This window comes from Equus przewalskii, chromosome X, assembly GCF_037783145.1.
Source record: "Equus przewalskii isolate Varuska chromosome X, EquPr2, whole genome shotgun sequence".
In the NCBI taxonomy this organism is placed as follows: Eukaryota; Metazoa; Chordata; class Mammalia; order Perissodactyla; family Equidae; genus Equus; species Equus przewalskii.
The window spans coordinates 106,493,805-107,023,777 of NC_091863.1; the positions used below are offsets into that span (position 1 = coordinate 106,493,805).

At 41.3% G+C, this 529,973-nt stretch overlaps 2 protein-coding genes and 1 pseudogene across 5 annotated transcripts; all 3 read right to left on the reverse strand.

The window, feature by feature from the left end:
• Positions 1-10,474: 10,474 nt before the first annotated feature.
• Positions 10,475-10,767, reverse strand: LOC103557781 (non-histone chromosomal protein HMG-14 pseudogene; annotated as a pseudogene).
• A 102,256-nt stretch (positions 10,768-113,023) lies between these two features.
• On the reverse strand, positions 113,024-386,304 carry HS6ST2 (heparan sulfate 6-O-sulfotransferase 2). Of its 3 annotated transcripts, XM_070606646.1 has the most exons (5): positions 385,676-386,304; positions 384,314-384,832; positions 192,371-192,403; positions 154,170-154,256; positions 113,024-116,156 (listed from the first exon to the last, which is right to left on the reverse strand). In XM_070606646.1, exons 1-5 carry the CDS (start codon positions 386,101-386,103, stop codon positions 115,271-115,273), a joined length of 1,953 nt encoding a protein of 650 aa, XP_070462747.1. In that variant the 5' UTR covers positions 386,104-386,304; the 3' UTR covers positions 113,024-115,270. The 3 variants fall into 3 exon arrangements, with proteins under 3 accessions (XP_070462747.1, XP_070462748.1, XP_070462749.1); XM_070606647.1 differs by lacking the exon at positions 192,371-192,403 and having other exon boundaries at positions 385,676-386,221; XM_070606648.1 differs by lacking the exons at positions 154,170-154,256; positions 192,371-192,403 and having other exon boundaries at positions 385,676-386,265.
• A 47,990-nt stretch (positions 386,305-434,294) lies between these two features.
• On the reverse strand, positions 434,295-487,511 carry USP26 (ubiquitin specific peptidase 26). Of its 2 annotated transcripts, XM_070603896.1 has the most exons (8): positions 487,419-487,511; positions 485,867-485,965; positions 485,276-485,346; positions 483,611-483,714; positions 483,093-483,209; positions 480,552-480,608; positions 479,655-479,714; positions 434,295-439,327 (listed from the first exon to the last, which is right to left on the reverse strand). In XM_070603896.1, the coding sequence occupies exon 8, from the start codon at positions 439,256-439,258 to the stop codon at positions 436,505-436,507; it is 2,754 nt and encodes a 917-aa protein (XP_070459997.1). In that variant the 5' UTR covers positions 439,259-439,327; positions 479,655-479,714; positions 480,552-480,608; positions 483,093-483,209; positions 483,611-483,714; positions 485,276-485,346; positions 485,867-485,965; positions 487,419-487,511; the 3' UTR covers positions 434,295-436,504. The 2 variants fall into 2 exon arrangements, with proteins under 2 accessions (XP_070459997.1, XP_008534991.2); XM_008536769.2 differs by having other exon boundaries at positions 480,552-483,209.
• Between the last annotated feature and the right edge of the window lie 42,462 nt (positions 487,512-529,973).

The window sequence follows — 529,973 nt, forward strand, 5'->3', positions numbered from 1 at the left end:
TTTTTCATAATCAACTAAACAAAAAATTAAACTGATAATTCTATTAATCAGAACGTACAATCCCCAAATTTCAAGTAGGTTGATATTTTAACCTAAAAAGACAGAATCTAGTCCTTTGATAGTTAAAATGTACAGCTATGCCAAAGAGTTATTGAAGTCAATCAGTATTTGTTTCCTATTGCCTCTAACAAATGACCACAAATTTAGCGAATTAAAACAATACAAATGTATTCTCTTACAATTCTGTATGTCAGAAGTCTGAAGTGAATCTTACCGGGCTAAAATCAATGTGTTGGCAGGACTGGTTCCTTCTCCAGGCTATAGGGGAGAATCCCTTTCCTGCCTTTTCCAGCTTCTAGAGGCTACCTTGATTCCTTGCCTCTTGGCCCCTTATTCCTTCATCTTCAAAGCCACCAGAGTAGCTTCCCACCTTTCTCTCTCCCTGCTTCCATAGTCATGTTGCTTTTCTTCTTATAAGGACCGCTGTGGTTGGGCCTACCGGGGTAATTCAGCATAATCTCTCTATCTCAAGATCCTTAAAATGCAAATCAAAACTACAATGAGATATCATCTCTCTCTGATCAGAATGGTTATAATTAACAAGACAGGAAACAATAAGTGTTGGAGAGGATGTGGAGAGAAGGGAACCCTCCCACTGCTGGTGGGAGTGCAAACTGGTGCAGCCACTGTGGAAAACAGCATGGAGATTTCTCAAAAAATTAAGAGTAGAACTATCATATGCTCCAGCTATTCCACTGCTGGGTATTTATCCAAAGAACATGAAAACACAAATGCATAAAGATATATGCACCCCTATGTTCATCGCAGCATTATTCCTAATAGCCACGACTTGGATGCAACCTAGGTGCCCATCAAAGGACAAATAGATAAAGAAAATGTGGTATATATACACAATGGAATGCTACTCAACCACAAGAAATGATGAAATCTGGCCATTTGTGACAGCGTGGATGGACCTTGAGGGTATTACGCAAAGTGAAATAAGTCAGAGGGAGAAAGTCAAATACTGAATGATCTCACTCGTAAGTAGAAGATAAAAACAATGACAAACAATTACAGAGACAGAGATTAGATTGGTGGTTACCAGAGGGGAAGGGGGAAGGAGGAGAGAGAAAGGGGTGATTAGGTGCATGTGGATTGTAGTTAGTCTTTGGGTGGTGAACGTGATGTAATCTACACAGAAATTGAAATATATTGATGTACACCTGAAATTTATATAGTGTTATAAACCAATATTACTGCAATTTAAAAAAAAAGATCCTTAACTTAATCACATCTGCAAAGTTTTTTAAGGTAATATATTCACTAGTTCTGAGGATTAGGATGTGGAGATATTTGGGAGGGGTGGGTACTTAGTTTGTCTACTATACAACTTCTTATTTTTAAGTTTATTACAATAATAATTAATGACAATTAATAAAAAGCAATAGGAAATTTTTTTTAGTATAAAGGTTTTTTAAAAGTTGTATATTTGTTATAAAATCAACCAATGGAAATAATGAAGTTCTTCTGATTAACACAAAATTAGAAATGAGACTCTTATATCTGCTTTTACTTCCAATTTTAGATTTTTTTATTTTGGCCACACAGTGTCAAGGCAATTATCTTTTTTTTCAGCTTTGTTGAGATATAACTGGCATATAACATTGTGTAAGTTTAAGGTGTACAATGTGTTGATTTGGTACAATTATATATTGCAATATGATTACACCATAGCTAAGACCTCCATCACATCACATAATTACCATTTCTCTTTTGTGGTGAGAACATTTAAGATCTACTTTCTTAGCAACTTTCAAGTACATAATACAGTATTGTTAACTATAATCACAATGCTGTGCATTAGATCCCCAGCACTTTTTCATTTTCTAACTGGAAGTTTGTACTCTGACCACCTTCTACACATTTCCCTCACCCTCCAGCCCCTGGTAACCACCATTCCACTCTCTGTTCCCATGAGCTTGGCTTTTGGAGATCCCACATATAAGTATTAGTATAACGGGCTCAAGATCCATCCACATTGTCAAAAATGTCAAGATTTCCTTCTTTCTCATGGCTGAGTAATTTTCCATTGTGTGTGTATGTATAAGTCTTATGTATTTTCTTACATGTATTGGATGTTCAATACACAGAAGTTCACTTGGATAAAATTGTTGTGATTTTGGATCATAGAAGTCACATGAGAGTGGAGTGGGTGGTGAGGGGTTCAGTATGGTACTTGTCCCTTGTATGAAAGAACTTTATATATATATAAAACATTTTCTTTATCCATTTATCCACTGATGGACACTTAAGTTGTTTCCATATCTTGGTACCGTGAACAATGCTGCAATAAACATGAGAATGCAGATATCTCTTCTATAGCCTGTTTCCGTTCCTTTGGATATATACCCATAAGTGAGATTGCTGGATCATATGGTAGTTCTATTTTAATTTTTTGAGGAACCTCTGTACTATTTCCCACAGTGGCTGTACCAATTTACATTCTTTCCAACAGTGCACAAGTGTTCCCTTTTCTCCAATCCTTGCCAACATTTGTTATCTCTTGTCTTTTTGATGATAACTATTCTAACAGTTGTGAGATTATATCTCATTGTGGTTTTTATTTGCATTTCCCTAATGGTTGGTGATGCTGAGCATCTTTTTATGTACCTGTTGGCCATTTGTGTATCTTCTTTGGAAAAATGTCTATTCAGATCCTCTGACCATTTCTAAACTGGGTTGGTTTTTTGCTATTGAGTTGTATGAGTTCTTTATGTATTTTGAATATTAATCCCTTTATATATTTTGGATATACCTTGATGAGATATCATTTGCAAATACTTTCTCCAATTCCAGAGGTTGTCTTTTATTTTGTTGATTGTTTCCTTTGCTGTGCAAGCGTGATATAATCTCACTTGTTTATTTTTGCTTTTTTTGCTTTTTTTGCTTTTGATGTCATATCCACAAATCATTTCCAAGACCAATGTCAAGGAGCTTTTTACCTATGTTTTCTTCTAGGAACTTTATTATTTCAGGTCTTAAATTTAAATCTTTAATCCATTTCAAGTTAATTTTTGTGAATGATGTAAGATAGGGGTTCAATTTCACTTTTTTGAACGTGATTTTCTAGTTTTCCCAACACCTTTTACGGGAGAGACTATTGTTTTCTCATTGGATATTCTTGCTTCCTGTGTCAAATATTAGTTGACTATATATATATGGGGGTTTATCTCTGCGCTTTTGATTCTGTCACTTAGGTCTATGTGTCTATTTTTATGCCAGTACTACACTGTTTAGATTAGTATGGTTTTGTAGAATAGTTTGAAATCAGGAAGTGTGATGCATCACGCTTTGTTCTTCTTGCTCAAGATTTCTTTGACTATTCAGGAACTTTTGTGGTTCCACACAAACTTTGGGATTGTTTTTTCTATTTCTTTGAAAAATGTCATTGGAATTTTGATAGGAATTGCGTTGAATCTTTGGGATGGCTTTGAGAAGTATGGACATTTTAAAAATATTCATTCTTCTGATCCACGAACATGGATATCTTTCCATTGTTTTTGATGCTATTGTGAATGAGATTATTTTCTTAATTTCTTTTTCAGATAGTTCACTGTTAGTGTATAGAAATACAACCGATGCCTGTATGCTGATTTTATATCCTACAATTTTTTTGAATTCACTGATTAGTTCTAACAATTTTTGGCTGGGTTTTTAAGATTTTCTATATATAAGATCATATCATCTGCAAATAAAGACAATTTTACTTCTTCCTTTCTGATTTGGATGCCTTTTATTCCATTATTTTGCCTGATTGCTCTGGATATGTCTTGCAATACTATGTTGAATAAGAGTGATGAGAGTGGATACCCTTATGTTGTTCCTTAGCTTAGAACAAAAGCTTTCAACCTTTCACCATTGAGTATGATGTTAGTGGTGGGCTTGTCATAAATGGCTTTTATTGTGTTGAGGTTATGTTCCTTCTATACCCAATTTCTTGAGAGCTTTTATCATGAAAGGATGTTGTATTTTGTCAAATCTTTTTCTGCATCTATTGAGATAATTATATGATTTTGATCTTCCATTCTATTAATGTTGTGTATTACATTTATTGATCTGTTTATGTTGAACCATCCTTGCATCCCAGGGATAAATCCCACTTGATGATGGTATATGATCCTTTAATGTGCTGTTGAATTTGGTTTGTTCATATTTTGTTGAGAATTTTTCCATTTAGATTCTTCAAAGATGTTGCTCTGTAGTTTTCTTTTCTTGTAGTGACCTTATCTGGCTTTAGTGTTAGGGAAATGCTGGTCTTGTTGAGTGAATTTGGGAATATTTCCTAATAGGAAATGATTTGAGGATTACCTAATTGTTGCTTTCTGTTCTTCCAATGATGGTGCTAAAGAAAAAAGAGCAGGTAGATAGGTACTGAGATGAGACATTAAGTACCAGGAGAAGTCAGATCCAAGAAATTAACTTCTTAACCAAGCAAGGACCATGCTGAATTGACTTAGTATTATTATTTTGCTCTCAGCAGTAAAATATTCATATTACTCCTTAAAGGTAAAAAAAATGAGAAAATAGAACAACCTATTAATATATTTTAAAGGGAAAAGAGCTACTCCTCTTGGGCCAAAGGGGAAATAATTACTTGGAAGCTATAGCTGAGTTGCTACCTATGGTCGTGTTTTTTTGACGAGAAGATAATAGTAGTGATTGGTAACAATAATAACAGTAATGAGCATTTATTGAGTTATTATTATGTGCTAAGCACTCTGCTAAAAGATTTTCATTTAATCTTCACAATAAACCAGTGAAGCAATTATTAGGACCCCCTTTTACAGAGGAGGAAAGTAAATTTTAAATAAATCAAGTGATATATCCAAGGTCACATAGCTTATAAGCGGCAGAGCTGAGTCAAGAACCCAGGCAATCTACTTGCAGCAACATGGATGGACCTTGAGGGCATTATGCTAAGTGAAATATGTCAGACAAGGAAAGACAAATACTGTATGATTTCACTTACGTGTAGAATCTAAAACAAACAAACTCATAGAAAAATATTTGTGGTTATCAGAGGCAGGGTGTGAGGGCAGGAGGAGTTGGATTAAGGTGGTCAAAAGGCACAAACTTTCAGTTATAAGATAAATAAGTACTAGGAGAGGTGTAATGTACAACATGATGACTATAGTTAACACTGCTGTATGGTATATACGAAAGTTATTAAGAGAGTAAATTCTGATTTCTCATCACTCATCACAGTATATATATATTTTTTCTTTCTTTTTCTTTTTTTTGTTACTATATGAGATGATGGATTTTAGCTAAACTTACTGGGGTAAACATTTCACGATATATGTAAGTCAAACCATTATACTGTACACCCTAAACTTACACAATACTGTATGTCAATTATATCTCAATAGAATTTGGGGGAAAAACAGGCAGTCAACCCTAGAGTCTACACCGAGGATGCAATTGTGAGCCAGCCTGACATGGTCCCTGCCCTCATGGGACAAAAACTGGGAAAAGTTCTGAGAAGAAAGTGTACCAGTGACCTGAGATAGTACAGAGGAAGAACTTAACCCATCTAGGAGACCAAGAAACACTTCACTGTATTAAAATCTGAAGTGTGAGGAAATGTTAAATAAGCAAATGTGGTGGAAGGCAAGGACAAGTTTGAGGAAAGCATTGCAAAAAGAAGGATTGGCCTGTGTAAAGGAAAAAGTCCTGTGGCTAGGACACATCCCAGGAATAACAACAACAAAAAGCTTATTGTGGCTGGATGTAGTGAGCATAAGAATGTATGATACACACCAAAATCAGAGATGTGAGCAGAAGTCAGCTCATGTGAGATGTGAGGTCTTACAGGCCGTTGTAAGGAATTGGGGTTTACTCTAATGTAGTGGTTATGAACCGAGAACAATTTTGCATAGCCCTCTGCCCAGAGGATATTTGATAATGCCTACAATAATTTTTGGTTGCCATAACTGGGGGTGGGCTGCTACTGGCATCTAGCACATAGAAGTCAAGGAATCTGCTAAACATCTTACCGTGCACAAGACAGCTGCCCACAAGAAAGAATTTTTGGCCTGAAATGTCAAGTGTTGAGGTAAGAAACTCTGTTCTAAGGGTAATGCAAAACTATTGAAGGGTTTTATGTAAATGAGTTGTCAAATGTTACGTGTATTTTAAGATTGATGTCTTACATCGGATGTCAGTGTGGAGAACTGATGATGAAGAGATACGACTAGATACAGGTAGACAAATTAAGACATTTTTGTAGAAGTCCGGGCAAAAGATGATTATGGAATTGCCTAGGGTTTTGGCAGTAGTAGCAGAGAAAAGTGAAAAGATTCAACTTTTACTTTAAAGGTGGTGACTAGAGAACTTGCTGAAGGATAGAATGAAGGTGGTACAGAAGAAAAGAAATGAATCAAAGATGATACCCAGCTTTCTGGCTTTAGCTGATGGGTGGATGGATGGAGGTATGATTAAGGGAGAAAAGAGATTGAAGGAAGCAAAACGTGGAAGGAAACATGACTTCAACTTTGATCATGGTAGTTTTGAGGTGCCTACTTGGTATATAAATGAAGACAACAAGAAAATAGTTATATGGGTTTGGATCTCAGAGAAATCTAGGTTGGAGAGATATATTCATGACTTTTCCATCTAGAACAGCAAATGGAGAAGTCTAGATTGTCTAGGGGCAAGCCTTTACCTTCTGAAAAGAGTATCATAAAAGATACTGCTGCTGTCTCTTGAAAACCATCCCTTGGTATCATTGACCTAGATACTTACTGTTGGTTGGATCATAGGGCTTACACAGCTTCACATATCTTATATTCTGTAAGCCAATATTTATGTTGCTTAAAGGAAAACCACACAGTTTTTGCTTTCATGAAACATAAAGTGTCAAGTATGAACATAATTGTATGAGTTTACCATTCCATGCTTGAGGCTAATAATGAAGTTCTTGTAGATCTGGTGTCCTAAGTTTAATTGTCTGCTTATCACTCTAGAGCTCAATTCAGTTCCACTGCAGCTAGAAGAAATGGTGGGATATGATGCGCTATTTGCCAAGGCAAAGCCCTGTACTGCTCCAGATTTCACTACAGTAAATGATTAATGGATCTTTCTACCTCTCTCCACCTCTGCTGCCATCATGCTGGTGCTAACTACCACTGACTCTCTCCTGGACTTCTGCAACAGGCTCATATTTGGTCTCCCTATTTTCAATCCATTCTTCAGACATCTGCCAACATTGATTATTCAAAAACATAAATTAGGGCTCACTATTTAAGTCCTTAAAAATATTCTGGAAATTTCACATGGCACTTACAATACAACTTAAATCCTCACCAAGGCTTTCCATGATGTATAACTTGCCTACCTCTACACTATCCCATATACTCTCTCCATACTCACCATTTTCCAGACACACTATCCTCCTGTATGGGCCAATTTTGCTCTTGCCTCAGAGTCTTAGCATTGGCCATTACCCCTACTTGGGCTGTTCTTTCTCCAAATATTCACATAGTAATAGCCCTCCCATACACTCCAGGTCTTAGTCACCTCCTTACAGAGGGCCATCTCTGACTCCATTTACTTAGCTACGTAGCATTGGGTAAGTTGCTCAACTTTTCTAAGCCTCGGTATCCTCATCAAGGAAATGAAAGTAAAGAGAGTACTTATCAAGAAAGATGGAAATTTTAATAAATGGTTTTGAGAAAACCAGTTAGCCATTTGGAAAAAGATAAAACTAGATCCATATTTTATACTATGTGCAAGGATGGATTCTGTATGGATCAGGGATCTAAATGTAAGAAATTAAAGCAAACAAATCCTAGAAAAAAACATGAACGAATTCCTCTTTAACCTGGGTGTGGGGAAAGGCTTGCTAAGTACAGCTTAAAATGCAAGGGCAATAAAAGAAAAGATTGATAAATTTGACTATATAAAAAAACACAAATAATGCATGTAAACCTCCCCTCCCAGCACCACAAACAAGATCAAAAAATAATTGAGAGAAACTGGGAGAAAATATTTGCAACATATATCATAAGTAAAGGACTGACATCTCTAAATTCTTTTTTTTAATGGTTGTTTTTTTCTGGGAAAGATTCGCCCTAAGCCAACATCTGTTGCCAGCCTTCCTCTCTTTTTTTTCCTCCCCAAAGCCCCAGTACATAGTTGTACATTCTAGTTGTAGGTCTGGTTCTTCTAAGTGAGCTGCCACCACAGCATGGCTACTGACAGATGTGTGGTGTGGTTCCACATCTTGGAACTGAACCTGGGCCACGGAAGCAGAGTATGCCAAACTTTAACCACTAGGCCATCAGGGATGGATCCCTAAATTCTTCTTTAAGGAATTTAAATATATATAAATTCTTAAAAATTTATAAATTATAAAGTATAATTTTATACAAATAATTCTAAAATATAAAAAAATTCTTAAAAATTGACAGAAAAGGCCAAAAATCTGATAGAATAATGAGCACAGGACATGAACAGACCATTATTCCAAAATTTTTTCAATGACTCAAATATATGAAGAGATATTAAATTTCCTATGTGATAAAGGTAATGCGAAATAAAACTTACACTGGAAACCCATTTCTCATGTACTAGACTGGTAAAAACTAAAAAGTATAAAAAATGACTGTTACTGAAGCTGTGAGTAAGCAGACACTGTCAGGTATTGCCAGTCACAACGCAAATTGGTACAACTCCTATGGAGGGGAATTTGGCAATACTTAACAAAACTATATATGCATTTGTTTTTGACCTAACAATCCCACTCTACCTTGAAAATTCACCTCCACCAATGCAAAAATAGATATGCACAAGGTTATCCATTGTAGCATTGTTTGTAATTGCAAAATACTGTAATGGTTAAATAAACTATGGTACATCCATACAGTGGAGTACTCTGTACTTTTGTAAAATAAATTTTTTTAAAAGAATAAGGAAGGTGTCTATGAACTGTTGTAGGATGATGTCCAGGATGTAATGTTAGGTGAAATAAAGCAAAGTGCAAAACAGCATGTGCAGTATGCTATATATCGTTTAAGAAAGAAAACGAAATAAGAAAATGTACATGCATCTGCTCAGTTGTGCAAAAATAAAACACACGGGAAAGATAAGGTAGAGGCTAATGAGATCTGTTTCCTACAGGGTGTGTGTGGGTGGGAACATGGTGGAAAAGATAGGAATGAAGCGGATGTGACGCTTCTCTGAGAATTCCTTTTTGAACATTTCTCACTCTCGGAAACATGTTAATGTTTCACATACTCAAAAAAAGAAAATCAATAAAAATCAATAAGGGCTGGTGAAAACTCTAAAATGGAACAAAAATAAAAAATAGAACCAAATGAACTGAGCTTTATTTTTAAGTGAATAACATAACTGCACTGAAGAGTGGAAGAAGAGAACTAATTCAAATAGCTCTTTTCTTTCACACTTGACATTTTATTGGTTGCTTTGAGGATCAGTACACAGATATTATGAACAATTTGTTCAAATTTTAACGCATGTACTGAAAATCTAAATAGCCATGAGTTGGAATTATTTTCTAAACAGTTATTTCAGTGATTTTCCAGCTTAAAATTTGGAGGCAAATTTTCCTTAAGAGGATATCAAGCACCGATCCCTTCACATGTTTGATTAGCTGCTGCATTTTGAGTCCGATTTATTCACATTTTAGTATACACACTGCATACACACTTTCAATCTTTCACAGCATTTAACAAAGTTACTAGGAAAAATGGACTACCACAACCATGCATTACAAAGTGCACACAATTCTGGCAGGGAAAGCCAAAGTCAGGGAGTGGTTTTCTTTAAGGAACAATTCCACTAAAAAACAACATTGAATAGAAGTCATTAAAAATGTCGAGAGGCTGGCCCAGTGGGGTAGTGGTTAAGTTCTCATACTCCACTTTGGTGGCCCACAGTCTGCGGGTTTGGATCCTGGGCACGGACCTAGCACTGCTTGGCAAGCCACACTGTGGCAGTGTCCCACAAAAAAAATAGACGAAGATTGGCACAGATGTTAGCTCAGGGACAATCTTCCTCACACACACACAAAAGTGTCAAAGAAATATTACATGCATGACTGTGACTCCACATTGCCATTTCATATGCTTTGGATTATAGGATATAAAAACTGCCTTGCCCCAATCTATGGAATGTTATGTTTACACCAAGATAGTCAAAGCCTCCTATAATTCAATATCCCACCATTTTCTGTTTGTGCCAAAAACAAACAAACAAAAAAACCAGCGAGCAAACGATTTCACCTCTTAAATAAAAGCACTTACACTTAACAAATGAGATGAAGTGGCATTCCCTTCTTAAAAATGTTTCTAGAGCTACTAAAAAGCTTGCATTTACAAAATAATTGATAAAGATATTCGTATAATTGTACAGAGATACAGGGGCCACTGAGACAAAGTATACATATTAATCAGACAGCTTCTTTCACTCCTGCTTCATTAGAGGCTGGATTCTGCTCATTTTCAGTTCTCTGTTTTCTGCATGCCAATCTTTAGTTTCTTAGTTAACCATTTCTGCCTGTTTGCCCCTTCTTCTCCTTTTCCCTTTTGTTCGCACTTTTTGATCTGAGAGTTTATCCTTTCTTGCTGCCTTTTTGGGCATTGTTTCCACCTTTGCAGGAGTAGATTTAGCTGACAACCTCACAAGTCTCTTGGGCTCTCCCTTCACCACCCCTTCGACTGAATTGACCTTCGTCTGGGGCATCTCGGCAGCGAGGAGGGCACAATCCAGTGCTTGCAGGCCACTTAATGCTGAGGGCCTTCTCGAAACTGGGCTGCCAGGCTACTGCCCCTCTTCCTGCCCTCTAATAACTTTCAAACACAGTATTTCAACAAGATGACCTCAGGCTAAAGACAAAAAAATTCTAAAAAAATATTTGACTCTAGTTTGTAGGCTTCTTTTTCTCAGAGGCATGGGTTAGCCATACTGAATTACTTTGTGTATTCTAAGATTCACCAGATGCATAGATATAATGTGGATAAAGCCAGCCAGCTTTCTCACAATCAGAGAAGGAAATTACAAATATGGAAAATGGGAAAAATAGAATGAACGCTGTAGTGTTAGATTGCATTTGGAGGTATCAGCATGACCTAATAGATTTTAATATGGGTATAGATAGATATGTAAATAGATATCAATGTATATGGGTGAATATGTGTCTATTTTCTAGCTTTGTTAGCAGAGGGACGCTAGACGCAATGACACCCAAGAAGCAATGAGCACGCCTAGTGTCCTGATCTTTGTTTCTAAACACTCACAGGAATCCAACCTCCTTGAAGAAATGGCTAATTTCAAGTCTGGGGAAGGAAAAGAACACAGTGAGTCTGTAATATCTTGGTGTGCCAGAAAGCAAGAAACTGTTCAAAGCATGAGGGGACTATATCAAAAGGAAACAGAAGCCATTTGTAACGGGCTTCCACTGACCAAATGGAGGATAATTTGAGCATCTTGATAAATGACAGTAAAAAGTCTTATCCCATTAAGTAAAATAAGAGTCCATGAGTCCATATTGATATAATAAATAAATAAATAAATAAGAAATAAACAGAAGGAAAAGGTCCCTCTTAGAGTAGAAAGCCAACTAATAAATGTAGAAGCAATGATGGGGTTAGAAAATTATCATTTGACAACTATAGCAGTAATAATATTTTCAAGCAATAATCAACTAAATCTAGTGTGTAAAATTTTGAGGATATTTATGTAGTTTCAAAGTATCTCCCCATTCGAAGCTTATTAATTACAAAGGGGAAAATAGTTAGGTTACAGTGAGAAAACTCTAGCTGATACAACTTTAACCAATGATCAAAGTTAACATCACCAGTAATGGACTGATCGACATCGTGTGTCTCCTGATATGGTGACCAGAGAAGAACCCAACATCACTTTAGGGTTATTCCTGCCCAAAATGCATAACCTGAATATAATCAGGAGTAAACATCAGACAAACCCAAACTGAGGGATATTCTATCTAGTCAGTACCATTAAAAATGTCAATGTCTTGGGGCCAGCCCCGAGATGTAGTGGTTAAGCTCTAGTGCTCTGCTTTGGTGACCAGGGATTCGTGAGTTCGGTTACCGGGTGTGGACTTACACATTGCTCATCAAGCCATGCTGTGGCGGTATCCCACATACAAAATAGAGGAAGATTGGCACAGATGTTAGCTCAGGGCCAATCTTCCTCAACAACAACGACAAAAAAGTCAATGTCTTGAAACATGAAGAAAGATTGTGTTTCAGGTTAAAGGAGACTAAATAGACGTAAAAACTGAATGCACCATGTGTTTCTGTATTTTGTTTGCATAAAGGACATCATTGGGACAATTGGCAATTTCTGAATATCGGTCTGTAGATGGATAAATAATATCGTGTCAATGTTAATTTACTGATTGTGATCATAGTACTGTTTTATGTCAGAGAATGTCTCTGCTTTTAGGAAATACGCACTGAAGTATTTAGGGATAAAGGGCCATCATGTCTACAACTTACTCTCAAATGGTTCCAAAAAATAGACGTAATAATATGTATATGAAAATAGTATGTATATGCCTATATGTATATAAGATACATATGTAGGAAAATCCCTACCTTGCAGAGATCTTTTAAGGGTTAAAGAGAAAATCGTGTAAAGGGATTAGTACTCTGCTTGGTACATAATGGATGCTGGATACATGTTAGCGAACCCTAATGTTCTCTGAAAAAGTAAAGTCATTATTAAAATTATTTTTAAATTTTATGAATACTTCCGTAGTGCTTGTTGTATACCATTATTGATTCACTTGATCTTCATAGCAACCCTATTGAGGTCGATGGTATTATCACCTCCACTTTATAGGTGAGGAAACTGAAGCACAGAGAGGGTAAGTAACTTGCCCAAGGTCATATAGCTAGTACGTTGTAGATCCAGACTTTGAGACCACACAGTCTCACTCCAGAGTTTGTATTCTTAACCACTATGCTATATTGATTGCCATTTCTTTAGCTACTTTATTTTATTTTAAGATTTTATTTTTTTCCTTTTTCTCCCCAAAGCCCCCCAGTACATAGTTGTATATTCTTTGTTGTGGGTCCTTCTAGTTGTGGCATGTGGGACGCTGCCTCAGCGTGGTTTGATGAGCAGTGCCGTGTCCGCGCCTAGGATTCGAACCAACAAAACACTGGGCCGCCTGCAGCGGAGCGCGCGAACTTAACCACTCGGCCACGGGGCCAGCCCCTAGCTACTTTATTTTAATTTCATGTATCCTAACACCTTCTCCAGTTTTTAAGAAGAGGCATTAGACTGCTAATATTCCAGGATTTGGTGACAACCCCATGGTGGCCCTCTCTATACTACTTAACGCAGTGATGTTTTTGGTTTTGTATAATTTTTTACACTCTCTTTTTCTTTTCGTTATGAAAGTGCCTTTTCTCTTTTGTATATTATTCTACTACTCTTCCTTACCTGAAGCTATGAGGAAACTTTCTCATTTCACTTGCTTTTTTTCCTTTGGAATCATCCCCAGACCTGCACATATAGTGGTCCACATTTGAAAAAATAATGATTTTATACAAGAAATGGAGCATAATGTTTTCCATTTTGTTTTCAGTCCCATTTCTGAAAAAGACCAGCCTTTGGTCAGTAATTTGAGAGCCTGAGCTATCAGGCAGCCTTCCTTGAACAAAACTGGTACTCTCAATCCTCTCTCTGGGCAAACTATTAAAATAGGACTCTGAAAGGGATTTGGGGGGAAGTTTAGAAATAATTTGCTTCTCTTATGCTTTACTTTTTGCTTTCTTCGGTTACAGTTAGATTATTATTCTAATTGTTTTCTCAGTTTTATATGTTTAAACATGATAAATAATTTCTGGAAAGGCAACAATAGATATATAATAGCTATTGGAGTTTTTAAGAGATACTGTAACAGTTATATTTCTGACTTAACTAAAATTCTAAAATATTCTAAAAATTTTGGCAAATTTACTCCCAAATGCTACCCTTAGAAATCTACAACTTAGCTCTACTCACAAGGGATTTCTCCTTCAGTTCATGAATTGGCAAATATAAGAGGCAATCATGGCTACAAGTAACAAACAGATCCACTCTTGTTCTTTTAAGCCTGTCATGAAGCTGTTGTCTTTTAACTGTTTCTCTTTTAGGAAATTAGGAAGCATGATCATTTGTATGTTTTCATCTCAATCTTAAAGAAATAACCAGCATAAAATGAAAGCAGTAGAGGAACGATTACAAACAACAACAGTAGTCCGGTGTACCATATGATGCTCCACACTTCTCTGAAGATCTGTTAGATTTTCTTCATTTTCAGTTTTTCTCTGTTCTTCAGATTGCATAGTGTGGTCTGGATGTTTGTGCACTCCCAAAATTCACATGTTGAAATCCTCATCTCCAATGTGATGGTATTAGGAAGCAGGGCCTTCAGGAGGTGATTAGGTCATGAGGGTGGAACCCTCATGAATGAGATTAGTGCCCTTATAACAGAGACCCCAGAGAGATCCCTTACTCCTTCCACCATGAGAGGACACAATGAAAAGATGGCAGTCTGTGAACTAGGAAGTGGGCCCTCTGCAGACACCAAATCTACTGGCACCTGGATCTTGAACTTCCAAGCCTCCGAAACTGTGAGAAATAAACTGCTGTTGTTTATAAGCCACCCAATCATGATATTTTGTTCGAGTAGTCATAACAGACTACAACATTGCATAATCTCTATTGATCTATCTTCAAGATCACTGATTCTTTTTTTCTGGTGCCTCAAACCTACAGTTGTGTCCTTCTAGTGAATTTTTCATTTCAATTATTATGTTTTTTAACTCCAGAATTTCCATTTGCTTCCTTTAAATAATTTCTACCTTTTAATTTATATTCTCTATTTTATGAGTCATTGTCATCACACCTTCCTTTAATTCTTTAAGCATAGTTTCCTTTCTTTGAATATATTTATAATAGCTGCTTTGATGTGTCTTTCTGCTAAGGCCAACATCTCGGCCCCTTTGAAGGAAATTTGTATTGCCTACTTTTCTCCTGTTTATAGGTTGCAATATTTTTTCCTTGCATGTCTTTAATTTCTTTTTTTTTGATAACTGGACATTTAGGATAATATATTGTAGTAACTCTGGATACTGATTCTCCCCCAGGGAGAATTGTTGTTGTTATTGTTTGGTCAATTGTTTGTTTGTTTAGTGACTTGGCTGAACTAAATCTAAGTCTATTTCCCCTACAATATGCAGCCTCAATGTCCCTGTTCATGTTTTTTCCCTTTGTTTTTTTCTTTTAGCCTGGTTACCTAGTACTCACCCCTGAGAGAGCATAAGTCACTTTTAGGTCAAAGGTTGTACTTAAGCATACTTAGCCAGTTATGTCTTTTTCCTTTACCATTGGATGTCTGTGTGTGGCTTGGATGCTACCATCACAGTTCAGAAAGTTTACATTTTTTAGCCCCATGTTCTGCCAGGGACTAGGAGCTTGGAGGTTCCCTCTTACATAGCTCCTGGGAGAGCACAGTTCTGAGTATGCATACAGTCTTACAGACTGCTGGGGATGACTGTGATATTATTTTTAGGCCTGGTTTCCTAGGAGTCATCCTTGGGTCAGAGGAGTTTATTGTTGAGTGTTAGGTCAGAGGTATGTTTAAGGCCCTTGTGCCAGTGAGGCTTCTGCTCTATATTGAGGGGTCTGTGTGTGGCTTTGAGATGCTTTCAAGTCTGCCTAATCTTCCGTTCTGATTGCTCCTGAATGGGTGCAGCGTAACAAACACTCATAGCCTTCCCAACCCAACAGATTTGACTATGATGCTAGGAGGGCTTTTCTTAGCTGTTTCTCTGATTTTCTCCCTTAAACGTCTGGCTGCTCTGCTATTTTGGTTTATCATGGAGTTACCAGCGTCCTCTTGTTCTCTACCAAGATCTCCACTGTTTTCAAGAACGCCCTTAGGCATGGGTTCAATTGTCATTTTACTGAAGAGAGAGTTTGCTGAGCTCCTTGTTCATCATTCCATAAGTTCTGCTCCCCCTCCTCCCTTGTTTCAACAGGATAAAACTGAAACCTAGAGAAATTGTGAATTGCCTATGAAGTAATGAGGCTGGGACTGAAATCCAAGTCCAGTGTTTTTTCCACTATTCCAGGTGCTTCAAGTAAAATAGCCAGCAGTTTCACATTTCTGCTTGTATCATAGTTGAATAGATGTGATCCAGGTAAAGTGTGAAAATCAGAGATAAAGCCAATAATCCAAGTTCAAAGTTGGTTTACTAAAGTAATACATTGTCAAGTGACCTTACTGTTCTCTTGATGCTTTTTATTTTGGTTCTTTTGTGCTTCACTGATCTTCCCTCTCCCCATTTTTATCTCCCACCCTACCCCTTGCAAATACTATAGGGTATCCTTGGGCAGTAGTGAAATTTCCAGGACTATTATTCTACTGAGAAGGCACACATAGATCTGAGTCCTTCTGGTGAGTGTTAGCTTATCAAACATAAATCTTGAACTGGTGGGCTGGTGTAGGAAGTAGAATCCAGGCTTTGACCTCAAACTCAGTTTCAGACCACAGCTTGGCCACTTCCTGGTTGGGTGTTCTCAGGTATGTTGGGCAATCTTTCTCAATCTCAGTTTCTGCCTCTGAAAAATGGGAATAATACCCTACAGAATGTTGTGAAGAATCAATATAGTCAGGTGTGTATAGAGCCTGGCATGGAACAGGGACTCAGTGTGCAGCAGCTCCATTCCAGCCTCAGTGTCATTGTTGTTAAAGAGAAGTTAGTTATCAGGGTTTCACTCACTGCTCCTTTTCTGTAGATTGTTGCTTAGTTTCTCGTTCCTGATGGTATCTCTTTTGGAGATTATGTTGTTCAATTGATGCATGTCATTAGTACTTTTTACATGATATCGTGCTTTACTTAATATTAAATTTGGTACTTTACCTATTATTAAAAGGGAAGAACTTCCTTGGAGATAGATAGAGTCTGGATTTTTGATCATTTTGCCCTAGTTTGTGAAATTGTGGTTCCTCCTTCCATCCAGATTCTTGCCTCTCTGCATGGCTGTCCCATTAACCTCAGTTATCAGAACATCCAGAAATAGTGAAGTAATTCACTAAATTAGTGGTCTGGAGTTCAAAGGACAATTGTTTTATGTAAGTGTTTTAAAAGATTCATGTCCTCCCAAAAGTAAGCAATTCGGTAAATCTGTCCGGTCTAAGTGTGTTATGATTGGGCTGGATTAACCTCCTTCCATTAAAAGAGAAATGCAGAACTCTGTGCTACAGCCAAGGGGAACTGGTTAATGTCCATCACTGATCGACAATGTAATTGTTTGGTTCTAGGCTGACATTGTGTTTCCCAATCTCGGAGTTTGTTCATGAAATTAGTATGAGCCTCAGAGTTGGCTGAGAGTGGATAAAGGATGTGTGTGTGTTGGGGGGGGATTGCTCTGGGTGGAGGGGTCTGAATGTGGCCTGGGATGCTCATAGATAAGTCATAACAAGTTACGAAGTATCATAATAATAATTAAGAATTACATTGTGTTTATAATGTCGAGACCCTATTCTATGTGCTTCGTAAGTATTAATTCGTTTAATGTTCATAACAATCCTGTAAGGTAGTTATGATTATTATTCCCATTTTATAGATCAGGATACTGAGGTACAGAAAAGTGACTTGCCCATCGTCAGAGTTGTCATAGAAGCTCCGATAGCCCCTTTCAAAATTGATGCTGTCAGTTACTATGCCACCTCTTGCATAATGATGGCTGAGAAGTATTCAAATGGCTTTTCATTATCCCTAAAGCTGTGTTCTTGTATTATTTTGTCGAATTTTTTTATTAAGGTAAAATATATATACTACAGAATTTACCATTTTAACATTTTAAAATGTACAGTTCAGTGGTATAAAGTACTGCTTTTCTTTTTAAATTTACTTTTTCTTTTTTTCTTAGCTTAATTGAGGTATAATTGACAAATAAAAGTTGTATATATTTATAGCATACATTCTTTACCCAAGTAACCTAGGCAAAGCCTCCCCAGTGAGCAAAGAGCAAAGTGTATTCCTCCTGAGCCTTGCCATTGACAGTGGCAGCCTAGCTCAACTGGGATGTCTCTGAGTCAGTCCTGGGAGGGCTCTGCTCTCATTCCAAGCAGGAGAACTCATGTGTCTGATGTGTTTCGTCCAGGGTCTCACACAGTCAGCCCCAGAGATCAGAGTAGAGGCCTCTGTGAGGAAGGCTGGTGGAGCAGGTGCAGCAGACATAGGTTGACTCGTGAGAGTTTTCTGGGGAGCTTCTGCGTGAATTTTTCAGGGCAAGGAGCAGAGTGCAGGCTTAGTTTAGAAGCTTCCCAGAGCAACTCTGGAGTGACATACATGGGGAGGAGGGCAGGGATCAGAGGGTACTCACCAGGGCTCAACTCCCAACACTGCTCTGAGGCCAGGTCAGTGCAAGAGCAGTTTTCTCTCTTACTAGAATCTGAGAAGATGTTACAGTGAAAGCAGACATTCTGAGGGCAGCAGACTGACAAGGAGCTCAGCTGGGAAGCAGGGCCAGTGCTTCTGGGCACCCAGGATGCTGGAACCACACTTCCACCTGAACTGGACCTTAGGCATGACCCACATGCCAAGAGCTGTCCAAACGCTGGGCCTCCAATTGAGCAGGCTCACGTGACCTCAAACACACAAGACAGGACTTCTGACATCATTAGGTGATTTTTTGACTATTTAAATGGTGTTTGTAGGCATAAGATGCATTCTATTTGTGTCGAATCTTTTATTCCTGAGGCTAATTGCTTGTTTGTTACTTTAAAAAGTATTTCTTTGATATGATGTAGGCCCCCTAAGGAAATAGTTAAAGAAACCCTTGACTACAGAACTCAGAGTCATTTACTGAACATCAATGAAAGATCTTTGTCTGCCATTTGCCCTATTAGAGAAGCGCTGGAGAGGAAAAAAAACTCTGAAAATCCATCTTAAATTTAACAGTCAGTAATTTTACCAAAACAAATGCAAGGAGGAGTATTGTCTACCCTTATCTTTAGCTTCACGAGAGACCTTTGCTCCCTTATCTCCCCACTATGGAGTGTCTTTCATGAGAGATTACTGTATCCTATGCCTTTAAGAGGAAAGGAGAAAAAAATGTGTAATAAGCTTGAGTCACACACATCTAGGATGTCATTCTCAATTGTTAATTCAAGCAGGGGGCTTATCTAGCTTTTTGTCTAATCGAATAAAGGCATTTGATAACTTGTCTGTATTCAAATTGATTTCCCCCTACAAAACAAGAAGTGTAAATGACTTCTCAACATGAATTGATTGATACCGTACCCTAGAGGCCACTGACTCTGAAGATCCCAACTATAGAGAATCTCAAAAAGGATTTTGGCCCATTGGCCCACAGTGGAATCCCAGTAGAGAGACAAAGGAGCAAAGGAGCTGCTCAACTTCCACCCTACAGAAGGAAGAGATAGACCCCATTTGTGCTTTGATATATGTTGCTAGGACCCGCACTGACCCTGTGTTGGTAGGGCTTTCTGCACTCTGGCTTCCATTGCCTACATCCTCTCCTCTTATGCTCCTCCACCTCCTTCTCTTCTCTCTCCTTTTTTCATCCTGCCTCCACTGTCTCCTTTTCTCCACTCAATTTCTTCTTTTCCTTTGCCTTTTCATTTTGTTTTCCTTTATTGTCATGACAGAGTTTAATTTGCATTTTTCCTAATGGATAACAATGTTGAACATATTTTCATGGCTTATTTGCCATCCTTATATCTCCTTTGACCATTTTTTATTTCGGTCGTTTGGTTTTTTTTGGTGGACTTTGAGAATCTTCTCTCTCCATAGATAGATGTGGAAAGATAGATAATAGAAGATAGATAGATGATTAGATAGATAGATAGATGATAGAGATACATGATAGATATAGATACAGAGATAGAGATATACTAGATATAACTCCCTTGGAAAACATTTTATTTACAATTATTTTCTCCTATTCTATGGTTTATATTTTCATTTTCTTAACATTTGCTTTTGAAGAACAGAACTTTTAAATTTTGATGAAGTCAGATTTATCTATTTGTTTTTTTATGGCTTGTGCTTTTTGGAGTCATATCTGAAACTCTTTGCCTAACTAAGATCCCAATGATTTTCTCCTATATTTCCTGATAGAGGTTTTAGGTTTCACATTCATGTCAATAATTTATTTTGAGTTAATTTTTGTGTATGGTGCAAGGGATGGATAAAAGTTGATATTTTTTGCTTATGGATATCCAATTTTTCCAGCACCATTTGTTTTCTCTGTTAAAAATCAGTCCAGCATATATGTGTAGGTCTATTTCTGGGTTCTCTATTCTGTTTTATTGGTCTATTTGTCTATCATTGTGCCAATAACACACTGTTTTGCTCACTGTAGCTTTATATTAAGACTTTAAAACTGGTAGTGTTAGCCCTCCAACTTTGTTCTTTTCTCCAAAGTTATTTTGGCTATTCTAGGTCACGTGCATTGTCATGTGAATTGTAAAGCAGCTTGTCGAACTCTATGAAAGGCCTGCTGTAAGTTTGAGTGGGATCATATTAAATCCATAGATCAATTTTGAAAAATTTGACATCTTAATAAAATTGAATCTTCTAACTCATGAACATGGCGTATCTCCCCATGTATGTAGGTCTTCTTTAATTTCTCTCAGCAATATTTTGTAGTTTCAGTCTCAGATTTATTCCTAAGTATTTTGTATTTTCAATGTTGTTGTAAATGACATTTTAAAATTTTGATTTCATATTATCTGTTGCTAATCTATAGGGAGACAATTATTTCATATATTGAGATTATACTTTGCAATCTTACTAACCTCACTTATCAGTTCCAGTAGCTTTTGTAAATTCTATCATGTTTTCTATATAAATGATTAGGCTATCTGCAAATAGATAGTTTTGCTTTCTCCTTTCTAATATGTGTGCATTTTAAGTCTTTTTCTTGCTTGTTGCATTGACTAGAACTTCTAGTAAAATGTTGAATACAAATGACGAGAGTATCCATCTGGCCTTTTAGTGGTCTTAGGAGGAAAGCATTCAGTCTCTTACTGTCAATTATAACATTAACTGTAGGTTTTTGGTATATGCCATTTGTCAAGTTGAGGACGTTCACTACTATTCCTAATTTGCTCAATGTTTCTATCAAGAGTGGTTGTTGGGTTTTGGCAAATGCTTTTACTGCATATATTGAAATGATCATGTGGTACTCATTTCTTGTTTAATGCAGTGAATTACATTGATTACTTTTCAAATATAAAATCAAGCTTGCATTTCTGAGATAAATCCAACTTGGTCATGATATATTATCCTTTTTACATATCATTGGATTCAATTTGCTAAAGTTTGGGAAATAATGTTTGCATTTATGCTCATGAGAGATATTAGTCTGTACTTTCCTTCTCTTATAATGCTTTGCCTGGTTTAAAGGTCAGGGTAATGCTGATCTTGTAGAATTACTTGAGAAGCATTTCCTCTTTTCCATTTTCCGGAGGAGTTTATGTATAATTAATATTACTTCCTCCTTAAATGTTTGGTAAAATTGACCAGCGAAGGTGGGTCTGGAGTTTTCTTTGTGGGAAGGTTTTTAACTACAAGTTTAATTTCTTTTTGTAGATATAGGGCTATAAGGTTATGTATTTATCCTCAAATGAGTTTTGGTAGTTTGTGTCTTTCAAGGGATTTGTTTATTTCATCTTATCTGCCAAATTTATTGATATGTTTCTTCATGATATTTCCTTATTATCCTTTTAATATCTGTAGTATCTGTAGTGATGTCATCGCTCTCATTCTTGATATTAATAATTTGCGTGTTCGCATTTTTCCTGATCAATCTTGATTAGATATTTATCAATTTTATTTCTCTTCTCAAAGAATCAGCTTTTGGTTGCATTCCTCATTTTATCTGTTGTTTTTATTTCACTGGCTGATACTCTGATCTTTATTACTTCATTTATGCTGTTAACTTTGTTTTAATTCACTCTTTTTTTCCACTTTCTTATGGTAGAAGCTGGGGTCATTGACTTGAAATCTTTCTTCTTTTCTAATGTAGGCATTTAGTGCAATAAATATCCCCCTAAATACTTCTTTAATGGCATTCCGCAAATTTTCTTGTGTAGTGTTTTCATTTTCTTCAGTTAGATTTAATCTGTAGATTGGTTTTGGTAGTATGGACATCTTAATATGAAGTCTTCCATTCATGAACATGAGATGTCTTTTCATTTATTGATTTACATTTTCAAAGAGATTAAACATTTTCAAAGAGTATTTTATGTAGGAAAATGCTTTAAAATTTTAATTTTTTGTATACAATGCATTGTATAAATATACAAAAATGTAGATAGGTGGATGCAAAAATAAAATTTCCCATGGTACCACAGCTCATAGAAAACTACTGTTAACCTATGGGATATGCATGTATCCAAAATAGTTTCTATGCATTCACACCACTAGACATAAGTTCCATTTTAAGAACTGGAGTCACTTATAAATGCTATTATTATAACATGACATTACTTAACAAAGATCATGAATGTATATGTGTATTAGAAAATACACATTTACAACATCATTGTCAGTATATTCCATGTCATTGTCCCACTAAACTTCTTTTAATCATCCTTTATTTTGGGTGTTTAAGATTATTCAAATTGTTTATTTTCAAACAAAACTGTGATGAAAACACTTTGAAAAATAGATTTAACTCTATCTACTAATAGTAGAGAACAGTACCTCAACTGCATTTGCTTCTGGGAACCATAATTAGACACACATATACATAGAACACACCACATAACCATGTACCTCTTTTCTGGCATTTGGCTCTACTGTCCACAGGTTCAGAGAATCTTCCCAATTAGTATGATCTGAGCACAGCACCAGTTTTATGAAAAAAATAGATTCCAATGCCCTTCACCACAGTGAAAATTAAGTAAATACAAAGCATAAATAATCCTATTATCATTCATGTAATCCTAATACACTTAGTAGAGAGTAGTAATGTATAAGAATAAAACATAAGTGGCTTTCACTATTTTATTTTTTTAAAACCCTGTTTTAGTTCTTCCTTAGGCTTGATTCTATTTCAGTCTATGTTCCATTCTTAAAATTTTGTGTCACCCCATGTTCATATTACATTTTTCAAAAAGAAAATTTTCAATGAGGTTAATTTCATGGCCTTAATGTGTTTCCAAAGCATAGAAAATATAGAAACTTACACACCCAGGAATGCAAGCTTAGTTTACCATTCAGAAACCAATCAATATAATTTAACCTCTTAATAGAGTCAAAGAAACATTTATATGAACTTAATAGATACAGAAAAATTACTTAAAATTCAATACTCATTCTTGAGTTAAAAAAAAATGAAACTGAACAAACTAAGAATTGAAGGGAACTTCTGGAATTTGATGAAGGACATTTATGCAAAACCTCTGCTAACATCATACTCAGTGGTGAAATATTGAATGCTTCTTCATAAGATCAGGAACAAAGTAAGGGTGTCCACTCTCAACACTTCTGTTCAGCACTGTACTTGAAAGTTCTAGCAAGTATAATAAAGAAAGAAAGAAATTAAAAAGCATCCAGACCAGAAAGGAAAAAATTAAACCATCTTTATTCATATAGAATATGATCTTTTGCACCAGAAGAATTTGGAGAAAAAAATTACAAAAGGACACTAATAAGTGAGACCCAGACTTATATGATCAATTAATTTTTGACAAGGGTACCAATGTAATTCAATGGGGACAAGATAGTCTTTTGAGCAAATGGAGCTGAAACAATTAGTAATCCAGGTGCAAAACAATGCGCCCTCAGACCTTACTTCATACCATATATAAAAATTAACAGGAAACATATCATGACCTAAATGTAAGAGCTAAAACCACAAAACCCTATAATAAAACATAGAAACATAGGAGAAAACCTTTGTGACTTTGGATTAGGCAAAGAATTCTTAGATAGGACACAAAAGTAAGAACCATAAAGGATATAAACAGATAAATTGGACTTTAACAAAATTAAATACTGCTGCTCCTCAAAAGTCCGTTAAAAAAAGGAAAGGATTAATCACAGACTAGGAGAAATTATTTTCAAGACATATATGACAAAGGACTTGCATGCAGAATACATATAAAACTCTTACAATCAATAGTTGGAAGACAAAAAATCTAATTTAAAAATAGATAAAATATTTGAATAGACACTTAACCAAAAAAAAAGACATTGATGATTGATAAGTACATGAAAGGATGCTCAACTTCATTAGCTATTAGGAAAGTGCAAATCAAAACCACAATGAGATACCACTAGATTCCTACCAGAATGACTAATATCTAAAACAAGACAAAATACTTATAAGTGCTGGTGAGGATGCAGAGCAACTGGAACTCTCATACACTGTTGGTGGGAGTGCAAAATCGTAAGCCATTAGCACACACTTACACGCATATATACATACATATACATCCCATCAATCCAATTCCTAGGTAATTATCAAAGAGAAGTGAAAACATACTTCAAAACAAAGATCTGTATGCACATGTTCACAGCAGATTTATTCATAAAAGCCAAAAATTTGGAACAAATCAAATATTCATCAATTGGGAATGGATAAACAGATTTTGATATAGCCGTACAATGGAATACTACTCAGCAATAGAAAGGAATGAACGACTCATACAACAACATGGGAAAGTGCTTGATAAGTAAAAGAACTCAGATACAAAAAACTACATGTTATGTGATTCCATTCGTATGGTACTCAAGAAAAGACAAAGCTACAGGGACAGAAAACAGATCAGTGCTTGCCAAAGGCTTAGGTTGCAGGGAAGAGACTGACATCAAAGAGGCACAAATGAACACTTTGGTGTGATGAAAATGTTTTGTATCTTGATTGTGGTGGTAGTTACATGACTGTGCGTGTTTCTCAAAACTCATTGATCTGTATACTTTAAAAGAGTATATTTTCCTGTGTGTAAATTATTCCTCGAAAAAATCCGTTTTTCAAAAAAATTGGAAAGAACATGAGTTTGGTTTGGGATCCTACTCTCCCTTTGGGGCCACTCCCACCCTGTCTGCCCGTTGTACCTGACTGTCCAGCGCTTATTCTGAGAGACTCCCAGCATTATGTTGCCCAGGCCTGTCTTATGAAGGTTTCTGACTCTCTCTTTACCAATCTCATTATCAAAATTTACCTGCTTTGTGTCTGCTTCTGACAACCCACAGTTCTCAGCTAGCTATCAAGGTGGAAATTTTCAGCCCTATTTATTTTTCAAAAAGGAGTCTCTTGGTTAGCCCTTGGTGGTGGCCTTTTTCCTATAGTTGCTTCTTCCACATTAAGTGAGGTCAGTGGACCCTTCTGAAGAATACACATTCAGAGCAGATGCCAGCTCTGATATAGGTAAATGAGTTAGTTGTGGCATTGTTTTCAGGACTGCTTTGAATATATCATTCCCAAAACAATGCTCTAGGTGTATTTTCAATAAAACATTAATAAGTGGTCTCTGACTCCAGATGTGGAAGGTACCACTATAGGTTAGGAACACCTGAGATGGGCTGCATGTGATATTTAGTTTTCAACTTTAAATATAAACGAGCTCTTGGTTTCAAAACATCGTTTCACCTAATGATAACTGCAGTCTTTATAAGTGTAAACTCCTGCAACATGTGCTTCTCTCTTAAATTCCCAACTGAAACTTTGCTACATCCACACTTTTCTTTACCCATGTTCCAAGGTCCTCTAGTAGCTTGGGTAGAAGCTAAAGCATTTATTCTAGGGGAGAGAATGCTAGCCTCCATGTTAAAGCCTACATTTCTAACAAATTGCCACCTCTATAACGAAACCTCTTTAAAAAAAACTTTCAAAGCTCCAGCTTCTAAGTCTACAATACAGTATTATTAATACAGTATTATAGATACTATGCTCTAAGTAGGCCTCTAAAACTTACTCATCTCACATAACTGAAACTTTGCACCCTTTGATAAATAGCTCAATTCCCCACTCCCCAGAGCCCCTAGCAACCACTATTTTACTCTCTGCTTCTATGTGTTTGTCTATTTTAGAAACTTAATAATACTGTATTGTATACCCAATAATTTTCTAATGAGTAAACCTTATGTTATGTCCTTATCACCTAAATAAATAAATAAATAAAAGAAGTTGGAGGAAGCTTTTGGGTGTGATGGATATGTTCATGGCATAGATTGTGGTGATGGTTTCACAGGTGTGTACTTATCGCCAAACTCATCAAGTTGTATACATTACATATGTACAGCTTTTTGCATGTCAATCATATCTCAATAAAGCAGTTTTTTAAAAAGTTACAGTTTATAGTTTATTTATTCCAAGCCACAGCAGACAATAAAAAGATTAGACTCTCTGATTTCATTATCATTTGATTTGATCCGTGTGTTTTCAGGACTGCTTTGAGAGACAGTGTTCTTAAACAAATTACTGGATTTCTCAAGAATGAAAGGCGAAATCTTGAAGGGGAATATAACTATTTGCCCTCACAAATTTAGATTTCCAGTAAGAGTGATTTCATGCTAAAAATAGCAAAGACTATTATTTTCATTATAAAAATGTGTATATATAATATATATATACCGTCTTTCTATATAATCTAATATATATGTTTATTATTATACATATATAATATATACATATATGTATATTATATATGTATATATACACATATATACATATTGCATGCATAGTATATATGTATATATTACATATATGTTGTATTATATATAATTTGCATATGTTATATGTATCTGATACGTGATACATAATGTGTATATTATATATTATATATACATATATATATTATATATGTATATATATTAGAGTAACACTTACTAAAAAGCTAAATATAAAATCCAGGCTGCTTCACATACTAACAATTTTGGCAGCATTAGGAACCATGATGTGCAGTGAACATATTACAGAGGATGTTTATGTCTCATTTTACTTTATGTCATCTCATCCCGTTTACATTAGTCTTTGATGTAGTCATAGAATATAGATTACCTTCAAACATTCTTGTCAATGACATTTTCTAAAGAGAAGCCAATATTCAAGCCAATCACTACTGTACTTGGAGTTGCAAGAATATTTTAATCTGTTATGATTATTCATCTATCAAAAACTTCCATATTTCATTGAACCAGACTCTGTGCGCAGATTCTTCTTGTGCCATCTTTAGACTTCAGAATTTTCCAGCCATAAAAAGTAAATTCTTTCTTTAAGATAAATGACTAAACATGTATCTTTGCTTAACTTACTTATCAGTTCTACAATTAGTCCAAACATTCCGGTTATAATTTTACAACTTCATAAATATTCTACCAATATTTAAATATTTGTCAATTGTTTACTATGTGAAAAGCACTGTACTAGGTGCTAAGGTAGGTGTTACAAAGGTGCATATGACATCATCCCTGGGATCAAAGATACTAGTAGGGGAGAAAACATGTATGCAAATAACTGTAATAAAAGCCCTAAATTGTAGGTGTGACTCCAATAAAGTACTACCAAAGTTCAGAGAGGGATCAGGAAATGCATAAGGCAGGATATAACATTTGTTTAGGGAATGACAATAGACCATTGAGGCTGAAATGGAGTTTGTGAGAAAGTGAATAGATTGCAATCAGGCTAGAAATTTAAGTTGGTATCAGAATAAGAAAACTTTCTGATTCCACAATAAGGAATTTGGCACTTCAAAAAAATAGATATTTTTCTATAGACCAGAGACTCAATCCCTTCTGCTACCATTGGTCACTCTACCTCATTCACTAGAGACTGACTCACAACCTTCTCAATACCGAGCCCTGCCACCATCATCCTTGATGACTCTAATGTCCACAATAGACAGCTCTTCGAAAACACTGGCCTCTCTATTCCTTAATCTTCCCCAACTCTCCCCTTCGACGACCCATTTCCATGACAACACTCTGGGCTTTGTCATTACCAAAAAGTGCTTCATCTTTGAAATCTTAAATTCAGATTTCCCACTCTATCAATAGCCATTCATTTTTACAGTTCTTTCATTCTGTTGCTCTGATTACACCTATACTTTGATGGCTTCAAGACCTCCACTAGTCTCCTCTCATTACTTCTTTTTCTATGTATCATCCATAACTTCCATATTCTTATTAGTATTCTCAATTACTTGAACCATAATTTTGTATTCACACATCCTGGCAAAAATGCAACTTCTGGATTAATCTATCTGCTCTCTCTACATCTATACCAAGGTTGCTGAAAAAAAAATCTCCCAAATATATAGAAGAAATATTTTCCTAATTTTCAACCTCAGTTGGGGCTTCCACTCTACTCAGCAGACCTGTATTTCCCTGATCTGTTGTTTTTCTCTTTTCTACTTTTCTACTCCAACCTTATGCTCTCGTTTTTAGAATATTACTTCAACTCCTGCTTCACAGAGAAACTAGAAGCCATCTTAAGGAAATTTTCTCAGCTTCCTTTTATACCGACTACAAACTTACAGCTTCCACATCCAGTATATAGCTGGTAACTGAAGCCAAGGGAAAGATTAGCATTGTCTAGGAGACAGTGTATATGGAACATTGACTTTTCAATATTCAGAGTATATCTGGATCACCTAGGATGCTGAATTAAAATGCAGATTCTAAGGTGCTGTGAGATTCTAAAATGGCAAGGGGCAATGAAATTTGCATTTTTACTGAGCACCAAGCATGATGACACAAGTGTTCCCAGAACTAGACTTTGAAAAATAATGGTGTAGAGTGCAAATAGAAGAGAGCTAAGAGCACCACCTTGGGCATATCACCATTTAAGAGGAACCCATGTGGGTGATCAAGTAAGAGAGGACAGAGAGGAAAACCAGAGGAGCATTATACCACAAAAAATGGGGGGGGGGAGAGAAAGTTTCAAGTAGGCAGTTGAAGTCAACAATGCCAAATATTCCAGAGATATCAAAACATAAGATTAAATACGTCTATTGGATTTATACTAAAAAGGTGGGGAAGACAGTCAATGATTTGTTAAGTAGGATTTCACTATGAGGGAAATGGTAGATTGCAGTGGCTTATGGAAAGAATTGGAGATAAGGCAATGCATGTAACAAATATAGACTTTTCAAGAAGTCTAATTGCAAAGGTGCAAACAATACGGCAGCGGTTGGAAGAGATCATGATATTCTAGACTGAAGACTCCTGGAGCGCAGGGGTTGTGTTTGCTTTTATCCTCAAAACCCAGTCTGGTCCCACTAAATGTTGAATGAGATAATTAATCCAATTATGTGTACTTATGCGTTTCTGCAATAACAATTTGATTTGAATAGTCCTCAAAGACTTGTAGTGGCAAAGTCTGAGAAGGCAAATGGTTGATGGTCTCGAACTTGTTAAACTCACTAGTGACTGAGGAAGGAAGAAAGAGGGTGTTTCATTTTCAACTACTGAGGGACTAACTAGTGGGGCCCCTAATGCTTTTTTGTTCAATTAATGATTGAGTCAGAAAATATGTGAAAGAGAGTAGGCAGAAATAAATGTAGAAACGTGAGTGACGCCACATCATAGTGGGCCTTGAATTCCAGCTAGAAATTTGTTTTGCCAGACAAAGATTTTTGAACAGAGAAGTGACAAAATCCATAGATATTTGAGTAGATATTTCAAACTTAGTTATCTTAGAGCCTACCTACCGCATATGAAACATATGTCTATCTTTCTGCTCACAGTATCTCTAGCCATCTGCTGAGAGGCAGTGGAATGGACTGGTCAAAAGCAAGGGCTGTAGAGTCCGACAGACTTGCTTTCAAATCTGGCTCTCCCACTTACTCACAGAGTGTCTTCACTGAGCCTTGGGTTTCTTATCTGTAAACTTAGGCTGTGAGGATTCAGGGAGATAATTTGTGCAAAGTATTTGACATGGATTAAGCACAAAATACATGTTGGCCATTATTACTGTTATTATAGAGAATTACGGGGAAGCCCTGCTGGTCTCTCGAGGGAGTGCCTGCTACTCAGCCAGAAACAATGATTTTCTTTTCTCAGAGCTTTACATGCTTGGAGGTGGCAATAGTGCAGATCCTTTTAACTGTTACATTAAGTGCATCTTAAACATACCACATGATACCCCACATGAAGAATCGGGGTGAAGATCAAAAGTAATTATTGCTGAAAGCTTGACTACTAATGTGTCACCTCACAAACCAAAGTTGTGATGACTGCATTCTAAGTCCTTTTCATGTTTCTATTTCCAGAAAGCTTGTAGGAGACCCAGGCAATGTTTGCCACTGCTATTGTTCCTATCTCAGCTGACAAAGACATCCAAACTGAGGAAGTTAAAATATAATGCAATCTTGAGTACTCTTTTTTGATGGTTAAATTTAAAGAAAAAAATACTCTCCTGAAAATGATCTGTGCACTCCGCAGCTGAGATTGCAGTGTAAGAATCCCCAGTGTCTTGCTTCCGTATTAGTGACAGAAGAGGAGGATGGATCTATCTTTGCATTCAGTAGGGCATTAAAGAGTCTGCTAGTTATCTATTGGCCATACCAAATTTTATATAATTTTTCAAAGGATTGAGCTCTAAAATGCCTTTTGTGGGCTCACAGTACTTAAAATGAGCATCTTGCTAATGATTTGTTTAGCTGCTTGCCTTTAACTAAGATAAAATCATCCATCAGGCTCTGTTTCAAGCCCTTGGACATCAAATGGGAATTTTTAAGCAATTAGAATGGCAACATTTCTTGCTTTTGAGATCCCTGAAGCAATAAGTTGATGTTTAAACTATTTATAATTTAGTAGTAGCTGAGAAAACAATTTACTGTGTATTTCTTATAACACAACCACATCAGGCTTTTCCTTTAGAAATCCTTCAATTGTGCTAGGATGGCCATTTCTATTCCTGGTGTGGATTTTAAATCCACAAATATTACTTAATGAAATAATTGATAGGTCTTTGGTTGTAAATCCATTTTCAGTACCAAAAAATATTACAAACTTGATTTTGAGATGTGACTCATAAAAAAAGCAGATTCATGGACCGGCCCCATAGCCAAGTGGTTAGGTTCGTGAGCTCCACCTTCTGCGGCCCAGGGTTTCACCAGTTCGGATCCTGGGCACAGACGTGGCACCGCTCATCAGGCCATGTTGAGGTGGCATCCCACATGCCACAGCTAGGAGGGCCCACAACCAAAAATATACAACTATGTGCTGGGGGGGTTGGGGGAAAAAAGGCAGGGGAAAACAAAAAAGGAGATTGGCCACAGTTGTGAGCTCAGGTGCCAATCTTTAAAAAGAAATAAAAAAGGCAGATTCACCTTTAGAAAAAACTAGCAGGAATGAGGAAATCTCAGAATAAGGTCTTTAATCTGGGATGTCTTTTCTAATATATGGACCAGCAGTTTCAAGAACTATTACAGAAACTAGAACATAGAAATAATGGCAACTTTCTATTAGTTTTGTTCTTATCAGGCCATATTTTCTCCTTTGCTTCTCTTTTTCCCATCCTCAAAAATTTTCTGGGTATGAGCTTCTTAGCCAGAACTGGCTACATAATTTGTGGGGCTAAGTACAAAATGAAAATGTGAGATCCCTTGTTCAAAAATTAAGAATATCAAGACATCAACAGGAGACCATTAAACCAAGTGCAGAGCCCTTCTAAGTGTGAAGCCCTGTGTGACTGCTCAAGTCACACATCCATAAAGCAGGTGTTGTTCCTAGCTTTATAGAATTTCCACGTGGGAAACTTTGCAGATAAAATGTCACCTTTGTGTTTAGTCAACGGTTGAATTGTCTTCAACATTATGCCGTGACTAGGACTTCTGTCACGCCTTTCATCTCCGGTCCTTTTCTTAATGTCTCTTATGCTATATCTTGAAATAGAGCAATATGCTTATTTTGGTATTGTGAGAATCCTCTATGCTTTGTTTCCTTTCAGATTTTGTGTCTGATCCTTGTGTTTAACAACCTTGCTAAAATATCCCCTGGGTGTGCATTGAACTTTGATGATAAAGCCCCTACTCAGTAGGTGTTTACTCTCCTTTGAACTTCTCTTCCTCTTAGTTGCAAGGTTTGTGCTAACCAATTTGCTCTTAGAGCTCATATATTTTTTTTCTGTTTGTTTTCTAATCAAGAAATATATACAACTCTTCCTTTGTTTGTGATTATGGGTTTTTAAACTTGAGTCTTAGAGTTACTTCTCTCACTTTTAACCTGGGAACTTCCTTTTGATGCTAATCTCATCTCCATCCATAGCTTTATTTTCTCTGGTTGTTACAGCCCAAAGCTTTGAGTTGATTGTCATCAATTACTCAACAATTGGGTTGAGGACCTGCTAAACTTTTCATATAACAGATTGGCTTAGTTGAGTATCTTTTTCAGGTTGTGTTAATTTTCTCATTAGGAGCTCTTGAAACTCACGGGTTTGTCAGCATTGGTATATTCACTTAGGGAAGACTCTGATTGCATTGTTTATAGAGAAAATAGGAGTGTTCTTGACTTCCCTCCTAATGTGTTTTCTTCATTGACCTTTTCTTTTATACATTTGTTTGTTTATAACTTTATTGCTTTTCTACACTTTGCTATCTCCACAAACACTGCCCCATCGCGTATCTCAACATCCCTGAAACTTGTTTTAGGTTTCAGTGCCTAGTACAAAGCTACACGAGTAGAGAGTTATCTGGGAAGATTTCTTTTAAGGTATACTTAAATTATGCAGTCATGCTCTCAAGAAAGGCCTTTCATGGGGACACTCCTCATGAGAAAATCCGGTTTTCTTGTCCTTCTTTGACTTCATAAAAAACCCAGACTCCACCTTTGTTTCGAGTCTGAGACCAGACTCTCTAGATAGTGAAAAGTTAATCATTACTCTAAAGTAGAATCTTACTCACTAGTATTTCAGAGATGAACTTCATCACTTTCACTTCCCGGCACCAACAGAAGAAACTCTCACTTGTGGTAGAGCTCAGGCTGCTGGTCACAAGTGTGGAATACAAAAGGCCAGCAGAAGTAGTGAGGTCTACAAATAAATCAGCCCGGGGGTAGAGCTGCCTGTGAGTGTTATGTAGCCATAATTAATTGCTTACCAAACTCTTACAGGACACTCAAGACCATTTGCCTTTTTTCTGGTTGTCAGTTCAGCTCAGATTCTGCAGGGTTCACTATATTTTTGGAAAGCAAGTGGGTCACATCGTAGAGCAAGTCTGGTAATCTTATAAGGCTCAAGGTATATTTGGCTGAAGCCATATGTTTGTGTCATATAATATCAAAGAAGCAAGGACTCTAAGCCACCCACTGAATATGGTGCCACCTACCTTCTTGCTTACCCCCACCTGCTAAGCTCAGGGCTTGGGGTTAACGTTTGGGTGGAGATCTATTACAGAGGAATTCCATCTATCTAATTGATAGCAAAGGCAGTCCCTGAAGATCAGGGAATTTCAAATAGGTATGAGAGATTCTGAGAACTGTTGACTACTCTGCTTTCAGGCAAATCTACTGAAAGAAGTCTAATTCTTAAGACACTAATTGAGATGTGGCATTTATGGTTTTACCTAATGCAATTTGTGTAATAAGCAGTCTGAGAGGGCTCCCAGGCTTGGCTCAACAGCTGTTGCTGATCATCCAGTGGAGCAGGGATGTATCCATGGTGATCTTCTTGTTCCAGCCAGAATAGGGATTCCCATAGGGCTTAATTGCCCGGCATATTTCTAGCATCCTTACTAAATAAAATACCGTATCACATGGGGGGAAATCGGAAATGTCCTTTCTGAGAGAGGATGAGGAAGTGATACTTGCTGTATTATGTCAGTAGGGGGTAGACAGTGAGAAGAAATTCAAATTGGAAGTTATTAAAACACCTCTATTCTTTGAAGTGTCTCGTTTTGTCCATGCTTTAATCATGTAAATGACCAATGAACAACCTTCCCGGGTGTATGCGATTGATTGCACATTACAGATGACGAGAAGGATGCTATGTTGAGGGAGACAAATAGTAAAATAAGCAAATTTTATGGAGAGGCATTTTCTCATTTAATGTCCTGTTAGTTTGGGAACATTGTGGGGGGGAATGACAAACGTGATAATTTAGAGAACATCTGTAGCTGGGTATGGGTGGATGTAGGCCAGGGATTTGATTATTTAAATCATAATGAGAAAGATATTAAATCTTTCCCTCCTTCCCTTTCTCATCTGTTTTAGGATATATTTCCCAGATGGGGCAACAAAAATTGTACTGGTTTTTAGAAAGAGAGGGAGACTCTAAAGTAAAAGGCATGGTCATTGGAATCCTCTGCCAAAGGAATATGTCTCTTGGGAGCAGAGGGACAACCTAGTGGTACGTCTGAATGAATAATATAATAGCTTGACTAATTGCCACCTTGAAAATCACACAGGCTCTGATCCAGAGAAGGGAAAAGAATACATTGTATAGGGGGTAGTAACATGACAAGTCAAGGATGACTGCGGAGAACAATGGACAGTGGGTGTGGAAGGGGAAGCCCAGAGTGCTGACAGGGTAGAATCCCCAGAAATGCATTGGAGCCACAGTGAAATAAAATAGCTATATCCATACTGATAAAGGAGAAGCCAGGGGCTTCTTGGAAGAGCTTTAGACTCCAAGATAACAAAAGAGGATGACTTGGTGACTTACATGATCCATTCTAGTCAGAGCCTATGGAGCAAACTGAAGCAGTGGTTCCCAACCCTGGAGTTTTCGATTTAGTAGCTATGGATGGGAATCAGGAATACAGATTTTTAAGGTCTTCAGGAGATTCTGATACTTGACCAGACTTGGTAACCACTGTTTTAGAAGAAAGTAATTGCCTAAACGACCCGAATTTTATTTAGGCTATATTACCCCACTGTTTTGAAAAAAGAGTTAGATAAAGAATTTGCAGATAATTTGTATTTTAAAATCTGTGATATTTGAGCATAAAGTCCCCTCTCTTTTCAAGACAAAGTACAGCTTTAAGATCCTATAGTTTAACAAGTACCAAGTGGATCTACTGCTGTTTGGTGATAGAACACTCAAATATTCAGCGTTCTTTTGTTGGTTTGTTTGTTTTGGATGTTAGTGGTGGGATTTTTTTTTTTTTTGGCTTATTTGCTTAAGAGGGGAAAAGACTAGTTTTGAACAGGTAATCTTCTATCCCTTGAGTTCAGAAGGAATAGCAAACATAATATGTGTTTATATAAATGGATTAAGCCTCAGATGAAAAACACAAGTAAAAAAAACATCGGCAAGCTCTATTTACAATAGCTGAGTGGAAGCAGCCCAGATGTTTGTCAATGGATGAATGGATAAACAAAATGTGGTCTACATGTACAATGGAATAGTATGCAGCCTTACAAAGGAAGGAAATCCTGACACATGTGACAACATGGAAGCTTGAGGACGTCGTGCTAAATGAAATTAGCCAGTCACAAAAAGACAAATACTGTATGATTCTACTTATATGAAGTATCTAAAATAGTCAAGTGAATAGAAACAGAAAATAGAATGGTGGTTGCCAGGGGCTGTGGGGAGGGGGAAAAGGGGAGTTGTTGTTTAATGGGTACAGAGGTTCAGAGGTGCAAAATGAAAAAGTTCTGGAGATCTGTTTCACAACCATGAGAATATACTTAGTACTACGGACCCGTACACTTAAAAATGGTTAAGTTGGTAAATGTTATGTTATGTGGTTTTTTTAACCACCATTTAAAAACTAAAAAACATTGGCAGTCTCTCATGACCCATCAAGCCATACAGGACTTTCTTTTCCAAGGATGTAATAATTCTGAACTCTGGCAAACATTTGTTCTGAGCTTCCAATAAATCGTTTTAAAATAGTCTTCAGAAATCCTGTAAGTTATTAAATATATAAACTCTCTTTCAGTTTTTCCTTGACGTCCACAATTTTTCCATGGTTCCCCTTTCTAGATATTGAATGCACAATGGATTGATTTCTTTGCTTTTCTATTCAGAATTTCATTGTGTCGTGATCACTGTGAAATAGGAAGTACCTGTGGGAAATGCAAACTTCCTGCTCTTCCTTACTTTAATCCCAGATAGCCTACTTCTGGCTCATACGCAGCAAAATAATACTTCTGTATTCTCAGCACTTACGTCTCCCAGGTAATCATGGTGCTATCATCCCCTCCCTGTTTATCCCCCTGCTGATGCTTATTCAAATTCATGTCCACTTCGATTTTCTTTATAAGAAATCTCTGTAATCCATCTCTTATTTAACATGCCATTGTACTTTTCAGAACTCCAATTTGTTTTATCTTTTTGGACCTGAATGTCCCTGAACAATTTATTTGCTGTCTCAGGGGTGGGAGTGAATTCTGTAAAATTATCTGGAAATGTCTTTCTGAGTGAGAAAATCTCTTGCATAAGGAAACTTGGGTGATTGCATAGTCCAGAGGACACTGGCCTTTCAGAGTATGAGCCTAAGAAAGGTTGTGGATCCTCCATTAACAGCATTTCGAACTTTTGCTATCTGTTGAATGAGAAAATGCATAATGACCAAAAAAAAAAAAAAAGCTTTCTATGAATTCGGTAACAATTGTAACAATTGTAACATCTAGGTACATTTAAGGAATAGGAGTATACATATGTGAGAGATGTATTATTTATTCAATCTCCAGGCAACATCTATTGGGCATATAACTCTAGGCAACTTCTCTAACACCATCCCACCCACCACCCTCCAAGAGCTCTGTGATCCAAAGTTTAGGAGAACCATTGTGTAGACTAATCCCTGATTCCAGGTAAATTTCACTTAAGTGACTCCCGAGAAAGGGTTATGTAACCGATCCTAAACACCTCCAGCAAAGGAGAGTCCGCAGGTTACACTTCCCATTCCACAAGCTGATGTGGCAGCACTTAATAACTCCTTTGTTTTAGGCTCTTTGCCAGCCTCAGATATCTGTGTCAGCCAAAGGCAATAACTCAGGGCAGTTTTTCATTTCTCCAGGCCTACTGCTTTTCCCTGAGCCGATATATGTAGTCATTTCAAGGAATGGCCTATGTGCCCCACCCTCATGTTGCAGAGGTGAACAGCAGGGTGCCAGTTACAGGGATAAGGATTTAGAGACACCAGGTTTCACATCAAATGCTATTTATCGTCATTTCACGTGTTGATCTTGGACAAGTTGCTTAAGCTCCCTGAGTTTCTATAACCTTGTTTGGTAAATGGAGGCAAAAGCAGTTGGCAGGCTGCTGTGAGGCTCAGCTAATTAAAATTGTGGCTCTGGACTTATGTTTTCTATAGGCTGCAAAGCTGATGAATATCTGTCTTCCTCTTTGAAATCATTAATAAAGTTATCAAATAAATAGTGCTCAACACTGACCCCTTGGTGGATAGCTACACCCAGATTAGAATCAAAGTGTGTAGCTATTAACTGTGCCTATAGTCTATGCAGAACTTTAGAATTCACAGGGGTTTTCTTTATTCAAGTAGTTTGTTTTAAAAAATATGATTTTTTTGGTGAAGGAAAATGTAGTGAGTGGCATAGTATGAAAATACCACCGGACAGAAATCAGAGGATACCTGCTCTTGGCAGATTTTATGATCTTATGTAACGCTCTTACCTTGTCTGAGCTTCAGTTTCATCATCTATAAAATGAGGTGACAGAGTAGCTGATCACAAAGGGTTCTTTTAGCTCTGCTGTCTCAGATTCTGTGTGCAGATCACACTGCAGTCAAGTGAGACTAATGGCATTATTTTTAAAAACATATCTTTAGGGGCTGGCCCCGTGGCCGAGTGGTTAAGTTCGCGCGCTCCGCTGCAGGCGGCCCAGTGTTTCGTTGGTTCGAATCCTGGGCGCGGACATGGCACTGCTCATCAAACCACGCTGAGGCAGCGTCCCACATGCCACAACTAAAAGGACCCACAACGAAGAATATACAACTATGTACCGGGGGGCTTTGGGGAGAAAAAGGAAAAAATAAAATCTTTAAAATAAAAAAAAAAAAAAAAAAACATATCTTTAAAATATAATTTGTGGTAAAAACTACACAATCACATTAAGCTAGTAACTCTCCAAATAGCTATTTTAGACTTAGCTTCTATAAATTAAAGATTTGCAAGATAATAAATACTGGAAATTTTTAAAAATCTGAGCCAAGACCTTGGTCTCTAACATCATTGTCCATCAAAAGGAACAAGAGTGACACAGAGAAATGGCTGATTCCAGGGCCAGGACAGGGAAGGTACAAGATGAGCCTGGGACATCTTGTCATCTCAGAATGTAATGAAGTGCTCAAAAACTAATGGGGGCATGTCACAAGGACACAGGAGCTAGCTTGGAGGAGCTCCCACTGATCAAATCTGGGACAATTTGAGCACCAAGATAATTAAGTAATAATTATAGACCATTGTGAAAAAAGTAGAAAATCCTGAGATTGTATCAATAATAAACAGGGGGAAAGAAAGGCTCTTGCCTACAGTTGAATGCTAAATGCTGACAGGTAAACGTGGAGGAGGTGTTGGAGTTGAAACGCTAGTATTTTGTAAGCATCACAATAAAGATTGGATAAAATGAAAATCAATGGATGTTAAATCCAGGTGGAAATTTTGGTGAGAAGTAGGATATTTGCATGGAATTAAAGTGTCTTCATTCAGATTGCTTATTATGTTGCAAGGGGAAAAACGGTAATTATACAGCATAGAAACTGGACAACTATTTGGCCAGGTGATCAACATTAGCATCAGTAATTATGGACAGATGAACATTGTGTGCCTTCAGTGTGATGCTCTGAGAAGATCACAACACCGAGGTAGCATTCCAGCCTGGAACACAGAGTTTGAATCTAATCATGAATCAGACAATCCTCCCCCCCCCAAAAGAAACATTGAAAATGTCAATGTCATTAAAAAAATGAAGAAAGCTTCTGGAATGTTCAAGATTAAAGGAGGCTAAAGAAACATGACAACTAATGCTATACCTGACCATAGATTAAATTCTGTACTGGAGGGAGAGAAATGCTATAAAGAATGTTATTAGGTAGGTTGAAAAAAGTGCAATATGGATATATGGATAGTAGAGTAAATAAAAGTAGTATATCAGTGTAAATTCATGAAGTCGATAATTTCCCTATAGAAATCTACACTGAAGTACTTAGGGGTAAAGAAGCATAATACATGTAACTTACCTTCAAGTGGTTCAGGAAAAGAGATGGAGAGAGAGAGAGAAGTAAATGATAAAGCAAATGAGGTAAAATGTTAACAAGAGGTTAAGTTAGGTAAAGGTTATACACACATACTTTACACTATCTTACTTTTGCAACATTTCTTTGTATTTGAAATTATTTCCAAATAAAAAGGAAAAAAACTTCAGTTAAAGATTTCTTGGAAACAATCCCCAAAATACAATCCATAAAAATATTGGTAAATTCAACTTCGTCAAACATAAAATCTTCTGCTTTTGAAAGACACTGTGAAGAGAATGAAAAGACAAGCCACAGACTAGAAGAAAATATTTGCAAACCATCTGAAAGACTTGCATCCAAATAAAAGACTTGAATTCAGAATCCAGAATGATTTGCAGGTAATAAATGCCGGAAATTTTCAAACAGCTGAGCCTAGAACTTGGTCTCTAACAACATTCTCCACTTAAAGGGACTAGGGCAATGCAGAGAATGGTGGAAAATATACAATGTTAGAAATATAGAGGCCAGCCCGGTGGGACAGCGGTTAAGTGCACACGTTCCACTTCTTGGCGGCCCAGCGTTGCCAGTTCGGATCCCGGGTGCGGACATGGCACGGGTTGGCAAACGCCATGCTGTGGTAGGCGTCCCATATATAAAAGTAGAGGAAGATGGGGATGGATGTTATCTCAGGGCTAGTATTCCTCAGCAAAAAGAGGAGGATTGGCAGCAGTTAGCTCAGGGCTAATCTTCCTCCAAAAAAAAAAAAAAAAGGAAATATAGAAAAGAACTCTCAAAACTAAATAATAAAACAAAAAATCCCAATGAAAATGGTAAAAATATTTGAACAGATACTTCACCAAAGAAGATATGCACATGGCAAATAAGTACATGAAAAGATGACCAATCTCATTGGTCACTGGGGAAATGCAAATGAAAACCACTTCATGTTCACTAAAATTAAAAAAGATTGAGCCTATCAAATATTGGCGAGGATGTGCGAGAACTGTTACTCTGACATACTGCTGGTGGGAATTTCAAACAGTACAACCACTTTGGAAAATGTTTTGAAATTTATTTAAATCATCAAACTTGAACTCATCATGTGATCCAGCCACTCTACTCCTAGGTATTTACCCAAGAGAAGTGAAAGTGTATTTCCACACACAGACTTGCATGAGCATCTTCATAGCAGCTTTATGAGTACAGCCTAAACCTGGAAACTACCCTTCACCAGATGAATGGATAAACAAATGGTGGTGGAAAACTACTCAGCAATAAAAAAGAATTAACTATTGATACATGCAACGATTTAGATCATCTGAAAAGAATTATGCTGAGTAAGAAAGCTAGACAAATGAAAGTATATACAGCATGATTGCATTTGTATGAAATTCTAGCAAACGCAAACTAATTGAGAATGACAGACAGCAGAAGAGTGATTGCCTGGGGCAGGAGAAGAGGGGAGGGGCAGGAGGGAGGGATTACAAAGGCGCATGAAGAAACTTTTGGAGGTGAATGATAATGAATATTATCTTGATTGTGGAGATGGTTTCATGGGTGTATGCATATGCCAAAAGGTATCAAAATGTACACTTTCATCTTGTTATTATGTGTCAATTTGTGTCATTTATATCTCAGTAAAGTTGTTCTTCAAAGGGGCTAGAAGAGTGGCTGGTTCACAGCAGGCATTCACTGCACGTAGATTCTCATCTCTTTCCTCTACGAACCCCGACTCCCCGCTCTTCACCATGCAGTTAGTACTACCAATAACACCAGTTTTGGTTATCGTAGTGTTTTTCAGAAATTTAAAGACAAAATTAAAAACTACAAAATGCATACACAAAAGCAAAATATCAGTTAATTCTCTTTACAAAAGAGGACTGACAATTAGTCATTTTGCTAGATTTTAACATAAATCAATAAATGATAGATTCTTTCTCCTGCCCCCCTTCCCCTTCCTTATCCTCTTCCTACTCTTGCTTCTTCTGGCAGCCAGTTTTTGCAAAGACTCAATGGAAACAACAGCCACTACCTTTGGGATAAGACCTTTCAGATCAATTAAAGAGCAAGAGGGGCCGCCCAGTGGCGCAGCGGTTAAGTTCACACGTTCCCCTTCCGCGGCCCAGAGTTCGCCGGTTTGGATCCCAGTGCGGACATGGCACCGTTTGTCAAGCCATGCTGTGGCAAGCGTCCCACACAGAAAGTAGAGGAAGATGGGCGTGGATGTTAGCTCAGGGCTGATCTTCCTCAAAAACAAAAAAAAGCAAGAAAAAAGTTCATACTCCATTTCAGAGCATCTGCAACGTGAAAATGCATGGGGGTGTAGGCAGCTACATGTCTATTAACAACAACAACAGTAAATTGAAAAGGGGCTAATTCTTCCTCATTTCTTCTTCATGAAGATGAAGATTCAGGGAGACAGCAAATGATTCTATCCTTCTTGGGGGATGTATTCTTACATGCTTATTGGAAGTCCCATTCTTAGTTGAAGAGTGGGAGGGGTGGGGTAGGATGGGTTTGAGGTAGGAGATCAGAAAGGGGTTCCCCCTCATGTCTTGATTTGAAATGAAAATAATGTTCTTGCTCCCAAACTTGGCAATTCTCTTGGCACCTGAGCTAACATCTTTTTTTTCCCCTTCTTCTTCTCCCCAAAGCCCCGCAGTACATAGTTGTGTATTCTAGTTGTAGGTCCTTCTGGTTATGCCATGTGGGATGCCGCCTCAGCGTAGCTGGACGAGCAGTGCCGTGTCCACGCCCAGGATCTGAACCGGTGAAACCCTGGGCCGCCAAGGGGGAGCACAAGAACATAACCACTCCACGACGGAGCCGATCCCAGGAACTTCTCTTTAAAGCACAGGCATTTATGATGCTCACATTAAGTTTTAGGCTAAATAAAATATTTGTTCTCTGCAAATATTGACTCTCTTCTGAGTAGAAACTGACATTAGTACTGAGGAAGAGTTCTCATCTGCACAGGTTCATCCGATATCACCGAGAGAATGCAAAGATACATTATCATCAATGCTTACTCTAACTCCTTAGATGGGTCATCGAGGTTGTCATAGTAATGTATATTGCTAATGAGCAGCAGAATACAGGTAAAAGATTGAAAGATGAACGAATGAGCAAAAACTGCAAGACAAATGTTTTAACTTAATTCCATCCAACCAGTGGGTCAAGTACCAATAGGCAGAATGATATACGCCCATTGTGAAGATATTAACTAGAAACTGATTTAAAATATTTTGGCATGTTCAAGTAATTTTAATAGTGTCCAAAAGAAAATAAAAAGGATAAGCTCTTTTGCGACTTACATGATTTCTGGTAACAGGGATAAGTTTTAAATTTTTCATGTAGTGCAAATCAGTAGACCAGGCCTTTCTCTAAAAATTCCTTTGGATATTGAGTGAAGTTAAGAGGCAATATTATGGCAACACAAAATCAGAAGACCCTAAATGGGTACACAGTAGACTCACGGAAAAAATAGAGTAAGCTGCCATTTTAAGGAATGACACCCTAAGTGAGCCAAAATAGGCATTTACAAGGTTTTGACGCTCCATGACCTGGCAAGGTTGTTTCTCTGTGTAAATAGGGACACTAGAATTTGGATGAACAGTGGCAGGACTATGAGGTTATACTGAGTTTAAGACCAAGGTGAGATTGAAGAGGCTTTTGCTTAGCCAGGAAAGAGAAACCAGGGTGGAATTAGTGCAGGATTGGAGACTGAAGGAAAAGCATTGATTTTTACCTGTGTATTTTGTATCTTAAAATTCATGCCTACATCTTTATATTTATTCATCTTCTAAAGCTAACAGCCATATTGTGAATTTTTGTAGATGGTTTTAAAAAACCAAAGAAAAGAACAACATTTGATTGCATTGCATCTTTTTAATGTGCTTGTAAATTCTGTAACCCCGGGGAGAGCTAACTACAGAGACATATGCCACACTGACAGGTGCCACTAATAGGTCAGTGACCTAAGTGACAGATGTGGTACCAAGGAGACGCTAACCAGTCTCTAGACTGTTGAGTGTTCCATAAATTCACCTGATCTAGTGAGGTCTTATCAGAATGAAGATTTTCAGTTCATGGAAACCAGTCATGAAAAATGCCTACTTGGTCTTCAATGTAATTACACTGAGTTTTAGTTCTTCTTTGTGTCACACTGTTTCTCCACGAGTGTCCAATAGAAAAGAAAACAAAAGAAGCAAATAAAGAAATCAAAATAGAAAAGGGGGCTAATAAGGTAACCAGGCAATTTGTTTTCACCATAATAAGACTTTGGAGGCCTGGCCAGTAAATTTAAAACACCTCCAAGATTCCAAAGGAAACAGCCAACACGTTCTTTTTCACACATGCAAAACCTTTCAGATCCAGTAAGAAAATAAAGTCTTCTTTTAAAAGTTAATTTTGAAATTTGAAGATAAAGGCAGAAATGTGATCTTATAATGCAGAAAAGAGTTTAAATTGGCTAGATTTTTTTAAACTGCTAAAATGCTCATCAACTTTTCAAAGGCCAGTGTCCACACCAAGGCATCAGGGGGTCCGGCCATCATCTTCCCCAGCAGTCTCCATCCCTATCTTTTTACCTCATGCCTTTGTTACCAGGTGAATATCTGTCTTTTTTTCTTTCTCAGCCAATCCTTGTTCTACTATCATCTTCTCTGTTCCCTCCACCTTCTCTGCCCATCCTCCATTTATTGGCTATAACACAGAGCAAGGTTTTGAAAAAAAGATAATATATAAACGTAATGTAACCTTTTAATTTAAAAACCAGACAGATAGAAAATTCTGTATTTGTTCCTCTTAGGGGAGAATAAAATTGCTTTTTACTTATGTGACCTTGAATTTTTCTTTCCCCCGTAAGTCAACGGTCAGAAGAAAAATCCCCCACCCTTGATTTATGTAGCCAGTGCTGGGCATTGACAAGGATGGCAGGATGAGGAACCAGCGGGGATCCAGGAAAACTTCTGTTCCATTCCCTGTTGTGAAGGTTGTTTCTTTATTGAACTCCTGCCTTTGACACGCTTCCTGAGCAATGGAAGAAACATGTCCTTGCAATCCCTCTGCCGCCCTTGCCATGGAACACAGTCACTACTCGTCTGACTGCGTAATGCTTTGGAGATGTAGGAAGATGGAGCCTTTATTCATAAAAAAAAAAAAAAAACCCACGCTAGGTGGAACTGGCTGTGGCATTTCCTATCCAGCAGCATGGGGTGGGGGTGGGGGGTTGCTAACCCGCCTGTCGTTTTCCTGGTTCTCTCTCCACCTAATCCTCTGGCTCCCTCACATCCTGTTGCTGTGTTGCCAACAGTTCCACAGGCCCTGGGACACTAACATTTACTGAAACACTGTGCTTCATGTGCTTGTTTAAGCTTTGAAGGAAATGTCACATAGGGCTTTGTCATCAGGAGATGCCCGGTTGAAACTGAGCATGTTCACAAAGAACATTCTATGTTTAATGTATTTCTTTCTATGGGTGCCTGCTCTCACACTCCGCTTGCACCCCAGCTTCCTTTCTCTCATCAGATCTTATCCAAGAGGCTGACTCACTACTTCAAATGAGTGTTCTTAGATTTATCTTATACTTTCCAAACTTAGAATCACAACCAGTGCCCCATACTGCTCATTTAACACTTTGAGTGCTCATCATATGCCGTGAACAAAATAAAAAGCAATATTATCAATGGAAATCTAGGGGTTTAACCATCAGAGAATTTTGAGGCTAGATGAGACTTTATTTTGGTTGCTGGGCAACGCTTTTAAGAGGCCTCAGAGCAACAACCATAGGGCAGCCAACGGCCTGTTTAAAATGGCCATAGGATGAAAGACGCCTTGGCTGTTTCTCCCAGTTTCTGGTCCTCACCTCTATTTTTGCCATCTCCTCAATTTTTGCATCTTGGCCTCTCCTAGTGACTTTTTGATATGGACCTTGGTTCCCTTTCCAACCCAACCTCTTGAACCCCAGACTGCACATACAACCTGCTCACTCCTTTCCAGTACGGACCCCACTGCATCTGATTTTGAGGCTGCCTGAGGTGCCAAAGCCAGTGGCTCTCAAACCAGAAACACTGTTTAGAATGCACATTTCCTAGGCTCCACCTCCAGAGAGTGTGATTTGATAGGTCTGGGCTGGAGCTCAGGAATCTGCACTTTAACTCTCCCTTCAGGTGATCCTGATAAAGTTACACCACGCTCTGAGAAACAACAGTCTCTTAACGCTGCGCTCTTATTTCTCCTCTCTTACAATTCTTCTTCAGTCTTCTTTATGAGCTTTTCTTTTATATCCACTCTGAAAAATGAATATTCCTCAAGAATATAATTTACAATCTCTAGCATGGGCCTGGAAATTTGCCTTTTTAAACAACACTCCAGGTAATTCTGATGTTTTCTATAGACTACATCTTTACAAAGATGGCATTAAAATATTTTAAGCAGGGAAATGGCATGATTATATTGGTATTTTGGTAAAATCACCCTGGCAGCAGTATACCCTGGAGAGTACAATACAAAAGCAAAGTCTAGGCTGTGTCACTTCTGGGTGTGCCCCCTCTCTTTCTCTGCTCTTTCCTTCCCTCCCCTTCCTAGATGAATGAGTTCTGAGAGGCTTTGCCCACAGCCTTTCTCTTGTCTGTGGATGAGCTAGCCAACCTTATGCTTTCAGATATTATTTGCAGCAGGATGGTTCCAAAATCTCTACCGCTGTCCTCTTTGCCATCCTCTAGCCCCTTATCCCTGGAGGCCTCACCAGTATCTAAAATGCAGAACATCCCCAAATTAATTCAACATCTTTTCCGTAGAAACTGTTCATCCTCCTGTGTTTGCTCTCCCTTTGAATGGCACTGCCCTTCCAGTTGCCCACAATCATCTTTCATTCCTCCATCTCCCTTGGCCTTTGCATTCAAATCTTCTCAATTCTACCTTCTCAAAACCTCTGGTGTTGATTTCTTTCTCTTTATTTGCAATTTCATTGTGCTAGTTCATTTCTGTGTTTCAGAAACTTCCATGCCTATCGATTTTCTTCATTCACTATACTTTTAGGCTGGCATTCAAACCTTCCTTTATTTAACATCAATCTACGTTTCCAACCACCTCCTACTACTCTGCTTTATGGCTCTTTGATGACAACCCAATGGAATTACTCGTGTTTCTCCCACACAAACCTTGTTCCATTCTTAGGACATGCTTTTGCTTATATACATTTTGTCTGTATTACCCTTCCCTCCATTTCCAACTCGTCCTTCTACAACCAGCTCAATTGACACATCCCACTAAGACTTTCCTATCCGGGGCACTTGAATGCCTATTATCTGGTACTTAACACTTTCAACCATAAGTTGTCAACTATTTATGTACATGGCTTATATGCCACAGAAGACTTTGAGCTCCCTAAGGACAATACTTGTGTCTGATTTTTCTTTTCTTTTTTCCCTTTCTTTAAATTATGGTGAAATAAATACATAAAGTTTACCATTTTAACCATTTTTAAGTGTACAGTTCAGTGGATTCAGTACACTCACATGGTTGTGAACCATTACCACTGTCCCTCTCTAGAACTTTGTCATCATCCCAGACTGAAACTCTGTGTTCCTCACATAGTAATTCTCCACTTCTCCCTCCCTCAGCCCCTAGCAACCGCTATTCTACTCTTTTAAAGTTGACTGTTCTCAGTACTCATAGAAGTGGAGTCACACAATAATTGTCTTTGCATGTCTAGTTTATTTCACTTAGCATATCTATAAGGTTTATCCATGTTGTAACAGATGTCAGAATTTCATTCCTTTTTAACATTGAATAATATTCCAAAATAATGTCCCATTTTGTTTATCCATTCATTTGTCAATGGGCCAGGTCTGAATTTTTAACTTCTATGCCCCAAGTACTTACATTAATGCCAGTGCCCAATAAACACTTAACGTTTATAAATTGGATGACCAATCTTTGGAAAGTCTCTTCCTTTCTCTAGGAAATGAGAAAACGCGGGCTTTGGGTTACAACATCTTTAAGTGGCATTCTGTCTCTGACATTTAGTAATAAGGTGGTTTGACTGGGAAGAGAGTGGCACTCAAATGCTTCTTGTGAGTGGAATTAGGAGATATTCTTTCTGCCCTGTATTTATTTACATTAATTAATTTATATTCAGACTCTCCTGGTTAGGGTTCCTTGGCTGCTAGCAACAGAAACCAAATCTGGCTAATTTAAGTAGAAAATGAATCTGTTGAAATGATATAAAGTAACTCCTACTATCAATGGAGAGCCAAGCTTTCAGAAAAAAGAACAAATAAGCAGCTTCAAGGGTGGGAATGAGGAACAAATCAATAGTATTGTCAGGGTGAGCACACTGAAACAACTGAGTTTCAGCAGTTTTCCTACCCTTAGGGATTTTTTTCTCAAGATTAACATTCTTGGGAGAGTTCAATTGGCTTAGCTTGGGTTGTGTGCCCACCCATTGAGCAGAGGTACACCAGGACAGCAGATCATGGGGAAGAGATCATTCTCCATAAGGAAATCAAGATGCTAGGTGGCCAAAAGTCAACAACAACTTTTCATTACAGGGACTGAAGAGCCTACTGAAGGAGAATAGTTTAACCTGTGTCCACCTTCTGGGTGGTCTCATGGACTGGAATGACCCTAATCGAGGCCACACTGCAGGGAGAAATAAAACAAATTCCCAGAGAAAGCTTAGAATAAAAGAATAAGGAATCTATAATGTTGGGCAGATCCCAAAAAAGAGCCTGCCTTTAGAAATGAGAAACAATTCAGGATACCACCCTCACAGAATATGTGTGCCCTATGGGAGCAGAAATTTGCTGTGGGCAGCCTCTCTAACTGAATTTAATAATGGAGAGAGTGTTCTAATTTTGCACAATAGTGATATGGATCTTCAGCATTAGGATGCCACATTGTGTTTCAGCATCACCAACATCAAACATAGTAGATTTCCAGTCCCACCAATATCTAGGGGGAAGTAGCGATGGTGGTGATTAAAACACAGTTCCAGTCTCAGAGGAGACCATGGTGGACCCATGCATTTGGGTCCTGCATCTGTGGATTCTAAGCTACGCTAACTTACGTAGTCACTGACAACTAGGACTAATTTGTCATCAACTGTCCCCATTCATGGTAATTCTCAGAAGAATTTGAGGTATCTGCCAAAGGCTATATTGGTTATATAGTCAAATAAGTGGGATCTGGCAGAGCTGGCAAGATTTAGACACTAATGATACAATCTCAGTACAATCTAATTAGTGGAATCTGGAGAAAATAGCCTGTATTTCGGTGAATCTTTGAAGCTATGAAAACATCCCTCAAATAGGAGGGCTGGGTACTGCGAATAGAGTCTGTTAACAGTAAGGATGTAGAGCAAAGTAGGAAAAGGAAACCATTGTTAGTTCTGTGCTCCTTTTTCCTAGGGCGATAGGACAAAATAATAGCTTATATGTGGGTTTCACACCTTTCCTCACCCAACCTTAGAAGGAGCATGCCACTTTTTCGCATAACTGTATGCCACATCGCTATCTGAGATTTTCCTTGTTCATTTATCTATATGATTTATTGTTTATATTCCCCTGCTAGAAGGTAAGCTCCAGAAAAACAGGAATTTTGTCACTTTTGCTCACTGCTATATCCCCAACACCAAGGACAGTGTGTGGCACATGGTAAGCACGCAATAAAAATTTGTTTGTTGAAGGAATAAATGAATATAGTGCACTCTTTGAAAGTTTGAGCAACATTTAACAAAAATAATTCAAACATTTGTTGGGTGGCTAAAGTGTGTTCTTCAAATTCAAAGTGGTGAATTTTGGGGGCAGGGATAGGATGAATTCTACAAGTATGCTTTGCATTCATCTGACATTCGTGTGGGGTTTTTTTTTGGTATCTCAGCAACTAATGCTTCATGAGAGTATCACATAACCTGGACTTCATAGAACTAGGTCCTCTGAAGTGTGAATCACCCTAAGCCTGACAAACTTCAATTAAATTAATGTGTCTCTTGTTTCCACAGGGCATTCGATGTTTTTTTTTTAGGATGTTTACAGGAATTAGCCTTGCATTGAACTTCCTTGTATCCTCCATAGCATCTTGCATAGTGTTATGCATGGAGACATCAACAGCAAATAGTTGTAGAATGAGTGAAGGAAAGAATGAAGAAAGGAATGAGTTGAATCTACCCTAGTAGCAGGTGAATATAGATTATTGTCCTAAGGTACTTGAAATAAATAGACAACCATGAATCTAACACTACCTCACATTTGCTCTGGTAACTGAAGTAGAAGATATTGAGGGTTTTGGCAATATGAGTTACGTGTTCTTCAAGTTTTTCTGTCTTTCTTTTTCTTTCATTTTTCTTTTAACTGAACAGAACTTCCAGGACTTTGTGAAGGCTGTGCTGCTTTCCAGGGTACTATATGGGGGGAAAACGGTTTGTAAACATCATCAAATGTTATTCCTTTCAGAATTAAAAAATCACAGCAATTGGGGCTGGCCCCGTGGCCAAGTGGTTAAGTTCGCGCGCTCTGCTGCATGCGGCCCAGTGTTTCGTTGGTTCGAATCCTGGGCGCGGACATGGCACTGCTCATCAAACCACACTGAGGCAGCGTCCCACATGCCACAACTAGAAGGACCCACAACAAAGAATATACAACTATGTACGTGGGGGCTTTGGGGAGAAAAAGGAAAAAAATAAAATCTTTAAAAAAAAAAAATCACAGCAATTATCTTAGAACACAATGATTTCATTAAATTATTGGACCAGGTAACTTAAGAGGAAAAAAAGACAGGATCATGCCTGTGACTAATAACCCCAGAATTCTCTACATCAAGAAGAATGCCTAGTGGAGATAAAGATGACGATGAGTCCAATAGGAAGATATTTAAAGCACACACTGGCCTTGTTATTTTTGGAACAGAGAAAAATAAGAAATAATTGAATTGTAATGGAAAATCAAGCACCTGTTGTTTTAATGCCCTTTATGAAAAAAAAGAGATAAAGAGTAAGGGCAAAAATTGGTAAGGCACAGGGAAAAGGGGGTTGGGGGGGAGGGCCCAAAGGGGGAAGAGGTGTACCCACAACATGACTAACAATAATGTACAACTGAAATCTCACAAGGTTGTAATCTATCATAACATTAATAAAAAAAATTGGTAAGGCATATCATATGAACAAGGAAAGTGATAAAAATAATGTTTTTCAAAATTAGAGTTGAAGAAGAAACTACCACATAACTCTTGTCAAATTGGTCTTAGACAGGATTTGCTGCAGAGAGTGGTTCTAGAGGAATGGAATATTAAGGATGAGTCTTCTGAATTGGTTCTGGGGTTTCTAGAATTGATTCTCTAATCTAGTTAGATTTAAAGATGCTAATGACCCTATTTCCAGTAGTAGAGAGAACACTGATTGTCCATGGTGTGATCCGGCAATAAAGATGTGCAAAATATCACTATTGGATACTCCTAGTTAAACACTCAGAAGGAGCAAGGATCTAGGTGACTCTGTATATAATACTTCTGAACACTTTTGGAAAACTAACAAATATAAGGATCTTAGACAGGATTTGGTGCCGAGAGTGGTTCTAGAGGAACAGAATATTAAGGATGAGTTTCCTGACTTGGTTCTGGGGTTTGTCGCTCTTAATGTCCCTGGACAAAGTGGTGAAAGAAAAGGATAAGCTCAGGGATTTGAATTCCCAGCTCAAGTGCTGCATAAATGACCTAAAATGACCTAAAAGCTCCTTCTCCCTGAAGGAGACCCTTATCTTCCATAGCTGTAGAGCTGAAATTGCTGAAAATCAAATGCAGAGCTTTATCTTTTGACTGAATTACAGCACAAGTTGAGCTCTCAGCCTCCCAGGGTGTCTACTCTTAAAGTGAGTACACTGATTGAGAAAGAATGAGGTCCTAAAAGTTGGGATAAGAACATGTAGAAAGATCTTCATGAAGCTGGGGACATGGAGCCCCTAAGTTCTGATGAGCCGTTTTATACTAGTGGAAGAGATCTCCCTACCGTTCAGCAGATGTGACCTCCTCCTCAATCCCAGCGAAGTGGTATCTCCACCCATAGTGGTATGGACCTTTCCATCTCCACCTGCACTACCTGAGGAAACCTCACTGCCCTTCTCTGAGGCATTTGTCATGCAAGGTAATGCTGATTCTCCTCAGGACTCACCCCCACCACCCCTCTTTCCTTCTAGATCTGTAACTCGACTCAAATCCCAGTAGGCCCCTAAAGCTGAGGTATAATGTGTAACCATGAGGAGATATCTTACACTCCAAAAAGACTACTTGAGTTTTCTAATTTATACAGACAGAAATCTAGAATACTAAAAATATGGTATAAGAGTGGAACAAAAAGTTGGATCAGGCTGAATTTATTGACATGGGCTCACTAAGAAGAGATTCTGCATTTAATGTCGCAGCTTGGGGAGTTAGAAAAGGCTCTAACAATTTGTTTGGTTGGTAGGCTGAAACATGGACTAAAAGATGGCCCATTGTTGGGCAAATGGGAAATGCCAGACATCCTTTGGCTTAATGTAGAGGAAGGGATTCATTGAAATGTTAGGGTGGATCTGTCATTTAAGACTTATTCACCTGTGCTGGAAGTGTCCAGAAGACATACCTTTTACCAATATCGTGAGGAATAAATTTGTGAGGGGAACTTGGGCATCGTTGAAGAGCTCTGTGATTGCTCTCCTCTGTAAGCCAGACCTTACAGTGGGAACCGTAGTCATTGTATTGAGAAACGTAAATGCCATGGGCATAATTAGATTCTAGGGTGTCAGGGGCCAAGAGATGACACTCAACTTCCAAAGGTAAGGTGAGCAAAATTACTGTAATAGACAGCAAAGTCAAAGCAGCAATCAGAACAGTCTAACTTGTGTAGACCTATGGCACTGGCTAATTTATCATGGCGTTCCTACAAGTGAATAGATAGGAAGCCTACTAAATTCTTACTTGATCTCTATAAGCAGAAAAGTTCTAGGTCAAGTGAACAAAAGTCTAACCTGAATCATAAAACAGAGTGTCACAGCCCCTCAATCAATTCCCAGACATGAGCCAGTTTACAGACCTGGAACCCCTTGAATGAAGGGGAGGCCAGGTCCCCTTGAGGAAGGACTCTGGAATACTACCATAAATTTATACTGTTAATCTTTCTCCTACCCTTCCCCAAAAGGATCCCTGGACTTTTTCCAGGGTAACTGTATATTGGGTAAAAGGAGATCATCAGATCTTTTGGAGACTATTAGACACTGACTCTGAATTGACACTAATTCCAGGAGACCCAAAACGTCACCGTGTCCCTCCAGTGGAGGTCAGCTGATCAATGGAGTTTTAGTTCAGGTCCATCTTACAGTGGGTCTAGTGGGTTCTCAAACCCATCCTGTGGTTATTTTCCCAGTTCCAGAATGCATAATTGGAATAGACATACTTAGCAGCTGGCAGAATCCCCACACTGGTTCCTGACTTACGGAGTGAGGGCTATTATGGTAGAAAAATCCAAATGGAAGGCATTAGAACTGCCTTTCCCCTGGAAAGTAGTAAACCAAAAGCAATGTCCTATCTCTGTTGGGACTTCAGAGATTAGTGCCACCACCAAGGATTTTAAAAATGCAGGCGTGGTGATTCCCACCAAATTCTCATTCAACTCACTCATTTGCCCATGCAGAAGACAGCTAGATCTTGGAGAATGACAATGTATTATCATAAGCTTAACGAGCAGGTGACTCCCATTTCAGCTGCTGCACTGGATGTGGTTTTATTGTTTGAGCAAATTAAAACATCCTTTGCTGCCTAATAGCAGCTATTGATCTGGCAAATGCCTTTTTCTCCATACCTGTCCATTAGCCCCACCAGAATCAGTTTGCTTTCAGCTGGCAATGCCAGCAATACACCTTCACTCTCCTACCTCAGGAGTATATCAAATATCCAGCTCTATGTCATAATTTAGTTCCCAGAGATCTTGATCAACTTTCCTTTCTATAAGATATCCCACTGGTCCATTACACTGATGAGTTTATGCTGATTGGACCTAAGGATTGAAAAGTAGCAACTTCTCTAGACTTATTGTTAAGACATTTGCACGTCAGAAGGTGGGAAATAAATCGGAGTAGAATTCAGGGGACTTCTACATCAGTGAAATTCTTAGGAGTCCAGTGGTGTGGGGCATGTCAAGGTATCCTTTCTAAGACAAAGATAAGTTGTTGCATCTGGCCCCTCCTACCACCAACAAAGAAGTATAATGTCCAGCAGACCTCTTCGGATTTTCGAGGCAACATCTTCCTCATTTGGGTATGTTACTTTGGCCCACTTACCAGGTGACTTGAAAAGCTGCTATATTTGAGTGGGGCTTATAACAAGAGAGGGCTCTGCAACAGGTCCAGGCTGCTGTGCAAGCTGCTCTGCTGCTTGGGCCATATGACCCAGCAGATCCAATGGTGCTTGAAGTGTCAGTGGCAGATAGGGATGCATTTTGGAGCCCTTGGCAGGCAACTCCAGATGAACCATAGTGTAGGCCTTTAGGATTTTGGAGCAAGGCCCTGCCATTATCTACAGATAACTACCCTCCTTTTGAGAAATAACTCTTGTCCTACTACTGGGCCTTAGTAGAGACTGAATGCTTAACTCTCGGCCCCCAAGTTACCATGCGACCTGAGCTGCGCATCATGACCTGGGTGTTATCCGACCCACCAAGCCATAAAATTGGGCATGCACAGCAGCACTCCATCATCCAATGGAACTGGTATATATGTGATCAGTTGGGAGTGGGCCCTGATGGTACAAGTAAGTTACATAAAAAAGTTGCCCAAATGCCCATGGTCCTCACTTCTGTTACACGGCCTTCTGTCTCCTAGCCTGCACCTGCAGTCTCATGGGCAGTCCCCTACAATCAGTTAACGGGAAGACAAGAGTCAGGGCTGGTTTACAGATGGTTCTGCACAATAAGCAGGCACCACCCAAAAGTGGACAGCTGCTGCACTACAGCCTCTTTCCAGGACATCCCTGAAGGACAGCAGTGAAGAGAAATCCTCCCAGTGGGCAGAACTCCAAGAAGTATATCTGTTTGTTCTCTCTGCTTAGAAGGAGAAATGGCCAGATGTGCACTTACGTATCTATTCATGGGCTGTATCCAATAGGTTGGCTGGATTGTCAGGGATTTGGAAGGAATACAATTGGAAAATTGGTGACAAAGAAATTTTGGGAAATTTGGGAAGAGGGAAAGACTTTTGCGGCTAGACTTCTCTGAATGGGCAAAACACGTAAAGATACTTTTGTCCCATGTGAATGATCACCAAAGGGTGACTTCAGCAGAGGAGGATTTTAATAATCAAGTGGATAGGATGACCTGTTATGTGGATACCAATCAGCCTCTTTCCCCGGCCGTCCCTGTCATCGCCCAATGGGCTCATGAATGATGTGGCCATGGTGGCAGGGATAGAGATTATGCATGGGCTCAGCTGGCTTAAAGACAGAGGGAGCCATAAGGCAGGAAATGTGGGTGGCCTCTGGAAGCTGAGAATGACTCCTGGCCAGTAGCCAGCAAGGAAACAGAGACCTAACCTCTATGACCACTTGGAAATGAATTCTGCCAACAACCTGAATGAGCCTGGAAATGGATTCTCCCCAGAATTTCCATAAAGGAGTACAGCTCTGCTGACACCTTGATTTGTGTCTTATAACAACTGGACCAGAGAAACAAGTTAAGCCCATCTAAACTTCTGATTTACCTAAGCTTGAGAAAATAGATATGTGTTGCTTTAAGCTACTAAGTTTGTGGCAATTTTTTTACACAGCCACAGAAAACCAACACAGATGTGAAATCCGAAGGCACCAAATACGCATTGGTCGAGTGAAGGATGGAGGAGTGTGGGGGAGACAGAGTTGTTAGAGCAGACAGGGTAACATGTGCAGTCCTGGACAGGAGGAAGGATGGAAGGGTGAGGACTGAAAGAAAACCCGTGAAACTGGATTATAGTGAGAGACAGAGACAGCAGCACAACATGAGGTTGGAGAGAGAAGCAGAAGCCAGGTCAGTGGTGATTCTCAAAGTTTCGGCCTCAAAACCCTTTTGTATTCTTAAAAATTATTGAGAATCCCCACCACTCCCACCAAAGTTTTTGTTTCTGTGAGTCATATCTTTAGGTATTTACTCTATTAGAATTGAAAACTGGGAACTGTTTAAAGATATTTACTTACAAATTCATTTTATAACAATAATAAACCCATTACACATTAACCTTTTTATGTAAACTAGCTATATTTTCTAAAACAAAACAAAAATAGTGCACATCTCTTTAATGTCTGGCTGAATAGAAGGAAGTTGGCTTCTCATCTCTCCTTCTGCAATCAGTGTGCTGTTGTTTTGGTTGAATTATATGAAGAAAATTCAGTTCACAAAGATAGATAGTTGCAAAAGGGAGAGGTATTGTAATAGCTATCTCAGATAATTGTGGATATTCTTTGATATTACACCAAAATTCAATGAGTGGCAGGCTCTAAAAACTTAACTGCAACGTGAAACCTGAAACCATATCAACGAAATTTTTATACCCATTAAAAATATATATTGATCTATCTTGTGCTTTGAATGGGTCTTTTTACCCTTGCATGATTTTCCAATACACTGCCTTGGTCGTTTGAAAGATATTTGTTCAGTGATTTATGTAAAACTTCCAGGTGTTGACATATTATACTGTACAATATCAAAAATCACATTCATTGACATCACCACCAATCTCATCAGAAAAGTCTTATGTATTGAGAATCTTTCATGCTCATAGTTGCAGATGTAAGTTTTCCAAAATTCTAATTTTCACTTGAAAGCAGGAATTTTATCATTGGCAAAAATATTGTCTTTTCCTTGAAGTGACAGGCTCACTTATTTCATTTTTGAGAAACTGTCTGCAAAATATCCAAACCTGAATAACTATAGTTTTCTGCCAGTAGCTCTTTCATGTAAAAATGGTGTTTCATGGAAAAAGTGGCTAGTTCAGCTCACAACTCAAACAATTACACAGGTGCTTTTCCTCAAGGCAACCATCGTACTTCAGTCTATGACAGAAATGCATTATGCATAGTTTCTATTTTATAACATTGAATATTAAGAAGACATGTACTCAGGGTCAATATTTAATACAAGTAATAATATTTACTGATTTATCAGGGACACTATTACATAAAAATGGCTTTGTTTTGTAACTGTGAGTGTGTGGTGGTAAAGAATACAATTACTAACTACTACAATTTGGTGCCACTGCCTTGATTTACACCAAGGCACCAGCAGTTTTACCCTCTGTTGCTTTTGCACCATCAGCAAAAATGTCAACAAGTTAAAAAGGCTAATAATGTCTTAGTATTACTGTGACTATAGATTTGACCTTGTCAACCCCGTGAAAGGGTCTTGGGGATGCCCGGGGGTCCACAGACAACCCTTTGAAAATTGCTGTTCACAAAAGAGAACATTGTCTATGATGGATTTTAAGCCAGGCAGGGACATGATCAGAATTGATTATCGTAGAAGGTCACCAAAGTCAACCGAAGCACCAAAGATTGCATAGTAATAGAATATACCACAAGTCGTACAATGGAATCAGATTCTCAGACCCTTGATTTCAATTTAATGTGTGTTTACCAAAAACCTCCTGTTATTTGTGTTTGGAAAAACAAAGATATAAAAAAGAAATTGAAAATTTAGTAAGGATTTAAGACATACAAAAATAACCATAATGCAAGGCGAAGAAAGGTAAATTCTCCCAAGAAAGGTGCAGAGTAATTTGAGTGTTATGAAGAGGGAGAGAGAGAGATCCTATCCAGCTCGGATTATCAGGACAGGCATCATCAAGTAGTTGTCCTTTGAGATGAACCTTGAAAAATGGATAGAGTGGAAACAGGTGTAAAAAGGGGTGTGTGGGTATTCTAAGCTAAGAAAACATTGTAAGTGAAGGAGGTGGGACTGCATGGCCATGTACAGGAAACAGCAGGAGCCTGAGGTCTGTAGAGGGGAGGCAGGGGACAGAAGACTTGAAGGGAAATGAGGTCAGATTGTGGAGGCTCTTGAACTCTGTGCTAAGGCACCGACATTTAATTTGGCTGGCAAAGAGAGCCATCACATTTTGTTGTTGTGTTTTGTTTTATAAGCAGCAAGTGATGTGATTTTTGTACCATGCAAGGTATCGCAGGACTTAGCTGACATGCTTCATTACCAGGCAAGGATACAGTGAAAGAGCTGCAGATATGGAGTGATTTTGTACTATCAGGGATGTCAAGGCAAGGGTGACGATCTCTACCAGTGACATCTGTTAACTAAGGCAGGGAGCAACAGGTATTTCACAACTGGCTTCTTTGTTACGTGAATGATTCCTGCAAATGCCTGCTACCATGTATTCTTTGAAAATAACATTTTGGATGGATTCCGATTTTTCTGGCTTTCCTGGGAGGTAGTTATACTAAAAGCAAAGTCTTTGACGACCTAGATTGGAATCCCAGCTCTGCCACTCTGTGGCTCTTAGATCTCTGACAAGCTCTTTAAAATGTTTGAGTCTCAATTGCCTCATCTGTGAAATGAGTATAATAATAATACTGACTATACATGATGATTGTGAAAATTAAATGAAATAATGCAGGAAAACATGCTTAGAATAGTGCCTGGCTCATAGTAAGCACTCAATAAATGCCAGCCATTATCATCATCCCTGGTTGAAAGGTCTGGGTGTTACAGGATTGAAAAAACCTTTTGAAGTAAGTGCATTTTATTCATTGGTGAAATATTAATTACGCACTTATGATGTGAATGATTACGTGCAGATGGCTAAATCAAAGTGATAAGGTATTGTTGTTTCATAGACCTTTTTCTTTAAAATGATGAAGAATGTTGCCATGTAGCCGAGCTGCCTCTTCCCCTCCTCAGTTAGCCCATACTTCTGAGTATTGCAATACGATTACATTGATACATACATTTTCTTGCCATCAGAGAAGAGATGCTGCAAGTCTCCATAAAAGGCATATTTTAATTTTCTATCATAGCTAAATATCAAGTCCTGCAGAGGAGGACAGGAGTGCAACAGACCTGGGTTACAAATTCTGGCTATCTTACTTCCTAGTTGATTAATTCTGGGCAGGCTATGTAACCTAGCTGAGCCTCAGTTTCTTATCTGTAAAATAGAAATAATAGTACATACCTAGTAAAGCTATTTTGAAGACTAAATAGGATAAACTGGATCCTAGCTCTAGATAGGGCAGAAAACTACTAAATATGCAGGCCCATCCTGTCTCCCACTGTATTAGTGAATACTAAGAAATCAAGAAGCAAGGCAGTTTCCTGAGGATCATGAAATATCTAATTCAAACCCATTTTGCTTTCCATTCTGCATAGTTAGAGACAGGTACATTTTGGCCTGATTTAGCTGGCAAATGGTTATAGTTCTCTACTTCTCCTCTGCAGATACAGAGACTTGCAGGCTTTGCTAGAAACTGCTCCATGTTTGACCTCACAAGAAAGGCAATGTTCTCAATGTACCGGAGCGGATGTGAAAACAACATCTGACTCAAATTCTATGGCCCAGAGTTCTTTTAGAGGGATTCTTTTATTGAAGGTCACATATTTTGGAGTTACAAATCTGCTACTTTGATTTATAAGGAAGGATCTAATTAGAGCTTAATGTGTAAGTCTTCAATTGATAAAGCCAATGATCTAATATTATTTGTAATATCCTAGAATTGCCCTTTGCTTTGCGAATTAATTATGGACATTTTGTCTTGAGGCATTGTGCAAGGCAGGAAGTACAATATTGGAGAAACTGGAAAAGTAATGGAGACAGAGACACGCAATTTCACTTTTGCAGTCCTATTTGGTCCCTGGTCATTCGTCAAGCCTATCACCCACATTCTTTTCCACACAAAGTAAAGAATCAAGTGAGGCAATCTTCTCATCCTATTTTTGTTCATTTTAATAAGAACCATAGATTCTCAGACTCTTAGACTAATGCATGGTTCTTCATCTGTAAAACAAACATTTCAACATCTTGAAATTAAGTGTAAAAAAAGTAAGATTTTTTTTAAAGCGTTGGTTTTGTCTGATTCAATATTACTGTCTAGAGTCTATCTAAAAATCACATTATAGCTTTTCATGAGTCAGTTGGACATATGCCCAGTGGCATAGGGTGCAGCCTGTACTTTGTGGACTTTTAAAGCAAAAGGAGAGCCAAGCCTTTTGGGAATTTCCTTGGCTGTCTTTGTGTGTAGCTTTCAAACTATAACAATTAATCAATCATTGCTTTATTGATAGGGAAAACTGCATATCACTAATAAAGTCACCTTTGGGCACAAGAGTACATAATCCACATCTGTGTGTGCTTTCTCTACTTAATGTGAATGGCAAAACCTGCCAGATTCTACCTATAGGCAGATTCAGCAAAAAAATTAACTTTTGCAACCGGGTCAGTGAATGTAAAATGTGGACTTTTAAAACTGAGTGAAATCTTAAATTTACAGAAGCAGCCTCTTCATTTTGCAGATAAAAAAAATGAGGCTCAAAGATGGGGCTGACTTGCCCAAGGACAGAGAACAAGCTAGAATGAAGTAGAGCTAAGACTAGAACTCAGGCATCCTCCCAGCTCAGCACTCATTCTTGTCTGTATGCTCCATGAATGGGCCAAGCCAAAAAAAGGCAAAAGAGTTTTATATCCAGTAATATTCCACAGACATATTATTATTCCACAGAAATAAAAAGTAGTAACATTGTCATGGCACATTTGCCAAGAAACAAACTGAAAATTGTCACTAAGGAACTTGATAATAGAGTAAAAATGTCTCTGACAGTTTTCTTATAAGAGCTGACCTTATTACTCTCAGGTTCAGGTGAATTTTCTGAGTCATATAGCACGCTATACTACATTTTTCTAATTGGTCACCAGCCTTGAGTTCTTAGTCTCATTTTCTTGATTACCAGGTAAAGAAAAAGTAAACCTTCAAAGAGAGTCAAGATTACCTGGACGAATGATTTGCAACTTGCTGGTGACTCCATTCCTAGTGAGAAATATGATAACACCACATTGCTGGCTATTTTCCCAGGATGAAGTTTCTTGGAATTTGGGCACATCAAAAATTACACATTGATTCATATACTGTCAGTTTAATTAAATGTCATATTTTGTAGTTGATGATACAGTAGCCTCTAGACTAACGAAACATCTTGAAGTAGTATGGAAAACCATTGCACACAGACTCTGAGTGTACCATAATATTTACATGCCTGCCTGCAAACGGAATGTTCAATAATATTGAAGTGACTTGCCAAAGCAATACGGGTGTGATCTAATTTAAACCTGAAATTTTGCACAAAAGGTTATATTTTCATTTGCACATACAACAACGTTAGAAGAAGAACCAAATGTTAGACATGCAAATCACAAAGTTAATTTTTGTTTGAGAGGGAAATTACCATTGGATTTATACACAAGGTCTGAGTTACAGTACATACACAGCAGAATGCTGGTATTCATTCCCAATAAAATTAAAATAAGTAACCTTTTCCTTTTCATTGGCACATAGAGAATGTATAAGATGAAGGTGGAGGAAAAAGAAGAATTTTTCAATAAATGATACTGGAACAAATGGATAGTCAGGGGAAAAATTAAGTTTAATCCTATCCGATGCCTTAAAGCAAAATAAATTCCACATAATTTAAAGGTTTAAACATTCAAAAAAAAAAAAAAGAAAAACCAACCCTAAAAATACTTGAGGAACTATAGGTGAGTATTTTTATAATCTTGTATTGAAGAATGCTTTTCCAAAGATGACATAAAAGGCAGATGCTATAAAAGATTGATACATGTGAATACATAATAATAAAAAATATTTACATATAGTAAGAACACCATAGTCAAGATAAATGTCAAACTGAGGACAAAAATCACCATCACATATAATAAAGGGTTATTAGATATAATATAAAAAGAGCTCTAACAAACAAATAACAAATGAATATCCCATTAGAAAGCGGGGAAACAACAAAAATAGCAATTTAGAAAAGAAGATATATAAATGTCCGGTTCATACATGAAAAGATAATCTCACTAGTAATTAAAGACTTGAAGAAAAGTGAGTAATTTTTTGGGGGCCTATCAGAAACTTTCATCTGTTTTTTATTTTGAAACACTTGTGTTTGGAAAGGGAATATATTATTTGGGTTTTATTGTCGTAGATATCATCATTGTCATTTTATTTTCCGTAAAGAGCCAGTTACCAGATTCACCGAAGTCCATTTTTGGGTGTTTGAAAAATTAAAGGCTGTGATTATTTTGTCCAGGCAGCTTCTCTACCTCCTGAGTCCTGTGATAGTGTGTAGAGCTGAGTAGGAGTTGTTTTCAAAGTCTGGGCGTTCAGTAGGCTTGTGCTCTGCACGACCATGGAGTTATGTGCTCACGGGGAATGGAGAGCTGGCATGGAGTTTTGAAATTTCTCCCACTGGTAACTGGACAGACTGACATTGATAGTTCTACAATAATTCTTGATCCTTAAACACAGTTGGGATGTGATCAGTCTCCTCACAAATTGGCAAACCCTGTGATATGACATATAACCCACGCCAAATCCTAATGACCTTAGTCTACTTTTTTTCTTTCAATTTTTTTTATTGTTAGATTTTCCAAACATACAGAAAGGTTGAAGGATAGCACCATGAATACTCGTACATCTACCACTTCAATTCAACAGTTGAAATCACATATTTTAAACACATTGGAGGTCTGTTTCTAAATATCTTTCTAGATCTAAACACATATAAATATGTGTATACAAGAATGAGATCACACTTCACATGCTTTTCTACAATATTTTTTAAATTTTCACTTAAAGTATATTATAACTATCTTCTCAAATGCCACTAAATATTCTTCCACAATGTTTAATGGCCCTTAAGAATCTGTTATATGGGTTTATTATAATTTTCATAAACCAATTCCCTATGGCTTGACATTAGTGTTGTTTCTCATTTTTCATTATAATGAAAAAAAATGAGATTCATGTGTTTTTTTGCCTTTGGGTGAAAATCTCTTGGGGTAAATTCTTAAATTTGGCATTGAAGTGTCAAAGGACATGTGCATTTTACGTTTTGCTAATCTACTATTGGGGCAAGATTAATGGCAGACAGGTCTACAAGTCTACTTTTGAGATTTGATGACATCATTTAAATTCTACCATCAAGGAATTAGCAGTTCCTTGTAAATAAAATTTACAAATACCTGAAGGATGCTTATTTTGATACCAAATAATTTTTAGCTACTTTAAAATGCATCACATATCCCCCTGATTTCTTAAAAAGACTATGCTTAATAGTTTAATCAATATTACTTTTTTAGTGAAGATTCAAGCCATGGTGAGTTTTTCTGAACTATTTGCTCCCACACTAAATGGCCCCAGGTTCTCCTACCTTCCTTGCTTTGTCATATCCTAGTGTGTGTGATACAACATCCCTCTCTTTTTTCTTCCCTCTGCCCCCTCCTCAATCAATAATCTAATATAGTATTGCAAGCAGAACTGAGGAAAAAGCAATAATCAAATTTATTAATCCATAATTTATACCCAATTATAAGTCAAGAGACTCTGACCTGAGGCCACTTTCACTCCAGAGTTGGACATCACTTCTCAGAATCCATTGACATTGACTTCCTTGTTGACATCTGTGTATAGTTGGTTGAGATTGGTAAGAATTTGACCTGAAGATAATCAAGGTGTTTCCACCACAATGAAGTAAGTTTTTATCAATGTAAAATAATTTCAGTTAAGGCCAAATCTACGTAAAGTTTGTATTTGTCTTGACTCAACTTTGTCCCCAAGTGTAGCCTTTCCAACAAAAACAGGAAACTGTTAGAGGCAGAAATGTCTGCTCCTGAACAGAAGGCTTCATTAAACGATTCCTCCTCAGTAAGTGCTTCCCATTACTCATTAAATAGCAGGGCCTACACTTTTATTCTGTAAAGTGGTGGTTTTGTCACTGAAATTAGCTTATAAACATAGTGTGCAGAGCACATTTTGTGGGAGAAAAAAAGATGTAAGGAATTATCTGAACTAGCGGCATAGCAGTTACTTAAATTCACTCACACTCAAGCGTGAGCTGGGTCTACATAATCAAAGTGAAGTGGAGAATTAAAGCAATTTGAGATAATTCAGACCAGAAAAAGCTACCCCAAAACCTTTCACCAAATTGCATCAATTATCTAATTGAAGCAAACCTTGGGGAATTGGAGCTTGAATTATTCTGATAATTGATTTAATTTTCATTTAGTTCCGTGTATGAAAATACATCCACCTACACTCTACCTTGAAGCTTTCTATTTAGCAACAAGCTAATGCAACCTTCATCACTGCATCTGACATAATTTGTCACTTGTCATTTCCTCACATTGGCATATCCTGATCATAAGATTTCATCAGCATGGTCATAGTACAGCTCTGGGGGAGAGTTTCAACTTTCTACAACTTGACTTTTCAACTGGATGTTGTTTCTTGGAGATGAGGAATACAAAATTCCTACACTTCTGATAGAGTCTTGTTTATCAAGTTTTTTCTATTTTAGTTTTTTACAAAATTATTTCTTACTGTTTTTGTATATCTGACATTTTGCCAGAGAAGCTAGAAAACTTTAGCTGGAGAGAAGAGGACCAGGGGAGATTTTCACTGCTCATTTCTGCTAATTCAGCAAGAAAGTATTTACATATTGTGTTTATACAGAACTCAAAAGATTCCACACAGTTCCAAATACACAGCTTTCCACATTAACTAAACCCTCTGAACTGGCAGTAGGGGTCCAATAGTTAGTCCCTCAGCTCTTGAAAGCAAAACATCCTCCATCTGCTACCTTGCCCAGTCAGTAGTACCTTTAAGCAGTTCAGAAGCACCAACCATTTGCCTCCTCAGACATTGCCACTGGGTACCTAAAGACTATTCAACCCAAACCAGTATCACAAACAGAAACATATAAGTACAGACAATTGTAGGAGTTACTTTACTCAACAAATACTTAATGAGACTGAGCTGGGCCCTGGAGATACAAGATAAACCCAGACCCTGTCCTCCAAAAGTCTTTAGCATAGTCAAGGAGAAAGACAAGTAAATCGGCAAATTTCAATCCAAGCTGAGAGCGTTCCAAGAGGGTAACTGATTGCAAGGTGTTAAAGGAACTCACAGAGGGGTCCTTGACCCAGGCGTGCCATGGGGTCAGGGAAGGTATTCCAGGTCATGGAGTTGGGCTTTAGTTTTAGGGCAATAGGACGCCATTCATGGGTTATAAAAAGAGAAATGAAATTGTGCTATCACTCTGGTTGTGTGAAAGAAGTTGGTGGAGAGTGGGAAGGATGGCAAAAGCAGGTGCTGAAAGACCAATTACCAGGGCCTTACAGTGGTTCAGGTAAGAGAGAATGCAGTGGAAGATGGTGATAAGCGAAGAGTTGAGAAAGATATTCAGAACGAGAATCAATAGGATTGGGTGATCAACTAGATGAGTGTCGGGGAGAGGTGAAGGAGGAGAGGGAGGTGCCCAGTAAGATTCCTTCGCTTCTGGCTGAGGCAACTGGGTGGATGGTGGCACCATTCACTGAGCTAGGAAACACGGGAAGAGGAGATTTTAGGTTTTTTAAAACATTGTTCAATGAAACATTGCTTACTAACAGCAAAACCTTTAATATGACCCTGAGCTAACACAAAGTTTTAGATGTCAATTAAGACTCAGAAGAATCAGAGATTTTATCCTTTATCGAACTTAACTAATACTTTAAAGGATATAGATTATTTAGATTATTCAGATTTTATCATTTATTATTATTTATTATTTATTATTCAGATTTTATTTCCTCAGATTTTCTTAAATCAGGGTTTACTTCTAATTATATTTACAGCTATTGTTAAAGTACATAAGAGAGTATTATTGATGCCATCTTTTCATCATCACTTTTAAATAGATTTTCAGTAAAATGGGTGTTTAAACTAATTACTATAAATACTGCTTGTTAGTTGCAAAGTAATGGAATATTCCCAAGACTACATTTAAGATTTTTTTCCTTAGAACCTTTTGCTCTCTTGCTTTGCTACTAACATTTGCACATTTAGCTCGTCATGACTGAACTCTTAAAAATTAGCTAGAACTCCCAATGCCTATGGCAACATCCAGGCTGCAATGTCATTAGTATCTTCAGACTTGAAGATGGTCACATTGGCCAATGTTTGATGAAAGGTACGACGTGAATGTGGCTTCCTGAGAGCCGTTGATGGATGTGGGCAATCAGAGTGCACCTGCAGGCTGCTAGTCAGGATACCCTGACCATACTTTGGCAGTCTTATTTGGTGAGAGAACATTTATGGGGTCAAGTGGGGAGCATTGGATGTGCCAGAACAAAGCAGGGTAATAAAATCCACAACAACCAGCTGGAATCCTGAAATCTGAAGGTTTGTTTTCCACTCGAGAAAGCAAGAGAGGAAGAAAAGTGAGAAAGAAGGGTTCTTTCATACAAAGGACAGGTACCATCCAATACAAGCTAGGCCTAGAGCTACAAGGATGAACAAGGCACAGTTCCTGGCCTCTAGGAACTCATAGTTCAGTGTGGGTAACAAGCGCATTAATGGATAATCACCCAAAAGTGTAATTACGGCTCTAACAGATGAGTGAACAGAGTGCTGTGAGTTGGGGCCAAAAACTACAAGAACATAACTTCTTCACAAAGAGTTTGTACTTTGTCCAGTAGGGAGTCCTTGATGCTCTGTGAACAGGGAAGTGACATGGTCAAAGAAGTATAAAAAAAGAATCTGGTGACTTTGTGCAGTAAGGACAAGGATATGGGGGAAATTATAGGAAAGAAAATACTTAGGAGACTGATTAATTCTGGCATGTTACAACAAGGACTTTAATTAAAATAGTGATGGTAAGAACTGAAATAAAAGAACATATAGAGGTGTCCATTATTTCAATGGAAGAATTGGAATCAACAGGGCTTGGTGGTTGAATGGTTAGGAAGGACACAGCAAAGAACAGTTTTGTGTCTCCATAACTGACAGTGTGGTGGAGCCATTGATAGAAATGGAAAGTTTATGAGAGGAGCACATTTTGAAGGAGAGAGGCTATGTTGTGTTTTCAACATGTGTATTTTGGGTGGGAATTGAGCATCTAAGTGAAAATGTCCAGCACATAGCCTCACACATAGGCTTTTAAGCACAGAAAGGAGGGCAGATGTAAGAAGGAAGAATTATAAGCGTTCCAGAACTAGGGAACAGTTGAGGTTGTAGGAATGCATACGTACTTTGAGAAAGTGAGTAGAACAAGAGAAAAACGGAGAGCCACAGGATAGAACTTTGGGAAACATTGATATTTATGGGGTAAGAGTAAGAAAAAAAGACAGGAATGTAGAGGAATTCTAGATATGCTGTCCCAAAAGGTGCAAAGGAGAGACTTTAGTGTTAATCTTATAGTGAATTCACAAAGGAGGACTGAATGGGAAGAAAAGGCTATGGCTTCAAAGTTTTCAATATCACTGGATATTTTTGGAAAAAAATTGTTGAGTATTGGAGGAAGCAAAAAGGCATAGATTCAAGAGAGAATAGAAGGTGAAAAGCAGAGACAGCAGAGGCAGAGACCACTTCCTTTCACCAAAGGAGACTTTTCACCAACCTTCCATCAGGCCTCGTGGAACTACCACTCCATAATGGAGCAGTTGCCAACCACTCAATCTAGGGGTTTGGCCTTGAACTGAAGGAAATGTAATACTCCATTAGGGGAGCAGCATCAATATCCTTGAGATATAAGGGAAGGCCTTGGCGGATGGGCAAAGATAGAGAAAGGATGAATAGAAAACTCATACTGTACTGTTCCTCTCTTCTTTGGAACACAAGCAGACAAGTGCATGAGAGAGCTATGTGGGCAGAACATATGAGGCATGAGTTGCATGGAGATTAGAAATAGCCATTGAGAAGTGTGTGGACAAGAATCAACAAGAGATAGAATAAGAGGGAAGAGGAAAGGGACTCACATTCACAGCATCCCTATTGTGTGCCAGGCACCATACTAGCAACTTGTCAGATAAATAACAGCAATGAGTTTTTGAAAGGAGCAGTTGGTCCAAATTAGAATGTGTTCATGCTTTCTTACAGCCATGATCTGCCTCCAGGAAACAGGAGGATAGACAGAGGCAATGAGGCTTATTTAGGGACAGAGCAATGCACCACAGAGTAGTAAGGAAGAACTAAAGTGGTAATTCATGTAATCCAGACTACTTAGAGTTAATTGTAGGAAGGAGAAGGTTAATGGACATTATGAACTTTAAAAAAAAAAGGACAAAGTAAGTAGAAGGTAAAAGGCCAGTCTAGTGTGGTTGGGAAATGATAGTTGGAGGCGAGAATGGAATTTGTTCTTAATGGAGGGAAACTAACTAGAAAATCTCAGAGGAGGAGCATTTCTTCAAGAAGCTGGGATTTGGAGAGTCGCCAGTGTGGTGGCTGGCTAATGTGGCATGGAGTTTGGGCTCAGTGGTGCTGAGGATGGGATGCCAACGCGTTTGCTAAAGTCATCAAGTATATACCTAAAGAAGACAGGGAAGAGGAGAAAAACCTGAACCAATCACCAAAATAATTGAGGAAGGTAACTCTCAGAGCACTTGGGGGTAAAAGTTTAGCTAGTATTTATAATTAAAAAAACAACAAATTTTCCATCCTAAAAAATGAGAAGAGGAGAAAACTAAGCCCAAATAAAGCAGTAAAAAAGGAGAAAATAAAGATTAGAGTGTAAATAAATGAAAATAGAGAATTGAAAAACAGTAGAGAAAAAACAAATCAAAGGTTGATTGTTTGAAAAGATTAAGAAAATTAACAAACCTTTAGCTAGACTGACAAAAAAACAGAGAAGACTCAAATTATTAAAATTAAGAATGGAAGATGGGATATTACCACCTATCTTACAGAAATAAGAAGAGTTATAAGCAAATACTATGAAAAAATGTATGCCAATAAATCAGAGAACCTAGATGAAATGGAAAAATTTCTAGGAAGACAAAAATTATCAAAACTGACTCAAGAAGAAATAGAAAATCTGAAGACAGCTTTAATAGGTAAAGAGATTGAATTAGTGATAAAAATAAAGGGAGCCCAGGTCCAAATGACTTCACTAATGAATTCTAACAAAAGTTTAAAGAAAAGTTAACAACGAGTCTTCACAAACTCTTTCCAAAAATAGAAGTGGAAGGAACACTTGCCAGCTCATTCGATGACGTCATTGCTACCCTGACACCAAAACAAGATGAAGACATCACAAGAAAAGAAACTACAGGCCAATATCTCTTGTCTATATAGATGCAAAACTCCTCACAAAATATTAATAAACTGAATTCAGCAGCATATAAAAAGGATTTTATAACATGACTAAATGGGATTTATCCAAGGAATGCAAAGTTGCTTCCACATACAAAAATCAATCAGTGTGGTACACCATATGAAGGGATTAAAGGGCAAAATTCACATGATCATCTCAATGTATGTAGAAAAAGCATTCGACAAACTCCAATACTCTTTCAGATAAAATAACAAACTACAAATAGAAGAGAACTTCTTCAACCTGACAAAAGGCATCTATGAAAAACTCACAACTAGTGTCATACCTAAACATGAAAGCCATAAAGCTTTCCCCCTGAGAATAGGATCAAGACGAGGATGTTCACTCTTGCCATTCCAATTCAGCATTACACTGGAGGCTCTAACCAGGGCATTTAAGCAAAAAACTGAAATAAAAGATATGCAGATTGGAAAGGAAGTAGGAAGACAATCTCTATTTATAGATAACATAGTCTTGTATACAGAAAATCCTAAAGATTCCACTAAAAAAACTATTAGAACTAAAAAAGAAGTTCAGCAAGTTTCTAAGGCACACAATTGATATATAAAAATCAGTTGTATTTCTATACAGTATCAATAAACAATTTGAAAATGAAATTAAGAAAACAACTCCATTTACAATAGTACCAAAAAATAAAATATTTTATATCAAATTTAACAAAGGAAGTGCTAGATGTCCACTGGAAACTAGAAAACATTGTTGAGAGAAATTAAAGAAGACCTAAGTAAATGGAAAAATGTGATGCAGTCGTGGATTGGAAGACTGAATATTGTGAAGAAGGCAATACTTCCCGAACTGATTTACAGATTCAACACAATCCCTATCAAAAACCTAGCTGCTTTTTCTTTTCTGCAGCTGATCCTAGAATTCATATGAAAATTCAAGGGGGCCAGAACAGATAAAATCATCTTGAAAAAGAAGAAAGTTGGAAGACTCTCACTTGCCGATTTAAAAACTTACTACAAACCTACAGTAAACAAAACAGTATGGTACTCGCATAAGGATAGACATATAGATCGATGGAATCAAATTGAAGTTTTAGAAATAAACCCTCGAACTTACAGTCAGTTTATTTTTGATATAGGTGCCAAGACAAGTCAAAGGGAAAAGAACAGTCTTTACAACAAGTGGGACAATTAGATGTCCACATGCACAAAAATGAAGCTGGACCCCTACACACCACCAAATACAAAAATCAACTCAAAATGGAGCAAAGACCTAAATGTACAAGGTAAAATTATAATACTCCTAGAGGAAAACATAGGAGCAAATGTTCAAGATCTTGACTTAGCAATTTTTTCTTATATATGACAACCAAAGCATAAAAAAAAAAAAAAGAAACGATAGGTAAATTGATTATCAAAATTAAAAACTTTTGTGCTTCAAAGAACATCATCAAGAAAGTGAAAAGACAAACCATAGAATGTCAAAAATACATGCAAATAATATATCTGATAAGAGACTTGTATTCAGAATATATAAAGAACTTAAAACTTAACAATAAAATTATAAATAACTCAATTAAAAATTGGTAAAGAATTTGGATAGACATTTCTCCAAAGAAGATATACAAATGCCCAATAAGTACATGAAAAGATGCCCAACATCATGAGTTGTTAAGGAAATGCCATGCAAAACCACAAGAAGATACCAATTCACTTCCACTGGAATGGCTATAATCAAAAAGACAGACAATAACAAGTGTTGCCAAGGATGTGGAGAAATTGGAATCCTCATTCTTGCTGGTGGGAATGCAAAATCTTGCAGCTGCTGTGGAAAAAAGTTTGGCAGCTCCTCAACAAGTTAAATGTAGAATTACTATAATGACCAGGCAATTCCACTCCCAGATATATACCCAAAGGAGCTGAAAACAAGTATTTAAACAAATGCTTGCTCATGAATGTTCATAGCAGCATTATTCACAATAGCCAAAAAGGTGGAAACGACCCAAACGTCCAACAACTGATGAAAGTATAAAAAAATGTGGTATATGCCTATAATGGAATAGTATTTAGCTATAAAAAGAAATGAAGTACTGATTTATGATGTAATGTGGATGAGTCTTAAAAACCAGAATGCTAATGAAAGCAGCCAGCCACAAAAGATGACATATTTGATGATTTCATTTATATGAAAGGTCCAAAATAGAGAAATCTATAGAGACAGAAAGTAGATTCGTGGTTGCCAAGGTTTTGAGGTGACGATGGAGACCAGCTGCTTAATGGGTACAAGATTTCCTTTTGGGGTGATGAAAATATTCTAAAATTAGATTGTTGTGACGGTTACGCAGCTTTGTGAATATATAAAAACTACTGAATTGTATGCTTTAAATGAGTGAATTTTATGGTATATGAATTATATCTCAATAAAAAAGCAAATAACATAAATAAGCCTGAATTCAAAAGGGAATCAGAGGTGATCCTATACCTCCCCTCCCACTGTGAACACACACACACAGACACACACACTCCTATGATTTAAAAAAAGAAATAGTAAAAAATAGCAGAATACTTGTGTTAGATAAATGGTCTGAAGAGAGGTCATTGGGTCTGAGGAAAGCCAGGTTTCAGTTAGGACAAGCCAGGGAAGGGAATAGGAGAGTAAAATGTCAGTGATAGAAAGAGAATTTGCACACCATAGAGTAGGAATCCAACAAAGCCCCGAGGGTGATGCCAGTAGAAAGGTTCCTTTATGGAAAGTGGGAGGGAACATTTGGGGCTACAGGCTTAAAGAGGTACTCTGGGGTAGGTGGACAGACTGGATCCAGGGAAAGCAGAGATGAGGTGTTGACAGGAGGCACGTGGTTGGGACTAAGAATGAGAGCGCAGGGAAGGTAGAATGAGAACCTGGGGCAGGAGTCGTGGGAGGGAAAGGCAGCATGCACCCTCAGAGGCAAGTGGAAGATAAGTAGCAATTACTGCTCCAAAAGCTGATGGAGTGGTGTGACAGATTGCACAGGCAGATAGCTTAGCCTAGGGAAAAATTGCACAGACAGTATGACACCGTACCGAGAAGGGTGGCTTCTCCATTTTGCGTTGGTTCAGAATTCCTAGCAGCCACCCCTGGGCTTGCTATACCTGTTTGAGAGTGTGAGAAAAAAACAAACAAAAAAGTGTTATCAACTATCCGATAATTTAAGAGGTGCAGTCGCAACACAGGTAGGAAAGATCCTAATGGTCTGAAAAACCTAGTTTAAAACAGTTCTCCCTTCACCTGCAATAAGAGTTTGAGTAGTCAACACAGTTGGCTATGGGCACTTCTGCTTAAAAAACATATTTCTTTCTGCCCAGATGTCATTTTAAGATAACCTAATCCATAAGGAAGACAGCCTTTTAGATAGCAGTTTCAAGAACCAACTGAGCTTTTTGTAATTACAAATATAGGCATAAGCAACTAAATATGTATACATAGGGACAAAGGCACTAATTACTTTGATGTAATAGTAGTAGGCTTTGGTTTTTCTATCTTGATGAAAATCTGATATATTTCACACTGTTCCTGGCTCTTCCTTCTGCCTGGAATTCTCTTTCCCTAGATACCTGGATGGCTAACTCCCATCCTTCTTTCAGCTCTTTGTCCATGGATCACATTCTCAGTAAGGTCTACCCTAATCATCCTGTTCTAGACAGCAACCTACCCAACCCACCCTGCATTACCAATCCTCTTAACTCTGCTCTATCTTTTGTTAATATTTCCATGGCACTTAAAATCTTCTCACATACTCCATAATCTAGTTATTTTTATGTGTTGCTTATTGTCTCTCCTTCCCCAATAGAATAAACTCCATGGGAGCAGGAATCTGTCATTTTTGTTCACTGGTGTATTTCCAGCATCTAAAACAGAGCTTGACACATAATAGATGCTCAATAAATATTTGTTTAACAAATTAAGCTATCACATATTACATAGCTTGTTTCATGTACTTTTGACAGTTATGTGATGTTTACAAGCATCGCATCATTTTCCCCAACATTTAGGAGTTCGGAATGTTGAAATTCCTCCTCCGTTTTTTCGTTTTTTTTTTTTTATAATCATCCCCATCCTACACCTATAACTCCAAGCTCTTTATTTGAAAACAGATGTTTCTGATTCTAGATAGTGAGTAGGGGACTAAACGTAGATTTAAAATCAAAAGAAAATGAACGCTGCTCCAGTGCAGGAAGATGTATCGAAGGCTGGACAGAATCAGAAGTTCCGGACTAACAGCACAGCACAGTCGCAGATGTTTGAAGAAGGGAATAAGGTGTTAGCATTCTTGTCCTCAGATCAAGATACACTGACAGTTGGGCAGGAAGACTTCTACGTAATTAGTGACAAGCTAGACAAAGTATCCTATGCAATTATCCTAGAAGAGTCCTCAAAAACACTCTAGGTGATTAACGTAAATATCTTTCTGCCATGGTTACCAGAACGAACCTTATTCTGAATGACATCGCAAAATCTTCCTTGTAGAGAAAAGCATGGAGGATATTTCCTGTTGCTTCTTGAAATGGACAGGCCACAAGGAAGAGGTAGTTTTGACACTGAAATACTAGAATTTTAGGAATATTTCCATTGACTTTTGAGGACAATGGATTTGAATTTGGGAGATTGCTTAATATAGTGGAAAGAACATGGGCTTTGGGGTCAGATGACGCATTTAATTCTGACTCTACTCTTATGTTTCTACCTTGAACACAGTCTGAGGAGGACAAATGAAGAGTGCCTTTCAGTAACTTAGAGGAACACTTTCATGGCCTATAATAATGGAGGTGGCCTGAGATGATTTCTTGTTTAGAAAAAAGAAGAATGAGGTCTGAGCTGGTTGAGTGCAATGATTTATGTCAAAGCAAACTATTTAGAACCAATCTGGTGATATCCAGTAATGTTTCAGAGATCATAAACCAGTTCCATTACCACTCGATAGAATCAGGTGAAGATGTTCAGTGGCATCAGAAAGGAGGTATAAGAGATGTTATATCTAAGCATTGGCAAGGACCTCTAAAAGCCTCAGCCTTTCCAGTAGCCCTTGATCACCAACTGGATGATGCGACTAGATTCTGCGTGAATTAAAGAATATTAAATTCTTTAACTAAAACTAATCCTATAAGAGTGTTGACAGTAAATGGTATATCGCCCTTGAACCCCTATTGCTGTCTTTTGCTAAAGTCCTTAGGCCTTGTTTTCCAGGCTTGTAAGCAGTCATCTCTGCTGGCCGTTGACATACACAGTGGGGTGACCAATCTCAGTCTAAAGCTCTCAATGATAGAGCTTCATAAAGAATCAGATCTTGACTTCCAGTCAAACTTCTGTGACCATGTTCACAAAATATAAAATAAAAATCAGGGTGTGCTATATGACAGAGGTATGGTGAGCTGCTTTTAAGTGTGAGAGAACATATAAGAGATGTAGCTTGTACATGGAAATGTAAATTTGGGACCATTTCCACGTTATATGGCCAGGTGTTTGCAATCCAGAATCAATTTTCTACGTAGGAGACAGTAAGGATACGTGGACAAAGCTAGACTTTGGAATCATTGAGGCCGGGCTTTGAATCCCAGCACTGCTACCTACTAGCTGAGTAATCTGTACTTTCATTCCCTCACCTATCGACATTGACATATTGCTACACACTTTACAAGTTTGTTTTGAGGACTAAAAGAATTGATACTTGTAAAATGTCTGGCCTATAATAAGCGCCCCACAAATATTAGTTCATTTATTCATTCAACAGACATTTATTTGTATTTATTCAACAAACAATATTTTTTCGATACTTTCTCTGTGTGGCAATCATTGTGCTAGGGACTCCAGAGACAAGTGAGATGGAGTACCCTTTCTTAAAGAGGTCACGATTAAGACAAGGAGACCTAGAAACAGACCATTAAGATATAGCATGGACAATCGGACAGTATAAAGCTGTGCACAGGCTGTTATGAAGGAAGAGAAGAGGGCTTGAGGAAGGCTTCCTGAGGCAGGTGACGAACCTTGATGCTTATTTGGGAACTTTTCCAGGTGAAGGGGAATAGAAGGGCATTCCACACAATAGAGGCGACCTGAGCAAAGGCCCAGAGCTGAGAAAGGAGGGAAACAACATAGGACGTGCAAGGTACTGTGACCATTTAGGTATTGCCAAAGCATAGTGTATGAGGGAAGGAGTTGCTGGAGGTGAGAACAGAGACGTGGGCAGGGAAAGTATTGGAAGGCCCTCTTTTCCTCTTCCTCTCCTTCTTTTCTTGGAAAATCAAGAACATGCAGTTATTGTAGTCATAGCCAGAGGAGCAGATTCCTATTCCTTTCTAGACTATTCATATGGTACATCTGGTAAACAGAAGGACCATTTTGAAACCACCTACCTCCATTGCCATTTGGTAATCAGAATGTGTGGAAGAAAAAAAAATCTCTAAAGATCTCGGGTAAGGCTAGAGGACTTACTAGCTGTGAAATTAGGCTCTCACTGCAGTAGAGCTTAGGTAATTAAGAGAGTGGGCTCTGGATTCAGACAGACCCGGGCGTTGAGTTTTTCTTATTGTGTTGCTTTGGCCTAATTACTTAACATCCAGGCCTTAGTTTCCCATGCTGTAATGTAGGTTTAATTAAATAATGCATGTAAAGTGCTTAGCACGGTGCCAGGCACGTACAAATGCACTACACAAATATGCTATTGCTATTGCCTGAACACTATCTGCCACAATTGTCATAGAAGAGCAGTGAGCCTCAAAGTTGGCCCCATTTTCCTGATGCTTACTTCCAAACCCTCCTTACCTCTATCACTTTGACTTCATTCCATCTGAGTCTGACTTGACTACACTTTAGTAAGAGCCCCCAAGCTCCAGTGTTGTCACACGTGGTCATAACAACTAGGAACAGAGCAGACTATTTACTCGTCAAATGAGAAAGGCTGTTTTTTTCTTCCTTCTTCTCCAAGCAAGATCATTTTAAGGGAAGAACATCCAGGGAGCCATCGAAATTAGTTCACGCCTTATTGAGCTATCTAATGGCCATGCTCTGTGTTCTGAGAAGATAATGGTCTTGTTCTCTAGACATTGTATCTGCATAAGATATTAAAATGTACCGATATGACTAATCATCTAGTTAGGCAAGTTGAAGGATTTATGTTTTTGTATGAACTCACTTTGAGTTTTAAATTAAACTTCACAAATGATATTAAGAAACAAATTAGACTCAATTAAGCCTATGTAGCATATTCATTTACAATCTCTTTAAATTCAATTAAAATTCAAAAAGGAATGTTAAAAGCCATGACTTAAGAACTCATCGGCCAAAATGCTAAACATAGAGTTACCATATGAACCAGTAATTCCAATTCTAGGTAGATGCCCAAGATAAATGAAGCCATATGTCCACACAAAAATTTGTACACAAATGTTCATAGCAGCATTATTCGTACTAGCCAAAAAGTGGTAACAACCCAAATGCCCATCAAATAATGAATGGATAAACAAAATGTGGTATAACCATACAATGGAATATTATTTATCCATAAAAAGGAATGAAGTGCTGATGAAGCTTGAAGATATTATGCTAAGTGAAAAAGCTAGACACAAAAGGACACATATTGTATGATTAATTTTATCTGAAATATTCAGAATAGGTAAATCTACAGAGAGAGAAAGTAGATTAGTGGTTGCCGGGGGCTGAGGAGAAAGAAGATAGTGAAGTTCCTACTTAACAAGTATGGGGTTTCTTTCTGGAGTGATACAAATGTTCGAAAATTAGATGGTGGTGATGATTGTACAACTCAGTGAATATATCAAAAACAATTGAATTGCACACTTTAATGGGTGAACTGTGTAGTATGTATGTAGTATGAACTATGTTGTATCTCAACAAAGCTGCTAAAAAATCCCATTGGCACATTCCATGTTTATAATTGACTATCTTGGGATTTAGAATGTTTATTTTGGTCCTGAAAAACTCCCTTCTCTATTACTGCTGCTTACCATGTATGGTAACATAACTAGTCAAGTAAATGGAAGTGGAAAGGCTAATCATTGTTATTGTGTAACATGTTTGTAAACAGTAAAAAGGAATCCCTTTGCCTTGGGTTCAAGGACATTCAGAATAAGTTCCTTACTATTTGTCCTTAGCTAGGTTAACTAATTTCCTACATAGTCCTGAGTGCTAGCTCACCCCAAGTGCCCTTCTGCCCAGTTTATAATTATGCCTAGATCTGTTGCTACAGCCTACCATTACTTCTGCGGTCAAGTATTAATGCCATTTTTCCTCAAGGAATAGTTGAGAAATTACAAATTGCTGCTAATTAAAACTGTAACCATTCCCTAAATGGGCATAAATAAAAGGAATGTGCTTTAATGTTAAATGAGAAGCTAGGAGCCTAAATTATCTATTCCAGGCAAGCATTCACCATCTGCAAGTTGGAGTTGAAAAATAAAAAGATTTTTCTCACAAAGCTAGATTCGGAAAGATATACCAGATCAGAGTAGGACTGAGAGCATGTGAATACAGTAAATGAAAGGGGAAAAGGTTCATTTGCGGTTCCTTTGAATGTCAAATTAAACAAGGTCATGGTTGCTGAAAACTTTCTTTCCCTTTTTATGAAAAGAATGCATTTTGGTATTATGTAGGACACGACATCACAGTTCCCAAATAATTTCTCAGCTGATAAATGATAAAAAAAATAAATTATTTTATAAGTTAAAGGAAAGGAAAGAAGCAAAAGCTAACATTTTTAAAACTAGGCTGCCAATTTAAGGACATCATATTTTGATACTTTGAGCTATCTAATGGCCATGCTCTGTGTTCTGCATTAGATGATTAAAGAGAAAAATCCTAACTTTAATTAAGCCCTTTTATAGGAGTGAGATAGATTATACATTATTCTATACATTAGCCTGAACTAGAATAGCTGACTAATAGCTCTGTTATCTCCAGACAATTCAATAAAATTAGTTTAAGAAAGAGTTTTTCTGGCCAGCCCCAGTGGCCTAGTGGTTAAGTTCAGCATGCTCCACTTTGGCTGCCCAGGTTCAGTTCCTCGGCATGGACCTACCCTGCTCTGTTAGCAGCCATGCTGTGCTGGCAGCCTGCATTCTAAAAAATAGAGCAAGATTGGCACAGATGTTAGCTCAGGGCGAATCCTCCTCAGCAAAAAGAAAAAAAAGTGAAAGAGCTTTTCACAGGCACTGAATTCAAAGACAAAGGCAAGTTTTTGGCAGAGGGAAGAGTAGCTCATTCTTTAACCCCATGAGTTGGGACTTGTCAGTCTACCACCATTATGCTACAACATTCGTGTGCTAACACAGGCAAATGCCAAAGGTGTGAGGCTTAACAGTTTGTAAATCACACCTGAGGGAATCTTCAGGATCTGGGTAGAAACTCACACAGGTCCAAAGTATCTTAAGAACTAGAGCATCTTCTAGGAGCTCTCAAAATCAGATCTTTTAAAAGATGTTTTGAACAAGGAGATAGGGGGAGAGTAAAACCAGGGATCCTCATAAGCAAGTAATTCTCTGGTGTGTGGGAGACCAAGGTCCTTATTTCTAGGACCCAGCAAGTCAACGGGGTGGGGGGTCCTAGAGACATTAATGCATCTTCTACTCATCTTTTGTGATTGAGTGTGTCTCTTCCACTAGACTGTGGGCTCCTTGAGAGCAGAGCATATTTCTGTTGGTTAACTGCTGGCTTCTTCAGTATACAGCACATGGTAGGTGCTCTTTAGATTCTTCTGACCCTTAACACCATCAGCAGAAAAGCAACTTGAGAAGAGCTAGAGGTCAGCGTACCTGTGCTGTGAGTGCTCTTGAGTAGTTCCCTTGCAATCCTAGGGGGAGTTAGGGGATGATCCCAATCATGGCCCTACATCAGTGGTTCCCCACCCTGATTGCACACCTAAAATCACCAGAGAGCTTTAAAAATGTAGATACCAGGGCCTCATCTCCAGAAAATCTCATTTAGTTGGTCCGGGGTAGGGCTGGCCATAGGAGTTTTTTGACTAGTCCCTCAGGTGATTCTAGTGTATGGCCAGGGTTGAGAACCATTGCTCTATTTGAGAAATTCAATATTTGAGAAATTCAATCCACTGATGATTGTGGGTCATATATGTTAGTATATCAGAGAGTCATCTTTTTGTTTAATATATGGCCTTGTTGGTCTCACTCCAAGAGATCCTGAATCAGTGGGTTTGGCAAGATACTTGGGCCAAGGATCTGCATCTGTAGTTAGCACATGATTCTGATGCAGTGGGTCCAAAGACCACACCTTCAGAGACAGTACCATGGAACCACTCCCTCTGTCCTCTGAAGGCATCTGTGTTGGCTTTGAGCAAAGAGACCAAGTAAATGGCATGGGGTCTGTTCTTCAAATGAAATGGAACTGTTTCCATCCTCCAGCCGTCAAACACAGGAGCGTTCATTTCTCTGGTAAGTGGTTCCAAGGTGCCAAATTTTCACCTGCCTGAGCATTGCTTAGCTCAAGACCAATTTGAAATGCAGGCTGAAAACAACCACTGTTCCTTCTGCGATGTCACTGGTCCCATTAAGGCAATCATCTCACACAGTTTTGATCCAATGGCCATTACAATAAACACAATTGTTTCCTTTTCACCCAGGAGCTTTGCAAAGAAGTGCAAGAATACAGCATTTTCATTCTGAAAGATGGAGAGTTGAGGCAGAAACTGACCCTAAGGCAGGGCTAAATTAGATTGGGAAAAATCAAAACTGTAATTTGATTTGTGTCAAAAGCACTTTAACGTCTCTGACCTAATTTTTCCTTACTAATCCCCTTATGAAGCAAGGCTGGGGCAGGTGTCATTCTCCTCAGATCTGACCTGATCTATGAGAGAAGCAGACAAGCAGCTATTAATGGGATCTTAAGACCCTACTGCCAGTAGACCACCTCCCCTTTATCTTTCATGCCTCAAGTTCCAGCTTAAGAAATCATTCCTTTGGGCTAAGTTTTGTCCTCTCCATGGGTCTCTTCATGTGCAGGTACTCTAGCAGTGGGTTACATGGCATTGGATATTTCTAGTAGGTGGCTTCTTCTTTTCTAGGGGAGAGAACAAGCAAGGAGAGAGCATTGGGAACCAAGTAAAAGAGGAGCATTACCCAGAGGGGCAAGAGCTCCAGAAGAAGTGACTCTGGAAGTGGTATGTTTTAGATCAGCTTCACCTATTTCCCATGTCACCTGGAGCAGATCCCTAAGTGCAGATAAAGTGGTTCGGGGACTTTGCCATGTTTATTAGAGCTGTGTTCAGGGACACATTCCTAATAGCAAAAATCTCAAGATTTTAGAGGAAATAAATTGCCTTAGAATTAAGATACTATCCACCTACCATGTCTCTTTTTAAAATGCTGACCTTTGGGGAATCTAAAATCTTTCAATATTAAATCAAGTCTGGGTGATATTGAATCATACCCTTAACATAGGAAAGAGGCCCTCTTATTTTCCTCTTTGGAAAAGGAAAGCTATTCTCTAACTCCCCCCCACCCTTTGTTAATTTGAAGATTCATTTGTGTTTTCCAGACTCTCTTCTTATCACTGTGGCTTACACATTCTTTGGAAAAAAAAAAAGAGAGAGGAATGATCAGGATCTGACCTTAGTAATGTCAGATGGAGTTTGGATAGGACCAAACGGAAAAATCTGGCCTCAAATCCAGAGCTCAAGTAGGCTCTACAGCCTGGAAAAGTCTAAATATGGGTGCCTCACTGTGGAATCTGCCGTATGGGGGATGTCGACATGGAAATATGAGGTCTCACAGCTAGTTCAAAGCAAACTGCTGGACAATGTGTGCTCTTCACAGAGTTTAAGGTAAAGCCGAGGGGCCAAGAGTTCCATGTAGGGTAAATGGGAGGTGAAGGTCAGAACAGAATGGTCTTTATAGATAAAAGAGTGTCCCAGGCAGGCAAATGCCTTACTGTGACCAACAGAGATATGATTACCAAGCTGTTCCAAGATAGGTGGTTAAGCAGTCATGTTAGCAGCCTGCAGATATCAGCAGCTGGCACCTTAAACCTGAGACACAAATGAAAGAAATACAGCCATGAGGAGTTGGTTCATATGGGAAAAACAAGAAGCCCCTGGCTCAAGACTGATCCAACAGACAATTGAAGACCTGGGTTCTTGGTCCCAGCTTTGCCCTGAGCTTACAGTATGGGACGTAGGCAATTCAGTCATTTATAGAATGAAAGTGTTGAGATAGATCAGTTCTTCTAACCATGATATGGCACTGGTATATTGCAGCGCTCTTGTCATTTGTCACTCGTAGTATGGAAGTGTTCACAACCTTGGCCACACTTAGGGAAATGTATCCTGCACAGAGTTCTCATCTAACGTGTGGGGGAAAGGTTGAAACTCACTGATGTATAGAACATTTTCTCAAAATCTAATATGCTTACAAATCACCTAGGGCTCTTGTTAAAAGGCAGATCTATATTCAGTAGGTCTTGGGTGAAGTCTAAGGTTCTGCATTTTCAAACAAGCTCCCAGGTGATTTTGATGCTGCTGGTCCATCAACCACATTATGAGTAGCAAGTGTAGAGAGTATCATACCAGCTCTGACATTCTATGATCCTTATGTGTAATTACTCACTATCTTCCCACCCTTTCCGCTCCCCACTATAGATCAGGATTAGCCCCGGATATCAGGCTTTGATGAGTCTGCTGGCTGGGCCAAGTAGGTAAAATGTGGAACCAGGAAGACCAGTACCTCAGTCTGACCCCATATGCCAAGTCCAGTTGCTTGTGTGCTGTATATAGCCTGTGTGCCAGTAGTCCTGACTCCGGGTTCTATGAAACTACTAGCTCTTGGCTTTGGTGGAACTCCTTACCACATCAAATTGGTGGGCAGGGTGCAGTGACATCCTCTCTAAGATTCCACGGTATCACAGAGTTAGGAAGTCCATTTTCATCAGAGAGGCAGGTCCTTAAAGGCAGCAAAAGAAACACTATCGGGGAGAAAGGGTGGTCAGTTCATGTGGGAACTTTTCCCAAGACTTCTGGCATTATAGTATCCATCTCACTTCACCTTTATGGTTTCATGAAGGTCCCAAGCCTTCAGAAGGTTTCCAAGCCTTGTGTCTTAGACAGCGAGCCCTCCTTGTTCAGCACTGTATACCCAGGGCCTATCATAGCACATAGCACAGAGCAAGTGTCCAGTAAAGATTTGTTGAATATATTAATGAATGAATCAAGCAACCAGAGCTACAGTTTGATTGAAGGAAACTTCTTTGGGAAATTGGGCAGGAGGAGCAACAGAAGCAGCAGGAGGCAGAGAGCAGGGAAGTATGCACTCGTTCAGTCATAATTGTCTGAAGTGTCCCTGCCCTGGTACTCCCCTTTGTTGTTCTGTAATACACAACAGGATGCACCTGCCCAGACGTGGAAACTCTAGCTGGGTAGATAGGAAAGCTGATACAAAGCCCCTGGTAATTGAAAAGCATTCGCAACTGGAATTGTCTTCTGACAAACACGAAGTGTCCTGCCTCCTGATGGGTTTAATGTGTCTACATGTGTTGAGAGTATACAGTGAACAGTCTCAGGATTATCTCCTAATCCTGAACCCAGCAAAGGAAACAAGATCTATCCAAAGTCACCCACTGGGCTGTTATTTATCATGTCAAAACCAAAAATTCGATTGCTGAAAGGCCAGGTAGCCAAGGAAATCAAATACACTTTTCTATGGGTTTATTAATGAAAAGAACATTTAAGCTTTTCAGCCCTAATTCCCTCTGGTTTCTTACTCCTTGATCCTACTTATCTCTGAATTTCTAGCCAAGTAATAGCACCAATGCCCATGCTAGAACTTTCAGAATGATCTACTCAAACAATTTACACAAGCTTTGCAAAATCTAGGGGAGTTTCTATTTGGAAAGAGGATACTAATTAAACCAATGGGATGGATCAAAGATAAGATGAATGAGGAGAAAGTGGAGGGAATTCCCATGGATCTTACCTAGAAGTCATGTAGGAAGCCACCTCACCTGGCTGCCATGCCTGTTAACTAGGACCCCTCTAGCCCCACTCAGCAGATTCGCTATCAGGAGATCAAAACAACTTGTCACAGCCAACCTAAATCCATTCATTTTATAGTTGCATTTCCAAATTAGCATTGCAACATCTGTGCTGTTGAAATATTGGGACAGACAAGAGTTGGAGTCTGTTTGGCTTAAAGGAGGACTCTTCTGTGGCCTCGTGGCCACACTAAATGACCTGGCCCTCAAATTAGACAGACTGAGGTCCAAAGAGACCAGGGAAGGCTTTCGTGACAAGCGTTTTGTGTTTTCCATTAAGAGATCAGTGCGCCCCCCTGTGACCAAAGGCTGAACTGCAGCCACAGGGGAGGAGACCCAGAGCAGACTTTCTTCCTGCTAAGGCCTCACCATAGTTACTGTGCGGCTGCTTTGTTTTCCAGGGCAGAGGGGAAAGGGGAGTATTCAGAAGAGCTTTAGAGGAAAATCTAAATTCTGCCTCCAGCATTACTAATTTTCCCTTTGAAAATTAGCAACTCTTTAGTAAAAACCCTTGATAGAGCTCCATTAGGGTTTATGTGTGACAAAGAGTAGCTACTAATGGCCCTTAATGATGAGTAAGTGGATTGCTCAGAATATTACTTATTTAATGAAAAGTAATGGCTGTCTCACTACAGCGAGGAGAGGGATGCTAAGTGGCCTTTTCACATGTATGTTCCTTTTAGTGCTAGCCTTTGTCAGAGCACACACACTTGAGAGACTCTAAACACAAAGGACTCATCCTCACCTGGTAACAAGCACTACAAAACACATCCAGAAATTGCTTTCAGTCCATTTTCCAAATGCTCCATGGTGCTTCCAACCAATTCTCAACCTCTTTGTGTATCTAAAGGTTGGAGACAATTGATCTAATGCAAACGAACCTGAGAGTAAGGAAGTCTAATTTTTTTCCCTCTGAATCAAATCTCCACTAAGTAGCAGGATGATGTCAATGATGACATCTGTATCCTCATCTAGAAAATGAGAGGCTTGGGCTCAAGGGCCTTAAAGGCCAGTCTTTCGATGTTCCCAAGCTCCTGTTCAGTTTGTAAATGGAAAGGTGATATTACTGAAGCACACACTTGAAACATGAAATTGATTGGTTGATTGAAAGCAAAAACCACTTTGCAGCCTTGCTGCTTTCTGCATTTACTCAGCATGCAGACTGTGGGAGTAGCACCCTAGCACTCTTCTTGCCCAAAAAGTATTTGAGAGCTGCTACCTCTCCGTTATCTTATTGGATTGTTCCTGTTTTCATAACACAACTTTCCCCATCTTTGTGGTATGCGGAGTCTCCTTGCCAGGATTCTTTAGTTAATCTATACAAGAGAAACTACAAAAAGCAAACAAGCATGTTGGGAATGAATGTGATAAACAAGGGAATGTAAGTTAAAACAAAAACCAAAATGAGGTGCCCCTCCCCAGTTTGGAAAACGCCCACGTGGTTTGTAGGAACCAACTTCCATAACGTCTGCCTATGTTCCAGAAAAACAGGTAAACTCATATCTTTAATCCATTCCTCATTTGCGTGCCTATGAAAATGTATACAGGCCTCTATTATAGCACTTACGACATTCTCTTCTCCTTATCTACCCAACAAGATTGTAAATTCCTCCTAGGCAGTGCCCATATTTTATTCATCTCAGTGTCCACAGAACCTGGCACAATGCCTAACTCATTATGAGTTTAATAAACATATGTTGAATACATGCCCCATTTATACACATCATTCAACTAACAAAAAACAAAGAAAAATAAATTTTATATTGCTGTCAAGGGAAACAAGCATACCCATCAGCTACTGGTGTCAGTATACATTGGTACAATATTTTTAGGGCCCAATCTGTATCAAAAGCCGTAAAATGTTACCAGCCTCAAACCCAATAAACTCGTTTCTGGGAATTTCTCCTGAGCACTAAGTCAAAAGATGAAAATGGATATATGGAACAAACACATTTATAAAAGTATACTGGGAAGTTATACTAAAATGGCCTAAAAGTACAACAATAGGGAAATTATTAAGTAAATTGGCTGGTTGGGTGGTGCAGCGGTTAAGCGCGCATGTTCCGCTTCGGCGGCCCGCAGTTTGCCGGTTCGGATCCCGGGTGAGGACATGGCACAGCGTGGTACACCATGCTGTGGTAGGCATCCCACATATAAAGTAGAGGAAGATGGGCACAGATGTGAGCTCAGGGCCAGTCTTCCTCAGCAAAAAGAGGAGGATTGGCAGCAGATGTTAGCTCAGGGCTGATCTTCCTCAAAAAAAAACAAAAAGTAAATTGTAATATATCAGCTTGGTGGAATAGTAGGAAGCCATTGGAAAGGATAGACAAGAAATTGTGTAACAACAGGAAGGAGTATTTGTGAAACACTAGAAGGTTTCAAAAGGAAAATGCAGCATTGTGTATTTACAATGATTCCACCTAAGTAAATTATGTAAGTGTATAAATAAGGTTTGGAATGGGATAAGGAGAAACAAAAAATAGTTATATTTAGTTGGTAGAGGTTGAAAACATTCTCTTTTAAAATGTCCTTTGATGTTGTTAAAACATTATTTTGATAAATTTAAAAAACTAAATTATAAGTGGACCCTATCTTCGAAACAGATCACGGTCTTGAGATTCATCTGTAAGTCGGATGTCTAGTACACCAAAATATTATGCATAGTGGTAGTAGGGAGACTCAAATGACTTCAAAATATCCTACTGGAGTTAACCAAGATATAACTTAAACACTGTGAGTTTTCAACTGAAAAATAGTATAAAACGACATTGTTGCAATAGAAAAAAGAGACTTTTTTACTTCTCGAATGCTGGTGGTACCTAAGGAAAAGCAGGTTTAATTAGAGGAACATGAGAAAGATAGATACTTTCGTTGACATTCTGAAGGGGTCTTTGGACAGTTTAAAGGATTTTAGCAGTTTAGGACATTGGTTCTCTGTATAATTTCATATAACAGTTTATGAATTTCTCCTTGATTCAAGCGCAGCACCATCATTCCTCATGTATTTTAGATGTGATTAGGATCATTATTTTTTTTCTTTTTGACACACAAATGAGATGAGTATAGAGGGAGACAAAAATGGAACTTTCCTGAGGTAAACTCATAAAGAAACAACCAAAAGGTGGTTGAAGCACACGTACTCAAAAATGTAAGAAAGAGACTGAAATGAAATTGTATAGATAAAGACAAGGCCAAGTTTATTTCTGGTACTCTAGCAGAAAAGTATCTTGAGTGATCCTCCCGCCTTAAAAACGCACATGCGTATGCACGCACGTGCGCACACACACCCTAAACTAAAAATGTTGAATGAAATATTTCAAATATCTTGAAGGCATCAAGGAACTGGAAAAAGTTAGTAGTTCCACGCAAAAATGTAAGTGAAGGCTGGAACTCAGAGAGGTAGCTGGGCATTAAGAGTACTTCTGAACTAAGGGCACTTACCGAACCTGGAGAAACTCAGTTTGAATTTTCATGGCCTCCTGAGGTGTGGGTGACAGAAGATTAAGCTCAGAGATATGCAGGGTGCGAGTCTCACACTGATTATATAATTATAATGCCTTATGGGGTGAAAAGAACAGAATAGAACTAAAAAATATATACCGAATATCCATTTTTCCATCTATCTATCCATATCAGGAAAAGAGCAAACGTAGTTAGTTATAAGGTCTGATAATTGTCCGAGAGAGTAAGAATATGATAAAAATATTTTTGATAAGTTAAGCATGCATGTTGCCATTTCAAAGATAATCATTAAAAGCATAGAGAGTCTGTAAATTTCCAATTAGTAAAGGAGAAAATGGAATGTAAAATATATTAAATCCATCTAAAATAATGAAGAAAGAAATAGAGAGCAGATGTACAAAAGAAACAGAAGAGCTGACACAATTAGAAGGCACAGAATAATATGGTAGATATAAATCCAAAGAGATCGTTAATTATATCAACTGTAAGTGGACTAAAAGCTCTAGGTAATAAGAAAGACCTTCAGACAAGATTAGTAAAAATGTCAACTAAATGTTATTTATAAGAGACACATCAGAAAGAAAGATACCAAAAGGTTGAAAGTAAAATATGGAAAGAACATATGCCACGAACACAATAAAGAAAAAGAAATATTGTATAGCTAGATAAATATCTCTAAAAATAGACTTTGAAGCACAAAGTATTTCTAAAGATGAAAAGGGCCACTTTGTAATGACAATAAGCTTAATTCACAAGAACGATATGACAATTCTAAATTTGTATCTCCTAGCGTCATAGCCTCAAAAATATAAATGGCCTATGAAGAGAAATAGAAAAACCCACAACCATAGGAGATTTTAAACACACCTCTCTCAGTAATCCATGGAACAAGGAGAAAAAAAAAGAATACAGAAGATTTGAATACTACATATAACAAATTGTCCTAAGGAACAGATAGAGATCTTGACACCCAAAACTGCAGTGAATACACTTTTTCCAAGCTTACAAGGAACATTTTTATAAAATTAAACCTTCAGCAAATTTTCAATCTTCAAAACCACACAATTCACTTTATCTTACAACAATGCAATAAAGCTAGAAATCAATAACTAAAAGATAGCTAGAGAATACATTTGTAAATTAAGAAACGTTTGTGGTGTTTTTTTTGAGGAAGATTAGCCCTGAGCTAACATCTGCTGCCAATCCTCCTCTTTTTGCTGAGGAAGACTGGCCCTGAGCTAACATCCGTGCCCATCTTCCTCTACTTTATACGTGGGATGCCTACCACAGCATGGTGTGCCACGCTGTGCCATGTCCGCACCCGGGATCCGAACCAGCGAACCCCAGGCCACTGAAGCAGAATGTGCACACTTAACTGCTGCGCCACTCCGCCGGCCCCTAAGAAACTTTTTTAAATGGGTGAAATAAATTATAATGAAAATTAGAAATTAATTTCAAATGAGGGATAATGAAAACCACAATGAGAGATGACTACATACCCACAAAATAGGCAAGAATTAAGTAGTCTGACAATACCAAAAGTTGCTGAGTTTGTGGAGCAATGGGGAACTCTCCTACACTGCTGATTAAAATGTAAATGAGTATATCAATGCAAAGAGAAAACAGTTACCTACATGAACACATGCACACTTTATGACCCAGTGATCCCACTCCTGGGTATATACCCTGGAGACTTTTACAAATATGTCCCAGGAGATGTGCACAGGAATTTTCATGGTGCTGTTGCTTGTAATAGCTCAAAATCGGAAGTAGCCGTGATGTCGGTAATAACAATGTCGATAATAATGATGACGGTAATAATAATGATGTGGATGAATAGATTGCGGAATATTTTAAAAATTACTACACAGCAATTAAAGTGAATGCACTACAGGTACATGCAGTAACATGGATCAATTTCAGAAATATAATGCGTGAACTATGCCATTCATAAAAGCACAGCATATAATTCCATTTATATAAAGTTTTGAAAAAGCTGGCAAGCTAAACTTTAGAGATGCATACCCAGGTGGTGCCACTAGAAGGATAAGGTAGGGAATAATTAACACAAAGTCAGCCTTGTAGTTACCTCTGTCAGGAAGAATGAGAAGAGAAATGTGCTTAAGGTAGAAGCAAAGGGAGCTTCCGAGAGGGTGGCGCTGTTCTCTTTGTAACTGGGGTGAAAGTTATACGAGTGTTCACTTTTTCTTTTTCTTTTTCTTTTTTTAAGAAACAGACACCTTAGAGAGACAGAGAGAAAGTTGGGGTTTGAATTCTAAGAAAGTTTGGTTTAGAAAGCACTCATTTTTTTCTCCCAAAGCCCCAGCACATAGTTGTGTATCCTAGTTACAAGTCATTCTAGTTCTTCTACGTGGGACGCCTACCACAGCATGGTGTGCCAAGTGGTGCCATGTCCGCACCCGGGATCCGAACCGGTGAACCCCGGGCTGCCGAAGTGGAATGTGTGTGCGAACTTAAATGCTGCGCCACCAAGCCAACCCCAAGAAAACAGGGATTTTTATCTGTCTTGCTCATTACAGTATCCCACTTGCCTAGTCCAGTACCTAGCACACGTAGGCCCAAAATGAATATTTGTTGAGTTGAATCGAATTGAATAATAAACAGGGTAAAATGACAGTCATTGCTCTGTATCACACACTCTCTGCTCCCAGTCAATTGCTCTCCCTGGGTTCCTGCTGAGCATGATGCTATTCTTCCCACCTGGGCCCTAATCCACTTTCCCTCTGTTTATCCACGTCCTATGCATCTTTCCAAACTTTGTTGAAACTCCATCTTCTTCAGGCGTCTTCCATGACATATCTGCTGCTCTTTAACTTCTCTCCTTCCTGACCATCCTCTGCCCCCACCATGGCACTTATCAACAATGTGCATTTTAGCCCTGGGTTTTATTACATTTGGTAATTTGCCATATGCTCTTTCATAATGTTGACTAAAACTATTTCATCTTTACATGTTTTTAAATCCTAAACAGAACATGATTTACCTATGAGTAAGTATTGGTTCTTTTCCTAGCTTAGTAGCTATATATGAACCTGGATAAATGATTCAGTCACTCTGAGAGTCAGTTTCCTAATCTGTAGTATGGGGGTAGTGCCTCTCTCATAAGGCAGCTCTGAGTACTGAGATAATGTATGCCAGTACCATGTGGTAGGTACTTGATAAACGGCAGTAATGATGATGATGATGATGATGATGAAAAAGAATTTTCTCCTTTCTTCACTCCCTCCCTTCAGTACTTAGCCCAGTCAGGGATACACAATAAGCGCCTAATAAGGACTTACTGAATTGCCCAAAGATTCCCACTCCCTAGAAAGCTGCAGGCTTGACCCCTCTTGCTTATTTGCCAGTGGCGTGGGGAGCCAGCCACTAGTCCGCTTTGACTTCAGTGTCAACAGGAGGAAACTCACTGAAGCACAAGCCGCTAAGTCACCACAGTGCTGAAATGGAGGAGCTGGGAAGGAAGGGAGCAGCAGGAGCAGCGGCAGCCATCGGTTAGAGCCGGGGCGCTAATACTGAATTAACAAGCACCTAGCATCCGCGTGGGCTGAACGACTGAAGAGACACTCAGTAGTTTCCTAATTGACTCAAATGATGGTCTGTGTGTGCCTGGGTGCTGGCTGAGCTGCCACGGGAATGGAGGCGGTGCTATTATGCTAAACCTTGTGCATCCCACGGGTCATAAAGGAACAGATACTTCATCAGCCACAGGAGGACTGGCGGCAATTAAGGCAGTCACAATGCCATGAAGTGGTATTAACGAACAAATGAGGACTTTGTCTCTGGGTAAAATCACTCTGGACTTTTGGGGGAAAAAAGCCCTGCCTAAATAATTTCTGTTTACTTTTTGTGCTTGTAGCCCAAGAATGCTCGATTAGATCATTCATGAGCATGGTGTCCCCAAACGTAAAGAGTAAAATGGCCAGGCTTTCCTTTCACGCCAGCTCCTCTACCAGCTGGCCCCTCGGGATTAGAGTGTTCCTACTGTCTTCCTGCTGTAGCTAGGAAGCTACCGACTTGCCTGCAGGAGAACTGAGACCCAACCCCTGGTCCAAATCCACCCCATCCCACACCACCTCCCACCCGAGAGAGATTTGAGGCTGACGAAGGGCCCTACCGAGCAATCAGGCAGAGGGAGTCAAGTCTGAGGTCCTCACCCGGATGTATCACTGACAGCTGTGCTCATTCTAGTAGTTAAGAGCACAGGCTGTGAAATGAGATTGACCTGATTTTAAATTTTGCCGTTTATTAGTCATGTGGCCTTCAGCAAATACTTAACTTCTCTGGGGAAAAAAATGGGGCCTACCTTACAGAGTAGTTATGAGAATCAAATAAGATAATCCATGCATGGTGTTTGGCAGGCTGCCTGGCACAAATTAAGTGCTCGATAAATGTTAGCTCTTATTATAATTATTGGCAAGGGCAATGGTGATATTGAGAGCAATGGTTTTGACCAAAGAGCTGGATGAGCTGATGCTATCATCTGAGTCGGCTTGCTGTTGCTCGTTCAGGCTGGCCTTCAAGTAGAATTGGCTAGTTTCATAAACCGTAAGTGAGCTAGGACACCTGCAATTTAAAAGAGAAAAAGATGTTCTACAAAGCCTTAGTTCTCAGTATCCAAGAGGCAGATTTGGTTCCTGCCAGCCCCAGCAACGGCTCTGACCAGGTACAGGTAGATCAGTACCCAGAGGATTTTAGGATCATTATGGGTCAGCATCCTCGTCCGATGGCTCAGTGGTAACCTGCAGTGAGTACTCAAATGTACAGTAGGCCTCTGAACCCAGTCCTCATCTGTTCCCCTGTTAATCAGTGTGTCAGCCCAGGTCCTGCAAGAAGCAGATACCAAGACGGGATTAAATGTGCAAGGATTTCATTAGAGGTAACACCTGTGAGAGAAAATGGGTTGGGAGCAGGAGAGGCTGGGAGTGGCCTCAGACTTCAATGTAAGACTGACCCCGTGAAACGAAGGAGAGAGGTCAGTTTGGCAGAGGATCTCAGAACACAGCAGCTGGGGCCCTCGGGCAATTATGTTGTCTGTTGTTGGAGGTCTGCAATGCATGTTATCATGACTGCCGCCATCAATGAGTGGAAAAATATCTAAGACAAAATGATCAAATTTGCAGATGACGCTGAGATACAGTGCTGGGAATCCTGTCCTGCAGGTTTTGAACGTATCCTTTTTCAAAGGCGAACATGTCCACAAGCTCCCCACATGAATGCACTTCTTCATGGGGTGCCTCCCTCTATATTCTTTCTTAGCATGATCATTTGTGGTTGCATAATCAGAATTACACTTTGACAAGTATGAGAAACTGTATTGTGGAGGAATACTCGATGACATGAAAAGATATTCATGGTATATTTTTAATTTAGGAAAAACAGGTTACAAAACCTGTATTTACAGTGTGATTTCTATTTTGTTAAAACATGTATGCATAGGAAAAATACAGAAGGAGATAAACGAAAAAAATACTACCAGTGTTTACAATTAATTGCTTTTTTTTAAAGGTATACTTTTTTTGGTGTGGAAGATTGGCCCTGAGCTAACATCTGTTGCCAATCTTCCTCTTTTCTTTTTCTCCCCAAAGCCCCAGTACATAGTTGTATATCCTAGTTGTAAGTCATTCCAGTTCTCCTATGTGGGATGCCACCACAGCATGGCCCGATGAGCCATACGTAGGTCCACACCCAGGATCCAAACCAGCGAACCCCATGCCGCCAAAGCAGACTATGGGAACTTAACCACTTGGCCACAGGGCCGACCCCCTTTAATTGCTTTTTAAACTTCTTTTTGTGTCTCCATGGTTTCTATTTTTCCACAGTGACTGTGTACTACTTCTGAGACATTCCCAATCTTCAAAGCTGTCTTCTCTTTCAAAAGCCCCAGAACTTAACTCCACCTTCCAAAGACTCAGGTATGCCTCTACCTGGCTCAGCCTCTCTGTGAAAGGACAAAATGGCAAAGTAGTTTATCTCAAGACTTGTCACTGTTTCAACTACCTTCTTGGCTTTTTGACTTTTTACTCGCTTCTGACCATTGAGAATGCCTAGTTCATGATGCCCTCCTGCTGTCCAAACCCCTTCCCGACTTAACTTGAAGCTTCTATGGGATGATTCTCCATTGGATTTATTAGCAGTAATAATATTATTACTAAGTCTGCCTTACCACCTCTGTTTCATAAAAATAATGGCTCACATTTACTGAGTGCTTACCAAGTGCCAGATACTGTGCTAAATATTTTAAATGTATTGACTGAATTCATTCTCTCAATGACTCTATGAAACTGGCTTAATTACCATGCACATTTTACGGATGAGGAGATGAGGCAACAGAGGTGAATTAAGTGGGCCAATCTCACACAGTGAGTGAGTGGCGGGGCCAGGATATTTGACTACCTTTGCCTGGAGGACTGATGTTTCTTGGTCCCGCCTCCAAATGGTTATCCCTATCAACTGCCACAGGCCCCCACACAAACGTGAAAGATCTATATGCACCTTTTCTTCAGGCAGGGCACCACATGAAGCTTCCAGCTGTGACTTCGGATAACCTATATAAATCCTCTGAGCCTCAGCTTTCCCATCTGTAAAGAAGACTAATATACCTTTGCAGAGTTCATAAGAGGGTTGAATAGATTAAAGTACGGGAGACATCTAATGCCAATTCCTAGTACAGGGCGAGCACTCACTGAAGAGGAACGTGAAGAAGAAATGGGAATATTCACTTTCAGTTAATGAAAAAGAGGGGACTCAAATACGAGCACTTTCAAGCATTCATTTTTGGGAAATAAAAAAAAAAGATTGTGTTGAGAATGAATTTTCAGAGCAGTGGCCTCCAGAGTTTGGGCATTTTGGATTTTAGATGGTGAAGGAACCACATCACTAACACCTGGATAGGAAATGTACTGTCACTCAGGTGATCCAAGGGTGCTATGGAATTGCAAAGGAGCTTCCGTGAAGGAGGAGACGAGGAGCAAGGGCTTAGGAAAGCTCCCTGAGAGAGGCAATGTTTACACCAAATTGTGAAGGATGAATAGGGTTGACCAAGGAAGGGGGTTAGGACATTCCATATAGAGGGAATAGCATGCACAAAGGCTTGGAGACAAAAATGATGTCATCAACCTCATCATCATCACCATCATCACCATTACACCTCTCTTTTGAGTAGCTGCTACGTTATAGGCACCATTGTAGATGCTTTCTCGATGTCATTTCAAGTCCCCACACAACCCTGTAAAGTAGGCATTATTAGGCACATTTTACAGAGGAGAAAACTGAGATTTTATAGGTTCAATAAAGCCATGTAAGTGGTAAAATTGGAACTGGAGCGCCCAGGCAAGCCCAGACTCATTCTGCTATATTGAGGCTTTCCTTTGAGACGTGAAAAGCCATGAGGAGTTTGGCAGACCATGGACTATTCATTGCAGATGAGATGTGTCTGGGGAGTGAGAGAAACCAGGCCAGAGGAACAAGTAAGGCCCAAGTCCTACAAGGCTTTGAAGGCCAAGCTCAGGCATTTAGACTTTATGCTGAGGGAACAGGGAGCCGTGGAAGCACTTACGGAGGGCAAGTGGCATGATCCGTTCTGTATTATAGAACGATGTCTTTGGAAGAAGTATGGGGATTGAAATCGAAGATCAAGATTGGAGGTAGGGAGGCCAGTTGGGAAGCTGATGTAGCAGCTCACTGATGAAGCCCGAGAACAGGAGGCATAAATCATTAAGGTGTCTGCTGACTTGGCAAGTGGGTTTATCAGGAAAGTTTCAGAATTCTGAGTCACTTGTCTCCAGAATCTTCACAAAGGCTCTGCTGCTTCCTTCTCCTTCCTCCTACTTCCCTGCCCCTATTCCTCAGTATGATTCTAGATTCTAAAAAGAAAAAAAGGGAGCTGTCTGTGAAGGAGATCATAAAGCAATAGAAAGCTACTACTCATTCATTTCTGGAAGCATGTGTGGCAGTGAGGAAAAGTCTGTTCATATGATGGTGGGTGGTGGCAACAAGCAGCAATTCTGCCCATGCCACCAACAAGGCCATGTGTCCTTTCTAGCCAGAGGATGTGGAATACCTCTCAGCCCCAGATATCTCACTCAGATTCGTGCCAAGCAATGGGGAAGTCTTGGGAAAAGAGTCGTCCATTTCACTTTAGTAGGACAGATATACATTCTAGTTGGTTACCTGCCAGCACTTTGATTCCACATTAGCTACTTGAATACACTAAATGGCACAAGCTACAGTGAGAAAGCTCGCTAACATGGACATTAATACTAACTCTGGTGTTAATTTGCTGGTTGATCTCAAGCAGGTGGACCATTTCCCTTCTCTGGGCCTTGATTTTCTTTCTCCCATGTAAGGCAGCACAACAATGGTGTTAAGAACATGGACTTTATTGCCAGACTGCTTGGGTTCAAATACCACACCACCACTTGTGAGCTGTGTGACCCTGGGCTAGTTATTTAATGTCCCCGTGTCTCAGTTTCCTCATCTGTAAAATGGGCATAATGACTATAGAGTTTTGATAAATACTAAATGATTTAATATCTGTACAGGACTTGGGACCGTACTCGGTAAGTGTGATATAAATGCTTGCCATGATTATTATTATCTAGTCAATGAGGCAGATGAACCGGATGTTCTCAAGTATTTCTAGAGCCCTCTTCCCTCTAACTTGAGCCTCTCCCTGACCATGGCTAGATCCTCACTATAGGCCACCCATATACCCTTAATTTAATTAAAGGGAGAGTGCCTCCTTTCTTACAGCCCATCCGCATCCTGCCCATCTGTTAAAGGGTTGCTCTTCTCAACTCCTATGTAGAATCTTCTTCACATACTCCTACCCTAAAATTTACTTATAGCCTGAATTTTTCATGGTATACACTGTAACACATCTTTAATTTGGTCATGAGTACAATTCTTGCCTTCTCTACTCCACTGTTAGATCTCTAAGGGCAGAACTGTGTTTTCTACTTCTGAGATGCCCCACAGTAAGCCCATGAAGAGAACTGAATGACTACCTGACGTCAGGAGAGCGGAGTTAAGCTTCTCTCAGAACCATTTCTGAATACAGTTAGCCGTGTGTGTTGGCAGAGGTGGTGGCAGTCTACATGATGCAATGAGACACGACCAAGAAGACCTCCTTGTCCAAAATGTTTCCTCCATCAGGGCCGAGTGCTTCACTATCAGTAATCCATGTCTGTGTCTTAGGTTTTTCCCTCTTTCTATAACCCTTTCTAAAAATGCAAATACTCATGGGATCCTTATAAGATGGAAAAAGCAGCAGGATTCAGGATGGGAATATGTGGAACAGTAGTCGAAAAAAACATGTTAACTAGAAGTCAGGTGCCCCAGTTTCAGTTCCTGGCTCTTTTTCTACCTCCCTAGGAGAACTTTCATCAATCACAACCTCTCTGTGTTTCTATCTATATGAAGAAAGATTATAGTATATAATTCCCAGCACCCCTTCTTGCTTTAACCTCCTACGATTCTACAAATGAGTCAAATAGTGAAAACGGAGGCACCTTCAGGCAGCTATGGAAATAGCTCTTGCTTGATATTCGTCTTTCATGCCCTGACATTGTTGATTGGTACAACCAGCTCAGAAATCAATCTTGACAACATTTTGTAAAAACTTTAAAGAGGTTCACATTCTTTGATCTGGTAATTTCATTTCTGTGAAATCATTCAAAGTACAGCAAAGCTTTACGAATGAAGAATTTAAATACAGTGATATTTATAATAATGAAAACAGAAACAGCCTAAATGCGAAATCATATGGAAAAGGCTAAGTAAACTATACAATCCATTCATTTGATCACCAAGTAGCCTTTAAAAAACAACACAGCAGGAAAAATGTTTATGCTATAAAGATAAAATTTCTAAACTATACAAAATTGCGTGGAGAGTATTCTCACAACCGTGTAAAACAAACAAATCATAAGAAAAATTATATATAAAGGAAAGATTGAAGGGGAATATAACAAAATGGTGGGAATTGATTGTGAATTTTTTCCCGAATTTTCTAATATAAACATATAATTTTTTTATAACGGAAACAATACTGTTTATTTAAAATACTCTAACAGAGGGCCAGCCTGGTGGCGCAGTGGTTAAGTTCGCACATTCCACTTCGGTGGCCCGGGGTTCGTCGGTTCGGATCCTGGGAGCAGACAGTGTGTAGGTCTATGCTTGCGATCTGAACTGGCAAACCCCAGGCTGCCAAAGCAGAGCACATGAACTCAACCGCTACGCCACCGGGCTGGCCCCAAATTACTTCTCTAATTTTTACACTTTACTTACACTAATGAAAAAAGAGTCGTGACACAAAAGAGGGAGAAATCTAAAGAGAAAAAGCCAGAGAATAGGTTCCTATTATATATTTATTTTAAAAGATGTCGTACTGTGTAGAGAAAAAGCAGGAGGTTTACATAACTGAGGATTAGTCATTTACGCTCTGGATGCCAAGCCCCACTGTAGGATTAGAAGAGGCTTTCTCAGGCATTATCCTCCTCCCCAGCACTATTTCCAGGAGCTAACAATTGCAGTCCTTGGTATAAGTGGATTGTAACAAAACTACCTATGTGAACATTTAGGAAGTAGATTTATTTCTTAATAGCTTTCTCCTGCCCACAAAAGATTTGAAACAGCTACATTTAAAGATAAAATGGGGAAAGCCAAAGCATGAATAAGATCCTGCTAGCAACAGAGGTATAGGAAAATATTATATATTGTATGAAAGGAAGAGGAAACAGTGCGGCTCTTTGAGTGGGAAGATAGTTGAAAACATGACATTAAAGTAAAAAGAAACTTTAATGCACACGTGCACACACAATCACTGCAGGTAACAAGGGCTGCCTGAATCTCCGTGTGCATAGAATTGATACTGAGCAATCTCAACTGATACAGAGCATTAAAAACAGTCTCTTAGGACTTTCATCCTAAAGTGTTTAAAGAATCATCTAGATTTTTTGAAGAACCACTGTACCATGTTTGGAAATCCTTGGAAGCCAGAATTCCTGGAGATCAAAAAAAGGACAAAGGCACCACCTACCTTTTAAGAAAGGGTAAAGAGTCAACATAGTTGTAAAAGGAAAAATAAACCTAATTTTCCTCACAGGATGATATTTAAAAAATAATTCCACAATAAAAATTAAAAGAAAGGTAAGAACAGCACAGGGTGCTGAAAAATCCTGCTGACCCAATGTAATTTTTGTTGGTAATAGATGATAAGCCTAATGGATTTGGGGTAGCCAACAACATGATATGTCTTGACCTTAGAAAGGCTTTTGTTTCTGCTCCCAGCCACGACGTACTCATTAACTAGCTTGAAAAATATGGTTCAGACTCTATACAATTGGCACTAGAGGATGCTATTGGCAAACTCGTTTTTGATAGTTCGATAAGGACCAGAAGCAGGGAAGCACACTGTACTGTGTTTCTCAAGGAACTGACCTGAGGCTGACACTACCTAATATTTTCATCAGGACTTCAGTGGGTGGAAGACAAAATATGCCTGTTAATTACAGGAAAATACAGTAATGAAGATTTTTAACCAAGAGATAAGAAATTACATGATAGATGGCAGCCACTTTTAACCTCCACTCCAGCAGCAAAAGAAAATAGATCTAGAAGAAGATATGAAAGATGAGCAGAGGAAGATAAGACACTAGTCTTTTGACACATACTGTTTTCGAGGATAAGACAAAAAGGAGGTCACGGAGTTAAGGTGGAAGAGCAAATAAATGAGGATCTCAGAGAAGGAGTTTTTCATAGATATACAGATCAGGGAAGCTAGTGGAAAAGGCTGAAAAGTCATTTACAAATATAACTGCAGGGCAGAATCTGATGGTGATGTGTGAGTAGCAATCTATATGCCTGTTGGAAAAAAAGTACACCAAGCCACAAATTGCTAAATACGCCTTAGGAGTGTGTTTAAGGCAACAGCCCAGCAAAAGAGGTGAAATAATCAGATAAAATGGTTATCATTCATCATGGCAATTTTCCCTCTGAGGGTAAATAGTTTAGGAGTTGTATGTGGATGGAGCCTTGATGGACTCTACTGTGGTGCAAGAACATATAGGATACTCAGAAATCAAGAACATTAAACAAAACACGGTATAAGAAGGCAAACATTTTTAACAAACCAAATACCATGATAGAAGGCCCCAGGTGGTCATGAGGGAAGTGTGGTGTAATTCTATGAGTCCGGGAATGGATTATGTCATTATTAGTTCCTGGGAAGAAAGGAGGGAGAGCAAGACGTAGATTTGGCTGAAGTGCCAATTCCCCAGAGCCCTGGAAAGCAAATTGAGATGTTTTTCCCAAAGTCCAAATCTAGCCAGGTCACGAAATTCTAATGAGAAGCACTAAAAGTGTATGATTGTGTATACGCGCAATTTGGAAAGCCCTAAAATAAGAATGGGAAAGAGGAAAACTTTCTTCAATTAGTTAAGGCAACAAAGGAGACTGAAGGAAAGAAAAACATGGTTTTCTAGCCATCTCTCTTGCTCCTCCCCCTAAACCCTCACATGGTCCCTTGGAGAGCGACTACCAGATGGTAACCAGGAAAAACTTGTAATAAAAGTGAATTCTGTGAGCCTGAAAAGAACAAAATTAAGGGGTATTAGGAGCACACAGTTGTTAATCTCCATCTCATGTAGGTCTGAGCTTTTTGATTTGTTATCGAGGATTATTTGGCCACCTGTGAAGCTTTGAGAAGGGAAATTATAACTTTCATAATCCTAGTTATATCTATTAAAATAAATTTATTTTTAAATTTCATAATACATTAATACCTGCTTATTATTAAAAATAGAGAGAGAAGTATATAAAGCAAAATATGGTAGTGTTCCTCCACAGTGCCAATCCAAATCCCCTTCACAGAGCTAGAGCTAATTAACATGATCAGTTTGGAGTGTATCCTCCCAGATGTGTTTCTGTATATTTACACACACACACACATTCTTTTAACTACGTAGACTGGAGATTGGCTCATGTCAGTATATGTAGTCCTGCCTCATTCCTTTTAATAACTGTGTTTCCCCCAGTATTGATATGCTGGTTTATTTAACCACTGGCATAATTGATAGACAGTTGCATTGTTTTCCATCTTTTCTAGTGTAAACAACGCTGATGAGCATCTTTACATACATGAATTTGGGCACATACTGACTATTTCTATAGGACAGGAGACGTTCCTAAGAGTAGAATTTCTTGGTATATACATTAGAAGCTTTGATAGAAGCTGCCAAATTGCCAACCAGAATTGCGATTACAGTTTACCTTTAAGAGTATATGACAGTATTTCTTGCCCTACACTATCAACAACCCTGTACATTATCATTTTTTCCCCTGAGAGGCAAAAAGAAAAAATGCTATCTTTTTGTTTGGATCTGCATTTCCCTATTACTGGTACCTAGGGATGATTCTGCATTACTCAGTGAGACGGAGCACATTTTCACATGTTAATTAACCATTTTATATTTCTTCTGTTAAGTTGCTTATTCGAAGACCCTTAGTCATTTGGCTATTGGTCTGTTTATCTTTTCCTTATTGATTCATGAGTTCTTTGTAATTATGGTTATTAACCCTTTGTCATATGTGGTATAGTTATTTTCTTTTAGACTGTCACTTGTATTTCGTCTTCTGTAACATCTTAAAACTATGTTTATATAGGATTTTCCATGAAGAAAACCAACAATTTTTAAAAATTATATCACTAAATTGTTTTATTTTTAAGAGAATAAAATTTACCCCATTTTATACTCTGTTATATACACATAACTAATCTTTCTGACCAGTGTATAAATTAAAGCCAAGTCAGGCTTTACCTGTTGAGTTGCACATTATTTTCTAAAGCACTTAAAGATAGTTTTGCTATCACTTTGAAATCCTATCTTTTATGAAATTTTAGCAGGCCCTCCAGGTCACATGCCTGCCTTTAGGAATCATGCTGCTAATGGGTACTGTGAACCCATCTACCTCCGTTAAGCCCCAAATAGACTAGACAGCAACACTTACATGAACTGAGACTCCTAAGCCATCTTGGACCGCTGTTGTTTCACTGCCCTGTACAGGACTTAAGTGGCATAAAGTAAATGAACCTCATAATCCAGGCCTCAAGAGAAAAGTCTGTAGTTAGAAGAATAGAAACTGTGTCCCATTCCACCCCACGGCCCATTGAGCATGTCCAATGGCAACAGAACCTGTCGCATAAAAAGTGCCGATTTACGCCACAGTTTATTAGCTTGCTGTATAACTGACAAAACAAAGAATTCATAATTAGCTGACAGATTTACAGATTGCATACCCGGTACCCGTCACCAGGATCTCAGAACCAAATATGGCTGTAAATACGTTTTCTTTGATAACATTTGGTAAAATATTCAAATTCTCCAGCTCCCTTCCACATTTGCTATCTTCCCAGTGCTTAAGCCTCATATGGAAAAACAAAAATGCTGAATGTTGACAGGGCCTCGATTTCCCCTGCTGGAGTGTATGTCATGTGCACAGTTGCTGCACCATCTTGTGGCCATGCCTGTAAACTGCACATTCCCTACTAGTAGGCAATCTGCCAAGATCCTCTCTGCTGAAACCTTGTAAAACGACCATCCCCATCTTGTCTTCTCTTTCCAGCCAGCAAGTTGGAAAGGAAAGGCTATGCTAGCAAAGCTTACCCACTGTGTTTCCTTCCCTCTCTCTCCGTGTATGTGTGTGTACACACAGGAACTTGTCCTGTCAGGACTGCCTCTGTGCCTCAACCAGCTCTGAAGACCCCATCTGAAATCCTGAAAGTCAGATAAAAGGACTTCCAGAATAAATTCTCCATGAAGGTAGAATTTCCTTCCAATACCAGTATCACTTACTCCGAATAGCAGGTCTATGTTTGATTTTTTAATAACTCCCCTGTAATACGGTAGAGCCCTTAGAGAACTAGTGAGAGGCACAGGATGCCAGATACATTTTGCTTCATCAGCAAAACCACCCAAAGAAAGGCCCTCATTAGAAACAACAGCAACAAATAAACAAAAATCAGTTTACACACTGCAGAAGAAAATCACCTTATCATGTCAGTAAAACGGCATCTCTGAGGGATGTGAATGTGACATATTTAAAGGAGTAACAATGTTTGGATCAAAGTGCACTGAGGCTGAGTAGGTCAAACAGATAACTCCAACACACTCAGGCAGGATTGTTGGAAACTGGTTATTGTTTCTACTGTAAGGGAGTAAGGAGCATTTGATAGCTTATAGGCTCCAAAGAGTGAGGGCTGAGTCAAGGCTATTGTGTCCGCTTTGTAATGAGCCCACTTGCCCAGGCTGAACTACATTTCCCAGTATTCCCTTTCCTGTATGTTTCTGTTAGAGTGGTCCACAAGAGAGATTCTTGTGGCAGATTTAGAGGGCAGAAGGGAAGCAGCAACCATGTTGCACCTCACATATCTTATCATTAATCTGCTGGCTCACTTTGTTGGTGTGAGGATGTCACTGGGCCTGCAACTGCGCCATATTTCCCTGTGTCCTCCTTCAGCTTCTCCAACTTCTGGACCAAGTGTGTATGTGTTTGGCTCTGTGACAAAGTGTCCTGGCCTCTGACCCATAACATCAATGACATCAAGGTCAAGGCAACAAGTACTGACATGGGTTTCATTCCATCCTCCTGGGTCCCACCGTGTTCTTGCTTTCCCACACTTGACATCCAGCTTCCCTTCCAAGCTGCCTGGCCTGTGTACTTCAAGCTTCAGCATCAAACACAAAGACAACTACCATACAGAGATAGCTTAACCAGCTCCCATGACTGCGTGATGTCAGATCCCTGAAACAAATCTGTTTATAGATAGATATACATCCTTGTGGTTCTGCTTCTCTGACTGAATCCCTGACTGATACAGCCACATTATGGATGGGCCACACGCAAAGGAAATCCACTACATCACCAACTGCCCTTGAACTTGGTGAAGCTTTTCCAAGCATATAATTCAATGAAGAAAGCCCCAATAAATTTCCTCACAGGAAAAATTTAATCCAAACACACAGGCCTTGAGTGTCTACTATGGGCAAGCCAGTAATGGGAGACAGAGAAGGTATAAAAAGCATACTTTTACCCTAAAGAATATATTTACAGTTCAGTAAGGGAGATAAGACAGGCACGCAAAAAATAAAATTCAAGGCAGTATGTGATAAGCTTTGTAAGAAAGTTTCAAAGTGTTGCCAGATTATCTTCCTGCCCAGGCATCCAGTATCTAACTGGGTATAGAAATGACCACAAACATCCTACTTCATCACATCCAAGGATGTGCCTACTGCTTTCAAGTTTTCCAAAGTGTACATAAATCAGATAGAATAAATTCCTAACTAGTCACATAAAAGGCTATTTATTGCTGTAAGAGAGCTCCTAGAGAGGAGTTGCCAGGTTGGGAGGCTGCCCAAGGCCAGGGGCCAGGATGCTGTGTCATGTGCGTTGGGGCCTGTTAAGAAGTGGGCTGAGTGGATGGCTGAGTCGGAGGACATCTTGCTGTAAGCATCTGCCATAATCTCAAGGACTACCAGCTGAAGGACTGATATTAGAGCACTGATAGTCCAGGGCTGCCTGTAGAGGAAAATCTAAGATAGAAAACACAGAGATCAGCGGTGATTCTTTCCATTACAAGTGACCCTCCATGACAACAGCTTTTGCAGCAGAATTCATTTAAATATTCATGAGTCATTCCTTAATTCATTCACCAAATATGTATTGAATGCCTAAAATGCGCTTGCTTTCTCTCATGACACCCTGCCTCTTTTCATGACCAGCTCCTTCTCATCCTTCATGTCTCAGTTTAAATGTCACCTCCGGAGTAGCCTTCCTTGTTCGCCCTAAATATTTCCTTTTCGTTATCCTTTATCACTTTCCTCTTTGCATTGCCTTCATGGCACTTAGCACAGTTTGGCATTATAATTGACTTTTAAGATATTTTGATTAATGTCAGTCTCCAGTGCTGAACTGTAAGCGCCACAAAGCAGATATCAGATCTCTTTCATTCATATCTAAATATCCAGTCTGAGCACAGACCCTGGCATGGAGTGGGTTACATACTCAGTAAATATTCAGTGAATGAATGAATGACTACCACTGGAACTATGAAGATGATTGGGACAGGCCTCATCCCTGATTTCCTGGAGCTCACATTCTACAGGGAGAGGTAAACAGGCAACCATGAAAATGAGTGATAAAAATGACCTCAGACATTACACCTAACTCATTACTTCCCAAAGATATGCCTCCCGCTATCAAATTTTCCAAAGTGTATAGAAATCAAAGAGGACAAGGTCCTAAGCAGTCACCCAAAAGACTACTTACTGTATTGGGATGAGTGCTGAGATGGAGGTTGACATAGGGGTTGAGAAGGGCCCAGAGGACAGGGGACTAAATCCAGTTTGAAGAGGGGCAGGGAAGACTTGCCAGAAGTGGTGACATCGAAGCAGAATCTGAAAGAGGAGCAGGGATTAACTATGCTAAGAGCGTGTATTTTCGTGTGTGTGTTATTGGGTAGGGGGAACATGCGATGATAAAAGAGAAGGCAAGAGTGAGAGGATAAGGAATAGCATTTAAGGCAAAAAGAACAGCATATGCAAAATGCCTAGAGGTGAAGTGTGGGATGATGGGAGAACTCAAATAGCTCCTCGTGGCTGGTGCATGGAGTGAGTGTGAGGGGCAAATGTTGAGAGATGACACAGGCAAGTCAGTAGGGGTCAGACCATGAAAGGCCTTAATGCCAGACTAAAGAATTTGAAATGCCATTCAAAGCTGTTCACTGAGTGTGCTTTATTTACAAAGGTACCATTTTGTTGGTTATACGCCACCAAGGATTAAAATTAAACGCATGAAATAACACTAAAATTTAGTACTAATACTACAGATACCGTGGTTTTCAGAACATATGGCCTGACAATGGAATAGAAAAATAGAAATCATGATCAGCATGGAAAATGGAGAGCATGTGGTTGATGCGTGTATTATCTACACTGTATTCAACACACAGGGAATTCTGAGTACAGAGCTGAGTACACCACGTGCATCTGCTAAATAGTAATTCCTAGCATTGTTGAGAATGAATAGGCATCGTTCTTATCTATCAAATGAAAGGCATCTGCCAACTTTAGACAGATGTTAGTATGTCTAATGAAGTGCTCGCTATGTATAAAATACAGCAGTGGACTCCAAGAGGGGAGAGTGAGAAAAATATACAGGAGAAAAATTAGAAATCTAGTTTCTGCAGGGATTTTAAGTGGAAATATTTCCTTTTAGTGATAGTGAATCCAATTACTGAGTAACTTATCAGAATACAATGAATGGGGGGAAAAAGAATGTAAAACATTACCGAGAACATCTACCAACAGTGTAGATGTTCCATAAAAATTTGCTGAATGAATAAAAATATTAGTCAAAAATAATAATGGTTTCAGTGCTAAAAATGTTTACCTATATTAATCCAATCAAATTACAAAGCACCAGCACTACTTCTAAAATGCTGTGCATATTTTGACTCATTTCATCATTATCACAAATCTATGGAGTGAGTATTATTATAATTTCAGTTTTAGAAACGAGGAAAGTTGGGCTCAGAAAGATGAAGCCATTTACCCTAGGTCACACAGCTAATAAGGCGGTAGCTGGGATTATGAACCCAGGGAGGTTGATTACTATAGTAGGAATCTCAGAAAAGGTTCCACTTTAGGTTGAAGGCCGATAGGAAATGGAACAGAAAGAGTGCAAAGGAAAAGTGAAGTGGAAGTACTGAAAGTCTTTTACTAAACCACTAGGGCAGTGCTGTGCATGCCAGACCCAGAAAGACCTGAGATGGGGTCTCAGTTCTGCCACTAATTCCATGTGTGACCATAGGCAAGTCACTTACCTTCTCTGGGCCTCAAGGTAAACCTGTAAAATGGGGGTGGGAGCGGAAACGTGATCTGAGTTTGCCTGATGGTGTTAGAGTTGAAAGAAGTTTTTAAAGATGCTTCCGAAAGAGTTTTTGCTGTTCCAGATGCGTCTCACCCACCAAGTATGGAGACCACGTCCTCTCTTCAATTTACAGAAGTACAGTGTATATTTAGCTTGTGAATAGTGATGGTCTCTAATAAAAAAATGTAATATATAACATACAGAGGGCCCAACTCAGACTGGAGACCAAAACCATTTAGTTGAACATTAAAAATATTCTCTAAGGGGGCAGACCCAGCAGCATAGAGGCTAAATTTGCATGCTCCACTTCGGCAGCCCAGGGTTTGCCAGTTCGCATCCCAGGCACGGACCTATGCACCACTTATCAAGCCATGCTGTGGCAGCGTCCCATATAAAGTAGAGGGAGATGGGCACAGATGTTAGCTGAGGGCCAATCTTCCTCAGGAAAAAGAGGAGGATTGATGGCAGATGTTAGCTCAGGGCTAATGGTCCTCAAAAAAATATACATACATTCTCTAAGGCCCCAGAGTTGAACCAGGAATTATGCCTATGGAAAGTAAAGCGTAAAACTATTGGTCAAAAACCAAGGTTGGACATTTATGAGACCTAGAAGAATATTTATGGGTCTTTTAATACTGGGTTCAAGGGTCAGAGGATCTCAGGCTGCCTCTCAAAGGGCAAAGGTACCAGGCAATTCCCTTCCAAGAACGTGGACTGGATATCTGTGCATCCAGGGACAAGTGCTGAGCAAGGTGGAATCCAAAGGACCAGAAGGAAGCCAGTTGCTTTGAGAGTATTCCTAACTGGAAAAGAAACCATTCTTAATTAAATTTCAGAGAAGCCAGAAATGGTTTCCTAGCTCGCCTATACCAGGAACTCAAGGTCCTCTGTGCCCAACTGCTGTTCTGGAGGAAGCTTCTGCTATAGAAGAGAACTCCACTGGGGATGAGGCCAAGGCTTTGCAGTCAGATGGACCTGGATGCGAAACTACCGCTTACTAGTTATGTGGCCTGGGGCACACCTCTCTGAACCTCAAGCTTTACTTGTCTGTATAATGGAGAGCTAATAAAACGTCCCCGCCTGCATTTTCAGAAAGGTGAGATGAAGCTTCTTTTAGAGATACATACATAATAAACTATTTACAGAGGATGGCTAGGGATTGCTGCAAAATATCACAGATGGTAGGGAAAGTGAGGATATAGATTAAACCACATTGCCCAAGAGTTGATAACTGCTGAAGCTGAGTGCTAGGGAAATGGGCGTCCTTGATGCTCTTCTCTCTACTTTTGTAGAGGTTTGAATCTTCTCATAATAAAATGTTTTAAATAATAAATAAGGTGAAAAGATTGAGCTCTGGAGTTCCAACTGGGTTTGACTTGGGCTCCTGCCTCTAACTCTGAAGCATTGGGCAAGTGAATTAAGCTCTCCTGAGTCTCAGCATACTCCTCTGTAAAATGTGGGAAGTAATTATTCCTGCCCCATGGGGTGGTTGTGAAGATTAAACGAGGTAATGCATAAAAAGGACTTAGTACAGTCTGAGATATAATACAATTTCAAAAACTATTAGCTGCTGCTGTTGTCGTTGTCATTGTTATTATTATTATTTTATGAAGAGCCAAGAAGAGCTCTTGGCATGCAATAGGTGTTTAATAAGTAGTATTGATCATCATCATAATTATCAGCATCATCAGGAGTCGAACACTTCACACCTAGTCAGAATGCACTGTTAAGCTCAGTTCTTAATCTGGCCAGGATATTGGCAGATATGGGCATTGAAGTCTCCTGGCTGAATAAGAACTGTTTTCCCTTAGTGGAGTGGAGCTGTTATAACTATCTCTAGATTCTTCAGAAATTTCCACGCAGGAGCAGGACCAACTAACTAGCCTCAAGTTGAGCTGTCGAAACCTTCCTCTACAGAGCTTCTATGAGCAGGAGAAAATTGGAGATTAAAGACAGTTGGAGACGACAGGCAACTCTACCAGGGGGTTTCATCCACGGGGAGAAGGGGGTGGGAGCAGAGCTCTTGGCCCTGGGAAAGGGATGCAGCTGGGAATCATTTCCTTTATAAAGCCTTCTCTGACCTCCCCTCCTGGCTTCCTGCTTCACTGGGTCTAACTCAGAGTAAAGCGCTCAATGCAGGTTTGTCAAATTAATGGGATATAGAACAGAAAACAAGTTACTAGAGGCTGGACACTGGCTCAGGAAGCTGAAGCTGGTTAAATAAAAGCCTTCAAGCTCAGGATGGGATTGCTTCCAGAACCTGGGGCTGGCCTACCCGGCCCGTGGGGCATGGTGGCCCAAACTCTGGGAGTCAAACAGAGAGTGAGAGTAGAGTTTCCGGTGTGACCTGAATGACCCATTAGTGTTCACGCCTCACGGAGTTTCCACTAGTTTCCACCAGCTTGAACTGTGCCTATCTGGGGTCGGCTTCCTATGCTCTGTGCAGACACATTCAGGGTGGAAATTCTCGCCTGCTCTACTTGCTTGCTCTAATTGGTTGCTACTTGCTTTTGACCCAAGGCTTATTAGAGTTCATTAAAACTCTATTAAGATGGCAATCAGTCTACGTAAGATTTTATATATAGCCAGTTAGAATCAACGATGCCTCAAAAACTCCTGTTCAACTTCATTTTGGACAGCCCATGACTGGGACAAGGAGTAAAGAACGTTAGCCTGAAACAAAGGTTCAAGTTTAAGTAGGCTGGCATTCAAAGCAAGCCTGGGAAGAGAGTAGGGGTCAGATTATAGAGAGCTTTGTGCATTTAGCTGAGGAGCGTGGACTTCCAACTGCAGACAGTGGAGAGTCCCCAACGCTTTCTGAGAAAGGCCGGGCAATGATCAGACCTATGATTTAGGATGGTAGCTCTCCAATTTACCTCAGCGTCTTAGAAGCACCTTAGAATCATCTTTAGAATCTCACCGAAAAGGCAGAATCTCTTACTTTGCACCTGAGATTCTGATTCAGCACCTCTGCAGTGTGGCCCAGGGCATCTTCATCTTTAAACAAAAATATCAGGGGGGCCGGCCCCGTGGTCGAGCGGTTAAGTTCGCACGCTCTGCTTCGGCAGCCCAGGGTTTTGCTGGTTCGGATCCTGAGCGCGGACATGGCACCACTCATCAGGCCACATTGAGGTCGCGTCCCACATGCTACAACTAGAAGGACCCACAACTAATAATATACAACTATGTACTGGGGGGATTTGAGGAGAAAAAAAAAGATTGGCAACAGTTGTTAGCTCAGGTGCCAATCTTTAAAAATAAAACAAAACATCAGGGAGGATTCTGAGGCCGCAAGTCCATGGATTAAGTTTTGAGACACAATTTTAGGAAGATGAGTGTGCTCATCTTCCTAAAGAGGCTGAGGACAGGAGAATGGACAGGAGAATGGTTAAGAAGACATTGTGACCATCCAGGTGGGCAATGTGGAAGCCTGACCTAGAGTGGGAATGCAGGAAAATCAAAACAATGACCACCATTCCAAGCTCCTGGGAGTTTTGGGAAAGCGTGTTTTCAATGGCAATGGGCACTGGGGAGTGTTGGGAAACTACTGATGCCTGTTAGTCAAGCTTATTGTCGATAAATCCTATTCACCTTGACTAGTCAGCACTGCAACTCATTCCTTAAACTTCCTTCCTACCTGTTCAGTTTTGGAAAGCCTGAATCTGCCTCTGATCAAATTCACAAAGTCTTTGCCACGTAAGCCCAAGGACCTTGATCAGCACATGATCCTGATCTAGCTAATTTCAAGGACAGAAGACCTCTTTCAGGCCTGAGAAAAACTCACTCTTGTGTTTGAACTAATCCATAAAAAGACTGGTTAGAAATAGCTCGAAGTGGCTGGTTAGGGCCTAGAACGCTATGGTATAGCATTCTCGTTTAAGGCTTGACAATTCCTCTCAGGTCCTCTGAAGTCACATGAAATCCAGCGGAGCATTTTTAAGTCACAAACACTGTTAAACTTTTCTTAGGCGCAGTTAGGCATCATTAAATCTCACCAAGATTAGTGAAGTCACAAGATTTAACTAGGCATAATGAGAATAGAATTTATATAACTTAATGAGACTTGATGAGGATTACTGAACCTTAGCCTGCCCTTAAGGCAACAAGATGAAAATTTTAAGAATTCAAATGGGAGAGAAGTAAACTATTCTTTTCCCTTTTCTTTTTTTAAAGTGAAGCGAACCATCCGAATTTACAAGACTTGTGTGTCCCCTTCCCCGAGGGCCCTTCGTGACTGCTAATCTGATGAACTAGTATCTGTTAACTTTTAATGAGTTACTCCCCCACCTTCCTCCTAGGTGGCATATATGCATTTTAATAGGGTCTTCTAGACAGGCTGCTTTCGCCCAGAGTAGAGACTTGGAGTGTGGGAATTCCAGGCGCCAACCCAGACCTGTAAGGGAGGCAGCCAGATCCTTGGGGCCCTCGCAGATGTTATCATGCAAACAGGCCGGTATTCTGGCAATGTTGGTGGAGAGGTGGGTGGGAAAGGAAGGGGGCTGGTGGTGAGTCATCCTTGGCTAAGTGCAATAAAGTCAGTCCCAAATCAGCCAGCGACATCAGATAATGCATTTTCATTGCTGGAGAGAGTAAGGTGACTCACTTGGCATTTTGTGGATTAGATCTTTCAGAATACTTCTGTCACTGGCTACGTTCAAAACTCAGAAGTAGACCTTAGGATGGGTCTTTATACATTTACTTATGTAACATTTGTAATATATACATTTTATATATTTTTTCAATTTCCTAACATATGTCATTCTTTCTTTCCTTTTTTTTTAAAGATTGGCACCTGAGCTAACAACTGTTGCCAATCTTTTTTTTTTTTTCTAAAAATTGGCACCTGAGCTAACGGCTGTTGCTGATCTTTTTTTTTATGCTTTTTCTCCCAAAATCCCCCCAGTACATAGTTGTATATTTTAGTTGTGGGTCCTTCTAGTTGTGGCATGTGGCATGCCGCCTCAACATGGCTTGATGAGCAGTCCCATGTCTGGGCCCAGGATCCAAACTGCCCAAACCCTGGGCCACGGAAGCGGAGCGCACAAAATCCACTCGGCCCCAGAGCCGGCCCCTACATTTTATATTTTTATAAAAGTTTTTTTAATTAGTCACAATAGAACATGTACTACTTTTTTGCTTATTTTCTTGCTGGTATTTTCAATTCTTGCTCTCAGAGTCAGTCTAGCCTGCTTACTAATAACAATTCTCATGATAACGAGAATACTCTCCAGTACATGTACTGCTTACTCTGTCAGGCACTGTTCTAAGTGCTTTATAAATATGAACTCATGTAACTCTCACAACAACCCCCTGAAGTTAGAGCTAATGAAGAAGCTGGGGCAGGGAGAGGGGAGTGACTTTGCCAAGGTCACAGAGCTGGTAAGTGGTGGGGCTGGGATTCAAACCCAGGCAGTAGAAAGCCAGAGCCTACACTCTCAACCTATGACAGCAGCAGTAATCAGCTCGGGAGCTTGGGGTAAACCATCCACTGTATTCCAGTTTGGGAAGGAGAACCATGATACACTGTTGAGCTTTAAAAAAAAAAAAGGAAATTGAGTAACAATGAGAACGGTATGGTTTCATTTTTGTTATCAATATAATGTGTGCGTGTATGTGAGAGAGAGAAAGAGATTAGATACGAACATGAATAAAACAAGGAGGTCTGGAAGAAATCACATAATTACCCTAGTTTTTGAGACTAAGAGCTATGTAGGTAATTTCACTTCTTACTTTGCATACTTCTCTATTGTTTTAATTTTTTAGAAGCTTGTGATCAAACCCACACACTGAAGAACGACTTAAGCTTTTAACTATACTCTCGGACATAGCATTTTGTTTAGATTTCCAGAATCCTGAGAGTAAAGATCAGATTCTTCCCTGTTCTCAGGCCTAATACAGTGACTTCCATGCAGTAGGTATTCAGTAAATGCTGTTTGTATGGATCCTTATAGACTCGGCCAAGATTTCACTACTTAGGAAATTTTGATTAGCTCTCTAGCTCAGAAGTTACCAGTTTTTTTTTCTCTGGGGAAAGAAAAATATTTTAGGGTTTTTGGGTCATAAGATCTCTACTGCAACTACTTCTGCCTCTGCAGCGTGAGAGCAGCCAGAGGAAATATGTAAAGAAATGGGCATGACCGAGTTTCAATACAATTTTATTTACTAAAGCAGGTAGGGCGCTGCCCTTGGCCCCAGGTCTGTAGTTTTTGGAGCCCAGCTCTAGCTTCTCAGAACAGTATTAGTCTCACCGAGAAACAGCTGTTGCTTTGTTTTCAAAACAGTTTTCCTGTGAAATTCTGAGGGCTTTGCACGTTTGTAAAAGTCTGATTCATGTTTTACAAATTTACTTTAGAATTTTTGAGGCGTTGATCTAATTCCTTTGACATTTAGAACTGTCAGTTTCCCTCACTCTTGCCCTTTGAGAGATTAAGATTGCCTTATTGCACAATCCCATGGGGTTACCTTCGGGAGTAAGCATACAATGTGCCTTGTTACACATTGTACAAAATGCCCGGGTTTTGTGTGTTTGCTCAGTTTAATCCCTAGTGAAGAGAAGAGAGAAGGACTTCCTCCTTGGGCCAGGGCAAGAAAGCTGTGGGCTGCACCTCAGCAGCCTGGACTGCTCTGTTGGTCTCTTCTTCTGTCCCAGGCATGGGGAGACTGTGGGTGTCTCAAGCCTGCCGTGCGATGCTTTTGCGCTTCTTTTCATCCCCCCATGGAAGGAAATCATCCCTCCAAGTGTGACAGATCTTTCAGGACTCCCACCCCCAAAGACAGCCCTGCTCTTACTTGGTTATAAGTCTCATTGAGAATCCTAAAGTCCTTAGGAACAGGGCCAATTAGTTATTTCTTTGTTATAGCTCCTCTCTGAGCTCCCTTAGTAACCCATTTCCTTAACAGCCAATCCTAGTCTTGTGTCCTGAAGCATAGTGCAAGTCTTCCACATTTCCCCGACTTCAGTACGAGTGTCCTGCTCTCCGAGAGTACCCTCCACAGGGGAAAAGTGAAACAACCTTTATTTCCTAAATATTTCAAGTTCTTGGCTTCCATGTACCTGTTTACAGTTCCTCCCAAGGGTCCATGGGATCCTTATATAATCAGGACCTTCGGCCACCCAATTATTGCTCAACAAAACTTTCTAAGTATAAATACGTTACAGGCTGAGTTTAGTTAAACCTCCCAAATTTGTAGCTTTATTCCATCTAATCCCATGGAACTGATATCTAAATTCTCTTTGGAAAAGGGCAAAGACAAATCATCCTCATCCATAGTCCTAACCACAAGTTTGTTTGGAAAAATATGCACACTGAATATAATTAGAGCATATTGTGTTCATAACTTTAAAAGCCAATACTTTAATGCTTACCTTTAACCTCTAGCCTGTGGACAGAGGGGACAGATTAGAAATAAAGAGCGCTATATTTCTTTTCTGTATACTCTTAGACAAACAAGTATCTACTTTAATAACTTTTAAATTAAAACACACACACATAGATTTCATTTGCATAATGTAATAGACTGAACTTTTGTCCCCCACCCCCAAATTGTATGTTGAAACCTTAATCCCAATGTGATGATGTCTGGAGGTGGGGCCTTTGGGAGGTAATTAGGTCAGGAGAGTGGAGCTCTCATGAAAGGGATTAGTGCCCTTATAAGAGGCCAGAGAGCTAGCCAGCTATTTTCTGCCATGTAAGCACACAGCAAATGGGAAGAGGGCTCTCACCAGAACCCAACTGTGCTGGCACCCAGGTCTCGGACTTTCAGCCTCCAGAACTGTGCAGAAATAAGTTTCTGTTGTCGATAAGCCACCCAGTTTATGGTATTTTGTTACAGCAGTCCAAGCTGACTAAGATACATAGCAAACCTTGTCTTTCATTGATGACTTTGTTTTACTCAAAAGAGGAAACGGTGTGGACACTCAGAAGGAAGCACCCAAAGTTAAGGCCGTTTTAGTGTGGTAGATTAAAATGAGTCATCTCATTTCCAGACCTGGTGGCCAAGAGGAAAAAAGGAAAACTCCTTGAGAAAAGAGACTTCTGTGTTTGATGTCATACTGCCTAGTGGCTGCAAACCTTGAAATCATGAAATTACTCAGAGCCTGTAATTTAAACTTTTATTTCATATCATTGTTAAATTACACAAAATCAGTGAATGGTTTGTAAAGCTACACCATTGGACAGATGTTTACAGTTGAAATCATGGGATTTACATGATGATGACAAAAATGTATATTTATAACATCCCCTATATACAATAATCAATATAGACAGAGAAAATGCACTTAATCTCTGCAAAACCATGCATACCACAGCAATAACACAAAATATTTTTTCTGTAACAATCTTTTCAACCGGCTCGGGCTTCATCCTGCTTTCCAACAGTACCTATCAGCTTTAAGAGCAAATATTATCAATTAAAACTAAACAAAATCGAAATACCACAGTGATCTACAGAATCTTTATTTTAAAAACACAATATACACAAAATAGTTTCACTCTAAAACATTTTGACTTCAAGGTGTGTTTGATTTTTTAAAAAATTTCCTTTCAGTTTTTCAGTTCTCAGAATTCCCAGGACTGCAATACTGTCAGACAAAACAAAATTTAGATATAGTGATATAAGCTCAGAGTCAAGAAAGTTTACTTTTAAACCTAAATACTCAGCTTCTTGTCCAGCTTGTGGCCATATTATTGGAGATGAACCTAGATCATGCACATGGGCAGACTGTACAAGATGTGACTTTATGGTCACACTTTTAAGCATGTCTCTCCTGAAAACATAAATGCCACTTCCAGTTGCCTTGTTTGATTGACAGCCAGGGGGTTCGTGTAAATCCTTAGAAAGGTATAGCAAAACCCGTAAAGTGGAAACTGACCAGAATCATGAGGCTTGATAGCACAGTGGGTTACATACTTCTTCTTGCCCTGCTCAATTCATGACTGATACCCTAAAAGTACTTATGCACAGTCTTCCAGGACTAAATCACTCTCCTCAACTCATAAGCTCCTGATATTTAACCTCAGTGCATAACACTCTTTCTTTTTGTTCTTTTTTAAAACAAAACCTTGTAGAGGATTAACCCAAAGTATTGAGGTACAGCTCTTGGTGTTACTGAATAACTCTGGCTATTCTAATGTTTATTCTACCATTTTTTTTCTCTTCTAATTGTCTACAATCTGTCAACACGAAAAGGAACTAATGGGCTACAAATAGCCAGCCCACCTGGAAACATTACAATAAAAATGTACAAAAAGTAAATAACGATTCATTCACATTCAGATTCAATGCTATCTGATCAAGAATAATTTCAGCAATATTTTTAGACACAGTATCCTGTTCAAGAATTTATTGATAAGGACCTCACTACACAAACATTGATAAGACAATTCTATAGAAAGAAAGTCCTGACTTTAATCCAGGATTATATATCACAACAAATTCAGCAACACACCATTTAGATGATGAAGAAAGATTCTATAAATGCGTTAGTTTGGAATGAGCACAACTCGGAGAAGCCTTAAAATGGATGAGAAGCAGCGCCAAAAAGATTCCAGAATTGTTGAAATTACAGTGCCCTGAAAGCATCTGGAAATTAGATCTTTACATTGGTATTCCACTTGGGGAAAAAAAGTGTTTTGTTTAATATGAGATACACCCTGTTTAAAACCTTTGAACAGTAGAAGGTAGAAAAAGTTTAAAATTTTAAATTTCTCTTAAATAAGATATGAGTCCTGTTCTACTTGAAAAGCCAATATTTTTACATAAAACTACCCATGTTCAGGAGAGAAATTTTTCATTTTCTACAGTTTGGTAAACTTTACCATCAGTTCTTATTCTATTTAAATAGATTCCTTGTTAAAATCAGAAGAGAATGAAAGTTTCATGTTTAATTTTAGTGTTTTTTTATGTTTATTTCATGCTTACCCCTGGAAAAAATGTTTGCGACCAAAATTGGGTTTTAACAGTGTATCATGAATAATTTAAAGTCCATTTCTTAGCCAGAAGCTAAATGGCCACATTGAATGTTTTCATTTTGTCTCTGTAACTAACTTAAGAACTTCTTAAAATATCTGAACAGCAATTTCTGGTGAGTCTGGTTTGGCTTTTGGATTTTATAAATACTCCAACAAACCAAGAAAAAGACACTTTAATTACATATTGCAATTTGTTTTACCCACGCACAGTATAACATTTAATTGAAAGGCAACTGTAAAGGCAACATCTTAAGTTTTTTTTCACATCCAAACTGAAGGAAGCAGGATGTGTTTGGACACTCTCATCTTTTAAGATTTGCCATACTTTGACCGGCGCTTTGGGAGAAGTGTGCAAAAGCCTTTGGGAGCCATTTAACGCCATTTCTCTACACTGCCTATGTAGTCGTTGGTGCCATTGCTGGGGTTGCTATCACTCTGCTCTTGGCCTGGGTTCTGCCTCTGGCTTTCCCGGTTCTCCTTCTGGCTTGAATTCTGACTTGAAGTCTGAGTCAGATTCTGAATCAGATTCTGAGTCACGTTCTGATTTGCATTCAGATTTGGGTTCTGACTCTGATTCTGACTCAGATTCTGGCTCTGGCCCTGACTCTGACTCTGGAAATGGGTCTGAAGGAGCTTTCCCTTCAGAAATTTGCGTTGTTCCTGACGCTTCCGCCTAGCTTCCTGATGCTCCTTCTGCCTCATAAACTGATACCTCTGCAAAAAGAGGTCTTTGGCATAGCTGTACAATTCCATATCCAGAAAATTCAGTCCCTCAATACGCTTTTGGATTTCCTCATTGATCTCTACACTGGAGGCCCTGGTGGTATTATACTGGGTAAATGGTGAAATAAAGTTCATGTTGAAGGTTTTCTCAAATAGATACTGGGTCTTCCGCTGAAACTCAGTGAGGCCAAAGAATGCCATGTGCTTCAGATTCGTTTTGGCACTTTCCAGGAGGACCTTGTTTCTTTGCTTTTCTGGCATGACAGAGAGGTTGTAGCAGCCTACTAGGGTCAGGTCAGAAAGCATGCGCACCTGGCGGTTGTTGGCTAGATTATAGGGGCAGTCCATGAACTCTTTCAGGGGGCAGCCAGACCAGTCATCGCCAGTGTAGCAGCTGGGCAGCTCTTCGGAGGTTGGGGGCCTCCCATCGCAGACATGCAGAGATGCTTTCCATGTCGCCCCTCTCTGGACATGCCTCCACTCGCTCAAGTACCGAGATACAGGGTCTCGGAGGATGGTGATATAGTGGAAGTTCCTACAGACAAAGCACAAAGACCAACAGTCAGGGATGTGGGTGACGTAAGTGGAGTCAGGGAGGTGCATGGCATATGTGATGCTCACTGGCCAGTAACAAAGGCAAAAGGTGAATGATGGCGAGCTGGTGGAATCTGTCCTGTGAACTGTGCTGAGGTCCCCTCTCTGTCCCCACTAGCTTGTCCAGATAGCTCATTGTTCCACTCAGTTTGCTGGTACTGCAGCTAAAGCAGGTATGAAAAGTTTAGGCCCAAGACATCCGCCTTGTCATTCCTCACTTCCCCTTCCCCCTTCCCCTCTGTTTCTCTCTCTCCAACCAATGACAAAGTCCTCCCAATGACCGCCTTTGCTAAGTAGGTAACCACTTTATTTCATACCCCCAACCCCTAAACTCCCATTGACTGATCATGAAATTGAGACTTGGTGGAAGCAAGCGATTTTAGTGAAGTGATATGGAGTTGATAAGTGATCTCAAATTCTAATGTATCTTAATAAATATACAAAAGCATTTTTCAATATCCAGTCTAATCAGGATATCTGACTGAAAAACAAAAGCTCACTGAAAGAGTGTCTGATATAACACTTTTGATTCTGGCTGTTGTTATAACATCATGGCTCATACGTTACGGAAGTGGAATGCAGAGATAGGCAGAGCAGCCCGGTGCCTCTAGAAATAAACATTGTGGTTAGTCACTGACTGAAATAGACATGGTAGCTGTCAATGGCATATATGCAAGCCACTACCTTGGTTTTGGCCTTCGCTCACATGATAATATTTCCAGCATAGGAAAGTTAACTCTCTAAGTTCCAAATGCCCCTTGCTTTACCCACTGAAAGGACACCTGGATGTCAGCAAGTGTGGAGGTTTTGCTGCACAGCTATCTTCACTTTAAAGCTGCAAACTGATAAAGTTCTTTGCTCAAATAGTGGCCCAGCAAACAATTAAACCACACGTTCATGCACAGCAGGTGCACACACACACGCCACACCCCATAAACATCAAGGCCTATGATGTGATCAGGCAGACTCAAGGGGAGAAACAATCCTGGAGTTATGCTTTTAATAAGAAATGAGTTTCGGGGCTGGCCCGGGGGTGCAGCACTTAAGTGCACACATTCTGCTTCGCTGGCCTGGGGTTCACCGGTTCAGAACCCGGGTGCAGACATGGCACCACTTGGCAAAAGCCATGCTGTGGTAGGCGTCCCACATATAAAGTAGAGGACGATGGGCATGGATGTTAGCTCAGGGCCAGTCTTCCTTGGCAAAAAGAGGAGGACTGGCAGTAGTTAGCTCAGGGCTAATCTTCCTCAAAAAAAAAAAAAAGAAAAGAAATGAGTTTCCACTCTGGTTCACTGGATGAAGGATGAGGTCATGGAAGGGTATATTGTGAAAGGAAAACAGCAGTAAACACTTAATATTAGCATTTAGTTTCCTAAAGGAAACTTGGGGAATGGCTTACATCTTTGCTGACATTTGTTCATTCCCATCTGAGGGAGTAGTGGTTCTGCACACATGCACGAGGAGCCAGAGGGAACTAACTCAACCACCCGACTGGCTGAGTCTGTTGGCTGAAGTCCTCTGAGGACACATTTCTCCCAAGTCTTGAGCTTTGAGCAACTTGGGCTTCCTAAGATCTATCCTGGATGCCTCTACTCTGTGCATGGGGTTTCCTCTGCCTGGTGTGACCTTCCTTTTGGACTGGAAAATCCTACTCGTGCTTCACATCCCAGTCCAAGTAGTATCTGTCCTCCGAGAAAACAAACCTCATACCTTGCTGCCATCCATCGGTTCCTCTGCGTCACCACAGCCCTTCCACACTTAGCCTCTGTTAAAATACTTTTGATATTGAATTGCAATTACTCGTTTATGTTTCTGCTTAAACTATGGTTTCCAGGACAGAGGCGCTACCCTATTCTTCTATAACTCTCATCCCATCCATTCCAGCTTTGTCTCTTGGCCTTTATACCTGGCACAAAGCAGAATCTCAGTAACTCCTTTAATTGCTTATTTAATGAGCTATTCCAGGGAAGAGGAGGGAGAGAGTTGGGAACTGGGAAGGCCATGCCTCATCATGTAAAAACTCTGGATAATCTTGTAAGTACCTTGCAAAAATCAGAGAGGTTTTTTTAAAAAAAAAATCTTCTTATATGTTTTTTTCTGGACGAAACAAGCATGAGGCACAGGAGAAGCATGTGGGGGTGAGGACGGAGAGGGGGCCACGACCACCTTCACCTGCCTCACTGCTTTTCCTAGGACCTGACTTTGCTGGTGCCACGAAAATTCATCCCCATAAAGACTCACAGCTAATGAGCAGCAGCTTTTGTTCCCCAGTAGCCTTTACCAACAAATGCGACTGCTGTTCCCACGAGCTCCCTCTTTCCACTCCTAGTTTTGGTATTCATTCATTCATTCATTCGGTACACATTTATCGAGCTTTTATGCTAGGCCTGAGGCGATAGTTTAGGGGCAATTAGTCTGATCATTTGGACAAAAAAGAAATTTATGAAGTCCAGTGACACATTTGGATTAATCTTTCAACCAGCGTTTCCAAGCATGCATTATAATGGGGGCTCCTGGGTGTTTTAAAGCCCCATAATGGAGTCACCTTCATGCTTAGCTGGCAGTCCTTCCGCCTTAATTTGTTTTACTGGTTTAAGCCTACAGTGACATCTTCTGGTAAATCCTAGAGTGCACCCACATGCAAGTCAGGACCTCCATCCTAAAAACTTTTGCTTGTCTTTCAGAGCAGACAGATCACAACCACCAGGGTTAGTGTCAGGACCAATGTTTCGGAAGCACCATCCCCATATGGAGAGAGAGGAGGCACCACAGAAAGACAGAGACAGACATTCGGAGAGTTTCTCATGTCATGGATGTATGCTCCCCTCTACCTGAAGGTCTCCTCCAGCCTGTAGGAGATAGAGGCAGTCCACCGTGCGCAGCCTCAGTCTCCACACTGGAGGGAGTATCACAGCGGCGGAGAAATTAGAGGAGCCTACGCGTGTGCACGCACACTGCCCTGGTGATGACACCTCCTCTGCACTCAGATGACAACAGCTCTGGAGAGTCAGCCGGTGCCAACGACCCGCTTCTTCCAGGGAAAATAGAGCCAGGATCCCAGACTGCCTCAACTGGAAACACTTGATGCTGCTTGAAAAAACGATCCCATGGTTGAAAAGGAAGATCCGCTGAAGGGCAGGTTTCCAGGAGCGTCCAGTGGCCTTCTGAATTGCAGAGTGCGTTGGAGGTAGAAAGGGGGGTAGGGATAACACCTGGAAGGTTTCGTTGGGCAAAAGATCCAGGATGCTCATTATTCTGAGTGAAGAATCGTTAGGGAAATGTCAGAGAAGCAGCCCAGAGAAGCTCTTCCCATCCAGAGCCGCCGAAATGTGAAAGCCCAACGTGATGGAATGTGAGTGCAAAGGCCAATAGGCACAGAAACATGGGCAGCACCCTTCTCATGGTCACTTCAGTTCAAGCACCTAATGTGTGCCTGGCACTGGGGATACCAACAGGGATAAGATGTGAGAACCTAAGGAAGGAGAGCATTTCAGTATCATGTGCTCTTAATGGTTGGAGCAAATACACGGCGCAAAGAAAACACCTTGCAGTGATTCTTAGCCTAGCCTAACGATAGATGAAGAGTTTCTGTAGCTATATTTTGAAAAACAAGTAAGAATTAGACGAAGCAAGAAGAGAGGAACAGAGTATGAGGCAGAAAGATCAGCATGAGCAAAGGCACAGAGGCATAAACGAGCCTGTTGTGTGTGGAGGAAGCGCACTGAAAACATCTTACCGGGAATTAAGGGGTAGTGGCAGGAATTGAGGATGGAATGGTAGCCCCGGACCTGGTTATGGAAGGCCTCAGATGCCAAATTAAAGAATTTAGACTTCTCGGGGCTGGCCCCGTGGCCACGTGGTTAAGTTCGGGCAATCTGCTTTGGCGGCCCAGGGTTTCGCTGGTTCGGATCCTGGGTGCAGACATGGCACTGCTCATCAAGCCATGCTGAGGTGGCGTCCCACATGCCACAACTGGAAGGACCCATAACTAAAAATACACAACTATGTACCGGGGGGCTTTGGGAGGAAAAGGAAAAATAAAATCTTTAAGAGAAAAAAAAAAGAGTTTAGACTTCTGCAGGCAACAGGGAGGCCTTTGAAGGGCTTTAAGCAGGGAAGTGCCAGGATGAGATCTCTGTTTTAGAAGGACCACTGAGTATGGTGTGTGTAGCTGGAATTAGGGAAACTAGCTGAGTTACTATAGAAAACAAGACAAAAGAAGGGGGGCAGACTAGAGAAGTATTTAGGAGGTAGAATTAACAAGACTTGGTGACAAAATGACTGAAGGGGAGAGGAAGGAGGAGGGGTTAAGGATGACTCCTGGGTCTCTGATGGAAGGTTTGAGGTGCTTGTGGGACATCCAAAAAGAGAGCTGAATGGACAGAACCAGTACTCAGAGAGTGATCTGAGCTTAAGATAAAGATGTGGAGTTGTCAGCAAAAAGGGGTAGTTTCAGACTGTGAGGACCCACTTAGGAATCGTTTTTTTTTTTTCTTGAGGAAGATTAGCCCTGAGCTAACACCCGTGCCCATCTTCCTCCATATGTGGGATGCCTACCATAGCATGGCTTGCCAAGCGGTGCCATGACCACACCTGGGATGCGAACCGGTGAACCCCGGGCCGCCAAAGCAGAACGTGAGCACTTAACCGCTGCGCCACTGGGCTGGCCCCAGGAATCGGTTTTTAATTCCACATGTGTGGCTTCAGATATTTGAAGACAGCATTTAAGTACCCCAAGGCTTCTCTTTTTTATGCTAAATATGGTTTTCAACTATTCTCTACACTGCTTCTAGTCCCCTCACTGTCCTCTTGTTTTCCTCTGAATATATTCGACTTTATTGGAACATGCCTCCACGGTCTGACAAGTAACAAGTAGGGCCAGTCTATCACCTCCCTCATTCTTGACACCATTTCTCTTCATATGGGCTCATATCACATCAGCCTTTTTAGCAGACATGCCACACCACTGACACACGGCCAAGTAAATTCTTCTATTCTTTTTTATATATGCCGCTTTGAAATCCAATTTACTTTGTCCTGGACTAATGCAGTTTATTTGTGGCCTTATTTAATTTCTTGTTACAGTAAATCTAAGCCTGTCAAAAGGCATCAGAATTCTGATTATATCCCCCAGTATCTTCACCATATCATCTTATTCCTTTTGGCAATGCCTGTATCCAGGCATTGATCAAAAGAGAACAAGATGTAGGTGAGAGCAGGTCTGTGGTAGCTGCTGGAAATCTCCCTCTAGGTTGACATAAACCCGAAGGGTGTTGCTAAATGGATTGATTTAATTTTAAATGACTAGCTAAGCTCAGCCACAGGAAAATCACATTCAGCCTGTTTCAGTTAGTAGTAATTGGACAGAAATATCTTGTGACCAAACATGTCACTTAATTAGGATGACCAGGTGTCACATCTTTAAATTGGAGTCATGACTCTCCATCAGTTAGATCAGTTAATCTAATGGCCATTATTCGGTATCTCTGTATGCCCATAGTGTCTTTACAGGCAGAATACAATGAAAGGTTTGCCACCTTTTATAACTCTAAGCCAACTTTTTTCTGCCATTGATAAGCAACTGTGGAGACAGTAATAGCAACCAATGAAATATTTGTCCATACACGAAACCTGGGGGCCATCCTTGACTCCTCTATCTTGCTCACCCCTAACATCTGAACTTTCCCCAAGTTGTACTGATTTTAGTTCTTAATAGCTCCCAAATCCATTCTTTCGACCACTGCCTGGGGTCAGGCCCTCATCACTTCTCTACTGGATCACTGCTGCGGTGTCCTGGCCCACCTCCCTGCCTCCTGTCTCACACCCTCATATGACACGCAACTGACCTTTCATTCCCTAGTTAAGACCTCTCAGCAGCTCCCTATCAACTATGACAGGAAGTTCAAGCTCTTCCACGTGCTAGATACAGCCTTGGGGACCTGGCAACCACCTTTCTTTCTTTTCAGCTTCATCTCTATCAAGCTCCCTCTATACAAGTCTTTCTCAACCACGAGTGATTTTGCATCTTCCCCTCCCCTCCCCTGACTCTAGGACATTTGGCACTATCTGGACACATTTTGGTTGTGACAGCTGGGGGGCAGGTGCTACTGGCATCTATAGAGGGTCAAGTCTAGAGACGCTTCTAACCATCCTACAATGCAGACAAAGAATTATCTGTGTCAATAGCGCCAAGGCTGAGAAACCCTGCTCTAAACTTTATGCTCAAGGTCTCTAAGAGTAATCTTAATTTTCCAAATTCGTCCCAGGCAATGATCCTATAGGCCCCTTTCCTTTGTATACGGAATGTCCACTCTTTTGAATGGCTTCTACCTGTCCTTTGTAGGTTACCTGGAAAACTTCTTCAAAACTCGACTCAAAGATTTTCTCCTCCATGAAACCTTCCTGACCTTCCTGGGTGGAGTTAACTGGCCTAGTATTCCTCTGTTCCAACTGTGCTGGTATTCTCTCGCTGTAGCGTTGATCACAATGTGCTGTGATTGTCTGGTGATTTGTCTGCTCCCTCCAGTGGACTACGAGCTCTGGGAGGGCAGGGACCGTGTATCACTTATCAATGTAGGCTCCTCTGGGCCTGGCACAAGGCTTGACAGAGAATAAGTGTTTAATAAACGGTAGTTGAATGAATGTCTGCAGTAGAAGCAGCAGAATTTAGGACGAGCTAATAGGAAAATGCATCTCTTTTTTTTTTGATAGGGAAATGCCACTAGATGTCAGTATTAAATAACAGATATACCATTTTATACCTGGGATGGAACATTTTAAGGAGACCCAGCTATGAAGGAGATCTAGTTATATTTAGCAGTTGTCCCTGACTTCCTGTTTAGTAGCCCAATGTTAAAGAAGGTTGGGGAAGTTTTGGGATATTTAAAGTAAGTAGGTGGATAAAAACGAGAACCATATTTTTTTGTTTTTAACAGATTATCCTGAAAGAATTACCTGTGTTCAAAGTCACAGAATCCTAGACTTGTCAGAGCAAGAAGAAACCTTTGAGATGGCAAATCATCTGGGTCAAACCCTTCACTTTATAGGCGAGAAAATCTAGGCCCTGAGAGAGGCAAGGATTAGCTCACAAATCACAAGTTGCCAATAGCCCTTGGGAATCAACCTGACTGCAAGGAACATTCCTGGGTTGAAGGCCTATATTTCTAGTACACCCCATCTTTGTGTCTGTTAATTCCCTAGGACAGTACAGTAAACCTGAAAGAGTTCACTAAGCCTCACAAAGGGGAAACATTTGGCTGCTGAGAGAGGGTACTTCCTTAGACAAACTGCACAGCCAGGAGCTGAGGGCATCTCGTGCCTGGCACTTACACATTAACTCCCAAGAATACCGTGAATCAGATATTATGAGTCACGTGTTACTTAACGACAGGGATACGTTCTGAGAAATGCATCATTAGGCGATTTTGTCGCTGTGCAAACATCATAGAGTGAACTTACACCAACCTGGATGGTATAGCCTACCACACACCTACGCTATATGGTACTCTTATGGGACCACTGTCACAAATGCTGTCGGTCATTGACCAAAACGTTGTTGTGTGGTGCATGACTGTATTTCCATTTTGAGGATGAAGAAACTAAGAAATGATTTGACACAATGTTATGCCGCACGTTAAGCAGGGGTGCTCAAACTTGAACCCATTTCTCTCTGACTCCAGAACCTGTTAGAATCCCTTCCCATCCTAGTGCTGGAACATAAACCCAGGACTTCTGCTTCTACAAACAAACTACAGAAGTGGTTCTCAAATTGTGGCCCCAGAACAAGCAGCATCAGCATCACTTAAGAACTTGTTAGAAATGCACATTCTTGGGTCCACCCACTGAAGCAGAAACTCAAGGGTTGGGGCCTGGCAATCGGTGTTTTAACAAGCTCGCCAGGAAATTCTGATGCACATGCAGGCTTGAATTTGAGACCCACTGTCCTAGGCATGTGGCTTCATGGATCAAAAGTCGCTCAGAGTGTAGGCAAGCCAAGTGAGCCTCCAGGAGCAAGCCCGAACTCCTTGCTGCACTCCTTACACAAACCTAAAAATGCCCATTTCTGTCCAGGGAAAGCCCAGGAAACTTTGCCTGTGCAAAGTTATGAGGATCATGTTGTAAACATTTACTTTCCTTTAAGGCCACAGGTTCACGAAAGGCCGCAATAAGGTTTTTCCTGCACTACTCAAAGGGGAAATAAATATCAAAGCCATTTTTTATGGAGAAAGGCCAGCAAAACTGTACAAGTTAAGGTCATAGGAGTGATCAATAAAAAGTTAATTTAAGAAAGAAACAAATTCTTAGCCCAAATCAATAGGAGTCAACATTTTATTATACCTGTAGCTTAGTTTTATATATATACTTTTAAAGTTCAGCCTCTGCACATCTTGGTCTTGGAGTAATGATGGGTGGGAGAAAAATAAGAACTGTGGTTGGTGGTCCTAAGCAAACTCTGCAGACAGTGGGGGCTGTCTATGACATTGAGTCATTAATGCTGAAGGTCTGGTCTCCGTCCTCGGTTAATGATGTCTAAACCGACTGCACCAATCCTCCCAGTGCATGCCAATGACTCAGTCAAAGCGAAGAGGACGGCTTTCAGATCAAACAACATTAATATGTGAGCACAGACTAAATAAAACTATAGTTAATTGAATCAAAGGCAAATATGCCGCCAGTGGGATTGGATCCCTCAAGCCCTGGAGTTGCCATTTTAACTGCTTTTCTTGTGTGACTTATATACTGGCGGTCCCCAAAGAGGTGTTCCATAAACTCTGTGATCAGCAGTGGCAGCAGCCTCATAAAAGAAGTGTGGGGCTTCGAGAGGGCTACTTTGAGGTGGGTGGATGCTCATATAGATGTGCTGTTTTTGGTACATTTGTCAAAACAGTCTTGTGGATTAGCAGTCATGCTTTATCTACTGAGAAGGGTGAGCCATCATATACGCATACAGTGGGTTACTTCAGGCAGTGCCATCCATGATTTTATTTGATTGTCTTCACAACACTAGGAAGACCGAAATGGATGCTGAACTTCTTTCCCTTTCCCCCTCAAGTTGATGCTGTGCGCTCACGATTAGGCCAGGCTCTCTTGGGCAACCCTGGAGAGATGGGGAGCAGGACCAATCCTTGGGAGCCCATTGATCTATAAGAAAACCAAGACTTTCACTGTTTTTTATTTTTGGTGAGGAAGACTGGCCCTGAGCTACCATCTGTTGCCAATCTTCCTCTTTTTGCTTGAGGCAGATTGTCCCTGAGCTAATATCTCTGCCAAACTTCCTCTATTTTTTGTATGTGGGATGCCGCCATGGCTTAACAAGCAGTGTGTAGGTCTGCACCCAGGATCCGAACCTGTGAACTCTGGGCTGCCAAAGTGGAGCACATGAACTTAACCACTATGCCACTGGGCTCGCCCCCTTTCACTGGTTCTTTGAAAGGATTAACTGGAGTCCTTAGCAGGACATAATCATTCTAGGAAAAGCATCTACTGGACATAAAACCAACTTGGAAGAGACTGACGGTTTCATACCCACTAAACAAGCTATTCAATTCTCCTTGAAGAGGTTTTCTGCTATTCTTCACATCTAACGCAAAGGAGAGTTCTGTGTATATAAAGTAATGCCTTAATTAACACTTTAATTAACTGATTTTGTTTTCCTCTGGTTAAGTGAAGGTTAACCTATCTGTGTATATTGTGGAGGAACACTCAACGGAGCACAAAGGGGCTTTCATGAGACAGGAGGGTGTTTTTCTATGCCATTCTTCTTCTCCTCTTTCTTTTACAAAGCAGGAAAATGATGTGTTGTTCTTCATTGAAAAGGAAGAAAAGAAGATTTCTAATGTCTGTAGATTCAAACTGCAACGTGGAATTCTTCACAATAAGTCCTGATGATATTTGCTTCTTTTTAAAAGAAATCTAGCTCTCCTCCTTCCCAAAGCCGAGTAGGCTCCAAAGCGCATAAATCTAAGGACTTTTGCAAACAGTGAGAAAGCTGAGTTCTTTAACAAGATGTGAAATTCCAAGCTCTATGACCCGTAGTTACCAGCCTTCACCCAGAGTCCACTCAATTGCTTGAAAGCATGAAAAGTTCTGCAGTTTACACTGCCCCCTGAAATTGTTTGCAATCTGAAACTATTTTGTGAGTCTCGGTTCATTAATACTCAGTGTGTTTTTGAGGTGGAAAGAACTTCTAGAGAAAAACCCCTTTAGTGTGTAGATGAGGTAGCTGGGGCCCCATGAAGGGATATGATCTGCCCATGTCACATGGAGACCAGTTCTGCCGCTGATTAACAGACTCAGGCCTCCGGACTTCCCGTCCAGGGCCTCCTCCCTCCCTGCACGGTGCTTCTCAGCTTCCTGACTGTTTCTATGTGGCATGCCCCCTGTCAAGCTGTCATCCCCTGAGGGCTGGCATCTAGGGCAGCCAAGGAGAGGGGTTGGTTCTCTTCCTTCCTCCAAAAGAGTGGGCAGAGGTGAGGAGTGGTAAGCTTCAACCCCCAGGGGACAGGAAGAGGCTAGGGAAATGTCTAAGTGCTACCATGGTTAATGTCTTGCTCTTCAGCTGAGCATCCTTAGTGTCTCTTGTCCCGGAAATCTATTGTTCCTGTCCTGCCTTTTTACTGGAAAGTACATCCACTACAAAACACTGCATGTTCAAGGTCTCAACTAGGAATAAAACTGGTACCTCATGACATTCAATTCAGGAACAGGCATGCACAAATTGGGGACATAGTGTTCTTTTGGCCCTACGTTTGAGAGGCTTGGCCTTGGGTTGTAAGACAAATATTTAATCAATCCATGATCAATGTACCAACTCGGGGTGACCTAGAAGTTGCCATAATTAGAGCAGTGGGCACAGTAGTGAGAAAGCCATAAGTACATGGGCACCTGCTCTCCAAGAGCTTAGAATTCAGTTGGGGAGACAGGACCACAATTCAGTCAGGGTGAGGGTAAAGGTAGAATATAGTGAAGTGCTAATTGTGTCATACACAGAATCTAAGTGCAAAATCAGCTAGAGAGGAGGGAGTTTACTGTGTGCTATGGTCATCAAGGAAGGCTTCATGGAGGAGGAGGAGAAAGCTCATCAGGCACTAAAGGATAGAAAGCGTTTAAGGAGGTGCATGGTGGGGATGGTAGGAGGCATTCTGACATGAACAGACAGCACAGCAGAGGGATAGTAATAAATATTATCATTTAACGGGCACCTATAATGTGCCGGGCACTATGCTAGATTATTCCTAACAAGACCCCATTAAATCGGTGCCAATGCCTTCATTTTAGGCACAGTGTATGTAATGATAAAGAAGGTCTGTTCTAAAGCAGTGCTGTCCAATACAGCCACATGACCACTGAGCTCTTCAAATGTGGCTAGTCCAAAATCAGAAGTGCTGTAATGCTTTCAAGCATACTCAGATTTCCAAGACTGAGAGGAAGATAAAATTTCTCATTAATTAATTATTATTTGTACTGATTACATGTTGAAATGATCATATTTTTGATATACTGGGTTAAATAAAATAAATTTAATTTCACTCGTATCTTATCATTTTTTAATGTGGCTACCAGAAGACTTAAAATTACAAATGTGACTTACATGATATTTTCGTTGGCCAGTGCTATTCTAGAGCCAGACTGCCCGGGTTCAAATTCCAGCTCTGGCAGTTACTAGCTGTGTCGGCTTGGGCAAATAACTTAACCTCTCTGTGCTTCTGTTTTTCTCATTTATAATGTGGGGAAAAACCATAGGGTCTCAATGAAGATAAAATGAGATAATATATATATATATATATATATATATATATATATATATAAAGTTCTTAAGAACCGTGCTTGGAACATAACACTCAACAAACGTGTGTTACTATTATTGTTACTGTTGTTGCTCTTGTTATTATACAGATGAGGGTATTCAGTTAAAAGATGTTATTTAACCTTCCTAAAATCACAGAGCTAGTTATTGTTGGTCAGGTCTGTGTGACGCCTGAGCCCAAACTCTTGCCCACCGCCCTGGCTGGTGCCCTATTTGGGCTTTGTATCCCCACTGCCAGGTGTGTCTGAGTCTCCAGCCTGTGTGTTCTCACTGGGGTGTACATCCTCGCTTGGGCCTGGGCACTGAGCACAGCCTCAGAGGCACAACTGGCCTGGCCGGAGCAGGATATTTAACGTAGGAGGGAGTAAGATATGCCAGGATGTGAAAGGAGGGGCTGATTCCACGGTTTTGGTGGGTCCATGACAGAGGTTTAGCAATGGAATCTGAGCACATCAGAGCTGGGGGACAGGGGTCGGGTGCAGTTGGTGACCATTTTAACCCAAGCGTCCCATTCCACAGATGAGGAAATCAGATAGCCAGCTCTCTTGCCATGTCCAGATTGTGAGAAACCCGGAGACACACTGAATCATTTCTTGAGGGACCTCCACAAAGACAAGGAGTCGAGTAACAGGTCTTTTTCACATGGTAGGCAGTCAATAAACAGCATTTGAGGTAATTCTGAGCAGGCTGTAGCCAGTTGCTCTTGTTCACCTGGGCCTGCTGTACACGTGCTGGCTGGGAGGCAGGCACCTTGAGTGTGCTTTGGAGAAATCGTTAGAGGAAAACTAGTCAAGATAAATGCCTGCTCTCGGCATTGTGCTATTTTCCAGAACAGCACAGGGGAAAAGTTTTCCCCTAAATGAAGGCTGCCCTTCTTGAGCCCTGCGTTGATTTTAATGAGCTCTAACATTGTTTTAAGGTGCTGAGAGAGATGAAGTGCAAACCCTGGCTTTTGTGGGGGAAGCAGACCTCGTTAAACATTTAAACTGTAAAGAATTGGAGCCATTCAGAATTTCAAGGGCTGGCAGGGTCGTGCCTCCTTCCCCCTGGGAGAGTTTTTTCTGCAGGTATTCAGGCAGCAAAAGGCACAATTATTGGATCCCATGGCTGTGCTGTATGTGTGTGGAAGTAAGCATTATATACAGTACCAGTACCAGGCACAGCCCGGTTTCTCATAATGGTAATACTGGAAATGGAAAAATAACTCCCTAATCCCACACCCAACTGCTCTACCTAAAAAAGAATCCGATGTCGCATTGGAGCGAGTACAAGAAGGGGCACTGAAAATAGGAAGATCCTGCTTAAGAATGTTATGTTAGTGCTAAAAGCTTACAAGAGTTCTGTAAGTTCTGTGCATCAGAGGTTTACTTTTCATGGTGTAGACAAGAGACTTCGGATAGCTGTGTTTCTCCCTTAAGGCAAAAAGAAGACCTACTCTGGAATCAGCAGCGTAACACTGAGGAGCCAGGGGGCCAAGTACCCGTACCGTCCCATCCCCAGTCACAGGATGCTCCTCCAGGTTGCAACTGAATATCACACTCTAAAGTCCTGAGTCCTAGAGAAAAGATATTTTTGTACCTGTCCAAAATGTGACAGAGTGGGAAAACTTACAATACCTGAAATCAGGTAACTATGTATATTGTGAAATATGGGTTGGAGAAAGCATAAGCATCCTGCAAGTTCTGACAGAGTAGAAACTCTTTTTTTAAATGGCACTTTATGAGCACCATCTTTTGCAAAATGGGACCATATTTTACTGTGAAGGGTGGCCATCTTATAGTCACGGTGGGGAGCAATGCACTGAGCGGGGAGCCTAAGAGTGCTCTATAGCTCCCTCTGTGCCCAGGCGGAGCTCTGGGCTGTTCTCCAGATGGGTGAGAGCCACGTTCCATGTGTATAAAGCAGCCCACCTGCTGGAAGGCAAAGCCCCTGTGAGGGGGACTGATGGGAGCCGCCGACAGGTGAAGGCAACAGACCAGGGCTGGCAGGCCCCTCAGAGGTCACTCCGGCCAATCACTTTACCAGTGAGAACACCGAAGCCCAGAGAGGAATGATAGGGGCTTGCCCAGGGTCACACGACCAGTTTGTGGTAGAGCCGCAACCCAAAACCAAGTCTCCGACTCCCTCTTCAGGTTTCAGAATATCACGCTCAAGGTGACTGACAAACAAGAAGCAGCTTCAGAAAAGGCAGCCCCCCTGGTAGAACCTTACTTAGTCTCCACTGCAAGATCTGAAAGCTATAAAGGACGAAAAGTCAATATTCAGACTAAGAGAGACATCTGACTCTGATTTTTCAACTTAAGGCAGTGCTTGAGGGTGGCACCACCCTCGGACTCTTCTATTAATCATGCACTCTGAGGACATGTCAGTGGGGAGTCGGATTCACTTACATGCTGCGTGAGCCACCTACAGAACTCTTCCTCCTGGCTTGGCTGTTCTCCCTGCAACTGAGGTTAATTCTCAGAGATAGTGACCCACAGCCAGTTGGATTTAAGGCCACAGATGATTACTCTAAATGATATCCCCCTGCCCACAAAGGTTTTTCAGAAAGGTGATCTGAAGAAAATCCATTGATATCAGTGCCTGGGAAAAGGAAGGAGGGAGGGAGCGAGGGAGGAAGGGAAGGCTGGTTAATAACAATCAGAAGTTTCATGTGAAATGGTGAATGGCTCACTGTTCTTACATCTTTGGTTCCTCACTCAGTCCCTTGAGGTATACAGGACAAGAAATAGAATTACCATTATACAGATGAGCAACTTGAACCTCAAACAAAGGAAGTTACTTGCCCAAGGATACATAAGTAGTCAGCAGTGGGTGTGGGGCCAGAACCCAGGTCTCCTAACTCCCAATTCAGTGTTTTCCCCACTATCCTCTGTTGCACATTAAGCCCCAAATGGATGTCTGAATAGTCCACTTCTCTTCTTTTGTCTCTCCAACCAGGCTATATATTCCATTCAAGACTACTTGGCATCTCTCCTCTCTCTCAGCACAGGGCCCAGCACCTCATGGGAATGCAGACTGGTGGGTCAGTTGATGGAACGATTACCATCTACCACGAAGCCTTGGAATTGCCCAGGATGCTCCTTTTTGTCCTCTCCCACCTCACTGTACATCAGCTCCAACCAGGTCATTCACCACTAATCAGAGCCCAAGGACATTATTCCCCAAGCCACACAGGCCCCTTGGTCCCAACACTACCCTGCCTCTGGCTTGCTGCCGCTCCTCAGGCCCTCAGTGTTGGCACTCCTCGGCCGGGAGAGACTGCTGTACATGCGATGCCACCCGACAGAGTAAAGAAGGCCCCTCCCCTTCAAACATTCCCCCACTGAGGCCTGAAATCCTATGCCTAGTTCCCATTTCTTTTGTCCTTCGTGGTGGCCAGAAGACGTTGTCCTCCAATCTTCTCCACCGCCTCTCCTATACCTCCCCCTTCCTCTAGCCTTTCCCTGCTGCTGGACTCTCTCAGCTTAGGCTGCTCGAAATCTTAGATCTCAAGGAAAGTGGTTAGAAAGACTCTTTTCATCAAGGTGTCAGGTACTTAGCACCGCCAGAAAGATTCCATTTTAGAGAAGCACCCCCTGAGGGGCACCGCTGTACCCTCTTCACTTATAGGAGAATTTCTGGCAGCAGCGGGGCAAGGACTATGGGGCAGGGGACCTTCCTCAAATCACAGCCCTAGGAGATTGGCCATGGCATGCCGGTGAAAGGCTGCTTCAATAGTCACAATCAGGAAGCCTGCTCCTTTCTGCTCAAAGAAATCACAGGAATTTAAAATAAGGCCATTTGGTGACAGTTTTGATCAAACTTTTTTCCTTTTCAGAATCATGAATCAGCCAGGAATACACAAGTTCAAACAAGATTTGATTACCCTAGGGCTATTTTTGAAGTCCTGTTGCTCCCCTACCCCACCTCCTTGCATTTAACATTCACCAGTCAAGGTGTTACTAGAAATGTGTGCACCGACCTTTACCTTCTGCGTGGTGGGAAGAATGTGTTGACAGTTGAAATATGGGCAGGTACATTTTAGAGAGGCCGGTATTGCTGCATTTCAGTGTACCAAGCATAGTTCAGGTGACAAGTGAGTCACCTTTGAAGTTCTTAAATAATTTGAAATATTTATAATTCTCGGTTCATTTTCAGGGATTAAAGAGCTATTATTCCAAACCTTTTTGAAGACATAGCACCCTCTTTGTCCTCTTCTTCTAAAAAGTTCTCTGTGGCAAAGATTTCTTAACAAAGTACATTTTCTTCCTCTCTCATTAAATCCTCACAACATGCCTGTGAAACACATAGGTCCAGTCCATTTCATAGATGCGGATATTAGTGCCCAGAGAGGTGAAAGGTCACACAGCTAGTAAGTGATCAAGTTACATATGTCTGAGACCCACGTCTAGACATCCAGACTCATTCTGCTACCCTATGCCACTTTGCTCATTTATTTGAGAATGAAAGGAATTTTGCGTGAAGCAGTGCAGAGCTTTCTACAATAGCCTAACAGGATGTGCAGCCGTGTGGGGTGGCGTGATTTTCAGGGGTGCTAGGAAGCACAGCTCCATCCTCTCAGTTAGCCAGGAAGCCACAATGTAAGGTTTATTAATTTGGTTTAAGGATCTGCCTCCTGCCTGTGTGTGGCGGGGGTGGGGCATGGAGGGTCACAAGCCACTAAGACTTCTCAGTCATTTAGACGGGGGAAGGTCTAAACGACCTCTAAGATATCCCTCCTATGGGTTTAATAATCGGATCCCACAGTGGGGGGAGGGGGCGAGAGGGTATGCAGGGCATGTAGAAAAACGGGCAACGAGTTTTGAGGAAGGAAAAGGAGGCCGAGAAGGAAAACTGAGGGTGCCAAAGGCAAACTTGGATGCCTTAGAATTCTGTTGGGGCTAAGGTCTGACAGGAGTCTCTGGTTTAAAAGTAAATGAGAAAGCAAAGAAAGGGTAAAAGCACGAGGTTTTGCAGAGAAACTAAGCAGACTGATTTTTAGTTGAATAATGTCCACGATTTATCACTAAATTAGTGGTCCAGTCGTATCTTCCCATCCTATCACTGCCCCCCTGCACATTGACTCCCACACTCTAAGCAAACCAAACTCTTCTTTCCTGGCCTCACATTGCTGCCTCACGCCTTTGCTTATGCTGGTCCCCACAGGCACAACCTGCCTGCTCCTCTCTTTCTGTCTCTCCAAATAGGACTATCTTCTCAAGGCTTCCTTCCTCCTGATGTCCACAGCTGAAGCAGGCATGCCCTCCTTTGAACCTCCAGAAAGGGTTATCTGGACTTCTCTTAAGAGACACGTGGCTTTGTCATGTAGGCATTCATGTCTATGTCTTCTCTTCCCTCCAAGGCTGTGGGCCTCTTGGGAAGAGGGCAGGAGCAGTTCTCTTTCTATCTCTTCTCCTCTTTCCCCATGGATCTTGCCGGCCCAGGCTCTTGAGAAACAGTCATTGATAAATTCTTTGTAGTTAAGAGCTCAGCCTCTGGCGTCAGAAAGTTCTGGAAGCAAGCCCCAGTTTATGTAACCTTGTGCAAATTACTTAACCTCTCTACGTCTTGGTTTCCTCATCTGTGAGCAGCCGCTTCACAGCACTGTGATTTTTCAGTGAGATAACCCGTGTAGAGTGCTTCGTACGATGCAGGACACCTGGTACTCATTCCACAATTATCTGCCATTAATATTATTTTTCTCTCAATGAAATGTGCAGTCCTCTCAGGCTCCCTTTATCAATAACCCAACAGAGACGTTATCCCAGAAGCAAAGGGAATTGTGTTAGGAGGGTTTGTTAACTGCCCCGACTCACACAATATTGATAGCAACATTTACCCCATGAAAACGCGGGGAAAGGCAGGAACTAGCTTCAACTTGAATCCGATATTTCTGTAGCTCACACGCTGACTGCCGCCGAAGCCTCCACTCCCTGAGCAGCGGTTTGCAGAGATGGAATAGCGGTAGTTTTTCATTTTCCAGAGTCCACTCACCCTTCCAAGAATCTCAATGCCTCATTGATTCATAATACAGTGCATAAAGATTTCATTTTTCCTGCCCACAGTGATACATTATGGAGGCAATCTGTTTTGCCACTGAAAAGTTTGCTTAGTAGAAAAATTTGGAGTTTTGACATTCAGGAAATTACAGTCATCTGTAAAACACGATTGATATGCCAAGGCTAACATTTTCATTGCACTCGCAGAGCCAGAATAACTATGATAAAATATGTGTTACCCCACACACGTTTCAGGATCTTTTAAGGAAACATTATTTAGCTCTGAGAACTCCTCCCAAGGCTCCAGGACTGCAATGGCTGTGCCGGTTAGCTGTTCGCCATTCACAAGGACACCTCCATGGACCAAACCAAGACTCAGGTTCCAAGACAAAGCAATGGCCCAACACCTCTTCTGATTTGGTCTTGGGTTGGAGGCTGGAGCTATATTTTCCCATGCTACCAGGTTAAAGACGTGAAAGGGAATCAAGGAAAATGAGCTCAAGAATTCCGCCTCCATTGTGGGATCGTTAGCCAGCCACAAAAGGCATAGGTATATATTAGGTAGAATTGGAAGTTGAAGGTTTACAAAAGAGAAATTAGACTGTTCTATATCTGCTTACATTTTCGATTTGCTCTCTCTATTTTTACACCCAAGCATTTCTTTGTCTCTTTCCAGGTACAATTTTCATTGTTAAATGTCATCAGAAGCCCAAGTTTCTGGAGCTACCTACCCGTTCAACATTTGATTTCAGAATGATAAAGGCAATCAATCTAGCAGAGGACTGTGGATGATCTTTATGGCCATATTGAGGGAGCCGTCCACTCAGAGTCAGGTTTGGCTAGGTTATGGGCAGTTTTTACTTGGTCCTCATCCATTGAGACCCATGGGAAGCACGCATGCAAACTGTGTGGTTCTGGGGGCAACAGGACAGGTGCCCCTGCCCTTGACATTGGAAATGGCTTACAGTGATCCCTGCTCTACCCTGGGTCAGCTTCTTCAGATACTGAGAAAAGCATTCTGCACAAAACACGTTAGCAAACCTGACTCATGGATCAGGCAGTCTTTAAAGGCCTCAAAGAAGTCCTGCATTCACCCGTATTCAAACAATTACAGTAAGTGCTCACGGGCCCTTTACTATGTGTCAGGCAGGAATCTAAGTGATTAACACGAAGTAATTCATTTAATTATTACCACCACCCTTGAGGCAGGTGATAATATTATCATCCTCTTTTTATTGATGAAGAGACTGAGGCACAGAAAGGTTGAGGAGCTCTCTCAAAGTCACACAGCTAGTAAGAGGTGGAGCTGGGATTTAAAGCCCAACAGGGTGGCTGCAGAGCTCATGCTCTTAAGCTCTATGCTGAACTGCCTTACTCAAGAGATTTTTTTTTTGAAAAGCCTCTCTCTTCAGACACGCTACTTGGATTCTTCCTCAAGTGTCCCATGTCTGTGGTAAGAAGGCTTTCTTGTCCTCCTGAAGCTCCTAGGAAAACCTCTTTCTTTTTTAGGTTTACAAAGCACTCTCCTGCTGCCCCACATTGTTAGCTTTTTGCCTCGAACAACTTAGCTTCATTCATTTCCTAATAGTGGTTGCACAGATGCTGGAGGGGCAAGGCCAAAGCCAAAGGGTGGGGGAAGGAGGAGAGATGGGTGCCAAAGACACAGTTTGACAAAGACCACGCCTACCTAGGAGCATTTGGTCCCTCCAGCAGGAGAATGAGAGGAAAAGTGATTTCTCAAAGCGGTGTTGAGGATCCACTAGTCCTCTACCAGGCTTAAGCTTTTTGGAGCGGTACCCACATTTAGGGTTCCTGGGTCCCATTTCTCCCACTGGGCCTTATTTAAGCTGATGTGACAACAAACTGAGGGAGACTGAGAGATGGAGGAGCAAAGAGGACTCATCAGAAGAACAGAATGAGGGAAAGTAGAGGTTAGAGGGGTGGAGAGGAGGAAGGGGAAGAAAGGGGAGTCAAGGGGTCAGTAAGGAAAAGGATGAAGGGAGAACAAAGAGGAGGGCAGAGAGGGAGGAGAAAGTAGAGTAGAAAGAAAGAGGTGATGCGAGTGGCATGGGGTGGACGGTGTGGAGGTGGCTAAGAGGAGGGAGATGGAGGGGAAGGCAGATGGAGACGCTCTCCCTCCTCCTATGATCCAAATCCTGTCCACACGGGCTCTTATCTCCTCTAGTAGCCATCCTTGACTTGTTGGGCACGCTGAATGGCTCTCACATTGCATGGGGCTCCATCTTGAAGACCTTGCTCTTTCCCTTTTCTGAGCTCCAAGTGCTCTTAGAGGTAGCACTTGACTCTTTTCCCTGAATTTTACATATGCTTTTTTTTTTCTCCTGTAACTAGGCTGCACACTCTTTAGGGGTTGGGATCAACTCTTACAGCATTATTTCTGTCCCCAAGTCTCTTTCCAGCCATTACAGGAAATTCTTTGAGCGTTAGGGAGACTGACATATTAAGCCTTTTATAGTCACTAGTTCGTATTTATTAGCACGTACTTTATTAGAAACCCAGCCCTGGTGGTCTAGTGGTTAAGACTCAGCACTCTCACCACCACGGCCCAGGTTTGCTTCCTGTTCAGGGAATCACACCACCCACTGTCTCTGTCGGTTGTCACACTGTGGTGGCTGCGTGTTTCTGTGATGCCGAAAGCTAGGCTACCGGTGTTCCAAATACCAGCAGGGTCACCCATGGTGGACAGGTTTCAGCGGAGCTTCCAGACTAAGACAGACTAGGAAGAGGGATCTAGCCACCCACTTCCAAAAAAAGTGGCCATGGAAACTCTATGAATAACAGCGGAGCATTGTCTGATATAGCACTGGAAGATGAGAGGGTGGCGCAAAAAGACCAGGCAGGGCTCCGCTCTGCTGTACACAGGGTCGCTAGGAGTCCAAATTCACTCAATGGCACTAACAACAACTTTATTAGAAAATAAATAAATTTCATTGCAGATATTAGCTACGAGACAGGGAAGTTTTACTTGGGAGGAAAGGCACTGTTTAGAGACTGCAGATGCTGGAGGAAGGAACCAAAAGGACACCCAAGGAAAGAATGGAGTAAGTGCCCCAAATACCTCACTCACTTAACAATTCCACCAGAGTTTATCTATTGTATAAAGTGAGAAATTCCTGATATATTCACGTCCTTATATAATCACTCTTCTCTATTTATATGATACACATGGGCTCAACTTTAAGAAATACTTCTTAAATACTCCTAGGCGTGAGTAAGGAAGCCTTTTGGAAGTCACTTCAAATAGTTTTTGGAAGTAGGCGGGATATTAAAAAAAGTGGGGCAAAAATAGAAAGCCTTTCCCGCTTGTTTATCTTCAAGATGTCTTACAAACTGATTTCGAGGGCTTTGTTACTCTGTGAGTCACACATTTGGCTATAGCAGCTTTTGACATCCACAATCCATAAAAAGGACCTAGCATATTGTGCGAAAATTCCAGGGGCACTCTCGCCCAGATGGTTCCTGTGTTCACTGCTGGGCTTGCCTGCCTCCTGACACTATCCAAGGAATTGAGGACGCTGCTAGGACATGGAAACTGGCAGCACTAGGTCTATCCCGTACCCTCTTCCTCCAGGGTGAGGCAAGTGACTGTCACCCCAAGGGGCCATTTTCAGATAAGACTGTCACAACCCCTGTGAGTTGTTGAGACGTGGAAAAGACTTGGAGACAGGCACGCCCAGTGCCCCGGTCCCACTTAACAATTAAATCAGCTTTCCTTTTCAGTCCCTCCTACTTCAAGCCTACACCCACCAGGTCCATTTCTCTTTCAGTAGTCAGTCTTCAGGACCTCAAGAAAGCAAGGCCTTCGGAGGGCTCTGCAGGCGCAAGCCACTCCTCTCCCAGTAACTTCCCGCTCCCCTCCACAAAGTTCTCTAGCTTCATCGATTCAATCTCTTACCCACTTAGCAATTTTCTTCATTCCTGTCCCTAGATAGTTTCTTTCACACCTCCCGTATTGTTGTTTCCTCCATCTCCAGGGTGATCAATGACCCAATAGGCATTTACATTTACAAAGCAATTTCATTTACATAAGATAGCTCTTATCTACAGCCGAAAGAGGCACAACTATAATACATACATAATAGAGAGAGGGCCTATTCATCACCCACATTTACAGTGCCTTTGAACAGGATAGACTGTTCTAGGAATTGGTATATGAGGGGAGAGAGCCCTGGAAAATTTATCGCTAAAGGTAATCAATGAGTTCCAACTAATGTGCTCCACACCTCGAGGTGAAAATGTACCAAAAGTATGGGGAAAACATATTTACTCCTCAAAGTTCGCTGAATTTAATTTGAGCTTTCATTGATTTCATTTAATACACAGATTATATAATCAGGAATTCAGCAGCAATTGAAAATACCAAGCCTAGTCTTCACCCATCAGGGCATTTTGGTAATATCTAGTAATGGCAGGAAATTCTCATTTAATTGAATTGGAAATGCAACATATATTAGCTTACAGAAACTTAATCAGTGTGATCAAATTAAAACAGACCACTCAGACATACCATCCTGATTAAGGCGCTTGCACACACTCCACAATTATCGAGATTTGTGGTGTTAATGATTTAAACTCAGGTCTTTTCTCTGGGGATTCAGCCTTGGAACTTTTTTTTACTGGACAATTAGAAAACTCCATCCTTTATTTTGAACACTGTTGCAACAGTATTATTGACATTAATTCTCAAAGAATGCAGAATAGAAAATAGCATGCGCTGCTGATTTGTTTTCTTTTAACAGTCACGGCCTTCTCTTTGGGACGAGGATCATTAATCTTGAAGCCGTAGCTCTTGGGAGTGGTAACGAAGTTTGGCAATGGTGAAGTGACCATTTTTAAATGTATTAGGAGAAAATGTCACTTTTCTGCTTTCTGCAAAGCAGCTCTACTTTTCACTAAAAGGGGTTTGCTTATGGGCCTATTCAAAAACCACTTTGGCTGAACTGGCCTGTTGTCCTGGGTAGAATACTACAGACTCAGGCCATTTCTTTTAAATGTGTTCTTAATAGACCATTATAAACACTATCTTGGGAGATGTGAATTACTTCCCCCCTTTCAAAACTCATCTTCCCAGCCCACCACCCTTAAAATGCGGCAGTAGGAAATTACCTGGAAAAGATCCTGTGTTTCTAGCTCCATTATTTGTGTGGATAGTGGTGATAGGGGGTTGTCTAGCTATTTGTTTCTACTTCAGTCAGCAAAGCCAGTCTACATTTAACAGCAGAGAAAACAGAGATCCAGAGAGGCTAGGTGACTTTCTTAAGGTGGCAGAGTTAGTAAGGATCAGGTCTGGGGTTAGAACCCCAGTCTTTCGACTTTCAGGGTTTTTCCCCCATTGCTGCTTGTGTCCAGCCCAGGCTCAATCAGGAAAAATTCCAAGTCATTGGAATCTGCCTTAAAAGGATGGTATACTATTGAGTAAGTGACTCAGTTAATGAAGTTAAGGACTACTGTGCGGGGAGTGGGGAGGAAAATGAACAGGAAGAGGGGGATTGCGTGCAAAGATGGGGAGGGGGATATGAGTTCCAAGAGGCCCGGCAGCAGCATGCTATGGCAAGATGGTTAGCACCAAGATGGTTCTAACACCCACCAAAAGCGCTATCAGGCACGAGTTCCCAGATACTAGTTTGGAAAGAGGGACAAGTGGTGGGTTGAAGTAAAGAGGCCTATGGGTAAGAGCATCCCAGAACTGCTCTCTGCACCTGTCTGTACTATCACAGGCTCAGGGGAGAGGAGAGTCCTGCACTTGGTTCAGTACCAAAACCCCCAACACAATGCTCTTGTTTAAAACAAGCTCGAGGATCTTTAAGGTTCAAGGAGAAGGATTCATTTATTTATTCATTTATTCATTTAAAAAATAAGGCGAAGTCATTTTAACGTTTCCACATACTGAGATACAGTGCGTTCACTTTCTGCCCCTGCAGTAAGATGAAACAAGAGAATAGATGGTCTTCCCGGGGTATGTTGAAGACATTTTATTCTGTTTACTACGGACACTTTACAGAAGTGTCTCGTATCAGTGCATATACTGAGAGCTCCTGATGTACTCTTGCATGCTCTGTGGAAGTTAAAAGAATTATGCCCACTGTTCCTTTAGGAGCCATAGCCACATGCTAGCTAGAGAGATCAGCAAACAGGGGGCAAAGTTAACAATAATGAGAGCTGTTATTTCCAGCACTTTGTCTTTCCTTTTATTGCCCAGCATCCACAGTCCTCCAGCCACATCTCTGGTTGCACCTTCCCTGCAGAGCACATCACTCTGTTCCTTGGATTTTAGTCTGTGTATATGAGCATCTTCTCTACTGGAAAATAAGATGCTTAAGAGCAGTGACTGAATTTGTGCCTGTTTCAGCCCTGCTACCTCCACCTCCTCCCCTCGTTCTCTCACGTCCACCTCTGTACTTCCACCCCACCCCAACACCTGGTACTGTGCCCATCACATACTCGATGCACAATAAATACGTGCTGATTGATTTAATACACACATCTTGGTGCCTGGTTAAATGCTAAGTGGATATTGTTCAAGGGAAGGGAGAGATGCTCTCAGGCCACATCAGGAGAGACATGAAGGAGGAAGTGGCATATTAATTGTATTTTGCAATATGGGTTGTAACAATAATTCTATTTAATGAGCACCAGTATCGACCAGAAGCTTTGCATAAGTTATCTCACTGAATCCTCAAAAACTCTTTAGTAGAGAGGGAGGTTTAATTATTATCCTCATTTTAAAGATGAAGAAACTGAGGCTCGAAGAAGTTAAGCAAATTGTCCAAGGTGCCAGAGCTGGAATACAAACCCATATCTATCTAATTTGAAAGACTGAGCTCTTTCCAATAAACTAGGATTTAGACAGGTATAGTTGAAAGATGGAGGTCATTCAAGACTGTGCAAAGGCATGAAAAAAGGGCATTCGGCAGACAAGGAGGAGACCAGTATAACCAAGAGGGGGCTGGAGCTGATGATGACACTATAGTTGGTGATAAGGTTGAACTAGTCAGTGAACATAAAATAAAACACTGGAGAGTTTAAAAAAATTGTGTGTAGGAGTATATAAAATACCTACAATGAATAAATATTAGAAAAACTCATGGACCTTCTAATGGCGTTCAAATTAACAATATAGACTTTGGCCTAAACATCTGCCTGACTATTTTCCGGAATAGGACGGCTTAAGCAACTAAAATAATAATCCTCTCCCCAAGCTAATGGCCTTTTCTTCCCCTGCAGGTTTCATTACAGCCTAGCACAGAGACCAGTTTAAGGAAATGGAGTGGAAATAGTGTGTGTTCATTTAGTCTTCAGAGCAGAAGCCAGTTGGGGAGCATTACTCAAAACCTGCAGCATTTTTTCCCTCCAAGTATTTCAGGTTCAGCCTGGGTTTAGGCTGTAATCTCAGGGAACAACCACCTGTCAGTCTGGTTCTGAGCAATTTGGCCATATGAAGGGAAGCATTTCTTTTTTTTCTTTTCTTCCTTTTTCTTTTGGTTGTCGTTGTTTGCAAGAGCTTGCAGAATTGAGAAAGGGGACTGCACGACTGCCCAATAGCCAAAGCTGCTGTGCCTGCCATTGGGGAGCTAGGGCATGGTGGATAAAGGTTATTCCATACTCTGCTCCCCGAGCATTCTCAGGCTGGGTCTATAGCAGTTGGCATCAAACTTATTCTAAGCGGCAGGGCTTTATATAGTCTGACCCCACTATATAAAACAGATTAAAATGGAGTCACTCAGGAAGGGGTGGAGCAGAGGTCTGGAGCCCCATCTATTTACCACTTCAGACTCCCCATCACCCCTACTTTCAGCAGGTTCTGAGGTCCTGCCTCAGAACCCAAGAGCTGTACAGAACATAAACTGAAAATCACTGATCCACACAAAGGAAGGGCATGGTAAGTGCATTGCAATGGCTCTATGAGCCCAGCTTCTTTAGATCACCTTCAACCTTTTTTCATCTGTTGGAAGCCAAAGTAGGAATGGAGAATGGTGACTTGCAGGCAGATTCCCCACCAGGAGGCATTTGCAGGGTGAGGAGTAGGGGAGAGAGAAGAAACTTTTTTCTTTGTACTTCTATTTCTTAGCACCAAATGCCTTGTCCACTGCATTTGGTAATGAATGAACACAGACTCCCATATTACAGAAAGAAGAAAAAAATAAACAGCCATCCACAATACTACGCATTTGTTTCTTCCTTGCCACCAAGGGGGTGATAGACATCGAGATACTCAGATAAAGAAATCCCCAGTCTCCAGACTGGATGTGTTTACAAGGACAAATCTGGTTACGTCTAACTAGTCCCTGAAATGTGGCTGCTGAAGAAAGAGAGTAGAGAAATGAATATTTGGTACTGTGGGATAATAGGGGCAACCATCACAGACCTGGCATAAGGATGGTAAACATTCTCAGGGAAAAAGAGTATGAATCTGTCACCTTTGCTAATGTGGAGATGCACTTGTTCCCAAAGTTCCTGAAAACCACTAGAAAGACAGTATGTGTAACTACTTATTTTTTGCAAGGTCTTTAGAGACATGGTATTGCTTGTTTCACACCCTCCTGGTGATGCTAGGAGGGATGACAAGAAGGATTATCTGTGTTTCACAGTAGGAGGAGGAGCAGTCCTGGGAGAGTAATGTGGGTGGCTAGTGGCAGCATACTATTTTCTGACAAACATCACAATTGAAGCAGGTGCCCTAGTGCCTACTGTGAAGGCACACAATAGCTTTATCACCCTCGAAGGTTCTCTAGGCACGAATGAGTAAAATGAATGTAAACATGCAGAGGCTGGGTAGAGAGCATCTCATTAAAGCCTGTGGAGCACACAGCTCCTCCCCAACAATGAGGAGAAAGAGGGACACTGTTGAGGAGCCACTTGGAAGCAAGCCGAGCACTCCTACTTCTGTCAATTATGATCTTTGATGCCAAAAAAGCAAAACCCTTTCAATTTCAAGGCTTGGAGAATCACTACCGTGGCTCAGCTCCACAATCCAGCCATGCTAAGAGCCTGTCTCTGCTCAGGTCCCTGGACATCCACCCTAAAAGGGAACTTTCAGGAGTGGGCACGATCCATTCCATCTAAGCAAGTGATGGCTTCCCGAACCACTGTCATGGGGTACTTTTCAGATGAAATGAGAAAATGCATACATTTAAACCACCTAGAATAGGGCCTGGTGCATAGGAAGCACTCAATAAGTGTTACTGCTTCTTTTAAAATTTCTGGCTTTCACAGTTGCCAGTCTTTACTACTTTTGTTGGGAATGAGTTCTGTAGGTTCTCTACCTGCATGTCAAGTATGTTTTGCATTTTTTTTTTTTATCAGCTACCTAAAATTATTTGACTCTAATTTCAGAGTGGCCTGTCTGGAGCTCTATGGAATGGGGAAAATAATTTACAATTTACAGAAGAATGGGCCCTGGTTTCAATCACGGCTCTGCCACTTACTATCTATGTGGTTTTGGGCAAAATATGTCATTTTGCTCGGACTTAGTTTTTTTTTTATCTGTAAGTTGTAGATATAATTCCCGCCCCATAGGGTTATTGGTGAAAGTAAATGAGGTCACAGATAAGAATGCTGTTTCCAAACTATATAAAACTATACAAGTAATGTTTTTTAAAATTGTTATTAGGAATTTCGAGCTTAACTACACTTGCTTCCCTCCCCCCTCATGTGTATGCCCAAATGCATTCTGAGCTTTGCAGGCAGTGATGGCCACACATGTCGGGGCTGCCAGACTGCACAGGACTAGCCAACTGATCATTTTGATTAAATTATCCAGTCAATTCAAGCAGCCAGTTTTCTCAGTTGTCCCCATCTCCTGCCACACTCAACCCCACTCAAGTGACCTCAAACAGTGGCTTGTAATATCATATAAATATATCCTGCAAGCAACGTGATGTCGTTCTTGGACCGTCCTCACCATCCACAATCTTTCCAGGGATGCTAGGCCCCCATGCACTGATGATTTGTGCTTCAAATGCATGTGACATCTTAATCATCCAATACAAATGCTACTTCAAACAAGCACTAACAGATGGTGGCCTGAATTTTATAGCATCACCAACATTTTCCAGGCAAAATTTACAGTTCAATCATCAGTGAGCTGAGTCCGGCCTCATTTTTCTTTTTTGTTTAATGTTTAGCAAGCAACCATCGTGAAAACGTGATTTGTAATGAAGTAACAGCCGTTGACCAATAATGTAGTTTGATTTCTGTTCTCCCCACTCCTCCCTTCTCAGGTTGTGTGCACACAACACACATAGTAGTCAAAGTGCCAGAGCCAGGTGCTGGGGGTGGAGTCTCAGGCAAGACCAGCCTTCTTTCCATGTTGAAATAGTAAGGAGAGTCTGAGATTTCAACACACTTCACAGCCCTTGCAGAACATTTTATCTACTCAATACTATTCCCTCTAACTAAAACCTCCAGCAGCAGGACCAGTCTTGGAATCTTTGTGAATCTAGGTCTACTATATTCCCTTATCACAAAGCGCACCTTCAGAAAGGATGGATGAACTGAGCCTCATGAGACAAGCCCAGACATGGTCGGAGTCTTGGCCCCATCACCTATTAACTATGTGACCTGGAAGAAGTCAATGTCGTCTCACATTCCTTGTCAGTAAAAAAGAGCTAATAATAATGTTTGCTTTAGAGGCCTATTGTAATGACTAAACAAGATAATATTATGTAAAGCACCTTGCATGATGCCTGACACATAGAAAGCACTTAATAAATTGTAGTTAATAAAAGCAGTATTATATGTTCGCTATATGTGAGGAATAGTTCTAATTCCTTGACATGTATTACCTTATTGAAATAAATGAAACCTTCCTTCAAATGTGCACCCTTCAGTGAGGTCTTCCTCAACCCTTTATTTAAATTTAAAAATTTCTTGCCTGCACCACTCCTTATCCCTCTGTCCTGCTTTTTCCCCTCTTATGACTTATTCCCCTTTAAAATACTATACATTTTACTTATTTAATGACTATATCTCTCCACTAAAATGGACGTAAGGGCAGGGGAATTTGGTTGTTTTGTTCTTTTCTGTATCCCCAGAGCCTAGAATAGTACCTGGTACCCAGCAAGCACTCAATAACATTTTTGAATGAATGAGGAATTTAATACTCGAGAAAATCCTATGAAGCAGGCACTGTTAGTATCGTCTTTCTACAAGTGAAGAAACTGACGCCCAGAGAGATTATGTAACTTGCCCAGAGAAGTGTCAGGATTTTAAAGCAACAACTGGGCTCCAGAGTTTGCCATCTTAACCATTATCTTATACCACTTCTTTTAAAGAACTCATGAAGGGAGAAAGCGGAGAGAGGGGAGAGGGGAGAAGGGAGGGAGAGAGAAAATATGAATTAGAGAATGAGAATAATGGGAAGAGCGTGATTCTATGAACTTTAGGGTTTATTTTTCATTTTGTTTTTTGCTTTTTGTTCTCCTTTTCCTCCCCATGAATAAGATCCACTTTTTCTCCGAAGAATGTCTGTGCTGTACTTTGGGAGTATAGCTTTGACCTTCTGATAAAGGCACCAATCATTCATTTGTCCCCAAAACAGCATCTTTAGAGGATACTACCACTGCTCAACTCTCTCTCCCTTGTTATATGTGTCTTTTTACAAAGTTAAATGGGTAGAAAATAGTTATACACCAATAAACTCAGAGCTACTCAACATCGTACTACAGGTTCTAGCCAGGCAATAAGGCAGGAAAAAAGGCATCCATATTGGAAAAGAAGAACAAAACCGGCTTTATTCACAGATGACATAATTGTCTATGTAAAAAATCCAATAGAATCTATAACAAAGCTTCCGGAACTAATAAGTGGGCTTAGAAAATTTGCAAGACATAAGATTAATATACAAAAATCAAGTGTATTTCTATATGCTAGAAATGAACAATCAGAAATTGAAACAAGACAATACTATTTACCATAGCATCAGAAGTACGAAATACTTAGGGATACGTCGGACAAAAGATAAGAAATACGTTTACATTGAAAACTACAAAGCATTGCTGAGTGAAATTTAAAAAGATGTAAATAAATGGAGAGAGACACTGTGTTCATGGCTTGGAAGACTCAATATTTTTAAGATGTCAGTTCTCCCCAAATTTGACACACAGATTCAACTCAATCCCTGCCAAAATCCCAGCAGGCTTTTTCTCTTTTTCTGGAAATTTATAGGCTGATTCTAAAATTCATATAGAAATGCAAAGGACCTAGAATATCCAAAGCAACTTTGAGAAGGAAAGATGAAGAACTCACACCATCTGATCTCAAGACTTATTATAAAGCTAGAGTAATCAAAGCAGAGCGGAATTGGCCTAAGGATAAATATACGTACAACTAATTTTCAACAAAGGTGTCAAGGGACTTTAATGGAGAAAGGATATTCTTCTCAAGACATGTACTGGAACAACTGGATATCCATATGTAAAACAAAACAAAACCTTGATCTCTAACCTTGCACCATATAGAAAGCTTAACTCAAATTGGATAATTGCTCTAAATGTAAAACCTAAAACTATAAAACATCTAAGAGAAAACATAGATGAAAACCTTTGCAACTGTGGGTTAGGCAAAGATTTCTTAGATATAATACCAAAAGCATAATCCAGAAAAGGAAAAAACCCGATAAATTGAATTTCATAAAATTAAAAACTACTCAACATTTAAATGCTTCTACACTCTAGATTTTTAGTCACTGTTAAATTCATAATAATTATTTGGATAGCACATCAGTTTTGCCCTGTGTTCCCATACTGTTTTAGTACTGCAAACCATAGTGGGCCATGTTTAATTGGTTAGTTGTCTGAAAAACACGCATTTGGCCTAGAGGCCTTAGAAGATGCCATTTATTTAGCCTCTGCAATTTCCTCAGCTCAGAAAGAGATGAGTTGAGAGCTAAAAATATTGGGGTGAAAGGACAGATGGAACATTGACAGATGAATGGCTGCACAGATAGATGAAGGGAGGAGGGAGGAAGGGAATGAGGGAGGGAAAAAGAGAGAGAGGAAGAGAGGGAGAGAGGGAGAGAGACAGGGACAGAAATAGAGAGACAGAGACAAAGAGACTTAGCACTTGGAGGAAAATGGAGGCTTTCTCAAGTGGGAAAGAGAGGAGCGGAAGTCCAGCCAGCACCTGGGAACAGGCATAACCCCGAGCTCTGCCAGAACAATGCAAACGAGAGTTCTCAACAAGTCTATTACAGAGGGAAAAAAGAGTTATTGAGGACCCCATTCCAGAGAGCAGCTGTTGGTTCCATGATTTTGTGTGGCAGGTGAGAAGGGAGAAAAATGGCTCCTGCTTTCCACCGCTCCATCAGCAGAACACTCTTCTTAACTAAGCTGTAGAGCCATGACCAGCGTGGACAGTCAGGTTTTTGGGAGGCATTTATTATGTTAGTAAGTATACTCTATATCCTAACCATCACAGAGATGCATGTGTACCTGCTAGGAAATGTTTCCACGGCTGGACTGTTTCTTCCTTTAATTTTGTGTCTCACCCAATCTGCGGGCATTATTTATATAGTGCCAGTGGTGCTGGAGCTTCTGCTTCCCCATTTCCAGAGCTGGCAAAGGAGATAACCAGGCAAGCTGTGCCAGCCAGAGCTCATTTGGTCAGAATCATACTGGCCAGGTCACACTGTCCCCAGCTGCAAGATGTTGGCAGCTGAATCAAGTATAATCACTGGCTGACATTTATTAAGCACTTGCCATGTGCCAGGCACTATTAGAGCCTTACGTGGATTATGACATTTCATCCTCGCAACAGCCCAATGAGGTAGGTACAAAGTTAATCAGTGGTAGAGCCAAGATTCAAATCCAGGTCTATCTGACTCCAAAGCTGATGTCCTTTCAAATACACACAAGGCTACATGATTAATTTACTTAAAGAGATCTTTCAACAGCCCTGTGCTGCAGCTGGTTAGCACTAGGTTAAATCTCAAAGTGTGTCAAGCCTGTGTGTTATTTACTCCTTGTTACTGAAAGTCTTTTTCAAACGCCTTAGGCTACTTCCCTGCCTTATTAATGAATGCACTTTCTGGCATAGATTTGACTTTTTTCGTTGTAACGAAAGGTCTCACACTATCCTGGATGGGGAATATTGGAAGGAAAGGCAATTAGGCTACAAATGAATTGATTCTTGGGAACACTCTACTAAAAGCTGTTTTTGGAAATACATTCTGACATCAGTTTATGTTTCTGTCATTTATCTTTTTCTATAAAGGAGCAATTGCAGAGAGAGATGGGAGGAGGGAGAGAGAAGGCGAGATAGCGAGAGAGGTCAATCAGTTTAATGCTTTGGTTTGTCATAAGCCTTTGTGATATGACATTTAGTCTAATAGCTAAACTAAGGCACCACTGACATTGTCGTCACATAAAACTAGAGTAATTATTTGAAAAGTTGAATATTTAGCTATTTGATTGCTATGTTTATATAGCATACAACCATTTTTTTAAATTAAGGTTATGATAGTTAACAACCTTGTGAAATTACAGTTGTACATCATTATTAGTCATGTTGTAGGTACACTTCACCCCTAGTGCCCTCCCCCGACCCCCTTTCCCCTGGCAACCACCGATCAGTTCTCTTTGTCCATATGTTAACCACCACCTATGAGTGGAGTCATACAGAGTTCGTCTTTCTCTGTCTGGCTTATTTCACTCAACATAATACCCTCAAGGTCTATCCATGTTGTTGTGAATGGGACGACTTTGTCCTTTTTTATGGCTGAGTAGTATTCCATTGTATATATATACCATATCTTCTTTATCCAATCATCAGTTGCCGGGCACTTAGGTTGGTTCCATGACTTGGCTATTGTGAATAATGCTGCGATGAACATAGGGGTGCATGGGACTTTTGGAATTGCTGATTTCAGGTTCTTAGGATAGATACCCAGTAGTGGGATGGCTGGGTCATAAGGTATTTCTATTCTTAACTTTTTGAGGAATCTCCATATTGTTTTCCATAGTGGCTGCACCAGTTTGCATTCCCACCAACAGTGTAAGAGGGTTCCTTTTTCTCCACAGCCTCTCCAACATTTGTCACTCTTGGTTTTGGATATTTTTGCCATTCTAACAGGTGTAAGGTGATATCTTAGTGTAGTTTTGATTTGCATTTCCCTGAATAGCATACAACCATTTTGAAGTAAAAATGCACACACACACTTTCATACACAAAGGCAAAACTAAGGGTTTTAGTAGTCACAGCCTACTGTCTCGGAAGAAATATATGGCTCTCAATGAGAGGAAACGACACAATCAGGAGATCATAGCATATAGGACTCAGACTCCAGCGGTGCACATACAAACAGCTGAGACTGAACATAAATGTACCATGCTGAGTCCGTTCAGAGCAAACAAGCCTTCACCTCTTCTTTCTACAGCAGGAAAGTTTTTTGTTTGGCTCCTGCCAACCAAAACCAAACGAGTGTTAGTGTGTTTAGTTTATTGATGAAGCGATGTGCTCCTGACTGCTCTCATCTAGAGACTGCTGAATAGATAAACAGATCTGTTTGTTATGAGACAATTTTGGCAAGACAGGTTGGAGTCCGTCTTCCTGTGGCATCTGCTACTGGAGTCGGCTCTGGGTAGATTTGTGAAGTGAGCAAGGTTTGACTCGGTCATCTCATATTCCCTTTCTGTACTCCTTTTTCTCCATTTTAGCATCCCTCCCTTCCCCTAGCCTAATTCATTTAAGCCAAAATTTATGGTACTTAATTCAACAATTTTGGTGTCATTTACCAGGCACTGTGTTTGGGTGCTCCGCTCTGGCCCTGTAATATTCATGGCCTTCACTAGTATTGCAAAATTGAACTCGGTCCCTGTCATTCCATAGCTTGAGCCCACGTGAAAAACATTTCATGCTGAGAGGAGTGATTGATTTCCATCGTCATCTGCAACTGCCTGCAATCTAATTTTTAAATGGATGCCTCTGAATGTTACACACACACACACACACCCTCAGCCTTGGTTGGCTGATTTGAGGAAGAATAGCTGTAGTGATCTACGAGTTGTCTTTATTACTTCCTTGATGAAAGGGTGTGTTAAAGGCTGAAGACTGCTCAACAATAATGTTGAGAAAGAGTGACTGTCAAAACACAACCAGAATAATGTTATTTTAGAGAAAAAGTGAAGTGTTTGAAGTGCATGCTATTTCCTCTCATCATCACCACTGCTACGCTTTTTAAAAAGTAGATTGATTCGCATTTCTCCCCAAGGTTTCATTTTCACAGTGGCTGACAAAACCCACCTACACAGGTATCGTGGCATATGGAGGTCAGAGGGCTCAGCTGGACATCCTGAGACCAGGTTCCAGGTCTCCTTTGGTGTGACTGGCTGAAGTATGTTGCTATGTGGGAGAAGAACTGTAGCACGCATCGTAGTAGAATGAGCACAGGAGAAGCATCAGAGGACTAGGATTCTAGGCTGACTTCGGCTACGAACTAGATGTGCCACTCTGGGAAAGTGACTGACCCTTCTTGAGTCCTAGTATCCTTATCTGTTCAGCAAAAAGTTGGTCTCATGTAAAGTATGAAAGTGTTCTGATATAAAATGAAGATTTGTAACGGCTCCTTGTGGCTACCATGTATGCTCAGCCTTGAGAGTTTAAAGTGATTGCTGGGAACAACCAAAGGGGTCAGCAAATGGATTGACTGCAACCTGATGTGCTGGATAGAATAACAGATTCACATTACCAAGGGGAACCAAATGTGAGGTTCAATGCGGTGGCCTGGCCTGGTTGGTCATGAGTCAACCTCTGCAAAACCTATGCTTCCTGATCTCGGAGGTATGCCTCTGCACTGATTGTTTTTTTCCGTCCTGTCAATTTGGCTCACTGCTGGCACAGAAGAAATTGCATGTACCTCCCTGAAAGTCATTGCCAGAGTAGTCTGGCTCTGCTGCTCAGACATATCCCATTCCATCTGTTCCTCCCTGAAACAGAGGGCTGGCTACCCAGGTTCAGATCCAGGCAATGAAACAGAGCAAGCAGAACTGACACAACTTTCAAGCTGTAGGTTTCTTAAGCTACTCAGCATGCTACACTGCATCTCAGTTGGCTCCAAATGGATTGAAGTCGGAAAAAAGGCAGAATTGGCCATTCAGTTTTAGCTTTGACCTAATCCACAACTTCAACACATTCTTATCAACGTTAGAGGATTCTGTCCACCTTAGTGACTAATTTGTATTTTCCTCTTCTGACCTAGCCTTGCTACCTGAGGGGTAAGTGAAGAAAATTAAGGAGTTCAGGAGTCACTTTTCAAAAACAGCCTTCATTGAGATCCCCACATGACGTCTTCCCCACTCCAACCCTGGCATTGGTTAGGGGTGACTATTTTGGCTGCAAGAGCACCCTGTGACTGTCTCACTGTAAAGACCACGGCGTCGTCCTCTGTCTCCTCTACTAAGACTATGAGCTCCTTGAGGGCATCTATCGTACCTTGTATTTGTCTTTGTAGCCCCAGGGTCTAGCACAACAGCACAACGTAAAAGCTCAACATATTTTAGTTATTGTGCTAAAGAAGGGTTTTACCAAAATTGTTCCTTTGGAGACCCTATGTAGGCACATGATATCCTCTCCAAGCCTCGATTTCCTCATGAATAAAATAGAAATAATAATAGCGCCTATTCTGTGAGCTTTTGGTGGATGAAGATCAGAGACAAAATGTATCAGGTGCTCAGTACCGAGGTTGGCTCATAGCACTCACTCAACACATATTAGTTATTATTATTTTTAGCCATGATGTACATCTGAGGCAGCTTGACTTCCGCATTTTTTGTTTCTTCAAAAAAGAAGAGACAATTTCTTTTCAAAGAAGAAAAGAACACTTCTATCTCCTAGCCTGTATCTGGTCCCAAAATAACATATATAAACTCTTAAAAACTGCTCCAAATCCCACTGTCATTAGGTCAAATAACATGAGAAAACCCAGAAAAACAGCACCCTCAATGTTGGCTGTTGTGAAAACGCAGCATGGGGAAAAGCCCTGGGGCGCCCTCCCTCACCACCACACACTCTAAAACCAAGAAAATACAGAGGAAATAACTAGTCTCTTTGAACTATAACACACGTGCCTAAACATTAATAGACACTGTTCTAGAAAGTGTGAAAAATGTCCCCGATAGTCTCACCATCTTCATGGAAGGTCAGTACTGCTCCTGTTGACAAAAATATCCCACGAAGGAGAACATGTGCGGAGAAAGAATTACATAAAACCTCCTGAAAACTATGGGAAATAAGTAAGAGAAAGGGAACCTGACACACATACCCATGAAGAGGCTATTGGATATTGGAGAACTTTTCTATTTTTCATTAATAATCAACCAAAATAATGAAGAATTCAAAAGAACTAGCTCAATCTGTGAGTCACACACATGGCAAATAAAAGACACCTAGGCTCAGAATGTGCGACGCAGCTTGGGATATGTCCAAATACAGCAAGTGAGATATAAGATCATGTTTATCTACTTAAGAATGTATTTATGCAGGCCTCCTACTGCTCACAACCTGGGTATGGTATTAGGTATGCATTCTCTATGTCATCTTAACTCAAATTCTACCAACTGCTCCTTTTGTGACTCACTCTGAGATTCTTCACTCAAAAGGTAAAAGATTTGGTTCCTGCAAAGCCAAAAAAACACAAAACAACACCCCTTTCGAAATGCAACAGCAATCACAAACATCCATAATTATACACAGGGTCTAATAAATGGAGATTGTGTCCTGCACTTGTCAGTGTGACAGGTGCGTACAAGGTGCCCAGACAGGGCCTGCCATTTCTGCAAGCATGGAGTTAAAAGCATTCACCAATGCCATCTCTGTTAACTGAGAGTGTATGCTAACGATGAATTGGGACTAATTTGGAAACATTCAGCTGCTTGGGAATGTGTGCATCAATTCCCTTCCTTCATAATTTATACAGCATTTTGATTGTGGTGCTCGGCGATAAATAACTGAAACGAGTCCTAACTGCTCTGAGATTTAGTCTTATGTCTTCACCACCGCTTTTTATATTCTCCAAGATAGCCCACATTCAACTTTATATGCAAACCTGAAATGGTATTCAGGAGGAGGAGAAGAGGGAAAAAAAGGCAGCCAATAGATCTTTCACTTTGGGAATGGAATATAAGATCATATTCAAAGTGCAGCATTTACGGCCCAATGCTGAATACATAAAATATATGACCTTTACAAATTCACCTTTCATTGCAAAGCCATGCTCTTGTAGTGACATATCTTATTGCTAGATTAGAGCTTTTAGCATGATGAAGGCATCTTTCATTTTCTCTAGATGTAGGCTGGGTGCTGCTTGTGGGCTGTATTTCTGCCTGTCACAATGCCCCATACCCCCAAGAGAGAGAGCTTACAGAGGACCCCAAGAGAGAGAGCTTACAGAGGATCCCAGCCATTCACCGAAGGGCTGTAGCCACTTCAAAGCAGAAGCACCTAATTGGAGGTATGTCATCTGCACGGGATCACACTGTTTCAGATTGCCATGCTCCGCTGAACCCAAAGGGAGAGATCAGTCAATGTTGCTTTCTTGAATTAGCCCAGAGAAGTAAATCTAACATCACAAATATTCAGCTAATATAAGTTTCGGCAATACCAAAAAGACAGTTTCAGGTAGGACACAATATATACCAGTTACTAGGAAAGGAATATACATATCATGTAAATCAGTGATATGGTTACAATGTAAATGTACTTAAACCAGGACATTTGTGGAATGGCTTTCTAGATTCTTCTAAATCAACCCTAAGTCTTAGTGTATGGATCCAAGACAGATTTTCATGGATTTTGCAAACCATAATATGATTGATCAGTGCCACTGCTGCTGCTTTAATTTTTGAAACTCATAGTCCAAATCTTGCATTGCTTTAAGTCCTTGCCCTTCCCAGTCAGCCCTAAAAGCTATCTTTCCAAAGTCATCTCCTAACTTTCTCCTTTCTCTCCTCTCCCTTCTTTAGTCCTTCATGCACCCCGTATTCCTGACACACCTGCCTTACTCATTTAAGTTCCCCAGTGACTAGTCCAGTGTGAGGCACACAGAAGGCATTCCGCAAATCTTTCTTGAATGAATACGAATGAATGAGAAAATGAGGACAGCACATGGCTTTGTGATAGCTATGTTAGATGCACAAGGGCACTTTTCACTTACTTCCCACTCTTAGATGTGTTCCGGGCCTTTGTGGATGCTGGAGAGGTGGCACCTGGATTAGTTTTTGGAGAATCCCGTCTATCCTTACTACACCCACAGAAAGAATAGAAAAATATATACAACAATGACCACAGAGATGAAAAAGCAATTAGTCATTTCATTTAAAGACTTTCAAGGTCTCTCTCTCTCTCTCTCGCCTGTCAAAATAAAGCATGATCTTATCCAGTGGTACCCTTCACAGGTACAGAGAGTGGGAACCATTGGTCAAGTTCAAAGAAAGCTATCCTTCTGGCATTCAAAGCTTGAGCTGGTGGATTCCATTAAGGAGAGCACCACATCCCAGGCCCCAAGGGAGGCTCTAGCGAAAAGAAATTGTATAAAATAATTAGCTTTAACATAAAATCCTTTATTTCCAGTGTCTGGATTCTCTGTATTACAAGTTCAGTTCTGAAGCTGCTGACTTTTAGCGAAGTGTGTGGATGCCAAATGACTTCTAAAAGTCTTTGGGAGATACTATCAGATGAATTAATAATTTTCACTCATAATGTTAACATGGGAAGCCCATGAATTCAGATATTCTTTCAGGAGAAGCACCACCTGCTTCATGAGTAATTGAATTTAAATCTCCACCTTCAATAACTCCACAGCTTATGTCAAACCTTGGAGACAATTACAAAATAAATCACTAAGAAGGCCTGCTTAATCTCATCAGGTTAATAAACGCAGACAAATTAATCACTTGAAGGTAAACAAAAAGGAATAATTGATTGGAGTCTTCTTGATTACTTTATTCTATTTTCTTTATCAAACTATTTTTACCATTATCTTCAATTCAGCTGCTCTGCCTTGAAATTATTACTTTACTTCATCTCCAGATTTCCATGGAAACTAATTCAAAGCCTTTCTCTCCACTTGAAGATGTGTGGAATTATTTATCCTGATTTCATCAGGAAGATTTTTTTTGTTAGTAAGATCTACGTCAGCATAACCTTTTATGAAAAGTGAAGGTAAAAGAGAAAAATGCATATCTTGGCTTTCAATGAGTATAATAGAGCCTTCCAAAGGCAGAATATTGTCTCTGAAACTGTCAAAGAGCTTTCCAGATATTTATGAATCTTTTAAGTACCTCAGAAATAGGCGCCTGCAAGTAGCTGTATTTATATGTAGGGTGGGGCGGTCACAAAAGATATTCTGCCCTGTACCTATCAGCTTTAAATGGCTACATGGATGTGATGGGAACAAGAGATAGTCATGGGTTCCTGGTGATTGCAAAAGTAATACAGATATGTGTGGGCACAGACAAGGGCTAATCAGACAGATAGCAAAAGTCTCAGCAGGTAGGATTCAGTGTCCAGGAGGACCAAAAAAACAGTTCTTTGAAGGGGGAGATACCAAGGTGAGCTCCAATCCTTCTGCTGGGGTGGGTGGCTCTGGAGAGAGTAGGCACACATTCTACCACAGAGAAGGTGTCAGAAGCCCTCTGAGACAAGTGCTTGGATTCTATACTGTGCAGGGACCATTTCCCTGTGTTGCTCACAGACTCACTAGAATGTGGCTATGTTCTCAGTGGGGACTGAAGAACTCACCGAGTGATGCCTCTGCCCATCCATTATGACTTCCTGGCAAAGAATTCCTTAACCGTCCTGGGACCATCCCAGCTACCCTCGCCATCCAGAACCAAGCTCAGAAACTAAGTGATAATATTGAACAACTGGACGGAAGACTGTAACTCAGAAGAATTCAGAACTGTCTCTTCCAGAGGGTCGGTGCAGTCTGGTGCAAAGGACACAATATGCTACGTGTTGTACGATTCAAGCAGGTCTCAATTTCCTCATTCTCACACCCTGGTCACCGGCCACTGAGTCTTCCTCCTCCTAGCCCCTCACTCAACCAGAAGGCAGTGGGAAACTGTACTGGAAGCATTCTGAAACAAGGGATCTTTTGATCTTGCATGCTACCAGGCTCAGAGACGGTGGTCATTCAACACTCTCCAAGTCATTAAGTTCAGGCATCCACTTTCTTTTGAATAAAAAGAACACTCATTCCCACTGCTAAATTCCCATGTTTAGGCCTTGGGCGCAAGGGTCCTAAATAATCTGCATAACAAGTGACCGTGTTTAAGCTCAATGCAGGGCACCTCAGGACACCAGGGAAAGCCGTCAGCTGGCAGTGGCAGCCTTATCATTGCTAACTGCTGTGCTGGAGGGGGGTGGTCCTGGAGTAGTAGTCCTTTAAAAGATAGGAATAAGGACTCTTCTGACCTACTGCCAAATCCTGTAAGTGCAGATCTGAGGGGAATAAAAACAGAAACTTTCTTAGAGAAAAATCACATATGGAAGGTATGGCACCTAGGGGTGAAAGTAATCAAATAGTTCAAAGTGTTTGTTCCGTGCAAATAGCAGGTCCACACACAGGGGGAAAATGTATCTGAAAGTGCAGCAGAGGCCAAGCAGAACTTACGGCAGGTTTACATCACAGGAGTTTAATTTTGTAGATATACTAAGGACTGTTATGTAGAAAGACTTGCCGAACATTGAGGGAAAAAGAGTCATCATTCCTCCCCGAAGTTCCAGACTGACTAGATAAGTCTACACAAGATGCTCTAATTCTGAACCCTTGAGACAGAAGGACTCTGAGATTTCCAGAAGTGCCCCGTGAAAGAGAAAGAACATCCTGCATCTGCAGACTGTCTGGGAGCCTCAGAGATCTGGAAAAACATGGGTCGAGGACCCAAAGATTAAGATGCTGCTAAGGACCCTGGCCACTGAAACATCCAGCAATCCCAGGGACTTACAGGAATAAGCCTCACCTGCTTTCAGGATATATGGATGAAAATTTGAGGTATATGACATTAGTGGGGTTGGGGGGCTGCCCTGAATTAGGGCTGGACTCCAACCTATGTAACTGAAAGAGACCTACCCCAGTTATCATCATTTTGTCTGTCTCTAGACCACCTGTCAGTCCGCTTTACTTTCATCTCCTCTTTGGGTTGCCATCTTAAACGCTATATTCTGAAATCCCAGAGAGCAGGGATCCAGGCTTCTCACTGCTCCTGAGTAGCTATTCTCTTCTGGGGGATAGGATTCTCTCCTCCCTCCCTCAAACCCAGCCTCATCAAAGGCCTATGAAAACAATTCCAGGTGAGACCCCAAGAGGAAAAGTTAATGAGTGCCAGCACTCCTTCTGTCTGCCTGGTCGGCTGTCCATCTCCATCTATCAAGTGAGCCATTTTCAACAGGCTCCAAAAATGTCTCCAACATCAGAAAAGCAAAAAAAAAAAAAAAAAAAAAATCTGCAGTATCATACACATTGTATTCAGGTGGGAAAACTGTGACTAACCCAACTCTTCAGCATTTTTGAAGTGTTTCTGATTGAAAAATCTGATGCTGACATGGCACCCAGTGTACTTAACCCAAAATGACAATCAGAGCCACTCCAATCTGGATTTTTCTCTTAGGTCAGAGAGGTACTTGAGGGAGAAGAACCTAGTGGTTTCAACCACACTCAACTGACTTTCTTGATAGGTGACATACAGAAACTTCCACATTTCCTATAGGATTTCCTAAGCTTGTTTTGATCTCAGACCCATGAAAAATAGTTGTGCTGCCCTAACTACAACAGCACTGAAATTTTAAAAATTAATGTTCAGGGCCCTAGGAAATTGAAATTGTATTTCAGAAGAGAGAGTTGGGCTATAATACTTATTGTCTACAAATCTTTTATTTGGCACTTAGTGTGTGGTGGTGCTTGTTGTTGTTGTTACGTGCCATCAAGTCGGCTCCAACTCCTGGCAACCCTATGAATGAGTAATGTCCACAATGTCCTGTCCTCAACAGCCCTTCTCAGCTCCTGTGGACTTAGGCCTATGGCTTCCTGTATGGAGTCAATCCATCTCACACTTGGCCTTCCTCTTTTCCTGCTGCCTTCTACTTTTCCCAGCATTACTGTTCTTCCCATGGAATCCTGCCTTCTCAGGATGTGCTCAAAGTAGGACAGCCTCAGTTTTATCATTTTTCCCTCCAATGAAAGTTCAGGCTTAATTTGCTCTAGGACCGACTTGTTCATCTTTCTGCCTGTCCAGGGCATCTCTTTCAACATCATATTTCCAAAGAATCCATTTTTTTCCTGTCAGCCTTCTTCACTGTGCAGCTTTCACACCCACATAGAGTAGTTGGGAATACGAGGGTGTGAATAATCTTGGCCTTAGTCTCTAATGACACTTCTTTACATTTGATGATATTTCCTAATTCTTTCACTGCTGCCGTGCCAAGTCTCAGCCTTTTCTTGATTTTTGGCTGAGGCCTCCATTTACATTGATGACTGAACCAAGGGAAACATAATCTTTAAGAATTTCAAAGTCTTCATTGTCTACGTTAAAGCTGTGTAGTTCTGTAGTCATGATTTCTGCCTTCTTGATGTTCAAATGCAGTCCTGCTTTGGCACTTTCTTCTTTCACTATCATCAGATGTCACTTCTGACATTGCTGCTTTCCGCCGGTAAGATGGTGTCACCTGCATATCTTAGACTCTTGATATTTCTTCCACCAATTTCACTCCTCCTTCATCTGAGTCTAGCCCAATCTTTTGTATGATATGTTCTGCACACAGATTAAACAGACAGGAAGATAAAATGCACCCTTGTCTGACAGCTTTGCCTGTAGGAAACCATTCTTTCTCTCCATATTCTGTCCTGACAGTGGCTTCTTGTCCACAATACAGGTTACACATCAGGACAATCAAGTGCTGAAGCACGTCCATTCCTTTCAAAGCAGCTCACAGCTTTTCATGATCCACACAGTCAAAGGCTTTTACTATTGCCTATAAAATAGACTAATCTCCTTCTGAAATTCTTTGGAGCACTGCAGTAGCCAATGAACAATTGCAATTAGATCTCGTGTGCCTCTCCCTTTTAGAAATCCAGCTTGGACATCAGGCATTTCTTGGTCCATACAAGGTAAAAGCCTTTGTTGCAGCACCTTGAGCATCACTTTGCTTGCATGGGAAATTAGAGCAATGGTCCTATGGTTACTGCACTCCTTGGCATCTCCTTTCTTGGGGATTGGGATGTATACTGAGCATTTCCACTATATAGGCCATGGTTTGCATTTCCATAGTTGTTGGCATATTCTTGTTAGGATTTTGACAGATTCAGCCTCTGTGGCTTAAAATAATTCTATCGATATCCCACCCACCCCTGGTGACTTATTTCTTCCCAGCACTTTCAGGGCAGTTTTCACTTCCCTTTCTAAAATTATAGGTTCTTCCTCATTGGAATCTTCTTCAAAGGCATCTGTCGTCCTTTTGTCTCTTCTGTGTAGATCTTCAGTGTACTGTTTCCACCTTTCCTTTATCTTCTCCTGATCAGATAGTGTGCTTCCCTCTTGGTCAATCTAGGCTTAAACTTCCATTTGATTTCTTGAATCTTCTGGAAGAGACCTCTTGTTCCACCTTTTTTCTTGTTTTCCTCTACCTCTTTGCACTGGCCATTATAGTACTTTTCTTTATCTCCATGTTGATAGTCACTGAAAAACCTCATTCAGGATTCTAACCCTGCTTTTGTCATGTTTTACTTTTGCTTCTTGCCTGTTCTCAATTATTTTTAGTGTTTCTTCCGTCATCCATCTTAATTTTTCTTTTCTTTTGACTTCAGGCATTGTCTTTTTGATTTTTGGTTTTTGTTCTGCTGAGGAAGACTCACCCTGAGCTAACATCCATTGCCAATCTTCCTCTTTTTTTGCTTGAGGAAGATTAGCCCTGAGCTAACATCTGTGCCAATCTTTCCTCTATTTTGTATGTGGGTTGCCACCACAGCATGGCATGATCAGTGGTGTAGGTCTGTGCCCAGGACCCGAACCCATGAAACCAGGCCGCCAAAGCGGAGTACACCAAACTTAACCACTACACCACGGGGCTGGCCTCCAGGCAATGTCTCTTCATATTCTTCTTTAATAATACTTCTGGTTTCAGTTCGTAGTTACTCTGGTGCTCAGTCAATTAAGTTTAACAATGCAAATCTGTTTTTTTATGTGGACTTTAGTGTTATTTAAATTTTATTGTTTATCTGTCTCTCTAACTAGCTCTTAAGAGGGCACTGAAAAAATATTTCTTGAACAAATAAATGAAGAAGCTGCATTTGGGCTCAGTAGAAAAGAAGCTCCATCATTGATTATCAGTGTGTGGCACCAACATGAAAGAAGGAAGTGGTGACACATATGTCACGTATCTTCCATCCCTAATGAAGAACAGCCTGGGAGAAGCGGATTCTAGTTGCTGGTGGTTGATCATCATGTGGTTCACAAAGACAGGTGAGCTTAGAAAAGATTCTCAAACAAGCTTGCTTGGATGGTTGGCTAGTGTCTCTGAATAACAACAAGAAATCTGTTGCATTTGGATAGCTCTTAATGTTTTCCAGCGTGTGTCCTCGTAAGTGGGAACTGAGATGAAACCCAAGCTATTGTTAAGGGGTTATTTCAAGTCTCTCTGGGAAAATAGTAGCTACTCTTCGCTCCCTAGAGATGACCCTCAGCTCCTTCAATCTCCCAGGATGAGGAAGTGCACTTAAAATATATGGACTCCACCCGGATAGAAGCTCATCTAATTTGCCTCCCCAACAGGTGCTTGAATCCCCTCTACAATGTATCTACCAAGTGGTCATCTTTTGAAAGGCTTTTAAATCATGATTGCTTCCCCCACAAAAGCTAGCTTTTCTATTTTCTAAGAGGCTGACATTTCTGAAGTATTTTTGTCCTTGTTCTGTTAGCGAGCAAGACAGCCCTTCAAATATTGATTTCCTTTAATTAGAGCTGATTAGGCTTCTTTATTTCATTTTCCTATCTTGCTAGGTTATGTCCTGAGTGGTTTTCTTTCTTTGCTCCAAACTTTTTTCATTTTCTTCTACCGAGTATCTAAATTAGAGTCCATGCCCCTTTAAGCAGTCTGTTCCCATTATCTATATTTCTGCTAATCATCAAGCAAAGAAAGATCAGTTCGCTAAGCTCTGCTCTTGTTTAGCTTCTTTCTCTAGTGTCCCTTTGCTTAAGTGAAGATAATGACTGAGGTTTTTTTAGGGGAGAAGAGAAAAGTTCATCTTTATTGCCATGAAGCCCAACGTAACTATGATCTCTCAGAAGCAACCTCATATGTCCAAAGCATTTATTCAAGAATCTCGAGTTCTAATCCTGGCTGCCAGCAAGGCATATAACCTCTTTCCCTCTTAGGATTCTCATCTACAAAGCAGAGGGAATTAAACTGATAAGGTAAACCATTCACACATAAGCTCACAATGACTTGGTAATTGCAGAGCTCTTAGAAAAGGCAGCTGGGACACTCGCATTATCTTGCCCTCTCCCCTTCCATTAACTTCTCACTCTAACAACTCACCACAGGGGCATCAGGGACTGGAGCAATAAGCTTATTGATTATTGTTGCTATTTTGCTCTCTTCACCTCTTGGCACATGCTGTTTCTGCCCAGGGAAGGCAGTCACATCCCTGAATGCCTTACTGGGATCAAGAAAGGACATGAATTAGTTCCTAAATTAGATTATTTTCTCATTTAAGCTGCTATTCACTTACATCTTTACCAAGAGCTTGGCCCTTGGTTGCAGACTATCAGAGGCCATAAGATACACTGGAACTGTATCTTGTAACTATTACATTGACACCTAGCTCTGGGCTCTTCCATCAGATGGGGACTAAGGAGCAAAAGATCATAGTTCTGGTATTGGACAGTTTAGGGTGATTGAGACCTGAAATATGATGGGAACCTGGACTGGAATGGTAGTTATGGAGGTAGAAAGAAGGAAACCATCCATGACATATCAAAAGAGAAAGACTGAATTTGGGAATTGTCTATATCTGGAGAATGAGAGTAAAGTCTAAGTGAAAGCTGCTGGAAAGATTTGGAAGCTGAATGGCTGGGAAAACAGAGGTTCCAATTAAAGAGACAGATTAGTTGGGAGGAGAATCCGGACTAGAGGAGAAGATGATGGATTTGGTTTGGAGCATATTGAGTTGAGGTGTTGATGGACAGTGTCCAGTCGGCAGTTAGAGAGATGGCACTGCAGCTCAAGAAGAAAGACAGGGTCAGATGTACAGTCACTGCTCCAAAGTGATAGTCAAAGCCATGAGATAAGCAGCGAGTCATGATGGGACAGTGATCCATTGTGATTAATGAGCGGATGTTTCGGGTGGGGGACAGCCTGCGCCAGAATCAGCTTACTTCCAACCCAGTTTTTGAGGATTTACAAGTGTGTTACAAGGTCTTATATCCCAGGGGCCCAAGTAAAAGAGCCTGGGCCAGCTAACTTAATTGTGTAGAGTTCAATGCTAAGGTTAATGAGGGAAAGTGCAGGCCTTGATTCTTGTGCACGCTAGTGACTTTCTTCATCCCATGCCCATAGTCTGCTTCTCCCCATTCTCTTAGCATGGCCAGATTGCTTACAGGTGACAAGCTGAGCTGGGGGCCAAGAGGTGAGGTGGGTGGCAATCACTGTCAAACCATTCCCATAACAAAAACACCTCACAAAGTACATTCCATGCTGCTGTTACCTTGGTGTAAGATGGACAGCCTTGCAGATGAGCAAAACTGAGCTTTAAATCTTGTCTTCACTTGCAGCTCACATCTTTTCCTTTTGGTTCTCCTTCACTAAGGACTAGCCAAATGTCAGGGACTGTACCTCCAACAGTGCTAAAATCTACTCCTATTTTCTGCATGATTCCCTTTCCTTTTCCTGTTCTCAGTCTCTGCACTGTGCCTCATTAACTGGCACCCTCAGCCACCCTCTCTTAGCATGCAGGATGGTAAAAGAATGTCACAGCTAGTAACATCACCACAGTTGGGGGTAGGGACAGCCTGTCTGGGAGCAAATCAAGAGCTTTACTCTTGAAGAGCCAAAGTATCCCAGGCTTCCTGATGAGTTGAGTTCATGAGGCAGTATTTAGGGAATGGGGGCCATTACCTTTCCCAAACTGAGGCAAGCTTTGGCCTTTAGCCCTGGGTCTGCAACCTACCCACTGAGTCACTTAACTTCGCTGGGTCTCAGTTTCTTTGTCTGCCAGTCCTACTGCTTAAGGCCATAGCATAGTTTTGAAAACTATAAAATGTTACACAATTTATTCACTCAAAAACTATTTACTGTGTGTTTTTTGTGTGGCCATCACCGTGTTTGGCCTTGGGGATACAATGATGAGAGTGACAAGATTCCTGTCCTCAAGTGGCCCAAAGGCTAGTAGAGGAGGTGAACATGTTAACAGATAACAATACAACGTACCAAATCAGAGAAGGCAAGTGTGAAAAAGAGCTGGGGAAATAAATCAGGGAGCAACCACCTATGCCTGGGAGAAGCAGGGAGGCAAAGGTAAAGTTGAGTTACTATTAGGAAAATTATGACTTTCAGTTTGTGTTTAAAACATAAATCAGAAAATAAACTCTGGATTACGAGAATTTTCACAAAATAGAATGAAATTCTGCCTATCCTTAATTTGAAACACTCATCTCCCAACAGCGGCTCATAGAATTCATCATACATCAGAATCACCTGGAGGACTTGTAAACGGCAGGTGGCTGGGCCCCACCCCCAGAGTTCCTCATTCAGCAGGTCTAGGATGGAGCCTGAGAACCGACACGTCTAACAAGTTCACAGGTGATGCTGATGTTGCTGGTCTGTGGAGCACACTTTGAGCACCATTGCCTCACAAGAAGCACGAGGCAGCCACACTTAGCGGCAACTGAGAAATAACAATCAGCCGTATCCATTGTCCCTGTTTGCCAGACAACACAATGAGAATCTGCTGGATGAAGTGCCCCCACTGTACTGCTCCTGAATCAGGAAAGAGGAGGATGCAAAGGGCTGCTGACATCCATCTCTGGAGAAGCTCCTCTTTCCTGAGGAAGTGGCAATTACCGCAAGCACCACAGAGTGGAGCTCAATAGCAGGTGAGACAAAAATTGGATCTGACAGTATTAATTGAGCTTAAAGTTCTGTTTACTGAAAATGATCTGGCATAATTAAAAATTCACAACTGGAGCCTAGTTGGTGAACATTATACATTACGGAGTCCCCAGAGTAGGCCAGAAAAGTCTCAGTGAACTTTTTAGGAAAAGCCAAAGAGGCCAACTGCTATGGCAGGAATTAGCATACAGAGACAATGGAAAAGCCAGCCCATTTAGTAGGAAGTGAGATTCTGATTTTATGTTGCAGAACAATATGAACCAAGGGCAAGGGGGACTCATCATTTATTCACTTCCTTTTCTCTGGCAAATAATCCCTTTGTTTTTACTTTCGACTAAGTATGTTCTTAGGGGATTTTCAAGAATGTCCACTCTGCCTGCACATTATATACTAAATTCTTTGAGGATGAGGGCAAATTGTGTTCATATCTCTTCACAAAGTTTCTTATAACATCTGTCATATGGAAGGTTTTTAATACCTGTTGACTGACGACCATCCTGATAAATTTGGCTTCTAATATATGTTTGTTGAACTGACTAACACATATTAGGTTAGAGGTTTAGTAACAGTCATGTGGCATTGGTTTTTTGTCTAAATGACTTCTGTTAGTCCACACTGTATGCCAAAAAGGTTGACAGCCAATTACAGTACGATTTCTGAGCTCCCATGCCCGCGGATATGAAACTCAAGTAGGGAAAAGCAGTGGGAGTCAGCAACTTCGGAGAATGGCATTGCCAACTAACTGAAGGCAACGCTGAGGCTGCGAAGAAAGCATGGGCACTGAAATGAGGCAGAGCTAGGGTCATATTCTGTCTTTGTAATAGCCGAAGCATCTGGGACAAATTGGGTCACCGAGGCAGGGTTGGTCCTGCCTAACCAGGGCCTCTGATCTTAACACTGGGGCTTCAGGGCACCAGTTCTCTAGCTACATGTTGGTGTTCAAAGCCAGGAACATTCAAACATATTCTTGTTGCTGAACTTGGCATCTTAAGTGCTTTCTAAGGGCGGTGAATATATTCAAGATTTAAAAATGCAGCTGGCTCCTTAGAAATCAAGTAGAAGGGCCATGTCAGCATGGTGTTGAAAATGCTTTCTGGGGTAGTAAGGAAAGAAAAGTTCTGTCAACTATGCTCCAATGTGTCTCTTATCAGCACTGAGCCTCTACACCAAAGGTTTTTACATTTTTCTCTTCCTTTATATTTAGAGGGACAGTAAAAACTTGAAAACATTTTGATTTTTAAACTGCTCAAGCCTCTCTTATTCAGATAGCACACATTTGTTTGAATGCATGCTATTTCTAAGTAGGGGCTCCTTTCCAAATGTTACCTGTTCTATATTGTGTATAGACTACTTCTAATCTTCTTTTCTGAATGAAACCCAATAATCAGCTTCTTTCTGTTGTGTTACAATTTGGAAAGCTGAGTATTATTTTACTGTGTATGTTCATGGAAGATTATAATTCTGACAAATCATGGAAACAAAACTTATCTTGTTCTATATCACCCACTGGTCACTGTTAAACGTGAGGCCTCGTGTAATTTATAACAATATACTTCTCTCCACAAATACGAATTTTTAATAACAGTTTAGTCTAACCCAAGACACTTAGCTAAGCCAAAGATTGAGGCTCTTTATTGAATATACCCCATCCCAGTCAAGAGAAAGACTCATAGAAATATGGAGCTAGAAGGGTCTTTAGAGGTAGGAAAATAAGGCCCAGAGAGGGGAATGGATGTATCCAAAGGGACATAGTATCCAAGGATGGAACATCAAGTTAACGATAGAACTTGGCTGGCACCTAGAAAACAGGGTCACAGCCCCCACAGAGTACAGAGCAAGGCAGGAAGGCTTGGAACCAAAGATGAGGTAAAATGAATGAATGGGGCTCCATTTACCAAAATAAGTAGTCCAAGAAGGGTGGGCAGCCTTTGTTTTGGGTGGGGGGAATACGTTAAAGGAGGTGACAGGTTCAGTTTTGGGTTATGTTGAGTTTTGTGTGCCTGTGGGACCCCCAGGCAATATGTTTGGGTGACAGTTGGATATGTGGAAGCAGAGTTTAGCTAGATATGGATATCTCAGCTGAAGAATGGTCTCTAGAGATTCAGGAGTCTTCAGCATATTGGTGGTAGTTGAAAACCAGAGTAGAAGAGATCATACAGGGAGAGTGTGGAATGAGAAGACAAGAGCCTGGGAAGAAGATTAAGAAGGACAAGATAGAGGGGAGACAGTGGGCTCACACGAGCCAAAGGAGAAACTGGATCTGGGGGCATGAGTGTTGCAATCATAAGAGACTCATCTGCTGATTATAAAACAGTTTTGTGTCTTGGGTTTCCAGCTGCTACATGTTGCTTTCTCCTAGTGCACTTTTCTGATTAGTTGTGGTATTTCATCAGTCATGATGTCCTTTATAATGCCAAAAGTATTTGATAGAGAAAAAGCCTTCTTGATCACATAGAACCTGTTCTCATCAATTCCTGGAAAAGATGATCTAAAGTATGCTGAAGGAAGCATCTCGCGCCAAACAAATCCATAATTATAGGCTTTAGACATATTTTTTCAGTCTGGCCTTATTTATTGCAACAAAGGTCAACAAAACAAAAAAATTGTTTTAGTGCCTAAACTAGATGAAGCAACTATACTAAAGTTTATGTAAATATGGTTACAATCTCCCAAAGAAACAATTAGTCTGCTTTTCATTACTGTTCCTGTTGTTTGCTTCCTCTATTATGTGCAAAATCAGCAATGGGCCTTACTGATCTCCTCTTGGCTTCAAAACTTCAGGAAAATCTTGGCTTTGGAATAATCAGAATTCAAGTCAGCATTTGCCAAGACTCCCTTGTTTTGCACTTGGGAAAGTCTGGGCTTTCCGAGAGTCATAATATCATCTCCATCACCTCTTTGTAAGATAGGTTCTGTGCTTTGAAATAACGGTCTCTGGTTCTCCCCGGCCACTAAACAATCAACTTCCTATTTAATAAATCTTTAAACGTGTACGAACTGGGTGTCTGTACATTTTTGTATAACAAACACTGAAATCCCATGCAAGATCTCACTGTCTGGGGGCACTTGTTGGCTTAGGAAAAATGGAGAAATGGAGAGGTAAAAAACTACAGCGATAAGAACATGAAAGGTAGACATGAAGCTTATTATCGCAAAAATCTAAATGAAGTAAAGAACAAAGGCCTTGTGAAAAATGCTCTTATTACTAGCCAGGAGCAGATCCTACTATGGGAGGAGTCTGCTCTATTCCTTATTTTCCTCAACGTTTGTGTGAAAATGACTGCCTTCACTCTGTTATTGACACTGTCTATGAAGGGATGCCATGAATGTTAAAACCATATTAAACCATTTCCAGATCTCTCTCAATGGGGCATATGTGGCTCAGGACACCCCAGTAATGAGTTATAAAGAATGACTCTGTGAGATAGGCAGATAAGCTGTGGAGGGCTAGAACTTTCATTGTAGCTCATGAATGTCAGTTAATCATCCTGCCCTTGAGAAGTAGACCAGTTCTTCAGATTGTATCTGGAAGGGGAGGGCCCTGGAAGTAGGACAGAAGATTCCAACCAGGGAAAGCAGAGTTGACCCTTAAAGGGAAACAAGATGGCATTTATCTCAGGGAAACCCAGAATTGGAAGGAGAGGCACTCAGCTGCCTAAAAGGGATATAAACAATCCTTTGTGGCTTAGGGGCAAAAGAAATGTGCTTTTAAAAGCTGTTCAATGCTTCTCCTGGGATTCTTAGAATTATGGATTTTGTGACCCCATCTACTCTATGCTAATTATACTTTCCTTCTTTTTTTTCAGCGTGGCTTATTAACGTTACCTTTGACATTCTAAGCTTGTCTAGGACTTGCCAGAGGGCAGTTCAGCATGAAAGTTCCAGAAACTCAAGAGGGAGAAGAAACCCCAGGGGGAAAGTGGGGTCCTCTTACTCTCAAAAAGTTTTGTTGTTATTTTTATTCTTTCTTTCTTTGAATTTCCCCTAGGAGTTTTCTTTAAATTAAGGGGACGTATCCTTTAATGACTGCTTGCCAGGATGTCAAAACTCAGCCAGATTTTTATTGTCCAACTGCCCATGGTTCTAGAAAAAAGTTACCCATGGCCTGTGCAAGACCATGAGCTGCAGGGAGCCAACAGCTTGCAGGCCTGGGCCCTGACCCATCCAATTTTGGTTTCTGGGCACAGTACAGAGCCTTTGTTTCCTGGACAACAGCTCTTCGGGAACAGACCGGCCCCTTCAAAAAATAAGCAGATAGAACAGAGTCAGTTTTTAATTCTGCCAAATGATGGCCAGAAACTGAAAGTCAAGTAAGGCACAAACTAAAACAATCCTAGCATCAGTAACTGCCACAGATCAGCACTCCCTGTGCTGGAAGGTTCTAGTTTAAGTGGAAATTTCCTTCTCGGCAGTTTTATACAACTGGCTCCAGAGACAAGAAAAAAATGGGGAGGTGCATGCTGCTCTCTGCCCCCCTGCCACTTTTTCTGATATTTGGAAGCATATGTAAATTACAATTAAACCTTTATATAGGAGAAAAACATCAAATCTACTGTGAAAATGGGGGCAGTGACTAAAAGAAACACAGTTTATTCCAAGGAACATGAGGTCAGAGTTAGTCGTATGGGCCAGGGAGAATGCAGGTTAGTGTTAGACCATCACAGGCTCAGCCACAGCAATATTTTTTTTTGTAATTTACAACCTACCACTACCACAAATTCAAGGCAGCTTATTCCAAAGTACACCAATAATATGACCCCGGGAAAAAACGAGATCAATAAAAATATTTTAGAAAGGGAGAAAGACTCATTCTCAAAATCTTGGACAGCAGGATCACTGAAATTGAGTGCTAGAGTTAGTTTTGAGTTTCCTAGCAACCAAGGCCATAAGGGAAACACGCCAGGTAACAGCATTCTCAACTGGTGATACAAAGGAAGGGTATCATTTTGTCAGGAGAGTCAAACTTATTCCTGGTGCCGAGTCTAAGAAGCAAAGATTCTTCTGGAAATGCAGAAGCATTCTTCACAGGACAGTGTCTTATATAGACTTTTAAAAATAAAAGTCAAGTCAAGTGGAATATAATTTCCATGCTGTAAAATTCACCCATGTTTAGTAGCTGACGATACCACATTAGAAGGTAAGCCAGTGGTAGCAACCTGTAGGCAGCTAAGCTAATGTGGTGTAGGTGCAGCCTTCCTAGTGATCTAACTGGATACTGGGGAAAAGCGTAGAAAACCTAGAGGCATGCATTTGAACACGGGCCTAAGACCAACGGTTCCCCAAACCACCTGCTCATTGGACAGCAAGGAGGATTGATTCCATTGAGGCATCTTGTGTCAGTGGGCTTGGGGCTTTCCTTCCCTAGCATGCCTCATCTGCCTGGATCCTACCCCCACATCAGCAGTTGTATCTGCTGTCAACATCTTTTTGGGAGCTAGGGAGACTTGGCCAAAGGCTGCAAAGGAGCACGGTCTCCCGATTTCCCTTGGGCCTCTTTTTAATTCTTTGCTCAGGACTCCTGGGGCATTGCTTGCTTGTTAAACTCTATCACCCATTCTCTTTTATCATCATCTGCTCCCTCTATTGCAATTCTCCTTCCACGCTTCCTATCAGTTCCTCAGGGCAGGACACCGGCTGATCATCTGAACTGCAAATCCAATGATTTGATGCTCTCTGAAGGCTCAGAGACCACTTTTTTCTTTCTTGCCCATAGGTTACCAAGGAACAGAGTAAGGAAATAGATATCTTTCCCCAAAGGCACGTTTACTTGTAATCAAAGAGAACACAACAAAAGGCACCAGAGGAAACAAAAAGGTTCCCTCTTTCAAGACCTTAACAAATTAAAACCCACATTAATTAATTCTTTGGCCCTTTAATTGTTCCTGGATTAAATATACTGAGGTGATTTTTCATTCTGGCCCAGGTTGTCACAAGCTCAATAATTCACTCAGGGAATTCTGACATCACGTATTTGGCCCTGCTTGTCTATGGAGTCAAAAGGAGTAACTCATTAGTGAGTAAGAGGTATTAATTAGACTTTTGTAAATTTACACTCATGAAAGATGCTAGCTCCATCCAGACTATTGGAAAGAGAACTAGGCTCAGAGTTACTTGGCAAATGAGAAGCCAATGTAGGCGGTGTGACAGTCTTAAAACAGATCTTTAGCAAGCCTACCAGGGCCCAGATTATACCCAATGCATGCTGGTCCTCTTAAAGTTGTCACCTGAAGAGGCTGTATACAGATTCCAAGGATGCCACCAGCATTCATAACATTTCTAGAGCTCTTCCCTGGGAACTCTCTTCACAGACAGTTATGAAACACATGAGAAATATCATTCATGACTGTATAGTCACACCTCACTTTTGGCCCCAACCATAGGACCCAGCTTGATCATCCAATTAGTACATCATAATTACATTCTGATGACATTTGACTGATTCCAAAAACCTAATCCACCTTCAAAGGATAAAGGTGTCTCCCCACTAAGCAGAGTCAAGAGAACGTGCTACAGCTGTCAAACGTTGTAACCAATGCAGCAACATGGAAAGCTCGGCTATGTTGAAGAAATCAGAACCATTTCCCATATATTAGTTCTGCTATCTTTGTTAAAAATAAATCCATTCCATTCTTTTATTCACTATAGTGCTTTGGCATCAATTCTCCTTTTAATTAGAAATTAATCCTAACATCAGCAGTCATAGATAACTGTCTGAATTTTCTTAGTGGGTAAAGGTGAAGAAGCAGGTATCAAGCTGAAATGCCCTCCTTTTTTGGCTCCTCCCAACATGTGATCTTTCACTGATTTCTCTAATGGAAATAGTTCTGCTGATGTGTAAGAAAATAGATTCATACATCAGTGCCTTCAAAGGTCCACTAAACATAACATTATTTGAAAGCACATTAACTATCTTAACCAGTGTCAGACAACAACCAGGGAAGTGCAGGAGTTTGAAGACTAATGCAGAATTTTAGGATGCCGAATGAGCATGTAAATCACAACTCTCACTAATTAAAACTTTGCCCCTTTGATTGCTCCTGGATTAAGTTCACTGGGGTGATTTTTCATTCCTGCCTGGGTTGACACAAGCCCAATAATTCACTCTGGCATTCTGACATCACTTGCTTGGCTCTACTTATCTATGGAGTCAAGAGAAGTATCTCATTAGGAAGTGAGAGGTATTAATTAGACTTTTGTAAATAGCGGCCGTGAATGATGCTAGCTCCTGATTTCATCCAGATTGTTCAGAGGAGTGCCACATGGAGAGCTGGAGAACTGGGGTTCTTGTTCTAAGCCAACACACCAGTCCCTCAATTGATTGGTATGCCTTGGTTCACACAAATGAAAAATGGGGTAAAAACAAGGCAATCTCAACACCTCACTTCACAGAATAACAATGGCGATAAATGGGAAATGGTAGATTATGATAATTTAATTATTTTGTAATTAATATGTAGTGGTGATTCTGATTTTATACTCAATATAGCAGTATAGGCCTTATTGTACAAGTTCAGAGCTCTAATCTCTTCTTGTTTCACCACCTGCTCCAGGCAAAGCTCTAGTGATACAAAAATATCTATTATGTGCTCCCTACTCTCAAAGAAATTACCGAGTTGTAAAATAAAATTCTAGGATGCTCAAATGAGCCCTCTTCTTTGCCCCCTGCAGCTCAGTCATAGTACATTTAGGGACAATAAAGGAATAATTAGTTCATAACAGTTCAGCATTATACATCCCTTACACACCAATAGAAGTCCTATGTCGTGCCCACTATATTCAGGATTTTCCCTTCTCTGCCAGTCTTGGGCTTCTTTGCCCTGCTGCATGGATGCCCTCTAGCCATTTGTCATCTCTCCTTGTGGGTCATCTGGAATAGGAGTTGAGGACAGGTCTCTTGGGGAACTCAACAGTAGGGGAAGGGAGGAGGGGTTGGATAGACCCTCCAACTTATTTCTTTCTCCTGGGAAGAAGCAGGACAATGAAAAAAGAGAGCCAGGGAGGCTCATTTGGATGTATAAGTTCTGCCATGTTTGTTAAAGTAAGTCTCATTACCTTATAGTGTTGTTTGCTTAATGAAGGCCCTTGCTGAATAAACAATCGTACCTACAGGCAATATGAACATTCCAGGCCCATGAAGGACACTCTTCTGTTGGGGAGGGGGGGAATCAATGGAGTGTGATGGCTGAGGGATCAATACTTCTCTGAATGAATTTCATCATAAGTGACACTCCTTTGGGATGAGGAAGGGCTGACTGGAAATCATTCAAGGTTATCAACCAAGCAACAGTATCTAGAGTATTCAGGTAAAACATTTGGAATTTAAACCAGTGGTTACACAAGAAACCACAACGAAAGCTGCATTGTTTGCAACCTGCCCGAACAGAAGACACGCCAGTCGACATTTCTGATAATCCTCATACAAATCTTCGGTCTAGTAACTAGACCCACTAGCAGATAGCTTTGTTTTACTTTCAGAGAAGCCTCCCGAAATACAAATTCAAGCTGGTTCTGATGATTTTAGCAGAGCATAAAAGCCAGCAGATGGAGGTGGGGGGAACCTTCTCCTAGACTTCACAAGAGCCAAAAGCAAGAGAGCTACAGAAACCCATGAAAAATGGTAAGATATCCAAAATAAAACGTAATTGGAAATGTAAGGTCATAATTGCATGAAACTATTGATTAGAAATGTAAAAACTAATGGGAAAATTACAAAGTACAGTACCTATTAAAGTAATCTAGTTCAGAGAGGCAGTGATGGAAATGTGAAACTGAAACGCCCTTGACATTCTTAGCTAGGAGAATAAATCTCAACTAGGCACAGAATACATTCTTTTTTCCTAGGTCTAAGCTGCAGCTAATACATGCTCTCAGAAAAGATGTAGAAAGCAGAGAACTGCCTTAACTGTATGGGCTTAAATGACAGCTAATCAATGCAAAATATGTCTTTAAACCGCATGAGAAATGATTCATACGTTGAACGGCCCAACGTGCAAAATGTGCCTTCCTGACCTTTCAGTGCTAATCCCCAGTTCATTCATCTATCTCCTGAGCCTCTGTCCCAAGCCAGGATCAAACCTCCTTCATCCTTAGGGATGAGATGCAGAATAAAGTATCAGGGGAGTATTTAAATTTCTGCTTGAATTCCATTATTCAAAAATGCCCTTGGATTGCCCAGCTTTGTATGGCATCTCGGTGAGAGATGCCACCACAAATAGATGCGTAATTAGCCAGAAATCAGTACAAATAACTGCCTGGCCCCACCACCTGCCCAATAGCAAAGCTGTTGCTGTAGAGGCCTTAGAATCTACAGGTTTTTTTAAAAGTCAAATTGCTGACTTAACCATTCAGGCTTAAGCTACAGCTAATCGATACAAAACGTGTCCTCAGACAGCCTGCAGACCCCAAATTGCTTGCTGCCGGTTATATGAAGCAGGTCATTACAAAGGGCAAATGATAAAATTTCCTCTTAATCTCATTCAGAATTATTAGGAAACAGTACACTTTAGAAAAATTTAAACATCTGCCATATCTCTATAGAATACAATGTATAGTTAGACTGCAAGCATAAGATTTCATTTTTAAAATTGTTTTTGAATGCCAAAACCTTTCAATTAAAATCAAAAAAGGTATTGTTTTCAACATATAAAAAATGTAGTAAATAAAAATTGGTTAAAAAATAGTACGAATACAAGAGTATGAGTTGTAGAAGGGAGAGAAAAGTAACTATGGCTACTTGATCTTATTTTATTTTTTTAGATTGATCAATTGTTTATGAATTTAATTTAGCTCTTGAGATTGCATGAACATGCAATTAGAAATCTAATATACTATCGGTTATCAAAATATCTGTATTTTATATCAGGTTTTACTGGTATGCTTTAGAATCAAGATTTTACTTCTTTTTTTATTGAGGCAACATTGATTTATAACGTTATATAAGATTTGATTCTAAAAGTATGGTGGTTAAGAGTGCAAGTCATTGAATTAAGTTGTATTGAACCAGACTATCCCAGGGTCTAAACCTCCTTCTGGTTAAGAGCTGGGACCCAGAGAAAGTTAGTTAACTCTTTCAGATCATGACGGAACTTCCATGTAAAGCAGGAGTTGACAAACTTTTTACGTAAAGGGCCCGACAGTAAACATTTTCCGATTTGTACATTTGGCTGGTGCAGCACCAAATCAGCCATAGACAGTACACAAACAAACGTGCGGCTGTTTGCCAACAAAACTTTATTTGCAGACATTGAAATTTGAATCTCATATCATTTTGAAGTGTGACAAAATATTGTTCTTAATTTCTTTCAACCATTTGAAATAAAAACCATTCTTAGCTCACAGGCCGTGCAAAAAATATACAATGGACTCGATTTGGCCCGTGGGCTGTAATTTGCTGACCTCCGATGTAACACTCAAATCAACAAGTTCCCCAGGAAATGGAAGGGTCTTCAGTTTCCCAAGGTGCTAACATCCAAGCAGAAAGCTCTAGGAGATGCAGGTGCTTTATGTTCAAACATCAGCGGTCTACCCCAGTGAAAGTATGAGTTTGGAAAAAAGAGACATAACTTTTGTTAGTGCCAGTTTCATACAAAGGTTTCTCCCTAGCTTCCCCCTTTTCTCAGCCTCTTGCATCCCCTTCGCCCTTTCTTCCATTTTGTTCAGTGACCACAGTTTCTTTTCACTGTGTTTTTAGAATTCAAGAGAAGTATCTGGCAATCCATTATCAGTATTTATTCTTGACCTAGAATCTTCCACTGACATGTCTCATAGAACTGCTCACTATACCTCAAGTTCATTCCAATTCTGAGGTAGTTTTGTTTCACATGCAGAATATTTTAATGTTTTTATTCACAAATCCTTTTGGAAATGACAAGAACATAGAGTAAAACCTTCCTCAGTCTTCTTTTAAAAAAAGGGAATTCAAACTCCTCTTCAGAAAAGAGATGCCTATTGTATAAAGAGATCGTTGTTGTATAAAATGCCGCCAGAAAAGCCACTGACAACACTGGCAGTTACACTCAAGGTGTTATGGTGAAAAGCATTGTGCAAACTGTAAAGTACCACCCAAGTGTTAGCTATAGTTAGTGCTATTATTATGCCAAGTGTCAAGGATGCAAACTTGTCAAGGCGAATTTTTGTGAAAGAGCCAGTGTTATTACTGGGCTACTGGAATTGTTCCCAAGGGCCAGATGAAGGACTCATCTAATAGAGCAAAACACCTGGGTTAGAGACCCAATTACAGCTCTGTTTCTGCTGATGACTAGCCGACGACAAAAGGTAAGTCACCTAACTTCCATGAGCCTTCGTCCTCATTTTGTAAAACGGAAGGGTTTGGAGAGATCCTTAAGGATCCTTCCATGTTTCTAAGTGTTTTGAGTTGGAAATGATGACCAAGGAGGAAAGTGAAGCTTGCTACCTCTTAATGTCAGAAAAGTGATCAAACAAATAAACACGTCAAGCTGCTCCTGCCTGGTTGTCTCTGGGCATTATGGGATCACAGTAGGCTTTAGGTGCACTTTTCTTGCACAGCCAGTTGCTTCATTATTCCTAGTTGCTGCCAGCCTTTCCAAAACGAAATCGAGATCTTACTTATAATTTATGACTATTTATTACACGTCTGGAAGGTTAAGCACAGTGCAGTCCCAGACAAGAAAAAGTCAATAAGCCCTAAGGTTGTTTTACGGAAATACATATCTCTATGGGCTATAGTATTTGAATGCCTTTGGCCTGGAATAAAACCCTTCAGGACAAAAACTACTTCCAACAAATCATTCCAACGGCAGCGGTCTCTGAGGGTTTTTCTCTTTAACTATTCTTCATCTTGAACTCCAGGCAGTTTCTCCTCAGTTCTGTTAAAAGTAAACCTCTTCCCCTTCACTAGGCAAATCTTAATAAGTTGCATATTTTAACAGTTCCACACTCCCTGGGTGTCTTGTCTTAGTCTGACAAGGTACAACATGAGTGATCCATATGTGAGGGATAAAGGGGCATTGTGGCTGGCAGGCATTGCTTTCTGACTTGTGCACGGCTCCAAAGTACTGGCTAAAACCCAGGGGGCGATAAACAACAGGAAAAGCATCTGTTTTCAGGTTTGTTACTTCGGCTGGGGGAGGCAGGGGAAGCTGGTTGTTTATAGAACAATTTATGGTTACAATTTCAATGCTTGATTACTTGATTTCTTAATCCAGCTCCTAGTCACAGATCAAACACAGGTCCAATAATGAAGTAATTTTAGGCATGATTACAAACAGTCTCCTACTGAGGGCTTTTTGCCTTGGAACAAGGAGCTCTCATCCCACGCTCAGTGTAACAGCGATCAGGATAAGCGAGGGGATTGCACCTCTTCTGCCCGGGCAATAGGGGCCTTCAAACTAGAACTTTTTCATTAATAGTTGTCTCAGTGTGGTCAGTGTGGTAATGGTGAGAGTACTGTAGTAGCTATCACAGCATCAACCGCCTCCCTTCTACCCTCCACACTTGTGCCAGTATTGTCTTTGGAAAAAACAGTTATTTCACCCCTCCCCTGCTTGATCACCTTAGATGGCTCCTTATCACCTACCAAATCAGGTCTGCATCTCAGCATGGCTTCCAAGACCTTTCATGATGAAGCCTAGCCTTACACAGCTTCTAAAAGCCACACCACTGCCCTTCCCAGATCCTCTGTGCTTATCCTTGCTTTTGAACCTTGACGAAGCTGCTTCCTCTGCTTGGAGTGCCCCTCTCCATCTTCTCCCAGCAAGCTCTTGCTTCTATCTGAAAACCTACAGTTGTTGCCTTTTCTGTTGTGCAGTCTTCTCTACAGCCCTAGGCAACATCATTCCTTTTCTCTTGGCTCCACTTTGTTTAGGTCTGATTATATCACATTGAGTCATAAGATCTGTCTACACATTTGTCTTTCTTTCCACCTTTTGCAGATTGTGGGCTTTGTGAGGGTAGGTGGACCATGTTTCATCTCTGCATTTCCCCCACCTCCTTTACATCCAGGCCAATTGACACTCAGCAAATATTGAACGAGTCTGAATGGCATATAACTGTTCAGTATGCATTTGATTTACAGCAGAGGGAGTCACAGAAAAACCTCTTTTGTAGGAGTATGAAATGATCTCAAAGGGTAGTAGAGTGACTACCCATTCTTGGCCATATTCGTGATACTGTCTTTCTTCCCATATAGGTTAATGTCTCACGTGATAAGCATGGTAGACTTCAGGGCAGGCAGGGCAGTCCCTGGGGACTGATCCCAGGAATAGGCTACAAGTCACTATCACTTTAAGAAAACAGAGGGTTTGAAGTCTGTTTAACTATGACATTTGCAGGCAGAGCTGGCTTAAGAGCGACAATAGAAATGAGAGCAGTGTTCCGCCAAGATTTCCCAGCCATTGGCTTAGGGGGCCCCGTAGGCCCACGCTGCAGAAGTGACCTTCATATAGCTCTTAGACAGCAAGGAAAGCAGCATTTACGGCAGGTGTCAATGGGCTGTAGGAATAAAGGGTTTCAGGGAAAGCCAACCTTCTCTAACTGGTGTTTAGGGAAAGATCTCAGAGGGCAGAGCCTGAAAGGAGGAGCCGGATGTGAGAAGAAAAGCCATGGCCATGCTTGTGTTTTGAACTTCAGCCCCACTGTTAAAGAAAAGAGGGGAGATAAAGGAGATGAAGGTGGAACCCAAATTAAATTACTGGGGAATCCATTAAAGTACTTTTTACTAGCAGCTGAGTGTTAACTACATGAACACTCCTAAAGTCATTAAGATTTTTGCTTCACCCCAAGGATAGCTTTTGAATTTAAAGAACCCTTCCAGTGTCTCTAAAAGGGGGATTTTAAAAGGGAAGTGGTCTAGTTGATATACAAGCAGAGATTGTCTTCTCTCCCTAAGAGACCTAGGATGGTCTCAGTCTTCACCTTCCCAACCCGGTGTGTACCAAAAACCTCTAAACCACACCAGGTGTTTAACACTGTGTCAATTTGGTGGGTCTCAGGGAACGGGTCTGCGATGAATGCACAGGTCTTATTTTACAATCATGTTCCCTGAAAAAAACAGAGGCAGCCATCACAATATTCAGCAATTTAATCTGTTTTAATGTAACAAATTATTTAAAAATAATGCCCTCATTGCACAAACACTCACTGAAAACCTGCAGAGTTTAAGGCACTGTGCCAGATGCTAGAGACACAAGGATGAACGAGACAACAGCACTGAACTCAAGCGGCACATAGTCTAGTAAGGGATGCAGATGGTTAGATAACAACCCACCTCCTCTTCCACCACTCGCTGGCAGCTGCTCTCTTAAAGGTCACCAGTGACCGCCAGCCGGCCAAGCCCAGTGACCTCTTTTTAAGAATCAGACTTCTTGGCAATCTTGTTCCTGTGACATTTATGGAAAGACCTGATTGAATTTAAGGACCAAGTCCTGCAAATATCTAGGGGAAGAGCTCTCCAGGCAAGGAGAGAGGAGCAAGTACAAAGGTCTGCAGGTAGCAGCAGGCCTGCTTTATTAAAAGAAACCCAAGGGGACTCTTGTGATTTGAGAGGAATGGGCACAGGGCAGAGTAATCAAACACGAGGTCAGACTGGGAACAGGGGTCAGACTGTGCAGGGCCTTGCAGACCGTGGGAAGGCCTCAGTCTTATTTTCTTCATGACATGGGACGCCACTGTAGGGTTTTGAACAGAGGAGTGACGAGATCTGAATTAACATTTTGAAAGGATCATAGCTTGGTTGTTGGGTAGAGAACAGGCTGTAAAGGACCAACGATGGAAGCAGGGGAACCAGGCTGGAGCCCTTTACAGTAGCCCATGTAAGAAATGATGGTGGCTTAGACAAGGATGGCAGAGGAGACGGTGGTGAGAGGTGGTCAGATTCCAGATATATTATGAAGGCAGAGTAGATAGAATTGGCTGATGGGCTAGATGTGTCCTGAGAGAGAAAAAGAAATGTGAAAGATACTCTGGGAATTTTGGCCTGAGCAACTGGAAGGACAGAGTTGCCACTTACTGAGATGGGAAAGATTGTGAGACGGAGAAGTTTCAGGGCAAATTTAAAAGTTTGTTTGGGGGCAGGTGAAGTTTCAGATACCAATTAAGCTTCCAAGTGGAGTGGGATGTTGGTTACATGAATCTGGAGCCTAGGGTAGAGGTCAGGCTGGAGATGCACATGGAAGCCAAGCCTTTCAGCATCCTCTCTGGGCAAGCTCCACCTGACTCAACCGACACCATCAGCTACGCGGTGTAAGAACGAGCTTGCCTGCAGCCAGCCCGGCCTCCTCACCTTCTTCCTCACACATCATGCTCGTCCTGGCCTTTGTTCTCAGGGCTCGCTTGGCCTGCAAAAGTAGGCGTTCTAGTTATGGCAAAAGCCACTTAAGAAAGTACCATAGTGATGGGTGCAATATAGATTCTGTTATCCTGATGAGCTATCTTTCACTGAGGAAACAGATTTTTGTTGGAGTTGCTTTTCTCCTAACGTGTACTGGCATCAGAATATGAAGATCTGGATAAATTCAAAATGGCATCCTAGATGCCAGAGAAGTTTCTTGAGGAACCAACATTCAATCAAATTCACCTGGAGGAATACCTACTATCCGGCCATGCACCCTCAAGATAAACTCTTGGGGTATTATTTTAGGGGAATATGGTAAATTGTAAGGAAAGCAAGAAAATCACAGTGTTTTGTTTCTTGCAAAAGCCAATGAAAGTGAAATAAACCACATAATAAAACTTGTCTGAAGCCTCATCTTTCAGCTGCAGTTTGTCTACTAGGTACATTGTTAGCTCCTTACTAAAGTCATTCGCTGGCTGGGAGCTTGACAAGTACTAATTATTCTCATCAGCTCCCCGACCCTGCAAACAAGATTCACAAAAGTTTCAAAGTGGTAAAATTTGAAAGCCTGGGGAACACAGTGTGCTCAAAATTATTCACAGAGCTTTAGAAACATGAGACAGGTATCCAGACAGAAAGTTGGGCCAGAAAACACATGGTAGGTTGAGTTTCTTCATCTTCAAGTGTTAAGGGTAGCCACTCTCTACCCCTCCCTCCACTAGGAGGTTCTGTGGGGTGAGCTGAGGTAATGTTATATGTACAAAGCGTGACATCTGACTTCTTTTATTTAGGCATTAGAGGTCCTTTACGGATCCTCATACAACTACTCTTCTGAGCCTGTGGAGGAAAGAGAGACGGCCAAGCCATTCAACAAATGACTCAACAGTGGCTGCCAGAAAGCTGGGCTAGTGCCAGGCAAAGGAAAGCTGCTAATTCCTCAGATCACCATGGCAATGTCAAAAGTGATTAGACAATTTTGTGGCTCTGGCTGGTGTCCTTTGTGATTCATGGTCCACTGGCCTAACCTTAATTTTGGTCTTCCCCTATTTTTGTTAAGCTAGCGTATGCATATATGCAGCCAGTCTGTCTGTCTGTTTGCATACCTGTCTGAATATATTTCCTACCTACCCACCTGCCTGCCTTTTCATTTACCTAGCACCCAAGAGTAGAACTAGAGAGTTGCTAAGTTCTATAGAGTCATCTTGTAGCACACTCCCTCATTTTACAGATGGAGAAACCAAGGCCCAGGGAGAAGTGACAGCACCAAGGTCTCACAATGAATTTAACAGCAGAGTTGTAATGTGACCTTAGGTTGCCTGATTTTCAATTCTTGGTCTCTGTCTATCACTGGCTCAGCCTCTTGCTACTCTGTCTTTCTCTACTTATGTCTGCATTTCTGCTCCTCTCTCTGTCTTTGTCTCTGTCTCTCTCACATACACACAAGCTTTGAGAAATTAATTGGGGTTTGGCACATGTCCTACATTTTCACCATTTTCTCACAAATGATCACATCCTTATAACATAAATACTTAGTCGACCCCCATTACTTTACTGCATTCCTTCAGCTCCAAGCTTTGGTCATGTTTTGGTAATATCTTCTTTTGCTAAAAAGGTCAAACTAAATACCTTTATTATGCCACAGATGTTGCTTTCACCAGTGGGATTATTACAACTAGGAAATATCTCAAGGCTAGTTTCTTAAATTAATTTTTATGATACCTCTTCTACCCTCAAGTTTACTCTGACCTTAGAGTATTTGAAAGACTGCGCATATTTCCCCATGGCAAATCGAGAATTCACTTTTAATTTGAGCCATACTTTCCAATGTAACTTGTTGATGGTAAAAAAAAAAAAAAAAAAAGAAAGACTATCGCTAGCTTTCTCATCCTCAATTTAAAAAATAACACTATAATCTATTGCATATTATACACAAAATAGCTTTCAACTTGAAAAGTCACCAAAAAAGAGAGAATACTCTCTAGAGGTTTTACAAATTCTGTAGAATGTGACTTGCCACTTTCTGTTTTCTTTGAATTTATATGAGAAAGGAAATGAGCATATCAGCTGTGATGGATATTCTTTCCAGTTTGTTGTCTGTTTTAGATTATAAGTTCCCAGAAGACAGGGCTATCTTAAGCCTCTGCTCAGTGCCTATTTAGTGTCTGATGTAAACAGGCAATGAATCTGTACTTTTGGCTCAGCTGCAGTTGCTGGTAGAAATGGAGCTGGTGTTGCAGAAAGAAAAAAGAAAAGAAAATCAAGGCTGGCTCTTCACAAAAGGTCAGCTGAGAGTTATTCTGACCTAGTCTGGTTCTACATTCAGGAAGAAACTCTAGAATATTCCTTATAAAACCCACTTATTTTGAAGCTAGATCTCGTCATTCTACCTGCCTTTAAAAATTGGCAAATAGATTTAATATGTATGCATGTGAATCATGCCAAGGCAGCAAAGAGATTTATTTGAGGTAAAGAAAATGAGCATAACTGCTCCATCACTTGCTATAGCAACTCAGAATAGTTCCCTCAGTAGCTTGTGACCCAACAAGCTCAACCTAGTGCAGACTCTTTGAGGCACCAACTGTGTATTGTATTAGCATGCACCATATTTCAGCACAACGTTTATTTCTGTCTCCCCAACTCAACTGTGAGTACCACAAAGGCAGGGTCTCTCACTGATTCACCTCTGTATCCCCAGTGCCTGGCAGAGTCTGGCAGAGCAGGTGCTTCAAGCGAACACCCATTGAGCAGATCAATGGTGCTCAAAGCAGGGAGCTAAAATTGCACGAAAGATGCAATTAAATGGCAATTATCAGCTTCCTTCCATTTTTCAAAACCATCTTTGTTAGGTCTCCTTACCTGGAGACACACACAACATTTCTAAAACATATGGAATCATTTTAAAGAGGACTGGTAGAAACCACTTAAGTTAGCACAAGAAGGAACACACAAAGGATTTTCAGTTCTCCTATCACGGCTTCTTTCCATCTTAACATTGTTGCTTATAAGCATCCTCTCTTTTCCTAGACTCAAATTGATTGTATTTCATCAAAACGGCATATTAGCATTCTGCAGATATATTTGATACAAAATAGCATAAATGAAATTTCACTTTATTTGGGCTAATAAAATGAAAGGACTAAATTATAAGCTGTCATCATCAAATTTTGTGTATTACATAGTTTGGAATATCTCTAAATGTTTATTTTATATCCCACTCCCAATCCTATGACAATTTTACCAACCTAATAGTTAAAGTACATTTACCAATGACGACAAGGATTGACCAGAATTAAAGAGAGGCAGGGAAATAGAGACAGTGCTGCTGACAGCTACAGATGCCTAAATGATTACTGAAGGACAACACTCATTGCTTGAGGCCTTTCACTGTATTTAAAAACACTGAAGTGCTTATCACTACTTAGCATAGTATGTATTTTTATTGGCACTCAAAAAATATTACATTAATCACATATAGCCCTCATTTGGAGCCAAAACCATTATCAATTTGATCTTCTACTATATTTATGAGACTTGGCTCCACATCATTTTTGATGTTTCCAAAAATCACATACACCCACAAAGGAGTTTATTCCAAAGGCTACACATTCTCTATCGAGCACTCTGCTAATTTCATTCATAACACCTCTCCCAATCTGGACCTGCTTCCTGTGGACGGTCTATAGCCGCCACTAGAATGTCAGCTCTGTGAACAGGAACTTTACCTTTCTTAGTCAATTGTCAAATCCCTAGCACTAAGAATCGTGCTGGGTTATGGTAGGTGCTCAATAATTATATCTGTAATAACTGAATGAATTAATCAATTAATAGTAAATATTCAATCACAGGACTGGATAATCACCAAGTTGGAGGTCCCCTCCTGGTTTCCCCAAACTATGGAAGGCCATCACCTGTTTCCTTCAGTCTCAGTAAGACTCAGTGCCAAGTGACCTGATTGCAGGCTATGAAAAGACATGAACAAGAACACCTGTTGCTGAGATGTGACACATGTCCTCCATGAGAATGGGAAATCGGAGTTCTTACGCTTGAGATTGTTGTAGGACAGAAGGCTGAGAAAGAGGATCACCCCTAGGTATCCTGCTTTCACTCTGCACTCAGATTAGAAATGCAGTGCTCGGGTACTCACATTAAACTATAGTTCATGTGGACTGAATTTAAAATCAACCTCAAGAGTATTATTTTATTTATAAATATTTTAGTAGCATTGCCAAAGAGACACTGAAGGTGCTCATAGAGAACGGAATAAATGAGGCTTACAGAACTTTCCTGGTGGATGGCTTAACATGAAATTTCATGATCACTGAGTAGTAAATCACACGGCTCTTCAATGATATAACATTGCATGGTTTTCAGACAATCTCCTCAAAAAGTTCCTGTCCTCCCATCCTATCTCATTTTTCCATAAAAGATACAAGCATTTATAATTATAAATAAGTTTTTGAGGCTCTCTCAGTTTATTTCACCCCTTATGAATTCCCCTCTGTGCTTCCTATGTAACCAGAAATTAACTCTCATTAATTAGCTAAGAGAGGTTATTTGACCGAAAGAATGTCACAGTGACCACTTTCCCCTGCATAGGTTCAGAACGTAGGTTATCGTTTAAAAGCTGTTTGTGAGTCAGAAAATGGCTCCTGCCCAAAGCATCACATAATGTTCATTTCTTTCCTGTAGCTTTTATTCCTTTTCAAGCAAACAAGCTATAATGGGCTTAAGAAAGTCTGTATTTTGCCTCACATCCTCTATGACATTGTCAAATCAATTCATATGAAAAAAGTGGGAGAAAGACTATGCATAGGCTCCTCATAAAGTCTCATACATTTACATTTTAATACAGAAACAATCAGGATAGGCCATTTAAAGGCCCATTTATGCCAGTTTAGGATGACTCTGACATTCCACGGCTGTACATGAGCAGCCTTCTCTTAGGGCTCCTGACGAATGAACAAGAGCTCTCAGAGAAGAGAAGGTAAACTGGGCCCTGTGGCGAGCAGAAATCAAGTCAGAAACTGTAGAAGCCTTGAGAAGAAAGACCACCGTGCTGCCAAATGCCATCTACACATGGTTTCCAGCATACCCACGGCAAAAATTATGAAAGTTGAAAAGTTTTTAAGCCACATAAGGCCTTGATGAAGCCCCCCTTCCAATTCCAGTGTCTGGCTGATGAGGCAGTGCGGAGCCGTCTGGAAAATCAATGGAGCAAATTGGACTGTAAGCCAATGAAAGTGAAGGGACGCCCCACGGTGCCACAGTGACAGTCATTTTTTCCCTAGGTGCGATTTTAGTATTTCAAAAAAGGGCCATTTGCCAAGTAGGAAATATTTCAACTGGAAGGGGAACAGAAATAATCTAGTAATTTCGAACTTGTGAAACAGTATTCTCCATTTTAACGTGCACATAAGATGGCCTGTGATATACGGTTGTACTACAGATACCCTGGACAAGATGGTGAGACTAAAATAATGAAAAATATTGCAGACAAAAAACCATCTAGAATAGTGAAATAGAAAGATAAGGCAGAAGCAACAAATATACCTGGAAAAGGATTCAAAGTACTGAGAACATAAAATAAAAGATATTTAAATCTTTTGATGGAGAAAGGGCTACAGCTGTAATTAAGAAGGAACATTAAAGAGATGATGCATACATTTAACTGTGGATCCCCAGTCTACAGCCACAATCCTCCCTTTCTTCCTTTCAACCGAATTTTGAGTTTTAGGCTCTTTTTCCAACCCAGCCAGTCCATGTGACCTCTTCTCCATGTGACCTCGTACTATCAGCTGGCCTCAAAACCTCCAAAACAAAATGCACTCTACCTGTTGCCCACCTAAACAAGCAAGCAAAATATACTAGCTAGCATAGGTAATTACAAATCAAGGTACTGAACAGGACGCAGTTGACCTCAGTTCTTGTCCCAAGTTTGCCACTAACCAGCCATGTGTACTTAGGTAAGTCATTGTCTTGGTGAGTATCTGTCTCCTCACCCGCACAACATTAAGGCCTTGTAAATTGGAGCCATACAGGAACTCCCTGTGCTGTCTTCCTCACCTGTTTCCATAAGCCCCACTCTTCTTCTGTGTCAAGATCCTGTGACTATAAATCAGAGATGCACTTCTTGGAGTTTCCAACCTCTCTGGGATCCTCTTCTCCCTCATACTCCCTTGCCACAGAATTATGCCCAGCTTTTCTTTGGATTTTTAAAAGACTGCCTTCCTAAAATCTGGTCATGGAGCTGATTCTTGTGTTTAGAACATGGCCGATGATCTGAATAAGTGGAATAGTGACAACATGGAAGGCAGTCCCAAGCGTACTTTGAATATTGGCAAATTTCTTTCCATTCCATCTTCTCCAAACCCACCCTTTCTGCTTCCCCATCTCCTCCCACAAAGCCTAGTACAGCAGATGTAAGAAGGTGTAAAGATGTTAGGGAAGACAAGCTTTCTAACTCCTCCGTCAATTTCTAACTGGGCCTCGGCTAGGTGCTGAGGAAGACAGCACAGTGACGGCTGGAAGAAGCCTGAGTGGCCTTCTAAGAGTTAACGTGACTTTCTTGGCACCTAACTCATTAGCGGGCAACACCTGTGCCATGTCATTTTGAAGCCAGCTTAGAATGCCTTCCTTCGTTTTAGTGGTATTTGGTTATTTTTCAAAGATTTCTTGTGGGCAAGCTAAAAAGACAGTGAACTTTCAGATGCTCACATATAAGAAGCTGATAATTGCATCTGTGGTGTTGAATTGCTGCCCTAGCTGGCAGAGGTTAAAACAAGAAGCAATGTTTTAACTTCTTGTGACATTTATAAGAATTGTAAAGCTGGCTTTTGCCGGAAAACTTATGCTTAATCTAAGCAGTTCTGATACACTGGAAAATGTTCCTACATATCCACTTTACAAAATTAAACAGAATGTTGGAAAGAAGTCTTGGCCCACGTCTCTGAAAACAACTAATTGTACCACTTCAGAGCTAGAAAGAACCTTAGGGATCATCTACTTTGAACACTGGTTTTATAGATGAAGAAACAAGCTCAGAGAGAGGAAGCTCTATGTCTAAGGTCACATGGCTCATTTGTAGCGGTGAGACCCAGGTCTTCCGCCTCCCAATCCAGGGCTCTTCCTACGACAGAAGTAGGCAAAGCCAAACGCCACTACAATTACTAACCTTCAATGCTTGCATTTTTCTTTCAACAGATAGTTTGCCTTGAGTAACAAAAATGCTTTGAGTAATCAAGTGAAATATCCCTAGGGGATTAGTTGGCCCATTTACATTCTATGACAGGGAAGGGGTGAACTGCCAAATTCTAATGCTGAGAAAGACAAGAAAAGTATGGAATAGAAGGAGCGTATGTTGGGTTACACTTTAGGACTAGCTAAGCGGAGGTGGTCCTAATGATAGAGTGGCCAGAAGCAGCAAAATTAGAATCCGAATCCAGGGAAGTATGAAATAGAGGAAGCCAAAGGGGCCAGACAAAGGGTTAGTGACATCTGTACAAAAGCAATGAAAGCAAAGAGCATAATTCACCTTGACCACGCCCCAGCCATCCAACCATTTTCTGTCCATTTTGTTTTATTTTGTTCATGGCATTTATCACTCTCTGAAATTAGCTTTTTCATTTACTTGTATACTTATTTTCTGTTTCTCTCCAACATGTGCTCACACACACACCCCTTAAGAAATACAAGAAAAGGGACCGTGTCTTTCTTATCATCCCCAGTGCCTGGAACATAGTAAGTGCCTAGTAGACACATATTGAGTGAATAAATTTGAGAAAGGTAAAAGAATTTAGGCTATGGTTGATGCAAACTATGCAAATAAAAGCATCCAATACTATAAATTTAAGAATGTTTTTATGATTGTTACTTCCGGTCAGAATAAGAGAAGTACATCTAAGTATCTAACTCATTTAGGGCAAAGGAAATAGGAACACTGGTCAATATGTGTCCCATTATTATGAGAGCTTTTGTGCCAGGAGGGACCTGAAGGGGGTGTGGCATAGTGGAAGGGGGTGCCATCTACATATCCAAGAGCATCAAGGTATGTTTTCAGGATTACAAATGCAATGAGGGATATTTGGGACCCGAGAGTGACCTTGAAAGGGACTTTGAATTGACAGCTAGGGCCAAGAACACTTAGATTTAAGACTTGCAAACAAAGGACCATGTTAAATTTCTAAAGAGGAGGCTGGGATGGACCCATGAAGGCCAAGAAGTCACCTGACTTTCTAGCCATTACAATTCGGAGGGTATGATGGCCTCTCACACTCCATTGGGCAGTAACTCAACTGGAAGGAACTGTACCTATTTCGGGAAGGGGGGAATGAGGTTACCTTTCTTCAAAAGAAATATTGTTCCCTGTGCTAAAGCCAGATCTGTAGTTTCTGTAAGAACAACTCATTTACAAAAAATTCCCCTAACAATACTATACACATTAACCAAGATTTGTCTATCCCTTTGCTCTAATTAAGTTTTAGGGTTAAACATAATCATTCTGACTCTGGACTGAACACTGAAAGCCAGCTTGAAATGTAAAATCCTGAAGTAATTCAATATTTACTAAACCTAAAGGAAGCAATCAATTTCTAATTCGAATTAATGCACATTTTCCCCCCATTTTAGCACTGTCTTATTTCCCTTAAGTTCCTCTTTGGTCATTAAGATTGTCAGCAAGGTTAGAGTCATCAAACAATTTGTCACATGCTGCAGATATTTCTAGACCAAATTAAATTCTCAATGTACTTGCACATAACTAAAGAAAAATGTGTTAGACACTTGAGGACAAAGACTCAATATGTTCCATATTCACAGCCTGTTGCTCCACAGACAGCATGGCACCTAGTGGGTTTTCAGTGAAAATTCGCAGAATGCATGAAAGAAAACAATTTACCTATACTCTGATACAATTATTTTCACACATTCAAAATCTCAGGTATGTCTGGCCCAGCATGTGTGTATGTGTCTATGCACTCACGTGCTCTCAAAATGCCCACACGCTCGTCCTTCAGGTTGAACACATTATCCTTCCTCTTGGCATGTGTGTTTGTATAACAAAACACTTAAACAAGATAACCATACAATTTGCCCCAAGAAAGATAATTTTAATTAACATTTCCCTCAAACACATCAACCTTCCAGCACCTAAAAATTGAACTCAATTTTCATTAGGAAAGCTGTTCCTGCCTCCCTAGAAAAATACAAATTTTAAGGTTTCAATTGCCAATTTATATCTCCAGTTCATAATAACAGAAATTCAGTTTACTTGTCATGCTTTCCCTGGAAAGCTCCCTTTGAACAACTTTCCTAACTTAGACTACTTTTATTTCTGCACCGGCTAATGCTCAGCACCTCTCCCCTGTTTTCAACTCTTAATACTTCTTGAAGCTAGATGCCCCCATCTGCATTCCTGAGACAGGATGACAAAAACCAGACTACACTTCAGCCTCCTAGGATATCCTGCCCTGGAGATGCTCAGCAGGCAATTGGAAATTGGAGTTAGCCTGGAGCTCCGGAATGAGTTAAGGATTGGAGAGGTCAATTTGGTAATCATTAGTGTAGAGGTGAAAGGTGAAGCTATGCAAGGAGATGAAATTACCCAGAATGAGAACATAGCAGAGAAGGGAAGCAGATCAATGACAGGACCTTGGGAATTGCTCCATCTAAAGGGGCGAGAGGGAGGGGGAGGTTGTGTCTGTGCGTGTGTGCGAGTACATGTACGTAAAAGCAATCCGAACAAAGGAAACTTAAAAAGTGTTGAGAAGACAGGAGATGAACCAAGATAAATTATGAATGGTTTCAAGCAAGGGAAGATGTGCAAAAGTTCCAGAACCTCCAGAGAGTTCAAGAGGGCTGAGGCCAGGGAAGAAGTCATGGGATTTTGAAACAGGGTGGTCACGGATAACCTTCAGGAAGGGAGTCTTCCTGATGCCATTCTTGTGGACTCTGTGTGCCCATATGCAGATGTGTACAGGTGTATATTCACATACTCCAAGCCACCATAGATTAAATATTAGTAGTGAATGAGACTGGTACCGAGTGAGCCAGACAATGACCGTAATAACCACTAACTTTTATTGACACTTGCTATGTGCCATGGATAGTGCTAAGCACTTGATATGCCTGATCTCAACTTAATCCTCACAACAACTATACAAGGTGGCTACATTTTACATGTGAAAAAGTCTGAAAGCCCAGAAAGGTTAAATAAATTACTCAAGGTCACACTGCTAGAGAGTGGCAGCACCAGGATAGGACCCAAGGATGGTTTGACTTTAAAGGCCCATATTCTCAGTCACTGAAGAAACATGTCTATTATACTGATGTTAGCTAGGTAATCTATGCATGAGGGGAAGAGAGCTGATATTGGTTGAGTGTCTTCTATTGCCAATGGCATCTCCTTTCACACATATACCATCAACATTATGGCTATATTTAGGTAAACCTTATGAAGGCATATTTAAAGAAATCTGATTCAGCTTTTTGGAAAATAAGTTGAAGCTATATGATTCCAAAACAACCAGTTATAATTCAAATGTATTTACTACAATAGCTCCCAATAGTTTGAAAGTAAAAAAAAAAATGTGGCGTCATTGATTTGGTGGTTGTTACCGATATTCAAATTACTGACAATCAAACTCATCTGAAAAGAGAGGGAGTTTGATAGAATGATTTTAAAGGCTCCTCCAGCCTTGACCTTCTATGATTCTCATATGCAGGTCCAATGCCAATAATTTTAAAGATATAGAATAGGAAGCAGAATGTAAATGCAGCAGCAGAACTGGTTTGGATGTAAGCATCCTTTTATTTCTTAAATTTATAGAGGACTACTGTTAAAATATTATAAAAATAGTCTTGGGTTGTTGGAGGCCTTGACTGCTAACTTAAACAGAAGTCTGGAAATTCCATCACAAAATGATACACTAAAAATCCAGCCAAATAATTTGCTTACAGCCGACTGAAGACCTTATGATACAGCTGGCTATAGGAAAAAGAGAGAGAGAGTGACAAACACTCTAGCAATTAATGTTTTTGCTGTCTATAGAAAAACAAATGAGGTTCTGGTCTGAAACAATTAGCATTGCTGTTAATTGTGCATGTGTGTAGCAATAATACAAGGCATTTGGGATGGTTCCACTGATTGTTCCCTTCTTTCACTGGATTACAATATCCATTCAGACAGCTAAATACTAGCAAGCATTTATGCAAATTGTTAATTATGAGGCAGAGATAATCATAACCTTGTATATTTATAAAACTGCATGTACAATGGGGATTACCAAATGAATTGTTGCTTTATTATTTTACTAGTAGTTGAAAAATATGCTGGCCTTGCAAATAGTTTTCATACATCGTTCAGTCCACCAGAATTAAAAATGGCTCCACTAACATTTACCAAAGCCGTTTCTTTTCCATCACCATCTGTACTCCTCTCTTCCTTTCTTACAAACGAAGACCAGGTATAAATTGTTCTGATAATAACTTCTGGTCAAACTGTTCAGCACCGTAATAAAAATATAGAGAATGTCAATATTTGCTTTGTTATACAGCAAAACTGTGATAGAGAGATGGTTCTATCATGTAGCAAATTTTCAAGCAAAAATAAAACAAAATTCTCAACATTTACCCCATGAAAGCAATTATAGGGCTAATAGTCCCTATGTTATTGATCATTATCTTAATGATCATCTACTCCATTTTATCTTACAGATGAGAAAATCAAATCTCACAGCAGAGATGGGACTAGAGCAAAGTCACCCCACTAGTTAGTAGCAGAACCTAGTACTCTTGCCACCATGACACACCCAATCTATGATCTTTAAACGCCCTCCCATGCTAAAATTGTGTGATTGGGTGTCTACGTGTGTCTATACCATTTATCTCAACGAATTATATAATCTGACTATGAAATTAAACACTGAACTTACTATTCTCAGCTGTCAAACAAATCCACAGAGGCCCTAGTAGGAATACGGAAGCCCAGCCACTGAAAGCTAAACTGGGCATCTAAGAAATGACCCATCTAGTCTATTTAATGAGGGTCCTCCCTAGTGGAGGAATCCCATGGCTACAGCTTTTGATCTCACTAACCTATTTGGCCAGGGAGCATAGGATGGGATGTAGGTAAGTAGGAAAACAAAGTAGAGACACTGGTAAACATTTCTGGAGCCAATAAGCCTACAACAGGCCAAATACAGTACTGGTGAGCATCGTGATCTTAGAAAACAATGTGCCAAGCAATTAGGGCACACATTTACAAAATGGCTTATGATTCTCCCAGCCTCTTCAGCACTGGTGGCAACACGATGGTACAGCTCATGGTGACAGTTGTCGCCTGCAAAGGCACTATCCTGCAGCATTCTCAATACCTCCCTCACTCCCACAGTTAGGAACTTTTCTTTGTTTGATTAGATCTACTCTGCTGCATTGTTCATGTCATAAGGCCCCTGGCCTATGGGATTACTCTACCCTGCAAGTCTACATATTTCCGTATTTTAAAAGCCCTGATATGTTCAAATAATTGATTTTCCTTCAATGAAATGCTAACCTAGTTGTTCCCTAAACCATCATCCAGCCAAGCAACAGGCCAGCGTGCCTGAAGCATTGTGAAGAACACTGTTGATGGTGGGGTCTTCTTCTTAACAAAACAGTCCACTGTGTCATCCTATTTCAGCAAAAAGAAAAAGGAGCTAATGACCAACTGCCCAACTGTTTGGGGTGCTGGCCCCAAATATTCATCCCGCTTCTGAACTAGGTCAGCTTTCAGACCCGAGGCTACATGCCTGGGTAGTTCCAGGTGTTTTAAACTAAAAGAGAGCTGGAAAGAATTTGTCCAAGCCAAACTCTATTTATTGTATTGAAATTAAACTGATAGGCAGCTGCAGAGTCTATTTATCTAGCTTACTTGGGTTTAGTTAAGCTAAAAATACATTGTCACTTACCTTGATGCATCTAGAATCTGAAAAATCCTCCACCTGTTAAAGGAACAGTAAAACCAGGTGCTAGCAAGAGCTTGGTAAGAGAGGAGTTAAAATAATACAAGTTTTCCGTTGTGCTTTGATCGCATATTTTTCCAGCTCCCCAAGCTGCAAGGAATCAGAGGGCTGCAAGCGGCAGGGCAGCACTGATAGCCAGACTTCTGGAGGGCTACAGGCTGAGAATGATAGATCTACCCCCTAGACCTGCTAATTCCATTCCTTTTCACAAAAGCAATGACAATATAAGCAAAAAAACAAAAGTCAATAAACCAAAAACCAAACCAAACCATGCTACGGCATCACTAAAATGGAAATGCCTGATTGAAAGGACCTAGGAGGAATTGATAGGGATTTTTCATAATATCAGGAATGTATGAAACACAAACAACAAAAGGAAAAGAAAAGAAAAAAAGAATGATTAGACTTTGCTGATGCTCTTCAAAAAGATGAAAATTCACAGCACACAGAAAGGGATACATAAATCATCACTCTAGTCCCTTCCACCCAAATGCAAGCCATCCATCAAAGTAAACAATGTCTCTCCATTCAAAAAAAATGCTCAGCTGTTTTTATAATACGTATCTTAAGAATCACAAAACACTAATCCTAACAACATGAATTTCTAAAATTAGCAGGGACTGTGAAGTTGGGCATGAGTCAATTGCTAATTTGAGGGTTCAAATGGGCTCAGTTAGATTTTTGTTTTATATTAAGCAAGGGATAGTATAATGTGATAATATTTTTGTGCCCAAAGCGAGCTATATGGGTTGTACATTTTCTTGGAGAAGTGTTTCTTTACATCAAATATGTCTGGAGGCTTTAGAAGTGAGTTAAGAGAGACTTTAAATAGCATGACTAGCAGCAGTGCCCTTGAATCATCATCTGAGAAGCAATATAAGACTCTAATAATCAGTTCCTGGTGTGGCTAAGCCCTGCTTCCCCTGTTCTGTGAGTTGTTAAGACGGCTGGAGAAGCAAACGTTATGAGAAAAAAAAGTGATGTACTTGGTGAGCGCTGATGTCAGATCTGTTAGACAAGACATTCTCATTAGCTGACTTACCATCCAGGGCCCGATGTGCTCCTCTTCCATTCCAGCCACAAGGAAGAAGCAATCTAGAGTTTTCTGACCTACCCCATGACTTCATTTCCCTACACAGTGAAGAGAAGCTAGTCCCCCTTCCACTGCACTGAGCCTCATGAACAAGACATAACACAACTTTTGGTGAAAAATACAACAACAAGAAAAAAACATAAAGCTAAATGTTGATTCTTAGTACTAGAAAATTCTCAAGTGAAATATACAGCACTTTCCAAAACTGTAATTTTAATTTTGCTGCACTAACAGAAATCCTGAAATAATATAAGTATGTACATAATTGATTTATATGGGGATCGGACCAAATTTCACTTTAATCAAGGGAACCATTGCCTCTTGAGATTATCTTTTAAAATTTCGATGTGGATTTCTCAACTGCCTATTAAAGTTTGCCCAGTGGTTACACTGAAGAGAGTTTTGGAAGCTCACTGCCTTACCTGGGAGTCCAGGTTGCCAGAGGTGAAGTATTCAATGGTTATCCGGGAAGATGTTACAGGTGCATCAATCAAAAGGGTGGGCATCATTGGAAGTGAATCAAAGGCCATGGGGGAAAAGGCAAAAAAAAAAAAAAAAAAAAGGGAGAGGCATATTCATTAGAAACAATGAATTAACTTTATGAACCCATTTTATACATACACATGCACACACACATACACACACACACTCTCTCTCTCTCCGGGAAGGTTCTTAAACGGAATTTTATAAAAAGATCTTTTTAGAAAAAGAAAGGATAATTACGTAATACGATCGAGGTCCTAAATATTGCTACAACGGCAATCATATTACAATATATAAATGTATCAAATTAACACGTTGTACACCTTAAATTTACAAAATGTTATATGTCAAAAATATTCAATAAAAAAATCACCCCACAAAAAAATTTATTATTTATACGACAGGCATTGTTATAAGTACTGAGGGTACAGCAATGAATAAAAGAGACACAAATCCCCGCCTTCACAAAGTTTACACTCTTGTGGAAGATTTCTTTAGGCCATCTGCTTGGAAAACAGTTCCACAAAAATATATTGTACGTTATTAACTCTAGGAAAAAGTTTCTCCTCATTTTATTTATGTATGGAGAACATATCCAATGGCATCAGATTCAACATTTGTATTAGGAAGAATTCTCTTTCTGATTGGACGGGGACATTATTTCTATCCATGATTTCTCCTTGTGGAAAGCCCCCCAAAAGGCCGTAAGTCCAGTTTCTTTCCAGCTGGGCCATTCGCTATCCATAGCACTCCGTGTGCGTGCACCTTGAAATGCTATAAACACAAGAAGGCTCTAAATGGCAGCCTCATAGACTGCAGTACCACATCCTGGCAGTTTTTCTCACTGGATGCTGTAGTGTTCTGTAACAGCTAGCCCAGGAGACACTCTGAGATTGGACTCATCACCGCTCAGCAAGCTACATCTTGGGAAAGCAACAGCAGTTGGTGGACAAAAGGAGCTGTGGTTATCACACCCATGACCCAGACACTGGCTGGAGAAGAAACATAAGCATAACCTTCCTCTGGGCCCAGGTTTGAGAAGATGTGCCTAAATATCCCTCAATGACATCTACTGCCTAAATGTCAAATTAGCAAGGAAAGGAAAAGATGACAATGAAGGGAACACACAGATATCATTGGAAAAATGGGAACTGGGGAGAGACTTGGGAGCCCCAAAACTCCAGATGAGGATTCATGCTAACCAGAAACCTCAAACAATGACACCTACCCCCTGGCATTCATATTCTCAGGGTAGGTGGTTAGGGCTTCAGAGATCAAAGTGAAGCTATCTATTCACTTTGACATTAAGGATCCAAATTGAGACCTAGGAAAAACAGGATGATGTAAAAATCCGAGAGCCTTTGCCTGAAAATCAGGATCCTTCATTTCTAATCCTGGTTTTACCGATGACTCATTTGATCTTGGGCAAATTCTCTTTTCCATTCAATCAGGGAATTTATGAAGTGAAGGATTTTCACAAGGTGGTTTCTAAAAATCCTCCAGTTCCAATATTTTGTAATTCTCTAATAACTTTGCCTTACATTTTGGTAACAAGCTGGTTAAAAGTACAGCAGTCTCTAGTCACTTTCTCAGTACAACATGTCGTTAGTAGTTCAGAGAGCCCAGAGCCCAGCAATCTGAGCTTATGGAAATGAGAACACGGCCAAAACAACAATAGCCAAGTTGAAACGCAGCCAATCATCACTCAGTCCAGGCAAACAGCTTTGTTTATCTGAAATATAGAGTGGCTGGTTCTTTAGAATTGAAAAGTTATACGAGAAAACTTCATTGAGAATAACAAGGAAAATCTAATTGATGAACAATTGACCTCCCATTTCTCTTTCTGCTCAGGCAGCTTCTTCATCTGCCAGGAACCTGGGATGTTGGCAGAGACCTCTGCAGCCACACACTCCCAGATAAAGGCTACAGAGATGCTCAGATTTTGCAGAATGGTTAAAAATAAGACCACACCAAAACTGTTTCAGTCTGATTGCAAATCTGTGGCAGATAATATACTCTGTGGGAACCGATTACCTACCACTGTTCCAGAGCTGCCAAGCAAATGGTCCATTCAGCCTCTTTGGTTTCTGAAACTGGATTGGTTTGCTCGCCCTCTTGCCAACTCCCACACTCAGAGTTGCTGTGTCCTTGATTTCCCACCTCCTCTCCACTTCGGATGCCCTTCCACCCTCATCCCAGTCTGACCTAGTATACTGCTGCTTAATTACTGCCACCTCCTTTTCTATCTCAGGCCATGTTGTCGTTTGGTCTCTGAAGGCAAATACAGGACATCCTAGTAAAAAAACATCATCCGCATGTTAAATATGGTCCCCTAACTGGGAAGGGGTCCCATGTCCATGAAGTCCCAGGCAAAAGACTCTTGTTACAACTGGTGGGGGAAAACAGAGAGGCCAGACAAAGGCCTGGATGACTCTTAAGGTTCTAGGCAAAAAATCTACTTGTCTTCTTTGCTTGCAAAGTGTTAAAATGCTTGGCCTCAGCCTTTCGCCCACATCCAAGCCTGAGAGGTGGTGTGGGGCCATAGAATAAGCACAGGAGTCACACAGACCAGGTTCTGGTCCAGGCTCTATCATTTACTAACTGTGCAATGTGGACCTTAACCTCTCAACCTTCATTTCCTCATCTACAAAATGGGGACAAGTATAGTACCCACACCAGTAATGGTATTCAATGTATTTAACAACCAATATGGCATGGGCACTGACCAATTAGAACAGAGGCCAACCCAATCAGAACAGAAACCAACTGTTACCAACCTGTGTAGACATGCCAATGTGTGCCTCACTAGGTGGTTGCGAGGATTAGATGAGATCAAGCATGGAAACCTTGTAGCAGAGTACCAGGTCCAGGGGCAGAACTCAGTAACTTTTATGCATGATTATTTTTAACTAGGGAAGAAGATGAGTAAGAGAATTGTCCAGAAGTATAATAAGTCTATGGCAGGCCAGGATCAGGGCTTCCAGGCCCCTGTCGCTGAGCCATCTTGCTACCCTGGGAACAGAACCAGCTTTTCAAAGGCAGTGCTCAGAGATACCTACATGTAAAGCCACGCTGAAAGCAACCGCATTTATTGATTTGGAGAGGAGTGTCTCCCAGCTTCTATGGTCTACTGTTTGACCGCTCTGCTTTTTTTTTTTTTTTGAGGAAGATTAGCCCTGAGCTAGCATCCGTGCCCATCCTCCTCTACTTTATATGTGGGACACCTACCACAGCATGGCGTGCCAAGCAGTGCCATGTCCGCACCCGGGATCCAAACCGGCAAACCCCGGGCCACCAAGAAGTGGAATGTATGCACTTAACTACTGCACCACCGGGCCGGCCCCTCTGCTTTCTTACTTGTTCCATGCGAAGTCGGCCAGAAATTGTGCATGCTCAGAGAGAGGGAGCTCCTCATGGTCAGCCTGAGAATGCTAGAATCCAGAACATCCTTTCCAACTTTTATTCTATGAGTGTTTTAATCCCCTGAAGGTCAGCCTTTGCAACAACTGTGGGGTCTCCTGAGTTTGTCTTGACTGCTCCCTTCCCAGTGTCCTCCTTCCCCCAAGATACTAAATCTGGCTTCCAGACCCGTCCTCCTGGCCTACTTTCCCTGCTAGCTGACAAGAATTTCAATCCTATCCTTGCCTTTGGGCAAAAGCATTTTAAGACTATAGAGTCTTCTAGACCCAGAGGAATGACCCTCTAATGGTTTGATCTCCAGTCCTATGACATTTACAGAGGGCGTATATTTTTGACAGGGATTTGTCCCCACATCTCTCCACTTATACTACCTAAATACAACATATACAATATAACATACAATATATAACACAGAGCTATTCTAGCTATGTCAAAATCCTTAGGATAATAGCTGCTGGTTTCTTGTTCTCTGGAGTCAGTGTGGCTGGAGAGAGACAAATGCAGCCTAAGGTAAGAGAAAGAGATCTGCACTAGAAGTCAAAAGCCTGAGGTCTTCATATCGACTCTGCTGTTTGACCCTGGGCAAGCCCATTCTCAAATGGGGAAAGATGGCTCTCAGTTTCCCTATCTACACATGGAGGTCGTTGGACTAGGTGCTTTCCCAAAGGTCCCTGTTCATTATGACATTCTAGGACTTTGTAATGAATTTGACTCAGTCAGGAACATTCCTATCAAGTACAGCCTGGGTTCTTACAAACCGAGGCCTAGAGGGAAACGCTCTTGTATTGCTCTAAGAGACTGGGGCCAAAGGCAGAGTAGACAAGTTTGTCTTCGGTGGCCCACTCTTCCAATTAGATCTCCCAACTTCCTGCCGGCTCCTCAGGGAACTGCACGTGGGCATACCTGAGACATTCTGGCCAGTACCCAGCATGCAAGACAGGAGTAACAACTGATATTGAAAGTTCTTTCAGCAATCATCAACACAGACTCTGAGGGCCGGGAGATGTCTTTGGTCATCTTTTAGAGACCATTAGTGTTGTCCAACCCTTTCCTGACCCTGAGACCCTGCAGGAGCAGGGACTTGCTACAGATCTCAGAGCATATCGATGGCAGAGCCAAGACCAGGACCGAAGTCTACCAGTCCCCTTCCCTGATAGCACTCTATGCACCCTGTGTCCACCAGAGCCCGCCTAGGGGCAGCAGGCATCTGCGCCTCCAGATACAACCACATGACCTTTCAGAACAACTCAAAGCTCAATGGCTGCAAAAGACTGAGGAAAAGCCATAAAAGACCCCAAGGATTTTAAATTCTCCTTTTCCAGTAGCTGTTAAATTGTAACCATATTTTCCTAAGCTTCTCTCTCATGTTTTGTTTTCTGCCTAAATGCGCTATTACTATGTCACGTGGTAACAATCAGTGACTCTTCCATTCTTTTCATTCTGAGAAGTAATGCCTAATACCTGGCCCCTGTATCGCCACAACACCAACCACATTTTGGAAACAAAGTGGATCTGATGAGGAAGATTGCTAAACAGCCCTTTTCAAATCATGTTTTCTTATCTCTTGGTGAGCCAGTCAATTCTCAGTTGCAGATGACTTCTCTGAGCTGTCTGTCCGTTGTCTGCAGTCATGACTGAAACCGCCCCCTCAGCTCATTCCCACCCCCACCCACCAGTTTTTAGTAAAATTTTCCTATTTTGGCATCATAAGAGTGCCCTCTAGTGCTGATCTAATTAAGCATCTGGAGACTGAGGGAGTCTCGTTTTGGTGGGAAATGGGTTTAGCTGTAATTTGTCCTTGGCTACGTCAAGATAGATTCTTTCTGAAAGCATCTCTAAAGCACCTACTTGACAATTTTATCTTTCAGAGAGCAGTGAAAGGAGGGTTTTGCCACTGAACAAGCCAAACAAAAAAAAAAATGGAGGGCCATAAAAGAAAACTTGGCTTGCCCTCCCTCCCGAGAAGCATTCCCACTCATGATGCAAGGGCACTGGTTGAATTATAAAATAAGATGCTCGGATGCAGGCTGACTCCATCAACTGAAAGTTAGCAGTGATTTCTGTATGATTTAGCATTCTCCAGATGCAAACATCTGTATTTGTATGTTAGATTTCAGCAATACATTTCCTTAATTTGATTGTATATATACTTTTGCTTTGAAGGAAGGAGAGACCATTAAGAATCTCTTAGAAATTTTCTGTGTATAACGGGGCTTGCTTTCTGTTAATGAGGCTCTGAAAAGTTTCACTTATAATATAAATATAAATGTGTGTGTGTGGTTTATTTTCTCCAATTTCGTTTCCGTATTTCAGATTTTGGGGTCTGGAAGCACTGGTTCCAAATGGGCAGGGAAGATTTCCACTGTACATTTTACGTTCAGCTTCACAAGGGGCTTCTATTCTGCTGAATCCCAAATATTTTACGCTGACACAGACAAAGGATGGCAAGCTGCCAACGCGAGACAGAGCTGCTTCATTCACATTTTAACATGTTTAAAACACAGAGCATAAAAAAGTCCCTAACAAGTAATGATTTGGCAAGTACTAAAATAAGGACCGAGATCATTGCCAGGAAATATTCGGCCAAGTCACTAACAGGATCAGACAGTAGAGACACATGGAATGGTCCATTCTGGACATATGTCACTTCTTTCAGCAAGAAGCTTCAATCTCTGATGAAGTCAAAGCATTTCAGGAGCCACTAGATTGGGGCTGAAAGTTCCTTTAAGCCAGCCCCAAACAAAGAGTGAACTGGCAGCTCCGCGAAGAGACAATGTGCTTACAGCGGAGCAAGCACAGGCTTCAGAGTTGACAGAACTGTGTTCGAATCTCAGCTCCTCCACTTTTCTTTGGTCACTTCAAACCCGTCAGTCTCATTTTTCTCAACAAAACTGTGACCTCCTTGTGATCTCCAATAATATCTAAAAGGGCACAAACCAGGTGCTCAATAAAACCTGCTGAATTTAATATAACCAACAATTTTGATTAAAAAAATGAAAAATACCCTTCATTGGCCAGATGTTGCCAAAGCTCTAAGGGTCTGGGGCCAAGTAAATGAAACATCTGTGAAACAGACATTGTTAAAAATCTGTGTTAAAGACTTTAAGCCACTGCTTTTCTTGCCCACATATACCTTGCTAGTCTCTGTCAATGTAACAAATGAAAAGGTCCAGAGCTGTGCTTGAGACCCTTGGCTAAACAGTTCTTTCTGGTTGGCAGACGTAATATTCATAACTGGATTTACCTTGCTGCTACTGATGGATGTGCTGCTTTTTGAAAATTCATGATCAGTTCGACATTTGTGTGGGCTTTGGACATCTTTCAATGTGAAGATCTAGCATCAGTTTCATGTCTTACCTGAAGTTTCAAATCAGCTACCAAAAAGACCCTGTGTGCTTCTGCCCCAAAAATACAAAACACAAGACAAGTTTGCCAAATCATCTGGAAGAGTACACAGAATATCTTTTCTAGAATTATTAGAAATCATATCTAAAAAATAACAATCATACTATTAGCTAACATTTAATGAGCGCTAACTGTATGTCAGGCATCCTGCACTTTATAGGAATTATCTCATTTATCCTGAACAACATCATTGTATAGATGAGAAAACCGAGGCTCAGAGTGACTCATGCAACTAATAATTCAAATCCAGAGTTGTGGGATGCCAGCACCCAAGCTCATTGGCCACTAAGCTGTACTGTACCTGTGAGGCAGGCATCATTTTTCTCATTTTACAGGTAAGTCCGGTGAGCACCACAGAATAACTTGCTCAAGGTCACACAGCTAGAAGGTGCTGAGATGGGAATATTCAATATTCCATATTCCCTGATTCTGAATCGGACTCCTTCCCCATTGCGCTGTGTGCCACACCTCCACAAGGCACTAATATGGAAGGGGTCACTGTATGCAATCTCTCTGTGCATATAACACCTGCACTGGGAGCTGGCGTCACACTCTAGTTTCTGTACAAGCCTGCAAGCTGCTCTGAAGCGATTCCTTGTGCGCCTCTCTTCAAGCGTCTCATGGGACCATTTTTCATTTTGAATTTCAGGATAAACTTGCTGGCTATGAGTGCCAAGCACTTGAATACACAAGGAAGAGAGCTAGTAGCTCACTGAAGATGAAAACCTGGTGTAAATCTTCACCATGCCTATGCTGTTCCCCTAGGACATAAATCAGGTGGTGGTGGGTGGGCTAGGCGCCTGCAGGGAAAAGGAAGTTGGCAGGCAGATCAGGTCTCTCTCTCTCTAGAGCAGGGAGAGTGAGGGGTGCTTCTTGCTATTATACTTATATTTCTTATCTATAGGAAAAATGTAATTAAATTAGATATAAACAGAATCCTGAAAGTCCAAGGCAAGATGACTAAGGAAAAAGATGGGAGGAAGATAGAGTCCACGCCTCATTCCAAGAAGGCCCATGTAATTACAGTGGTAAGACAAGAACTGTTGCCTTGGGAAAGAGCTGTGTTTGCCAAATGATGGAGTCCATCCTCAAGCATGGTGAGCCAGGCTGTTCACAATTTGACCTTGACATAGCAGAAAAAACTATCGGAGTTGGAAGGTACCTTTAGAGACCATCAAGCTCACCCTCTGCATTTTGCAGGCCCTGAGAGAGAGAATGGGACTTATTCAAGGTCACACAGTTCAAAAGAGGGCCATAACCATGTCTTAGACCTCATGGCTTCTAGTTTAGGAGTCTTACAAGCATTTTCTACAAGAAAATGAATGCTGCAATCTATGCTGGAGGGATGGGAGTAAAGAGGCCAGTTGGCAGCCAGCAGCAGGGATCCAAGCATGAGGACTGAGCTTTGTTGTCTAATTAGAACAACAGCCTTGTAAGATGCTCTTTCCTATCTCCTTGTACAGACAAGGAAACTAGCCTCAGCAAGAGGAAGCGGCTTGCTGAAGGTCCTGCTGCTATTCAGAGCATGGGACTTGCAGGTTGATCTGACTTCAAGTCCTATGTGCTTTGCACCCTAGCTAAGTTTTGGTCCCCTCAATTCTCTGTGGCCATCTCCAAAATAGAAAGGAGGTCTCTCCAAGCTACAAGTGAACTGTGATGTGTTCATGTTTTGTAATTGTAGTGAAAATGGAGTGAGCCTTCATCTGCAAACCCACATCCAACAAAGCCTTGGCCAGTGCCTGGTTCTTGGCTTCCCAGGAGTACCTTTGGACTGTCCTTGGCCTTGGGATCCAAGGAAAACAGGAAGCCAACAGAATAGCTTATTAACTCCCTCAAAACCACTGAGGGCTTTGTAATCCGCCCCCACACATACACAGTAACTGGTGGTGCCACCTCAGGCTTCTGAGGCTGCCTGTCTGGGAACTAAGAAGCCACTGACCATGGCATCCAAACTGTTGGCTAAGGGGGATGATGCTGTGGCAGTTTCTTGGTCCCTAAAGGCAGAGGATACAGCTGAAGTTTGCATCCAGCACTAGGTAGTGCTCACCTCCATACACAACTCCCCTCAAGGAGTCCCACCTCAGCCTCACTGCAGTAGCCCCAAAGCAGCAGATCAGTGTGTCTTCCTTCAAGAAAGCTGACAGGCACTGATGTAGTGGGGACAGTCCCCAGGAGTAGGAGGAGGAATTTGGAGCTGCCTATGTGAAGCTGGACTCACGGAATTGCTAATTGTACAACTGGCACATCATAAGGCTGCTTGCTCATTCCTCCCAATCAAAATGAGGGTGGGAGGCGGGCAGGCAACATCCTACAGGCAGTGGAGAAATCACCAGCAGCTGGGTTTGTGTAAACCAAATGCTGGTTTCTCACTGACATACATCCTGTTCAATCTCCAACTGCCCAACAGTTGGCAGTTGCCCTCCACACTCTGGCTTTAAGCTATTCTGCCCCCAGCCCCTCATCAGGCAGGTAATGATCTGGAAACCCACATGAGCCGCTGCTGTAAGGGAAGCCCAATGTAAAGGAATCTCTCTAGAGAAACTCTTTGAATACATCGGGCAGTTATTTTAGATTCTGGATGGAGATCTCTCCTAAAACAGGGGCACACTTGTCTTTGATTCAAATGTATTCCTTATTCCTGTGACATATGTCTAAATTTTAGTGGCTTTATTGAGATATAATTCATATACCATATAATTCACCTATTTAAAGCATACAAATCAGTGGTTGTCAGTATATTCACAGATATGTGCAGTCATCACCACTCAATTTTAGAACACTTTCATTATCTCTAAAAGAAGCCCAGTACCCTTTAACTGTCACCGCCATATTCCCCTATGCCTCCCAGGTCCTGACCACCATGGACCTACTTTCTATCTCTGTGGATTTTCCTATTTTGGACATTTCGAGTAAATGGAATCAAATAATATGTTCTCTTTTATGTCTGGCTTCTTTGACTTAGCATAACGTTTCCAAGATTCATTCATGTTATAGCATGCATCAGTACTGCATTCCTTTTCATGGCCAAACAATATTCCATTGTATGGAAATCCAAAATTAAAAAAAATAAAATTGCATCTAGACAATTTCATCCCCACCCACAAGATAAGTCTACAGATCTATCCTGAGCCTGCTGTGGTAGATCTAAATTAGCACCATGGGGGGACATGGAGATGAATAAGAAGATGCAACAAACACATCCAATCATTCACTCAACAAACATCTATTGAGCATCTCCTTTGTGCCGGGAATGCGCTGAGGTACTTGGAATACAAGGATGAGCAAGACATGATCCCGGCCTTCCGTGAGCAAACAGTGAGGACAGCAGTGTGGAACACCATGCATCATATGCAGTAGCTCCACAGGACATAAGTACTGAAAGTATCTACAAGTTATGGGAAGCCTATTTTCTACTCAGGAGGAGTTCACAGGCAAGGATTGGATTCCTGATTCCACAAACAGTCATGAGAGAAACTAGCCCAAGAGAGGGCAGCAGCCAGGGATTCAGATTTTGTTTGCTTGTTTTGCATTTTTTTTCTTGAGGTGAAATTCATATAACATAAAATTAACCATTTCAAAGTATACAATTCAGTGTAATTTAGTACATTCATAAGTTGTGCACCCACCATCTCTATCTAGTTCCAAAAAGGTTTTCATCACCCCAAAGGGAACCACACACCCATTAAACAGTCACTCCTTCTTCCCTCCTCCCCTCAGCTCCTGGAAACCACCAATCTGCTTTTTGTCCCTATGGATTTACTTATTCTGGGTAATTCATATGAGTGGAATCCTATAATACATGTTTTTTTTTAGTCTGGTTTCTTTCACTTAGCATACAGTCTTTGAGGTTTATCCATATTGTAGCATACATCACCACTTCAATCCTTTTTCCGGCTGAACAATATTCCATTGTATGGGTGCATCACATTTTGTTTATTCCTGCATCTGTTGATGAGTATTTGGGTTGACTCCCCTTTTTCATTGTCATGATGAATGCTTCTGTAAACATTCATGTACAAGTTTTTGTGTGGACATACGCTTTCACTTCTCTTAGGTATATACCTAGGAGTGGAATCGCTGCGTCATATGGTGATTCTATGTTTAATTTTTTGAGGAACTGCCAAACCATTTTCCATAGCAGCAGCACCATTTTACACTCCCACCAGCAAATTACAAGGGTTCCAATGTCTCCCAAAGATTCAGTTTTATTTCTTACTCCCAGAAAAGAGTTCCATTAAGTTGAAGACACCCAATTAGCCCAAATGATTGACCTCAATGTTGGGCACTATGGGCTGGGCCTCTTAATTAATGCTTAGGCTGGTGGGAGAAATAAAGCAAATGAGGACGAGAGAAGACCTCCCTCTCCTCCTCCACAGCTCTGGGAGTGCCTCTGCGCATGCTCACAGCCTAAAGGGGAATGTGGGTAGGTTGGCAAGATCTCTGTGGAATTGTCCCCTGACCCACATCAAGGGAATTCACAGCATCTTGCCCAGCAGAGAAGTGGGAAGAGAGTATTCTCAGCTATAAGCCAAGTCCAGCAAAACCCAGGAGATGATTTTATATAAGAAAAGACATGAAATCAATAATGACTCTGGCAGCAAGGAAAAGAATAGCACAGCCTTCTCTATCAGACAAGAATTTGGAAGACGCGTCAATGGTCTGTAAGGGCACTTAGATCTCATGATATTTGGCACTGGCTCCTGTCCCTTGGAATAAAGATCTGACATAAATCTAGGAAGTAAATAATAATGATGAATGTGTAGCTCTAAGGATGACGACATATAAGTATATCACTGAGACTTGCCCTTATGGCCTGTCTCTCTCCCCCAGTGATCACACAGCTCTACAAACATTGAATCCACTCCTCCTCCAGCCTATATCACTTCCTGGGCAGGTCAGCTCCATTCTAAAGTGGCATTAAATCTTTCAAGCCATATGATGCCATTTTCCTGAGCTGAGACGGTCACTGTCAAGATGATATGCCACTGTTCGGAAAGAGCTGAGGCATGACCCCAAAGCCCCCTCCTCAATGCCTGAGCATTTGCACTCTTAGGGGAGGGGAAGCCCCTGGAGAGGACCTCAATGATGCTGATTGCCTCCCAGATCCTTGGCTCTTCAGTAACCTAAGATTTAGGTGGGTGGATTTCAAACACTTTTAGAAGCGGAGCTTTCTTCTCAAACAAAATCTCCCAATAACTCTATTCTATAAAACATATAAAAACTGAGTCGCTCCATTTGAAGAGGGGATGGGGTGAAGGGAGAGAGGGTGAGAACAGAGCTTCCATTTATTGCCCCACAAGACGGGCACTGTACAACTCCAGGGAGCACCATTCATGTCACGCAGCAGTTCTCAAAGTGTGGCATGAAAACATTGGTGGTCCCCAAGACCCATTCAAGGGGTCCCCAAGGTCGTCCCTTTTCCAAATATATGTTTGTGTGAGGCTGGATTTTCTTCATATACTTCAACCAAAATAACATATTACAATAGATTGAATGCAGGAGCTGATAAGAGAATCCATCTGTCTTCTATAAAGCCAGATAGCAAACAGATTTACAAAATATAAAACATTGCCAATAATTTTTTTCCTTTAGAAATCAGTTATTTTTCATAAAAATACCTTGTTTATGTTAATACGTAATAGGTGTATTGATATTTTCAATAAGTTAATATATTTTTGAAAATTTATTTTACATTCAAATATAGTAAATATCAAGAGATATACCCCATAAAAATAAAAGCTGTTTTGGGTCCTCAGTAAGTTTTAAGACTGTAAAGGAGCCCTGATACAGAAAAGTCTGAGAACCACAGACAGAATATGATGTGAATGGGAGTTGTGCAAAGCCCTGAGACTCCGGGAGGTGGGTTAGAGGGCCTGAGTTCTGCCTCTCAGCCTCCTCCTCACCATCCACGTCCCTGAAGCAGCCCTCAGGATACCTCTTCAGAACCCTGAGGGTCCAAATTTGCAAACTTTCAAACTGATCAGTCCAGCCCCCTCATTTTAGAGACCAGGACACTAGGGAAGGCAAGGGTTATGGATCTGTAAGTCAAGGACAGCTGGGGTTACATCTGGGTCTTCTGTCTGTGGTCCAGGGTTCAGGTTCTCTCCCCTTACACTGGGCTGCACTAAATAATAATAGCAGCTACCGTTTGTTGAGCCCTCTGTGCCTGGCACTGTGCTAGGCACTTTGTAAAATCCAGGTCAAGCGACCCTCAGTGTCTTCTTGTTTCCGCTTTGCAAGCACATTTGGTCTGTAGTGTTCGGTGTTTGCTAAAGCAACAGAGAGGGAAAAGCAGGCAACAGGCTGCACTCCCTCCACCATATACACCTCTGAATCAAGCTAGCCCCAGCCTTCTCAGTACAAAGAATTCAAGCTGGCAACCGCTTCCTCAGCACGTCTTGATAAGCAGCATGCAACCCGGTCCAGAGAGGGGATTTTTGAAAAGCCAGGAATCAATTAATTTAATCAGGTCCCTATATAGTTGAAGAAAGGCCCACATGGGCAACAACTGGGAATTGAAGAGCAGCGTCTTGGAGGCTTGCCATGTGGTGACTCCACAGAGTGTGCCTTTGTGCTTCCTGCCCTTCAGCCCAAGGCACACCTCCCATCCTTTGAAAAAGACTGCTGGGAAGGGGTGAGCTGAATGCTGGGTTAACCCCTATACCACCGGAGTGGCAGTAGTAGGGCACACAGTGCCTGGAAAGCACCAAAAAAATTCTCACTCATCTTCCAAAATGGCAGAGCTGAGAGGGCCCACGGAGACTGGCTAGCCAGAGTGCTAAACTAGAAGTACACATCAGAATCACCTGGGAAGCTATCTCTACCACACAAGCCTGCAGGGCCCTGCACCAGAGGAAATTCTGCTTTAGAGAGGGGCGGATTGTGCTCCTGCACACACCTGGTGGGGAACCAATGAGAACCCAACTGCCTCAGTTAGCAGATGGGGAAACTGAGAGACAGAGGGGGAAAGAGCTTTACCTGGAACACCTGAGTTCAGAAAACAGCTGGGATGAGAATCCAGCTATGCTGATCCCTAGTCCAGTGCTTTTTCCACAATTCTAGGCTGTACTCAATTGAAGGCAAAAACTAGTTTGTGCGCACACACATGTGTGTGTGGTGGCACGGGGTCGGGGGGAGTTAAGGGGCATTTAGAAATAACCAAGCCATTTTTATTTGATTCATGCTTTTCATTTCACATTCTCTCCCTTTCCTTCCAACTTGATTGGATCCAAGCCTCTCACTTAATAGATGAGGAACCTGAAGGCCAGAGCAGAAAAGTCAGATTCTTCCCTGGGTCAGATTTAGGACCCACATCTCTGTGCTTTCTTGCCTGTGTTCTTCTACTACAGTTTGACCCCTAAGTCCCATCCTGAGAGAAATCTATCATTATAGACTGTATTGCATTATTACTTCTCCTACCAAGAGGCAAAATTTCTTAGAAGCCAACATACTCTCTGGTTCTATAGCATCAGCCTGCCCTGGGAGCTGCTCTGACTGCTTACTTCCAATCTAAGCTCATATTTCAGGGCCGCCCTGGAAATACCGTTAAGCCAGCACTGCTAATATAGACAAATGATGACAAAACTAAAGGGTAGTGTCGCAATGAAATAAATTATTTGCATAGGTGGGACTTCTCTTTTAATTTTACTATTTTAAGGTTACAAATTGTTTTCTGGCCTTTATGTATAATTAAATATAGATGTTCTCAAAGCTTAATGTCAGTTTAAATTTCAGCCCTTGGAAAGTAATTTGTTTGCATGTTCAATGAACAAACCATTTCTTATCGGTTTCAAAGAGCCAGGCTCATGCATCACGAATCAAGGTTGCCTTTATCAAAGCTAAAAAGGTCAGGCAAAGGAGGCTTGCAACTCCAGTTTAGCCACTCTTTAAAAGAGAAAAATCAAGCTTTTGAGTCTCTGTCTTAAGTACACAAATGTCTTAATTTCTTTAGGTATGTGTATGATAATACAAATGATTGATTTGTGCCCTCTCCACACACAAAAGCCAGGTAAATAGTGCTCATTACGACATTACAGACTGAACCATCGGGAGAACTTTCAACAATTCCCTCTGCTCCCTGGGCCTCAGTTTCCTCATATGTATAAGGTTATCTGTGAAGTTCTTTCACCTCTGACGGTAGAAGGTGACTCGACATAGAAAGGCTACCCATAGAGGTGATTTTACATGACACTGATTTGTCTTCGAAAGCAGTTTATAAGGTTTGAAGTCCTTTAGGTTAAGCAATCAGCAGGGGAATTAGACCCATGGGTTCTTAGGCAATCTTCCCCCTCTCGCTTTCCTCCCTCTGTCCTCTCCATGTTCAGAAAGATGTCAGCTGTTCCGGCCCCTTTCTCAATGGCTCCAAGATTATTCCCATGCCTTTAGACACCCGTCTAGTTCCAGAAATCTATTCTCCCCATGCATTCTCCAGTCTCTTAGGGTAACTAGTAAATCTGCACACATACTAGGATTCATAAAGGGAATAGTGGTCATTGACAATACATGACCAAGATATTTTGTTAAATGAAAATAAGAACAGGTTGTTAAATAAGACACCTAGTATGATCTTGTCCCCATTCTGGCAAGTAAACCAATCTGCCCACTCTTTCTGATAAGGCGTAAGTCTAGATTAGGGTCTGTTTCACTTCCCTCTTAAAGCTAACAAAGAAGAATTCTAGAAGTTACCCACAAGTACTTACTAATAGGTTCTCTGTTTTATCTTTCTTTATCTATTTTTATCTTTCTTTGCTCTATTCTGACGTATTAACATTTACAGAAACTCTGCTTTTCAACATGTGTTGAAACTCTGGTTTGATTTGAATTCCTTACATGGTTAGGGTAATAAGAGTCAGAGCAGGAAAAGACTTTTGAGTCGAAAGTTCCATATTAGCAAAACTAGATAAGACTTAACAGTTAGAGTGTGGAAACTTCTAGAAGAGTGTCGGCAGTGAATCTGGAACTGAGATGATGGACTCAAGCCAATGTTAAGTGCTTTACGATTTTTTTTCATTTAATTCTAACAAAAATACCTTAAGATAAGGTATTATTATTATTTCCATTTTAGAGATGAGGCACAGAGAGATTAAGCTATTTACCCAAGGTCCAAGCTAGCAAATGACATAGCTGAGTGGTGATTTTAACCCAGTCATTTGTTTCTAGAGCCTATGCTTTAGGGTAGTATCATGTCAAAAAAGAAAAAGCCTAGAGACTTTTAAACCTGGGTTCTAGTCTCAGCCTTACTACTGACCCTCTAACTCTCTGAGACAATGAAAACTCCATACTAGGTAAGCTCTAAGATTACTGCCAGCTCTAAATTTTTTTGATCCTCAGTCGAATCAAGAAAAGATGCCAATTGATTAGATATGCAGATGGCAGAGAGATCATGGTGATGGAATAGTCCAAGATGATATTTAGGTTTCCATCTTGAAAAAAGTGGCACTTCATTAACACAAAGGGAGGGTATGATGATGAGTTTGGTTTTAGATTGGCGGGAAGGTTAGCAACACATGACTATAGGAATGTCCATGAAGCATCTGTACTGGAATGTGGGAGACAGGTCTGGGCTGGAGACACTGAGGCTTTCCTCATAGCAGTGATAGTCAGTGAGATCTCGAAATGAATTCGGAGAGAAAGGAAGGTAAAAAGCAGAGGACTGAGCCTCTGAGAAATCCCAGTAACAAGTATGGAGAAGGAAGACCTAGCAACAAAGGAACAAAAACAGAGAAAATAGCACGCTGTCAATCAAGCCAAGAGAAAACAGGATTTAAAAATGGGAGGCAAAGTGAGGTGGTCAGAGGTGGTGAAAACTAGCTGAGAGACACGTCTCTCTTGCTTTTGAACCTGCACGGCCCTTTGCCCTCTCTGAAGACATGTCTTTCTCCACATGGGCTCCCAAGGTCAGGGTGAAGCTCTGCCTTTACCTGGATGCCCTGGAAGTAGTAGGCATTCAGTGTTCTCCGAAGGACTGAATCACACTACACTGACTTAGTTTGAATCACCACAGTCCTACAGGCTGTCTCTTCACAAGCAAAGACAACAGGATGCCTGAAAAGCATAGGGACAGGAGCAAAAGTGGCTGCAAACCAAAGCACAATTCGTATGAAGAGAATCAGACATGTTGGTCCTTTCAACCAAACCTGCATAGGCCTGGATACCATCATTAGCTGTGCCATCTAGGAATGAGAACGGAAACGACAGTGACAGAAAGACCTGGAAAGATACAGTACGTGAGTAGAGATCAGCACAGCTACAATGGGGTTTATCTTTTCCAGAGAGAAAGTTGGTGGGGAGTCAGGGTGCAGGGGAGATGGTGTGTGTGAGAAGAGGCCTGAGAAAAGAGGCAAACAACAAAAACTAACTAAATAAAAAGGCAATTTCATTATCATGTCAATTTGGGAAACCAAATTGTATTGTTTTCTTGATTTTTCAAACACACTTGAAAGATGTAAACACAAGAGCAAAAAATAATGAGATCTTGTCAATGTCTTGAATCAGTTGTCAACTGAGCCACTCCTCATACACAGCTGTCATTTGGAGTTCCAGCTTCCCGGGAGGGAGGCTTGTACGTGATCAGAATGGTCATTGTCACACTGAAGGGGGATGGCATCAAGGCAGCAGTAGGCAGGCTAGGAGGTGGGCTCTATAAGCAAGACGCCTGTTAGAGAGCCTCTTGGGCAAGAGGTCAAGGATCTAGAAAATCAAAGCAGGTGTCAAGAACATGTAAAGACTCCAGGAAGTTCCAAAAAAAAAAAAAAAAGGTGTGTGACACCAAGTGGCAGAATCCAGTCTGTGACAAGGAATTCAGGCAGTTAATCATGCATTCAGGGTCAGAGAGATTGTAAAGGCTGAGCACACAAGCGATCTGGAATAAAGGTGTGTGAGGGGCGTTCTTGGCACCAATCATCAGAGCTTAAATAGGAAGCCTACTCCCAAGGCTTCCTCCATTTATGCTTTCTATGGAAGTCCAAATGGAGTTGGGGTATGGCTGGGCTTGGGCCTGAGGACACCGCAGAGAAGGAACAGCTGGAGCAGGAGAGAGAGGGTCCTGTGGCTTTTCCTGATAATTCAGGATTAAGCATCATTCACCATCTCCCTAAAAAGAGGGCTTTGCAACACTTCAACTGTATTCAACCAGGTCACATATGGCTTCAGCTTCCCTTTCTGTTAAATGGGGAAAAGGGGTGGGAATTAGATGAGAGTATCATTGAGAGTGTCTGACTCTAAGTTTGACCTATTCAATCCAAAGACATAAGAACAGCCCTATTAATACTAGGTCTGATACTTAAAGTCTCCTAAGTGAGACACATTGTATAGTATTTCATCATCGGAAGGAAAATACACACATAGAGCTTCTATGAGTTTATTTGCACACCTTTTCCTGTTTTTATGGAACCTCCATTCTAGTTTGCTCAGCCTATAAATCTGCAATACTCTGAAATACAGATAGCTGGCTGTATTCCTAACGATACGCTGCAAGTTGCAGGGTTCCCTGTCAGGGGTGATATGCAGTAGTGCAGATTCTAGAAGGATTCATGGCCAATCACCACCCATCTTGCAGAACTGATCGTGTCGCATGTTCTTATGCATATGCATTATCCAGCCCAGACTAGGCACAAAGTAGGCACACCATTGACATTGCTGAGTGCGAGAATGAATAAATGAATATACAAATAAGTGCATGATCAAACAAACTTAAGATGGAAGAGTGGTATCAGGTGACGGGTCTGAGCAGCTTAGATAAATACAAGATTCCTCTTAGCCTTTCTTGAAAATAAAACTCACAGCAGAAGACTCTCTTTGTGAAAGGAATAAAGATTGTCCAGATTGGTAGGGGACAAAGTAAACAGAAAGAGCTGAGTTTATAAGAGGATGAGTAGGAGACGAGACTCTTGCGGCAACCCAGGAAAGCAATTGCAGTTTGGACCAAAAGAGGGCAAACCTAAACTCGCAGAATAAATATCTGAGTTGGCAGGTGCCACAGAGCTCATCTGACTTAACTCTCATTTTACAGATGGAAACACTGAGGCCCAGAAGGGAGGTACTACATAGCAAAGGTCAAATAGCTAGACTCTCTGGAGAGCCAAGTAAAAGAATCTTAGACTGAGGATAACCTGGGCTCCAGGAACCTGGACAACTTAGGAATAATGTGAAAAATGGCTCCAAAGCTAATCTCTATATCCATGTACGGGCCTGAGAGTCCCTTCTTTGTAAACCACTTGGCCCCTTACACATCCTAACATCTGCTAGAAAACTGTCTCTGATGCTTGCAAGAAGAGACATGCATGACTGGCATGACGACTGATTGGGCAGGGGTGGGGCAAGTGAGGAGTGAGACAACAGCAGCTGGGTGGGAGCAAACAGGCACGAGGCTCTTTTTGTCTCCAGTTTTTCAACTGGGGTCCTCCCTTCACTGTGATCTCCTCCCACCTTTAGCACCATGGTGGGAGAGATGGTCAGGAAGTATGGCATGGGCCTGGCCCTCCAAGCCTATCTTCCTTAATAAATTCAGCCTAAACACCAGTTTGACTAACTTTCTAATTGAATCAACCAATTGTTTCTCTGAATCATTTCACTGGATCCCTTAGGTCAATTCTGGGCAAAGAGTCAAAGCAGCGGAAGGGGTAAGCACAGCTGTTTGGGCATTTCTCTGGCTAGAACATGCCCTGCCCCACTAGGGTAGAGTGAAGGCCCCAGACCTGGGCCAGGGCAGTGCCAGCTGTGGCGGCCAGCAGATTAGGCACGGGAGAGACAGCGGAGCCTCCTGCTGAGTGCTGAGATTGAGTTCCTGGAAGTAGGCGCCTCTGCACCAGGCAAGACGCCAGCAGGGTTTGATCAGGACCTCACTGTGTCGGCTCCACGGCCAGCGACTGCACTGTTCTCAGACCCACTGGGCTGTTCTGTTCTCTAACAATCCTTGGGTCTAGTCCAGAGCAGGTTTCTAACCTAGTTCTAACCTGAACCGGTAGCCCTCAGTGAGTCACCTCCCTCTTGGAACTCTCACTGCACACTGAGTCAGTCTATACTGTCTTTCTGGCTTGCTCTTCCCTTCTTGTGTGTTTCTCTTGCCTCCCCAGCTAGGGTGATAACTCCCCTGTGTCTTGTTTACCGTTCCTTATAGCCCCTGAGATGAGATGGGGATCATCCTCGTCCACGGGATGACCTATAATGGACTGAATACTGGCTTGTTTTGCCCAACTCACAGACACCCTCCCAAGGTCAAAGTTGTCTTCCTGCCTGTTGCTTTCTCCTGATGTAGACAAATCCAGATGGGTCTGTGACTAGACCTTGCAGTGGAAGTGTACAAATGCTTTCCCAAGGCGGGAGGCAGAGCTGTGGGGAAAGAATGGAACAAGATTGGTGACAGCAATGAGGGAAGCTCTGCATTTTGATATCAACAGTTAATCTACTGTGTCACATCTCTTAGGAAACTAAACGAAATGCAGTAACTGCTATGACATTGGAGCTATGTTGCAAAAACGATTTTGTAGAGCAAATAACTATCGTATACTGGCTATTTTATGCCTTATTGAACAACCAGCACTTTATGAAAACAACGTTTCATACATATGGTCGCAGGTTCCCGAGTGGAGACTATCAGGATTTGCAGCAAAGGAGAATCATCGGTTTCCCCCTTCTCCCCCTGAGCTCTCTCTGTGTTTGCCCTACTCTGGGCCTTAGGTAGCATGCAGCCCCACACCCAAGCGCTTCTTCCGGGGCGCAAGAGACAATATAAGAGGTACCACGGGGAGGGGTTCGGGCTACAGCAAGGCTAACATAAGCTCAACCAAAAGAGATAAGTGTGTAAACTAAACCCTGGATACTATGGAGAGATGGAATGAGCCTCAGACTGGCAGTCAGGACCCCTGCATTTCAGTCTGGGCTTTGCTATTGACCAGCAATGCAACAAGTCACTTTACCACTGAGAGTCTCTTCAACTCAGGATGCGCATCTGGAAAATGCAGATAATTGCACTTGCCCTTCCTGCCTCCAAGGGCTGTGAGATAAAACGGTACCTTTAAAAGCTTCATGGACTGTAAATCACTAGATGCACATAAGGGATTACCACTATTGTTACACTTTGAAGAGGCAGCTGCCAGAGGCACTGAGTTCCTTAAGCGCAGTGTTTAAGGAGAGGCTGGCTGATATGTGTGCTGGGAAGTCACTGAGGGGATTTCGGTGGCAGTGGCGGGGTTGACACTAAATGCACTCTGAGGTCCTTTTAAACTCTAACTCTGTGAGTTGGCAATGTACAGGCTCGTAATAATTTGCTTAGTGGTGACCATGTGTTTGAGTTGAACTATCATGTTCCAAGCCTCATTTTTTAAATTTCTATCAGGTTTTTCTCTGACTATAAAATTAACACATACTCTTTATGGAAATTGTGGCTAACATAGAAAAGTATAAAGAAAAAAATCACCAGGGGCCGGCCTGGTGGCACAGCAGTTAAGTGCACACGTTCTGCTTTGGCGGCCTGGGGTTCGCTGGCTCGGATCCTGGGTGCAGACATGGCGCCGCTTGGCACACCATGCTGTGGCAGGCGTCCCACATATAAAGTAGAGGAAGATGGGCACGGATGTTAGCTCAGGGCCAGTCTTCCTCAGCAAAAAGAGGAGGATTGGCAGCAGTTAGCTCAGGGCTAATCTTCCTCAAAAAAAAAAAAGAAAAAATCACCAATAATCCTGTCTTAGAGATGCTTGCTGTTTACACAATATATTTACATCCAGTCATTTTTCTATGCATTTTTGTCTTCTTCAAATTGGGATATTTTACAAAATGGCGATATGATTAGTTCTGTTCTCTGACAGGATTTTTAAAAAATATACCATAAACATTTTTCTACAACCTTAAATCCTTAAATATTCCCTAGGAATGTGGTTTTTGATAAATAGCTAAGTAAGATTCTAGTCTATGATTACACCTTAAAATAACTAACACTTTTTAGACATTCAGAGTCTTGTAGTTTTTTCTATTACAAGTAATACTTCAATAAAGATCCTGATACATAAATATTTGTATCTGATTATTTCTTTTGGTGAAATTTCTAGTACCAAAGCTATAGACTCAAAGCATATAGACATTTTTAATTCTCTTGATCCCATTGTCAACATGTTCTCCAGAAAGGCTGTAATTTATGACTCTTATCAAACATCCATTTCACTGCATCCTCGTCAACCCTGGGAATTTTGATTTTAACATTTCTCAGCCAATTTTATATGTAAAAGTAATTTCCATCGTCAGTTTTAATTTACAGTTCATCGATTACTAGTGAAGTTGATTTTTTGCCTTTTTTTAATTAGCTATTTGTACATAATCCATTGTGAATTGTCTTTTGTTTCAGCCCCTTTTAGAACCTGCACTTCACACTGCTCTGCAGATGTAATCAGTTCTGAGTCATCAATACCAAAGGAGAACAGGGGAGTTCTGAATGAGCCCAACCCCATCAGAAGCTCCTAGAGCTTCTCTCACAGCAAACCACTCACAACAGCGGGGGTGGAGGGCTTGGGGGAGGAGGATGTGTATGAAATCCCTCGGTGATTTGTGTTTCCCTGCTTTTACTTCCCCTGCTCTGCTTCTTGTGTAAGAGCTAATGAGCAGCAAAACTGACAAAAGACTAAGAAAAAAGAGAAGAAAGGGCATGGTTAATCCCTTAACTAGGATTGAGGAATGGATGGAGTTTGCCTTTAGAAAGGGAAAAAACGAGAAGACTTTTTTTTGTTTTGTTTTAGCCATGCAGTTCCCAGTATGTACCACTTGATGGCAATCCTCCATTGGTTAGGCAAAAAGCTAAGTGTTCGCAAGGCTAGGGAAACTGAGGAAGCGGTTGCTGAAACCGAGAGACAGGCACATCAAGGCAGCGAACAGTTAAATATAGGTGGCCTTTAGACACCACTGGGAACATGGATCGCTGGTGCGCAAGGAGATGAAAAGCAAAGATTATGCATTATAGACAATGAGACTTTGTGGACGCTGGCTGAGGAGGGTCAGAGAAGGGGGAATGCATTTCTTCTTACTTCGTTTGTTCCTTCTTTTTTTCTGCTCTATTTTGGGTATCGTTTGATTTACTTCTTTGTGCCTGAAAAGGCAAAATTACCTGCTTGGGCTTGTGATTGTCAGGAAGTACTGCATGCTTCTCAGGGCTGTAGGGGGGTGGATGCTACTGCACTGTAGGGACTCGGAATTGCCCAAGCCTGGCCGGCTGTTCAGGAAAGCATGGGCAAAGTTCCTGGGGGCAGAGAGTGGAAAGCTAACTCACAAGGCCCTTTAAGACTTGTTCTAACCCCCAAAGCAGCATGGTATAGGAGAAACAGCACAGGTTTGGAGGCACTCAGCCTCTGGATCGTTTCAGCTTGGACACATACAACTGTGTGATCTTGAGCAAGTGACTCTCCCTCTGAGCTTCTGTGTCTTCCTCTATAAAATGGAGGATAACAGTACCTACCTCACAGCATACAAGAAAAACTACTACTGTTATGATGATGATAATGATGATGATGATATCCCAGTTCCACCCAGGAACGCAAAAAGCAGTGCACATACTAGTCATTAAGACCCTTGGATTTGGATCAGACAGTCCTGGGTCCTAATATGGGCCTGCAACTTATTAGTTGTGTGTTATCTTCAATAAGTCATCCCTCCTCTCTTTAAAAGAGACTAATAATAATACCTATTCCATAAGGTATTATAAGTATTAAAAGAGAAAATGTACATAAGGTACACAGCACAGTGCCTCACACACAGTACGCAGTCAGTCATTGGTAGGCGCTATTCGTAGTGGTAGTAATAGCATTATATAAAAGTTTTCACCAGTCTTCAGAGAGTACAGTCAGGAGAAAGGACCTGACATCTAGTGCTAAGATGGAATGGTCTTGTGCGGTCAGGCAGTGTGTGAAACCAGGTAGACCTGAGAAAGAGTGAACAACTTTAGGAGCTAGCACAGGATATAATCCAAAGATGGAATCTGCTATTTCAAACCATGTGCCACGTGCCTACAATGTGGGTTTTTGTTTTAAGGCTCAAGGTGGAGACAGAAGTTCCCCCATGGATTCAGCCGTATCTCTTGAAGTCACTAAAATAGTCAAAGGTCAAATCTGAAGGGAACCTTTGAAGCCAAACCCCTCTGGAAACTGAGACCCAGAGATAAGCAATGGCTTGCCCAAGTTACAGAGTCAGCTGCATAGCAGGAAATGGGCTCCAGACTCCAAGGCTATCAAGGAGGGCTCCTCTCACTATATCCTGCCTTCTAGGCAGGCCACCACATGGCTGGTCCTCTGGAGAGTCCATTACATAAAGGCCTAACAAGGATTCTCCCAAGTTTAGGTGAACCATTGTTGCATAGCCTCATCTAGCCTCAAAGTAACCGGCCAAATTTTTCCCCCAAAACAGGTGCAAATATGGGTTTTGTTTGTACTTCTGTTCATTCGAAGCTTCACTCACTATTTTTTATGCACCAATTTAAGGAAAAAATTATATGGTTAATCCAAAAGTCACACATGGACATCTGGTTTTCCATAGCACTAAATAATTTTCCTAATTTTATAAAGCCCAGGTCAATATTTAAAATTACACACATTTCTCAACACTTAAAAGATTTAGGGGTACAAGGCAAGCCCTCTAGAGTCCTATCTAGGCACAGCGGTAACATTTTGGGTAATGCCACCAGATGTACAGCAATGCCTGTTCGAGGGTATAGATCCAGCAGTCAGGGTTCTCAGGAAGGCCAGGTGAAGAAGTAGGTATGTCAATTCAAGATTCACAAAACCACAAAGAGAGCAACAGGGGAGAAGGTGGTATGAGTAACACCATAGTTGGCCTCTGCCAGACCCAAACTTGCCAAAACAAATAGCAACATACAACACCTACTAAAAAACCCAACCAAAATAATCAGGAAAGCTGGTGACTGGCTGGACTCACGGGGCAAAGTCCAAGTGATATTTGGCAAGGAGAAAGGTAAAGCTGCAGCCCAAGGTTTAGAATACCAATTAGGTAGAAGCTAGGGGAGACCTGGTTTCACAGAAGTCCCTATAGTAGAACCTTGGGGCTTTCACTGACAGGAAGCTCAGCATCAGTAAACAGGGGGATGCATGGGGCAGTGTTACGAGAATGCCAGGCTCCAGAGAAGCATAGGCCTAGGGTCCATTTTATATCCGACACTCCCTGTGGGGGAAAATGGCAAGCTGAAGCACAATCAAATGAAAGGGAGTAGAATGGCAGGGAGTAAAGAAAACACGGCGTACTGAGGAGTGGCTGAAGAACTAGGACAATTTCCTAGCAACTATAATGATGATGATCGTGATTGATAATCATAATAACCATCATTCATTGACCACTTATATACCAGGCACAGTGCTAAATGCTTATATCCTCTCACTCTTCAGCTATGACAGAAGGTGAGGGAAATAGGATTCACCCAGTGATTTTAACCTGACTTGCTTCAAGTCTTTTAATCAGGAAGAGGTAGAGCCAGAATTCAAACCCAGGCCATCTGACACCAACACCTGCGTCCTACTCACTGCACTCATTGCAGCATTAGTTTTAATAAGAATCATGAAGGCTACCATTTATCAGACGCTCCCTATGTATATGCATCAAGGATTTTTCTAAGCATTTTCCACGTCTGATTTCACTGAACCCTCCCGACAACCCTATGAAGTACGTAACATGGACAGAGGAAGCAACTGAGGCTCAGATCGGTCAGGTCACTGTCTCAATCACACATCTAAGAAGCTACAGAGTCCGATTCCAGAGCTGTGCTTTCCTCTTTCCTTGCTCAAGAGAAAACTTGGGGGTAATGAGCTATGTAGCCCCAGAGATTCAAAGGACTCTGCAGTATGATGAGGGAGAAGATTCATCCATCCTCGTGGTGTCCCAGTGCACTTGATGTCTTTACTCAAATCTAGTTCCAGGGGCTTGAGCCAACTGGGCTCCAGTGATTGCTAAGCAGATGCTTTCGGCATCAGCGGGTTGTCTGGCCTCCCGTCCTACGGTGCTGTGGTTCAGTCTTCCTGAGTGACTCCACTAGCCCAGTCAATCAAATAACCTATCAGTCTGACAGTCGGCTGGCTGGACTGTTTTTTCACTTCATTGACCTGTTTGACTGCACAGAATACATTGATAGGCTGCCTCAGGGTTATGTAAACACAGGCCTCCTCCCATCGAGAGCTCTCTCTGTAAGCCCCAAACCTCAAAAGTCCCAAAGTCAAAGATCTGCTTCCACCATGTGCCCACCACACATTCAGATCAAAGAAATGAATGAATGGAGAGCAGGCAAGAAATACAAACCCATTCACAGTTTAAAAGTTACTCAAAATTTCCCATAAAACTGCTTTGGCTATACTATTCTGAATGTACTTTGGAAGCATTTTTTTTAAGTACACGTGAAATTCTGTGATCCGTGAAGAAGAACCAGAGGCTCTGACTGACCAATGAAATCAAAGACAAAATTATTAGTGTCTGGTGGCCTTATAAGGCATGGTGAGATGAGAATCGCCTCACCTAGATACTCTGTACCCTTACCCACATGCTTCATGTTGACTCAGACAACTCACACTGAAGCAAAGCTCCAGGTGAGAGCAGAATTACAGAATTAGCATCTCTCAAAATCTGCAGTGTCTCAAACCTTCACAGAGTTGGAGGAAATCCTCAGAGTCCTGGTTTAAAGGATTGCCTCTTTTTAGAACCCCCTAGAAAGTAAGTGAGAACAAGGAGTGAACACATTATCACCTTCTGCTTAGGCAGGTGGTTCTCAAATCTGGCTGCACATTAGAATCATCTGGAGAGTTTTTCAAATACTGATGCCCAGGCCTGACTCACGAGATTCCAATGTAATTAGTCTTAGTACGGTCTAAGCATCAATTTTTTTTTCCTGTTAACTCTGGTATCACTTTTTATTTTTTCTTAGCTAGAATCATAGGTTAATTTTCAATTTTTTATTGAAGGCTTTGAATATGCAGTAAGTGCTGAGAATGACGAACACAGAGCAGGAATAATTTGAAAGCAAGCTCTTTGTCTCTTGCGGCCCATCATCAGCTGGCCTTCCTCCTACAGCCTTGGCCATAGTGCAAAAAAAAGATACTTTGCCCATTTTCCTGAAACAAATGAGTCTAAGCCAAAAACACTGCCTCCAATGACCCAGGATCCTGCCGGTATGTGGCTTTTAGGAATAGGAAAACCACTAATGCAAAGCCGTCGAGCTCACTAGAAGGTCAGCGTACCAACGCCAAACCATTCAGTTAAGAGGCAAAACATATTCTTGCCTGAAGCTCTGGCCTCCTAATTATCAACCCACCCCTGCCCCACCGCCTCTGCCTTGGAAGATGCCTCTCCCCTGTAAGGTTTCATGGACAAGAGAATTCAGCCACAGCCTTCTAGTATCGCTAAAATCTATTGAATGACTCCCAGCCCACTTCCCGAAGGCTACAATCACAGGCGTCCAAAAGAAACTCACCATAGGATTGCACTGCTATGCCCTGGCACACACACCACTACGGAGAAGGCCTAGTCAAGATCTGAGCTAGCAGGTCCCAGGAAGTATCATGCCCAGCAAGTAACAAAGAGCTCATTTGGATTTCCCATTTCTGCCCCTGGAGTGGTCGTGTTTTTAATTTGCTGAGGAAACAAGAGTCAACCCTTGTTACCATGGGCATCTGAGTCCTCAGTCATCCCAAAAACATTTGTTGTCTACTTTGGGCCAGACCCTGTGCTAGGCACTGGGGACATGGAAAGTACATGGTCCCTGTCCTCGACGAGCTCACAGCCCAGTGAGGAAAACAGATGACGTGTGTGATAAGTGCTAAGGTGGGGAGGAGTGGTGCAGCTCAGTCATAGCAATCAGGGAATGCTTCCTGGAGGAGATGATGCCTAAACTAGGCAGACCCGTTCCTCCCACTATGGCTGTTTGAGGACAAATTTGTGCCACAGGGGAGCTTAAGTCAATAATATGACTTTGTCCACCTGACTCTCCTCTGTAACTGAGGAAGTTCATTCATTCTCTACTTCCAAAGCATAGAAATAGCCAGCAATCTCACTGGTGGGGAAATGCAACTAGAAAGAAACGAGGCAGTGCACCTGGGGAGGAGAGCAGCAAGTAGGCCTGTCCCTCTTCTCTATAACTTCCCCCACCGGCAGTAATTAAAGCACTCCCCACCCCCCACCCCCAGAGAACAATCTGTGCTCTTGCCTGCTTCTGAGAGAGGCACTGCAGCTGAGAAAGAAGCCTGCATTCTACTCCTGGCTCTGCCTCCATGAGCTGCGTGACCATGAACAAGTCCCTTCCTCTCTCTGGACCTTGGTTTTTCCATTTGTCCCAAGAGGGGTTGGCTTCAGCACTCTCCAAGGCCCCTTCCGGTTCTGAGGCTTTCAGATTCTTTGCTTACCCAAGGTTAGACAGGCATGGGGCAAAAACATCAGCCCAGTCAGTCCACACAGTCACCTCTGTCATCTATTTGTGGACGCTGGAGCTACCTGAGGATGCTGGTCCTCGAGGCCCACACCCTCCACAGTGGAGGCTGACATTCTCCTTCCCACTAGGGTAAGGAAACAGCAGGCTTGCAAGGTTTGGAAAGTAAAGCAACGTGAAAGGCACGCCATACGTGACAGAAGTCCTACATTATTTCCTCTGGTTAAAAAACATAGGAAGAGAAGTTGACATCTTTCAAAATAAAGCTGCTGCTTCTCTGCTACAACGCATAGGCCAGTCAGCATGCCCATGAATCAGACATCAAATATTTTCTTTCTTCCCCAACATAGCCCTATCTGTGGGAACAGAGAGTCTAGTATCAATAATAGCATTAAAAGGAAACTACCCTGCAACATAGCTAAGCCGCAATTCCAACCTGCCAATCAGAAAAAAAGTGATTCCAAATCCTATAGCCATTACTGTCTGCCTCTTTTCTTTTGAAGGACCCTTTGATTTCTTTCTTTCTTTTCATCTTCTTTGGCTTTTCATGCCAACCCGGAACACTTTAGTGATGCTCAGGAGTTCGTTAGGAGTTTGTCTCTTGTTAAGCCTTGCTCAGAAAGGGATCGCTGGTAATGGGACCAAAATAAATCTCAGATTTAACTCCTCTTTCTCACAGAGCTGCTGTCCTTGGCTGCCACCACTCTTGCCACCATTTAAGGGAAGGGGGCGCCACACCAACCTTTGGCGCCCAAGGAGGAGCCGTCCACAATTACACACATTTGCCCATCTACAAATGCTGACCAGGACAGGGCTGAGTCCTCATGGATCCCAGTTGGGAAGAACCTTCCCACAGCCAGATGTGCATTCCCTGGGAAACCACAGTCCATGAGAGGCCCCTCACCTCTCAACTAAGGTTCCCCAAATACGCCGAATGCCTGCATGCCTTCACTCACACACTTCTCCCTGCTTAAAGAGCTTTCCCATCTGACCCAGCTCGAGTGTCACCTCCTCTGAGCAGCCTTTCCTGACCCCTCCCCTCCCAAGCAGAAGTAATCCTTCCTTCCTTTGGGCTCTCATAACACACTTTGTTCTTCCCGCTATCATGGTACTTCTTATATTACATTAGAGCCAGTTGGTGACCTGCCTGTCACCCCCGAGAGACTGTGAGCTTCTTGAGGACAGGGGCTACAGCTGTTATTGGGATACTTAACCCTGGGCTCAGCCCATAATAAGTTTCAGAATTTGAACTGCGGGGCGGTAAGTGCAGCCCTCAGCAGCGGTCATAAAGTGGTCCTTTACAGATATAAAATGCTGATGCCCTAAAAATGAAATGTGGCCCCTCAGGCACACTTGTTTTCAGGGCTTGGGAAGGTACATATTCTGGCCACGTGAAACTGCTACAGAAATAACTATTCCCTTTACTAAACTCACCAGATGTTTTGCGATCAAGCTCAAGCCCTGGTTAGTTAAGGTGGCCCAACATGCTGCATTTGTGCTAGGCAGACAGCTGATTGACAGTCCCGAACCCTGGGCTACATGCCTACGGGGAATGGCATAGTGGGGGGTGGGGGGGTGGGGAAAAGAGCAAGGCAGCCTGGGTGCGTTTATTTTGAATCGGGCGATTCGCTTGTATAAAAGCAAATTGGAACCCTTGGCAGAGTCATTCAGCACTATCAAAGATCTATAGTTCCTGCAGCCTGGTGGGAGGAGTGCCACTGGTTACAGTTGCTTGGCTGTAAATAAAATATCCCCCTGGAACGAAGCATTTTAATTTGAAATGATTCTATCAGGAGCAGCTGACAAACCTTTCAAGGAAACTGGCAGTGTTAAGAGAAACCTCTATACCAATAGGAACAGGGCTTTGAAAAGAGCTAATGAAGTTTCAGCACGCAGCCCTGAACATGAGCGAGGCCCATTTGGAGACAGGTCAGCGTGTTTCAGAAACAAAGCAAATTAACCAGGGTGGGGGCTTAGGAGGCTGCACTCCCCAGCTCCCTTCTTGAAGTTTCCTGTGAAACACCAGGAGCCAAAAGCCTCTTCCCAGCCAGCCTCCCACCACAATCTGTGGGGACTGGGCCTTAGCTCCGGACTGGATATGGTCCAATCTGGGCATGTGTTTGTAACACCCTCCTCCAACTCCAGCGCCTGCGACAGGCCCATGAGCCTGGTAGGTGCTCAACAGATGCTGAATTTCTGGAGGAGGTGTTTTGTTTTGCTTTATTAGAAGGGAAAGATGCCAATCAACAAAAAGAGCCAAGGAAAGCCTGCGAGCCACCTTGCCTGGTCAGTATCAAACCAAAGGAAACGGGGTAAGGAGTGAGCAAGTAAATCAAAAGCCACAGCTATCTATTTTGAAAACTACGACAACATGTGGGCTGTACAGCGTGCTGCTAGCTTTTTGTTTTTATCTACAGACATCTGTTTGGGGTTTCTTTGGCTCCAGTACTTTATTTCTGTGGTGTGATGGGCCAAGGGTCTGGAAACTGGGTAGCGTTGCTGGATGTATATGTGTAGCTCCCCAGACAGGCATAACACTGTCTGCAGAAGAAAAAGGAGCTCTCAAAATACTGTGATTTAACAAGTATCCAGGAAAATTCCACTGTCCCCAAATTCCCGCCCCCCACCACCCCTAACCTGCAGCTGGCACCTAAAACTACACCATTAACACATCGAGCTTTTGACTTAAGTATTCACCCATGTGTTTGAAGGCTTAATACATAGCTCTTGAATTTCTCTTCAATGAAGGCAGAGGGTATATGATAAGCCACAAACACCAGGTTGCATGATCTTTTGCTACTCGGCTCCTTGAGAGCATGGCAATCACCTCCAAGTGGCCTGTGGAAGGGAGGGTGGGTGGATCAGATGATGAAATCCAGGGCACAGACACTAACCTCAAAGAGGAAAGGAGACAAATCGCAGGTACCGGAGTCCTTGTAGAGCAAGCCACATGGAGATTTCACAGGCCGAGGATTTGTTTTGGAAACGCTCTACATGTTTTTTTTAATCCACAGTCTAGTCACCCACAGCTCAGCCCAACCTCTGGGTACACAAAGAAAGATATGGGCAGAGGACAGCTGCCATTCTGGATCCACCCCACCCCCAAAGTACCCTTAGGAGCACTGTGCCCCACAAGGGGGGGGGGGGTGGGTGTTTCCTGTGGCAACAGCTGCTTCTGTCCTCTCTCTATCCCCCACTTTTCAATGAGGTCATCTAGTCTTCGGCTTCACAATCACAAAAAGTAAAGAGTAGGCCTCTTGAGTTACGATTGTTATTAAAACTAAACTCCATCAGCACATTCTCAGGACTGCACCTGGGAAGGCAGATGCATGATGCTGCCCCTTCTCAGGGCTGCCCCTGGCTCCTAGGGACCTGAGTGCAAAGCCCAGACAGGGGTCATCGCACATTCCAAAAACAAAGAATTCAATATGCGGCCTGACCAGACACGGGAGAAAGGAGGGGCAAGCCCCCCCAAGCTGCTCTCCTCTGGAAACCTCTTCTTGACCAAGGAGACCTTCCTCCTTCTTGTGGCCTGGAAAAGGAAAGACAAGAAACCTCAGTCCTGTGGGATACCACCTTGGAAAACCATTATTTTCCACGCTGTCTCTTTCAGGGTTCTCCCAACAGCAAGATTTTGTTCCTGAGCCATTTCTCACTTATCAATCAGCAAGAAGGAAACACCCCTGCAAACCCGGAAGGCCTCCCGCAACATGTCTCCAGAGTAATTCCTGGGCCTGTGCTCAACGGAACTGCCCCAGCCTCAAACTCGAGTGTGGGTGAAGATGGCACTCTCCCATACCAGGCACTGGCTCGGTGTTTCAATGAGCTTCTTTAATCTCACAGAAACTTCAGTAGCCTCCCCATTTTACAAATGAAGAAACGGAGGTTCTGTGGGGCTGAGTGACTTGCCCAGATCACACAGTTAAGAAACTCTGGAGCTGGGATCCAAACCAAAGGCTGTCTGAAGCCGGAGCCAATGTTCTTATACATGAAACCGGATGGAGTCTCTGGCACTCACTCTCCAACACTTCCCCTGCTAACCCCCAAGTGGCAGAGCTGGTAAAGAACAGACACCAGATTCAGCCAGCTATTCTAATGCGAATCACACTGCCTGGCTTTTGAAGGATCTTCTTACAGAGATGTCCGTCAGAGATGAGATGGTACACTCTGAGTTAGTGTCAGAGTCACCTACTCCCAGATCCCAGTTCCCCTCAAAACAAGCCTTTCCACCAAAATCAAGTCAGAAACCGGAAAAGCTCGTCAGCTGAATACTGTGCTTTCATTGATGTGGTTTCACCTGAGGGAATAAAGTGAAAGCAGTGTCTGTACCCCGCTTTCTGCCACAGGCTGGCAGCCTCTCCACCCCTTGGAATAGAGTGGGGGCTGGAGGGGAAGGGTGGAGGAGAGGTCTACACCTATGACATTATGCCTTCAATAGATATTTGTCCTCTCTTATCAGTACTCATGTGAAAAGAAGGAAAAGAGGAAAGAGTAACAGGAAGGACAAAACCTACTTGGGTCTTCTCACCTTCTGGAACAAAGGTCCAGGCTTCCAGAGCTCAATCTGAGGGGCAGACTCAGGCAGCAAAGAGGGTCTATGCTCTTTGTGAGGACAGCTTTCCTTTGAGGGAGGAAAGCAGCTGCAGGAAAAGCTCTGGCTGGCTGGGCACAGCATGGCGACCTTTCTTGGACTAACCCTGCTTCTGGGGCTTAGGTTTCCGACCACGGCCTGTCCTCTTCATAGGGCGGTATGGCTGCAACTTTCGGAAGTGCGAACTAAGCTTTTTCTAAAGCCATTCTTTGTCAGAAGCCAAGGAGTGTAATTCAGCTTAGCAGACTCTATGGAGAAGCTTGTGGGGGAAAAAGGACTATGGTTTTATTTACATACAAGCAAAGCGAGTGCAGGCCAAGAGGGCAGTGTGTGTGGGTCCGTCCCAGGAAACCTAGCGCCAGGAATCTGTCTTGCATTTAGAGAACTGGGCAGGACTAGGGTGAGGCAAGTGAGGCACTCACCTTGGATGTAAAATTTAAGGGGGCATCACTCAGTAATCAAGATACTTTTTAAAATACATGTTTGTATTTTAGAATAATTTCAGGTTTACAGAAAAATTGTGATGATAGTACAGTAAGTTCCCATATACTCCTCACCTAGTTTCCCCGATTATTAACAGATTAGTAAGGTACCTTTTTCCCAATTAATGAGCTAATATTGATATGTTATTAACAGTCTATACTTTATTCAGATTTCCTTAATTTTTACTTTTTTTTCCATTCCAGGATCCCACATCACATTTAGTTGTCGATCTCCTTAGGCTCCTCTTGGCTGTGACAGTTTCTCAGACTTCCCTGGTGTTTGATGACCTTGACAATTTTGAAGAGTACTGGTCAAGTATTTTGCAGGATACCCCGCTACTGGACTTCTCCTGATGTGTTTCTCATGCTTAGACTGGGGCTATGGATTAATAGGAGGAAGATCACAAAGGTAAAGTGCCATTCTCATCACATCATATCAAGGGTATGCACTATCAGTATGATTTACGACTACTGGTATTGGCCTTGATCACCTGACTGAGGTCGTGTTTGCTAAGTTCCTCTCCTTTCCCTTTCCACACTGTCCTCTTTGGAAGGAAGTCACTTTTCACCACACACACTTAAGGAGTGGAGCGTTATGCTCCATCTCTTTAAGGGCAGAGTATCTATACAAATTATTTGGAATTTTCCTGCACAAGAGATTTTTCTCTTCTTACCCATTTATTTATATCGGTATGGACTCAGATATTCATACTATACTTTGGGTTATACTCCAGCACTACTCTATTTTGTTTCTCAAATTTTTCCAGTTTTGGCCAGTGGGAGCTCTTTCAGTTCGCTCCTGTGCCATACCCTCATCTATGTTTTGCCTTTTGTTTTGGTTGGTTGGTTGGTTGGTTGGTTTTTTTAGCACCTCCTTGCTTTCTGACACTATATGATGTTCCAGGTTCACCTTGTATATTTTCTGTCCCGGCCCTAGAATCAGTCATTTCTCCAAGGAGTCCTGGTTGCTTTTATTGGAGAATGGTATTAGCAACCAAGATATGGCTGCTAGTTGGACAAATACTGTTTTAATGCAATGTTTTAAAAAATCAAATCAACCAACTCTGGCCATCAGGCTGTCTGCCTGTTTTTGTAAATGAAGTTGAATTGGAACAAGGGATGGCGTTGGGGGGGCAAGTGAGGCAGGGGTGTGCAGAGTTGGAGACTGTCTTTATTTAAAAATTTGACATTTTGTTCATCATGGATTTCTCTGCATTAATTTTGAGTCTTTACAACATATCATTAAAATATTTATTTTTATTACTAAGATTTTTTGCACCCCTTTAAGTTTTGTGCCTGAGGTGAGTGCCTCACTCACATCATCTTAGTTTGGGCCTTATTAGAGAGCAATGGCTTAAGGTCAGTGACCTAGCTGAACTTATGATTGCTTCCTGAGAAATGGTCCAGCTTTAGGCCTAAATCTGGCTGGGCATTAGAATCTCCAGGGAAACTGTGTATTAAAACTATAGATTTCCAGGGGGCTGGCAGGGTGGTGTAGTGGTTAGGGTTGCACGCTCTGCTTCAGCAGCCTGGGGTTCGCTGATTCGGATCCCAGGCACAGACCCAGCACCACTCATCAAGCCACACTGTGGTGGCATCCCACATAAAATAGAGGAAGGTTGGCACAGATGTTAGCTCAGCAAGAATCTTCTTCAAGCAAAAAGAGGAAGATTGACAACAGATGTTAGCTCAGGGCCAATCTTCCTCACAAAAATACCAATGACAAAAAACTACGGATTTCCAGATGTCAGCCTAGTCCTCCTAAATCATACTTTCTGGGAGAGGGTTCAGGAACCTGCTATTGTAACAAGGAGTCTGTGACAATTACCCACTGTGACACCAGTTCTGATGTTTGGGAACCACTAAGTTAAGCCATCTAATGCAGGTCTGTGGATAAGAAAGTAGTGTGATAAAAGTATACATGCTCTAAAATTATCATGCTCTCCTTTATGTTTAATGATGACATTTGTTTTATAATTTCAAATAATATTAATGGAGGGCGGAGGGAGTGTATGTGTGGCTCCAATTGGGATCTGGGTCTTTATTTATTTATTTATTTTTTATTGAGTTAATGATAGATTACAATCTTGTGAAATTTCAGTTGTACATTAATGTTTGTCATTCGTGTTGTAGGTGCACCACTTCACCCTTTGTGCCCACCCTCCACCCCACCTTTCCCCTGGTATCCACTAAACTGTTCTTAGTCCATAATTTTAAATTCCTCATATGAGTGGAGTCATACACAGATTATCCTTCTCTAGCTGGCTTATTTCACTTAACATAATTCCCTCAAGGTCCATCCATGTTACCGCAAATGGAATGATTTTGTTCTGTTTTGCAGCTGAGTAGTGTTCCATTGCATATATGTACCACATCTTCTTTATCCATTCGTCCGTTGATGGGCACTTAGGTTGCTTCCATGTCTTGGCTATTGTAAATAATGCTGCAATGAACACTGGGGTGCATAGGACTTTTGGGATTGCTGACTTCAAGCTCTTTGGATAAATACCCAGTAGTGGGATGGCTGGATCGTATGGTAGTTCTATTTTTAATTTTTTTGAGGAATCTCCATACTGTTTTCCATAGTGGCTGCACCAGTTTGCATTCCCACCAGCAGTGTATGAGGGCTCCTTTTTCTCCGCAACCTCTCCAACATTTGTTACTATTAGTTTTAGATATTTTTGTCATTCTAACGGGTGTAAGGTGATATCTTAGTGTAGTTTTGATTTGCATTTCCCTGATGATCAGCGATGATGAGCATCTTTTCATGTGCCTATTGGCCATCCGTAGATCTTCTTTGGAGAAATGTCTGTTCATGTCTCCAGCCCATTTTTTGTTTGGGTTGTTTGATTTTTTGTTGTAGAGTTGTGAGAGTTCTTTATATATTATGGATATTAAGCCTTTGTCAGATATATGACTTGCAAATATTTTTTCCCAGTTAGTGGGTTGTTTTTTTGTTTCAATCCTGTTTTCATTTGCCTTGAAGAAGCTCTTTAGTCTGATGAAGTCCCATTTGTTTACTCTTTCTATTGTTTCCCTTCTCTGAGAAGGCATGGTGTCTGAAAAGATCCTTTCAATACTGATGTCAGAGAGTGTACTGCCTACGTTTTCTTCCAGAAGCCTTATGGTTTCAGGTCTCACCTTTAGGTCTTTGATCCATTTTGAGTTTATTTTGGTGAATGGTGAAAAAGAATGGTCAATTTTCATTCTTTTACATGTGGCTTTGGGATCTGGGTCTTTAGAGTCGTTGTACAATATTGATCCTGAACGTGCATGTCTGGAGGTCCCAGAAGTTCCATTTTGGGTCCACTGAGTCTGGGCTCTGAGCATCTTCTCTTCCTCTCTCACTTACCAAGTTGGGGGGAGTGGCTGCTCACTTTGAACTTTCTCTTAATCAGCCCACAAATATTTGCTAACCTCTCTTGCTGACTCATTTGCCCCTTGAGCTCGCTCCCGCTCTCCCAACCGCCTTTTGCCCCTCTCTTGGGCTCCATACTCTCTCACTCTTGTTTGCTCTGTGGTTCCTGGCCCCTTTGATTCTCTTCGCTCTACAGGCATTCTTTTCTCGAGGCAGTTCACACTCATGGATGTGCCCTTGCCTGAGCTTTCTCCGTCCCTCTCGCACTGCTTCTGTCTCCCACACACTCTTGCTGTCTTGTTCCCTCTCATGCTGTCTTTCTTCCTGCCCCTCTCTCTCCAAGTTGCTCCCTCTCTTACACTCTTGCTCTCCCATTCCCTTGTGTGTGTGTGTGTCTTTTCAGAGGCAAAGAGTCATTTCCCTAAACACACAGAGTAGCCCAGAGCAGAAGAACTAGGCCAGCTCCATGAGGAAAACGGGCAAGGTTTTTTTTTCATCCACAACAAGGAAAATGCCATTGGGTCCAAGGCTCTCAAGAGTGATCTCAGAAAACTCTTAAAACTCTTGGGGTAAAAGGTGCTGTAAGGATATAGATGTTCAGTCTAGCTTGTCTATTACAGACAAAGCAGGCAGCCTCATTAGAAGCAATCAAAATTACCAAAGGGGAAAACCACTTCACAAGGAGTGTCCCCTGGGAAGCCCTAACAGCTGGGGCTATTTGAGACTAATTGTCTATCTCACTCTTAGGAACAGGAAGCCGAGGCTGAGGGAGGAAGACGTTTTAACTCACCTCAAATGTGTTAGCAGCAAAAGAACTTCCCACAGTAGAAAGCCAAGCATGTCTGAGAAGCAGCCAGCAGAGAGCCTTCTGTAGAGTTGCTAGAGGATTTCAGAAATGAGCCTCAAGGATGGACTCACTGGATAAGCCTTTGATTTCTGGCACAAGACACGCTGGCAGGCTTACTTAATCACCTCCGGAAACTTCTCTCTGGGCCACTCTCTGCCAGGGACCAGAGTTGGAGCAGGGTTCGCAGCACATGGGCAGATGCTGGGTCGTGTATGAGTGTGGTAAGACTGCAGAATGGGCTGGAGACATCCTGGAGAGCAAAATGGGGGCATGGGGAGGAAGGAGGGAGCCCCAGGTGGAGACTGCCTTATGTGGGGGGATGCCTATCAGTCTGTCTCTCTTCTCTTCTGTCTTGGGGATGATTTAGGCAGTGATTCAGTGTTTTTACTATGTTGCTACAAGCCTTTTTGAGACAAATACATACCAGGGGCCGAATAAGACTTGGGCTGCTCAGAAACTTTCCCCTTTCTTTGAAATATTTGCCTTTTTTTTTTTTTTGGAGGAAGATTAGCCCTGAGCTAACTACTGCCAGTCCTCCTCTTTTTACTGAGGAAGCCTGGCCCTGAGCTAACATCCATGCCCATCTTCCTCTGCTTTATATGTGGGACACCTACCACAGCATGGCTTTTTGCCAAGTGGTGCCATATGTGCACCCGAGATCCGAACCAGTGAACCCCGGGCCACCAAAAAGCGGAACGTGCGCACTTAACTGCTGCACCACCGGGCCGACCCCATGAAACATTTGCCTTTTAAGAGAGATTTAACCAGTATGTTTTGGGCTCATTTATAGGAATCCATCTAACTGCAGCAACATAAAAATCATTCCATTTCCAGAATGCAGTCTGATTTTTATTAAGCTCTTTCCTCCAGGAACAGAAAGGACTAATTCAGTGGGAGCCACTAAATCTCCTACCCTGTGAATAGGAGGCGAAATTCATTCTTCGCAAAATGAACCAACACGAGAAAACAAAATATCCTTGAGCCTGAACCTTTCAGACATTTCTGTTTATTAAAATCCAAAGATGGATCTTCAAGAACACTTTTCAAAACTTAATCTCATGGATAAAGTTAACTGTACCTGTTAAAATTAGCACTAAAACTTCACTTTAGTGTATTTCAATAAAAAATAATGGCCACTTATTTAAAACTCTCTTAGTAAAGTAGGAACTATGCATAAACAGAAATGAGTGAGAAGCCCTACTTCGGGGTCACTCCTTTTCAGTGTAACTTCCTGATCCAACTTTTGTGAATAGTCAGATTATTCTGATCCCTCTCGCCATACAACTCCCGAGAGCAGTGTTTCTCTAAGCTCAGTTCAAAGATCAATTCCATCAGAGTCACTTGGAGGTGCTTGCTCAAGTGCTGGTATTCTGTTCCCACCATGATTCTGATTCTAGAGGAGTGAGGCCCAGGAATCTAAATTTTGAACAGGCACCCTGGGTGATTCTGATGCAAGCTAAAGCATGAGGATCACTGACTTAGAGCAAGACCTAACAGAGGAAGCATATTTAAATTAGAGATATCACTTAGGTATCTACTTGGAGAATTCATACGAGAAACCAAGGGTGCGAAAGTGCACCTTGGTGTTAGGCTTCCCTACTCCCTTTTCCAGTCTTATAAACGATGCAGTTTCCCAAAGCAGGGCCATGGTTTCCTAGGAAGAGGCTGCTCTTTTCAAAGATGATTTAAGTGTCCACTGACAGATGAATAGATCAAGAAAATGCGGCATACACACAAACACACATACACAATGGAATACTATTCCACCATAAAAAAGAAGGAAATCCTGCCATTTGCAACAACATGGATGGAGCTTGAGGGCATTTTGCTAAGTGAAGTGAGTCAGATAGAGGAAGACAAATACTGTATGATCTCACTTATATATGGAATCTAAAACAAACCAAACTCACAGAAACACAGATCAGATTGGTGGTTGCTAGAGTGGGAGATGGGGGTGGGGAAATTGGGTGAAGGTGGTCAAAAGATACAAACTTCTAGTTATAAGAAGAAGTAGTTCTGGGCGTGTAGTGTACAGCACGGTGACTGTAGTTAACACTATATTGTATATTTGAAAGTGGCTAGGAGAGATCTTAAAAGTACTTATCATAAGGAAAAAAAGTTGTAACTATGTGAGGTGATGGATATTAACTAAACTTACTGTGGTAATCATTTCACAATATATACTATCAAATCATTATATTGTGTACCTTAAATTTGTACAATGTTATATGTCAATTATGTCTCAATAAAACTGGAAAAAAGATTTTTCAAAAAAAGATATAGCAACCAAAGAGGGCTGACTAGAAGCCCTGAACCCCACACAAGCAGAAAACCTGCCTCAACACTGACTACACCAAGAAGTTGGTCAAGGAAACGTTCTCTCCTTTGGCTCCCAAGGGCAACAGAAGCCTTCTCAGGCAGCCCCACAGCCCCCCAAGGCAAACTGGCCAACATACAAGGCCTTCACACACATCTGCCAAGTCTGAGAGCATTTTCTCCAAAGTACCTTCCCAAACGTTTGTCCTTCTTCCCACCTCTTACTTGAGTATTGAGCCAACTGGAGTTTCCTTCCTTTGTTCTTTGCTGCTGACTCATCAGTCCTGTCCTGTTCTCACGTAGTCTGGTATAGGATGCCTATAAATTGTCCCACTGCAAAGAAGTGGCCAGTTATACTGCACCTGAGTGGTGATGAACTGGGCCTCTCCAACTTGGGCCCTGTGAAGAAATCAGCAGCTGCAGAAACAACCAGAAACTTCAAAGGGTCACATTTTCCCTGAGGGTTATCTGGACCATAACTCCCAAGACTAAAATTCCTCTCTTGGAATGTGGCAGGATGGAAAGTAAATGCAAAGAGGCTGACCTGCTAACCTTCCTGGGCTTTCCTATAATTTGTGTTTAGGGGCTTTAGAAAAGCCATCCCTCCCCTCAAAGTTTTAAGCCCCTTTTCTTTTTCAGCTGCAAGACACAGAAAATAATGTGAAGTGTGACGGACAAGCATCAAAGGGACAATTTCTGTGTTGGCCAGAGTGAGAATATATCTCTTCTCAATTTCCACTCTGTTCTCTGATAAGTCAGTCCTATGATATCAGAGTATATTTATTCTATTTAAGAATGTGTTCCTGAGTGACTTTTGGAAAACTCTCACCTTCCTGAACTCCTCAGAGTTTTGCAATGGCCTATAGTATGCAAGAAATAGATTTAAAAGCAAATAATTTGGCTGGCGGGGGGCGATGGGATGGAATGAGGAGTGATTGCTTTGTGGGTATGGATTTTCCTTTTAGGATGATAAAAATGTTCTGAACTGGAAAGTGATGATAATTTCACAAAATTGTGAGTATACTAAATGCCACTGAATAGTACAATTCAAAACGGTAAATTTCATGTTATGTGAATTTCACTTCAAGAATAAAAGCAAATAATTTGGTGATGGAGAAGCTTGTTCTGAGTCCCGAACAGCGAAGAAACAGAACCAACAAGACGCAAAATCCTCAACAACAAAATCAGCTAAGATCACAATGCTTGGTGATAACAGCCAGCACTTATTGATTTCTACCGGCTGTGCACCGTGCTAAATGACATGCCTTATTTTACTGAATCTTCACACGACAATCCTATGAGGTAGGTTCTATTTACAATTCCCTGAGGAAACTGAGGCTTAGAGAAGTTAAGCGATATACCCAAGGTCACATAGCTAATAAGTAAAGACCTGGCTCCAATTCATGGCTATCTGACTCCAGAGTGCATGCTCTTCACAGCTGACATCTCCCGCGGGAATACGGACCCGTCAGTTTGCATACAGGAGGAAGAGAGTTCTCTTGAAATGGCACATACCACAAAAGGCAGAGTTAGGAAGAGCAGCACCGGCAATCAAAAGCAGTAATGTGGGGTGGGGCAATGAAGGAAGGAGAATATGTCCTCAAAGTGAAGAAAAGTTTTAGCAAGGAAAATGTGCGTCCATGTGTGTGTGTGTGGAGAGAGAGAGAAAGACAGAGAGAGACAGAGACAGACAGCATGGGTGTAAGGAAGAATGAGAAGTGTTTGGTTCGATGGAGAGGGACAGTGCTGGTAAATGCCCATCTTCCCACTCTTCTCTCAACACATGTAACTCCCTCATTCTTGAAGCCTGGGCATTCCTCACTTGTAAGTGTGTTTGTCCGAGGGAAAAGGGAATTTGAGGCCCAGGACAAAGGCACTTGCCTTTTTAACAAAACATTCCAAATGTGAGCAATAGAAAAAACACTCAATAAAACCTTGAATAACTAATAAGACTTACAATTACTCCATTTGGGGTGACGTGGTTTGTATTCAGTTCGGCTAAACAGCATTGCTTCTGGGATAAGATATGGGAAACAATCACTTTCTATCTAAGAATCCTCCATCTTATACAAGGAATAAAGTAAAAGATGACTTTTGCCTCTGCTTTGGAGTTGGGAAACCTGCAGAGCCCTAGCTAATTGACCCCAGAAACTTTCAGAAAGATGCAGGAAAGGAAGCAAAATTATCCTTTACCTGTCTGAGCACAATTCACCAGATTAAAGCACTCCCCAGGGAAAGTGCATCTGTTCTCCCCGGTGCAGCACAGTCTGCAAACTCCCAGGGTGAAAAGAACTTGTGGTTCTCGGGGACTGAAAAGGGCCCTGGGAAATGAGTGCCCAGAAGTCAATAGGCCTGCTGCTGCTGTGGGAGGGGAGAGGCTGCCAATGGGATCCCACTGAGAGAGAAACCCCAGGAGCCCACTCCGGCAGGGGGCCAGCCAGCACCAGGGCATCCTGGGAAGCCAATCCTTGAAGTGGGCATGAAGTTCTTTGACCCTGAAAGTGTGGATCCCAAGACCTGCCATTTCCCAGGCCAATCATCCTCTCACCAGCATCTCTACATCCCTGTGGGCAGAGGCAGATAATGAAGTGCCTGTTCTGGCTCATGCTGTTGCTTTACAAAGGGAGTTTTTCTGTAATTGGTCCATGTGAGGAGACTTATTGCATCTTCTGAACCGTTTGGTCCCCAATGGCAATAATGAAGCACAGTGGCTACAGTCACTGCCTTTGGAGACACTGTATTCATAGCCACTTCCTGCAAAATGACAGGGAAGACAGAAACGGCAGAGCGATGCATGCGTTGGTCTTATGAAAGGCGAGTCTGAATCCTCTGCAAAAACTCCATTAAAGATATCACTCCTTATATTACATATGAGTCCACATGGCAATTCCGCCTCATCTTAATTTCCCCCATCTGTACAATGTGGGTAACCATATATACATTACAGGGATACTGGTGAGGATTAAATGGGATTATGCACGCAAAGTGCCTAGCAGAGTGGCTGGCACATGGTGAGCTCTCAAGGAATATGAACTATTATTGATATAAAATAATTATCATTATTATTCAGCATTTTAAAGGAGCTTACCTCTTCTGAAGAACAGAGGTTAACTTCATTTATCAGATGAGTACTAGATAATCCATCACATTCCACTTACTGTCTTTGCTTGAATTCAAAGCCAAATTGAATGCTCAAGTTCAGTGATCATTCTAATGCTATTAGATTTTGAGCTCCTTGAGGACAGGGGCTATGTTTTACTCAGCTCTGTATTCTTTGTGGCAGTCCCAGGACCCGGTTCACAGTGCTTAAGGAATGTCTGAAATGACTTCTATCCCAAGTTCTTGATCGAAACACCTTTCACCCCTTCTTCTCCCTTGCCTTTCTTCTACAGGTTTCAGAACTCTTTCTAAAGTTCAAATGACTTAACTGGGAGTCCCTTCAGGTCCTTTTTAGAAATGGAAAATAAATAATATTAAATCTGAAGTATTTCTCTACAATAACCCTACATAGCTCACGTAAAAGGCAGAGTGGTGCATGTCCAAAGAGGGGTGACAGTGTTGCTGAGGATCCAGAGGGAAAGGACTGTGGAGGTCAGGGAGAGGGGCTAGAGTGGCAGAGGCCAGTAAGGACCCCAAATGGGCCTGCGGGCATACTAGTCTATACTGGCATTGCATCAGCTCCTAGTAGCTCTTTCCAGAAGGCCAGCTGAAAACAGCATTTCCCCTTGGGCCCCTGTTGCTAACAAAGCCCAGGAAGTAAAACCCGCTCCTCTTCTTCCTATTCTTTTTTTTTTTTTTTTTGAGGAAGATTAGCCCTGAACAAACATCTGCCGCCAATCCTCCTCTTTCTTGCTGAGGAAGACTGGCCCTTAGATAACATCTGTGCCCATCTTCCTCTACTTTATATGTGGGACACCTGCCACAGCATGGCTTGACAAGCGGTGCATAGGTCCACACCTGGGATCTGGCAAACTGCCGGCTGCCGAAGTGGAACATGCGAACTTAACCCCTGCCCCACCGGGCTGGCCCTACCTTCTTCCTATTCTTAACCCTTTTGGAAAGGGTAGGGGACAGGAAGTTGCCAACAGGATAGCATCATGCTTAAGAACATGGATTCTGAAGCCAGACTGACTGAGTTTGAGTCACTTAGTATCTCTGTCACTTACCATTGTGGGACCCTGAGCAAGTTTCTTAACCTCTCTAAGTTTCGTTTCCCTCATATGTAAAATGAGGATCACAATAATAATACTGTCCTCATTCGGTTGTTGAGAAGAGTAAATGAGAATTATGTAAAGTTCCTGGGCCATAGTAAGAGCTCAATAAATGTGAGCTGCTATGATTACACGCAGGCATTAGCTGTAGGCCTGGTTAACTGAATAGCTCAGAATAGTAGAAAGAACCCTAGACTATGCGCTTAAGCCTCAAAGAGTGGGTTGTGGGGTCAAGGGTCAGAGATTAAAGAGCATGGCTAATTCTTCATTTGTAACATGGTAAAAGCATAGGCTCTATTTCCCATGATTAAAGTTTTAAGAATTGGATGAGCTAATGCATGTGAAAGTACTTTGTGAAATGCAAGCATTCTGTGCAAATGTAAGTGGTATTCTCACTGGGCATTCCCAGAGAGAGGGAAACATTATATTTAGCTCATAAATACTTGAGTTTTAATCCTTCTGGGGCTTTCCTGCTATCACGCTGGGGTATGGAGAAGGAGCGCACAGATCAGACCCCAGATGTCCTCTCTGCAAGTAGCTGTGCTCTGCTCTCAAATCTCTCCAGGTCCCACCCTGTTCAGAAGCTTTTTAATGGGCCTGCCACTTTTAAGGGTTCTTGCCACCAAGCTATCAGTTTAGGAATCCTCTTATAGCTGCGACACATCTAATCTTGCTCACTGTGACCATGCTAAACAGTGTGACTGAGGGTTTGGAGCTAACTGTCACAGCTAATGGTTTAACCCACAAAACTTGGAAGCTACCTATGTCACCTCCTGTCTGGTTGGCAGATGAAGTGGTGTGAAGAGTTGTCATCCATCACCATATAGAAAGCAATCTCTCCTGATAGAGATAAAACAATCAATACGTTTGGATTTCAATCAGAGAGAATATGTTTTCTTGGAACGGGTCTTAATCAGTGTGTGCCCTGACAGATAGCATGTTGGCATGGAATGTGAGCTGTGTAGAAACAAATGTCACTTGGCATACCAAAATAGATTTAATAGGAGAAACATACTTCAGAACATATCCTTGCTTCCTGCCTCCTTATAGACTCTGAGAGACAATTCTTACAGCATGGCTACCTGGCTCACTGGACTGCCAGCATTTCAACATCAGGAAAGAATGGATTTTCCAAAAAAAGGAATAGCACAGTTCTATTTCTGGGAGAATCTCCTGCATTCAGATCTAAAAACGACCTAAAGATCTTCCAACCCAGTTTGCTCCTTTCATAAAAGGAACTGAAGCCACAAGAGGGCAAGTGACATGCCCAAGGTCACACAGCCGGTCAATGGCAGAGCTGGAGTTTGAACCCAGGAAATGCTAGCCATTTTGGAAGGGGACACAATGCAGGAAACCAGCAATTAAAGGCGCTTAAACAACCATTGATGTTCTTGTAGAAACACTAAAAGAACAATGGTGTGTGTTCTCTGCTTCTTATTTTAGATGATTACTAAAATCCCTTCAGAACTGCCAGGCCAAGAGTTTATGATGCGACATTTGCACTGCATCTCTCAGGTACCAAATTCCTGTACTAGGAAGTATAGGATCTGCAGGCATGCATTGTCCATAAACCCTCAAGCAGCCAGTTGAAAAGCAGAAAATTCAACCTGCCTCCTGTTTTATGTGTCCTGAAGGGAAACATCCCTCCCTTTTTTTGTCTCTTGAGTGCCCATGCAGAAATCCCCCCCAGGCCAAGATGAGTCTCCCCCACCCACCAAGTTAATGGACACCCACTCGTAAGGATGGGCTTTTCCTTCCCTCAAGAACCAAAGGTGTAATTTCAGGCAATATCCTCCATCAGATTATGATTTCTAAAAACAACAGTAATTGTTGGGGTGGCTTTCGTGGTGTTCCTCCCAATTCCACTTCTTGTGGACATTTCCTCCCAATCCTGCTGCAGAAGAGACAAGCCAGAGAAGACCCAACATGTCCTAATTTTATTCTTTCCCCTCTCACTGGCTCAGGCCTGGAAGAGTAAAGCAGCTCTGCTCTGGTATATTTCAGTTCAGGCTTCTCTCACTTCAAGAACTTCAGGGCAGTATAGCAAATGTGTTTTTGGGTACCACAGAGTACTAAGCACTGGGTAGGAGCCCTGGCCGCGTGAAATGGGAGCTGGGGTACAGGATGGCTACAACAGCTCTCTGTCCTAAAGGAGCTTGCAGGCTGGGGAGAGAGAGATGCAAACTTCTTACTAGAATTTGTTGCAGAACAACATGCCCTCTATGGGAGGCACAAATGGGAGAGCTATAAAAGGAACAATTATTCCAGTTGGGAGGAAGATCAGAAATACCTCAAGGACAAGAGAGTGTCAGCGGTAAGCTTTAAAGGCTGATTCAATTTATTTAGAGATACTTGTGTGTTAACACAGGGACAATGTTCCTTTAATACTAGTTACCATTTAATAAGCAGAAAACCACATCCTAGATTTAAAAATAATACTAGCTAACATTTCTTAAGTGCTGTGGGTTCAGCACTATGCTAAGCGTTTCACATTATCTCATGTAATCATCAGGGCAAGCTTGTGTCGACTGGCAGTTGTTGTTATTCCCTGTTTAAAGTTGAGGAAACCAAGCCCCAAGGACTTCCAGCTAGTCAGTGGCACAGCCTAGATTTGAAGCCAGGCAGCCTAACTCTAAAGCCAAGCAGTTTCCTTTGTGTGATCTGCGTATACCTCTGAATCACTTAGGGAGCTTGTTAAAAACACAGATCCTGAGCCTCAGCCAAGACCTGGGAACCAGAATCCCTGTATGTGGGGTCCCAAGAATCTTTATTTAAACATGATCCCCAGGTTAAATTAATGCAACTAAAGTTTGAAAACCACTGCAGTTTAGCATCCATTTGCACCAGGAAAGCTGGACTACTACTACAAAACACAACAACAGCAGTCAATATTATTGGTAAATGAATTTTTTCATCACTAATTTACTAAGTCATTTAGATTTTGCCCTGATATGGTCGATATCAAATCTAAGAAAGGCAGTACTAAAAGGCTGGCCATCTGGGATTTGAGAGAGAAAAAAAAGAGTGATAAATGGATGGCAGGCACTAGAAAGGAAAGCAGATCGGGTTGCAAAGGCAATGGCTATAGAGGACAGTGTCAGAAAGTGGAATGCTGGGGCCTCGGCAGTCTAATCCTGGCCCTGCCACTAAGTAGGCCATTTGACCCAGAGCAAAATACTCAGCTTTTCTAGGGCTCACTCCTCTCTTAGAAAAGAACAGTACGTAGTATATGCAGCTCAAGAAACTACAGCATCATAACAATCAAATAATAGTGACACAGGGAATGTACCAATGAATACTGTAGCAATAACATCCTAGGATTAGAAGTCAGTCACTTGGGGATCTTGTCTGATTCAGTAGGACTCGGGATGGGACCTTGGACTCTGCATTTCTCACAAGGTCTCACATGATGCCCATATGGTTGGTCAAGGGACCACACTTTGAGCAACAAGGGTCTAGCCCATTCTATCATGAATACATAGACTTTAATGGGCTGTCAAGAACTCTTCCTTATCCACATTGACTGGAAAATGAGCAGTTCTAAGCCAGAGAACACTCTGTGGTGAAGTGGTTGCCATGTACATATCACCAATTCTCACATAAATTTATTACTATGAAATGCACTCAATTCTAAAATGATACCGCTGTAATGAAGACTTGCTTCCATATCTTAGAAGATACCTTTATTGGGTACTTGTCATGTTCCGGTGACTAGGTGAAGTACTCTCACATAGATTATCATATTTCATTCTCTCAATAACACTATGCAGTAAATAACTGTTTTATTACCATTTTATAGCTTAGAACAACGAGTCTCTGAGAAGTTAAGTAACAACTTGGCCAGTGTGACACAGCTGGAAAATGACAGAGCCAGGACTGGAACTTGAATCTGCCTAACCTCAATGGCCTGATTACAAAGGCCTTCCATAACAGTCAATGCAAGGTCAGCAGATTCTAGGCAGGCAGAAAAGGCCAGGGACTAGGAATGTGGCCTCCCTCAAAGAGACCTCCAATGGCGCTAATTGCTCCAGCAGACCTCAAGATGGCCGAGAACTTGTGTCCTCAAGGGGCAATGCTGCCACTGCTGTTGCAGCTGCCACTCCTCCCAACTGCCCTCTCCCGAGCCTCCATGCCAGGTATGATGATCTGTGCTTTGCATACTTAATCTCATTTAATCTTCACTGCTCCCCTTTTATTCTCACTTTTCAAATGATGAAACTGAACTACAGAGAGGTTAAGCAACTTGCTGAAGATTATATAGCTAATAAGCACGAGAGCTGGGATTCAAAATTACTCCTGGCTGAACACAAAGCCTTGATTTAAAACCATGATGCTGTGGTGTTTCCACTTAATAAGTAGCCCCAGCCAGGCTCTCTTGGAGATGAAACATCTTCTTCTTTATCCAGAAGGCTTTGGTAATATGACCCAAGACACCCATACCTACAGTAGGCTCCACTGGGTCAACCCTCAGGGTGACTGGGACCTACCTGGTAAAAGAGATGGCAAGTACTTTATCAGACCCACCATATCCATGGAACTTAGATTCTAGTTTGAGGACAGAAATCATTAAAAAATTATAAAGAACACACACTGGTAAGTTCTACAAGGAAAATAAAACCAATAAAATCCTTGCAATCCCAATCCTCACAAACATCTTGGGAAGTATTCCTAAACCCAATTTGACAGAGGAGGAAAATGAAGATCAGAGATATTCACTTGCCCAACAACTGAGCTACACATACACAGGACTCTGTCACCACAGCTGGAATTTCCTCCTCTGGAGTATACTGACCATCCGGAACAAGGCATAGCACTTTAGCTTCCTTATCACGTTCAACTTCTCATTTCTCTTACTTTCATTAGGCTTGTCCATTGGTGTGATTTGGTTTTTGTGGATCTTTATTCCAGAACATTTTAAGTTTTCTTTCTCAGAAGAAAGGTCTGCACACATAAATCCAAGCCAAGCTTAGGGCTCCTCCTAAGCACTTCTTAATATTTTACTTTTCATCAAAATTCTAGGCACAAGCAACATTCAAATTTGCTTCTTTTATGTGATATGATTAAAAGTCCTGAATAGTGTCTGTATGAATCATCAAATCTCATGAAAGCTTTTCTGTAATAGCATTCCCCCTTTGAATAATGTGCTGATCCATTGATTAAATCAGTTCCAAAGGTTGAATCAGTGAGGTAAAATTGGCAGGCAGGAAGGTATTACCAGACACTAATTCCGCTTCCTCAGGGTGAGCTTTATAAATGTGTAGCAATAGAACAGCTTTGCAATCTTCAGGGAAGTCTATGGTGCTGAAATGAAACCCATCAGACAAAGAACACCTCTTCCCAAGCACGAATTACCCTGCGCTTTATGAGCAACAGGTAAACAAGTAACTTTTGAAAGCAGGAAGACAATAATATTTTCCATTCAGCAAAGGTTTTATTTCACAAATGCCTGCAGCATTAGTACTTTAGAAGACAGCTAATTTGTCCTCATTCTTTTCAAACCTCGGAGCACTGAATGTGTGGGTTTCAGGAGGGGAGAAGTCAGCCCACATCACTGAAATAGACCAGCTTCCACCCCATAACAGGAAAGTGGCTCAGGGGGAAAAGCATGTTCATCAATTGCATTTCAGAAACATTCACTGTAGCTTTTCCAGCGGCTGACTTTTCTTGCCAGACACTTAGAACTCCTGAATGCCCTAATTTCAAACTACAAAAGCTATTCTTGTGATGGCACAAGAGACAATACCATCCACTCCTAAAAAGCTTTGGGTTTGGTAGACAATTCCGGGCAAGCAAAAGGCATGCTCTCACAATTCCATGGAGACAAAATGCACTCAAGTTGGCCAGAATGAGGTGAGCGCAAAGGGGAGAGGTAACCAACGGCTGAGTAGATCAGAATTTGCGATGGCTCTGAGCAGCTGAACTTTCTTAAGTCTGGTGTCACCGGACTTGGAGAGCCAACACTATGTTCAGCAATATGTGCCAAGACTCACCTTTTCTGCGACAAAGGCAGCTACCCTTCTGTTGCTCTTTTATAACTGGTTCAACTCGCTTATGACGTATTTTCTTGTTCTTCTCCAAAACGGCTGTCAATATCATCATTATCACCTCCTAACTTGATGTTGGCGTAGTACAGTGTTTTTCAATTATTACTTTATTTAATCCCCACAAAATCCTTGGAAGATAGGAAAAATCATTACCAAAGCAATGGTAGTTATCATTTCCTGAGAGCTACTGCGTTATGTGCCAGGCACTCTGCTAAGCACTTGATATACATCATCTTATTTCCTTCTTACTACAACTCTATTATTAACCCCATTTTGCAGAAGAGGAAACTGAAGATCAGAGACATTATGTAACCGCCCCAAGGTCACTGCCAGTGTAAGTAACAGAATCAGAACTGAATCCCAGGTCATTCAGATTACAGTGCCCACACTTTTCCCTACTACTGGATTTTAACCTTTTTTTTTTTTTTGAGGAAGATTAGCCCTGAGCTAACATCTGCCGCCAATCCTCCTCTTTTTGCTGAGGAAGACTGGCCCTGAGCTAACATCTGTGCCCATCTTCCTCTACTTTATATGTGGGATGCCTGCCACAGCATGGCTTGACAAGTGGTGAGTAGGTCCACACCTGGTATCTGAATCAGCGAAACCTGGGCCATCAAAGCAGAACGTGTGAACTTAACTGCCATGCCACCAGACTGGCCTCCAAATTTTAACCTTTTTTTTTTTTAAACTTTTTATTAAGATTATGATAGCTTACAAGCTTGTGAAATTTCAGTTGTACATTATTGTTAGTCATGTTGTAGGTGCACCACTTCACCCTTTGTGCCCTCCCCCCACCCCCCTTTTCCCCTGGTAACCACCAATCAGTTCTCTTTGTCTACATGTTTAACTTCCACCTATGAGTGGAGTCATACAGAGTTCGTCTTTCTCTATCTGGCTTATTTCACTTAACATAATAGCCTCAAGGTCCATCCATGTTGTTGTGAATGGGACGATTTTATCCTTTTTTATGGCTGAGTAGTATTCCATTGTGTGTATATATATATATATATATATATATATATATATATATATACGACATCTTCTTTATCCAATCATCGGTTGAGGGGCACTTAGGTTGCTTCCACATCTTGGCTATTGTAAACAATGCTGTGATGAACATAGGGGTGCATGGGACTTTTGGAATTGCTGATTTCAAGTTCTTTGGATAGATACCCAGTAGTGGATGGCTGGGTCATATGGTATTTCTATTTTCAATTTTTTGAGAAATCTCCATACTTTTTTCCATAGTGGCTGGGATTTTAACCTTTTTGAGGGCAAGAACTGTGTTCAGTTCATCTCTGTATCAGTCAACAGCATCTAATGGGTTCGGACGCATAATAGAGCATCAATAAATATTTGGATTGCCTCTCTGAGTTTATGTCAACACCATTTCTCCAGCTCACTCTTAGCTCTGCAAAGATAATTCATAAACTTATATAAATAAACAACCTGAATCACTGCCTATTCTTGGTCCCAGATCACAATGCTACTAAACTGAGAGAGCTCTCCCAACTGTTGTTCAGTTCTCCTAAACTAACTGGCTTCCCCCCAGGGGTGGTGGTGATTCTCACTCTCCTTGCAGGCAAAGGGGTGGATTGGGAAACCGTCCACTTCCTTCAGTCTGACATTTTGTAATATCCTTTAACTGCATTTGAGAAATACTCATTCACTGCTGACAGGTGCTTAAATTGGTAGAGCGTTCCTGGAGGGCAGTTTGGTGAATATAACAAAAGCCATAAAAATGTGTATACCTTTTCACATGATGTTCAAAACTGTGTTAATTATAATAGCAAAACATATGAAAATATCTTAAGCGACCAACAATAGGGAAATAGTAATTATGGTAGAAATTTATGCAGCCATTAAAAATATTATTTAAAGAATATTTAATGACCAGTAAGAGGTCACATTATGATGTTTGGTGAATAAGATGGTCCTGGAGTTTAGAGTCTAGGAGGGGAGACAGATATTATACCAACAATTATAAACATAATTATTATAAAGAAAATTAGAACCATGTGTATATCCTAACACAGTGCATAGCATATAGTAGGTGTTCAGTAAATATTAGTTGAACAAAACAAAGAATGAATGAATAAATGCAATTAAACAAAGAGTGTAACAAAGTGAATCAAAATGGTGCTCTCTGGGTCATGAGACTGCAGATGATTTTTATGCTCTTTCTTTAAATTTTCTGGGCTTTTAAATTTGTTTTCTAATGTATTACACTTTTTTTGTTTTTTGTTTTTGTTTTTTTTCTGAGGAAGATTTGCCCTGAACTAACATCCATGCCAATCTTCCTCTATTTTTTTAAAGTATGTGTCCTGCCAGCACGGCATGGCCAATAACAGAGTGGTGTAGGTCTGTGCCCGGGAACCAAATCCAGGCCACCAAAGAGGAGCATGATGAATACCCACTAGGCCACCGGGGCTGGCTCTCTAAAGTATTACTTTTAATATCTGAAAAAAAAATCTTCCTGAAGAGATATTACCTATAAAGGATGGGGAGGAGCCAAACCTGTTAGTGTGAATGGAAAATACGAGTCAGAAATGTAAGAACTATCCAGAAGACCTGTGGGTATTTTTCAGATCAGAAGTTTTTTCCATAGAATGACAAGAAGCAGCTGTTGAAACCCCTTCTTTGTGCTCTGCATATAACTTTAGAAGGGAAGACAACTTCTAATTCTTCAGTTAGTCCCAAAAGAAGGAAATGGGAAGCAGATCACAAAAATGGGCTTCTTGTCCTTCAATGAAAGATCAGATCTCAAAGTCTAAGTTAGTTGCTTGGGCTTCGGCCCCATGGAATCCTGTTCACACTGGAAGGCTTTGGCATGTAAAACTGGCAAAGCCTTGGGGAAAATACTGTCACCAAATCATCTTTGAAGTAGCTTTTATAATAAGCGTTCACAATATTTTATTTGTCTAAAAATAAAGTTTGGGGTGAGTTCACAATTTATAATTTATGAGAGCCTTTGGCATATATTTGACGTCTTCATTTTGATCTCCTCTTTGATCTGACGTATCAATTGATTTTCTTTTCCCCTATCATTGTTCTTGAATTTGTACAACAGAGCCCTTTATTCTCATAAAAGCCATTAGCATGAAATGTGACTTATGGTCTCCTAAACTATGTGTTCTATAAATGGTAAATGGTTGTAATTACTATAAGATGAAAGTCATATATTGGATACATTCTTGTAATTATTATAAAGAAACAGCATGGTCATGGTCTCAAATCAAATTAAAGAGGCATAAAATTCAATTTCATTTTCTCAAGATCTGCGTAAAAGTTGAGCACATACAAAATGTGGTTTCAAACGTAACACACTGGCACAGAAATGGTTTCTGCACAGACGTTGTGAAAGGACATATTTCTAGAATTTTCCATGCTGTCTCAAGGCCCAGTGTGTGTTTTTTTATGACCATCACACTCTGAATCAGAAAAGTGCTAAAATCTGGTTTAGCAAATCCCCAATCTCTCTTTCTCATTTTCTCTAAGAGGAAATAAAACAACATCACCTCAAACTAAAGATGCAAGATGGAAAATATTGAACTGGCAGGGTGATTTCTGGTGTAAACGAGTAACAGTTTAAGCTTTTCACACGTGTATTTCACAAGTATATTTATACCATACATTTATAATTCAAAAGTCAACATTAACCCACTAGGATGGCTATACCAAAAAAAGACAGGCAATAACAAGAATTGGCGAAAATGTAGAACAATTGGAACCTTGAGCATTGCTGGTGGGAATGTAAAATGGTGCGGGCACTTTGGAAAATAATCTGACAGTTCCTCAAAAAGCTAAACATAAAATCAGCATATAACCCAGCAATTCCACTCCTAGATATGGAATGAAGAGAAACGAAAACACACGTCCACCCAAAAACCTGTGCATGAATGTTCACAGCTGTGCAATTCATAATAGCCAAAAAGTAGAGACAACCCAGATGTCTATCAATAGATGGATGGATAAACAAAATGCGTATATTCATACAATGGAATATTATTCAGTCATAAAAAGAGGTGAAGGGAGAATACTGCTACAACGTTGATGAACTTTGGAAATGTTTTAGCTAAATGAAAAAAGCCAGACACAAAAGACCACATACTGTATGATTCTGGTTATATGAAATGTTCAATACAGGCAAATCCATAGAGATAGAAAGCAGATTAGTGACTGCCAGGGGCTCGTGGAGGAGGAAATGTGGCATGCCTGTTCATGGGTACAGGGTTCTTTTGAGGGGTGTTAAAATGTTTTGGAACTAGTAGTGATTGTGGCACAACTCTTTGAATATATTACAAAACACTCAACTGTATGCTTTAAAAGGGTGCATTATACGTTATGTGAATTACATCTCAATAAAGCTGTTATTTTTAAAAACTCAATATTAAATGGACAAGCTGAAAATAAAAATGACTATTCAAGTAACATCTGTGTCAAAAGTTGAAAATTCATTAATTCAACAGCACATTATTCAAAGGGGGAAAAGTTGAGGGTCTATTGTGTGCCAGACACTATTCTTGGTGCTGAGACTATAAAAACGAGCATAACAAAGTCCCTGCCCTCATGAAGGGGGCATTCCAATGACCCAGCTTTACACGTTCTGGCAGATGGATGTGACTCCAAGTTTGGAGGAACTCCCAAGGAGAGAATTTAGGCGGCTGAGAAAAGAGCTCCTGAACCTCCTTGTTCACTTCTAAAACACTGCTACTTGCTCTTTTCTGTTCTCTACCCCATATGTTTATTTTTAGTACTGACTACAAATAGTCCTGCTTCTAGAAAAATAGCTCCTACAGACAGTGGCTCAAAACTGCTAGGAAGCTAAATTCCAGCTCCTCGTGCAAGGACATCTTATCTGTTTGGGGAAAGCCATAGAAATGAGTCATGAAAGCCATGGACAATTGAACTTGAGGTTGGTTTAAAGCAAGTTCAATGAAGTGACCAGCATGAGCCATAGCTACAGGAATCACCACAATTCGCTTTACTTAAACTTGTGTTATAGAACTCTCTAGCACTGTTCCTGTTTAAAAGGAGTTTCCTTGTCAATGTACCATTGTGTTCATGGTCCCTCTCTGCTCTGTGGTCCACAGTGGTTACCACTGCTGACAATAATGAGTAGTTTTTCAACCCCTACCTTCAGAGCTAGGGGCATCCTGTCCATGCAACCTTAGCTCCTGTTTTTCCTCTAAATATATGGCTTCTGTGCTCCAGCTGGGCAGGGCTCTAGACTTTCCTTACAGACTACATGCTAGTTCTCTTCTCATGTTACTCAAAATACCCACACCATTCTCTCCATGTTACTTTTCAAGGTCCAGGATAAGTGTGTCCTCCTCCAGGAAACTCCACAGCTCTCTTGCCCATACTGGCCTTGGTCTGCGACACACAGAACTACTCAATGATCCCCACTCTTTCTCCACCTCCCCTTGCACAGTAGAAGGCATGCAATAGGTTCAGAGCTAGCACTGATTCTGCAAGCTTATTCCACCTCGGCTTTATGAAAGGGCACACTGGAGATTTCCTTCCCAAAGTGAAATTACTAAAATGATTTCTCTATGGGATATGATCAAAGAAAATGGGGTATACTTTCCTCTTCTTCCCTAAATAAACTGAGTTTGAATAACTCTGAGACCTTCACTGACTCACCATCTTCCGAGGCCCCATCATTCCATTATTTAAATGGCAGGCTAACTGGGCTCAGATTCATAGTACCAAACCACGGGGCTTTACACTGTCCTCATCCCATTTCCTATTTTAACTTTTCTTTCCTTTTTAAGATTGGCCCTGAGTTAACACCTGTCGCCAATCTTCCCTTTTTTTGTTCTTCTCCCCAAAGCCCCCCAGTACATAGTTGTATATTCTAGTTGTGGGTCCTTCCTGTTGTGGCATGTGGGATGCCACCTCAGCATGGCTTGATGAGCGGTGCCATGTCCGCGCCCAGGATCTAAACTGGTGAAACACTGGGCCGCTGAAGTGGAGCGCGAGAACTTAACCACTCGGCCACGGGGCCGGCCTCCTATTTTAACTTTTCAATTTTAATAACTTTTAAGTTAGTTGTCATAGAAATCATCGCTATCATTTTTTAGCTAATAAACCAAGTGAATTTCCCTCCTCAGCTACTATGTGCTTCAGTGATATCAGCCATAGCACAGGGCTCACTGTTTTGGAGGCATTATTTTTTTTAAAGATTGGCACCTGAGCTAACAACTGTTGCCAATCTTTTCTTTTCTTCTGCTTTTTCTCCCCAAATCCTCCCAGTACATAGTTGTATATTCTAGTTGTGGGTCCTTCTAGTTGAGCTATGTGGGACGCCGCCTCAACATGGCCTGATGAGCGGTACCATGTCTGCGCCCGGGATTCGAACCAGCAAACCCCAGGCCACGGAAGTAGAGCGTGCGAACGTAACCACTCAGCCATGGGGCCGGCCCCGTGCAGGCATTTTCACTTGTCTCAGGTCTTGAATTAAAAAGTCCTGGAATTATGTCGCTGCCCTAAACTTTCATATACTCACTGTTAACCGCTAGTTACATATAGGTGGCCTGCCAGACTAACCCCTAAGGTATTAAAATGTAAAAGCAGACATGATGCGCTCTATGGACACCCTGCATGCCATAACGTTGTTAATCTCATTAATGTGAATATTATACATTTGGACAAAAATAAACTATGAAAGAAAAGTTTTCTTTAGGTGTGTTTAACAATGATATGACCATAGGGTGAGTGGTTACTGAGATAATGTGGTACCACATCACTGGAGGAGAGACAGTGTAGGCAAAATTGATTGAGAAAAGTTTGAAAGATGAGAGAGGTACAGCATAGCTGAAAAGAGAACTATTGGAAGACACATTGCTGAAAAGAGAACTGTCTGAAGAATATGGATTTTAGCCCCAGGAGCTAATCCAAAAGACCTAATGAAGTATATTAATGTGAAGAACAAGACAATTACTTTCGAAGACAAATCCGCAGCATCTACAGCTTCTGATCTCCCAAACTCAGGCAAAAAAGAGAAAGAAAAACAAATCTGCAGAGCCCATCCAGATGTGAATGATCCGATGTCCAGTGCACACACAACTAAGAGATGCTGTTGCTGCATTAGGAATCTGTGCTATGTCAACTTGATTTTACCCACTCTCTTTGTAAAAGCAGGGATGCAGGGGGTTATTGCCCTGCTCCTGTTCATCCTCCCTCCAACCCATCCTACAAACTACAGTCAGAGTCACTACCCAGAGACACCTTGCAACTTGTTAACTCTTCTGCTCAGAAATCTAGTGGTTCCCACACATTAGCCTGGCATTCACAGCAACTAACCTTCCTTATTGGCCTAATCTTCTACTATCTTCTTTCCCCTCCATTCAAGCCAGGCAGTTTACTCACCAGGCCCTCCCACAAATGCATCAAATGCCTTGCAGTCTGGAACCACAGCTTGTGCCATTTTTTCCACCTAAGATGACCTCTCTGCTTATCAAAATCTCATCCAAGTTTTTGAGGGTCTAGTTAAATCTCTTGCCACTCCAGCTCATTCACTCCAGTGAACCCCGCCCCCTACTTCTGCATTTCATGTCACATATAATTTGCATGGCAGATCAGGAACACCAGTGGCTTTCAAAGGGAAGCAATTTTGCATCCCGGGGAAACAGAAACATGGCAATGTCGAGACATTTGTGGTTGTCGTAACTGGAGACAGGTGCTACTGGCATCTAGTGGGTTGAGGTCAGGCATGCTGCTAAACATCCTACAATGTGTATATCATACAATGTCCACAGGACAGCTTCCCACAACAAAGAAATATCCTGCCCAGAATTTCAGTAGTGCCAAGGTTGAGAAATCCTGATTTACACATATGTAAGCATTGTATATTCAACTGGATTGGAAGCTCTCTGAGCAGGAACATTGTCATTCACAGCGTCTAGCACAGTGCTGAGTCTATGATAGCATTCCTTGATAAATGTGTGCTGATTCTATGTTACCATCTATCTGGTTGAGTAAAGAGAAAAAAATTAATTTAAAATGATGGGTTTGATTTTATCCTACTTTTATCTAATGGAGTTTAAATGTCACTTTAGAGTAATGTTCAGTGTCCTTTCTTTTTAAGCCCTTTATGAGATGGATGGCTCTTAGTAAGGAAATGAGGAGAGCAAGTAGTTATGAGACTTGTCTAAATTTGTCAGTTATGATGGAACCAGAGAGAAAAGAAGTCTCAGTCCTTCATTTTCCACTCAGGTGTGGATGAGCAGAATAGAGACAATTAATTCACCCATTCAACAGACATCAAATGAACTCCAATTGTGTAGCAAACACTGAGCTAGGCTCAGTTCCCAAGTTTTGGTGTGATGCATTCACTGTTGGAAGCCGTGTCAGGCCAGAAGCCATGTCATTGTCATAGCATATATTTTCTCATAGAAGCAAGGCTGCATTCTTTTTTTTTAATTTATTTGTTTATTTTCCGATGTACATCATAATATATTTCGAATTCTGTGTAGATTATATCATGTTCACCACTCGAAAACTAATTATAGTCCCTCCCCTCACATGTGACCCTAATCACCCCTTTTGCCCTCCCTCCGCCCCTCTTCCCTTATGGTAACCACCAATCCAGTCTCCAATGCTATGTGTTTGTTTGTTGTTGCTTTTATCTTCTACTTATGAGTGAGATCATATGGTATTTGACTTTCTCCCTCTGATTCATTTCACTCAGCATAATACCCTCAAGGTCCATCCATGTTGTCACAAATGTCCGGATTTCATCACAATGCTGCATTCTTGATCAGAGGTTAGGTATCAAGTATATCACAGATATAACCATGCATGTAACATAAAGGCAATCATAACCAAATTATAACGTAGCTTCTATCATAAATTCACATAGAATATTGTTCTCTAAGTTCTTTAAATAAACCATGATCTCTGGATACCATGATGTATGTATTCAACATGCAAAATACAACTCCATTGAATTATAAAGTCAACTCAAACCTAATATAGCAGCTATAAAAATGGACATCAAATACTAGATTAAGCAATAAATGTATTTACCTTCTGCTAATTTGGAGGGACCTGGGGAGTGGTGTGCGAAGCTGAATCTAAAGCCCTAGAGCTTTTTCAAAAGTTGTCTTGAGGAAGTTGGAGTTGGCCTTTTCTTTTTCTCCAAGGCCTTCTTGACACTTAGCAGCTATCATAACTTCATCAACAGGTTGTAAAAACAGGGATAAGATAGTATCCAGGAATGGAGAGATGAACGCAGAGAGAACTGCTGTGTGAATGTTGAATTAGGGCAGCGGCCACCTAGTCCAGCAGCGTACAGTGAAGGAAAGGGGCACAAAAAGTGCCAGCAAGGAAGGAGGACTGCAACAAGCCAAAAGGAAAAACCTGTTGGAGCTCAGGCTGGGATAAGTACTGTCTGTTGCTGGGTAGTGGCTGTGACTTTCCAGCAGTTAAATCCATTCTGAAAACAAGAGACTCCTTCCTTTGAAACTTGCTTCATACCTCATTGATGATACTTTACAACCTTTCCCCAGACCCATAAAGACCATCTAGAAAATGAAGCTGCTCTAAAGTAGATTAAATGTGCAGGCTGCACCCTAGCAGTTAAACCCCATTTAATCTAAGAATTAGTGAAAACTCATAATCTTCACTAGATACAAATATCACATTACCATCATTTCAAGGAAAACGCCCAATAGAGTACAGTGTAACTCTCAGATGTGGATATCTTAGAGGATAGTTTTTAGTTGAATCAAAACCTCTACAGTTTTTTTAAAAGCTCATTAAGATCCGAGCCACAAAATAAACTTGAAAGAAAAGAATGCAAAGCTTCTTTTAATTAATGGAAGCAAATACAGTATTTGCAGAAGTCGATTCGGGGAAGATTTATTTGGGATTGTTTTGGCAACCCCTATGATCATCCACACTGGTCCCTTCCCTTATCCCCCTTGCCACATCCAGCACACACAATAATGATGACAATAACTGGTAATTCTTGAGCCTTTATGATGTGTGTGGTCCATCCTAAGTACTTTACATGGATAAATTCCCTTATTCCTCCCAATAACCCTATGAGGTAGGTACTCTTACTATCTCCGGTTTCCAGATGAGGAAATTGAGGCTCAGAGAGGGAGTGTAGCCCAAAGTCACACAGCTAGCAAGTGGCAGAGTCACAATTCCAACCCAGGCAGTCTGACTCCAGAGTCCATTGTTGTAGCTCTACTCTCCATCAGTCACCCACTTTCACTTGTATCCCTTCCCCAGATGGACCTCTACATCTGTCAGCTATACGTCTCACGGAGTAGATGCACCTACCCTTATAAGGGAGGCATTAGAAACCGCCATGCCCATGCAAAGGTCAGCTACATGGAGTACACGCCGAGCCCATCCCTGACCTGCACCAAAGCCAAGCTTTACTGATCTTTTTCAGCCTCCACATGGCCAGCCCTTCTCCATGGAGAGCTCCTGTACCTGACTGCAATTTCCCCCATTTCCGTTAAGCTGTAGCCTCCTTTGGCTCCTTGAGATGCGTAACCATCATCCATTAGGAGAAGGGAGCTTCCTTTGGCTCCCTGAGAAATGCGACCTTTTCATAGTTCAAATAATTTCTGGATCCAAACTCTCCTTTAGCACAAAATCGTCCTCCTGCTTCCCTTCATCTTGGCTGAAAATAACGTCAGCCCATAATAGCTACCATTTATAGAGTACTTACCACATGCCAGGTACTATGCCAGGCACTTTGCATACATCCTATCACTGAAACCTTGTGACCATTCCACGAAGTAGGCACTAGGATTATTCCTGTTGTGCAAGTAAGGAAATTGAGACTTAGCTAGATTAAATGATTAGCCCAGGGTAACACAGCAAGAAAGTGCCACAGGCAGGATTAGGACCTGGAGCTGTAAGGCTAGCATTGACCAGGACATTTCATTGGGCTGTGCCCCAGTGTCCTCATCCATAACATGAAGGAAATAAGAGTTCCCACCTAGTGGGGTTGTTGTGAGGATGAAATGAGATAATACATGCAAAAACAGGACAGTGCCTGTACAAAGTAAGCCCTCAACAATGAATATTTTCCTTTCCTTGCTGAGGAGTTGGCTTCATGGGGTGGGCCGCTAACCACAGGCCTCCAGTCTCAAGATGACTGGAGAAAGATCAAGGCTAACTAGCTGGAGCTGGGCCTTGAACTTCCCTCTCAGGAGCAGGGGCTCAGGTGGCTTTGGGTTTCATTTCTGCAACAAGGTGTTATTATCCACCTTATACCTACAAGCAAGCCTATCCCTGCACCATCTAGGAGAGGCGGCACCCAGTGGCACATGCGATGTAAATGAACTTATTAGCAAGCATGCTGGATTTAGATGTGCTCTAGACCATACCTAGCTATAAGGTCTCTCATATACGCTGTTTTACCACAAACTAGAAAAGATAGAACTGTTTTCCTGTTGGGTCAGTAGCGATGAGTCCAAACTCCCTTCAGGAGATAAGGGTGGCATTAAAATGAAAACATACAGAGAATAATCCAGTTGATTTGAAATGTTAAAAGGCAATATAGAAATGGAATAATTTTTTGTGTGCTAAATGTAATATTCAAGTTACATACAAACATTAGAAGTAAAAAAAGGGGAAGGGGTGACTAACTCTCCCTTGGAGAGAATCGGAGAAAACTTCATAGAAGACAGTTGAGCTGAGTCTTCAATGATGAGTTGAAGGTAGGTAGAGGTGGTGAGGGGAGGGGAATGGCTTTTCTGACAAAGGAAAAGCACAAAACCGCAAAGGTATGTAAGGGAGAAGGGTATTCTCAAGAATGATGAGAATAGTGAGAGTTTAAGGGGGAGGAGTGGCTGGACAGGCGAGTAAAGGTCAGATGAAGAAGAGTCTTGTATGCCATGCCAAGGAGCAGAAGAGACATCCTATGGTTTCAAAGGTGTTCTACAGAAGGTTGTTGGTGTGCCCTATGCTGAAAAAAGGGAGTGTGGGGAGGAGCGATGATTCTGTGATGAAATCCATTTGGGATGCTGAAATACACACAGTTAAACATGGTTTTAACCAAAGGACTTCTCAGGACATTTAATGTGAATTTGAACCTCCAAGAGGAGAAATGTATAGTATATAGGTTTTCCCAAAGCTAATTGCCCAAAGTCCCACTTTTCACAGAGCATCTTATAAAACTAGGGTGCAATGCAATGTACTTGGGGAAATGTAGGTTCACAGAGTCGTTGATCAGTATAGATAGGGCCTTGAAAGATCTCTCTGTCAGCAGCATGGAAAACAGGCTTGTTTGATGATGTGGAACTAGAGCAATATATTACTAAGCTCTTGAAAAAATCTAGGCAAGAGATGTTCAAGTAAGGAAGGTGTCATGGACATGGAGGGGAGAGAGGTCATCTTTGAGAAATATTCATGAAGTAGAATCTATAGAACCTGAAGGATTGATTTAGATGAGTTGGCGAGGGGAAAGACATGCCCAAGTTCCTGGCTTGGTAGATCACATGGAGAGCAATACCTCTAATGAAGCATGATAAGGAATACAGAGAAAAGAGTGGCATTGGGGTGGGGCGGTGGTTAAGGGAGATGCTGGATTCCTTTTTGGTGTGTGTGGAGTCTGCGGTACCTGTGAGATGTCTCAAATGAAAAAGTTCTTTCAGAAAGTAGTTGAATGGAGGGGTCTGACACTCAGGAGAGAGGTCAGGGCTGCAGAGGTAGATTTGGGAGTTGTTAGCATAGAGATGATACATCCATGGGAATGGATGAGATCACTCAATTCAAGAAAGAGTGGTTAGTATTAGTGCTAAATGCTATGAAGTCAGGTTGGATACATGTTGATTAGGGTTGGCTTTGACAATTTGGTCAGCAATTACCTAGGGGAGGATAACTTTATTGGAGACATTGGAAAAGAAACCAGATTTAGGGAATGGAAGGTGAGACTCTGGAGAGGGCAAATTTAGAAAACATTTAGAAAAAATAATCTGAAGGAACAGGAGGTGTTTATCCTAAACAGAAGACACGGGGGAGGAGGTCATGACAGATGATGTAAAAGAGGCATGAGAGCTGGTCTGTATTTCCCCAAAGGGGACTAACTTCAATTACATGTTAGATCGACCCAAGTTCTTGCCCAGTGTGTGAGCTTGGGTGAATCATGTCAATGATCTGAGCCTCAGTTTCTAAATCCACAAAAGGGGGATAGTAAGCATAGGTACCTCATGGGGTACTGTGAGGATTAAGTTATTTACTAGGGTAATATATGGGTGAATGTACATATCCCACTTCCTGGCACATAGTAGGTACTCTATAATGATTCAAACTCACTTCCTAAATCACAGAGATAATGCCATAATGCCAGTAGTGCTTTGCAAACTCAACATCTTGACACAGATGTGTGTGACAGATGAGGAGGGTGTCTGTAAACCTCTCTTGAAATTTTCTTTGTCAGGAACCTGCAACCTGCATGGACATGCGCTGTCTCTTTTCCAAGCCCCAGACCTTGTTTGCTAAAGTCATTCATCGCCATCTGAAGCAGCCAGAACTTTCCCCTTCATCTCCACCCACACATTCGCAAACCAGGCCCTGGGGTCCCTGGCAGAGCAAAATTCCTGGACAATAGCTTTCTTTCACCTGGGTGCACACCTGGGCCTCCTGAGGGGATTCCCAGGGAGACACTGAGCCAGGGAATTTCAGTCTGGAATTGTTGCTCTCCAGGAACCCCTCCCTCAGGCCCCAATATCTCTGCCTTCAGAAATCTTCTCCAGGAAGGCTGGCCAGGGAGAGCAGAAGGCCCGTATTGTTGGGAAGTGTCCCGGGAATGAAGCCTTGAATGGAAGGAAGATGAGGGCTTCTTTGCTTTGGGCCTCCTAAAAGCTTCCTCTCCACAGACTTTTTCCACACTGGCAAGTTACAAAGTAACGAAGGCAAGCAATTTCTCTAAAGGTATACAGAAGGCAGGGTTACCAAAAACGTTCTTTCGGAAAGCTAGAAATATTAGTTGGAAAGAGAGGCACAAAATGGAGGCAATCCAAACCACGGATCTAAGGTGCTGAAGGGCTTTGGCACACGTATTCTGGCATTGACACCACCGTATACACTTCTCACTCTTGTCACAATGAAGAATGTGATTCTATCCCTAAGTTGCAAGAGGATGAGCGAGCAGAGCAGGAAAATGTCCCCAAAATTCAATTAGACACTCTAAGTCAGTGGTTCTCCACATTGGCTGCACATTCGAATCACCTGGGGAGCTTTTAAAATTACAAATGCTCAGACTCCCATCCAAGACCAAATGAATCAGAATCTTAGGAAACGGAGCCCAAGCCTCAGTATTTTTGCAAAGCTCCCCAGGTGACGCAAATGTGCAGCCAGAGCTGAGAACACTGCTCCAATACATGTAAAGCACTCAAGCACAGTCCTGGCACACGATGTATGTGGGATAAATGAGAGGCCCCTTCTCGTTTCTCGCAGCAGATACCAGCTGTACCACTGAAGGAAACCACATTTGGTTGGGCTGACATCATCTCAAGAAAAAATCCTACAAAATTTGCGACGACATCAACAGACCTTGAGGGCATTGCGAAGTGAGATAAGTCAGACAGAGAAAAACAAATACTGTTTGATGTCACTTAGGTGTGGAATCTAAAAAAATAAAACTCATAGAAACAGAGTAGAAAGTGGTTGTCAGGGGCTGGGGAGTAGGGAAAATGGGGAGATGTCAGTCAAAGGATACAAACTTCCAGTTGTAAGATGAATGAGTTCCAGAGATCTAATGTACAGCATGGTGACTATAGTGAACAATACTCTTTCGTATACTTGAAAGTTGCTAACAGAGTAGATCTTAAACGTTCTCACCACATGCACAAAAACTGTAATTATGCAAGTGACAGATGTGTCAACTAACCTTATTGTGGTAATCATTTCACAATATATATGTATATCAAATCATCACATTGTACACCTTAAATTTACACAATGCTGTATGTCAGTTATATCTCAATAAGGCTGGGGAAAAAAACAATCCCACAGACCATCAAACAACATCCTAAAGAAATGACTAGATGGTATTTGAAATCTTCACATAATAGACTCAGTCACCCACCAGGCACCAGACATCCCCTTGGGAAGACTGTCTGGTATCTGTCCTTTTCCATCCCATTCCACTTCCTCTCTGGTTGGTGAACATCTTTGTCCACAGCCACGGACCCCTGAGCCACTCCAGATTGTAGGCCCCTGATGTAATAGTCACTGCTAATACACTTGTTCGCTCTCTCAGCCTTTCAATATTTGATATAAACCTTCTCATTCAGTTACACTTTTCAATTTTAAAGTACATTTGAGTCTTGTCAACTTAATTGAGGCAGAAGAAGATGATTAAATGTTCTATCAAAATCAAGTGTTACAGTATAGCTTTCTACATAACTCCCAGAGAGCCATCGCACGGCGACTCTATCACACAAGACTTCAGGCTGATGCTGAGGACCAAGTGTGGCCCTCGGATGTGTTCAGAAGACAGAAGAGAACTGAAGCATGAAATTGCTTTGAAATGATGAAGCAAAAATGTGTTTTTCTTCCCAATCAAATCTTCTCTGGAAATCCTGACAGCAGGTTTACTCATCACCCTTGAAATCTACTCTCTAGCATTGTTTTTCATACCTCGGTCTCCTGTTCAGCACATCACCCTATAATGAAGCCCATTTACTTTTAAGTCACTCACAAACACACACATTAACATTGTTGGACACTTGGAGGATGGCTTCCAACATGACTGCTGAATTGAATCAAAGTGCAAAAATACCTTCTGCCAACTCCAAAACACTCACTGTTCAAATGGCAATGCCATGATGGAGGGCAAAATTCTGGACGGCCCTGTCCCAGGGGTAGGCTGGGTTCGCCTCCTCCCAGAGGTGGAACCATTCAGAAAAAGTGGAGACAGGGAGACTGAAGAGTTTGTTTTCATACTTGGCAGTTACTGTGGGATAATAATGTTATTTGGTCAATTTAAGCCCAACTGAGGGAGCACCAGAGTTCTGGTTAGCATGGAAGAAAGGACACTGCACTGGGAGTCAGAAGACCTACACTCCATTCTTGGATCTGCCACTAAACAGCTATATCATTTTGAGAGATACAGACCGGTGTTTACGCCCAAGGTCGGTGGCACGACTTATGAGCTGTAATGACTATATGCACGTCAACCTCTCTGTGCCTCAGTCAGTCCCTCATCTGTAAAATGGGACTTATGATGGTTTCTATCTCATAGGCTTGTTCTGAGGATTAAATGAGTTAATATAAACATTTACAACAGCGACTGGCACATGGGCATTGCTTTGTAAAGTTTAGCTATCAAGGCTGTTTTTAGCTGTAAATCGAAAGGTATACTAAATCACTCTTAAGCCCCTTTCCAACTCGATGACTGTGTTCTGTTTATCTGTCATCTAGAACCTCTGTCAGATGTTGCAGTAGAAACAGCAACATGTGCTGACAATGTCCAGAGCCAGTCTGCTTGCTTTTCCAGTAAAATCCTGGATTTGTGGCATAATTGGGGAATGAGTCATTCTGGTTAACCAAGTTTTCCAGATTACAAAGGTTTAGTACTTTAAATTTTCTCAGCAGTCACCAGCTGTCCCCCATCCACCCCCAGCTTGCTGATTCTCCTCCCCGCTGTCCTGCCATCCTCACAGCTGCACCTTTAATCCTTACCATTCTTTTCTGTATTCTCTCTGCTTGCTGTCTCTATTTCTGTTACTTTCTTATTCCTTTGTCCTCCCCTCTTGGATTCACATATTGCCTCTACCTGGACCCTCTCCCCAGCTTCACTCCTCCCAGCTCCTACTCATCTTCTAGTCTCAGCTTCAACATGACTTCCCACACTAGGTCAGGGTCCCCTGGTATATACTTTCATAGCACTTGATTCTTCCCCATTATCACCATCGAAATTATATACTAGAAGTATTTTTGAATGAATGAATGATATGTATTCATATATTAATTAATTCATTCATCCTCTCAATCATCCAAGGCATTCCTTTCTTTTTGCTCATGAAACTAATTATAGGATGTCTTGAATAATCTTTGAAGTTTCAGTATTTGGCTCTTTTTCATGCTGTTTGCAGAATCGTTCTTTGCAACCAAAAATGATTTAAAAAGTAGATATGTATCTCTAATAATACCACTGCTCTGGGTACCTGAGGCCACTGAAAGAGAGACTGACAATAAACTTTAAAATATATATTGATGTTTTTTAAAATTTCAGTTAGGTAATTTTTTAAAACTCTCTTCAAGGAAAATCTTATGTTAAGATATGTTTAAGTTCAAACACATGGAATGGTGATTATAACTTCTCATTATATAAGTAGTTTTGGTAATATATTCAGGGAACCACACTAGGAAAAATATTATAAGCAGACCATGGTCTATTTTTCACCATCATTTTAAATACTTGATACCATAGTCAATCTTTAGCTACTGAATAAATATTTTTTAGTTGAATTAAAGGCATACTGGCTTTCCAGCACGAGCCTTTAGCACCTCCTTCATAATTTCAATCGCAATGTAATCTTCCTAGAAATATGTGCTCATTGATTAGGTTTTAACAAAAGGTACTTATATTCATCAACAATAATCAGAAATCACCATCCAGTTTATAAAAAGACTATTTTCCTTTTCAGGTATCCAAATAATATTTCTTCACTTTGGACTAGTTCCCTCCAAAGTCAGAAACAGGAAGTAGCTTGGGGATTGAACAAGTAAGAAAGTTTTGTTTTTCCTTTCTTTAAATAAGCAGAAAAAGGAGATAATGAGCGAAGTGTACAGTTCGATGTTTTCAGTTTGTCACGTTAAACCAGGGTTTAAAAATCTACTTTTTTTCTTGAAAGTTACAATCTCCTATATGAAACATAAAAAACTATTTTGTAGCAGCTGCTTTCATGAATAGAATTGCTGCATTCTTGTGGAAGAAAAATATCCAGGCTATTTCAATCTCACAAGGGAGTAACCTGATTTGGGCTTTGCAAGGCCCTGGGAAAGCATGAAGAGTGGAACAATTTTCATGGTAAAGCACCTTCCTAACTAGGAGTGGTGGTTATGTGTAGATAGAGCTTGAAACTGAAAGTCCTTGTTTCCCTTATTCCACCATGGCATCAGTTCTCTTCCAGAGAGATCTTTTTTCTGGGTAATGGAACTAAAGCTGGGAGTGGCAAGTTGGGCTGGAAAGAACCTGGAGATCCTAAGATCCAAAAAGAGAAAAGGGTTAGAAATCAAAACCGGGATCCGGATCTATTACTCTAGTTCAGGCTTCTGAACTGGGAGAGCACATCAAAATCATTTGGGAGAAACTTTTTTTTATAACAGCTTTATTGAGATATCATCTGTATATCATACAATTCACCCATTTAAAGTGTACAATTCAGCAGCGGACCCCGTGGCCGAGTGGTTAAGTTCAGTGCTCCACTTCAGTGGCCCAGGGTTTCGCTGGTTCAGATCCTGGGCACAGACATGGCACCGCTCATCAGGCTATGCTGAGGTGGTATCCCACATAGCACAACCAGAAGGGCCTACAACTAAAATATACAACTGTGTACTAGGAGGCTTTGGGGAGAAGAAGAAGAAAAAAACAGAAGACTGGCAACAGATGTTAGCTCAGGTGCCAATCTTTAAAAATAAATAAATAAAAATTTAAAAAGTGTACAATTCAATGTTCTTAGTGTATTCACAGAGTTGTGCAACCATTACCACAATCAATTTAACACCATTTTCAACACCCCCAAAAGAAACTCCATATTCCTTAGCTATCATTTCCCAATTTCCCCCTTCCCCCATCACCTGGCAACCACCGATCTGCTTTCTCTTTATGAATTTGCCTATTCTAGGCATTTCATATAAATGGAAACAAACAACATGTGGCCTTTATGTCTGGCTTCTTTCGCTTAGAATGTCTTCAAGGCTCATCCATGTTGTAGCGTATATCAGTACTGCATTCTTTTTTACGATTGAATAATATGCCATTATATGGATAGACCACATGTCGTTTATCCATTCATCAGTTCATAGACATTTGGGTTGTGTCCCCCTTTTGACTGACGTGTATTTTTAAGGTATAGATGCTGAGTTATCAATTAGGACTCAAAATCAGGTCCACAACAACTCCAGGGGAATCCCTGAGAATGTTTCCTGGAGACGGGTTGCAAATCTCCAAATCAACTCTTCGTACATGCCAGGCCCTATGCTAGATGTTGGACTTACAGCTAAGAATGAGACATGGTTCTTGCCCTCAGGTAGAAAGACTATTCAGAGAGAGAGATTGAGATTGAGAGAGAGAGAGTTTCCTTGTCTAATGCTCCCTATCCTCCTTCTTTATCTCAGTTGGTCTGCTAGGGAGTTGATCAGAAGTTTAGATTTGCTGAGAGAAGGCTTCAACCTATGTAACGTTTGGCTTGACCTCTATGCTGGTCTTCTTACATTCTATGACATATGGTACCCTAAAGCACAATATACAGCTGTTAAATCAAGCACAATTAGAGTCAGGGTGAAAATGTTTGATGTTTTACAATTAAAGATTTCTCAGAGCAAGAAATCAAAGTAGCTATGTTGCCGATAATGTGCCAAGGAAGGAGACTGAGAGAAAACTAACAAAAAGCAATCTAAATCTGACTTCGTTCGTGTTAAGTTATTCTTTTCAGAATTTCAACTACTTAATTATAATCCCGGAATTGTGTTTGATTCATTCCTGACAAGACCATATGTGCCCACGTTGCCAGATTCTAGTAAAATAGATATTCTGTGCCATGTTTCAACACTCTGCCATTTGTAAAATTAGCAATTTCAAGGAAGCAAAAGGCTACTTGCCATTTTGCTGGATCAGCACCTCATTTGATCTGCTTGCATATGCTGTGAGTAGAATTAAAGAACACACGATTTTGTCTCTAGATAAATAAATTTGAATGCAAAATAGATGCAAAGCTGTGTCTTGAGAGACAGGGTTCATTTAAATCTCAAACTAGGTCTCAAATCAGAAATGCGGTGCTTGGGCTTAGAAGAAGGCTTCCTTCTGCTCCAGAAATGGGCTTTCAGGACGAGGAGGACTGTCTACCAAGCGGGGAGGACAGCACCGATCTTCTCTCATCTGAAGGACAATGTCAGTTACGTGACTACGCTTTCTTAAATTTCTCACACTCACTTATATTTATGTAGAGCTTTAGACTTTTGTAATACTTTCACATATATCTCCTCATTTAATCTTTACAATGATCCAGTAACACATAATGGGAAAGGACTGCTCACTGTACAAATGCAGAAGGTGTACTTAAGTGACTTGTCCACAGTGACAGGCCTCATAGATGGTAAAGCCGGCCTTGATGTCACATCTTCTGACACCCAGCACAAGATCCTTCCCACTGCCCCAGACTGAAGTCTCAGTTTGCATTCCCTGGAAACCTGCAGGTGGTGGAATCCATACGGGGACAAAGGGAAAGACAGTTAAACTAGGAGAAATATAAATCTGTCTTGGGCTTTTTCCCTCTCTGCTCCCTAGTTGGGACCACCCCGTCCATCCCCTCCACTGAGACTAGGAGGGAGGGGTTGATGATGGTGCCTTTCTGTGGGTGTTTCAGAGCCTTCCCTTGCATTCTTCTCACCTCTCCCTGACTGCACTACTGGGGGCTGAAGTAATGTGGACTGACTGGAAACCTCCCTGGGAGAGAGACCCATGTGCTCCCATTCCTACGGCTGCTTAGGTAGATCTGCTGGCTGCACAGGAGCCACAGATGACATACTCAAAGCCCAGGAGAAGCTGTCATCCTTTTGTCAAATTTACAACTGCCTTTCTCTCTTGCTGGACTTCCAAATGGTATGGAGCAAGGGCCTCGAATTCAGAGAGACCTGGAATCAAGTGTCAGCTCTGTGACTTCCCAGTCGAGCTTGATCAACTTAATGTCTGAGCCTCAGTTTTCTCATCTGTAGCATGGAGATAATATCCTCCACCTCACAGGATCCTTGTGAAGATGGCATGAGATTATGTAGGTAAAACTCTTAATTTGGTGCCTGGCATGTAGCATTTACTGATCCTTGGCAGATATTATTTTAAATAAATTCTAAAAGCTTAATAATATTTAGTAAGTGTGTTTGGGGAAAGGGAGGGGCAGAAGGATGGTTTGGGACAAGTGTGCCCAGAATCCTTTCCAAGCATTCCCTCCACTAGGAGGTGACTGCCTGCCAGTGGATCTGCAACTCACACCTAACTTGTTTCTGCTCTCCTTATGAAAGCTCATTAATAATAAATATTTCCCATCCCACCTACTGAATTCCTCCTGCCACCTGGATACCATTTCCCCCTTTTTAATTCCTACTTTCCTTGATGGCATCGTGACTGGGTCTGGCCAAGGGTTTTCTCTAAGTACCCACGATATGTTTTCAATAAAAAGGGAGTGACTGTGTCCTGATGGCTTTGAAAGTGGCAACCATACATGGACCGGTAAATTTAATGGGAGTATTTTCTGAAGAACTTTCATTTGTACTTCCAGTGCCCATCACATAAAATGCAATGCTCCAGTCTGAACAGCACTGTGACTTGGAAATAAACAAAGGTCCATTGACGAAATAGGCCTTAATTGAGACATCTTCTGAAGCGTCCAGCCAGATTGTCACTATTAAAGTCAATAGGCTTCCCATGGCAAGCAGAGCACTGGAGCCTGACAACCACCTTCAGCCCTTTCCCTCACGTATGGCAACAAGTCTACAGACGCAGGCCTAACCCATGGGGCAGAGGCTACGGAGCTGTTCAGGACCCTGAAAAGGACAAGCGATGCAAGCATCCTTTGGCATCAATTACTTCCTATTTTTTCAGTGAGGGGTGAATCTCTGCCAAACTTTCTTCTTCTTTTTCAGCCTACATTAAGAAACTGAGAGCTTAATGTAAACCCAAAGTGCTAAAACCATAGAAAGGAAAGGCAAGTGTAGGACAAAGGTGAAGGAGTGGATTTGTAAATAAACTGTATTGTTTTTTGAGCCAGAAAACTTTAGTACTCCCTGATTAGCCCACCTACTTGGCCTTAAAGAGTGGATTCTTGGAAGGTATGTGCATCTTGAATGAAGGAGGGTATTGGGCTGAATTCAAAGGAATAAAAGTAACTCCAATTCCAAGAAGTCTGTGGCCCACCAACACTAAAAAGACACAAAGATTCAATTAATCTATCATGTCCTTTCTCCGCGATTGCAGTGGGTACTTGGCGGATGAAGAGAACTACGTAATTGATGGAAGAAAGTATGTTCGCCTCAAAGCAAAATCACATGGATGGAAGCCATAATACCAAGCCCCTTATATTTTCCAAGTCAGGTGAAAGCTGAAGCCTTCAGACTGCCCAAATGTAGATTGATTACCTTACCACCTTGTAAAAAGCGCTTGCCAAGAACACCATCACTACTGGAATTCTGGGCTCTTTCCCCTGTCTGAAACTTGACAAGGAGAATGGAATTCCATTTAATACCTAACTGTGTAAAAGTATAGCTGTCATTTTTGAGACTCTAGAGTAAAAATAAGAGTTTGGGTCCAGTTCGTTCTCTCTAGTATGGTGGTGGAGTGTGTAAACGTGTGTGTGCATATGTATTGGCAATTAGGAGAAGGAGGGGATGGAGAAGAGGAGGCAAGTTCTCATTCATTCTTTCTGAAAGAGGAGCTGATCCTAGTCTTAAAATTCTAGTTGGCCTTCTAGAGGGAAGGCCCAGAAAGGGCCAGAAAGGGAAGGCCAAAAATTTGGGAGAAGTGGAGAGTGGAAGCCCCATTCACTGCTTTTCCCTTCAGTTCACTCCCTACCTTTCCAATGCTGGATGCTCCCAGGAGGCACTGCCCGGGCACATGCAAGGAAGGAAGCAAAAGAGGCGCCTACTGCATGGTGCAGTGTGGAACCCACAACCACGCATTACCATAGAAGTCCAGGGTTTTAGCGACTCGTAAAGGAATTTAGGGATTGAGACTGAGACTGAGATTCCCATTCGTCACCCATTGTACTGACCAGGAAATTGAGGTCCAGAGAGGAACAGGACCTCCTAGGGTCACTTAGCAGAATAGCCAGCAGGGACCCTTGTCTTCTTGTTCACAAGTCACTGTTCCCCGAGCCATGCTGCCTCTTGGTAGTTAACGATTTTTAGCATTTTGCTTTTCTTTATATTTTTTAAGGTGCAGTTGTTTTTGCATTACTGATTCAGGCTTCACAGCACACTGATGTGTTCCAGTATTGTCCTATCCATATGACTTTATAAAAGCATCCCCTGAAGCATGTCAAAACATATAGTTAGTTATTTTAAAGGGAAAAATGGTTCAGTAAACCTCTACAGAATATATCATTTGAGTTAACATAATAAACTGATTCTGTTAAAATAAAATCATTTTAGAAGACAGTGTTTGGTTTGAGGCTGACGTCAGGGCCAATGTGGACAGGCCTCCACATCTTCTAAGAGAGGTGCCACCACCCAGCCACAAGGTCCTAAGCACCCACACTTCCAGAGCACTAAGAGAACAGAGTTGCATATCATCGTGGCAGCACTTATCCAAAGGTTTTATAGCTATCTGTTTACTTCTTTTCTTCCCTAGCTGGCTGTGATCTCAAGGGTGAGAATTCCTTCATCTTTGTTCCTCCAGAACCCCGCAAGAGGCCTCACCCAGAGTAAGTGTTTAGTAGATGTCTGTTCAATAAATTATCAGAGCTGCATCATTCCATTTTACAAAGTTCTTGCAAGCTCGTTCCCCCAGGCACTGGATGATGAGCAATTTATGTCCTCAAGCCTAACTATCTTTTGACTCTAGTGGCCTGTCAGAAGAGTAAGGCACTACCTTGGTTCTTTGCAGTGAATGGTGAACTCCAGCCAACGGAAGAATCTTTAAGAGGAAGATCAGCACCATTAATAAGAGGCGAATTTCTAGGCCTTGGAAGTCCCTTCAGAGACTAGTGGTTAGGATTAGGGATAATTACAAATATTTCTGGAAATGTTTATCTGATTGGAAATATTTCTAAGTAGACACTAATTAGAAAGGTGAGGGGCTGTGGAGTAGGACAGTGTGGTCCCATGTAAGCCCCTAAACACTAGTACCTGGTCACTTAATTTCATTCCAAACATTTTCAGTGTCAGTCGCCATGTGAAATACTGTGCCCTCCTTCACTTTTGAGCTGTTGGATCCGCATCTGCTGCTGACTGGTTCTGTGACCAGTATGTACGCTAGGCTAACCTCTCTGTGAGCCTCACTTCCTTCATCTGTAATGTGAGGAGAACATCATTATCCACATAGGATTGTGGAAATGATTACATGAGATAATACGTATGAGATGCCAGTGCATTTCAAAAGTTCTTAATACACCTAAATTATTATTCTGCTTCGCTTGTAGAGACCTCAGAGGACACACTAGTCTCCTTACCTGCTGGCAAATGTCGAAATGAAAGGGCACAGGAAGGATGAAGCTAAGTTCGGGTATGAGAGAGAACCAATTCTCAAAAATCCAGAAGATGCCAACAGTGCTCCAGAACATCTGACTCCCACCATCCCCTCTGGTGGCTGCTTCCCCACATGCCTTGCCTCATCCCCACAGCCCGTCTTGTAATGCAGAACTCCACCATACCATGGTCTGCACTCATGGGCTCCACAGGAACTGCACGCCCAATCCCATCACTAGAAACATCCCAATATCACAGAGAAAAGGGCCACAAGAACTTGGTTGGTTTCTGAGCATTCTTCCTGCCTCCTGATTCTGATATTTCAAGGGACAAACCCAGCATCCCACACCACAGGAGCTTGGCTCATGCCTCCTGTAGAGGTAAACCCCCAGGAAGGACATCCTATGGTAACAAACATTCTCCTATTTTCTTGCTCAGCCCCCTTTGCAGCTTGTGCATTCTACCTCCCTTCTCTTGTGCTGGATTCCTTTTATGTTCTTTGATTAGTTTCACTGCCTTGAAAATTGAATATTGATTATGAGATAAAGTATGGAAACAAATATTAACATTTTTGATTTGGAAAGAGGACTTGTTAGGATTGTCCTCTGATGGAAAACAGTGAACTTCCAACAGCTCGGACCCCAGCAGGATTTTGGTGCCAAGTGGCTGCTGCCTGTTTCCTTCCTCCCTTTGCCCAGTATGGGAATAGAGCTTGTGGTGGCCTTTTCTCAAGAACCTCGCGTGCTGCAGACCTCCACTCTCCCAGAGAACTTCTGCTGCCTGCACTCAAGTGTATAGCATTTCTTAAGCTCATAGCATGGTATTTGGAAGGAAAACATTAAGTGTGTGCATCCTCAAAGGATTTTAAACAGAGGATGGTTCTAGAATGCTCTATGGAACCATCCTGGCAAGCGAGGAATCCAACTCGTATTTTCTTCAATCGATACCTAAGGGATCCAATTAAACATGTGTCCTTTGTTTTTATTGATAACAAAAATGGTACATCAGAGAAATACAGGATGAGATGCTCTTCCTCTCTAGAGTAAATATTAATGCTAAGCTGCAAGGCGGATGGTGGAGCTTTTATAGAGGCTTAAAGGGCTTATAGATTTTAATTGCGACCTGGTTTTGAATGAATACAATTAAACATTGTTTGTGCTACAAAATACCTGCATAACATTCAATTAGAGAAATCAACTCTTTAATGGGGGCGTGTGTGAAACGCTGGTGATGATGATGAGTAAAGCCATACGTAGTGCTAGAAAAACTACTGTGAGGCTGCTATAGCTAATGGAAAACTAACCAAGTGAAAGGAGAAAAACAAAACCTTGGATAAATAAAAATAATGACAATCATTTGGGTAATCTGCTTATTGCTTTTGCCTAAAGACCAGGCAGCACAAGGAGGCTAACATATCTCAAGAAGTTGGTGTCATAGTTGTCTTTGATTTGAAGGCAAACCCAGGTGCATCTTTTCTCTGCCCTCACAGTTTGTGGTCTGCTCATGCAGCAAGGCTGCCTGCCTTCTCTTTAGTTTCATAGATGAGGAAGAGACTATAAAGTAGTAACACTTTCCTGGGAAAACGAACCTTCATTCCAAAATAAACTTAGAGATTCAACAAGCAGAGCAGACCAGCTGTTCCCTCTATAAGATTTGTTGCGAAATTTCTAGGAAGCTAACTAATATTTAAAAGGACAGTGATAACAGGTGATAACTCACTGATGCTCCAAGGCCAGGGGAACAGCGTGGCACTGGGAATGCACCTTCACCTCTGCACCTAACGTTCTGTATACAAAAAAACTAAATTGAGCCATTGTGATTTTTCCAGTCTCAGAGACCTAAGCAAGAGTGGCTTCAGACCTACTAGAACTAGAAGTGAGGAGGGCCTGGTCAGGAAGGGGACATCAACCAGCAGGAGAAAAGGGCTCACTCTCCCTTCACTAAAGTCATCATGCCAAGTTTGGGGTCTCCCAAGAGGAACCTAACCTCTCCACTCCTGTTCCCTCCTTCCTCAGGAACATGGTCACGTGGCCTTGTGATGGGAGCTGCTTGACTACAGCCGTGAGAAAGAAGCCAGGTAAAAGGGACATTTTGAGGAAGCTGGGACAGGCCCATGGCCAGCTGTGGCCAGTTATGGATGTTCTGTCCAGTTCTCACCAGGCCCAAGGCTGTCTCTACTTTGTTAGCTAGGCAGCCAGCTTCTCTCCTTAGTTTTCCCTTCATTGACCTCTGCAAGCTAGAACTTCCTCAAGTTTTCCACGTCACCTAGGCAACTGCTCCCTTTTATCTGCTTTCCCAGTTTCCCTCTCTAGCTCCAGGTCTCTAGCTCTGCCAAGTCTGCAAGACATTGCCTAATGGACAAGAGAAGTACCCTACGGAAGTTCACAAACATGGTACAAAGAGATGAGAAAGAAATCAGGCATATTTGCCTTAGAACTTCAAGAATTCCTTAGAATTACCAGCTGGTGTCTTGGACAAGTGACTCCTCGAGCATCAGTTTCGCCATCTGTGACATGTGTATAAAAATAGTAATCTACTTCATAGAATTATCGGTGGTATTAAGTGAGATAATGTTTGTAAACACTTTGCCAATGCCTAGTACATAGTAAGTACTTAAAAAATGGTACCTTTTCTTAATCAGCAGGCATGACTTTAACGCATGCTTTCCTATACAAAGAGACAGCCTAAGAGCAGAGGGCTCTTGCTGGCCAACTGCACAACTGCCTTGACAGGGCATAAAACTCCAGGTCGTTATTTTTATTATTAAATCAAAACTATATTGATAATTTATACATGAAAATCAATGGCAAAAGGAAATAACTGTCTTTATTTACACCTTTGTGCCTATGCCCGTTATAAAAGTGTGACTCCAGTGAATAAATATGGCAGAAGGACTGTTGACGTATAGATTTCTTACTCAGGCTTCTTCCCTGAGTTCGGGTGGCTGAACAATTCTGTGGGAGTTACCAACATTCCAGGGCAGCAACAGTATCACAATTGCCCCATGTTAGCCACGTCCGTCTCCACCACCCACTGCTTAGAACCCTGCACTGAGCAGGTAAGCAGATACCCGAATATCGACTACCACCTGGCCTAAAGGAAGCACAAGCACCAGAAGCTAGACGCCCAAGAGCTCTCCTTGGCCTCATCCTGGGGGAAAAGGCTGAAGCCCATGAGTCATTATACTGCATGGTATTAATATCCATAGCCGTGCCCACTGCTATTCTCCTGCTTAGCCCATTCACAAGACAGAGTCATCGGCTTGGTTGTTCCACTGGAGTGATAGTTTGGGCGCTTAAATTGATTCCTCTTTAAAGCAGCTTGTTGAGACAGCCAGATTTCCACTCTATATCCAAACCTCATCAAAATGGAAGTCCACCAGCACAGTGTACAAAGAGGAAATTCTGGTGTACATATAGTTCCTGATGGTCACTGTCCACAGATGTTCAGTTTGCCTCCCAGGGGACGATAAGAAGGGAAGGAGGGAAGGAAGGCAAGAGGGCAAAAGAGGCCAGTCCCAGACCTACAAAGAAGGTTCTGATATGAAACCTCAGGGTATAAGGTAAGACTGTTTAGTGGATTATGTATCTGGTGAACATGCGGCCATGTTTGGCCTTCACTAGTCTTTGTCAGCTTGGCCTACTGGTTGTACACTGAAGCATGAGGTACGCCAGGAGAAAATCATATGTTAAAAAGTACATCTTTCCTAAAACCAGTCTCATGAGTGTGAAAGCCCAGAGTGCAGGAAGCAACAGGAAGATTGGGAGGTTCTGAGATCTCAGCAAGATCTGGTCCAATAGCTCCTTTCCTGCTTCCCTGCCTTCCTCCTTCCCCCTTGTGGCAGGCCAGTCTCTCATCCCTCCCACCTGCAGCTTCAGAGCCTAGGCCACCTCCCTGGTAGAGAGACTCAGATTATTATGTCTGCATAGCTCAGCTAAACACACATCTTTCCCCTAGGAGACCAGAACTCCAGATCCCACCCACTCCTTCCCAGCCCCATGTACACCTCATCCCTAGCGAAAAGGCATTTCATTAAGACCACAGGCCAGGCAGAGGATGGGCCTGAGGGCCAGAACTCCAGAGTTTCTAGCCCCTAAACTGGAAACATCCCTATCCCCACCCCCACAATCCCAAACTGGGAACTATGTTGTGCATCTTGATAACTGCACATTTTGTAAAGCATATGAAATTTAATATCTTACAGGTATTCAAATCTAGTTCCAATACACAAACACCCATTAAAGGCCATCTTGGTTGAACAGATTGAATGGACTAGGACTTATTATTATACAATATTTTGCCTTCAAACAGGATATTGTATCTACATCAGCAGAGCGATATTAACATGAATATCATCCCTGCAGATCTCCAAGGCTCCTTCCAACCTGGATAGTCTAAGATTTTATATTTCTCTACAAAAACTGCCTTTTTACGGAGAACAGTGTTAAGGCGATATTTGCCGAGACTAGACTTCGTCTCAGTGTGCCCCAATCAGAACCAACTCCTCAGAATTAGGGTACACCTAATAAGAGCAACTCAACCCATTTTACAAAGAGAAACTAATCATCCATTTTCTCCTCCTTGCAGAGAAGGTTCTGATGGAGGAAAGAAAAACAAGAGACCTGTAAATTCATCCAACCAATGCTGCCGCTGCTTGTAAATTCTTCCTGATCCCTCAAAGGTACAAAGTGAACTCTCAGCTAAAATGCCACAAAAGCCTCAGCTCATTTGTCCTACACGGACTTGTATAGTTTCTTCCCTTGTAAATCACTCTGCACATGCAAACACACACGGAACAGTTTTGGGATATTAGTGGTGATAGTCTGCTAGTAATTCCACACTATCCATCTCGGTGGTGTTCCAGACAGACAGCTAAATGTTCTAGAGCAGGGATTAGCAAGTAGTAAATATTGAAGCCTTCTAGGCTATACAGTCACTGTTGCAACTACTGAAGTCTGCTGTTGCAGAGTGAAGGCAGCCATAGATAATATGTAAATGAATGATTATGGTTGTGTTCCAGTAAAACTTGATTTATTGACACCGAAATATGAACTTCATATAATTTCCCCATGGCGTGAATGGCGCTCTTCTTTTGATTTTCTTTCAACCATTTAAAAGATTTTATTTTTCCTTTCTCTCCCCAAAGCCCCCTGGTACAGAGTTGTGTATTTTGGGTTGTGGGTCCTTCTAGTTGTGGCATGTGGGATGCTGCCTCAGCGTGGCTTGATGAGTGGTGCCATGTCCGCGCCCAGGATTCAAACCGGCGAAACCCTGGGCCACTGAAGCGGAGCGCGTGAACTTAAGCCCTCAGCCACGGGGGCCGGCCCCTCCTTCAACCATTTAAAAATGTGAAAATCATTGTTAGCTCACAGGCAAGCTGTCTTTGGCCTTTGGGCCATGGTTTGCTGACCCTTGTCCCAGAGGAACAATACGTAGCATCCTGTAGTATTCCTAACTGAGAGGGTAAGGAAATAATAATCAGTGTGATGACTTCTGCATCCGTGATATGTGCCAAGGATTATGCAAAACTATTTAAACAGAGTGTCTTATTTAATCCTCACAACTAACCTACTTCTACAGTAGCCCCCCCATCCGAAGGAGATACTTTCTAAGACCCCCAGTGGATGCCTGAAACCACAGATAGCACTGAACCCTATATGTACTATGTATTTTCCTATACATACACACATGTGATAAAGTTTAATTTATAAATTAGGCACAGTAAGAGATTAACAATAAGAACTAGTAGTAAAATAGAACTATTATAAGAATATACTGTGATAAAAGTTACCATAGATCTTAGCAACCTCAGCATATGACATTTTTTTTTTCCCCATTGAGTTGAGAACTTTCACCTTTTCACTTAAAGGAAGCACTTTATGGATTCTCTTTGGCATATCCGAATTGCCAGCATCGCTCCTCTTGTGCCTTGGGACCATTATTCAGTAAAATAAGGGTGACTTGAACACAAACACTGTGATACCATGACAGTCGATCTGATAACCAAGATGGCTACTAAGTGACTCACGAGCAGGTAGTGTATACAGTGTGGATCTGCTGGACAAAGGGATGATTCACAATCTGGGCAGGACAGAGCAGGACAGTGTAAGATTTCACCACACTACTCAGAATGGCATGCAAATTTGAAACTTATGAATTGCTTATTTCTGCAATTTTCCATTTAATATTTTTGAACAGTGATTGATTGTGGGTAACTGAAACTACGGAAAGGGAAACTACAGATAAGGGGGGGGGGCGGACTACTGTATTGTTGTCTCCATTTTACAAATGAGGAAACTGAGACACAAGAAATGTGAAACGACTTGCCCAAGGCTGCACAGCTACTAAGTAGTACAGTGAAGATTGGAACCACATCTGGCTGATGCCAAGGCCTGCGCTCCTTACCACCACTACACGTTCTATCGAATGGTATTGCCAGTCCCACTCTCATTAAACTACCACAATAGTATGGACTCTTGTCCCAGGAAGAGGTGAATACAACGGCTCCAAATAAAAATACTACCAGCTACATGACCTAGTGGGCCTGAGACAGCCATGATTCAATTGAAGTCTAAGGAGCTGAAACTTGATTTTCATTAAACTTTCAAGAAACTTTTAAAATGTTTGATTCTTTTCATAGCTGACTGAGATAAAATAATAAAATAATTGGGCCAGCCCCAGTTGCCAAGTGGTTCATTTCAGTGTGCTCCACTTTGCCGGCCTGGGTTTGGTTTCCAGGCACGGACCTACAGCTCTCTGTTAGTGGCCATGCTGTGCTGATGGCCCATATACTAAAAAATAGAGGAAGACTGCCACAGATGTTAGCTCAGGGCGCATCTTCCTCAGCAAAAAAATAAATAAATAAAATAAAATAATAAAGGTACAGAAAAAGAGCAAAGGGACCAGATGGGCATAGTTGAATGGAGGTGAGTTCTGGCAGGGGGCGTGGGAGAGGACAGAGTGGGCAGTGTCGGCTTGTGCTTATAGAGACTTGCTTCTCTCAACTCAATTTCTGTAGCTCATGTCAGAACACGCAAAATTGCTGAATGTGGCAAAACTGAAAATGTTAAGACCGTAAAAGATACTAAACGATTCAAGAAACAGCTGATAGATTTTTTGCTGTGAGGAGCCAGCACACTGGGAATAGAAAAGTCACAAGGCATGATTTTGGCTGAAATACAGGCAATGCAAAAGGACACTAAGAAAGTGACTGAAGACAGAGAGTTCTGAGCATCAGAGCAAAACAGCACTAGCACCGAAAGGCTCATGGGAAGGTGATGTCATGGCAGAGAGTGCTTTTGCTTGCACTCCCTCAAGAGGGCTGGGTGAAGCTCAGCATCAGTGTCTGGCCATTTGCTCTTAGAGAGAAGGTTCCTGAATCCTCTTATGCAACTGCACTTGAGGCTCCCCGGTCTACAAGACACTTCAAGCTTGGCTGGCTTGGTGCATTCACTTTTAGTCTGGAAGTACCCCTGCAGCCTTTCCTTGCCCATCTGGAAATCATCCTTGTGGAGCTGCTGAGAGAATGGCCTCCCCTAAATCCCTGCTCCATAAGATCAGGCGAATGAATGAAAATTACTCTCTGAAGAAGACACGAGACGAACAAAAATAAGAGAGAGATACAAAAAGAGAGATGTTCTAGGGGCCGCCGTGGTGCTGTAGTGGTTAAGTTCGCATGCTCCACTTTGGCAGCCCAGGGTTCGCAGGGTCGGATCCCAGGCACAGACCTAGCACTGCTTATCAAGCCATGCTGTGGCGGCCTGCATACAAAATAGAGGAAGATCGGCACAGATGCTATTTCAGCAACAATCTTCCTCAAGGAAAAAGAGGAAGATTGGTAACAGATGTTAGCTCAAGGCCAATCTTCCTTACACACAAAAAAAAGAGAGAGAGAGAGATGTTCCACTCAGACCCTCAACTAGCCCAAAAACCCTCTTTCGCATTTCCAAGTGTCACACTCCACACTTAGACTAATATGCCTTTCTTCTGGACAGGGGAAAAAAGCATCCAATTTGTTTTGATATTTTAAAATGCACCTGTGATATAAGTGATTCCTGTAACTGAATATTTTCTTCTTGAAACTCTGCAGTTCTTACACTCCAGGCCCTATGTGCCTAGGAGGGCATTATCCAGTCACTCTAACCCCCAGGGCTCAATGTTCCACTTTCTCCTAACTCCCAGCACTTGGAAAGTCTCTATTGTCACAGGCACTGAGGAAAGAAAGCCTTTTGCAAAGAGTTGATACTTTACAGCTCCAAGACCCTGTGATTGCTTTGGGGGTTAAGATCCACTTCCTATCCCCTAGAGTAAGGAAGACCCAGTATGGCGTTAGTTTCAATTCTGGCTCCCCAGAGGGAAAAAGTAAAAAAAAAAAAAAAAAAAAAAAAAACAAGAAAAGAAAGGCAAACAGGAGAAAATTGAAGCTAAATAGCTAAGAGATGCTAAATGACTGTCTCCAATTCCATATGAACAGAGCTAGCATGGTAGTAGTTCTCAGATCAGAGTGCTGGACCACGGTCTTCCTTCTAGAGGCTGTCTCTGCTAGGGTGAGAGTAGAGAAGGAGAATTACCCCACTATCTCCTGACAAGACTGCATTAGTGGCAGTCAGATCTATTCGAGGATTTCACAAATGTGTAAAGTAGGGTTTCCCATGCATCAAATACAGGAAGTGGAAGGTGGGACCCAGGTTTCAGATTTTAAACAAACTCTATAGGCGATTCTGATTCAGATAGCTCAGGGTCCACACTGTAAGGAACACTCTTTATCTTATCAAGCAAAATCTCTGAGAGTGGATTACAAGAATCTGCAGATTCATCAACAAATATGCTTTCAGCACTATGGGGCAGGCATGCTGGTTGGTGTCAGGGAGCCACCAATATCATGGATCCTGCCTTTACCGAGCTTGGGCATGACCTGCACAGGGGGCAGACATCTTGAAGTCTCTAATTCCACATTTTGACTAAAAGTCTGAGGAACAAAATCCTCACACAACTGGCTAAATAATTGGAGCTTCTTCTGATGGTTTCTTTTCTTTCCTGTTCATGTTCTCCTTGCTCAGATCACTATTCTAAGGAAAGTCTCGTCCAAGCAACGGTCTCAACTTTATACTATCCTATCAAATGCCCCATAAACCACCTTGATGCTTCATTACCATTACTATGAGCTTCCCCAGGACAGACATACATATTATAATGAATATACACACAAAACAAACCAACAATGCCTTCCTGACTTGCATTGAAAAATACTTTATCAGCTTTAATCCAACTGCATTGTTCTTTGTAAGAAGTAAATTACTATATGAGATTGTCTGAAATACAGATACAGCTTTAGTTTAAGCCTCTGCTTTGAGAGATCAAGCAGCCTGATTCATAAGCTAGAGCTAAGGAAAAGGATATTTGCTCCCCCATTCACAACCTCCAGTTTTCTGAACCTTTCATGATCACAGTTCTGATCTTGGTCCCGAGAGACACTAGACTAGTACTTCTGAAAATCTTGTCTATGGATCACCTGCACAAAAATGACTTTGGGATGCTTGTTAAATACGCAGATTCCTAGGCTTCACTTAAGCATTCTCTAGTAGATTAACTGCATTAGTGTCCCAAATTGATGGCCTGTCTGTAGCCTTGCCCTTTGCCCTATAACTTTGTAGACCCCTCCCACTCTGAATCTGAACTCAGCCATGTGACTTGCTTTGACCAATAGGATGTTAGCAAATGGGATGCAAGCAGAGACTTGAAAAGTTAATATATATTTCCACCTGCTCTCTTGTATGACTGACTTCCTTGCTTAGACTGTTGCACATCCTGAGAACAAGCCTGGGCTAATCTTCTCAAGAATGAGAGGCCACATGGAGTAGATACAAGTCATCCCAGCTGAGGCCATCCTAGAAAAGCTGACCCACCAGCTGACTGCCACAGAGTGAGCAGCTATGATCAGCCAAGCCTGGCCCAGGTCAGCAGAACCATTCAGTCAACTTTCCCACCAGCAGTGCACAAGGGTTCCAATTTCTCCACATCCTCATCAACACTTGTTATTTTCAGATTGTTTTGGTTTTCTTGTTGTTGTTGTTTTTAGCCATCCTAATGGGTGTGAAGTGATTCCGATTTGCATTTGCCTAATAATTAATGATGATGTGCATTGTTTTATGTGCTTATTGGCCATCTGTAAATATTTTTTGGGAGAAATACCTATTCAAGTCCTTTGCCCTTTTTTAATTGAATTGTTTGGTTTTTGTTATTGTTGTTTCCATAAGGATTTTATATGGTATAAATGGATCAAGGCTTGTCAGACAAGTAGAGAATTCTAAATTACAGAAGGAACTAATCAAGAATACCTCAGACTCTGTTGAAAAAAGCCCTTAGTTTATCTGTACACTGTGCATCCTTTCTTCTTAACCGCGTCTCAGAGGAAGGGCTCAAGTCCACAGCTAACCTTCTCTCTGAGTTCCGGCTTTCATGCTTTCCTGCTTCCTTCAAGATCTTTCTTTATCAATTATCCTCTAATTACTCCCCATTTATAAGCTGCCTCTCTACTGACTCATTTCTCTCAAAATATGTGCTCAATTTCCCCATCCTAAAAATAATTTCCCCAGGATCTGTTTTGTCTTCAAGATTCTGCCATAGCTGTACACCTTACTAGACAAGTTTCTGGAAAGAGGAGTCTACACTCAATGTCTCCAGAAATCCACTTCACATTCAGGTTTCAAATCCCTGCCATATGATTTCCACTCCTAATAGTCTAGTTGATTTGCCTCCTATTCCTCAATAACTTCTTTTTTTTTCGTTATCTTACCATTTATTCCCATCTTTGTTAATTTCTGACAAAGTTTTTATAATTTTTTCATAAACATCTTACGGTTTTGGTTAGATCTGTTCCTGAGTATTTTATATTTTAAGATGCTATGGTAAATAGCATTTTTATTGCTTTTTAATTTATTGTTAGTGTACTGACGTTTTAATACACAGAAAGCTTGATAAGCTATTATTAATAGCAATAATTTATATGTAAATTCTTTTGGGTTCTCTACGTAGACAATCATGACATCTATGTATAATGACCATATTCTTTCTTTCCAATCCTTTTAGTTTTTCTTTTTCTTGCTTATTACACTGTCCCTCCCGTTACAGTGTTGACCAAAAGCAGTGACTAGTGTGCAATCTCGTCTTGTTCCTATTCTTAAAGTGAAAGCTTTCAGCATTTCATCATTCAATATCTTTGCTGTAAAACCTGGTAGATGTACTTTATCAAGTTAAGGAAATTCTCTTCCTATTTTCTTATGTGTTATGAGAAGATGTTAATGGAGTTTCAATAACCTCTTCAATCACTAAATCCAAGGAGCATTTTTCAGTCTCTCTGACTTGGCCACCCTGTAGTACCAGACAATGCCAATCAGCCCTTCCTCTTTGAAATTCCTTTCTCCCATGATTTTGGGGATCTCTCTCACTCACTCTTGGTCCTCTTCAACTGCTTTCTCTTGTTTTGGTTGGTTGCTACATTTCTTGTGCCCAGATTACACACATAGATATTTCCCAAGGTTCTGTTCTTGTTCTCCCTCAAGCTTCAGACCCATATACCCATCTGCTTACTGGACATTTACACTTGGAAGACTCAGAGAAAGTTCAACTGTTACAAAACTGAACTCGCTTTCCTTCCTTCTCTAAATCCATGCCTCTGCCAGGGCTTCCTACCTCTTTGTTCTTTTTTTTTTTTTTTTTTGAGGAAGATTAGCCCTCAGCTAACTACTGCCAGTCCTCCTCTTTTTGCTGAAGAAGCCTGGCTCTGAGCTAACATCCGTGCCCATCTTCCTCTAGTTTATACGTGGGACGCCTACCACAGCATGGCTGCCAAGCAGTGCCATGTCCGCACCCGGGATCCGAACCAGCGAACCCCGGGCCGCCGAGAAGCGGAACGTGCGAACTTAACCGCTGCGCCACAGGGCCGGCCCCCGGGCTTCCTACCTCTTTGAGTAGCAGCGCCATCTACCATATAACACAGGCTAGAAAACCACGGCTCCATTGTTGACCCTCCTTCCCCCTTGCCCTGACCACATCACATTAGCCGTATGTCCTGTCTAGTCAGCCTTTCTCTTATATGCGTCCCCTCCTCTCCATTGCCATGGTCCTAGTTCACGTCCTCACTACCTTTTACCTATTGCAAAAGCCTCACAAGTGATTATTTTTGGCTTCTGATTGCTCTTCCATTTAAGCAGTCCTCTCCACTACTGCCAGAGAAAACAAATTAATAAATTAATAAATAAGTAAATAAACTACAACAAAAACATGCTTCCTCCATGTTCAAAAACCTTCAAAGCTCTCATTTTCCATAATGTCCAAACTGGTATGCAAGTCTAGGGATTGATGTGGTACGTGGAAAGAGCATGGGCATTAAGATCAGAGAGATCTCAGTTTGAATCTAGACTCTGCCACTTGCTGGGTGTGATATCGATCAGTTTACTCCAGCTCTCTGCACCCGTTCCTCAGGATGATTGTGGGGATCAAAGTTACCTTATTCAGTACGTGGTACTTTACAGACCCTGGTCTATAGTAGATGCACATAAATACCAATTCTCTCCCCTCTTCCTGCAGAGGACAGCCCCAGTCTATACTTTCAGGCTCACCTCCTAGGAAGTCTCCCAGAACTCTATGCTCTGGATACCTACAACACTTAGTTTTTTCCCCAACTATGGCAACTACTTTCTTTCCTCTGCTTCTGCTATTATCCGAGCTTGGAATGATTTTTCTCATCCCTTTCAGCCTGAGAAATCCAACTCAGATTTCAAAACCCAAATAAAATGGCCCTGCCTTCATGAAACCTTTCCAATACCCTCTATGTTTCATGCGTATTTCATTTGGGGCAGTTCCTGTTGTTTGCCTTGACTTAGGGCTACATGTCTGTTCACCTGCCATATCTGTTCACTTGACTGTGAACTCCATAAGTCCACAGACTCTTTCTTAAACATCTTTTTTAATACCCAGCTCCTAACACTCAAAAATAGATGTTGGAACAAACTGAATAGAAATTACACTTAAGGACAGTCAGGATTTATAACCTGAGTAACAAATATGTAAAGCATATTTTAGGATCTAATGAAAGATGTGTTTTCATATTCAATAACTAGGTCATAAAATAATAATAATCATCACTTTATGTAGTGCTTATTCTGTTGCAAACACTATTCAAAGTACTTCACATACATGAACTCCTCCAGTCTTCACAACAGACCTGTAAGGTAGGTACAATGATTATTTCAATTCAACAAAAGAGGAAGCTGAGGCTCAGAGAGATTAAGTAACTTGCCTGAGGTTGAATAGCCTATAAAAGGTAGAACTGAGAGTCAAATCCAGGTAGTCTGGTTCTAGAATCCATGCTCCCAACTGCCACTAGGCTCCAAAAGTTCCTATTGTAATTAACGCTGCAGCAAGCTAAGATGGCAGAATACATGAATTTTAATCTTGGCTCTGCTAGCTGGGCATCCTTGGGCAAATCACTTCCCCTCTCTGGGCTTCAGTTTCCCCATATGCCAAATGAGAAGACTATATGCAATGATCTGCTTGGTCCATCTCAACATCAACATTTCATGATGCTATGATAGGTATGCTTTATCTGCCGATGTCTCTGTCAATAGCTTGTGAACCCCTCAAGAGCAGGTCCTGTGTTTCAGGCAAATTTGTATCCCCATAGTGGTTGCCTAAGGTTTAGGGAGATGGGAGGATTGGAAAATGATGCCTAAAGGATAAGAAGATTCTTTCTGGGGTGACTAAAATGTTCTAAAATTGACTATAGAGATGGTTGCAAAACTCCATGAATATACTAAAAACCAGTGAATTGCACATTTTAAGTGGGTGAATTATATGTTATTTTTATTATATCTCAATAAAGCTGTTACCAAAAAAATTGTATTCTCAGGGTCCAGCACATAATGTTGCTCAATAAGTGTTTTTTGAATATTGAATAGTTGTACTACATGGCTTTTAATCTTCAGATTCTAAGAGTCTATTAAATGGGGGCCGGCCCGGTGGTGCAGTGGTTAAGTTCGCACATTCCGCTTCTCGGCGGCCCGGGGTTCACTGGTTCGGATCCCGGGTGCGGACATGGCACTGCTTGGCAGCCATGCTGTGGTAGGCGTCCCACGTATAAACTAGAGGAAGATGGGCACGGATGTTAGCTCAGAGCCAGGCTTCCTCAGCAAAAAGAGGAGGACTGGCAGTAGTTAGCTCAGGGCTAATCTTCCTCCAAAAAACAAACAAACAAACAAACAAAAGAGTCTATTAAATGGAATGACTTGTATGTACTTACCAGTTCTTCACATGCAAACTGGCACTTTTAAAAGCATGTTCTACTTGGCAGTTTAAAGAGCCCCTTTGCCAACTTACTTTCTTCTTGTCGTAGACTTATCAAATTTGTTCTTCACACCGTCTGAATTACCTTTGAATTAATAGGCACTCAATTAAAGAGGTTTAACTATATTTATGATCACAATCTTCACTGTTATGCTGCACAAGAACAGATTAAACTAGTCCCCCAAGATTCAAAGGTTATAACTTGCTTTGAGTTCTTCAAGTGAGAGACCTAATGGGAAAGATGGTGTCACTACTGTAATTAGTACTCCAGGTACAAAATTAGTTACTTGAACCAAATAAATAGAGAGTCCTTGTCAACAACTGTTTTACACCTCAAAGGAAACAAAAGAAGCATTTAATTACTGGGGAAATAGTCTGCAGCTTGTGCAAGGATCTCTACTGGAGGGCAGTTTCCTTAAAATATTTGCTGGCTTATAATTAGCTCATGCATCTGATTAATTTAGGGGAAAAAACCTTCAACTTTGAGACCAAATGTTAAGCTACTGTACTTGAGAAAACCAACTCCAAAGCCAGTAACTTTGGAGTTCACTGCCAACAAAGAGTAATGAAGCTTCCGGGCCCTAGGAAGGCCAGCCGCCAGCTGGGTTCTGTGCCTCAGTACAAAGAGGCCCATCAGGCCGGGAGGCAGGCAACAGAAACAGCGTGGATTCAGGGCTCTAATCGGCAGTGATCAGAGAATAAAACGAAAGTAAAATAAGATCACAGCAGGCAAAATTAGGGGAACAGTGGAGGCCACAAAGTTAAACCTTGGAACATGTAATCAAGGTGATTAAAAACTCGAGCTGCTCCACCTTGTTACTCACCAGCTGGCCAACTCACTATGCACTCTTCACAATCACAGCCAACTGTTCTCATTTTTAAGAACGCTCCATCCTAGAAACTCAACTACCGTCAAACTTGTACTAGGGCAGTTGAACAGGATTTGTGTCTCCCCCTACCCTCCCCTTAATAAGGCTGACATGCCATATAGAGACCTAGATGTGAATCATGCCAACATAGATAGGGTTTAGGTGACTTCTGCTTGGTCAGTTGGAAATAAGAGGCAGGGGAAATTATGCATAGTAATCAGGACACGACACACCACATACATTCACGGAATCTGCAAAGTTATCTAACCCATACTCAGAGGTACCTTATACCTCTTTGAACAATCTTGTCAGCCTATTGAGAGAATGGGCTTGGGGATCAGTGCAATAGCCCTCCAGGAAGCCCTGATTGAAAGCAAAGTGACTATGCTTTGCCAAGCCACCCATCCTGAAAAACTTTTATAAATTCTCTTTTGACCACGTTGATTCTCTTCATTCATCCATAGATTCATGGAATCCTACCACAGGCCTCAGACCTTTGAGAATGATTCCAAAGACAAAATCTACAGAGTCGGCAATATGCAAAACAATTCAATTCAACAAATATTAATAATACCCACTATGTGTCAGACACTGTGCTAGCATACATGCAAGTGAATAAAAGGCAACTTGCAGGGGCTGGCCCCCTGGCATAGTTGTTAAGTCTGGTATACTCCACTTTGGCAGCCCAGATTTGCAGGTTCAGATCCCAGGCGGAGACCTACACCACTTGTCAAGCCATGCTGTGGTGGTGACCCACATACAAAACAACAGAGGATGGCTGGCAGAGATGTTAGCTCAGGGTTAATCTTCCTCAAGCAAAAAAAGAGGAAGATTGGCAATGGATGTTAGCTCAGTGAACTTTCCTTGAAAAAACAAAAAAGCAAGGAACTTGCAGTCAAAAGTGGTTAAAAGCAAAGAAGATTTAGGAGTCAGACTGCTTGGCTTCCAATCCCAGTGCTGTCACTTACCAACTTTGTAACCTTGGGCAAGTTACCTCTTAGTCTCAGTCTCCCCCTCTATAAAATGGGGCTGATAATCATACCTCCCTCCTATGGCTATGGTGAGAATGAAATGAGTTTGCTTACATTCCTGTATATAAAGCACTGTATGCTCTTTAGGTATATATGGAAGTCATTAACCATCTTTGTGTCGTGAACTTCTTCAAGAACCTGATGAAACCTAGTCCATCTACCTAGAATACATACATATACATTGTATCTAATTTTAAGGGCCTTATGGATTCCTTGAGGCCCCACAGACCTAAGTGAAGAACTTCTGATTTCATGGGAAAGACCCCCAAAAAGTTTGTAATCCCGATACTCTTGTGGCCCCTATCCCTGGTATTAATGGTTGTATCAGAATTACAAACTCTTTTGGCTTTCTAGAGAGACAAAGCAGAGGAGTTGCTAAGAACATGAGCTGAAGGGTAGAGGTGCTCTAAATTCTAAGCCTGACTCTACCACTTACTAGTTGTGTGACGAGACGCAAGTTCACTTTCTGAGCCTCAAGTTCCTCATTTGCAAACTAGAATAGTAATAGTATCTACTCCAGAGGATGCTGGGAGGGATTTGGCATGTGTCTGGTAAACACTCCATAACTGTCACTAATACCAATAATATCCATCAGGGATAGGCAATAACTCCCATCAAAACAAAGAATGATGGTCAGGAATGGTTCTGTATTAGGATTAAAATGAGCATCTGAATGTCTTTTCTTTTGAAAATTACAAGCTAAAGTTTCCCACCTACAACTAAATCTCTATTCATCTAAAATGGGAATGTATGCAAAACTCAGTCAGGGCTCGCTGTGGAAGAGCAAAGGCAAGAGGTTGGTGCCCAATGACTTTCTCAATAAATCAAAGCCAGTCTATTTTCTGTATTATCAGAGCTAATGCAACATGCCAAGAGAAATAGGTAGGTGTGACCAATTGGGAGTTTCTTTCCATTCCACCAGACTGCTGAATATCTCACCACATCCTTTGTCATCCAAATCAGCAGTGAAAAGCACTGTCAGCCAACCCCCAGCGCATTCAGCAGATAGGTTGCTTAATTAAATATGCCACTGAATGGGCTATAGAATTCTATTGCTTATTCTGACAGGTGAAAGACAGAAGGGACAATTTCCTGGGTTTTTATTTAAGATGTATTTTCAATGTATCCTCCACAAAGAGTGTCCCAGGCTGCATTAATTTTTATAAGATTTTTTTCTAAACCCAACTTTACACAGAATGAGCCAGTTGATGAAAACAAGCCTAAAGTCAGTAATGTTCCCATTGTCCCCACACTCAGAGCCAATGCACGATGGATGGATTAGGCCATTATGAACTATTTAGACCATGTTGCAAAGCAGTGTTGGGAAATAGCCTCTCTTTCCATCATTCTCGATGTTAATGCCTTTGGACTAGGGGTGGGGAAGCGTTCCTCAGTACCAGTTGGAGGTATGGCATCTGTATACAGTAACAAGTTGCTGAATTTATAGGTTAACAGAATATTGTTAAATGAAAACTTACTTAACCTGGGGTTCACCCAGCTTTGAAAAGAAAATGCTGGAACCAAAAAGCAAAATGCAAAACAACACAACAGTCTGGTGAAAAGTACAGAAAGGCTGGCTTTGTAGGCTTTCTGGAACATTGAACTAAGAGCTCACCAGGGCCAGCAGGGGTCCAGGCCCCATCAGTAGCATCAACCGCATGTGATATATGCAAAATATAATGCTTAGAGAACCAAGAGCGTGACCCACAATTCCTTGAGAGCTGACCTTTCTGAAACAAATGTAAAAGAAAGACAAGGCCCCAAATCAGCATTTTCTTTTGGACCGGTTTGAGAAACAGGAAGCAATTCTCTCTCTTATTTTCCCACCTGGAGACAGAATTGTAGTTGACATGCTCCCGGTCACCTGCATTTGCCCAGAGCGAAGCACTTGACCTGACAAGGGAACTTACAAAGGAGCCCTAACACCCCCCTCTCCTCTCTTCTGTACTTTAAGCTGCTGAATATGTGATAACATGAGTCCTTAAACCTGGGATGGCAACAAAACACACTGATAGAGCCCACCCAGTAGCTTAGCAACTGTTTTTTATTCCTTTAGGCTTTTTTTTTTTTTTTGAGAAATAGAGAAAAGAAAAAGAGCTTTGTCAAAGTGAATGTCACGCCACCGTATTTCTTTCCACTTCATGGGGATAGCAGTGAGGAGCGGGGTTTGACCAAATGATAATTGTGAGCTGTGAAGCTTTTCATTCTAAGGCCTAAGAGAGAAAGCTGCAAGGCAGCAGGGGATGGCTCTTCCCTTCTTTTAGAAGGTACTGTGCAGACTGGCTGTCCTAGAAGATGCCTTGAGCCTCCCCAGGCTGAGGTCTATTGAAGGTAAGCTGGCTATATCGCTTAGTGCCAGGCATTTGAGAAAATGTTTGAGAGAGTCCAACCCAGTCAATCCAAAGGCCCCCTGCTTCCTTGCTACTGTCTCTGTATCAAACTGGCGCAAGATGTCAACAACAGGGCCCGAGCCAAGGTGATCACTTCTACCTTAAAGTGCAGAAAGTTGGGCACTGACCTAAGTCTGGCCTAAAGTTAGGGTAGATGATGGCGGAGGGGGGAGCCAGAGGACCAGGAACGATCCTCATAGATTTCTTTAGTCAGGAGATAGACAAAGGAAGATTGGGAAAGTGGCCTTCACGATAGGCATCTGAGGAAGTCATGTAACACGTGGAAAAGGGGAAGAGAGAGCAGGCTGAAGACCAAACCACAAGACTAGCATACAGAGAAATGGCAGAGCTATCGAGGGAGGTGAGAGCAAAGGCAGCTTCAGATGGCTGCTGTCAAGGATCACCGTAATGAGCTAAATCTACAGCTCTGCATAAGCTTGAATGCCTGCTTTGATAATTGAGAGGAATATCTGGGGTAAGTGGGTATGATCGCTGGCCTTTAACCAGCCACAAGTTGGAGCAAGGGCCTGTGCTGCTGTTCCATTCAGTCAGAACTGAGTGGTCATTAGGCTAGTGGTCGGGTTTATGGTGTTGATGCGATGGCATAAAGGGCGAGGCACTTACTCCCACTGCACCCCTGTGGGGAACTAGAACAGTAAGATGCCCTGTTTCTATGCTCCACGTCCCAGGGCACTCAGTGTCACTACAAGTAGGGAACAATAGCATCTTTTTTTGGCATCAGTTCCCATTAACAAATTAAGGGTTGATTATGAAATTCAGATCTCCTCCTTTTCAAAGTGACTTGACTGATAGTTCTTGCCACCTCTCTACCAAAAAACCTTCACCGATAAAGATATATAAAGATCCTTTTAAATAAAGGAATATTTCGGGCCAGCCCCAGTGGCCTTGGGGTTAAGTTCAGGGCTCTCCACTTTGGTGGCCCGGGTTCAGTTCCCGGGCAGGGACCTACACTGCTCATCTGTCAGTGGCCATGCTGTGGTGGCGGCTCACTTACAAAAACAGGAAGACTGGCAGCGGATGTTAGCTCCAGGCAAATCTTTCTTAGCAAATAAATAAAAAAAGGAACATTTCTTACTTTTAATAACTGAACGTTAGCCAGAAGCAGTTTTTCCTGACTAATGAAATCATAGTTCCTACTTCCCATTCCCATTCTTTGGGGGCAAGAGGAGGCATCTCAGCAGCCCCCCATCCAGACCCTCCAACCCCCCAGGAGCTAAGTTCACAGAGCCCAACACTGGGGCTGGAGAAAGTCAAAATAAAGAATCTAAAACAGTCATGTTTTAATGAATATAATAACTAACAGTTAAAAAGTACACGCTATGTGTCAAGAAATGTTCTAACATTTGACAATACAAACTTATTTAATCTTCATAGGAACTGAAGGAATCAGGTACAATTATTGTCCCTGTTTTACAGATGAGGGAACTGAGCCAGAGAGAGTTTAAGTGACTCTCCCAAGGTCACAAAGTTAATAAGAGATAGAGGAAAGATCCAAATACCAAGAGTTCAGCTCCAGAGTCTGTGTACCTGTGTCATGGCATCTCAGAAGACCTGGCTCTGCAGTAGGCCAAAGTGATTTCTGTCTCCCTTCCCTCCACTGGTCCAGAGCCACCTCCACCTCCACCTCCACCCCTGCCCATGGTCTCCTAGAGGACAGCAACTCAGGCTTGCCCTGAGGAGCTGGGCAAACTGAAACCATGGAGAAAAGAGAAGAGTATGGCCGAGGACAAGCGCCCCACAGGCTCTGGCTAAAAGGAAGGGAGCCTGGAAGCTCCCCAAGCTCTGCCTGGACTCCTGATATGTGCTATATCACTTTCAAATATATCCGGATTATTATCCCAATACTTGACCTGAACTGTCCTAATGAAATATGAGTGGATATTAACTAAGCTGTAAAATCCATAAAAACGCTGCTTTACAAGAGACATTTACCTATGAATCAGCAGTTGGGTTAATTCATTATTTAGTAGGCTTGTTATTTATAGCATATTACAGCTTGGTAAATTATTTATATGTGCTTGTTTCTGTGCATGATTTTCCCTTAAGAGAGGGAAAATGTTTATCAACCACACACAGGGAGGTTGTTTCAGTCAGAGGCTCGTTGTTAAAATAGCTTGGGCTAGATTCTCTTTCTTACCTCCTGCTCAAGACTTCCATCTGGAATGTCCATGGGCTGACAGAACTGTAACCAAATCAGGCATTTAGCCATTCGTCACAGTAGGGCAGCATTTCCCAATGTGCTTTCTGCTGGATATTACAAGGTCCATGAGATACGGGTTATGAAATAAAGGCTCTGTAGGCAGACCAGTTTGGTTAATACTGGATTAAAGTCAAAGTTTCAACGCTGCGAGACTTCTAAAGGCCTTTAATATACTAACGTGTCTCTTAAATTTCCAAAGGGAGGACATGTAATGAATTATTTGACTACAGAGTCCTTTTTACGTTCCAAACTCATGGGACCAGAACTCTAGGGACAAGCATTCCTCACGCTTAAAGAGAACTTACATTTGGTAAACTGGGGGCCTGAACTCCGCCGGCTTGGCCCTCCATGAGAAATTTAGAAATGAGATGGTCAACATGGACCAATCTATTGACATGACACAGAAGCAACCTGGTTCAGTTACACCTAAGATCTGCACCACAACATTCAACACACTCTTGTATTATTTTTTGTTTGTTAATTGCTTTGTGTTTTTTGTTCTGTTCTCTAAAATGACTATGCTTCACTATGGCAGGGACTGCCTTTGCCTCTTTGGGTCCCTCCTCGCACTGCCTAAGTGCATGATAAACACCAGGTCCCAGCAGACAAGGGGATAAACAGCAAATATTAGTAGCAACCAGCTATTTCAGGTCCTAGCTTTCTAGGCTGTTACTTCTTCTCCGGAAAGTAGAAAAACGAACACTACGGTATTGGGCAAAGAAGTCCGTAAAGTTAAATGATGCCAGAAGTCAGAAGAAAAAGGGTAAAGGAATTTAAAGTGGTGGGACCTTTGAGATCAGATTCAGAGGGCTTGACCACCCTGTGTTGTAAACAGCTTGTCAGATAAGAAAGGCAGCCTGAACACCTGCCAGAATGTCTGGCCTCCACTCTGTGGTCATCCGAGCATTTTTTTGTTAAATCTAAGTATTTTTGTTCTATGATTTGTTCTCCAACTGGAACTGTATTCAGAATAAGGTTTTAATTTAAAATGTCAATGCTTTTCTTTTAAATGTGAATTTTAAAGATTTGCTGCATTCATAAGCATAATTTTATTCTGTTCAGCAGGGTCAACATTTTTTCCATTTGAAGGACATCTGATTTTATCAAAATTCATAAGACTATGGAGTCCACTTACCAGAAACTCATTTTATAGCAATCACTGCTGAAATCTATCTCTTAATTCAGGGATACCTATCATCGATGATAAAGTTTTTCAATTGTTAAAGAACCTTAGACAGCTAAAACAATTAGTCTGAGTAATTGAAATATATTTCCTAATCTGAATATGGTGCTTTCTATTGAGAAGGCCTTTGGAAAATGTTAGCATAGGTCTTCGAGTGGACAGAACCCTGATGTGGGCCCCAGCTGTGCCACTTTTAAAACTGTGTGACTCTGAGCAAGTCCCTTCCTCTCTGGGCCTCAGTTTCCTCTTTCTAGAAGATCAGAGCATTGAACTCAATGGTCTCTGACATCCCAATATTCTAGCACAACTTTGAGGTATTGAGGAGAGAGAAAGGAAGAAACCAACTAAAGGCACACTGGGTTATAAAGACCTGAGTTTAATGACATCAGTCAATGCTCAGAGACGTCATACCACTGGGCCCATTCGGATTTCTTCAGAAGAAACAAACTGCAGAGAATCCTTGGCCTAGAGAGTTTGTGTCATATGCCGAGGTGGTACCTCAGCAGCCCTGTAGTACCTCTGCCGATACAGGTGGGGGCTTCCCACTACACAACCCACACAGATCACTGCCCCCAATATTCTCAGGAGCATAACTGCTAATGGTTAAGCTGAATGCTCTGGACTCAGATTTAGATTCAAAATTTTGTTCTGCCAGCTTTCTAGGTGTGGGATCTTGGACAAATCATTAAGCTCTCTAGAGATCCAGCTTTCTCACTTGTAAGATTCCATGACATGATACATATAAAGTAGAGGGACTGACCTCTAACCACTCAAATTCTAGCTGCTATTATTATTTTCATCATTATTAATATTATTTTCATCATCATAATAATATGAAGCGTCTTAGCCATCTCCTATACATTTTACCTCCTGTAACATGGCCAAAAGAAACCCCCCTCTCTTTCTACAATTCCCTTTATGTGAACTCTTCCTTACACACAAGCTAATCTACTCACTGTCTTACAATGCTTCTGATATGTAACCAACCCTCTACCTTTGCTCGAGCTGGACCCCGCGCCTGAACTGTTTCCTCTCCCTTTCTCTATCTCAGACAAGTCTTTATATTTGTCCGATGTCCCTTGTCCTCCATGATATATCCCTGAACACTTCCACTAGCAAAGATCACTTTTTCTTCTAAATACACAGTCTTTTACTACCTAAATCGCTTGCTTGAGAATTAATCACCAAAACTGTCTGGTGGTTGGACACATTATAAATTACAACCAGAATGACTTCACTTTTCATGTGTGACTGCTTTGATGGCAGAGACTGTACGGCGCTCTTTCATCTCCCCCTTCAGTGCCTAGCATAGAGCGGGGGTCCAATAAAGACACTTTTTCATTTATTTGCCTATGAACAAACCGAGCTCCATCTTTATAGGAAAGGTTCCACTAGAAGCTTCTTTGGGCCTGTGCTGTCCAATATGGTAGCCAGTAGCCACATATGACTATTGAGCATTGAAATGCAGCCAGTCCAGAACAAGATATGCTGTTAGTATAAATTACACACCTGATTTCTAAGCCTTTGTACAAAAAAAGAATGTAAAATATCTCATATTACTCACATGTTAAAATGATAATGTTTTGGATATATTAGGTGAAATAAAACAGTATTAAAATTAATTTCACTTTTTTTACATTTTTTAATGTGACTACTAGAAAATTTAAAATTATATATGTGGCACACATTATATTTCCACTGAAAGCACCGCAGTGGCCCTTGGAAAATACAAAGCAAGTGAACACACTGATAATTAGATGCACTAATTATTTTACCACTGTTCTTTTCAGAGAACACATCTTAACAACCTGCTGGTGTTTGAATTTCGTGTCTATTCTGATCTAACACGGTATGTGTGGACTGTTCACAGGTCCTTGGAGAGAATGGGAGCTCCCAATACCTCTGCCAGATGGGGACCCGTCTGCAGAGCACTTGGTAAAGGAATGTGCTACGGTCAGGTCATCTCCTTCCTGCTTGATATGTTTTTGTTATTAATTAAGAAGCTTGAAAGCTCCCTGGTGAAATACTAAAATAAAATATGGTCAAGTGGTTTATGCGTGTGAGTGGGGAGAGTGGCAAAGGAACAAACTGAGTGATTAGTGTTGATAATGATATTGATTTTAAGGCAATAGTTGGGGAACTAAGGAGCTTCCGTTGATCAGAAATCACCCAGGAGCTCTTGGTACACGCACAAAGGCCATTTGTACCTGTATGCCAACAGTGGCTACAAAAGCAGTCTTCCTAATGAGAACCTCATTTTTGTCACAGCATTATTCAAGCCTAGGAATTGTTGAATGCTCTGTGCATGCAGTGCTATAGGGGCTGCAAAAGATATCAGATAGAGCTCTAACACTCAAGGGTCATATGCTCACAGGCTTATTATGGTCCAGTGTTGAGGCAGGCTTTCTGAGGGAATCAAGGCTGGAGCTGCCCCTGAAGAGCATGCCACCTTGGATAAGAAGACCATTTGTTATGGCACAGGCTGTTATAGCAAAGAACGAGAAGGATGAGAAGGAGAAGAAAACAGGAGGAGGATGAGCATCTTGGAATGTACCAATAGCAGGAAAAGAGGGGGTGGCAAAGAAGAAATGCGGCTGTGAGACTCTGGATGTGTTTCAATTTCCTCATCGGCAAAGGGGAATTATTGTGAATGTTAAATGAGTTACTGCAGATGAAAGCACCTAACATTGTACTTGGCTGATTGGAGACGCTCCATAATTGTTAATGCCCTCCCTCTTCTTTCATTTGGGGCTTAAATCTCTTGGTTTCTGACCTGGACACCTGAATTTATACCTGCAACTGCTGCTGAGCCCTAAGTTCTTGCCCATGATGTTCCTAACCTTGATATTGATCTCTATCGTGTTACTAGAGAGGATTTCCGGTGCTTTTTAACCCATGAAGAGCCAGTGCATCTCAGCAAAGATGAAGGCAGCTGAATAAAACTCTCATGGAAAATTAGAAGCCATGATTTTCATTGAAATCAACACCAAAATGACCAATTAGTCTCAGCAAGTGAATATTCACTCTCTGAACCCACATTTCAAACTGGACTGACCAACATAAACACACCATTTCTTCAGCCCAATCCTACTCACCCTGGGAGACACCATTTTAAATCTGCTTCCTAGGGACTTCAGTATGCAGTGCAATTCTGCCCTGGCAAAGCATTGCAAGAGCTGCAAACCAAGCACTTCCCACAGCCTCTGTTTTAACTCATCTATAGAAAGAAAACACCCAGGAGCATTTAAGGGGTTTGTTTCTTTTAAAGTCAGCATCGCTTCTGCTTTATTTCTGTAACACACCTTCTTCATCACCCTTACCTGATAACTCACATGGTTCAGAACAGATGGCAGTGGTTTTGTTCATTCTCAGGGGGAAAAAAGGTAGAGGATATGTTGTGCACACTCACAAAGTTATCCTAAGACAACTTGGGCACAGAATAAACTAAGCTCAGTACAGACAACTGGGCCAAAATGAAATAAAGACCATGCAGATGTGCTTAGGCCGGCCGATGTGAGGCGGCAGAAGTCTGGGTGGCGCCAAGGATGTGAAGATCTTCCCTCTGAGATCTCCTGTCAGCTCACTTCAGATGAGAGAAGAAACTTTTAGAAACCACTTGGAAATGAGGGACTTTCAGAATAATAGTTACCTTGGAGAGGGGTTAGATACTGACTGGGGCAGGGGGAACCCTTCTGGGGTGGATGGAAATATCGTATATATCCAAGTCTATATCCTGATCTGGGTAGCATTTACACAGATGTACATATGTAAAAATTCCCCAAGCCAAGGCGCTGAAGATTTGTACAGGACAAAAGGAAGACTCAGGCCTTGCTGCTGCCAGCCATGTCAACTGGCACAGCCATTCTGGAAAGCCATTTGCCACCATGTATCAAGAGCCTTAAAATAGATTCAGAATCTTGGACTCAGGAATTCCATTTCTGGGTGTCTCTCCTAAGGAAATAATCTGAAACGTGAGAAAAACGATAGGCAAAATGATGGTCAAACAAATAAGAGAATAGAAGATGTATTTGCTTGTGAGTGACTAGGTTATGTTTTATGAGTGTCAGGTTAAAAGAGCAGGATACAAGACATTTGTACATTATGACTTGCCCTGATAAAAGAAACACAGGGAACAAAAAAGACGGAAAACACCACACAATGATAACAATCTTTATGTTGTGATGATGGAATTTCAGATCACTTCGTTTGCAAATCTGTCTCCTAAGGTTGTCTTAGAATCCCTTTGTGGCTGTGCACAACATATCCACTGCCTGCATTTTCTATGAAATGTAATTATATTATTTTCCAAAAAGTCAAAGGATAGGGAACCTAGGGGTCTCAGGACAGTCCTGCTCTTAACAATTGCACCAGGGTCTTTGGGTGAAGCCAGAAAGATGAACATTAACTTAACAAAATGATACTTCTCAAGGTAACACCACCCCCTACAAAGATTCTCTTATATTAGCACCACGGTTTAAATATTTTCCAGAGCATATTTACATAAATACATCAAATTTAGAGAAGGAGGCAATGATGAAAATGCAATTAGAAAGGGATCTCTGGATCCCCCGGACTATATAGGCCTCTTTAGGATGGATATGAGACCTGGGATCCAGTGCCTATAAAGGGGAAACGACCACAGAAGTAAAAGTTTGCTCTTCAAATTCCTGCCATTTCCTGAGAAGTTTTGATCTGGTCTTAATTTATGTTGCTAGCTGAGTGATCCTGAGGCAAGCAAGACAAGAATCACATTTTTTCACTGCCTATAATAAAAGCAAGCATTTCTCAAGTGTTTTTCATCATCCCCTGCTACTTCTTACACTCCAAACTCAAATTTTTAAATTCTCGTCACTTTTCAGAACTTCTGGAGATTTTCTCCTTTTCACCTGTATGAAGCTTGAGGACGATTTCACTTTTCCCCTGCAGGTTTTCCATTAGCTAAAGCCATTAGAAAGAGCCTGAACCTTGTCTTTATGAGGCCTACTTCAAAGTGGGCTGTCACTGGGGTTGATGGTCCGGTTACAAGATTGAAGACTCGGGCTCTGTAAAGAACTGCTCTTGAAAAGTCATTAGTGAGGTCCCCAGGCCCAAGTTTTTACACCCCATGCAGAGATTCCCAGGGAATTTCACCCCACTGAATACATACATTCCATTAATCCACATGTACTCTTCTACCACGGTGCATAGAAATGGTGACATATGCAGAATACAACAGAAGGCCGTGGGAGGGGGGCGCTGCGGATTGTTTTGTTTTAATTTAAAGATTTTGAAGAACAGGTATCAAGAAACTCTCCAGACTTCTATTTTTCCAGAACTTTTCTTCCTTTTAGGTCTCTGAAACCCAGCTATAAATCCTGTGACCAATCTGTAACTTCAAAATGCTGGATTAAGGCCCAAATCATACACATGAGGAAATAGACGTTTTCCAGGAACCTGACCAAAAGAAGCCAAGAAATAACACTGAAATATTGTGATGTCAGTAGACAGGCAGACAAAATGCCACTACCTGGTTTTGTTAAAAGCAAGACACTTAGCTAACCCGGACATCGGTCTCCTCATCTGTAAAATGAAGGGGTCCAACAAAAGAGAATTTCAGTTTCCAGGTTCCCTGGTCCAAAATGGGAGCCTCAGAAGGGATTCAAGTGAAAGGCTCTATTTCTGAGGCAAGGAGGACTAATAACATGCTGGTTGCTCCTCAGTCAGGCCCAGCCACTTACAGACATTCCATAGCACACAAGCCTTGTCCAACTACAATCTGGACACTGCCCCTCAGTTCTCAGAATGGAGATGCTTTGGGAATGGTTCTCATCTCCTAAAATGTCCCCAACAGCTGTACTTAATGAGGGCTGGGAGGAACGCACATGTTCTGTTCCAGGGGCAAACAAAGGGGTCAGGACTGTCTTAGGCAGAAGCCACCCAAGGCAACAATGCTTCTCTTCACAGTGAGCTTTCCCACCTGTCAACAGATGCTTAAAGCAACAGGATGAATATGAAACAGCTGAGTTGGACACCAAAGTAGAGCGAGGCAGCTGTTCCCTGCCTTTCAGTATAAAAAGCATGGCAGCAATGCTGAGAAGGGTCTGGCGGTGTATAAATACGATCACTTTGCACATTCTCTTCTCTCTGCAGTTTTTATGACTTGAGTTATTTAACTGAAGAAATTGTAGAACAACCAAAAGTTTTATGTATGGGTAGGCCAAATAAGACAAAATTACAGGAGACAAAGGATAACAATATGTTACCATGGGGAGGGGAGGGATAGCTAGGGACTCACTGACCTTCAGAATTAAACTTCAATGGAAAGAGTAGATTTTATCAAATTAGTCACTTGAAAAGGTTCCTCTTCCAACCAGTACTTAAGTACTAATCATTTGAAGATCACTTATTTGAATGTTCTATTAAAGGCTAATATAATTCTTGCTTAAATTTATAAAGTGGATTTAAGATCAAGACATGTAAATGTGGGGTGCATTATGATTATGAAGGGGATCAGAATACGCCACCCCAAAATCTGCTCCTTTGGCATAGGGATTATATTGGGCGAAGGCAACTGAGAAACAGTAGACACAGGAGGAACTCTGCCCTTCCCCTTTCTGCCTAAAAGCAGGACATACAATTCCTGTTGTGAAAGCATCCTCCCTCCACTCTGCCATACAAGGAAGAGGAGACAAGTGCTATCACTGGGGACAGAAAGTCAGCGCTGAGATGGGTCTGCACAAACAAACTTTACCAAAATAACCTTTACTTTCTATTAGTCTCCCCCATATATCTGCCTGCCCCAAATTTACCACCCTTCAAAGCCCAAACCCCTTTTCCTTTGTCTTGTCACTTCTCCACCTCTCCTTTGTTAAAATGATACATAAGCCCCTGGGTTTAGCCACCTCTTTGGGTCTTTATTTTTTCTTCAATGAATGCCTACATACACATAAAAAGTAAAATAGTAACACCAAATAAAATGCCTTTGTTCCTATTAATCTGTCCTTTGTCAGTCTAATTTGCAGGTCCCAGGAACAGAACCTAAGAGGATAATGGAAAAATTTTTTTCCTCCCCTACGATTACAAAGAGAATTTTTTTATTTTGAGGAACATTAGCCCTGAGCTAACATCTGCCCCCAATCCTCCTCTTTTTGCTAAGGAAGATTGGCCTTAAGCTAACATCCATGCCCATCTTCCTCTGTTTTATATGTGGGACACCTGCCACAACATGGCTTGATAAGTGGTGTGTAGGTCTGCGCTCGGGATCTGCAATGGTGAACCCTGGGATGCCAAAGCAGAACGTGCGAACTTAACCACTGCGCCACTGGGCCGGCCACTACAAAGAGAATTTTTATTTGACATTCTGAAAGCTCTAAACCTAAACCATGATGGACATCAATTCTGAGAAAAAATTCATTAAGATTATGGTATTTATCAGTGATTTCTCCCATTTCCAACACTTCTGTCTTGTGTTTTATATCTACCATTATGTCTGACAATTTTATTAAAAGCTAAAATATCAATTAAAAGTTTGAGTATTGACATTTAATCCAGATTACACAGGACCATATACTTTACGTTAAATTTTCATTCAGTGTAAAAATAATTTGTATCTCTTATATTTTACTATTTACATTTTAAATTCTATGAAGAGAAAAAGTTGATATTAACTCACTTCTATTTTCTTTTTAAATAGTTTTTTCATTATAAAATATTAAAGTACATATGTGATCCCTACGGAAAATATAGAAAAACACAGAAAAAATACCAGTCACAATTCACCACCAAATTACATCCACTGTTAGCCTTCTGGTAAATTTCTTTCCATTCTATTTTTCTATGTATAAAGTTTGTTGTTGCTGTTTTTGTTAACAGCTTTATCAAGATATAATTCACATAATATACAAGTCATCCAGTTAAAATTACCATTCAACGTTATTTAATATATTCACAGACATGTGCAACCCTTACCACAGTCAATACTAGAACATTTTCGTCACTCCCAAAAGAAACCCTGCACCCCTTGGGCATCATCCCCCAATCCTGGGCAACCGCCAATCTACTTTCTGTCTCTATAGATTTGCCTATTGCCTATTGTTGCTGTTTTAAGTTGGGGGGTTTCTTTTCTTGTTTTTTTTTTTTTTTGGTGAGGAAGATTGGCCCTGAGCTAACATCCACTGCCAATCTTCCTCCTTTCTTTTTGCTTGAGGAAGATTAGCCCTGAGCTAGCATCCGTGCCAATCTTTTCTCTATTTTGTATGTGGGGTGTCACCACAGCACAGTCTGATGAGCAGTGTCTGGGTCCATGCCTGGGATCCGAACGTGCAAACCCTGGACCACTAGAGCGGAGCGTGAAAACTTCATCACCATGACACCAGGCTGGCCCCTGTTTTAAGTTTTGAATTGTTCTCTATATTTTTATGGGTTTTTTTCAGGTAACATTATAACATAAACATTTTCTAATGTTAATTACCAAGTTTTCATTCAAAAATAATGATCACATAACAGTATATCAAGTAGATGTATAATAATAATTTAATTACTTGTCATTGGAAATTTAGATAATTTCCACTTCCCTTTATTCTGATTAGTTTAAGTTGCATTGGTCCCAGCACAGAAATGATTGATGGGAGATTCATTCATATGAATGCAAGACCCAGCCTGTGACAGCAGGGCAACGCCAGCCTTCCTGCCAGCCAATGTTTCTCCTTCTCTGTCAGGGTTTACTGCTCAGCCAGAATTCTTCCCAAGGAACCCTTGGCATGAGTGGCTAACCTTGTCAAGGGGAAACTAGGGCTCAAAAGTGATTCGTGTGACAAGCTGTCAGATGCCGGATGCCTGGTGTCCTGTTATCTTCCTGATCTGATCACTATCACACACAGAATATCGTTCCTCCACTGCGCACTGCAATCCGATGCCCTGGGGCTGCAGCCAGAAGCACACAGCAGTCAGGAAACCTGTGAGAATCTAGTCCCCGCTCAGGAAGGAAGTAGGCAAGAGGCTTCCAGGGGCATCCACAGGAAGGGAAGTTGCACATTTCAACCTCTCCGAATATGAAAAGTGACAGGACAAAACCCAGCAAATTTGGAGGGAACATGAGTTTTCAGGTCATCATCTGCAGTAACCCAAAACTGATAATGACCGCTGTTAAGGACATAATAATAGTAACTGTAGGAAACATTCAGCGAGAATTTACATGCTTTTATATGCATTATCTCATTTAATCCTCACAACACAAACCTGGAGGTACATATTTCTATTATCTATCCCCACTGGGCAGACAGAGAAACGGAGGCTCAGTAATCTGCTCACGATCACACAGCCCTCTGTGTCCCTTCTCCCCCCAAAATTGGTAGAGGCAGAATTCACATCCAGGCCTTCCTCATACCAAAATCTAAGCCCTCTCATTCATTTAAATACCATCCACATGCTATAAAAGAGAAGGAAAAAGACAATGCCATATATTTATTAGAACACTTACTATGTACCAAGACCTGGGTAACATACTTCCTTATACGTCAACACCCAATACCTCTGTGAGTCAAAGATATCTCCATTTTATAGTTCAACAAACCGAGACTTTGAGAGGTTAAAGGATTTGTCTGAGACCTCAAAGCTAACACATGGCCCAGCTCTGATGAAATCCCTGATTCCAACTAAAATATCTTACTGTTAAACCAAAGCTTAAAGAAAAATGCCTTTGCTGTAAGTCATTGATAAAGTCAGGCCCCATGGCAACAAGGTTATCTGAAGACCCAAGGCTCAGGAGATTGCTTTTTGGCCACGTTAAAGGAAAGCAGCTTAAACCCAGCTCAGGGGCAATAAGATTTGAATCCTTGGTTTCCAAGTGTAAGATAAACTCAATGGAAACGATATAATTTTCTTCATGATTTGAGAATTGCACATCACACACAAATGTGCACTTTGTCAAAGCTTTGGAGTTCACCTTTATGCTTAACAGACCTCTTGGGAAGCAGAAAAATATGACAATTATGCAAATAGCAGTGTTGAGCCAATTACATGGAAAAGTGGGTGTACTTAAAGGGAAAAAAAAGGTTTGGCAAAACTTCAGCTTCCCTGCTTAACAATGAAGAGTTTAAATTCAAAGACGTTTTTGGCAAACACGAGGGCATAGGTGGCTCCTGCTTTCTCTCTAGGTGTTGTTGGCGTCAGAGGGCTCCTGGTCCTTTGTTTTCAGCTTGTAATAACCCAAGCGCTTTCTAATGGTATTTTAAGTGAGTTGCTAAAGTGTTCAGGATTCACTTCCCCGTGTTGAGCTCCACAGAGATGATTTTCAGTGAGCAAATAAAAATAAGCATTTAAAAGATTTCTTCTCTCATCAAATGGTGAGGAAATCCATTCCTTTTAGTCTGCTCCATGCTTGAAAAGGTTAGTGTGGCCTTTGGAAAATACCAGGCTGTGCATTCCGTATACTGTTAATGATTCCCGGGATGCGCTGACACTTTTGAGTACATCTTAACCTTTTTAAAATGAGGCCTCCATTGTCTTACCTTAATAAGCAGTTTGTTCACCTTATGTCTTACAAAGGCCACATGGTGGAAAATACATATGAGATGTAAAGCTGCGTGGATGAGCAGTGTCACAGAAGGAGGAGGATGGAGCACCAATTACATCAAACACAACCTGCAGAGCCCCTCACCGTTGTCTCTGATCACAACCTGGTAATGACAGCTGCTCACGTAAACAATACCTGACGATTACTCCTCGTCTCAGCATCTTCCTGGAAGTCCTGATCTAACTGTACTTGTATGAATTTAATTCTCATGCATTTATGTGTCTGCTTTTAGCCACCAAACTCCAGGCTCACCAAGGGGCCCCTGTGGTTTAGAGAACCAGACTGATAAGAAATCTGCTATATTCACTTCCCTCTCCTCTGTCAATGCCTCACTTACTCTGGTAGCAAAGCCTGTCCCGAGTACCCTTTCAAATTCTAGATTTTATTAATCCCTGCACATTCTTCAGCAGAGCTCCAGAGTTCCCTATAGGGGATTAGCTGTCCCCTTTTCCAGACTCCCATGACATTTTATTTTTTTGGCAGCTTGAAGCATCTATTGAGCATCAGCCATCTGCAACACTTCGTGCTGGGCTCTGGGGTCACAAACATTGAGTCATACAGTCTCTGCCCTCAGTGAGCTCAAGACCAAGTTGGTTGCACTTCCGTGGAGTTTCTGTGATGTTAAAACAGTTAATGCAAAGATCTTTCTCATGGGTAACTTGCATTTGTCTCTAACCATGACTGACTCTCAGGGGTCCTGGCAACACAGTACTTTGAGGATGCTGGGGGAGGGGGCATGTGCACAGAAGGGGAAGGATAGAAAGAGAATTTATGAAGACAGAAAAGGCCATTCTGGAGTCTCTCTGATCTCTCCACCTCCCAGGCAGGGAAATTCTCCTTTCCAGCCTCCCTCAGGGCACCCTGTCTACTGTGAAAGGCAGCAGCTCCCCGCTCCTCCCACAGCACTTTGCACACACTCCAACACAGGTTCGACATATCTTACAGTAAGTATCCACTTGTGTACCTGTCCTGTTTAGTGGCTGGTGACTCGTTTGAAGGAAGCAGCTGGGTTTATTCTTTTCTGTGTCCCCTCTAGCAGCTAGCACACTATATGGCATAGCCAAAGGCCTCCCTATTGCTTGCCAGATGAACAAACAAAGAAATGCAAGTGAGCGTGGGTTGGTTAGCGGCAAGTCTGGATTATAAGACTAAGGAATTTCAACTTGGTTGTACGTAGTTTTCTCACGAGATACGCAGAAGAAATAAAGCCTCTATAAGAAAATGTATATTCATCTGTGTTTTCTATAGAATTAAAAATTCCAGCTCCCACAGACTAAAATGAGCTATTAAAAACTCTATTGGACAATCTGTTTGTGGAAAATGAGGAGCCATTTAGGATTCATCAGAGCAAAGAGGTTTACTTGAGCCTTGAGGTGGAGAGAAATGGTATAATAAATCCATTTTAAAAAGAAAAGCCAAAAACGCCTAGAAAGCATTTTGCAGTACAAGAGAAAAGCAATTTACTTGTTACTGCTTCAGTTTCTTAAATCATCTGGCTTCATAGATCAACACTAACTCTCTTGAAATCTACCAAATGAAATTCCATCCAATGACTCATTACCCAGGGTGAGCTGCAAATTGTGATTTGTGATTCCAGGAGTTCCTCCAGGAAATGCGGGAAAAACGATTGTCCAGGAAAACAGCAAAGCCCTGCGTGTGTGTAAATAGATGCCGCTCACACGCATATCTGATTCTGCTCCGTTATGTCCAGAATTGGGAAGACTAATCAAAGACGACTCCATGACTTCTTGGACAGGGGTTTCTAACTGAATACTGACTCCTCGCCACTGTGCAGCTGAGACTGAGACTGGCCACAGACTGCAGTAAAGTTAACAGAATGCAGAGAGCCTGGCTTCACTGTAATTGAGTTCCAGGCAGTGTCACTGAATCCCTAACTCAAATGGGGACGCTTTACAGCAGGCGCCCCTGGAACAGGCCTGGTTGGTTCCCTCCATTAACACTTCTCTCCTACACCCAGACAAACTATTCTTTACAGAGTACCCTTATGAAAAGAAAACCCCCAAACTCAGGTATAATCTCTCATTCAAACTGCTCTATACCCTTCCAGAGCTGTGACTGCAGGTGCCCAATGAGAGTCAAAAGCGGTCTTGGCTTGACCCTGTTTCCCAGATTCATCTTTTCATCTCACAAACTGTTTGCCATACTCTGTGCATTATTTGATCCAGTCCTGTCTTGGAAGAATTCATTGCTTAATTAATGGCTTTACTGTGAACAATTAACATGTGTATGCAAATAGACATAACATCCACATTTTTTCTCCTCACAAAAAAACCTGGTTTCTTTTTTTTTTAAAGATTTTATTTTTTTCCATTTTCTCCCCAAAGCTCCCAGGTACATAGTTGTATATTCTTCGTTGTGGGTCCTTCTAGTTGTGGCATGTGGGACACTGCCTCAGCGTGGTTTGATGAGCAGTGCCATGTCGGCGCCCAGGATTCGAACCAACAAAACACTGGGCCGCCTGCAGCGGAGCGCGTGAACTTAACCACTCAGCCACGGGGCCAGCCCCAACCTGGTTTCTTTACGGCACAGGCACAATTGTAGCCATCAAGTGGCTATTTGGTCTGGTGCAGTACATTTTGCAGTAATTATGTTTTTATGGATGCATTCTTCCTCACTTACACGAAAACATCATTCTAATTATCATAAATTCTTTAACCATCTTACTCTTCGATGAGCACTGGTTTTTCCCACCCATGTCACCAGATTCTGGCAAGCCTACAGCAAAACTTCACAACACCCTCTTTCCCTCTCTGCCCCATACACATCTTCCCTGCCCTCCCCACCCTTTTCCTGCCAGGGAGAGACATCAGTTTTGTTTTCAAAGATGTCACTCACCCAATGAGATCCTAAGAACTATCCCCTGGTTTCTGTGTATCCAAAAGCATGTAGGTCACTAGCAATGTATCTCCGTTTCACCATCTAGCACCAGATGGTGTTTACAGACAAGGGAGCTATGAGATCTTCAAATGACAGGCCTGGATTAAAGGGGTGGTCGAAGGGGGCTTTGGGCAGAATTATACGTGATAATGTGCGAATCGAAATTAGACTCCACTTGGCAACACTGAATTTAATATTTTATCACTTTAACCTGGATTTTTTTTCCCACTAAGAAAGGACTTAGACAGAAATTCCAAAGTCACATATATTATTTTCAAAAGAACTCAAGAAGGTTTTCTCTTTTCTGAATCACACTTGAACACGGAAAAAGTGATTCCGGATTTGTACACCATTAGCTAAAAAATGTATTGTAGGTGACAAATTAAGAATAAGGAGCATCCCATCTCCATTGCCATTAAATCTGTCTCCTTATAGCAAGCAAGAACTGCTCAAAATGATAATGTCCTGGAACCAGAATAGGAGGGTAAAACATAGATCCCCATGGAAATGGGATGCCCTCTTTAGAAGAAAGCCTGTGCAGGGCTAATATGAGCAGCTGAAGAGCTCTGAACTGGGCCTAAGCCCTTTGCTCCAGACTGTGAAACAAGTCTCTCTTAGTTCTTTTCCATATTATGACCACAAAGATCCAATTAGTTTAACAATTGAATTTAATTGGGTGGGGCAGGGGGGACTCAGAATAATGAGATAGATAATGCAGATTCCCAAAAGTTTACACATCTGAAATGTAGCAGGCTTTGTGTCTCTCTCCTCGTGCATCCTCCTGGCCTCCCTCTTTCTTTTTTCCCTTTCCCTCCTCCCTCCCTTTCTTCTCCATCTCCTCCTCCTCTTCTTTCCCCCTCTCTCTCCCTCTGTTTCTCTCTCTTAAAAAAGTATCTGACACATTTTTTATTAATATTATTGGAATTTTTAAAGTGTGTACATTGCAAGGATGCTATGAGGATTCAATGAAATTGTGTGTGTGAGAATACCTAGCATAGTGCCTGACACATTTGGGGTGCTCATGAAATATTAATTTTGCTCTCCTTTTCTCCTTCCCCTCTCTTCCCCCTCACCCTTTCTACTTCACTCTTTCTATAACCAGCCTGCCCTTATCTGGCCATGACTGGGAACTGAAGCCAATTCTAATATATACATGCAGGCATAAAAATGAATAAATATTAGGACTTGCTCTTAAATCAAGCTGTATGCTCCCTGTTCTTAATAATAAAAACGGTTTTGTTGAACATTTTCTATTTCTTTCTCATATATAATGTAAACTGTGTTTGTTTTTTATGAACTTCACAGAGATGGCTCATAAAAATCCCAAAGCAATTTCAAAACCGCAGCGGGTCAGTAGAAAGCAATAGGTTTACAGAGTTTCATCTTTTTTTTAAGTGCAACAAAATTTCTCTTAGGTTCTAGTTGTAAATGGTGAGAAAGCCCTAACGGGGAAAACAAAATCGCATGATCTCACATACTCACCAAATTTCATACTTGGAAAGAAATTCAGTCTCTGAGTTATTTTTATGAGAAATGATGAGCCAGTACTCTTATGTCGAGCCACGGTAGAAACTTATGACTTACTAGCTTTTGGATAGTTCCAAAGAAGCCTGTTAGATTTATTGATCATTTCTCCAAAAGTCTCCAATGAGACTGCTCTTTTTATCTGGAGTCTGTCTTTTTCCCAAATCAAGAAAGTATCTATAATCAGTATAAATACTGCTTAGTTGTTTCATCCTTAGGCCTTCATATATTCCACAAATACTTCTCCAGCACCTCCTCCGTGGAAGACCTTTTGCATCTTGTGGACATCCGTAATGGGTACCAGACTTGGCAACAGTGGGACCACTGACCTTTGTGTAGGGAGCAAGCAGAGGCATGATACTGATTATGGAGTTCAAGGGCATAGAGGTACTGCTGGCCATGAAGCTCATTATAAGAACTGGACAAGGAGCCTTCTTGCTGGCATTGAGGCTCTCAATAAAATTAACAGCAAACTGAAGAGGTGCTGGCTGCAACCGCCAACTTGGTGATAAACCATACAAAATGGGGAGCCCCTACATAGATGATTCTCAGAAGTAGGCTTAAATTTAACTTGGAACTCAAATAGCCAATTGAAAAGTAAAAAGGGCAAGCAACCATGAGTAAGGTTTTATTAAGACAAAAAAACAGCTTCACTGATTTGTTTCACAAAGCATAGTTTTTTAAAACAATCAGCCCATTTTTTAAAAATAACCTATAGGCCTAGCACAATAGGTTAAACATTCTATCTAGTGTTTTCACAGAAATAGGTTGGTGAAACTGATGGACACAGCTGACACACCCATCAAGCGAAGATCAAAGGAAATATGAACTAATTGAATCTCTAAAAGTCTAAGAAGATTGAAGATGAAAGACAGTGAGTAAGTGGGAAACAAGCTATGAAGACATGATCCCAAATACGAATGATTAAAGGTTAGAAAAATTCAACCCAGTGAATTTAGAGGTTTTGTCTATATGAAGGGGAAAAAACAAATCACTTGAGAAATTTGGTCACTACGTCAACTGGTTTTGATTGAACAGATCGGCTCAACCTACTGCTTGCAGTGGCCACATTCAGCTCCGAGCCATTCCACAAACAGCGCAGGCTGGCAAACGCTCCCTGACAAGGTCTTCTCCCTCTGTGGGGACCATATATGCTCAGCTTGGGTTTTGTAGCAATGCTATGCAGCCTAACTCCAGCACATTCATTTTCACACAGTGGTTTTATTTATTTATTTATGTATTTATTTATTTGCCATGTTCAGAAGATTGGTCCCTAATCACCCAACAGCTTGTGAGCAAGTACCCTCAAATATGTTAAGTCTAACTCAGAACAGAAATGCATTGTGCTGCTGTGATGACTTTCATTAGCACCTCTAATTACATGTTTTGCCAAACTACCAGGAAAATATTTTCCTTTTTATTCCCAGAAAATCCCGAGAGAGGAGAGAAGAGAGAAAACTGCTTTGAGGCAGGCCTGCTCTCTTCCTCCCCCTTCCCCCTTCCCTGCTTAGGATGGCTCTGCGAATGAAGACAGGAGCCTTCCTGTATTAACACGCACGGTAGAATACCTTCATTGGGAATCAGGGCATCCAACAGGAGCAGCCGCTGCAGGATTCAGATCCTGGTGACTCTATTCCCGCTTGAAGGTTCTCTCACATCCAGGATGATTAAGCTCTTTACCTGCAATTCGTTACAGACTTGGGACCAGCGGGTGAGTTCTAGCTCTCTTTCAAGTATCTAGATCTACAGCTAATGATTTAACAGCAATGCACTTACAAGAAAATGACATTAAGAGTCCATTTCTCTAAGAAACAGAGTCACCACACACTGACACAAGGATACTCTCCCATTATACTTAAGCCATGTGTATACACATGCCACACAGTGGGCTTCTTGGCTGAGCTCCATTCCAGGCAGCCCCTAATGGCAGTCGCCCTTTTTGGCCTCTGTGGACAGGAGATATCTCCACCTCCCACTTGGCTCACACTATCTTCCTCATCTTATAAATGACAAGTGACCCTTTTCTACTTCAAATAAATTCTCATAATTATTATATCCATTAAAAGTCTTGAATGTTACCTGAACTGATGTTTACCACTATATTCCCAGGACTTTCAAATAAAAATGCTAAAAATTCCTTCAAAAGCAAATAATTGATCATATAATAAATAAATCACTTCTGTATTTTCATGTCTAAACATTCTTACTAAATATTGTACCACTCATGTGGGCTTTGGTGTTTGCTCTGAACATGTCAGGATTTCTTTAGTGTTTCACAAAGCAACAACAATAGTAAAAGTAAAATGAGGTTGTTTTTTTTTTTTGGTGAGGAAGATTGGCCTTGAGCTAACATCTTTTGCCAGTCTCCTTTTTGCTTGAGGAAGATTGTCCCTGAGCTAACATCTGTGCCAATCTTCCTCTATTTTGTAAGTGGGACACCACCACAGCAGGGTTTGACGAGCAGTGTGTAGGTCTGTGCCTGGGATCTGAATTGGCGAACCCTGGGCTGCCAATGCAGAGCATGCAAACTTAACCACTATGCCACCAGGCCAGCCCCAAATGAGGGTTTTTTTAAATTCCTGAAGGGAACCTTGCTTACCTACATACATGTGCACAATTGCCCCAATTTGGCCATCAATGGGATGCCTTATTTTTTTTTGGAATCTAAGACAGTAGGCATAAGTAGATAAGCCAAACCTACAAACAGGTTGTAGGACTTGCTGGCGAATCAACAGTCAACTCATCATGAATCAGTAGTGTGAAGTGGCTACTGCAAAAACGAATTAATTAGGTATTAAGAGAAATATATTATCTAGAACAACAGGGTGACGACAGTGTTCTGATTTGTGCTGGTCACTCCTGGAATGCTATCTTCAGTTCTAGCTCCCATGACTTTACAAGGGACACTGACAAACTAAAGACAACATACATGGGGCAGAGCCTGGAAGGCGTAAATATACGAGCAAAGTTTGGAAAGGCTCTTTAGCTTGGGAAAGTCACCTTAAGGAAGGCATACAAACTTCTTATACTCAAAAGACTGGAGCATGGAAGAGGAGTGGAACTTATTTTCAGTTACTTTAGAGGCAGAAACCAAGCTAATAAAGTGAATTTGGGTGAGTTACACAGAGATAACTTGCCACTTGATGTGAGGAATAACTGCCTAACAATTCCAGCTGTGCAGGCTCATGAAGTAGTACATTCACCATTACTGAAAGGTTTAAATGAGATAGTTCAACCACTGTTTATCGGAGTCCCTGGAGAGTCCACACAGCTTCTAGAGAAGTGGTATTTAACCTTTCTGGGTGGGTGGTGGGGTGTTCCAGACTCCTCCTAGAAAATAATGACAGCTCTGAGTTCCCTCTCCAGAAAAACATATAGTTATAGCTTTTTCAGGGAATCCGTGGACTAACAGGTTAAGAACCCCTGTTCTAGAGGGCTGAAAAACAGGGTCTCTAAGGTTTCTTCCATCCTGGACATTGCATGATCCTCCTGAACTCTGGGTCTCGACCCGCAGGTAAAATAATGACATTTCTCATCTAACTTGGTATGTAAGTTTTGAACCCAAGCTCAGGGTCTAAATTTTATAAAGAGCCTGCCTTCTTTAGCTGAGTATCCCCTTTCTCTTCTTCCTCTCTCATTTCTCTTAGCACCACTACAGCTTCTACCTTCCACTCCACTTCCAAGTGGGGTGCCCGGCCAGGGTAGCTGTCAGCAGGGTGAGCACTTACTCCCCAGCCAACCACTTTTCACTCTTCTGGCCCCCTCTCAACACCACAGAGACTCCAAAAGTGGAACTGACACCCACCTGCCTAATGCAGATCGAAGATAAACACGCCCTTGACTGTACTGGTGACATGACAGAGAGATATTTATAGGATGAGTCTCAATCACTGATCAGTCTAATCCTAAGGATAACAATTATGTAGATGAAGAAAGCTCAAGGATATTCTCTGAACTAAAGTCAATCTAGTACAATTCAATAAGCATTTAATAGGCAGCTACTATGTGCTGAGCACTGTCTTTGAATGCTGGGAATACCAAGGAGAATAAACTATAGTCTTTGCATCCTAAATGAAATATGAATATATAATGTTCTGGGTGCTATTACAGTCTCTCTAGGTTTAAACCCAAGGTTCTGGAGAAAAACAACATAAATTATATAGAAATATATATATACCTAATTATAATATATACAATGTTATACATAGATAATTTTGTATTATATAGACAGAGACTGATTGATTTATAGGATGAGTCTCAATCACTGATCACCCCTCAGGATAAAAATTATATAGATGAAGAAATCTCAAGTATATTCTCTAATTAAAAGTCAATTTAGTTTAATCATAGACAGATAGACAGATAGATAGATAGACAGATAGATATAACAAGCAGCTAAAATTCCAAAGTTAGTTTTCTAACATCTCTATGCATATGAGGGAGACAACTTGCCATAAGCCAAAAAACGACAACGTAAGTTAACATCAGGTTAATTGCAAAGAAATTGAAGTAGAAGCCCCCTAAAATTCCACATATAGAAAAAACTCTGGGGAAGGTCTCCACACTTATTGGCTGGCACCTGGGAAGTGTACAAGAATTCTGTTGAATGGGACTAACTGAACAACCATCAGATCTACTCAGAAGGAGGAGGCAATCCTTTAAAAGGCCTACGGACATTAGACGTTACTGGACAGCTGTAGATTGAGAGGCTATTAAGTCTGCATATAAAAAATCCAGAAACACCCAGCCCAGCAACTTCAGGGAGCTTCTTGAAATATTCCTTCCAGTTCCAAGACTGATTTTATATATAGAAGTAGATGCCTTATTTAGCTGTCTCAAAACTCTCCACAGTTCCTTCCTTGAGTCCACATTCAGATACCAAAAGATTTCTATTAAACATGATATTCATAAAAAGTTTATTTTCCAAGCCCCCAACAGATTAAAAGTCACAAAATGAAGAATCCTTTAGAAATATTATGCCCTAGACCAGGGGTCATCAAGCTTTTCCTGTAAAGGGCCAGATAGTAAATAGTTTAGGCTTTGTGGGCCACACTGTCCCTATTCCAACTACACAACTCTGCTTTTATTTCAAAAAAGCAGCACAGGAAACACATGAACAAATAAGTGTGGCTTGTGTTCTAATAATCCTTTATTTACGGACACTGAAATTTGAATTTCATATAACTTTCACATGGCACAAAAAATTCTTCTTTTGACTTTTTTCAACCATATAAAAATGCTAAATCCATTCTTACCTTGTGTGTCACAGAAAGTCAGGGAACAGGATGCACGTGGCTTGCCAGCTGTAGTTTGCTGACCTCTGCTCTACAACTTAGGATCAAAAATTGTACATGTGGCCCTTGGAAGAAAATATTTCCATTATTTGTTAATTTCACTCAAGTGGAAGATCTCTTTCTCTAGTGATAATAATAATTATCACTATAATTATAATCAATATATTATAATGATAATAATAGCCCAATAAATAAGACATCAGAACTACCTTAGTAGGATTCTTACACCAAGCTCATTTCATGTGATCTGTTTGTGGGATATAATATAATCGAAAGCCGAAATGAGAGTCTGATGATCTTGATCAACAGTGGAGACAATTTGGTCATTAAGCAAGCAACTGGAGCATTGCTCAGCCTGATGCAGAAATCAGGATAGAGGCAAGAAAGTTTTCCTTAAAACAGATCACAATAGAGACAGCAGGACCGCCCACTGTTATCAGTGACTCTCCAGCTCTGCCTGGGCACGTGGAACTAATAGCACTGGAACAGTACTTGGAGTGAATGGATTTTGCCGAGCAGCACTCTAGTCATCCTTGTGCCCACCGCCCCAGGCTCTATGGAGGTCAATACTTTTTCCTTCTGCTGATGCGGCATTTGGAGATTCCATTTGCAGAGCAGTGGTGCTTAGCTAAACTCTCTCTTGCTAATCTGATTGGACAGGGGTGAATACAAATGCCATTCTAGATCACACTAATTCTCTATTAGGGAAGTCTGAGAGTACCAGAATAGGAAAAAAAGAAAAAAGAAAAGGAGACTAGGCACAGCACTTCCTAATGATCACTAGCCCACCTGCCAAAGAAGTCTATGTCAGGCCAGGAAAATAATTTGCATCAAGTGAGAGGGAAGGTCTCTGAATTTCGGTAATAACTGTCCATCACACATTGGCTCATGTGTGGACCTGGAAGTACTAAAGACCTGCTAGCTGATGGTGTGTGTCAATCTGGCCAGTACAAAAAGATTTCAACACACTCTAGTGACGTGATTTCTAACCAGATGAAATTGAATAGGAATAAACGTAAGGTCCTGACTTGGGTCAACAAAACTACCTTCACAAGTATAGTGAAGGAATTTGGAAGGAATATGGACACATGTAGCTTAGAGGAATCTCCAGCATGATGGGGTCATCAATAGAACTAGCAGGATCTTGGGCTGCATTGTGAATCAAAGCAGAGTATAAAGAAGAAGGAGATTGTCAGCACAAGTGAGACCGTATCTGAATATTGTTAAGAGGAATATGGAAGAACTGGAGTCTATTTCTATCAGAGGGACCAAAAGGGGGAGGAAAAATCAAAACCACATTATCAGAGGAATGGTAGTGCAACTCCTCATCCCATCCTCTTCTCTTATTCAGGTGAACCAATCACACTATAACTGGGAGGGAAAGGAATGTCGTTCTCCTGTTATCTCAAAGGCATTCATTCATTCTTCTTTGCTTCGTCATTACTCATTAGAGAGCACTTGAAAGAACCCGAAGAAGCAGTGGGAGTGGGATGTCACACAAAGCTCCAAAAGGCTGTCATAATGCAGAACAATTAGACCTCTTCCGTATGGCGCCTAGAAGCCCAGCTAGCACCGACGGATGGGAGCAAACGGAAAGAAAATTTCAACTCAATATATGGAACGGCTTCTGGGGTCCCCGTCTCTAAAAGCATCATGCATAGGCAAGGATGACAACTTTGTTGTAAAAGCAGCTGGTGCATCAGATGGGGGTGGGTGGGTGGAGTAGATGACTTTTAAGAGCTCTTCCAGCCCCGAGATTCTAACAAGTATGCGAACAGAATGCTGCCAACACTGTGCTCTTTTCAGAGCAGGCTAAAAAGGCAGCACACTAAAGCAGACATACCGAAGATGCCTACCTTACCCAGTACTGGGTTTAACAAGAGATCAAAAAGATCACCTGTTCTCATTGTACCTTTGGAAGGAATATGGTTTGTCTGATCATCAAAAAATGAAGCACCAGTGAGTGGGGCCTCCAGTCTGCCTCCCTCAGCACTGCCTTGATCTCTGACGATGTGCCCCTCCAGGGTAGCGGGGACGGCGGTGAGCCTGTCATAAAATGCTGTTTGGCATCAGCACATGCCCAACACCTACTCAAATGGAAACACAAAGAAAACTGTTTTCCAGATCCTTTCTGTTCAAAGGAACAGTGTCCTTTAGCATTCCTGGCTTTCTTCCACAGGGTGGTGCCTTCTACGTTCCTGGCACTTGGCCTCAATGGCGCACAGCATACATTCATCTGGCTGTCACTGGGCCATTTTCATAGATGTGTGCCATGGACTCTTGGGGACAACAAATGGGAGGGTCTCTTCACTCTTGAAACATAGGTAAGAAAATTCTATGCAGACCCCAGGAGCCTCCTTACTGAAACCTATAACTGAAAGCCAACAGCATTCAGGTAGGAAACCCTAAAGAAGTGGGAACATGGAGGTTTCAGACTCTGGAAACCTCACTCTCCGAAACACCAACATTCCAGCAACTGCAGAGGTCAGTCACCAGCAAACTGACAAAAGGGCCAACTGCGATTAGAAAGATGCACACTTAATAGTGTACTCTCTTCTTTCTAAATAATACAGATGAATGTAGCTGAATTTCACACTCTCAAATGTGCCCAGGTTCCCTTATAGCATATCTTAAAAGGGGAAAAAGAAATCTTCTTGTCCTTGAGCTAGTCAGGCGGAAAAAAAAAAAAAAAAAAGAATGTGCATGGGCGGGGGAATCTTGGTAACTAGATAAAATTTAAACACATTGGTTCCAAGAGATCTTCTTTTCCTTTCTTCATTAAAGACTGATAAAGCTCAGCAAGCCATTGAAACAAAAAGTAAACAAGGATAAAAATCTCCTTTTACCGTCTGCAGAGAAATCTCTGTTTAAATTTGTAATAAATTCCTTCTGGCGATTTTTAATTGCAGAAATAATTTGTGTGTTTATTCCTTTAGGCAATACAGCATATTAACTCTCCAGTCCTCCCACTGACAATGCAAAGACACAGTCAAAAACCGGGATGCAGGGAGCAGAAGGTATTCCAGCTACACACACTGTACTACACGGCTCCCAAGGAGCCAAAGTACTGTATATGGAAAAAATCAAGCGGGGAGTTTGCCAGCCAAACACAACTGTCTTTTCAAATAAAAATCATTATAATTACAGAAGCCTACGTTAGATCACAGGGGTTATGTTAACAATATCAGACAATCATTCCTACCTATGGGAAACTTACTGTACGGCAAATATTAGCAGTGAAAAAAGAATACTTTTCAGCATTCACCCTCAGCAGAACCCAAGTATTCAATAAACTAAAATCTCTGGAAAAGGTAGAAATGTTTCAATGGGGCACACTGACTTTATCAATTACTCACTGGGAAACACTACAAATGTCAGCAGATCTACTTTACCTAATATACAAATAATAAGGTTTGATACATGTTTATTGTACCTACCTCCTGTCAACCATATTTTATTATCTATCAAATGAACTCTGTAGGGGACAGCCCCATGGCCGAGTGGTTAAGTTTATGTGCTCCTCTTTGGTGGCCCAGCGTTTCACCGGTTTGGATCCTGGGCGTGGACCTAGCACCACTCATCAAGCCATGCTGAGGCAGCGTCCCACATGTCACAACTAGAAGGACCCACAACTAGAATATACAACTGTGTACTGGGGGGCTTTGGGGAGAAGAAGAAAAAAAAGATTGGCAACAGATGTTAGCTCAGGGCCAATCTTAAAAAAAAAAATGAACTCTGTATACAAAACTACCTATCACAGATCAGAAGACTTTCAGAGTAATACACAGGAGCTAGAAAATGGCAATGTTAAACCACCTAATCATAATAAGTCTACAAACCATTTGTCTTCCCATTTGCAGGGACTCGTAGAACTGGGAGGTGCTTTAGAAATCATTTAGTTCAACCCTCTTATTTTACAGAAAAGGATATCAAAGTCCAAAGAAGGGACCGGACTTGACCAAGGTCACATAGCATGTCCATGGAAAAACAAGTTAGAACCCAGGTCAACCACCTCCTAGCAGAAGGCTCTGCCCACACAATAACAATGACTCCTCATTTTCTTTTCTTTTCTTTTTTTTTTTTTGAGGAAGATTAGCCCTGAGCTAACTACTGCCAATCCTCCTTTTGCTGAGGAAGACTGGCCCTGAGCTAACATCCGTGCCTATCTCCCTCTATTTTATATGTGGGACACCTGCCACAGCATGCCTTGCCAAAGCAGAACATGAGAACTTAACTGCTGCGCCACTGGGCCGGCCCCTGACTCCTCATTTTCTACATCAAGGTGGGTCAACTTTTGACATCCCAGAAACCAAATGTCAAATTTCAGTGGGATTTTGTATTTGGGGAAAGGTATGGTGTATGATTGTAATGATTTAAAAATATTCTCTAAAAATTTTATTTTAAAAATATTTTGCAAGAAAGATCTTCATTTTCTTTAAGTCCATTTTCTAACCAATGTATTAGTATGTAAAAAAATGGCATGCTCTGTTGAGCCAACTTTCCCCACTTTTTACTCTCTTTAAACTCTACCTCTGGTCCACAATTGTTCTCTGGCCACCAGATTTCTCCACCTCTAAAATGAGGGGAGCACCTATCAATCAGTTACTAACTACTCTGTATAGTTAGTAATACTACTCTCTAGTATTCCTAACTTGGTTTACTTGCACTACTGCCAAGCGGGGAGAAAGGGTTGTGGATGGGTGTGTTAAAGAGAAAACGTTTATGAGAGCACAGGTGGGAAATCTACGCATATATATTTACGGACAGAATTTATTTTGAATGTAAAAGCTAAAGTTCAGATAAGAAATGGCTGTGTTTCTACAAACACACACACACACACACACTTCCACATCATACACACGAGTGTGGAATACAACCTGATGTATTCTCTCTCCAGAGCCTGGTCAAAGTATCCTGGCTTGGTTTTATGTACATAGCTACTTCTCAGGCACTGCACGTTGAAAATCAGTTTACTTTTCCCTTTCTTTACCAATCCTGTGCAAATAATCACTGCTTTTCTACTTGCCTAACATTCTCCGCCATTTACTGTCCTCTTCAAGCTCCACAATTAGAAGCCAATTTTTGCTAAAATTAAGAGCCACTAATCTATGTAAAGATTAGTATAAGATCTATAAAATCTGCGTTAAGAATATATTATTATTAACCATATCCAATGTGTGTAGTTCACTGAGTTCCTAGGATCTCAACACATATCAAGAAGCTAAGGTTATTTTCATAGGATACTAAGGAGCACATTTCAAAGCATGTGGGTGGGAGGAGAGAGAGAGAAACAAAATTTATTTCTAATCAAATTTCTCTTTTCTATTTCTACCCAAGAGTGGCCAAAATGGACTCCAGAGACTCCAAAACCAACTTGAGAAATAAACACCTGCCTATATGTCCTTTCTGCATGGATATAACTTACAATTCCTCCTTTAAAAAAAGTGTTAGGAAAACTGTAGTCTCTTGCATGGGAATGACCTGCATTCAAGCCACTACGTGAGTTTGGGGAAATTGTTTAACCTCTCAACTTTAGGACTGTTGTAAGGATTAAATCAAGCAATGCATGGGAAATATCTAACAAATAGTAAGAACTTAACTGATATTACTGCCCTCCTGTTGGAGGTTACTAACGTGGGCGATGGAAATATTATCCATAACCAGAGACAATTAAATACCACTTCATAAGTTGTCTGGTTTCACAGATTTATATCATGTATTTTCAACAAGGGCAACAGAGCCCACAAAAGGAAGGAAATTGTTCTTAGGAAAAAAAATCTTAGATGTTACAGGGGTTTGTGGCCCTCCACAGTCCAACCCTACCCTCCTCAACCCCTTAAAATCTTATTCCTTAGTATTTAATTTCTATTGCTGGAGATAAGTTAAATTGAATTTACCTTCTTCCTTACAGAGATGATCATGAAAAAGTTGAGAAACACTGGTCTATATCCCTTGCATTGTTGAAAAGATGCACTCCTAGAAATTTTCATCCTATTTTTCTACACTAGCACCCCCCAAAAAACTGCAGTGGCGTCAGCAGTAAGGGATAAGAGTAACCAAAGAGAGGCTCTAACACTACGTATAACAATATATGTTGTAAAAACATAGGATGTTGTCTGTTTTTAATATAATAATAGTAAATTTCATTTATTAGAGTCTACCTTTATAAATATTTGTATGTCCCTCTTCCCAACTTCTAATTTCCAGCCCTGTTTCTAATCTGTTTCAGAAAGACAGTGTCAACGCATCACTCACTTTCCTTTTCAATCAGGATTTGGGATAAGTAGTACTATATCAAAACATTCCAGAACAGATGCAGATTAAATCTAAAGCTTCATTCTTGCCTTCTTGCACTGCTAGTCACCCACAGAAATTCATCAAGCTTCCAAGGGTGGCCTCTTTGATACAAATCCATCCAGTTGTCTCTAATGAATCGCTAAGCGTCAAGGTCTTCTATTCTGTCATCAATTAATGAGCCTGGGGACCCATCCCAGTATAGGATTCAGATTATGGCCCTGTAGTTACATACAGCCATTCTATAAAATGGATAAATGGACGCCACAGACAGTTCAGTCCCTTAAGCGTCAAGGTTCTGATTAAAGTGGGAGAGGGGTTCCAAATGGGAGGCCAACACACAGCTGACAGCTCCAGGCTCTGGCGCTGGTCTGAGATCTTCCCTGCAATCGTGGACACACTAGGTAACTTCAACTCCAGATTCATTCAGTCTTTCATTTATAGCTAGCTGCCGATAATTTGCAGTCTTGGGGGACAGGATGAACCTGAATAATTAAAATCCACAACCTCCCAGCACACCATAGCCAAGAGTGTCATCTCCTTCCTCATTTAACTATTTCACTTGCAGGAGCTGTAAGATAAAAAGTGAAACTGTTTCCATCCATCCTCCTTCTCCAATCCTACACAAAATTTAAAACTTGAGCTTCCAAACGTAAAAGGCATGCAGACTGCAGGAAGTAAAATGAGGCAGAATATTCCCCAATAAGGATACTCAGACTGTCAATAATCAAGAGCTGGATCCCACTGTTACCTAGAAACAAGTCTTCTAAAATGTTACATTGTGATTGTATGTGAACGATGTCCTGAGGGGTAAAGCAGTGTGAGCCTTGGGCTGGCTGGGACTGTGGGAGGCACAAAGCAGGAACTCAAGAGCCACTTAGGGACTAATAGACATCAAAAGCACAAACAAATACCTACAAGTCATATAACTGTACTCCTCATTTGGAGATGACCAGCAGTCTGGTTTCACAGCATTTTGGAATCTGAAGTTCTCACAGCTTTCATTCCATCACTAGTCACAACACTATTCTTTACTGAGATTTGTTTTAAGACTGCCATCTTCAGGGTCCTACAACATCCTTTTTTTTTTTCTTTTTAAAGATTGGCACCTGGGCTAACAACTGTTGCCAATCTTTTTTTTTTTTCTGCTTTATCCCCCCAAACCCCCCCTGTACACAGTTGTATATCTTAGCTGCATGTCCTTCTAGTTGTGGGATGTGGGACGCCGCCTCAACGTGGCCTGACAAGCGGTACCATGTCCGCGCCCAGGATCACCGCAGCAGAGCGCACGAACTTAACCACTCGGCCACGGGGCCAGCCCCCAACATCCATTTTTTTAAAGATGGATTTTCTGAGGAGATTCAAACTTAATTACTCCTCATCTGTCTTAAAGGACCTGGCTACTAACCTATTCACGTGAGTGTGAGTGAAAGAGTAAAAAGTATTTGCTATGGCTGAGTGCTGTGGAAAAAAGAAAATGTGCTTCCTCTGGTCCCAGTTTCTGTCTCTAACCAACAGTGGAATCTTGAGCTAGTCTCTGCACCTCAATGTCTTCACCTGTGAAACTGAATAATAATCCCTGCCCCACTAGGCAGAATAAAATGAGGTAAGTGCAAAAGCATTTTAAAGAGCATAAGCCATTACACGTGTGTAACTTATTTCCAGACCCATGAATCTGGTATAAAACTGCCTTAGGCTGAAGGTTTCTGTCCCTCCAAGATTCATGTTGGAAACTAATCCCTGATGTGACAATATACTTGGAGGTGGAAGTTTGAGAGGTGATTAGGTCATGAGGGGGAGCCCTCGTGAATGGGATTAGTGCCCTTAGAAAAGAGAACCCCCCCCCATAGAGCTCCCTCACCCCTTCCACCATGTGAAGACAGCAAGAAGACAGCAGTGAATGAACCAGGAAGCGGGCCCTCACCAGACAGTGAATCTGCCAGCACCTTGATCTGGGACTTCTCAGCCTCCAGAACTGTGAGAAATAAATGTCTGTTGTTTATAAGCCATCCCGTCTATGGTATTTCTGTTGTAGCCGCCTGAACCAACTAAAACAAAGACATAATAAATTTCTAGTCCCTTCCAATCTATGATAATACGATAATAAATAAAAATAATTTTAATGGACACAGGGAAATTTCCATTTTTAAAAACTGTAGCACAACTGTTTCCTTTATATTATAGAAACTCTTCAAAAAGATCCACCCGAAAGTGCTCATTACGGAAAAAAAGTAACATTGCTTTGTTCTGCCCTTTACAAATCTTCACCATTTATTCTGGACTCAACTGACTAAAACTAACAACTAGAATTGTCTTGATGTCTTCTAATACAGAGGAACAGATTTTCAAATCACTCAACCTCACCTATGCTCTCCCTCTCTCCTGGCACCTGAGAAGTGAATTGCTCATTCTGTCTGGCCTTTTGATAATTTCTGAAATGCTAGAGGAAATAGCTATCTTCATATTTCCCATGGTTAGCTCAAGAAATGCCACACTTAATGTACTTTGCTCTCTCATGGAAATACATTTAAACTGAGTTTTAAAATGCCCATGTGGGTAAATTTCAACTCTGGTAGTCTGTTACCTTCAACTCCCACCCATTGGATTGACTAGAGATATTCCATGGGGTGATTCTTCACTCATGAGATCTTCAATAGTTCTTCAATCCATTGAGCAGGACGGGAGCTCTGCAAGACCCACAATAAGAGCTACCATTTATGAGGTTCTACAATTCCTATGTGCCAAACATCATGCTGATGCTTTATAGACATGATCTCCTTTCATTCTCACAATCCTTCAAGGTAGGAATTATGCCTATTTTAAGATGATGACACTGAGACTCAGAGAAATGAAATGACTTAGTATTTGATTTCCTTCACTGCTTAAGGAGACCGGATGGTAAGTTTCATGAGAGCAGGGACCATGTCTGCTTTATTCACCAACATATCCCTAGTGCCTAATATAGTATCTAGGAAATAGCAGGCATGCCATAAATAGTTGTTTACTGCCTGACGGAATGAAACGGCACTATGAACAAATGGCTGTATCAATACACAAAATCCAACGGGCTGGGGAATTGGAGAAGAGATGATGTATTGAAGTACAACAACTGATTTTAAAAAATAGTAATAATGATAAGCAGTTCCCAGCCATTTACTAACTAGAAATTTGTGAAGTTGCTGGACTGGCTTCAACTCACTTCTCCCAGGCGCTGCAAATTGACATAGCCCAAATCTTGAGACCCATACCAGTTGCCATATGGAATTCATTCGAAACAGTTTAAAGTGACTTTTACTGTTCCTTGCTTATGGAGAGAAGTGACCTTCCGAAATAAAATGTTTCTTTTCCACACCAAGCAACTACTATACGGTTCCCTGAGTTGGTCAGCGCTTTCCTTATCGCTAATTATAAAGCTCACGGCATCTTGGAAACAGCCGCCAAAGACAAGCCATTATTAGAGTTCTCACGTAAATTCAAACTTGACATGTGTGAAATTATGGATCGAAAATAGAACTTTCATCTCCCTAGACCAACCCCATTCAATAATTAAACCTGAATTATATGCTTTCCTAAAAGAACACATTTACTTGCCTTGCTTAGACAACACGCTAATATCAATCCTACCTTAGGATCTTGAAACTGAAACCTAAATAATATGAGAATGATCACTGGACTGCAAACATTATAAAAATCATATAAGATTAAATTTATGATATTTTCCTTAAGATTTTTAAAAATTAATCATATTTTTTGAAAAGTTGTACTTTTTGTGATAAAGACCAAATGCTACTGCCAACAGAGAAGTTTCTTGAGAGCTAATTACTATTAGTAAATTAATATTACTACAGGAAAGCTAACCACAATCCTGCTGGTAGCCAGGCAGAAAGAAGATGTAACAACATTAAACAAGGCTATTGTGGGAAACCCATTATAAAAGAAAAACGATATCCCCAAAATAAACACTCAAGCTGCGTCAAATCAGATACCAAATTATTTGGAAATGAAATTATCTTTGAGAGGATATTTACTATGAGCAGTCAAGATTTAAACAAATAAAATTATAGGAGAAAAAAGACCCAATTTTCTCCTGAGGATATATCATGGTTAAACAGGCAATCTCCTGCAGCTCAAGAATCCAAGGCTATAACTCCAGGAACTGCTCTCAGGACAGAGACTAAACGAAATAAACAAAAGAAGGTTGATGCCGTAGTGGGAGAAAATCTAAGGTAATACTTGAAAAACTGAATAAAAGTTCATTGTGAGCTGGCTACTCAAGGCAGAAATAAAATAGGTACTGTCTTTGGGCGAAACAAATCTATAACAGAAAAAAAAAGAACGATCTAGGCAAATATGGTTACAGAAATACCCAAAGATGAGCCATTACAAAGGGCATCCTTGTTATTTTCCTTACAGTATTCAATATTTCAAATTGTGAGAAAATAAAGCCATGGCCAGGAAAGCAATTAAAGGTGGAGAGGATGGTTGAAGAAAAAATAAGGAAGGAAAGATGGAAACGTTTGTGAAAATTTCAGTGTACACAGGAGGACACAGTCCCAGAGAGAGAAGTGATTTGGTTGAGGCCACCCACAACTAATAAAAGGCAGATCTGGACAAGAATAGAAAGTTCCATAAACTTTTGTCTGTTTTGTTCATTAGAATGAAGACTGAAACGTAGTAGATGCTCAAAAAATATTTATTGAAGGAGGGGAGGGAAGGAAGTAAAAACGAAGAATCAATTCAGTTCAGTTCAAAAAGTATATATTGTATGATGTCCTGTTGTGAATTCCAAGAGAGTACATGGCATGGCACCCAGTTCCAGGAGTTTGCAGTCTATTTGGGGAAGACAAGATATACACATGAAAGGGTGACTAAACTGCCAAATGGTATGTGCTGAGAGTCAAATGAGTTGATCTGCATGTCAGCCTTGGAAGGGGACTGAGGAACAGAGACTCAGCTATGAACTGCAGTGGTCAGGGAATTCTTGATGGTGAAACAAGAAGCGCTAGTCACCACTAAAGACACTAATATGACTGGAGTTCCAAGCCTGTTGACTACCTAATGTAACAAGATCTCATCTAATAATACTAATGATGACACTTCTTCACGGTTTTCAAAGTGCATTCAGTTTGCATTATCTCCCATGGTCCTCACAAAGCACTAGGTGGTAGGCAGGAATACACTGCTGATCTCCACTGAAAGAAAGAAGACACATTCTCTGAAATAAGAATTCAACCCAACACTGTACATGATGGCACCTATCCATCTCTGGGAAGTTGAGAGTCTTAATGTGGATGTTGTTAGCATACGTGAGATGAGAAGACGCAAGGTGGCCACAGACAACTTAAGAAAAAAGGATTGTTCTGTGGTGGAATAGAACCAAAGCACACTCGGAAAATGTGGAGATGATGGAGAAAAAGCAAGCACTTCCTCTAGTATACAGGCTGAGCCATTCTTTCCCTTGCTCTGTAACAATCAATCTGGAGAGAAGGCACTCCCCTCCTGGGATAGCCAGGGCTATTCCTACCACATATGGTGCCTTTATGTAGAAGACTAAAAAATGCCCTCTCCAGGCCCCCCTTCCTCCAGGCTGGCCCCATTCCAAAGCACAGGGCTTGGTGAGCAAAGCACAGGCTGCATTTCAGCTCCCACTCATTTCCCAGGCAAATGCCTTTGTATAAGGCACAAAATGCACAGCCAGATATGTCAGCCCTGGAAATAGCCCATTCTGTCTCTGACCTGCTATATTAGAAGGTGCTTCCTTTTACAGAGTCTAAATCCACCTCCCACTGGGATTTGTTGTGTTCTTTCCAGCCACATGGAAAATATCTAAGTCCCGCTTCCCAGTGACAGCCCTTCAAACACATATACTGCTTTTGTGCCCCTCCTCAATCAAGCCATCACATGTAGCTATCTCCTTGGGAAGAAAACCAAACCAGCCCCAAAGCCACAGCAGAACTACGGTGTCATTGAAAGCACACATTGAAAGCAGAGCTGTCATAAAGGGACTTGAACTACCAGGAAGAACTCTATACAGACAAGGATCATGACAAAGTTATCAACACTCTAATGGAAGCAGTCAAAGCAGGAAAGGTAGGGAAAAGCAGAAGTCACCGAATATGCAAGATACATGCACTGAAAGAGCCCCAGAGTAAGCATAAAAGGAGATGGAGAAGAATTGAAGGAGCATTGAGAGGAAATAAGGGGAATGTGTAGTGAAATTATAAAGAATTCGAGGTGTGAGCTAAAGTTCTAGGCATGAGAACTGCTTAGGAAAAGAAGGAAAGAAAAGCAGTGGGCGGCGGGGAGAGAAGGGAGAAAGGATGGAAGGTGGAGGAGGGAAACAGAGCTTATATCCATATGCATGTCTGGTTGTCTGGTTTGGGTGTTAGAGTCCAACAATGAACGTTGACTCCAGAAAAACCAACCCCAGCGCCTTCCTATTAATTCTGCTTTTACCATATTCATTGAAATAGTAGCTCGCTCTCTCTGAGGTATCGGCGGGGGTGCGGGGGGGGGAGGGGTAGTTTGCTGATTTTTTTTCCCTAAGGGAAATCCACACAGAATGTGGTCTGCAAAATCTGGCTTGAATGATGTTCTCCTTGGTAATGGACATATCTGAGTTTATGCGCGGCATATTGTCAGCCCGTAGTTGATTTGTTTTATAGTGCTTCAGCTGAGCTTTTCCCACGTCCACTGCATTTGGATTTTCTTCTGGTATTTCATGTTCATACCATGCAGTTTAATCTGCCACAGCACATTCGACCAGATGGCCTCCTCTTTCATTCCCACTACCTCTGCTGAGTCTGCCCACACACAGTCTTTGTACAGCCTCTCTCTTGCCAACCATCATAGAATAAATCTCTTCACATAAAGCAGTACTTTCTTCTACTGACTATGTTCCACTGAAGGCTGGATAATTCTGATCACTTGCTGAAAAGCGGAGTAGGTGTCTGAGGGCAAAAAGAGAAAGAGGGGCAGCTTCCAACAAGCAACGAGGCTTTATGAATACAATTCATTTCTGTGCCAGGTTGTTTGTGTTTTCATTCCTATTTTTTTTTATTTCCTGCAAAATAAGACATAGGTAAATAAAAATAAACAACTCACAATCTTATAACCCTAATATATCAACTGTTTTCATTTCCCTGAGCTGCCTTGCAGTTTGGGTCTATATGCATGTGTATCTTTGAACACGGTTGAAATGTTAGCCCAGATATGAATCTGCATCCTACTGTTTTTCATTTGCCACTATGAACACTTTCCATGTTGCTACATAATGGTCTTAAGGATCATCTTAACAGATGTATAATATTCCACAGAGTGTATGTATGATAATTTACTTAATCATTCCTACCAATAACTGGATATTTTCTATTGCTTCCCTTTCTTTCCTTATTAGAGCTGATGCTATAAATTTAGATCTTCATAAATTCAATATATAGACTTTTTTCCACTTGAAAGATTTGCTGGTGGAAAGAGGGGAATTTTTCCTTCAGATAAATTTTCAGGGGGATTACGAAGTCAGAGGGAATGAACATTTTTGTGGTTCTTGATTATTTCATCAAATTTGCTTTCTAAATCAGAGTAATTTCAGCTGTCACAAGCAACATAGGAACACATCAGTTTTACCACCTTCTCACCAACACAAAGAATTATATTATTTTCTTAAATTTTTGCTAATGCAAAAGGTATGAGATGCTGGATTGTCAACACAATTTGTACCTCTTTGAAAAAGCCCCCTTTCAACTGTTTCCTGTAAGTTTATTCACTAATTGTATCCCCTGGTATGTGGATTGTCTGTTCGTATTCTTTTCCATTAACTTACCTGGGTGTCTTAAGGTTTTTCTTATTGATAATGTAATTATCACCATTTTCTATCTTACTTGTCACAAATATCCCCCAAATCCATTTTCCTTTTTAGTCTAACTATATATTTATTGTTCATAAGTCTATTTCTTAAGTAGTCAAATCTGTAATTTTTTGCCTTCCTGATTTCTTCAGAACTTACCACACAACAGATGGTTTTGCAAATGAATTTTCAGCTGTTTTTTTCCCTGTGATTTGATTTTTAAAATAAGTTTATTCTTTAATAATTGAATCACATGCCATTTGAAATCTATTTTCATGTAACATACCTGGTTAGGGGCTTATGTATTTTATTTGATAACCAGTTTTCCCCAAGCCATTAGTTAAATAGCTCTTCCCTTCCTTATTCTTTTGTGATGTCAAGTTTAACACAAATTCACTTTATATAAATATAAATATAACACACAGACATCTATTTTTTTCAGCTTTATTGAGGCATAATTGACAAATAAAATTGTAAGATATTTAACGTGCACATCATGATGATTTGATATATGTGTACATTATGAAAGGACTCCTCCCAGCTAGGTAATTAACACATCCATCACTTCACAGATTTCTCTCTCTTTTTTTGGTGAGAACACTTAAGTTCTACTCACTTAGCAAATTTCAATTTTATAATAGAGTGTTATCTGTTTTCATATTTATATACCCTTTCCTCTGTTCCTTTAGCCATACTACAATTTTGGGATGAGAGCCACGCTGTTTATTGTGTATTTATCAGCTCTCTTTCTTTGTATGGTTAATTGCAAGGGTACTGGAGGTGTTTCTTCACAAATTGGGACCCAACAGGAGCAGGCACAGTCTACGTGCTGGCCACAGAATAGTGAGATATGGACACTGACTTCAGAAATCAAATCCCTGCTCTGCCATTTGCTAGCTCCGTGACCTTGAGAAAATTATTTAGCCTCTTTGATTCAGAGCTTCTTTACACGTAAAATGAGAAGAATAAAAGTACTTCTACCTCATACCTGCATCGTCCAATACTGTAGCTACTAGCCACATTGGCTCTTTACACTTCAATTAATCACAATCAAACAGAATTAAAACATCAGCTTCTTGGTTGCACTAGAACTATTTCAAGTGATCAATATTCACATGCGCTAGTGCCTACCAGAGTTGAACAATACTGGTATTATAGAACATTTCCATCATTGCAGAAGTTTCTATTGGACAGACCTGCACAGGTTGAAGCAATGACTAAATAAGATACTTCCTAAAGCACTTAGCAAACAACCTGGCACACAGTAAGCACTTTATGGTAACTGTAGTTGTAGCAGTAAAAGTGCGATCCACAAGTATTTTCAAATAAATATTGAAGTACTTATTGGTAAAATGGAAAGGGTCTTCATTAAGAAGTCATATTTGCACCTCACAGTAAGAGATCATTTATAAACCAGTGGCTGAGGAAGCAGAAGAAATACATCAGTCTAATCAAGGTGGACAAGCATGGCCTCAGGCCTGGACTACAACTCCAAAAGGTGCTCTGATTCTTCAGGACTGAGATTTGGCATCTCAGTAGAACAGTCTCTACTAGCAAAGAGATCATATACATGGAGACATTTCAACTCTGTTCTCCAGGGAGCATTCACTAGTCTAGAGTTGGTGTCCTGAGTGGAATCCCCACTAAAAGGTGTATCTTAAGGGTCTGAGCAATCAGTGTCAGTTCACAATATAATTAGTAAATGAATGAAATGGCACTTTAGAGTTATAGATCAGTGTCTTATAAACTTGATTAAAATCACTCCTCCAAAGTTTGATAAACTCTCAGTGAGCCTAATATTCCTTACGTTGTCAGCAGTGAAAGATACCCCCCTGGCTACTATCTTCTCTTGCCTCCCAACACCTTTGTGTGGGGTCACTTCTCACCACGATTAGTTGGTATATGCTAAAGACATGACCACATTCCCCTATTACTCTGGAGCACAAAACCTACCACTACTGGCAGTGAGAATGCAGGTGGGAAAGACTTTCAAATAACCCACATCAATTGTCCTTTATTGGTGCAGAGAACTGAGAGTTGATCATAGTCTCACTCAAGAAATCAGTTGAAAATTACTAGATTCTGAAAGCCATTCTTTCAACTAGCTCTCCATTTCTTTAAACTACCTACGTGGAAAAGATTCCAAAGAACAGGCTGTGTTCTACGAGCTTTTCAAACCTTAGAATGGTAAAGCTGGTGAGGGACTTAGAGGGGACTAAGCGATCCCTCATTCTACAGATTAGGACACCGAGCAGGAAGAGAGGGCAAGTGACTTACCCAAGTTTTCAGCTCATTAGTGGCAGAGTCCCTAGAACCTCTGTGCACTCGCTCCCAGTGGAGTGCTTCTGAAACAAATGCGGTGCCTCAGTAGCATTTTGCACACATAACAATAACTCATGTAATTAAACAGAATCCCTTAATATGATCGTATAAACTCAGTAGGTTTGCTTATTATTTAATATAATGTTCACAACCAAAAAATGTTTATGGAGAAGCTGCTGTAGACTGAATGTTTGTGTCCCCTCAAAATTCATATGTTGAAATCCTAGCCCTGCGATGTGATGGTATCAGGAGGCGGGTCCTCTGGTAGGTGATTTAGTTATGAATGGGATTAGTATCCTTAGAGAGCCCAGAGAGATCCCTCACCCCTTCTGCCATGTAGGGACGCAGCGCAAGACAGAAGGCTGTGAACCAGGAAGCAAGCGCTCATCAGACACCTAATCTGCTGGCACCTTGATCTCACATTTTCCAGCCTTCAGAACCGTGGGATATAAAAGTCTGTTGTTTCTAAGCCACCCAGTCTACAGTATTCTGTTATAGCAGCCCAAACAGACTAAGATGGAAGCTGACTCCCTGTCCCTTTGGCATGCTAAGAAAGTACCAATTGCTGTGTTTTTGAAAGCAGGAAAGAAATAAATCAATGTGAAATTGTTTCAGAATTATATTACATGAAGAGGCTTTACAAATAGATACTTTTAACAATAAAATAAGATAACCATGAAACAATCGATAAAACGCTCTCTTTCTGAACTGGCTGATCAAAGCTCTGCACAGGCCCAGAGCTTCCTTTCGTGAGTCCTCAGGAGTAAAGGCAACGCACTGCTGAGTCCCATGGCTGAGTCATGTGGACGTCAAACCATTTTCCAATCCAGCCCATCACCTCCTGCAGTCTCCCCAAACTCATTAAGGCCATTAAACATCTCAGGGATAAAAAAAAAATTAGAAGAGGTAAGCTTTGGAACTGGTAAGCAGTGAAACACGTACCACAGCCATTCTGTGATTGAGCCCCCAGTGCAAGTCTATACAAGGTGGCAAATTCGTCTGTTTTGCTGTCCTGCCGCTACTGCAAAACCACAGGATCAGGGCAAGATGCTCCAGATCACTCTTTCTACTGTATTGGTGATATAAGCTCTTTCTACCCTCCTCATCCTCTTAAATTTCTCCAGGGAAGACAGGAAACTAAATTATTCCTTGGGTGACAATGGGAGGTTCTGGGTCCTCGCTCATGCATCTAAATATCATGTTATTCCAGAGCTCTCATTCCCAGCAATTTCCCCTTGCCATCAGACTTCTGCTTATGAAAATATATTAAAATATTTGAGAAATAGAAAGCTCAGTGGCGAACTTCATTAAACCGCGTTTGCCTGAAGCATCCATTCATACTAATGGAAACTATATGCCCAGCATAGACTCAATTTCAAAACACATTTATTGACTAAACAAGACAGTGTGAAAATGAATGAATGGCTTTAATGGCCTGAGCAGCCATCAGTTAAACAAACATACGAACTGGTTAAGAACAGAAGTGTCAATCTACTTAATGATCAAGAATAAGAATTTGGTATGGGACTTGAAGAGGAGAGAACCGGCCCGGATAGCGGGTGAAATTGTGAGCAGCTCTCAACTCAGGCTTCTGCACGATGAATCCAAAGTTTTGCTGTCCTTACAGCAGACAAGCTGTCCCCCTAAGTGATGAGACATCACCTTTAGGCATTTGACAGCTTTCTACACCTCCTTCTTACTTCCCGAGAGTAGCCCCGCACACCAGATTTCTCCTCAAACAGCCAGTGGCTTTGTACACTGCCCTCTGCTCGGTTTATCAATAACCCCGAAGTTGCACACTTGCCCTAGATCCAAGAGGGCACTTCCCCAGCATTCTTGTTCTAGCCTTGGGAATTCTCTGTGTGTGCTTTTAGACAAACAAGTGATCCATGAAAACCAGCAAGAAGAATTTATCCTAGAGCTGCCCCTGCAAAAAGGAAGAATTTGAATCAATAAGCAGAACCAACAATGCAACGTTATTTCAATTTTGAAACACCTGCCTTAGGGCACAAGAGCAGCCAAAGAGACTGGTCATGGTAAAAATCTCCACACAAACAGCCCAGGATGTCAGATCATAGCAAAACTCAAGAGGTGCTGATGGAAACTCTCTCCAGGCTCAGACCAAACACTTCTCCCTAGTGCTACTGAAGAGAGGACAACTGCTCCCCTCAAGAGTCCTCAGATCCCCACAGGTGCTTCCCCCCATCGGACCGGCTGTGTGAGAATGGAAAACCCAAATCTCAGCTCAGTCTTGGTCCAACACAACATCCGGGCCAAGATCATTGCCAGAGGTCTCCCTGGACTTGGTTGGTGGTTCCACCATGGGGGAAAGGCTCTCCTACACGCACTCTTTCAGAAGGAAAGCCCATGGCAGAGCATGGGCAGCAGAGCGTTAGGGATGTTCTCTGTGCCTCTGCCAGTTCAGAGAGAGACATGGATCACAAAGTAAAGTCCAAGAGTAGAGGAAATGAAATCCACTTTCCAGTGACAAGAAAACTGTTGGCTACTCTCTAACAAGAACCTGATTCACAAGCAAAGCAATGAAACTTCAGGGAGAGGCAGGCCCCGTGGCCGAGTGGTTAAGTTCGTGCGCTCTGCTTTGCTGGCGCGGGGTGTCAAAGGTTCGGATCCTGGGCGCAGACATGGCACTGCTCATCAGGCCATGCCGAGGCGACGTCCCACATAGCACAACTAGAAGGACCCACAACTAGAATATACAAGTATGTACTGGGGGACTTCGGGGAGAAGAAGAAGAAAAAAAAAGATGGGCAACAGATGTTAGCTCAGAGCCAACCTTTAAAAAAAAGAAAAAGAAATTGCAGGGAGTGCCAAAGCCTGGGGCAAGGGACAGGTAGCTGGGGTGAGAGTTCAGGCTGGAGAATATGGTCCCATGGGGAGGCATGTATTGCCAACTTGATGGTAACACCAGGACTACAAGATGCTCATGCATCCCTAGGAGAAGTAGAGAGTGGGGGGGAAGTCCAATTGATTTTAAACATGGAGTTTACATTCAAGACTCCCTTTAGTTCAAGGCTCAAGTTGAGGGCCGTGGGTTAGAGCTCAGCTCTCTTAAATGGAGCCCTGGTATCTGCACACCCAGCCCTGTTTGAGAGGTAATGAGCAGTGCCCCACCTGCAAAGGCTAGCAGGCTGGAGCGTGAAACAAGTCAGGAGCCCAGCCAGCTGCCTCTTTTCTCTCTCTCCGTTTGTGTCAGCAGCACCCAAGGTGCCTGAGCATTTTGTTATGGACTAGGGAACATACCTTTCTGGAAAACTGCTCTTGGGAGCCCTTGATGAATGGCAGAGGAGACCTTGAATGAATTCATTTTCTTTAGCTGATAGAAACAGGCGGATGTAACACATCTGCAGAAAAACAGGCTTAAGGCCAAAGTCTACAGTCCAAGGCTTGGACGAGAAGTGGATGTTTTATTTCAAACTCCAGCACACTTTCAAGATCACAAAACTTTGGGGGGGGGGGGCAGGAGTGAGAGAACACTTGGTTTTACACCAACATTCTGTTTGCTAGCCCACAAAAATACTGCCTCAGGGTAACCAAAAGATGTGAAGCGAAAATTCAAAGATAGAGTCATTAAAAGAAAACATTCAACTTCTCTGGAAAAGATGCTATAAATGAAAGTTTTGCCCATTGGTCACTTCAATGCAGGGGATTTAAAAACCATCACGGTCCTACAATGAGGGGCTTCAGTAATAAGAAAATCCTGAAATACCTCTTTTCTAAAATGCAAGTCTATAATCACGTCCTGTGACAAATATGGACTTGCCTGGGTAATCCTGTGAGCACCCCGTCCCTTTGTGGTGAAAATGTCTAGGGACAAAAGGGACTGCAGGATGGGTAATTTACGTGAGAATGGAAGGCCTAATCCACTGCTACCTTAGGCAAGCTTCATTAACCCTTGGAATACCAGTCCCCCTTTACTAAAGAACTGAGACCCGCCCCCCCCCGCCCCTCCCCACCCCTAGTTCCACAAGCATCAGGTGCTAAATTAATTGGAATCTGGATCGCCTGACCTTCCTTTCTCCTTCAACAGTTATTATAGTGGTAGAGCTTTAAGTGAGGCTATTTGTGATCCGGAGACAGAGTAACAGCTTATTTTCAAGTAATCGACATGGGGGGGGGGCGGTGTTTACAGTCAGGATTGCCTTTCCTTGCAAGTTTTAGTTTTGAGGCTTGATTGCCTTTGGTCCCAGGAAAGAAAAATCAGGCACAGGGTGTAGAGGTTCTGGGAAATCTGCGTGGGTGGGAAACAGAGGGGTAGAGGGAGGGAGGCGGGTGCATAGTCCTGAAGAACACCTACTCCTTTACAGTGGGAGGGAGGTGAGAGACAGCTTGAGGGGGCAGAGGAGTGAGTGACTGCTAAGGAATTAGCTCTTGTTCCAGCCTACCAGCAGGGGCCTGACTACCTGTGATTTTAACCCTTGGTTTACCTTGGCAGAGGAAAATCGCACTCCTTTGCTGGCAGCTGCCATCGCTGTTTCAATACAGATAACACCTTCAAGTGGGAAATTCAGAGGGGAAAACATTTTTCTTAGTTTTCTTCTCAAAATCCAAGGTGGGTATATGTGCAAATAAATATGTTGTTTCCTCCACATCAAGGACAGGAATTCTAAGCGAGTAATATTTAGCCTTTCTTATTGGCTGCCATTCAAAGACCTGGAAGCATTTACTAGCAAATTTAATTACTTTGCATTTTATAGCTGAGAAGTTGGAGCTAGCAAGGCTAAAAAAAAAAGTTGGCTAATCCAAGATACAAACAGCCTGACTTCAACACACACTCCCCACGGTCTGCCAAGGCTCCACATCAGGACAGTCCACAGAGGAGCATCCATATCCAGGCAGCATTTATTAAACATCTACTATTTGCTAAGCGCTTCCACATATGTTTATCTTATTTAATCCTCACAATAACCCAATAAGGAAGGAAGGTATTAATATCTCTATTTTACGGATGAGGAAAAATGAGGCTCTAACAATGGAAATTTACTACATGTATTTGCACTTACAGTTTTGAAAAGGTTTATGCATGTATTCCCTATTTTAATCCTCACAGCACCTTTCCAAATTATGTACATTGGGTATTATTAATATTTATAATGTAAAAAATGAAAAAACTGAGCTCAGAAAAGCGAAGTAACTAAAGGTCACACTACTAATCAGTGGCAGGTCTGGGGCTTAAATTAAGTCCTCTGACTCTAACCCTTCAGCTCTGTCCACTTATGGTCAGATCCTATTTCACACAGGCCATTTGACTCAATCAATGCTACCAAAAAGGATCAGCTCAATATAATAAGGAAGGTTGGGGGCCGGCCCCATGGCTGAGTTGTTAAGTTCACTCGCTCTGTTTCGGCAGCCCAGGGTTTCGCTGGTTCGGATCCTGGGTGCGGACATAGCACTGCTCGTCAGGCCACCCTGAGGTGGCGTCCCACATGCCACAACTAGAAGGACCCACACCTAAAAATACACAACCAGGTACTGGGGGGATTTGGGAGAAAAAAGGAAAATAAAATCTTTAAAATAATAATAATAATAATAATAATAAGGAAAGTTGTTGATGTAACAAACATGCATGCACCAGGCACTGTGCAAGACACTATCGGGATAAGATCCACACTGGATTCTTGCTTTTCTCAAGTATGCCAGTCTAATGGGAACAGTGGCCAGGAGCTCATTGAACTCTGCAACAAGCCACACCTTGGCAAGAAGGATAAGAGAGGCGTTGATGAAGCCCCATGGTACCAATAGTGACAAAGTCATCGATTCCAAATGTGGAGGGAGGGGAAGCTGGAAAGGCTTCTCAGAAGAGGTGGCCTTGAAGATCAAGTAAGAGATGAAACTGAATGACACTCCAAGAGAAGGGAACCATGGGAGTAAGAATATTTAAAAGAAGATGGGGGGAAAGAGTCCTTAGGAGGATAGGAAATAAAACCCCCTCTAGGAAGATGTGCTCTTCCAAGTAATAAGCAGTTGTAAAATTACTGCTGCTACCCAGGCTGTAGCAATTGGTGCAGCTCATGTTCAATGTGAATTTTAAAATGAAGACAGATTCTGTGCTACACAAAGAATGTATTTGCTTCGTTTTCAATGCTCAAAGACAGTGAACGATAACAAATGCCAATGAAATGCATCTAAATGACACTAGAAAGCAAAATAGAATCTCAAAGATTGCACAAAATATTAATTTAAAGAAAATAAGATCATTTGAAATATAAATCAAAGATAATAAACCCATCACATTGTCAAAATCTGGAACATTTTCAATAAGGTACCACATCCTAGACACCACATACAATCAGACAATTTTCTTGGATATTACAACTTTAATACAGAGCACCAAAAAATGCTTCCCTGGAACCCTGAGCCAGTCCCAATCCTGACATAAAAACCAGAAAATCAGTAATGATGCCTGGGAAAGCAGTGTTTGAAAACCCCATTTCCAAGATGAAGAATGTCATAAAAAGAAATTAAACAAACTTCACCAAAGCCAGCAATGCCCCAGTTGCTTCAAACTCCCCAAACAGATTGCTTGACAAAAACCAATTCAAATCACAGGAATTACTAATTACAAGCATTTAAGGAATTACCATCTATGTTTAATTAGCAAATTGGAATGCAAAACCCAGTTTCAAGGGCCTTCAACCTCCTTTCCCTAAGCAGGAGAATAGTGAGTTCTATGGTCATGGCTCAAACCATGTGCAAAGTAGCTGATAGTGCAAGGGCTAACCTCTTGAGGAATTCCACCTTGTAACCAGAGTCCTGCTAAGGCACACTGAGGTTTGAAACCGCCCCCCACCACCACTGTGTGATAGCCGCCCCATGAAGAAATCCTGTGCATCATAAAGAAAAATGTCTGTTTTAAAGAGGCACACATTTTCAGACCGTGGTATGTATAGAAAGGGTGGCTATATCTCAACTCCTGGAACATATTGTTTGGGTCTTATTTGAAATCGTATCACATCCTGTAAGTACAACAGGAAATTGACACTCTCCCAAGAGCTGATTGAAAACCTATACTATTCAACCACAAAGAGGTGGTTAAAACAAAGGGAGCACAGGGTTTCCCTCCAGGAGGCTTAGCCAGGGCTGTCACGGTTGAAATCAGAGGAATCCAAATTTTCAGGCTAGATGGAACCTTAGAGATCGGCTTCTGCGTTTAGTTCAATCTTCAATTCAGCTTATTCTTATCCATTACACATCAATGGAACACCTTCTTAGTGCAAGCCTCTGTTCTGGGCACTGGAAATACAAGTTGAAGACACACTTATTGTAGTGATTATTTTGCAATACATACAAATATTGAATTATTATGATGTACACCTGAAACTAATATAAGATTATATGTCAATTATACCTCAATAAAAAAGAAAAGATTAAAAAAAAGAGTCACTCTCAGTGCTTAGCAGCTGAGTGAGTAATGGAGAAGCAGACAACAGAGAAGCCAAAGGACCTGTGGGGCCATGAAACTCTTTTGCCATCATTTGGAAGCCAAGCACCTACAATGTTCACTACTGCTCTCTTGACACTTCTCCTCCACTTCTTGTTCTCGCTCACTAGAACACAACACTCCAAAAAGTACACCAAGCTAGACTTCAGGTGCCGCTTTAATCCAGAGAGTTTTTAGTTTACTAAGCACTCTCATATGACAATTGTTAAGAGGGAGCTCCCTCTTAACAGTAAGAACACCTAGATTTTTAATTTCTCCCACGCTAACTTAAAGAGTTCAGGTTCATAAGCAACACTAACTCTTTGTACCCAATGTTCCTGTTAAAGAGGACATTATTTTTGGCCTAGAGCATAATAACAGCTAGCACTTAGTGAATACTTACTATGTGCCAGGCACTGGGCTGTGTGCTTTACAGAGATTATTTCATTTAATCCTCAAAACAACCCTATCATGTCAGTATTATCATTATTACTGTCATTACTCTTATGTTGCAGGGAGAAGATACTGAGACTTACAGAGGACAAGTAACATATCCAAAGTCACAGAGCTATTAAGTGAAAGAATTAGGATTTGAATCCATCCAGGGCCATAGCTCCTAAGCACTCAGCTCTATGAAAAATATGGAAATATAAAAATGGATGAATATTGGTTTGAAGTGTAGACTTTCATGGCCTTTACTAGAATTAGAGCTGTTTCCGGAGTGAATCATCAGATTAGCTTGGTGTGCTTAGAGTATCCCAAGCTCATAGGTATGTATTACTTTTGATTTTTTAATTCTGTAATTAGCTCCTGGTGACTAATAATCAACTATTGATCAAGCTCATTTTGTGGTTACAGATGTTGGAAGTACAGAGACCTGGATAAGTACTGAAGAGCCTGACTTCCACCAGGCTGCTCGTTGAGGCTGTTACATGTACAGCTCTAGTAACCATCAGAAGGGCAGGGGAGGAAGCTGGAGGTCGCTGGTTTCAGTTCTAGGGAAATCAGGGAGTACTTCTGCCTGGGCTTTGGCCGACAGTCTTCAGGAAAGCTATCTAAAGGGTCTAGTGCATTTATTTTTACCTAATTATAGCTATCAACTGGCATTTTCAAAGGGCTTCAATTATGTAGTCAGCAGCCTGGGAATTCACAGAATCTGATACAAATAAATTGCATATATTACTACGTACCCTTCTTGGTCAAGGTTTTGGTAACAGGGAAGTTCCAGAATCATTTGGAGGAGTGCACATTTCTGCTGGAGCAGTGGTTTTTAACCTATGGTTTACGGGTCCAAGGAGAACGTGATGAACAGTTCTGAATTCTTTGCTCAGAAAATACACATATACACATGCATAAATGATTCTGCATATATGTAATCTCGGGCAGGGAAAACGTAAAAACTTTCTGAAGCACATTCAAAAACCCTTGCTTAGAATGTCACTGATGTCAGGCTGAAGTCAGCAAATAGGGTAAAGTGTTGTAACTGGTGCATTCCTTCACCTAAATTTTTACAAAAACTTTGTTAATTGAAAGAACAAAATGTTTTGTCAATAGAACTAAGCATCAAATTCAATATGATCTTTAAAAGCCAAAGAACATTTTATTTTACAATATCACTTCAACAATATTTTTGTTAAAAATGACCAATCAGGTTATATTATTCTTGATTCCCCTTGTATCTCTGATAGTGAACACTCTTGCTAATAAAAATGTGGTCCATGGGTCAGTAGCATTGGCATCACCTGGAAACTTGATAGAAACATAGAATCCCAGATCTCACCCCAGAGCTGCTGGATCAAAATCTGGATCTTACAACATTCCCAGGTGATGTATATACACAATACATTTGAGACGCACTGATGTACCGAGCAGAGACATCACGGCATAAAGGGGCAGTGAGATGTGGTAGAATGAAGACCTGGGCTCTGAGACCAAGCTCCACTATTTCCTAGCACATGACCCTCGGGCAAATCCCTCAACTTCTCTGAGGATGCTTCCTCAACTCTATCTATATGTCAAAGGGTTTTTGTGCCTGACTTACAGTAATCACTTGATAAATAGCACTTGGGTGTTCTTACTGTTAAGATTTTTATTACATCTTAACAATTGTCATATGAGAGTGCTTAGTAAACTAAAAACTCTCTGTAGATGTAAACGAAAGGAAATGAGAGGGAGCAGTGTGCAACTGCTCTAAGTGGGATGAGTGGACCAGATGGCTCATGGGGCTTATGCATGCAAAATTAGGGGTCTGCGGCTCTACTGACCATCTCTCAGATGCATGCCTCTGGGCATAAAGGGGAGACTGAAGCAAAGGCTCAGGGTATAAGCTCAACTTCCAGACATTAGCATTGTCCATGAAGCCAAACAGAGTTCTTCCCAGACTGGAAGACACCTAGGGGCTGGATGGCAGTGGGGAAGGGGGAGGGGGCATTGCACCAAGATGGTCTGACTGAAGTTGAGGAAGACAAGAATGGAAAAGAATGAAGACGGTGTTGGGGTCTATTAAATGCCACCAAAGACGGTGGCCATTTACTGTAGGCATACAAGTTGCTGCGTTTCCTAACTATACAGTCCTGAGACTAATTTCCAAATGGTAAGGGACAGAGGTAGGTCCAGAACGCAGGCCTTTAGACTCCAAATCCAGCGCACTTTCCACTTCATTGCAGGAGCTTCATTCACAACTCACCAATGACCTAAGCTCTCTATTTAATGTTCCTGGAGCTTCAAATAATGTGGGAAGGTTCAAATTCACTTCTGGTACCCAGTAGGTCAACAGTGGAGTGCTTCTGAGTGAATCACAAGTTATATTTGTGAAGTCCATTTTGAGGCTATGGTGCCACAACACAGTCACAACAGCTTTCAAATTACAAGAAAAATATAGACCTAATTTTGTAACGGAAAAGATTATTAGGAAAGTCACATACTTCATTTGAAAAGATGATACAGTTTCCAAAGGGATAAGATAAAAGACTCAAGGGCAGGAAGTCTAGTCTAATGTGAGAAGCAGAATATTGTCAAGAAAAGTAAGTGAAGGTGTATTTTTTCATTTCACTTCCAGTGCAGCAACTTTATTCTACCGTCTTTGAGTTCAGATTCCATCACTGACCCCTCAGGTTTCACTACTCCAATAAACTAGGAAATTAAAATTTTCCTCCTCTAACCCGTTATCTTTTACTGTCACTTAAATTTAGCACAGAGAGCATGCTACCAAGAAGGGAGCAACTGCATTCTTTTATTTTAGAGTGTGCTCATTAATCTGACCACGTAGAGAGAAGAAATTCTTATTTTATTAAATACTATGGCTCCTCATTTTTCTGGCCTCACTGGAGAAAGCAGTGTTCCATTGTGATAATGGAAGGTACTTCTCAATGAACTAAAATTATTTTTAAATTCTAACTACTTTCATGGAAGTTATATAAAATGTCTTATATACTTCTCTGACTTCTTTAAGTCTATTGTATATAATGATATATATAAAGTATAATGATTATAATTTAACTTTCTCATTCATATATGTGTGCATAATGTATACACACACACTTGATTCAGTGCTTTATATATGTCAGGCATTTGATGAGGACATTATATACATTTTGTCTCAAGGTCTTCAGGAATATCTGTTACTGTACTAGGTTATGATAATGTGGTGTTCAAAGATGGTATCGCCACAGAAACAACTATCTAGCAGCTGGCTGTATTTGTTAGATTCATCTGCTTCCCCTTTCTGCTATCAACTGTCCCTTCTGCCTACAGACACTGACCTGTGGTTTCCAATCTGTTGCCTTAGATCTCATCAATGGACTAAGAGTGATTCTGCATACCTCTAGTGTATAGTGGGTGAGCTTGATGAAAACTATTTATACAACTCCGGTGCCTCTTTTGCTCCTATAGGAGCATCATTCTGATTTTGTTACCTGGCAGATCCCCATACTAAATAACTGGAGGAATAACAAACATTAAGAGTGGGAAGACTGCCACTCTTATTAAGTGCAATGTTAAATTCAGTGTTTGCTCATATGAATAACTCAATGAATACTTTATGATTGGGAATTATGAGCAGGTTATAATCTAAATGTAGAAGTGGTATCTCATAAACAACTAGAGAGTCAATGTGCCACGTGAGAAAGTCAGAAAGACCATGTAACTAAATCCAAAGCAACTGTCAATAAGTCAAGTATGAGAAGGATTTCTGCAGGATGTGATCCGTCAAGAAAGACAACATGAAAGAGCTAAGTCTTGAGCCTTGAGGAAGATGAAATTTAAAGGCAGCGTTGAGCAGGCTCTAAGCAGGAGACAATAAGGAAGTCCACCACCTAGAGCGGAAGGAAGCAACATGACAAAACTATAAGATGGAACCCTGTCAGAATGTGAAACATTTTAGAGATTGAGAGATATCTGTTGTTGAGTAATATCCAGGCTCTTCCTGGACCAGGGGTAGCCTAAAATAGATACTGCGGGGAGAGTACAAAGAGTGCCAGGTGATGCATAAGTTAATGGGGAAAAAAAGGAAAGCCTTAGCTTTCTTAACAATTCAGATGGAGATATGAAGGCAAAAGTACAGAGTATGGCATCCAAAAGTCCTGGGCTCTGGCCCTAGCTCAGCCAATTACTAGCTGCATGGCCTTTCAGTACATACTTAAACCACTCTGTATCTGAGCTGCCTCATCTCTGAAATGGTATAGCACAATGTGAGGGTTCAGTGAAAGAGAATATATAAAGTACTTATCAGAGTGCAAGGTGCATAATATGCAGTGCATTAATGGCAGCTCTTATTATTTAGAGATCATTGATATGACCTGGGCCTCTAAACGTGCACAAAGAAAAAGGAAAGGCAACTCCAGGAGTAGAGGACACACAAGAAAATGGGGATGTGAGGGCTCTCAACATATGCTGAATGTTCACCGTGTCCTTCTACCTGCTTCCATTTACAACCCTAGTGACAGATGAGTGTCCATTCTTACCATTTTGGACCTGGAGTGATTGGATCCTTTGTACAGTATCAGACAAGTCACTTCTGCTAAATAATACGTTAACCATGATATTATTAGTTTGAGTGAGTTAGTGCTATAAATGGCTTTACTTCTTCCCAATAGTTTAGAAAACAAAATGTTCTATCTTTGAGATACCTCTACTAACTTCTAGGTTCAAAAAAGGTATCCTTTTATACATGCTGTCTTTATTGACTTAGCAAATATATATGCATATTATATATAAGCTGCTCTGCATTTTAACAAACTGAAGAATCAGCACTTGAAGAGGCAAACAGTGTAAATTCAACCTGACATCTCACACATGTATTGACAACTTTTGCTTCCAACCACGACGGAGTAAAAGGAATAAAACAACTAGAAAATTGGGCAAAATATATGAAAAAAAATGGTTTACAGACATTGAACAACAGGCAGTGCAGGACTATGATCCCTGAGAGCAAGGGAACAAATGAGGCAAACACCACAACTGGCCTAGGTTACTGCCTGCAGAGGGTTTCTATGCTGCAGTGAAAGGAGGGGAATGCAAACAGAGCCCAGGGATTTCTGTGTGTTGAGGAGACAGAGCTCTGAGTGTGGGGAGGCCAAAGCGGTTAAAACTTGTGTTGGAAAATACCAGAGAGAAGAGAGTTGCACAGGAGAGAGCTCCATAGGTCTTCAGACGGGTCCTCTCATGTCTTTAGCTGAGTATTACTCACACATGGGGAGGAAACTACCCAAGACCAGGGAAAGAATTACTAAAAAATAACGTAGAAAGAACAATCCCAGAACCTCACAAAGGGCCAGCAGCAGAATAGAAAGGCCTTGTCATGCATGGGGCATTAATTAGCACCCTGGTAAGTATATTGCCTCAGTAGTGGGATAAAACTAGTCCTAGGCTAAAGGCCGTACTGATACTACCCTAACAAAGCATAAAGCAAGTTTCAAAAGACTCAAACGGATTCCGACTAACGGCATCCCGGTTCTAAGTTCAACAATATTTAAAGCAATCAAATAAAATCCAGCACCCAACAATAGAAAATTCATAATAGCCAACATCCAATAAAAAGTTATCAGACATGTAAAGAATCAGTAAGATACAGCTCTTAAACAAGGAGAAAAAAAATCAACAGAAACAGACTCAGAAATGGCACAACTCATAGAATTAGCATATAAGATGTTAAATAGCCATTATAAACATACTGTATTTGATAAGAAAACTAGAGGAAAGATTGAGAATGTTAAGTACAAACATAAAAGATATTAAAAAGACCCAAATTAAAAATCTAGAGATGAAAAAATATAATATCTGAAATGAAAAACACATAGGCTGAGATTACTAGTACACTAGACATTGCAGAAGAAAAAACTTGAAGACATAGCAATAAAAACTTTTTAAAATGAAACAAACTAGAGAAAAAAGAACAAAGCATTAGTTAGCTGTGGGAAAATACCAAGGAGTCTAATGAATTCCAAGATTCGAAGAAATAAGGACCAAAAGTTTAAAAAATTTTATGAAAACTATAAATGCATAAATCTAAAAATTTCCATGAACTCTAAGGAGGTAAAAAATGAAGAAAACCACACCACAGCACATCATAGTCTAAGTGCTAAAAAGGTGAGAAAAAGTTTGTTCAAAGGAGCGAAGATAAGAATGACAGCAGGGGCCGGCCTGGTGATGCAGCAGTTAAGTTCGCATGTTCCACTTCCCAGCGGCCCGGGATTTGCTGGTTCGGATCCTGGGTGTGGACATGGCACCACTTGGCATGCCATGCTGTGGTAGGCTTCCCACATATAAAGTGGAGGAAGATGGGCACGGATGTTAGCTCAGGGCCAGGCTTCCTCAGCAAAAAGAGGAGGATTGGCAGTAGTTAGCTCAGGGCTAATCTTCCTCAAAAAAAAAAAAAAGAATGACAGCAGACTTCTAATCAGGAGCTATGTAAGCCAAAAAAAAAAACCCAAAAAACAAAAAATGATGGAGTGACATCTTCAAAGTACTGAAAGAAAAAGCTAGCATCTTATAATTCTATTCCATGTAATACGTAGAAAAAATTATGAAAAAATAGCACAAAGGCTGGGAGGAGGAAAATTAAAATAAACTGTTGTAATGTTTTCATAGTACATGTGAAATGGTATCATATTATTTCCAGGTAGAATATTAACAGTTCCAGAGATGTTGTGGTAGGCAGCCTCTACGATGGCTTCAGTGAGCCACTCCTTCTGTTATCTCTGCCTTTGGGTAACTCCCTCTCTGAGAGTAGGATGGATCTAGTGATTCACTTCCAACAAACAGAACAGAGTAAAAGTGCTGGATGTCACCTCCCAGATTATGGTACAAAAAAGACTCTGCTTCTCTCTTGTTCCCCTGTTCTCGTTGTCTCTCACCTACTCTGATGAAAGCAGTTGCCATGTGGTAAACTGGTCTACACAGAGGTCCAGAGGGCAAGGAATTGAGGGTGGCTTTGGGCCAACAGTCAGTGAGGAACTGAAACCCTCAGTCCAATCAACTACAAAAAACTGAATTCTGGGGCCAGCCTAGTGGAGTAGCAGTTAAGTTCATGCACTCTGCTTCAGTGGCCCGGGGTTTGCTGGTTCAGATCCTGGGCTCAGACTTACACACCACTCATCAAGCCATGCTGTGGCAGGTGTCCCACATAGAAAGTGGAGGAAAATGGGCACAGATGTTAGCTCGGGGCCAATCTTACTCAGCAAAAAGGGGAGGATTGGTGGCAGATGTTAGCTCAGGGCTAAGCTTCCTCGAGAAAAGCAACAACTGAATTCTGCCAGCTACAATATGAGTGAGCTTGGAAGTGCATCCTCCCTCCTCCTTCAGATGAGATGACTGAAGCCCCAGCCAATACCTTGACTGTAATCTTGTGAGAGACTTTTTTTTTTTTGAGGAAGATTAGCCCTGAGCTAACTACTGCCAATCCTCCTCTTTTTGCTGAGGAAGCCTGGCCCTGAGCTAACATCCGTGCCCGTCTTCCTCTACTTTATATGTGGGATGCCTACCACAGCATGGTGTGCCAAGCAGTGCCACGTCCGCACCCGGGATCCAAACCGGCGAACCCCAGGCCTCTGGGAAGCAGAATGTGTGAACTTAACTGCTGCGCCACCGGGCCAGCCCTTCTAGCCACATTCATTCATGATTGTACCAGAAGTTTTAGGCAGGGCAATTAGGCAAGAAAAATGAAACAAAAGACATCCTGATTGGAAAGGAAGAAGTAAAATGATTTCTATTTGCAGATAACATGATCTTGCATATAGAAAATCCTATGGAATATACTAAAAATCTACTAGAACTAACAAAGTCAGGAAGATTGTAGGACACACAATCAATATCTAAAAATCAATTATATTTCTATACTGTAGCAATGAGCAAACTGCAAATGAAATTAAGAACACCAGTCCACTTATAATGGCATCACTAAAAATAAACTATATAAGAATAAATTTAATAAAAGAAGTGCAAAATATATACTCTGAGAACTAAAACACATTGTAGAAAGAAATTAAGAGGACCAAAACAAATGAGAAGACATCCCATGTTCATGAATCAGAAAACTTGATAAAGTTAGTATGACAGTACTCTCCAAATTGACCTACAGATTCAATGCAATCCTTATTAAAACCCCGGCTTTCTTTGCACAAATAGACAGGTTGATCCTAAAACTCACACAGAAATAAAAGAGACCCAGAATTTCTAGAACAATCATGAAAAACAAGAACAAATGGAGGACTCACATTTCCCTATATACAAAACAATAATCAAGACTGCAATACTGGCATAAGAATAGACATATAGATCAATGGGACAGAATTGAGAGTCCAGAAATAAACCCTCATATTTATGGTCAATTGATTTTCTACAAGGGCGCTAAGCCAGTGGGGAAACACTTCTGTGAGAAAACAATAGCGTTTTTTCTATACCATGATATCAATTTTTATTACATAAGATTTATGACAATTATTTTGCAGTATAAAAGATGACTTTGCACGCTAATATTTCAAAACCTGCAATACATGTTTTCTTAACAGATAAATTCAAGAAAAGCATTTTTAACCACAATTCTGCTTTTTGGCTTAAAAACTATTGTGTATTTTATTTCATAGTAATTGACATGCTCATTTTACAAATTAGAATAGCATACAATGTTTTCAACGATAAGTACAAATTAAAGATCATGAAGCAAGCGCCACATGCAGTCATGGCACACATTTAGCTACAGGACACTGGTCGCAGCCCTGAAGCCCTCAGATGCCTCCAGTAAGTAACATCCCTTGCGCACCCAGAGGTCTCCGCAGCCTGACTCTTGGGATCACTATCTCCCTGCTTCCTGCTATAGATCTAACATCTCTTATAGCTTAGTTTCTCCTATTTATGAACTATATAAATGGAATCATACTTTATATATTCTTTGCTGATTTGCCTTTCTCAGTAAATACTGTGCCAGTCAGCCTCACGTGTAGCTGGAGCTTGTTCATTTTCACTGTTGCTTGGCATTTCATTGTATGAATATACCACAAGTTGTCCACAGTCCTATTGATAAACATTTCCAGTTTTTACTATTAGAAACTATGCTGCTATGAATATTTTTCTTGTGTGTCTCATAGTGCAATATCTAAGGTCTATAGTTAGGAGTGTCATTGCTGGGTCACAGGAGTATGCAAATTTTGAATTTTATTGGATAATGTCAAACCATTTTCCAACCTGCTTGTACCACCTGACACTCCCACAGAAGTGGGAAAGACTCCATTCCCACAGTACCAAGGCTTGATGTATCAAACATTTTTATTTTTTGCTAATTTTACCATGCAATGGTGTCTCAGTGTGATTTTAATTTGCACTTCTGATTACAAACAAGGCTGAATAAATTTTTGTTTATTGGCCATTTAGTTTTCTCCTTTTGTATGGTACTTGTCTTTCACATATATTTTTTCTTTATTGCAGCAACGCTGGTTTATAACATTATATAAATTTCAGGTGTACATTGTTATATTTCAATTCTTGTGTAGATTACGTCATGTTCACCACCCAAAGACTAATTACAATCCATCGCCACACACATGTGCCTAATCTCCCCTTTCACCCTCCTCCCTCCCCCCTTCCCCTCTGATAACCACCAATCAAATCTCTGTCTCTGTGTGATTGTTAGTTATTGTTTTTATCTTCTACTTACAAGTGTAATCATACCGTATTTGACTTTCCCCCTCTGACTTATTTCGCTTAGCATAACACCCTCAAGGTCCACCCACGTTGTCACAAATGTCCAGATTTCATTGTTTCTTATGGCTGAGTGGTATTCCATTGTGCATATATACCACATCTTCTTTATCCATTCGTCCCTTGATGGGCACCTAGGTTGCTTCCAAGTCTTGGCTATCATGAATAATGCTGCAATGAACATAGGAGTGCATGTATCTTTATGCATTCAAGTTTTCATGTTCTTTGGATAAATGCCCTACAGTGGAATAGCTGGATTGTATGGTAGTCCTATTCTTAATTTCTTAAGGAATCTCCGTACTGCTTTCCATAGTGGCTGCACCAGTTTGCACTCCCACCAGTAGTGTACGAGGGTCCCCTTCTCGCCACATCCTCTCCAACACTTGTTTCCTATCTTGTTAATTATAGCCATTCTGACAGGAATGAGGCGATATCTCATTGTAGTTTTGATTTGCATTCCCCTGATAGTTAATGATGTCGAACATCTGTTCATGTGCCTGTTGGGCATCTGTATATCTTTTTTGGAGGAATGTCTGTTCAGATCTTTGCCCATTTTTAATTGGGTTATTAGGTTTTTGTTGTTGAGATGTATGAGTTCTTTATATATTTTGGACATTAACCTCTTATCAAATATATGGTTTGCAAATATTTTGTCCCAATTGTTACATTGTCTTTTCGTTTTGTTGATAGTTTCCTTTGCTGTGCAGAAGCTTTTCGGTTTGATGTAGTCCCACTTTTAAATTTTTTCTATTGTTTCCCTTGCCCAGTCAGACATGGTGCTCAAACCTATGCTGCTAAGACTGATGTCGAAGAGCATACTGCCTATGTTTTCTTCTGAAAGTTTCGTGGTTTCAGGTCTTACATTCAAGTCTTCAATCCACTTACAGTTAATTTTTGCGTATGGTGTAAGATAATGATCTACTTTCATTCTTTTGCATGTGGCTGTGGCTCCCTTGTCAAAAATTAGCTGTCCATAGATGTGTGAGTTTATTCCTGGGCTCTTGATTCTGTTCCATTGATCTGTAAGGCTAGGCTGTCCCCCTGGCCAGCTGGTGGTAATGCTCAGCTGCTTGTGGCTCCTATGGACCCTTCAGTCACTTCACTGGGTATGGGGAGCCACAGCACAGTTGGCTGCAAGATCTAATAGCACATTCCTGTTGCAGTTTTTCTGTTAAGTGAGTAGGCCCCCAGCATGGCTGGTTGATAGGCTCAGGGGCTTACAACTGCTGTAGACCTCTGGCCTGCAAGGCTATTGTCAGCTTTCTCAGCATTGCAGCTGAGTGAGGCTGGCCCCAGGCATGGGAGCACTCAATTGCTTCAGGCTTTGGAAGGTGGGGCTGATCCCCTATGTGGCTATTTGAGAAACACAACTCTTCTGCAGCTGACAAGCCACACTGCCCACAGGGCCACACACACTGTCAACACATTCTTGTCCTGGGCACATGCCCCAACCCCCTGAAGCAGACCCAGTCACTCCACTGCAGATGTCCCACACACTCCACCCACTCCTCGCACACTCCCTGCCCTGCAGAGGCAGACCCACTCACCAGGCTGCAGAGGATCCAAACACCCAGCCTATGCAAGTGCACAATTTGCCCAAGGGCTTGCTGTTGGGTGGGGCCAGTCCCTAGAGCAGGCTACCTGCCCTGCCCGGGCTGGGCTGGAAGAAATCAATGCTGCAGTGGGTGGGGCAGACTCTGGGCTAAGAGGCCAGGGGAAGAACTCCAATGGCATCTGCCAATGTCTGTCAGCACACCTAGGTCACAATAATGTCTGCCACTGATATCTCAGTCCCTGGAGAGGTCTTTCCTCTCACAGAGATATACCCAGAGCCTATGAGGTGTCTTTTCACCAAAGGACTGTGAACCTTTCTTTCTGATAATTTTAGGTTGCTTCCCGAAGTGGGTGAATTTGTGCCCTTTAAGAGCTGGCTTTTTTTCCCTTGTGTCCAATAGCTTTTCTAGGGGTATTCTCCATTGTTGTTAGTAACCAGCAAAGCCAGATATTATGACACTCATCTCAGTTGTGCTGAGTCCTAAGGATGCTTATAGCAGTAATGCTCTCCCACTCAGGTCCCCCACTCCTCCAGGGAAGGCTGTGTACCTTAGGGTTGCTCCTGGCTGGCCATGAAGCACCGCAGCTTGTGAAAGAAGCTTTTTTCCTCCCCAGAAAGGAATTTCTGCCTCTTCTGTCTCAGGCAGGACTGTCCCTTGTTGCAGAGGTTCTTTTTATCCAGTTTTCAGTTCTCTCTCAGGGGTAACTATCCACAGAGCAGTTGTAAGTTTGTTATGTCCATGGGAGGAGGTGAGTTCAGAGTCCACCTACACCACACTCTTGACACCTCTCCACATAGTTTTTCTTTTTCTTTTTTTTCAACTGTAGTTCTCTGTGTATTCTGTATATCCAACATTGTGTAGTATTTCTGCAAATATCTTCTTCAAATTTGTGACTCATCATGTTATTATCCTTATGGTATCTTGTGAAGAACAAAGTTACTTCACTTCAGTAAAGTTGAATATGAAACCTTTCTATTACAATTAGCACTTTTTTATGGCTTGTTTAATAAGTTCTTTTCTACCCTGAGGGCATAGAGACACTCTCCTATATTATCTCTGAAGGGCTTTTTAGCTTTGCTTTTCACATCTAGCTTTTTAATAAATCTAGAATTGACTGGTTTTTTTGTGTGATAAGGTAGTAATCCGGGAAAATTTTTCTCCCATATGGATATCAAATTGTTCTACTACCTTTACTGAAAAGCCTATCCATTCACCACTGATCTGCAGTGGCTCTTCTAAGTATGTCAAAATCCATGTATTCCTGAATCTGTTTCTCAAATTCTGTTCCACTGGTCTGGACAACTACTCCAGCACTGATATACAGTCTTATTTATTACAGCTTGACATCCGAAGGGACAAGTTCATCCATTTTGTTGTTCAAGAATATCTTGTCTCTTTTTGGCTCTTTCCATTCCCCTGTAAGTTTAAAAATTACCTTAACAAGGCCCACAAAACTAATTGGGATTTTGATTGTAATTACATTGGATCAATCTGGGGAGCATTACCAGTTTTATAATATCAAGTCATCTAATCCACATATGTAGTTTATCTCTCCACTTAGGTAGGTCATCTTTAACGTTTCTCAATAAACTTTTATACTTCAGAGAGGTCTTGCACAGCTTTTGTTACTTTTCCTAAGCATTTATTGTTTTCGATGCTATGCCAAATGGCATCTTTTTCTAAATTTTATTGTTTATATGCAGAAATGCAATTGATTTTTATGCTAACTTTACATCCAACAGCTTTGCTTAACTTTTATTAACTCTAAACGTGTATTTTAAGATTCTTGGGGATTTTCTATTTGTAAAATCATATCTGTGAAAAATAACAGTATTGCTTCTTTCTTCTCAATTCTCATATCTTTTTATTTTCCTTGCTTCACTGTGCCATCTAGAATTTCCAGAAAATTACTGAAGAAGAGCTGAATGTAGAAATCCTTGCCTTGTCCTTTTCTGAAATCTCTTGTAATAACTCCATAAGTTTAGCAGCCAAACCAAGGCACTGAAATTCTGGGGCAACTGACAGTTGTGACATGCCCTTGCCATTCTTCACTAGATACTGAATCTCCTGCTTTACCCATAATGTGACCCATTGACTCTCCACCACCTGCTTCTGCAATAATGAAATACTTTGGCTAAGGAATACTATAAGTTTCTGTAAGTGGATCCAAGTTAATATTGTTGAGGCAGAACAGGTCATCACAGGTGAAGACTTGGAGTGTGGTTATTGTGCCACTGCCACCAAAACTAACTCACCTCAACTCCATGTCTACTCTTCTGGAAGTCACCAGAGTGAGGCCACTCCAGGGTAGGGTAAGCAACTGCCAACAACAGCCTTTCCAGCAAATGGTTCTGGGTCAAGTCAATATCCCCATGTGAAAGAATGAACTTGGACTCCTACTTCACACCATATACAAAAATTAATTCAAAATAGATCACTTCACACCATATACAAAAATTAATTCAAAATATATCAAAAACAGAAATCTAAGAGCTAAAAATATAAAATTCTTAGAAGAAAACAGTTGTAAATCTTTGTGACCTTGGATAGGCAATGGCTTCTTAGACACCAAAACACAAACAACAAAAGAAAAAATAAACTGGACATAATCAAAATAAAAAACTTGTGCTTCAAAGAACACCATCAAGAAAGTGAAAAGACAACTCACAGAATGGGAGAAAAGTCTCACAAATTTTATAACTGATAAGAGACTTGTATCTAGAATATATAAAGAACTATTAAACTTGCTACTAAAAAATCAAATAATCCAATTAAAAAATTAACAAAGACTCTGAATAGATATTTCTCCAAGAAAACTACACAAATGAAGGCCAGTCCCAGTGGCCTAGTGGTTAAGTTCAGCATGTTCCACTTCAGTGTCCCAGGTTCAGATCCCAGGCATGGACCTATGCCACTCTGTTAATGGCCATGCTATGCTGGCAGCCCACATACTAAAAACAGAGGAATATTGGCATGGATGTTAGCTCAAGATGAATATTCTTCAGCAAATATATATATATATATATATATATATTTATAGAAACAAATAATCAATAACCAGATAAAAGGTGAATATAATTAATCATTAGTAAATGTAAGTCAGAATTACCATGAGATACCTCTTCACACCCACTATAATAGCTATGATGAAAAAGATCAATAATAACAAGTGTTGGCAAGGATGTTGAGAAACTGAAACCCTCGTACATTGCTAGTGGGAATATAAAATGGTGCCGCCGCTTTGGAAAAACAGCCTAGCAGTTCTCCAAAGGATTAAACGTAGTTACCATACGACCCAGCAATTCCACTCCAAGATATATACCCAGGAGAAATGAAGGCATATGTCCACACAAAGAGTTATACACAAATGTTCATAACAGCGTTATTCACAACAGTCAAAAGCAGAAACAACCCAAATGTCCATCAACTGATGAAAAGATAAATAATATGTGGTACATCCATACAATGGAATATTATTCAACAATAAAATGAAATGAAGTACTGACTAACGCAACAACACAGATGAGCCAAGAAACCAGTCACAAAGGATCACATATTGTATGCTTCCATTTACATTAAATGTCCACAATACACAAATCTATAGAGACAGAAAGTAGATTGATTAGTGGTTGCCAAGGCTGTGAGGAATGGGAAGACTGGGGGTGAAGGCAAAAGAGTGTGTGGATTCTTTGGGGGTTAATAAAAATACTCTAAAATTGATTGTGGTTTTGGATGCACAACTTTGTGAATCTACTCAAAACCAATGAACTGTACCCTCTAAATGCGTGAATTTTACAATATGTTAATTACATATCCAAAAAAGTTTTTTTTAATAAAAAAAGGAGACCTCGGAGACGGTTTGAGAGCCCTATCAAAGTAGCTGAGTTGTAAATGGGCTGTTTGTGCCATTGCTTCCCTAAATTAGAAAGAGTGGAAATGTTTCAAATCCACACCATAGAAGAAGCCCACTGGAACCCCAGGTTTGGGATTAGGCACTTCCAAAGCCTGCAGTGAGCTGGACTCCAAGCAGCATGGAGCCAGTCATCAGGCTGTCTTTTCTGATTAAAGACAAAGGGTAGCTATAAGGTGTTAAAGTCAGGTTAACATATAAATGGGATTTTCTCCCTGAGCAAATCCTGCTCTAATTAAGTAAAATACTTTTCAATGATTATCAAAACAGGGCTACTACTCAGTGGTCTCAAAACATGGAAATGCCAGGATTTTGATGCCTGAGGGTTTTCCAAAGTGAGTTGAACAGGCTCTTTTTTCCCGAATCCAAGCAGAGAGGTTTCTCAACTGTCAACTCTGCATTGATTTGATTTATCTCATGGCCCAGTGGCTCCACACTGGTGTATTTCCCACAGCTACAGTGGAATTAGCAATGCGAGACCCTACAGTAAGGCTAAATGCAAAGAGGTAAGCAAACACAGTGCCTTTACTAAGAACTATTGATTTGAACTTTTTTTTTTAAACACAACTGAAGTTAAGGCAAATTTTTTGCTAACTACATCTGTGAAACTAGAATGCTTTCCTGAGGCTGAGGAAGGTAGGGGAAGGGGCACGTGTTGTGAAGTCATTCCTCAAACCGTAACAAATTGAGAGCTGTGGTTTAATATATAACCCAGATGGTCAGTTTTGTAATGATTTTAAGTCTACAGTATCTTCTCTTTTTTCTGGGGCATTATATTTCACTTGGCAATAGTTTATATCCTGGTTTCCCTCCAGCCACTTGTCAAAGGCAAACATGTACATTACTTCATCTTGTGGTTTAGTCTTGGTATACCGAATATTACAGCAGCAGCAACTATTTCTTGTAACCACCCCTGGCCTGCAGTGAGATCCTTAGGCAGGTAGTATTTCACGCAGCATAATTTCACCACCGCCAAGAATGGTCATCACCTAAATAGCTAAAGAGGTGGTAGTAAATGAGGACATCACAAATCTTCCACTCATCCCACCCAGACGCCATTTTTAGGTGGATAGAAGATGATGATGTGAGCATGAGTCCTTAATATATTGACATTCACCCCACCATTTGCCATCCTGGGATCCTAAAAGCCTCCAAATTTGGACCTAAGCCTCATAATATGAGAATTTTTATTCTTTTCTTTCTCTTGTGACCACTGGTTGCTATGAATCTTGACTGTCACCAACAGTGCTTGGAATTTCAGTTAGGAATAAACTGCAGATCCAAACAAATCTAAAGATCCTACTTCAGTAAATGTTTGCTTTGTATCTGGGGCAAATAATCTCAGAACTCATTCTTGTTCACCAGTTTTGTGTGGCCAACATTGAATATCAAAGAATGTAACCTTGAAAACCATTATTGCCATGAGAATAAAAAGGAGGGAAAATAAGGAGCCTAGATTTGGGCTCCATTATCGTTTCTCAGTAGGCAATGTGCAAGGCAACTTATATACACTCTTTCAAAGGACACACTTCTCTTTGAATCACTACCAAAGAACACCCTGATGATCTCTATTTATGGAGAATTTGGATTTTGTTAATGCTTTCATGAATTCCATTGATGAAATTACAATTGTGCTAGAAAGGAGAAGAATAGACATTTTATGTGTATCACACATAAAGCAGAAAAATAAAACTTGCAGAGTTGAAGGCAAGTCAGTTCCAGGGCAGGAAGTAAAATCCTGGCCTTGTATTGCTTTGTTCCAGGGCCGAGCCCACACAGGGATGGTTTTACATTTCTAGCAGCCAGTGGCTCCTTGCCTTTGATCCATTTGCCTCTGCAAATAAAAGCCTCTGATGGACACGGGAAAAAATACTTCTAGGATTCCTGTAGCATGATGCATATTAAAAATCTTAGAGGGGAAATATTTGTCAGTATTTTACCAGTAACCTGGTCTTACAGACACTTAAAAGGCCATTCCTAATTAATTTCCTTCCCAGTGCTCCTGGCCTCTTACTATACGCCATTGACCCATCCTGCTCTTACCCAAAATTCAGCAGGTAAACAGACAAATTTTAAGGGGCATTTCATGACACAAGCCTCTGGTGCAAACTCTTGAATTACATACACCAGCAAAGTTAACACTTGTCCAATGGGTCTATCAAAAAATTGCCTCCAAAAAGGGCTTAAGCAAAGATCTCACCAACCGGCCTTAGGACGAATCAACCTAGGGGCTTTGCAACTGCCATTCCCTCAAGCTTTTCCAAAAGCTGAACTATCTCCAGCTTTTCCATGGCCAGTTTCTTCCCATATTCTCTGGAATTTCATCTTGAACGCAACCTACTCAGAGTAGCCTTTCCTGAGCATCCCTCTTAAGGAGCATCTCCTCCTCCTACCACAAAACCCTCTATCACATACTCTTGTAGTTATGTCCACAGACTCTAGAATCAGACAGACGCTGTCTTCTGCCACTCACTAGTGTGACCATGGGCAAGTCATTTAATTCTCTGAGTCTCCTGACCCTCATCCGGGTGATCTCCATTGTAAAGTCATGATGAAGTGTAAAGGGGAACAAACTCTAGACTGAAAATTAGGGGGTCTCCACTTTAGTGCTAATTCTGCAACTAACCTGGTGGGTGTCCTGAGACAAGTCACGTCCCCTCTTGGGGCCTCAGTTTCCTCATTTGTTCACTGGAAGGACTGGACTTGAGATCTCGGGGCCATCCCAGCTGTGAGAGTCACTTGTCCTATGTCTAGATAGCCTGCAATTGCATACTCCAAGCCCAAATTCACAGCTGCCCTGATGTTCAGCCCAGGCTGAGATTTCTGGAGGCACTTGAGTTCTGCCCTCCCTCTCCCAGACACCACTCAATTCAACTCAATACAACGCATAGTTTAATAAATGCAGGCTGTAGCACCCTACTGTGTACGGTGCTAGAAAAGTGTTTATCCTACAATCAACAAAGGGGTCAGGGTCACCTGTGGTATGTGGCTCAGAATTTACCCCTCTGAAATTGCACTAACATTTCTCTTTGACATTCCTGCCAAATCCAAATGTTCACCTTTGTGCTCTTCCATTTGATGAACTTTGCCCCTTCCATTGATCTATTATGGAAACTCCCAACCCACGGCTTCTCCTCCTGCCTCTGTGTCCTGCCTTCCCTGCTGAACTGCTAGTCCCCACTACCCTTAGGCGGCATCCACCAAAACTCCACCCTCCACATTTTGTCAACATATGTGCCCCAACCCCCTGCCAGGCCTTGGATGAGGATCTGATGATAGAGCAATTAAAACCACCTAGTAGTCCTTGATTTGGGATTGAGGAATATGCTACCAACAAAAAGCCTGCTCCAGCAAATCAAACATGACTATATACTGTCCTGGTAAATGGCGGCTGATTAACCATCCCCTCTCTGCCGCTCCTCCTCCCTCAGGCTTCACATTGCCTGCTCTGAAATGCTGTCTTTTACCCCAGCCTTTTAAACTTTGGCTTAAATCATCATGGAATTATTTCAGTTGAATTAAACAAACTCACTGACTAAACATCTTACCTTAGACAAAATGTGAAGTTTTGCTTCAATAATAAAAGCAGACCCTTATGTTTACCCCATTCTGCTCTCCCAAAGGGAGAAAAAGAGTATTAAAGTACCATGATGTTGCTAACATTTACTTCCCTGACAGTGTGCTTTCTGTAAGATATCATTACATTAGCAACCCACATACAAATGCTGAAATTGGCCAGGGAGTTCTGGAATCCACTGACAATTATTACCCTGATAGTCCATCCGGGCAGGGCGAAGAGGGGCCCTCACCTGACAAGCACCAAATCATGTAACTCAATTCTGGCTCTGAAACTTGTCTATATTCAGAACTGAGGGCAACGGCAGTCTGTAAAATGTCAGCCTAACCACCAAATGTTATTTAGGGTGGTTAATGTTTGCAGGGTGGTTTACTTATTAGGTGTTTGCCTTTCTTTTCACCCTTAAACTAAGGGAAATTAACATCAGAGAGGTTTAGATGGAAACTTTCCATTCATTCACAAAAGGGAAACTGAGAGGAGTGGCAGGACCACTTTCCAGGCAGCCAACTCACCACCACTGGCCCTGACCTGAATAGCCCAGAGCCAGCACTGAGAAGGTTCAAATTCTTGGTGTGACCAAATCCTTGTCTTCTGAACCTCAATGGGCACCCAAAAGACCTGCTGAGTTGGGCTTGTACTCCCAAAAGCAGAGCCGGCACCAACTCCACTCACAAACGAGACCAAACAAGTGGGCAGGGGTTTTCTTCTTTCCAATTACATTTTTTAAGGTATTAACATTTATAAACATTTCTATGCCAGCCTAAAAATGATCAATCATTTGAAACTTTTAAAAATGACAGTCTCATTAAAGTTTTAAAAGAAAAGAGGTACTTAAAAAGGGAAAACTGCAGCAGACCAGGAAGCAGCCAAGTGAAACGAATCCTCGAGGCTCTCCTGTAACCAGCCCGAACTGGAGGCAGATTACCCAAAGCAACAGCTAATCCTCACATTAGCCACTGGACTGTTGTCCGACTAGCCCTTTGGGGCCAGCCTCAGCTCCTCCTTGGCTTGGAGTTCTCACTGTTAATGCGGAAGCAGTGCCATTGGCCATTAGCCCATTGTTGAACCTTAGCTATCTCTGTTACTATAAACACAGAGGCTCAGTATAACGCAGTCCTCAGGGCTCAGGCCATGGCAACAATTTGTAGGTGAAATCACCCAGTGACTAGGGGTTTCTAGGATACTGGTGACTCAATCTCCCTTGTGTAGATGAGCTGCATTCAGCAGTGAAACGATGTTCATGCAAGCATCTAGTGACTATCTCTTTTCTCAAAATTTACCTTTAGATTTACATTTTGCTCTCATGTGTAACAACAGTGAATTGAGTAAATCGAAACCCATGGACGGACATCTCAGTTCTGTCACTGTCTACATGATCTTCAACCATTTGCTTATCCTCCCTCCATCTCAGCTTCTTCATCCATAGATTGGAGATGACAGTATTAATAATAATGATGATAATGATATCCTCTTTGCCCCACCTCACAAACTTTGGTAAAGAGGGAAGGAAAGGGTGTGTGTAAAACTGCTTGTTAAAATGCAAAGAATTATAATAATGTAAAATGGCATTATTGTTGCTAACTTTTAATAAGATGAGTTGACAATTCCTGCATGCACACCGAGTAACAGCAAAAGAAATTTCGCTGGAGATGAAACAAGGCTGTGGACAAGAGACACTGTGACATGCTGAAGAGAATCTGGCAGTCAAGAAGCCTGAGTTCTAGTCCCAGCCCCCTGGTAACTAACTGCATGACCTTCTCCTCTCTGGACCTTTGCAGAAGAAACAGGATGGATTAGGTCAATTTTCAAACTTTGTAGGAACAGAAATCTGCTGTCACCTGAAACCATAGGTGTGAGCTCAATATAAACAGAACCAAGAAACAATTTCATTCCAATTGTTTAAAATCTCACTGTTTAGTACAAAACATTACATTTTCTTAATTTTAAGATGAACCGTATTTAGTCATAGTTCACATTTAAAATAAAGATGGGCCTTAGAATGATTGTGTACATTCTTTTAACATTTCCGAAGTGCCGATACTAAACTGATGGTGCAAACTACAACTAATGGTATCTTAGTATGAGAGACAGATGGTACTTTGGAATTCCCTCAACCATGATGTCTCTTCTCCAAACAGTTGGAATCTGGGGAACACAGTTTGAAAACTACTGGACTAGCTTTCTAAGGGGCATTGGAGATCTGAAATTCTATGGTTTGAATACCATAAATAACAATTAGAAATGGTGGCAAGGACCAAGCATGTCAATGAGTGACCACGCTGGAGCAAGGTCCAAGCATTTTCAATGAGTGACTATGTTGGAAGACATTTCCCTTGTGGCTAAAAAGACCAGTTCTGAAGGTGAATCTCTAGGAGGGAGTTCCCACAAGGTTAGAGCCACTTCTGCATGGTTGGAAATGTTACGTGTCCTCCCAGGGTGACTTCTCCAAAGGCACACCCCTTATTTTGAGTCCTCATTGATTAAATGGAGCCATATTTAAATGGATCCATATGTCCCTAAAGAAAGGGTATTTATTTCAGTGTTAAGGTGAGAAAAGTTTTAGCAAAGTCCTGGGCCTCCCTGGCCATGGGCAAATGGGGAAGCTGGAGCCCAGTTAGCTGCAGTGTGGCTGATAACCACAACCACCACCCACCCAGGAGTGCACGGCCCTTTGCTGTGTGCAAAGCACTTTTACGTCCGTGATCTCCTCTGATACCTCAACACAAGCCCAGGAGGGTAGAGAAGGCAGGCACTGTCCTTACTCCCATTTTAGAGATAAGGAAACTGAAGACCAGACAGGTGAAGTAAATTGCCCAAAGTTGCCCAGCTAGTAAATGGCAGAGCTGAGATTTAAACAGCTTCGTTAGGTCTCAAAGTCCATGCTATTTTCTATTGCACCTGCCTGCCCTTAGACCTTACAATGTGAAGTCCCAAAGCAACCCCAGCTCCGTTTGGGACTGGGTTCGTTCTAACAGAGGAGCTTCATGCGGTAGTAATTTACATGCCACTCTCTCTGCCGGGAGTGGAAGCCTTAATTCCTTAGGCCTGCGTCTCCCCTTTGAAATCATCAGGAGCTCTGAAGACTGTCCAGACTATCTGTTCTGGAAGACCCAGATGACAGATGCGGAGACAGCCCTGGCAGCTCAGCCAAGGCGCAGTGGTGGCATGGACCCTGAGAGGCAGACTTGCCAGAAGGGCCAAGCTTGTCTTTCTGACAGCCACAGGCAGATGAAAGGCTAGGACTCTTGGTGCTGAGAGCTGGTGATTTTTTCAACAGTCCATAAACAGCCATAATTTTCAAGATAGGAGGCATTTTCCCCCAGCCCCTAAAGAAAGCCTGCAGAAGTGCAGTTCAGTCGAAGCCCATGTGCTACCCCTTGAAATGTGGTCAGGTAAGACATGGTCCCTCTTACTGGGTGGTCTTCACTGAAGCTCTGCTGGCTGCTCTGTTTGCTCTGAAAAAAAGCCCACCTCCTGCTGACAGACAGCCAAACTGTCAGCCTCAGCTTAAGGGTCCCTGTTCTGGATGCAATCTCAGAACAAATAACCTGCTGAAGGCAAGAAAGCCTTGTTAACACTTCTGATCACACCTTCAGATTGACCCTAAGCCCATGCTGTTTCTTTATGCAGTCAGTCCTTAATTTTCATGCTAACAGAGGGGAACGATGTCAAGAATTGTCTAGAAAAGGATACAATGGATAATTCATACTGGATGATGGACTACGTTGGATGTTGTTTTGTAAAATTATCTTCCTAATTATGTTTCCTTTAAGGGATCATGGAAATAACGCTTTTCCTGGTTTGGCAGCGGCAGGGAGCCTTTAAGACAAGTGTGATAGAGGGAGGGGCTCCTCTGCCCAATCCCCCAGAGTTAACAGGTAGCAGCATAGACTCCCACGGGACATATGACCAAAGGTCACTATGTAAAGACAGGTTAATCTCTTAATGCAAGTGGCTAGAATATTCACCTCATCGTATAGACTCAACCATAGTTTAATGTCACAATAGAGGGTAAAAGTTGAGATGTGGTTTTCAAATTTGTACACTATAGTCATATAAACTCTCTGCTCTGATTAAGTCGATTTCCATTACAAAATTGTTCGTTTTGGGACTTCTAAGAACACAGAGAGCAGCAGCACTGAGTTCTAAAAGCCTAAGCAACACCCTCTGCAGTTTTTCCTGAAATACAATGTAGGTTTCATATTAGTTATTTCTTGAGCTTTATAGGAGCTGAAAAACTAAAAGAAACATGCAATTATTGAAAAAGGGTATTTTGTGCAGCTTCCCTTTCCCACCCTCCCCTCACAACCCTCCAATAATCCATGTGAAGGTACAGTTTTCACAACTTTGATCTTCCATTAGCAAATTCCTTCAAGTCAAATGCACTTCACTTTCCCCCTCACTCTCGGGTTTTAAACGGTCATTTGAAATCTAAGCAGAACCGGATGCTCAGGCTGCAAATCAGCCATCTGAGGCGTGACTGCTCTGCTGCCGTCTGGGAGACATTTCACTGGGTAAATTTCTGTCCTTGGAAGCACTTCTTCTCACTGAACTGAATAGAAGCTGCCTGAACACATCTGAAAACCTGATTTACCCTTTAAGATCTCATTTGATTGATCTTCCCAGCACTTCTCTCTAGAGAAAGCCAGCTAGAGGAAGCATTAGTCAGTGCACAGAAAATGCTGGAAAGATGAACAAAGAACAACCCCTGTGATGAGTTGTTAAATTAAAGGGGGAAGAAAACAAACTCTACCAAATGTCAACAGAGCTCAGCATTCTCCCCTGAACGCAACCACAGGTTGGGGGGTGGGAGTGCTGGCTGAAGACAGGAAAAGTAGCAGAGAGCTAAGAATTCCTGAGATTCCTCCCACCCATCACATCCACCCACGAAAAAGATAAGATGCCTTCCTCTTCTCTCCATCTCCTAAAGTCTGGCCATACCAGATACAGTAGGTCTCAGCAAGCACAGGTAGCTCCTTTATTAAGCCTGAAACTGAAAGCCGAATCCTGGAAGCGCAACAATCTGCTGTAGCCACAGCCACTCTAGGCACCGTGGCAGGATCAGCTACGTCCTACGCCCAGGACAGGTTCAATATCAGCAAGGCTTACACCTCTCTGAGAATGTGCCCACACTAACATCTACCAAACTGTGGCTGAAAACACAGCAAGAGAAATCTGAAAGAAAAAGGAAACGGCAAACAATCTTCTAGGTATGGGACTTGGAACAAACTGTTACTCAATTTACAGTAAAATTCTCAGGAATTCAAATGAAAAAAGAATGTGAGCAAGGGATTTTGGATTGACTGGGCCAAGAACAGCAATTTTTCTTTTCTGGCACTTTTTCTTTCTTGACGTCATATTAGTTTATAACATTGTGAAATTTCAGCTGTACATTACTATTTGTCAGTCACCATATATGTGCCCCTTTACCCCTTATGCCCACCCCCAACCCCCTTCTCCTCTAGTAACCTGTTCTCTTTATCCATGTGTTTATCTTCCACATATGAGTGTAATCATACGGTGTTTGTCTTTCTCTGTCTGGCTTATCTCACTTAATACCCTCAAGGTCCATCCATGTGGTTGGAAATGGGACGATTTTGTCTTTTTTTATGACTGAGTAGTATTCCATTGTGTGTGTGTGTGTGTGTGTGTGTGTGTGTGTGTGTGTGTGTGTGTGTATACATCTTATTTATCCATTCATTAGTCAATGGGCACTTGGGTTGCTTCCATTTCTTGGCTATTGTGAATAACGCTGCAATGAACATATGGGTTCACAAGTCTCTTTGAATTGTTGATTTAAAGTTCTTTGGATAAATACCCAGTGTTGGTATAGCTGGGTCATATGGTATTTCTATTTTTAGTTTCTTGAGAAATTTCCATACTGTTTTTCATAGTGGCTGCACCAGTTTGCATTCCCACCAGCAGTGAATGAGGGTTCCCTTTTCTCCACATCCTCTCCAATATTTGTTGTTTTTTGTCTTGGTAATTCTAGCCATTCTAACAGGTGTAAGGTGATACCTCATTGTAGTTTTGATTTGCATTTCCCTGATGATTAGTGATGTTCAGCATCTTTTCATGTGCCTATTGGCCATCTGTATATCTTCTTTGGAAAAATGTCTCTTCGTATCCTCTGCCCACTTTTTAATCAGGTTGTTTGTTTTTTCGTTGTTGAGTTGTATGAGTTCTTTATATATTTCGGAGATTAACCCCTTGTCAGATATATTATTTGCAAATATTTTTCCCAGTTGGTGGGTTGTCTTTTTCTTTGTGTTCATGGTTTCCTTTGCCTTGCAGAAGCTCTTTAGGCTGATGAAGTCCCATTTGTGTATTTTTTCTTTTGTGTCCTTTGCCCGAGGAGATATGGTATTCGAAAAAATCCTTCTACGACTGATGTCAAAGAGTGTACAGCCTATATTTTCTTCTAGGAGTTTTATGGTTTCACGTCTTACCTTCAAGTCTTTAATCCATTTTGAGTTAATTTTTGTGTATGGCGAAAGATAATAGTCTACCTTCATTCTTTTGCATGTGGCTGTCCAGTTTTCCCAACACCATTTATTGAAGAGACTTCCAGTTCTCCGTTGTATGTTCTTAGATCCTTTGTCGAAGATTAGCTAAGAATGGCAAATATTTTGACTAGAACACATTGAGACATGTCATCTACCTGAAATAACAGATATTGAATTATTGGGGTCTTACCATAAATGACATGAAAAAGCTTATTTGACTGTCTGGTCCAAGAGCCAACAGTCCTAGCATGTTGGGTACTTTGCCAGCTGGCTAACTGACTAGATGAATAGATGGGTGGATGGATGGATGGAACAGTATCTATAGGCATCTCTGTCTGCATGAGTTAGCCCCTAATACTGTTCCACCACCACTCAAGGTCCTTGGCTCCTCAAGCCTCACATTGTTTTGCCCCTGCCTCTGCTCTCACATAACATAAAGGCAATCTAGCAACAGAGGGGTTGTTGCTTTATCCGACATAGAAGGCTACAAGGATGAGCGTGATCAGAAACATATTTTAGAAATATCACCTTGGCTGCAGTGTAGAGAATGGAGTGGAGGGGAAAAAGCCAGGAAGACTAGGTGAGAGCAATTGCAATAATCTCTGCAAAAAATGATGAGGGCTTCAGCTAACGTGGGGGCAACAGAAACAGAAATGAGTAGTCAGAGTTGGGACAGAAGAGACAGAGTCACCAACATTTGACGATGGATTAAATTTTGGAGATGAGGCAGAGACCAGGGTCTAGACCCTTGCTACTCAAAGTGTAGTATGCAGACGAACAGCATCAGCATCACTGGAGATGTTAAAAATGCAGAATCTCAGGCCTAACCCCAGACTTACTGAATCAAAAATCTGCATTTTAACAAGGTCCCCAGGTGACTCATGTGCACAGTAAAGTTTGAGCAGTGCTGGTTTACAGAATGTTCAAGTTCCTTGGAAAGCTGGCTATGGTGCCATCCTCTGAAAGACAAAACTGGGTTTGGCTTTTGGCAGTTGGGAGTAGCAGTGCTTGAAAGTTATTTTGCTTATTCAACAAATATTAATTGACTACTATGGACAAGGACTCTGGGAAGACAGACTGAAAGACAGTCCCTGGCCTTAGAGAGCTCACATCTGGTAAAACAAGAATTTTTAAAAAGGCAACTATACTATTGCATGGTGAGTGCCATGTTTGAGGAATTCACTGGCTACAAGTTTTGCACATTATCCAAAAGACTGCTAATCTTCCTACTTTCATCCTGGAGTCAAGAGCCAGCCAGGGCTCTGCCTGGGCAGGCTCAGGTTGAACAGGGAAGACCTCTCTTCAAGTTGCTCAGCCAATGAGAAGCCCACATCATCCTTCAGCCAGACATGTCAATAACTTAGGAACCCAGGGCTTCTTTTCTTCAAATTGTGCAGTTGGAGGTAGGAAGTAGAAGACTATTTTATGGAGTAAACATTTTGGCTCATTAGATGCTGATGAGCTATCATTTCTATCTGCTGCTTTACAGGTCAAATCTTTGAAAGGAGTAAAGTCAGAAAGCTGTAGACATAAAGCAGCAGCATCATTTTAACAATTAAATACTCTCAAAACCTTACTAGGCGGATATGAAGAGTATCACCTTGGCTCAAGCAAAAAGGCTTTTCATCGTTCACGTTCACGGGTATCCACTAATGCTGGTAGCCTCCATTTATGCCACTCCTTCAAATTCAATTTATTACCAACAAGTCTGCAAAAGCCATTCAAGCCACTGGGCTATGGTCCTTATCTAAATCGGATGAGCATTTCAATGGCTCCCTTCTGCTGGCAGAGCAACACTTTCCTCTTCTCTTTCTTTAATGCCATCTTTTCCATCTCTGTTTACTGATGTTACTAACTCCTATTATTTGGTCTATGTATTTTGCTCCCCCAATGATTCATTTCTTGAAAATATGTTTATACTTACAAAAGCAAAAGTTCAATTTGAGAACAATGTATTTCTCAATAGAACTCAAGGTGGTTTTAAGGCATGATCTAATTATCAGTCCAACATCTTCGTGAGTTCAGCGATAGTAAGTATTCATTTCCACTTCACCATTAAGGAGACTGAAGCAGAGAATACTTCAGGGGCTTTCTCCAGAGGCATTGTGCTGAGCTGGGAATGGAGCCTGGGAAGCCCTGCTCCAAGGAATAGTGTGCCATCCACCACAGGCCCTCCCGATACGGAAATTTATAAATACATTACTCAGATGTACAACAAAACAACAAATCTCTAGGCATCAAGAAATGTCCATATAGCTCCACAAAACACTTGCAGTGACTGGATTTCTGCAAAAATGTAGTTTTCTCCTCTAGCCTCCAATACTAGATTGAATATCTTGCAAGGATGACAAGACTCCTTACAATAACGGTTCCCCAGTTAAAATTCATCATTGGATAAAGTCTTCTTTAGCTGTCCCACATCAGAGGTAAGCTAAAATATCTCAAAATACTTCAGATATGGCACGATAGCTGAACTTCATCTCTTCCCAATACATCCAGCTCAGACTGGATACCAGGAATATTTATGGGATACACGGAAAACACTAATCATTCCAAGCTGTGGCTAATATATGAAAAAATCAGATAGTACAAATGTTTTGAGACCATTGAAACATTTCAAGCTAAAGGAAAGAGCAACAATTGCCACAAAATCATGGAAGTTGATATATTTTAGGTTTTGCAAAAACATTTTTGAAACAGTGGATGAGTCATCAGTAGTATACCCTCAAACGTGTTCCCATAAGATTGGGGAAAAAATGAATGGAATCAATCCTTGGTTATCCTAAGATTTAGAATGTAGATGGATAGATACCAATAACCACTTAATGATGTTCTTTGTTATTAGAGGGAAATGAATTAAAAGAATTTTAAATAAAGCAACTCATTCTGATATTAAACGCTCTCACAGTTTTTCTAACAACACTTTGACATTTTACAATAAAATCTGAATGCTAAATAATAATCATTATTTACATAATAATGTCATTAAATAATCATTTACATAATAGTCATTATTTACATAATAACATGTAAACAGCAATTCATACTTTATATAAAGCCTTTTCACTTACATTATAGCGTTTGTTCGTCAGAACAATCCCACGAGGAAGCATCCCCATAATACAAATGAGGAAACTGAGGGTCAGCAGTAGGTGAAGTGATTTGCCCAAAGACCTCTAAGCAGTAAATGAAGTAGCCATCATTTAAACCTAGGTCTGTGTGACTCCAAATCCTAGGGTAAGGATAAAATAGCTGAGCTCATGTTTAGTGTTCTTAACACAAAAAACAGGAGGACACGAGGAAACTTTTGGAGGTGATGGATATGTCTATTGATCGCAGTGATGGTCTTACCAGTGTATGCCTATGTCCAAATTCATTAAATCGTATACATTAAATACGTGCAGTGTTTTCTTGTATAGCAATTATACCTCAATAAAGTTGTTTTCAAAAAGAGATGAAATAGCTGATTCTAGATTCCTGAGAATAAATATCTCCATTAGTAACTGGACCAATTATAGATAATGCCCACTACGTTAATTTTTTTTTACCCTGAAATTGCCACTCTCACTCCTCCATGAACAACTGTGATCTAAAGAACTCTAAGATTTGGAGAACAGTATACAGAAAAGGGAGGAAAAAGTAAATGCAGGCATTTTTTTTTCAATGTACAAACTTCACGGCAAGAATGAGCATTTGTTCCCCAATTCCCCTGGGCTTGGCACATGCAATGGAAAAGAATGGGCATCCAAATTACATGCCTTAGAGGTGCTCCAAAGATCCCTCACTTAGGGCCCTGCTGTTGGGCTGAGGTGCGTAAGGCCTTCATAACATTCTACATGATTTTCTCTTACCAATCCATTCCAACGTACAGCATCCCATTCAGTCAGGAACAGCTTCTTCCCATCCTTTCTATTATTATTTAGGTCCAGTTTCTCTGATTTTACCCTCAGCAACTAGTGAGGACAACTTGTCTATGTATTACAAATAAAGTTTACTTTTTACATATTTAGAAATTATTTTAAAGGAGATAATGACATAAGCACCTCATGACTCCAAGTGTGTATCTGCAGCCTTGAGCTCCCAACCCACATATCCACTGTCTCTGGGTATCTCAACATGGTGACTCCACAGTCTCGAGCCCTCTGCCTATCACAGCTCTTTCTCCAGTTTTCCCAAGCCAGAAAATTGCTTGCTCCCTTACTCTCTTCTCCACCATCCATATCCTTCAGTCACCACATTCTTTCTATTCCTCTTCCTAAATACCTCCTGAATACATTCACCTTTCTGCATGCCCACAGCCACTCCTCCAAGCTGCCACCCCTCTTCACTGGATTTCTCTACAGCCTTCTAACTGGGCTCCCTGCTGTGTACTTACCCCTCTCCAGTCCCTTCTCCACGCAGCAGCCAAAGTGATTTAGTTAAAACACAAATCTAATCACATTAACTCCCTCGCTTAAAAAGTCTCAATGCCTTCTCACTGCTCTCAGGAGAAAGTCCAAAATATGTTTCATGCCCTACAAGGCTCCATGTGCCCTGGCTTCTATCTAATTCTGCTGTCCCAGATCTCATCCCAGCCCCTAGGTAAAAGCCCTACTCCTTTTTGCAGCTATGCCTTTACTCATGCTGCTTCCTAAGGTTTTCCCCTATTTCTTGCCTGGCTATGGATCCTTGGGGACTCAGGTGTCACCTCCATCAGCAGAGCCTTTCCTGGTTTAAGAAGCCCATCTCTCCATAGTCATAGCAACCTGTACTTGCCTTTATCATAGCTCTTATCACCTTATTTGCTTATTTGTCTCCCCTCACTAGTCTGAGAACTCTCCAAAGTCAGTGCCTATGGCATTGCCAGGACTGTAATTCCAGGACCCGACACAGTGCCTGGCATAGAGTAGGCACTTGGTGCACACGAATAAATTAGTTAACGGGAAAGATTACAACTTACTCACAACAGGTCATGTTACTGGTTCTACATCTTAGGGTCAACCCATTTTACAGGCAGTTTTTTGCTTCTGTTCATGCTGAGTTTGTGGTTGCAGACAGAGATTTCCAGATCACACATCATCCCAACTCTCCAAAGCCAAATACCTACAAAGTAAGAGGGATGGATGCAACCAAAGCAAGGAAAGGTAGGGGCACATTTAGTAAAAATTTTTGGACTTCAAAAATCTGATCCTTGGAAATAAAGAAAATAGGGCCATTACAACTCTTCAGGTACAGACAAGTTGACTTAGTAACGGAATTATTGAGCTAAAATCGGTTGCGTGCAACACACAGCCTCAGTGGCTTAAACAAGCAACCCAGCTCATCCAAGCAAACAGAAATCTGTGAACAATATTTCCAGTTCTAGACAAGATGGGCATTTCTCTCTATTCCTCCAACTAACTATAGATATGTACAGACATATAAAATAAGCATAAGAAGGCACTGAAAGGGGGCTGGCCCCATGGCCGAGTGGTTAAGTTCATGGGCTCTGCATCGGCAGCCCAGGGTTTTGCTGGTTTGGATCCTGGGCATGGACCTAACACAGCTCCTCAAGCCATGCTGAGGCAGCATCCCACATTGCACAACTAGAAGGACCTACACCTAGAGTATACAACCATGTAATGGAGGGCTTTGGGGAGAAGAAGAAAAAAGATTGGCAACAGATGTTAGCTCAGGGACAATCTTTAAAAAAAGACAAAAGAAGGCACTAAAAGAGAGAAAAGACCCACCATAGAAACATCAATCAAAAGAAAGCATAAATGGCTATATTAACATTAGATAAAGTAGACTCTGGAACCAAAAAAATAACCAAAAACAGAAGGGGACATGACATAATGATAAAAGCGTCAGCTGACCAAGCACACATAGCAATCCCAAATCTATCTGTAACAATCAACAGAGCTGCAAAATACATAAAGCAAAAGCTGATGGAACTGAAGGGAGAAAGAGACAAATCCACAATCATAGGTGGGGACTCCAACAACCCCCTCAGCAATTGATAGAAAAACTAGACAGAAAACCAACAAAGATTTGGTATAAAACTCCACAATACCATCAACCAGCAGGACCTAATCAACATTTACCCAACAAGAGGAGATAATGAACTCCACCCAAAAACTGTAGAATTCTTTTCATGTGCACTTCCAAACTATCAATGTGATAAGTACAACAACGTTCTGCTGGGTTAGTAACTTATATAAATGTAAAATTTATAATAATAACAGCACAAAAAGGAGGAAGAAGGAATAGAGCCATCTAGGAGAAACATTTCTAGGTCTAACCACAATTAAGTTGTTATAAATATGAAGTAAACTCTGAAAACTTAAGATGTATAGATGAAGCCCTAGAGCAAATACTAAGATAATAACAACAAATTACAGTGAAAAATCATTAGAGGAATTAAAATGTTACACTAGAAAATAGCCACTTAATACAACAGGAAGCAGTGAAAGAGGAATAGAGGAACAAAAAAGATGTGAGATATATAGAAAATAAAAAGAAAGTGGCAGGCTTAGGTCAAGCTATCAATAATAAGAACGGGTGAAACAATCCAATCAAAAGGCACAGACCATCAGATGGATTTTTACAAAAACAAGATCCAACTACGTGTTGTTCACAGGAAACACATTACATTCAAAGATAGAAACCATCTGAGCAAAAATGGAGGAGAAAAGATATATCATGGAAACAAGAACCATAAAAAATATGGAATGCTTATACTAATATCAGAGAAAATAGACTCTAATAAATGTTACTAGAGATAAAGAGGAAATTTTTATAATGATAGAAAGAAGACTGCATCAAGAAAACATAACAATTATAAATATACATGCAGCTAACAACAGAGCCCACTAACACATGAAGCAAAAACTGACAGAATTAAAGGGAGAAATAGAAAATTCAATAATAATAGGTGGAGACTTCAATACTCCAATTTCAATAATAGATAGAACAACTAGAAAAAGATCAACAAGGAAATAGTCTTCAACAATACAACAAGACTTAGTAGATAGCTATAGGACTCTCTACCACCAACAACAAAATACAGTCTTCCCAAATGCATGTAGAATATTCTCCAGGACAAGTTATATGTTAGCCCACAAAATACTTCTCAATGTATTTGAAAGGAGTGAATCATGCAACATATGCTCTCCAACCACAGTGGAATGAAATTATCAATATTTAAACAAGCAAATTTTGGAAATTCACAAATATGTGGAAATTAAACTATACAATCTTACATAACCAATGGTTCAAAGAAGAAAACACAGGGGAAATTAGAAAATCTTTGAAATAAATTAAAATGAAAGAAAACAGACCAAAACTTATGGGATGCAGCTAAACAGTTCTTTGAGTAAATTTTATAGCTATAAATACCTATATTTATTAAAAAAAGAAAGATCTCAATTCAATAACCTAACTTTCCATTGCAAGACACTTGAAAAGAAAGAACTTACACTAAACCAAAGTAAGGAAAAGAAAAGAACTATCATAGATTACAGTGGAGATTGAGAGTTGAAAAGAATGGAGAAAATCAATGAAACCAAAAGTTAGTTCTTTGAAAAGATCAACAAAATTAACAAACCTTAACCTAGACTGACCAAGAAAATAAGAGAAAAGACTCGATTACTACAATCAAGAATGAAAGAGGGGACATTAAGACCATCCTTTAAAAATAAAAGGGATTATAAGGAAATACTATGAACAACCATATGCCAACAAACTGGATCATTTAGCCAAAATGGACAAATTTCTAGAAGGACACAGACTACTAAAATTAACTCAAAAAGAAAAAGAAAATCTGAATTGAACTATAAAAAGAATAAATAATTTAAAATCTTAACACAAAGTAAATCCCAGGCCCAAATGGTTTCTCTAGTGATTTCTACCAAAATATTCAAGAAAAATTAATACCAAGCTTTCACAAACTCTTTCAAAAAATAGAAGAGGCAGGAACACCTCTCAATTCATTTCACAAGGCCAGTATTACCCTGATACAAAAACCAGACAAAGACATCAAAAGAAAAGAAAACCACAGACCAATATCTCTCATGAATATAGATGCATAAATCCTTAAGAAAACACTAGCAAACCCAATCCAGCAATATCCAAAAGGAATTGTGCACCATGACCAAGTGGGATTTATCACCAGAATGCAAGGCAGGTTTAACATCCAAGAGTTAGTTAATATAAAACAGAATATCAAAAGAACAAAGGTGGGGGGGACACATGATTATCTCAATTAACAGAGAAAAATCATTTGACAAAGTCTAACACCCATTCATTTATAAAAAAAAATAAACACTTAACAAATTAGGAATGAAGGGGAACTTCCTCAATCTGATAAAAGCCATCTAGGAAAAAGCCCAGAGCTAACATCATATTTAATGATTAAAGACTGAATGCTTTCCCCACTAAGATCAGAAACAAGATAAGGAAATCCATTCTAGCCAGTTCTATTTCACATTGCACTGGAGACTCTAGTCAGGGATGTTAGGCAAGAAAAAGAAATAAAATGCATCCACACTGGATAGGAAGCAGTAAAAGTATCTATTTACAGATGACATAATCTTGTATACAGAAATCTTAAGGAATATACTAAAAACTATTAGAAATTTTAAAAAATACTGAGTTCAGTAAGGTTGCAGCATACAAGATCAATAATAAAAAAAACAACAGTCTTTCTATACAGTAGCAACAAACAATCCAAAAATGAAATTAAGAAAAAAATTACATTTACCATATCATCAATAAGAGTAGAATACTTATGGATAAATTTAACAAAAGCAGTACAAAACTTGTAACTAAGAATTACAAAACATCATTCAAAGAAATTGAAGAACACCTAGACACATGGAAAAACAGCCCAGGTTTAAAAGATCAGATTAAAAGACTTATTGTTCAGATAGTAATATTCCCCCAAATTGATCTACAGGTTCAACAGGATCCTTAACAAAATCCTAGCTGGTTTCTTTGTAGATATTGATAAGCTGATTTTAAAATTCACACTGAAATTCAAGGTAGCCAGAATAGCCAAAAAAAGCTTAGAGAAAGAAAAACAACTGGAAGATTCACAATTCTGGATTTTGAAACTAACTACAAAGCAACAACAGTGAAAACCTTCCAGTGCTTCCATAAAGACAGCTATATAGATGAATAAAATAGAATTAAGAATCCAGAAATAAACCCTTACATTTATGATCAATTGAGTTTCAACAAAGGTACCATCAATAATAAAGAAAAAAGTCTTTTCAAAAAATGATTCTAAGACAACTGATATCCACATAGAAAAGAATGAAGATGGACCCCCCTTCTTAGAATATGAACAAAAAATAACTCAAAATAGATCATGGACTTTAATGTAAGAGATAAAACTATAAAACTCTTAGAAGAAAATATAGGAGTAAGTCTTTCTGATCTTAGGTTAGGCAAAGCCTTCATGAGAGACAAAAGAAAAAACAGTTAAATTGGACTTCATGAAAATTTAAAACTTTTGTGCTTTGATGAATATCATGAAGAAAGTGAAGAGACAATCCACTGAATGGGAGAAAAATATTGACAAAGCATAAATATGATACTGCACTTGAATCCAGAATGTATAAAAAACACTTAATTCAATGCTAAAAAGATAAAAATAACACAATTAAACATGGCAAAGGATTTGAATAGACGTTTCTCCAAAGAAGACATTCAAATGGGCAATAAGCTCATAAAATGCTCAATTTCATTACCCTTCAGGAAAATGCAAATCAAAACCACAATAAGGTAACTTTCATGTGATAATTGCACAATTTTGTGAATATATTAAAAGCCACTGCACTGTACCCTTTAAAAGGGTGAATATTAAGGTGTGTGAAATGTATCCAAATAAGAAATAACTTAAAAATGTATCACAGACTTAAAGATTTAAAAGTTAAAGCTAGAAAACTTTTAGAAAAAGCATAGAAGAAAGTCTTCAAGATCTAAGGCTAGGCAAAGAATTCTTAGACTCGACACCAAACCATGATCCATAAAAGGAAAAGTTGATAGATTGGACCTCATCAAAATCAGAAATTTTGCTCTGTCAAATACCACGTGAAGAAGATGAAAAGACAGGCCATGGACTGAGATAAAATATTTGCAAACAAGATATCTCACAAAAGACTAATATACAAAATATATAAGTAACACTCAAAACTCAAGTTAAACAAAGAATCCCATCAAAAAACGAGCAAATGGCATGAACAGACATTCCAAAAGAGGGCGGACAGATGCCTAATAAGCATTCAAAAGCACGTTGAACATCATCAGCCATCAGGGAAAGGCAAATTAAAACCAGAAGATATTACTACACATCTATCAGAATGGCTAAAACAAAAAATAGTGACAACACCAAATGCTGACAAGGATGAGGAGCTGGATCACTCACACATTGCTGGTGAGAATGTAAAATGATATACGGCCATTTTGGAAAACAATTTGGCAGTTTCTTATAAAACTAAACAGGTAATTACCAAACAACCCAGCAATTGCATTCCTGAGCATTTATCCTAGAGAAATGAACTTATTGTCCCAGAAAAGCCCAAAACACAAATTTTCATAGCAGCTTTATTTGTAACAGCCAAAAACTAGAATCTGCCCAGATGTCCTTGAATAGGTGAATGGTTAAACAAACTGTGGTACATACTTACCATGGAATATTCTTCAGCAATAAGGAAGAATGAACTATTGCTACCAGCAACAGCCTGTATCTGTGGATGAATCTCGAGTGAATTATGCTGAATCATAGGAGGCACCACAAACCAGCTCTCCTAATCTAGCAGAACCATGGTGCCCCAGAATTCCAGCTGAAAATCACCAGCGACCCCAAGGCCTAAGGTGCTCACTACTAAAGCTGCCAGTTTGCATGAGACCATTGCCTCCCTCTAGCACCCCGAGGCAGATGTGGGTGCACTGACTGTCCCCAAATCTACATCTGGGAGGGGAGATTGGAGTCACTAAGAGGCAATCTGCCATTTGATTATGGCAATAATTTATCTTTTTTCCCCAATGGTATTTCTCTTTCTCAGATCCCACTTTAGCTTCTGACATTTCCATTGAAACTCCTACCATTTCTTGAATATCTTTCTACCTCCTTGAAGTTCTGGGAGAACATTTGTTTTCTTCCTTCTGGGTTTCTTGTGCTAAGCTAAATTCAGAGACCACCAAGGTATATAACCAAGAGCCATATCTTGGGCTTTGTCAACACAGCCTTGGGGTGTGCATATCTTGGGCTTTGTGGCACTCAAATCTCTCCATTTTAGCAGGTTCATGGCATACAAAAGTTCCTCTCCAGTAACCAGAAAAAGCTACATCCTTGAGTCACACCCTAGTAAACCAGAAGTGCTGGATTTTTGTGGTCCCTGGCTTATTTTCTGTCAGCATGGAAATTTGACCATTCTCTAGAGAAGATATTCCCAGCCAAAGGTCACAACCCAAGACCCCACACCCAGTCCCTTGATACCGGAACCATAACCTTCCTAAAGTGAATAATGGTTATATCACCATGGTTTAAAAGCAAAACAAACATGACATTCAATGGGGAACATCACAATGCTGTTCATTCCAATCCAACCATATTTTTTAAAGGAGAGATCATCAATGTAACTGGTAACTTCCATGCATGAAAATCTTGAATGCAACCTTTCACTTAGCATTCAGCTGAACTCTGGAAAATTATGAGCTCCTTTCCTACAACAGGGTTAGTCAAGGTGCCTGGAATGCAGGATTCCCTCACTGAGATGAGCTGAGCTAACTTGGCTGCATTAAACAGTCTAGCTAAACCACATACCTTTAGCTCCCCACGTGGCAAAATTAGACCCCCTCCTGTACAGGAGGAACTAATGGAAACCAAAAAGTGTGATTTTAGTCTCATCCTAATGGCTCTCATGACACCCAGGTCCCCAAGCTTCTCAATAATAATTTTTCACGGCCATCTGGAATAAATAGAAGTCTCACTCGAAGCTGCATGTATGCAAATTCTGGCACTTTAAATGGATTCTGTCCTTAAGCGTATAAACCAAAAAGCATGGGAGCAATTGGATTAGGAAAGTAAGGGTTTTAAATGGCATTAAGTCACCAAACATTGTCAAACACATATCACTTGCTTAATTATTTTAAAAAAAAAGTGTGCGCATGTGTGTATCTTTATAACTTTATAAACATATAAATGAGAGGGAGATGCAGATTTAATGTACACCCATATGGCAATAAATACAAAAGCTGCCAGAAGATTGTAAAATGCTACACCACTGCTAAAATGATCTCTTTTTTTTGCTTTGCTTCCAAGTCACAAAGAAGAAACTGAGGGTGGTAGATGCTAAGCATGGATCCTTACCCAAAAGGAGAAAGACGCACAGACCATTTTGTTCAATAATGCAAAATATTTTTAAAAGTACCTTGCTTCAGCTCCATATTCACATATTAGTCTAATTATCTTTCATTAATCTTATAGTGTGTTTATGCATAAAATCATTACTAACGTCCATTAAAAATTTTTTGAAGTAATTTTTCATAAATAGCCTACTATACATCATTCATCCCAATATGCCTTATTTCAGTATTGCTTTAATGAGTTGGAGTTGGCCTATTACACTTTTAGAACATACTGTACCACTTTCAGCAAACATAATAAGTATTTTTGCCTCTAGTGTATCTGGCAAATAGGCTCAAACAATCTTTCAACCATCAAAATGTTGTGCCCGTTAATCTTCTACTTAGCAAAGTCTCAGCTGTGAGGCATCTGCTGAGGTGGCCATTATCCCAAGGTCACACTAGCCTCTGGTTGTATTAGGCGCCTTTTTACCATTCTTCCATGCCTTCAACCTAATTTCTTTGCCGCCTGCACTAATGTCTGCCAAGCTGGTAGGCCCATGCTAATTTGCATATTCTCTTTAATGGCACTTTTCTAAAGCTGCTTCTTCCACAAGAGAGAATGGTCACTCCTAAGGAAATTTGCTACCCTCACTTGGTTATTTCAGTAATAAAACACACTTTTATTATCTTCACGATGAGCCCCTGGGATAAGAGCAGGCTTCAGAGTTCGTCTTCTCTGGGACCCCTCACTTGGTTTTGAGAGAACGTATCTTTATTTCACTGGCTCTTCATACTCCAAGATTATATGAGCTGCCCTGGCTGAACTCATTCACACAAACCCTCCAAAGGCTGTGTCTACACAGACCAAACGCAGCAAAAAAAAAGCAATGGTCATTTATAAAAACAGGCCACGATCGGAGCAGGGCAACTGACGCTGTTAGTGAGACAACCGCCAACATTACAGAAGGAGTAGGACACTTCAGCCTCTGACAAATCTTATGAAGTGTGTGCACCATATTTCAAGTCCACATGGGGCATAAATTAAAATACAGTTAAGGTCCTCATTTTCCCTATCTGAAAAAAACAAATCTTTGCTCTAACATAACACCTTTCCTTTTTTATTTCCCCTAAAACATCATTCTTCTGCATAAATCAGTGTTGATAGCATTTGAAATATCTTGGATATCTAAATCTTTATGTAAAAGGAGAGAAAAAGAGCTGCAGAATTCACCTTTAAAGAGAAGCTTTTATTAAACTTTTTTAAAGGTGCTTTAAAAACAAATCACTTAACATGTTGAATCCTGACATCTCCAGATAATCACTCCACGTCTCCATTCCATTTAGCTTACATAGACACAGGCAAAAAAGAGGGTAAAGGCTTTCAGAGATTTATCTGAGAATTTAGTGGACATTAAAACATACCAGACAGGCTATGTGGCCCAACTGGTTCTAAATGTCAGCTCCAGTAGCGACCAGCTGTGTAGATTGGAGCAAGTTACATATCTCGTCCAATTCTCTGTTTTCTCATCTTTAAATGAGTTTTTAAAACATCTACCTCAGAGTGTTGTTTTGAGGATTAAACGAGAAAAATATATGTTATGCCTCTGACATAGGGCCTGGCTCAGTAGGTACCCCAAAACATTAATAGGTGTTCACGGAAAGTTAGGCCAAGCTACCTGGGTCAGATCATCACTTTACAGCACATCTCGTTGCCTAAGTCTAGGAGTTCTTCACACTTGCATGTGAATTAAGAAACTCAATGTGGTCGGTGAAGGATTGGCAATACTTCCAAATATATCAGACTATTAATGTTCCCTCTCATGCACTCAGGTATAGCCTGATCCCTTGTTCCTGCCTGACTGGTCTCAACATCCAATGACTAAGCACTGCATAGCCAGAAAGTATGGTTCTTAGGATATTTATTCATTGAAGTTTTTCCAAACTAACTTTATGGCTTAGTATATGATCTATTTTCAAAAGTGTTCCATATGTGCTTGAGAAGAATGTGTATTCTTCTAACTGGGTGCAGGTTCATTACACTGAGCTTGTTAACCATGTTGCTCAAATCTTCTGTATCCTTACTCACTTTTAATTCATTTCACCTATCAATTTCTGAAAGAGGTTAGTAGATTTTACAACTTCTCCTTATAGCTCTGTCAATTTTAGCTTTATATATTTCAAAACTACAGTGTTAAGTGCATTCAAGTTTAGAATTCTTATCTGAAGAATTGAACTTTCTATCATTAGTCAGTGATCTTGTTTATCCCCAATAAATGCTTTGCCTTAGTCTATTTTATCTGATATCAATTTAGCTACATCAGCTTCCTTCTGGTTAGTATTTTCACAGTGTATCTATTCCAATCTTATCTGTATCCTTGTTTCAGCTTTGTCTCTTAAACACAGCATATAGCTGGATTTTGTATTTTCATCCATTGTGATAATCTATGTCTTTCAACTGGTGAGTTTAGTCAATTTCTAGTTATTGTAATAACTGAGGAGTTGGCTCCCAAGACCAATGGGCCTTTTTAAAGTATGTTGAGTTTCCTGGCTGTAACCTGGTCACCATAGTCAATTTCTAAACACTCTTTTCTTGCATTCACTCTCCTGTAGGAAATTAGCAAAAGTCCAATGATCTCCATGAGTGAAGTGGAGCTGATACTCTACTGAAGATTTGCCATAATTAGTACAGTTATGGGAGAAAGTCAATTAATGCAAGGAATGGTGCATACAGGCCTAATCCATTTGATGTAAATCAATGCATTGCACATTCCAATTGTTCTGTATTCCTTCAGAAAAGTGCATGGAATTGATTCATTAGGACTAAACTCTTCACAAGAAACAGACCCACTCTCTTAAGCTCACTATGGCATCTCTGCTAGTAAAATTTTAAAAGCAATCAAACTGAATAAGAAGTCCTTTCTGCAGACATTTACATTGGGGAAGAACATGATTCTTGACAATTCAGAGTAAATGAAGTGCAAATTATTCTCTCATAATATATCCCAGAATTGAAGCTTAAATTGTCACTAAAAAAGAACCCACAGTTTAATCAGAAAAATATATTTATTGGTAATTCCCATGAGCTCATATTTGATACATTTATATCCTAGGATAACAAGTTCAAAACTATTGCTAAGTTATAAATACGGAATTTATGCAGAATTTGCATGTATTGAATTTTATTTTGAATTTGCATGTGTGCCTATATTTGAATATTTATAATATTCCAGAAAAAGTACAGTGGAATGTGCAAGACAGATTTATTTAATGTAATGTTCTGAAATGTGTCAAAGTCTTCAACACTGTTCTTAGAGGCAAAATGGCAGAAATAACAAATGGGATGCAATAAGACCAACTGAATAACCTGCAAAGTCCAATACCTAGTGAAACTATAAAAGCTCTTTTGCCAATAAATATGTTACTAAAGTTTAGACAAATGTTTCTCTAAGCTTACAATGACATTGTATCAGAAAACATATACTATTAATTAGATTCTTTATTATGCTTTAACAGAAGAGGGAACATTCCCATCCCCATCTGTTTTTTTGTCTAAACTCAATGACCAAATATCTCATTTTATTTGTCACAGAATGTCGATATTAGCTTTTAAACTGTGAAGCACATTCTTTACACTGTCAAAATAACTTATACCTAGAATGTAGTTTCAGTGGAGTTTCAACAAGATTATGCATGTCATTCTATATAGTAGTCCCTCAGATATCCAGAGCAGCTGAAGTGTTCTAATCAACTTAATTTATAGTTAACTGGAGGCAATGCTCTTATGAAGCGAAACTGCTCTAGGAGAAAGCTGCTCCAGCAGAGTGGACTCCCCTTTTTCCCTAGATGAGGGCAACACATGCATTAACTGAGCTAAGCTCTCAGCTATAGATGTTTCGAACCATAGCCCTTCACCAGCCCCCAAATTTTACTTTTCTGGCCAGACCCTGAGCTCTAGTATCAGCTCACTTAGAAAGAGGCTCATGAAGACTCAAAGTCCAGGCTCTCTTGAATGGCTCTGAACAGAACAAGCCTTATATTTCCAACTGTGTACCACTACTAATTTCCTGTTCCATTTACCTTTTAACAGAGAAAAGACAATAGCAATCCACTCAAGTATCTCTATACTGTACAGGTGTATGCGTTCCATGGATTCTTTGGAACATGATAGCAGCCAATCATTGGAAAAATCAGCAGGCAATACCTGACTTATCACCTCTGCCTTTTAGTCAGAGAGTTTATTTAGCTGAGACTGTTTTCCTCATTAAGGACTCCCAGGATATCAAGAGGCTAATGAAATAACCAGCCATAGTCTTCAGGAACCAAAAAGTCAACGTGAGTGAAATTTATCACAGCCATAAGAAAACATCATTTTAAAAATTGTTAATGTTTACTTTTATTATAAAAGGAGTGCATACTCATAAAGGAAATTCAAAACCTTCAGAGAAGAAGAATAAGAAAATAAATCACTAATCAATCTATTAATATCTTGGTATTTTTCTTCCATTCTTCGTCGTTTGTGTTTAGATTCGGGAGGCGTGGGAAGATAATTTGTGTGCCCCACCCCCCCCAACATAGTTGTAGTCATAATGGGTCCATAATTGTCTCTCTCTTTTTCCCTTAGCATTAAATCACTAGCGATTTTCCATATTCTATAAAAAAAAAACATTTAAACGGTTTTGTAATAATCCTTCAAGTGGATGTACTGAGATTTCTTGAACCACTCTCCTCTGTGTGGATGTTCAGATTTTTCCAATTTGTTGCAAGTTCATGTCTGTCTTTCCCACTCCATGAAGGCAGGGACAACATCTGCTTGGTTCGTCACACTGTCCACAGCACATAGCACGGTGATAGGAGATATTCAATAAATATTTACTGAATAAACGAATAAATAAATAAACAAAGGAGTGAATGAACGAACAACATGTACAGGATTAGGTTTTTCAGTAAAATCCCAGAAAAGAAATCTGAGTCAAAGAAATAAATATTTTTAATGTTCTCTGTTTCTATTACCGAATTCATTTCCAAAAGAATCATCTGAATTTACATTCCCACTAACAATGTATGAGAATTATCATATTTACCACACCCTTGTCAACACTGGCTACTACGTTTTTTTTGTTTGGTGGTGGTGATGTATGTTGAGGTTTTTTTTTAATCAGGGCTAATTAAAGAGGCAAAAAGGTTTTCCTACATTTAATTATTTCAATTTGCATTTCTTTTGTACTAGTGAGACTAAGCAGTTTGTCCACGTCTGTAAACTAGTTGCCGTTCCCATGTTGTAAACTGGTCATAGCCTTTGTTTTCCTAATCAATTCATAGAAGTTCTTTACACAGAAAAGATGCCATCCTTTTGTCTGTTTTATTTATTGTACATATTTTATCAGTTTGTCATACGCCTTTTCATTTTGGCTATTTTTTGACAAATGAACATTTTTCATTTTTATATAATCATAACTGTCAATCTTTTCCTTTATTCAAACATTCTTTTCCTTGGCTAAGAGTCCCACATGTGAATTGCAGTTATCATTTAAATACTAATGCCAATTGTGAATTCAGATTAACTAGGTTCACAGACTCCCACATATACAACTAAGCCCTAACCTGCCCCAGAGCCCCAGTTCTCATTTCCTTACAAGCCCTGGCCACTAGAAGTCTAGGCGACATTGACCAGTCACAACTCTTTAGTACCCTCTCAATCCAAATGAGATCCCCTTCCAGCCTCTCCATTTTAGTCCTTGGTGCCATCTCCACTCCAGATTAGAAATCAGGGAGGTACCGTTAACTGGACTCTAGCCTTCATTTGCCTTTTTATATTCCTTCCATGTCAGAGCTTCTTGTACTCACTGGAGTTCAACCTCCTCATTGCCCTTCCAGGACCTCTACAATAAGGCCTCACCCCACCTACCTCCATAGCCCTTCCCCACGCATGAACCTTCTCTGTTCTGGCCAGCCCTGGCTAGGTGAGGCTGCTCGAGCTGATGATGCAATGAGGATGCCATGCCCATCCACAATGCCTCCTTTCTTTTAAATACAACCCACCTATTCTCAGCAGCCTTCCTGAACAGCTATGTCCTTTTTCTGGCCTGTTACACATACTTTAGAAAGGAAAGAGCCTTAGCAAGCATCTTGTTTAAATCTCTCATTTTACAGAGGGGGGTGGACTTGCCAAAAATCGCCAGTTCCTCCCCCGGTTCCCCACCTGTCTATACCACACAGTTGTGCACTTTACCCTCTAATCTTTATAGACTTGAGGCTGAAGATGGTGACCTTGGCTTTTTTGGCTTTGTCTTGACTCTAATCTCCTCCAACTGCTGGCACTGTGCAGAGGTCATAATACAGACTCCACAAGCTTTGCTCATTAGAACTAAACTACAACATAAACAGAAAACAGACTTTTCTCTATTTGCTAAATATATTCTGGTAAAGGTACGACATCTTAAAGACATTACTGATATTCAAATCATTTTGAAATAAAATCCATCTTCTTTATTAAATATCTAAAGTACCAAATTATTCTGTTCTACTGTAAGCTCTGTGAGAGCAAGAATGACATGTCTCCCCTGGAATTTAATGGACAATTTCAGAAAATTTTGTTTAATGACCAATGGATAGAAAAGATGATTATTCTTTTTTTTTCCCTAAAGATTGGCACCTGAGCTAACAACTGTTGCCCATCTTTTTTTTCTTCACCCCAAAGCCCCCCAGTACACAGTTGTATGTTCTGGTTGCAAGTGCCTCTGGTTGTGCTATGTGGGACGCCACCTCAGCATGGCCTGATGAGCGGTGCCATGTTGCCACCCAGGATCCGAACCCGCGAAACCTCAGGCCACCAAAGCGGGACACGCGCACTTAACCCCTCTGCCACCAGGCCGCCCCGGAGATGACTATTCTTTAATGTCACTTCATACTACCTAAGTTGATGACAGATATCTATAAAAGATAAGCTCTGACATTCTTCTTGCCACATAACAGCACTAATCTAAAATTACTATTAAGAAATGGTAATTCTGAGTAGCCTTTTATACTACCTTGAGAATTCAGAGCTTTTTCAGGACTCCAACATGTTTGCCATCTGTGCAAAGATGCTAACTAACACTGCTGAAGTTCTACAGATGTTATCACGGTGAATTTCTCCCCCTCTCCTGTGAAATAGGTGCAAAGGTATAACAGCTCTTATCAAAGACAGCTGAAGAAATTCATCCTCGGCTAAGTGAAGCTACTCCTGTGAGAGCCCAGCGGCCTACAGCCTGATGGACCAGAGGGACAGCGTTGCTGGCGTAACAGTCCATTCACTCACTGCCTCACAGTACTGCAAGCCTGTCATGTCATCCTGTTTCACTGCAAAATCCAGAAAGGGAAGGAGTGGGGGCATGGGCACAAGAGGCATGAGCAGGCACACGCACTATAGAGTTCTGACTACAACGCAGCTCTTTCAATATAGAACCGCCTTTTAAAAAGAAAGGAAAAGAAGAAAAAGTCTTTACCACAATTTTTAAAAAGGAATGACCAAAAATGAAAGAAAGAAAGAAAGAAAGAAAGCTTTTCTCCATATAAATGCCTTTTAGTCCTTTCCTGTCAGTGATATCCTACTGGATTTTAGATGACAATTAATTACTCTTCCGTATGGCTTCTAGAAAAGTCTAGGATGCAACATGAACATGATGATCAGATTCTTTGACATGTATAGCCATAGAACCCGATCTCCCCTCCACCTGACCAGCCACCCCATGTGTGCAGCCAGCATGGCACCTGGTGAAGAAGAATGAGGCCAGTGCAGTTTCTTTGTGCCCAATTCTGAATTCCTCCCACAGACCAAGTGGCGCACTAGAGTTGGCTACAAACAGATGGAATTTGGCCTGAGAAAAGCCTGCAGAATTTGGGAGTTTTAACAGCTGGTAAGCAACAATGTTTTGATACATTTTCAAAAATGGTCTTAGAAATTCTAGAGTGAACAGGACCCTTCTCTGACCCCAAACAACATATTGCCAGACAGACGCATGAAATGCAATTTCTAGTCTTTTTTAAAGAAATATTATTCTTAATAAACAACTTGAGCCTTTTGCCAGCCAAGCACTCTCTCTCTTTGTCCTCTCCAGGCAACGTGATCACAAGCGTTTCTATTCAGCAGTTATATATCACCCAGGCACTTTACCATCCGCTGAGGCAGGGAAGCATCTCAAATGTAGCACTGGGCGGAAGATTCAGGGTCTTGGCTTTCAGCCACAATGGCCTCTCATGCCCCCCTACTGTGGATGGATGGCTGTGAGTCAGAAGGTGGCCCTTGTTGCTGCTGAGGGCTCCTACTGAGGCTTATTCACCAGGCCCCCAGTGTCCTCCCATCCTGCTCAGCTTCGTAGTGATTTCCAACACGGCAATGAGAGGCCCCTCTGCAACCTAGCCACGAGACCCACTCTTGGTGAGCAAAAAGCCTCAAGGAGGCAGAAATCTGTCCTTCTCCCAATGGGGGTGGCAACCCCAGTCCAGTCTCCTGTCCAAACTCACATGTGTAAAATTACTGAAAGTGGTGACAATGTAGGTGATAACAATATCAGTTAACATTTACTGAGTGTTTACTTTGTAGGAATAACTAACATCAAACATCTCACTGTGTTTTTATAAAAACCCTCGTTCATCAAGGCGCAATCAACAGAGCAAGGGCTGTGGAATCAGACAGAACTGGGGTAAGACTTCTGCTGTGCCACTAAAGAAGTCAGTGACCTTGGGAAAGTCCTTCAGCCCCTTTGGGCTTCACTCACATCTAATCAACGGGGATACTTCTGTCCACTCTGCCCTCTTCCCAGAGACAGTGCAAGTTTACAGAGAAATACCAGAGATAAGGGATGTGAAAGCTCATCAGAAACTGGAACGCACTCTCCATATATACAAGGCTTGGACAGGCTCGGGTCCAAGGTCACACAGCTGGGTCGTGGCTGGCCTGGAACGAAGGCCCAGGTGTTGGAACTCCCAGGCCAAACAGACGGAGCTGCTGTTCCTCTCAGTTCAGTGGAGCACAGAGACCTCCAGCTGGCATGGAAGGCTGCTCTACACAGGAACTCCCCATGGCTGACTCTCTCATCTCCTGAGACCAGCTCCTCACCCTCACGCATCACTGCCAGCACAGCTGTCTGTGTCTCTAAATCTTCACCACACACGTACACATTCACGCACACGTACACATACACACACTCTCGCTCTCACTCTCACACTCCTATAGGTTATGAGAACAGAACTGGTCCTGTAAGCAAAGATTTATCAACATCCTGGGAAATGCTGGAATCCCCACGATATCACTATTCTTCAAGATGAAGATTTCTGGAGGTGGGTAGGAACGAATGAAATAAAAAGGTACCCTTGGGTAGCAATGTGTTTCTCTAGCAGATTTTATTTCACTTTTGCAAATATTGTAATATCCAGTAACTCTGACTCTTTAAAAAGCGGTTCTTTTTTCATTAGACTAGATGGCACTGTATTATCACCCTTTTTATGACCAAGAAAACCTCATTTCATTTCAAATAATTTTGCTTCAATTTGGGACTATCCAAGACGCTGAAACTTCCCCTTGAGGGGTCCTGGTTATCTTACGGAAAACTTCTGAAGTTTTCTTCAGAATCTGCCAGAGGACAGCAGCCACCAAAAATATAACCCAGACCACATTAATAATGTGTGTTTATAGACCATGTCACACCCTGACCTACACGTTCACAAGGCACATGTGCCCTTTGGAACTCTAGACAGGGCTGCGGCTTCCATAGTGGCCAAGACCTCATTTTTCCTTCTCTGCCACAGTCATGGCTGTGGAATTCTATTTTTGCCCTAAAGAGCTTTTTATATCACCACCCCTCACTACACCTACAAGCTCCATCTCTAAGAGAGACGATTTTAATACTGCCAAATTGTTTGGGATCTTCTTAAACACCAGAATCTTGTGCTGACAGTGACTGACACAATTCCTAAAATGGATTGAGGTGGCAACATTCCTGGGGCCAAGGTTCTCTTAGGATAGAAAAGAAAAATCTGTTAACGCTGGAAAGGAGATGAAAATCCAACAGCTTCTGCCAGAATTCCAGCCTTCAAGAAAGGACACTGCAAACTGAGGGAAGTGAAAGTGAGTAGAGGGTGATGCTTCCTCTCAATCTCACGGGTGACCAGAAAATCAGGGGGCTCCATTTGCCTGCGGCTGGACAGTAGAAACTGCGCCAGCTGTTGCATTCCAAGAGACACCTGCAAAGCGGTGCCTACTCCAGGGCACAGAGGACCCCCCGGTGCGGGGGGGCTGCCGGGGACGGGGCAGGTTGAGAGAGGGTCCTGGCAGGCAGCCGCTGCAGTAGCTGCCTCAAAGGCCCCTGTGGTAACCTCAATGGGGGTGCAGAAAGAAGGGCCATGTCCTTGCCTGCCCGGAGACCCAATCTAGAGGCCCCCTGGCAACCAGACTCACCTTGTCCATTCCCTGGACTCTCTGTCCCAGCCCAGATTTGTTTTACGGAGACTAGCAATATGAGAGCCCTGGCTGGAGCAACTCCAATGCGCCCTTTTCCTCCACCCTTTTATGACACTCCGTGACCTCCAGCAACTAGGCATTGCGGCTGGATAGAGGAAAATGCCCTAGCTTCAAAAGCAACTAGCGACAGGCTCTTCACAAATCAGCTTTTTCCACATCAACCCCAGGTTCCCAGCAAGTGGGCTGGTGGCGCCCCACGCTGGGGTTCAGGGTTTGTAAATCTGGAGAGGTTTCTCAAGGCTGAACACAACCTGGGGTCCAGGGTAGCGTCCTAGCCCGCCCTTCGGCGCGCGGGGTGCTCCTCGCACTTGGAAAGCGCCACGGATGCCTCGCGTGCAGCCAGTAGTGAGGGGAGCAAGCTGAGTACCAGGAGATGTCTCCGGGTGTCCGCAAACAGGGGCAGAGGGACACCCACTCTCCTGAGGAGAGCAGAGCCAGAGGGAAGAAAGGAGGAGAGAGGCGACAAAAGTCAGCCAGGAAGAGAAAAAGCAGAAAGGGTAAAAGAAAGAACGAGAAGCAAAGTGGGAGAGGAAAACGGAGGGAGAAGGAAAAAGCGAGCGGCCAGTAACTGACAAGATCGTGAGCACGAGAAAGTCAGAAAGGCGAATATAGGAAGCGGAAAAAAGTGGGGGGGGGGGGGAGAGAATGCGGGAGCGGGAAAGAGGACGAGAGAGCGGCAAGGAGGCTTCAGAACCGGGTGCGGAGAAGAGTGTGAACAGGAGGGACTCAGGGACGCTACACGCAAAGCGCGGTTCTTTCTGGCGCTCCAGTGCGGAGTCTACGTGCGGTACCCTATCCCGGCGGCGGCCCGGGGGGCGCTCATTCGGGGACTCCCGTCCGCTTCCCCCGTACGCACTCCGAGACGCCAAGCGGGCCAACCCGCGTACAGACAGACAAGCGGGAGCGGACAGGCTTCCTACAGCCGCTACAGCGCCATGAGCTTGCGCGCCAGGGCCCCTGGCACCCGCCCAGCCGGGGAGCAACCGCCGGGGCGCCGAGGTGCGCTCTGGGTCTTCGGCAACGGCCGGCCGCATCTCCCCGCCCTCAGCCCGCCCAGGCCCAGGTCGGATCCGGCGCTCCAGGACTTCGCTCTGCCGCGGGTGGTCACTCACCTGGACGGTCTTAGCCTGGCGTCGCGCTTGCCGTCCACCACGGCGGGCACGCAGCTGGTGAGCTCGGTCCAGTCGGCGTGCAGCCCGCAGCTCCAGCCCGTGGAGAACCTGGAGAAGAGCCAGGTCTCCCGCTTACCCGGCCTGTGGCAAGTGCATTTCTTCTGACCCACGCGGCATTCGCACGGCTGCTCCAGCTGGATGTTGCGCACCAGGTGGCGTCCGAAAGTGGTGCCTCCGGTCTTCTGGATGTGCAGGAACACGATCAGGTCATCGCCCTTGATGTCGAAGTCTACCTTGCGCAGGAGGTCGCCGCGGCTGAAATTGTAACGGGGCACGAACCTGGCAGAGCTCTCATCCTCCGAGCGGTACGGGTCCGGCATCGGGGAGCTGAATGCCTGCAGGCGGAGGAGCTGGCATTCTGTGCCGGGGCACACGTATTGGAGGACGATCACGGCAAATAGGAAGAGCATCACCAAAGCCAGCAGCAGCTTGTTGGATTTCTCATCCATGTTCCCGACGCTGGGGGAAACCCAAGCTCGTTACGTCAATCCCGCAGCTCAGCCCGCGCTCGCTGTGCGCCCGCACCGCCCCCTCCCCCTCGCGCCGCTGTTGCACCCCTTTCCCCCTCCCCTCCGCACCGAGTACTCCACGGCGGCCGCGGCGGCGGCGGCGGCGGCGGCAGCGGCGCCCTTCCCTGCTTCCTTCCTTCCCGACAGGCTCAGCGCTGTGGCTTCTGCCGCACACACCCCCACCCCCGACTCCTTCCCGCTGGTCGCCCGCCCTCTCCCCCAGCCGGAGCTCTCCAGAGCCGCTGCGCGAGGTTTCGTACCCGCGGGACCCCGCCTGCCCCGGTTGCTTCCCTACTCACGCCCCCGGTCCAAGGCCCCGTACGTCTCACTCCACTCTCGGTGGCTCCGTGGCTCCCATCCCCATCCCACTTCGCCCACCGGACTCTCCTTGGCGATTCTGCCCCAATTCCCTTCGCGCGCACGCCGCCGCCTCCCTGCCTGCTCGACTCGCGATCTCCCTCCCCGTGGTCTTGCCCGCACCCGGTTGCCCAGCTTGGAGGCCGCCTCAAGTGAGCTCAGAGCCGGGCGTTTGGAGTTCCCCCGCGAGAAGGAGTTCGCCGGCACCGCGACTTGCGAGCGGAGACACTGCGCTGCCGGTGCCGGCAGAACCGCGGGGAGGGAGCCGCAGCCTGGCCAAATGCGCGCCGCGCCCCTCCAGAGCCTCCGAGCCCGGCCGCCACGGGCCAGCTGGAACTTTGCGCTCTTCCCTCCCCTCGCGGCTGCATTCCCTGCCCGCACGGCTCCTGCGCACCCTAGCCCGGGAGCGCGAGTCGCGCTTTCGCCTAAAACATACCTGGCTAGGGGTCCGAAAATCTTGGAGAAGATCGCACCGAGCACGTGCTTCAGCGAGTGGCCCAGGGCGGCCAGGCCCCGAGTGAGCAGGGCCCGGCAGAGGGAGCCCAGGTCCCAGCGTCTCCTGAGGTCGTGCATCCGCCTGCGGCGGCCTCGGGGCAGCAGCGCGAAGAGAGGGGCGCGCGCGGCTCCCGCCAGGGAGGAAGATGCCTTCAGGGGCTCGTCCAGGAGCGGCTGGGAGTTGAATCCGCGAGACACACCCCTAGGAGGGCCCGCGCGGACTGAGGCGGCGACTGATCCGGGCCGGCTTGCTGCCAATTCGGCCTCTACTCTGGAATGCCGGCGGGGACAGGTGGTGCGGGCGGGCGCTCCTCGCTCCGGTTGCAGCGGCGGCCTGAGCGCCGGGGCTGCACACGCAGGCAGTGCCATTCCCCCCTTCAGGCAACTCAGGGTACTAAGGATCAGGAGCGAGCTTGAATTTATGTAATAATGCTTTACGCCTAAGAGCTCGAGCCACTTCACAAGCAGAGGACCTAGGTTTTCTCCTGTCTTGAGGAACGGAGGTCACTCCAGTAAGCGCATCACTCCACTTTGGCTCGTAATTTCAGCCTCCCCTAAAATAGCAAAGGCGCAAATTGGACCTTTCCCCCTCTCTTTGCCAATTTCCATTCTCCAGCGGAAGCGGGGGCATTTTCTGAAAAGGTAAGTCAGCATGAAGGAGAAGCATGACCAAAAAAACGTTACAGAATGGGAAAATGAGTTTTTTCAGAGCAGAGACTCGTCCTGACTCCTGTCTTCTTGGTGAATCCGTGGCATCAATCCCCGTGCCTACAGGAAGGCTTCACTCATACAAGGTTTATTGAAGGAAAGACATATGACTAAATACTACATCAGAGTGGGACCATCTAATCAAGGTGATGTGACAGATGAGGAAACAGGCCCAGAGAGGGGAAGGGATGTGCCCAAGGTCACACAGCAGAGCCCCAGGGTTTGAACCCAGGAAACCAGGCACCATCCACCCATTTCCTGACACCACCTCCTCTAATAAATAGGTGGAGGCCACCCTCAAGCCCAGGTGTCCAAAAAGCTTTTTTTGACTGCAGGACCAGGAATGTAAGAATTAGCAAGGAAAGAAGGAATGTGCCTTCAGGACAAGGTCCCCGGGAACTCAGGACTCAGATTGTTCCTATCTGATCAGGTGGCGCTTGTATATCGGGAACAGATGTTTCCGTGAAGCAGTGCCCATTCTGTCCAGTCCCACTGCTGCAGAAGGGGCATGGGTGGCAGCAGTGTTTCAGAGCAGCACTGTTGGGCCTGGGAGGGAGACAGTGAGCCAAATCCTGGGGTCGGGGTCAGGGCAAGTACCTCCAGAGACAGGCTCTCCCGGGATGTCCTTCAGAACATTTGGTCCCTCACTCCATCCCTTTTCTGTTCTCTCTTTGCACTGAAGCAGCAAGCACTGGCCTAGGAGTCCTGAGAATCTCTCACTTCCTTGCTGGGCAACCCTGGGATAATCACTTGCCCCTTCTGAGCCTCAGTTTCTTCTTCCATAAAATAGGACTAAGTCCTCCTTTTTGAGCATCTGTGTTCCTGTGAGGATGACCTTTGGTCAATACCAAATGTGACACTGTGTTTACCTGCTCTCTGAGCTCAGATGTGACAACAAAGGAAGGGGCCCTTCTCGGGCGATTTCACAGCTGTGCTCCCTGCCCTTACCTCCCTGCAGACTTCCCCAGTCCTGGCAGAACTTCCGTGTGCCCCCAAAAGTACTTGGGCAGTGGGGGACGCTTTGTCTGGCTGCAGGCATGAGGGATTCTTGGGATTCCTTCACTTCACTTCAGGTATTTCACCTGTCCCAGGGGTCCAGGGGGACTCTGCCTGATGCACTTGTACTAAGGAGCCAGTTGCAGCGACTTACAAGGTAGACCTCTTGACTTCCCCCGAGAGCGTCCCTGATCCCCTCAGGCTTGTAGGGCATGCCTGCTCCCCTGAGGGCGAGGGCGAGTGAGGGTGTGAGCCAGGGGAGTGAGAAGCCATGGCGGTGGCCCAGGAGCTCGGCGTGCCAGCTGTCTCTACCTTCCCCTTGGCCGCCTGCACAGTCAGCCTCTTTAGTCTGTCCAGTAGGTGGCTCTCCTCATGGTGCCATATGAGGACCCCTCTGCCATTACACCATTGTAATGGCATTTAGTGGGTCCCCGGGAAAACACTTCTGGAACAGGTGGGTCACACATTCATGCCCCTAGCAGCTAACTCTGGAGTTTCTGCTCTAGGAGAGATTCATGGGATGGGAACATGGGAAAGGGCCTTTGGTGGGAGTGGGGGGTGGTAACCAGTACAGGGAACAAGCAGAATGTACTCATTTAGGTCATGAAAAGGAACACATACACACCTGTGTGTGCACACACACATGCACACACACAGTCCAACTCTCAGAGAAAGGGGCAGTCAAGTTGGTAGTGGCAGAGCAAAAGAAGGGACAGGATGGAGCTGTAAAGTCCAGCTTCTGAGCTCTAATATGTCACTAACATTCTAGTGTGAATACATACTCCAGCTCACTGGAGGATATTTGCCTTTACAAGTCTTTCCTCCACCCCTCATGCTGTAAGATAAACAAAGAAATGAATCTCTCATGATTCATTTCATAAATCAGGGCCCCTAACAGTGGAAGAAAACTGTCTTTAGGGAAAGCAGGGGATCCCACAAGTCTCAGAGGAACCTTGTTAGGTGAAGAGGTGCTAAGAAGAGGGAAAGAGGGAATGTTTCCTGTGTGAGTCCCAAGAGTCGTGTTCTCCTGAGGCCAGATTGGGCCTTGGCAGAAAGTCCCAAGGCCTCTAGCAGTCCTGGGCTGGGCCACCTCCTAGGAGCTGGTTCCTCTCAGGAACTGAGTAACGAATGTCTTGATACTGTAGAAATCAGCCCCAGTTTGGAGATCGGGGTGGGAGGCAAAAGAGAAAGAGAACTGGCTGAATTGTCAGACGTCTGGTTTTCCACCTCCTTATTTCTTAGGCCCACCTGAGTTGCTGCTTGTATATATATTTGGGATTCAGTACTTGGAAGTTGAGGAGGACTCCACAGTCTGAGCAGGGCTTCTGGTTGTCTCCACAGCGTGGTATGCTTGTCATTATTTTTCCAGCACCGTCTTTCCATGGTTTCCACAAAGGGTTGATGATTCTGGGAACGTAAAGGTCAGTCTGGCTGACATACGAAGCAGTGCACTTCCAGACACACATTTGGTTGCTGAGTCTGAGAGGGCAGCAGGAGAGAGTGGAAAGAGCACAGCACCAACCTGGGAGTCCAGGGACCTGGGTTGTTGTCTTGACTCTGCCACTCACGAGACGCTCTATGACAGTGAGGAAGGCACTTGCTTGCTCTTGTGCTCAGCGGCCCTGTTTGTAAGAAGGCAAAGTCGATGTTGTGATTCAAAGGGCACTGCCTGTTCTGACATTCTGAGTCACGCACTTTCTCATCTTCCTCAAGGGCCAAAGGGCTGCCAACCCTCAGCGCCTCATCACAGGGGAGAGCTGTAGGCCTAGTCCTCAATGCTTTCTGTGACACTCGCACTTTTGGGTCCCGCCAGGCAATCAGCAGCTGGACTTGTTCTGGGCCGATGTCACAGGGGAGACAGCAGGGTCCCCTGTTCAAACTGGAACAGAAACAGTGAAAACTTCACGTCAAAGAATGTGCTGGCACTCTTTATATAGAGCATAAAACACCAAGGAAGTCTGCTTTCCCCCTTATCCTGAGCATGCTCTGCGACCCTGTCTCTGCAGCTGTCGCTAATTTTTTTTAAACGTTCATACTTTCAATAATAGGCAATTTTTATCACAAAGATTGAAGGCATGCAAACTATTGAGTAAATTCATTTCTGTTTTTATGTCTCTCTAAACTGAATGAGCAGCAGTACTTAATGAAAGCGCTGTTCTGAAATTCCAGCTTCAATATTATAAACAGGTGGAGTGTGTTATACACATCACTCTCAACAGTCATCTGTTTTCCTCCCACAAAACACTGAGTTTTATTTGTTTAGCCTTACAAAACATGGGGCTCAAGAAATTGAAAGAGGATAACAACAGGGGAATGTGCATGCTAAATGAATGTATGCTGCAGAGGCCAGATAAGCCCTTCTCCTGATGAGGGATTCCCACCAGTTCACTAACAGGGAAACTCCCCCTTCTCGCTGACAGTGCAAGGAAGAGTCAGTTCGGGCAGGGCTTTTAAAGCGATGGTAAGCCAAGACCTGGCAACCATAGGCAGCAGGCCAGACTCCGCTCCTGTGACAGTGGCTTCACATTTCCGGGCCTCAGTTTCCGCTCTTACAAAATAGCCTGGTCAGGCACTTTCAAAAAGCTGGATTAGGGGTATTCTAAAGAGGAATCCAATCTCAAAAGAGATTTTTGAAAAAGGAGAGGGCATATGCTTGGAAAGCATGTCTCCCTGGGATTTAATCAGGGCTCTGTGAGCTCTCTCAGAGCCTCAGTTTTCTCATCCATGAAAATGGGGCTAATGATAGCTACCTCAAAGGGTTGTGATGCAAGCTAACTAAAATAATCTACTGAGAGCACTTATTCTAGTTTCTGGAAAAGTAGACCTTCTGTCAATGTTCATTTTTCTTCCCTGTTGAATCTGAATATCTTTGATTTGAGCTCTTTGTTTTGTTTTCCACAATAGCAATATACACATGAGAGGTGGCTGGCCATGGGCCTAATTGTGACCTAGGCTGGCTTTGCCTCCATCCCGTTTCTTTCTCCACTCTGTTTCCTTACTCCCCCTGTGCACCTCTCCAGTAGTCTTCTGGCCAGTGTCCTGTAGAGGAGGAAAGCCTCTGATCCATTTAGTCACACTGAGGAGGGGGACATGTACACGTGATCTCTCCCAGAAGACATCTATAAGAGAGAAGGAAAAGGGCAATGCTTAACCCTAATAAAATGATCCCTGGGCTGAGATATTATGAAACACATCTAACAGGGCGGTGGAGGAGATGCTTGGAGAGCTGAGGCAGAGAGTTGTGTGCAAGTGGAGGGCCAGCCCCACTCTAAACTATTGACACTACTTTTCAGCTCCATTCACTTCAAAAGTTAGCAGTTGATCTGGCCAGAGCAGTTTTGATTTGATCAGCTGGTCAAACCACAGCAGTGGGATCGGAAAACAGGGTCAGTTTTGTGTTCATCCTGCATGAGCCAGAGTTAAGCAAGCCCATCTGTCAGCTGAGCCCTGGGCCGGCAGCAGCAGTTCACAGAAGCAGAGTAGAAAGAGCACCAAGCTGGACGCCAAGAAAACAATGTTTGAGTCTCAGTTCTACCTCTAGCTCACTGTGTGACCCTGACCTAGTCACTTGACATCTCTGAGATTTAGTTGCTGACCTTGGTGAACTGAGGGGCTGCAGTCGATGACCATGAAGGCCCCTCCCAGCAGGAGCTTTCTGTGATCTAAGCTACGCTAGCTAATGAGAAGAGCTGGGGAGGGACACCACGCTTCCTCGCCTTGGTGTCAGCAAAAATGCACTACCAAAGATGACACTCCAGCTAGGAGCTGACTCAGGAAAGCGGAAAAAGGACTTAAATGAGGAGCAAACTTTCTTAGATCACATGGGTAAGACAGAAACTTGAAAATAAGCCTTCTGGGCCTCTCCTGACTTGGATGGCAAAGTCAAAACTAAAAGATTGAGGAAAAAATGTGGAGAACTGACCTCCAACTGACATAAAAGCCCTAGGCAGGTCTTAATAATGATAATAATAAAAAGAAGAATGGCCTTGCCTGGCCCCCAGCTTCCCATTTGTTTCGTACTCTGGGATCTTAGCAAGAGAGGAGCACACCCATTGCTGATCTCCTGACTGGTCTCCGTGGGAGTTCTAGTTTTGAATAATAAAATACAAAAGCTGAAAATTGTATCTCAGAACAACATGAAGGATTTGGAGGAAGCTAGCCTTGAGGCCAAAGTTGCTCCCAGGAAAAGAATTTATTTGTCACTCACATGGGCTTGCAGGGGAATGGCTTATAAGAATAACCCAGGAAAAGAGATTAGTCTAGAGAAATCATGCATGTCACAGACTAAATTAATTTTTAGTAAGAAAGCCAGACTAGAGGCTACTAAAGCCCTTAACTGGGCTTGATAGCAAAACCTGGAAAAGGGCTTACTTTTTATGTACGTATTTTCAGAATCCACACTCCATCACATGACATTAGAATGCAGAAAGCTACAACACCAGGGCAGCGGGGGGAAATGAACTTGGTAAAAAACACTTCGAACATTCATCTTCACTATAGAAAGTTGCCTCCGTGGGTATCATCTTGTGAAAGATTTAGCTGAAGCAGAAGACAATATTCAAATCCCCAATGAGAAGAGACAAAAAATGCAGTTGGTAGGGCTGGATGAAAAGTTAGAAATGTAACTGGGGGCAGTTGAGAGGAGGGCAGCACGTTGTCAAGGATGCCGACTCCAGTGCTTTGCACAGGCATCAAGGATGCCCATGATGATGTCTCCTGTAGTCAACAGGTTGACTCTAGAATGCTTGGGAAACTATGCCAGTAATAAATAGCTCCCATACTGAACACCTACTTTGTATCAGGCACTTTACTAAACTCTTAAAGTGCCCTTTCTCAATTAATATTTCCAACAACCCAATGAGGTAGTTACTTCTGTTGTACTTATCTTACAGATAAATAAACTGGGGTTCAGAGATATAGCCACACAGCTAGGAAGTAATGGAGCTGGGACTGGAACCCAAATCTGTCCCACTCCACAGCCTGTGATGACTGATGCCCCAGTGATCCTCATTCAGCTCCAGGATGTCTGGCACGAGCTGGAGAATATGAGACATCCTGTCCCAAAATGGAATGTCAAGAGACTTAGATAGTCCTCATCCTAGGCAGGAGAGCTGGGCAGAGAGAGATCATGGTATGTATGTGTGTGTGCACACACGCACACACGCACATGCACATGTTCCGAGGACACTGAAGGAGATACAGGGCAGAGGCCAGGGCCTGAATTTTAATCAAGAGGGAAGCAGAGATGGAGACACGGATGACTGGACAACCCAATACATACACAACCTTGGGACATCAACCACATTATCTGATATTGTTATTTTTTGGAAGTGTCATAAGCAACTTTGTCCACTCTACTAAGAAATAACCTTCTGGAAGCTAGGACCTTGGCTTCTTCATTTTTAAAAATTCCCCATAGTGCCCCATAACAATAATATTTGGTCTAAGGCTTATCAGTTTACCAAATACTCTCACTGACTGGACCTTCACAACAACTCTGCAAGGCAGCTTTATTGTCCTCACTTTATATATGAGGAAATGGAGTTTCTGAGGGCTGAAGGAACTTGGCCAAGACACACAGCTTGTATGGAGTTGCCACTGCTGACCACTCCATTAATCCCCCCAAGCACACACGCCAACACAAGGGAATGCCAAAGCACCTCACAAAGGAGCTGGCATAGAGTAGGTGCTCAAGAGATGCTAGTTTTCCCATTGTTTGACAATTTATGCCTAAAAAATGTTTTCTTTCCACTAACTATATCCTACCGGGTACCCCAATATCTTCAGCAGAGACTGTTCCATGTTCTCAGAGAATTTACCATCAACATAAGGAAATATAGCTAACATGTATGAACCCAAGGATAGCGAATGACTGACTAATCTGTGGCACTGGCTCTAATGCAATGAAAACTCAGAGGATGCTCCACAGTGGGCTGGAATGGTCAGAGAAGGTTTCCTAGCAAACATTGGAGGGGCCTGGAAAAAACAACCAATCCACTCTCCCCTCCTTTTTCTCTTGGTTCCAGAAAGAAGAACGTTTGCTGCCAGAAACTGTTTTGATTGCCTTTGCTTGTGCTCAGCGTACCTGGTCCCCTCCTTGTTGATAAGGTTGTATAAAAAGTGTCCTAGCTGTCCCCAACTACAAATCCCACCCTCAATTTGCGGTGCCAAGAGCATGACATTGTAGGGTCTTTCATCAAGACAGCAGTATGTGGCCTCACAAGCACAGTATAGTCTGTGTCAACATCCACGACCCCACTGGAGAACGAATAGTTGATTTTTTAGACCAAGTCCATAAGCTGCTTTTTGCAAGCAGACGAGAGAGCAGGATAGAGACAATTTAAGTAAAATAAAAGACACTGCATTTCACCCTGAATGTTTCCGTAGTTCCAGATCTTGCCAGTGGTTTGGTAACAAGTCAAAGTAGAAACTGGATGTTTCTGAACATTTGGTGTTCCAGAGTCTTCTGGAAGAGAGCCAGATAATGAATTACCAAATGAACAGTTTCTGGCTCTCTTATCAAGGACAAATCTTCTGCCAGCTTCAGTGCTAAGATGCTGTGGCAGCAGCAAACTAACAACAATGACAACAACAACAACAACAATTTGCCAGGACAACGCAAGTCCAGAATGTAGGACAGACTATTTTCTTTGTTGGCTGTAATCTGGAACGATGTGATTTATCATCCACATTAGATGCTCATACCATGACATCCTAAACAGAGACATTTTCTGTTGGATATCAGCTGAAAAAATTTGTATTCAACACTAATTTCATCAAAACCTGGATAGTTGAGATAGATGGATTTCGTTAAACAATGAGAATTAGTATGATATAAAAAATTCACTATAAAGATGCTATTTTATTCTCCAAGCCTCCCTTGTGCTCTATTATAGAGTTTGTAGCCTAATACTCAAATAAAAAAATTGAGAGTAGGAGATTCGAGCTGGATTGTGCCCCCCTCCCTCCTGCCCCCAGCCAATACCCTCAAAACTAGTCTGAAATGACAAGGCAGGAGTCCCTTTTCGGGATATTTGCAGGTCGTTCTTCGTGTAAAAGAACGTAAGAACTCTCAAAAAGCCAAAGAGATAGAGTGCTCTGAGCAGGTCCTTTTCATGCCCTTGCCGTCTCAGAAGTCCACTGCAAAGGCTCTTGGTCAGCACTGCAGGCTGCTCTTTCATCTCAGTAATCTGAGTGCCTTTGCAGAGCAGGCCTCAGGTCAGGTGTCAGGCTCACTCTCTGGTATTCAGTGAATTCCAAGTCAAGTCCAGGCTCGAGTCAGCTGCCTCCATTGTAAGTCTTTTGCAATTCGATGGATGGCCTGGCCTTATGTCTTGAGGATTGGAATCTCCCGGGTGGGGATTGGATTTCACTTTCCATGTCTACAGTGCTTGCACCAAGGTTATTAATATAGTCTACACAGGGGATCATATTGAGAGTGAGCCGGAATCCACATAAAAAAGCCTGCAGCTTGAAACTAGCCTGAAGCAAGCCCCCAGGAGGAGACCAGGTCACCCTAAGCAGCCCTGGGGAACTTTGAGAAGTGTTCAAGTCAGCCCTGTCTGGGACACAGCATCTTTCTTTCTATGTCAGCCCTGCTCTCCCAGACTTCCCACCCATGCCTGGAGGTGCTCTTCAGCACCTATGGGAGAAGAAAGTGACCTGAGGAACACGTCAGGGGTTACCTCCACCAAGGTTTAAGGACTCAGAGGATTCCCTTCCCTAAAGCGCAGTTTAAAATGAATGAAGGAATCCTGGCACAGTGATTTATATCAGCTCAAGAATCAATAAGACCATTGGAGGAGCAGACAACCACAGTGGAAAGAACACACCCTCTGAAGGCAGACCAGGATTGGGATCTCAGTCCTGCTCCTTACTAGCTGTGGCCTCAGGCAGCTACTTCGTTTTCTAGAGCCTCCGTTCCTCCTCTGGAGGATGATACTAATCAGCTGTCTTGTAAGGTACGCATGAGAACTTAGAGAGAGTATGTATGTAAAGCACCTGGCAGAGATAGGCATCCAACAAATGGCAGCAATTGTTATTGAATAAGGCAGGAGAGACGGCTGGGTCCCTCAAATCCTGGATGAATGTCGGTATCCACTCTGGGCGAGAATTGCTCTGCTCAGTCATTGGATCTATACATGTGCTTTACTATTTCTTCTACCTTCATGTTTTTAATTACCCAAATGATTCATGACTGAAAAATATAAAAGCTCAAATATCATAGAAAACACAAAAATTCTCTTGGCCCCCATACAATTCTGTCCTCTTCCCCTTCCCCTGAGGTAATCACTCTTCTCAGTTTGTTTTGTATGTTAGGGGCTTTTGGGTAAGCAAGTGCACATATGAATATACATATAAAAATATATCGTGTTGTCTTGTGTGGGTTTTTTAAAAAGCAAAAAGTATGTTTTGTATGTGTATTTTAATATTTTGTTGACGTATAATACGCATTTGGGAAAGTGAACACAGGATGAGTGTACAGCTTGATGAATTTTCACAAACTGAACACACACGTGTAATCAGCACTCATGTCAAGAAACATTGCCATCCCCCCAAAAGCCTCCCTCGTGCCCCTTTCCAATTAAGAAACCCCTAACAGTGACCACTATTCTGACTTATATCAGCATAGATTGGTTGTGCCTGCTTTTGTACATTATATGAATTGAATCATACAGTGTATTCGTTTTATATTGCTGTGTAACAAATTACCACAAACTCCACAGCTTAAAACAACACAAATCTATCATCTCACAGTTTCTGTAGGTCAAAAATCCAGGCATAGTGTGGCTGGATTCTCTTCTTGGGGCCTCAGAGGGCTGAAATCAAGGTGCCAGCCAGGGCTGAGGTCTCCTCTGGGACATGGGGTCCTCTCCATCTCACTGGTTGTTGGCAGAATTCATTTCCTTATAGTTGTAGGAGCGAGGTCCCCGTTTTCTTGATGGCTGTCAATGAGGGATCATTCTCAGCACCTAGAGGCCACCTACATTCCTTGTCACAAGGCCTCCTCGGCCCTTAAGCCAGTGTCAGAGAACTTCTATCACTTCAATCGCCCTCATGCTTCAACTTTCTGATTTCCTCTTCTGCAAGCGGCCGAAGAACATGCTCTGCTTTTAAAGAACTCATTTGATTAGGTCAGGCCTACCTGAATAATCTTCCTATCTTCAGGTTCACTGATTTGGGACTTTAATTAAGTCCACAAAGTTCCCTTGCAGCAGCACCTAGATTAGAGTTCGACTGAGTAACGCAGGGAGAGTGTGTGTACACCGGGCTGCAGGAATCCTGGAGGGCCGTGTTAGAATTCTGCCTACCACAGGCAATATTTACTCTTCTATATCTGGCTTCTTTCACTCCACATTATGTTTGTGAGATTCGTCTATATTGTGAGGAATAGGTCTTTTGGTGAACATGCATACATATAGAAATAAACACTTTTTGTTATAAGACACTAAGATTTTGGAGTTCTTTGTTACCACAAGATAAACCATATTGCCTTCCAATAAGTCAGTCCCATGAATTTCGAACGAAAGTACTCTGCTTGCCATGTCCTTACCAACCCATGTTATAAGTGTGTGGCTTTTTTCTTTTTTTTTTTTCAGATTGGCACCTGGGCTAACAACTGTTGCCAATCTTCCTTTTTTTTTTAAGGATTGGCACCTGGGCTATCAACTGTTGCCAATCTTTTTTTTTTCTTCCTTCTGCTTTATCTCCCCCAACCCCCCCTGTACACAGTTGTATATCTTAGTTGCAGGTCCTTCTAGTTGTGGGATGTGGGGCGCCGCCTCAACGTGGCCTGACAAGCGGCACCATGTCCACACCCAGGATCCAAACCCTGGGCCGCCGCAGCGGAGCGCGTGAACTTAACCACTCGGCCACGGAGCCGGCCCCAAGTGTGTGTGTTTAAGTGAACTTTGGCCAACCTGGGCCTTATTTGTACCCCTATGAAATAAGGAGTTTTCCCTGTGTAAGGATCCAGGAGAGCATGCCTAACTCCCCTGCCTGCCCCAACCACTAACATTATCACCAAGCACTGTGGGTGTCCCTTACTGTGCTCTATTTTTTCCTTCAACTTATCACTTTCAAATATTCCATATATTTACAGTACTAATTTATGATATTTATTGTTTGCTTTCTATCTCCAGCCACTAGGATATAAGCTTCTGCAGGGCAGGGATCTTTGTTAGTTTATGATATATCCCAAAGGCCTAGAAGAGTGCCTGACACATAGCAGGTGCTTAAAAATATTTGTGGAATGAACAAATAAATAGTAACCCAAGATATGAACTTTGGATTATTATTATTATTAATTATAATAAATTAATGTTACAGTGATTATATTTTCTAAATCAAACAATTAGGACACTGTCTAAAAAAAGGGTTTTCTGGATTTAAATGTGGGAAAAGATTTAACTATGCATTTATATCTGTTGAAACTCCTTTGTCCCACTTCCTCTACCTCGTTTTTTATTTTACTTTATACAGTTGTAGTAGACATTTTTTTAGAATACCCTAAATTCTTTCTGGATATGCTTGTAAAATTGAGACTGCTGCAGAAAACCAGAGATTTAAAGATGCTCTCTTCATAGAGCATTGTACCATACCAAAACAATAAATATTTGTCCCTGTAAATTCTGTCCTGAAATATCTTCCCTTTTCACTGCAACTAATCAATATGCGGCTCCTCCTTCAAGATCAGAGTTAGCTGGGGTCTACAGCAGAGCTATCAAAGAGAACTTTCTGCAGTGATGGAAATATTCTTCATCTGCACTCTGTGATACCATAGCTGCTGGCTGCCTGTGGCTGCTAAGTGCTTGAAATGTGGCTAGTGTGACTGAGGAATTAAATTTCAATCCAACTTAATTATAAGCCATTTTTGTTAATTTGATTTTAAGTAAATTTAAATGGCCACATGTGGTTAGTGGCTACCGTATTGGACAGCACAGCTCTAGAGGAAAGAGACAGAAGAGTGGAATCCGTTTTGATACTTTGATTGTGGCAGCTCGAGGGATCCTGAGACCCATAGGTGAGAGGAGAACGTGCCAGGTCCTTTCTTCACAACCCCTTGCCCAAGTGATGGGGAGTAAGGAACAGAGCACTCTCACCCTCTCTCCTTAGGGAGGGAGCTTGGACTGGGGGACAGAAGGACTCATTCCCTTGTATTCATTGGGCATCACCTTGACTTGTTCCTTCATGTGGTCATTGGCTTAGGCTATGTCTACATGGGCCCACTGACTCAAGCTGGAACTCCGGATGTGAAATGGGAATGGTGGAGGCATGGATTTTGCCACTTACACACAGTTCCCCTGCTCATACTATGCTTTGTGCAGCTCGCCCTGGGGGCACGTGCAGAGAGGCACTCAATCTACCTGCTGGAGGATTGGACATTTTAGAGCAGGTGGTAATTACTGAAGCAGGTAATAGATCATAAGGAAGTAAAGTCTAGATAGGTTATCCAATAAAGAAAATAACCAGACCTGGGGTTTCAAAAGAGCAAAGAAAAAGAATATTACCTACTTTGAGTTACTTCTTGCAGCAGAGAATATCTGGCTCTACTGTGCTGTTATGAAATTAATTTGAAGTTGAGAAACTGTAATATATTACAGCTATCAGTCTCTCTGGACGGTTTTACAATCAACATGTAGGATATGAAAAAAGAAAGATGCCAATAACATATTAATGTGGTATTCGGTGTTCAATCTTCTTTATGCAGCAGAATATTACAGCTGAGGCAAAAATGATCAAAAAGTTGGTTCTCTTTTATACAAAGAAACAGAAGAAGGAAACTTGAACTTTAAATTATCCCATCTGTCACTTTCCATTGATTGAGTCTTGCTCATTAAGATAAATTCCAAGCTAGAATATAATTTTTATCTTTTGCCTTTTGAGCTCTCCAGAATGTATGGCTTTTGGCTACCTTGGTTTCTTTCTCTTTTTTTCATTCTTTCTTTCTTTTGCTTCCCGCCCCCCCCCCCCCATATTGGCAGCTGCCAAGGAGGAATGGGGCACTCTACCTCATGGTGTTTCCCTTCTTATTTGAGTTCTGCGGTTCAACACCTGACGTCCACCTGCAGAGATGCCCAAGCAAAGTCAGACACCCCCCTTTCTCTCTCTTGCATGCCGTGTTGGTACAAGAAGGGTGTGCGGCTTCTCTGGGACAGAAGAGAACCCAAACTCAGCTCTACCATTAACTAGCTGTGGGATCCTGGAGGAGTCGTTTACCCTGATTCTCAGCTTCCACGTCTGTTGAAGGGGAGATACTCATGAAGAGGACAGGATGGCTAGGTGAGCTTGCTTTACAACTTTTGGCTGGTTCTCACTAACTCCCTTCTTCTGACTTAGTTTCCCTTCTCTCCCAGCATGCCGTTGCTCTGCTCAGCGAGTTATTTCAGCCATCTCAACAACTAATGCTGATGTGATGTGAACATTCCTGGTAACTATCAGATAGCAGGCGCTCAACAAACATGAGTTCTTCCCTCCCTCCCCTCTGTTCTCAACAAAGCAGCTAGCGCTGGATGTTCAACCGTGGCCCTTTGTTCTTGCTCTGCCCTTCGTTGCCAGGATGAAAATGAAGTGACAAAAGAGGAAGCGCTCATGATTTCATAGTGCTGATAATGATAACCCAGGTCCAAATGGGCCCTGTGCAAAAGTGGAAAGTAAGAAGTTAATGTCCAGTTGCCTCACCCCACTCCCCTCCCCCACACCCCTGTGGCTCTACTTCCCTATTGCCTCTGCTTGTGGGTTCAGTATCCTCCTTTTCCCTTCTCTTGCCCTCTCAAAACCCACTCTCAGATCCTTCATTCAGACTACAGTACAGGTGAGTGATAATCCTCTTTGCTCCATGTACATTTGCACATGGATCAGATTCTTCAGTTAAAATGGATTGTTCTCTGAGTGTAAAATCTTGGGCATCGAGCAGAGGGAGAATATTCTCCATTTCAAAGGTCTTTTCTGGAGTTCTGGAAATAAAGCCATGTAATTACATGCCCATAGGGGGAGCCAACACCACAATGCCTTCTTGAACCACAGGAACGGCCAACTATTTTCCCCATGGAGATTGCCCAAGTAATTACCCACACGAAAGAAATCCTCCTAAGTCCCTGTCAGTCTGAACAAGTGGGGGCAGCAGAGAGCAGTCTGCCAGAGCCAAAGGAGCAGAATAAGCATGGTTGGATAAGATGCTGTGAACAGTTTGAAGAGAGGTTTGTGAGAAGGCAGGTTAGAGATGGGAAGCAAGGTTGAGGCCAAGAGAACAAACAGAACAGGGGAATAGGTCTAGGCGTAAACAGACAGCGTTGGAGCGTTGGTAGAGAATGATGAAGGGGTCTGGATGGCCAAATAAAGTCTCTAGGGAGGAAGCAAATGATTCTTCAAGAGACTAGAGCAGCCTTTCTCAAATTTTGTGGGTTATGAAAGAACCCAGATTTGAAAATCTGATGAAATCCAAGGGCTTTCTCTGGAGAAAAGTGAATATAAACATAAATTTTATAATCAAACTCAAGAGTTTTCAGCTCCCAGCCCAAGACCACGCATGGACTCCAGGCCCAAAATTAATCTAGATTCTCAGAGACAGTAAAAGTGAGGCCATTCGGTCACTCAGGTTTATTGTCCTCCTGGATCTGTAGACCTGGGACTGCCTTCTCACTCAGGAAGGGGCCCAGGCCTGTCTTCACAGTGACTCATGTTTGTATTGGTTCTAAACAATCCCAAAGTAGCCTTGGGCTGTGGAGTTTATTAAGGATCCACATATAAGATTTGGGGGTCCCTCTGCTACTCTCTACCTCCTTCTACTGGCTACCATATTGAGATAGTTGTAAGTGCTACGAACTTTGCATTCCTTACCTAAATATGGTCTCCTAAGAATAAGCAGTTACTCTTATTATACCCAGTTTATAAATGACAAAACTGAGGTTAGATCACTTGCCCAGGTTCACAAAGCCAGCCGGTTAGAGAGCTGGGATGGGCATCCAGCACCCTCTGAGCCTGCAGTCTAGGTAGTCAACGTTATCTATGCTGATTATCAGATGCCGCACAGGCTTCAGAGCTTTTAGAACAACATTTAAACATTGCTCTAGGTAGGAACATCATTCAGAAGGTCGTTTTCAAGTCTTTGCTTTTCTGATGGATAGTGAAGATTCCAGTCAACGGGATTCTTGTCCAATATTTGGTGAGGCGGGTGCGACACCCACCTAGGGGTGAGTGGGACCTGTGATGCTCACTTTCTCTCTACCCTCAGTTCACACGCTGCTTCTTTAAACACATGACCCCTGGTTTGTGAATACAAAAACATCTCTGCTCCAGAAAGCCATACAACTTGGTGAATTTCATAGAGATAAGTTGTTTTCTTCCTTTTTATTGTCATAGTCTCTTGGATGTTAGTTGATAAAGTGTATCTGTTAAAAAAGGAATTACGTTTTAGAAAAAGAAGCAGAGCCCCCAGTGGCTGGGCAGCTTCCTCTCCACTTGATGACAGAGGTTGAGATCTCTTAGGTGATTATGTGAAAAGGTAGTAATAATACGTGGATTCAATACCTACTGTAGTAATTGACCTGTAAAAAAATCAATTTCCTTAAACAATTTTTTAAAAACATCATGTTTGTTAACTTACTTTTTGAATAAGTTAACCCCACAGAACATAAAATAGATATGATCGCGTATAGCAGGCATTTTACAGAATAAGGAAGTCAGACACTGTATCACATAAATAACAGATATCACATAATAACTGTATCACAGGAATAACAGATTCCTGTGGGTTAATTTAACTTGTCTTTATACAAAAAATTCAGCAACCTTCCCTATTGTTCAATCTGCTGTCATCTTAGATGTATGGGGTTTTTCACCAGCTTTATAAATAAATTGAATCAAAGCTTCCTACAATAAAATGAAAAATAATTAAAAATGATGTGTTTCTCAACTTCTCAAGTTACATTTCTGCACAGATGAATTACATAAAATCGAAGATCTGTTAGAAGGTGCCAACTCCCACAAAATTTCCAAGTGGCATCAAAATGCTTGCATGTTCCATGGGAAATTTCTCTTAATCTATAGCTGAACTCCATGGAATAGTAATTTCACAATACATCATCAGCTATTACATGAAAGGAAGAGCTCCATGGTCAAATGAATGTCGGAAAGGCTGAGTTAAGTAAAATGAAGAGGCATTTGTAATGGCAGCCTTCTTAGACTCTTTCATGCTGATTGGCACTGCACATATCCCATAGATACATATATATATCCATAGCACGTTAGAAAGAGTTTCCCAACCATACTCACCAGGGAGTGCGTTGTTCACAAAACACCTATTAATATCTCATTGATCTAGAATTCCCTGAAAGAGTTTGGGAAATATGGCTCAATAATTTAATGTACTTTCCAGAGTATCTGGGCCTAGGATACAGAAGAGAAAAGATGAGGGGTCCTAAAAGATGGGGATCTCTAAAGGATGGGCAGAGAAACTCCAAAGACCAACTTGCCCTGCTTACGTTTGCCTTGTCTGGCCTTGGGCTGGCATGGTAAGAACTCACTTCTTGGTTTCTCTGAGGGTAGTGGACAAACCTCTGGGCCTCACGTAAGTACAGCTTCTTTCCAAGCTTCCTCTGCAGGTCTAGCTGTGAAGAGGGATTATGCTGGGTCTAGCCCAACTTCTAGAATGAATTCAGAGGGCAAACAGCTGGAGTCCTCCAAAGTAGCAGGGGACTCCAGTCATTTATATGATACCTAAAGACTGCAGCCTGAATTTGTCATAATGCTGGCATTTCACCAACGATAGATGATTGGTGGAACAGGGGGAAGGGGGAGAAAAAGAGCCAATGAAAATGGCAAAGAAAGGATGTGTCAATTCTGCAGACATGGTTCTTGGAATATTTCATTTTACTTTTACCATAAGAATGATGCCCAGGTTCAAGAATTTCAACAGAGTTCTAGATATTGGCTGAGAGATCAAAAACAGAAGAATTCTGCCATTTCACACTTCCATGACCTTAACTCACCCACATATTATCTGGAAAGTGACATTTACTCCAAAGCCCTTTTATCGTACCTTTAATGAATGGGCAATGTCACGTTTTCCTGGAACAACTAAGTTTCTGTCAAAACTCAAAAAGACGGGAAGTTTGGTAATGGAGTGTTAGGTTAGTGAAATGTAATCTTTCTGCCCTACTTCTGAAGCTCTCTGATGTTTCCCATGTAACCGTCTTTGACATTTAATTGAAAGCACCATGTTTTTTACTAAGCAACCCATTTGAGCCCTTGGTGGTCACTTAAGACCTATTTCATTGCCATCTGGCACTCATCCGAAGCCACGATTATATAGTAAATGCATGGTTCAGCTCGGTCTGCTGCAATCATCTATTGATCTTGTGGTTCTTGGGGAAGTGGTGTCTTATTCATATTTTCAAGTTGTATCTTATAATGAAGGTTCTTTGGCTTCCCATGGTTTCATAGCTGTGAAATCAATTATGACTTCAGTAGCACTGACAATGTACTATATTTGTGAAAAGAAAATTGAAAAATTATTACCTGATGGATGAGAAATGGTTTTGACATTTAAAACCAGAAAATGCTTCTCCATATCTCTTCTAAATGATGTCTGATGTTGACATTAGCATTTATGTAATTCATCCAATTGTGAGAACCATCCTGTACTAATTCTTAATAGCAGTAAAACCTATTACAATGGGGAATAATATTCCTTCAAAAGGCTTCATTCCAACCTTCTTCTTCTAGGCCCATCATATCAACTTCATAATAAACTTATTTTGCTATAATTCTGCTACAGCAAACCCTGAGGAAGTCATAATGAGGCACCTAGAATTAGAGTTAAAATAGACAGGCAATAGGCCTAAATCCAAACAAAGGTTTGCATTCATTCAGGAAAGGCTTAATGGGCAAGATTAAAGATGAAAGGTATCAGCTTTTTCTTTTTTCCGGGGGGTCGGTAATGAGGGCCAAATCTTCCCTTAATTATCTGAAGGAAATTTTGATAAAGAGAGAAACAAAATGTAGGGCTTAGATTTGGGGAAATCTTAACAGAAAATTACAATCTGTCCACCTGTGATGTGGAAATGTCATTCTACCTCAGTTTCCACACAGTGGTTGGCTTTGAAAGGCTGAAAACAAAGGGGTTCAAAATTTCTGCAGATGGAAGTGAGTACATGTTTAGGAGCCATCTCTCCACGGAAAAATCCTGGGCAGCAGAACCATACAGCATCAGGTCAGTCAGAAGACAGAGAATGGGCCATTCTCACTGAGCTCACCAAGCTGTGTCTGCAGCAAGGGAACATAGTGGCAGCTCCAGACTGCTCCACGGGTTGTTGCTAAGGTGTTCTCTCTTGCTCTGGGGCTATACTGGCAAGGGTCACCTTGCCAAGCTGAAAACAGAGACATAAGCATTGCAGGTGATGGGAACAGTACATGCAAAGGAAAGGAATTGTGAAAGAGTGTCTTCTGGAAATACTAAGAGAAGTTAGACAAAGAGTTATGTGACCAAAAGCATCCCATAGGCAGTCTGGGACCACATTTTAAAGAGCTTCCTCTGCCACACTGAGTTTGGACTTGATTTTAGGGAAAGATAAATCGTAGGGCAGTGAGAACAGTCTAGAAATGGGGAAGGACTGACAAGATGTCCTTCTTCCTCTTCTTTCCTCGGGGATTCTAATTCATCAGTACACACTTAGCTCAAACACCACCACCATGCAATCTCTGTGAGACTCTCCGACCAATCCCACCACTCTAAACACACAAACACACACACCCCCTGCCCCCATAGATACCACTTCCCCCTCAGTGCTCCCATTTCATTTTGTAATCGCCTTTATCCTGGCACCTAGCATCAACTAGCGAATGAACTTATAAACATATCTGCTTCCTCAACTCGAACATGCCATCTGCTCAAGAGTAGAGAACGTGTTTTATCTATCTCTGTACATTGCCTAGAACATAGTAGGAATTCAATATATGTTTGTTGGGTGAAAGAAATTGCTATTCTAGAAAACATAGTAGGCTCAGAGTTTGATTCTGCTCCTGTAAGGAGGATGTGGTGTTAAGATTTTCTTCCTTAACATATCGTGAGGATATCACACACTGCTCAGAACCATTGAGTTCTCTCAACTGAGATTTGTACAAAACCTACCAAGGGGGAGTTATGCTTATTATTTGTTTACAGTACATTACAGCTAATTCTTTGATATTGAAAAGCCACTATACTTTTGTCTCATTTACTTCTGAGGGAGAAGTCAGGAGATATTCTTTCCCCTTCAAGTAATGGACACAGTAAGCCAACAAAAATACATTTAAAGACATGTGCATTCACTTTTCATTTGTCTTAGATCAAAATTAGATGTTTCTCCCCCATTATCTCATAAAAGTGCATGATTTATGAAAGAAACTAAAGTAAGTGTCACTAAAACTGATTACTCTAAAGTGAATAGTGACGTATATGTGGGTACGCGATTGTGATTATGATGTTAGAGAAACTAATCTAATGATCAGTGGGATAATGTGATTTTGTGGTGTTGGTAAAAGACTAAAAGCAGAAGTGCTTGGTGAAATTGCACCTGCTAATATGAAATAGGCCCAGAATGACCACCAAGGGGACATTTGTCTTTGACTCCACCCACTGACACCTGATGGACAGTGACTTCAGGCTGCCCTAGCTGCTGAGTCCACACTGCCCCAGACCTCATTGACAATTCTGAGCCCACCTGTCTTATGCAGAACCTGAGAGATGTAAGGAAGCAGACAGCAGGAAGGGGAAGGAACGTTCTTTCGGGGAGGAACAAACGCTCCCCAAACGCTCCCAGTCCCCACCCGAATAACTGCTTGCTCCTTCTGCTCCGTGTGCCTGCCCTTGATCTCTCCCCGTCCCACTTGCTCTGGGTCTTGCATCAATGATCCTCCTTCTTGAACATCATCACTCTCTCACTCAGCAGTCGATCCTCCACCTCTCAGAGCTTCTCAACCTTGAAAAATCCTCTAAATGGCACAGCCCTTCCTCTCTCCTTACACTCCCCAACCAAACGGATGGGAAACGCACCCTGTCCTTGCTCCCTCTCCTTCCTTACTGTTCCCGACTCCTTAACCCTCAGAGCCTGGATCTGATCCCCTCATTGTACCGGCCCGCACTCAAATGACACAAAGGAACATCTCATTATTAAATGCCACTGCTGCTTACTTCTCCATCACATCTGACCTCTCAGAAGCATTTGGTGTCTTCTTGAAATTCTCTCCGCACTTAGTGTCCTCAATATTTATCTCTCCTGGCCTCCGTTTACTCTCTAACAAACCCTTCTCCATCTCCTGCTGCCTGCAGGTGGGCATCTTCAAGACTCTGTCCTCACCTTTCCTCTCCTCTCCTTCAGAGATGTCTTCTTTTCCCACGACTTAGATAGCCACCACTTTGTGGCTGACTCTCAAATCTGACTCTAGCCAACCATGCTGCTCCTTACTCCCCACTCCCACTGACACGCAGACAAAATTCCCTCTTCATCATTCGTCCTCTGCCCCTGTGGCATGGTTCACCATAATGCTAGGCATTTTACCATTACAGTCCAAAGTTAGTCAGATAAAGCCAGGCTCAACATCCAGCTCTACCACATACTTCCTGGCTGACCTTAGACAAGTTTTTCAACCAGTCTGAGCCTTAGTTTCCCCATCTGCAGAATCAAAGATAACAACTCATCCTTGCCTCATGTGGTGGTTGTGAGAATTAAAAGAATTCACGTAAATCACCTGGCCCATAATAATTATTCCTTAGGTTTTAGCTGTTGCTATTAATGTACTGAGTGCATGTTTATTGAATGAAGGGATGAACTATGGGGATGCTTCAGGCACTCTAGCAGAAAGGTGGGAAGGGGACATGAGGTTGGAAGACTTTTGAGTTCCCTCACATCCTACAATATGGAGTGTGGCCATCTCCTCGAGGTAGGACAATGCAGCCCAATGAAGATGACTAACTTTTACAAAATATTACTTATTTTGTTTTATATTTGCTTCTACAGAAAGCATTTCAGTAACATAGTTATCTTTCAGCTTAAGCTGTTTATCCACTCTAGCCTACTGTATATAAACATCACCATAAAGTTATTCCAGTTTTTGTTGATTATTTAAATGGAAAACAATTACCTCAGTGAAAATTGCACAAACAGAATGTGCCATCAAAGAAGAAAATCACCATTTGATTCTCCTGAAATTAAAACACCTCTCCTCCCCAACTCAGCCAGGTTATCTTCTGGCATGTGACAGGCTTTTTCTCCTAAGTAACTTTCTCACACACATCAAGCGCCATCTTCCTAAAGGATTTTTTCCTCAGTGTGAGAGGGAATCAGTACTTTGATCAGCAATTTGTCTTTGCTTGATTGACTGCTCTGGTTTGTTCTTAACTAAGACTATTTTTTAAATAAACTTTTCATTTTGGAATAATTTTATATTTACAGAGAAGTTGCAGAGTTCCCGGACACCTGTCGTCTAGTTCTCCCTAATGTTAGCATCTTACACAACAGTGGTACCTTTGTCAAACCAAGAAATTAACACTGGTAAATTACTATTAATTAAACTAAAGACTTTGTTCAGACTTCACTGGCTTTTCCACTAGCATCTTTTTTCTATTCCAAGATCCAATTCAGGATACTATACCGTATTTAGTCATCACGTGATTTTAATAAATATTCCATTGATCTTGAATAACACCAAATAATTACTGTCAAATGTTCTCTGCCCCATAAAAGTATATAAAACCTGTGAAATTCAAGGTAGGGTGGGGAAAGCTGGCCAAAATGGAATTTAGGGCAGTCATCCAAATAAATAAAACCAGTTGGAGAAAAAATATGATAGTGAAATGTTAAACACTTTGTTTCTTCCTCCACCCCGACTTCAGAACTTTCTCTAGTTTTGTCTCTCCTAAAAGGCTGTGTTTCTGATTGCATCTCCACATTCAAGCTTTGACAATTTTTCAGCTACCTCATCTATCATCAAATTGGAAGAAACAAAGAATTGTTTTAATCTTCACTGGAAACACAACTGTGTGACCTTGAGCAAGTCCATTCAGCCTTTCTTGGCCTCACTTTTCCCATCTGCACAATTTGTGTGTGGTTTGTCCGTGGCTGCCAAGCGCTGGTCTGTGGATTTGTTGTATCAGAAACACCTAGAAAGCTTGTTGCAACGCTAATTTGCAGATCCTGCCCCACTTATGAATATCTGGGCACTTGGGCCTGGGGATCTGTATTTTCACAAATACACACTCCCCCAAGGTGATGTGGGTGCACAGCAGGGTCTGGGACACGTTGGGTTAAACAAGCTGCAGGCTTCCTTGGGTTCAGAGGCAAAAGGTCCCCAGGAAGTACCCTCTACCAGAAGGCCAGGAAAAGAGATCAGTCTTCTTGTGGACGCAGGCCTGGTGTTTTCTGGGGCTCCCAAGGCTATCTTATTAAGAGACAGCCCCACTTGCTAGGCTTCTGTTGCGCTCTACCTAGACATTCAGTGGGTACTGCACGTTCAGCCTACACAGTCAAAGTACTGGCTTTCTGTGTATTCTATTTAAATCAACTTGGGATAAAGTAGCTAAAGAAGACAAGTAAGATAGATGGAAGTTTTACAAAGGCATTGGAATTTTAGTAAATTACGACTCATCTTTGTTATATTTGAAGTTTCTGCACTGATTATTTTTCATTCCTTACTTAAGAGTGCAGAAAAAAGAAAATAAAATAATTTTACATGATATAGTAAGTTAATCCACTTATTCTACCAGCACACTACCGTTTAAGAAATTCTCTTAGACATATTCTGATAGCCAAAACATAGTATGGAAATATTAGTAAGTTGATTTTGTCTGTAATTGCTGCAACTTTCTCCATTTTAATTCACAGAACCTCAGAGCTGAACAAAAGCTTAGAGATCATATAATCAAAAATATTATAGATCAAATAATTCTATTAAATGGGGGAAATTGAAAAAAGTAAAAATACAAAGGGCAACGACATGTGACATTTTGACTGAATTAATAATTAGTCAATTCAAATCACAATCTTTTGAAGCACCATTATTTCTACATGTTACACGTGAAGAAACTGAGGCTCAAATGCACAAGGTCACACATAGCTAGTAGGTGAAATAGGAATTCACCCAGGTCTGAGGCCTCCAATGCCATGCCCCAGAGATGTTCATGGCAGCCTTATTTATAGCAAGCAGGGATCAGAAAAAGTAGAGAAGCACTTTAATGATCTATTGAACATCTACTCAATGGTATTCAGTCATTAAAATGGACAAACAACCTTCTATCCTGCAGATGGGGGAATAAATGGATACAATCATTCCTGAAAGCAATTCAGCAATAGGCATGAAGTGTCTTTTCAAAGTTCATACTCTTGGGCCAGTAATTCACTGTCTAGGACCCCATCTTAAGGTAATAATCAGAAGCTTAGAAAAAGTCTTATTTGAAAAAGTACTTATTGAAATAGTACTTTAAAACTTTTTTGAAAACTAAAGGCTCAAAGTTAGATAATGAGGGGCCAGCCTTGTGGCGTATAGTGGTTAAGCATGCGTGTTCCACTTTGGCAGCTGGGGTTCACAGGTTTGGACCTACACACCGCTCATCAAGCCATGTTGTGGTAGCGTCCCACATACAAAATAGAGGAAGATTGGCACAGATGTTGGCTCAGGGACAGTCTTCCTCAAGCAAAAAAAGGAAGATTGGTGACAGATGTTAGCTCAGAGCCAAACTTCCTCATCAAAAAAGAAAAAAATTAGATAATGAGTTAACTGAATGATGGTTCTTTATGTGCTATAGTGTCACAAAAGCATTAAAAATGGTGTTTTAATGATATAGGAAACTGTTTATAATATTTTAAGTGAAAAAAGCACGATCTCAATTTTGTTGAAAGAAAAATGTGTGCATGTGTAAAGAAAAATGAGACTGAAAGGAAATATATCAAACTATTTAAAAGTGTCTTAAAAATGAAAAAAAGCATTCAAGTGGTTCTCTCTGCATGGTGAAATTACAGTTCATTCTTTATTATCTTCGTTGTGCCTTTCTGAATTTCGATTTCTCTACAGAAAGAAACAAACCACTTTTATAATCTGAAAGAATACAATGCTATTTTTTAAAAGAAATGAAAAATTCAGATTACAAAAATAAATAACATAGAGAATGGTATGATATGTTGAGTGAAAACAAAGAAAAATTGCATACACAGTAGAGTTTATGAAAATACAGACATAAATAATTATAACTCTGCAAAGGCAGGACTAGATGAAAATTCAGCAAAATATTAGAAGTATTTGGGCTTAGATGACAAAAATAAAGTGGATTTTTTTCTATCCTTTTTTATTTTCAAAAATCTCATTAATTAACATGATTTTTTAAATAATGTTAAGAACTCCTCCACCTGCCCCCCAACTAAGTCCCATGTCAACCTAAGGTGCTGTGTGGGTCAGAGCACGCAAGCTGTATAATCAGACACACGTGTGCTCCAATCTGGCTCTGAAATTTACTAGGTGTGTGTCCTTAGGCAATTAGCTTAATTTCTCTGAAAAGCAACATGGCCCCGAGCTCCTCAGATTACCATGAGCATGAAGGGAGATGATGGATGCTAATTATTTATCATCGAGCCCATCAGAGCCATCAGATGGGCTTTCTGGCCATTAGAGGAGGGAACACGATGAGTTTTGGGTTTTCACTAGTGTGTCTTCAGCTTTGCTCTTGGTCTTAACCTCACAGGTCTCAGAAAGGTGGGGGTAAAGCTGGCAGGTCTTCAGGAGGAAAATACTCAACAGTATGGACAGGGGAACTTGAAGGAAAATGTGTTCTTCCCAGTCCCGCTAATGATCTAACTCACACCGGATGTCTCCATAGTTGGTAGCTCTCCTGCTTGTGAATTCTCTCTTTGGTCTGTGGGCTCAACCTCCAGTTATTAAGCTTCAACTCAAAGATGTGTTTGTCTGTTTGTTTTTTATCAATGTCTGCCCCTCTTCTGTATAAATATGCCTTTAAGAAATAATGAGGGGCCAGCCACGTGGCTGAGTGGTTAAAGTTCGTGTGCTCCGCTTCGGCAGCCCAGGATTTTGCTGGTTTGGATCCTGGGCACGGACATGGCACCACTCGTGAGGCCACATTGAGGCAGTGTCCCACATACCACAACTAGAAGGACCCACAACTAAAATATACAACTATGTACTGGGGGGATTTGGGGAGAAAAAGCAGAAAAAAAAGAAGATTGGCAACCGTTGTTAGCTCAGGTGCCAATCTTTAAAACGAAAAAAAGAAATAATGGTGGGTGCTCAGACAGGCCATGGAGAGGCACACACACAAACACATACAAGGATGCACTCCAATATCTGCCTGCAGGCCTTCCCTGCTGATGAACCATAATTAAATTCAGTCCTTTGGGTCAACTTCACACTCTCCTAAAATGAAGTATTTACTCTGATACTCAATCACTTGTCAATGTCATAAATTTGTCAGGGACTTCCTCTAATCAGATACCTGGGAACAAGGTCTAGGGTAAAGTGTGTTTTGAAGACAAAAGATAATTTCAAAATTAGGGACACTGGGCTGAGTATAGCCTAAGTGTAGAGGCAAAGGTAGGAAGGTGAAGGACTCAAGGAAACGGCCCAGCGCTATGGTGGGGACGAACAGCAACCCTGACATTCATTGCCTTCAGCTCTAAAATGGGCCAGAGGTTCAGGTCTTCTCTACCTGCTGAAACTTTGTTTTTAGACTCAGCAGAAACTAGTGGTTCAGGGCACGAGGACTGGGTCAGTCCCACATGGACTCTAAGTCAGAATCCATATCTCAGCTGTGAAACCTCAAAGAATATTACTTGAGATGATGATATCTTCTACCAACAGGTGATGTAATGATTAAGTGAGATGATCGAAATAGTGAACAGCACAGAACCCGGCACGAGAAAAAGCCCTCAATAAATGGGAAGAAGTATTATTCTATACCTTGAGGTTACTCATATTCGTAAAGACTTCTCCAGTTCCAAATTTCCTTGCTCTCATGGAAAACAAAGACACAAAATTCTCCCTGATCTGTGGAAGTTGACAGTGCATAGAAATACTAGCAGCAGCAATTCTCATCTCAATGTACCCCAAGTGTTCTCAGACCCTGGCTACCTTAACTCACATAACTCTGATAGAGGCAGGCCAAGGGAAGACAATATACACTTGGCCAACTTCCCCCATCTGCTGGGCGCCAGTGAAGCTGAGCATTATAAGCTTTATCTGAATTGTGGCAAAGATTCATTACTAGACTCTCATTACGAGCTTGAGAAGGTGTTCTGAAATGGAGTCAGGTTAATAGCAATACCCCAAATGTCACTGGCCATCTGCTCACCTAACCCCTCAGTCCCTTATAAAATCCCCACGACCTAGAACAGAATTTCAGATAATTTCTGGGGAGAGGGGCACACACTATGGGGATATTATCCTGGGTGGTACATAAGTGAGTGTAGCTGGGTAGGCATGGCTCACAGCCCAATGGCAACTCATTCCTAAACATAGAGAGGGTAATAAGAGGGATGTGAATAGATTTCCAGCTGCTGTAGGAGACCAGGGGAGGTTCTTTGAGCTCTGCATGCTGAGGAACCCCTCAGGCAGGACATGAGACATTGCAGCTTGCGCTCCTGTAGACTGGATGGCAAGAAGAGAGTTGCTGACACTGGCAGCCCAAGATCTTTATGAAATCCCAGGGGGAGACCCGTGCCCAGCCACCCAGCATGGCGCATCTTCAGGCAAGACAGACTGCCAGTCTTGCTCTCCTTTCCAATGGGGGAACACTTTATGACCACAATGATAAGGCTATTTGATGAATGTTTAAACCGTGGTAAGCTGTACAGAGAACATGCAATTTTATTTAATTGGATATTTTATACAGGCAGTAGAAAGAGTGTCAAATTTTTAAGGAACAAACAATGCAAAAAATAATCTTTCACTAGCTTTCCTCTGTGGGTTCTTCCCCTACTATAACTTTCTAAGACCAGGTAGCGTGGTATAACAAGAAACGCTTTAGACTCAAGGGACCAACATTTGACTGCAGGCTTGACCAGGAATTAACTGTGTGCCCCTTGCTTCTAGTCCACATTCTCATGACTTCTGGACAGATCTTCTGCAGTGCCATGTGGGTCTGCCATTCCCCTAACAGGGGCAGAAGATAACCCTACCACCCCCACAATCCCCAGATATGCATTTGTGACCTTCATGAAGTGACCAAAAGGATCACTTCTCATAGGGAAGTATTGGATTACCTACTAAACTTTTTTACCTTAATAAAAGAGATTAACTTCAATCCTGGCCTGGAGACCCCACACCTTGTTATTAAGTCTCTGTCCTCAACACATCAGTTTATGTGACTCGGAGCTCTGACCTGGAACACTGGATGATGTGCCTGGCAGAACCACAAGCTTGCTTGATCACACTTGTATTCATTGTGAATAATAAAAATCTACAAGTGAGAGCTTTACAAAAACAAAAAAGTCATTGGAAAACCATTAGTATTTTATAAAATACAAAAAAACCAAAGTGGAAACATGCTTCACAGGCACGGAAACAAGGGTAGCTCAGGAGAGCTCAACAGGAGGTCTTCTAAACAGCGTTCTCTGTAATAAAAGAGCAGTAATGAGACTTAGTAAGCTATCACTCAATCTTGTGGTCTCGTTCCAAATTCCAAAATTAATAGGATAGATGCTGAGATTGGTTCTACTAGGATAAGCTGACAAATAGCAAACCAAGTAGCTATGGCCTGGGAATTCTGGGACACAGTCAACAGAGGGTGAGGGGAGGTCTCAGAGAAAGCTGCCTCCTGGAGAGACGAAACAGCCTGAGATTATGGACTTCCACCCTGTAGAATACAAGCACAGGACGGACACATTCTGACATCTCCCCACATGTAAAATTCCAAGATTCCCTGTGTAAACACAAGTTCACATATTATAAGCAACAAAAACAACCCCATGTCCAAGCCAAGGCCAAATCCAAAGGCAGAGCACCCCAAGGATTGATGTCACAGGACCTCTGAGCAGAAGTCTTCTAGGCAAAGTTCATGGCTTCTGTAGAACTGCTGCGATTCTTTGAGATTCAGAAACCTGTGGACTAAAGGTTAACCTTAAACACCACCGATGCAAAATATTACATGCAAATTGAAGAATCAAGGCAAAATACTTATGTAGAAGCTGTAAATGGCATATTCCACTTCCTCTAGTAGAAACATTCTTCCCTTTGAGTTCTACAATCTAAAAAAAATTTGAGGGGGACCACTCATCTGTAATCATGGGAGGTTCAATTTTCATCTCTAACCCCAAGTTCCCAAATCCATCTATCCTGGGTCCTAGAATGAAAGAACAGGGGTCTGGCTCCTGGCTAACGCCATATTCTGCATCCTGGAGCTCAGCGCCCTGACTGTACAACCTGTAGTCTCCAAGCTGATACTGGAGTGGGGTCTACAACAGGCCTTCCCAGCATTTCATAAGGCCGGTTGTATCTGACTGATGGCGTAGACTGAGAAAATCAGTGACTCTCCCGGGTAGCAGGCCACTGCTGTTCTTTGGTCAAGTTGATAAGAAGCAGTACAGGTCTTCTCAATGCTTTCAATTGATAGGAAGCAGCAAGTTGATAAGAAGTTAATATGAATGTGAAGGAAGAGGCAAGAGAAGCTCAGAAATCCAACTGAAATCCAAGATATTAGGTGGTCTGCCTGGCAGCAGTCAGTAATTTTTACACTGTGATATTGGAGTCAGCACAACGGGCTGAGAGGGCAAACCCAAATCCAGAGGTATCTAGAAGAGATCATTCAAATCGCCATACATATGTATATGCCCCACACAGGGAAAGCAACTAAACTATCCCCACATCAGCCAGCCTACAGCCCACTAAGGGCCGGTGATGTTTGAATTAGTTCATAAGCCAATAAAATTCATGAATACAACAAATCCTGTCTAGTAGTAACCCCTGAAATTACCCCAAAGTCATCTCACCAGCTGAGTCAGGACTTGTAAATTTGAAGTAGCTCACGAGTAGGTAAAAATGAATGGAAAAAACAGATTACATATCAAAATCATGGGGGAATCCCACTTATACTTTCTTCCTTTTAACTACCGACACAAGCACCCTGGAATTGGCTCAGGATTGTAGAGATATCCAGGTGCCCCCCTGGGCAGCCCAACAGCACAGGCAGTCTGACAAAGAAGAAAACTGGCCTCCTCCAAGACGGGACATCACAGTAAACAGAGGACCAACACACACCTTAACAGTCACACGGCCCACTTTAGACGCAAGATCTCTGCTCGCATTTAAGAGGCAAAGAGAGCCCCCACGGCTTCTGCCTGACCTCCCTATCATGATGGCATTTGTTCCATGGGTCGGGAAGCCAGGGTGAATTTTGACAAATGCTTTATATGCACTCACTTGTTTGTTTCTGTTATGCCTTAGATTATATCAATGAACAATACATTACAATAAATATGAAAAATATTTGGAGAAACCTCAAATTCCCTCCAGGTAAGTGATTCTAAATGTGCTTTGGGTCTTGTATTCCTTGAAAGCCAGGTATATGTGAAAAGAACTTCAACCAAGAAAAATCCACAAATGCAAACAATTGTATATATTGTATAAAACTCCAGAATGAGAGCCCAAGATCTACAGATTGTATACTCAATCAACTTCTATATCCCTCAATACCATAAATTCCAGGAACTGTGTGTAATATCCTCTTCCTTGTGAAAAAAAAAATTAAATGAGAAAACACAAATAGGGCCGGCCCCATGGCCGAGTGGTTAAGTTCGCGCACTCCACTTTGGCAGCCCAGGGTTTCACTGGTTTGGATCCCGGGCGCGGACATGTCCCCGCTCGTCAGGTCATGCTGAGGTGGCATCCCATATAGCACAACCAGAGGCACTCACAACTAGAATATACAACTATGGACTGGGGGCTTTGGGGAGAAAAAGAAGAAAGAAAAGAAGATTGGCAACAGATGTTCATGTAGGTGCCAATCTTTAGGGGGAAAAAAAGAAAACAAAAAATGAGTGACAATTTTTTAAGCTCTTTGAATAAACTTCACTGCAGATTGTATGCACGGTGCTCAAATTCTTTGCATGGATTGAATACTGTATGCCAACTTCCCAAATTTTACATTCTATGCTGCTGCAAACTCTCACCACGGAGAATATGAGAAACTTCCTAGGTGGTGATAAAAAATTAAAGCTCTCAATTTAAAGCAAAGTGACCAGTATAAATTTTTCCACATATAAATCATCAAAGACGTATATTCACAAGAAATGTATCATACTTGAACAATTTATATTTTGAATTTCATATTCCCTCCCCAAGAATGATTCTTTACTTAGACAAGATTATAAAAAATTCAGTTGATGAGTTCCAAGGAAAGAAATAAAGAACATAAACTGTTTTTTAGCTCATCTTCAAGATTTTTAAATTTTTTCAAAGTTTGGAATTTTTCAATACTTTTAAATATTAGGGATCTTCGATATAGCCAGTTGGTTTCCAAATAGTACTAATATGATTTCACAATGGTTACAAACGTCACGTATCACTGAAGGAAGAAAGTAGAAAGTAAAAGTCTCTCAGAAATGACTACTTTTATCATGTTGCTGTATTCTTTTCCAGACTGTTTTCTACACAAATACCAGCGTTTTACTAAAATAAGACCGTCCTATACTAGCTGTTCTGCAGCTTCCTGTTTTCATCCGACATTCCTTAAACATTTTCCGGCAACTTTAGGTATACATTTGCTTCGATCTTAGCTGCAAAGCAGTTTTTCATTTTCTGGCTGTACTGCAATTTAACCGTACCTATTAAAGGATGACTACAGGCAGCTAGAGCCCAAGACGTGCCAGTCTCTGCTCTCCATAACCCAACAAGTTTGTTATTTTAGAAGCTAAGTCATATCTAATGTTGAAGGCAATCAAAGCATTCTACCAGTCCTTGAAAATGTCTTCAACCTCTCTCCAGTCCCCGGTTGTCACTTTCTCTTTCTTATCCTTCAAATATTTTGGAAACCTAAATTATTATTTTCCTATCATCAGCTTCTCCATTCCCCCTTTCCCATAAATCTTAATTATTCTCTTACTCTGAAGAGTTTCACTGTACATGCCAGACACTCTGAATTGAAAGAGACACGGCCAATTTATTTTAAAGAAAAGCATCAAATTTTTTTTTCTTTCCTCTCCTTCTCCACAGTTTGGAGGGAGGATGTTTCTTTCTAGCTCCAGGTGCCTTTATATGTATCCCCTCGTCCCTCCCATCTCTCCATGAAGAGAGGAGGTTGGTAAGCACTTAACAAATGGACTGAGGATTGCAAAAACACCACCAACTGCACAATTTTACCACAGCTAGACACAGTACTCCATTCGCCTTACTTATTCAAGGAAATCTGACAAATATAATAGATGCCTGAACCAGCCAGATGCCTATAAAACATGCCACCCTACCTGCAGCTCAAACTGATTCCTGTTGCTCTGATTGGCTATCAATCCCAGATTTTAATAACCTGAATTCTATATCTTGGACTTCATACTTTTATTATGGATGCATTGTCTGTCTGTCTTCTGATTTGAGTTTCTGGCTTAGGCAGTGCTAATGGGCTTATTCTCATCTCTACACATAGAGCAGATGGGCCACAGTGCCTCATCCCAGGTACCAACACCAAGTCCCCATGCCCCAATGTGAAACTAGGATGCCATTCACTATGTACAAAATACTGTTTTAGTGCCATCTGATAATCCATTCAGTCTCTGCTTCGAAGAGTTGACAGTTGAGTGAAATCAAACTATGAAGTGTCTGTATAGCTCTAATAGTAAAAGATTAGACTGTATCTATTTAGCACTTTCTCCGTTCTCTTAGATATATGTACATAATCCTCATATCAATCATTAACAATGGTCAAAAGCCCCTCCCCTTGACTGAGCTTTTCTCGGTTTATCAATTATCTTTGAGAAAGATAGTTACTATGCTTCATGCTTCTAGAGGAGAAGCGTCACATAAGTTCTTAATAGGAAAGCCCTGCAGGTGGTTTCATTTTCAATGAACATACACCGTTTTCCTTTCTTTATTTGCTTCAATAAAGCAGTGCTGGCAAAGAAATAGCTACATTTGTGAACTGGTTGCAAAGACATGAACAGCCTGCTCCTGGTAACCCAGGCAGCCAACTAATCAGCCTTCCAGTGGAAAGTTTGCGGAAGACTTTCGGTTGTTCCTGGACAAGAGCTCCAGTAGCTGGGTTATTAGACAGGAAATAGGGAAGAGCCGCAAAACGTGAAAAAGCCTTGAATCCAACTGTTGTTAAGGCACTTGATCTCAGATTGGCATGTACATGTCTTGAGCAGAAAACAGGTACACGAAGGGGAATGAGTTACTGGGAGAGAAAGGAAAAAAGGAGGGAACGGGTTCCACTGCCATCATCTGAGATAATATCCTCTGCTTGCTTTCTGGCAACAAACCATATATGTCACTAGCTGGTCTGTTAGTATCTTATTTCCTTTTGGAATAGAGCAGAAAGTCTTAATGCTGCAAAGAAACATTAGAGATAATCTAGTTCAACATCCTTGTTTGACATGGGAGGAAACCACCCAGAGGGGCTGGGTGGCTCAGCAAAGGATCCACTACCTAGCCAATATCAGAACCAGATCTGAGTGGGGTTTAAGTCTCCTGCCATCTACTGTAGTGCACTTTCTCTGTAAAATTCTGCCTCAAGAAAATCATTTATTTCAGGTACTCTATAGAATCATTAGAAAGAAATATCAATTCAAATATTTTTTCTTTTTAGATATGACTCTCCTAGCAGCAAATCTTTTACCTTCTGAAACTAACTTTCATTTATCTGAAATCAAATCACCAAAAAATTCTCATTTGCATATGTGTATTGCATATATAATTTAAATAGATTTCTATCTTCCTGTTTTTGTTGTAGCTTGCTGTTTCAATTTGGCTGTACTTATCTGCAGGCACAAACTAGCGGGAAATGCTGGACTGATGGAAGGAATACTCCACGTGCTACAAGCAGTCTGGAGCCACAGCAACTTAGGTCTGTTGAGATGGCCCCTAACTCCGAGCACAAGAGGAGGCTCGAAATAAAATTCTATTTCCCACTCATGATTACCTTGGCAGCCACAGCAGACAGAGGCCCCTCATCTCTTATTGTGTCATCAGATCAGACCTTACCTAAAGACTGCTCTATTCTAGAAACTCCTCTCGGTGAGAATGTGATCAAGTATCAATATAAGTAACTCAAGACAAAGAAAAAAGGGAGCTACTCCAAAACAGATAACTGTCCCAAGTGTGCCCGCTGCAGAAGTGCCAAATGTCCTTCCCTCACACTCACATAGGCAGTTTTCTGTGGGTAAATGAACTCAAGGTTCCAGTTTTGTAAATAGTGTAGTATACTCCAAAATACAAAAGCCATGATAGACCATAATGGAAGTGTAAGGAAAATGGCATCACGGGTACATGGGCATTTGTGAACTTGCCTGAGCGCAGAAGCCCCAGGTGAACACTGTGTTTGTGGAAATAGGAATCCTCTGTTGAGCGGTAATAAGAGTATAATCACCTGCCCTCACTACCCTCCTTCTTAACTCCCATGCCTGCAAGTCCCAGAGACCACAGTACACACAGGAAAATGGAATTCTCTTTCACTCTCTGGGGGAGCTGCATCCCCATTCCCAAGGGCGGGGAAGGCTGACCATTTTGAATGTTGGGTGTTTGTATGTCAGCAAGTACCTACATTCATTTCAGCTTCCTGAAGCATTTATGAACATAGGTTAGTCATATTTTAGCCACAATATGGGAGATAAGACAGCCAAGAGATCTCATAGGTAGGTTGTGAGGAATAAATAATGAAAAAGCACTTTGCAAAATATGAAGTATGATCCTAACACTCAATAGCATACGATACTTTACTTGACCATTAGCCTACTTTATCAAAAGCTGCCTGGGAGGAAGGCAAATGCTAGACGTCATCAGCACCGCCCCCAGTTATGGATTAGGTCGTAGAGAACAAAGGAACTGGTTGGAGCTGTTTCATCTCGAATGAAACCAGGTCATTAAATTTTTCCAGAAGACACCCAGTTCTTGGGGTCTCATAACCCCCATTTACTGTTCAAAACTAAACTTTGTAATAAGGTAAAAGCTGATTTAATCCATTCATTTCACCTGAAGAAACACTAGTAACAATATATTGATTTTTTTTCCTTCATAAAGAAGGTAACTTCTTACCAGATACTCGAGCTTAGGATAGTCTAATAAAGAAGCAGAACACAGAGGTAGAATTATAAATAAGGGCCCCATACTTGCAATTCATTTTTCAATACCGAAGCCCAGAAACGAACACCATTTTGAAACACTGGTATATAACACATAGCTGAGACTAAACTATGTATATGAGGCTGACACCATAGAAAAACTGAATACACAAGAAATGGTACGGGCCTAGAGTTTCGGCAAAACAATCAACCTTGCAAAGCCGAAGATACAGCATGAATAAGATAAGCACTCTCTCTCCTTAGGGAATCTATAATCAAGATGAGATGACAAATACGCGTGATATAAAGAAAGGACAAAGCCTTCCATAAAATATTATAGCAAGAACCTGTCACCATTTTTCTTTCTGCATCTCCACTCAGCCTACCCCCACAAAGAAAGAAAACATCTCTACCTTAAGCAGTTAATCACTGTAAATTTCATATTTAATGAAAGTCATTCATAAAGGTTCCTGTTCCGTCTTTTAAAGGGCAAGCTCCCATGCATATTCACATATATTCAAGCAAAGTGTTATGATGTCTGGAATTTGCTTCAAAATGATCCTGTAGTGGTAGGAAGGAGGTCAGAGCGGAGCTCAAACCTGATGGGCCACAAGTTGATACTTATTGTACATAGATGATGGGAACACGAAGTTTCTTTGTACTGCTTTTCAATTTTCGTGTGTTTGAACATTTCCACGATAAGTTTATAAATTGCAATCTGCCTTGGAGAACAATCTCAAACACTGGTCATCACGAATAATAAGTGTTTTCTTGTGCTTGCTTTTCTCTAAAGCGCAGGAAGCCAAACCAACCCTGCACACTGTGCTTTGGGAGGTGGAGTCAGAGAGAAGGGGTCAGAAGCTCTGGAGACATGGCTCACCAGACTTGTCAACGTCTGGCTAGGACTGCAGATGCCAGGATCTAAGGACATTTGATACCTTACAGGAGACCTCAGACCAACGACCCCACAGAGGGTTATAAAAGCATCTGGATATGAGTAACATAGGCAGCTCTAACGGCTCACATCCCCAATCACAAATGTGAAACAAAATCAATGCCACACAACGGAGGATGGCATTAGAGGAAATAAAGGTATATTCCATGGAACCAATTTGGGACTACAACTGTTTCTAGAAGAAACAAAGTAAAAGCATCTGCCTATTTTATGCTTTAACTCATTCTTTTTACTGACTCTGATTCTTGCTAATATCAGGGGACAAATAAGCATGAATGGATTTGGGGCTGATTTCTTCCCCCACATCCAATCCCATGCATATTTTTTCTTGCTTTTCTCTACTGCAGAGGTTGAAAACCTAAAAACACTTTTGCCAGGATATCTTGAAGCTATTGGTGGCCACATGCAAAATGTATTGTCTGGGTGTGCAATACCAGGATTGAAAGGAGGAACCACCAGGCCAACATGCCAAGGAAGGCAAAGCTGAACGACCCTCAACAATACCTGCTATGAGACAGATACATTTACTCTATTGCTCAATTGGATTATATGCAGCCAAAAAACACTCTTATCTCGTTCAAGAAGAGAATCAATGTTTCTCTAAGCAGATGAGAACCCAAAATGGATATGTGTGCTGGAAAATGTTTAACCACCAATTCTCTGAAAGGCAAAAAGAAAAGGCCTGCTTTGTAGTGTTTGCCAATTTCTGTGGCGTAAACAATCCCACCATGGCCAATTGAAGCTACCAATGGATGTCATTAACTGTGGCGTTGGGAAGGAATGTGCATAAACATCTCGTAACAGCACGAACCAGCTCCAGCACACCACTGGATATGTTTTATCTAGACTTCCCACGAAGCTAGACTCAAGCAAATAGCTTAGGAACTGCTAAGCGGTTTATGTAACCTCACAGAGAAATGGTATTGGAAGGGGGAGTGTGGCACAAGAAAGAGGGATGGGAAGGAGGAGAGAAATGGAAAGAGAGTGGATTTTTTTTAGAATTAGCAATTACTCACCAAACTGGAAAACTACTTTGACTCCCAGCTTTTCTTGAGGAGTAAGAGCTTTAATATTCTAAGACATCAGGGGCTGGTCTGGTCATGCAGTGGTTAAGTTCGCACATTCCACTTCGGCGGCCCGGGGTTCGCTGGTTCGGATCCCGAGTGCGGACATGGCACCGCTTGTCAAGCCATGCTGTGGCAGGAGTCCCGTGTATAAAGTAAAGGAGGATGGGCACGGATGTTGGCTCAGGACCAGTCTTCCTCAGCAAAAAGAGGATTGGGAGCAGACGTTAGCTCAGGGCCAATCTTCCTCAAAAAAAAATAACTTTGAGATATCAACAGCTTGGGATGGAAATATTTTGTGCTACTTGGTTATTTCACATGACTCTTAAATTTGGTTTTATAACCATCATGTAATCCTAAAGTACAGGTGCCGCCATGTTTAATAGTGAAGAGTATACATGGTATTTTCACACAGCTTCTCTCATTTAATCCCCACAATCATCCAGGGATAAAGAAGTATTTTTTGTGAGTTTTACAGATTAGGAAACTAAGGCACAGATATTAAATAACTTGTTCAAAGTAAGCCAGCTTCAGAAATTACCCCTTACATAAGTAAAAATCTGTGATGACTCTTCTCACTACAACCCCAACCAGTTTGGGGTAGAGTTACAGACAGAGGGAAGGTTTCTCTTAGTGGCTGTTGGATCCCAATTTACAAAAAGAATGGTTAGTATGGTGGTTTGCAATTAATTCAAACACAGAGCTTGTTTTCCTTCTTTACAGAAATTGCACATCTAACACAAATAAGAACAAAACCCACAGAGACGGCGTGTGAAAGGTATTATCAATTTTCACATTTATTTCTTAGACTTTGTAGTTTTTAAGGATAACAGCTCAGATTCCCGGCACCTCACTTACACTTATAGATAGTTGCTTGTAAAATGAAAAGGGCAGAAAGAAAATCGGAAGCTTCTGAAAGAGGAAACTGAAAATCCTATAGAGAAGATAATCATTTTCAGTAATGGTCATAATTACTGCTAAAGGACAGTCTCTGCTTAGCAAACTTTTTGTTTCCTACTTGTATTTCTCTCTGCTGAACTCTAGCTTCTCCCTCAGAATTATTAATATGATCCAAATGGAAAAAAAACTGTGGCCAGTAGAGCAAAATCCAAGCGGCCAGTATGACTAACTACAATATGCCTTATACCTACCAGACTCGGGAATGATTTCAGGATCCAGTCCCGTCTCTTCACCAGAAGACCCCAAGTGCCACCAGTGACAGGAGAGTGGAGCTTTAGTAAGGATTCACCTTGACAGCGCAATTGCTACTATCTCAGTGCTTGGAGGGGAGCAGCCTACTGAGAAAAGGAAAGTTTTCATGTGCTATAGGGGAAGGTTCAGAGGAGGGAGAGAGAAGTAAGAGAAAAAGAGGCAATTAGAATGTGGGACTATGGGGAAAGGCGGTCTTGGGGTGATACTGAATGGAGATTGCTAATAAGTGCAGAGGCTTTTGAGACGATGAAATGAGAGTAGATGTAAAGGTGGGCTACGAAAGATGGGCGGAATTAATTCAAAGCAAAAGTGGTCTATTATGTAATGGTACCCATGAACCAGGCTGCTGCCTACAGAGGAACAATGGGCTTGCATTTTTGATTGGGCGGAGTGGAAAACTATCTGCCTTAAAACCACACGGAGGCTTATGGGAATTGAGGACAATCTTATGGATATTTTGCTCCTGCCCTAGGCCCTCTGGGTAAACCCTGATAAAAGGATACCAACCACGCACAAGTGTACCCACTATGTACTAGAGGACCTACTGACGGCCTCAGCCATCTCAGAAGCTGCTTGTTCCCACAATGCCCAAGGCCCCGTAGCAGCAGTAAAATCCAAGGTGTAGAAAGTAATTGTTGCATCAGGCCAGCTGCTGGTACTGGCATCACCACCAGCTATTCTTCCCTAATGCAAATCAGTCAACCCTTCTCTGCACCAAAAAGACTGGGAGCAAAGGGATGTTAGTGTAGAAACTCCCAAGGGCTTTCTTTCTTCAGGAGAACCTTAAAGCCGTAGGTTTGCAGATAAGCTACCCTAATTGCCCTTCTGGAGCATCCATGACTGTAGAATGAATGTATAGCTTGTTTTAAAATTTTTAAGCGAAGCAAATGTTCTGTGGGGTAGATTTCTGTGGGAGCAAAGATTTCAGGCAGGATTCTAAAGGGACCTATTTACTTTCAAGTATTTGGGAAGTATGTTGCTGAAAACATACAAGTAATTAAGCTCTTAACATTACAGATGGAGCCAGGGTTGGGGAATATACCCTTTGAGCTATGTTCCAAGGGTCAGAAAACTGAGGCTCAAAAATTTACCAGCTCAACAGTCACACAGGATTCTAATCCAAATAATCAGAGGCCTGATGATACTGAAGTGAGGAATCTGTGATAGCTACCAATGCATTGTCTCTTAGCTCCAAATTTATCCGTCAATACATGCTCTGTGATGCTGGGCAGAATTCATTTAAACATTTCTCCTTTACAGTGAGCACAATATTGGGCTTTGCCAGTAGAGGGCGGCGGAGGGACATTGCAGGAGGAAAGGGGCTCTCTGCTGTTTCTGGCACAGCAGGTCAGCAGTGTGGATATGAGGAAGTTTGGGGAAGAGGTATGTGGACAGACGACTCCAAATGACTATTTATTAAGTAGCCACTATGGGCAAGGCGCTGGCCTTGAAGAATGTGAAGATACCAGCCAGACAAAATGATGCACTCTGTGAACATCAATCAGCGTCTTTCTCCAGCCACCTGACTGCTTGTTCAACGAGCTTCTGAATGAAGTGGAAGCAGGGATGGAGGCTGTGTGTGGGTAAACAACACAGACTTCCCCTCAGGGATGCTGACCTGGCTACAGCTACTGCTGAGTGTGCAACCAGCTGATGGCACAGATCAACACTGAGCACCGGATATGGCACCATTCCTCAGCAGGACCAGCCAGCCACCTGTTGGCAGATTGGTTACATTGGCCCTCTCCCACCACAGAGGGGGCAAATATTTGTCCCCACTGAAATAGGTATATACTCTTGGTTGCGTTGTCTTCCCTGTTGGTGCTACTTCTGCCAGCACCACCATCCATGGACTCACAGAAGGCCTTGTCTAACATCATCGCAATCCATACAGCCTTGCATCTCACCGGGGAATTCATCTCACAGCAAGGAAGTGCTGCAATGGCCTCGTACCCATGGAAATAACTGGTCTTACGGCATCTTCCATTACTCACAAGCAGGTGACCTTATTGAAAGGTGGAATGGCTTACTGAGGACTCAGTTACAGTGCCAATTGGGAGCAAACAGCTTGCTAGGATAGGATTCAGTCTCATAGGATGCAGTTTATGCTTTAAGTCACAGACCATAATGTGGTGCTGTGTCCACCAAGCCCAGAATACATGGGTCCAGGAATTAAGGGGTAGGAGTGCGAGTGGCTCCTCTCACTATTACACCTAATGACAGACTTCCCGAATCTTTGCTGTCCATTGTAGAAGTTTTGAGCTGGACTGGTTTGGAGATATTAGTTACCAAGGGCGGAATGCTTCCACCCGGGACTACACAAATGTTTCCACTGAACTGGAGGCTGAGAGTGCCACCTGAACATTTGGTCTCCGTGTGCCACTGAACAAATTGGCATAAGGAGGGGTTAGTCTACTAACTAGAGTGATGGATCCTGATTATCAAGGAGAAATTAGTTTGCTGCCACACATTGGAGGCAAGGAAGACATGTGTCAAACAAAAAAAAATTCGGAGCTAGGTAAGGAGAGACTGAATTCGAGGGGACTACTGCAATAGGAGGAGGGGGACTATTGCCATAGGGAGAAGCTTCTGACCATGAGATCTGCAAGTGTCTCAAAGGTCAGACAGCAAAGGCTTTTCTTTTATAGGAAGGAGTAAGTGAGGCTAGAAAGAACCAGGTGTGGGGAGTGGGATGAGCACGCGGCATAATTGGAACGGTGATCAAGGCATGTCTTTCTTTGTGGTCAGCCAGTTTTGGGAGAGATTGTTAAGGAGGGGCCATTCTGCATTCTGATGCTTGCTCAGCCTGAGAGTGAGTCAAATTTCAGGGACCTGTGGTGAGAGGAAAAGCTGGACTGAAGTTTCATCAAGTCAAGTTAGCTGGTATTATGTCCAGATTGGTTAATGAGAACAAATGATTCAGTTCAATTGATGAGGCAAAGAACGGGAATTTGCAGGGTCTGTCTGGCCTTGTCATAGGCGAACAAGGGGGTCATGCACAAGTCTTACCTAAGTCATATGGAGAAAGGAGATTCTCTGCAATGAGCCATTTCCTGGAACAGGAAAGGGTAGGGGGATTTCTCTCTTTTTCTCCAGCTTTATTGAGATGAAATTGACAGATAACATTGTGTAAATTTAAGGCGTGCAATGTGTTGATGTGATACACATACATTACAGAATGATTACCATCATAGCCTTAGCTGACACCTCTACCCTGTCACATAATTACCATTTCTTTTTTGTGGTGAGAACATTTAAGATCTCCTCTCTTAGCAACTTTCAGGTATATAATACAGCATTATTAGCATTATTAGCTATAATCACCACGCTGTACATTAGATCCCCAGAACTCATAACTGGAAGTTGGTACACTTTGACCAATATGTCCCCATTTCCTCCACTCACCAGCCTCTGGTACCCACCATCTCTCTAGTTTTTTCTCCCTCTTCCACTTGCAAGGATCATTGTGATTACATTGGGCCTACTCAGATAATCCAGGGTAATGTCCCATTTTAAGGTCAGATGATTAGCAGCCTTAATTCCATCTGCACCCTTAATTCCCCTTTGTCATGTATCATAACATATTCACAGGTTCTGGGGGTTAGGATGTGGACATCTTTGAGGGGGGCCGTTTACTCTACTGCCCACACTCAGGGTATCAAGTCTCCTGGGAATTGGGTTTCACTCATTCAAAGGACAAATACATCTTTTGGTGGGGACACAGGCTTGTCATTCTGGGAATGCAAGAGAGGGTCTATCCTGATGGTTGGATGATGGGAGGAGATGTGGCAGTAGGGGTTTTTTCCTGCATGTTTTATGTCTGTAGTCACCTCTGTCCTGGGGCCAGCCTTTCTCTTGTTAAACGTTGTTCAGCAGGAATGGCATCATTCACGCCCTGACCAGCTACTCAAGTACATGGTGTTGGCTCTTGTGGGGATGGACTGGGAGAGGAATCCAGCTTTGCTATGAAAGAGTAATCAGTGTAGATGAGCACAAAGTGTGGTTTCAAAATTTCAAATGACCTCAATGCATTTGTATTTATCCAAGAACCTGTTGACATACTTAATGAGACCATTATATGGTTTGTAGATGTCATCGGACATGTGATAAGGCATGTGGTAATACAGGCTTACCTCACAGATATTGTGGGTTCACTTCCTGGCCACCGCAATAAAGGGAATATCTCAATAAAGCGAGTCACATGAACTTTTTGGCTTCCCAATGCATATAAGAGTAAAGTTTATACCATGCTTTAGTCTATTAAGTGTGCAATAGCATTACGTCTAAAGAAACACTTTATTGCTAAACTATGCTAGCCATCATCTAAGCCTTCAGCGAGTCATACTCTATTTGCTGGTGGAGGGTCTTGTACAAAACACAATATCAGCGAAGTGCAATAAAGTGAAGCACAATAAACGAGGTATGCCTGTACAAAGAGATGATTCCCAGTGGGGAAAGATAATGATCAGTGTGTGTTTCCTTCATATTGGTTACCCGTCATGAAGATGACTATGCTGGGGTAGGTGAGGAAGTATGTCATATCTGGGTAGGAAAGTACAGTTACATGTCTATTCAACAGTGGCTTTTTAGATTAAATTAGTTTCTAAAAGATATAGTAAAAGAGAGATTTTCCAAGACTTAACTTGCATATTTGTCCTGCAGAATATTTCGAGGTTCATGGTAGATAAGTTGGTACAGATTTGGTAAACCAACCAGCAATGAATAACATTATATTAATGTCTTAAGAATTTCACAAAGGTATGAGAGAACTGTAAAATCTCTTAATATGGTCTCAGTATAGACATGGCTGCCACCTTTATTTCTTCATGTTGGATTTGTTTCACTAGGATGCCATTTTGGAGGGTGTGAGTAAGGAGTGTCACTTACTCCCCTCCCATACACATGATTATCTTATCTTTAGCATAAGTAACAGTCTCCCTGGATACAAGAGACCATTAATCAGCATATCCTCTCACACTAATTAAATGTAAGTGAGCAATCTAAAGATGCCTGGCCAGCGCTTTAGTGATCACATAGCTTGAGGAGGAGGTTGGTCACTGTTCTTGATGGCCCACTTCATCTTTAGGGGGCCGTTTTAGATTCTGCTTTAGCGCCACTGTGTATTGAAATATAAGAATGAGGCATTCCATATGGTATGCCATTGCTAGGCCCATTCCTTCACGTGAGATGCCTCCTTTTCCACATGTCTGCATTCTGTGACGCTTTCAAGGCTCAGCTCAGTCGCCATGTCTGTCTTTAAGTCTTTAACCCTTCTCTAATCAACCCGACCACAGCAATCGCCCTTCTCTGAAATTGTGTCCCTCTCAATGTCTAGTTGCTTTCTTTGGCACTGCAGGATTTCATCAGTTATATTTTCATACATGCATCATAGACTCAAAAGATTATTAGTTGACTGAGTTGATTGATTATAGTCTGGTCTAGGCTAGTAGCCCTGGGAATGAATGAAAGGGAAATACAGATGATTGATTGGACATACGGGGGTTGAGGGAGAGGGTAGAGTTAGAGTTGACGCTATTATTTCAAGGTTGGTAGCCCCACTGACAGAAATAGATCAAGTTCTCTGTTCTCAGCTAGATTATCCACCTTTTGTCTGCCAGTATAGATGAAGTATTCAATTAATCCCTGTTGAGGTTAACTTAATTCACTTCAACTGGAAACTTCTCTCTATCTCTTTGGTATTTGTCCAAAGTCTCAGTGTAGTGCTCTTTATGCCCTTCTTCCATGTTTGGGCTTGCCTGGTAAGGTGTTGCACGGAATGGCGTCCATTCAAGGCTGCCACTCCGTGCTCCCTATACTCTGCATGTATCCTACATGGATAAATTGTCTTCACAACCACATCCTGCCTTACTCAACCACACTGCCCCAACTTCCTCTGTCCCGCCTCCTATCCTTGTGTTCATTTGTGCCCTAGGCTAAAATTTGGGAGAGAAAGGCATCTGACCCCATGAACACTCGAGTATTGTATCTATCCTGGGCTTTTATAGTTGGATAATATGTAAATGTATGTATGTAATATGCTATAGTTGGATAATATGTAAATGAATCGGTATGGCTGTGTTCCAATAATATTTTATTTACAAAAACAGACAGTGGGCCATGTTGAGCCCAAGACCACAGTATGATAAATTCTAGTCTACAGTCTTACTTTTTGGCATTGCCAGTATCTCTCAAATTATAACACAAAAGCAGTGGCCATTTCCCTTTCATGTCTCTCTCTCTCTGATCTATCTATCTATCATCTATCTATCTTGCATTTCTGTGGCAGGAATTTTTCAGATGTGCAGAAAAGGCAAGGAAGTAGGTATTTCCATTGAGAACCTTGGTCGTGAATGTTATATGTGCTACCATTGCAGAGAGAACTGCAGAGGTGCCTTACAAAGGCATCAGGGGTTGGTGACTCATAGAAGTAGAATTAGAGAAGGGAAATTAGGAGCGTCTGTCAGATGAAAATACTCCATTCTCTGAAACCTGCTGATTTTATGCAGTAAGTTTTATGCTGCAAAAGTGGTTTAAAACAATTAGAGTTCTTGCAATAATGCAACTGAATAGATAGCTGCTTGAGAGTTTTATTAAGCATCCTGAGGAACAATTTCCTTAGGAAGTGGGGTTTTGTGCTCTTTTCCCTTAATATTGTCCATTGAAATTTTATTCCTAAGAATCCTTTGCTTATCTTGTCATGATTTAGGATTATAACACAAAATACAGGATGCTTTAACAAAACTGACTGTTTTGCTTACACTTTTCTCAGGCACACTGAGTTTGTGGACTTACATAACACATGTGATGTTTAGTTTTATGTGTCAACTTGGGTGGGCTGTAGTCCTCATTTATTTAATCAAACATTAATCTAGGTGTTGCTGTGAAGGTATTTTGTAGATGTGGCTAACATCTACAATCAGTTGCCTTTAAGTAAAGGAGGTTACCTTGATAATGTGGTGGGCCTCATCCAATCAGTTGAAAGCCTTAAGAGAAAATCTGAGGTTTCCCAAAAAAGAAATTTTGCCTCAAGACTGCAGCAGTTTCCAGCATGCCAATTTGCCCTGTAGATTTCAGACTCAAGACTGCAACACTGACTCCTGCCTGAGTTTCCAGTCAACCAGATTGCCATACAGAATTCAGACTTGCCAGCCACACCCAGCTCGCATGAGCCAATTTCTTAAAATAAATCTCTCTATACATAAATATATGCATATATGTAATATGTGTATGCATATGTGTGTATATATATATTTACTCACATATATAACATATATAACACTAAGTTTGAAAGAGTAGTCTGTCTAGGGGTAATCTCAGGTATGAAATGTTCAGATTTTCTTTGAGCGTAGTACCTGGTTTATTTCTGACACAGGTGAATCTCAGGACAGTTGTAGATTCTGGGATGAGGGGGAGGGTGTTGGGCATGGGGCTAGAACGCCACCTTGCAGGCAGGGAAGGGCTCGTCTTGCATGGACACGGTGCTGTTGCTGCTCAGCACTGTGATGCCCAGCGCCTGGTGCCAGATGTGAGTCTCCCTGTACCACTCACACATCGCCACTGAATCAAAGTGGTGATCAACGTCACCTGAAGGTCACGGTCCTGCTACTGATTGCCTGCCACTCAAACTTTCAGGGCAGAAAACAATCCATTCTGCTAGGTTAAAGAAATGTACTTTTCTAAGACTTCTCTTCTGAAATATTTTTACTAGGCAGGGTCAACACGGGGAGCAGAAGTATAACCAGGTTGATAGAGGATGAATGTAGACACTGGAGTGTTACGTTCTGGCCCAAGGCCCCTGTCATTGATATGCATGAACCTGTCTGAAGGGCAGTCATCCCATAAAACCATCTAGTGGTCCTGAGTGTTATGCACATAGCAGACGAAGCATGAAAACAAGGGGTGCTTGCCTGGTGTCTTAGCCATCTCTTGCCAAAGGTTGCACCAGCAACTGGAGTATTATGGTTCTCCATCCAGCCTTCTTTGCACTGCTCTACATCAAAAAGCAACACTAAATATAATCAAAACAAAGAATCTCGCACTACAATCTTTGGATTTAATTGGAATATTAGTGCTGGAATAGCTCACATACTCAGCCTTTATATCAGTCTGTGTCCAGTCAGGAGATACAAACTACATAGAAGTTTAAAACAAAGAATTATTAACCTATGATACAGGTAACTATAGGATATGAGTAAAATCTACATTGTAATCTACAGTGTATTCTAGGGCTGAGGGAGAGTATCCAAGAAAGGACGAATGTGGAAAGGGGCCCTGATCTCCAGGGCTAGCGTTCAGATCTTGTTGAAAATGTAGTTGCAGCCTACTGGATGGCAGAGAATTTTGCTAGTTGGCCTGAGCCAGACATGGTCTGCAGTCACTAGGCAAGCAGGAAGCAACCATCTGGAGTGCAGTCAAGATGCAGACAAGCCTCAGCTAGTGTATGGATGCACAGGCACGCAGAGGGAGTGGGCTCCCCAGCGGTAATCCCCCAGGGCACAAGCAGACCTACCACCAACGGCCAGGCACTCAGTCATGCAGAGGAACTGAGGGCGCTGCTGTGACAGGAGGCCTGGAGTGTGTGGACTCCCGTCAGGAGGGCTGGGCATTAGAAGAGCTGTGGAATACAAGCCTGGGAAGGGTACATGATCAAAGGGAGTCAGGGCACTGGTGCAGGCTAGAGCCCTAGAGTTCATGGGGTCCAGGTTGAGAAGGCAGCAGGGAAGTCATTGCCAGGCCAGGAGGGAGCTGTCAGGTCACCAGGGCCCACACATCCTAGTTTTGAGGCTGGGTTAGTGCACCACCAGATATTCTCACGATCACAGCTCACATTGCTAACCCCTCTCCACAAGTGGAAACAGCAGGAGAGCCCCTTCCACTTGCAATGTACCTCTCACACCTTCTACTGAGAAAGCTCAACATGTTCTTACTGTAAAGGAGAAATGCCCAAAGGAATTCTGTCCATTATCACAAAGCATGTGTTGAAGGGTGAATTTGGAGCTGAGAGGCAATAGATCGATAACTGGAACCACCCATCCCTTTGGTTACTCAGCTTCCATATGCACCCTTCTACATACATTTGCACTCCCTTACAGCAGCAAAACTCCATATTCCTACCTAAAAGATACACCAGTCCTTTTACCCATTATCACTGTTCCCCCAAGTTAGATGACTCAGAGTTCGAAGCTTAATTAATTATTCCTCAAATTCAGGCAGGCACCAATTGGATATTCTGTTACCTAAAGACTAAATTGTAAAGTTCACCTCCAATAACTTGTGCATAAACTAAAAAATAGAAATCAGGGTAGAGGAAAAGAATGGTGAGTATATACAAATAGACAGACAAATATAATAAATGTAGAGAAAATATGCAAAGCGACTAGAGCCCTTGTTTCTGGAATTGGTCTCAAGGTCCTAGTTCTTCAATTATCAATTACAATTTTCCCTCACCCTCGGCTAAAACCTCAGATGCTTTGGATTCTTTACCTGGTAGGGTGACCAAAACCATTCCCCAAAGGTCTGAGTCCTGAATCATCCTGCTTTTTTGTTCTCATGATAGTTTTCCATTAACTTTTACTATTGTGTGGTAGGCAGAGAAAGGGCCCCACAAAAATGTCCACATCCTAACCCTTAGAACCTGTGAATTTATTCTTACAAGACAGATGGGAATAAAGGCTGCAAATCAACTGATCTGAAAAATAGGGAGATTATCCTGGATTATTTGGCTAGGCCAAGTCTCACTATGGTTCTTGAAAGTGAAAGAGGAAGGCAGAAGACGGAGAACCCAATATGGCAATGTGAGGACTCAGCCCGACATTGCTGGATTGGAAGGTGGAGGGATGAAGCTATGAGCCAAGGAATGTGGGCAGCCTCTAGAAGCTGGGAAAGGCAAGGAGACAGAGTCCCCTTCAAACATCCAGAAGGATTGTAACCCTGCCAAAATCTTTTTTTTTTTTTTTTTTTTTGGTGAGGAAGATTGTCCCTGAGTTAACATCTGTAACAATCTTCCTCTACTTTGTATGTGGGATGCTGTAAAGGCTTGATGAGCAGTGTGTAGGTCCACACCTGGGACTGGAACCTGCAAACCCCGGGCTGCCAAAGCAGAGCATGCGAACTTAACTACTACACCACTGGGCCAGCCCCTCAACATCTTGATTTTAGCCCAGTGATACCCATCTCAGACTCCTGACCTCCAGAACTATAAGATAATAAATTTGTGTTGTTTTAAGCCATTAAGTTTGTGGTAATTTGTTACGAAAGCAATAGAAAACTAATACACTGAGTGTCAAAGAAAGTTTTCATATCCATGGATTACCTGGAAACCTGATCTGTAAATTAGAGAGCCAATTAAAATCCATAATAAATAACAGCCACTGAGTCACTGAAAAATTCTTTTAATCTTTAATTTGAAATAACAATATAACAGGGTAGATGGTATACAGCTACTCATTATGCACTCAGAATTCCTTCTGACAGGGCAATGATCAATTCCACCCCACCCATCTGTCCAGGAGGACAGATCCTCCGTCCAGGATACCCCAAACACCTTCTTCACCTTTTGATTTGCCCTGCATTTGGAAGTGCTACATGCTGAAGAGCAGCATACTCAGGATGTATAATACTCTATAAGTCACACTCAAAATTTTTAAATGTTCTAAAACTACCGGCATCCTCGTTCTCCTTTCAAAACAAAATAACTTTTCCCACACTCTTAATAAAACTCTTGCTTCGATGCCCGTGTAACTGGACTTAGATTTAACTATTCTAGAGAAGACAAGAGGCTGAAATTGGGAAAGCAAATTGTCATTCCAGTCCTCTAAATGTCACTCCAGCCTTATCCTCCAATCTCTCCAGCGGCTGAAGTACTACAAAAGTTAAACAAATCTCTCATTATTGTGTGTGCAACACTTTCTTCCATGAGAGTGATTAATTCAATCTAGGAAACTCCCCATTATCTCCCTTAGCAATCTTCAGGTCCCATTCAGACCTCCTTCTAGATGCACTGTTTTCTAAATATAATTCCCAAACTTGGCAGTCTGCTTTTCCCCTTAGAGGGCATTTTCTAACTTCCCACACCACTAAATTTCGGTTTACCCCTTTAAAGGCCTCTGGGATTAAGAGCATCAATAAGCTCTTGGATTAATACAGCTGTACTAAGACCATACCCCATAAACAAGGGGGAACACCCATATTTGCAAAGGTGGGACCAAAAATTCAATCCCTCTCTGTGATGGGAGAAAGCCTCTTAGTACAAGTCATTTGTTTATAACAAAGGTACAACACGTTACAGATTCACTGCCTCGAAGGCAGGAAGAGGCTACATTACAGAGACGGCATGTGCTTACCATCAGAATTACTAAATTCCTGAATAATACTGAGTCCCTAAAAAATACATCTAGGAACCAGGAGACTTTTACCCAGAAGGAGATCACATCCAGGTGCAAGTTTTTTTGACACTGTATCAAATCAATAACAAGTATGACTTTCAAATTGTACAAGTCCACTTTAAAGTATGTATTGTTTACTACTATGCTGTAAGGCACAGAAAAATAAAAGAAATCTGGAATTAGTCTTGTAATGCTGAATGCAAAAGATTGTTCACGGCTTCAGATAAAGTTCTGGTAATCAATGTTCCTTTGAGACAATGCCAGTGTCCCTGTGAGAAGATCAAAATGGCACAGTGGGCTCAGATCACCAGGAACAGCTTGTGGCATGTGAACAGGGAAAATAGGTCAATTTCTTGAAGGCAAATCAATTCCATTCTCAAGGTTTAAGCTTGAGGGTATATGCTCCTTTGGCACTAAGGAAAAGAGAGAGTATGGCAAACAATTTGGAGATTTGACCCAGCATTTAGTCTCGTCTCTATACGCCCAAGAGGATTCATGAGTTACTAGCTTCATTTACTGTTTATTGGCAGGACCCCAGCAACCATTTTTTTATTGCCAGGACCTCAGCAAATGGCTGTGGTTTTTTTTCTTTCTTGGGCTAGGACTCCAGAAATTATTTTTTTCCATCAAATTGCCGAGTATGATCAGCAGAAGAGTGATTTTGTGTGTGTGTGATTTGACTTGAATAAGTTTACAAAGGAAAGGCATCCATGAATATAAGCAGCAAAAAATGCAATCAAATCCCTTTACATAATATAAACAATTCAAATGTACAACAGCAAAATACACCAAAATACTCTATATACTAGTCGTGGCTCTCTGACCTTTTCAAGCATCAGAATCTCCATCAAGTTGCTGCGCCCCGTCCAGAGTTTCTGAATTGTGGGTCTGTGATCTAAGAATTTTTTTATTCCTAACAAGTTCCTCCATACTCCTGATGCTGCACTTAAAAGCCACTGCATTAGAATAAGGAAAGCACAATGATAGCCTAATAGGGGAAAATTAATGCTTATCAGCTGGGACTATGGGATTGAGGTATCTGTATCAGGGTTAGAATGGAGATTTCTCCATAAGTGTTTCTGCTTGAACTTTGCCCCTGGATGCTAACTGCCTCTTCATCATTGGCTAGATGGAAGTTATCCTTCCATGGAGGAAGTGGTAGCCAGTGAGGCAGTCAAGCAGATCTGTGCAGCCAGGAGTCTGTTCTTCTTATTCCCCCTGAGGGGTCTCCCCTGCCTTTGCGTTACTAGACCGGAACTTCTCTTCCCTTCCCAACAGCTCTTCAAAGATCTCATTGTGCATGTAAAAGAAGATGTACCCTGTGCAAAGCCTAGCCTCCTGCATCAGAGCCTCTTGGATACTTGATACCTGCAGATCATTGTAAGTGAACCAGACTTGTCTCTCAAAGTCATAGGCATCGCTGATATAATGGCCTGAATTTGGGGTCTGCCCGAGATGGCTGACCACACCAATGAGTTGATAGGCATGTCTGTCTCTGATCTCGGCATTTCTTTTTGGTTTCTTGGCTTTGGTTTCTGTCTTCTCCTTATCTAAAACGTCTTTGTTTCCAGGGTTTTTATTGGAACCCAATGCACCTAGGGAACTCACATTGGCCTCCTGGAGAGTTACTTCTGTAGGTCTTCTAAGCTTCTCCGTGTGCCACTGGGCATCTGGCTCTGGAAGGCTTTCAAGCAGTGCCTGCCGAAGGGCTTGTTCATAGATTCTCATCCTTTTACACTGCTGGATCTGTTTAGCCACTTTTGGGTATCCTTCTGGAATTCTGGCTTTTTTATCTTCAGAAAAATCTTTAGTAGTCTCGGTGGCACTCTCAAAATCTACAAACATACGGGTTTTCTCATATTTCTTTAGTTTAAGATGTTCAAGCACTTCCTGAGGATGAACACGTGTATCTGGACCACTGTGAGATTTGCCTTCCCCTTCATGGGTCAGAGAAAAGGAGGTGTCTTCCAGACCCATCATTAAGCTAGCTGCTAACAGCTCTTTTTCAATGATTGTTCCATGCCCCGAGTTTAACAATTTGGACTCTATTATATTCAGTTTAGAATATTTTCCCAGGTCTTTTTGCTGCTGTTCTCTGCTTGTTCCTTTATTGAGAATTTGGTATTTTTGTGGTTCAGACTCTTTGCCTGATCCAGCATGTGGAGTCAGGGAAGACTTGGATTCCAAGGTCAACTTCGTTGAAGCTGTCAATGAACTGATGGCTTCAGAATGTATCTTTTGAAAGATTTTTAAGATTTGGAGATCCCTAATATGTGCATTCTTGTTCAAGGGAAGAGGTGGTTTGGTACTTTCATTGCAATGAGAAGACAATTTCAAATATTTGGAAATAATGATTTCCTGGTCATCCTTCCTTAATGAGCAAAACTCATTAAAGCTATAGCGTTTCAGATGAATAATAAGGACCCTGGGTAGCCTACTGAATTTGTGCACTGCAACAGACCTCCTGTGCTTACACTTCTCACATTTATACTCAAGCTCTTCCACTCCAAAGAAAAGATCAAAAGTAGATTGAATAGATAAAGGAACTGCTTTTGGTCCCTGGGGAAGGTTGACAGAGAGATAATTATTCACTTCTGTCCTGAGAACAACTCTACCACAGGCTTTACAAATAATAGAGCGCAGCAACTCGAACTCAAAATTCGTGACGACAGGACAAACGAGCACTTCGGTGGCAGCACTGCTAGCAAAAACCTGTTGAGGTGAGTTTTCTTCCTCAGATTCACTTCTAGCCTTCCAAATAGTGTTTATTCTTCCTATGTTCTCTTTCATCTGATCTAAACAGTGACCTAAAAACTCATGAGCATCATTCTGTATGTTGCCAGAGAATATCTTTGCAACTGCTGAAATGATCTTTTTAATACTCATAAGTAACTTCTCCTTGATTTTTATGTTATAAATATCTTTCAAAACAAGCAGCTGTGCCAAGCACATGCTAAGAACATCAAGGGGAATTTTACTCCATGGGAAACCCTGATTGAGTAAATCATCAGCAAATGATGGAATCGAAAATAGGGACTGTAAAACTGCATTCATGTAACAGGTGTTTCCCAAATTGGGAAGGCCTTCCCATACTTTTTCTGGGTAAATTTCGAAGCTCATCTTGAGTTTCTGCCACTCTGGCTCATCCTCACTATACTTTGGTTCCAAAAGAAATGCCAAATACATTTTCTGATACAGAATTCGGGGAAGACTAGTGCCATCTATGTAGGGGTTTCCAGTGAAATTGCTCTTGAGTGAAAATCCACATTTCTTATTCTCTCGCGACTCTTTTAACCTCAATTTTTTCTTCTCATTGTGGCTTACATACCTCAAGAGACTTGTCTTGGATTTCTTGTTTCCGATGGAGTTACTCTGTTTTGGGATGTCCTCATTCGTCTCTGAAGCAGACGATAGTTTCCTTTTCCCTTTCTCACATCGATTTTCTAATAACTCTTCGCAGGTACGTGTTGGTAATTTTGATGTAAACAAAGGCATCTTCTGGAGGTCAGGTATTCCAGTTCCTTCTCCTGTCTCATAAGATCCACTACTTGACTTCTTACACACTTTGTGAAATGAAGTTTTGTTAATTTCCTTCTGTATTGTCCTGCTAGCAAAGACACCCCCAACCCTATCAGGTCTCATGGGTAGTTCATTATTTTTACGGAAACTCTCCAGGAACATCTTCAACTCTTTACCATCTCTCAAGGATAATTTTTCAATAAATAAGAAGTCATCATTTTGGAAAATTAAATTCAGCTGATTTTCGTTTTCTCCATAGGATCTAAAGACCACATTTTTAATATTAACTAGCTGAAAAGTTGTATATTCTCCAGTGTTAAAAGAGACCACCAGAATAACTTTCTTCTTCTCTTCCACTGTTCGAATGTATGCTTCTTTCGTCTTAGACATCCTAATATTCCCACTCCATATTTGGGCAAAGCCATGTACAATTAGAGGAGCCATGCTTTCTTTACAAATAAAATACACGAATTATTGACAATCTTGAAGTTTCGCTTTGTTTTGCAAGTTCACCTGTAGAGACAACACCAAAGAAATGGTTCTTTAGTTCTCTATACAGAATGATCCTGTTTCTAATGTTGGTTTTATTCCAGAGCCTCTTCCGGTTCTAGATATCCACCTCTTTAGTGATAAACCCAATACCCTTCAAGAGCTGTCCATGGTTGAATGAGGCAACCAAGGCAAGGGTGCTACTGGAAAACATCAAGAAAACTTATTTAGGTTATCAGAAAAATGCCTGGACAGAACTCATACTCTACTCCCATACCCTAAATCTCCTTTCCACTGCAATACTAGATTCCATTCTGATTAATTGCCCTACTTCAACCGAAATCATTAAATGTTTGACTTTCAACACATAGCCAAAGAGCATAATGAACAGTGTGTCTCAAGTGTATGCATATAATATGCTAATCCTACTGTCATAGAATGACCCCACCGGGCAACCACAATAAATGAATAAGAAAGTGAGAGGCACTACCTGGCCCTCGACCCAATTAATAGATGAATAGCTCTTGATGTCCAGAAATCTAGAAGACTTCATACTCAGGCCACTAAAAGTAGATTGATCTACCTCATTCCACATCTAGTTATGGTCCTTTCTTTCATGCGGCACTAGTGGAGGCCCTCACATTCTACCCCATGTGGGGGCCTAAACTACCACTGTGTAAAGTATGTCCCAAAGAACTGGCTACCTCCAGCTCCAACAAGCCAAGATTACGTGGTATGTTCTAAGCAACCCCATTCTTATTATAAGTGCAGGGTAATTGAAAATTTAAAGCCATGCTGAGCTAGACCACAAAAAACTTATCACAATTCTGAAAGTTGGTTAAAATGACGACTGAGACTCAGTTCAAGATTGTGTTTACTATGCTTTACTATTGAACAAGCAAACACACAGCATAAAGAATTTACAAGAAACAGGATATGACGAGTGGAGTTTCCTGTTGGTTCTAGTGCTGGCTTCACAGTTCCTATGGAGGCATGCTCAAAGTTTCAAGGTCAGTATAATCCATGCAGAGTGAAGAATGCCCCAGGTTCAAAATGGAAGAAACCAATGGCCTGGCGCCCTTTTGGCCATTATACCAGAGGTAAAACCAAGTCAGCATTCAAGGGTCTATTATTAACATATATAAATTTCTTATTAAGTCCCAATTAACCAATTTCTACTTTCTGTTTTTTAATGCATCATCATATGGTCTATAGAAAAACTGGTTATTGTCAACGTGGGTGAATTATGTACTAAACAACACCATCTCTAGGATCTTTAGTCCTGCTTCCCTCATACCTGCAAGTATGTTTTTATTCACCTGTCTAAAATAGAATCACCGGTAGATTCCCTGGGTCAGCCGGACTGAGGAGAACTGTCATGAGGCCTTACAGTAAATCTGGGCCATCAACATAGGCAACGGGAAAATCACATGCAATACCTTCTAGCAGGCCTTGGGTCTTATGCTCTCTTTCCCAGAAAATACTATCTGAACACCTTCAGTACATACCTAGCCATCTATAGACAAGTACAAGGCATTTTCGGCTAATTACAGGACTGGACAAATGAGCATGAGATGTTTGTGTTCCAGATTACATGGAATTCAGATGGTAAAGGAACCATTTTTATAATCACGGTCTAGCACTGTCCTTTCTCAGATTGGCTAGAATTGCTTCCACATTCTCCTCCAATTGATTACATTTTACAGCTAACATGAAGTACCTGATATTTACCTCCCACAAGCTAAATTAGGTCTGGTCATTTCTGGCTTGAGAACTTCACCGCCATCCATTCTGAACTTCAGTCCAAGGACTCCCAAACAAGTTCTGAGGTTTTTGCAAACACATAATTCATGAAGACATCTTAGCACCTTTTAATTAGCCTCACAAAGCGATAAATCTGTAACCCCAATTCTTTACATGTTAATACTTCCAAGTACACAGTGTGCTTCACAACAAGCCAGATGCCTCTGGAGATTCTGCTCAGTATCCTGCGAGGTCTCTAACATCGCTCTAGCAGAAAGTAAGTAAAAGGAGACAGTAAGACAGCAAATCCGATGATGTAGGGAAGGAGAAGATCCCACCAGGTTATGAGGAATAGCACCAGGACAGTGCACTGAGATCACCACAGTCTATAGGTAAGAATTCAAGGCAGAACTGAAAACTTAACCTACCGCTAAGTGTTCCAACAATATGACAGAGAAGATCAACCAAAAAAGCCCCACATGGGCAACTCTGCTTGTCATCCTATATCAACTACAAATGGTTGAAAAATACAGAATCTCCAGCCAAATGTCCCACCTTTCCAAAAACATCTTGAACATCCTATGTGAGCACTCACGAAACTTGTGCTAACGTGTTCAAGGCAAGGACAAACTCTTGAGTGCCAAGTAAGCAAAGGAACCATTCCCAAAGTCCTAACTGCTCTAAGATGACATTAAAATGGGTTTCAGATACACTGCTACTCCCTAACAACCAAGATATCATGCTGTTGGTAATGAATATTTCTCCCTAAAATAGAATGGCTCCTTCCAATGGCCAACAGCATAAGCCCATTGGTATTGAGCACTGTACAAATATGTTCAAAAAGACAATGTTTAGTGATCTTCCTGACAAATATTTACCATTAAGCCAAGCCTAAACCTTAGACTATGGTATCAGAGATCAATGCCCCCGCCACCTGCTTCTTTCATACTTAGCCCTCCAAAGGATACACCAGTGACTCCAAAGAAGTTATATTAGTGACTAGCATCCCACTGACACCATGGTTAACTCTAGAGCACCTGGCTCACTGACAAAAGTACGTGTAAGAATAACAATTCCCTGCCCATCATTTATAGCTTAGATTGGCTCCTGCAGCCAGTTCTGGCCACAGGGCCCACACAACCTGAGCTGTCTCCCTGTACTCAAAACCAGCGGTGAAGATTCAGATGTACTTAATCACTCAAAATTAAAACTTTCTGAATAACTCTGTAGTGGACCAATCTGAATTAATGAACAGCTTACCACTTAGCACTACTACAAATGTTTGTATCAGAAAGCATGTGTCCAAGAACTGACTGCAAGTTATGTTTTCTCCTACGCAGTTAAATATTCTTCCTGAATCTTGTTGTCTATGTTATTATCTTGCTCAGCAAGCTCTACCTTTATGGCTAACACTAAAGAAAAATTGTGCTCAGTTCCTCTCCAAATTATCAAAACCTCAAAATTGGTGGAGCATAAATTCAGATTTTTGTTTTATCAAGTATTTTATCTATCAACCTATGTTCAGTAAAGTAGAGAGTGCACCTACCCATATACAAAAGTGTGTATGCATCCTAGCAAGAGAATAATCCTATTTATCATGGTGGAAACAGGCCATAAAAACATTCAAGCACAATAGCAAATTCAAGTCATCTGGAATATTTATAGTTCACTGTCCTATTGTAGATGCTAAGTAACAGTTCAAACTATTTCCTCTCCACAAAAAAAGACAGTCTTAATTGTTCCTATTTCAACCACTTGAGAGAACCTACAACCCCAGAACCACTTCCAGTCTGCATTCAAAAATCGTACAATCCCAGCTGATCCGTAATTATCAAAAATTGTTCGGGCCAGCCCAGTGGCATAGGAGTTAAGTTCACACGCTCTGCTTTGGTGGCATGGAGTTCATGGGTTCAGATCCTGGATGCCGACCTATACACCACTCTTCAAACCATGCTGTGGTGGCGTCCTATACACAAAATAGAGGAAGACTGGCACAGATGTTAGCTCAGGGGCAATCTTCCTCACCAACAAAAATAAAGTCCCTTCTTTCTGATGATGGCTGAAAATCTAAGACCCTCATAGCATTTCTACTCTCTGCCCTCAAAACACAGTTGAGACATGTGTTTCCAAAACAATGTCTACATTCATCATTCCTTCTTCACAGTTCAACCTGTTTACATTTCATTCCAGAACAAAGGAGACTTCCTTTAGCCCGCTGAGAATGAAAAGTGAAGATCAAGAACCATGTTGCTAATGCACAGCTGAGAACCATTTTGCTGATGCACAGCTGAAAGGTCTAACCACTGCTCACTTTCCTAGCACACCTTAAGCTTAAGCCCCCTTCTTGATCTACTTCATCACTCAAAGGTTTTTAGGGCTACCTTTGATTGCTCGTTTTTAGAAGATTTTAAACTAGAACGTATCAGTTCTCTAAGACTCTGCTGAAGAACACTATGTGACTATTCTATACAGCAGCCCAAAGTAAAGCTGAGCAGTAGTGACATACCCCCCGTGCCACTCCCACATCAGATTCGAAACATATGGATGACAACCATATTCCAAAGTTATGAACGCCAAAACGCTTTTCTCTCATTTTACCCACAAATTCAGTTCATTAAATTTGATCGATCACCTACTAGTGCAACACACCGGCCTAGCCGCTGATCTCAAAGCATAGCCAGAACCATAAAGTTGCACTACTGCTGTCCGATTTGGACACATGACCTATGATGTCAAGAAGTCGGCTATAAGGTTAAGAAACTCCTGGTAGAAATATCTGCTTCCTTGTTAATTTACTAATTCACTTCACACTGATCTCCTTGGTCACTGAATATTTGCTAAGCATCTGCTCTATGCTGCGTATAATGATTTCCTGAGTGTCTTCTCCATGCATATTGCAGCCAGTGCTCTCAGGGGCACAAAGGATGTGAGCATTTAGACTCTAAATGTCACTGTGTAAACATCACAATTGAAAAGTGTCTTGATTCCAGTAGGGACAAGTATCTGGGAAAATATCTTTTCACCATCATTTTCTGGAGCTTGACACATACCCAGGGTGGGAGCAGGGTTTTGTAAAAGAAAGGAATTCCCGGAGTGACATTGCTCGGGCCCTACCTAACCTCATCCTTTGCAGAGCAAAGAAGAAACTGGCCCTTGGGAAGAATGCCTGCAACTGAGCACCCAGAAGCCCAGGTTACTAATTCTATATTAAGATAATTTAATGAGGACTTGTGAGGCTTTTGGAGTATTTGCCCACTGCATCCTATAGTTATTTTTCTGACCATTCATGCTTTCATTATTTTAAGAGCAAGAAAAACTTGAAAACCAATGAGAATACACCTTTCAAATTGGAATATGCATTTCTCATTCCCACAGCATTCAGTCCACCCCCAAGGGAGAAAATTTGGAGGTAGTTGCGGCTTGGAGGCAGATGAATAAACCCTAGAAGGCCCATCAGGCTCATGATACTGACCATGAGACAGTAACATCTCTGTCAGATCCCTTCCACTGACATCTGATTACAACTGTGATCACCTACATAAACTCAAATATGTGTTTCATTGAATAGGCGAGGGTCAAGGTACAGAAGGTGGTTTAGTACAGGTGGTAAATTTTAATTATCACTTTATTCCACAACTTCTTATATTTGAAAACATGTGGAGTGAGAGAACAAAGACATACCTATCATATGAATAGAAATCCTGCTCAGTTATCCAAGTAAGCCTCACTGGATAGAAATGATGAAGGACCCATGCGGTAGTGTGCTGGCCCCTTAGGCAGTAAGTAGAGAAGACAGGGCCAGATAATTACCATAGAAGTTTCCAGTAATTTCTAGGTATTTCCAATAATCTCAAGCAAGAGCTCTGAAAGACCATATAACTTCAACTCACATTTATTTTGAACTAAACACAGCAGAGTGACCTTGGATAAGCCAATTCCACTATCAGGACCCATTAAACTAACTGGAAAATGATCACCTAAGCTTCCTTGGAGCACGCTATTCTATGAGGCTATGATTCTAAGTAGAACATACTTAATAAGCACATTGGATTTCCCAAGACAATCCAAGTAAAAGATATTTTCTCCATCAATTAGATGATGTGCACTGAATCTGTGCTTAGAAACTATGGCGACCATACAAAAAATATCAGAGGGTGAGTAGGTGAATATGCTGAATTTGGCAAATGGGAAGAGGGAATTCTCAAAACCCAACAAGCATTCATCCATCCATTCACTCCTTAAACAAATATGTATGGCATAGCAGCAAGTACTGTATTAAGCTCTAGGTGTAGATCAATGAAAAGAAGAAAAAAATCCGTGCTCTAATTCTAGCAGGGGGATAGAAAATATATACACATAAAATATATGGAATACCAGATGGTGGTAAAGATAACGTAAAGTTAGGGGGACAGTGTGTGCCAGCGGGGGTGGGGATGTGCTTGCTGCCTTATGTAGAGTGGCCTGGGAAGACTTGACTGATAATGATCGCGTTATGTAGCAGAGTCTTGAAGGAAGTAAGGGAGTAAACAGATAGATAGATGCTGGGTGCTCCAGGTAGGAGGGGGAATAAACAAAAAGGCCCTCAGGTAGGAGTGTGGTTGGCATGTTAGAAACAGAAAGCAGGCCAGTGTGGCTGGAGAACGGTGAAGAAATCTGAAGAGGAAGAGGTGTGAAAGTTTTGTAAAAGAGCTGGAGAGTGAATGGACTGGTCACCTTGCTGAGCAGCACAAAGGGCTGACTTAAGGCTGGTGGTCACTAATTTACAGCGAGACCAATCAGCATATTTGTGTTTTCCTCCAGCTATATTCAGCCGCCCAGCTGCCGTGGTGCAGATGTGTAACAAGCAGAGCCTTGAATTTAACTTTGATTGAGATTTTGCCATTCATAAATAACCAAGTAAGAAGAGAAAGGCAGCCAAAAGGGTAGAGAAGGGAGTGATTATAAATGTGGACCAGAAAGGGTGAAACGGGGACAGAGAACAGAAACATAGGCCTAAATCTCATGAAATATTGGGGGGCGGAGTAGAAGCATCAGGGGACCAGGAGTTCAGCTCTCATTTCAGTAGCTGTAATTCTGCCCCCTGCTTCTAAGCAGCTGTCAACCGCTTGTAGACTTCCTTCTCCTATTCTCCTCCCGCCTTCCTTTCTGTTCTTCTATTCATTCTCACCCTGGCGCCAAAGCTGGAAGTAGCTAACGGGAACGGGGGTGGAGAGTTGAATATTAGGGGTGTGTGGACAGGGTTAGAGGCAGGCATGATCAGATGGGAGAGGGGGAAGGGAAACTATCCCCTGTCTTTCTTCATCCTCCCAAGTCTGGGTCAAAGGTCAACACATCAAGAGGCACATTGCCTCTAGGGCATTAGCAATTAAATCCTGTCATTATGTTTGGTCCCAGCTTCAGTGCCCATGGCTTTTCAAAATGATTGGATCAGGGCAGATTCTGCTTCTTTCTCTGGTTTAAAGGTGCATTTCTGCACTCAGCAAATGTCCGAGTCATTGTATAGCAAAGCAATGCCATTATTTTGCCTCTTGACATACACTGCATATAAATCTCTCCATAGGAGGCCCTGACCAAAATGGGAAGAAATCTCTAGACTAGCAAATTGTTCCCAAGAACTAGTCAAGCTTTGAACCTTTTCTGAGAGACAGATTTGGCAGAGCATTTTTTTGTTTTTCATTCTTTTAAAATGCTTATGTTAGTGCTATTAATAAGACATAGCTGATGAGGAAAACAAAGTGCAGATTATTTTCCAAAAGTTAAATATGATTTCATTAAGAAAGAGTGCTCTTTCATGAGAAAGTGCATACTTGTTACATTGAAATCATGATAAATGAGGCTTTCTGGAAATTAATTTCTTTTCTCCTATTGCAACCCTCCTAGTATTTTGCAGACCTTTCTGCTAAGTATTGCTATTCATTTGTTTACTCACTTACTAACCAACATATTTGTTGATAACTAGTCAACTGTGGGCATCGACTATGGACAAGATCTGACGATGAAGCAATAAAATACTCCTGACCTCAGGTAGGTTGTTAGACAAATATACAAAAAAATGGCGGCACAAGGGAAAACATCTCAAGTAACATAAGTAAAATTCAGTTAGTGCTACCTAAGGGTCCATGTGCTTCCTGCCATCTCAGCTTCTTGTAGCATTTCCCCTCTGCCTGAAATTCCCTGGTAATCTCCCCACTTTTGTCTTACTTCTACCCTTCCTTTTTAAAACCCTGTCTGAATTTCACCTCATTCAGAAGATTGCCAGGCCTAATTTTTCCCACCTCAGCAGTCATTTTTTGTAAGACTGTCGCTTAGCCTTTGCTACCTTGCACTGCTGCTTCACATGACCCAACCACAAAGTTAATAGATATCAGAGAACCATGAGTTTGTTTTCAGTCTGTGTGGAGTGCAAGTTTCCTTTGCCGAGGGAAATCATAAAGTTGGATGAGTAGGAGCCCTTTAAGGGTTGGGACCAAAGAATTCTAACTTCCCTTAAGAAAACAGTGTCCAAAACTTTAAAATAAGGGCTGGCAAGGCAGGAAGGGCTGAAATTAAATGGGTTGGAACTGTTACTGGAACATCAAGCTGACTAAGACATGAAGACCAAGTTAAATGAGACAGGAGACTGAACAGGTGAAGACTACTATCTATCAAATTTCAAACGCATACCACTTTAACGAAGCAATTCTAGGTTTTGCCCTATAGATATAATCGCAAAGCTGTGTAAATCTTTGGGACAATCAGCATGTTTTACTTACAGAATTTTTAAAATGACCTATAAAATGAGACTTTTTCCTCTTGCAATATTGGCAAAGGAGCAAAATCAGTAACAAGAACCACATTATACAAAAATTGCTACAAATGTGAAGAATATCAATAGTTATCAAAGATTATTTGAAGTAAGGAAATTCATTAATAGGGAGCACATTCATTAATAGGTAGAGGCATGTCCCCCACTCCTATGTCCAAGTCAAGTGTGGGGTGGGGACTAGGATTGGGGAATTGTTTCCAAAAGAAGTATGTGATGGCATCCCACACCCTGGCCGCATACTCACTGAGCCGTCAAAATGTTTAAGTCCAAACTCATGCACTAGAGTGTGAGAGTTGTGGGAAGACCTGGCACGTTTACTCTGGAGGTGGATGGAGGGCCGGAGACTGGTGCCTGACTCAAAGTGAGAAGTCATGATAGGGAATGAAGCGGCCCCTATGACAGGGCAAGAGAAGGCAATAGTGAAGCAAGCTCCTCTCCCTCCATTTGGAGAGGAACTGGTGCAAGATTCGATGTACTAAGTAGAAGATAACCGGACTATACCTCACGAGGAAAATCATCCCAAAGGAACTGTTTGCCAGAAAAAGGTGACACTCTAAGAAAGAGGTCTTGGATACAGTGCAGCAGAGTAGGAAATAAGGGGAAAATCACAAAAAATTAGCTGGATCCCCTGGTACTTTCCTGTACAGCAATGTCCCTGTCCCACAAAAGCTTTGAAGAGATACTTTCAGGATACTAATGGAGTGGGTTCCACTACTGTGGATCAATCAGGGATGTTTATGGCGTCACATGACACAAGGGGGCGCTATAGCATTCTCCTTTCCAAGGTGAGGAGGGCAATTCAACGCATCTTCAGCTTGGTTAAGGACACATGTGACACAGTCAGGCCTAGTAAGAATATGAGGGAATGTTACATAGCCACTTTTTGGGAAAATGAACTTGAAAACGTATTAAATGCCACAAGTACTGGAATGAAAATGCCTCATAATGCCTTCAAAACACCAATCTGTCATATCTGAAGAATCAGTTCCCTAAACAGGAGACATGCAAAGTTGCCTTAATCTGTTCATTTTTAAAAGACTTGTCCCGAAATATCCTTAAGAATGGATTCTCAAAACCTGTCATACCTATAACCCCTAAAAAAGTGATTTTCATTCATCTCCCTACTTAAGTGGTCCCCCATTCTGCATATCAGATCTTTTTCCTCTTTGCTCCCACTAAAACAAAGTGTGTGTGTGTGAGAGAGAGAGAGACAGAGAGAGAGAGAGAACGAGCACTCTCCAAAATCAAAGAAAGTCCATGTTTCCACATTTATCTGAAGCTTTGCAGCTCCTGCTTCTGGAGTCTCTAACCAACTGTTTGACAGAAACAAGGCCTCTGCTCTCAGCTCAATCATCTTGGAAGAAAAAGGAACTCGCAAAACTCAAATGAGAAAATGAGCAGCTGCTCTGGACTCGCATCCTGGAACAGAGTCCCTAAGAGTCCAACGAACCACCTCCCCCTTCCCTTCCCTACTGATATTTTAGGGATGTTTATATGGTGCTAATCAGGCCATCCCGCAAAGTAAAGAAGGCAGAGAGCTAAATGGCTCTTTGCCAAGTTCTGAACGACATTTATAAAAAGGCAGACAAGGAAACATGCAACCATGCTTCAGAGGGCCCAGGATCCTTCATAAATAGGGTGTTGAACCTCACCCAACGACTCTGCTTCCATTTTCTCTCCACAGGACTATGCCAGAATGGGAAAGTCTTTACTTGCCCTGAGTGAACCCTCAAAGAAGAAAGCCATGACTAGCCAAGCCTTGAGCCTTGAGCATGAACCACTAGGTTACCACTCAAACTCGCTAAACTTATGACCAATGATCAGAGCCTAGCTCAAATGTTACCTCCTTCATGAATTTGCCCATCATTCTCCCAACCTAGCGGTATCTCTCTTCTCTCAATTCTTGCTTCTTATCTCTGTGAACTTTAAAACACATAAGCACCTGGAGAGCAGCAGGGCACATGTATTCCCCCAGTACATAGGTGCTCCAAACCCAAATCATGTACCCCACACATCTTACTCTCTACATTAACATTAGTCTCTTATTCCACTATTTTCATCAATATCACTTTACTATTTGAAAAGACTCTTGCCCAGGAAGATACAAGTTGCAAATAGCTTTTCTGTTCATTTCAGCAGTTGTTCGATAGAAAGCATCAACTGATAGTTTATACCTTAAGACTTTTTGAACCTCTTGCCTCCAAATCCCTGTTTTGCTGTGCCCGCCTATTCTATTTTCTTTCTGCATCTTCTCCCCAAATCCTCCCAGTACATAATTGCATATTTTAGTTGTGGGTCCTTCTAATTGTGGCATGTGGGATGCCGCCTCAGCATGACCTGACAAGCGGTGCCTTGTCTGCGCCCAGGATTCGAACCGGTGAAACCCTGGGGCGCTGAAGCGGAGCGCGTGAACTTAACCACTCGGCCGCAGGGCCAGCCTCTGTGCCCACCTATTCTAAACCATTATATAATGACTTTTACCCAATCCTGATCAAGTCCCCCCTCCCATTAGGACAGCCTTCCTCTCCCAAAACACTATTAGACTGTCAATTTGGAGTTCTCCCTTACAGGGGTAAGCAATAAACTCAGCTAAGCTTTTTCCTGGCAACAAGTTGCTCTGGTGATATTTTGGGGAGCCAGTCTTCAACATGCCCATTTGATAAATGTCAAATCAAGTAATTAATTCCTGGGGTAAAATGATGGGTTGGTTTGGATTTGGCAGGCAAAGGGTAATGATTTGGCAGGCATAGGGTAACTGTAAAAAGAGTTCTTCCTTGGGGGCTGACTTTGAAACCACCGAAAGGGATTTGGATTTGATTGTTCTTATATCCCTATCTTTATAATTACACCTTTATGGGTTTTACTCTTCCATGCCTTTGACTGGACACATGAGAACATATGCGATAGAGCCCACATACCCTAGAGCAGGGGCCAGTTTAAAGCCAACACTACAGTGGAACGGTTGCTCTTTTTTCTTTAGAGTCTACTTGTTTCTGCTTGATAAGCAAAATATCTTTGGAATTTAGGGAACCACCCACGCTTACTTCTCTGAGGAGCTGCTGGGTACCTTGTGCAGGCTTCTGCTGGATGTGTCACTCACCATATAGGTATAGAGAATGAAAGAAAGAAAGAAAAATAGATTCATGACAGCAGGTTGATCAATAATACATTGATTTAGTCAGTGCCTCCTGACGAAGGTCAGAATTCACGAGAATTTCCTTAGGAACTTGCAGTTTTCTCACTGAAAGGGACCGTGAGTTGTACTGGGCATTTTCTACTGCAGCCGCTTTCATCAATTTCCAGCGCATTTTTTGCATTTGTGCTGAGAGGTGACATACTTAAACATTTCCAAACACTGAGGGGCAGGGATATTTCCCATACAGAACCATGAAATGTGTGCCACAAAAAACTTGTCCAAGCCCATTTCCAAATAAGGAAAATAAGCCTATGGATAACTGACTTGCTCCAGAGCACAAATTCCCTTATATTCTTTAAATATGAGTATGCTGTTGTTGGGGCCCAGGCAGGCCACCCCAAAACATCCCACAATGACATATTGACTATTTTGAATCAAAGTTACTTGTTTTAACTTAAAGTTTTGACCTTGCTCTCTCTGTTCCCCCTGAAAGCAGGAAATAAGTCTCCCATGTGAAAGGTACCCTCCCTGCACCAGGAGATAGAGACAGCCTTATCAGCAGAGACAGGGAATTCAGGGCTGAGAAGCCTGGATAAACAAACCCTGTTACTTTTACTAATTTACTACCTCGAGCCTAAACTCTGCTCAAATTCTTCACTAATTATGTACCCAAACCTAAGTTAGTTTGTCTTGTCATTTCTTTACACAGTTATTGTTTCTTTGTGTCAAAAGATACATAAACTGCCTGTTTTGTTCACTCTTGGAGCATCACTAATATGATCTCCAACACGTATGTACTAAATCGCTTTCTCTCCTGTTAATCTGGTCTCGTGTCGGTTTTATTATTAGCCTAGCCATAGGAACTCAAGAAGGGTAGGAGGAGGAATGACTCTCTCCCCAACACTGTCAAAGCACACATCCTTATAGCTAAGACCTGCTTCTCCACTGATTACCTGTGTGGTATTTTTCCAAGACACAATGAGGATTTCTATTTATGTCTTCCAGATATGTGAAAACAAACAAAGCACGTATCTAGAAGGAACCACTATCTTTTCAACATGTAGATGCTTACGTTGGATACTTACTTCCCTGTTGAGGACTTGAAAAACACGCACAGAGACTGAATGGATCAGGGGAATGAGTTATGGGGAAAGGTGGATTTCTCTGGTATGAAAACAATGAGGCCAATGCCCCAGAATACTGGACGTGTCCTAACTAATGCACTAGGGTGGGTTGCTGCCAAGTATTTGATTTTCAGTGTTATGTTTTTTTCATTATAAAAGGTGGTTAGAAATGAAGGCCAGCTACCAGAGGGCAATGTTGATTCTTCAGAGATGCTAACTTTCACCTCTGCCTGTAGCCACAAGATGATTAACGACGGCTAATTGAGGCAACACTGGGCAAACCAAAATGAACTTAATTTATCCTAAGATATCAAGAGTGCCAGCAATAAACCAAATACTGTGCCCATATACTTTTAGATAGGTCATAAAACAATCAGTTTAGTATTTTCTATTTACTACTTGTGGAATAGACCAGTTAATAAATACATTATAACAACAAAAAACAAGAAATCCAAATGCATGGCTACTCTATATGTTCACTACTTCCCTGTTTTTCTAATAAATGCCTTTTCTTTTGTCCCCCTCTATCATCCAAGGCTGTGTACACCTGCTTTAAACCAGGTTTTTCCACTTAATCCAGCTATTATATGGAATCTGGATAACAGCCTATCTCCTCTCCATTACTCTTACAGAACATCTTAGCTTCTGCTTTTCTTTTCCACTCTAGCCCCTCTCTAGGCTGAGGATCTAAAAAGCTTTTTAAAGGGTATGCAACATTTTGTGCCTCTACCTATTCCTTACTCACTCACTTAAGCCTCAGAACCACATGATTTTACCATCTGGTTTTTTTTTTTTTTTTTTGAGGAAGATTAGCCCTGAGCTAATTGCTGCCAATCCTCCTCTTTTTGCTGAGGAAGACTGGCCCTGAGCTAACATCCGTGCCCATCTTCCTCTACTTTATATGTGGGATGCCTACCATAGCATGGCTTGCTAAGCGGTGCCATGTCTGCACCCAGGATCCGAACCTGCAAACCCCAGGCCACCGAAGCGGACTTAACCGCTGCGCCACCGGGCCGGCCCCATCCATCTGGTTTCTTAAAGGGGCAATGCCTTTTAGCCATCACAGAAAGTACAACAGAATTAAAGCTAAAACACGCTTCTTCAGCATCGCCAAAACTCTTACCTACTCTCGACTGACTTCTTTACAGTCATTAAGGCCCTTGCTATATTGTAATGTTAACCGGCTCAATGCATTGCTAGTGAAAACACCACAGGTTACCCATGTCAGCATTTCCAATAACTCATATACACTAGGCACAGAAGAACAACAAAATATAGGTATAATTTCTTAAACATAAGAAGCAATATTAAGCATAAAGACAGAAATGTATAGAAAGCCATTCTATTTACTTAAAAAGAATATTGATCTGAAGATTAGAAACCAGGTATCTGGTCTCTGCTTTGTTACTAGCCAACTCTGAGAAGTGAAAACTAACCCTGTCCCTTCACTGACCCTATTTCATCAAGCACAGCGCTGTGCAATAGAACTTTCTGCAGAGACAGAAATTTACTATGTCTCTGCTGTCTAATGTGGTAGCCACCAGACACATGTGGCTATTGAACACCTGAATGTGGCTAATGAGGCTGAGGTCCTGAATTTTTAATTGTATTTAATTTTACTTTAAATAGCTATAAGTGGCTATTAGCTACCATATGGGACAGCATAGATCCATAAAATAAAGTGACTGTAGGCAAAGATTAATACTTTGCCAGTTCTGGAAATTCCATTGTGATATGCACTTCTACATGGCACATACCGTAGGTTGGCTCAGCCAACCCCCATCCATATATGACATTTCCCTTTCCAACCCCCCTTCCAGAGTGTTGAGGACATTTGACACAGCTGTCAATACACAGCCACAGCAATCTGCTGAGTTTGTGTACCTGATAAAGAAGAGAGATGCCTGGAAAAGACCTACCTTGCCATTCAACATTCACTCGTTCCCTTTTCACCAACTGAATACAAATATGATAGCTAGAATAAGGAAACCTTCCTATCTCATGAGACAACAGTATGAAGATGAGCACTGCAATAAAGAAGACTTAATATTTCCAGGAGACAACAAGTATGAAGATGAAATCTGACCAGAATTGAAGAGTGAAAAGATTTCTTAAGAACATGGTTCCTTGAAGATGTCATTGAACCACTGCAATAACCATCATATTTATCGAAACTACTGTGGTTCTGTTTTGTCACTTGCAGTTGAAAACACAGGACCACTGGATATAGAATAGCATGAGATTTATGTCCAAAGGTTGGTAGAGGTAAAGTCTTTTTATATTGGTTGAATTGGAAAGCTAACAAGATCAGCACGGCAGCGTAAAATGAAAGATCATAAGAGCATCGATCCTTAATGACCTGGAGCTATTACACAGGAGTGAATTTGCTACCAACACACTTTCTGTGATGTGACCCTGTAGTTGGGGCTACATGCAGTGAAACTTTCTCTTACATGCAGTCAAATATGCTTAAATGATATTTGGTTTTAATCATTAATTCCATACTCATGTAGGGAAGAGCCTTAAATAGAAAGTTTGACAGCCCAAGATTTGGTTGTTACGTGAAAAATAATTAAAATAATTAAACTCCTACTTATTTAAGACACTAGAGTTACTTCCAGTGAATGGTTTCCAGATGTTCTGTTTGTCTCCATTCCACATTTATGTTTGCTTTTAGTATGAAATAGATGGGATTTTGAGAGTCAATGAAGGAGAGGTAAAATATAGAAAGATGAAATTGTAGAAATGAGTGATCAGCATCAACAAGGGTAAGGCAGTGGGAAAGCATGAAGCATGTTGCAAGAGCAGTTAATATCCCCCTTGGTTGGAGAGCATGGTGCTATGAGTCACTAGGATGTGGAATTTAGTGAGTCCAAGGTGTGGTCCTAGAGATGAAGGATAGAAAAATGTCACATGACAGTGGAGTCTGAGTTCAGGAGAGACTACAGTAGACAGCTGGTTATACATTTAGGGAGCTCAGACATCACACTTACGTGGGAATGAAGATGACAATCAGATCGCAAGTGGCATCTGATGCCATATGGGTGACCAACTGAACGCAGAGGGTCCAAATATTTATAGGGCTTCAGAACCATTTGAAGGGCAGATTTTAAAATGCAGAAAAAGGAGTGAATGTGTCTGTGACTACCAAAAAGGTGAAAAGAATGTAAACTTTGATTCTTATTCCTGTTAAAGACTTCACAAAATTAATTTTACAATTGGGGGAAGAAGTCTCTCCACAGATATTACTGGAAACATCGACTTGACTGTCTTTTGGTTATTTTCAGTTGGAAAGAGAGTGAGTACATTTAGGATTCCAGCCAGCAGGTTGTTTGTACATAGATTTCCAGGAAAAGGAGGAAGACTGCCCTGTACATTTCAGTGAGAGTGTGAGAGTGCCGAGCAGACTAGGAACAGAATGTCGTGGACTGCTGTTTATTTTGTCAGTCAGAAGGCAATCAGAGCACTGCCTGCTCACCATGGTAACTCATGACCCCTGTCCAGCAAGATTGGTGCAGGGGATGCACATGAGCCATGCGGGGACAATCAGATCCTCCTGAGTCTAAGCATCTCTTCCTACAATGTAGACAAGGGGGAGCACTGGTAGCTGTCTCCTCTTGCCATATGGAGAGGACCTTTCTGTGTCAAGGGAAGAGCCAAGACTCAGAACAAGAGAAAGAAGAGCTGAGAAATAGGATGAAAGAGAATACTATATGTGAAACTAAGTGCCACCACTGGATTTCTCAGTAACATGCCATAAATTTCCTTTCTTGCTTAAGAGCTCCTTTGAATTTCTTTTATTTTTATTTCTGACACCTTCAATTGAAAGTAACTCCAGTAATATACCATGTGTACAGTATACCATGGTTCAGAATATATGATCACTATAAGAAGCCCATGACATGGATATGTTAAGAAAGCAGGATATCAACCAAGAATACAGTATGAGCTCATATCTTCTTAAAAATATGCATGGGAAAAAAACATGGAGGGCTAATATTTTTTACAACTGATATAAAACAGATTCATACTTGAGACAGCAAAGAGTAAGTAGGATTAATCTTTTAATGTGAATATTCAGGAACCAGGTCAATGCTCTTTTCTACATGTAAGTAAATCCAACCTCCATCTGCATGCCAATGGGCCACAGAGCAGGAACCTGCAATGGTTCCTGCTGGTAAAGGCACAGACTTAAAAACTCTGTTGATGAGACATAAAAGATCCTTAGCCTCATATCTCACAGAATGTCAGATGACGACATCCTGGTCAGAGAGGTGTTTAAGTGTCTAAGCCAAGACTGGAACCCAAAGCTCCTGCCTAGGTACCTACCTAAGTGCAGTCTGTTCCCTTCCAGTCTACCAGTAAGTAAAAGGAGTGGGCACATTCCAGGGATGAGCAGCAGCACAAAGGTCCAAAATACAATAAGCCATGTTAGGTTGGAAGAGAGAGCCAGAGGAATGAGGATATTCGTTATTTCAGTAACTAAATTCTCCTGGATAAACTCCAAGAACTTCTGCCTTATGCTGATTTCTATTTTCTAGTGCACAAAGTTAAGAGTCCATTCCAGGGCCTATGCTTCCTACATGGGGGCAAGAGGTTAACGGCTTTCCAGAAATTCGAAAGAAGTGATTCAGTCAGAGTCCTCTAGACAGCATTTAATTCTTTAACTACAGATGGGGCTGACCGAGTGGGAGTGGCATTGGTCTCACAGCTCCAATTAATTTTTTCCACCTTCTGCTTTTTCACTCACTTTACATTTTCCCTCCTGAGTTTTAATGATGCAAACAGCACTGAGGCACCATCATCTTCCAAACCTAAACTGAAATGGATTCACATAATAGTTTTACAGCACTGAGCATTCAAGTCACAACTGCTGTCTGGTTTGCCTTGCTGTCTTAATGGTCAACAGAAAATACTCTCAGAGACCTTTATAGGAAAGCAGAGAACTTCTTAACATAATAATAGCATCTTAACAATTCACTGGAATGCATTATGGGCTTAGCTGGTTTTAAGATTCTGTTCTTTTCCAAGCTTCCGATGTACTTTTTTCTTCTCACTGCCCCTAATGAACCTCATTCTCTTAATTTATCAGTCACTCAAAATCTGAGTGACTTGAAAATTGAAGACCATCACTTGGATAAATTATTTGGTATAATAATGCTTAATGATGCAACCTAAATAATCATATCAAACCCTACCCTCGAAATGCTAGTCCCACATTCTATTAGCCCAATCAACCTAGCCCACAGAATAACTGGTTCTTAGGCACTGTCATTGAACTGCAGTGTTGACAATAAAATTACAGGTGTTATTTATCAGCTAAAACATCTGTTATAGTCCTAGAAGACAGTCACAGAGATGGCCGCTGTTACATACTGATGGCTAAGACTCCAGCTTCAAAGATCGTCCTGAAGTACAGTAGCTAGTTAGGGTTCTAAGGTACTAATGACAACCTTAAAAGAATGCATTTGAAATTTTCAACAGAGACATGCTCACGAATACTTGAAATGAAAAAAAAAAAAGCCTAAAGTTTCAATGATTGATTGCACAGCCAAGTTTGCATTTACTGAAAAAGTGGGTGGGGGGGGAGGTATGGGAAAAATATTGCTTTCACTAAGTTTTTAAGAGAAGTGATGTGTAGCAGTTGTTGGGGTTGGGGAAAAAGGATGTAATTAATTACACACAGCACTAGTTTCTTGATTGAATGGGGGGGTACCCCAGCTCTCAGAACGTTGCCAGTGACAGATTGGAGCTGCAGAGATGCAGCAATGGCCCTTGCAGTGGAAGTCATTACATTAGGTGTCAGACGATGTAAATCACAAGCAAAGAATGCAAACCCCCACCCACAGACCTAGATTAGAGTCAGCCACGGAGTTGAATTATTATGTGAAATGCCTTTCTGCTATTAAAACACAAAGAGACAAGCCAAACTGCCCTTTAAACAATTGTAAATGCCAAACTTCCACACAGGGAATTTCTCTGTGTTTTACATGTAGGCAATACTCTAGCTATTGCCCCCACTGATCCTCCATAGCTAGAGAAAGGAGATGGAAGATGTCTTAGTAGGCTCAGGCTGCCGTAGACTGGGTGGCTAAAAAAACAGAAATCTAGAAAACAATATGGAGATTTCTCAAAAAATTAAAAATAGAAATACCATATGATCCAGCTATTCAACAACTGGGTATTTATCCAAAGAACATGAAATCAATAATTTAAAAAGATATATGCACTCCTATGTTCATTGCAGCATTATTCACAATAGCCAAGACATGGAAGCAACCCAAGTGCCTATCAAAAGATGAATGGATAAAGATGTGGTATATATACAACAGAATACTACTCAGCCACAAAAAAGAAAGAATTGGGCTGTTTGCAACAACATGGATGGACCTTGAGGGTATTATGCTAAGTGAAATAAGTCAGACAGAGAAAGACAAGTACTATATGATTTCACTCATATGTGGAAGATAAACAAACACATAGATAAGGAGAACAGATTAGCGGTTACCATAGGGGAAGAGAGCGGGAGAGGGCGAAAGGGGTGAAGGGGCACGTATGCATGGTGACGGATAAAAACTGGCCTGTTGGTGGTGAACATGATGCAGCCTACACAGAACTGAAATATAGTGATATACACCTGAAATTTACACAGTGTTGTAAGCCAATATGACCTCAATAAATAATTTTTGAAAAAAACGAAAAAACCTGAAAAAGCCAGAGACCAAAATAAAAAGAAAGAAACAAACAAAACCCCAGAAATTTATTTTCTCACAGTTTCAATGCATGGCTCAGCTTCTGGTGAGACCTCTCTTCCCGTCTGGCAGACAGTCGCATTCTCCCTGTGTTCTCACATTGCCTTTCCTCAGTGCATGCGTGTGGAGAGATCGCTCTCTCTCTTCTTATAAGGCTACCAATCCTATCTGATTAGGACCCCACTTTTATGACTTTATTTAAACTTAATTACCTCCCAAAAGCCCTATCTCCTAATACAGTCACCAACATAGGGTTAAGGCTTCAACATATGAATTTTGGGGGGGCATAATTCAGTCCATAGCAGAGGTTTGGGGCTGTGAGCATGATTATTCTGTTCCAGTGAGACCTGTTCTCTCCACCTGGGAACAGTCCACAGGATGTAATCAAAGAAAGCGTTGTGACAAATAGAAATGGCAAGCAATAGGATATATTGGACTATATGAGGAACCCATTTGCTGTAAACCTTATTCGGCCTGACTCTGTTTTTCCAAAAGGGCCTTATATGGCTGTTGAGCACGCATCGTATACCTGCTTTAAACATTTACTCTGGCAAGAACAAATGCCCTTAAGATAAAGGTGCAACTTCCCCTGACATTGGCATTTCCTTAAGGATAAGCATCTTTCCTTAGGCTAGGAACTGATTGCTGTGCTCACCTTTGACCACCCAGCTCACCTGTGACCACCCAGCTCGAGACAGCAGACCTGCCACCCTGCTGTGTCCACCGAGACAGCAGATCTACCTGCTGTGCCCATCAATCTCTGTGCCGACAGAGCAGTCTCGCAACTATTGTAAAAGGGGCATTTCAATCATATGTGAAACATCCTCTTTGGGGGTATATAACCACTCTGTACACCCCACTTCTTTGATGCCCTTTCTTCCTTCGGGAAGAAAGGCTCCCGGCCATGGTCCTCACATTTTAGCTTGGAATAAACTCACCCAAATTTTCATTTATAGATTGGTTATGGATTATTTTCGTCGACAGTTGTAATCAGGGTCTCGCAGCTTCTATTAAGGATACTGTCCATGCAGAACAGAAACAAGTTAGTACTCAGTAGTTTTTGGTGGCAAATTTTAAAAGACTATGAGTAGAATGAATCTTGGCAGTAGAGTTCAGGTGCTGCCAAAGTATGGACACTAGGGCTCTCCTTCCCAAGTATCTGACACTCCCATTTTCTACCTCTCTTCTCCCACAATCCTTCCTGCCAAGAGGGAAGGTGTGGTAGCAATAGGTTTGGGCCTTTTCCCCTTCTGTCTGAACCTCTTGACATTCCTCACCCTCACTCATTTCTAACCAATATGAATTTATTTTCTGGAAACAGAGAGCTAGTGATTCCTAGGAAGAGGCAATTACAGGATTGCTCTTTGTCAGGTGCTGGACTAGCAGCCCAGGGACTCAGAGGCAGAGATTTGGGACAAGAATGCAGCATGTGAAATTGCGGATGACCATACAGTTTGCCCCAGGTGAGTCATTCTTAATGTAAATTTAAAAAGCCATTCCAAAGTCATTTTAGTTTTTGCACCTGGGATGTGCTGAGAGGACCCTGGCTTAAGGTAGTTTAAAAAATAATAGATATGCAGTGTTATTATGAGCTGCTATTATGATTGCTATCATTATATTCAATCTTTCTGCCTTTTGCTGACCACCAAGGCCCATTTCCCTTAAGGGAAAATAAAAGGCAAGTCAGGTCTCAACCTTGAGAAATTTTGCCTCAATTCTTGTGAACACCCATATTAATTCAACAAAGTTCCGGAGATTAGTGTACAACAATTAAATATGGCCCCCAAATGCATTCACAGGCCTGGCTAAGCCATGCTCTCTAGTATCTTTTTTGTCCCACTATCCATTGCAGCCATAGCAGACTGGAAACTGATCCCTAAACTCAACAAGACCTTTTGGGAGCTGTCTTTGCATGCCCTCCATCACCTGCATAGAAGTCCATATCCTTCAGTGAACACCTAATCATTACTCATTTTTCAAATTTTTATTTTAAATAGACTTTCTTTTCTTTTTTTTTTTTGAGGAAGATTAGCCCTGAGCTAACATCCGCTGCCAATCCTCCTCTTTTTGCTGAGGAAGGCTGGCCCTGAGCTAACATCCGTGCCCATCTTCCTCTACTTTATATGTTGGACTCCTGCCACAGCATGGCTTGACAAGCAGTGCCATGTCCACACCTGGGATCTGAACCAGTGAACCAGAGGCCGCCAAAGTGGAACGTGCACACTCAACCAGCGTGCCACTGGGCCGGCCCCTAAATAGACTTCCTTATTTTAGAAAGTTTTGCAATTAGTGCCCATTGGATCAATAGTGATATTCCTCTTTCATTTCTGATATTACTAACTTGTGTCTTCTCTTTTTTATCTTCATTACCCTAGATAGAGGTTTATCAAATTATTGCTCCTTAAAAAGAACCAGATTTGGGGTTTCCTTGATTTTCTCTATCATTTTCCTGTTTTTAATTTCACTGATTTCTCCTCTAATTTTTATTGTCTCTCTTTCTTTCTTCTTCTTTCTTTTTTTTTTTTTTTTTTGAGGACGATCAGCCCTGAGCTAACATCGTGCCCATGTTCCTCTACTTTATATGTGGGATGCCTACCACAGCATGGCTTGCCAAGCGGTGCCATGTCTGCACCAGGAATCCGAACCAGTGAACCCCGGGCCACCAAAGCGGAATGTATGCACTTAACCACTGTGCCACCGGGCTGGCCCCTATTGTCTCTATTTCTTATGTTTGCCTTATGCTCAAATTATTCTTCTCTCTTATAAGGTTTAAACTTAGATTAATTGATTTTAAATCTTTCTTCTTTTCTAATATATGCATTTAATGCTATAAATTTTCCTTCAAGCACTGCTTTTACCGCATACCTTCAAATTTTTTAAGTTGTGTTTCCCTTTGTCCCTTTTTGTTTAGGTCAAAATATTTTTTTTAATTTCCCTTGAGACTTCTCCTTTGCTCCATGTGTTATTTAGAAATGTGTAGATTAATCTATAAATATTTTGGGACTTTCTAGCTATTTTTCTGTTATTGAGTTTTAGTTTAATCTTATTGTGGACCAAGGATACACTTTACATGACTTCTATTCTTTTAAATTTGTTTAGGTGTTTTCTATGCCCCAGAACGTGATCTGTGTTGGTGATTGTTCCATGCGAGTTTGACTATATGTCCTCTGCTGTTGCTGGATGGAGTAATCTATAAATGTCAATTAGATCAAATTGATGGATGGTGTTTTTCAGGTCAACCATACCCTTACTGATTTTCTGCCTGCTTGATCTATCAATTAATGGAAAAGGGGCACTGAAGCCACTAACTATAATAGTGGGTTTGTCTATTTCTCTTTGAAGTTTTATCAGCTTTAGCCTTACATATTTTGACAAACTGTTGTTAGGTGCAAGTGCATTAAGCATTGTTATGTCTTCTTGGAGAATTGATTCCTTTTTATCATTATGTAATGCTCCCTCTTATCCCTGATAATTTTCCTTGTTCTGAAGTCTACTTTGTCTAAAAACAATACAGCTCCTCCAGCTTTCTTTTGTTTTGTGTTAGCATCTTTCTCCATCCCTTTACTTAGGATCTGAAGGCCTGTATTTAAAATGGGTTTCTCATAGACCACACATAGTTGGGTCCTACTTTTTTATCCATTCTGAATTCAAGTCTGCTTTTTAACTGATGTATTTAGACCATTTACATTTAAAGCGATGGCTGATATAGATGGGTTAAAATCTACTATATTAGTAACCATATTATTCCCTGCTCTTATTCTTTTCTTCTTTCCCTCTATTTCTGCCTTCTCTGGTTTGAATTGCTCATTTTATATGATTCCATTTTATCTCTTCTCTTAGCATACCAACAGTACTTTACTAGAAAATTTAGTGATTTCCCCAGAGTCTACAATATATATTTACAACTAATCCAATTTCACCTTCTAATAACACCATACTGCTTCACGAGTAGTGCTGGCACCTATAACAGAGGTATATTAAAAATCCCAAGCTCCCAGCCTTCACAATATTGCTGTCAAGTTTCACTTACCTAGATGCTATAATCACGCAATACTCTGTTACTGTTATTTGAACAGTTACCTATTAAAGAAATTAATAATAATTATCTTCTCCAATACTCTTCCTTTTTTGTCTACATCTAATTTTCCGCTCAAATCATTTTCACTCTCCTGAAGAACTTCTTTTAATACTTCTTGCAGGGTAGGTCAGCTAGCAATATAAGACTAAAAAACTCAGAAGCTCCTCAGACTTACAAAGTTGAGTTTCTCTCAAGCACTGCACTGTGGGAGGAGACACCATGAGACGCCTAGCAGTTAAGAGCATCTGCTCTAGAGTCCAATTGCCTGGGTTTGAATTCAAGCTCCACTGGGTGAGCAAGCACTGAACTGCTTTAAGGCTGAGTATCTTTATCTCATATTTATACAGTGAGAAATAGTGCTCGCCTCACCAGGTAGCTGTTAGAATTTAATGCTATTCACACTTTGGCTGGCACGTACTAAACACTCAACAAACACTAATTATTATTGTTTTGGGTGCCACTATCCATAGAACCAAAATCTGGGAACAAAGTTGACAATAAAAAACGTAATAATCCAGGCATCATAAATTTGGAGGCTCCCTGTGATTACCAGGCCAGGTGCAGTCGAAAAATAGCCAACTATATTAGTTCCTGTAACTTCTCTCCCCCTAAAGCAAAACTCTGGGACTGCCAATCTTTTGAGTGCCACCAAGCCACAAAAGCCAAGACTGCTCCACCAGTAGGTCCAGGACCTAGCTAAGGACTTCTCTCAATAGAAACATATGGCACATCTGCTTGCCTGCCTTCCACAACTCCTCTTCTGTAAAAGCACTGACAACAACTTCCAAGAGATTGTTAAAAAGCAAAGAATGATCCAAGATGTAAGATACAAAAAAGAAGTCTTTGGAAGTACGGGAGTCCTAATAATTCCTAGTACTCTATCATTCTGCCCTGTTGAAATGCATCCTGTCCAACAGCTTAGTGTAAGAGCACAAAAGAATGACAACAGGCCATCGCCAATTCCTTCTCTGTGACTCTGCTTTTCCCAAGTCCAAGATGTTGAAGGCTGAATGACAGAAAGGGGAATTAATCAAAATGGAATTCAATACTGCAGTGAAACAGAGATTGAGTGTATGAGAGGTTCTGGGATTGGTGCAAGCATTTCTCTAAGAGCTTGAAGCACTCTTCTGTGGCAGGACACAGTGTGATACATGGAAGTTCTAATCATTCCTAATACTCTGTCGAGCTGCTCTGGTGAGATGCATTTTGGTTAGCATATTAGGGTAAGAGCACAGAAATTGCACAACAGTCCAAATATTGGTCTTGCCTTGATGGGACAATTAAAAAAATATTATTCACCACAATACGAACATTTTACATAAATGTTATCTTCCCAATGCCAATGACCTAATAATTTACTTTTTCTTCTTGGACTGTAAATATCTTTCTTCTTACAGTTGCGCTGAGCGCTTAAAAATATTATGTAGATTATCACAACACTTACAGTTAGAATAAAAATGATGTCTTAAAAGTTGCATCAATTCATGTAAAAAATTCACTAATAAATGTACTGGGGTAACCTTAAAGGCAAACTATGCCCAAACCTTATACAAGTTAAGTTGATTTTAACAACGCTAGGATGGTTTAATAACCACCTTCAGAATACAGTAAAAATAGATAATTATTGTTTATTCTAAATATTAAGCATAACAAAAAGTTTGCTCTATTAATAACCTTGACACATGTTAAAAAGAGACTATAGAGACAATTTTTGAATTGACTGGAGTTAATGGTTTCTCAAGTCCTGAGTTACTGTCCTCTGGAATGCCCTCTTTGCTTCTTCAATCCAGATACAGAGAACCATATTCTCTGAGAGTCTGTCATGAATGCTCCAGCGAGGCAGAGTGAACAGCAATGCATGTTCAGGGTCTTATTTCCCTCAGTCACTTCTAAGAATGAAAGACACGCCCCCAACTGTCTCTTCCAAAATGACAATCTGTATATGCTTTCGCAGGCTATGAAGGAAAGAATGGCATGTGAAACTTTTGCCCTAATAAGAGCAGCTTAAGCGAAAATGAAAGGGAAAGAAGATACAGGAAACAAACAGTGCCTTCTAGCTTCAAATTCTAAGATCAAACTTTAAGAGCAGAAGTCTCACCCTTATCTCACAATCTTGCTTTAGGCATCTCCAGATTAGTATAAGTGTTGAAAAAGAACCTTCGTTCATTTACCCATTGCCTGTGCTTACTGACAATACAGATTCTCTGTTCAAGTAGAAGGACTTGGTTGATTACGAGGCAGGAGAAATGGATAGAGCCAAGCATGCCAGGAATCTTGCAGCAAGTGGGAGGCTGGATGAGCCCATCATCTGGAAAGTTTCCATTTAACGCAAAACATAACATTATTACAGCAAAATTCTCAAGAATTTTTGTGACAGAAGGGATGCTATACATTTCAAGGAATAAAGTTAAGTGCAGAGCTTAAATTAAGTGACTTGATATATATTAAAGCAAAAACTATTTGGATTATCAAGGCAGTATTTTGGGAGCATTTTTCCAATTAAGGAGGAGTTAATTAACAACTCATAAGAATAGAATGCTTGATGTTGATTTTTAAATTTATAATTTTCTGGCTATGGAGACTCCCACACAAGGAACCGCCCCTCTTCCTCCATTTATTACTTGAGATGATTTTAAATGACTTATTTAATGCATGGCCTTGTACTAGTTTTTTTACTCAGATACAAGAAGAAAGAATGTAGAAATCAGCTGTGGAAGAAGTTCACAAAATAAATTCTATTCAAAGCCCAGGCAAGGCATTGTGAAAGGCAACCTTCATAATGTTCTGACAAATAGGGAAGTCTATATTGGTGCCTTACGTCACATAGTGACATTGCAAGAGAAGAAGGTCTGTTTTCATGAGAAATTAAGGAGGAGGACAGCGAAGAAAGGAGAATTATTTTGTTTATTAGAGAACACATCTGAAGATTAGAAATAATCATGCCTGTGTCTACTATCACCATAGCTGGAGTCAATTATGAGGGAGAAGCTTAAGAGGGCCTGTCAAGAATGGAAACTAGGAAAAGCCCAGGAAATGGGGGGAGAGAGCGCATTGTCGCCTAGAAAAAGGTGTCCAATGAATCATGAGTTTCACAATATTGAGAACGAGTTCCCAGAACATAGAGCAAAAGGTCAAAGAGACAGATGCAAGAAGACATATAAATGTTACAGAGGATTGGTCCAGGAGATCCAATTATCTATCTCACCAAGAAAAGTCCAGAAGATAGAAGAATGAAAATAGAAAAAAGAAAATAACCAATTCTTGGCCAAAGGTTTTGAACCTAGAACTCTATACCAAGTATCAATCAAGTGTAAGGTCTGAATAAAGATATTTTCAAATAATAGTTCAGAAACTATGCCTTACACACACCTTTCTTAGGAGCTTAATGATTTACTCCAGCAAAATAAGGCGATTATAAAAACGAAAGAGTGCTTTTAACAACCTTGATAATGTAAAAGCAAAGGTATGTTTCACAGAGTGCAGAATGTAAAAGAGAAAGAAACAAAGGAAAGGACAGAAGTGCAAAAAAATGTCCTTGTCAAGTATAGAGCCCTGATGAAACAAGAGATGGATGTTGAATAGCAGTGGCTGAAGTTGCAGTGGTAACCAGCAGAAAAAGTAATAGTGATATAAAGTTTGGGGAAAGAGACAAGAGAAAAGATGAAGGTGGAGTAAATGACCTATTAGAGCAGGAGACAATAGACAACCTCCTAAGATACAATTTTAAATATAGTCATGCGCTGCATAACGACGCTTCAACTGAACGAATATATGATTGTGGTCCATAAGATGAGTACCATCTAGCCTAGGTATGTAGTAGGCGATACAATCTAGGTTTATGTAAGTACACTCTATGATGTTCATACAAGGACAAAATCACCTAACAACGCATTTCTCAGAACATACTCCTGTCATTAAGCGACGCATAACTGTAATGTCTATTAAAACAGTATATATACATAGAGGAATGGCCAGAAGAACTAAAAACAGATGTTAGGGAGGGGAGGTGGAGAAACATGGGAGAGAAGGCTCTTGATCTTCATCACAACCCATTTGCATGTTTTAAAGTATTTCTATTTTTTACTCCAAAATGTTTTTAATGTAAATAAAAAGGAAGAAGTTCAACCTTCATGGTATCTGTCCTCTTCTCCAGCGTGCTGGCATATTCTAGGCCTAGCCAACCACTTGTTATGAATCTGGATACCTTGGGTTCGCCCTCTTTACTCCTCAGGGCTCCAGGGAAGCTATTCATTCATCACACCCTAGAGCCTAGTGGGCCTGCACTTTCTCACGAGTCTTTGGCTCTGGTCTTGGCAGTACTCGTGGTCTGTCAAGTGTCTTTGCTGCTCTTCTAATAAAATTCTTTCCCCTATAAATTTAATTACTCTAATTTTCCAGTTGATCTGATGTGTTTAATCTGAGTTATATAAATTTCTCATATGAATGATAGAATGTTGATGGTCTGATTTATCTTCCAGACACATTAAAACCAGCTAATTTTCTCTTCTCACAAAATTGTGAGTGTTTTGGTGGCATTTGATTATTATTGGCTGACATATTTAAGCTTCAGGGTGAGTATAAAGATATTTTCAATTTAATAGGTTTAATATGTCATTATTCAACGTTGATGAATTTCTACTTGCTAGGAGAAAATCTCCCAGAATTAATGAACTTATTTGGACATCCTAATACAAGCTTGAAGCCTCAGTTATACAAAACTTGGGTATAAAATTAAATCATATTGGATAAAAACTAAAACAAACACACATCCCGACATGAGAAAATGAGTATTTGAAGGCTCAATAAATACAGACACAAGTAGCCTAGGGGCAAGTTTACTAAGAGCTTTTAAAATGTTTTCGGTAGAGCCTATAATAACGTAAATATTTTAAATATAATTTACTTGAAAGGGTTTGTGTGACACTCCACTCATAGCTTCCTCACACAGGGTACCATCTCCCCGACCTCCCACAGTCCAAAAATAGTAACTTGACCCGGTAAATACTTGGTTGAAAAGGATTCAATTAAAACAAGTTTAAAAAGCAACCCAACAGGGACCGGCCCCGTGGCCGAGTGATTAAATTCATGCACTCCGCCGCAGCAGCCCAGGGTTTCGCTGGTTCAGATCCTGGGTGCGGACACGGCACCGTTCATCAGGCCATGCTGGGGCGGCATCCCACACGCCACAACTAGAAGGACCCACAACTAAAAATATGCAACTATGTACCAGGGGACTTTGGGGAGAAAAAGGAAAAATAAAATCTTAAAATTAAAGCAACCCAACAATACAGTAAAACAATCATGCAATAGCCCAAAAGGGATTAATGACATGAGAATTAATTATTATTCTAATATCAAGTGCCACATATAGAGGCAGATTTGACGCTATAGTACCTTCACATGAGTGAGACACAGATTCTTTGCCTAAGTGTCTGGGCTACACATGACCTAATAGGAGCCTTTCTTTGCTTTGTTTCTTGCTTTTGCCTGGTTCTGGTCATTGCCCTACCTTATTGGATGCTTAAACTGTGCATTCCTTCCTGTGCCTAGAACAAAGCTAAGTAAAGAAAGCACTATAAGGGACTTTAGGGATCACCCCATTAGAACATTCTAATTTGATATTATAGGAAACTTAGATATGAGAAGGTAAAGGGATGGCCCCAAGGTCGTGTGGCTGGTTAGTAGACAAGTGCCACTAGATATACACAGCACAGGGCCCAGAGTACATGGTAGGCAATCAAATGTCCTATGACCAAAGAAAGAAATAACTGCTTAGATTACATTAACAGGAATTTAGCCTGGGAAATATGTTGAACTCCTGAGGTAGTCCTTGAACCCTGAAAAAACTGTAAAAGCCCATGGATATGTGTAAAAGCCTGTTTTTCTGAGAAGATGGTGTACAATGTCAACAGATTATCAAGTTGATCTGTGACCAAAAAAATGTTAAGAACCACTGCTTTAGAACAAATAAAATGCATCCCTACAAATAGAACTCTTGGTCTTAAAGATGGCATAGGCTGCCATATGCTTACCCTGCTGTGTATGCGCATGCACGCACACACGTGCACTGGATGGGGAAGAGCGCTGCCCACAAACAGGCACCCTATCACAGCTCCTTGAGCTCTCCACGCAGCCCTTTCAAATATCTACATTCACGTCTACAGGCCCTCTGTGAAGTCCTTGTCTACTTTTGCCCTTCAGTAACACAAGGGTCAGGTATGACAGAGCATTCTGCAAATGGCATGTAAAGAAAAGTTGATTACAATTTAAAGTGATAACATCGTGGAGTTGAACATAATACTCTATTATTTCAAATCGTGCGACAGTGAATAATGGTTACCACAATCAGGAAGGTAAGCTGGCCCTTTGGCAAGAAGAATTTTGGTCCTTATCAGCTCTAAGAAGAAAATCCAAAACCCCTTAAATGTCATTTGCAGATGGTTTCTATCTGATCTACCACCAATTTAGCCTTTCACCAAATCATATACTCATGAGCTGGGAGAGGCCTTACAGGTCATCTGGGCTAGCTTCCCACCCTCTTCAGGAGACCCTTTCCCAGCGTTCTTGACAGCCTGTGAATGCCAACTGGCCTCAATTAGAAAATCAGTCTGAACCACAGACTGCCAACTTGCTCAAATGACTGTTTTCACAGCACTTTATAAAATGATTTGGAACATAGTTTTCTGAGAAAAGTACTACAAGCATTTATTACATTGTTGATTTGCATAGAATTCCTTCAGAACGAGGATGAATAATTCAAATGGAAAGACTGTCAAAGAAATGGCAATTAAGAGAGGGTGATATTTTACTGCAAGCACTATGGTAATCATTGTACGACAACATTCGAACTAATTGTAGGTTGTAGTGGGAAAGCTGAGATTGGAAACTACTTCTAAAAAGCAAGCCGGTAGTCCATCCACAGAGTTAACACTGGCTTTGTACTTCACTCTTAGTGCTCATTTGAATACATAAGCTAAATAGTAAGTTATTAAATGCCCCCAATCTACTCTATTAATATAATAGAACGTAATACTTGTTTGCTGGTTTAAGGAAGGAATGATGATTGTCTAAGCCTGCATTGTGGGATCTAAAGAAATAAGTAATAGACTTTTTCTAAGGGCATCTAACAGTTCTATTTATTTCCTATCTGGCCCAATGACTTCTCCAACTTCATAGGAAACACTCCCTTTCAGTGCCTAAAAAAGACACTCCCTTGTGTCTGTGCCTTATAGTAATACTCTGAGTGCTGATTTAAAGCATTAGACTCAGATCCAGACCTCAATCACAGTGCTTACTACTTTCTACTTTCTAATTACATGCTTGTAAAGAAATGAGAATTATATAACTATAAGCATGCTTATGCCATGCTAAGGAGCTCCTGGAAAGCTCAACTCCTTTGGGATGCAACTCTGAACACTACATCACCATCCCCTTCCCACTCCTAATGCCTCATCCTTAACCCTAATCTAACTCTAGACACAAGCATATAAGAAACCCTTATAAAACTTTGAATTCCAGAAGGATGGCAAAGCCTTTCTAATGGCTGAACGTCCTGTGCGGTATGCACCAATTGGTCTAAGTAATGAAAAATTAACCACCTAATTACGTGACATTTCTTCCTAAACATGAATGCAGTTATCAAACAGGGGTGTGGCCAGAGGATGGTGAAAGAGATTTGTGACCCAGTCTTCTCTCTGGCCTTGTGACTGTGGATAAATCATTTAAGGTCACTGTATTCAATTCCTCCATCTGAAAAAGGGGCTAATTTACTGCTTTTGTCTAACTACTGACTTCCTTGAAATGTGAGTTTTGAGTTCTCCAGAGAGGAAAGGTGCACAGAAGAATGCAAGCAACAATACAAAACAGGGGACAAGACCGCGGCATCAGCTCAATCACAATCTGTGCCCTTGTCGTCTCACTACGTTCCTAAGGTCCTGTGTGTTCATTTCCCAGCATTAGATGCAATGTCTCTTCTTTACATGAATACACCTCCTCAACCTCTAGGCACCCTGGACCTTTTTCATTTCCAGTGTGCACTGGAATAGCCCATTAAATACTCTGCTGATGAATCAAACGCACATACACACTCACACACACACACACAAACACACACAGATCTCTAAGAAAACCTCTCTGAGGAGCTTGAATGAAGCAGCTGGTTTCATTTCCATACTCAGGAAAGCAACTAGTATGTGGCACAAAACAGCCATTCCTTTTCCGACCTTGAAAAATAGTTAATGTTAAAACTGTGTCTGCATATATATGCAAGCATCTGTTTGACAGCCTAGAACAACATTAAAATGCTCTGATCAGATATTTTTCTCACCAGCTCCTCTGGGGAGGAGTGCAAAGATTAATGTGAAATTCAGCCCAACTCTAAACACAAAGTGTTTCTACACAACTCTGGAGATTTATAGCCTGAATGTAGAATTATTCCCTGTTCATTTACTTCTTGTCCAAATGCAAAGAAATTAATTTTCTGGTCATAATTTCAGTACTTCTGGGACATTATTAGGACAAAAGTAAAAATAGAACATCATTATATTGTCAGGTCCTATGGCTGAGTGTGACTAATAGCTGTAGTGTCACAGACGTGATAATCCAATAAAGCCGATGTGTACGAAGGGCCAAGTGACACCACTGCTGGGAAAGACCTAAGTCTGGTGGCAGCAGCAGATTTCAATCAGCAATTCAGCTTTAAGGATCACAGGTCTATCTGTGCCCTCCCACCTTTCTCTTGAGTACTCTCCCCTCTCCTCTGTGGATTCTTACTTTTGCTGCATCCCTGGAAAGCCAAAACAAGTTGCACCCTACCATTAAGATTTTCTAAGACTTTTTTTTATCTAAATTGCAATGCTTCTTTCCCTTCAACTTGTTATACAGAGTAAGTGAATTTAAGTTAGTTTGGCCTCTCTAACCAGACTGTAAGGTTCTTAGGAAAAGGATCATTTCTTTGCCATGTTTTTTCTCACATTTCCTCTAGTGTCTGGCCTCATCCTGAGGTTATTTCAAGTACATGATGCATTCTTTAAATCCTGAGCAAACCTATTTTCTTCCTTCTTTTTATCTCCCAAATGAGGTAGGAAAATTCCTCTATAGCCTCTGAGGCCCCTTCCAGTTCTCCTGTTTCATGATAGTCCACGTTTGTACTCCGATGGTCAAATACCACACTGCAAAGAGACTATAGATAGTCAGATATCAGGAGGCCAGGGATGGCTAAGACCAGCACTCCAGGAGGAAGAAATAGCAAGAGCAAAAGCCTTGAGATGAGAAAGTATCTGGCATGTGTACGGAACAAAAGAGAGGCCCAGAGTTATGAGAGACGGTAGGAATCAGAAAAACTGTCAGACAGGTTGTCAGACAGTTCACCAGCACTAAACAGAAGTGCAATTAGCAGTTGTTACCTTTAAAGCACAGCTGTTTTATCCACAGCCCCACAGCTACAGGAGAAAGAGAAATGAGGAGAAAAGGAGAAAATCCTATAGTGGAAGGGAGTTTTGTTTTTTTTTTAAGTTGTAATAGGCAGTCAAGACTAGTTGAGTGTCTTTCCTCATGTTACCCCTCCTTTTTTGAGTTGTGTTAATCTATTGAATTATCTGTGAAATCCAAAGCAAGGTAGACTAGGTTGAGGATTATTTATATTGCCCAAGTCTGAGAGTTTAAGATAAACATGTGCAATAATATGAATAGAGCCATACAGAAAGGTAGAATGGCAGGAATTTATCAACTCAATGCATTAACATAGGCTATCAGAAGCCCTAATCAATAATTTCCAATGACAAAGATTTCTATGTGATGAGGAATCAAGTTAACACTATTAAGTGTTACTACTATTATTAGATGTAGTTTATTTGATTCATACGACCTTTTCAAACGTGCAATTCATGGCAACTAAATGGTTTCTTGGTGCTCTAGATGCTGGGGAGCATTACATTTGGCGATACCTGTAGTTCTTATAGCAAAAAAAAAAAGGATGAATTTATGATTCTATGAATTTCCCTCTTTCCCACAATAGTGACAGTCTCATACAAAGGCTAACTCCTCAGGTTCACAAGATCTCACGATGAAGACAGTATTGATGACTGCTGGGCCCCTGAAGTGACTGCAGGACTAAGTCAGGCACTGTGGTAAGCAGGATCAAAGATGGTCCCCAGGAATGCCCATTTCCTGGTATTCACAACCTTGTGTAATCCCCTCCCCTTGAGAGTAGCCTGGACTTACTGACTAGCTTTCAACAAAGAGAACATTGCACAAATGGTGGGATGCCACTTCCTATATTGGGTTACCAAAAAACCTGTGGCTTCCATCTTAGGCATCTTTTCTTGCTCTCACTCATTCTGAGAGAAACCAGCTGCCATTTTGTGAGCTACCCTATGGAGAGGCTCAAGTGGCAAGAAACTGAGGTCTCCAGCCAACAGCTACTGAGGATCTGAGGCCAGCCAACACCCACCTGAGTGAGCCTGGAAGCAGATCTGCCTCCAGTTGAGCCTTGGAGACAACACGGCTTCAGCGAACAACCTGATCACAGCTTGGTGAAAGACCCTGAGCCAGAACCATCCGGATAAGTGATACCCATATTTCTCACCCACAGAAACTTTGGAAACTTTGAAATAACAAATGTTTTTTGCTTTAAGCTAAGTTCTGAAGTAATTTCTTATATATAGATAGATAGATAGATAATACAGGCATCCATTTGGAACAATAACCAATACTAAGCTCTGGGAACAGCTTCCTATAGCCATTTCCTCCTCCACTCCAAGCACCCAGGACCTCTCCAAAATTAATAAACTAATACACAAGCTCTAGGTTACTACAAGTCATAATACATGCCAAAGGACAATGCTCTCTCTTCTGTATCCATTTATTTTCTACAATAGTATCAGAACCACTGGGAGGAAATCACACCTGACTATCAAATTAAAAGAGGATTAATCAATAATACTGATTTGATGTTTATGTAGCCTAGAGATAATGGACTCTGCAGCAACTATTTATCTTGAGAGAACCAAATTTAAACTGTTGGTCCAGTGTTAAATATAATCTTCCTATGATATTTTCCCTACATTAGTCTATGGGTTAAGTAACCTATCCTCCAGTTTGTGGCCAATGAGTTTTTAAAAACAGCCCATATAGTGGGGCTGGCCCCGTGGCCGAGTGGTTAAGTTCGCGCGCTCCGCTGCAGGCGGCCCAGTGTTTCGTTAGTTCGAATCCTGGGCGCGGACATGGCACTGCTCATCAGACCACGCTGAGGCAGCGTCCCACATGCCACAACTAGAAGAACCCACAACGAAGAATACACAACTATGTACCGGGGGGCTTTGGGGAGAAAAAGGAAAAAATAAAATCTTTAAAAAAATAAAAATAAAAATAAATAAATAAAACAGCCCATATAGTATGTAGCTGGAGTTAACTAGTGAGCCAGCATTAAAGCCAGAATGAAAGGTAGAAAGGAAAGAGGTACCAAGATTCCATTTTCACGTAAAGAAAGAAGGAGGCTGCCTCTGGTGGCCTAGGTGAAGAGTTTTGTTTCCCTCAGCATGATGGAGTATATCTGCCCCCAAGTATTTTATCTCATTTTGAAGGATTAACCCAAACCAAAACCCACTGAATTTGCCCATCATCATCTCTCGTGATTAGTCACTTTCTAAAAGTGCAGAGGAAAACTATGTAGTGGTTACACACTTGACTTTTTCAAGCTAGATTGGGTCCAGGCACTGAAGAGAGCTAAATGACATTTCAGAAGCTTAGTCATTTTGAATAAAGATTCCCTTTCCTACTAATGTTAAGCAGAAAAATATTGCATTTAGGTAAGAAGGCATAAGAATTAAAAAAAATGAAACACTTGCCTTATGAATAACACCACCATCATTTGCATAGTACTTATCATTTACAAAGTGCTCTTCTATACTGAGAAGTAAAAGCATGTACCCTCCCACGGCTCACTGCCTACGTTAACATGATTTTACTCTTTGGCTGTTTTATCAAATATAATTTTACTATCTACTGTATTCATCAACATGACTTTACTATTCCAGGTAATTCTTGCTCATGAAGGAAATTACTGCAGATAACTCTGCTGTTCATCCCAGAAACTTCCAGAAAAAATATTCAAATGAGCAGCAAACAGACTTTCAGCCAAGTGGATTAAAGTCAAAGCCCTTGTCTCAAACACTTGCCCCTGTTGTGTCCACCAATCCTCGACTATTGTACCATAATCCTTACCCCATCCTAACCAAGCTCCCACTCACACAGCCACCTTCAATCAAAATCCCAAACCTCACAATTAGCATCATTTTGCCTTTCCCCCCGACATACGATATAAGACTCTGTCAAAGTAGTGCTCTTCTTTACCACGGTAAAGCGAAACTCAACTTTGCCTTAGCAACAAGTTATTCTGGTAGTGTTTTTGAGGATCCAGCATTCAACAGTGCTTTTTACTTCTGCCCTCATCCCGGCCCCTTCAAGAAGCCGGGGCAGATCTTATCATCTCCATTTTGTACTGACAGAAACTCAAGTTCAGAGACGTTAAGTAATCTGCCAAATCAAAGTACATGAGCAGTGGAAGAATTAAAACAGATTAAGTTAAAAGTAAGAGTTCTTAATTTTCAAGTATGAGATTTTAGAAATCAGCCATGGCAGATAGGGGAATATGAGATCTTGAAAACCAGGAGAGTAGATAAAAATAGGAAAGGAAATACACCCAGGTCTACATTCTCTTCACGAGTGTAGTATATAACGAAGGATGTTTAAGTTGTTAAAGATCACAAAGGATGACCAGGATCCAAGAACCTAAGAATCGATGAGACAAGAACTTAATAATCAGAGTGGGTTGACCCCCATCCCCACCCACTGAAGGAGTCAAGAGACAGAAAATGATTAAGAAGCACAAAGTGTGCAGTATTAGCAATGAGGAAACTACCTCTTGAAGATTAAGACAAAAAATGGATGGATTAAAAGAAAAGTCCAGTAATATCAGCATAAAATACTAACAGACTTACTGGATGACTTTCTAGTGACAGTTACCATAGGTAGCTCGGGATATAGTAATGCATGTTTCCTAAGGGCACATGACCGAAACATTTATGGAACTAGGAAAGGCAAATCAAAGATGAAACACGATAAAGTGTAGCCAAGCAGGACAAGGACAGAGAAAACTATAGCTTGGAGTAGATTTCAGATGGCCTGAGGATGCTCACGGGAAAGGGACAGGATTTAGTTAAAGAGTGGATGCTTCTCGACAGATGCAAAACACATTGGTTTCAGAAGTGTCATTACAGTGAGACCCCGCAAACAAGAATATGTTAAGAAAACAAAGGACTGAGCTGGAAAATGAGGAAAAATCAGTGAAAAAAAGGCACTGAAACCCAGCACACAGAACTAGCCCAAAATAAGAAAGAAAAAGAAACTGACCAATGTAAGGAGTTATAACTTAGAAATTTAGCTGAGCCCTCCTGAAAATCACTGAGGGATCCCAAGAGGGAAGTGAAATATTATAGGCAGCAACCACGACTACAGATTGGTACAGCAGAAAGATATGGAATACGGAAAAGCTGCAGGAAAACAGTGTCTTGAAGAATATATTGGAACAACCCTACCCTCAAACGGCAGCTCACGTGCAAAAGTCTGTCCCAGATAACTCTCTAAACAAATGAGAAAGTTGAGAGGCCACTTATCCCCAGAGCCATTTTTCATAGGCCCAAGAAAAAATCCACAAAGGGCAGGGGCAGCAAAGCCTACATCAACTCAGAAATACAGAATTCATAGGGAAAATGGTAAATAAAGAACTGTCTTCATTACCAAATTCTCAACTTTGCAAAAAAGGGCAGTAGTCTCCCATGTACTCGAAATGGACATTGGTATCTGCTTCTTCCATGCAGGTATGTCGGGCATTGTATCAAGGACACTTACATCTCTACAATTCTCAGATGCTCTTCCCATGTTAAGGCAGATTTGAACAGACAATCCAATGCAATTCCAAACTACTTATTTTCCATTGAGCTCAAGGTATTTGAAAAAAAAATAAATCAAATATATAAACCAATTCTGAGAAGTGAAAGCTTCTCACATGTTGGTCTCCTTACAAATGGGCTGATTGTGAACTGCCTGCTGCGTACTTACCAGTTCACACACTTTCCCTTTGCTCCTTTCCATACTGCCTAATTTGCCTGTCTCCTTCTGGCCTTCTGTAGACTCATGAAGCATATTTACGTGCCAAAGACTTTGAACTATCATATCATAGGTTGAGAAACTACCACCAAGAAATCAGTATTTAAAACACCTACAGTGCAGCCCAAATATCCTTCTGCATCTCGGTGAATACAATAACTTTTCAGGGCTAAAAAGAATCCTTCTCAAGCTCTAGATGATAAAAAGATGATGAACACTACTTACCATCCTTTCCTCACGTACCAAGAGCAATCAGTCTCTCTGTCACTTTAATAACAGACCAGGAAAGGTGATAATGTTAAGAGCATGGAGCTACCAGCTTCTTGCCCAAGTGTTTAAAAAATAGATCAGAGACTGGCCATGAAGCCTAGTGGTTAAGTTTGGCACGCTCTGCTTTGGTAGCCTGGGTTCAGTTCCTGGGCGCAGACCTACACCACTCGTCAGTGGCCATGCTGTGGCGGCTCACATACAAAATAGAGGAAGACTGGCACAGATGTTAGCTCAGGCTGAATCTTCCTCAGCAAAATAATAATAATAAAAAATAAAAAATAGATCATAGATGGAATACTTATTTAAATGAAGTATTTAAAGCGATTGAGGAGTCTCAAACTGAAATTGCCTTCAAGCTAAAATTTAAAGTCTTATCTATGCTGATATCGTTGCCCATTAAAAATCATCTTTAAGTATTACTCATTATTAACTAAAGAAAACCAGAAGGTAGAAGGGGAAGACACATGAAAGTTTAAAAAATCAAGTGGCAACAGTGCTGGACATTTCTTTCGAAAGCCTGTATTCTGAAGCCGAAACCTGTAGGGAAAAGTGGTGTTTGCAGACCGTCATAGTTTTGTCTTTTGCTATATATCTCCTTCCATATTTGCTGGCTACCTCTCAGGCCATAGTAATAAAACTCTCAGATCTGTGATATCCCTTAGATTGCTCATCCAGTTGGGGAGATGTTGAAGCACAGGGAGGGGTGGGAAGGGGGAAGAGGGCAGGAGACACCCCTGAACACACAATACCCACGATACCTTTCACACCACAGCCCCTGTCCTAACCGTGTGCTTTATCTTCATCCTCAGGCGCAGCCCCCTCTCCACACCTGGGCTGTAGGCCCTTACAGGTAACAAACCATTTCCTAATTGTCACTCCATCTCTCCCGATTCCCTTTGTGAGGATTTATCCTCTGTAATTCTTCTCTCCTTAGAAAGACAGACAGCCCAAGTGGCCAAAGGATCCCATCTTAAATCCTTTTAGTGCCGTCATGTTTTTCTGAGCAGTTTTCAGCACAAGTTAGTTCTACAACTGCAAATTCACATGGTGTTGCTTCTGGATAAACATGGTGAGCAAGAAAGGGGAGAATGGTGGTAGGCTGGGGAAACTACTGTTGTTATGAGTAGACCTCATGGAATTAGTTCATTTTTTAAAATGTCATTCTTGTATAAGTTTGATAGAAATAAAAACAAAACACAAACTTCTATTTCCTGACCGCTTTGTACACCCAGTGAGTAGCTAGCTGACCTCTACTTGGAAGAACCTCACACAGAGAGGCTGTAGGAAACGCATGTCAGCCCCACACTTGGACAGTCAGTGACTAAGGGATAGTCTTTTCTGGATCACTTTTGACTCATTAGAACACCATGAAAAATATGAGTTCCAACAAATGCCTACCTGTGATGAGTAGAGTTTATCATAAAATGAGACATTAGGGTCAATATCCTGTTAAGAGAACCCCTCATTTTAATAAAATATTATATCTCTTGATTCTGCTAAGAAATGACAAAACAAAATAGCAGGAAGGGAGAAAAAGCTTGTCAGGATAAGGGTGGTGTTTATGTCATTAAGATGCACCAACCTACCTTCCATTCTGGGTATATATATATAATGAATCCAGCCAAACTACTGACAAGCAACATTTGGAAATTAGACAAAATTGATTCCTAGACTCAAGCAAAAGTTCAAGGTGAGAGGGAGGGGGCGAGGAGCAGACTCCGATGGAAAAGAAGTCATTACCAGCTCCTCTGGAATACCAATAAACCTCAGTTTTGTGAAAGCATATTTTTATGGAATTTCGTAAACATCTCACTGTGGTCCCTTGACATTTCCAACCTAACTACGTGTGTGAATGGAGGACAGGTTTATAGAATAGCCAAAAATGAGAGATGCTGACAATAGGTAGCAGGAAACTGTTTTTGCTTAATAGAGGAATGAAAATTTCCACTGGGCTGAAGCACAAAAGGAATCTATGCTTACATTAACTAGGTGTGAGGGGGTGACTTTGTTTTGGTCAAAAGTCCAAAGGAACAGCTGCGTTTTGGGGTTTCCTGATGGCTGGGTGCCAGCCATGGCTTTAACTGATAAGGACCAGTTTCTCTGCACAGGTATTTAAATTAAACAAGCATTTCTCACAGGCAAGGCTTCTAACTGGTTCTAATTAACACTTAACGCAAGCTGTGAAAATCTTCACCTGCAGCCATTTTGTTTGTTCTGTGAATCAAGACAATATATTACCAAAAATGCTTCTCTTCTGTAACCCTTATATATCCTTACCTCCATAAGGATCTTGAGACAGGTAGGCACTTAGCCCAGATGGAAACAGTGAAACTGGATCTGTTGAGAAGAGGTCAAATTTAGAGAAGTTACTCTCTGACCAGCAGGCTACACATGTCCCCTTGCACACTATGAACAATCCCTCTTCCCTCTTTACTCTCTTCCCACCAGGCTTCCAGCTGGTATCTCTTGCCCTGCCTCCTCTAGTGAAGTATTTCCCTAGCCATTAGTCACTGTGTCAGCAGCTAGAGAAAGACTCAAGCAGGGGGAATAGAACCTCCGCTCTTAACTCAGGAAGAAGAGCTCCAGCAGGAGCTCCCAGCTCTGCTCCTGGGGGATCTAGCAGTCACGAGCCTCCAGCCATAGTGTGGCAAACTCATCAGCTCCTGCTAGACCTTGGACAGAGCTTCTTAAATTGTATAGTTACACATAGACACATACCAATGCCTCTTGTCCCTTTTGACACCTCATCTAGGCCTGACGTCCTTCACTAGGAGGCAGTTTATTCCTAGAACCAGTTCCAGACACTAGGAATGCAAATATGAACAGGACAGGGAAAGTCTCTCTCTCACTGTGTTTATATTCCCATGGGCCAGACCTATAATTAGTCTGCATCAAGCCATACAAATGGACTGCAACTCTTCTGGAAGGATCATGATATTCTCACTACTGCTACATGTGCTGTTACTGAAGACAGGCAACAAACCTGCACCAACCATACAACTTTTTAAATGTCACACTGTACAATGCTTTTCAGAGCATTAGGCTAAACAAAAATGAGAATATTTAAAGTAAATTCACTGAATCATTATGCCCTTCCTAAGTGTGTACATAATATTTGAGTTTGGAAACAAAACAGAGTCAAATATCTGAACGAGAAAGCATAAATTTACTTACCAAAAACCAATGACAAGATTCTTCATTAGAACCAATATGGATATTTTCATAGAAAGACTAGTTGGAAAAACACAGAAATGTTAGCAGCGGTCCTAACTCTACGTAATCAGATTGCCAGTGATTTTGAAACTCATTCAGTGTATGAGCTGATCGTGCACATCTCTTCCTAAATTTGCATTCAGTGATGTCACATCTGTTGTTTAAAATTAGCCATGAGATGGCAGTAATTTTACCTTAGAAATTGGCAAATGTTATATATCAGGATGTTTTCCCTTCTTTGTGAGAGACATTTGTTAAACATTTATAGCATAGCACTTTTTATAGTCTCTAGACCTACTTTGTGAGCACATATCATAATTACAATTTGAAGTTATTTTCAAAGAAAATAAAATTTGAGCCCATTAACCTTTGTGTACATGGTGCTTTTTCATGTCCTAAGAAAATTGATTTTTCCTGCATAAAAGATCCATAATCCATATAGGCTTGTGCTTAAGTTCCCATTATAATTCACTCTCTCTCCAGTATCCATACAAATAAGAAGTATGGAAACACATTTAATCCAAACATGAGTTTGCAGTAGAAAAATCAAACTGACAATTTATAGCCAATTAAAATTCCAAATAATTAGTAACTATTCAGAGAGAAGACCCCAGATGAGTCAAAGGGCAAAGGACTGCACTCTTAAGGATTCAAGAAGCCAGGCTATACCTTAAGTTCTGTATAAGGTCCCTGTCACTTCTGCTAGGTTTCTGAAGTCTGGGGATATCCTTCCAAATAGATATTAACCCTTTGGGATTCCTCTGCCTCGTGACCACTTTTAAAATGCCAATACTTAGGGAAATTATTTACTACACCATTCATTTAGCCTTCCCCACACCTCCCCCAGAAACCAAAGATGACGGCAATGGGCAGTGCGTCCAAGTGTGTGTGGAAGGGGGAGGAGGTGGCAGAGGTATAGTTAAGTTTCATACCTTTTTTGGACCAGCAAATAAGTTAAGATCTCCGTCACGTTACTTGGTGTAGGAACTTGGCCGGCACAGCTCCAGTAAGTGGTTTTGGGTAAAGTTTTTTCTAAATACCTCCAGATTCAGTTTTTCACATAATGAAAAATAACAATGACCCCCACTGTCCGGGCTTTACAGCAATTTAACCAATTACAGGGAGAAATCAAAAAGGTTTGAAATGCCAATGTGCTATGCAACAGCTAGACACTTTAGTTTCTAATCAAAAAGAAATGTGAATTTTTTTGACTTGGGGTGGGTGAACTTTAGGTTCCATGATCCTACCAGAATAAAACATGTGCTAATATAAAAATAGAGGAGCCAGAGGTATCTTTTGAGACTAAAAGTTAAAGTCTCTGTGAGAACACTTTAGGATAGTGCATATTTATACATGGCGTTTTCTCTTTCACATCATCAATGTTTTCACCTAACCTTAAATGAATTAATCACAGCCCAGAAATAACTTGTTACAGGCGTAGAAAGAGAGGAGAACTTTCTAGGACTGCAGGTTAGGCACCCTCCAGCTAGGATTTGACAGCTTGACAAACCCTAGAATGTCCCACTGGGTGCTGAGTCACGTCAGCCTCGGTGTAAGATGACCAATTTTGCCAGAACAGAACCTTGAGCAGAACAAGGAAAAATCACGGGTCCCTGGGCCACCTCTTGCTTCACAGCAAGATTACAAAGGTGTGGTTTCTAAAGAGAAGGCACTATAGCCTATGAGGAATTTGCTGTACCTGAGAAAGGAAAGAAAATAAAGGGAGGGGGTAGGGAGGAAGCTAAACTAAGCACTATGATGTCCTGCTCCTGTATGTGCATTCAGGAAATGAGGGACTGATTCCTTGAGTACCTCCTGTGTACTGGGTGCATTACAAAGATTATCACACTTAATTCTCACAACAGCCCTGATAGCAAAGTATGTTCCTGTTTTGCAGATAAGGAAATTCAGGCTCAAAGAGTTAGTTAAGAACTAAGGATAGACAGTTACTGCTGGAATCAGGTTTGAACTGAGGTCTGACTCCAAACAACCCAAGAGGGAAGTTATATAGTAGCAAGCAGGCATTTACTCTACAGATGACAATAATAAGTACAATTTCTAAGGCTTAGTGTTATGTGGCTGCAGGGGAAGACCACATTCCAAAGTGAGAAACAACTCCAAAAGTGTAAACTGTGTTTAGAAGATGGCCCACTCTGAGGTTTGGTATTCTCATGTTCTGAAAGCTTCAATCCGAAATTGACATGAAATCTCATTACTCATCAAAAGAGAATCCTGACCCAGTCACTGCATACTTTGCCAGAGAACTGACAGCAACGGTGAAATGAAGTTCAGACACAGGGCATCTACCTGTTTGAAAGAAACACATCAGATAGCAATCTGGGGAAACCAGCACCAAATATGGGGAATGCTTACCAATCGAGCCTTGTGGTTTGGCTGCTGTATTGACAGAGACTATGACCAGGGAAGAGAGAGCATTTATTTACACAGGAGCATTAAATGTAACCCAATTAACATTAGCCCTTTTTGTCATGATCAACTCACCCAAGTCCACTCGTCCCACTGTACTTCTTTTGTGTAATGGGACAGAAAACACAGGGGTCAGGGAGCTTTAGACTGCAAATTTCAAACCTTGCCGCCAGCTTCCAATACCTGAATGCACTGAAAAATTTTAACAGTGGCACAAAGTGTTGAAGTAATGTTAGAAACCAGCTGAGCTGCCAGACTATTGCTTTAGAGGGGAAAATGAGCTGAGTGTCTCCCAGACTCAGAGACTGGGGGTTACTATGTATTAAACATGGTATGTGGTCCCAGCATGTCTGCAAAGCAAGGAAATGGCCAACAATGTATGGAAAGGTAAAGTTTTGGAGGAGTATTGACTTACATAGTACTTTAATTGCTGGCCTATGCCCTCAGGACCCCCACCAGATAAATGCCACAGGAAGGGTGGGCTGACAGACTACCATTCCTTTCCCCCAACTTGGTCCACGGGTCTCATGTCTCCCCCTTTGCCATAGAAAGAGCTGGGCTTTAAATTTACATTCAGATCCGCGTTCTCATACCTGTTGAAACAAAGGAACCCAGCAGCACCTTGCACTCCTTCCACTCCCGAAGTTTGTTTTCTACAAACTTCTACTAATCCATTCCATCCTTCTGCTGTCCGCTACTGGCTTTCCAAAAGGAATAAAAATGATCAAAACTTTGGTGTTAAAAAGTCAGAGTGAGGTTTCTTTGAAATCAAAATGATCTAATTATGTCAATATGTCTGTAACAGCAGCGGTCCCCGTGGACAAAGGAACACAAATAAGGACTAGAAAAAGTTGCCCCTGCCTAATCAAAAGAACCGGTTCTAGAAACAGGGACTCTACCATGGAGCTAGCCGGCAGTGCCCAGGAGTGACGCTGCCACTGCTGGTAGTTCCTACCTCATAGAGGCACAGGGAACGGCTTTTAACACCATCTTTAACGATGGCACGGGGACAGGAGAGGGAGCTGCCCTCTGCCCAACACACCACACGTCCCACTATATAGAGATGCACTTACTCATCTGACTGGTTCTGACTATTGGTTCTGATTCCACTTTCTTCACGTTCGTTATAGGCCCACAGACTCATCAATCCCGGACTTTTTGTCCCAGGTCCTACAGGAGGTGGTGATTGAGGTGGTGATTGTACAAATCTACAAGGGGATCTGCCCGTGGGTGGACAGCTTCCCATCACTGCAGGAAAGTTACTTATCTGGGAAACTCCTTTAGGTGGGTGGCTGGGACAAAAGTCCCCTTTCCCTTATCCAGAGGAACTCCTGAAAATGGTTGGTGGGGCCAGGGTACCCAATCATGCAGAGTGAAAGAAAATGTAAGACAGTGAGCAACTGCACCCACCTTGTGGCTACAGGATCAGATCAGACTGCTGCTTCAGAGGTTTGGCTTTTCAAAATGGCCCATAGTTTAGCTTGCTTTAATCAAACATCACAAGGGAATTATGGACTATTAGGCTAATAGGCCATATCTCTTAATTTCTATAAGGGGGAGTCTCAAACAAATCACTTTATTCTATTCAATACCACAGCTAAAGACTCAGGTAGGATTACGGGTAATAAACCTTTGAAGTGGGAGTTTGAGTTGTTCACCAAACTATACAACAGTATTTCATGGTGTATTAGTGTCAATAACACAGTAAGTTAGAAAATCACGGACATCAGAAAGAAGCTAATATCATTTAGGGTAATTTCAGGAATAATTCCAACCATTAAATAATATTGCTACTGTCTAACACTGAACATAGATCTTCAAGGAAATAATAATGAAAGAAATTTGACAATTGCTAATACTGGTTTATGTGGATGTGGTCCTTGGAAAATAACCCCTCTACGATTTTATGAGCAAAATGAATGCAATAAAGATGCCTTCAAGCTTGACACCTAGGCCTAAATCCCACATTTAGAAATTGTTCAAGATTTGGGGCTCTGCTTGAAATGGTAGTATTTGTGAGGCTAGTTAACGTCTTGATTCCTAAAACCTTGGTACCTCATAGTAACAAACGCAGAGGCAGCTTTCAATCCTACCAACAATCGATGTTTCTGATTTCTAAGTAGAATCCAGGAACATAATATTTGGAGAACATCAATGTTCCACCAGCAAAGGTTTCAATCAGTGAGATACAAGGCAATATTCATAATGGAAGTCAAACTCAATAATAAGCCAGACAAATTCAACCAGCACCATTTTACCTCACAGCAAGAATCAGGTTCTTCTCAGTGGTTACGATCTTCAGGTTTTTGAGTCGGGAGTTTTCCGTTACCTGGGATACACGTTAGACGTCACATAATGGAGGCCTGAATCTAAATACGCAATCCCTGTCAGTTTAAAACGCGCAACCAGCAACGGCATAGTCGCGTTGCCAAAGGGGCGGGGCCAGCACGCGCTGAGGTGGGGGAGGGACATCGTATTCCTGCCATTTTCTGTTCTGACTAACCCAATCTTGGACCACTGCTGTCCTTCTTGTTTGTAAATAGAAACTATGCAAATAATTTTCTCTGTGGAGTATCATTTGGGAAAGAGGGTTCAGGCCAAAAATTGCAAATTACTATTATATTAAATACACAACTATACTGTAAAATAAAATCCAAAACTACGCTACATGACTTCCAACAGCTACTCACTGCCGGTAAACACGAAGCACTCAATCTCACTGTAACTTTCCTAATTTATACATTGAAATGTCCCACACTTTTCAAAGGAAATGTATGCCAAAGACTAGGGACAGAATTGAATGGAACAATGTGATATTCAACATCAAATTATTGCAGGAAATGACTTACGAAACGTTCAGCGGTGGTCGGTGACGGGCACTTCTGGGCAGATCACTGCCCTAAAACAAACTCTCAGCCACTCCGATTATCAATTTGTGCGTTTTTACACTGAAAATACCACAAAACCTTTCAATTAGAAAACTTCCTTATTTGTGAACTGAAGATAACACGAAGCTTTTTTTACACAAAGGTTATGGAAAGGAGCAGGACCTACATTTAATGTAATAAAATGACACCAAACATACAACTACTCTGTAAAATAAAGTGCCAAATGGCATTAAACGGCAGTCTACGACAGACACTTAAGTGCGTCCATTGTTGTAAAACATTAAGGACTCGGTCAGATGATTAAATTCTGCATTCGTAAATCCTGAGTACCCCAAAACGTTTATCTTTAAGTAAATTTATGAAGTGAGAACAAGATCAGAATTTAGCCAAATTTATACCAAAAACACAATTTTATTATCAAATAAAAGATACTCAATCTGAACGTTAATTTCCTCCACTGTGACCTGAAATTTGCACAAAATCTCCCATATGAAATCCCCAACACCAAAATACACTGAATACAATGAGGATGAACAAACAATTGTTTTGTAAATTTAAATGCCAAACCAACATCCAACAGCGGCTGAATAGAGGCTTAGGGGCAGTGTTTGTAAAACGCCAAGCGTAAATAAGACCAAACTTTTAAAGGAAAATGCATGAAAAGCATCAGGACCACATTCGGTTGAATATAATAATAGTAAATACACAAGAATATTGCATAAAAATGCAAAATTGCAAAATGGTGCCTTTAAGGTAGTCAATGAACAAGTCCTGTGGTGATTGGATCGTCAGTTTCCTCATTTTTCAAGTTGAAAATACAAGAAAACTTTTTTGTTTAAATTAAGTCAGCAAATAAGAGGATTGAGTCCAAAATTTAACCACACAAATAATATTTAAGAAAAAAATCCACACAAAACTATGCTCAAAGGCAGCCAACAGGAACTAACTGTCCCAATCCATGCACGATGCCTCAGTGTGTGAAATTTCTCCTTTTCAGATTGAAAATAAGAGACAGAGGGGCCAAGACCAAGAATTAAACAAATACACAAAGACAATAATCATCCAAAGATTTAAAATAAAAGGCAGAATCAGTTCCCTGGCAGCCACAGTGCTGTCCTACACTGGCTGAGGCAACGGCACCATCCACTTTCTCAGTTTTAAGTTGAAAATATCACAGCACCTTAACACCACATACAAGAGGGGACCAGGACCAATATTTAAACAAATAAAATATTAGAGTCATCACGTTGTAACACAAGGCATGAAACTGTGCCCAAATTCAGCTAATAGACCCACATTTTCACAATTCCTATGCCCTTCAGACTATTAAGTATACTATTAATTATATTATTGAAGTATATTATTAAATACTTATTATTAAATATTAAAGTAATTTGTTAAATATTTAATATATTTAATAAATATATTAAAAAGTATATTATTAAAGTATATTATTACATTCCCTATACCCATATATAAAAAGCATACTACAAATAGTCAACAATCAACTAACCTTACACTTTTGCGATTACAGACGGGAGCAGCAACCCTCCCCAACCCGGAGGAGAAGTCTACTCCACCCGACCCAAGACGAAATGGTCCCCCAACACCTGCCGTTGGGCTCGCTTTATAGCCAGTCTGTGGCTCCGCCTTCAAAGATTCTGATTGGTTGGGGTGAGAATGATTGACAGGAATCCTATCTACTCCTCCCTTTGTAAGTGGAACACTAGCTTGTATCTGAGGTGTTTGCTTGTTATTGGTGAGAAGGATTTGCTTTGTACTTGAGTTGGGGTTGCAGGAGTTGCGGGAAGCAAAGGATAAAACAACCGTGAAGTAAGTCGCGTCAGTCTCCCTGATTGCTTCTAGCAATGAATTCAAACAATCTCTCAACCATCCTTTTCAGCTTTGCATATCATTGCCTCCTTCTAGAAAGTTCTTCCCTGCCATTTCTGCTTTTGGATCAGACTCAAGCCAGATACCTGAGGGGTCTTAGCAGGAACTTCAACTCCCCCACAGCGACTATATTTAGGAGTGCTTGCTTCAGCAATCGGGAAAGAGAAATGGAGGTGGTACCAGGTAGGGATCTATCTGGACTGGAAAGTGAGCCTAAATAGCCCCACGTGACAATTGCACATATGCATTAGGGGCATTAAGTGAGAATGAATCCAGCCATTGAAGACTAGATACACTGAATGGGGAACTATCTAACTGAGCATGGGCAGTTAGGAGAGTGTTTATAACACAGAGGGGATGGGTGTGGGGTGAGAGAGGACTGAGGGATGGGATCATGAAAAGAACTAAGAAATGGGCGGACTACAGTTTGAACCCAAAGTCTGTGCTTTAGGCCTCTATACTAGAGTACTCATGCCTTTTGTGTGGTTGCCTCTTACTGGAATGTCCTTTGCCTGCGGCGCCCACCCCGCAGGGCCCAGCTCAATGCAGGCCCCTGTGTGAAGCCTCCTGGACCCTCTTTTCCCTCTTCAACAGGTATTTGGCTCTCCTGCTGCTCTGGGGCGGGGAATGTGGGAAGACATCAGAGCCAGCGTGCAGACGAGTGTTGCGGGTGCTGGGGTTGGTTAGCTGGGCCGGACATGGTAAGAAGTCCACGAGGCTTGTACTTGGAAGTTTGCACTTGTGTCGAGGTTGCAGAAATTCTGGAAAGTTCAGGATGAATACTAAAGTAACCCATACCTTTCTCCTGATTGGTCAGAGTAGGCTAAATGCAAACTGGAAGTTGAAAGCAAACTTGGCCATCAACAAACTTGGTAAAGTCATGCACAGCAGCCACGTGGATTGGTAAGAGCCAAGAATTCAACCTACGTGGTAACCATGTTTCAGGATGGGCAGCAAGATACTATCAAGACAGGAAACTGGAAGGGTGGAAGGAATGAGATAGATGGACTGAAGTAGGCAAGTGCAATTAGGGCGTGGTGGGGATGGTAGGGTTCGCTATTTCAGTTCTTTCTACATGACTCCTCAGAGGCCTTCAAGTGGAGAGAACAGAGAAGAATTACAGTCCACATTCCTCTGAGGCCCAAATGATATGATGTAAGATTGGTTGGCCAAAATGTGATTCCTAAATCCTCTACATCCATATTAGTTGGGAAGCTGCTTTTTGTGCCATTGAGGTAAGATTCACATAAATAAAGTTAACATTTCAAAGTGAACAATTCACTGGCATTTCATATATTCACAGTGGTGTGCAATCACCACTTCTAGGTAGTTCCAGAATGTTTTCATCACTCCAGAAGGAAATCCAGTACCTTTTAAGCAGTTGATCCCCACACCCCCTCCCCCAGCCCCTGGCAACCACCAATCTGCTTTCTGTCTCTGTGGATTTGCCTGTTGTGAACATTTCACATAGTGTTGCGTTTTTCACAAGACTCCACCAGCAAAACAGATTACAACTCACTGAAGGTTCACATGATGGCTAGCATTTTTTAGTAATAAAGTATTTTTTAATTAAGGTGTGTACATTTTTAAGACATAATGCTGGGGCAGGCCCCGCGTCCGAGTGGTTAAGTTCACGCGCTCAGCTTTGGCGGCCCAGGGTTCCGATCCTGAGCGCAGACATGGCACCGCTCATTAGGCCATGTTGAGGTGGCGTCCCACATGCCACAACTAGAAGGATCCACCATTGAAAAAATATACAACTATGTACTGGGGGGATTTGGGGAGGAAAAAAAGACATAATGCTATTGCATACTTAATAGACTACAGTATGGTGTAAACATAACTTTTATATGCACTGGGAATCCAAAAAATTCATGTGGCTTGCTTTATTGCACTGTTCACTTTGTTGCAGTGGTCTGGAACTGAACCCACAACATCTCTGAGGTATGCCTGTGTCTACAAAACACAGTAAAATGAGGTATGCCTATAAATGGAATCACACAATATGTGACTTTTTGTGTCTGGTTTCTTTCCCTTAGCCCACTGTTTTTCAAGTTCATCCACCTTGTAGACATCAGCACATATTGATAATTATTGGTTTATGCAGATGTCTTCTAAATCAGATAGGAAAACACAGTCACTAACAAAAAAAGTTTCTTTCTTTTATATCTATCTATGTGGTTACCTTTACCAGTGCTTTTATTTCTTCATGTGGATTCAAGTTACTGTCCAGTGTCTTTTTAATTTTAACATAAAGAACTGCCTTTAGTACTTCTTGTAGGGCAACTTTGCTAGTGACAAATTCTTTGTTTTTGTTCATCTGGGAATGTCTTAATTTCTCCTCTTTTTTTGGTGTGGTAAAATAAACATAACATAAATTTACCACTTTAGCTATTTATACAATTCAGGACCCAGCGCGGTTGCCTAGTGGTTGACTTCACGCATTCCACTTTGGCAGCCTGAGGTTCACAGGTTCAGATCCTGGGTGTGGACCTAGCACTGCTCATCAAGCCATGCTGTGGTGGCATCCCACATAAAATAGGGGAAGATTGGCACAGATGTTGGGTCAGGGCCAATCTTCCTCACAAAAAAAACTATACAATTCAGTGGCATTAAGTACATTCATAATATTGTGTAATCATCACCACTAACAAGTTCCAAATTTTTTTATCATTCCAAACCGAAATCCCATACCTATTAAGAAGTCACTCCCCATTATATATTATTGAAATTTAGTTGGTATTAATCAGAACTATATTGTTATAAGTTAAGTGGTTAATTATAATATCCAGGGCAACTATCAAAATATAACTAAAAAATACGTACTAAAAGAAATGCAAATGACTTAAATCACACACTAGAAAATATCTATTTGATACAAAAGAAGACAGTAATGTAGAAATAGAAGAACAAAAAGGCAGCAAGACGTGTAGAAAGTAAATATAAAAATGACAAACATATCCTAACTTATGAATAAACTGACTGTAAATGGGTTAAACACTGCAATGAAAAGGCAAAGATCAATAGAATGAATTTAAAAAATTATCTGACCATATATTATCTGTAACAGACACACTTTAGATTCAGACAGAAATAAATTGAAAGTAAAACAAATGAAAAAGATAAGCCATTGCCAACAGTAACCAAGGAGCACTGGAGTGACTATATTAATATAAAAGAAAACAGACTTTAAGACAAACATTGTTACTAGAGACAAAGAACATTTTATAATGAAAAAAGGTGAAATCACTCCAGAAATTATAACATTTATAAACATATATATATATATATATATATATGAAGCGATGCTCAACACTATTGGTTATTAGGGAAATGTAAAACAAAACCACAATGAGGCACCACTTCACACCCATTAAGATGGCTAGAAGCAGAAAGACGTGGAAAATAACAGTTGTTGGTGAGGATATGGAGAAGTTGGAAACCTCATACATTGCTGGTGGGAATGTAAAATGCTGCAGCTGATGTGGTGAATTTTACGTTATGTGAACTTTAACCTAACAAGTAAATAAGTAAATATATAAATATGCACACACACACAAACACACACACACACTCACACACACGCTTTCTATTATTTTCCTGAGAACAAGCTTAACGATCTCAGGATGAGAGATCCCTACTTGTTCCTGTCTCTTAATAGAAGGCAGGCAAGATTTGATCCCCAAGTTCTGGCTCAGCCGTGGAGCAGGTGTCTCAGTGGCCACAACTTACTAGAGCGGTTAACCATGCCTCACCAGTTATCTGCTTTCTGAACCTTCATTAATTTCCTGTCAACCTGGTGGCCTTGGTCTATAGCCTTTGGTTTCACAAAAGTTTGATCCATGCTCTGTCGCTAATCAGCTTCGTGACTTTCAGCTGATTAACTCTCCAAAGGCAGAAAGGAAAGGAACATATTCTGGCCAGTCCAGGTCTTCAGTGGTTTACGTACATGTTCTCTGTAACTGTGTATATACCTCTAGTCTGTACAGTGCCTGGTGCAAAAAAAAAAAAACCCACAATAAATGTCTATTGAATGAAATAACTTAATCCACAAAAAGCCCAATAATTTGAGTATTACTTCTATATTACAGATGAGGTCTTTATTTCTTCATTGGTAAAATGTGAATTTATTAATACCGACGTCACTGGGTTTTGTTGTGTCTTTTGATTGTATCCATTGTAAGAGGCAGTATGATCTTGTAGAAAGGACGTTGGTTTTGAATCAGAAACTCGTGAGTTTGTATATTAGCTTCATCATATACTGTGAACCTCTGGAAAATCACTTAACTTCTCTGAGTTTCAGTTTCTGCAATTATTAAAAATGGATAATACCTACTTGCGTGCCTTTTTGGGATTATAAATTAAATATGTTATATATAATAAATAATGAAGCATTATATATAATATAAAATATATTATATAATTATCTTTATTTATATATATATACACACATATATATTTATGCTTCAGCAACTAGCTGTTCCTTTTTAGCGCCTCTTGCTGCTTCTCTCTCTCACTTCTAAACAATGGAGTGCCCAGGCTCAGGCCTTGAGATTCTGCTCTATCTATCCTTATCCATGTATTGGTTTCATAGCTTAAATATTATATATAAAAATGTATATTTACATACTGTATACAATATGTGTTTACGTGTATGTGTATATATGTTTATATACACGTATATAAACATTTAGCAACTTAGCACAATACCTAACACATAGTAACTAATTGAAAAATGGTGTTCATGTTTACCTAAATGGAAGTTATTGTCACAGATAAAGCATCTGGCTGAAAATAGGTGCCAGAAAGTTCCTTCCATCTTTTACTGGTCTTAGTTTGGACCCCATGCACTTATAGTTTCTTTCTCTGCTTACGCTCCAGAATTCTTTTATTTTTCTCTGGAATATCCTGCACTGCCTCCCACTCTCATCTAATCCTTGCAACTTCGGCCTTCCTGATAAAGACGTTGCATCAGGCATGCACCTCTTTGCGTCTGCCTTCTGGGCTAATTATTTGACACCGGACACAAATCATGCTCCATGACCAGCCCTTTGCTGCCCTCACCTGGCCTATTCCAGTGTCTGTAAACCTTGACTTGGTGACCACTGGCCAGCAGGCGCTCAGCTCTGACCTAGTTCTGACAAGAAGTTCACAGAAATAATTCCCTGGGGAATTCAGGCTAATGCATCCCTTTCTCCGGGAGATAGGGATAAAGAGGCAATGTCAATCTGATAGCACTAAAAGGGAAAATTTGGTGACTTTGCAGCAGTGTGTTTCAGGATTGTTCAGGACTACACATGGTTATGTCATCATTACATGGGGAGAAAGCAAAAATCATATGGGAATCCCAGGCCTCATATGATTGCCTTTCTGAGTTCAGTTCAGCTCTGGACCTCTAAACACTGGGACCTACCTAGGCCATAACTTCATTTCTGAACATCAGAGGCTCTCTTCTGATTCTGGAATCCTGTGCTACGCTAAAGGAGAAGATGGGCAGTGAGAGCACCATCCCACTTACTTTACTGTGTGTTACATAAGATGCCAGCTTGGACTCTTCCAGAGTTTCTCAAGTGGGAAAGCATAAAGCTTTTTCCTATTCATTGTTTATTAAACAAATATTTATACAGTGAAAAGAAAGGAAAGGTGGCTGTTTTGGGAAAAAATTAGATCATCTATTAACTATCTACTTAAAAAGTGTATAAGTGTTTGCGTGTGTTGGGGGGAGGTGTGATGGGAAAAAGACAATATTTATAACAAAACCAGACAACTAGGACAAAATAGAAAAATGTAGATATATCCCATCTCTGAATATTGATATAAAACCCCTAAATTCTTAGCAAATAGAATCCATCTTCACATGAATTAATACATTAACACATTATAATCAAGTGGAGTTTTTTTCCCTAGGAAGGAAAGAACTATTCAAGATGAAGTATTAAATTAATATTACTCAATATCTTAATAAATCAAAGGAAAAAAGACTCAGCACGTGGTTATCTCTATAAATACCAAAACAGATAAATGATAAAATTTATCTATACCTAATTTTTTTGATGTCTAATAAAATATGAAAGAGATGGATACTTCCTTATCCCTATATGAAACGAACGGTTGTTAATTTTGAAACAATAGAAGTATTTCCATGAAAATCAAAAACAAGGCAAGGAAAATACTGTGTTGCCTGTTACTCAATATTGTTCTGGAAGCATCACATTTAGAGAAGAAAAGAAGATATATAAAAAAGGAAAGATGGAAAATTATTATCAACACATAAATTGACTATCATTAAAAACTCAGAGAAATTTAAATTTTTAGAAGTAAGATAATTTATAAGGTAATTGGGTAGAATTGTTAATAAAAATTCAATAACACTTATAATTATATTATATTAATATGAATTTAAGAACATATCTCATTTATAAAAGTAATAATATTAATTTCCTAAAAATAAACTTAACAAGATATGTACAAGGCCTATATGTAAAACTCTACTGATAACCATAAAAGAAAACTTCAGTAAATGAACAGACATATCTTATTCTTATACAAGAAAGTGTAAATGGTTAAAAAATATCAATTAGGGGCCGGCCCCGTGGCCAAGTGGTTGGGTTGGCGTGCTCTGCTTCGGCAACCCAGTGTTTTGCCAGTTTGAATCCTGGGCACGGACATGGCACCGCTCGTCAAGCCATGCTGAGGCAGCGTCCCACATGCCACAACTAGAAGGACCCAGAACTAAAAATACACCCCTATGTATTGGGGGGCTTTGGGAGAAAAAGGAAAAGTAAAATCTTTTTTAAAAAATCAATTATATTAATACAAATATTCAATGTAATCCCAACAAATATATTAATATGATATTTCACTTTGGAACTTGAATGTAAAACTCCAAAATTCATCTGGAAAATAAGCACGAGAAAATTGCCAGAACCATTTTGAACAAGAAGGGAAATGAGAGGGGCCAAGTACCATCAGATATTAAAATGCATTACAAGGAAATAGTAACAAAAAACTATGTGTTACTGTAGCAAGAATAGACTAACAAATTAATGCCACATAACAAAAATTCTACAAATAGGTCTAAATGTATTTTGAACAAATGGATTATTATAGAGTTTTAAACGTGAGAGAGAAAGATGGTTTATTGAATAGATTTCCTTGGACACCAGACGAACCATTGGGTGGGAGTAGACAAGTGAACGCTAAATCCCTATCTTATTTTTCACGCCAAAATTAAATAAATAAATAAGAACAAGCACAAGTTGATACTGTCATTCATGGACGATTTCTTAGCATACAATGTCATCTAATTGGGTGACCTAGAAGCCATTTGACATCATAAGATCTTGATGAATTGCTGATTAGAAAATTTCTGAGGGAAATAGTAGCTCACTGCAGCATGGAAATGCAGGCTCTGACCTTTCCGAAGACTAAGCCTGCCTTTACATACTAATATGTGATATCTGGAGAGCAAAACATATGTCTTTTTAATTAATTGGCTAGAAACAGATTTATAAAGAAGAAATGGAAACACCAACTGGTAATCTTCCCCTCTGATGTCATAATTCTTTTATTTACCTCAACTCTTGACACTGAGAGGAAATCTTTATTTGTTCCCTCCTCAAAGTTTGCATCTCTTTGAACATTCTCACTCACGGTGCACTGGGGGACCTGGCTATGTACTGAAGAGCATGTACCAGGATGTCAAGAGACTTCAGTTTGAGTTCCAGCTGTGCATCTAACAGACCCGTGACTTTAACCCTAATTTTCTATGTACACATTGAAGGATGTTCTCTAAGGTCCCTTTGAATTCAAACATTCTATAATTTCAGTGTTTTAAATACAAATAATCATTCTGCTTCCTTTCTTTTATTTCCCTTCCATTAGAGAGTCTTTATTAGAGCCTCAGTTAGATTTACCACGAAAGTCCAGTCATAAATACTTTTGTCCGTTCACTGGTGGCAACATTCAAACCGCTGTAACTAACTGCACTTTTGTAGGACTCCTTGCTGGTTTCTCATTGTCCCTTACATAGAGTGCACAGGGCTCAGGCCTTGAGTCTCTTTTTTATCCACCTTTACCTCTGTAGTGATCTCTGCTCTCATAGCTTAAATGCCGTATAGACAATGATGACTCCATAACATATCTCCCCAGGCCACATCTCTACCCTGTGCTCCGGGCATATATTCCCAACTGCTTACTAGACATCTTTTCTGGACAGTCTGGTAGGCATCTCACACTTAAAATGCCCAGAAAGAACCTCCTTATCTTTTTACCAAAACTAGCTCCTACAGCAGTCTTCCTGTCCCAGCAAACAGTAACCCAGTACTTACAGTTAGTTGCTCAGGTCAAAATCGTGGACTCGTCCTTGACTTCTCTTTCTCTCACGCCCTCCATCCAATCTGTTGGCAAATCCTGCAGTCATCACCTATAAAATATATACAGAATGCCGTCACTTCTCATCACACCCACTGCTACCACCTCGGTCCAAACCACCGTCATCTCTCACCTAGATTATTATAGTAGCTTCCTAATTAGTCTCCCTGCTACTGATCTTATTGCCCTGTAGTGCATTCTCAATACAGCAAACAGTGATTCTGTTAAAATGTAAGATTATGATCAGCCTTAGGCTTTAATCCTCTAATGGCTTCTCACTCATCTAAAAGACAAAGTCCTTATAGTGGCCTATAAGAACCTAAACAGTACCCTTGCCCATGATCTATGTGATCTTATCTCCTACTCTTCTTCCCCCCTCACTCCCTTCCAGACCTAGGACTTCTTTATTGTTCCTCAAACACTCCCAAGCATACTCCTGTCTCAGAGCCTTTGCATTTGTTATTCTCTCTGCCAGGACAGCTCTTTTCCAAGCATCCACATAGCTTATTACCTTCCTCACATCCTTCAGATCTTTGTTCAAATGCCATCTCATGAGTAGGTGTTCCTCAATAACCCTATTTAAAATTACACACATCTCAGGGGCAGCCCTGTGCCCTAGTGGTTAAGTTTGGCATGCTTTGCTTCTGCAGCCCGGGTTCAGTTCCTAGGTACAGACCTACACCACTTATTGGCAGCCATGCTGTGGCAGCGACCTACATACAAAATAGAGGAAGAGTGGCAGAGATGTTAGCTCGGGGCAAATCAACCTCAAGCAAGAAAAAGAGGAAGATTGGCAACAGATGTTAGCTCAGGGTGAATCTTCCTCAGAAAAAATAAATAAATAAAAAAGAAAATTACACACACCTCCTGCCAAACAGTCCTTTCCCCCATCTCTATTTATCTTTTCTACAGCACTTTTTCCCCTCCTACACACCATGTATTTTACTTCTTTATTTATTGCCTGTCCCTCCTCTCCAGCATATAAGTTCCATAAGGAGGAGGATTCTTGTCTGTTTTTCAAGTGCCTAGAAGAGTGCCTAGTACATAGTAGGTACCCAATGAATATTTGTTGAATAAAAAATGAACTGTCCCCATTGATCAGATGCCTTAGAGATTCCCCTTCTTGTTAGAGAATGATAAAATGGCTTTATGGAGTGAATTAGACTGTGAACAATAAGTGTAAAATACTGTGTAGATGCACAAATGATTATTTCATTATCTGGCCAATGTACAAGGGACACATACAAATTGTTCTAATCACAGAGTGATGAAAGAATAATGAACAATGAGTTCTCGAATAAGTGCAGGAAGAAAATAATGAATTGTAGTTTAAATGAAATTGGGATGCAATGGCCTGCATCACAGGCTTGCTTTATCTATTCTTTGAGCACTGTCATTTGGGGAAAATGTCCTTTAGAGAAAAAGAAGTAGGTCAGAGAGATAGACCAAGTGAAGAAATAGTTGGGCCCAGGGCTCGCATTGAGCAGGGTCAGTATTTGAATGCCTTTTCATCGTGGTTCCTTTACTTTCCAGTATAATTTTGTAATTATTTATTTGCAACAATGGATCAAGTGGGCCTTTGTTCCTTTGCCTTGAAAACAAATTTACTCTTATTCAGAATTTATTAACAGCAATTGAAAATTCTGGCTACCTCTGATCAGATACCTTCCCCATTCAAATGCAATGAACTGAACAATAATTGGTGATTAGGGTTGTGTTTTCCAAGAGAAGATTTTCATTTAGGGTAGGTCTACGAAATACTATTTCCATTTCCCTTCATGCATCTTAGTTGCTGGATGCAAAATTAGAGCTTTAGGCAAGTAGGTGCTGTTGCTAAGGAGAAGGCTTCTCCTCCAGGTCAACACAGGGTTCAGTGTTAAACGATGCTTTCTAGTTGAGCATACTGTGGAAGGTCCTACCTTAATTGTGCAAGATGCTGGATTACATTGGCACAATCATAGATTTAAGACAATGAAACCATGGGCTGAGGCCTCCCAGAATGGTGGAGAAAGAAAGAAATATCTAGTTTTACTAGAGTGTATTAAAGTTTTGGGGTTTTCACACCAAAAAGCACTTGGGCCCCAAGAGAGGGAGAAGAACCTGCTAGGCATTTGAAAGCAGTGCCTGGCACCAGGTTGAGGCAAAGACTTTAGAATGAATAAATGAAGAATTACACTTCACACATGGCTTTTATGCTAGGATTCTTGTATGTATGTTTCTTTGATAGGCCTCATATTCTTATTCATTCCCAAAACAGAACAGGAAATAATATTTTGATACAAAGATAAGAAAAATCAATTATAGCATCCAACGTCCTGGCACAAAAAGATATACATTGTCCCTTAACAGGTCTCGGTCCCTTGATGTGAGCATCACACAGGGAGCTCAATTCTTCCCATCTTGATCAGCAGCAGAATTTTCTGTTAATGGTTAATAATTCAAAACACAATTAGGAACTAGACGTATGTTCTTCACACTGACCACTATGCATATCTGTTTAAAACATTAAAATAAAGAAGTAAAAAATTCACTTCTATAGATATGAAGAATAGATCGACATACTACTAATACAGAGGTGCCATTAATTTTTCTAGGAGGATCTCCTCTCAAATCTGTTACAAGGTAATATGTGTTTTTCCTTCACCCTGTGTTTCTTATCATTAAAAGGTGCTTTCAGGTAAACAGTGTACATGGGCACAAAATGATTATTAAATGTTTCAGTGTCAGTTGCCTATTGCTGAATAACAAGCACATCTAAGACTTGATGGCTTAAAACAACATAAATTTATTATTTCTGATGTGGGTTGATTGGATGGTTCTTCTACTTCATGTGGTGTTGTCTGGGTCTCTGGGATGGCTGGAAGGTCCCAAATGGCCTTCTTCACAGGGCTAGTAATTGGTGCTGGCTCCTGGCAGGGCGCTCAGCTGAGGCTGTTGGTTGGGGGCCTTGATTTTCCTTCATGTAAGCCTCTCTGTGAGCCTTCTAGGGCTTTCTCACACTGTGTTGGCTGGGTTCCAAGAAGAAGAGTTCCATACAGGACAGCAGAAACTGAAGATCCCTCGAGGTTTAACTGTCACTTCTGCCACATTCTGTTGGTCAAAACAGATCACAGGGCCAGTCCAAATTCACCTGTCAATGGGAGGAACGGCAAGACCACACCGCAAAAGGCGAGTGGGATGGAAGATAATGTTGCAGCCAGCTTTGGAGACGTATTCTACCTCAGTCAAGAAATGCGTCTTTTACTTTCCCCTGTGCTGCCTTCCTTTTCATTTCCCCCATGTATTGGAGTTTGAATCAGATCACATAGATGTACCAGATTAGAATATGCTGAGTGCATGAGGTATCCTGATCCGAATTTACAAACTATGCCAGTGTAGATCAATGAAGGGGAATGGGACCAGGCAATGCCCCTCTGAGAATTTTAAGGAATTCAAGGAAGAAGTTGTGATGATGTTTGTTAAAATGCATAGTCTGTGATTCTACAAGGTGATTATGCAAAAAAGAAGCTCAAGTTTCCTGAAGTGTCCAGGGGTCAGGTACCATTCTGAATATTTTATATTCATCTCATTTAATTTTCACAACACTTTGAGGTCTGTTTTATTGTTTCCATTCTCCAGATGAGGAAACTGAGGTCCAGAAAGATTAGGTGAACTTACCCAACTATCCACAGGCATCAAATAGGTGAACTTAGTCTTAAAACTCAGGTACGTCCAGCTACAAAACCCCTGCTATGTCCACTAGACTCTTGCTACTCAAAGAGCAGCCCCAGAGAAACCTTATCCCATCAGGAGAGGTGGAGTGTGAGGGGTGCCAGAGAGGGGTTCCCTAAAGTACAAGGCCCAAAGTAGGAATCCCAGTTGCTGATGTCTAAGAGAAGTGAGGATTCATAGGTCTACGATGAAAGTTGGGAGTGAGGAGCAGCAGCTGGGATTACATAAATTGCTGAATAGGAAGCTGGCTAGCAAAGTTTGTAAAAGCTATGATGAGCCTGCAATTAAATGCAATCTCCTTGAGGAAGACCATAGGGTTTCTCTGAGAAGAAATCAGACCAGACTCAACTACCCAAGTTCTTTTATGGGATATGAGAGGATATGGTGAACTCATTTATGTGTGCTTGCTATGGGAACTTACAGCTTCTCAGAAGGATATTCCTAAAATGAGAAGTAATAAAGCTAGAGGCTAACCTATACTGAGCTATGTGGCAGCTGGATGTCCCTGCAGCCACTGCTCCAGGGGAACCGGAAGTGCTAGTATCAGGAGAAGTGCATTCAAGGCCCACATTGTTCAAGAAAGTGGGGAGTAAAATCTCATGGAACTACAAAGGGAAAGCTTTTGGGGTGTGATGGAAGGAGTCTTCACTTTTGAATGAGGCACATTTGATTTTAAATCCTGGTCTGAAACATACAAGCTGTGTGACCTTGGGAAAGTCCTGTAACCTGTCTGAGGCTCCATTTCCATATGAATAAATGGGTAATAACAATATCTACATTTCAGTGTAGTTGTGTGAAACAAAAGAGAAGATCGACATCAGAAGACCTAGCAGGCAGTGAGTAAATATCAGTTCATTTGTTTTATACTTACATACTGCTTATTATGTGCCAGGCACTATTCTAAACACTTTACAAATTTTAACTCACTTGATCCTCATAACAACCCTATGGGTGTAGGTACTGTTATTATCTTCATGATACAGATGAAAAAACTGAGGCACAGAGAGGTTGAGTGACTTGCCCATGGTCACACAACTTGTGAATGGGAGCACCCAGATTGAATCCAGATAGTCTAGCTTGAGAGCACGTATTCCTAACCATTATGTTACTCAGCCATTATGCTAGGTTGGAATTTCTGAATTCTCTGTCATTAAAACCTTCTGATGATTCACCCAAATAGAAGGACTTTCCATTGCACTTTTTTCCTCCCATTGAATGTAAACCTCTGTAAGCTGTTTTGATGTGAAAAGAAAAAGCAGGCAGCATGTTCAGAAATACTGCAGCAAGTTACCTTGCCTCCCAGGGATGATTCACCCAGGCACCATTGATAACTCAATGGAGGTGAGGCCCCAGAGCCCCAGAGCCCAGCCCCTGGCCCCCAAACCCCAGGCTGCTGCCAGAATGCGTCGCCAGCCTACACATCCTCTTTTATGTCTGCAGCCTGGGTCAAGGAGGTCGACAGAGTGTTCGTTCTCTCCAAGGTGATCATTAAGGACATAAATTTTTATTTCTCTCCATTAAATTGTTGATTCTGGTCCGTAAAAACGAAAATGTCGTTTCCAAGAGTAGAACAAAGTAGGCGGGTTGCCATGATTCTGCCTTTCTATTTAATTTAGCTAGAAAAGGGTTGAGAGATCACAAAGCATGAGTTAGCCCTGCATCTTTCCCTGTACCAGAAACCAGCACTTCACAGGAAAGTGATAAAAAGTCAGACTACACCTTGCTCTTTGATATAGGATTATGCCTGGTAGAGAAATAAAAGAATGACTTATAGAGCAAAGTGTCAGGACTAAGCCAGTCCAGTTCAGGCCTAATAAGGATTTACTTCGATTCCGTCTGTTCTGTCAGGAGTTGATAATTTAATGAACAAGAAACTGTCACTCTTGAGTATGTTCTGCTTCATTGCCTTTCTCACCCAGCTCCCTCCCACCATCCATACCAGCCTGACCCCTACTACTTGTCTTTCTACTTGGAAATTCCAAACATGGAAGGGGCATTGTCCAGTCAAGGCAGGTAAAGAATGGAAGTAAGGGAGATGGTGCCTGCCAGTCACCGCCTGGGGCAAGAGAGGGAGGAGGGACTCCGCACTGAGTCTTCTAATTCCCTGTTAGAGCTTTTCAGTATTCTCCCTCCCACTGCTCCTTGCTGCCTGTGCTGAACTTTGGTTCTACGAATATGCCTTTCATGCTCTGGGGAGATGCCAGATTTGAGAAAGAGCTGCAATAATTGTCTGGTCTTTTTTCCCCTAGACTCATGGTACTTAACCCTCAAATCTGAACCTTGAAAGAAAAGGAAATTCTAAATATAACCAGCTAAGCCTTGAAAATTAGTTTCCTCTCCTTCACTCCCTCTTCTGTCTCTCTCTTTTAGAAAGACAGTACTACATAGGGGCTACCGCATATACTCTGGGGCCAGACTCATGTTACTTAACCCTCTGAATCTCATCTGCCTCCATCCATGTAAAGGGAGAAGTAAAAGGAGCTACCCCGTAGTGTTGTTGTGAGAATCTAAAACATATAAATCATTTAGAACTTATCTGACACAAGTAAATGCTATGTAAGCATTAGCTATTATTGTAATGAAGAATTTAGGGATGGATAAAGATGGAAAGAAACAGATGATTTAGAATTTCAAAACTTTAAAGACGAAAAGGACCTTAGAGATCAGCTGGTTTATGCCACTCATTTTTTTTTAAAGATTGGCCCTGAGCTAACATGTGTTGCCAATCTTCTTTTTTTTTTCTTTTTCTTCTTCTTCTCCCCAAAGTTCCCCAGTACCTAGTTGTATATTCTAGTTGCAGGTCCTTCTAGTTGTGCTCTGTGGGACGCCGCCTCAGCATGGCTGGATGAGCAGTGCTAGGTCCAGGATCCGAACCAGCAAAACCCTGGGCCACCAAAGTGGAGCGTGCAAACTTAACCACTCAGCCATGGGCTGGCCCCTATGCCACTCATCTTACAGATGAGGAAGCTGAGACCCAGACAAATGAAACTCTGGATTCTCATGTTAAAACTCTTTCTATAATGCTACACCACAATTCATTTTGTTCCTAAGCTCATCTAACTCTGGTTTATTTGTCCTTTCAGCCAATGAATATTTCCTGAGCACTTAGTAAAGGATTATCATAATGTACAACTCCAGGAAGTTGTGTGATATGGTAGCTCTAAGCCTACATGGTGAGATGCTGTGGCCCCCATGATCCCCACCTGCAGATGTTCACATCATTGTGTGGTCCCCTCCCCTCGAATGTTGGCAGGACCTGTAACTGCTTCTAACTAATGGAATCCAGCAAAGGTGACAGAACATGTGTGATTACATATACGTGATTACGTTACATAAGATTTTAATGCCCACCTTGCTAAGAGAGATGCTCTCCCTTGTTGGCTTTGAAGAACAAAGCTACGATGGTGTGAGCTGCTATATGGAAAAGGAGCTGAGGATCGCCTCTGGCTGACAACCTACAGCAAACTGAGGCCCTCAATCTGGCAGCCTACGGGAACTTGATCCTGTCACCAACTACGTGAACTTGGAAGCAAATCCTTTCCCAATCAAACCTCAGGTAAAAGAGAAGTCCCAGGTGACACCTTGATTGCAGTCTTGTGAGACTTTAAGCAGAGGGCCCAGCTAAGATCCTGGCCCCCAGAAACTGTGAGATAATACGTGGTGTTCCATTAAGCTGCTATGTTTGTGGTTATGTTTCCATGTGGCCATAGATGACTAATATAGATTTAAAGGTGAATAAGATTCAATGGTTTCTTTTTTTTTTAAGACTGGAATCTGAGCTAACAACTCTTGCCAATCTTCTTTTTTCTTCTTCTTCTTCTTCTCCCCAAAGCCCCCGAGTACATAGTTGTATATTCTAGTTGTGAGCACCTCTGGTTGTGCAATGATTTCTGATTGAAAGAATTTCACAGTCAAGTGGGAAGACAAAAGGCTACTTATTTGACAGTGTGAGCAAAGACATGAGGAGCAGGGTATGGGGGAAAACAAGGCAGTTTGGTGGTGTTAGAGAGTAAAGGGTGGGACAGACACAGCAGGAAATGCAGCTGGAGTGACAGGAGGTATAGATATGGGGCTTATGACTATGGGCTTTGGCATCAGGGAGATCTGTATTCAGATTCATAGTCTGCCCATTCCTGATCTTGTGTCATTGGGCAAGCAGATTAAGGATTCTATGGCCCAGTTTTCCCATCTGTAAAAGAGCAGTAATAATTGTACTCACTTCTTGGGGTTGTTATGCAGCTTAAAATTAAATGATGCTCATGAAGTAGTTAGTATGCTACTGGCGTAGAGTATTTCCTCAATAAAAATGTGAGCTATTGGTAGGGGTAAAAACATGGAGATCCAGGTAAGGCATGTCAAGGAACTTTATCCTGGAGGCAGTCAGGATTTAAGGACAGGAGTGATGTTGGCAAGTTTCTGATATAGAAACGTTTACCTGAGGCGGTTGGGATGTCAGATTCAAGGGGGATGAGACTGATGACAGCAAAAACGATTAGAAGACTGTTACAGAGGTCCAGGAGAAGGCTGAGAAATAGTTTAGCTGGTAGGATGGACACCCTAAAACCTTAAGTAGGTATATTACGTTCTTTTTTTTTTTAGGAAGATTAGCCCTGAGCTAACATTTGCCACCAATCCTCTTCTTTTTGCTGAGGAAGACTGGCCCTGAGCTAACTTCTGTGCCCGTCTTCCTCTACTTTATATGTGGGACACCTGCCACAGCATGGCTTGACAAGCACTGCGTAGGTCCACACTCAGCATCGGAACCAGCGAACCCTGGGCCACTGAAGCGGAATGCATGAACCTAATCACTGCGCCACTGGGCTGGTCCCCTATTATGTTCTTGATTGGAACGAAAACAAACCATGGCATAAACATTTCCTTTCTACTACCCATACATACCCCTATCAGAGGTCAGACAATAAGGCTACTTGATCACTTGGTACTAAAACTCATGGTGGTCTCTCAGCCCTCTCTGTAATCTACCGAGAAATTTATCACCTTGGCTGTTTTCTTTCTGATGTGAAATTTCAAGAAAGTATTTTGAGATACTCACTTGTCCACAACAGTGCTTGGACTTGCTTTCTTCAGAGTTCTACCATAATTATTCATATATGAAAATGAAAAAGATGTAAGCCAAGGTAAATGATTCATTATGATGACACTAGAGCCAGGGCCAACTTACTGTACTCACAACTCACTCAGGTCATCAGGCCAAGAACTCTAGTAGGAAGGTCTAAGTCCCCTTGCTACCAGATTGCTCGGTAAACACAGCCTCATCTCCTACAGGGCCCCTGACAGGCCTGCAGATTGGTGTTTCTTCACCCACCAAGGTGGGAGCTTTGTGACAGTCTAGCTCGTTAACGCACAGCTGCAGGTGGAGTCCAACACTGCAACAGAACAAAACATTGCCAAGTTTTTGAAGTTTTTCCTTGAGTGTACTTTCTGTCCACCATCCTCTCTATTGCCTCCTCTTTCTTTATCCTCATCCCTACTCTGAGCATTCACTTCCATCAATGTTAAATTCAGCATCCTCATGCTATTCTGAATCATGCTATCGGAGAGAGAGATGCTCTAATTATATGAACTCACGTTAAGGTGCCGAAGACTTTGTGTTTTGCTCCTTCCAATGTGAAAAGCAGCTAAATATCAGGCCTGAGACTTCATTATGAGAAGCAGCTCTCCAGAGAAGGTTGAATCCTCGTCCCCAGCAGCTCTAGTATGCTGCGGTTAGGGCCCCGATTAGGAAGGAGTGGGGCCCTAAGACTTGGGCTGGTGAATCTGGGTTGATGCAGTCAAAAATTTTGATTCCCCAGATTCCTCTGAACCCTCCAGGCCTGCAGAAGTAGCCTACTCCTCCCTGTGAAAAGCTAATGCCCCCCTCTCTTGCTTGCAGACAATGAAGAGGCTTTTGTCTTGTAAGACAACATACATTACTGAAACTGCTTTCTAACCCCCGGAAGTCTGATAAATTAAAATTCTCTGGATGAATGGCAGAGATCAGTGCCACCCTTAGACACCGAAATGATGCAGAGGCAGTTGTTCTCGTCATATCCCCATTTATTCACCAGACTGCATGCTACCAGAACCAGACAGATCCTGAAGAACGACAGTAGACTACTGCGAACTCAACCAAATAGTAGCCCATATTGTGCCTGTCACAGCAGCTTCTTTTCTAGAGGCATTTAACACAGCCTCAGGTTGATGATATGTGGTCGCTGAGATCTGGAAAATATGTTCTTTTCCATCCTATCAGGAAAGATTGCCAGAAATAGTTCACATTCACATGGAACCAACAAGACAATAGAATGCATTTATGATCTTCCCCCAGGGCTACATTAACTCTCCAGACCTCTGTCTTAATGCAGTCCAAAGGGATGTAGACATTCCTCAGAACATCATGCTGGTCTATTCTAGTGATGACATCATGTTAATTGAACCAGATAAGCAAGAAGCAGCAAGTACACTGGAGGCCTTGGTAAGACATATGTTTATCCAGAGGGTAAGAGAAAAAACACAATGAAGATTCGGAGAATATGCCACTTCAATTAAGTTTTTAGATGTCCAGTGCTTTGTGGCATGCCAGGCTATTCCCTCCAAAGTAAAGGACAAATCATTTGCATTTCCTGCCGCACAACACCTGGGCAGCCTATCCGCCTCCAATGGATACTATGGATACAGTTTGGTGACCATTTCACTCCTCTCCAAGGTTCCTTTAAGCTTCCTAAATTTAAAGGGAGAGGGGAAAAGAGAAGACAAGGGAGGGAAGCGGAAAGGGGAGAAGAGAATGGGAAGAGAAGTGGATGAGAGGGCGATGGAGATGATAGAAGGAGAGACAATAGAGAGAAAACAGAAAAAAGGGAAAGAATGAAAGGAGATACACCAAAAAAGAAAGAAAAGAAAAGAAAAATGAGAGGAAAAAAATTTTATGTGGAGAGGAAAAGAAAAGAGGAAACAAATTTTGAAAAAAGAGAATGGAGGGATATTGCAGAAAATTGAGAGCAAGAGAGAGAGAAGCAGTTTCTGGTTTCCTAAACTGAGGTTCAAGATCCATTGGAGTGAAGGAGTATAACTATTTCAAGTCATTTTTAAAGAGCTAACATCAGGGTGAGGAAAACCACAAAGACTTACTTGCATTTAGCATTATTTACCACACTCTCCCTAAAATGTAGTCTCAGGCCTCCCTCAAGCAAATACATAATTGAAAAGCAGGAACATAATAAGCTGCCCCTTCCTCCTCTAGAACAAAACACAGAGTGAAAAGAGAAGACAGCAGAGTGCAGAGCTGCTTTAGTGCACGCCGGCAGAGACGAGGGAAATGGAACCCCAATCTTGCAATCCCTGACGCTACTCATGGAGTTCTATGCCACTGTCGGAAATCAGAACGGTTTGGCCAGATTTGGGGAGATTTCCAAGCACATCTTTTGCCTGAATTTTCTGAAAGTCAGGTCTTCAGAAGGTACATGAAGGAGCTATCTGCCAGGCCACACCTGACCCAGGGACAGAGGGACAGAGTGCAAATACCTTAAGGGGCTACCCCCTCCATCAACACAATCAGCACAAGGGGAAGAGCCCATCTTCCATTCCTGCGAACACAATGAGAGTTCACTGCAGGGGTCTTTAAACAAAACCGACTCTAAGACCTGCACAAAACCATAAACTTCATAGTGAAGCTCAATTTTTATTTTTAACAGTTTAAAAATTTTTAATTGTAGTAAAAACCATGTAACGTGAAATTTACCATCTTAACCACTTTAAGTGTAGAATTGTGTAGTGTTAAATACGTATGCATTGTTGCGCAACAGATCTTGAGAATTTTTCATTTTGCAAATCTGAAACTCTATACCCATTAAACAACTCTCCATTCCCCCCTCCCCCAACCCCTGGAAACCACCCTTCTACTTTCTGTTTCTTTGAGTTTGACTACTTTGGATACCTCATACAAGTGGAATCATACAATATTTCTCTTTTTGTGACTGGCTTATTTCACCAAGCATATTGTCCTCAAGTTTCATCCATATTGTAGCATGTAACAGGATTTCCCTTTTGAAGGCTGAATAATATTCCATTTTATGCAAATACCACATTTTGTTTATCCATTCATTCATCCATCGGTGAATATTTTGAGTGTTTTACCACTTGGCTATTGTGACTAATGCTGCAATGAACATGGGTGTGCAAATATCTCTTTGAGATTCTGCTTTCAGTTCTTTTGGACATATACCCAGAAGTGGGATTGCTGGATCATATGGAAATTCTACTTTTAATTTTTTTGAGGAATCTTCATACTGTTTTCCATAGCAGCTGCACCATTTTACATTCCTGCCAACAATCATAGTGCAACTCTATTAAACCAAAACAACCATTGGAAAAAACTCCAGAGGCAGCCTGGGATACATATAGCCACAGTGAGCAAGCCGAGGTTCTCCAAAAGGTTTCTTTGTTAACGATCACTAGCAGGGGAGCACTCACTCATCAGACCAAGAACATACGAAATACCAAGGAGGAGGTCGCCTGGTATTTATACAACTGTTAGTGCTTTTGATCTATCCGATTTCTGTGGGCACAGACACTGGGGACTAAAGGAATCACATAAAACAAGACATTTTAATAAAAGCCCATTATAGTGGGTTTCTGTAGACTAGAAACTCTCATTTTGGCATTGCTCTGCATGCTTTGGAGAACAAGAAGAAATCAAAATCTGCTTTAAAAACCACTGGTATATTTTAATATACATTTCTAGACTCCTTGCCAGCCAGAAAAGTAGTTTACAGTATTTCTCTCCTGTTGATGTCAGAGACAAATTCCAGACAGAATTTGTACTCCAGCTATGCTGCAGCTGCTGCTTCGGAACCCTTGAACATTCCCAGTCATGGATTTGGCCTTGCATCTTGGTATTTTCTCTGCATGCTTCCAAAGCCCACAGGGAACAGCGAATGGCCCTCTGAAGCCAGCCCTCTGCTGTTTGGCAGGGTGTGACGCACTGAAGACTCATTGTTTCCAGCAGTCAGCTGAAGCCACATGGACAGTTGCGATAAACTGCAAAGAAAATCTGTCTGAGCACTCCCTCTGCCCCACCTCACTTCCCTTTCCCTAAGGTAGGAGGAATAAGTAGGCTTGGATAAGATTGCACGGCTGCCGGCAAGTTAAATACACACTGGAAATACAGGCACAGGCAACAGTGCAGGCCTGAGGCAAGGGAGGGAGGGAGAAAAGGAAGGAAGGAGACAGAGGCAAACAGAGACAGACAGACTGACGGCCAGAAGCACAGAGAAAGAGAATTAGTCCCTTTCCAGTTGACCAGCCTCCAATTTGGAGAGATTTTGAGAAGAAAACCATCCAATCTTTCAAAGACTCTTGGAAGCCACATACAGGGATGCTGGTCCTGCCTGGGGACAGATGTGCTATGCCCCATTGTCTTTCTCTTCTTTGACACTTGTCACGATAGTGACTCTTTACCTGATTTCTATGAATAAATTATTGTAGTCAAATTAGCTTTTTGCTTTTATTCTGTTTCTTTCTATTCCTTCCCTAGCGCAGGTATTGCCTAAATACAATGAATCTCATTAAGGCCGACTGGGAACCAAGTGACACTGCTGTCCACTGATACCACATTGTCACATTATCATCTCCAAAATGAAATAATAACTGCCATGAAAAATTTGAAGGGCAAGTATGCTCCATACTATCAAGTGATTTGTTCATGCATGCATAAGGATGTCACTAATTATTTCCACCAGCTTTGCTGGGTTCCAATAACTCCAGAAAGCAGTGCCAAAGGCCACTTTGGTTTCCCCTCCTTTTCCAACTGGTAATTCTCTACTATGGCTGCAGTGTTTTCCTGTCTAGAAGCCTTGCTTTGGGAATCCCCACCGAGGGAATCTTAGAAGTCCTTTAAAAATGTGTCTCCCCATATAGGGCTTTGTTTTTCTTTTTGTGAGAATATTTAGAAAGGGCAGGTATTTGGCATTTCAAATACTTGGCTTCTACCTGTCATCTTCTTTAATGAGAGAATGTGACACGGAGAGAGACAGACAGACAGACAGACAGACAGAGATTGACACTGATTGTCAATGTCCGAGGACTTACTATTGGAGGCAAAGGGAGAAGAGTGAAGTGTAAAGTTCAGGAGCGAAAAGTGACTTCTGTAATTCTTCTCACAGGGAAAAGCCTGCGGCTCCGGCAGCCCAATTCCATTGTGCTGGAGGTACCTAGGACACAGAGAAGTTTATATTGGCAGGGGAATGGGGGATGGGTATGGACATGAAGAAAGGGAGGGTGAGAGAGAGAAATTTGGAAGAGAAATGTTTTGGCTCTTTCTATTGAAATATGCGGTGTAAGACTTCAAAATGGTCGTGCCAGCAGTGAACAAGGTGTGGGAGTTGGAAGAAAAAGAGCCTGGGGACAGCAGTTTCCACCTGCCAGGGAGCTTTGAGGAGGATGGAAAAGTTACTTTCATACACTACTGAGTGCCATCCCAGCGCCGAGGTCCTCCGAATAGCCCGCTGGCTGGCAAAGAGATGTAGCCTGGCTCAAACCAGCCCCATGACCATCATCCTCATCATCACAGCTATATCTTATTGGGCAGGGGTCAGGTTTGCAGCACTGCATGTGCACTAACTCACTTTATCCTCACAACCACTCATGAGGTAAGTCCTATTACTACCCCATTAAGCATGCAGAAACAGAAGCTCAGAGGCTTGATGAAAGCTTTCCAAGGGCACACAACTAGTAATGGGGAGAACCGGGGTCTGCTTCATTCTCAGGCCAGTGGATCTTGACTACCTCACTCTACTGCTTCTCAAACATAAAAACGTAACCTTAGCGATTATTTCCCAAGTTTTTTTTTTTATTAAAAAGTGTATAAATAGGTTTTAAAAAGACATTCAGCAAAACAGAGGCAGTGCAGTATAGATGCTGATCTGGAAATCAGGAGACCTGGATTGTTGCTCCAGCGCTGTGTCAGGAAATAAGTGCCCACTCCATTTTTGGCTTCGGTTTTCTTGTCTGTAAAATGAGGAGCTAAAGACAATATCAATGAAGCCCTCTGTGTCTCTGAGGCAGACAATTTACAATTATTTTAGTGGTGGGAGAACAGAACCAACTGAAAATAAAAACCCAAACACTGAGTATTAATATTAGTTGAATGTGAATGCTAGTCTTAGACCCATTCACAAGACTCAGTGTGTAGCAGAACCTCCCCTACCCATGAGCACTGAAAAGAGATGCTGTCCACAGAAAACAGTGTTCAAACACCATCTGATCACACTGACTCCAGCGCCCCTCACATAGGTGAGTGCCGCAGACCAATAGAGCTTTGCTCTTGCCACCACTTCCTGTCCTTTTTTGTAGCTTCTCTGGAATAAAATGTCTGGAAGTGAGTTCAAAATCAAAGCCAATGGTAGTGTGGCATTGGGCAGGAGGTGGTTAAGTTTGGTAACACAAAAGGCTGAAACAAGATGGAGACCAGGGTGGCACAAATGAGGGATTCATCTTGGGCACAAAATTGGAGGGGCCACCAAAACCTCAGCAATCAAGATGAATACTATTTGAATGCAATATTGCTAAAATATCAAAGTCAATGCAAAAAAAAATGACGAACAAAATGTCAAAATTTTAACTAAATACAGGATCCAACCCATCGCTTGCAAGACTTGCCTGCCTTCACCTTGCCCTAGTTCCGGCCCTCTTGAAACCTGGTACAGCCCACACTGGGATAAATGACAAAAATGATGACTTTATATTTGGGTGACATGCTTTCTAGGAGTATTTGGACAAAAGATTATTTCCCTTCATCTGTGGTAACAATTATATTTTGCTTCACTGTGTCGATTGCAACTAGATCCAAAGCATGTGTATGTGTATATATATATTTGAAATAAGATTGTGCAAGTTAACGGACAGTATCTGGCCAAAATGCACTGCTCTTAAGATTCCATCTGTGTAGGCGTAAATCTAATAAAATTTTCATCATCTGGGATTTAAATCGCATGTCCAGCATCTTATCTACTTTGAATAAGATCAAGTGGGTTAGGCTTTCAGACTGACAGTTATTAATTTACTTTCAGGATCATCATCCAGTCTTTCAATACTGATTTCTACACCTCTGGCAAACTCTTGAATTTTTCCTTCTCTATTTCCATAACCATATATACAAACATTTTTAAGGTCTTCATGTGAATACTTAGAACATTCAGCTTCCACTTGAAGAGCTAATTTTCTAGTGGGTATAATGAGTAGGATGCCAAATCTATTCCTTTTCTCATTCAAGGTGAATGAATCTAGGCATTAAGTAGGATAAGGTATTCTTCTTGCAGGTTGGGCTGCCCTAATAAGATTTGTTGGCCATACCTTTGACAAAGTTGGAGGTGGCTTTACAAAACATGCCCTGTTTAATGTATTTCATTTCTGGATAACATTTAAAGACATCGTAAAATTTACAAGTACATTGGGGATGAGATGTTTCTCACCATCCTTGAAGTCATCACACATTATGCTACAATTTTCCTGTCTCCAATTGTCTGCTTGTACTTCTGACATTGGACTTTTTGTTGCTGACTATATACATAAACGTTTCTCTTAATTTGAGGTAAATCTGCCCACTTTTGTTTTTTCCATTCCACGATCTGAGGTAGAATACGGACCCACACTATCAACGGCTAATTTTCTGTTACAATGTTGTAGTCTATGTTAAATTTCTTCCAATAGGAAGTGGGAATGCTACAATATCAACTCTGGATTCTGAATTGTACTTTTGTTCTCTTTTTTTTTTAACAATGTTGTCTAACCCTGCTTTATAACAGCTTTGTTCAGATCTAGTGGACATTCCACGAAATTCACCCTTTTAGAGTCCACATTTTAGTGTTTTTTAGCATATTACCAAACTATAAACAATCATCACTATTTAATTTTATGGCATTTTCATCACCCCCAAAACAAACCCTTTACCTATTAGCAGTCATTCTCCATTTCACTTTCTAGTCAGACCCTGGCAACCACTAGTCTATTTTGTGACTCTAAGATTTGCCTATACTGGAAATTTCATATAAATGGAATCATACAATATGTGTTTTTCTCTGACTGGCTTCTTTCACTTAGCATAATGTTTTCTTTTTTCTTTTTTTTTTAAGATTGGCACCTGGGCTAACAACTGTTGCCAATCTTTTTTTTTTTTTTCTGCTTTATCTCCCCAAACCCTCCCTGTACACAGTTGTATATCTTAGTTGCAGGTCCTTCTAGTTGTGGGATGTGGGACACCGCCTCAACGTGGCCTGACAAGCAGTGCCATGTCCGCGCCCAGGATCCGAACCCTGGGCCGCCGCAGCGGAGTGTGCGAACTTAACCACTCAGCCACGGAGCCAGCCCCCAGCATAATGTTTTCGATATTCAACTATATTGTAGCATGTATCAGTACTTCATTCCGTTTTATGGCAAATAATAATCCACTGTGTGCATACTCCACATTTTGATTATCCATTTATCAGCTGATGGGCATTTAGGTTGCTTCCATTTTATTGGCTATTAGGAATAATGCTGTTGTAAAACCCTCATGTACAAGTTGTGTAGATATATGTTTTCAATTCTTTTGTGCATATACCAAGGAGTGGAACAGCTAGGTCATATGGTAGCTATATGTTTAACTTTGTGAGGACCTGCCAGGCTATTTTTTAAAGTGACTGTGCAATTTTACAATCCCAGCAACAAGGTATGAGGGTTCCATTTTCTCCATATCCTTGCCGACATTTGTTTTCGTCTGTTTCTGTTTCTGTTTCTGATTTTAGCCATCCTATTGGGTCTGAAGTCATATCTCATTGTGGCTTTGTACGCATTTCCATAATGGCTAATCATGGTGAGTGTCTTTTATGTGTTTGTTGGCCACTTGTATATCTTTTTTGGATAAGTGTCTATTCAGATGCTTTGCTCAGTTTTTTAAAAACACTTTTAAGTGTACAAGTCAGTGATATTAAGTATATTCACACTGTTGTGCAACTATCACCTCCACCCATCTCCAGAACTGTTTTTTAACTTCCAAAACTGAAACTCTGTGCCCGTTAAACAATAAGTGCTCATCTCCCTCTCCCTTCAGCCTTGGGCAACTATAAGTCTACTTTCTGTCTCTGTGAATTTGACTATTCCAGGTACCTCATATAAGCAGAATGATACAGTGTGTGTCCTTTTGTGACTGCCTTATTTCATTTAGCGTAACATCTTCGAGGTTCATCCACATGGTAGCTTGTGTCAGAATTCCCTTCTCCACACCCACTGACGTACTTCATTCCAGGTCTCTTCCTCCACAGAAGAGTTTTTTGGCTTTGGCACCGTTGACATTTGGTGCTGGCTAATTCTTTTTTTGGCTTGTTGTTTTCCAGTGTTATGGAGATATAATTGACATATAACATTGTGTAAGTTTAAGGTGTATAGCAGGACTTGATATACATATATATATATTGTGAAATTATTACCACAATAAGTTTAGTTAACATCCATCACCTCAGATAGTTACTTTTTTTTCCCATGATGAGAAATTTTAAGATGTACTCTCTTAGCAAATTTCAAGTATACAATACAGTATTAACTACAATCACTATGCTGTACATTATATCTTCCAGAACGTATTCATCTTATAACTAGAACATTGTACTTTTTGAACACCTTCGCCTAATTCTCTCATCCTCCAATCCCCACTCCCCCGCCTCTGGCAACCACAAATCTGATCTCTGTTTCTACAAGTTTGTTTCCTTTAGATTCCACATATAATAAGAACATATAATATTTGTCCTTCTCTGTTTGACTTACTTTACTTAGCATAATGCCCCCAAGGTCCATCGATGTTGTTGCAAATGGCAGGATTTCCTTCCTTTGTGTGGCTGAATAATATTCCATTGTGTATATACATACCACATTTTCTTTATCCATTCTGTTGATGGACACTTAGATTGTTTTCATGTCTTGGCTATTGTAAATAATGCTGCAATGAAGGGGATGGCTAATTTTTGTTGTGGGTCTTGTCCTGTGCATTGTAGGATGTCTAGTAGTATATCTGAACCTCTACCCTGCTGTATACTAGTGGCATTCCCCCAATTGTGACAACAAAAACGTATGTAGATATTGCCAAAATCCCTGGGGAGCAAAATCAGCCTACATAAGAACCACTCCCCTAGAGTCAAGAATGGTGGGGCTGGGAACAGGATTGGTCCTCAGGAAAATTATAGATTTGCAGTGGCTTGAATGCCCAAAGCCTCAAGACTTAAAGGATTCATACTCTGATGCTGAAATTCTAGGCTCCAGGTGGCCTTGAAGCATGGCATTCCTATATGCCCCTTTTCAAAATCAAAAGTCCTTGTTTCTCATCATTTTATTCCTATGGTGATGGTGATTTGTTAAACATATAAAAATTTTCTATTTCTATTATATGTCTAGTGCTCTTATTTTAACACAATCATGAATCAGAAAAATGATCCTTTGGAAAACCACATGCCCTGATTCTTGGTTGGAAATGAGTCGTCTTAGATTTCAAGGTCCTTTCCAAGCCCCAATATACTTTAATGTCAGGTATGAAGGACCATCTTGGGGAGAGAGCACTTTATCAGGACTCCTTTAAGGACATCACGCAGGTGGTTAGAGCTCACTGGACCTTTTTATTTGATCCTCTTTGATTCTTTTCTATATTCTCCCCTATAACAGTGGCCAGGCTGGCCCTTCTACCCTCTTCCGAAATGCTCAATCTTGTTCTCAATTAGATAAATTATACCACTTCCCTCTTTCATTCAATTCATTCATTGGACGTATATTTATTGAGGGCCTATTATGTGTTAGGTCCTAGGCTACATACTATTGATACAATGGTAAAAAGACAAACTTATTCCCTGACTTTATGGAACTTTTCTTCCAGTACTATAATCACAAGCAATCAATAAGCACTTAAATAATACAATTATAAAATGAGATAAGTACTTGAAAGAAGAAAAATGGGGATTTTAGATAAAGAATAACTGGAAAGGCTGGTAGGAAGAACTCTCAGAAAAGGTGATAATTAAGCTGAGATCTGAAAGATGAGAAAAACCAGCCGTGGGAGGAGTGAAGAAGAGTTCCAGGCAAAGAGACTAGCATGTTCCCATGTTCTAGGACCCTGAGGTGGCTCTTTGTAGTTGGTTGCAAAAATGACCACAATCCTACTTCCCTTATTCTCTCTAGGCCCTTTGCAATATGACTTTAGTTCCTCCCACCAAGACACGCAGTCTATTTTTACATCCCTTGAATCTGGGCTGGACTTGTGCCTTGATTTAGCCAAAACAATATGGCTGAAGTGGGAGTGTGTCAGTTTGGAGACTAGGCCTCAAGAGATCCTGCACACTTCCCCTTCTCTTGGAACCTTCCCTGTTGTCATGTGACCAGCCCAGATTAGCTTGATGGAGGACGAGAGACCACAGAACAGAGACACGCCATTCCAGCTGAGGAAAATGATCTTAGACCAGCCAGCCTGCAGCTGACCCAGCAACTGACCGCCATTCAAAAAGAAAACCCACTGAAGACCAGATGAGCCACTAGCTGAGCTCCGCCCAAATTGTCAGCCCAGGGAGTTTTGAGCTAAATTGTTTTAAGTCACTTATTTTGGGGAAGTTTCTTACATAGAAAACGATAATTGGTATATCCTTTAATGAAAACAGGGTCCTTACCAGAGTAAACTCCTTTACTTACTCTGCTCCAAATCTCAAAAAACTCTGTGCTTTTAGAATCATTGGATGATGAACTTTGTATATAACAACATGCACCAATCATTTATAAGCCTGGCCCTTTCAAGGAGTAACTGGCAAAATTATTTGCCCAGTTTCGCATTGAAGGGCTTGATTAGAATCAACTGAAGCAGAGCGGCATCACCATAAGCTTTTGGTACAAGAAGGCAAAAAATGCTCAGATTACAGACTCACTTCAGTAAGACATTGAGGAGACACTCTCAAGGAAATTCAAAAGCTCAAAATCACATTGTAGAGAGATGCTCCCAGAGATTGACCTATTTCTGCAAGAAGAGTCACAGAAAGGTAGCTTTCCTCCAAAAGACATTTTCTTTCAGAATTCGGACAACTATAGAAAGAGGGGCCTGAAACTAGAGAGTGAAAAAGACCAGGGGCATTTGTGATTGTGTGGCTTTCAGCAGGGTAATATGTAATAAGGGCCAGGTTCACCTGTGATTATCAGTGGATTCAACTTAATAACTCCCTTCGGGAACACTCCATAACCAATGACTACAAAAACATCGGCAGGGGTGGGGTGGTCATCTTGAATACCACAATTGATCTGGGCAAAGCCAGAAAGCCAGAATAGGTCCCATTCATTGAGAAAGACTCAGCAAATCCCAGGCCAACACATCAAGCCCTTCACGTCCCTGGATCACAACCACTAGGCAGGTCAGCCTGGCTTATAGTAGCAAAGTGAGGCCAGGCTACGTATTATCCTTGAAATATCAGCAAATTTCCCAGCAAGAAAGTTAAACTGCAGCCAGGCATTCTCTTCCTTGAGGAGGTTACTGGTCTGATGAAGTTCTCCCAAGGACTGAAGCCTTTTAACCTGGGCAGGTGGTTCCAAAAGTGTGGTCCCCAGACCAGCAGCACCAGCATTAGCTGATAACATGTTAGAAATGCAAATTTTGGGGCCTCTCCCATGTCTACTGAATTGGAAACTCTGCAGGTAGGGGCCCAGCAATCTGTTTTGACAAGCCCTCTGGGTGATTCTGATGCATGCTCAAGTTTGAGAACCACTGTTGTAGGCAGGTGTGGTTGGCCCCATTCCTAGAGTAGAACTCGAGGTCTTAAATGGCCAGTTAGAGCAAGGCTGGCACTCATTAGAGTTAGCAGGGTTCTCCTCGTTTCTCTAAAAAGCCTTCATTTGATACCTATATCTGAAAGTTGAACCATAGCCTTAGGAAACCTTTTTCTAGTAACATAGAGAGTTTCTAGTTAATTATCCTTAAGTACCGCAGTTACCAGATGCAGCACCGAGAGATCATGGGATCTTAGTTCCTCAGGGTTTGAAGGGACCTCAAAGATCATGATATGTACTGCTTCTCAAACTTTAAGGTGCATAGAATCATCTGGGAATCTTCTTAAAGTGGAGATTCTGATTCAACAGGTCTAGGGTGAGGCCTGACAGTCTGTGTTCCTTAAAGGTCTCCAGGTGATACCAATGCTGCTGCTTTGTGGACCACACTTTGAGTTGCTAAGCTATTTCTAAACCCCAACCTGATGCTCGAATCACCTACCAGTGGTTTCTAAACGTGGCTTTGCCCCAGAATCACCTGAGAAACTTTAAAATACAGATGCCTAAGTTCCACCCCAAACCTCCTGAACCAGAATCTCTTACAGTGAAAACTGTATGACTAGATTTTTTTTTTAAAGATTGGCACCTGAGCTAACAACTGTGGCCAATCTTTTTTTTTTTCCTGCTTTATCTCCCCAAATCCCCTCTGGTACACAGTTGTATATTTTCAGTTGTGGGTCCTTCTAGTTGTGGCATATGGGACACCACCTCAACGTGGCCTAATGAGCAGTGCCATGTCCGCACCCAGGATCTGAACCAGTGAAACCCTGGGCCGCCGCAGCGGAGCGCACGAACTTAACCACTCGGCCACAGCCGGCCACTGTATGTCTAGATTTTTAAAAAGCTCCTCAGGTGATGCTGATGCAGCCAGATTTTCAGCTCTTTGCTTTGGCATTTGTGAGTCATTGGCTCATGTTGCGTACCCACCGAGTCACATGGTCTGGCAGACTCTGCTTAAGCCATTCTAGGGAAAGAATACTCTTGAGAGGGCTGAATGAATTTGCAGACAAGATCTCTTGTTCTTAAGTTTCGGTCTTTGATCCATTTTGAGTTAATTTCTGTGTATGGTGTAAAATAAGGGTCCAACTTCATTCTTTTGCATGTGGATTTTCAGTTTTCCCAGCACCATTTGCTGAAAAGGTTATCTTTCAGCATTGAAAGGTCTTGGTACCATTATCAGACATAATTTGATCATGCATGCGAAGGCTTATTTTTGGGCTCTCCATTCTATTCCATTGGTCTATATGTCTGTCTTTATGCTAGGACCATGTTGTTTTGATTACCATAGCTTTGTAGTAAGTTTTTAAATCAGAAAGTGAGTCCTCCAACTTTGTTCTCCTTTTTCAAGATGGTTTTGGCTATTCTGAGTCCCTTGAGATTCCACATGAATTTTAGGATAGATTTTTTTTTCTGTTTCTGCAAAATATGTTATTGGGATTTTGATAGGGATTGCACTGAGTCTGTACATCTCCTCAAGTAGTATGGATGTTTTCACAGCATTTAGTGTTCCAAATCATGAACATAGGATGTCTTTCATTTATTTGTATCTTCTTTAATTTCTTTCAGCAATATATTCTAGTTTTCATTATGGAAGTGTTTCACCTTCTTGGTTAAGATTATTGCTATTTTATTCCTGTCAATCCTATTGTAAATGTAATTTTCTTTTTTTATTTATTTTTTATTGCTGTAACATTGATTTATAACATTAAATAAATTTCAGCTGTATATCATTATATTTCAATTTCTGTGTAGATTACATCATGTTCACCACCCAAAGACTAATTACAATCCATCACCACACACATGTGCCTAATCACCCCTTTCACCTTCTCTCCTCCCTCCTTGCCCCCTGGTAACCACCAATCCAATCTCTGTCTCTGTGTGATTGTTTGTTGTTGTTTTTATCTTCTACTTATGAGTGTAATCATATGGTATTTGACTTTCTCCCTCTGACTTATTTCACTTAGCATAACACCCTCAAGGTCCATCCATGTCGTCACAAACAGCTGGATTTCATAATTTTTTATGGCTGAGTAGTATCCCATTGTGTATATATACCACATCTTCTTTATCCATTTGTCCCATAAAGGGCAGCTTAGGTTGTTTCCAAGTCTTGGTTACTGTGAATAATGCTGCAATGGACATGGGGTGCATGTATCTTTACGCATTCATGTTTTCCTGTTCTTTGGGTAAATACTCAGCAGTGGAATAGCTGGATCATGTGGTAGTTCTATTCTTAATTTTTTGAGGAATCTCCATACTGTTTTCCATAGTGGCTGCACCAGTTTGCACTCCCACCAGCAGTATATGAGGGTTCCCTTCTCTCCACATCCTCCCCAACACATATTGCTTCCTGTGTTGTTAATTATAGCCATGCTGGTGGTAGTGAGGTGATATCTCATTGTAGTTTTGATTTACGTTTCCCTGATAGTTAACGATGTTGAACATCTTTTCATGTGCCTGTTGGCCATCTGTATATATACTTTGGAGAAAAGTCTGTTCAGATCTTTTGCCCATTTTTTAATTGGGTTGTTAGTTTTTTTCGTTGTTGAGATGTATGAGTTCTTTATATATTTTGGATATTAGCCCCTTATCAGATATATGGTTTGCAAATATCTTTTCCCAATTTTTAGATTATCTTTTCATCTTGTTGATGGTTTCCTTTGCTTTGCTGTGCAGAAGCTTTTTAGTTGGATGTAGTCCAGTTTGTTTATTTTTTCTATCGTTTCCCTGCCTGGTCAGGCATGGTACTTGAAAATATGCTGCTAAGACTGATGTCGAAGAGCATATTGCCTATGTTTTCTTCTAGAAGTTTCATGGTTTCAGATCTTACATTCAAGTCTTTAATCCATTTTGAGTTAATTTTTGTGTACAGTGTAAGATAATGGTCTACTTTCATTCTTTCGCATGTGGCTGTCCAGAGTTCCCAACACCGCTTATTGAAGAAACTTTCCCTTCTCCATTGCATGTTCTTGGCTCCCTTGTCAAAAATTAGCTATCCATAGATGTGTGGGTTTATTTCTGGGTTCTCAATTCTGTTCCATAGATCTGTGTGTCTGTTTTTGTGCCAGTACCGTGCTATTTTTGTTACTATAGCTTTATAGTATGTTTTGAAATAAGAGTGTGTGATATCTCCAGCTTTGTTCTTTTTTCTCAGGGTTCCTTTGGCTATTAGGGGTCTTTTGTTGTTCCACATAAATTTTAGGATTCTTTGTTCCATTTCTGTGAAAAATGTTGTTGGACCTTTGATAGGGATTACATTGAATCTGTAGGTTGCTTTAGGAAGTATGGACATTTTAACTGTGTTAATTCTTCCAATCCAAGGGCATGGAATATCTTTCTATTTCTTTGTGTCTTCAATTTCCTTCAACAATGTTTTATAGTTTTCAGTGTACATCTTTCATCTCTTTGGTTAAGTTTATTCCTAGATATTTTATTCTTTTAGTTACAGTTGTAAATGGGATTGTATTCTCAATGTCTCTTTCTGCTACTTTGTTGTTAGTGTATAGAAACACAACTGATTTTTGTATGTTGATTTTGGATCTAGCAACTTTAGCATATTCATTTGTTATTTCTAAAAGATTTTTAGTGGATTCTTTAGGGTTTTCTATATATAAAATCATGTCATCTGCAAATAGTGACAGTTTCTTCCTTTCCAATTTGGATGCCTTTTATTTCTTTTTCTTGCCTCATTGCCCTGGCAAAGACTTTCAATACTGTGTTAAATAAGAGTGGTGAAAGTGGACATCCTTGTCTGATCCCTGTTCTTAGAGGAATAGCTTTCAGTTTTTCTCCATTGAGAATAATATTAGCAGTGGGTTTGTCATATATGGCCTTTATAATGTTGAGGTACTTTCCTTCTATACCCATTTTATTTAGAGTTTTTATCATAAATGGATGCTGTATCTTGTCAAATGCTTTCTCTTCATCTATTGAGATGATCATGTGATTTTTATTCTTCATTTTGTTAATGTGGTGTATCACATTGATTGATTGTGGATGTTGAACCATCCCTGCATCTCTGCAATAAATCCCACTTGATCAAGGTGTATGATCTTTTTAATATACTGTTGTATTCGATTTGCTAGTATTTAGTTAAGGATTTTTGCATCAGTGTTCATCAGTGATATTAGCCTGTAGTTTTGTTTTTTTGTGTTGCCGTTGTCTGGTTTTGGTATCAGTATAATGTTGGCTTCATAGAATGAGTTAGGAAGCTTCCCCTCCTCTTCAATTTTTTGGAAGAGTTTGAGAAGGATGGGTATTAAGTCTTCTTTGAATGTTTGGTAGAATTCACCAGGGAATTCACTGGTCTTGGACTTTTATTTTTTGGGAGGTTTTTCATTACTGTTTCAATCTCATTACTGTAGTTGGTCTATCTGAATTCTCTATTTCTTCTTGATTCAGTTTTGGAAGGTTGTATGATTCTAAGAATTTATCCATTTCTTCTAGATTATCCAATTTGTTGGCATATAGCTTTTCATAGGATTGCACTTTATGTTATTGATGTCCCAAATTACATCTTTGCACATTGTATATCCATTAACATGGATTTAAAATTATTTTATGCATTTGTCTCTTAAATCCTGTAGAAAATATAAAGTGGAGTTACAAATCAAAATTACAATAACACTGAGTTTTATATTTGCCTGTGTATTTACCTTTACTGGAGATCTTTATATCATAATATGGCTATAAATTACTGTCTAACACCCTTTTATATCAGTCTAAAAGACTCCCTTTAGCATTTCTTATAAGGCAGGTCCAGTGGTAATGAACTCCCTTAGCTTTTGTTTATCTGGGAATGTCTTTATTTCTCCCTCATTTTTGAAGGACAGTCTTGCCAGATATAGAATGCTTGGTTGATAGTTTTTTTTTTCTTTTCAACACTTTAAATATATCATCTCACCTCAAAAGTTTCTGCTGAGAAAGCAGCTCGCAATCTTTTTGATGATCTTTGTACATGACAAGTCACTTCTCTTTTATTGCTTTCAGGATTCTCTCTTTATTTTTGCTTTTCGAACATTTGATTATAATCTCTCTAAACACAACTGTAGATCTCTCTAAAGCTAAGGTTTATCCTAGTTATTTAGGGTTTATTGAGCTTCCTGGATTTTTAGATTTATATCTTCATCATTTTGGAAAGTTTGGGGCCACTATTTATTCAAATAATCTTTCTGCCCCTTTCATTCTCTCCTTCTTGGGCTCCCATAATATGTATATTGAGCTTCTTGATGGTGCCCCATCAACAGTGTCTCTTGGCTCTATTTACTTTTCTTCAATCTTTTTTCTTCCTACTCCTCAGACTTGCTAATTTCAGAAGTCCTTTCTTTAGCTCCACTGATTCTTTCTTCTGCCTGCTCAAATCTGCTGTTGAACCCCTCTAGCGAATTTTTCAATTCATTTATTGTATTTTTCAGCTCCAGAATTTATTTAGTTTCTTTTAATAATTTTTATCTCTTTGTTGATATTCTTATTTGGCTCATATATCATTTTCTTGATTTACTTTAGTTCTTTGTCCATATTTTCCTCTAGCTCTTTGACTATATTTAAGACAGTTGTTTTAAATTCTTTTTAATAATTCTGGTGTTTGTTTCTTCAGTGACAGTTTCTGCCACTTTATTTTCTTCCTTTGAATGGACCATGTTTTCCTGTTTCTTTATATGCTTTATGATTTTTTTTTTTAAATTAGGTATTTGAAGAAACAGCTGCCTCCCTGTCTTTGCAGACTGGCTTTGTGCCAGAGAAGTTCTTTTCTAGTTATCTGAATGTGCTCTGAGCCTTGAGATCAGCTCAAGGAGAAAACTTAAGGATTTCTCAGGTGTTTTCTGAGCATGCATCATATGTGGGCTTGTTTCTGGCTTTTTTGATTCCTCTGATACACAGCTGATTTTTAAAATGTCTTAGTTTTTCAAATAGTCTCACCTCATCTTCTTTCCAGAGCCTTAGCTGGTCTGTTGTATGTCTGCACCCATAGTTTCTTGCCATAGGGTCTTAGTCTCCCTGCAGCTTTCCTAAGCCCTACCCACTGCTTCTCCTCACCTGAGATCTGAATTAGGTGAAACAGAGACTAGTCTGTCAGGCATCCCCCTGACAGGTCAGCATGTTGCAAATAAAGTCTGTTCTGCTCCCTCTGGTTCTAGGGAGGGAATTGTGAAGTGAGCTGCCACCTTCTCCAGACCAAAACCATGCTGCACCAAGGAGGGGATGGGGCAAGGAGAAACGAAAATGCCAGAAAATTTCCTACTGTTTTGAATATGGCTTTTTCTTGATTGGGTTTTCATTTGGTTGCTGTAGACTTTTGACTGCTTTCCACAGCTCTTATGAGATTATTTAGCCAGTTATTTTGTTTTTGATGACTCCATGGGGGGTAACAAGGGCTTGGAGCTTCCTACTCCACCATTTTAGTGAAGTCACTCAAAGCCAAATTCTTTACTACACAGTGTGTACTTGTTTCTTGGGTGCTTGCTAGTGGCTTTTAAAACTTATTTCAATTCCTATGGTAAGTTCCTTGAAGATTAGAATCATGTTTTCTGTATCTGGAGCTCTATCTCTTCCAATCTAGTGAGCGCCTAACAAAGGGCAAGACTCATAGTCAGTGTCTATATAGTCTTTGGGAACAAATGGTCCTCTACCTTTTCCAGAACTCATCAAAGTAAGGACTGTTTGTCATCACTTATTCAATAAATAGTCTTTGAACACTTAACATCTATATTAGTCAGGATTATTTAAAGAAATAGAACCAATAGTGTATATAGAGAGAGAGATGTAAGAGGAGGTTTATTATAGGAATTAGCTCACGTGGTTATGGAGGCTGAGAAGTCCTGTGATCTTCCATCTGCAAATTGGAGAACAAGGAAAGCCATTGGTATAATTTAGTCCAATTCCAAAGGCCTGAGAATTGGGAGACCAATGATCTAAGTCTCAGCCTGAATCCAAAAGCCCAAGAACCAGGAGTGCTGATGTCTGAGGGCAGGAGAAGATGGATGTCACAACTTAAGTAGAGAGAGTGAATTCACCCTTCTTTGCCTTTTTGTTCTATTCAGGCCCTCAATGGATTGGATGATGCCCTCCTGCATTGGTGAGGTGCAATCACCATTATTCAGTCTACTGATTCAAGTGCTAATCTCTTCCAGAGACATCATCACAGACACATCCAGAAATAATGTTTTACGAGCTATCTGAGCATCCCTTAGCCCAGTCAAGTTGACACATAAAATTAACCATCACACTATCTGTCAGGCATTGTACTAAGTGTTGGGAATAGATTAGTGATCTAATAGGCAGTATCCCTGCCCTCACAAAACTCACAGTTCTTTTTTTGTCTTAATTTCCATTAATTGTGTGCACAATGAAGCCTTCTCTCTTCCTTTAGTTTCAGTAATTATGAACTTCAAAAAAAAAAAAATAAAGAACAATAAATCCAATAATATTGCTTCCTGACTCCATCTTTCAGTATTAGATTTAGATTTCACATAGTTTAGAGCAGTCATTAAAAATCTGAATTCCAGGCCAAATATCCCATGGAATTCAGATTTGTTCTTCTTCTTTGCCAAATGAAATAAGGATAGAGTTGAATGGAAATGTTTCAGTTCAGATAGGTATGTGATGATCAAATGATCACAGGTATAGGACCTGATTGTTTAAGAACGAAAGTGTCTATGACACATCCCAGGAAAAGCCATGATTCAGAGGAAAGTCAAGGACTACAGCACTGATTTGCTGTTCTTGGCCAACACCTCTTCCCTCTACAGCTTGGGTTACCCAGTCTTTTGAATGAAGCTGTTAGACCAGGTCAGTACTTTTTTTAAATTCTGTTTTGCAAAGGCCTAGGTCTCCAGGATCCCCATCCCCACTGCAAACAAACTAGCATATTCTGTTTGAAGAAAAGTTTCCATGGCTTTAAAAATTAAAAACACTGAATTACACGATCCCAATGGTCTTACCAAGCTCTGAAGATCTGATTCTATAATTCATCGTCAGAACCTTTCACAAAAAATAATGCAATGCCCTCTCCAACTTCATTATTCTTAAGTGCTCTATCCACAAGAGGATTTCTTGGATAAAATTCTATAGATCTAAGATCCTGATAGATCCTGTGGTGGATACCAAGGTAGTTCAAGATGTGATCTTACACTTCTTACAATGCAGATCAATTGATCATTAAAAGTTCCCCCACGGTAGCTCATTTGTAGTTGTCCCTTTAGTGAGTCCTTTAAAATAGTTTCCTCGGGAGTGGATTCCAAGATGGCGCCGTGAGTAGTCCTCTTTGTCTCTCGCCCTTCGAGTCTACAATTATTTGGACACTTATCGCTTGACAAAGGATATCCAGACAGCATCTCAGGACGTCTGAGACACCCACGCGACTATACATCGGAAGGCGGACGGACTTTCCTCCGGGAGGATGTGGAAATAGGTGAAAACTCTCCGACCCCGACGGGCAGCCTAGTACCCGCAAGCGGCTTTCTTCCAACGGACGCCCCCAGAGGATCCACACACATCTAGGGCAGGAGCGAGAACACAACAGAGGAGCGACGGTGGAAACAGGTGACCAGAACCCTACTTAAACCCCCTGCAATTACTCCTAAACGCAGAGGGAAACTTTGGAGTTGCACACCTGAGCCCGCGGGGAGAGTCTCTCCCCGCCATTGGCGGGGAGACCCAGCCTGGTGCTCGGGGCGCCCGGAGGGTCCCAGAGAGACGCCCGCCCCGGGGGACTAGGGATTGCCGGAGATCTCGGAGAGGACCGGGGCGGGGGAACTTTCAAAGGCGCATCCGGCGACCCGGTGGGGAAGCGCCGGAGCTCCGCCAGGCAGCAGACAAAACTCTCTGTCTGCCAGTAGCAGAGGGGCCACGCTGAGCACTCAGGGCTCCCGGCAGAGGCCCGGAGAGAAGCCCAGAGGGCGGGGCGACCCCCAGCTGCCGTTGCCCGCCCCGGGGGACTAGGGATTGCCGGAGATCTCGGAGAGGACCGGGGCGGGGGAACTTTCAAAGGCGCATCCGGCGACCCGGTGGGGAAGCGCCGGAGCTCCGCCAGGCAGCAGACAAAACTCTCTGTCTGCCAGTAGCAGAGGGGCCACGCTGAGCACTCAGGGCTCCCGGCAGAGGCCCGAAGAGAAGCCCAGAGGGCGGGGCGACCCCCAGCTGCCGTTGCCCGCCCCGGGGGACTAGGGATTGCCGGAGATCTCGGAGAGGACCGGGGCGGGGGAACTTTCAAAGGCGGGTCCGGCGACCCGGAGGGGAAGTGCCGGAGCTCCGCCAGGCAGCAGACAAAACTCTCTGTCTGCCGGTAGCAGAGGGGCCACGCTGAGCATTCAGAGCTCCCAGCAGAGGCCCGGAGAGAAGCCCAGAGGACGGGGCGACCCCCAGCTGCCGTTGCCCACCCGGTGAGGCTAGGGATTGCCGGAGATCTCGGAGAGGACTGGGGCTGGAGAGAGTTCCAGAGACCCAGCTTAGTAGCCTAGGGGGAAACCCTACAGGCTCACAGAAGCCTTAGGGAAAGCCTCTGCACAGCACCAGTAGAAGGCACCCAGCCGCCAGCCACAAGGCTGGAAGACCCCAGGGCAAAAGCAGCATAGCTAGGTGTACTAACCACAGACTGTAGAAGATGCCAATAGCTCTCCTGCGACCCATAGAGGACAAGTGAGATTTGGTGGGTGCCGACAGCAACGGAGCGACAAATATAAGTGATCCCACCCCTGGCCGCTGGAAAAGCCCATAACACCGTTGCAGACCCCAAGGAGAGAGCGCATCTAGGTGGGCAACAACAGTAGGCCCCTGCAGCCTGAAGCCCCCCGTGACGGCCCCCACGGCAGAGGAGGGAATCCAAAGGGCCACTGTGGCTACGAAGAGGGGCCCAGGCCCAGTTAGCAACTACGGACAGGGTTCCTGGTTGGTGAAGTATAAACAGCTGCTCCCCCCACCGCAGCAGCTGAAACAAGTGAAAGGAGCAACTAAACTCTATCTCCATGCGGAGGCACAAATCAACATCATCAAGCAATATGAAAAAATACATTAAATCTCCAGAACAGAAAGAAAGTAACAAATACACAGAAAACAATCCCAAAGAAAATGAGATATATAACCTAAATGATGATGACTTCAAAACAGCCATCATTAAAATACTCACTGAGTTAAGAGAGAATTCTGACCGACAACTCAACGAGTTCAGGAGCTATGTCACAAAAGAGTTTGATACGATAAAGAAGAACCAAACAGAAATATTGGAAATGAAGAACACAATAGAGGAGATTAAGAAAAATCTAGATGCTCTGAACAGTAGGGCCGATAATATGGAGGAAAGAATTAGCAATTTGGAAGATGGCAATATAGAATTGTTGCAGGCAGAGGAGGAGAGAGAAGCAAGACTTAAAAGAAATGAAGAAACTCTCCGAGAATTATCAGACACAATTAGGAGATGCAACGTAAGGATTATAGGTATACCAGAGGGAGAAGAGAAGGAGAAAGGGGCAGAAAACCTATTCAAAGAAATAATGGCTGAGAACTTCCCAAATCTGGTGAGGGAGATGGATCTTCAGGTGACAGAAGCCAATAGATCTCCAAACTTTATCAATGCAAGAAGACCAACTCCACGGCATATAGTAGTGAAGCTAGCAAAAGTCAACGACAAGGAGAAAATATTAAGGACAGCCAGGCAAAAGAAACTAACCTACAAAGGAACCCCCATCAGGCTATCAGCAGATTTCTCAGCAGAAACTTTACAGGCTAGAAGAGAGTGGAATGATATATTCAAAAATCTGAAGGACAAAAACCTACAGCCGAGAATTCTCTACCCAGCGAAAATATCCTTCAAATACGATGGAGAAATAAAAACTTTCCCAGATAAACAAAAATTAAGGGAGTTCATTGCCACAAAACCTCCTCTTCAGGAAATCCTCAGGAAAACCCTCATTCCTGAAAAATCCAAAAAAGGAAAGGGGCTACAAAACCAAGAGCAGAGGAGATAAGTAGAAGGACAACAACAGAGAGTAGCAGCTCTACATCAGAACAGATTAAACCATGGGACGAGAAACAAAGGAAACTGAAGAAAACCGGAAAACAAGACACAAAATGGTAGTGGTAGGTCCCCACGTCTCAATAATCACTCTAAATGTAAATGGATTGAACTCCCCAATCAAAAGACACAGAGTGGCAGGATGGATCAAAGAACAAGATCCAACAATATGCTGCCTCCAGGAAACACACCTCAGCCCCAAAGACAAACACAGACTCAGAGTGAAGGGATGGAGAACAATACTCCAAGCTAATAATGAACAAAAGAAAGCAGGTGTCGCTATACTAATATCAGACAAGGTAGATTTCAAAGCAAAACAGATAAAGAAAGACAAAGAGGGACAGTATATAATGATAAAAGGGACTCTCCACCAAGAAGACATAACACTTATAAATATATACGCACCCAACACAGGAGCACCAAAATTTGTAAAGCAACTCTTAATAGAACTAAAAGAAGACATCAACAACAATACAATAATAGTAGGGGACCTCAACACACCATTAACACCAATGGACAGAACATCCAGACAGAAAATCAACAAGGAAATAATAGAATTAAATGAAAAATTAGACCAGATGGACTTAATAGATATATATAGAACACTTCATCCAAAAACAGCAGGTTACACATTCTTCTCAAGTGCACATGGAACATTCTCAAGGATTGACCATATTTTGGGAACCAAAGCAAACATCAATAAATACAAGAGAGTTGAAATAATATCAAGCATCTTTTCTGATCATAACGCTATTAAACTAGAAATCAACTACAAGAAAAAAGCAGAGAAAGGTGCAAAAATGTGGAGACTAAACAACACGCTTCTCAACAAACAATGGATCATTGAAGAAATTAAAGAAGAAATCAAATATTATCTGGAGACAAATGAAAATGAGAACACGACATACCAAATCATTTGGGATGCAGCAAAAGCAGTCCTAAGAGGGAAATTCATCGCAATACAGGCTCACCTCACTAAACAAGAAAAAGCTCACGTAAGCAACCTCAAACGACACCTAACAGAACTAGAAAAAGAAGAACAAACAAGGCCCAGAGTCAGTAGAAGGAGGGAAATAATAAAAATAAGAGCAGAAATAAACGATATTGAAACAAAAAAGACAATAGAAAGGATCAATGAAACAAAGAGTTGGTTCTTCGAAAGAATTAACAAAATTGACAAACCCCTAGCCAGACTCACCAAGAAAAGAAGAGAGAAATCGCAAATTAATAAAATCAGGAATGACAGAGGAGAAATCACAACAGATACCA

Coding starts and splice junctions, on each gene's coding strand:
- HS6ST2 (XM_070606646.1), bottom strand. CDS start 386,103: ATGGCACTGCCTGCGTGTGCAGCCCCGGCGCTCAGGCCGCCGCTGCAA. Junction 192,404..384,313: donor GCCAGGCTAAGACCGTCCAG/GTGAGTGACCAC, acceptor TTCCTTTAACAG/GTGGAGGATTTTTCAGATTC. Junction 116,157..154,169: donor AACACATCTAAGAGTGGGAA/GTAAGTGAAAAG, acceptor CTTTGTCTGTAG/GAACTTCCACTATATCACCA.
- USP26 (XM_070603896.1), bottom strand. CDS start 439,258: ATGGCTCCTCTAATTGTACATGGCTTTGCCCAAATATGGAGTGGGAAT.